Here is a 431,567-nt window from a genome sequence, read left to right as displayed (position 1 = left end):
CATTTGCCTCTGGGCTCGTCTTCTGACTCGTCTTCGGGCAGCATCAGCCGCCGCCTTCTCTTCTCGACTTGCGTACTTTGCAGGCCGACCTCGTTTGAGAACGGACCGACGTCTATTTTCCGTGCGGTAAGGTGGCTATTGGCTATCGTGGGTCACGTAATGTACTCGTACAGTTGGCCGGGGGAGGCATGGGGGAGTGAATTGTGATCCCGAAACAGGGGCCTCTTGTTTAGGCAGTAGTGGCCTCAGGGCAAGTCGCGGTGGTATAGCCCGTGGCGGTGTGTGGCAGCTTACTATATGCTCCCTTATCGACTCAGGCATAGGTAGCTTTTGTGACTTAAAGGCTTGCGCATATCCATATGTAATCTGCTTTCGAAGACTTGTTATATACCGCTCCACCTATTGGCACATTTGAAATTCTAGTTCGGTTTGCAGGTGGCTTGGGATTACCGGTTGTCGCCTCGCCGATATGTGCGTTCCGCTTTCAACACCAGATGAATGTAGGATTAAGGAGTTGACGTCATAACTCCTCCCTGAATTTTGAACAGCAGAGTCACGAGTGCCCCGCAGGGGATTCCGCCGTAAACCGCTTGATTTATCTGGTACGTTAAAAGCGAGATTCTCCTAATCATAGCCGAGTTCCCCTACTTCATATGATAAAGTTTGGCCGATGTGTCGATCAACCTAAGACTACCATTTATCCTGGCTCTAATGGAGGTACTAAGGGAGGGGTGCAGGGTGCCCCTGCCGCCAGCGGGTTCTCGCCCAGCACCAGCTTTCCGGACAAGCTTTCTCTGTTGGGAGTGCCGTTTCATCCTGGATATCTATCGAAAACCACCGTCGCTTGCTATCTTTGGTCTTTGGCGCTAGTCCTCCAGGTGTAGGATATGGTAATACCCAGTGATATGCAAATAGGTAGCAATGAAGTCGACATGCGAATGCTTGTGATAGCCTCTTGTCCGTTGGGATATGTTGCAATGCAGCACATATCCACTGATAAAGCTTCTAGCACGGTTTATTTTCCTAATGGCCTCGCAGTCGACTATCATTAAAACCGAATAATGCTTGGGCAACTTCCTGAGGGCTCTTGACCCTCGCATGATTGCCCGATACCGCTGTCATACCATTGACGAGGGCAGCTAAAAGACCTTTGCGGCAAAAGTCGACATGATCATTTAGGATCGTATTATGAACCTTTGGGCGGAGGTCACCTTGGATGGAATACAGGACGTTAGCCCTCATTTGCTGCAGACAAATGTGACAAAGCCATGACACAATCTGATCGGTAATAACATCCTCCCTGGGATACTACCGGAGCCAGTCGAGGCCCAAGTCAGCACGGCGACTAAGGTCAAAAAAATGCCTAATATGGCCACCATATTTGAGATATCGCTGATGAAGAGTGCCATTCCCGAATAAGACTGAATCAGTAATATCTAGAAGAAACCTCAATAGAGTCCAGTTGATGCGAGGCTCAATCCAACAGTAGCCATACTGCTCTAGTGCTTGGCTAAAGCCAAGGCCGTAACGCACTTGTGGCAAGCCCACTGGTTGGGGCAGCTCTCGTCTACTCCACCATAATGCCCCTTCTCGGGAGTAATCATGTCCTCCGGCTGCAACTCGGAGACATCGGAGAAACATATCCATTATCTTGGTTTGCTCCCATGTCGTCAGACCCGCGGAGCACTGGGCTTGAACCAGCTCAAATCCGGTTGTAAACTTATTAATATTATGCCAGATAAAATCAATAAAGACAGAACTGCGAACTGCCCATAAATAAGGTGGAGGCCCCGGTAACTTGATGGAGCGGGTTTCGGGGGTTAAAGAGCGTAGGACCGTCAGGACATTTTGAAACAAGGCCCACGAAATACGATATTCCTCGCGGACACCGAAGGATCGTTGTTTAGAATCTGTGAGGCCATAGTGACAACGGCGCTTGCTGGCCAGATACGCTCGATCTATGACGCTCTTGCCCGATACTGGCTTGCCGCAAATGCTTTGCACACCATTGCGAAGCTGAGGGTCTAATGCCAAGTGCCGTAGATCTGGATTTTGAAATGGAAACGTGCGAGCGGCGTCTATGATCTCCTTGGTGAGACTATACATCTGACCATAGAGGATACCTCCGCGGCGGAGTCGAGAGCTCGGAGGTGTCAGTGTAGTCATGCCGCCAGCATCTCGAAGCATTGACTCGTGGTAGAAGTTTTGACCGGACTTGGGAATGTTCCCATCATAGAGGCGATTGAGGTGATGACGGATGCAACAACGCCGCCAGAGGTATGTCTGAGCTTCAGGCGATAGAACGCTGTCGTGCAGTGGGCAGGTCTCTTTGCCCACATCGATGTACAACCGGTCACTGCATATGTGGGAGAAGTCTAGAACATGGTGTAGCTTACAGTCAAAGTTCTCCATGACCGCAAGCAGATCAGATGGCGCATCCGGGTATTTGAACAGAAGCTTGGTGCCCTTTGCCTCGAAGAAAAGCTCAGGATCGCGAAAGTCCTGAAATCCAGGTTGCCGTACCGCTGCGAGAATACGATCCCACAGTTGCTGCAAGCCCTGCGGTGGCAGGAAATAGGTCATCCGGAGTTGAGTCCGATAACTAGGTGTCTCCAGCAAACGATCCTCTACTTTGGGAGCGCGGCAGGTAGCTAATGCGTGACGATAACTTGCCGGCAAGTGCTGGAGTCGATCGACATCGTAGACCTGACGGACAGCGGGGTAGAAGATATCATCAAACCACCGCGACAACTGCTCGTCAGTTAACCGATTGAAGTCGCGAGAGCATGGCAAATGTGGAAAGAATAGGTGAAATGTGATGAAATCAGCGCCTTCGGCCCTTGCGAAGATGAAATGCGGCACGTCTTTCAGTCGTGACGGGATCAACCGGGGCCGCTCCGGATCTGGATCCACGCGATCCAAGGTAAGGTGGACGTCTGTGGAAATATTCTGACCATACTGAGGGGCAGAATAGAACCGAATCCCATGAGCCGCCGTCGCAGGAGAAGTCACGAAACCCAAGATGCTATCGATGTCGAATGAAATAGCCGGAGGAGTATTTAGTGAATGTTCAGTGTGGAGACAGGCCTGCTTGGGCTTGCCCTCGAACTGTCGAAATGTATGGCCACAGAATAACTCTTGCCATTGAGTGGGGCTCAGACTCGGTGTCTCGCTATCAGTTTGCGATTCAAGGAAATGGTGTTTATCAAGTGTATGAGGCACGCTGCGAGGGAATAGCTCTGCTAACCCATGATGATTAGTTGTTCCCTCAGCTTCTATATGCGCTGCTAGAGATTCTCGATGCTCCTGTGCGCCACAACCATGGATTCCAATAAGATATTGCTGAAGAAACTTTTGTGTGGCATGTTGTAAATCGCTCCAGGTGTTGCCATTGAGAAGGTCTGCTTGCACTTCAGCATAGACCTCTGGAGTCCCAGACTCTGTCTGATCTTCGCGCTCTTCGGCACCATAGGCGTCGACTGGTTCCTCGTCGTAATAGGCTGGCTCGGCGTCGATTATGCCTAGATCATCGTCTTCCCGACTGAGGGTGATAAAAATGTCACCGGAAGAGATTTCATCAGGTCCAAACTCTCTAGTGTCGACCAACGAACTGTTCTCTGGTCGCGTCTGCATGTTCTCCACCGCAAACTCAGCTGTTCGAGACGACTCAGCCTGATGATTTGTGGTCTCAATATTTTGTTTTTGTCGCTGCCGCCACCTCTGGGTACGTTCCGCTTGCAGGCGACGTCGACGTAGCGCAGCGGGGTCATGTTCATCCACAAATCGAAACTCCATTGTTGTTGCTTTTCTGTTGCTGGTGGCATCTCTTGACTCCACTTGAGAAATTGAGGTACTGGGGGTGTGAGAGCGTGCTAACCTAATTAGGAAATTGTAACGCTCACCTGCACTCCGTTCTCTAACAGCCTTCGAGGTCATTGAGTTTAACCGTATCGTACAACAGCAACATATATCTAAGACATAAAAAATGCATTTGAATGTTATTGAGGCATATAAGTACCTAATCAAACTAAAAAACACGAGGAATTCTAGTTGTGGTGTTGAAAACCTAAGTGCTGATTCTCCTATGGATTTTTTTTACTATGGGATTCCCATTGGAATCAGACCTGTTTTCGCCATGCAGCTGGGTTAGGGCTGAGAGTTTCTTCGATTGTTCACCTCGACAACCACATCGACAAAGAAAGTAACGATACGTACTAGACTCCAATCTCATCTCTTAGGCAGTATTATCCACTTCTTCTCCTGATTTCTTATTCCTGACGCTTATCAAACTCTTCGGTCGAGATTCGGACGAAGCCCCGGGTCAGACGCTGAAGCTGACAAATGGGTCAGTGACGACTTGGCTGGAAATAACGGACTTCTCGCACTTTGAAATTGTCCGGATAGTGGCTTTTCGATCGTGATCGATGTAGGGTGTAAGTCATTTCGGAGTGGTTCCAAACTATATAAGCATGGAGGGTGGTCAGACTCCGTCACCTCTCGCCACACTTCACAACTCCTCCAACACGATAAAATATGGTCTCGCTTCAAATTGTACAGCAATCCAATGCCCGTTTGGCGAGTCTTCCCAAGGGGCTGGTCGCCCTGTTCATCGGCGCAACTTCAGGCATCGGCCAGAGCGCCCTTGAACAGTTTGCCCAGCATGCCTCTGCTCCACGCATCTACACTGTCGCCCGCCCACAGACAGTTGCTTCCCACGAGAAGCTTCTCTCCTCTTTGCGGGAGACCAACCCAGATAGTGTCTACAACCTCATCACAGCCGATGTCTCTCTCCTCTCAGAGGTTGACAAAGTAGTCAGTGCCATCAAACAGTCTGAGGCGAAGCTTGACTTGCTGTTCCTGTCAGCTGGGTTCATTGCATTTGAAGGCCGCAAGGATACCAGCGAAGGCCTCGATCCATCTATGACGACACGCTACTACTCACGACTCCGAGCAGTCGAGCAGCTTCTTCCTCTGCTCAACAAATCCACCACCTCAAGTCCACGAGTCATCTCGGTTCTAGCCGGTGGAATTGAGGCTCCGCTAAACGAAAGTGACCTCGACCTACGCGACCCCAACAACTGGACAACTTGGAACTCTTCGTTCCACTCCGCAACCATGGGAACCTTGGCCTTTGAGGTTCTGGCCCAGCAGAACCCTGACGTCAGCTTCGTGCATTGGAGTCCCGGGCCGGTAGACACACCAGGCTTGGTCAAAGCCAAGAAGTTTGGTCTGTCTCCGCCGAACCAAATGAGCCAAGATGAGGCCGGTGCTCGCGCACTCTTCCTTGCCACCAATGATCGGTATTCTGTCAAGGGAGGGCTCGTGCCGATACCAGAGGGGTTTGAAGCAGCAAAGAAGACGGGTGGGGGTGTCTTTATTGTCAATCCCGAGGGCGAGTCCACCGATAACGAAAAGGTCCTAGCAGGGATGAGGGAAAGGGATGTGGACAAGGCAGTTTGGAGCTTTACGAAGAAGGTGTTTGCCGCCCACACGGGTAAACCCAAAGATGAACTCTGAGAGTACCAGGCTTTTATATAGTATCTAACACCCTCTCTTTCTAGAAGGAGACTTCACTATTCCTAAAATTGTTATCACACATCGGCCAGATCGTATCGTGGCTTGTGCTATACACTCGTTCGTGGCTTTGGCAACATGCTCATCCCACGTCCTCAACTAGTACCACATAAACCAGCTCATAATGCACTCCCGTAGTCTCTTATCCTCGTACCTAGTTCTTCGGGGCGTTTTGAGCTACCTCAAGAGCAGACTCGTGCATGATACCGCTCTGCACCAGCTTCTCCACAACCTCGCGAACCCATGTTTGACAGTTCCTAATTTCCACTCGAGAATGCGATGACTATCATTGAGGCTCATTAGCGCGATTGACAATAAGGATGAATAAGACAAATCGCTGACATGGGAAACAAGCCTAAGGCTCTTGATAGGAGCAGGAATGCTGAGCCCAGCTTCTTCAATCGGGTCCCAAGCCACGAGGTTTCCTTGAGACTCGCTCTCAACTCGATGACTCCCGTCACCCGGTACATCAACTACATGAACATCTTCGACCTGGCTGAGTGAAATCACTTGATGAGGGCGACTTTCCGCCGCGATGCTGTAGTTTCGTTCAATCGTAATGTCGAACCCCGTAAGAACATCACCCGCAGCGTTGATGATTTTGCCAATATTGGGGTCGCTTTGGCTGGGTATCCAGATGACCCAGTGAGCAGGGAATAACCGACTGTTGTATACGATGAGGTAAATAGTGCGGGCCATGTTATTGGGCGACTAACTGTATTGGTGAGGTCAGTTAAAAATGGCGGTATGGTTCAGCCAGGCAGAAATAAGCACATGTCTCAACCTGTAAAATCTATTATCCGTAATCGCGGACACACTGCTTGTCCGTGCCCCACTCGCCGTCTGGCCTCATTACTCTGTACGTACTACGGTGGGCGATAGGGGTCACTGTTGCAAAACTCCCTGTCACTTCCTTTTGGGCTTGGGCGCTCTGGCCCTTAGTCATCCGAGTACTTCATGTCAGCACGAGATATGTACCGCGGACTAGCAGCGGGCCCGCGCGGTGGCCTTCTCCAGTCCGATTGACAGCTCGCAGCATCAGGTCCACAAAGGTATCCGGTTTGCAAACCACCCGCTACCATATTGACGCGCACAACGCGATATCTGGAACTTGGTTCCGACGAGCTGAATTGATTCTTCCAAAACGAGTTCACCAAACGTCTTTAGTTTGCCATTATCCTGGCCGAAGGCGCGCCTGTACCAGAAACAAGGAAAGCCGAGTCGCAGCCCCTACCCTGGATGGTGCTGGAAATTTGTAAATGTCGACGCCCTATGGAGTAGGAAGAAAATATATATATATATGGAAGCGACTTTGAGAGCTTGACCTTTTTTGTTATATGATGGTACTGGGTCGAAATTTGGTGTTCAAAGTCTTAACTCTGCGTTCGTAGCCACGACCATTGTGTAGTCTTTATCTTAACGTACCCCCAACTCAGAATGAGGAGCGGCACACTGAGGCAGCAGAGGATTACCGCAGTAATCCCGCGTCTGGTCAGCAGCGGACTAGCATAGCATCCTCCTGCTTAAATGGGCCTAGCGACTTTATCCGCTGCGACAAAGGGGGATATTGTTTTGTTTTGCTTAAATTAAAATCTTGTTCTTAAACCAGATTCTATTTCTTCTCTCCTTTTCCTACTTTCACCGTCTCTCTTCAACTGAAATGGGCCCTCCAAAGATTCCCCCTGAGCATGTCTATTGCGTCCAAGCTGGAAAGAAGCACTATGACCTCTTCACCACCATATATGTTGGCGCGAACTATTGCGGCCGTTGCGGCTTGGTCAATCCCTTTCGGCCCCAGCGTCGAGCCAGGTCAAAAACTCCAGCACTTCCTGGCCCATATGATGAGGTGGTGGAGCTCGAGGACTCTCCGCCACGGCCTGTGAGTCCAGCAAGTCAGCTGATGCGTGACAGACCGAAACCAGTGTCATCCATCGGCATTGAACGTGCCGCCCAACTACTCCCCAACGAACTTTCTGCCCCTGGCACGGTGAATACACGGGCACGCATACCGACGTCGAGCAATTCTCAGTTCATGACTGTCGCTTCAGCGGCCAGTCGAGCCATTCAGAACTCCAAAGGCAGCACCAGAAAGCCTGCGAGGCAACGAACTGGCTACCAATGGGTCCATATAAGTCTTCTGCTTGTGAGCTTGGAGACCAAGTACTTCAATGGGCTTGCAGTGGAGGTCCCAGAGACGGTGCTGCCTTTGAAGGATACGGTGATCAAGTTTTCCTCGGCGGATCTTCTGACTTGGCCCTCGTTCACTGAGATTTTAATCGATCACCTCCGTCCGCTTCCGCCCTCAATCGATCCTACGAACAAGGATCTCTGGAGCCTTTCTTACGCTTCGACGGTCTCTGGCAAGAAGATCGTTACCGTTCCAAATACCGACAAGTACACGACACCGTCGAGCATGCTCGCTTCGGGGCACTTTTCGAACAACCAAGCTGGGCAGTTGAAGGTGCTAGTCGTCCTGACATCCACGGATGTAGTCGATAAGCAGGAGCCGGCCACACCGCTGAGGCCAGATGAGTATTCAACGCCAGCCAAGGAAGACAAGAAGCGGAAGGTCAAGCAAGAGGACACAAGTCCATACTCCGGGCGCAAGAAGCGTGTCAAGCAAGAGGCGCAGGTCAAGGAAGAGAGGGGCACTGTGGAGACGGATCAGGTCGAGCAGGAGATACACGTCAAGATCAAGCAGGAAACGCCTGTTCCGGCTTCCTCCTTCCAGAGCCCGACACAGGACGAGCTTGGAGATACTGCTAAAGATACCGTTGGACATGGGGATGTGGCAGATCTTAGTGAAGTGGAAGATCCACCCTGCGATCTAGGGTTTGACAGTCTGCCTGATGGGAAAGGAGGCGAGGGCGTGTTCGACGACGAAGATGAAGTGGATGAAGAATATTGTGAGGAAGAGACAAGTTTTATTCCAGAGTTCGTAAGAAACCAGACCACCTCACCACTGAGCTAAGAACTGACCCTAACAGGTAAACCCGGAATTGATTCGTCGAACCGTGGGGGAAACTCAAGCACAACTATTCGACACTGATACTGCTAGAGCCCTTCCACCGGCCCACTCTACACGCTTCAAAGGCACTAAAATCCCCACAACGTTTGCCGTTCGCTATGGGAGAAGGAAGGATTGACTACTCAGGCTCCCCATTTGAACTGTCGCTATCCTCTCCGTCATCACTTATTCCCTCAATGTCGTTTCCTTCCTCATCTTCAAATCCCAGTTCCACCAGTGGCTGCTCTGCTGGTTCCCCGTCTCCAAGCTCTTCTCCTCGGGCTTGATTTGCTCGTTCAAGCAATGCTTGCTATATGCGTTTAGATTGGTTTACTAGCAAACAAATAGTGTGGCTTACATATTCGGCAACGCCCCCCGTTGGCGCTTTACGGTATGCCAGCACAGGTTGTTGACCACTTTCGATGTGTTGAATGATTCTATCTCGAAGACCAAGGTAGAAGCGCTTGAAAGGCCGCAACTTGTCCGGCTCCTGGCGAGTTCCAAGGACTACCTGATCGTAGCCCATTTCGAAAAGAACTTGGCGACACCAATTCTTTGTCTCCGGCTCCAAACATGTGCTAATGTCGATATCAGCCAATGGTCGCTCCATTTCACCTAGAACTGAGCGGTCAATGGGGATACCCCAGTTGCATGCCTTGTCTGGATCGGGGTAATGGTAATTCATCCAGGGCTGGCCGTGAATCACGTGTGGACGGTTCTTCTGAAGGCGAATTCGATGAAGATTCCACGCCTCCACAAAGTCGAAGAGTTCTTGGCGTAATACATCTTCGAAGACGGCGTAGATGGCAATCTGATCCTCCAACATATCGCTGTCAAAGTCCCCGTCCCTGGCGAGCTCCCCAAAGTAGTCTACCCACTGCCGGGACGAGACATGCAGCATGCGCTCCCACCAACTCTCAATCTTAACATTCTTCGTACTTGGAGCCGCCTTGTACGAATCTTTCAGGCGCTTCCCTTGCTGGAACACTTGCCCATGCCATTCCACTCGCCCGTCTGTTGCCAAAACAAAGTTCCAATGTGCTGCTGCGACCAATGGCGTTTCGCTGCCCCTGTCTGCTTGCAAATACCATGGCCGAAAGCCGTAGGCATCACATGCGGCCAAGTACTGCTTCAACACGCTCAAAGCAGTTGTAGCAGTGTGGCCAACATAGAACCAGATAATGTTGCGCGAGTAGGCGTCTATTGCGGCATATATCTCGAATCCATACGCCTTGAGCTTGTCATGACCGTCAATGCACCACTGGTAGTTTGGTCCTGGGACAAGGAACTGTCCCTTCTTCCTCCGAAACATCCTTTTCCGGAGTTCGACCTCATTTGGGAACATGATTTTGTACATCGCAAAGAGAGGGTCTCTTGGTACCCAGAGCTGCTTTTTCTGACGAAGATAAGGCTGGAGAAGGCTTTTGCCATATCCCGAAATAGCATTAGAGCGCCGCGTCATTTCGATGATGACTTGCTCTGTCTTTTCCAGCAACGCAAGGCGCTCCTCGTCGCTATTGATCCTGCGTACCCAGCGGCGGTCCGGGTGAAGCCTGATGCGCTTTAGACCTCGTTTCGTGATCGGCCAGCCCTGTCTCTGCAGAACGCCCAGCGTCTGCTTCTCGGTAAGCCCAACGCGAAAGATCAGGTCGCGGGTGGCCTCTATCAGCTCTGGGGTTTCTTTGGTACGGGCTTGCTGGCGCGGGAGACCCCAGCTTGCGATTCGGCGAGAGATTGTACTGAGATTGACTGCGACATGATATTGCTTCCGAAGCTTATACTGAATCCTGCTTCGCGAGACACCGTTAAGGTAGAGATGAGTGACATAGTCACGGTAGTGATCGATTGGATTGGGCGGACGTGCCATTGTTGGCGGTAATGTCGAAGGCGTGGGCGATTTTCTTGGTCCTCACGACAGGAAAAAGGGGGGGACGGCGATGGCCTGGTCTCACTATACCCTAGCACGTTGACTCACCGCAATACCCCGCAGCGGTGTTGCAACTGGCCCGCTGCGGCTTAGTGTCAGGGGTTTACTGCTGGAACGTTGCCAAACCGGGAACAGGATCGACGCTGCTGACCTGCACATATTTACACAACCCACATCCCTTACAACCCTGGTTCCTACCTTCCCTTCTGTATCGTCGTATCCGTTGGAAAAGCCAATGGTCAACAGCGTTGTCATGCCCACAACCGATCCCGTCATTGTAAGTGAAACTGGTGCCGGTGACCTGACGGAGGGGGACTCGCCCAGCAGGAGTTAACATAGTCAAGAAGGGCAGAGGATTGGTCCGACCCAACGCCCGCAAATCCACGGCCAAGGTTACCGTACGATCCAATAAGTCCTCATGTGGCGAAGAGACGGCTGCTAACACGCTCGTCCGAGCAGAAGAAGAAGCAGACGAAAAAGGCCCCTCCCATCGGCTCGGTGCGTGACTTCCCATGCCGCCCCTGCGTCACACGCGCCACCAAAGCCCCCGGCCATGAATGTGCCTCCCAAGACAGTATGTTGGGTTGCCCCAGGATCATACACCTGCTACGCTGACATGCACGGAATAGATACTGGTGCTGCGTGCTGGGACTGCGCAAAGAACGCTCACACCTGCAGGCCGGTAAGGCATATCTGCTTGCTCTCAGGTATCGAGCCACTGACAAAGCTGCATCTCTAGGTCCCGGTTGGTGCTCTTGCTGCTGTGCGCGCCTTTTGGGAGCTGAATCGGCAGCTCAAGCGTGCGAATTCCGATCCAGACGATGCCTGGCGGACTGCTGCACAGCGCGCAGCACAACAATTACGAGCTTGCGGTAGTGGTGCGGCTCTTCCTGCCGCTCCAGGACCAGCTCCCGCTTTGGCTTCGTTCGGCGAGATAGCTGAGAAGAGCCCCGAGGAGCGAAAGATCATGGCGCTGGAGACCATCGCTGAGGCTGCTCGGCTCTGGATTGTGAGCGGGATCAAGTCGTCAGATACATTTCCACTACTAACTCGATGCTCAGCAGCTCAATAAGCCGGACGAGGAGGACGAGGAGGACGAGGAAGAGATGGAAGAGGACAATTGAGCGTTGGTGTTGCCCAGTTCGACCGCCATGGTGGTGGCCGATGTCTGTAGGACGTGATAGAAATCTGCTTTGCTGGTCCGCTGCGGTCCCGCTGCTTTGATTACATTTTCCGTAACGCGAAAAAAATCCAAGAATCTACGCTGAGGTACACGGAGCAATGTACTGCGGGGTGGGTTGCCCATCTCGCTAACCCGTTTCGTCTCTCTTGCGGTGGTTTGTGGGGTTTTGCAACAGTGACCCCTATAGTCTGCCGTAACGTACCACAGAGAGTGGTCCACGATGCTGATCCACAACACCAAGAGCTGTCAGGCTGCAATGATGACGGAAGGGTCTCCCCTTCGATCCAATGTCCCGTCAGGATGCACGTCTTGAGCAACACAAAGAGGGTCGTTTGATCACTCACCACCGCTCGGGCCTCCTTCCGACGTACCAAGCTTGACTCCGTGCCCCTGCAACCTTCTAGTAAGCCACCTCAGCTCCACCAAAGAAAGCAACGCGCAGTTCGGACGGCAGAGTGCGTGACTGTTTTGGTGTTGCCGCAGGTTCGAGCATCAAGCAGCAATAGGTCAATGCATTTCCGGCAACGTTGGCTAAGAAAATACCGCATCCTGCCAGTTTTATCCGCCTTGGCTGCTGCCAGTGGACAGGAAACTCATGCGTCTTCGTGTGAGGTAAGACAGGGAGGCTCGGTTACAACCAACACCTGCAATGCTGCAGCAAGTTTTTTGCTTTGAGGGCGACTAGATACCGCAGACATCGAGTAGGCTCTAAGCGATCTGCACCGGGGGCCCGGTTTGCCCTACACGACTTGATCGGCTGCCTGCAATTGGGCACCTATCTGGCGTGTGCTCATGTCCGCCCTGCTTGTAAGATTCGACCCCTGCGACGGGGCTGTTGTGGCTGCAGCCAGTCAAGCAAGCCGTCAATGGGATCTTGGACAAGGGTTTCCATGAAAACCAAAAACGGCAATGGATCGACGCAGTTTTCTCTTTCCCCAGAGAAGATAACGTAGATCATCCCCTCAGGGTCCCTGATCCACCCGCTCCCCGTCGAAGCCATGCCCCAAGAGCTTTAGAAGCTGGCCAAAGGGCACTCGAGCGATGTTACGAATGTGAGAGCAATGCACCCCAAACCAAGGCCGTTTCTGGCTTTTCCAGACGTGATCGCCGCGTTTCCCCTGTCTTACGCCTTGTCACACTTCGCAGGCCAGTGGGTCTTGTTTGTACCCTCAGCCGCTCAAGCAATAGTCCATTCACGTCTTCGTTTCTGTCTGATCAGCATGCATAAATGCGGGCCAACTGTCCTCGTGCGGTGCTACTTTTTCTTGCCGCCTGGTGTCCCCCACCCTGCTTGTCAGCTCCCTTTGTGACAGATTCTTGTGCTGAAACCCTCGACTGCTGTTCAACGTGGCTGCCGCCATCATGCCGGCAAGTCGTTTCTCTCTTGTCATTCGTCCGGTGCTCCGCAGCCCATGTTCTCCTCAGGCGGTCAATCGCACTGGACCGTACCCATCTCGGTCCACGCGTGTGACAAGCCAGATGTGACGAGCAGCCCAAACTCGCAGGCGCCCTGAATTTTGAGAATCGCGACTGAGGATTAGGGGTGCGGCAACATTGGGTTGGAATTGGGCACTCCAAGGTTACAAGACTGGACGTCGAGTGATCGTCGCACGTCCAAACCACGGCTACTCTCGAACCGAGAGCTTTGAAGAATGAGAAAACACTTATACAAGCACCAATATCTTAATCAGACTCTTCCAGCGCCAAAAGCTGGCCGCTGAACAACTTGCAGCTCGTCATCGAAGCCTGCTTCGTGCCGTGCGTCACCGCGGATGCCGGCGATGATTTCTCCAACCCCCTATTCACCGACCTAGCTCCGTACGTGTCGCAGTTGGCCCGGTGCCACCTGTGTACTGACGGGACGTTGCATCAAGGCTGCTGGCCCTCTTCGGGGAAAGGGTCACCATGCAGCTCATGAGCAAAGCTATGGGCTGGGCCGACAATGTTATTCTGGCAGTGGGCCCGCTGGGCAAAATCACCGCTATCGTCGGCGCCATCGGGATCGGAGGTCCGTCGTGGCTCAGAGCCATCATTGGTAGAGCGAGGGAGAGCCGTGCTGTCCCCGTTCCGGCCACTGTTTCGTTAGCGTACCGGCACGTCGCTTTTATTCCACAGCCAGCTTTCACGTCTCCTTCGTGTTCTTGTACTGGCAATGTCGAGATAATCGAGCTTCTTCTCGCTCCAGGCGCTACCGCCGAGAGGCAATGTTATGCCGGCCGAAGTCCAATGTGGTGGTCGCGGCGCGCCGGCAACGTTCTGCAAGAAGGATTTTAACGCTCTAGCTCAGAATTTACATATTATTAGTGGACACGAAGCTTTTAATCGTCCTTCTTTGGTAGCGAAACTTTCGGCATCTCTACCTCATAGACCAGTAGGACGGCTGAAATCTTGGGCGCTTTGTTATTGATACTCGCAACCGCCTCAAGCGTTACAAGTCGCTTGGCTTCAGCCGTAGGCAATCCTAAAACGGAAGAAGGTGTGGTTTGCCCTAGAGAGGACAGCTTTCGTTGGAGCCTGGTCCATATCGGAGGCAGGGCATTGTGAGGAAACGCCAGTCGTTGAAACGTGTGAGGACAGGATACGGTTTGTCTGTAGAGGCTGAAGGGAGATGATAGAAGTATCGATTATGGCGTAGAACCTCGCCTCGAGGTTTCTCAACCTCTTGGGTCCCGTACCTGTCTCGAGAAAAGAAGCCGTCTCATCGGTTCGCAGCTAAAACTCCACCCGCTATGTGGGCTGTCGCGTAGTCGATGCCTCCGTCGTCGAGTGCCCGTAGCGAGAGCAGGACGTGGCTTTTGTCATCGCCGCTATCGTAGCCGGGATGGACAAAGTCGATAAGCCTGGCTTGTGGGCATTCGTGCAGCCGAAGATAAGTCATGCCTCTTCAATAGGGTCGCGAAGCATCTTTGTTCATGATGGTATTGGGGTGGGGTTGGTGTAGTTTAAGGTTACGTTGCTCCGGAAACGGCCTACCCGGACCTGTACTATTGAGAAATAACAAATCAACGTACAACTCTCTCCTGTAAAACCTTTTTCTTGGCACCCGCTGTTAGCGCGCTGCTAGGGCAGAAAGTTTTTCCAGGCCAAAATGGCAGCAAAGACAGCTGTGGGGCTAACGGGACCCTAACAGCTGTCTGAAGAAGGGATTCAGAGAGTTGACCTTTCTTCGTGACGCGTGTCCCCAACGACACTGAGCTTCGCGAGCTCTTGACATCGCCTCCGGGCGCTATTTCCTATGTGGTATTTGCGGCTTATTCTTACCTCGACATCCCGGCTTCGCGAGCCTTCGACATTCCGGGCTTTGCGCCCTCGATTCGATTTTCCCGTACGACCGACCTATGCAGCCTCGGCTGCCCAGACGACATTCGCAGCATCCTGCTGCTTGACATTCAGGGTCGACGTACCCTCGCCCTCATCTGCAGCCTAACGCTGCCTCGACCGACCTCTGCAGCTTTGTCTGCCCGAACAACACCAGCAGCCGTCAGCTGCTCGACTTTCTGGGCCCTCTCTTGAGCCCCCGACCTCGACGCACGGGCCCCAAATGGCCTGCTGCCCTTTCCGCAGCTCAAAAGCTGCATGACCGACCTCTGCAGTCGTGTACTGCCCAGAGAACCTCTTTCTTTCTGCAGCCCCGGCTGCTGCCCGGAACAACACCACCGGGCCTCAACGATTCGTCTCACTGGATGAGACCACTAGACACAAACCGCTGGGTCGAAATGGTACAGAGCTTACCTGGAGACCGTAGAAAGAGGCGTCTGCCTCGTCTACAGAGCAGCGTTCTGGCCGCCTTGGGTTTTTCTCCTGCGAGGGTTTTCCCCAAGGATGCACGGTTCTAGGGTCGCAGCTACTGGCGATCTTAGGGATCATGGTTCTCCTACCTGTGGGTGTGGAAGGCTGCTTGATCTATCTGTGTAGGAGAATTCTGGGCTGGAGGGGGATTTGTTCCCGCTGACGGGATGCCCTCTTGGAGATAATGCGCCTTTGTGCCGATGATTTGCTGGATGAATTAGATGGAGGCGCTGCTAGGCGGGACCTCTGCCAAGGTCAGCTGTATTGATGTTCTGTGGGACGTGCCTTACCGGAAACTACTGTAGGGGGGGCTACTAGTAGAGAGGTGCCTTTTGGGGGTAATGAGTACAGAAAAAGCTCGAGCATGTTGACGCTCCGATCCAAGAGGCCTTGCAGATGATCTGAGCGAGGTTCAGTGCGGCAGCGATTGTAGATAGTTTAGCTCAGCACGTCCTGTGCTCCCTTAGGAGACTTCTGGGACCTCACGGCCCCCCGGACGAAAACATACATACATACATACATACATACATACATAGTACATATTTCCTGCGGAAGAAAGCATTCATAACAGCCTCCAAACCCCTCCATTCCTCCTTCCCTCCTCAAATAACTTTGCATCCGAAGCCCCATATCAAAAATCTTCCTCTCTAATCCCCCACTAGTCCGTGCCATCTCGCAGTCCATTACGGTATGGTCCGCGTTGTTATCAACCAAATCTAGCCGATAGCAAAACATGCAGCCACCAAATAACCGCTCCTGGAGCCTCTCCTTGAATAGCTCAACCTCTCTTGCTTCGCTCATAGCCCTGTTCGTCACCCAGCTTCGAATCAGCCGTACGTTAATTTCCTGCTCCCTCACGTCCACCTCCTCATCCTCTTCGCTCACCTCTAAATCTTCCAGTTCAGCTTCATCGCTAGCGGCCCGGCATACGTCGCACCACTCCTCCCCTTCCTCGCAGCCATCCCGATCAACACGCCCATCCATCTCCGAGTCCAAGACCACACGTCTGCACACCCTCCCGCTGACGAAGTCTTCCACGGACCCGTAACCCCCAAACCCTATCGGTCTCCTTGCCTGCCCCTCGACTGCCACCCGCACCACTATCGCCTCACTCTGCTTGCCGTCTCTCCCAGCTCGTCCACTCTGCTGCGCGTAATCTGCCATCTCGAATGGCATCTCCACATGCATCACCACTCGAATATCCGGGACGTCAATTCCCAACCCGAGCGCGTTAGTAGCTATAATCACCCGCCCTCCGCCATATCGCTCTCGCTCTATCCCACTCATCCAAGCTCGTAACCTCTCCGCCTTGCCGTCTCGGGTGTCAACATCTCGATGATAAGCGTCGCAGTTTAGCTCAGTCGCAAGAGCATTGGTTGCCATGACTGTATTGCAATACACAATCATCTTCGCCGGCCATGGATACTCCTCGAGTTTCTGATCCAGAATCTCTCGAACCCTTGTCGTAACTGCCTCGCTGGCCTCTTCGGGGGTTGTTGCTGCCAGCGTTTGCACGCTATATGCGACATTCGAGCGCGTTGTGCTGGTTCTGATCATAGTCACATCCTCTGGTCGCGTATTAATCAGCTCGAAAAACTCCTTCTCCTTGCTTGGTGGCAATGTTGCCGTCAAATATACCATCTGCACCCCCACCAGTGCTAGCCGCCCAAGCTCTCTTAGCCTCGGTCGGAAGTCCCGCGTGCCCTCCAAGATGGTATGAGCTTCATCAAACACAAACCCGTCGAGTTGTGCCATCACTCGAAGCCCTTCCACGTAGTCGTGGAACCGCTTGGTCATTGCAGACTCGGGCGTGACGAAAACAAGTGATGCCGCCCCTGGGGACTGATCGCTGCGCCACTCGGCACATGGTATCTTCATCTTCCGGCAACGTTCCATCAAGTCGCCTTGTAGCGATACCAACGGAACTACGACCACAGTCACACCGCCTGGGCAGCTTGCTGCTGGCAGCATGAAACCCAAACTCTTCCCACCGCCCGTTCCCATCACCACCACGATCGGGCTCTTATTCATCATGATCGCCTCGAGCGCCTCCCGCTGCACGCCCCGGAATGTAGCCTGCTCTCCGTAGAGACGAGTGAGTTCACGGTCGATATTGATCCGGCGGCGTAGCTTCCATCTCTTTAACTGCAACTCTTGAAGTGCTTCGTGGTGTATGGATGCATTCTTCCGCTTACGGCCCGGCTTGAGAACCTCGCCGAACCCTCCCATCGCAGACGGAAATCCTAGCAGCCGATGCCACTCTTCACTGATATATCGAAAGTTGACTCGGCGCTCGTTGGTCTCGAAAGCTCCCTCGGTTACTAGTCGTCCGTAGATCAAGCCTGCGATCTTGGACCCGTGACCAGCTTGCAGATCATACGGACTATCCCCATCATCGTCGCTGTCGCTGTCGCTATCGTCTGAGTCTGCTTCCCGCAGTAGTCTCGTGTGGGCTGTGGATGCATTCCGGAAGTATCGTCGTCCGATCGCAGTTGATATGTGCCTCCAGCTGCTGATATTGAGCTTCTGCCCACACGCTGCAACGCCGAGCCTTCGGATGATGCGTGCCAAGCGCGGTGACGTCCAGTGCTCCCCGGGTCCTAGCTTCCAAGCACCTTGCCCGCTCTCCCCAGCCTGGCTAGCTTGTTCTTGGCTAGCCTCCGCGGCGCCGTCGGTTTGTTCGTTATCCTGCGGGCCACTGCTCTCCGGTGTACCCTCTGTAGCCCATAGACCAGCGTCAAAGCTAGACCGGTCCCATACATTGGCCTGGACATCCTCCCAGAACAGCAAAACAAGTCACAAGAAGTACACCAGCGGAGTGCCAACCTCCCGCGGCAAGAACCGGTGAATGATCTTGAGCCTTCCAGACGTCGAGAAGCCTTTGTGTATACCCGTGACAATCATGATGAGCCCCTGGTCCACCAAAATGTTCCGGATTCCTCTGTTGGCTGTGTTGCGGTGTCGAATCGTGAGAAGCTCATATGCCCTTGGGGGAAACCCGCCACTCAACTGCGCCAGAAACAGCAATAACTCCAAAGCTTTCTCCACCCGGAGACCATATCGATATGCCGCCTTCACATTCAACTCCATGCCACCATCACCCACCGATTTAACCCACGTAGCCCTCAAGCTATCGCCCTGCAATATCTTTCGAACGACCCAACCCTTGCTTGCGCCTCCATCGTGCTGGAATAGTTTATCGACAAACGAATGACCGATCGTTTCGTCAGCAGCGTTGTCCAAGAGCTCGCCCCACGGGATCTCGGGTAAGCCAAGCTCAGCCGGAGACTGATCCGAAAACTCTTTGCAAAACAGCAAGTCCTTATACAGTACGTCTTCCAGCTGGTGGACTGCCATTCTCATCATGGCCTGTACGTCAAGAACACTAAGACGGATGCCCTTGAAGACGATGTGTTCCTTATCCCAGCTTACCGAGCCTTGGGATGCCGTATTGTTGTGTGCAGCCATGCCAAAGTTTCGGAGCCGGATGATGAACTGCGTTGGCGTTGTTTCCCAACCCTCTCCTCCTCCGACCATGAACCGGCGAGTCATCTCGGATATGAGCGCAAAGTTACTCGGACTGTTCTCCTCTGCCTCTTCTCGGTTCTGGCCCTGCTGCATATTTTGCTTGATGGCCTTGGCTCGCTGATCAACTGCGTACTTGACGATACAGAGACGGGATATTGCCATGATTGCGGAAAGCTTGGGGGTGAAATTCGCGTAGCCCTCCCAAGTACCATCCGCACGGACGCTCAGAACAGTCAAGAAGCTGACGAGAACGCTGTCATACTCCGTGTTCTTGGTGAAATGATCAAGAATAGATATATAAAGCTCCAAAACGTCATTTTCGAGCAAATCAAGAAGCTTAGAAACTTCGGGAGCCTCTGGGTCACCGCCATGGTCCTTCCAAGCGTCGGTTAAGTCGTCTGCGTGCTCCATCATCGTATCGTATGCATTCTGCTGTCTCCTGCTCAGCTTGAACGGTGGCCGATCTGCCTTGTCTTCGAAAGACATACAGCGAACAATATAAGCAAGTAGTTGTTTGACCACGAGCGTGTATCGTCTCTGAGTCTCGGGCTTGAACCGGAAATGAAATGGCTTGCTCCTCTCCTTGATAAGTTCCTTGCGGTTAACCTCGAACAGAGCATTCCAAGAGACATTTTCGGGAGTAATGACGGCTTTGGCGTGGTTAACCATTCGATCAAATGCGATGTGTATGAACCGTAGTTGAGCGTCGTCTGACTCGTCCGGGTCGTTCGGATCGACTTCGTATTCCATAGAGATCAAATCCCTCAGAAAGTCCTTTTTCCCGCTAAATTCCTTCAAGTGAAGAGCAGATCCAAGCCGACGAAGCCATGGATTCGGCGCCGTAAAGTCATTCTCCGCATCAATGCGCCCTGCCTCTTGGCTCCGGATGCCATTGCCTTTTCTCTGAAATGCGTCGATGGTCGCTTGAAGTCTGGCCTGCGAGCCGTGGTCTTGAGACCTTGACTGATCAAGATTCAGCCCTCTTGCCACTTCGAATAGCTCGCTGCCCGGACCTCGCAAGAATAATCGTTGATAATACACCCCAGTCCTCCACGGACTATTGCTCCTTTCCTCTTCGGCCGTAGCAGCTGAGCGACGTCCACCCTTGAGATCTAGATCCCACTGGTGCTCGATCTTGAGATGCTCTCGAATCCGTCGCAATTCTGTACCCACGTATCGGCAATCCGGCGGGGATGTGCTCTGCTCTGTGACAAACTCGCATCGGATGCCTCCCGTACCTGGCGGACCTAATCCTGCAATTGGCGGTGCATCATCGGGCCTTGGTGATATATTGTCGTGGGTATCTTGCTGATTCTGGAAGACTTCAGAATCAGGGAAAACTCGACTAAATATTTGGAACCTTTTCCTGGCTAGTTATACTATTACTAGTGTACTCTACCCTAACCAGCCCTTCGCAATCTGTTGCCTATATAACTAGAGTTTCGTCACGCTGTCTCACTATCAAAGTAACATCCCTCCCCACCTCTCACGCTGCTGAGTTTGTCCTACCAGTAATCTAGCCCCTCTGCGGGCTCTCGAAGAGTCTCGTGGTCGTCGACTTCGTTGGACCCCGTTTTGGTGACCCGTCGGCTCATGGGAGAGTGCCGCTTGACTACCAGATATACCATTCCTTTCAGACCGTTCACTTGCTGGCAGGAGAGATCTGTCCACCGTCACGTCTTCTTGGTCTCCATACCATAAGATCCTCGTCAAAACGACGATTTGTCGGAGTATCTCGAACCCTTGAACTCCTGCAACAGTAATCTCCCTTGTGAGGAAATGTGCTACGGCATTATCGCTGTCGGTTTGTCCCCTTCCTATTGCGGCCTGATGATCATGCACGGAATCAAGTAGAGACCTCTTTAAGTTGTCTCGCCCGCATTGGAAGAGTCCAATGACGACGTCGCGTGCCAAGTGCCGTCCATATTGGCATGCCCAATGAGCGTTTTCTACCCACACGTCGTCATAGTCTTTCGTCCATCTTGCGCACATTTCCTTTGGCAGGTAGCATCCACTGCAGGCTGTGTGCGGTGCTTTCCAGTCCCGATAGAGGATGAGACCCACCCGTCTCGACATCTGGGGTGCCCCCTCGGGTGCACTCCCGAAGCCTGTGAAGGATATCTGAACCGTCAAGACCTTGGCCAGCGCAGTAACTGCACTTCCCACTCCACCAATCCATGGCGGCTCTCCATCTGCTGACTTCCCGCTCGTCGTCAAGTTTCCAAGGGGAGTTCTCGGCCGCTGGCATCGTAAAAAAACCAGGAGCTCGGGTTGGAAACCCTTGGAAGGGTGGGAATCCGTCTTGGCGGTTTCTGCGAAAATAAAATGCGAGTGTCAGGATCTCAAATATGAAAAGGAGTTTTGGGATCCAGCTATCATCGAAAGGGACCTGTTGCTCAAACCAAGCCCGAGCTTGGTGTTCGGCACTTAAGGCTACCCCATCGTTCTCAGATGCAATCTTAGTAATAAGCTTTCCGAGAGACTGGTCGTCATATGCACAGAGGGCAGCTATGACTCTTTTGACCACTGGCCTCTGTTCACAGTGATCATCAGTCCCCAGTCTGGGTAGCGCCCTTGTTGGTAGGTCTGCTCTCTCTTTTTGGAGTTCAATGCCAATTTGCCCGCAAACGTGGAACGTATGCGTACATAAGCTACATGCTCCTTGTCCTTGCAGCGAAAGCGGGATCGAGAGACCTTGAAGCCACTGCAAGATCAACCTTGCCTTATGCCCAATGACCGGCCTAGAGCATGTGCTTAAAGCATGGTCAGGACATAACTTTCCGGTGACGGCAAAGCAAACTTCACACCCAACAGTTCGCCACCACTGGAGTGTCTTTTGTATATCGTCTAGCCGATACTCTAGCAGTATTCCCGCCTCTCTCTTCTTGATGTATGCATTGATGAGCGTCAAGAGCAGATGTCGTTCTGCGTTCTGATCAAGGGTCAGTTCCGTAGTGAGGGAGTCGAACAACGGCCCAGTGCTCCAGGAGTTCGGCGACTCTTGCTGCTCAGGGTTTCTGGGATTGACAGACAAAGGCTGAGAAGAACCGAAGCTTGTCCGGAGTAGCGTGGGAGTACGTCCGGTTAGTCGTCTCTTTTTAGCAGGTCGCGACGGCGTTGACTGCATTGGTGAGCAACTGCATGTCCCTGACTGTTCATAACCCATCGCTCGTTCAGGCCCCTCATTATCGTCCGAGTTGCTCTTCTGGCTTGACATCGCGAGTACTGGGTTCGGAAGCCCTCCCGGGCTAAAAGAAGGCAAAGTTCCTTCATTCCTCACATCAAAGGGCCTGCACGATTGGCTAACGGGCTGAGGAGTCCTCTGGGTTAAATAAGACGGGACCAAGGTGCTTCCGGACGTCCAATCCCCCTGAAGGCTCTGTCGGGGTTGATAATGCTGAGCGAGAGGCGGACTTCTAGGTGTTTCTGGTGTTATTGGTGGAACTGTCTTGCTCGGTAGATGCAAGAACTCGTGCCACCGGGTAGAGGCCCACTCGTACGCATGCAACAGCTGTGGTTGTAATCCTGTTGGGAATGCCCCGTCAAGGCCGTATGTCGTTCCTCGTTGCAGGGGGCGGTGTCCACTTTGCCATGCAAATATGACGTTGCGGTCTGCATTCTGACTTGTATCGTCGAAGCGATTGAAAGGCTGGTGAATCTCACGGACGTGCTTCTCCGTGATACCGATACAGAGCTGGCGAAACAACTGAGAATTTACAGGCTTGTCCCACACCTTTGACGTCGCCGCTTTGAGAACCGCGGTCAAACGCCCAGATGGCCAGGGCTTCGGCCCCGACATTGTTCGAACGCGGAATAGGAGGGGGGAGCTGCGGCCTTGTTCGCTAAACCCCAGATGGCACTGGCGATCTAACAGATCCACGAACCGCCGAATGAAGACGAGATACTGGCATAAGGTTTGCCCAAGCTGGGCCGGTAAATATCGGACCACGACGAATTCCCTGTTTGTCGACCTCTTTGCTTTGTGATGACGTACCAAATAGATCATGGATCCATTGTAGACAAATATACCTCTCATCCCCCATTCTCCGTTGACACACGACAAGCTTGAGAGGTCGGGCCATCTCGGGCCTTGCCCACATAGGTGGTAGAGCCCCAGGCTCAAGTAATCACAAAGCGCCTCCTCTGTTCGGAGATACTTAAATACCGCTTTCTGATTCCAGTTCCCTTTGGGGGACAGGCTGTCGCGGCGAGCAGTGCAGGCCCGCTCACATAGTTCGAGGTATGCATCTCCCAGATTGTTGCCTGGATGTGTTACGAAGGAAAAGCCCTGTTCGGCGTTTTTCAGGTCGTCCTTAACCTGGCTCAAGTCGACAGAGTGGTCCCATCCGAACATCAATTCTTCTCGGAGTAGATCCGTTTGTCGGGTGATGTGTTTACCCAGGAGTCGAAATTCGGCCATGGTAACATGAAAGATGTCTCCATAATACACTGTCTGGCCATCCTCGCTCCAACGCAGGAGATACGCCGGAGACTCCGAGCGTGCTATGACTCGGCCGTAGCTGCGAAGGCTGATCATTTCCTCAAAGGCCGATTGAGACCCCACCACCATGTATTTCTTTCTCACAACTTCAAGTCTTTCCAGTTGTTTGGTGTGTGGACGCTGTGATATCTTCAGGGTGGGGTATTCGCGAAGGGGAAGGGCCATCTCCAGAAACAACAGGCGTTGAATGTATAACAAGCCTGAGAGGTAAGGCGTGTATGACTTGGCCGGAAGAAAAGCCCTTGAAGATGACGAGAATCCTAGGATGCCACTGAAGAAGACTAGCAGAGTAGAACTGGGCTGGCCATCGGTCACTGGCTCAGTGCACAATGATAGGCTTAGCCCAAGAAGCAGCTCTATAAGTTCCTCTGATGCTTGCTCGTCCCCTGCTCTTTCTTCGTTCACGGGACGTTCAGAGTCCTCACTATAATTCATCCCGGTATCTCGTACAACTTGGTCTTCCTCGCTCCAGCACTCGTCATCTTCTTCGGAACTTTCTGTCATGCCGTCCTCGTCGTCGTGCTCCTCACATTTCTCCTCAGAGTCGTCACAGGGCAGCCGTCTTTCGATGATCCCACCTTGGAAGCTTTGCTCCGGTTCAGGTATCCGTAGTCCCGTACGCGGGGATTCGGCAGTGGGTTTAGCTAGCAACTCATGATTCCAAATCGACTCTAGGAAATGCAGCTGCTTCCTCTTGAACCGGATGCCCGTGAGTCTTTCCCGAGTACTCGGGTCCATGCGATATGATCGGAAAAGTAGCACGAGACAACGCTTGAAGAGCACCCGATATTTTCTCCTACTCGAGGAGTGACGTACGAGGACAAAAGGTTTCGGATAACACGCTAGAGCTTGTGTACTTCTGAGCCAACAGAGAATACTTCTACTCGTCTTGCGAGCTGTTTCCTCGCATCGATCCAAAAGCACGTCCATCACTTCGAGAATAGCTGCGATTCTTCTCTCATCTTCCACGGTGCTAACAATGTCTTCATGCAACCCGTTGGTTCCGCATTGTCCGAGAAGATGGAGGTTGGAGCCCAGTCGAGGGAAGGATACCGCCGCAAGGGCCGAAAGCACATCTCGACTTTTCCCGCGATAGGTCTTATCCCAACCTGTCCTTTCAATCCAGGGCGACTGCTCTTCGAATCTCAGCTGGTCTCCTTCGAGGTTCGTCGCAATTCCTCCTATGTTTTTGAGGGTTGATGTGTCGCCAGTGCCGTTCCGAGCTCGTTCTTGCTCCTTTATGGATGCAAGGTGAGCCTGAACACCATCACTGGCCCGTATAGAAAGACCCCCACGACTGATGATCCAGTACTTTCGAGACTGGTTTGAGCCTGCCGTCCATGCCTGCAGCCATACTTCATCATAGAAGCCATCAAGCTCGCGCTGGCCAGGAGGCTGACCTTGAAAGTACTGGGTGGAAATATGGCGGGTTAAGGATGAGAAGTTGGTGGTACGGAAGGGGCATTTTCGGCAGGCATACCCCTCCCAAACCCGCAAGTCAGGATGTTCAGGGGAACCGTCCTTAGGAAGTGGCGCAACACTGGGATCACCCAAATATGACTGGCCTAGACCTCTTAGGAGTTCAGTTAAGCCCTTTCGCTCATCCTGATCAACTTGGTGCTTCACCCTCAGATGCGTTGTAACGGCAGAGCCTTTGACAGAGAGTGCGTATCGGCAATCTGGCCGACAGCAAATCAGCACCCTTGCATCTGGGTCGATGCGCAATGCAAGTCGATTGAGAATGTTGAGCCCGGGCACAGCAGAATCCATCATCAACTGTTGAAAGCTCCGAGGACCTCGCCGTGGGAGGGTTTCAGGAAAATGAGTGAAAAGGTGTCTAGTGCTAGACTGGAGCGCCTGGGAAAAGCCGCGACTTCAAAGATTTATCTCAACCAGGAATAAAAAGCAAGCAAGCATTTTTAATTTCATGAAGCGTCGTGTGGTGATGAAGAAATAGGGGAACGACCAGGGACCCGCGAACCCCCAGAGCGTGCACGGACGAAAAGTATGTATTACGACGCATTTCGTGGGAAATCGGAGGGACATCACGCGTGCACGGGCCAGATTGTGTGTATTGCGTCGCAATGTTCGCAGCAATCACTGTAGTAGGGTATACCTGTAATGGTAGCGTGCGAGCTGGGTGTTGGCAACAGGGGGTTGTCGACCAGACGAATGTTTGGGTCATGGGAACATTCTTGAATACATTGTGCTTGGTTTTGTTGAAGGTTTCGGAGGCGGTGTTGTCTCACACGCTCGCGCGTGCGATCTCTTCTCTCCTGAGCCGAGAGTGCACGGGGAGCCATTATTTGTGATGTGTGATGATGCGAGAGGAATAAGTTCCCTAGTCCATAGTATCCAGGACCTTACTGCCACTACCGGTTCTTATTTCTTCCTTGTTTGTTTGTTTGTTTGTTTGTTTATTTTGACATGAACCGTGATTGCTTCCCGCCAGCCTTTCTGCCTTGTATTTTCTTTCTTTTTCTTATTCTCTAAACCCCTACATTTTATGAGGGGGCGTAGTTAGCTTATGAGGTGATTGGTACCGACCAGGGTTTCTTTCCTCGGTAGGGGAAAGGATAGGCGGTGGCGGTTACAGAATCCGAAATACGGACAGAGGTCGGGTTAGCCGTTCTTGCGGATTTCAGCACGATTCTCTTGGAACAGCTTCAGTCGGCGAAGGCCTAGAAGAGCGTAGGGTAGTAAGGCGATGTTATCGTCCAAGATCGGCAAAAATACATGGTGATGATATCGTGACACTTTACAGATACGGCAAATTTGGTTATAAACATCATGTGCAATTTGGAGATGGTGTTCTTCATCATAACCTGGACGTTGATGGATTGATCCGTGGGCGAGATGTTAGGATGGATGTGAGGATAATAAGTCGCCATGTCTTTCCGTCAGAGATCCAACCTGATGATGTGGTGTCGGGGGATACAGGATGTACCCTGACAGGGATATTGTAACGCCCAAGGCTTCATCGTATTGGTCCGCAGAAACTAGGCAGGGATATTGTAACGCCCAAGATGCAATTCTATTGGGTAGTCTCTTCTCCAGGAACAGGGGTAACCACATATCACATGTATATCACAGATACCACATATATGTACCCTCCAGGACGCTTGGGCCAACCTGCCATTATCAACCCCAGATTTTGCGCCTTCAATCAACCATAAAATGCATTCGAATGATAAAAGGATGTAGATCTTGATTGCACCTGATACAACACGGTTATCGCTATCTATTAATCTAAATTTTATTGCCTGAATTTATGTGGTTGATTTATTGCGAATTTTTATCCTACTCTTTGGCTGACCCAAGAATTTTCACAAAGACTTGAACGACGGCCTCAACCCCAACCCTGGAGACCACACTGATCCGCTGACGGGTAACAGGCTCGATGTAATGCGCCATTTGTGCCGATGATATGCTGGATAGGGGACACTGTATGGTTAGATCATAGGTAGACTCCCGTAGCTCAGCACGTCCTGTGCTCCCTTAGGAGACTTCTGGGGCCTCACGGCCCCCCGGACGAAAAATATACATACATACATACATACATACCCTATTCCAGGCTCCAGACGAGACTATGTGACGATCGTATAGGGTTCCCAAGGGGATCTTTGCGGATAAGTCGGCAAAATGTGAGATCGCTTGCCCTCGACCAGCCGCGATCCCTTTCGTTTATTATCGGCCTGTTTCGGCCCTCCTCGGCTATCCGGGTGGGCCGGAAGAGACAAACTGTCGCGTTTCTACCTCCGGCGGTGAAGACCTTCCTGTAAGTTTGGATGACTGGCCAGTGTATTTTGGAGCTTTCTTGAATGAGGCACAACTTCCATGCTTTCGACAACTTTAACGCCAGGTCCAGATCATGAGCAGCAACGAAAGATATCCACAGGCACGCAAAGGCAAGCAAGATGCCAAGCAGTCCCGGAAGCGTGCCCAGAATCGAATTTCGCAGCAATGCCGACGTGAGCGTGACTCTGCCAGAGCTCGACATCTCGAACATGCTCTTACAGCAATCCAGTCGACGTCCAACATGGACTGCGAAGACCGATATTCTGCTCTTATTCAGTCGCACCTTAGACTCCTTGACGACAACGAAAGTCTCCAAGAGGCCCTTTTCAACCTTCGGAAGCGTCTCCTCAGCATGAGTAATGCCGCCGCTGCCGCCGCCGGTATTCAGCCTGTCAAAAAGTCCCACGCAGATTCATGCTAACCGAAACCTGGCAGAGGAACCCGTCTTCGACATGCTGCTTAGCAAACACAAGACAAAGGGAGACCGATCATCGGTATCGTCAAAGCAGTTGGACGAGCCGGACTCTTTCAATTCGTCCGTTGGTGCCACAACAAGCCAGCCTGAAGCCACAACTGCAGATGCCAATTCTTGGAATATCAGCTGCAATATTCCAAGCCCTTTCTTGCACGATCCTGGCCTGGGTTTCCCTTTCAACGATGTTATGGGTGCTACCACAGTGAATTCTGGGAACAACCTCTCCACTCTAGAAAGCTCTGTGGCATTCAGTCATGAGGATTCGACACTATTTGATTTCCTGCCGCAGTTCGACACGCATCATACTTACGTTCACTCTCCAACTGAGTTTGCCGACAAGGTTCTGAGTGCTTGTCGGCAATACCTCGAAGATGAGATGAGTGCAGCACCCGCAGGGCTCACTCTTTCACTGCGAGAGATACAAAATGAACTCTTGTATCAGCAAGTAGCGGCAGCCGCAATACGGTTGCTCAGCCGTGCTGCCGGAATTGAGTCTTATGTGTATCACATTGTGAGTTTTTTGGTATTTATCTTGTCGGGTCAGATACCTATTAACAGCTGCGTCCTTCTTATAGGGTCGTGCAGATTACCTCGAGAAAATAGTACGGTGGCGGTTAAGTGCTCTTCCAGATGATGGTGCCACCATCCCGCAGCCATTTGCGCCAACTCGTCTACAACATCGACAAAACGGCAGAGCACTAAAACATCATCTGCTGATCGATTTCATCTGCTGGCCGGAAATCAGAGATCAATTCATTGTCAATGCCTCAAGACTGGACTTGGACGAACTACAGCGCGACATCGTCCTCAATACTGTCATCGAAATTTCACGATACGGCGTGGCGCTTAATGTGTTTGATTTCGTCAACAATTGGCTAGACACATACCACCATTCATCTACCTATGTCAGGAATGCCGATTGGATCTTTTTCAAGGCGATCGAAAAAGCGGACAGCTCTGGCATAGACCGTGATCCAATTGACGGAGCGATATTACAAGAGCTTAGGTGCATTATTCACCAACATACGGCAGCAATCTCCGAGCTCGTAACGGCCACAGATCCAAGCATGAACACGGCGTACGGGGCGCCAAAAGCTACACATACTACGGCTTCTTGGCGTGAAGGATGCACAAGAAGCGACGCCATGGCAGCTGGCAAAGGGCCGGAAGCAGACGCTGTGAATTATCTGGCAGTACAAGACACCAGTACCTGGAAGCTGAGCAAAAGCTTTGCAAGAAAATATCCCATGATTGAATGTTCATCAGGTAAGAAATCCTGGCACGAAGAATCAAGCGTTTATCATCTACCTATGCACTGTTTGTTTCATCTATAAGTTGTAATGCGTTTATAGCTACCCGATACTAACGAAGCGGAATAAAAAGCTCTTTCTAGGTTTGAAACCGCTATTGGCTCAGACTATGTTAATATGGTATTGCAAATAGGGGATATGTATAATAAGAGCATAGTTTAGGGCTTAGAGTTAATATATATACCCGTTGGCTCATGTGGGGCTAGGGCCCCAGGCGATCCAACCTAGCAAGCTAGGTTGGTCACAAAATGGCGGGACAGCCACAAAACCTCGGGACAGCCCTTCACTACGACACGTCCGAATTTACCTGCATTTCCCACCCAAAAACGCCAAAAAAAGAGACACAAGGCGGTGTAATCCAGTGCATCCGCGTCTATCTTCATTATGAGTGCCGCAAATAACGTCAAGGCCGCGAGGGCTGTGATCGCATCACGTGCTAGATTCGCCAACCGGCCGCATCGCGCTGCTTCCTCTGGCATCACAAAGCCACTCTCTGTCAGGGCTGCAACGGCCAAATACGAGGCTTCTTCTTCTTCTGCAGTCGATCGTCTCATCAAGCAGCTTGAGAACCCTGATTCCGTGACGCCTCCGGGCCGCCCGCGCCTCCTCATGGATGAAGAAGAGGATGCCATCGTCGCCTTCGTCACCTGGATGGAAAGGGCCGGTTTTCCTGCCTCGAAGGGCGAGATTGAAGACGCCGCCAACACCCTTCGCCGCCGTAGGGACCCAGAAGCGAAGCCTGTCAGCAAGATGTGGTACCCACGCTTCCGTGAGGATCATCCGGAACTCCAGAAGACCTTCCTGAAGGCCGTCGATAAGTCTCGTGAGTCTTGGGAAGCAGGCGGCGTCACCGACCTAAAGGAGTGGTTCAAACGACTTACTGAGGCCATCAGGAACTTCAACATCGGCGCCTCTGAATGCTGGAATGCAGACCAGGCCGGGATCCGAGTCGGCTGCTTGCGTGAGCGGATACAGTGCCTCGTCGTCCGCACGAAGAAGAAGACTCGCGCCCAAGTGCTTGACCCGTCGAACCGCGAGACCTACACCCTTATCGGTACAGGCAACGCTATGGGCGACACGGTCCCCCCATGGGTCATCTTTAAGGCATTCCCTACACTAGAATACGCCTATGTGGAGGCCGATCCGCAGATGCGCTTTGCGAGGTCAGAAAGTGCCTTCTCGAACGGCGAGATTACTTTTGAGTGGGCGCAGGCCTTTAACCGGCATAGCTGGGAGAAGTCTGCTACGGTGCAGAGTCGTGGGTTGCCTTTTGAAGAGTGGTTTGGCTGCGATGAATTCCTTCGTGATCCCAGAAGGCAATACGTTCAATATGATATTCCTCCTCTTTCTCATACTCCAGGTGAAGAGATCTGGCGATTTCTTATCCTCGATAGATTCACTGGACATGGCCTCTTTGCCTTCCGCGAGTATTGCCTTAAGTTCCAGATCATCGTGATTCCTTTGCCTTCACACTCAACGCATTTCCTTCAGCCGATGGATATAGGAGTCTTCCAGCCGATGAAGAACGCACATCAGAAGATTCTCCGCCAAGCATTACGTAAAGGTAGCATCACTTTCTCGCGCCTTAACTTCGTCAAAGGACTGCAGGCAAGTTAGTGAATATCTCATAAGAAGACCTACTAATCGATGCGTGACTTTAGGAGATCATCGATAAGGGATTCACTAGAAAGAATATTATATCAGGCTTCGAGAAATCCGGCATCTTTCCCCCTAACGCCGAGCCCGCGGTGACCTTCCTCCTTAAGCAGCAGATGAAGGCAAAGAAAGCAGTCAACCCTGCCTTCGCTTCCCTTTTGCCATCAGAAACACGCTTCCAACGCGCCTCTGATACCGCAAAACGCGTCACAGAGGAGTATCGCGATATCTTCTCCTCGCCGACGCGTGCAGGGCTGCGAGAAGTCCGCAAGGTCGTCACAGAGGCCGTTCTTCTCGAGGAGACAGTAACTATGTATGTGGATGACCGGCTAAGCCGTATTGAGAAGAGATATAACGAGATGAAGAGGGGAAAAAGGGCGAAGCCCGTTGGTGACTTCAGTCACAGCGTCAGTCTTCAGGACCTTCGTGACCAGCAAGCAGAAGTCATCACCGCAGACCGTGAGAAGGAGCAACGGCGGCAGATTCGCTCTATCCGGTCTATACTCCTTAGGGAGATCGAGAAGCTTAAGGAAGAGTGGCGAGAGAATAAGGAAGTCGTCGTCGACGGCGTGAAGAAGAAGCTACAGTTTAAGAAGTGGCTTGAGCACACAGGAAAGGATAAAGACTATCTATCTATGGATACACAACGCTCTGAGATGACTCAACTCCTCAATGAAAAGACTGACGGGTTCATGATAGATACACAGTTGCCGCAGGAAGTCAGAGACTCGATCCTTGAAGCAAGTCACGCCGCGAAGCCCCTCAGCGCGATGGACTGGACCGCCCTCCCCGGCAGCGACGAGACGGTCACCTTCAACCTCGAGCCGCCGCGGCACGCCGATGACGAAGAAGAGGAAGAAGAAGAGGAAGAAGAAGACCTTCCCTTGATCGAGGTTGCTCCTCTTCACGAAGGGCGAGCAACCCCGCGTTGGCAGCGATCTTCGCCGCCGATGACCCCCTCGTACGAGTCATCACCCCCGCCGGAAGAGGCTTCAACGCCGTGCCCTTCACGACTTCAACCGCACACATCAACGATAGATCAGATGCTTCAGATCATCAGGAAGGAAAGAGAGGTTCAAGCAGCCAGTCTGCCGCATTCAATGGACGTTGATACGCCTTAAATAGGCGAGGAACTGTCCCTCAAGGCGGCGAGGCCTAGGTGCCAAAACAACGGCTTCTATAGCTCAAGCTTGGTCTTCAGAAGTGTCATTCTCTTAGGCATCGCGAAAGGCATTACTTTCTCTTCCGATCCTGCCTCATAAATCATCTTGGACGCCTTGTGAACATCAAAATATCGGAAAGGGGGCAAATCACGGCTAAAATCGGGCATCGTCGATGTCCCGAGGTTTTGTGGCTGTCCCGCCATTTTGTGACCAACCTAGCTTGCTAGGTTGGATCGCCTGGGGCCCTAGCCCCACATGAGCCAACGGGTAATAAGCTTTTATAGATAACGTATGTGATAAGCATGCGGCGCAGACAAGCATGCGGCGCACTTTTCTTAATGTGAACGGCCTCTAGTAACTGTATTCCAGCTATCTAGTCCAGGATGCTATTTACATCAAAGATGAAGAAGAAAGAAAGAAGTTCTCAAGTGCCCCTGAGCTGTGGGGTAATTTCCCATCCCTGGCGCGCACGAGCTCAGTACGTCTTGCGGCACAGCCGCAAGGATATGGGCCCTGGCCCGTGACACTTAACCTTTGAGACGGAATTGAAGATAAAAATATAATAAAGCATCTGATTAATTCAATTCAATTACTATCTTCTTCCCTAGACAGCTCAGTAACAGTCTGGCATATTCTTCTATTATGCCCAGCCTTACCGCATTTCCCATCCCATGAGTGCCCACAAGACTGCAACCAGGTCACGACGAGGGGTTGGGGCCAATTAAAATGCATCAAATGAAAGGTACTTAATGCCACACCTAAATTACACGGTGATAGAAGTCCCAACAATATTGGCTGTTACAAATCGCGACATTGCACAAGCGGCAGCCGTACCGAGTCTGCTTCCGGCTTTGACAGTTGCCGCTGAGCTCCCCAAAGGGACTTATTTTCTCACCTTTTGACCTTATCTGCCCCTGCCGAAAGCCCTTACAAGCTAGGCAGTCTGAGTTTACCTTGCGATTGACATGATTGACCTCTCGATTGATGTGAACACGCTGTAAATCAGGGCTTTGAAGGTCACGCTCGTCGCCGGCTCTGTAACGTTGCCGCGACCGACTTTCCTGGCCGTAGGTGTTGAATAACTCATTGTAAATGCACTCTCGCCACTCTCTCTGAGTCGTGAATCGCTTCCAACTTGGCTTCGGGCCCCGTAACTGAATAACATAGCTATTGACGAGTGCAACGTCAAGCAGGAAGGTCCAGCAAAGAGCCTGCCAAGGGCGGCGGCGCAAGGGATGATCATAGGCGTAATATGACCTCAACTGGTCGCCCCGATCCACGTGATTCATCTCATCATTATACTCAGCGGCAACAGTAGGGATAGAGATATCCTTGATGGCTTCATCGCCGAAGAAGCGGCGTATCTGCCGGGCCTCGGGCTTCTTGGAGGTGGGCTTCTTCCTGCGGCGTTCGACCCGCTCCTCGCCGGAAAAGACGGTCGTGAAGAAGAGGACGAGGCGGCTATCCTTCCAAGCGACTTGGTTGACCTTGTGAGATGAAGAGAAGACAAATTAGTAAGAGATTTATGTGTGAAAGTGTCTTGGCGTCATACCTTATTATCAGGCGTAGGGATTACTTTGACCTGGTTAAAGTCATAGCTCGTACTAAGCCTTTTATCGCCTCTGAGATCGTGAATAAGCTCCTCGTTGATGCCGCTGTTAGGTCGAGCCGTGCCTGTGGCTCCGTGGCCATGCATACGGAGGCTGCGGAAGAGATCTGACGACGAGAAGAGGTTATCGACGAAGACGTGATATGTCGCTTTTGGCAGTGTATTTGCTAGGGCCACGACGACGCTTTGAGTCGAGTTCAAGGCGATAGGCTCGTCTGAGGAGCTCCCCTGTGTCTCCTGTGATCCTTGCGTGCGGCGGGTGCAGCGGCGCTTTGCGGGAGGAAGCTCAACACCAACGGCGCCGTATTGTGCGCCCGTGATGTGCCAGAACCAGTGGATAAAGAAGCCGTGCTGTGCGATAACCCAGATCTTGAAGCCTTGAGGAATGGGCTTGCCTTTGACGACTGTTGTCTCATTAGACCTGCCCGTGAAGCGGATCATACACTCATCCACAGCGAGATGAGAGCCCGGGGTAAAGATCCTTGTAGACGCAGCTTGTATGAGGTCAGACCACTCGTCACAGGCTTGGAACACCTTCGGAAGAGGCGCGGTCTCGTCGATCTTGGTGTAGTCAAAAGGGCGAAGGTGGCGGTGAAGGATCTGAAACTTCCAATAGGGCATGAACTTGATGATTGAGTGTAAAGGGCGCTGTTCCCCCGGCTTTGGAGTACTCCAATGGCTCTTAATGGTCCTTTCCTTATGTAAACCTATATAAATTAGCACTCCAAGCCATACATATACTTCTGCAACAGAGGTCCCTTGCCAAGCTCGCAGCCTGGCGTTCTTCGTCATCGGGTGATTCCAGCTATCGACAACGTCATTTTCCTTGAGCCACGAGAGCCAGCTTTGAGTGTATTGGACCCATCTCTCAACAAGGGAAATAGGAAGGAAAAGCTGGAATAGCTGCAGCGGCGATGGCGGCGGTATGTTGATGTGGAAGTTGCGTGTCTCTACGTGGAAGGGTTCAAAGTTGGTGCCGCGACCCTTTTCGGCCGGAAAAACAGCCACCCGGGTCGGGTCATTAGGGTGCATTTGATGACTATGATTTTCCTTGATAAAGCTCTTGTCGTCATAGGCATTGAGGGCTTGTGCCTCTTGTGGAATTGAGAGCGTGGCCATTGTTCAGTTCAAAATAATTTGTATGTGATTTTGGCTGTGATAGCTTCAGGTTCAGGTTCAGGTTCTATTCCTACTCGGTTTTAGCCGCCTTATTCCCCGGCAGCCATGCCCGGTAAGCGGGGTTTGGCCGACAGCCGAAGCGCCCCGAATGTTTATCCGTTGCGCCCCACTTCGCCAAACGCCAAATGGTGTTTGGCCAGCCGCCTCCAGACTTCCCACTTCTGTCCTCAAACCTCTATCTACAACCGGCTGCCAACCTCTGTAGATCGTGGTTCTAAATACTAATGTACACATGCTTTCAGGCTCTTACGGGGCGAGTCATACGCCCCGTGTATGTGTCCTCCTACCTACAGTCTTCCCCAGCGCTCAGCTTCGTCTGGTTACGAGCTGGTCCTGAATTGCCCTAGGACCTGGGTTTGTTCCATGAATTTGACGACCTTTGCTGCTACTTTGCGTTCGCTCAGTAGTTGTCGGAGATTTCGACGTCCTGGAAATTGCCCCAGCTCCTGGTTTCGAAGTGTGGTATGCCTCCTACATTGAAGCAGGATATGGGCTACTGTTTGCCGTCCTTCGCCGCAGTTGCATCTCGGGTCGGTGACTCCTGGCACTCTTCGTTTGAAGAGGAAGTCATTCATCCCAATCTTTTCCGTCCGGAGTTGGATGTAAATGGCGCTCTGCCTCTTGCTGAAGTGCTTGTGTGGCTGCAGTACTTTCGGTGTTGGCTCTGGCGTGTGCCTGAAGGTTGCCCGGCCCCTGGTTTCCTGTTGCCACTGTGTTTGCCATCTTTGTTTGACAACTCTGCGCGACCACAGTTTCAACGTGGATTTCAAGGAATGCAGTACGGGGGGTTGCTGTGCCCTTGGTCCCGGCGGACCTCTTTGTCGCCATCCTGTGGCTTCTTTGGCCGCTCGGTCAGCCGCTTCGTTGCCGTATATCCCCTTGTGGGCCGGGATCCATCTGATCTCGACGGTCAAACCTTGTGTTCGTAGTTCCTGTATTCGCTGTGTAATGTCTTGGAGAAGGTATGACCCGGATTTGCCTCTGGGCCTCGCCACCGACCTGATAGCTGCTTGGTTGTCTGTGTATATCAAAACTTTCTTTCTGGTGTTGCCTCTGTCTCTATCCTCCTGGGCGATCTGTAGAGCCAAGAGAATTCCCTGTAGTTCACCGGCGTACACCGTTGATATGGAATCATCGCCCATGTAGGCGTTCTTGGTTTGGTTGATGGTGGTGCACACGGCAGCAGCGCCAATGTGGCCGTTGATACCACTTCCATCCGTGTATATATGTAAGGCATCTGGCTCGTTTCTGGTGCTGTACTGGTGTCTCGCTTGCGCCTTCTCGACGCTCTCTTCGATGAACGTTTCTGGGCCTGTCCACCATGGTGGGACGACGTGCGGGGTGATAGCTTCCATTTTCTCCAGATCAAACCCTCCTTCGTCCTGTACGGCCTTTTGTATTGCTCTGCGCGGGCTCATGTTTGTCCTTTCTTCCCTCGCTTGACCGGAGTAGCGCTGGGGTTCTTGTTTCCCATTGCTGATTCTTCCCAGGCAGTCAGCATTATGCTTCCAGATTTGATGTTCGATGGGAAGGAGGTGTGTTTCGATGTCTAGAGCGGGGGCTGATGTGGCCTTGTAGGCGCCAGATATTGCCCTGGCTGCCCGCGCCTGCAGACTCTGCAGCTGTGCCAATGTCTTGTTTGGATATGGCATGGTCCGCGTTCTCCAGTTTGAGTTTGACCAGGCTGAGCATGCATACATGATCTGTGGCACCACCACCCCTCGGTAGATCTTTCGCATGTCTTGCAGGGTAAGGCCCCAGGTTGAGCTGCCCAGACTGCTGAGGGCTGAGATTGTCTTCGTCGCCTTCCGCCGTACTTCGTCTACGTGGGGCTTCCATTGCAGCGCCGAGTCCATGATGAGACCTAGGTATTTACACGTCGGCTTTGCCGGGATCTCACCCCAGGCTGTTTGCAGTGGTTGCCGGGTATCTATTCTGGTGCGAGCCCTGGTGAAATGTATGAGCTGAAACTTGCTGGGTGAGAAAACCGATGCATGGGTTTTCGCCCACTGCTCGGCTATCTGAAGTGCCCCTCGAAGCTTGGTGCATGTTTCCGCTGTTGTATCTCCCCATGTTAGGATCGCCACGTCGTCGATGAACCCGGTTGCCGAGGTGTCGTCTGCTAGGTTACACTTTTCGATCAGGTCTGCGTTGTAGAAGATGTAGAGAATTGGTGAAAGTGGCGAGCCTTGCACGGTTCCCGTGCGTACTTTGTACAACTCGGTTTTGAACCCGTCGACGGAGATCCTGGTGTGCCGGTCCTCTAGGAGGCTCGATATCCACCTAACCGTCTTCTCGTCAATCTTCCTCTTCCGCAGGTTGTGCAGGAGCCGCTGGTGTGATACGTTGTCGAATGCGCCTGAGACGTCGAGCAGGAGTAAGCTAGCCACCTGCCCTCGGCCTCTGTTCCACGCTTCATAAATCTTGTCGATGATGTGATGCACAGCGTGCTCGGTGGATCTCAACTTTCTGCCTCCCACATGGGTCGAAGGCAGCAGGTTGTATGTCTCTGCCACGTAGCTCAGGCGGTGTGCTATTATAGCGTCCATGATCTTGCCCATGGTATTTAGCAGCCCGATCGGCCGGTAAGACCCCGGGATGGTGTAGTTGTCTTTACCTTGCTTCCTCAGTACAACTGTTGTCGATTCCCTGAAGTGCTGCGGACAGTAGCCGAGATTGAGGCTCTGATTGAAGATTGCCGACAGGTGAGGCTTGATCCATGTCGCTGCTAGCTGCAATGCTCTGTTCGGGATGCCATCAGGGCCGGGGGCCTTGAGCGGCGAGGCTTCTTGTATGGCTCTCTCCACTTCTTGTTCTGTAATGGGTGGCATCGTTATTCGGTCTGGGTAAATCGCGTTTTTGATGTCGCCAATCTCTGCCTCCGGTGGGGAGGGAAAGAATGCTCTCTTGAAGATCTCTGCCTTTTCCACTGGCTCTGAGACCATCTGAGAGGTGTCTGGGTGCTCCAATATAGGCGTTATCTCTGGTGCCTGAATGGTCCTGTTTCTGGCCCATTTCGCCATTTTCCAGAGAGCCTCTGGTGACTCTGAAGCTCTCTCTACCTTTTCTCGGTGCGCTCTTCTCAGTGCTTTCTTGATTACCCTGCCCTTGTGGTTTCTGGCTGCTCGGTATGCCTCCCATGTTTCTTCCGTGTGGTAGAGATTGTGGAGTCGCCTGAGGCGCTTGGCCTCAGCCAGCACTTGCGTACACTCCTCATCCCAGCCGTGTCTGGATTGGGGTGACCATGTCCTTCGTGGTACCGCTGTCTCTATTGCACTCTTTAGCGCTGCGACTATTTCCCCCACGTACCGATCAAGTGCATTTCGGGTTCTCGGTCTCCGCTGCGGCGGCAGCTTGCTCAGGACCGCAGACCTGAATTTCTTTTCATCTATTGACTTCCAACTTCTGCTAGGCTCTCTGCTGAGCTGTTTGACTGACACATCGAGGAAGGTTACAATCGGCAAGTGGTCTGAGTCGTGATCAAGATCACGGTCTACTTCACATCTGATGACCCGATCGACTAGGCCGAGAGTGACCAGACAGAGATCAATCGTTGTCCGCCTGTTGTTCTCTTCGTACGTGATGGTGCCTGGTGCCAGAGCGTTTGTGAGGTTATAGTCTTCCATGATCTCGACGAGATCTTCTGCCTCTGCCTCTGTTCGAGGAATATGGGAGCCTCCCCACATCTCGTGGTGTAGGTTGAAGTCTCCGATCAGTATCTGATCTGCTTGCTGAGCTGAGTCGAGCACCCTTTGCAGGTGGGGTAGTACGCTCCGCCTACTTTCCGCCCCTCGGTTGGGGTTGTAGATGTTGTGCAGCTTGATCTCTCTCCTCTCGTCTCCTTGTCCCAAGGTTATCGTTACGGTGCATAAATCCCGACTGTGCGATTCGAATTGCCATTTTGAATGGTCGAGACGTTTGTTGATGTACAGACATACCCTTGCTGGGTCGCTGCCTTCGTTTTGGGGGTAGCATAGATGGAACTGGTCTTTTGCCGGGTGGTGTGTGGTGTGCATGAAGGGATTGGCCCATGGTTCTTGAATGGCTAGGATGTCGAACTCCATTACCCTTGGATCCCGTAGGAGGGTAGCCATGACGATGCCTCTCGATTTTCTGACGTTGTACTGTAGTATTGAGAGTGATTCCATGTGTCTCATTCGCGGTTGTCGACGTCCATGTTATCCGCTTGGTAGGTGCTGCGTATTCGTACCGAGTTCGCATCGAGGGCTTCCAATGCCCTTCTAGATGGCGTTATGGTTCTTTGGGGCCGCTGACTGCCTGTGTTGACTGTGATTACGTTTTCGACCTCGTTCGGGGCGGCTGTGTTGCCTCCAGGATTGGCTCTCTTTTGCCCTCTCTTTGTTGGTGACCTACTTCTTCCTTGCCCGCTCTGCTGGTTGCGGTCAGGTGCGAGAGATGATGTTACCTCCCGGATGGTTCGTTCGGTCGGCTCCTCCTGGATTCTCACGCGTGGGTTCGCCTGGCTAGCTGCCATGCTGCATTGCGGCTCCAGGTGGTACCTAGGACGTGCGGCGTAGGCGGCCTTAACCTTGGCCATTTCCTCCTTCCTGACTGCACACTGATTACTCCAGGCCTCGTGTTGACCTTTACAATTGGCGCACTTTCTGGGTACGCTCTTGTCAGACTTGACAGGGCAATCGCGGGACGCATGTTCTTGAGCGCAGTAGCCGCATCTCATCGTTGCCTTGCACTGGGTTCCTATGTGGCCATATCCTTGACAGCCGAAGCATTGCCTCAGTCGGCACGACCTGTCGTACAGCTCGCACTGAAAGACCTCCCCTTGCCAGATCAGTCCCTCGTCGATAATTTTGTTGGCGTCTTGGGGTCTTGTGAACTCAATGATGATCGAGGAAGCATTCTTTGTCGCAGACTTCCTCGTGAGCCAGCCAATGTATTTTATCCCGGCGCTCGGGATGAACGGTCTGTTCTCCTGGAGAATGATGTCTCTGATGTCCTCAAATTGGCTCACATCCATCGAGTTGGTACGGATGCCGTGTACAAGAACTCCGTATGTTGGAATGCGCACTGCGGCTCCATTGCCAAGCCTGCGCTCCCAGTCCTCAGCGAACTGTCGGAGCACCTCCATGTCAGAGGTCGTAGCCGTCTTGATGCTAAGGTCACCGCTTTTGAGTTGGTTAGTTGACACCGTCTTGATCTTCTCTATGTGCTCGTTTCCACTTTGTTCTATAGCACGGTCTACGTGTGCTTTCAGGCTACGGGGGTTCATCGCCCGTAGGCCAGCTATGGTGAGTGGGTTCCGAATGTTCACGATGATCTCACGGAGCACTTGCGCGGGCGGCGCCTTGAGCTGGTTCAATGGGTTATGTATACTAGTGGCTAGCCCATTCCCGGCTGCTACAGATGCGTAAGTCCGTAGCGGGCTCGGTCGGTTACGCTGGTCCGCGTGCTTGATATCTCTCACCATCGTGATGACTGTTCTGCCAATATCGGTCGATTCTCTGGCTGCCGCTTTCGTCTCGTTCTGTACTTCATGGCTCTCGCGTATTCCTTCCAATGCCTGTTGGCTTGTGTTCGCTACCTGTTTGAGTTCCGTCTTGATGTCGTTGAGAGCCTGCGTCGTGCTTTCCGCCGCGATCTTCGATTCGGTTCTTGCCATTTGGAGCGCGTCGCGTACGGTGTCGAGGTCTGGGATATTGTGGATCTTGTTGACGAGGGATAGTGCGCCCATGGCCATGACTTTGACCAGGCCTTGGGGAACGGGCTGGTCTCTCGCGCGTTCGATGCACAGGAGGGCTTCCCTGAGGTATTTGCCAAGTTGCGTGGCGTGCTCGCGGAATTCGGCGGGCCAGGCCACCTCTTGGGGCCACGAGGTCGCCATGATGGTCTAAAAACGCACTGGGCGATGCGCTCGACTTCAGGCTATTCAATTGACCCGTTAGAGAGGCGTATTAGTTCTGTTTTGGGGCTGTTGTTTCAAAAATTCGTTCTCGCTGTTCGTCTCTCTGCTCTGATAGCTTCATTGAGCTAACTTTTCGTACCCTCCTTGTACTAAGCCTATCACGTGGTCAATGTGGGGCGAGGTACGCGTTGCAGTCTTGTGGGCACTCGTGGGATAGTGGCTTTCCTTCGGTCGCGCCCGCCCGCCTCGACCACCACTTCTTAACGATTCACCCTATATTTGCGTATTAACATCCATCTAATTAATTGCTTCCCTTGCCTCATTTATAGTCATCTTCCCTCTATCTTATAGCCGGGTTTTTTTTGCTCTGCGCTGCTTGCTTAGGGCCTTATTTGACCGTCGAAGGGTCTAGACCTTAGACTCTATTAAGGTCATCTTGTCAAATGTGGCCGCCTTCCGGGTGGTCACATGACTTCCCTCTTCCGGCACTAGGCCTGATTAGGAAGCGCGGATCCCGCGCCTCCCTTTTCCAGGTTCTCGCCGAGAACACATAGAGAACAATAACAATACACATGACACAACATTTGACACATCTTATGCATTATTGCCTTCGTTCCCTTAGTTAATAACTTAAGAGCCTTAAGAATAGACTCTAGAGAGCTACTTTGATGCCTTCTAATTCGTCTTTCGAGGTATTTAGACTAAGAGCTAGCCTCGAGGACTATCTTTGGGGTCTTTGAGACCCAAGGGTTAGGCTGGCTAGCCTCCTCCTCAGGGGGCGTTGGGGTCCGTAGCTATATATCAAGCTTTAATATAACACTTTCGGGGTCTAAAGGAATAAGCCCGGCTCCTCTAAACCCCTCCTTAATATTACTTTACGTCATAGTAGCCTAGTAGGCGGCATAAAAGGCCAAGAAGAACTTAGTCTTCGAAATATAGGTAACGTATTCCACAAGCGAGCCGACCGCACAAGCGAAGCGATCACTATACTGTTGTCACGGCCCATGCCGCGATCGAATGCGTGTCGCCACACGGCACGGATCAACGTATTCCGCTCACTCGCACCGAGTGAGCGGGACCCATTTTCTCACTCCGGGCAAGTGAGAATGTAACACTATCTCACGATGGGCATCGTGAGATGCTCCCCAGACCCTGCCTATAAAAAACCACACAATATCCCTTAGACAGACACTCTCGCTACCTCAGCTTTCAATACAACTTGATTACTCAAGAATACTTCTTGACATTATCAGACGTGATTCGCCACCCTACGCTCAGTACTACGCCCCGTTACAACTGCCAACATAAACCAATTAGGTTACGGTTTACTACGTTGGGAACCTTGACCGTCACACGTTGAAAGCTCTTGTTCAGTTGCACGCCGCGTCACGCTGAGCAATAACGAAGTTTCGACAACATGCCTGCCAACCGTACTATCGGAGAATCTTCTATGGGAAAGCAACCTCAGGACTCCCCACCGAAGGACCATGAGGAAGACATTGTTCGAATGTCTGATTCGGATGAAGACGATGACAGGAGAATCCGAGTCTTACATGAGCGTGTCAAAAGCCTCATGGCGGTGGTCGAAAGTCAGCATGGAGCCATTGAAAGAATGAAGGAGATCGAGGAAAGAAACCTTGCCCAGTTCGAGCTTAGCAAGGCACAGCAGGCAGAAGAAACCGAGAGGCTCCGGAACAGTAACAAGAACCTGCAGCAACAGGTCGACAAGCTCCTCGGGACCTATGAGGAACGGAACCGACACAGGAACGAACAAATCAACACCATGGAAAGTCTTGCCAACCAGGCCAATGGAGGGAAAGATCTCGGAGAAATCATCAAGCCTCACAAACCAACCAAGTTTGACGGAGACCAGAAGAAGCTCAAAACATTCCTGACGGAACTACGTACCTACTTTCACTACTATCCCACGCAGTTCTTCAAGCACGAAAACCGTGTCAAATTTGCAGGAAGCTGCCTCACCGGAAGCGCGCTAGGATGGTTCGAACCATTCCTCAGCGACTACGTCCGAGGAAACCCGAGCGATGTGACCATGACAATTTTTCGAGACTACGACGTTTTCGAAGATAGGATGAAGAAAGTCTTCGGGGAAGTGGATGAAGTACAGGCGGCTACCGATCGACTGATGAGACTGAAGCAAACGAAGGCTGCATCTGAGTATGTCGCTAACTTCCTTCAGATAGCCTCTAGGATTCCCTGGGATGAGACATACTTTAAGGATAGGTTCTATCGAGGCCTCAAAGAAGACGTTAAGGACGAACTCTGCAAGGTCGACAAGGCTATGATGACGTTGGATAACTACATGGAAACGGCAGTCAAGATCGACAATCGAAACTTCGCGAGACGCCAGGAAAAGAAGGGGAACTATGGCCAACCCCAATACAAGGCTAAGAATCAGTCCAACCACGGACAAAAGAGAGAACCTGACACCTCTCACGGCACCGAACCAGGACCCATGAACATGGGAAACGTTCAGAAAGGGAGAGAAAGGAAACCGAGAGACATCAGCAGGATCAAATGCTACAATTGTAACAAGTATGGGCATTATTCGTCTAACTGCGAACAGCCGAAGAAGCCAAGGAGCCAAGGTAAGAAACAGGTTAACATAGTCCAGAACCAGGACGACGAAGAGGCACCTCGAGCAATCAGAACGACCAAGCCTGACCACAAGAATCTCGGATGGATACATTGCTATGACGACAAATGTCTCGACCACTTGGACGAAAAAGTGGTCAATGCTATCTTCCCGAAACCTACCAAGGGACCCGAGTCTTCACGAACACGTACGGTGGCCATGGTACGAAGGACTTCAGCGGAAAAATATCGTGAAACCAGTAACAAAGAGAACGACTCCAAGGAACAGTCCGAACAAGACTCAGAATATCCGTCGGACGCGGACGGAATCACAAGTAAAAAATCCCGACTTTTGACGGAACGAACCCTGCGAGGGGAAAGCAGCGCGACAACTACAGGATCTCACGACCACGATGGTTGTCAAAAATGGATCGAGGAACACGAACAATGGGATAAAAATCTGTTCGGGACACTTACACGAATGTATCCCAAAGAGTTTGAATGCATCAACGGTGACCGACAATGGGAAGAATGTCCCCACGAACAGTGCCAAGTACACTTGACGGAAAAACTGGCGGCATTCCATCGAAGGATGAAGCGCATTCGCCAGGAATACCCAGAACCAGACAACTCAGCCTGGGTGTACGACTATGGAATTATCTATGGAGAAACTCCATGCAAAGAAAAGCACGCCCTACGATGCGGGCGGACACGATGTCCAATTCACGACGACAACAAAGGACAAATTTACGGACGCATAATCGAAATGCATCTAAGAGGGTTCAACCTCAGAGAAGCAAGGGGAACGACAATCGGAGACAGAGAGTGGTACCTCCAACTACGAAAACAAGCCCCTGACAAACTCAAGACCTTGGAAGAGATCTTCCAACCCCAGACATGGAAGTCTCGCCAAGAACGACGACACCGAAACCGTGAGGAAGCACGATGCAACCCAAACGACGAACGCCACCTGTAGGAGGGCCGCAGGCGAGCGAAATCAGGGAAGAACTCCCTACAAAGGCACTCAGAAGTGCAGGAAAACCCGGACAACGACAGAAGTCATTTAACCTCTCAGTACGAATACGCGGAAGGGAGTATAACGCTTTGGTAGACAGCGGTGCAGAAGAGAATTACATGGACCCCGAAGTGGTCAACGAACTTGGACTCAGATGGAAGTACAAGAAGAAACCATACAGAGCCGAGAACCTGGAAGGACAACCGTTCACCTCGAATGGAGGACGAGTAGACCGAGAGATTGATCACCTCAAAGTCCAAATCGACGAAAGAAATCAAGGAATCACGTTTGATGTGATTGCCATGAGTCACGATTTGGTCCTAGGCTACAAATGGCTGTACAAGTATAACCCATGGATCGATTGGAGAACTGGCCAGGTGCGACAATGGGACGACGCACCCTCCAGCGATGACGATGAGTCAGACGATGAATTGAGATCTCAACCTTCTACCGACGACGACGGAGGAGAATGGCATGAGGAAAGAACCTCCTCACCACCCAAAGGGACACGACATATCAGTGCGAGAAAGGAAGCAAACCGCACTAGAAGAACCATTGCTTTCGTCAAACGCAAACTCAAGCAAATGGATGAAGTCCTCGAGCTTCAGAAGAAAGCTTTCGAAGAAGGACACACACCAACCGACAAACGAGAAAGGCTCAAGAACATACCCTTGCAATACCGCATCTATCAGAAGCTATTCGAAGAAGAACTGGAAACCGGACTACCAGAACACAGTGAATGGGATCTCGAAATAGAACTAAAAGTCGGAACGAAACCAAAGTTCTATCCCATCTACAACCTCAACGAAGTGGAGCTACGAACGCTAAAGGAATACCTCCAAGACATGCTGAGAAAAGGATACATCCGAATCTCCAAGTCCTCGGCTGGATACCCAGTCATGTTTGTGCCAAAGAAGAATGGAAAACTCAGACTCGTTATTGACTATCGGCAACTCAACGACATTACCCTCAAGGATCGAACGCCGCTGCCCCTAGTCACGGAACTACGAGACAGACTACACAACAAGAAATGGTTTACAGCTCTGGATCTCAAGGGAGCTTACAACCTTATCCGTGTCAAGGAAGGAGATGAATGGAAAACAGCATTTCGAACGAAATTCGGATTATTCGAGTACGTTGTCATGCCTTTCGGATTGACAAACGCACCAGCAGCCTTTCAGCGAATGATCAACTATGTGCTACGGGAGTATCTCGACGACTTTGTAGTTTGCTACCTGGACGACATCCTAATCTTTTCGGAAACGGAAGAAGAACACACGGAACACGTCCATAAAGTGCTCAAGGCACTCCAAGACGCGAACCTACTCGTTGAACCCGAGAAAAGCACATTCCACACTCACGAAGTAGAATTCTTGGGACACATCATCAGCCCGAACGAAATCCGAATGGACCCCAAGAAGATCGCGGCCGTCAGAGATTGGCCACAACCAGAGAACCTCAAGGAAGTACAATCCTTCATAGGATTCGCAAACTACTACCGAAGGTTTATACGCAATTTTGGGAAGATCGCAATACCGTTGACTGAACTCACAAAGAAGGAGACAAGATTCATCTGGACCCCAAAGGCAGAAGAAGCATTCCAAGCACTCAAGGAGGCAATCCTGAAAGAACCTGTTCTAGCCACATTCGACCCCACCAAGGAAGTCGAACTAGAAACTGATGCGTCAGACTACGCATTAGGGGCCCAAGTGGGACAACGAGATAAGAATGGCAAGCTACATCCAATAGCCTTCTATTCACGAAAATTACACGGAGCCGAGCTCAACTATCCCATCTACGACAAAGAATTTCTTGCAATTATCAATGCTTTCAAGGAATTTCGACATTACCTCCTGGGAAGTCAGCACAAGGTCAAGGTCTACACAGACCACAAGAACATATCCCATTTTGCAACGACACAAAAACTCAGCGGAAGACAACTCAGATACGCTGAATACCTCTCTGAATTCGACTACGTCATCATCCACAGGAAAGGATCAGAGAACGGACGAGCTGACGCTATCAGCCGACGAAGTGACTTCAAGACAGAACAAGTCATTGTGCAAGATCAAATCCTGCACCAGACACCAGAAGGTCACTATGAACAACGACAAATAGCCTACATCCAGCAGGCAAAACTCATGGAAACTCGAAGAATCGCTTTCATCAACAAGATCACGGAAGAAGAACTGTTCCATGGGATCTATGAACACAACCAGGACATCCCAGAAGAAGAAGAAAAAACGGGGAAAATGCAAGTACCAACACACCTTCAAGAACCCCTGATCAAACACATCCATGAACACAAATTGCACGGACATCCCGGAATAGCCAAAATGATGGAACGACTCAAACGAACCTATGAATTCCCGAAAATGAAAAACGTGGTAAGAACGGTACTACAACGATGTGACTTGTGTGCACGCACCAAAGCACGACGACACAAGCCCTACGGCAAGCTCAAGCCATTGGAAGTCGCAGAGCGACCGTGGCAGTCGATCACTATGGATTTCATCACCAAATTACCAATTTCGGAAGATCCCTCTACAAGAGTACACTACGACAGCATACTCGTAATCGTTGACCGATTAACGAAGTTTTCCTATTTTCTACCATTCAATGAACAGACGGATTCCGAACAACTTGCCTATATATTCATACGAAATATTGTTAGCATACACGGAATGCCTAATGAAATCATCTCTGACAGAGGATCAACATTGGATTCTAAGTTCTGGAAAGGCCTCATGGCTCAACTAGGTCTACACCCACGAATGTCAACTGCCTACCGACCTCAGGTAGATGGACAAACGGAACGAGTCAACCAGATTGTGGAGACATACCTACGATGTTACATCAACTACGAGCAGAACAACTGGGCGAAACTACTGCCTATGGCTCAGTTCGCTTACAACACCTCGCTGCAAGAAAGCATCAAGACCACACCAGCTTACGCGCTATTTGGTTACACCCCGGACCCGTATAGAGACTCATATGATGGAATCCAAAACGTCAAAGCGATCCTCGAAGCAGACAAGTTGAGAGAACTACACGCGGAGCTGAGGGCGGAACTCGAGTTCGTACGAGAACGAATGAAGCACTACTACGACCAGAAAAGATCGGAAGGACCGACTTTTTCGGAGGGAGATATGGTCTACCTATCCACAAAAAACATCGAGACAAAGCGCCCAAGCAAAAAACTCGACTTCAAATACCTCGGACCATTTAAAATCCTCAAGAAGCTCTCAGATAGCACCTACAAATTGGACTTACCACCGAAGGTCAAGCTCCATCCAGTCTTTAACATTTCATTACTTGAATCAGCAGAAGGAACAGTCAAAGCCGATATAGGCTACGACGACGATATGGAAGCTGAAGACGAACGGGAATACGAACCAGAGAAAATCCTCGACGCACGAAGAAACGACGAAAAGGGAAATCGATTGGAATACCTGGTCAAGTGGAAAGGGTACACCGACGCCGAAAACACCTGGGAACCAGCCAAACACCTCATCAATGCTCAACGTTTGCTGAGGAACTTTCACCAACGACCTCGCCGGTAGGAGGCACCGGAAGACCCACGTCCGCGAAGTCGTCACCCAATCTCAGCGAAGCCCAGTCAACGCCAATCGCAGACCAATCAACGTCTGAGTGAACCAAGGACTGCAGGTCAAAGGTCGCCTCGGACGCCTCTCGCTCAACCTCTGCGGACTCCTCGGAAGGGTCAGAAACAGAATGGATCATGGCCTCGCCCTGCGATTTCAGGACTCGACGCTTGCGACGAAGAGACTCCAGCGCGTCAAGGGAAGCATCAAATTCCCGCTGTGCTCGACGAAGGGCCTCGCGACGAGCCAAGAAATGGCTCTCCGCCTCTGCCTCTTCAACCTCCAATCTCTTGTCCTCCTCAGTGACTCGCGAAACTAGAAACAATATCAGGAAGCAAGCACACTCACACAAATGGTTGAACCTACGACAATGAAGAGGGACACCAGAAACATCACAGGGACGGCCTAATCGGGTACAAAGGCCACATTTCTTAGCCCCTTCCATCATCTTGCACTGAACCCCGCGAAAAGAACAACGAGAACAAGGCATAACGAGAAAGCCGAATTGATCGATGGCAACCGCCCTATCTTGACGATTGAGAGTTTGAGAAGAAGGACTGACGTTTTGAGTATCCTTTCGTTTCGGAATACGGCTAGACATCGCGTCAGCACGACATAGCAGACAAGACGGAAGAAGGTTGACGAACCAACGAAAGTTGTATGTGGCCTTGGGGACAAGACCAACGGAGGGGAGACATCGTGTCACGGCCCATGCCGCGATCGAATGCGTGTCGCCACACGGCACGGATCAACGTATTCCGCTCACTCGCACCGAGTGAGCGGGACCCATTTTCTCACTCCGGGCAAGTGAGAATGTAACACTATCTCACGATGGGCATCGTGAGATGCTCCCCAGACCCTGCCTATAAAAAACCACACAATATCCCTTAGACAGACACTCTCGCTACCTCAGCTTTCAATACAACTTGATTACTCAAGAATACTTCTTGACATTATCAGACGTGATTCGCCACCCTACGCTCAGTACTACGCCCCGTTACAACTGCCAACATAAACCAATTAGGTTACGGTTTACTACGTTGGGAACCTTGACCGTCACAACTGTACAGCTAAAAATAGCAATATCAGATTTTCTAAAATAGGCTATATAATTATTAAAAATATAAAAAAATAATTTCTAGATATCTTATTAAAAAAGTCATAGGAATGTATTTTTTTAAGATTTTTGATTAATTTATTAAGCTTACTATTTATAAAAATAAAAAAATATACAGTGCAAATAAGCATTTTCTTAATAACTCTATAAACAAAAATAAATAAAATTTAGAAAAATTATCTTTTATAATTTCATATTTAATTAATCTTATTTCAAAATGGTAGCTATTTTAGGCCTGGTTTAAAATTTTTATAATTTTCTTAGAGATGCGATTTAAGGTATAAATCTGAATGATCGGCTCGCTTGTGCGGTCGGCTCGCTTGTGGAGTACCGTAGGGTCTCGAGAAATCCGGACACTCTAGCTCCTCCACTTTTCCACTTTTATCCGCTAAACAGTTGAAATACCGCTAGCTAATTGGCTGAATTGGCATTTGTGGCGACGCTAGAGTGTCCGGATTTCTCGAGATCTTACAGTACGTTAATAGAGTATCTAATTAAATGCTCAATCTCCCGACCATATGCCATTTTTAGCGGCCTAAAGCACCCAACGTTAAGAGGCTAAAGTAGGTGAGATAAATAAGGCGGTGTCACGGGCCAGGGCCCATATCCTTGCGGCTGTGCCGCAAGACGTACTGAGCTCGTGCGCGCCAGGGATGGGAAATTACCCCACAGCTCAGGGGCACTTGAGAACTTCTTTCTTTCTTCTTCATCTTTGATGTAAATAGCATCCTGGACTAGATAGCTGGAATACAGTTACTAGAGGCCGTTCACAGGCGGCATATAAAGCATAATAATCTTATTCTCCTTGCAATATTACTCGAAGTCGACTAAATAGTGACTTTCATGCCTATTAAGGATCAAAAGATAATAGCGACCATTTGATCGCATACTTATATAATAATTAAAATGCTTTAGCCACTCAATGCCAGTCTCGTTATTAGTCTAGCCATTGTGAGTCATCGCGATAGCCTAATCGCCCGGGAGGTTACTTTCTTCGTACCAGTAAGAGAGGTGATATTAGCCCGCAACCACGATAAACGGCTATATTGCCCACCCTTCGGCATTAATCGCCTAGATAACTATAACCTATTCCCTGTTTCCAGGCTAGACTGATTTCGGGTTTCCACGCCTTTCTACGCCTATGACGACCATTCCGCTTACAATCATACCTATCATAAAGCCAGTCTCATCAAAGTTATAGATATCGGCGAGGGTGATACCATATTTCGCGATTATATTCGCTACGAGCATAAACTAATTGCGAATAATAGTCGGATCTTCGCATTTAGCCCTCTAATAGTCATACTTGCGAAAGAAACACGTCTTGAGGTCTAGATGCCACTTAACGAAGTTAGAAGCCCATCGCTTGCCGACAGGTAATGCATCGCGGTCAGCAAGTAATCGGTTCGCCATTTCTTCAACACCACGCAGTCACAGGGGAAAGCCTCACGAATCTAGGTCGAGGATGAATTGAACTATGATCTCTTCCTCTAGATCAGATAGCTTACGTGATTTAGGGATCCAATTGACTCGAGATTAAATACTATTCCGTCGGCGACGGAGCCTTTGCTCCTTGATCTCATAGATTGTTATAGTACGTCGGATACTTAGTTTCGGGTTATTTTAAAGGGCAAGAAGGGCAAGAAGCGTTCTTGCCTCTATATTTGATTGTGGCATCTTAAATGGTTGAGAATTAATTGATTAGATGAAAGGAGGAGAAGTTGAGGGATTTTTGCGCCGCATGCTTGTCTGCGCCGCATGCTTGTCTGCGCCGCATGCTTGTCTGCGCCGCATGCTTGTCTGCGCCGCATGCTTGTCTGCGCCGCATGCTTGTCTGCGCCGCATGCTTATCACATACGTTATTTATATAATATTTACTTAGTAATATTTTTCTTATAATTAAGTATTAAAGAAACTAATACATTTATATATTTAAACTATATTAATACCTTTTAGTACTCTACTCCTATTAAAAGGTTAATTAACTTCTTATATACCTTAGTTATCTAGTCCTAAAAGCTTACTAAATATATCAAGACATTGGTCATGGCCAACGAGGTTGGTAAGTACCGGGAAAGCAGCTCCCAACATCGTAACCAAGTTTAGTTACGTCAAACTTTGTAGGCGGTCGAACATAGGTTAAAGTCTCCAATTTTCCATCCTCCTTGCCAAAATTAGACTCGATTTCGTCCCAGTATTCGTCCTTGAACAAACTCGGTACAGACGTCTGCAAAGACTTGATCATCTTCTGTGTTGCAGCGAAGATGGTATGGTAATGGCGGAGCTCGAGGTCACCGTGTTGAGCTCGGATCGCTTCCTGTACCGTCTTTGGATACTCACCAAGGGAAAGGAGGAATTGGTTATACTGGTTGAGTGAGATATCCACCATATAACTTCCACCTTCGTTTGCCCGCCTGTCGATCGCTGCAAGAATGCCAATCAGACCTATAATACCCGTCCTTTCGATTGGGGTTAGCATGGGGGAAACATGGAGAATCAGGAAAGGGAAGGGTAACCCACTGATAGTCTGAATTGGGCAGAGATGGAACCACTGGCTCGTCGAGCCCGAGGAATTTGCCAGCAAGCCAGCTGACACCCGTGAAGCAGTCCGAGATCTGCTGCCAGCCACTTCGGTGTACTTCGGGGCCATGCCAGCCGTAGCAGTTCTCCCTCACGATCACGATGCCCTTTTGGCGCCGTTTTGCCACCTCTCGTAGGTATCGACGCCCGAAACCAAGCTTTTCCAATGCCCCAGGCCTGTATCCATCAACAACCACATCAGCATCCTGCATCAGCTGCAGGAGCTGTTCTCTTCCCTCGATGGATTTAAGGTTAATTGTCGTATCGTGTTTACCGAGATTGCCGTCAACTAGCAACATCCCAAGCTCAGGCTGGGATGCGCAAGACACTCTGACCACGGTAGCACCATAAAGTGCGGCTAGTTTCGAAATCGTCGGCGCTGCAATGACTCGCGAGATGTCGATTATCTTGATTCCTTCCAGCGGACGATATTTCTTTGTCGAAGATGGGTATGGCACGGGCGGTAGCGCGTCCATGTCGACTTGCTCGATGGAATAAATGGCATCGTTTGCGATGGCCTTTCCCTGTTCAGATGCATGGAACTCATCGGGAGTGAGACAGATAGTACCGGCCTGTCGCCAATGCTCGTTGGCTTCGATATCCAGCCACTGGCTGTCGTGTTGCGATACCGCCTTGCAATATTCCTGGATAATTTCCATCTCATCCGTAATATCGGTTCGATGGAGGGGAGCTCCAACATAGAAAGAGTTCTATCCGAGTTCAGACTACCATGGAGGTGGAAAAAGCGACCATCTTTTGTCGGGTAGACATTGGTGCAGTTGAACCTCCAACGTTCAAAGATGTGACCCAAATCGAATACGGAATACCGCGCAGCGAGGTCGGCATCCGTCAAAGGTTTCCCGCCAACGCGGGGGATGAGACCAGAGACTAGAAAGAGACTAGCAAGGTCGGTATTGACGGTGACACTTTGCTCAATGCCGTATCGTTCATGCGCGATGGCGTTGGCGTAAGTTGCCGCCAAGGCCCAGAGTGCCGCGCTTGACTCTGTTATTTTGAGCGGTGCAGGGATATATGGTGCAGAGACAGTACCCGTATCGAAGGTAGTCTTCTTGGCTAGTTCGCGGACCTTGGCTGGCAGACCGAGCCTTGTGTCGTTCAACAAGATTTCGTGGAAGACACGCGCCGACTCTTGCTGGAGGGAAGGCTGGTCAGAAGGCATTTTGATTCGATAGGTTGATTGATGGTTGTGTTTCTTGTGTTCAAAGACGGAGTTGATAGAGTTGAGTGGTAGCTGTTAGGGTAGCGATAGTAAAGGAATTGGACTCTGAGGAGAGCGATGTGCATATATATAGATATACTTGTGACCAGAGTATTCCCTTGATATTATTAATGCAAAGAAGTGTTGGGGCGCAGCCTCTGGAGCAATGCTTACTTGCTTGCTACAGTCTTCCCTGCGCCTCCTTATTCAAATGTGAGCACCTTGTCCCCGTCAGACTTTTCTGACATGCTCAGGGAACCCCGCAAAAGTGTTGAACTTTTCTGACAGACTCAACAGACACCTTGCGGAAATGTCAGATCTTTCTGACGCGGACGGCCTCCTTGCGCTTGCGCTAGACTGCAAAGGGAGATTTGCCCTGAGGATCCCTACAAGAGGTGGGACTTGAGCTTCAGTGGCGTAGACTATTGTCGTCTTACAGATGGTGAATAAAAACGAACCGTTGGCGAAACCTCAAGCTTGGCCAATTTGAAGATATAATTCGACAAGTTTACAACTCACTTCTCTAGACTATTCATCGATTATTACTCTACGGCGTCCAAAGAATACGCCCAGTCGACTCAACATGCCCGCTCCCGTACGAATTGCCAATTGCAGTGGGGCCACTGGTAAGCTTGTCCCAATTGAGCCGCTGCCAACTTGCTGTCCACTGTTTCTCACCATCATTGCATAGGCGACGGCCCTGACGCCCTTCGCCGGGTTGTCAAAGAAGGCTCCGTGGACTTCGTTACGGCTGATTACCTCGCCGAAGCAAACATAGGTGGCGTTCTCCTGATGAGAACCGGTGACTTGACGGCTAACGCAATTTTCCCCCTTAGCCTGGCAAGCTCTTGAAAGGAGGCAGGATGCCACCAAAGGCTTTGACAAAGAGTTTTTGAAAGCCTTTGATAAGGATGTGGCGCAAACAGTCGTGGAGAAAGGTATCAAGATCATCCACAACGGAGGCGGCTTGAATCCCAAAGGACTAGCTCAAGCCATCGAGGAGCAGTTGTTGTCTTACGGCATAGATTCTCTGAAAGTTGCCTACGTCGAAGGGGACGACGTTATTGGAATGATTGACACCCTGAAGCAGTCCGGCGAACTCGTTCACCTAGACGACGCCAGCATTACCCTCACGACGGCTCAGAACGACATGTTATGCGCTAACGCGTACCTTGGCATGGGCGGCATCGTCGCCGCCCTGGATCTCGGCGCCGACATTGTGATTTGTGGACGATGCTGCGATGCTAGTCCTGTGATGGGTGAGCTCCACCGCCAGAGAACTGTCTATTCACCTACTCATTCAAGATACAGGTGCGGCCGCTTGGTGGCACGGATGGAAGTCTTCAAATCTGAAAGAGCTCGCTGGCTCTCTTATCGCCGGCCGTGAGTTCTTGCCCTAAAAACAGCCGGAGCACCCGAGCTGATGAAATTTCCCCGCGTTAACTTCCGTGTAGATTGTATTGAATGTGGTTGCTATGCGACTGGCGGCAACTTTTCCGGCTTCAAGAGCATCCCCGAGAACCAAAATCAGGGGTTCCCGATAGCCGAGATTGAAGCAGATGGCACATTCCACATCTTCCTTCAGGATCAGGCAAAGGGCCTGGTCAGTCGCAACACGATTACCGCTCAAGTTGTGTACGAAATCCAAGTAAGTTAGGGCCGACTTTATGAAAACTCAGATGCTAAGTGCATGATGCAGGGACCCTTCTACCTGAACCCTGACGTGATCGCGGACATTACGAACATTGACATCAGGGACACTGGAAAGAACAGGTAATCAGTCTCTAGAAACCCTTGCAGGAACGGCACTGACATATTGTGAAGAGTCACTGTCAGTGGAATTCACGGTCTGCTGCCCCCACCAACCACGAAGCTCGCCACATGTTCTATTGGAGGCTACCAGTGCGAGACTTCCGTATACGCTGTCGGTCTGGATATAAAGGAAAAGTTGGCTGCGTTGAGAGGGGCATTTGACTACAACATCCCGGACAAATCTGACTACCAAACCTTCCGGATCGACCAATATGGTGTTCCGCAGGAGAATCCCGCGTCCCAGGCCCTGGCAACCTGTCAATTTCGAATATTCGCTCAATCTTCTCGAGAAGAGCCCCTCCGTCGGGTACAAGAAGTTTTGATGGGCTATTGGCTTGGGGGTTTCCCCGGGATGCACCTGAATATGGATTTCCGAACGGTATGAAAACCCTTCTTGACCATCCTAGAATCTAATCAAATTCAGCTAACGTTTTAAAGATGGAACCTAAGGCATATGTGTCTTATCTACCATTCCTCATCAAGTATGATCAGTTAAGCGTACGAGCTGTACTTGGAGACCGCGTGGTGAAAATTGAGAGTCCTCCAAGCACTGCACCTTTCACTGGACAGAAGATCGCAGACGCTACCCCGTCTGATGTCTCGGGCCATTACGGTCCTACCAAAGAGGTTTGCCTTGGCACTAGGGTACATGCTCGGTCGGGAGACAAAGGATCCAATGCGAACGTTGGGCTATGGGTTCAAGAAGACGATGAGTACGATTGGCTTCGCTCATTCCTGAATGTCTCGACATTCAAAACACTGTTGGGCGACGAATACGATCCTAGGTTCACTCTGGAGCGCTTTGAGCTGCCAAACATTCGATGCGTTCATTTTCGCATCAAGGGCATTTTGGATGGTGGGATCAGTTCCACGCCTCGACTCGATGGTCTTGCCAAGAGCGTTGGCGAATTCCTTCGTAAGTCTCCTAGCTTCGGTCCTGAATTTTTGTTTTCTCCTTTCCTCCCCCTAGAATGTTCGGTATCGGCTCCAATGGTCACAACAGTCTGATATACCACTAACACGTTACTGCGTCATATAGGGGCTCGATATGTAAACATGCCACTTCGATTTGTCCAACGTGGGGTAATTTAGCTCTAGCTGTTGCTCTCGGGGCCTTCCTAAGTAACAACTACATTATTGATATTAAATTGCAACTTCATCCATTGGCTACACTGCATATTCTAAGCTCCATCTCGTGCGAATCACAAGGTGAAGGGGTACATGAGGTTTCAGGCAAAAGAAGTAACATAACCCAGTTTGTAAAACTGACAACCTCCCGACCATCTTCACCCCTGCCTGATCTATCCATATCACTAGCGACATCTTTCTGCCAACAGGCACTGGCAGCTCGCATGGAAACAAAATGCTCAGGCGAAGCCGGATAGAGTGTGCAGCGCTGCAAATGGAAAATGGGAACCCTGCTGGAGGTGTAGACAAAACTTTTACAGACTCATCAGCCGCTGCGCAGGCCCTAGACACTCGGTCGATGAAATAGACTTCATGACAAAACTGACAACATATGGTCATTCATAGGATGAAATTTGATACTGCCGCGTGACGCGGCAATGAGATGGCAAGAGTCTTTTGAGGACATTAGGCTTGTGGAAGATATTGGCAACAAGGCCAAGGTTCCCTCGATAGAAAGTCGATCCCGGGGTCAGAAGGCCGCGGCGGGCCACTCCCCAAGAATTTGCCTTTGGCTACTTCGGCACCACCACTCTCGCTATCACTGTCTCACTCAACTAACGACTTAGCCAACGCCCTTGTCCGCCTGCCTCGGTAGATCTCGAGGAGTCACATCAGAACACGACATCTATGGCGCTCTTCAGCCGCCGCGAGGGCTCTCGTGACAGACTACACCCGATTTGGTGGTAAACTAGAGGGCGATACCTGTCCCTTATGACGGTCTCTCGTAGACTCGTCATTGAAAATAACAATAAAAAAAATAATAATACCTGTCCCTTGATTTCGTGGCTTTACCTGAAATGCCTGCCTTACTGTCCATTGTGGACCGAGAAAATAGAACCCATGGACTCCCTCTTCAACCGAAGAGTACCGGACATCAGATCTCACATTCCGTCATACCCATCAAGTAGCTCCGCATCTACTCCTTTTTCCGAGCTTGGAGACCATGCCCGGATTTGATACCTCCCACTCCATAACCAATACAATACAACCTGTCGAGGCGGATAGCTGTTGAGAAGGTTTTTGATCTCGTCCACCTCTACGCTGTCTTTCTTAATGAAGCCAACGCGTTTATACCCGCCTGTGAACCTTCCTACCGATACTCGCCGTGACATGGTCGTCACCTCAGATTTCTGCCGGTGTATCATCGCGGACCAGTCTCGCGAGTCAGCCTTGTCCCCTAAGGAGAGAAGCCCTGAGAACCAGTAACCTCTTAGATGAACGAGCGGACGATATCACTACAGCTCGAACGTCGTTGAAAAGGAGGAGGCTTCTTATAAAGCACCATCCCCTGGAAAGGCCTAAAGTAGCCGCGTGTTCATGACTCTGTGACGACGGAAGCCGAGGCTTTGGCTACACAACCTTTCATGGACTGGACAAATAAAGATTTCTGACCCTTTTCAAAGTGTAAGAAAAAGGTATCCCGAATTCTTTTTCTCCTCCTCCATCCCCACAATAAAGTACTTTTGCCTTGTCCTCGCCGCCTTTGGTACGTTTTGACTCTATTCTATGTCTTGATGTGATACCATCCACCACCACTTAAAGAATTACCCCACTTAAAGCATAACGTACATGATAAGCGAGCGGCGCAGACAAGCGAGCGGCGCACTTTTCCAAACCTTCAATGCAAGAACTCAAATAATAACATAACATAGCATTTAATCAATTAAAATAAATCACTATACTATTACCCAGATATATTAACAACTATCTAGCATATTCTTATATTATGACCGGTCTCGCCGCATGTTCCACAACGCCTTTCCTTCGCTCGCGCCGACTCTCCTTGACCACCACTTCTCGACGATTCGGCCACTCCCTGCGTATTAACGTCTATTTAATTAATTGCTTCTCTTCCCTCATCTACAGTCATCTTCCCTCTATTCTGCAGGCGGGTTCTTTTTGCTCTTCGCTGCTTACTAAGGGTCTTATTTGCCTATCGAAGGATCTGATTCTTAGACTTCAATAGTGCTATTTAATGCATTATTGCCTTTGTTCCCTTAGAAAATAACTCAATAGCCTCTAAAATAGATACTAGAGAGCTACTCTAATATCTCCTAACTCGTCTTTTAAGGTATTCAGACTAAGAACTAGTCTTAAGCACGGCCTTTAGGGTCTTTAAGACCCAAGGGTTAGGAAGGCTAGCCTCCTCTTCAACAGGTATTAGAGTCCGTAGCTATATATTAAGCTTTGATATGACACTTTCCGGGTCTGAAGGAACAAGCCCGGCCCCTCTAAAACCCCCCTTAATATTGCTTTCTGTCATTACGGCCTGGTGGGCGGCGTAAAAGGCTAGAAAGAACTCGGTCTTAGAAACGTGGGTTATAGAGCATCTGATTAGATGCTCTATTTGCCGACCGTAGGCCTTCTTAAGCGGTCCAAAGCACCCGATATTAAGAGGCTAGAGCAGATGAGACGAATGAGCTGGCATATAAAGCGTAATAATATGGTTCTCTTCGTAATATTTTTCAAATTTAACCAAGTGGTAACTTTCATGCCTATCGAGGATTAGAAGATAATAGCGACCGGTTAATCGGGCCTTTATGTGCCGATCAAAGTGCTTTAGCCATTCGAGACCTATATTACTATCGGTCTAGCCATTTTGAGTCGTCGCAATAGCCCAATCGCCCGGGAGGTTGCTTTCTTAGTACCAGCTGGCAAGGTAATATTAGCCTATATGTTACGAGTAGGAAGATCAACCAGGATACGAACGGAAAACGTCGGAGTTCGGAATGGAACAAATAGGCCCCGGTGGAAGTGGTGTGTGGTCGAACTGGTCGAACGGGAACGAGTTCGACCACGTTCGACCAAAAGTGAAACCTTAACCTTAAATGGTCGAACAGGTCGAACAAGAGCGCGTTCGACCACGATCGACCAAGTAAATCAGAATAAGTATATATAGTCTCGCTCATTCCCACTTTCCTATGTCTGGATAGCTCTCCAGCTTTCAATACAACTTGATTACTCAAGAATACTTCTTGATATTATCAGACGTGATTTGCCACCCTACGCTCAGTACGTTACGCCCCGTTGCAACTGCCAACATAAACCAAACCAGGTTACGGTTTACTACGTTGGGAACCTTGACCGTCACAGGCTACTGTTTACTAGCCGTGCCTAGACTACCCGCTGATAGGTAATAGGCTCGATATAATGCGCCATTTATGCCGATGATATGCTGGATAGGGGACACTATATAGTTAATTCATAGGTAGACTCCCGTAGCTTAGCACGTCCTATGCTCTCTTAGGAGACTTCTAGGGCCTCACGGCCCCCCGGACGAAAAATATACATACATACATACATAGGTTCGCCATGGACACGGAGAGACTTGATGCAAACCAGACTGGATGACTTACTAACCAACAGCATTTAGTGGCCAAACCTGGCGATACTAACACCAAACAGCCTCAAGCTGGCAGACCATGCTTCAGCTGCTGCAGATAGGATGCTGAACACTTGGAGAAATTGGCCTTCAAGCAGGCCTATCACATAGAGTCAAGCGAGGCGAGACCAACCAGCGGATGAGGAAGAATGCAGGGCTTCTGGGAGACGCGAGCAGAAAAGCTTAGAACTGTAAATAGCCCAGTGGCCTTGGCCCTATGAGGTTAGTCCTCCCGGACGGAATAAATTTCATTCATTCCTTCATTCATTCAGCTACAGTTGCCGGGGTTACCAACGAAAACAGTTGGCAATTTTGCGGGGCAGAAGTCCGAGATGAGGAGCCACATGAACTGCAACGAAATCTTTATCCAGACTTTCAGGCATAACTAAGTAAATAGCCCACGTTAACTAGGTTGCTTTGTTTATTCATCATCTATTTGTTTATTTATTTCCGTCTGGCCAGCAGGTTCAGCAGGACGACTCACGTCAGCAGCGACATCTTCCAGAACCCGCTCAGGAACTACCGGTACTCCGCATTCGCCATTCACAATGTACGGACTGTGGCCCTGTGACCTCGCGGATTGCGAGAGCGAGCACGCTCCTACCCAGTGGAATGCATTCAAGATCCCACAAACAGTAGGCTACATCTACGTCTTAGAGTGTTTGACCTTTTTTGCTGAGTAAAGCAGCTTCTCGAACAGCCACAGGCAACTCAGTCATCAGGACTCCTGGCGCTGCCGAATGAGCTGCTGTTTCAAATCTTTATGCATGCTGGCTCAGTCGACCAACTCTTCCTGGCACTCACGTGCAAGCGGCTGCTTAATATTTCCTCGATGACAGTCACAATGATCCCCTGCACATCCAAGCATCGTGCTTCTCGCCTGAATTGCTCTGCAATGCTCGCACTTCTACATGTCGTACGACCATTAGACGCTCGCGGTCGCTGCAAGAAATCTTGGGCACCATGCTGCGATTGTTATCGGTATCGGCCCAAGCGGAAGAGCTACTGGAAAGGTGTGGAAAAGCGTTACCGTAGGGAGTCCGCTTCTGGAATTCTGGTAGGTCACGACTCGATTGTCGACTCATGGAGCAAAAAGCACTCGTCCTCATACCAGTGTCCGGAATGCTGGTGCGAAGAACGTATAAACAAGTACGGGCATCTGATCGATCGTGAGGATATACGCTAGAACAGTACGAGACACAAGCGGAGTGCGCGTTCACTTTTGCTGGTCAATCCGGCAATATTATAATGGATTTATCGCATTACCGAAACCATCTTGCGTAGGAAAACCGATCGTGAAAGTCTGATGTAATGTAGGGCAGAACAATCATTGTCGACAAGGAAGGTGAGAAGAGCAAGCATTATTCGCACGTAATAGTCCAGAGGAAGATGTGTGCAAAGGGTGATTGATGGTAAAGTTGATTAGTACGTTACTGTACGGTACTGTAATTACCCGATAGACTGAAAATGATGCGTTTCGGCTGTTCCCAGATTTGCTAACAAGGAGCGCTCGCAACTCATATTCCACGGTGAGTATTCCGCTCTAAGAACGCCGTCTTTGCCAACCAAATATCCTCTGAAAAGCTTCGATGTGACCGACTTCGCTTGCTTGAATCACCAGTCACTTTCTTGACATCCATCGCCTCCAACTTCCTCGCTCGCTTGTTCGGCACCAGCTGCGCCAACGGACGCCGCGGCTCGAGTAGCAAAGCCCGTTCAAAGTCGATCATCATAACCCCGTTGGTTTCATAGTTAAATAACATGTTTGCAAGTCGCACATCTTCGTGGATCACGCCCTCTCGATGCATGGCGCTCAAGGACCGAATGGCCTTGTCTTCGAGTGACCTGTTTATGTCGCCAACCTTCTGTGCTTTGTCGATGCTGCACCCTCCCCAGGACAAAAGCGTCATGTGCACCACGTAGACCCGATGGTCATAGTAGTAAGTCTTGTTCATCGATCGAAGGTCGATGGCACCCAGGAAGACGGGCACGTAGACGCCTTGGATAGGCTTGAGACGCTCATAAACATCAGCCTCGTGCTCGAGATCTTTGATGAAAGCCTGTATTGTGCCTTTGCTCACAAAGGTGTAGCCATGCGCAAGTAGGGTCACTTGGAAGAGCACACCCCGCGCACCACCCTCCCCCAATGGCCTGACCCCGTTATCAAGAGACTGTTCCAGCTGCTTCCAAAGTAGGCCAAGCCACTCCTCATGACTGACAGGATGACGTGCACGGGCGGGAATACAGCCCTGGCAATGAAGCGCCACGTTTGGGCACTTTGGGTCGAGAAAACCTCCCTTGACCATCCCGAGAAGGCATTTCTGCGTACAGTACTGCCGACCCTGCTCACCGCCCCCTCCGCGCGGCCGGTGCGCCAGTCGCTGGCTTCGCCTAGTTCCTTGTCTGGTACTTCGTCCGGTTGGCGTAGGTGTGTCCGGTGGCTTGGGCGCCGACTCGTCATCAGATGGTTCCCGCCTGTCGTCCTTCCTCAACGACCCCTCACCAATCTGGCTCTTAGCGGTTCGACGTTTCCTTCTGCGGGGCAAGTGTGGCGTCCGATCGACGCCCTTGTAGGTGGTAGGTTCATGACCAGGTGAGTAGTCCGATGACGCCGATCGTTCATTTTCTGGAATAGAGCGTAATGTCGATTCGAAGTCCTCGGCCCATGTCTTCAAGTTCCCCATAGCTCTTTGGCGTTCCTCCTGCCCATTCTCCCGTCGTTCTCCTGGCGAACCGAGAGCCATGAGGGTGAACGCAAGATATTGACCGACAGCCGAACAGATATGGAGGTTGTTTGGATGAGCTGACACCTCCGGACCAGGCTCCGCTAGATGGTAGTACAGCGTCTCAGGTTCGTCCCAGTCAATCTTGAGAAATACGATGGCCTCGCCGGTAGTCAAAAGCCCATATTCAAGTCCACTTTCAATCATGTAATGGTATGTCTGCGTGATGGCAGATGCCGTCAGCTTCTCTGCGTGGTACTGGAAACGCGCGTCAGGGTCTACAGAAGTTGGAATCGTCTTTCGGTTCACAACTTCCTTGTGGATGTCCATGGCGCGGAGACCGAGACGAAGATGCGGAGCGGTCAGCTTGTGCGGCGGCTTATACTCGGAAACGTAAACCATGGTGCGCCGGGAAGACAGGGTATTGTCGGATCGATAGACGCAGATTTGATCCGGTCGCAGCTGGTTGAGGTCTCTTCGATGGTCCGGCGTCCGCGGTGGTGTCGCTGGGGTCTCCCTGTCCACGACTTCCTCGGCGACGTCGCTGAGGGCATGAGGATGGTTCTCAAAGACGACACCATCTCCGATCTGAAAGGCCTTTCTGACCTCTTCCACCAGCTTGAGCTGTTGTATGATGGCTCTGACCGGATCCTCCACGCTATTATGCAGGAAATATTCGAGCGTCTTCTCGTCTGCTATCGGCCGTTGAGAGATCCTGTTTCCCAAGCCGGCCAGGAAAGTTCGGTTCTCGAAAACGCGGCGGTCGGTAGGGAATGAATCGTAGAGCGTGCCGAATATGAGCTTCTGTTGATCAAGGAAGTCGGGCCATGGCCTCAGATTTTTGGGACACCACTTGTCACGCGGATTTGTAATGGAGCCCCTCGAGGTCAGATTTGGATCTGTTTCGATGGCAAATCGGGAGAAAACGGAAGTATGGCAGGCTGCGATGTATTCGTCAAGTGTCGTGAGTCGTGTTTGTTCCTCTGACGCTTCGGCGCGTTGCTGTTCCCTCTCAGCGCGTTGCTGTTCCCTCTCGGCGCGTTGTCGCTCTGCCTCGGCGCGTTGTCGCTCCTCTTGTCGTTCTCTCTCAGCTTCCTCGGCACGTTGCTCAGCTTCCCGTAGGAGCCTCATCAGCTCTTCTACACTCCTTGGTCCATCCATGATGCGTGGGATTGATGTCTCGGTGAGGATCGATTTCGAAGGGTGGAAATTTGCATCGCAAACATGTGTTTTGAAGCTCGGCCTAATTGAAGTGGAGCCCCATTACGTTGCGGGGGGTTACCCGCCGGAAATCATTTAAGGCAAGATCTTTGTCAGCGTGCGGTCCCCACTTTGAGAGATCTCAGTCAGAGTTAAACGTATTTAGCCTAGTATGCTGGCCTTCTGAGGCTTGGCCCTGCCCCGGCGTAATAAATTTCATTCATTCATAGGGTCCCACAAAGCCACTGATCAGCGAAATCGACAGTCCAACTCCTATCGAGGTAATTTTACAGTCAGCTTTCTTGCTTGATGGCACTTTTGCTGACCTTATTTTTTCTATTTTTGCGTTGGTTAAGGCTCGAATCCTGATGCGATGGAGGATACTTCCTCGTCGACTCCCAAGTGCCGCGACAAGCGCATTGATTCCATACCATCGCTTCCGGCACAGGAGGGACTATTGTTGAGGTCCATTCCACTTCCCGAGAAGGTATTGTCGTCCTGAAACCCTGTACTCTACCTGTGTATGTGACTAACGTGCCATGTAGCCCGCAGTTATTGAAGAACGTAAAGGCGAGATAGAATTTCGTGTCGTCAACAATGATGGTGACCGGGAGAGTCTCATCGTCCTGGGCGGGCTGCAATGCGTCTTCCAAAAGCAGCTGCCGGAAATGCCCAAGAGCTACATCGCGCGCCTCGTTTACGATAGAGCTCACATGTCCATCGCCATTGTGAGGAAGCCACTAGCAGTAGTAGGTGGCATCACGTACCGGCCGTTCAAGCACCGCAAGTTCGCCGAGATTGTCTTCTGCGCCGTCTTGTCAGACGAGCAGGCCAAGGGGTACGGGGCACACCTCATGTCGCATCTGAAGGATTACGTCAAGGCATCATCGGATATGATGCATCTCCTGACCTATGCCGACAACTTGGCCATCCCTTATTTCAAGAAACAGGGTTTTACAAAGGAGATCACGTTGGATGACTCAATTTGGAAGGGGTGTATAAAAGACTATGAGGGCGGAACTCTTATGCAGTGCTCTATGCTCCCAAGGATTCGCTACCTAGAGGTAGGCCGCATGCTCCTCAAGCAGAAGAAATGCGTCCATGCCAAAATACGGGCTTTTAGTAAGAGCCACGTGGTCCATCAACCTCCGAAACAGTGGGAGAACGGCCTTGGTCCCATTGACCCCCTATCCATCGACGCAATCCGGGCGTCGGGTTGGTCACCTGGTATGGACGAGCTGGCTAGCCAATCCCGCCACGGTCCGAATTACAAGCAGCTGTTTCATCTCTTGAATGACCTCCAGAACCATCAATCATCGTGGCCATTCCGGCAGCCTGTCAGCGAGGACGACGTCGCCGACTATTACGAAGTCATCAAGGAACCAATGGACCTCAGTACTATGGAGGCCAGGCTGGAAGCGGAGCAATACATGACACCTGAGGATTTCATTAAAGACGCCCGGCTCATCTTCGACAACTGTCGTCAATTCAATGGCGAGAATTCGCTGTATGTGAAGTGTGCCAACAAGTTAGAGAAGTACATGTGGCGGCAGATACGCACGATCTCGGAATGGTCCCCTTTGGAGTAGTATGATGGCTTGACTTGGTTAACTTGAGGCACCATGGATACCTTTTTTCGTCTGTGAGTCTGTCGGCGTATACTGCACAGTACGCAATCCACGCCTCCATGCTCTACCAATGCAGTAGCTTCAAGTACGGCTATGCGAGAGCCCGGGGAACATTGATGACTGGGAAGAGTCTCTTCGCGAATTGGTCACAGATTGGTCAGGTGGATAGGAGTGAGTACCAGAGACGGACGCTGTACGAGCGACAATCAAATTCGCGATTACCACGGCTCGCCTCGATCAGAGATGATCAAGGTCCCGCTAAACCACTAAATCGATTAATACTAACTGTAAAACCCTCGTAGAATCAAACAGCGTTTCTGACAGGTTTTGCAGAAGTCAGTATTTTATATTGCCGTGGTATATCGTCCGCGCAATTGCGCTCGCAATTGCCCTCTGCCTAATCTGCCTCGGGGGTTCTCAAGATAATATCGTGTCTATTTAAATGAATGCCAATAAATCACAAAGCGGTCACTCAGGATAAAACTTATGAGAAAATCCATCTCTATTCTAATCTCAGTAACATGGATCCAATGAGGGCCTTCGATAAACTGCCGCAATTTTCCAAAGGCTCCTGGAACTCCTCATTCTCCCATAAATGCTCAACAACACGCGTGGCATAATGGACTAGAAGCTGTCTCAATTTCTCTGGAACTAGTTCCTCGAAACCAAATCGCAGCAGCGTCAAGATCTCACTAACGCTATCTTCATTTATCTCCAGGTTCACTAAGGCTTCGTGAAGCTTCTGGAAGGAAATGTCCATCATTCGGATGATTCCATAGCGGTCTCCGAGCACATAGACTCGAGCGTGATGCAAGGTTGGATATGTACGGTCTTTTGGTTTTTCCTCGGGTTCGCTCGGTTTGTCATCGATCCTCCACGAATGTTGGAAGTCATTCCATAACATCTGAAGCTTTGTCACGCGTTCCTTTTCCTTCTGAGGTTCTACGACAACAGAACCCCAGCCATCAATCTCAGGCGCCGGGGGTGTGGATGCCTCCGAGATTTCATCGGCGGCGGACTCAGAAGGCGCTTCAGCGGCGGACTCTGCAGCCTCTTCAGCAGATGGCTCGTCAATCACAAGAGGATCAACATTGTTCCCATCCGTTCGGCTCTGGCCATCTAGACAATGAGCGGTGGCGGTTTCCGCGTTCGCCGCCATCGGCTCTGGAGTGTCGTAATCACCAGTGTAGACGAATTGCCAAAAACTGGTGAAAGTCGTCTCGTCAATGTCATCCCATTCTACGCAAAAGTCATTCGATTCTTTGAACCCTCCATTTACTAGGGCAGAAAGAGCAGGCGAATGGTGCGCGATGAGGGCAGAATGTATCGTAAACTCTTGTGCGTGTGGGCCCACGAGAAATCTGAACGGTCGGGATGTTGCGACGCTGAATCACCATCCGTCCTTCAAATTAAGTCAACTCGATGAGATGATTTGCGTGGATATACTCACATTTTCTTCGAAATGCGTTCCATATCTTAGCCATTCACGAATGAACGTCGCGACTTGTTCAGGCGTATGACTCAGGCTCTCTTTCATGCGGATGCTAAACACAGAAGCATTGTCATGATCAAGATTGGGTTTGTCTGCCTGTAAGAGGCGGGGACACCGAGCCTCTTGGGTCCCATCCAATCAGCGGGCGAGCGTTACGTGCACAGCCGGCTGTGCAAATAAGATCTGTTATGTAAGAAGCAACGTGGCCTTGGAGCCCCATAGGGACACGCCTAGGGGCTCCAAAAGGGAATGCGCACTCCACTGGTGCGGTAGCTAATAATGACTTATAGCCTGAGTGTAATACGTTTATTGTGAGGGTGATTGCCCAGCCGGAGCTCTTCCCGATGATCATGAACATTTTGCCTTGCCAGGGAACGCCATCTTCGGGGTCGTTCTAGAGGTTATTGGTCATGGTAAAGTCACTAGCGAAGCCAGTCATCGCGGAGTGAGGTGGCGTCATCTTGTTCGCATTCCACGCCCATGATTGGAGGGCTGCTGGTAGTGCTAAAAGACACAGTGTGAGCAGCCCTGGAGCACGAAAGTAAACGGTGGCAATTCAGCTGGCTTGGGAAGCTGGATGTTAGGTGACAGGGGCGGATAGAATAAGGGGAGGAGGGAGCAGGGGAGGGGGAAACGGTCCAAGCCTCTGGGCATGAATGCAGCAACATGCCCGCATAATTCGTAAGCATACCCTTGTGAGGGCTATTTACCGTCCGTAGCGGTACTTCTGCCCATAGTCTGCATTAGAACTAACCCTGCAATACGAAGGTACCTAGTAGAGAATTGCTTTTGTGTAGCAATAGAGAAGCGCGCGTGATATTATTGCGACAGGCGGATACACGAACGCGTCGATGGAAGCTAGACGGAGGTGTCGGCGGCAGCCGCGCGTTCTGGGCGTGTCGCGTGGTGGTAGCGCTTGAACTGCTCCATCCGCAATTTCAGAGTACCGTTGGCAAGCCCTGGAGCACCAATCGACCTGGCGGCATCAATGTACTTCCGCGTCACCATAGAGTCCATCATCACAACAATTAGGCGCTGGTAGTGCGAGCCTGGCGCTTGACTGCCGCATTTGGTTGGGGCCGATATCTAGAGTTATCCACTGGCTGGAGCAGGCAACAACAGGGTATTCCGGATTAAGTGATCAAGGTAGTCTTATCGATTCATTGTAATGTCTCTGCGAGCTACGTCTTGGGATATTACATAAAAGTGACGATATGCTGTATGTGTGAAAGGCTTTTTGACTTTGAGCCCCCCCTGGAAGAGAGCTTATCTTCAGAGTATCCAATACACAATCAGCCGCCCATCGCGTACGTCCAAGCCTCATACATCATAGAATCTCACTCCTCTCGACGACGTCAGAAGCTGCGGCGCTTCATCAAGTATGAAAGGACGGCTATCATATTAATAGACCTCCAACATGAGCAAGTGCTGGCCCAGATCACAAATCGACGGCCTGGCCTTCGCGAACGATCGGAATTCGTTTCGTTGATCAGACCATAACCTCAAGCCATACGGTAATGATTTCTACACGGACCTGGGAGCAAATTGCGAAGTACATGCATACTTCTGATCTCCTGAATAAGATAAAATCTAACTCCTCGACAGATTGCGGGAGAATGGCGTGTTTACCGACTTTGCATTCTGTGGTACAGAGCGCCTGCGGTCACCTTGAAGCATGAAAAACGGTAGTTGAAAGAGCCTTATTCTTCTGAAAATGAAGGCATCGCCTAATGCGGCGGTAATATAAAGGCGCACAGCCCCTATAGTGGGGCTGCTCTGACCAGTCAGAGTGCGCTGTAGCTCAACACATTCAAATGTAAAGGTCATACCTTCTAAAAGCTGTGGTGTGAGTGGGTTTGTTGAAGCGCTTACGAAGAGAGCTGTGGGTCCGGGTTACCGGGGAGAAGTTCCGAGTCACACAGCCTCGGCGTTGGACAGGTCATGGACCAGGTGCTGGGGTGCCCTCTTCTCTCTTTCCTCTTTTCATCCCTCCCCTGCGCTTGTCGACAGTAACTCATTCGAAGGCCCAGTGCGCGTAGCGAGGAGAAAAGGTCGTTCACCACTCGCTTTCTAGGTTACAAGACTTTTGACGCCCAGGCCATGACAATCCATCAGCGATGCCACATTTTCACAAGACAAGTCGACCGAGTACGAAGAAAATAGCTCGATACGAGTGATATGATCACGAGCCAACATCCAAAATTTCACCACTCTGAGCTACTGCATTGAAAATAAGTGCGCTTATTACGAGATCACCCGTTCTTAGCTATGTGTGACGCGAGGGGAACTGGACTTATTGTTCACAATCTGAGGCGATGGCTTACCTACTTGCGTAGAGAGAAATTATCCGTGATCCAGGACGAACCACGTGTGATCGATGATGACCGCCACTGGCCTTAACAACTATTCAGCAAAGGCTTTGCCTACTGAAGCATGCACAGTGGAAGAACGGCGCATTTCCTATATCATACGGCGTGAGTGAGGCTTGGGCACCCACTCAAGCATGCAGAGTTGAAATGCGCCGCACCCACTTCTGCTCCAACCACAACCCTTAGATTTTTACACCCCATTTCGCTTCCAGAAATGCGCCGCACGTCGAGTTTGAGCATGCTTAGCAGAAACGCGACATGCGGCGCGTTTCTTACACTAGGGCCCGTGCCAACATGTAGAGTTCATATTAGGTAAGTTGAGCAACTTTACAGGAGACGCAAACCGCTTGCCAAAGGTGTCTTGAGGAACGAGGTTTGATATAGAATAGTCATAGAGAAGAGCTTGCTACGTATTTCCAAATGACACTTATCCAGCAGTTTCGCCATCGCCGCCATGTTGAGGTGGTGTGTCTGTCATGTAACTAGTGATGCAGCCTACGAAGGCCGAAATAGACGGGTTTTCCAACGGGTTTTCCAGCGAACAGAGAGAGAGAAAAGTGGAAGTTTATTGGGGCGAACGGATTGGGTGGTCGTCAATCGCAGTCTCAGCACGGCGGCTGCTTTAGGCAAGTAGGCCGAAGGCCGTTTTAGTCCGCCGTCTCAAAAGAGGATACAGGGTCTGCCGAAGTCCAATTTACGCCGTCACACAATAAGATATCTAGTCCAGCGTTTTGCCTCATTGTCAAGTGTCCTAAAATGACTGGCGATTTCATTATATATACCTTCTCGGGCCTGCCTCTAGCATTCGCTGCCTCTACTCGGAGTGTATCCAAGGATGAATGTGGATTCATCGTGATTTCGAATTGAGGGCATGTCAAATGACTTCTCTCCAGTTTGACTAGCTGAATGGTGGAAGCATACTAATCAACAATAAGCGAAGTCTTGCCTTGATTCCCTGGTACTGCGGGCGAGGGTAGGAGCGACAAAAACCTTTGGCTTCTCTGGAGCACACGCTTCTCGTTCAGTTCGCCCTGGTGATCGGGGCTAGATAGAGGATGAGCCTTCCAGTTCACTCACGATATGGGTAAGATCCTGTGCTTACCACCTGGTGCAGTTGGGGAGCAGAGTGTGGGAATCACTTGCTTTATCTTCGAGACGCATGCGCCTTGTATTCTTTCACACTCAGCAATTTTATTTTATTTTATTTTATTTCATTTCATTTCTCGCCTTTCATCGTTAGAAACACAACAGTTTCTCGGCCCTCGTTCAGGGGGGTCCCAGCTTTCATTGCCACCGTCTGCGAAAGCGAAAGGGGACGATGCACCCGAGAGGACACTCCATTTTCTTAGTCAGCGGTCAAGTGCCATGGCTCGGAACAACACATCTATAATGCCATTGCACACGCCAACAAGACAAAAAAGACTATAGGATGCCTTACCAAGCCCTGCCACCGTTGACGCCGGGGCGGCTTGCTAACTTTCAACAACCTTGTCAGTCTAAGCATCGATCTACACAATCGCAAGAGTAAGTAAAACGCATCAAGTTCCCCCGGAAAGCCCAAATAGGAAAAGTTCGAATCTGTTGTTGTGGCAGCCTCTTCAAAAATGAAACGCCCAACCCTGTATCAAAGGTCCTGTTCAAGACTTGTCCGTCTTCCTGTGAGTCTTCCAACCCTACTAGGTAACAGAACTCATGACCGGACCGTCTCAGTTCGAGCACCTCGGCCAAATTCTGGACGCAGCCGGATCTTAGAAGCCGATCGGTTTCGTGCTTCAAAACGCTCTCATGGAAGGTCATGTTGGGAAGTGGCAGGATCATGTACTTGCGTCGTGGAGTAAGCTCTGAGGAAACACAAAATGCTCGCCATGTCATGAAGCACGCTCGTTGAGTCGATAACGAGCTCCTAACGGCCTAGGCTTCCAGATGATAGGCCATTCTTCTCGAGAAATTCCTTGTCACAAAGTTAGCCGAAGAGGCCGACTCTAACCCTACCGCAAAGCTGCAGGTCCCAGGAGGCACGCAAATTGTAATCTCCTTCTCAAAGGCGGAAACGAGGGATAACTATCTTTGTAAGAAAGCACTTCTAACCAACTAATTCGTCCGTAAGGGCTAAGGGTAAGCAACGCGGAGTTGTCCGTCTGAACTCGCCTTCTCGTCTAGAAAGGCAGTGAGGACCCATGACCGGTAATACTGACATTTATCTACTGAATTCACGTTCGAACCCTTACGTGTTTTAAGTGGCGATAAAGAGGACTTCCCCCCATCACGCGTCGATCAGTCGATGGGAAAACACGACTCTAATAACTTTTAGCAGCTTGCTAGGCGTACCTTCCGGGGCTCGATTTTGAACTTGCCTATGCTAGACTCGTAGTCAATTCGATATCACTGCGTGCTTATGACTCAGTACCCGCAGATGATTGTAAGGCTATTCCCGGCAATCACGTATATCGTCGTTCAGACAGCCTAGGTCCCTTGGCTGACAGAAGCTGCAGATTGAGCTTTTCGAGCAAAGGACACGTAATGCGTAGCTGATCATACGCAACGGGCTTCTAAGTCTTAAAGTGCTCATGCGAGCCAGGTCAAGCACCCGCTGCATATTTATGCTAGTATCGAACCGATTGACGGCAATCGAGGACTTATCAGACAACGATTGTTTGGCGGACACAATAATTAGACAGCGATGTATGTATGTATGTATGTTTTTCGTCCGGGGGGCCGTGAGGCCCAGAAGTCTCCTAAGGGAGCACAGGACGTGCTGAGCTACGGGAGTCTACCTATGATTTAACCATACAGTGTCCCCTATCCAGCATGTCATCGGCACAAATGGCGCATTACATCGAGCCTGTTACCCGTCAGCGGGTGGTCCAGGCACGGCTAGTAAACAGTAGCCGCGGGGCAGCTTATGACTAGGACAGTCATGGCGGGGGGCCGTGGTTGCCGATAGCCACAGTCGGATGGAGAGCGTTGCGACTCTCTATCTGGCCGAGCCTAGATAATAGAAAGAGGTAACAAAGGAATATAAGAGAAGATAAAGGAGGGAGCGGACGCTAGTACGTCTCGAGTCGGTCTCGTTTAGTAGCGAGGGCAGATCCTATCAAAGAAGGCGCTTGTCTTGGCCAACTTGACGAACCTGTCAAAGTCTTTTCCTAATGCTAGATTCACTGCCGTGTTTGGCGAGGGAGCGAGCCTCGCTCGGTGCCGTGGCGGTACCTTTCTACAGTAGAAGATATGGTCAGGTGTTTTGCGTCGGTTGCATGAGCAGACCACTCGTGCTTCGCTATGGTTGAACCTCTCGTGGTATGCGGCAAAATCCCCGTGGAGGGATCTCGCTGCCAGCAGATGGTGTAAGGCTGCCCGCGGGAGCGATAGCTCTGGCGGGCAAGCCACTGTCGCCTTGAGATTGAATCTCTTGTACTGCTCAGGGGAGGCGGAAGACCACCAGGATCCGAATGCTTCCTTCGGTTTCTGTCTTGCGAGTCTTCGCAAGTAGGCCAGCGTTGGCCTAGCGCCCTCGGGCTCGGGCAGCGAGGATGCTGCTTTTGCTAGTTTATCCGCTTGTTCGTTGCCGGGGACATTGGTGTGGCCTGGTACCCAGCGCACCCTTGTGGCTCCATGAGACGCTGCCAAGGCCTGGAACTCGAGGAAGACCTCCTGGGAGGAGTGTGATGGTGTGCCTCGCAGGCATGTAGCAGCAGCGAGGTTGTCTAGGCAGATGAAGATATCTTGAGTTGCTGACTCTTGCAGGTTCAGGGCGGCCTTGAAGCCCTCTAATGCTCCCGCCGCTTCGGCATCGAAGACCTCGGCCGGTCCAAGTCGACCGGATCCGTCGAGGATGGGGATGTTATTCTGGTGGATGGTAAAGCCGTAGCTCGCAGCTCCTTCCGAGGACCGAGAGCCATCCGAGTATACAACCAAGGTGAGCGAGTCGAGTGACTCGACCCAGCGAGAGAAGGTGTTGGCCGATTGCTCTTTCGACGCTGTCTGCAGCGGCGCCATCTGTTCTTGATGGAAGCATCGCTGAACGAGCTTTGGCCGCGTACAGGGTGCAAGGAGTTCGTCTGTGCGACGGAGACGTGTCCTGAGGCCGCTTTCTATCTGTACTTGATATTTTCTTTTGATGAGGTCGTGGTAAGTAGGTTGGCTAGGCGGGCGCGTCCGACTCGCCAGAGGGTGAGCCTCATCAAGCGATTTGAGCCGCGCGGAGAACCTGAGTCGCCTTGCTTCGAGTAGCTGGTCAACTGGTGGTATCCCACTTTCTCGGTGGAGGATAGTGATGGGTGTCGTCTTCCAGACGGGAAGTATGGCTCTCATGGCCTGGTTCATAGCTTTAGTCATTCTCTGTATGAGATGCTGATTACTTGATGGCAGGTCCTTGGTAGGCTGAGTCCACCGCGGCCTGGTCCTGCCCGGGTACCACGCCTCGGAGCCGTGGAGCAGCACTGGCTCGACACATGCTCTGACGGCACCTCGCACGGCGCTCGGCAGAGGGCCATGTATTGTGTTGGTCAGTCCTCGCAGGTGATAGGCGACGGCTTTTGCCTTCGCCGCCCACTTTTCGACATGGATCCGGAACGACAGCCTGCTGTCGAGCCAGATGCCAAGCCAGCGTAGAGCTGACTCGGGGTGTTTCTCGACATCGCCGTGGCGTACTGCCGGTGCGGTCCTGAGTTTGCTGCGGGAGAAGTGCATGACTTCAGTCTTCTTCGGGTCGAAGGACACGCCATTTTCCGCGCCCCAACGCACCATCTCCGCGATGGCGCTGGATGCCATGGCAGTACTCTCGTCTACTGTGTCGCCTATGGATAGGATGGCCGTGTCATCTGCGTAGCCGAAGCGGCCTTGGGGGTTGCCCAGTCGGTAGATTGGTTCAGTATAGAGCAGAAAGAGAATCGGCGATACCGGTGAACCTTGGGGAAGGCCGCACTGAAGAGGGGTGAAGGGGGTAAGGGTGTCTTGATATCTGACACGGGCTGATCGATCCCTCATGAAGGACTCGGCCCATCTAGCCAGATGGTCGGGCCAGCCTTGTTCGCGAAGACGCAAGACCAGTCTGTTGCGCATGACGGTGTCCAAAGCACCTTGTATGTCCATTGTGACCAGGGTGGCCACCTTCTTGCGTGCAAACGCTTCCTCGATATCATGGATCAGGGCGGCCACCAGGTCTGTTGCTGACCTTTTGGGGAGAGCCCCAGCTTGTTGTGGGTGAAGGACGCTGTAGTGAACAGCTGCCCACGATAGACGGCGTGCGATAAGACGTTCCAGCCCTTTGCCGAGGCAGGAGAGCAGAGAGACAGGTCGCCAGGCCCTTGGCGACGTGAGATCACGGCGTCCGGGTTTGGCGATCATGACCACTTCCGCCTCCTTGAACGGTTTCGGGTGGTGGCCTATCGTCAGGCATCTTTCAAACAAGCGGCAGACGTGCGTCCCGATGATATGCCATACAGCTTTGAGGAGATCTACCGTGATGCTATCTGATCCTGGAGATGTATTGCCTGTGTGAAGAGTCGCATACTGAACCTCGTCCAGCGAAATCTCAAGCGGGAATGGAATTGACCTAGGAGAAGAGACTGATGTCCAAGGGTTTGTGATGTCGTCTTCCGCAGTCCGTCGTTCCAGTGTGGCTTGCCGAAGTGCGTTGGCCTTGTCCATCTGAGACTCGTATACGACATCGTCGACCTGCAGCGGTGGGGGCTGGAAAGGTCCTGGAGATTTTAGCCAGCGAATAGCTTTGAAAACAGCACTGCTGTCGGAGAAACTATCGATGAGGTTTCGCCAATACTGTCTTTTAGCCCGGCGGACCACGCGATGGAGGTCCCTCTTGGCGATCTGGACATCTTGATTGAAGCCGCGAGGGTAGAGTCTTCTGATGGCACGGAAAGCCGCGGCGGCGCCGACACACTCCTCGGTCCACCACGGAGCGGAACGCGTGCTCTTCCTTGAAGGCCGACCGGCTGCCTTCGCTGCCGACATCAGGAGATTCACGAGTGCGGAGGCTAGCTCATCTAGGTCCGCTGGAGTCGAATTCGCGAGGGGGATTCTTGTGGCCCCGAGCTCTACGATCTCTACAAATCGTTTGAGCTCGTCGTCTGTTGTCACCCGTACCTTACCCGGCTGAGTCGGAGCTGGCCTGGCGTCGGGCAGGGTCAGGCTAAGCGTGAAGTGGTCGGAGCTAGTGGCGAGATGGTCCTCGACGATAGCCTCGGCCAATGGCATATTCGTAAAGGCGAGATCGATCGTATTGCCGTATGGGTTTGTTGGAATGTCCAGAGAATTAAGTAGGTTTAGATCGTTTTCTGATGACCAGGCTGCGATCTCCTGGCCGCGGTTGGTAGTAGGGCCTGTCTGCCAACTACGATGTCTGGCATTGAAGTCGCCAGCAACGAGGCAGCGTCCTGGGACAGGCCACTGTAGTAGTGTGTCTCCAGGGCGTCATGCTCATCATTCTGACGATAGAAGTTGACTATCGTCATGCCGTTGATCGCCAGCCAGAGAATATCTCGAGTCTGAAAGGGCCTGATCTGATCAGCCAGGAGCTTTGGGTCTCTTCGGACATATGTCATGACTCTCGGCCGAGTGTCGTTACTATCCCACATCTCGACAGGTGTGAATGTATCGTATGCCGGGTGGGTTTTGGTCAAGGAGCGGCTGTCTGTATGGGCCGTCCATGGCTCTTGCAGAAGGACGATGTCGTATTGTTCAGAGTCGGCCAGCGCCAGGGCGCAGTCGTGGGCCGGAGGGATCTTGCCGACGTTGGCCTGGAAGATCCTGAGCGGCTTCCTGTCGTTCTTGCGAGTCTGTGAGTACTTATTCCTGGTCATGAGTACGGGTGATGAGTACTATTCGACGTTTCCTTGGTGAGCCTGGTCTGGGTTGCTCGGGCTCCTCCTCCACTTCGTAGCCGGCCTGGGGGGTCGTGGCTACCATGATGCACGAAGGTGCGCCTGATGCCGCTGGACTTGGAGCACGAACGCTCGGCTGTTCAGATGATGTGCTGTCGTTTCTTTGTAGAACAGTCGCGTTGTCTTGTTGAGTTTCTAGTCGTGATTCCAGGTGACGTTGTCGGTATGTCTGTGCGCCCACTGCCCGGACGTGTTCTCGTTGCTCTCTGGTGAGCCGGCGGAAGACGCCGTGCACTTTCCTCGGCCGAGCAGGGCACCCTCGGAAGCTGGCCGGATGAGGACCTAAGCAGTTGATGCACTGCTCTGATGCAGCGCAGTCGTCTGCACTGTGTCCAGTCTTACCGCAGCGTTGGCAGACTGGCTGTCTGTGGCAGTTGCGGGCAAAATGGTAACCCCAGCATGTTTCACATTGTCTAAGGCGGTCAGTCTTATCAAGAAGTCTAGCCGCGCGGCTGCCAAAGAGAGACCAGTATCTCTTTGTAGGCTTCAAGAAGGACACAAGTAAGGTCTTAGTCAAGGGGTTGTCCGAAACTTGTCGTACAGGACGTACACTGACAGGCTTAAGTCCGGTCTGAATTTCTATCTCATTGCTGACAATGCTGTCGCTGTCCACCTCGTTACCATGAAAGTCTGTTAGTTTTGTGGGAAAGTCTGAGACCACATAGGTAAACCATTCCTTGTTCGTTTCTACTGTCGTAGCCCCCAAATCAGCCGCCCACTCGGCCTGCTTTTCTATGAGGAAGTCGCGAGTCTCAGGGTCGGCAGTCTGGACGGCCCATCCAGACCTGACTTGGAATACTTGTCGAATCTTATCTGAAACGGCACCGAGTTTCTCCCGAATAAGGGTCCGGATCGCGTAGCTACTCTGAGCCCGGGCCGGAGCTTCGGGTTCTAGACGGATAAAGACACGGAGATCCTGTCGGGGTGGGGCGGCGGTCGTTGGTTGCCCCTGACGATGAGGTGGATGAATCTGTTGGCGCTGTTGTTGTTGCTGACGATGTTGCTGAGGCGGGTGGGTCTGACGGTCGCCTGCAATAGGAGGCGAGGCGGCAGTGACGCTGCTGTACGTGGGCTTAGAGGTAGATCCGTTGCTGGAGAGCTCCCGCTTCCAGGAGTCGAGGAAGCTGTCGGCAAATTGTTGAGCGAAACGCCGTTGTGGTCCGGAGGTGAATTGTTGGGCGGCTTCATCAAACTTGGCGCAAAAGGCCTGGAAGACCATCAACTTGGCGTTGTATTCTTCAACGCGCTCGTGCGCGAGATCATTGGCCGATTCAATGATAGAAACTGGTCGTTGTTCGAAGATCGATGAGGGGTATTCGCGTGCAGTTCCTTCCGTAGCTGCAGCAGTGGTGGCGGCGATGAGTGGTGAAGACGGTGTCTGGGCCGTCCGCCCGGGTCTAGGTGAAACACCGACGGGGGCGTTGACGGCCGCCGGGCTGTTCTGCAAGAGGGCTGCACGGGCTCCTCGATTGAGATTGGCGGGAGTGTGGATCCCCAGATCGAAGGGGTCCGGGGCAGCAGGCGGGTTCGTCATCGACGAAGCCATCGCCGCAGCTTGCAGCTGCGCAAAGCGCAGATTGGGACGTTTGTTGTGCACTTGTTAAGGAATTAGGTGTAGACAGGGCCACTTTCTTAGCACTTGTATGCCAAGAAAGTGTGATGACAGAGGCCAGTGCCAGTGAGGGCCAAGAACCTCCACATCGTTGGCTATAGGGTGGCTAGCGATAAGGTCTTTCCAGTAGCTGTCTCGAAATTCCGGATAAGTGCCCACATGCCCTGTCCAGTCGCAATTGACGTCGATATCGCGGCGGCCAAGTAGGTCAAGACCTTCCTGGGTAAGGGGGTTGTCAGGTAAAAGGGCGGCGAGGCGGATCCAGTCTTCGTCATCAAATTCCTCCTCCACAGGCAGAGTCTCGTACTGATCCTCTTGAGGTTGTAATCGAGCCTCTTTTGGCCGGCCGTAATGGTCATCACCATGACTGTGGTGCTGCCAACAATAGGAGAAGGCCTTGGCGTGAGAACTAAAACGCTGGCCGTCAAATATGAGGAGATCATCAAGCCGGCGATGTGGGTGGTTCAATGTTAGCTTTACACGGCAGTAATCTGGCCACTGTTGACCTTCTGGATCAGCCTGATAGCGAGGAAAGTAGACCAATACACGAGGCCTGCCGTTAACATTGCTTGGCTGCCATTGCTTCCACATGGAAGGGTTCCTAGAGAGGAAATTCCAGTATTTGAGAAAGGAAACATAGGTCAGGTCCTCTAGGGCCTCTGGGCGTCGACAGTACTTTTCGTAGATATTGGGGGCCTCGTCAACCTCATCGCCATCGATCCGTAGGGAGCGGGAATGCATGTCAGGATTACGGCAGTCAACGTATAGACAGGTTCGTGAGCCCTCCTGTAACGGCAGGCCGAGGAGCAAGTGGCTAACCTCCTATTTTGAGTAATCCCGCTCAGCAACTAGCTGATTTAGGAGCTTTGACGTGAAGGAAACCAGGGGGTTGTGGTCCTTGACCCGGGGTATCAGGGCCTTCCCAATCTAAGCAAAAGACTCGCTCTTCTTTTCCGACTTGGAGCAGTATTTGGCTGCGTAATCGATCACCTGCTGTAGGCTCGTGCAGGGCGAGACATCTGTATTGGCTAGCCACGCAACGGTAAGCAAGCGGTTATAGTGGTTAATCTGGCTATCGTTCCGCTCGCCCCTGAAGCTCCAGTGCTTAGAATAAGGAACCTTTTCAAGGGAGGCTAGTAGGCGCTGCCCATGAGGAAATCCAAAGCGGCACTCTACCTGCTTGGTATGCTTATTGAGCTGCATACAGTAGTTGTTGCAGCGGTGGCGTTACACGCGGTTAACTACCATTAATAGGAACTAAACTATAAGGGCATGCCCCAATAGATTACTAGTCAGGGGATTCCCTTCCCCAGGCGCCTATACCCGCTGAGGCTCTGGGTTAACAGCAGATACGTGATATCCCCAGATTCGGGCGAATTGCTCTCGGGACTAACCATCATCAGGATCTAAGTCAGGGTGGCCATTTAACCAATATAGGCCGTGGTGGTGACTGGAACCCCTGCCCTGCCACTCATAGCGACCCCAAAAGTCCGTTAGGTTAAACTTCTGCTTCAGGACAATAGTCCTGAAGAGCGTATAACGCTTATGGAAGTGATAAGCGGCAATGTGGGCGTTGTCTCGCAGTAATTGCCGGGACAGAGCCATCCGCGCCGCCTCAGGAGCTGCTTTCCACTCTTAGAATCGAGGCATATGACGATATAGGGACTCCCAGTGGTAATCAGCCGCACTTGCTGTAACGAAAAGGCCAGGCCTGCCTAGATTATAGGCATATGCCTCCAATTCCTTCCTTTGCTTATACCAATATGGACGAGTGCCCCTGATTACGGCGGCTTGGCGCGTGATCGACTGGATCAGGGCCTGAGCCTCTGGCTCGTCAGGCTTAGCCATCGCTTCCTCTATGTCAGCGCGCGTAAGGGGTTGACGGCGGCCTTCGTGTTGCTTGACTGAGTAGTTGCTTCGCTTTCTGACCTGCGCACGTAACAGCGTGTTGAGGGCGACGAAAGGCCACGTCTTATGGCGGGCAAAACGTCCGTCTTGCCATCTCATCGCATAGGCAAGGTAGTCCTGGTACGTGATGCTCCGTAGGCGAGGCTCCACGAAGTCCGCCTTGCCGTCAGGGTAGAGAGTAGGGAACGCGAGCGATAACAGCGGCTGGGAACGGTTGAATTCATTCATAGGAGTTCTGCGAATGGAAGGCAGTGGCATCTGGTGCTGAGCCTGCGCGCTAGGCGGCATATGCTCAAGATCAGCCATACACTCAGGGTCAGGGGTACCATGAAGGAATCGGGACTGTAGGGCGTTTAATTCGGTATCGGTAATCTGCAAATTCGGGATCGCTGAGGCGTCGGCATCGCTAGGATCCTCTTCTAGAGCCTCCTCGACAGGGCCTTGGGGGAGCTCGCCGTCAGGTATGTCAGCCACTTGGCTAGCAATGGAAGCAACTATGCTGCCGTCAAGAGGAAGCCGTTGCAGGCGATCCTGGCTCACAATGACATCGCGATAGCCCGGGTGGTGGCGCTGTAGGTAATGCAGCCAGGTCAACAGGCATGAGCGGCGTATCCGGAAATCGCGAGCAAACTGCTGCTGGAAGCGAGGGTCGCCCTCCATATCAGGAGGCCGCAGGAGCACGATGTCTAGCTCTTCAGGTAGGGCTGGGAGCTCTTCAAATAGCCTACCAACATTGCGAAGGAAGTGGACAACGTGACCGCGGTATTTATATTGAGCGCCACGTACCTGTAGGACCTTCATGTGTACGTGAACCCTAGCAATCAGCATCTCCTCAACCATTGTTAGGTCAGGTAGATTACCGGGGACTTCCCCGAAGTCAAGGCTATTCGCAGCGCTAAAAAAGTAGGGCTCGTCAGGGGTTCTCTTCCTGTCTCGACTAATGCAGCGGCCGCAGATTTTCAAGCTGTTTCGCTTCATATCGAACCAATGCTCCCGGCAGCGAATGCAACTATGCATCTTGTCGGCATTCAGGGCAGTATAGAACTCCCGCACAAGGGCCTGGTCCTCCTCACTAAGGGCAGGCAAGTTAAGGTCCGCTGTAAAAGGTGGATCAACTATCTGATCAAACTGTCGCTCTTGAGGCTGTGGCCGTGGCCGTGGGTTAAAGGTGCCTTGACGTGTATAGCGGCCGCGGCGATGACCCCGTGGGAGTAATGAAGGGGTGGTAGGGAACAATTCCTGCGGTATAGGCGTGCCTAGCACAATAGGAACCGTTGGAAGAGTGCCTTGACGAATTGGCGTTTGAGGAATCGGCGTGCCCAGAACTACTGTTGGCAGGCTAAGGGTAGGAGGGATAAGGGAAGGTCCCTCTACCGCGCTTGGGGTAGGTGGCCTCAGCAGAGGTCTAGGCAGTCCCTGGAGTGCGGGCGCCAGGCCACGGAATAAAGCAGGCGTGGCAAGATGTTGTGAGCCGTGCACAGACGCAAGCCTTGGCGCAGTCCGCCTTGGAGGCGTCAGGTTAGCTAGAGAATCGGTCCTTTTCGTGGCTCTGCGTGGCGATAGCCTCAAGGCGATATTCCGCATGGCGGCAACGGCGGCTCGGGATTCAGCTGCACGTTCCCTTCGGCGTGCCCTACAGCTAGCACAGTCTCCTGTAAACTTCGTAGGGTCCTTGACGCTTCGAAATTTGACTTCGGGCAGGTCTTGCTTGCAGGTGTGGCAGTTTCGAACTCCCCGAGGTATATCGCCCTCCATCTGGCCGTATATATATCCACCTCTTACCCACCTAGACTGCTGGATATCGCTCGGGCAGGGAAGCTTGGCAACGGCTTACGTCCAATACCGTGGTAGATCTCGATGGAGAGGCTGTCTTTGAGGTCGTTAGATCAGGTCTGTGACCAGGGAGGAAACTGCCTGCTTCCCGGAGGCAGGGTAACTGGGGAATCTTGAGAGGTAGGCTGGCTGCGGAGGTAATATGAACCTAGATACCGTTAACAACCTGATGGGTTTGATAGATTCGATAGAAAAGGGAAGCAGCCGCCACGGAGATTAGTGTAAGGAGTAAAGGGCACGGGTGTTGTTCAGTCGGGATCGTGCTTAGCAACCCAACAAATTGATTGCATTGAAGTAAAGAAGACCTGAAAGCTCTTGGAGAGTTTGTCAAGCTAGCTAGTTACCAAGTCAACGCTCAGGGGTGGTTTGTGGCGAGGCCTTCATTTGGTGGCGTTAACAGCCGACCAATTCGCGCACGAGTTGAGCATATGCCAGGCCAATTAGCCAATCAGAGGAGGTTTTATGCTCGATTCTTTTTGACTGAGTAAAACGCCCTTCGGGCTGAATAAAACGCCCTTCGGGCTGAATAAAACGCCCTTCGGGCTGAAACATATGATACGGTTTCTCATTCCACCCTTGCCGCCCAAAGTAGACATCCTTCGATTTCCAAAGCCAAGCAAACAGGATATAAACATGCTTTACCGCCAACCAATTTCCATATACAAGCTAAAGTGGCTAGTAATCTTCGAGCATAGCATTATTAACGCCATCATAGCAGATGGGAATCTCTCCTGACAATGCAGCCTCCATATATTCTGGCTTCAGAGCCGACTTCGCGTGAAAGAAGACGTCCTTGCGAAAGGCACACAGACATAGCTCTCGAAGGTAATTCTTTAGGAGGTCGAGACATGTAGGAATGGCACTGAACTCGAGCGCCCATTGGTAAGCCTTATCCACTTAAATAAAATCGATCCCGTACATCTCAAGATTAGTGTTATCGAGCATTGCAAATAGTCCGCATGGATGGGTTGTCGAACATCATGTAGGCAGCATGGGGTTAGCGGAAAGTGAGCGTATTCTAGTGGATCTTGTCGAGAAACCAAGCACAGCCGTACATCTCCATAGTGCGCCTAAATCCGAGACCTTCGCAGTGGCAGAGTCCATTTGGCTGAAGTGCATCGGGTTGATGTCGTACGTCTCGCCAGCAGCCGCCGACCTTCAGTATTAACCCGCCTGTATACGAAAACTGGAGATAGCGAAGAAACATGAGTATGATTCTTGTGTGTTCCCAAGTCACGAAGTGCGGGTCTTGAAAGCTATATACCATCTCGAACCCTACACAGAACTTGTTGATGTTCCACCGCACCCATCGAAGTAGAGTATCGGTCGTGAAACTATCGTACGGGGAACTATCGTCAGTAGGTATGACAAGGCGCTTGTCGTGGAGCTCTCGGGAGCTCATCTGGTTGTCAACAGCGTAGAATAGCTAGCTCCTTGGAAACACGATGCTCTTCTCTGATGCCGTGCCGAAAGATTTCTGCATAGATCCCAGTAAGGCATAATGGCATCGAAGCTTTATATACAGGTATACCTTGATCAATGCAGCTAGCTGGTGGCTGAGACCACCTCTAACGAGTTCCCATGTCTTTCTTAGCTTCTTATCAAGGGCAAGCGTCTCGATGGCTACGTTTGTGAATAGATACACATTCTCCGCTGCAAAGACTTCCTTGACGCTGGGGTAGAATTGAGAGTAGAGAAGGCCAGCAGCGCGGCGTAGAGAGCGCTTTCTAGTCTCGATGGTCAGGCTCCCAGTATCCCGAAGCATGCTGAACGGATGAAAGACCTGCTTTTGAATCCCTTGGTCGCCAGTGGACCCATTCCCGACCTGGAAGGCGTATGATTCTAATCAACATCGCCGGTAGAGCAACGTTTCCGCTCGTTTCTCCGTTGGATCCTCGATGGCTCCAGCCGCCAGTTGGCTCTAGGGTACAACTTGAGATGCCTGCTGAGGGCAAGTTTCTTTCCCAACATCAAAGTAGACATCTATTGTGGTGTAGCTCTTATTAATAGCGCAGGCCCAATACTTTTGAAATCGTGATACCATTTTCTCCCAGGTGATATCCTTTGTGAAAACCTTTAAGTTCCTTGCTTAAAGAAGAATGGTAACATCCTGGAACTGCTGGAATCCTGGTTCTTGAGCAGTGGCGAGGATCTTGGCCCAAACATCTGCCAGTGCCTCTGGTGGCAGATAATATACCAAATGTTGTTCACGTGCCACCGGATGCTCACGTTGAGAAAGCGCCTCTACTCCACGAGCGGTAGCATTGCAACGACTATAGTCATAGCTCGATGGATAATGCTAGACATGGGCCGTGCTGTCAGGCTTGCAAACAAATAAATCAAATTCAAATCTATTCAAATCAAATCAAATTTATCTAAATCAAATCAAATCAAATTAGCTATAATATTATCCAAATCAAATCAAATCGCGACGTCCAGATTTATTTGGATATCTGGCTATTTAGATAAGCCCCACAGCTGTAATCAGGCCCAAATCACTGCCAGGTATCACGTCTCTGCTCGCGTCGCGTAAGGATACACAAAACTTTGCTTTTTACCACCTGACGACGCGCTGCACACGAAATTAGTTTATTTTGAGCCTATGTCGGCCTTGTGGTAAACATATCGCGCTACTTCATGAGTGCCCCAGTCTGAGAATATTGTAAAGCGATCGGCAATTCACGATAACTCTCGTCATATATTTGACATGGCTCAATCTGCGAACGCCAACGAGGCGTCAAGAGCTCTTTCCAGTGCTCCTTCTACTGCTTTTAGCGTCCTTGACAGCTCCGATCTCAGTTTATCAGAGTCCAAAGGAGGGGTGGAGGAAGATACATCGTTCTCGGTCGACTACATCGGCTATGAAGGCATCGATTGGAATCGCCTTTCGGGATATTCCATCCGCAAACACCAAAGAAGGCCGCGGACAGGGTGGGTATGGGAGCATGGATTCGATATCGAGAAAGACGGCTTTGGTCACCGATTCTGGTTTTACAAAACGTGTCACTGGAAGAAGGCTACGATCACCCACATGTATGACGCTGCGTCTACGAGCCAAGCAAATGGGCATATGGAAGATATTCACCGTATCAATAAAGACGGACCAATGCCACCACAGAGGAAGAAACAACGCACTCTCTTCGACATGGTTGACCTGGACCCTCATCGACCAAAGGATTAAGCCTTGATGAACGCATTCATAGCGTCATTCGAACCTGTGCGCTTTCAGCATTTACTTATACGTTGGGTGGCGTGCGACAACATCCCATTTCACAAGCTTGAGAGCCCTTACTTTCGCGATCTTATGGCATACGCAAACAGCGCCATTGTGGATTCGGGAAGCCTTCCTACCCATAGCACGATCCGCGAATAGATTGTTCGGTCCTTCAGTCGTCACAAGGGCGTCGTGACAGAATTACTTGGCCGTTCACTCAGCCGCATTAATGTCTCCTTTGACGCGTGGTCGTCTCGCAGGTTTACCTCTCTGCTCGGCCTCACCGTACACTTTCTTGACGACGAAGGGAAGCTCCGTACCTTTCTCCTAGGCTTACCACGCATCGAAGGTCGTCACAGCGGAGAAAACCTTGCCGACCGCGTTAGCGAAATAATTCACGAATACGGGATCGAGGAGCACATTGGGTACTTTGTCACAGACAACGCGGACAGCAACGACACGTGTCTTGAAGATTTGGGTATTGAATTGGGTTTCAAGAAGCAGCATCGTCGGCTTCGTTGTTGTGGCCACATTATTAATCTTGTCGCCCGATCCATTCTTTTCGGCACGGACGCCGACGCATTTGAGGAGGATTGCCAAGCCGACAAGGAAATCCAAGATGAGGTCAAACTCTGGAGATCAAAGGGACCCATAGGCAAGCTGCACAATATTGTGCACTGGGTGCAAAGGTCCGGCCAGCGCATTGAGAAGCTCCACAAGCTCCAGTTGATTGAGAACACCGCCTTGAGCCTTGAGGACAAAACAACCTACGACGTCATCCCCGACAACGCTACTCGCTGGAACTCGTCTGAAGCCATGATGGAGCGAGGCTACTTGCTTCGGAATGCACTCGATTCTCTGGTCCAAGCGGAAGTGACAGAATGGAACCAGTACGTGGCCAGGAGGACACAGAACGGGACAAAGCCCATGCCGAAGAAGAGCCGCAAGAAGCCTGCGATTGTTGACGATAAGATGGCCACTGAGGACTGGTCAGTGATTGCAGAGTATTTGGCGATCCTGAAACCATTGAAGATTGCGACCAAGCGTCTGGAAGGTCGACCTCAAGAAGGCAAATTTGGCGCGATTTGGGAAGTTCTGCTAACGATGGAGTGGCTTTTGAAGCATCTGGAAGAGGTAAAGGTACGACATGAACGAGATGAGGAACCGTACCTACGGATTGGTTGCAACCTCGGCTGGATGAAGCTGGACCAATACTACACCCTTACCGAGGATAGCCCTGCGTACCTCGCGGCGCTTGTCCTCCATCCTGCATTTCGCTGGTCGACCGTCGAGTCGCAATGGGCTGACCATCCGGATTGGTTAGTCAGAGGAAAGGCGGCTGTGCAAGAGCTGTGGGAGGAGTATCGAAACCTCCCCGTCGAGCAGGATACGATACCAGAGCAACCGACTGTTGCAAGGAAGACAACGGACCTGGATGACTTTATGGCCTCAATCAGGAAGCTCAGTACTCAACCTGCACCTTCGACGTCCGCCATGCTCGATGAGTATGCAGAGTGGGTGGCCACAACCGATCCAGGTGATTGTTTAGTGGATGACCCGATTCAATATTGGCTTCTCCGAAGACGCCAGTATCCACGTCTGTCGCGGATGGCAATTAATCTCTTTTCAGTTCCGGCCATGTCTTCCGAGCCAGAGCGAATATTTAGCCTCGCCGGACAGATGGTCACGGCTCAGAGAGGCCGCCTCAAAGCAGATCTCATAGGAGCCGCTCGATGTATATCATCTTGGGAGAAAAGCGGGGTTATCCAGATATCCAAATAAGATCCAAATCGATCTAAATTAAATCAAATCAAATCAAATCGAATTGGACCCTCGATTTGATTTGATTTATTTGTTTGCAAGCCTGTCAGGGGTTGCCGCCCCGGCGCCGTTCTTGTCGCAGATCCTCACATGCACATGAAACAGTGCAGAACAAGGACAGTGACGTATATACTGAAGGCTCTGGTAGTGAGGATGGCCTCGATGTTCCAGAACGTGTGCATGACGAGGACTATTGTCCTTCGCCTCCAAAAGTTCAGGGATCTGGCTCGGAAGACGATGATTTCGATGATGAAGAACACCATGATCGCAAGCGTCGCAAGGCCTCTAGGTCCCCTTCCTGTTCGATACGCAATGCGGCCGCCAGTGCCCGAGATTCTCGCCGAAGGCGGCGATCCACAAGAGCTGTCGCACACTCATTGAGGGAGCGTGACACGTCGGCACTCGGCGTGTTGAGTCCAGCACCATCGCAGGCAACATCTGTTCCCTCTGAGGCCAGTGCGTTTCTTGCTCGGTTTCAGGAATGGCCGCTCGAGAATGTTTCAACGAAACGCACGAAAATGGCAAGACTACGTTTCAATTCCAGTTTGAGTGGCCCCTTTGCACAAATCATCCACATGCCACCAGTGTGATCCCCGATTCAACCCGCTCGGTCGCGACAAAAAAAAACAACCAAGCGAGCTCCAGCAAAACGGAGAAAGTATTCAGACGACGAATATAACTTCCTCATACAACTGAAGGATGAGGAGCAGCTCAGGTGGGCGGAGATTCGTCGGCGTTTTGCCCAACGGTTCCCCGAACGAGGCGGCTCGGGTCTGCAAGTGCACTATTGTACGAAACCCAAGGATCGTGGGAGAACTTAGGCCCAGATCATGAACGGGGCTCAGACTGTTCCCCGTTGCAAGAAGGGACAAGCTGGCGCATAAAATTAGCTTGGCCAGGGTCTCGTAGTTGGGGAACAGCCAGTTACACCCCCTCATGGCGGGATCAATTTGAGCCAGGATTTCAGGTATGATCTTCATCTCATTGACCTCAAGGAGCAAGTCCGCAACGTGCGGGGGAACGTGGCGAGAAGGAGACTTATCATTATGTGCATATATGCTCTTACGACGGTTGATGCGCTTATTGCCTGCTGGGAGCAGTGCTGGATTGAGCCAAGCGCGTCCGATAGGCATTTAAACCAAAAACTCAATCCCGGGCTCAGACTGTTCCCGGTTCATGATCAGGGCCTTAACATCATCATGCTCATCTGGGTCGGGGACTTTGAGATAGATAGGATGTACCTCAAACGGGCCAAGGAGTTCTGCAATACATATTGTTCCTTCATGCCCCTGGTCACATGCGTGCACGATTGCTTGGAGTTATCAGCCGGGTGATCTGGAGGGCATGTATGCCTCGGTTTCTACACCCGAGACCGTAGTCCATAGCTTGATGCTCATGGTAGATGCTATTTCGTTTGGCCCAATAGGATATCGATTGGGTGGTGATATAAGCACCCTTAGAATCGCTGCTGCCCGCCCCAACCCCGCCATACAGATCCGTAATGGGTTCTGTCAGACCGAAGCAGCTGATCAGTTCACCCTTAGCCAGTCGTGGCAGCCACCGCTCTTTCTGCTCCTCGGAGCAGTGTTCTGCGATAGGGCCCATGACCAGAGAGCTTTGCACCGACATTCCCGAGCGATAGCCAGAATCGACCTTCTCGACCTCGAGAGAATTAGCTTGGCTTAATTCATTGTGCGGGCAGATCGCTGTGATCACTTCGACGGACATAACGCCCAGGCCATTCTTCATTAATATACTTCACACTTTCGGTGCTTCCAATGGAATCCTAAGTAGGCGAATCAAAAGACACTAGGAATTAAGGGTATTTAGGCTCACTTACCAAAAAGAGAAATGGAAAGTAACGAGCCAGGCCCCGGGACCACGAATCGTCATTCCCTGGGGTGTAGAAAGCTACCAAGTCTGGGTATGGGATCAACCCTTGCCTATTCCGCTCGTCCCATGTTCCCAGTTCGAAGTCATGCGCTTCAATGGAGCGGAGATAGTCCTACGCCTATCACGACTCCTCCTATCACGACTCCTCCTATCACGACTCACCGCCCTGTCCTTAGTGCGTGCGGTAGCGTCGCAAACAGTTCCAATGGGTTCTGATTTGCCGTTCTTCTTGGCGATTCGACCACCGAAGTCAATGACTTGGGCAAGAGTCGCAGGGTGACTGGCTAATAAAAACCACAAGAACTGCCGCATAAGCTGCCGTAGCTGTAATAACTTCTCTTCTTTATGCTGCTGTGAAGAAGCCCATCCAGATCGCAAATAGAACCACAAAACCTGTAACTGTGCCGAGTTTCGCGATCATATCTTGCCCTTCACGCCACAATACCCACATGGCTGCAACGAGAAAGCCAACCGCAATCAGTGTCCCCTACAACCGTCGCGAATCCGCAAGTTCTCCTTTCGTCAACATATCGAATACGCCGATTAGCAGCTCTAGAAGCTTCCTGAGAAGCTTCATGGTCCTAAACAGTACTCAATTAGGTGCACGGTAGATCTCGGAGAAGGCAATACCGACAATAAACAAGGATCTGAGCGGTCCAGCTGCAAGTCGAGACAACAGATCGTCTTCTGCTGGTGAATGCAGGGCCACTAGGTCCGAAAAGGAAACCTCTCCTATTGTTGTGGTACCCTGTTCCTCATCACTTGATCTGTGCTCAGGACCTAAGCTATACCGAGACTTATTTTTCTCCAGCCATTGCTGAACATCATGAATATTGCGATTGGGCGGACGCTTAAGCTTGAGAGCGTGCTCGTAGAGGAAAGAGAGCCTTATCTGCGTGTGGATAATAACATCAGTTTTCGCTTTCCTTGCGTTATCATTATACTCACAGTAACTCTCGAGCGTCTCGTTGATACTTTCAAAGAGCGGAAAGTAGTCAGCATTCGGGTAGCGGAGTTGCTCCTCTAGATAAGCTATTCTGTTGCTGAGATGGAGAATGTTTGCCACCGCTACATCGTCGTACCGTCTGAAAATCGTCGCTGACTTGCTGGTGTTTCCGGCGATGTACCTAGCGAAGTTAAAGGTATCGTCAAACATACGAGCCCGGGGAGTTTCCCCAAGATATTCCAGAGGATGTGCCATCTTCAAAGAGATAAGACGATGAGAAATTGAAGAGATGGAAAAACGGAAGGGTGCAGAGTTGTCGAATTTAAGTTTCGCGAGGCTGAATTAGGTAGAAGGTCCTTGTCATGCGAATCACACCCACACAATCTGTACCGCCTTGACTTTACATAAGGATGACGTGGAGATCCTAGTACCATGAAAAACGGTTGAATGACGCCGCCTGAGCTCCGCTTTTACTGAACAAATAACCCTTCTGATTTCCACAAATTCCTTGAGGTTAGGAGGGTGCGAAATTAGATTCCTCACGGACCAAACTTTATTCCAGCGTCCAAATTACACGCACACTTTTCACAGTGCGAAGCGCATGCTTTTAATGCGTAGTGCATTACTTGGACTTTGCGAGGGGAGCGACCGCTTTTTAAGGCATCACAATATTCTGCGTCGATCTCCCCTCAGGAAAAGTCATGCTGGAATGCCCAAGTACTTCTGGTGGAGATTTTGTACTCTGCGTCCTCCTTCGCACGGCTTGGTAATAATTAGCATTCACATCATTCGCCGATGATACAGCGACTTTGCGCGATCTACCAGGTACTTTTCTCCTGATGGTTGGCTTTGGAAAGTCGAGAGTAAGCGACTTTGTGGGCTTGTAGCCCGAAAATCAAACTTGGCTGAAGTATCAGATCGTACATGGCCTGTGCGTAGAAATTCTCCTAAAAGTGTAACAGAGGATCATGCGCACCTTCTGTTTCATTAAACACGTATTTATATGGATATATTAGTGATTGGTGCCCTTTCGGTTTAAGCCGCCGGGCGTAATGAATAAATAAATAAATAAATAAACACGTATTCTCTAAGCTGTGAACGAGTCCTGCCGCAGCTCCTCTCCGTTCGTGCAAGTTGCTTCCATACGCAGGCTTGCAATGGCGCTTCGATGTCGACCCCGCGCCCCGAATTCAGCACGTATTAGCATTCTTATCTCCTGAGTGCGTGAAGCCCTCCAGTCCGTACCTCGCCCCACATGACCTCGGGAACCCCGCAAGTACGTGAGGGGTACGGAAAGTTTAATCCGTGAAAGATTTCGTGCCAATTCCCCGCCAAAACACCACCAATTCATTTTGATGAGAACGATGGAGTCCCCTCCAATTCTTGATGAGATCCGGGTCATCAATCCCTATGACGACAAGAGCTTTCTCGATGAGAGGCACAGCCATCGCATTTGGCCAAATGACTCAACCCGGGCCGCGGCTTTTCCGGCCGAAGAGAGGACCGAGGCACGACCTTCGAGCCCTTCCAAGTAGAACCACGCCAATTTCACATCAACACACTGCCTCCAACGCCTCTGAAGCTATTCCAACTTTTCCTTCCTATATTCCTCGTTGAAAAATGGGTCGTCTACACCAAAAGCTGGGTCACGTGGCTTCAGAAAAACGGCTGGATTGATAGCTGGAAGACCGAAATGAAGCCAACCTCAAAACTCCACAAATGGGAAGGTCCAACGACTTCAGAGGTGATGACGATGATTGGAGTGCTTGTTTATATGGGTGTGCATAAGGAAAAGAAGAAGATACGAAGCTATTGGGAGGGGCCCCAAGCCCGGTGTTCAACGCGCTGAGCACTCATTTGTTAAGTTCATTTCATACGATACATTTCAACTTATCCACAGGCACCTTCGCCCCTTTGACCACACCAAAGTCGATGAGACTGCACCACTTCCGAGGGTATTCCAAGGCGTTGAAGAGTGGTCTGACCATATACAAGCCGTATCTATGCAGCTATTCCGGCCTGGATCTCACTTAGCCGTCGATGAGTGCATAATCCGCTATACGGGCAAAAGTGACGCTATCACGACTATGAAAGGCAAGCCCGACCCCGTGGGCTTCAAGATTTGGGTCATAGCCCAAATGGGCTTCTTTATCCAGTGGCTATGGCATATCAAAGAGGCGGAATACGGCGCCGTTGGCGTTGAAATTTCAACACAGGAGTTATCATCACAACCCTCACAACCCTCACAAGCCCGGCCTAGGAAAAGAAAAGAAGAAAGGTCTCAGTTAAGGCCGCAGAGAAAGCCCCTGATACAGGAGACAACGATGATGCAGTGAATTCGACCCAAGCCGTCGTTGTTGGCCTTACAAAAACATTGCCAAAATCGACATATCACGTCTTTGTGGATAACCTCTTCTCGTCCACACCTCTCTTCCGCAACCTCCGTAAGCAGGGCTACGGGGCCACTGGCACGGCTCGTACGAATAGCGGCATCCACGAGGAATTAGTCAGGGATAAGAACGATGACGGTAAGGTCAAAAAAATGTACGAATTTAATGCCGTCAAGGCGATACCAACCCCCGACAACCGGGTACTGACTTTTAGACACTTTTGGCTAAGAAACCCCCTACTAATTCGTCTTCGTGCTGTAACTTTAGGTCAACCAAATCGCTTGGAAGGATAACAAGCTTGTGTTATTCTTGTCAACCGTGTTCACCGGCGCCGACGATGAGCGTGTCATACAGCAGAGGAAGAAGCCGTCCTCCAAAAAGTCAGAAGCCAAGCCGATACGCCGTTTTTTTGGTGACGAAGCTGTCAAAATGATTAACATACCGACAGTGGCTGCTGCTTATAACGACGAGATGAACCATGTTGACCGTGGTGACCAATTGAGGTCATATTATAAGTATGATCATGCCCTACGCCGGGGCCCGTGGCAGGCACTAGCCTGGACCTTCCTCCTTGATGTGGCCCTTGTTAACAGCTATGTTGTTCAACTTCACGGGCAGCCAAATTGGAAGAGATACACGAATCATAGGGAGTGGCGAGAGTGCATTTATAACGAATTATTCAACGCCTACGGTCACGACAGTCAGGCAAGAAAACACTACCGAGCAGGAGACGAGCGTGATCTACAGGAGGCCGAATTACAGCGTGAACACGTCAATCGCGAGATCAACTTTGTCAACCGTCATGTTAAATCAGACTGCCTAGCCTGTCAGGGGTGTCGGCAGGGGCAGGTACGAGCAAAATCTCAGGATTGGTGCCCTCTTAAGGAGGTCAGCGGGAACAACACCAAGAGGAAGAGGAAGAGGAGGCCAAAGGTGCGTAGTCAGACCACTTGGGGATGTCGTATTTGTGATGTACCAATTTGTAAAAGGCGGCATTGTTGGGAACTTCTATCACCACCTAATTTAGCAGACGAATTATGTACCGTTAATTTGACGCATTTTAATTGGCTACAACCCCTCATCGTGACCCGAATGGAGGGCTTCACGCACTCAGGAGATACGGGCTTAGCGTCCACCATCCATATGATGGGCTGGTGAAGTGGAAGCTTAATCCATGATCTGATGGAGTCGTGTGACCATGAGCCGAGGTTTCCGAGACGCCTATAATAGGGTCTCAACTTGGACATCAGCTTCTCGGCCTTGGCCAATAATTCTGTAACCACTGCCAACATTATTTTTCAACAATCTTTCAACAGAAACATTCCATCATGTCCACATATTCCGATCTTCTGTATCATACCACGCTCACCGTCATCGACTACCATGAGGACCCCTCTGGAGCCAAGCACTCGGCCTACGTCCTCGCAACGCATGCCAGCATTGAGGCGGCCAAAACTTTTGCCCGAGAGAGGCTCTACATCTCCTCAAATATGAGCCTGATGACTTTGAGGAGTACTCCGTCTACTCAAGCTCTCACGAGTGGAAGCACGGCGATGGGGTAGTTGTCTATGCTCGTGCACCCGCCGGGCAGGTCTTCCAAATTGGAGTCCGCACAACGCCGAACAATGAGTCTCTGCTGGCGAACCCAGACGGTACTGTCGTCCTTCCCAAGGGTGCAGATCTTCTGCACTATGTGGTGCAGACCACGATCGACTACAACAAGGACCGAACGGGCTGCGCGCAGGAGGTTGACATCCAAGGGTCATATGTCCTTCGTGCCGATGCTCTTGCTGCCGCCAAAGCGTGCCTTGCGCAGGAGAATTTCACTGAGTATGATTCCCGCGACGAGTTCAAGAACGAGTGGCCGTTTGGTGAGGATGTCGTTGTGCATGCTGTATCTGAGACTGGCCAGAACTACACTGTGGCAGTGACAACAGTGCCTGGAGCACACAAGAGGCATAGCAAGAAGAAGTGACTCGTATTGTTGTGACCGAAGACTGTTAATTATTGGGATCAGGGTCAAGGCATCTGGCGGGGTGATATTGGGGGAGGAAGAGGTTCTGAGGTTGCACCCTATTATGTATCTATCTTATAACGATCTCTACTTTAAACCAAATAGCATAATATAATAAAACTCTCTTAAGAGTTTTTATCTCACACTTATCTGACGTCGGTCACTACAAGAGACCGATGAGGTTTCTTACCAAAACCCAAAATGCGCTAGTTAATAAAGACAGGGGGAAGAAACCGATGAAAACTTCACGCTTAGAGACCGATAAACATTTTTAGGTTAATTGAGAAAAGATTAACCCGAAAAGAATGCGCAAAAGCTCATCAGTGTGGTCTCTAGGGTTGAGGTTAAGGCCGTCATAAAAGTCTTTATAAAAATTCTTAGGTCAGCCAAAGAGCAGGATTAAAATTTATAATAAATCAACCATATAAACTCAGGCAATAAAATTTAGACTAATAAATAGCTATAATTATATTGCCTTAGATATAAAAGAGATTTATATCTCTTTATTATTAGAATGTAACTATTTTATTATTAATTAAAGATATAAAACTCAAGAGTTAATAATTAAGGCTCACCTGTGACGATCGTGTGTTTCCCAAGGGATAAACCGGTCGTACTGGTTTATGTTGGCGGGAGTGTAGGGACGTATTCTGAGCAAGGGATGTAAGTCACGTCTGGTAATGTGCTCAAGGGTATTGAGTGTAACCAAGTTGTATTGATAGCTGAGGTAGCTGGTACATAAGAAAGTGCGAATGAGCGTGTACTATATACTTGGGGGCATGGTGCCTGATCACCATGCTCTGGGGTTTGATCAGGGTGATTGTGTAAGTGATCGCGGTAATCAGAAAGGTGATCACCGTGATCGTTCTGGCGTTGGGGGGTGATCGTGTCAGACACGCGTGTTCATATAATGATGGGGACAAATGGTCAGAAGATGGAGGAGGAGTGAGAATGATTGTTGATTGATCATGATGCTGATGTCTGTGACTGATCTTATGTCTTCGAGTGGGTCCCTTCTAGGACTTGAGTCCTAGAAAGTCCTACAATCAAGTCCTACGATCTGAGTTTAGGACTTCAAACTCTCACTCTGAAGTGGAGGGGGGAACCCTCAGTTCTGCATGCCACTTCTCCAACAACTTGTTTGGAACATAAGCTTATTCATATATGTTTAGATTTCCATATCTCCTGAGTGCGCATAAGGCTCCAAGCCATAACTCGCCTTAGTGTTAAGCCTTTAACAGTTAGCGCCTTATTTGGGGTCTCAGTCTCAGAAGTTAGAGGTGTGCAACATGGGTGTGGGCAGAAGAGATTGGATTTTTCGCTACTTTTTTCTATCTAAGGGAGCGACGAAGGTAGGCTTCTTATACCTGTGTTCAGTCTTCCAATATCATAGGCAGTAGCCTGCTGCCCGATGCTAGTTGTGGTCGTTCACGATCATCGTGAACAAGTTCACGGTGATCGCGATCGCTGCCTATTTTTTTGGCCCTATTCCAACACCCTTCCTCTTAGCCTAGTGCGACAAAGGTGTAGGTACCTGCCTCTCTGCGGCCCCACCCGTTCCTCCACAGTAAACCTCCCCGTTGTGCTCCGTTTTTATCACCCTCAGCGCAGCGGTACTTTGGACTTTATGCATGATGGCATTGTGTGCACCTTGCAACCCCACTCCTCGACCTGCAGGGCCACACATATTCTGGCACTGGGCGTGGACGATGGCTCGTAAAGTATCCTACACTCTGCAGAGCCGTCTTGCTTTACAAAGGGAATGTGCTGGTTGCGCCCGAATGATGAGCGCGCCACAGAGTCGCGACGCAGAAGCTAGAGCAACCACAAAGGCAACAAGCATTTTGATGGGACGCCATTCGCGCCTACGAACGGTGCAAGAGGCTGAAACTTCCGTCGGCAAACGGAGGCAAGAGAAGCAAAACGTTATCCGCCTAATCAACTAAGTGTGACATCCAGTAGACCTTGTCTCCTTCACCTTGTTTTGTTGTTATTATTACATTGTCCTTGACCCACAAGCTACACTCGGACCGCAACCTCGCGTCCCTCCCTGAGCCACTCTTCTTGTGTGCCAGCTGATCAGCATTCCAGATGTCGGGCAGTTCCAGGCTCTTCCAGGAAAGCCGCCTGCCTTCCGTGACAACCGTACGGATTATGTCTCGCTGCTCTCGATAACCGTTGAGTGGGTCAGGTATCGTCAGGTTAAAGGTGAAAGAAACGTCGCGGCCCGGATCCACCGATTTTGGAAAATCCTCTGAAGGGTAAAGCTGCTTCACATGAAATCCAGGACTGAGCACCAAGACCGTGAAGTGGAGCTGAGATTTGGATGTGTTCCTGAACACGAAGTCTATTTCCTGGCCACCCGAGAGGTTGCCCCCAACCAGCTTTGGTTTCAGAGTAAGCTCGAATGGTCCAAGCTGTTGAGACGCGTTTCCACTGAGACTGAGGATTTGTCTGAACCGAGTCAAGTGAGCCAAGGCAATGGCAGACCTTGTGCCCAGCTGAGCGGTGTTGACGCCTTGGATGTCCAACCCGCGCACCGGACCTTCGTACCCAGTCAAAGACGGAGATCCGGCGATGTCAATGCCGTCATTGCCACGTTTTGTCACCATGAAAACGTCGGAGTCAGGTTCGTAACTGTCGTTGAGTTCGGTGATCTCGATATCTCCAACGATCCTATCCTGAAGAGTGGCACGAAGCGCCTGCTGGAATTCGCTCCCCAGAGGGGGATGGACAAGCACTTGGAGAATGTCGTCTCCTAAACTCCACCGACGCGGAACGATCTGACAGTGGTGCTGTTGCAAAGTCTGCGCGTGGGTGTCCGATGGCACCGAGGCGCTGCATTCGAAGTCGTCGACTCGATCCACCGAAAACGTTGCGTGCGATGTAGGCGGATAAGTTGTGAATTCGGACCTCTCCCGAACACCGTGAACTTTTCCGATGGGAAGATGAATCTTCTCTCCTTCAAGTCGCACGACGAGGGGTGTTGCCGAGAATGGTTCCTCGTCTCCGAAGAATACCAGCCTGTCTCGACCGTACACCCGAGGAGTCTGTCCGTGGACCCGCTTGACTATCTGGTCGCGCAGATTCCGATAAGTCACAATTGTCTCGCTTGGCCGGTTCTGCTTGAGGCACGCCAAGAGTCCATGGGTGAATGCGCCGTAAGATATGCCGTTGAGAGTCTTCTCTGCGGCCAGCTCGTGACTTTCGCAGGCTGCCATCAGCGTGAATCCGTCCGGGTTGATGGACCAGGACCTTTCCAACTCCCCATCGCGGCTGCCCAATTCGGTAGCGGTCTCTGTGATGGCCTCTTCGTCGGCGGGAAGGTTGGGGATGCTCTTCCAGCCTTCTGGAGTTCGAAAGCTTTTACCAGTCCTAAAGGCGCCACCAGAGTGGCAGCTGTCGAGTATGAAAATGGTCCGAATCTTCTTCTCGTTGAGCCTTTTCAGCCACTGGTTCAGCTGCCATCCTCTCACTGCAGGTTTTCCGCAGCAAAAGTCCATCGTCATCAGGGATGGGTCTGTCGGCCTCCCGGGGGGCGATTTGCTTGTCGGTTGCAGCCGTGCCCCATGCCCAGAGAAGTGAAAAAGGAAGAGGTCACCAGGACCAGCCTGCTCAGCCACGGTGTCGAATTCCCTCTTGATGTTGTCAAATGTAGGTCGACGATCTGACGGCTCAGTCGGCTCACTGGGACACGTGAAGCTTGACGGGATCAAGGGAGAAGTGAGGATGCGAGGCTCCTCCAGTTGGAATTCATTTCGAAGTAACTCCGCAACCCCCCGGACATCGTTGACACAGCCTCGAAGCTTTCCGAGAGAGAGTGGTTCTCCATTTTCATTTTTTCTTGAGCCGTCATTCAAGTACAGGTCGATGCCGACGAGCAAGGCAAATCGCTTTGGGGAGATTGGGAAGGCCATGACACACTGCTGGTGGTCTCTGTCTCCTACTATTCAGATAGCAGTGGGCGCGCCTATTTATATGCATGTTTTCGGCCGCGGCGGAGCCTGAGTCCAAGGCTCGAAGGTGTCTGGGCTTCCCGCATCTAGCCAGGGGCCTTAAGGATGGCCTGCTTCCACAAACAGGACTTTGACGGACATATTCCACCGCGGCGCCGCATGCATGTTAGCCAGACCGAGTGTTTCTACAGAAAGTGATAACAATTGCACCAGGCTAGAGCATGTGGCTACCCAGCACTGGTGGATTTGCGAAGAGTTACAAATCTAACTTCGGAGCCTTGCGGACAACTGACGACACAGCACGCGTTGACTGTCAGCTGAAAGTCTTACGACGAGCCATGACGCTGCTATGACTAGAGGGCCTCCATCCCAAGAACTCAGTTTTTCCAAAGGGTGGTTACAACGAATGCAGATTCTGCTAGTAGAAAGCGGATTGCGCTAAGCCACAAAGCTACACTGTCAGCATTGAGTGCGAGTAGTCGCCAATGGTATTTAAGCATGTGATAGCTCGACGCAGTGGGTTCGTGGCTCGGCCGTGATTCTAGGCAGGGGCGAGGTCGAAGGCAATGATGCATCTTCCACTATCATTCGACACCAGGACCGACTCTATTCTGGGTTTTGAAGCTTCGAAGAGAGGTGGATAAGTTTCCCTCCCTGGCAATGACTTCGGACTACTAACGAGCCGCTTCGGATTCCCGGGACAACCAGTTCTCTAGGTACTCACGGACCGCAGCGAATACTCACGGACTGGAGCGATGGCAGACCTGGAGGAAGGGATCCGAGTAGGCCGAGAAGCTATCGATGCTCTCCCGCCGGACGACCCGGACCGGGCTATGTTGTTAAACAACCTTGGAATTCATCTAGGCTATAGATACTCACGGACTAGAGCGATGATAGACCTCGAGGAAGCTATCGGGGTAGAACGAGATGTTGGAATAGGGCCAAAAAATAGGCAGCGATCACGATCACCGTGAACTTGTTCACGATGATCGTGAACGACCACAACTAGCATCAGGCAGCAGGCTACTGCCTATGATATTGGAAGACTGAACACAGGTATAAGAAGCCTACCTTCGTCGCTCCCTTAGATAGAAAAAAGTAGCGAAAAATCCAATCTCTTCTGCCCACACCCATGTTGCACACCTCTAACTTCTGAGACCTAATATGACGACCAGAAGCGCCCCGTCAGACTCGGGCGGGGAAAGCCGCAAGACCCGCCAGCCTAGGTTGCTAGCGCAGCAGCTGGTCATACATCGCACACAGCCCAAGCCTACTAGCAAGCTGGAAGAGGACATCCGCATCCAGAAGAATACAAGGACTGAGCAAAACCCCTGACCAACTACGCCCTGCGGCAAGCCACCTGCCAAGCGCTAGACCTGTCACTGACAGACATCCCAGACATCCACCACAGAGCAACAGGTTTCGCCATCCGACCCCGAAACAAGACGATTCGAGAAAAGATCCTCGCTAAGAACAAGAAATCGGCCGCTGCGTTCGAGCCACTAAGGTTGAGCTACCTACAAAATGGTTCAACTACGTCGTGCCGAACTGCCCATCCAAACTCACGAATATCCTGGGCGACGTTATCGACATCGAAACAGTAATCCAAGACGTGATACACAGCCTTTGGTTGTATTTTATTAAAAAAAAAAAAAAAAAAGTCTTTTGCCACAGCAAGATCAGCCGTCGAGCCAGGGACCCCAGGCTAGGGTGGAAGCTGCACTACTACCTGATAGGCTGGACGATGGATCCACGTGAAGAGACGGCCAGAGCTGACATGAGTGAGTGCTCCTGACATGTTTGTTTTAGTCCCCTATTAAATCTGCCAACGATTCCCAAGCCTCCCATCGCCACTCTTCCCCGTCTCTTGTCCACAACGTTCGTGTTGGCGAACGTTGACAAACGTTGGCGAGGCACGTATCTTCCTTTCTTGACATCTTGTGTCATTGAAAATGGCCATACTTGCATCCCCAATCAGAGCCTGCACCATGAAACCTGTCCAGAAGAAGGCCTGTACTCGCTTCGCTTGCAGCGAGTGTGCGCGGCAGAAGCAGAAAGTAAGCAACGTCCCTCCCTCACCTCACGCGGAGCCCTTTCCGAGGCATTCAATGCCTATCCTGCTGTTTCTAGTGTCTCTAACCCTGACATAGTGCAACTACCAGTGGCCCTGCAACCAGTGCCGGAAGCGTAAGGTCGCCCATAAGTGTCGATATAAGGATACAAACCAGCGCTCCACCAGGAAAGGAGATCAGGAGAGCCACAGGAAGCGAAAGCAGCACATAAACCCCAGCACCGACTCCGTTGGCCCCAATATCGAGGATGCTGACACCCATAGCATTGACGCACTTGTGTCTGTGCCTTTGCATGTACTCCTTTCCCTCACTCTACAGCACCCGGTGAGTTTTCCCCGCGCTTGAGCCGTTTGGCCTATCATCTGACTCGCTTCACTTCGAGGTCGTCAAGACATTAGCGGATGAGTATATTGAGGATTCTAGCACCTCTCCCCAGTTATTGCGCGCTCTTCAAGTTATCCCTACAAGACCATACACCAGTGAGGCCCGCTGTACAAGGGTCGCTTCTTGGATTTTCCACTGATGATCCCAGATACCCTGGTTCAGGGCTTCTTGGACCACGCCAATTTCCACTATTACATACTCTATCCCCCATCCTTTTTGGAGCAGTATCAGCAACGGTGGGAAGCCCGAACAGAGAGCAAACCACTCAACGTGCCATGGACCTGCCTCCTCCTAATGGTCTGTGCATGTGCATTGCAGCATTCTGACATCAACTTGCAGAGGAAGCTCGAGATTGGCCTAGGCGACACCATCCAGCAGCTCACGGAGCGGTTCTATGACGCCGCCCACGAGCTGGGCAGCACTATCCCTATTGGCTACAGCCATCTCATCAACATCCAGCAACGCTTACTCTCCTGCTACTGGCTCAAGTCGGAAGCTCGCTTGATCGAGTCCTGGCACATCTTAAACTCGGCCATTCGAGAGGCCCAGCAGCTGTGTATGTACCCTTCCAGCCTTGTGTTCCTCACCTTAACGTCTTCTAGTTATGATAGCTGACCGCACCTGCAGACCTCCATCAGGAGCCGAAAGCCGGCCCAGTGCCGGAGATTGAGCTTGAAATTCGGAGACGAGTTTGGAGCATTATGGACACCTGGGACTGGTAAATTGTCAACCCCCCCATTTGTCATCAAATATTAGAGAAACTCATCCCCAAAGGCAAAGTTCCTATCTCCTCGGGCGACCTATGATTATCGATCGGTCCGACTGTGATGTTGGACTCCCCAGCCCTGCCCTCGAAGGGCTGGAGCACTCGCCATTGACGCGCATGAGAATGCAGTCGACCCTCATCCGGCAGCTCCTTGCTCAATTCGGCTCTCCCAAGAACGTCACAAATCCTGCAGACATCAAGAAGTAGTAGAGGATCATCAAGACATGGGTCAAGGAATTTCCTCCTCCCTATGATATGCACAACCCAGACAAGTCTCTGGATGGGTCTCGCCCATCGGTCGTCCTCCACCGGCACTGTATGCGCACTGTGGCTTTCTCAATGCTCCTCGACCCCGTCCGGGCCTTCCTCAGCCAGGAGTTTACGTCGCTGCCCTCGGAGGCTGAGCTTAAGATCCAGAGCAATGGCGTGGACCTCTGTGTGGAGCTTATGGCTTCACTCCACAGGTTCTTCGACTTTGTATATACCCACGATGCCAAGTTCCACCATGTCCTCTTCAGCTTATTCGACACCGCAGCGGTGTTGTGTGCGGCTGTTCTGCATGACAAGCATCACACTTTATCACGCCGAGAAGATGTCTTCAAGGCCATTGACGATGCGCACACCATGCTGCGGCGTCTCCGGCTGGTAACTAAGTCGGCCAAGACGCCGTATAACATCCTGTCGCGCATACTGAAACGCCTGCCTCGCACCGCTGCAGCCCCCAAGGAGTTTCAGCACAGCCCGTACACCAAAGTTCCCTGTGTCTCCGAGGAGGTAATCTCGCCTCGAGAGATATCCGTGGAGAGCATTATAGCACCAACGCTCCCCCAGAGCACCGTCTCGGTTCCGGAAGCCCCCTATTTCGACCATCTTGAATGCGTCTAGCGAGTTTGTCGCCCTTCAGGCTTATGCTACTCTAACGCACTCCTACGTTGAGGCCGCAAGACTCCAGAAAGAAGGATGAATTTAGAGGAGAGAGGCCCCACTGCAAGGTGGCGATCAACGCAATCCACTCAACCTCAGCCTTCAATTGAGTGAGTTGACTGCTTAATAATCTTTTCCTCCGTTGAGTTGATCAACCGAGGAGTTGGTTGGGGTTGCGTTGCTGGTTGACCAGCGCGCATGCCGCGTAGGGCCTAGTCCTACCTTCACTGCTGGCTTGGTACCCGTGTTGGAATGAGACAAGGATCACGATCATCGTGAACGCTGCACCACAACTAGCGTCAGGCAGCAGACTACTACCTATGATATCGGCAGATTGAACATAGGTATAAGAGACCGACCTTCGTCGGCCCCTTAGATAGAAAGCAGCGCAATTCAATCATCTCTTCGGTCTGCACCCATGTTGCACCACTCAAACTTCTGACACAACGACCCAACGCAAGCTGACTCCCACCTTGCCTCCTCCTCCTGCATCTGCATTGGTAAATCCCTAAGCCATTCTCTTACTGACTTCGCCTCGACCGAATTCTCACCCATTGTATCATCCGCTTTGTCCAACTTCATAGGATCAACTTCCTGCCTGGCAGCCATGACCGCAGCACCAGGCAAATAGCAATGGCACTTGCCTCTAGCTGATTCCGGAGAGGCGCCACCATGCGGCCTGCCGCCGAGAATAGCCTCTCGCACTTAGGGCCATCGCCTGAACCGTCATAAAGTCCACTGCCATTCGCGACAGCCTAGGTACTTGAACCGCCGCGCATGCCAATACTCGAGCGGATCCCGAATGTCGCTATCCGTAGGTAACAATTCCTTCTGCCACCTGGCGTACTCATCTTCTTCCTTATCAGAGTCCCTTTCTTCGCAAGGACGTATCCGAGCTTCATCCCTGTATCGTTCAAACGGAGAATAGTACTGTGTCCGCTGACGCTTTGCGGCTGGTTCGCCATTATCCTCCGTAGAAATTTCCAACGTCTTGTATTTCTGTCCAAACAGACTATCCCACATCTTTCGCTTTGGAAATCCACGTCGGCCGTCCAGACCACACCTTCTCGAAATAACCCCAACGATAAGCGGGGGTGGAGTGCCAGCGAGGTGTAATATATTGGAGTCTCATCCAGCTGCTTGTAGTATTCGTCAAGCTTTTTCCAGCCAAGGTTAATGCTAACCTTGAAGTGCTCGGGTTCAGGAAATTGATTGACCACGGCTTTGGATTTTTCCAATTCTGCCAGCAGGAATTCATATCTCATGATCACGTCCCACACATTGCCATAGGACTCGAAATGTCCCTGCTTGCGCTTCCGTTGAATCCCGTCACCTTCAAGCGCCCTGGCTGCGCCCTCGAAACTCTGCAGGATATCCCCTAACCGTAAACGGGGCTTAGAGTGTTGTTGGATTGCGCAGGAATGCTGAGTGCACTTGATAACAATTGTTGTCATTGCTATTATTAACTCCTTACAGTCGAAGGACCTTTGAGGCCTTATATCTTCGACTGATTCGGTCTAGGACTTGAGCCCTAGAAAGTCCTGCGGTCAAGTCCTATGATCTGAGTTTGAGAACTTCAAACCTTAACTTTAATCCTGAAGTTGAGGGGGAATCCCCAGTTCTTCCAACACAGAGTCGAAGAGCAGCACCACAGCGAATAGGCAAACCATTAACAGCTTGGCTCAGACATTTGACACCATACCCATATTTAAGAGGTTCACATGAGTGATAGAAAAGCGCTGAACCTGCTCACGAAAACAACTTACATGTTTAAGCATATAGAACTACGACCAGCGAGCAACTAGCTACTAAGCGCCCACAGACTCGGCACTTAATCCCATGATACAAGAGAATGATGAGTAAACAACCCGCAACGAGCAACAAAGGCGATTCCCGACCTACATAGGAATTTTGCAATCAGTACGCAGAATTTTTTTTTGTCGCCTGTTTCTGATATAGATGACGATAACCACTGTCACGGAAGCTCCCAGTGGGTGTCCTAAGCCATCTAATCCGCTTGATGTTCTTGCGGCGCCATGTTAACATATCCGGCGAGGGGCAACGTTGGAACTCGTTGGGCGGAGACCATCGAATCAGGCAGCATGGCGGCTGTTTGAAATGGTTCTAAACCCATGTCGAAAATGTCGTCCCTATTCCTAACCTCCGATGCCGCAGGTCCCTGCTGAAAAGGGTTTGTCCATGTCCGCAGGAAGTTGTCGGCCTCCGGACTGTGCGTATTTAATGAATCGGCAGTGCTGGCACCGCTTGAGCTCCCATAGTCGGGACTCAGTGAACTGTCGTAGATGTGAAAGGCTGAAGAACAAGCAAGCAGCCTATCCACAGATTTCTTCGCCTCATTGGCGATGTATTTCTGGATGGGAAGGCAATTGCAGTCTGTATGCAACAATAATTGAGTCCTCAGGTAGTAGATTTCTGCAGTCAACGAGTCGAAACACGTAGAGAGATAGCGGTTTTGGTCCTCCACGGCTTGTCCGCGAGAGGCGAGTGCTGAAGCTTCATCACGCTTGCGGACACGACACTTGGTGGCGGCAATGCGGTTACGTTCGAGGACTCGGCGGCGGCGGGGAACCTTGAAAAGATCGCCATCATCAAGCTCCTTCTGTTGACCCGCTGCCTTCTGCTCTTTTGGCTGCTTCTTGGGTTTTCGGCCCCTTTTCCTTGGCTTAGGTGACTCTGCTGCCTGCCCACTGCAGTGCCCAGAGGCAATCGACTCCGAAGGCGCCGAATTTGCTAGCGATCCTCCCCGGTTGCGGGACCGGCGGTTCAACTTTTTGTCTCCCTCAACGGCTGGCAGCATGTTTTGCGGTGCTTCGTTACCTCCGGGTATCTTGGGTTCCGTGGGCTGGGTCGGTGGTGCGGTGTAGGGGGGTCCGAGGCCCACGTCTATCGGGACCGGTGAGGTATCAATTGCTTCTTCAAAGAATGAGCTGTCACATATTTGACTTGGCGTTGGCTGATGCGTGATGTTTCGAGACATTGGGAAGCGGTACTCGTCTGACTGGATGGCGAGATCATTAGGTACGGTGTGGTGGCGATAACATCTAGGTGAAAACCGAACGTAAGATCTCCCACCGGTGTGGGACACAACTGTACGAAGGCTGGGATTAGGGATCCCAGCTCCGCGGACGGTCATCACTAGCCCGGATAGTATTATGCTTGATAGACGTGAGGTCGGGGATAAAGGTGCTCAACAAACAGGCTGCCAGCAGGATGCTTGATGCCGATGACGCAGATGCAGTCTTCGGTGGCGCCCCTGCCCGATATATAGCTTGCAGGACCACAGCAGACATCGCTGTGGGCGCAGTCAAGTAGGGCATGCCATCAATGTGATTTAACAATGAGATGCTAATGACCAGGCCCAGATTGACACGCTGAATGGGGTTAATTTCTCTGCAGATGAAACTAACCGGAATGCACTGGGCGCACTGTCCAATGGCTTGGCCATGCCCTAGCGAGCAGCACAGTGCCAGCAGAGACTAGACTTGGGACGACACGAGGGTGAGGGCACATAGACTTTGGTGTCGCATAACATTCGTGTGACCGGATGTAACTATCCGGTTTCACATCTGGCCTGTCGCATAATCCTAACGACATGAGCTTAAATAGCTGTGCCCGAACACATGGCTGTTCGATTTCTTTTGTTCTTTAGATAATTCTCATCAATTGACTGGTGCCATCAATGATCCCTGTGGAGCCAATTGTCTGACATTTGGTCATTAGAGCGGGATGTTTCAAATGTCGATCTTTTTCGAAACCGGAGTGGGAAAAAAAAACGTTCTACACGGCTCCACTCCTCAAACTCTAGGCGCCCAGCGATTGGCGCCAGCCCCTCACCTCAAGGTTTTGGCCATATGGTGGTGTGCTCCGAAGCGCCCGCTCTTCAATTGGACACCATCAAGTTGTCGCTCGATCTCCCTGACATCACAGTCTGTGTTTGAGCCGTGGACGGCGTCGGACGTGTAGTCGAAGATTGACCGGCCGTGCTCTCACTGACAGCTCTTGAGGCTCGGCAAACACTGGGGCTCGCCGATTGTCGACTTCAGTCGGCGGTGTTAAGTGATTTGTACTTCTTTGCCGTCATCTGTTTCATGGTAACTGCAGCGGGCATCAGAGCGTCACGACCAATGGTCCAATGTAAGTGACACCTTTCAACTTGAGGGATATCTGCCGACGAGTGGTAGGCCCAACGTGAGCATCGAGAACCAGTACGGCGGGCGGACGTTTTCGATTACGGTCGTCGCTTAATCCGAGCCTAGATCACTCCCGCCAGAGAGACAGGGCTTCCGTCCATCCACCATATCGCATCGCGGAGCAGATAAAGCCGGGCGCCCATTAGTGTTCAATCTGTCCAATGGCCGGTCAACACTGAGAACTTGCAGCCACTCCGTCGGCCTACAAATACGGCAAGTTCGTCCGACAGGTGCCCTCGGTGGCAGTTTGTTTCGATCGCATGCGAATACTCCTTTGATTCGGCCGTTTGGTGTCTTCGAAGTCTTTCCCGTCGTGAATACATATCCCCGAGGCTTCGCCCAAGAATCGATGGCTCCCTTAAAGTCCGACTCAAACCTCAGAAACACGGCATGCCACACGAGAGACGGGCGGGACACCGATAATCCGGCTTAAATACATCTGATCCGGAAAATTAGGGCTTTATATACTCCGTACTCGCAGGGGCCTTGAGTTCGGCCCTACCCCGTGCTCGCTGGTGCCTGGTTGTCCAGGCACAAAGGGTGGGTCGAACTCAAGTAACCCCTCGCAACGTAAGGCGGCTCCACTCTAACTTCAAAACATGTGGGATGCGATGCAAGTGTCCTTCTGAATCGATTCTCACCACGACATCAAGCCTACGCATCATGGATGGATCAAGGAGTGTAGAAGAGCTGACGAGACTCCTGCAAGAGGCGGAACAACGCGCCGATGCAGCAGAGAAAGAACGACAGAAGGAGCGACAACGCGCCGAGGAGGCAGAGAAAGAACGACAGAAGGAGCGACAACGCGCCGAGGAGGCAGAGAAAGAACGACAGAAGGAGCGACAACGCGCCGAGGAGGCAGAGAGAGAACGACAGGAGGAGCGACAACGCGCTGAAAGGGAACAACAACGCGCCGAAGCGTCAGAGCAACGCGCCGAAGCGTCAGAGCAACGCGCCGAAGCGTCAGAGCAACAAACTCAGCCTACGACACTCGACGAATACATCGCTGCCTGCCATTCCCTTGTATTCTCCAGTTTTACCATTGAACTGAACCCGAAATTGACCTCAAAGGGTCCTATCACGAATCCGCGAAACAAATGGTGTCCCACAAATCTTCGACAATGGCCCGACTTTCTTCAACAACAGAGGATCACATTCGGCACCCTCTACGACACCTTCCCTACCGATAGTCGCGTTTTTGAGAACCGATCCTTCCTCACCGGCTTAGGAAACAGGATCTCGAAGCGCAAGATAGCAGACGAGAAGACGCTCGAGTACTTCCTGCACAACAGCGTCGAGGATCCAGTCAAAACTATCATTGACCAGCTCAAAGAGGTGGAAGAGGTCAGAATTGCATTTCATCTAGGAAACGGCATCATTTTCGAGAACCATCCGCATGCCATCAGCGACATGGCCGAGGAGGTCGTCGACCGCGACACTCCATCGACGCCACCCTCTACGCCAGACCACAGACTCAATCTCAACCAGCTACGACCCGATCAGATCTGCATCTACCGATCCGACAACGCGGGCTCGACGAGACGTACGATGATCTACATTTCCGAGTACAAGCCGCCTCACAAACTGACCGCGCCGCACCTTCGTCTCGGTCTACGCCCGATGAATATTTACAAGGACGTGGTCAACCGGAAGACGATCCCGACGTCCGTGGACCCGGATGCGCGTTTCCAGTATCATGCGGAGAGGCTGACTGCAGCCGCCATCACGCAGACTTACCACTACATGATCGAGGGCGGACTCGAGTATGGTCTTTTGACCACGGGCGAGGCGATAGTGTTCCTCAAGATCGACTGGCGGGAGCCTGAGACGCTTCTCTACCACCTAGCAGAGCCGGATGCCGAGGTGTCAGCCCATCCTAACCATTTTCACTTGTGCACGGCAGTGGGTCAGTATCTGGCCTTTAGTCTCATGGCTCTTGGTCCGCCGGGGTGAACGACGGTTGCGTGGGCAAGATGAGCGCCGCCAAGCTACTGAAAAATTGAAGACGTGGATAGAAGATTTCGAGACGACCCTACGATCGATTCCGGAGGACGAACGACATGCGCCGAAGAGTTCACCCGGTTACCAACCGGAAGCTTACGAGGGTGTCGACCGATCTCCTTACCTTCTCCGAGGAAAGAGACGGCGACGTGTGGGGGATGAGCCCGTGAAGGAACATGCACAAAGGGATCCAGGAGAATCATCTGATGACGAGTCAGCACGGGATTTGCCAGACACGCCGAGCCCGACAGAGCGGCGGGCACGTCGAGGAGGGTCAGAAGGCCAGGGAGGTCAGGGAACTCGACGCAGTCAGCGAATTCTGGCGCAACGGCCGCGGGGCGGAGGAGGAGGAGGAAGAGGAAGAGGAGCAAGCAACGACAACGAACAAGACAGGCCGTACTGCACCCAAAAGTGCCTTTTAGGGCTCGTCAAGGGCGGCGTCCTCGACCCAAGATGCCCGAACATGTCACTTCACAGCAGGCAGCCCAACAATCACCGCAGCCACTGCCGTGGCCCGAGCCGCGCCTGTGCCCGTCATCCAATCGATCACGCTGAATTCCTTGAGCTTCTCTGGGAGCAGCTAGAACGGTCATTAGACGACGGGATCACGCCGTTGGGGCACGGTGGTGCGCGCGGCGTACTGTTCAAAGTGACCTTGCTTGCGTATGGCTATACCTTCGTCAGCAAGGGCACGGTTCGGGCATTTGCCAAAGACCTTGAGCATGAGGCGGCGGTTTACGAACGTCTGCAGCCCATCCAAGGTAGACATGTGCCCGTGTTCCTCGGGGCAATCGACCTCCGATCGATGAACAGGATTTATTACTATGACCACCGAGTCTATGTGATACACATGACCTTTCTGTCGTGGGGAGGAGATGACCTTGATCCGACCGGGATTGTGGGTGGTGCGGAGGAACAGCTGGAAGGGAAGGCGATGCGGTCGTTGCGCGCAATGCATCAACAGGGAGTAATCCACAAGGATGTACGAAGGGCAAACATGCTGTTCAATGCGGAGATCAATGGAGTCATGATGATTGACTTTGAAAGAGCCTTGCTGCTGGAGCCACCTCGACGTCCGTTGGCTCAGTTGGTGCCGAACAAGCGAAGATGGAAGCCAGAGACGATGGATTGCAGCAAGTCGGCGGAGAAATCAGGCGATCGAGGTCAAGTCAGCCAGGCATTCTCCGAGGACATTGGGATGTTGAAAACAGTATTCGGGGAGCGTAATATTCACAAGCCATAATATAGTGAGTAGCATCATGAAACACGAGGTTCATATCCAGCATTTCCGGCCCTAGAGTGATCTTCTCGCCACCGTTTTTTTTTCTTGCCCTACTCTTTCAACATTGTCAGTCAAGACCAGAAGATGGGTCTGGAATAGATGATAACGTGAGACCCAAAGCATTGTACCTACATTGGATGCGATGGGCAATTCTGGCGTCTCACTACCTCTCGGCCATTGCATCTAGTCTTTTCCTTTGGAGCCTCGACGAGCGTATCTCTCCTTGCACCAGCACTCCGGACATTGGAAAATAAATGCGACATACCAAGACTTTACCACGCTTTTCCATATTTCAGGTGTCACCCCCTTCTTCAGATACTTCTTTCTATGGGTTCTCCAAAATCCTCTTCGCCTCGTTTGGTACCTCAGGCAGTCGCAGCAAAGGCCGATGTTTCGATCGAGGCGGCCGCGATTGTCTCAAGGTGCTAGCTGCCTGAAAAGGTGAAATATTTCGTCGCAGGTTGATGGTGGGAGGAATCTGTGCTTGTGCACTGACGGCACCCGGATTCTCACGAGTGATGAAACTTGCAATAGGTGTCTACACGTCAGGGCAAGGCACAGCCATCCAATGAGTCGATGAATCGAAATATTTAAACAAGAATCTCCGTTGCTGCTCCGCCGTCATTCCTGCGTATGTGTCGAGAGCTGTGGACTGCTTGCCGCCAAACATGGAGACCTTCATCGGTTGGTCGGGACTTGAGGGAACTCTGAGAGACTTACTCGTCTTCCATTTTATAGTCTTTCATTCCGAGGGTTCTTTGCAGATTCGAGTTAGCATCATGGCCTTTCAGTACATCGTACCCAGCCACCCAGATACAAGGACGGATGTAGGGACTTACGTGACGGTAGTGTTCATACACGTCGCAGGAGCAAGGTCTGGGGAGGGGAACAAGGTCCACTCCGTGAACGTGCTGTAGTCCATCACAGTGTGGCTAACAGACCGACCGTCTGACAGACCGTCTGACAGACCATCTTCAAACCGCAGACCGACCGACCGGCAAATCTCATCAGACCGACAGACCAGAGCTGCCGGTCGGATTGGGTGGTCTGGGTTGGTCTGGGTTGGGGTGGTTTCTAGGGCTGCCATTGGTCAGCTCCAGCTTACCTTCACTTTAAGTTGCATGACACGACGCGTTTGCCTCAGTGAATTTTCGTGTCGTGCCGATCTGTCTGAGCTATTGTCAATTCGTGCTGCATTATCATGTCTTCTAGCAGAACTACGAGCCACATGTCGTCAACACCGCAGTCTCTTCCATCTCGCCCACCTCCCATCCCGGCTGATGACGGTTTTGAAGGCACGCCCGCCTCACGCGAGGCTACAACTGACGAGACAGATGCATCACCATGCGAATTTGAAATCGATTGGGAGAATATCTGGCACGGTGGCAAACGACTTATGGGCGCCAAAAAGAGGCCCCGTCACAGGCGGGTCATCGGCACCAAGATCAAAGAGTCGTGGATATACCGACATGGCGCCAATTTGGAGCACCACGGGGTACGTTACTGGCTTTGCAGGATCTGTCATGTGAAGAAGAGCTATTCGACAGCTCTATACGTCTCATCGGGGACGTCTCATGCCGCGAGGCACCTGCTCCGTCAGCACCAAATCACGGAGGCAGGGGAGAGTGATCCCAGCTTGGCGACTCCGTTTACGTTGGCGGCGACGTCTGGCTCCTCGTTATCCCGTCTTTTGTCGCGGCAGGCCAGCCTCGGCTTGCAGCTTGCTTCACATTTTGACGAAGGAACATGGAAAGCTCGCTTCGTGGACTGGATCATAGTCGAAGATGTCACCTTCCGACAGGCATCCAGCGAGCGCCTTCGGTGGCTGATAGCGAATGGTGGGGAGCTTGCAAGTCAGCTACTTCCGGAACATCACACCACAGTTTGTTCATGGATCCGCCAAACCTTTGAATCCCGACGGCAAATCATTGCCAATCTCGTCAAGAACGCGACGAGCTCAGTTCACCTAAGCTTCGACCTATGGACTGCTTCTAACGGGTGCAACTACGTCGGAATCGTCGGCCACTTCGTTGACAGCAACGGCGAAAAGCGTGATGTCCTTCTTGGGCTGCCGCGCCTAGTCGGTCCACACTCCGGTGAGAATATTGCCCCTTATGTGAAGGGGGTAATCGACCAATACGAAATGGGCTCCAAGCTTGGCTACTTCATGCTTGATAACGCTGAGAGCAACGATACCTGCCTGGAGGCGCTCGCGAGATGGTTCCTAATGGACGTTGGCCGACGCCGCTTACGTTGCATCGGCCACATTATCAACCTGGTTGTCCGGGCCGTCATCTTCGGCTCAAACGTTAGCAAATTCGAGACGGAGCTTCGTGGGGCTACGGATGAATTCAGTTTTGACATTTGGGCCAAGAAAGGGGCCATCGGCAGACTCCACAACCTCGCCACCTACATCCGCCGGACGGACCAGAGACGACAGGCGCTTCGGCGTTTCCAGACCGAGCTCGCAGGGGACGATACCATATTTACATTGGAGATCGTTGTTGATGGCAAGACAAGCTGGAATTCAATTTACAGTATGATCAAACGTTGTATGACATTCTGCCCGTCACCGGTGTTGGACATTTGCTGACTCCAGATTGACTTATCCTAGCACTCGAGCTGCGCAGCGCTATCGAGCTCCATCAATCCCGTTGGCGAAGACCGAAAAATGATCCGGTCCACCGTGACTTAACGAAGGATTTCCTCAACGCTGCGGACTGGGCTGAACTAGAGCGCTTCCACGACTTCCTAAAGCCGTTTTACATCCTTACGAAGACTATGGAGGGCAACGCCAGTAAACCGGGCGTAGAGGGCGGGCATGGTGCAGTGTGGGAGACCCTCAAGACAATGGACTACCTGTTTGTCAAATTCAAGCAGGCCGCGGAGGAAACTCAGTTCGAGGAGCCCTCCCATTTTAAGTCGGGAATCGACTGCGGATGGGCGAAGCTTGAAGACTATTACGTCAAATCGGACCGTACACCTGTCTACCGAGCAGCGCTAGCCCTTCACCCATCATATGGGTATGACTACTTTGAGCGGCACTGGAAAACCGCGATGGATAGACCGCAATGGTACAACGACATGCAGTCCGCTGTGGGTAGCCTGTTCGGCGAATACGCCCGACGGGCTGAAGTTGAAGCTCAAGCTCAAGCGGGGCTTTTGGAAGGCGAAGTCGATGAGATTGAAGCTGACGTTAACGACTACAGTTCATTTGGGAAAAGATCAATCCGCTCCTTGAATACGCAGCGAAAGAAGGTCAAGGCAGTTAGCGAGCTTGACATATTTCAGACACGGCCAATTTACGCCCATGATCTCGACGTTGCAGACCCTCTTGAATGGTGGAATCGACATCAATTGGAATATCCAGTTTTGTATCGAATGGCGCTAGATCTATTCTCGATTCCTGGCATGAGTTCTGAATGCGAAAGGGTGTTTAGCCAGACCAAGAAAATGATCACGGATGAGCGCAACCGGCTAGCACCTGAGGTAGTCGAGGCCGATCAGCTTCAAAAACAGTGGCTAATGAGAGGGCTGGTAGTCTAAGTTCGTTAGTAGTGCCTCCGTAGAATAGCAGAAAGGGTTTCATTGTATCCAGTAACCATTCAGGGAATCATTTCAATTGCACCGGTTGAACCTCGGTATGGGACTATCAGACCGACCTAGACCGACTGGCAGCGCACCAAGACCGACCGACCGGGAGCCTTGACCAACCCAAACCGACAGACCGAAGGGGCCGGTCTAGGTCGGTCGGTTTGTTAGCCACACTGAAAACGAATATTGTCTGATAAATGAACACTTGCCATACACACTCCTTTCTCCTCACTTTGCTGAACTGGAACCTGCAGCAAGTTGGTCGCAATACCAACGATGACCATTCACACTATCTTCAACGTCCCCATCTTCAACGGCCGCAAGGTTGACACTGCGGCTAATGTCACTTTCCGTGCCAGCCCTGGCGACATTATCAGCATCGAGGCGGGAGCCAGGGATCTCGTCAGCGTCGACACTGTGATTGACGGGAGAGGCTGCACGCTCCTCCCAGCCTTCATTGACGCGAATGTTGATACTGCAGCAACGAATAAGGATCTCCCCATCTTTGCCTCTTACGGTATCGGCACAGTCTTCGACATGAGCAGCACCAAGGCTGAGATCCAGGCTATGCGAGCTGAGTCTCATGCTGAGGTCGGACTACCTACCTACCTAGCATCGGGCCCCATCGCCACTGCGCAGGCCACCGATGGAGCGCAAATTCATCCGCGGCGTGAGACTGAAGTTGTCCGGGTCCCAGCAGCGGCTGAGACGTGGATTACCTCTCTTATACACGGTCCGGCCAAGTCTGACTACATCAAGGTGCTCGTCGACCTACCTGGGATAGACGGCCCAACGCTCATCGCTCTTGTTCATGCAGCACACGGGCATGGCAAGTTGGCCGTCGCACACTCGTTTCAAAAGGTTGGATACTCTCGGGCTCTTCAGGCGGGATTTGATGTCATCACTCTCGTGCCTATAGACGGCCTCATAGAAACCGAGATAGCCGAGGGCCTCGCCGCGCGTAACATAGCGTGCATCCCTACACTTTGTATGGCACGGGCTATGGTTCCCTTGCTGCTCCGAGAGGCAAGGGACGATGTGGAAGATGTCAGCTTCGACTACGCGCTCGCCAACGTGAAAAGGCTGTATGACGCTGGCGTGCGCATCTGTGCCGGAACGGAGGCGAACCAGATATCCCATGTGCCTATACCAATCGGGGAGAGCCTTCACAAGGAGATGGAGTTGCTCGTACGCGCAGGGCTGTCGAGCCTCGACGCACTCAGGGCAGCTACGGTTGTTCCGACGATGGTGTTTGGGCTGGAAGACCGCGGCGAGATCTCGCTCGGGCGGAGAGCAGACATGGTATTGGTCGAAGGGGATCCGTTGCAAGATATCACAGCTACGAGAAGGATTCGGAAGGTATGGATCGGCGGGGTTGAGATAGACGGATGGGATGCACTTGCATCAACAGCTCCATAGCTGCGGTAGGGTATTTGAAGATTATCTCCTCGATTGTGTTAAGGCTCCATTAGGTATAACGCCCCACTAACCCCACGTACCTCAACTCTACGTGAGGAAACTTATATACGCATGGCAATTAGTAAGTGAATAAAAGTAACGAGGGGTCTTATTTTGTAGCTTGAAGATCGTAAGGACTTCAATCACAGGCTAATATTGGTGGAAATGATGTACCTATCAACCTTCGCGAATTCATTGGTTAGTTATCCCTGCAGTGACCCGACTGGAGCCTTAACACAATCGAGGGGATATGCAAGTTTCTGTTAAATTATTTTATTTCGCGCTTTGTGGCCGTTCTTAGGTGACTGGGCGGTTTATTCGCTGTTCCACGAGGAGTGCCAATCATGGCTCGGCGGAGTCAGCTCCGTACATCCGATCTTTATCAGCCTGTTTACGGATACCCCTCGATAAAGCTCGTCGCCCTGACGCCACTATGAGGTAATAATGCTTACATCACACTTTACATTTGGCAACTCGACCCTCAACGTTACACAGCAACTCAAGTTATACATCACACTAATCATTGCTCAACGACATATAGGCTTTGCCTTACTATTCTACTAACTTGGTTATTCTCCCCTCACCGTCTCAGAGGACGCCCTTGCGTGCGCGTGAAATGCGGAAGCTCCTCCCAAAGTCTCCAGACCAGAACCCGCCGCCGGCAACGCTTGGCCTTGGGAAGCGCAAACGCCCAATGGTTCCTATGGCATGCGAAGGTTAGTCCCGATAGTAGCTCGAATCTAGGGTTTACTTGCTGACGACGCTGTCCAGCCTGCCGAAAGCGCAAAATCAAAGTCCAACTTTTCCCAAGCTCGCCGCCCAAGAACAGGGTAACTAACTGCAGCAGTGCGATAACCGACGCCCGGCTTGTTCACAGTGTGTTCGCTTCTTGAGGGAATGCCGCTTCGCCATCAAGGAGACCAAGGCCGATAACGACACGCTGACCCACCAGCTTCGAGCCGTTTCCCTAGCCGAAAGCTCCCTAAAGACGATTCTCGATCAGCTGCGCGGTGGCTCGGAAAACGAGTCCGCCGAGCTCCTGCAAAGGATTCGACAGGAGCAGTCAGTTGATGACCTTGTCAAGACATTCTCAGATGCTAGCCTGCTGCTACCTCCTGCTCCACCACGATCTGGTTGGTTGCGATAGCCCTTGTCTCAGGTCGAATCCTGATTTTCCGAGTTTGGATGGCTAACTATGGTGAATCATGTGAGATCCTCAGAACTTACCTACTTTGCCTTTCAAGATTCCCATTCCCTTAAGCGTCGACAACTTTTCGCCGTAAGTACTCTTGGTATCTCTCTTTCTTTCCATCGTGAAGATTGACGGGCACTAGAGCGAACCCTTGGACAAGCAAGGACGGCTTAGAAGCAAAACACGTCTTGCCTCTCTCCCAGTGGACTACTCTGTCTACTGATGACGGCTACTTAACACATTTGCTAAACCTTTTCTTTGCCTGGGACAATACGCTTAGCCACGTCATTCCTCGAACTGGGTTTCTCCAAGACCTCAACGCCGGGCCAAAAGAAGGAAGAAAGTTTTGCTCGAAATTTCTCGTCAATTCTATCATTGCCATTTCTCATGTACGTTTAATCTCGCAAGAGTTGGGACAATCATGATTCATTTGTGCTAACTGTGCAGCTTTTCATGTCGCAAGGACAATCATCACGCAAATGTGAGGAGTTACGCTCCAGGGGTGGTATGTTCGCTGATGAGGCCGTACGAATGCTTGAGGATGAGCGACAGCGTCCGTCAATATCTCTGCTCCAGGGCTTACTGGTTCTCTGGATTTATGAAATCAACTATGGGGTAAAAGCCAAGGCCGAAGTTCTGCTAGAACAGTTTTATTGCTTTCATAATGCTTTAGGACTCAGCGATCTAGCCATGCCAGCCGTGAACTATGCAACTTCTAGCCAAACTTCAACTTCCCACCTTATGGAGGAGGGGCAGGTTCTATCTTGCATCGTCTGGGGCTTTTTCTGCTTGGAGGCGTAGGTACCAAATTCTTCAAATTCTTCCCTGAAACACGCCGATGCTAACTGGCTAATTTAACCAGTAAGCTCTCCTTGACCTCCTCGCGTCCGATGAGAATCGCTAAGCCCAAGATGCCCAAGACCTTCGAGGATGCCTATGCATCTATATTCGCCAAGCCTGGCGCGCCCGAGTATTTCTGGTTCCCCTATCCCCGCCAGTATGCACCGCGTCAGTCGTTTTTTCGAGAAGTCATCTCACTCGAGTGCCAACTTGCCGAGATGATACATGAGCTTTCCGGGGTGTTCGCGCCAACATACTCCGGAACACCGGCTTTAAGCTACAACGAGACGAGGGCGTTCTACGACAGGCTTCTGAGATGGGGTGCACGTGCTTCACATCGATTCCATACGAATGGCAGCTTCCCCCTTCGTTTCTTTTCCTTGAGTAAGTTCGGACTCCACGAGTATATGAAGCGACTAGTTTGCTATCATTACTGACACATTGATAAGGACTACATATGATATGGTGCTCTTAAAAGTCTTGGACTGCCTCTCTTGTTTTCCTCTCCAGAATGACACCCACAAATCGATAGTGTCCAAGCGAGCCTCTCACGGAGCCTCGATTATCTCTAACCTTTGGGTATATCGGGCCACCTTCGGGCTCCGTCACGAGTTCTGGCTTACGCAGGCGTGTTTGGCAGCAGCCACAGCCGTTATTTTCAACCTTGGTGTTACTCCAAGCTTGTCCAAGTCAGTGGTAATAGCCTGCCAGCTGCTATATGAGATAGGAGAGTTTCTACCCGTGGCGAATGAGTGTCTCCTAGTCATTAAGGAGCTTTCCCGTCACCAGGATATAGCGTTTCCAGCAGCTTATAGGATGATTTACTCTAAATTAGCTATAAGAACGGGACAAATCATCATTAGAAGTGTTTCACTACTGAACACTGCATCTAGTGAGGACAATCAGGGTGTTAGACTATCTGGAGGTTCTTCCCACGATGTTGCGTTTTCCAGTCAGATTGAAGGCATTTCTGTCCTTGCCAGAAGGAGTTCTTAGTTAACTGCCATACCAAAGCTTAATGTTTAATAATGCCTCTATTAGTCTGCAAGCTAATCCGACGCTTTTCACCTAAATCAGCTTTCGAGGTAATCATAGAAAACTGTTCCCTCTGAAAGTTCTTCGTTTCAAGTAGCAAGATTTGAAACCAACATCAACCGTATTGAAATCTCCAAGCAAACAACTTATCAGTTCTCCATCTTGTACCACAACTGGCAGCTACATCTGGATGCTCTTCTGCTCCCATTTCTTTGCCCTGCGTTGTGAGTTGGCCTCGGTTTGGCGGATACGCAATAGTTTCTGAATGTAGACGCCAAAGTGACTAACGCAAGTTCGTGGCAACTCAATCAGAGTTCAGTTCCCACTCAGCAGTCTGAGTCTGAAGGGGACAGTGCTCGCTCACCGCGAAAGGGTTTCGGCCTCGGCCTCGAAAATCGATGAAACTTACTCAAGTTTATAACCATCCAGAAGAAGAACAACTCGATTCCTCATACTGCTCAAGTCCTGCTGAAACCCGACTCGTGGCTGAATTTCGAAGTCTTGGCATTCCTCATTAAGGGTGATGACATTGGTTGTGTGTCTGTACCGTAAGATGAGAACAAAACTGAGTAGGGAAGGTTCTTCAAGGCTGACGATAAGTGGGAGGCCCATCCCATAAGGCTTACCAGGAAGGATGGGGATTAATGGCATATCTTGATACACTGCTGTGAAATAATAAATTCCTTTGATCGTATAGCCTTCTAGGAGAGTGCAAATTACCCCCCCCCCCCGGGTGGCAATATTGCTAACATCACTTTAGCGCTGCACTGGTGTCTCGAAGTACAGATCTAAGTGACCCATGCCGCCATGACACCCTAGAGAAGAGGTACCAGTCAGTTGAAACCCGGTTAAGACGAAGATCATCTAAACAAGGTATCTTATGGTCGAAAACATTGTAGATGAAATCGCTCTTCAAGATAAGGGTAACACAGTTGAAAAAGTCGCGCCTCTGGCATTTCAAGGGAGCGAGTAAGAGCACGGTATTTAGCATGGACCAGAAGTTGAAGACCTCTCCACGGTGGATGTGGGTATCCCACAGGAGGGGTGAGGTGATGATCACGCCGTCATGACGAATCTCTAGCTTTGTTCAAGTCTCCTGAACTTTGCAGGGTACGACGTCGCCGCAGTGCTGGAACGCAGAGGGTGAGTGAGCGAGGGGCGGAAGGGGTTCGCCGAAAGGCTGGTCGTATCGGCCCAGCCCAACAAAGCCTCTACTCCAGGCGAGCGTAGTCTGATCATCAATTTTCCGCAGTATAGTTTGCTGCAATCTGGAGAAGGCCTCCTCCCTCTCTCCGTAGATCAGCGGCATGTTTTCTTATTTTTTTTTTTTTTTTCTTTTTTTTTCTTTGATATCAATGACGTCTCCAAAAAGAGCCCATCAGCCACAACAGCAAAAGACACAGTTATCAATACATGACGGCATCAAAACCCAATACCATAAAACACCGTCACCTAGACATCCTCTTGGATTGTCCGCCTATTTACCAATTCCAGCCGCTGTATACGGATACCCGGGCAGATCCGATAAATCACTGTCCAAAACATATCGGTAGAATTCCGCAAGGCTTCTGCCGCGCGGAAAGTCAGGGAACAGTTGCTAGAAATCCAGGTATCCCAGATAGTCGGCGTATTCTGGCGTGTTGTCTCCACGGATGCACCATGATATGCGATACTGCCCCATGTTATAGTTAGCAATATCTATGATATTATCTAGGTGCATCACGGGCTTGGAGCTTGCGTCAAGTCTATGTCGTGTTTCCTTAATGACCTCGTTAATTTCGGCCTCTGAGATCTAGATGCCTCTGTTAGCTGCCTATGATTCCCCCTTTTGACTCTCGGAATAGTGCTTATATAGTCCTTGGCTAGAGTTTCCCCGCTTGCCTCTACTATGAGCTTAACTCGCAAAGGTCATCATGTCTGCTTACATACCGTACAAGAATATGCAAGTAGCCCCTGCTAACCGTGGAAATGAAGCTACGAGCTGAGCTACGTAAGGTTGGTGCCAGCAGAAGTCACTTTTTTTTTACGAATCCGACGTCTTTTTGCTATCCAAAGCAACCCCCTACCTGAGGTACAAAGTGTCACGACCCAAGCTAAGGCGTCCAAGGGACCAAGCGGCGAAGGGTGGCAAAACCCTTGGACCTGTTGAGAACCAAACGGTAAGGCTGATGAGTCAGCCTCACGGGCGAATCAGGGAAGGAGCGATGGAGCGACAGGAGCGATGGGAACGAGGGAGCAACGCTCCTCGCGCTCCATCGCTCCCAGTGAAACCTTAACCTTAAAATGGTCGAACAGGTCGAACGAGAGCACGTTCGACCAAATTGTCAGACAGCGCGCCCTCACTAGGTAACTGATGATTAAAGATGATATTGGGATGATCTTGAGTGTATTGATGAGATTCGTTGTGTTCGTGCTCCTTGTTCTTCGTTCTCCCTCGTTGTCTTTGTATCTGAGGGGGCAAGACCAAGATACTAGACCTGCTGATCCTGCAACAGATCTGTAACGCCGTTCTGACAATTAAGGTATCATGGGGTGACATCTTCCCTTGAGGTGGCTGCCTGTGTAACACCATCATGCATGCCACTTCTCCAACACACCCCCTCAGGCAACTGCCCAGGCCGTTGACTGCCAGCTCAATTGATACACAGGTCATCCATCTTTCCGGAAATCAGATCTGATTCTCCGCCAGAGAGGGCATCCTCCGCAGCATCAAAATCATCTTCTGTCAAGACCTTGATCTTCCTTGCCTCAATCCGATCTTTGATATCGACCAGCCCAACCTGTGACCTGAACTTCCTGAATGCCTCAGTCGGCAGTGCTTTCGTCAAACCATCAGCCAGCATGTCGCCGGTGGGTGTATATGCGACCTTGATCGTCTTTCGGGAAACAGCTTGTCTCAGCCAATGATTGTGGATATCGAGCTTCGTCTGCAGCATCGCGATATCTGCGTTGACGAGCCGAATCGTCTGCTGGTTATCGCACCAGATGTTCAATCGTGATGAATCAAGCTCCACACCAATCTCCTTGATCAGCCGCGATACGAACATAGCCTCCTTGGTGGCTTGCGCAAGGGACAATAACTCCGCCTCTGTTGTAGAGGTAGTCACTGTGTCTTGCTTGTTCGCTCGCCAACCGATTACTCCTCCAAACAGCTTCATGACGTATGCTTGAGAACTTTTCCGGTCGATCGTATTGTCCGCGTATGATGCATCGCTCCAGGTCTCCATCGAGTCTTCTCCTCCTAGCTGCAAGGCCCAGGTCTTGGTACCAAGTAGATATCGAATTAGATGTTCAGCAGCGCTTAGGTGCTCGTCGCTAGGATTGGCGTTAAACCGTGCTAGTCGCGAGGCAGCAAATGCGACATCCGGTCGAGTAATTACTGCACAATATAGGATCGACCCGATTCGGCGCTGGTAGAGATTGATTGATCGACGAGATGCTCGGCTATCGAAAGGAAGAAGTTCCATCAATTTCATCGGCGTCTTCGGATAATTTGCATCCTTCGTAAGAACGAGGTTAGCCAGCTTGTCAATGTAGTCGGATTGGGATAACCAGATCAATCTCCGCTTGCGATCACGGATGATCTCGATGCCAAGGAACCACTGCAGCTCATGCCCGCCGGTCAGGTTATACACCTCCTGCAGCTGACCTATCAGATCATCCACAGCAGCCTGGTTCTCTTTCCGATATGCCACAACCATATCATCCACGTAGAAAAAGATCAAGATCCCGTTCTTCGTAAAACAACATGGTTCGTGCGGTACCGGTGAGAAACCCAGGCGCTCGAGTGTACCTGTGAGTTCTTTCTGCCACAGCAAGGGTGATTCCCGTAGACCGTACATGGCTTTGAGTAGATGCAGGATCCTGCCACGTTTCCGATAACCCGGTGGCATCCTCATGAATATATCGTATGGTAGCTTGGCGTTGACGAAGGCGTTAACAGCGTCGTATTGGATAAGCTCAAGATCAAACCGTGCGGCAATCGCCATTAGGGTCCGGAATGACCTTCCAGCTAATGTGGATGCATATGTGCTCTCGTATACCGACTTGGCCTGCTGGTCACCCCGGACCACAAGACGAGCCTTGCATTTAACAAGCCAGCCGTGTTTATCGAATTTGTACACGTAAACCCACATGCAATCTAGTAGCTGGTGCCCTGTGGCTGCCTTCTTATCAGTCTCGGCCCATGTGCTCATATCTTGATGACTCTGTAGATGTTGTTTCTCTGCCTCTAGGAACGCTAGCCTCAACAGATGAGATTCAAGGTCCTTGTGAGTCTTGGGTGGCGGAGGCAGGTCACGCCGATGAATCTTTCCGTCTTGGCGAGGCACGAAGATGCGCTGCCCATTGGATAAACGCTTGATAAATTGGTAAGTGGAGGGGCGTCCCCTCGGCTTGTTCACCATCTTGTAGAAATGACCCTTGGTCATAGGCTTGCCATTCATCATGCCAATCGTAGCAGCTTGTCGGCCAGCGTTGAACGCAGCCTCCCAATTGCCTTGGCGATTGCGGATGGCCCGGATATCTTGTCCGGCCGGAGCTAGCGAGAGGTATGACCCGCCTGGAATACCAGACTTAACTCGCCGGCAGCTGCATTGCCTGCCACTCTGCTGAAGGCAGCAACCAGAGGTCGCACTTTCCTTGCAGTCACCATGGCCTATCGTAGTGCTGACCTCAGAGTGGTGATCACTCTGCTGAAGGCAGCGACAAGAGCGACAGGTCGCACTTTCCTTGCAGGCACTACTCATGGTGTTGACTTCAGAGTGGCTGTCGTTCTGCTGAAGGCAGCGATGGCCAATCGCACTTTCCTTGCAGCCGCTACAGCATTTCGTAGCGCTAACCTCAGAGCGACAGCAAGCAACACTTTCCTGGCGCTCCGTAAACTCTCTAATAGCAGCACCCGTGAGCGCTGCCGCAGGTGGTGGTGTGTACTCCGGAGTCAGGAGCGGCTCGAACCGTGCAGTCGTGTAGATGTGATCAGGCTCTACCGTACATACTTCAGTTTGAGCATCCTGTGCATCACCGGTCGGTTCATCAACCACATTATCTGGGAGCGCCATTGGACCACTGAGTTCTTCATCCTCATCTTGCGTAGGTACGCTTAACGAGGGATCAGCTGAATCTGGGACTTGGAAGTCCCTCAGCAGCACAGTAAGTTCTTCCTCCGTAACATGCCGCAGGTCGTCTTTCATATGTTGGATATCGCCAGTAAAGAATTCGTCCTCGTTGAAAACCACATCCCTAACGGCAACGACCTTGTTGGTCAGCGGGTTCCATACCCGGTAGATATTCGTGGATTGATATCCAACGAGATACCCGATCCATGCCTTCGGGTTGAGCTTCTGAAGCCGGTTCTTCTTTGCTAGTGATTCCGCAGACATGGCAAACGCCTTGCAGCCGTATGCACGGAGATGGACTTGGCTCGGCTTGCGGTCTTTAACCACTATGCCGTCTCTGCAGACCAGGTAAGTATGAAAAACTTCATAAGGGGATTGCCAGTGCAAGAGGTATTTTGGGGTTCGATTGTGTAGATAAACAGCAGCCCTGTAAATCTCAACCCAAAGGAAGGTAGGTAACTTAGCTCCTGCTCTCATCGCACAGGCTTTCTCCTTGATCACACCCCCTGAGCGCTCGGCGCCGCCATTCTGAGCCTGTGTGTGTGGTGCCGAGGGCTCGCACCGAATATAATGTCTTCTTGTGAGAAAGGCTGTGAGCCTGTGGTTGTCGGTAATCTCGTTGTCGCATTCGATCGCCTGAGGCTGGATCTGAAACTGGTTCTTCAGCAGTCCGATAAGATCCTCGAAAGCACTGATCAAGGCATCGGTATCCCGCCTCTTTAGGTAGAAGTCGAACACATAGCCGGAGTAACGGTCAGTAACCAACATCGCACACCAGTATCCTTCGCCATCGAGTTCAAGATCCAGGAAATCAACTGCGAGGCGTTGACCAGGTTTGGTTGGTCCTTCTCGTGGCAGCCGGCGGATCTGTCTCTTCGCCTTGGAACAGCCGCAGGCATCGCATTGGATTGTGGTCGGACCTTTTACTCGCACCCCCCGAGAGTGATGAGCGAGGTGCCTCATAGCTTCTGGCCCTGGGTGACCAAGTCGGAGATGCCAGCGTTGCTCGGATGCCATGCTAGGCGCCCGTTCGGTCCATGAGTTGAATTGAATCCGTCGTGCTGCGAATACTGCTTTCGTAATATCGAGAGGAATATGCTCAATGACGAATTGATCGAACTGATCAATCAACCGACATACCATGGAGTCATCCCTCCTGCGGATGCAGTTATTAGCACCCTTATTGTCCCACCAATATCCCTTCCGACGCAGCCGCCGGAGGGACACGATATTGCATGCGAAGTTTTGGCAAAGTGCGACATCAGAAAGTATCATGATGCACGAGCCTTGTGGTCCGTCAATGCAGATGTCAACTTCGCCGTATCCTTGGATCGGCACCTTCACCTCTCCAGCGAATACAAAATCGCCAGTTGGTGCGTGTCGGTAATTTCGGAACCTTGAGAAGGAATTGAAGATATGGATCGTAGAACCCGAATCTAAGATGGCCGAGTTCTTCAAGGGGTACGGGGACGAGTTAAACGCTGCTTTCGATCCTTCACGAATGGTAAGGAAGCAGCGTTTAACTCGTGCCAGTGTTCCAACCCTCAGGAGATAAATGAGCTACGGTAGGTTTATTCTGCAACCATGCCTGAGCACTATGACCTGACATTCTCAAGTAGATACTCACACGAACTCCTTTCCATATATGGAAGGGGTGACAATGCTCGACGGCTACACCCCGAACGAGGCTATTGGAGACGAGTTCACTGTAGACGGCGCGGCCGTTCCGTCCCACCCGCGATGGGAGCTCTGGGAGTTGATTGACCCGTTACCCTTCCTGGGCGCTTTCCAGGATGAAGTTGACTTCACTGCCTCATACAGGCAAGCCCGCCTTCCCCACGACCAATTCGTATTCTACGGGGACCTTAGTTCGGGAGACCGTCGGGTCGATGAATACTCCAATTTCAAGAACCATGCTCTATCATCCGAGCGCCTGGTAACGGCCGCTGACGAACCACCTTCGACCTTCACTCCTTCGTTCCAGTCGTCACAGGAGCCACCCAAAAAGCCTGGCCGAAAACGCAAGACGCAGCTTAGTGAGCGCGCAGCTCCTAAATCCGCTGGACGCAATTCCAGACGAGACAATAACGATGATCCGAGGACGAAGGGGATTCATACCCACGCGAATGAGATCAGCGTTAACAGCGGCACTCGTAATCGCAAACATGACGCGGGACATAAGCGAGTGCAAGAGAGAAACCGCATCGCTGCCAACAAATTTCGCATAAGAAAGAGGGAGGATCTTGCGAGGCTCGAGTCCGATGGACAGGATATAGAGCAACGCCATAGAACTCTGTCCAGCTGCGTGGATGATCTGAATGAAGAGATCCTTCACCTCAAGATGCAACTATTGCAGCACACGAGTTGCAACTGCACCCTAATACAGCATTACATTAAAAACGAGGCACAGCACTATATTCAGCAACAGTACGGAGACGGTTACCCCCGGGCAGAGGATCTCCATCTACACCCTCTTCCTAGTATACCTTACCTTATTGAGTAACGTACTCCAAAAGTGAGTCGGTCAAAAATCTCAACCATTGATATAGAATCTTAAATAAAACCATAACAAACTAACGTACATGATAAGCATGCGACGCATCCAAGTATGCGACGCACTTTTTACTACCCTAAAGGATTTAAACTATGATAAAAACGCAACAAATCAATTGATCAATTAACGCTACTCACTATACTCTTCCCCAGACGTCTCAATCACTACCTGACACGTTCTTGCATTATGCCCGGGCTTGCCGCATACACCACATCGCCGAACACCCGGTCCGACCGACCTTCCCCGACCACCACCTCTTGACGATTCCGCAACTACCTGCGCATCAACATCCATCTGATCAATTGCTTGCCGTCCTTCCTCTACCGTCATTACCCCTCCTTTCTGTAGTCTAGTCCTTTTGACCCTCCGGCGCCGGCTTAGTATCTCATTTGCCTGCCGAAGGTCTTGGTTTTCAGCAACCAGTAAGGCAACCTTATGCATAACTGCCTTTGTCCCTTTCTCAAGAGACTTCATAGCTGCAATAATTGACTCTGGAGAGCTACTATGATGCCTCCTGATTCGTCTTTCGAGGTATTCAGACTGAGATCCGGCCTCAAGCACGGTCTTTGGGGTCTTTGAGACCCAAGGGGTCGTAGGGCTGACTACCTCCTCGGCAGGCGTTGGAGTCCGTAGCTGCACATCAAGCTTTGAGACTATACTTTCTGGGTCAAGAGGGACAAGCCCAGCTCCTCTAAAGGCTGACCTGATGTTTCTTTCTGTCATAGTAGCCTGATGCGCGGCGTAGAAGGCTGGAAAGAACTCGGTCTTAGAAATATGGGTTATAGAGCATCTGATCAAATGCTCTATTTCTCGACCATAAGCCTGCTTAAGCAGGTTAAAGTACCCGACGTCAAGAGGCTGAAGTAGATGAGACGAATGAGGCGGCATACAAAGCGTAATAATCTTCTTTTCCTCACAATATCTCTCAAAGTCGACGGAGTGGTGACTTTCGTGGCCGTCGAGGATCAAAAGACGATAGGAACCAACTGATCGGTTGCTTGTACACCGGTCAAAGTGCTTTAGCCACTCGAGACCGATGTCGTTATCGGTCCAACCATTTTGGCTCGTTGCAATAGCCCAATCGCCCGGGAGGTTGCTTTCTTGGTACCAATTGGCGAGGTGATATTGGCCCGCACCGATGATAAACGGCTGGATCGCCCAGCCTTCCGCATTGATCGCCTGAATGACCGTAATCCATTCCCGGTTTCCAGGCTGCACTGATTTTGGCTTTCCACGCCTATCTGTGCCTGTGACGACCATTCCGCTCTGAATTATGCCCATCATAAAGCCGGTCTCATCAAAGTTCCAGATATCATCTGATCGGATGCCATACTTCGCGATTGTATTCGCCACGAGCCTAAACCAATTGCGAATAATGGTTGGATCTTCGCACTTGGCTCTCTGGTAGTCGTATTTACGAAAAAAACGCGTCTTAAGCTCTTGGTGTCGCGTAACGAAGTTATGAGCCCAGCGCTTGCCGACGGGTGGCGCGTCGCGGTCGGCGAGCAGTCGGTTGGCCATTTCTTCAACAAAACGCAGTCGCGGGGGAAATCCTCGCGAATCTAGGTCGAGAATAAACTGAATTAGGATCTGTTCCTCTAGATCAGATAGTCGGCGTGACTTTGGGATCCAATCGCATCGCGATTGAATGCCTTGTCTGCGACGACGTAGCCTTGGCTCGGAGACCTTATAGATCTTTGCAGCGCGTCGGACGCTTAGCTTTGGGTCATTTTGAATGGCCTGAAGGGCAAGAAGGGTTCTAGCCTCTGTATTTGGGTCTGACATGGTTGGTGGTTATGGAATCAATTGATTAAGTGGAAGGTTAGGTGTAGGAGGGAAAAGTGCGTCGCATACTTGGATGCGTCGCATGCTTATCATGTACGTTATCTGATCAATTAAAACTAATCGCTATACCATTCCCTAAACGTCTCAAGAACATCCTGATATGTTCTTGCGTTATGATCAGTCTTGCCGCACATTGAACAATGGATCCGTCTCGTTATCGGTCCAGCCATTGTGAGTCGTGGCGATAGCCCAATCGCCCGGGAGGCTGCTTTCCCGGTACCAGCTGGCGAGGTGATGTTGGCCTGCAACCACGATGAGCGGCTGGATCGCCCACCCTTCGGCATTGATCGCTTGGATGACTGTGGCCCATTCCCGATTTCCAGGCTGGACTGATTTCGGTCTTTCACGCCTGTCTGCACCTGTAACGACCATTTCGCTTGCAATCATACCCATCATAAAGCCGGCCTCATCAAAGTTGTAGATATCAGCTAGCGTGATACCATACTTCGCGATTGTGTTCTGCACGAGCAAGAACCAATCGCGAATAATAGTCGGATCTTGACTTCAGGTCGGTTCCAAGCCGCCACGGTAGATGATGGATGATTCCAAGGCGTTTGAAGTTTGCGCGAAGGCTAAGGGGCAGAAGATTTCCCGGGGAGCCGATACTTGAACTCCCGTATTTTAACTATGGTGAGCAGACGGGAGAAGGGGGGAACAGACCAAGGAGCACTCAAAAAAAGCACGTATTCATCACCCAGTAGTAGCCACAAGATTCCTTCGATACCTACAGGCTCATTGGCTTAGCGGTATGAAGCAGGCTGCATGAGGATAGAAAGTGGAGAACGTAAGATAGAGCAGCACAACAAAGTTTTTACGCGTGTGACAGCCGCTATTGTCAGAAGATGACAAAGTGGAGTGTGCCATATGATTGAAGCATCTGTGGTTCCATGCTCCATCTTCAGAGAGGAATAATTGGCTTTAATCAAAGAGGGCGACCAGACCTCCAGATATGATGCAGTCAACGCGTCAGCAATACGGGGTATACCTCGCACTACGTTATACAAGATCCATGGATCGAAATGTTGCTGATCATCGAGGGGTGGAATAACCGTGTGAACATCTTTATCCCAGGCCAGCCGGACACACTCGCTGTTGCCGAAGTCGCTGATCTTTAGCAAGCCATTGCCAGCGAGTAGTAGGTTCTCGGGCGTAAGGTCAAGATGCGCTACGCCCATCTCGTGTATGCACTCAACACCGCGCATCGTCTGAAGAAACCAGTCCGCCTACTGCCACTTCAATTTGCCCACCGAAGCAAGTCGCCACCGGTGCAGAACTCCATCACCTCGCAGTAGTCGCCCTTGAGAAAGTCGAGCGTGCATACTACATTTGGATGTAACAACGCGCTTGGGACGCAGAACTCAGCCATCAACCGTCTAATGTAGTTCTTTTCTGTCTCCCCCCTGGAACTTCTTGACCGCGTATAGTTCCTCGCCCGCTCCATTTTCCTTTTCTTGGGCGAGACGTACACGATGCCGAAGGTCCCACGGCCCACTGCTTCCTGGCACTTGCCGTATTTTTACCAACGTTGCTGATGAGTCGCGCCTGCCTTCGTCCTCGGGCGAAAGCTATGTCTTCTCTTGTTTGCTGTTGTTGGCCTTATTCAATGCCAGCAAATGCACGCCTGCCCTCGCTATTTGCTCAATATTGCTCCACTTCCTAGATGCCCGCCCCTGGGAGTGGCTGGACTCTACATGGTACTCATGGCCGCCTTGCAGCTTTGGCATGACGGTAAGACTCTGTAGCGGCATATCCCAACCGCTTGTAGACGAACATAGGCCGCTTCTTCAGGTTCTCGTCGGCAGACAAGGTATTTCGAATATGTTGTGGTGGCTCCGTAAATGTTGCTGGCGAGGGTAAGATGGTTTCTTAACGCAGAATTAACCACCGGTAAACGGTTTCGTGTTACGCCGGAATGTCGGCAGAATAGCATGCTTCCTAGCGAGTTACCCAACTTAACCGTCCCCAATGGAAGTCTGTGCAGTTTAACAGACTGATACAGCGCTATGTTGCTGGGCAATGACTGCTAAGAGCTTCGCCAAGATGGCACGGTTTCTAGCATGGCCTTGGTCCTTGATTTTGCCGTCGATGGCTTCGATGGCCTGCAGGCTGAACCTCGCCATGAGCTCATCAAGCGATGAGAGAGGCTGGTTGTCATACAGCTATGTTCATGTACTTACTGGTACACTGAGTTTCCCTCACCATGTGTCCACGCACATTGACACCTGCTAGCAATAGCGCGTGACAAAGAGAAGACAAAGATTGACGTCAAGGGGCGTTTGACACTGTCAGTGCTACGCCTTTTAGCCTCTACCGAGAGTGGGTGATAGGGGGGACACAAAGTTGCCGAAAGGCGCATTTGGTGACGAAGTGGGGTGGGAACACTGCAGTGGCGAAAGACAGGAGGGTCAAACCCCGCACTGCGGGCAGAGCTGCAGACAAAGCCCGGCCAAAACCGACATTTGGTTAAAAGGGTTTTGATTATGATTTGATTGATCGATCAACCAGGACGTAAAAGAAACAGGCTTCCCTTTACTCGTTAACGAGCTACACCACAACCTCGAGTCGGGGTCTTCGCGCCCCGAGGCTGCATCACCATGGCTCCACGGCAGGATACCCCATTCCGCTCGGCGGACATGAGCATGGTGCAACTGTACGTCTCCAACGAAATCGATCGGGAGGTTGTCACTGCCCTAGGCGAGCTAGGATTGTGCCAGTTCCGTGACGTAAGCCTCCATGCCCACGCCAAGTCCTCGATGCAGGATACTCATGTCATTTCAGCTCAATGAGCATGTCAGCTCCTTTCAGCGAACTTTCACCCAGGAGATCCGACGCCTTCACAATGTCGAACGACAGCTGCGTACGTCATTGCAACCCTCGGAAAGCATTCGGCCTAATGAGGCGGGACGCAGGTTACTTCTTTTCGCAGATGAGAAAGGCCGGAATCACACTTCGAAAACTTGATCTTGATGCTGAGAGGCTTGCATCGCCCTCTCCCTCGGAAATTGATCAACTTGCCGGGCGAAGCCAGAAGCTTGAGCAGCGCATCTCCGCACTAAACGACAGTTACGAGACCCTCAAGAAGCGTGAGCGCGACCTCACTGAATGGCGCTGGGTGCTGTGGGAGGCTGGTGGCTTCTTTGATCGCGCTCTCGGCAACGTGGAGGAGATTCGAGCCTCTACACACAACCATGACGCGCCGTTGCTCTCCGACCTCGAGCAGCACAGCGCTGCGCCTGACGTCGAGAGGTCATATTCCGGCATGAAAATCGACTTCGTCGCTGGCGTCATCTCCAGGGATCGGGTTGCTACCTTTGAGCGGATCCTCTGGCGAACTCTTCGTGGCAACCTGTACATGAAACAGTCGGAGATTCCGGAGCCGCTGACTGACCCCACGAACAACGAGGCTGTCAAGAGGAATGTCTTTCTCATCTTCGCTCATGGCAAAGAGATTGTCGCAAAGATCCGGAAGATCGCTGAATATATGGGAGCTGAGGTATACAATGTCGACGAGAACAGCGATCTCCGACGTGATCAGATTCACGTGGTGAACAATCGTCTCGAGGACGTTCAGAGCGTCCTTCGCAACACCCAAGCTACTCTTGAGGCAGAGCTTAGCCAGATTGCACAGTCTTTGTCTGCCTGGATGGTGCTCATTGCAAAGGAGAAGGCTGTATACACCACCCTCAATCTGTTCTCTTACGATCCTGCCCTCCGGACCCTCATCGCTGAGTGTTGGTGTCCCACCAATGATTTGCCTCTCATTAGGACTACTCTCCAGGACGTTACCAACCGAGCTGGCCTCTCCGTTACGTCCATCATCAATGAGATTCGAACCAACAAGAAGCCACCTACTTATCTAAGAACCAACAAATTTACCGAAGGCTTCCAGACCATTGTCAATGCGTATGGTACAGCCACCTACCAGGAGGTTAACCCGGCAATTCCGGTCATTGTTACCTTCCCTTTCCTCTTTGCTGTAATGTTTGGCGACTTTGGACACGCTGTTATCATGCTCTCTGCTGCGTTGGCCATGATCTATTGGGAGAAGCCTCTGAAGAAGGTTTCATTCGAACTGTTTGCCATGATCTTCTACGGCCGATACGTTGCCCTGGCCATGGCCGTCTTCTCTTTATTCACTGGCCTCATCTACAATGACGCCTTTTCCAAGTCTATGACCCTATTTGACAGTGCTTGGACGTTCAAGAAGCCGGAGGGCTGGCAAGAAGAAATGCCTGTTTCTGCTACGTTAGACAACAACGGCTACCGCTATCCATTCGGTCTAGATTGGGCATGGCATGGAACAGAGAACGATCTTCTATTCAGCAACAGCTACAAGATGAAGATGAGCATCATCCTCGGCTGGGCTCACATGACGTACTCGCTTTGCTTCTCGTACATCAACGCAAGACATCTCAAGAAGCCTATTGATATCTGGGGTAACTTCCTTCCTGAAATGATTTTTTTCCAGGCTATCTTCGGTTACCTCGTCTTTTGCATCATCTACAAGTGGTCCGTGGACTGGCTTGACACTGGGGCGCAGCCTCCTAGCCTTCTGAACATGTTGATTTACATGTTCCTGCAGCCTGGAACCCTTGACGAGCGCTTGTACGCTGGCCAAGAATATGTTCAGGTCATTCTGCTCTTAATAGCTTTTGTCCAGGTCCCGATCCTGCTCTTCCTCAAGCCCTTCTTTCTCCGTTGGGATCACAACCGTGCCCGTGCTGCCGGGTACCGCGGCATCGGCGAAACCTCCCGTGTTAGCGCCCTGGACGGCGACGATGCGAGCGAGGCCTTGATCAATGGACACGGCGACAACTTTGACGATGATGGCGAGGGCGTTGCAATGATTACCCAGAACATTGGCGAAGATCACGAGGAGTTTAAGTTTAGCGAGGTAATAATTCACCAAGTCATCCACACTATTGGTAAGCTGCTGCTTTATCTGCAATCGAGGGGACATTGAATCCTAACCTGTGCCTATAGAGTTTTGCTTGAACTGCGTTTCCCATACTGCTTCGTACCTGCGTCTCTGGGCTTTGTCGCTAGCCCATCAGCAACTGAGCGTGGTGCTTTGGAACATGACTCTAGGCCCTGCTCTGAAGACGGGAGGCGTTATCGGCGTCATTATGATTGTCGTCTGTTTCTATATCTGGTTCTTCCTCAGTAAGCTAAGCTCTGCCTTCAATTCCACTGCGACAAGTTGAGCACTGACAAGTTTTGTAGCGATTGCCATTTTGGTGTGCATGGAGGGTACCAGTGCCATGCTGCACTCGCTCAGATTGGCGTGGGTTGAGTCTTTCTCTAAGTTCGCAGAGTTTGGAGGTTGGCCGTTTGCACCATTCTCGTTCAACACTATGTTAGAGGAGTCGGAGGAGTTGAAGGACTACTTGGAGATGATGTAGCATATTCGCGAGGGACAATACTTCCCCTATTTCTTTCTGTAGTCTTAGCCACATTGTACGATAAACACAATGCAGCCTGGAGCCAACTCATCTGTTCCACTCGCCCTGATATTCCGCTTGATGATCCTGCCTCATGTGTACATGGTCCAGAACTGCTGCCTTGCTTACGCACGTGACCGAACGTTGAAGGAATTTCTCAAAGAAGTCGTCCAGCAACAACGATGCGTTAGTGCTTAATTCTGTGAGCCAAAAACTTCACGGTTCAGACCTGGATGGGCTTGGGGTCTAGGCTCGGCACGATGTTCTTGGCCTGCAGCAACGGGCCTCCATGTCCTATTGGAGTCCAGACTACTTAGAACAGCCGCTCCAGCTAGAAGACCATCAAAATTATTCCATTTGTTAACCTAGGAAGCTTTGGGTGAAACTACGGATGACAGCCCGCAATTTGACATTTAGGTCCTTGCTGATCGTTCTTCCCGTATCCAGAGCAGCCATTAGCTCCAACTCGTTGACCTTAAGATGCGCCAGAAACTCAGCTTCCCATCGCAGGATTCTGTAGACGGGGACGTTATCGATGTAACCGTTAACACCAGCGAAGATAACAGGAACCATCTGGTTGACGGCCATAGGAGAGTACTGCTTCTGCTTTAGGAGTTCAGTCAACTGTTGATACTATGATTAACTTCATAGTTTTACAAAGAACAGATTTTAATTGCTCACACGTTCCCCTCTGCGGAGAGTTTGATTCATGGCGGCATCTAAGTCGGAATTAAACCGGATAAAGGAAGCCAAAGATCACAACCATCGTGAATAGCTTCACGGTCAGCGTGAATGCTACACCATAACTAGCATCAGGCAACAGCCTGCTGCCTATGAGATCGGCAGACTGAACACAGGTATAAGAGACCGACTCTCGTCACTCCTTTAGATAGAAAATCAAGCGCTCATTGATCCTCATGGCCCATCAGTACCTTCGACAAGTTTATGCCGTACACTAAGTTTCAGCTCCTACATCGGCACCTTCGTCCCTTTGATCACACCAAGATTGATGAGATTGGGCCTCTAGCGAAAGTTTTCCAAGGTGCCAATGAGTGGTCTGAGCACATACAAGCAGTGTCTTTACAGATCTTCACTCCCGGGTCTTTCCTCGCTGTGGATGAGTGTATGGTCCGCTTTACAGGTAAGTCCAACGAGACAACAACTATCAAGGGCAAGCCTATTCCCGTTGGCTTCAAAATCTGGGTTATTGCCCAGCAGGGCTTCTTTATCTGTTGGCTATGGCACATCAAGGACTCAGAGCACGGCGTCATATGTCACACCACATAAGTCATCTACGCAAGGTCGGCCAAGCAAGCAACGTAGGGGCCTGGCTAAGGCCGTAGGGAAGACCCCTGACACAGAAGACCAGCCTGTATCCCTGAACTCGACCCCGGCCGTCGTCGTTGCCCTAGCAAATATACTGCCAAAAGCGACATATCACGTCTTTGTGGACAACCTTTTCTTGTCGTCAGATCTCTTTCGAAGTCTTCGCAACCATGGCCACGGAGCCACAGGCACGGCCCGCAAGAACTGCGGCATCCATAAGGAATTACTACAGGATGGTAGTATAAGCACGACGAGGCGTACACCTAGCTGCGTTCTTAATTTAAACGGGTGAATATGCGTCCCTACCGCCGACTGACGAAGTCTACTCGCATTTTCCCATCCCGTATAGTATACCTAGCAGCGCATCTCTAAGCTCCTGGGTTATCGATATTTATAACCGTCCTGCTAGGCAATGGCTTTATTTGCCGCGCAATCTCTCCCCGAAGGGTATGTTGTCAAGCTCCGGAGACCTTTGTTTACTGTTGGAGGCCAGGATCACGATCATCGTGAACAAGTTCACGATGAGAGTGAACGACCACAACTAGCATCAGGCAGCAGGCTGCTGCCTATGATATCAACAGATTGAACACAAGTATAAGAGACCAACCTTCGTCGCTCCTTAGATATGGGGGGAACAAGAGAATCTACACTGATCTTTTATTTCAATGTCTGCATTCGTGTATCGGTGCTAGGTTGACATATGTTACGTTGGCTAAGAAGCGCCACGCCTCGCTAAGCCCGAATGAGACAGAGTTTCTATTTGCAGCCAAGAAGCTTGTGCATCAGCTGCTGCTCATATAAATGTATCTACCTTTGGAGCTGTCAGAATGCCGTCAGTGGTTATCATACTCCAATATATTAGTCTGCGCTGGCCTCCGTCCAGCGGTTGCTGCATTGAAAGTCTTGCCACATATCGCTCCTGCGCTAATACACCTCCATATTATTCCCCTCAGACTCTGAATGCACGACCAAACCCGCCTCCTTTCCATACAAAACGTTCTATAGAATGGACTGAAATCTTTCGACCCCCGCCGTACTATCGAAGTTGCTACGATGGATTACACGTCGGGTCTCATACCCTTGAACCAGGTACATAAGCCGCCGTTCACCATCGAAGCTCCCGGATACGCGAAGGTCCCTGGTGAGACCGTCCCGCGTCGCCATCCCCGAGCCAAGGACGGCCTTATCAACCGTCCCGTCAACGACGTCCACACCGTATTCGATATCGTCCGCCGTAGCGCGCGCGTCTACCCCAACCACCGCGCCGTCGACTCCCGGAAGCTCGTTAAGTTGCACAAGGAGAGGAGGAAGGTCCAGAAGGTCATTGACGGCGAGATCCAGGAGCTCGAGAAGGAGTGGCAATTATTTGAGCTCTCAAAATTTTCGTACTTGACGTTCAAGGAGTACGAGCAGCTTGCACTTCAGGTTGGCTATGGCTTGCGCAGATTAGGCCTGACATCGAAGCACAAGCTTCATCTCTTCGGTACCACAAGGTATGTTTCTCCTGTGGTCAACTCACGTCGGATCGCGCTCACAGTCTCCTTAGCATAAGCTGGATTTCCATGTCCCACGGCTGCGCCTCCCAGTCTATCTCTATAGTCACCGCCTACGATACACTCGGCGAAAGCGGCCTTGAACACACCCTCCTCCAGACTAAGGCCGACGCTATGTACGTCGACCCTCACCTCCTCCAGATTGCCGCCCGCCCCCCTTAAGAAGTCCAATGTCAAGACCATCATTGTCAACGAGGGCTGCATATTTCGCGACTGGGGATGAGATCGAAGAGTTCAAGCACGCCCACGCCGAGTTCAAGGTTCTGACATTCGAGGAGCTGCGAAAGATGGGCGAGGACAACCCGGTCGATCCGGTGCCGGCTAAAGGCCCCAACCTCTACTGCATTATGTACACCTCCGGCTCTACCGGTCCTCCCAAGGGGGCCTGCATCACGCACGAGGCGCTCGTTGCTGGAGGTATATTCGCAATCCTATTCTTACACACTACTTGTCCTATCTACGGGCTTGACTGACTCCCTTGGCTATAGTTACAGGTCTCTATACCTGTGTTGAAGAATGCGTCAGCGACAAGGAGGACGTGCTTGCCTACCTACCTTTAGCCCACGTCTTCGAGATGGCACTCGAGAACCTCGTCTTGTTCATTGGCGGAACCCTCGGATATGGTAACCCCAGAACGCTCGCCGACTCCTCAGTGAAGAACTGCGCTGGTGATATGCGGGAGTTCAGGCCCACTGTCATGGTCGGGGTTCCTCAGATCTGGGAAACCGTCAAGAAGGGCGTCATAGCCAAACTTGACGCCTCTAGTCCTGTCGTCAAGGCGCTCTTCTGGAGCGCCTTCAGCTTTTAAGACCTTCATGTCTAAAAACAAGCTCCCCGGAGCTAGGATATTTGACAACATCGTCTTTAGCAAGGTTCGAGAACTGACTGGTGGCCGACTTCGATTCACCATGAACGGTGCTAGCGGCATCTCCGATGGCACCAGGCACTTCCTGTCCATGGTCCTCGCCCCTATGCTGGCTGGTTATGGCCTCACGGAAACTTGCGCCAACGGCGCCTTAGGTTGCCCGCTCGAGTACTCGCCCAATGCAATTGGCCCTGTCCCTGCTGCTGTTGATGTGAAATTGGTATCCATTCCCGATATTGGATACTCGACGGACGCAGAGGTTCCTCAGGGTGAGATATGGCTTAAGGGTGTTCCGATCATGAAAGAGTACTATGACAACCCCGAGGAGACGAATATGGCCCTTACTCGCGATGGGTGGTTCAAGTCTGGTGATATCGGCGAGTTCGACGGCAACGGCCATCTGCGAGTCATCGACCGTGTCAAGAATCTTGTCAAGACGCAGGGCGGTGAGTATATCGCCCTGGAGAAGCTCGAGTCTGTCTACCGAGGCACCCAAACCATAATAAACGTTATGGTACACGCCGACTCTCAACACTCCCGCCCCATCGCAGTCATCATGCCCAACAAGACCGTTCTCGTTGAGAAGATTAAGGGCCTAGGCGTAGATGAGCACAGCATGCACTACGACCCTAAGGTCCGCAGCCTCATCCTCAAGGATCTTCAGAGCACCGGCAAGCGCTCTGGCCTAGCTGGCATGGAAATTGTGTCCGGCGTCGTCATCACCGATGAGGAGTGGACCCCACCAAGCGTAAGTCTCAAACAACCCAGAGCTATCTAGGTGCAGCCATATTGACCGATACCCAGGGACTTGTCACTGCCACGCATAAGCTGAACCGGAAAGTCGTTCATGAGAAGTTCAAGAAGGAAATCGACGAGTGTCTGAAGAATTCGCCCTAAAGATGAGAGATGATGAAAAAAGATGGAGACGCGCAAAGGAGAGGAGAACAATGATACCGCTATTGTGATTCATCTCCTAGCAAGAATGCTTTATGTGCGTATTGTAGCTTTAGGTGTTCGCTCGACGAGGCATCTATTAGTAACAACATGGTTCGAAGTCTCAGCCCAATGAAGGACATACTCGCCCCATAATCACACGTATAACGTGAGCAGAGTTGCATGATGGGGATCAGGATCCATGAACACCTTAGCCACAAGGATTCGCGGGATCCACGATCAGAGCATTTAGCGCTGGGCGATCAGGATGATCTAACGACGCTCTGTGTCACATGAATACACTACAAAATACAGAACCTCTCTCCAAAATGTGAGATTTTGCATGGAGTATGGGGAATACCCTAAAACCAGAACTATCATGAGTAGCATCCGGCGTCTCTTCGCCTGCCTTCACTGCCAGTCTCGGCCTAGAACGTCTGCCCACTCGGGCGGCAACGCCCAGATGTTGAACGGACTCCTCGAAAGACACACCTCAGATCAAGTAATGGTGCAAGTGTGCCTGCTGAAAAGCAGCCGCAACCAACAGCAACAGGCGCTACAATAAACATAGCCGCCGGCACCTCAAAGACATCCTCAAAAAAAAAAAAAACATCGACATCACCAACCCTTCGGTCTTAGCGCCGGCCTCGCTAAGTCAGGAACCCAGAGCGACCAACAGTGCGCAGGCCAGCCCGGGGCCAGGGCAGGCCAAGCGCACTTTCCGGGAGATATCAAAGCCTGAAAACCATCGGACACCTGCGCGGCACTGGCCACGGGCTAGGTGACCTTGGTAATCTGGGCACCAGCTCGGACGATGCGTTGACCGGCCGAGTCGTTCATGTAGGTGACGTCCTTGTTCTCGAACTGGGCACGCTTCCAGATCTCAACCTCGCAGCCACCGCGGAGGATACCCACACGCATGGCTGACAGGAGGTTGTGTGCGGCGTTAGAGTGGTTGTAGACACCGCCGTTGAAGATGGCGGTGGCATCCTTACCAATAGCGGAAGAGATGAGGGCCTTGCCGCCGGGGTGGTCCTTGATGAAGTCGGTGACGTTGTGAATGACTCCAGCAATGGCAACGAGGGCCTTTCCGTTCATGGAGTCGGCTACGAAGTCATCCCAGTGGACAACAGGGAGCTGCTCCAAGGGGATACCCCAGTCGAGGGTGGCACGCTTCTGGTCGAGCTTCTTCTGCAACTGCTGGACACGGCCCTTCTCGATCTCGTTCTGGCGGAACTGCTTCAGGTCGTAGGCAAGGCCGAGCTGCTTCCAGATCCAGATGGACCACTTCGTGGGGTCATATTGGTACCATTTGATGGCGTTTCGGTAGTCCGAAGGAAACTCGTGGTGGAAGTTGTGGTAGCCCTCACCTAGGGTGACGAGAGCGGTAATAACATGGTCACGGGGCGAGTTTCGGTCATCGAAGGGCTGGTCACCGAGCCAGTGGGCAAGGGAGTTGACGCAGAAAGTGGCCTGTTGGAGGAAACAGATTCGGAGGATACCGGCGTAGACGAAACCGCCGAGCCAGTCGCTCCAACCGAAACCAGCGACGATGGTAGGCAGGACAAGGGCCATGAAAATGACGCATTTGAAGTAGTTGCGGTGCTGCCAGACAACGATGGGATCCTCGTTAAGGTCGGTGATGTCGGTTCGACCCTGGCGCTTGGGGTTCTGCTTGAAGGCCATCCATCCGATGTGGGAGTAGAGCAGACCTTTGCGGACGGAGTAGGGGTCCTTCTCGGTGTCGGTGTATCGGTGGTGAGCACGGTGGCCGTGGGACCACCAGCGGATAGAGCCCTCAACAGCACCAGCACCGACGGCAGCCAGGTAGATCTTGAGGGGAGTAGTGGCCTTGTAGGAAGTGTGAGCCCAAAGACGATGGTAACCTACAAAAACGGCGGGAAGGTCAGTATCAACAATCAACGGAAGGGAAGTACATTTGATTGGAGCACATTTCAACAAGGACTCACCAGCAGTGATTCCAAGGCCGGTGTTGAAGTAGAAGATGATGGCCCAGATGGCGGTATAGAGGCGGAGAGGGACCCAGTAGGCGGAGATAAAGCCGATGATAGGAATAATGATAATGAGAGTGGTGTTGAGCCAGTTAATGTGGAGGTGGATGTTGGACCAAGTCATTGGAGTGTCGGCAATGTGAACCTTCTTGGGATTACACTTGGTGTTGCTTCGGAGCGGCTCGTAGTCGATGGTTCCGTCCGGGAAGGCCGCAGCCTCCTTGCTGGCCAAAGACGACGACGACATCTTGAGCGGTGATCAAACAAGTGGTGGGACTGCTTGAGGGGGAGTCGTCCACGACGAGGAACTAGCAGGACTCTTCACCCAATGCGAAAAACCACGATGAGGGTGGTATTCCGAAAGCGAGATGGGAGGAGGAAGCTAGGATATAGATAGGTAAGGTGAACTAGAGAGAGGGAAAGGATGGGTCGGCAGGCCGTCGGTCTGTTGGGGGGGTGCCAAAAGGCTTCACGTCAGACCCGAATCCAGGCGAGTGTGTGTATTACAGGAGGCAATTTTCCCTTGGGGGTTGGGTTAGCAGCGCAACCGGAACGGGGAGGAGTCGAAAAGGACACACCCTTGTTCGTGATGATGTTAAAGAATGAAGATGCGGGACAAGGAAGACGAAAAAACAGGGACAGGGAGGAGAAGTTGAGAGTAAGGTGATGCGGGATGGATCGTCCACTCATTAGGGATCCACATGTGAGTGAGTGAGTGAGTGAGTGATGTGTATCACTGTGTTATTCCCGTTTTTTGCTTTCCAATCCCACTCTTTACAAACCTACTTTGGGGTTGGGACCGACGGAACACGTTGCACCCAAAGACTCAACAAAGTGGCACCTCCAAACTTTGTTGGACCCGCGCTGGGCCGGGCCGCCGGGTCTGGGTGGGAAAAGCTCCCGCTGCTGCGACGAAAGGGTTAGGAATATAACACACAGCTTGGCAATAGGGGTGTACGTATCATGCGTAGGTGTGAATCGCATGTTCGAGGGTTGGCGATAAACCCGTCGGTCCCATGTCTCGACGGCGAGTGCAACATCACTGTGCAAGAACTTGCAACAGAGTGGGTTTCCTAACCGGCAACTTTTCTTTAGACCTTTGAAAGCAGTGCCATTTCGATTGATCATCATATGGGGCGAGTATGTATTCAGTCGTGACCAAATGCCGAGGTCAAGATCAGCCCCCCGAACGCAACACCTACAAGATAAGGTACCCAGCTCTGCGGTTGCTACTACTGGTGATTGCTGGTGGATGTGTGTAGTCGACTCAACATCTTTCCCACCCTTCCCCAACTTTCTGCGCTTCGGGACCATTCGCTGGGGGAGCCCAGCAGATTGCCTTTTGAGGGTAGAGGGCACGCCAGCCGACGTACCTCCACACCTAACTTGTGTGAATATATACATGCGGTAGCTTGTCCCTTGTCGTTTCCTGCATGCATTGCAGCTGGGTGGCTAGTCGTACTTATCTCTTCGATTGTGCGAAGCCTCCAGTGTTGTACCCCGCCCCCGACAGAGCCATGTAGACCGTCCAATGCTCGAGTCAAGGCACGCCGGACCTGCTTTCGCCCGTTAGGACCAGACGTGTCTAGGAAAGGATTCACAGGTATTAAACGTATGGAAAGCAGGATAGAAGCTTGCTTGTTCTCGATACCCGTGCGGCTTTATTCGCGATTGTATACATGTTCATATCGTACTCTCTCGACGCTGCGTAAACCGTCGGCTCGCGTCACCAACAAGTCTTTCACCCTGTGTTTACAATTCTTTGTGTTAGGGGCTACCACTCTGTCCAATGGTATCCTGTAGTTCGAGCTTTCTTTTCCCTTGCATTCTCGACTTCTTGAGTACTCGCACCACTGTTTCATAAACTAGCATTGTCGTGGCAGACGCTGGTACCGCTCCGATTAGACCAGTGCCCATACCAGAGTATAGGGCACGCCAGCCTTCTTCCCGTAAAATTGTTTTGAACGTGCTGATAATTCCTCGGTATCGAAGGGGCAACCTCTCGCATGTTCTTCCTCCATCACAGCACTTTTCCCTTTGTGGACCACTCCCACGCACGGATGGGTCTAGGGTCTTGCTCGGTCTTGCCAGTTCCACTGGTGTAAAGGGGTATATCTTCTGTTGCGTTTGCAGCCTTGTTCGAATAACTTCGTGAGGATATGTGGCTGCGATCGCACACGCTTTGCTCGCGGAGCTAGCTGCTAGAATCCCTAGAACCTGGAGCCATCCATGGTCCTCATGCCAATTCCCAAGCCCTGCTCCAGTCAAGTACCTCTTGAACTGCTCATATAACGGAAACTGTACTGCTAAGTGTGTCACCCCAAGCAGAGCTGGAGTTAGCCCTGAATAGAATGAAGTAATGCCTTCTCGGTAGTACATCTTCCAAGCGACGTCTATGGCAGACTTGTATTCTTTCGGAGCGGTGTTTGTAGAGGTACTTGATTGAGACATGAGTCTGGTCTTGATAACCCACAATGGATTTGTGAGTAATATGGAACAGGTACCTCCAGTAACTGCGGACGCACTTGAGGATACCCACGTCTGTCGTTGGCCTATTGACTGAGGTTTAGCATTGCCCACAACTATTTAGACAAAGCCAGTACACAGGAGGGGTGGCTTACTGAATCTCTCATTTAAAGACTGATTCATCCTGTGATATACTGTGAAGTATATCGCCCCCTAGGAAGGCACGCCAACATGGTCGGCCCCAATCCTTGGTACATGCCAATCAATCCCCCTTCAAGCCATATTGCTCGTCCAGTACCAATCAAGCCTCTGTCTTGAAATGAACGTCTTTTGCTGATCAAGTCGAGTGTCCACAACTGGAGACAATCTCGTCCTTGTAATTTGATTTTTATTACCTCTAGAGGACATATTACAACACTAGTGGCTACCCCACTGATGGCGCCGGCAAAACTTTGAATCGAGGTATCAGAGAAACGGGTGGTAAGTTGTTCCAGGTGGGAAATTGATTGGGAACTGGAAGGGGATGGCTTGTGATGCTTGGGTGGCATTATGGGTAACGAGTACAAAAAGGCTAAGTCGTTGGATGGATGGATGGGTGGATGGATGGATATTTATTTCGGTCTGTTCCAAATCGCAGACAGTGCGTCATTCTCCAAGGAATGGAGTGAATGGAGGGGCTCGGCTATTTTAGGCATAATTGCCGGACCGACTTAAGAGAAAGCTTAGCGGCCCAGTTATGACATCCATCAAGTCATCATTGCGTAATGTACTAACCGTTCCAATCCTCGTCGGTCACTCAACGAGAAGGCCTGCGCCGGCATCGACCTACTCGTAGCGATACTCTCCGAATTCGAGATGTGCGCGTATAAGCTACGGGAACGGGACCTCGAAAACACTGCCACCGCTGCTGGAACGTCCATGAATGAAGACCGACGTGTCGCCAACGAAAGCTTGCAGAGAGCAAGAGGAGTCGTGAACGAAGGCATCGAGCGAGCCAGGCGAACTGCCTTGGTTCTGGAGCATATCCAACAAGCCATTCTCCAGGCCAAGGAGAGAGGCCTGCTGGTATACGAGGAAGTGCCCGCCGCATGGAGAAACAACCCGTATATCAAGAGGGGATACCGCTTCTCTGAAACCAAGCTAGAGTGTGTCCGGTCTGCTTTCAACCTCTCGAACGAGTTCATCAACATTTAGCCCCACGCCATCGGCCTCATTCTGGTCCCCGCTGTGGCCCACCATTTCTACCCTAGCAGTACCAACTTGTCCCTAAGTAGCAAAAGTGATATTTTTTTGCTGCCGTTTTCTTTGTTACGGCTTGCCTGACACTGGTATATTCCATCATTTGGCACCCCACGAATCCAGTGGTCGATGTGAATGCTATCTTCATGTTTGCCTGCGTGGACTATACGGGGATTTCGCTGCTTCTTACCCCCTCGATCATGACAGTCGAATGCACAGCCTTCTTCTGCGAGCCCCTAAGCCAGTGGTTGTACATGGGCCTGTCAGCGTTCCTGGCCGGCGGTGGTGTTGTTCTGCCTTGGCAGCCGCGATTCAACGGCGCAGATATGGCCTGGTCTCATGTCGTCTTTCACGTTGGACTGGCCCTGACCGGCTTCATGCCCATCCTACAGCTTTATATGACTCGCAGACCCAAGTTTGTCTACGATTTCTACTCTGCCATATCAGAGTCTATACTGGTCTATTTGGGAGGCGCGATGGTCTATGCAAGCAAGATCCCCGAAAGACGGTGACCTGGGATGTTTGATCACATTAGTGGCAGTCATAATCTTTGACACACAGTGGTGCTAGGTGGCATCCTCTTCTAATGCACAGCTATGCAGCAGTTTTTCTCCAAGGCTTTCCATCGTGACGAGGCTGGGTGTGCTGCCTGTTAAAGTGGAAGCTCAAAAAGCCAGGCATTTGAGATGCCTTGCCTTGGGGTGTCTAATATCGAGCGAAAGAACTTTAGAAGCGATTGAACCTACATTTGGCATGGCCTTCCACATACTGGGACTTGATTAAGTTCACCTCAACAGCCCATTAAAAAGTGAAGCGCATCTCAAGGGATACAGCTCCTCAACAGCCCAGGAGTGTAATGAGGATAACCGCCGGCGCCGGAATTGCTGCCACGAGACCTATGCCTTGCTTTGACAAAGCCGCCGTTTGGGCCGTTGCGCCGGTGTTGTTGTGTTCGCTGGGGAAGATTTCTGTCATCAGAACGACTGGTGTCGCTGTTGTTGCATCAACTGGTTTCATTACGAATCAGACAAACGTGGACTATGAGCTCAGAATCATACCTTCGATTATCGTAGCGGGCCAATAGGATTACCAAGATCTAGTCATACACCCTCACCTACGGATTAAGAAACACTGCACAAGTGACCACACAACGCTCAATCAGCCTTGGCAGGGTAGGTCGCGGTACTTTGAGAAACAGAAAAGCGATATATAATACGTATATATCTCAAGAACGCGTTATCTCATGGGTTACCATTGTGAACGGAGTCGATGGCCGGGTATCCCCTTCGACAGTATGGCGGATGGCTCGCGGCTGTTGGAAGCGCAAATGGAAGGCTCCAAACCATTCAAAATAAAAATAAATAACACTAAGAAGGGGCTTGCTTGAACACAAATTCGGACCCCAAAAGTTGAGGAACTGATTGAGATATTGCAGTTCAAAGTTCGTAGGGATATCAAGCTAAATACCGCCCAGGTGATGTTGACCGAAGAGGCTACGGTACAGAATAAATCTAGCAATCCCAACACGCATATCTTCCAACATACCCGCGAGAAGTATAAATAAGACCTAGTGAATTGAACAGACCATGTAGAACCTATAATATCCGAGACGTTCTGGGGAGGAATTCGTCTAGAAGATCGGATATTCCTCGTGTGGATGGGACGTGATTTAAACGCCTCTAGGCAAGGATACTCCGACTGGAGCTATGGCAAGGTGCTTGACGAAGAACGTTTTTCTCAAAAGCATAGGGAACCTGTCTATCAGCGCGATGACTCGTGTGTACACACGGCAAAAGAGACGGTGACTTGGTTCCTGGTCCACGCCTGTTACTTTATTGACCCGCCGCCTTTCTCTCCATATTTGAAACTATTGAGACCGTTTGGAACCTTCTAAGGTTGAAATAACGCCTGTTGTTCCCTCATCTTGGTGACCTGAAGGGTTGTGTTGGACGCGGCCTACAAATCGGAAGCCACTGGAGCCAGTACCACGACGCAAACCAAGGGCCGTGCAACGCGCCATGGTCTGGTATACAAAATATAGAATGGCAGAAATAGAGCTGTTTGATGCTATAAAATGTATTATAGTTGAGCTTCATTCGGCTGCGCAATATGCGCTGGAAGTTGAGTGACGCTAATGTGGGAGTAGGCCCACTGGTGGGATGGCCGCAGACTTTCGAGCATTTGCCGTAGCTGAGATATAGATGCCCGGAGGGTTGTTGATTAAGTTGAATATTGTGTTTGCTAGAAGGCAATCCTATGCGTAGTAACCTAAGATGTAGTTATCAGCAAGCTCTTCCATGTTTCCTAGTATTTTTCACGGCGGCAACTCTCTTGCATTAAGACAACTTCGGGCGTTATCATCAAAGTCGGTGTAGAAATAGAATCGGCAAGACGCTAGCTGCATGGGAGGTCGGTTTGCATAGGTAGACCATTCATAATAAGTGGCTCGGCGTAACGAAAGTAGATCGGTACGGTTGCAGGCTATCAGATGGTGCCGGTGATGAGCTTGGCGATTATTGAGACGCGTCTTGTAGCCATTTAGAAAATGTAGTGGACGAGACTGATACCATCCAGGACCACCTAATGGATAACCCCACCTAATGCATAACCAAAATTTCGCTTCTCCCATACAAAATCTAAATTTTCAATTACACCGTATTCAGCCAGGAATAAAGGCACTCATAAGCTAAGGCCTATACTATATTGCTTTTTTTATGAAATTTAAATATCGGTTTGACTTTTCCCCGTTCTGCCTCGTGACCCGGTTCTCTAGCCCTTTGAATTTCTTCGCATCTCGCTTCATCTACCCTATGCTACTCTATTCACTCAGGTCGAATTTTCACCTAATAAACTCGTCGGACCTCCTTCCACAATGGTTCGCCGTAATTATACCGAAGATGACGTAGTTGAGGCTATATTCGATACCACTGATAGAGGCCTCTCGCAGAACGAGGCGGCCCAGAAACGTGGAGTGCCTTAGTCGACCCTTTCTAGACGACCTTCCGGTCATGCGAGCAGGAATGAGCGTATCTAAGCCCATTAATGTGTTTCAAAGAGTCAGGAGGAGACTCTCGTCCGTTGGGTGCTGCGACAAGAGTCTCTTGGCTATGCTCCCTCGCATAGCCAACTCCGCGCCTGTGTCGAGGCCCTCCTTTAGCAACAAGGCGATAATAAGCCTCTGGGTAAAAACTGGACCACGAGGTTTGTTAAACGTCACGAAAAACTATCTACTAAGCTTGGAAAACGCTAGAAAGCCGCAAGATTTGACGGGTTTACACTAAAAGCGGTTAATTGGTACTTTGATATTTGGGAGACCGAGTATGGCTGGATCAAGCCTGAGAACACAGTTAACGTGGACGAGGGTGGCATAATGGCTGGTTTCGGTACGTTGCCCATAAGTCCCCAACGGGTTTTGATAGGCCATAGCTAATTAGCTGTCTATAAGGCTTGGATAGCCTTGTAATCGGGAGCTCTGACCCGAAGAAGAAGGCGCTGTTGAAAGGCACCCAGTCGCGCGCTTGGACGTCGTTTATTGAGGCTGTCACCGCAACTGGTCGAGCTTTGAAACCAGGAATTATTTTCAAAGGCAAGGAGCTGCAGAAGCAGTGGTTCCTTGAGGAGTTTGAGGCGATAGCGGACTGGCACTACATCACATCGCCGAACGGCTGGACCGATAACCATATAGCTCTTGAGTGGCTGAAAGATGTTTATTTACCCCAGACAGAGCCTCTAAATGCCTCGGACGCGAGACTTATCATCCTTGACGGTCATGGGAGCCATGCGCAGGTGAGTCTTTTGGTAGTTTCCCCGCAGATTCTCCCGCTATAAGATTACTAACGAGCGCCCAGGATGAGTGGATGGCTACGTGCTTTCTGAACAACGTGTACTGTTGCTACCTGCTAGCACATTGTTCTCATGGTTTGCAGCCGTTGGATAATGGGATTTTTAATGTAATTAAAGGTGAATATCGGAAAGAACTCCAAAACCTGGCTAGTTTGACCGATTCTGCGCCGGTTGATAAGGTTAATTTTATCTGGGCATACGCGAAAGCTAGGGAGGCGGGTTTGAGGAAGGAGGTTATCTTATCTGGCTAGAGATTACTGGATATTGGCCAATAAATCGTCATAAGGCTCTATTATATCTGGAAATTTAACCGGATAGAGACAAGGGGGTAGAACAGTTTAAGACGCTAAGCCCTCCTTAACTGCACTCAGATGATACGCCGAAGACGAGCCGGCAAGTAAGAGATTTGGCTAAATACCGAAGTCGCCCGGCCAGGAGGAAGTATAGTAAGATAGCAAAGGGGTTAGAAGCTTTAGAGATGAAGGTGGCCGTTCTGAATACGCGGATTACTGGCCTCGAGGAATAGATGGCCCAGCTGCGGCGAGGGAAGAAAAGAAAGGCGGTACCGAACCCGAACCGACGATTCATGGCTCTGGCGGAGGCTCTAGCGGCTGAAGAAGCTCTTCCTGACTCAAAGGAGGCAGAAATAGAGGTGGATGTGGATGAGGAGGTCGAGTCGGTGATTGAGGTGGGTGTCAGGTCAGAGGACGAAAGTGAGGACTTTATGGTCATAACAAAGCACTGCCAGCGCACAAGGAGCGGTCGGGAGGTCAAAAAGCCACGCAGAGAGTAAAATCTGAATAAATTTCTAGAAACTTTCTCTAAAGCCTCATATGTTCATCAAGGATCTGGCCTGTTTTTGTGGATATTAAAATTTGGATTTTGTATGGGAGGAGCGAAATTTTGGTTATGCATTAGGTGGGGTTATCAATTAGGTGGTCCTGGATGGTAGGTCTCGACTTTTTAGATGCTACGTGGATGAGGATACGTGGCTTAAAATATTTGACGATGCTGTTGCTGCTGCCATGTTCGTGTTTGGACGAAATACACAACACTGAGGAGCACTGTTGGCATCTCTCCACACCAAAAGATAAGCCTGGATACCCTCGTAGAGTTTGCTTGTCAGACCTATTTTTACAGACTCCCTCCTAGTACTGGGGTCTATGCACCCTGCACAACAATTTGATCAGTCTTCGCCCAACCGACGGTTCCAACTCCTTCCCGTCTCTAGCAATTTTCGGCCCCTCTACGAAGAGCGGGTTGGAACAGCCACCTGCTTAATTGAAAGACATTCCGGCAGGGAAAGAGGGACTTCTGTCACCGAAAACCCTAGAAACTCGAGAAATTCAACCTCTTGGCAAACTGGAGCTGACCCACCCACCCCACCCACTATGCCCTTAAGGGCTAAAGCTGATGAGGCTCATTCAAATCCGATATTAGATTAATCCCTCAACTAAGGAGTCAGAATACCCTCTTTTTTTGACATTTAAAACGGTCTGACATATCCCTAGGTCGCAAGGATGGTATTAGAACCAAAAGACCCGAATATGCAGGTAACACTGAAGCCCAAGCGCGGCCCAAAGCCAAAGCCACCTTCTCAGCGCAAGTCAAAGCCGTTTTCGCCCCTCAAGCGCAAAGAAGAAACGTATTCTCATGATAAGAAGGTGCGAGTATTACTTTTTCTCCTTAACCACCGCATTTACGATCCAAAGCCCAACACAAGAGGCTCTCAACGCGTTCAATAAAGTGATGGTTATCGCTAACCATACCTTTCTGAGGCGGCAAAGTGGTTCTTAATCAATGAACAGACGATCAAAGTATAGTGGAAGAATAGGGAAAAGCTCCTCGGCGTAGTGCCCGAACAGTCGACTTAGAGGCCTCATTAGCCAGAGCTCGAGGATAAGTTATTCAGACGCTTCGCTTAATATCGATCAAAGAGGAAAATCATTACCATTGCTTAGTTCCAGACCATAGCAAAATACCTCTTTGGAAAGTTCTATCTAGAATATAATCAGCTATTTGGATTCTTAAATGCATAGTTCCTAAACTTCAAGAAAAGGCACCGCATTATTAAACGCTGGCTCGCCAACTAAGCCCAGAAGACCCCAGAAGAGTATTTAAGGATTGTTACTAGCTTTCTTCGCTTTCTTCGCCGGAATACTCAACTAAGACCATCACCACCGCCGGCAAAGCCCCCTAAATTCCCTCCAAAGCCATATAAAAAGATCCCTAATATATTAGACTCGCCAAAGCGTCGCTTTCACAATAACTACATCCTGAACGTAGATAAGACCCCGGTACCTTTCGAACACACAGGCGGCTCAACCTATGACTTTGAGGGCGAAAAAACTATCTCCGGCAAGACCGATCGAAGTAGTTAGAACAAGAGAAAAGCCACTCTTTTACTCCCAATTTTCGCTAATAGTCTTGGCTGGCTAAAACTAAAGCTAATCTTCAAAGGAGCTAAGCCACCGAAGGGAAAGATACTAAGGAGAGAGGGGCATCTTTATCACCCTAGTATCACAGTTAAGTTCAATCCAACGGCCTATAATAATAAGAAGTTATTCCTAAAGTAGGTAAACGAGGAAGTTATCCCTTGCAAAAGACCATACCAGGAATTCATGCTCATTATGGATATAGCCAGCTTTCATAAGACCGATGCCATAACAACACTCTTATCAGAGAAGAATATCCTCCCGGCTATAATCCCTCCTGGCTATACAAGTCTCCTATAACCACCGGATATATCAATAAACAACCCTTTTAAGCAGTGGTTACAGCAATTTGCGGACGACTAGATTGCCGAGAGAGACCTTAACCCGGAACGCAGTTCCAAGCCATGGACTCCTACTAAAAAGCAGATCATAATAACACACATTGTGGCCAAGGCGTGGGATCGGCTCCAAGAGCATTCTAATATAGTTAAGAAGTCATTTTACACGTGCGGAATAGGTCTACGACCTAATAGAAGTAAGGAATATAAGATCAGCATAAAAAACATTAAGCAAGAAGAGATTGACTTCACTAACTGGGAAATCGCATCAAATGGCGCCGAAGGAGAGGCACAAAACCAAGAGATAGCTAATGTAACGTTATATGATGATTAAGAATATCACATCGTATTACTAAGGCCGCTCTGACACACGGGCTGTCTGACCAAGAAAAATCAAACCTGGATAAAACAGATCGTGAAGAACACTCCGTCATAGCTGACGAATACGAGGGATCCAAGGAAGGATAAAACGGACCAACTTCAGTCACTCATTCAGTTAAAAATCAAGAGCTTCAACGCACAGTCAACATCCCTCGTCAAATGTGACAAAGAACTAGGGCTTCTAGAAGACGATATCATCGAGTCACTGACGTCCTGTTCCACAGAGGAATTGGCGCGAATCGCATTAGAGGAGGGATTGACTTTCGATCATAGAGCTCTTCGCCTTATGGTGGCGTACTATATATCATCGACCTATTATAATCGTAGAAGCCTCTTAGGCCGAGTTCGCAGTTTACGCACCATAGACTTAGCAGTTCCTTACATCTTAGAATCCAACCGCACCCAGTGTACAGATAGCCTCGCCTGGACCTGCGAAAAGCCTCGTCCTTTTTAAGCTACTCAAATACTGCATGCCAGTCCTATATGCCGCCGCGAGAAAGGCTCTCCTTCTCGGTCGTATATCCTTCGTTGCATAACTCGAGGTAGACCTCCTAAAGCCCACTATCGGGATACTGCACAAAGGAATAGCCTTCATCAGCGTTAGTTATGTCGTCTTCAATCTTGTTCAGATTAGCAGTGGGGTCCCAGCCCAACATCAGTTCAGAGCACAGGCAGCTAGCCTGCTCGATGAAATGCTCAGGGAAGAGTTGAAATTAACCTATCGAGATCTCAATGTTATCCCCCGCAAGAAACCCTTTCGCCATCCTCGTCCCGTAAAGAAGAAATAGCGGCGCGTTCGAACGGCCGATTTAGCGCCCGTACTATCGAAGACTCATCACCTTCTCAAATGGCGATTAAGAGCCCGTCACCATATATCATTTCAGTACAGGCTCCCGCCGCTCCAGCAGTTTCGTTTGCGGACGGCAGGTAACGCCACAACTTAGATAGTCACTCAGCGGAAGGGCATACTCGAGAAACAGGAGCTTTTATATATATATCAGAGCCGATAGATATATCGTGGAGGAGCTAGCGGAGCGAAAACTGCTCAAATAAAGCGAAAATCTAAGCACACCGCCAGATTAGATCAACGCTATAGAGCTTAGCCGGTCATCAGTGAGAGGTTGCATATAAAGTGCCTAATTCAGCCCGAAAAAGAGCTCCAGCACGTCCTCCGCTAGACCCTCGTTAGCCCCGTCATCCCCGTACTTACGGCGATCCCTCACCAGCATCGCCCACGCTTCGATGGTCCTCATGTGCCTCTCCAAAAGCATCGTCTTCTCCTTGCTCGTCCCAATCGTCTGTGTCCTCGCCTACCACCACTTGATCATCCTCCTGGTCGTCACTATCACTGCAATCGCTCTCCTCCAAGAGTTCATCCTCACACCTATCAGCATAGCTCATTCCCTCGTCCACCGCCAGCGACTTAACAAGCTGCATGGTGAATTCCTATTATAGTCGGCCTACGTCTAGAAAGCGTGGTTCCAGATCCTATTCGGGAGTTATACCTGCCTTTTACTTAACTAGATGCCTGCTATCCTGTCGCAGATATGAGGCGGCAGCCTATACGCTCGGAATATTATGACGAGTTTAGTTAAATAGCCGCCGATACTTTAACCGTAGTCGACGGAAGGCGCATAAGCGTGAAGGGCTTCGGGTAGCTCGGGAGAGGGCAAGTGCTCTTTAACCAGCAAAGGATACTACGGCTCGTCTTCTTAGCCGTGTATTCGCACTGGTCTATCACAAAGTCCTCTAGATCAAGAATCAAAGCTATTCTTCGCTCGTCTGCCGGTAGACTCACTAAGTCCTCAGACAGGCCACTAGTGTCACGTCGTGCGAGGAGGTAGCAAAATCTACCGGGATGATAAAGAAGGAGTTGAATAAGGGCAGAGAGAAGCTCGCGACTGACGTGCTTTTATATCTTATCCTCGCTGGTTCTTATCTATGGACCACGGCCGTTGCTTAGCAAAAGTAAGTTCCGATAGCTACGAGGTTAAGGCGCCTTACGCTTATTCTAATATCTTCCCTTAGTCAAGTCCACGTTTTAAGGATCAACTACAGGTATTATTAGTAGGCCCCCGCACGATCTAGTGGTCAGACTAAGGCCCCGTTTCACTGGATGGTGTAGTATTTTCTCTTCGGTCCGGTCCTCACGTCTGCAAGTTAACATAATCATTTCGTCAATATCATGCCCATGCCGCGCCATGCCATTATTAGGGCAAGAATTTGCCAGGGGGTCAGAGAAACAGCCCTTAATAGATCGGAGGTTAATTGCGCGATAGTTACCTAAGCCAAGACAGATAAACCCATCATGAACCTCAAGCTAGCGGCGCTCGGCGAACCATCATCACGAAGAGGCGACTCGTTAGGGTCACGAAGGCTACAGGATTTCAGGTACTTCATCAACCCCTTTCTTGCTTCCTCTGGGATCCGGTGCTTAACCCTAAGATGCGTGGTCACTCGCGCACGGCGAGTGCAGAGGGCATCTCGACACTCCTCGTGACAACAGATCAAAACTCGAGCGTTCGAATCAATGTACAGTCCTAGGTTGGCCAAGAATTAAGGGGTAGATATGATCCCGTGGAAAAGGAAGCTCGCCGTAGTTGTGGCAGCTTACTCAACGGTTGATCTAGTACAGCGAAGTGGACAATCGACATCTTATTCTTCTCTTCTCTTCCGGTCCAACAGTCCCTGATAATGATGGAATGGAGCATAGCCGCTGGAGGATGGTTCGATGTGCAAGAGCTTTCCTGCTCGCTCTGAGGGGGGACGATGATGATTAACACCATTTACATGTATATTGCCAATCAATAAAACCGTTGACTAGGATTTGCAGCGATGGTGGATAACAGAGGAAATGAACCTATCACGTGTGTACGGCCGAAACGATGGCATGTTGACAAAAAATACTACGAGTCCTTGGTACAGTTGTACTTCCGTCTAGGAACCCCAGATTAGTAACGTGTCAGGACGAAAAACGCCATCCGATCCACTAAATAAAACCCAAGACCTCAACACACGACTCGCGACTGATTGAGTTCTTTCTACCCTAAAAATCGTATCTGATCAATCCATTCATCTAACATCTTGTTTACAAAGCGCCATGAGAAGCTCACAGTCTGCGCCCCAGGAAGTAGCATTGCGCCACCGCCGTCTCTCAGCGACAGGCCTATCAACAGAATCTATCAACACAATTAAGGCCATCGAGGATAAAGCAGAGAAAACACTCCTCCTCTGGGACGACCTCCCCCCTGGCGCCGCGACAACGCCTTCATTTACTCTGCCTATTGCCAAATCTGCCCTTCCTACCTGCACTCGCTGCGCTCCCTCTTCTATCTACACAATGAATCCGTCAACATCTGGTCGCACCTCGTCGGCGCCATTGTAGCCATCGCTGGCTCGCCCTACTTGTACTACGTCATCCGCCCGCGCTACGACTCTGCCACGGTGTCTGACGTGCTCGTCTTCGCGTGCTTTATTGGCGGCGCAGTACTGTGCCTTGGCATGAGCGCGACGTTCCACGCTGTGCTAAATCACAGCCAGGAGGTCGCGCGGTGGGGGAATAAGCTGGATTACACGGGAATTGTCGTATTGATTGTGGGAAGTTTTGTGCCGGCGCTATACTATGGCTTCTTTTGCAAGCCTACACTCCTCACGGCGTACTTGTGCCTGGTGAGTTTGACTTTGAGAGGACGTGACGTAACGGTGACGGCCACTGACAAAGACCCAGATCTGTCTGCTTGGCACCGGATGCGCCATTGTCTCGTGGGCAGAGCAGTTCCGCACTTCAAAATGGCGACCATACCGAGCCATGATGTTCATCGGCCTCGGCTTATCCGGCTTCATCCCTGTTATCCACGGTATTACTATCTACGGCTACAAGGGGCTCGAGAGCAGGATGAGCGTCACCCGTATCATCATCCACGGCGCCATGTATATCTTCGGCGCAGCTCTCTACGCGGTCAGGCGCAAACGTCCCAATCGACTCCTACAGTGACGGTGACTGACTGACTGACTGACTGGGAATGTAGGCTCGATGGCCGGAGAGGAGTTTCCCTGGAGCATTCGACATCTGGGGCAGCTCCCATCAGATCTTCCACATGTTTGTCCTGCTCGCTGCGGCAACGCATTTTTATGGCATGGCGAAGGCGTTTGACTATCATCACACCGTATTGGGATCCCAGTGCTTGACCGCATAAATTAATACGGTTTCGGTCATGTGTCACTCTCCATGGACGGAAGGAGGTTTATCATTATTATTCGTTACTTGGGTCATTCTTAAACCCGGGACCCACGATGCGCGCAAGACCGGATCCCATCGCTACCGCTGCCCAGCACCCGTATCCGTAGTTCGGATTCCACTCCACCACGGTGATTCTTGTCAGCAGCTCGTGTATAACGCCGCGAGAAGATCTACGGACCCAGCAGCGTCGTCTTCATCATGCACGCCGCCTGCACCGGCCTAACGCTATGGCTTTCATCGTCTGCTCCCCTTGTCAGGACATCATCTCTGCACCGTCATCCTTTCTTATTGATACTAAAGCTTCTGCGCAGCGCTATCTGAGGCTCAAACAACATTTAGGAAGTTTTAGCAAAGAATATTCTAAACTAGGAGCATAAAAGCGAACAATGACGCGATTATTTTGTCTGGTAAACGATCTGAGCAAATGTCCACAGGCGACAGGGCGAATACACAATATTGGTAAGGTCTGCACACAATCCCTGATGGGGCGTAGCACCAACTTCATTATTTCGCCACCGAAGACTTCACGGTCTGACACATGTTCTAGCGATTTCTAGAGCGAGAGTGATTTATGAAAGGAAGATTTGAAATTATTGCCAATACTTAGACTGGCCGGAAAATATTTCATCGTTGACGATGAAGTTGCACCGCTCCGGTACGCAGAAGTGATAGTGTTGAACCATGCCTGAGTTGGGAGGGGCTAATGCTATAGATGACATCGCATTTACTATGATCGGAAGCCACGGAGTTCATGAATCCAGCTGTTGGCATCTGGACTTTCTCACAATTTGGTGGGCAACCATGGTTCCTCGCGTGTCGTTCCTTGTTCCCTGGCGCGGTGGCATGTGTTGGGCACACGACGTTAGTGTTGAGCTCTTGCAGGTGGAGGAACCGGGCAAACCGACCTCAGATCGCTGGATGGAGCCCTTCTCCAAGATCTCCCTTGATGGCACCCTCATTTAAATGACCTCATTTAAATAAGTGCCAAATTCGCTAACCAGTGCCGCATTGGAGGCCACATCATATACGCCTCGGGCACCGTGCCTACATTACAATTCGGTTAGCTATCGTCTGTGGAATTTCGTTCATTATCGTTGCTGTGCTTGGCGGTAAATGCAAGCGATGCACACTCTGGGATGCGACCCATGTTTTAATTAGGAGTACTAAGTAGTTTCGCCTCCAGTCATGCTGACTTAACTTGGGATGTGATTTCTGTTTGGAGAAGGCAGTTCAGTAAGGGGGGTAAATCTGATTTGGCGTGCCTTGGTTTCAGAAATCAGTATTTATTACGCCCGGGAGAACGGATTTGGCGTGCCTTGGTTTGGTAGAGGATGTCTCGCGTGAAGCAAAACCACGAATAAATAACGTAACGTGCCCCAACAAGCAAGTGCAACAAACAAGCAAGTGCAACAAAAATTCCCTCAATCTCTCTTTCTTCCATTTGATCAGTTGATTCTCAACCACCAGATATGTCTCAATTTAATAACGAGGCTAATATGCTTCTTGCTCTTCAAGCCCTTCAAAATGACCGAAAATTAAGTCTCCGACGCGCTGCAAGCATCTACCAGGTCCGTTTTTGGGCCTTATATTGCCGACAGAAGGGCATTCTCATCGCGATACCATACCCAAATCACGCAAGGTATCAGATTTAGAGGAACAGATCATTATTCAATTTAACCTCGACCTAGATTCGCGAGGGTTTCCCCCGCGACTGCGTGGTGTTGAAGAAATGGCTAATCAACTGCTTGCCGACCGTAACGCATCACCAGTTGGCAAGAACTGGGCTTCAAACTTCGTCAAGCGACATCTAGACCTCAAGACGCGTTTCTTTCGCAAGAATGACTATTAGAGGGCTAAATGCGAAGATCCGACCCTTATTCATGATTGGTTTACGCTCGTAGCGAATACAATCGCGAAATATGGTATCACCTTCGCCGATATCTACAACTTTGATGAGACCGGCTTTATGATGGGCCTGATTGCAAGCGGAATGGTCGTTACAGGCGCCGAAAGGCGTGGAAGACCGAAATTAGTCCAGACCGGAAATCGGGAATGCGCCACAGTCATCCAAGCGATCAATGCCGAAGGGTGGGCGATCCAGCCGTTCATCGTGGTTGCAGGCCAATATCACCTCGCCAGCTGGTGCCGGGAAAGCAACCTCCCGGGCGATTGGGCTATCACCGCGACTTACAATGGCTGGACTGATAACGAGACGGGTCTCGAGTGGTTAAAGCACTTTGATCGGCATACAACGACCCGATCAAATGGTCGCTATCGTCTTCTAATCCTTGATGGCCACGAAAGTCACCATTCATTCGACTTCGAGAAGTATTGCGAGGAAAACAAGATTATTACGCTTTTGTATGCCGCCTCATTCGTCTCATCTGCTCCAGCCTCTTGGCATCGGGTGCTTTGGGCCGCTCAAAAAGGCATACGGTCGAGAGATGGAGCATCTGATCAGATGCTCTATCACCCACGTTTCGAAAACCGAGTTTTTCCTAGCATTTTATGCCGCCTACCAGGCCACCATGACAGACAAGCAATATCAAGGGGGGTTTTAGAGGAGCCGGGCTTGTTCCATTGGACCCCGAAAGTGTCATATCAAAGCTTAATGTGCAGCTACGGACCCCAACGCCTGCCAAGGAGGAGGCAAGCCTCCCCGACCCTTGGGCCTCGAAGACTCCAAAGACCATCCTTGAGGCTAGCTCTCAGTCTAAATATCTTGAAAGACGAATCAGAAGGTATCAGAGTAGCTCTTCGGCATCTGTACTTGAGGCGCTGAAGTCATTTTCTAAGTCAACAAAGGCAATAATGCATGAGATGATATTATTGAAGTCTGAGATCCAGATCCTTCGACTCAAATGAGGCCCTTAGTAAGCGGCGGGAAGCAAAGAGAGCCCGTCTACAGAATAGAGGGAAGGTGACTCTAGATGAGGGTAGGGAAGTAAATGACCAAATGGATATTGATACGCAGGTGGTGGCCGAATCGTCGAGAAGCGGTGGACAAGGAGCGTCGGCGCAACCGAAGGAAAGGCGCTGTGGAACGTGCGGCAAGACCGGTCATGACGCAAGAACGTGTCAGGTTGTTATTAAGACGTCTAAGAGTAGAGCCATTAGTTTAATTGATTAGTTGCTTTGTTGTGTTTTTGTTATAAAATCTTTATTGAGGATTGAGATTTTTGGTCCACTCACTGATTACGTACGTTAAAGGGAGCCCAGAACCCTAGAGATAAACGAGGAACGGAGGGAAGTTGACGCAGTTTCCGGAACAGAGTATCAGGGCCTTTCTGCTGCGCTACTGTAAGAATTCAAGGAGCGATTAATCCAAACAAATTCACTTAGACGGCTAAGCTAGCCACAGCTAGAAACCAGTACTTTCAACTTAGGTTGCCGCTGGCAAAGTTGCGTTCCAGGGACGCGAGAAGATGTGACGCGTCGATAATGATCTCGACAAGACGTAGAGAGCCTTGATTTTAGTCACGCCGACGTGGATGAGACTGTGAGCAAAATGAACGAGCAGATCGCAGCCAAGCGCCCGCGCCGTGTGATCGGCAATACGGTATGCGCCGTCGGTAACGTTACCCATAAGCGTCTCGATTGCCCGGGCAGAACTGGGTGCGGATGTCGGAGATGGTGATGGCAAAGAGGAGTAGGCCTTCCGGTAACTGCAGTGCAACTTTCTGGGCACCTGAGGAACGGATGCGATGGATCGTCTCGGGCATCGCAAAGTTGTAGTTGGCAGGCAGCAGGGCGATAGTGGCCTTGAAGTTGGGATCTTCGAGGATCTCCTTGGGAACTCGGTTCAAGAATCTGAGTGCTCTTCGAGGTTTAGTAGCAATAATAATAAGATATGTGAGCTATATGATCCTCACTCATACTTTGATCTCACAAACTCGAGAAAGAAACTGGTTGTCATGAAGCGGTAAGCAAACTCTGAACAGCACCACTCTCACCTGGCGTCCCTGATCCTCCAGTCTTCACCGCAGCCTCAGCCGCGGCTCGTCGACCCACGAATATCTTCTTTGGTTGCCTTAATGGCGTTCCTTTATTCTGTGTCGTTGGTGCCGTCTAAGTTTCGGCGGCGGGGGGCGAAGTCGACTCAGAAAATTCAAGTGATTTTTCCGGTTTCTTAAGTTTCGCTTTCATATCAGTCTGGCTAGACTTGCAGAATGAAAAGTTGGGCGGCAATGTAAACCCGAATTTCTGGCACTGTACCGCCCACTTTCCAGATTTGTCAAGTCAGTCAAACACTCATAAAGATCACTTGTTGTAGAAACTTTGAAGTATCGGCTTAGGACTTGACTGAATGGAATTAACTCGGCTACCTATGTTCACTCCCAAGACCTTCTCTTGCGCGCTACAGTTTCCTCCAAGACGAGTCCTCCAGCATGTGAACATCCATTGAAAATAAGTTGCTCTCTCTACGAGTCCCACCTCTGCCTTGCGCGCCCATTATACTGTTACCTATCGAAACGCGAACAAATTGGCTCCTCAGGCGTCAATGAGGTTTTCCTTGTTCTGCTGCTGACCCCGGGTCTCGGTCTCCGCCCGAACCCTGACCTTGGCCTTCGCATCCTTGGCGGCTCGCTGGTAGAACTCGTTGAGGATCTTGGCGGGAATACGGTTGAGCATCTCCCTGGGGTAGATTCGGAGGAGGGTCCATGCGAGATCAAGAGACTCGTAAATGGTTCGCGATTCGTACTGGCCCTGGCTAATGAATTGGCGCTCAAACTTCTCCAAGAACTCCAGAGACAGCTTGTCCTCAGGCGACAGAGCCTCCTCACCGACGACAGCCTTCATGGCCGCGGCATCACGACCGATAGCGTACTTGGCGTATAGCTGGTTCGACACATCACCGTGGTCCTTGCGGGTCATGCCCTCACCAATGGCAGACTTCATCAGACGGGACAGCGAAGGCAGCACGTTAATGGGAGGGTAGATACCGCGGTTGTCCAGAGCTCGGTCGACAAACACCTGACCCTCAGTAATGTAGCCAGTCAAATCGGGGATGGGGTGAGTAATATCGTCATTGGGCATGGTCAGAATGGGAATCTGGGTGATGGATCCGTTGCGGCCCTTGACACGACCGGCTCGTTCGTAGATGGTGGACAAGTCAGTATACATATAACCGGGGAAACCGCGTCGACCGGGCACTTCTTCTCGGGCTGCCGAAACTTCTCGAAGGGCATCGCAGTAGGCAGAGAGATCGGTAAGAATGACCAGGACGTGCTTTTCGAGCTGGTAGGCATAGTATTCGGCAGTGGTGAGGGCGAGACGGGGAGTAATGATACGCTCGATACTAGGCAGGGTCAGTCTCGATTGCATGATATCATGGATGACCGCGCCTACGTAGGGTCGTTGGCGAGGTTCAGGAAGAGAGTGACACGCTCCAAGCTGCCGTTCTCCTCGAAATCATGAGTGAAGAAACGTGCAGTCGCTAAGTTGACGCCCATGGCACCAAAGACGATGGAGAAGTTCTCGTCGTGACCATCATGGACGCCCTTGTTGGTAACTCCCTGCTTCTGGACCAGACCAGCCTGCCGGCAAATCTGGGCGGCGATTTCGTTGTGAGGCAGACCGGAGGCGGAGAAAATGGGGATCTTTTGTCCTCGGGCAATCGAGTTCATGGTGTCGATGGCGGAGATACCGGTCGAGATCATCTCTTCGGGATATTCCTAAGGTTGTTAGTCAAGAATGAACGCCCGGAGCGCCTGCCTTACACGAGAGTAAGGGTTGATGGGACTGCCGTTGATGTCGAGGTAGTCCTCCGCCAGTACCTTGGGACCCTTATCGATAGCTCGTCCAGATCCATCAAAGATACGACCAAGCATGTCCTCAGACACACCGAGCTTCAAACTCTGGCCGGTGAACTCGACCTTAGTCTATTGCGTCTCAGCCTAACTTTCTTATTACAGCTCGCATTGCTGCCTGCCTTCTTGACATCGATACCGGAAGTGCCTTCGAAGACCTGGTACACTCGTCAATCGCCCTGTTGAAATACATCGCGTTTCGAGGAAGTACCTGAACGACCGCTCGGTCGCCTGTTAATCACTGTCAGCATGTTCCGCGTCATTACTTCCAGGGGTTGTTTAGTAGCGGCGCGAACCTCGAGCTTCCAGGATCTGACCCGATCGCTCAGTGCCATCGGGAAGAGTGAGCGTCACGATCTCGTTGTATCGCGGGAATTTGACCTATTGTTGCCAGCTGGTAAGGCACAAGCTAACTGGACCCTGGCATAACGACATACATGCTCGAGGATGACGAGGGGACCGTTGACGCCGCCGACAGTGTTGTAGCGGATTCTTGGGATGACCGAGTACGACGACGACTTGCACGGGTCTTCCATAATGGGCGATATATCGAGCAACGGGCGGGAGAGCGAGATGAGAGGGGGACGAGGAGCCGATCTAAAAGCTTGAGGATGGAGTGGGGAAACGGGAAAGATACCTTAAGCTGGGATGAGGATCATCTATATTAGCGTCATATTCCATCGGAGCCGTCCTCGTTTTAGTTGCAGGCAATTCGAATTATTTGCCGCTGGCGGCTTGTAGTATTCAATCGGGGACCTTATTTACATGTCTCAGTACGATTGTCTGGGTGTTATGCGAGGTATCCCTCCCAGTGAGGGAGATACCTTCGGCATATACATTGCATGTTGTATCTCAGCCATTACTCTTTGGCTTTGGCTAACTCTGTGCAGGCCACCTTGGTAATGTTAGGCATGAGGGGGCGCAGCCAAAACTCTTTTGTGAATTGTGAACGATATTGACATCATCCCCTGCGCGTTCTCACGTGGTAGGATCAATAAATCGAATATAGCCTCCCAAAAGACAAGGCAGATCGAGATTTGCAACCAGATACTTGCCACTGCCATGTTGCGCACACCCGAACCATACCCTTGTAGTAATGTAGGATTTGACTTCTCATCGATGCGCTTCATAAATGTAAAAATGAACTTCGTCTTCTCCTCGTGTTCACCCTCCGTTTTTTTTTTCATTTTTTTTTGTTTCAGAAATGGCCTATCGTTACGTTACTGCCATCCAAGGTACCCTGATGGATTGGAGTGATTGAGCCTCATCCGTTGTAAAAACACATGTTTTTAGTGATTGCTGAGCTGTTAAAAGATGCCAGGGACGCGACCGGGAAACCTACCCCCTCGACGAAACCGCCTCTCGGAAAGCACCTTTCGGAAAGCGCCTTGATGACGTGGCTCAAGCCAATGAGGCTTATGTCTCGGGCACCACCTTATCAGCGACAAACCCTAAACCTGGGCTGGCGGAGTGCCTCCGTAATGTTTTAGTGGTCAGCGCAACTGTCGAGACAATTTCGTTGCGGGGGGCGGGATCAAACTTCGCAGGAGGTCCTACAGCCCGGGGTCCCTATATGATCACACGACGAGCGATGGATCGCGATGTGTCTAGGGGAAGCTTCTATGCCGACGTACCTTGCATCCAATTTTCCGTACATTGGTGTGTGTGTATTATGTGTTGTGTGTTGTCTCAGGCGGGTCCATGACGACACGTATATCCTCCTTCCTTTTACAGTATATTCGAACAGATGCGCCAACTTCCCTCTAAGGCCGTTCCGAGTGTATGACCAAACGCAGGACAATACCATCACCAAGACGTCGCAAACACCGCGAATGTGGTTCTACTCTATGCCCCTCGTCCTCATCAAGGATGAGGACCTAACATACCACGGGAAGACATTGAGCGCCAGGTATGAAGAAGGGCGACTTCGAGCAATTCACACAATTACGGGTACAGACGATCACCAGGGCCGGCCAAGGGTAAGATCCAACTTAATCGTGCCAGACTGAAGATAAGGAGCAGATTGCCAACGCCAGTCTTGATAGCTTCCCCAGCGACACCCTTCGCCCGAGAATCCAGACAAGTCATTAAGTCCAAGGGTCGGACACTGACAACGGATAAGCTGTGGGGTGGGAAAATATTTCCACAGCCGCTGTAGAGCTTGGAAAGCCTTGCCTCGATATGGTGGATTTGTGTTGAGCTGGTGGACGGATGCTATCCGGCAGATCTTGGGGAGAATGAATGGACAAAGTCATGGTCAAGGCATGGAGCTGAGAATGTTCGAATAATACGCGAGAGAGGTCGGGGTTGGTATGATGCTCGCCTTGGGCTATTCTCAGATCGTACAGATGAGTGGGTCGAAGACGGGCATTTAGGGAACAGCGGATAGCTTTGGGAAGGTCACCGCGTTTATGTTAAAGTTGGCTTCAGCCTGTAACAGACTCTATCGAGAGTGACATCTTTGGCAACCGGAAACGACTCTCCCAGCTCAATCAGCGCCCGGCAAGCCTTGATGAACGCCTCAAGTTGGATCGGACTGGCCTCTATGTCGAATAACACCTGAAATGCACAGGCCGAAGCAGCTTGAATCGTCCAGTGCTCGTTTCGGAGAGTATACAGAGCTCGGAAGTGCCACAATGTCGACATTATGTTGCGTACGTGTGCGTAACACATTGTAACTGGGTCAAACGGCCCAAACTCTTCCTTAGTTAAACCATCAAACGGCCTGAGTATGCTGATGATGATGAGTTCGACGCTGAGGCTAACGGCATTTAAGTTAGTGATGGAAAGCAACTTCAGAGATTACTAACATACTGGAGTAGTATAGCGGCTGGCAGCACCGCATTCTCCGCCTGAAGTGGTTCTGGAAGAGAAAACTTCCACCCACTAAGCCTTGTGTAGAGTTCCATAGCCCTCTTCGTATTCCGGCGAGGCGGACGGCCCTCCTCGGGCAGGATCAAGAACTCGAGGACTTGTTCTGTAATCTCTGTAAGGTCATATTCCGCGTCAAATATCTCTCGTTTCAACGCCTTTTGTGGAACCACAGACACTGGGTATGGGAACCACCAGTAATCCGGATTGTCTCTCTTGCACAATGGCGATGTGGTTTCATCACGCCAGGTCTTTGGTCTATTCGGTTTCTTGGTAATCCTGTAGCAATGGTTAGGCCTCCTGTCTGAACATGGCCAGAGGTCGTAACATACCAATCCCAGACGTGGAACCCCCATGAAATCCATGACAACGCGTGTGCCTCTCTGCGCTGCCGGGCTCCGGTGATGGCGACGCCAGTGGAGCGCGGTACATCATCGAGTCGCAGCGTAAGGTATCTCGCTTGCATACGACTGTGGTAACTCAACGCCGTCTCCCCATTGCCGAGAGCTCCCTCGTAGACGTACATTAACGCCAGGCCCTGTACTACTGGCAATGAACGGGCAGATATCTTCTAAAGGTAAGAGTCGTGCTGCTTCTTCGGCAAAAGCCCGACCTCGTGTGTTTGGGTCGCTGGACTGACGAAAAGTCGCCTGGTTCGTTGTGTACAGCTGAAGCTCTCGTCAGTAAAGGCTTCATATGTGGCCACATTGGTAAACTACGTAAACAGCTGACGGCTAAAAGCGCGTTGACAAGAAAAGGGGAGCAGAAGCATAACGCGTGTGGCTGGCTTGAGGGGGGATCAAGTGATTTCAGGTCCTCCTCGAAGATGGTCCGATCGATGACACGACTGCAGACTGTATCACATGTCCAATAGAGCAGCAAGAGATAGCTTAAGGGTTTATCGTCGCTGGAGATAGTCGTCCATCGCGAAAGTGGAAGTGTGTATCCTGGAATGTCGACAAGGATGTTATCCTCGGCATATGTATGTTGTGTATCCCGCCAAGTCTTCTCGAAAATGTGCTCTGGATGGCCGTATCTGAGAAAGTACATCAGTTTACAAACATATACTTGCAACTTTGACTGCATAAGCATATGGTACTCACGGGGAGGTAAGTCTGGGGTGCGGAGATGACCAAAACTGAACCGTCGTGCGCTTGCTGGAGATTGTCCTTGGGAGCTACCGGAGATGGAATGACCGGTCGCAGGTCCTCGAAACGCGATATTTGGCGAATGAGACCCGGAAGCTACTGACGGTTGATTACCGAATGCCGGAGCTGAAGTGAGCTGGTGGAGTAGGCTCCTTTCCTGGATGTCCTCCATCACCGACTTCACGTCCCTGCCACCCCATATCTGTCGAAGGATCTCTTCCATTTCCCCAGGCTGTCGCGTCTAGAGTGAGTTATACAGGTTTTCATGATCCGCCATTTGCTCCTGGAGCTTATCGTGTTTCCGTTTTATGGCGGCCGCCTGTAACTCATACGGATAAGCAGCATATTGGCATTCCCGTCCGACCGCGACGCACGCAGAACATCTGAGGCGTCTTTTATCGCACTATGTTGGCCCTTTCGGTTAGTCGCTCTTTTGGCTCGGGGGGAGTAGCATTGATGTAGAACCTTGACCCTGCGTTGTCTGCACGCTCCGCAAGCTGTCTTGACAACGGAGCGCTTCCGGGTCGCGATTCTTGGCGGTGGAGCCCCAGGAAGGTCTCCGCGCGTTGGTCCAGGGAGCAATGGACGATATCGACTGGCATGACTTTCGGACATGTCAAATACGATTATGGCGAAGCTTGAAGGATGAGACGAGGACTGACGAGAATGATGCGAGAAGGGGTTGAGATAAGCAACTCTCATTACGCGAACACCAAACTGCAAGCGAGGGAAAATGCTTCCTTTGCGGGGATGGAATCTAAATCGTTGACGGAATAATATCCGTAAATGATGTATCGACAACGTCACCTCTGCCCCAGCTGATGATGACATAGATTTGTGGATACGAACCACCATCAGGCTGTGCCCAGCTGGAAACCCTCACGCCTATTCTTGGCGAAGGATTCATTAAGGGTCTGCCCGCCTTCCCGCCATTTGAGTCCTGGACCATGGCAGCTTCGCGCGAGACACTAGTTCCCAAGTCAATACTTGTCTTGAACCAGACCAAACAAGATGTGACTCGGTGCGGGCAGAGACTTGCAGGTATACAATCGCCAGCACAAAAACACGAAGACGTGAAAAGCTGGCAGCTCACGTATGCTAGGTGTTAGATTTACTGTCAAGTTCGTTGACTCGGAGGACGGGTCAGTCAATTAATAGCTTTCATACAGCATGCTTGGACCTCCTATCCGGCGTCATGGGCCCTACTACTTGCGCTCTCACTCGCCTCAAGTGCCAATTGATCATACTTCTTGGTCAGATTCTCCACCGCCTCCATCTGCCAATCCTCATCCAGCTTCACAATATTCACCGGAAACGCCGACCTAACATACTGCGGCACCAGCGGCTGGTCGTCCTCCCACGTCGTGTGTCGCCTCAGCGTGTCCATGTCTCCATCCGTCATGCGGTCCCGCATCAGCCGGCAGATAACGGACGAGACGTACACGTGCTGGCCTTGGTCGTAGAGGCCTTTGACAGCGAGGATAAGTGTTGCGCGTAGGATCTTGAGAGTTTCCACATCATCCGGGGATACTGAATCGCTATTTATGCTCTCGATGGTCGTATTTGCTAGGATGGAGAGAAAGTAGGTCAGGAATGTGTCGGTGTGCTTGAAGCCGTGGCGGAGGTGGTAGAGACGAAGTATAGTTTCGAGATATCCCAAAGCGTACGCGACAGCTTTGGGGGATCGAGTCTCATCTTTGACTGCTCTAGGACCTGTGGATGGGCGTAACTCCGTCTCTTCTGGCACCATTTGGGCGACTTTGAAGAGCAGAACACAGTACTCCATGCTGCCTATATGTCAGCTCAAGGCCTGCGTAGTGTATTCTTATTGTCTTTTGAAACTTACTGCATTATGAGCTGGCACGGTAGCACCGCCTTGTGTGACTTGATAGGTTCTGGGACAGCATCGTACCAGTCGTCGAGTTCCTTTCGGAAATGAGCCAGTTCGCTTGCTGTCAAACTCCGAGTCATATTTTTGCCCTCGGATATGATACAGGCAATGGCATTCGCAATACGGCATAGTTCCGTTTGAGCTCGATAGACATATCCAAAGTGCATTGGGAAGAGTGTCGAACTAGGCGGGTATCTCAACCAGAGTTCCCCGTACCACGAGGGTTCCTCGTCTAGGTCTGGCATAGGCGTCGCTGGAGGTCCTCTGATCAGGGGAGCTCTGAGGCAGTGGAAGCCCTGCATTCTGTCGGCCGTTCATCAGCCTTCCTCAGATTATGTACAACGTGGAGTAAAAGGGCTCACGATTGCCAGCGATATAGGGCCCAGGAAGTAAATACACGGGCCGCCTTCTTTCTCCCTTTCTCTTGCTCCGGTGCAAAAAGCTTCTGGTCCTGCGCCAATTGAACCGACTAAAGCAGATACGATATGCCGACCTGATCCATCCCATTGATGGTATAGATGATATGCAACACCAATGCGGCGTGCAGAGTGGTGAGCTTGACCTTACCGCTCTCCAGCTCCCAAAGTCGTTTCACCTCTTCGAGGAACCTATAGCCTAGAGTCTCTGGTCTCCAAAACTGGGCACGGTGGGTGGCTCCACGATAACTATGCTGAGAGAGATTCAGCAGGTCTACATGTTGTTACGTTCTCGTAACCTACACACGCTTCGGCCAGGATAGTGTTAATAAGTAGAGGAAAGTAAAAGCGAGTATCGCCGTCTCTTATGGCCTGGAGGAAGATGTCTTTCCGAAAATAAGTATAATTCGCATAGCCATAGAGGAAATACGCTCGCAAGAGTGTTCGCAGCAACTCATCGTCTGACTCAACTGATGTCTACTTAGAAACTTGAATGCTTGGTATATGAGGGTCTATTAGTTCTGCTGCGTGATACAGCGCCATATAGATGGTCTCGGACGGGCTTGCCTAAGCCTCCGTTTGCTCTACTGACTGCGACAGAGCGTGAAACGTAGTTTGGAATACTAGTGAGCCGAGATACGGACTACCCGGTGATAATAGAGCCGCTGGCATGGAAGTAGAATAAGGGAACTCGTAACGAAGTCGTGTCGCTGGCGCCCATGCCAGCTGTAGAAGGTCGCCGTCTTTCACCTGCCGCATCGTTGTGGCAACGTCGGCGCCCTCGCGAAGTCTGCGGAGGATGCCATGGGACTCTCGCTCCGGCAGGCACCTCAGGAGGTGGTCAAGTTGTTCGTATGTGTTGGTCTTTTCTTGTATCTCATAATAACTAGGTACTTTGCAAATTAATCCACTTTATACAACTTAACCCGCCTCCTGACCAGGAGGTACGACAGGCGGGGATGGGCGGATTAGAGCCCCTCTTAGTATACCGGAAATCATGACGACTCATCAAGATCTAAAGAAGCTCAAACGATGTCGGCAGGATGACCGCTTGGTAAGGTAATGTGGCGGCTCGGTTGTTTGCGTTTGGTGAGTCGAGCCCCCAATCCCCACTTCTCTTATCAGCTGGCTTACCACCATCCCTGCCAATATTCCTTCACATGTTCTTCACATGTCGAGTATCAGGACCGGGACGGGAGTGGCAGGATGCAAATCCCCAACAGAATCGATCTACCGTGTTCAACAGAAATACCCGTATTAAGCTCAATACTTGACTGAATTGAGATGATGCTGATATAAACAGCATCGTTCTACAGAGGACTTGGACCGGCTCTCTCGGGTATTGTATGGGAAAGCACACCTTCTTTCTCCTTTCAGCAATACCACTCGCCGAGTCATAAACCGCGCCTTCTCAAGCTCCGCCGCCGACAGCACTTTCTTCTTCGCTATGGTAGGAACCTCCGTCTGGGAATACGTTTTCATCCGGAAATGCATATTCCTCCTGCACCTGATTGCACCCCTTAGCGTTGCCTATTTGCTTGTCGGCTGGCTCATCCATATCCTGCTCCATGCCCCCCGCATACTGAAGGTTTGGCTAGCTCTTGAGGTAGCATTCTACCTTCTTTCTACCTCCCGCGCAAAGCCTACCTCCAGAGAGCGGCGACACATCCCACAATCGCCTCTCGCAATGATCGCCAGAGGTTGTTCTGGCGCTGCCACGGCAATATTCCAGATCCGGACCGGTTCTTGACAAAGTGGTTCCGGGATGCGCCGGCAGCGGAGATCAAGCGGGAGAACGCCAAGGATTTTTACCGGTGGGCGTTCTTGAACATCGCGGAGCCTGACCCGGCATACGACGAGGAGCTGGAGTACTACACTGGAGAGATGGAGAAGTTGCTAGGGAGGAAGTTGGAACCTGGGCGTGGCAACGCGAAGTGCCTCAGACTGACGCTGGACAAGGTCGAGATGTTACATCGGAGCCTGACGTGGTATCTAGTGAGTTTCTATAATGATATATGCATGGACTTGTCGTCCTATAGTACAATGCCGAAGATGGCAAGGATTCATTGGATGGACAGGTGGGAATCATCGCTATAGAGATCATGCCCATAAGCTCCAGAATAACGTACATGATAAGCTTAGGTCCCATACAAGTATGTGTCCCACTCATAATGTATACCTAAAAAGGTAAACTTTTAATTTTCTAAAATGGCCTATATAAGTTTAAAAATTCTAGAGAGGTTAGATCTAGTTACTTAGCTATAAGAGAAACTATATAGCATTTTTCCTAGATTTTAAAGAAAGTTCCGTTATATAGAAACTGGCAATTATATAGTGCGAATACGGGTTTTCCTCACAAAGTTATAAAGACATTTTTTGTAAAATACAGGAAAATTCATACTGGACATTTACTATATAATAAATCTTCTATCAGAGTTTTGGCTATTTTAGAGGTAAAACGAATTTTAGAATAATTTTTAAAAACCCTGCTTTAAGGTGTAAAATGAAAAAAGACACATGTTTGTCTAGGACACATGCTTATCATGTACGTTAACGGCTCAGGCAATGTTGAAAGATGACATGTGCGAGGAACTCCATTGCATATTGAAAGCGCATGGGTGAGAAAGGTTTGTCCTGGTGTCACATTCGTGGGTGTCCCCTCTTGCTTTCTCTCTATTTGTGTGTCGGCCATTGCCCTATATTGATTTCGAATATGTGAAGCTACGGAAGCGTGGTTGCCACGCATCTCCTTCACACCCCACAGATCGCACGGAAGATTGGACCGATTTTGTTTGTTGATCCGGTGTCTTTCCTGCTACATCTCCCTGATGTGACATATAATTTTGTGACGTCTTCCCTACCTTTTCACTACGATCTCAACTAATCTCCTTAACAACTTCAGGTTTATCGGAAGCCGAGCCACGCTAATGAACATCTGCTCTCCTACTTCGGCTCAAAGGATATGGGGGCCTCGCATACGCTATTCTGACGCTTCTTCTGGGCTGATAATATCTTGTGGAAGGAAGATATCCAGGGTCATCGCGTGACTGTGGTCCTAGGTGGTAGAGACGTGATCGTCGACACGAAGGTAATTGGGGCGTATCTGACAGGCTCAGATGATTGGATTCTGGAGACTGGAAGCTGGGAAGATGGAGTTTGGAAAGGTGGTGGGCTAGATGTGCTGTGGTTTCAAGATTTGGATGATGGTCAGGTATTTAACGGGAGGAGGACGAGAATGAGGTTGGTGGATATTGTGAGGAGGTTCTGTGTTGAGGAATAGCTGGCTGTATTTGGCGTGAATAAAGGGTCCAGGTTTGAACTACGGCAATAGCAACCCCACTAAGCAGGTACATGCTGTCCATGGACGCCCCAAGACACTACTATGCAATCTCGGGTGCTTGTATAGAAATCTCTCAATAAGATGGAGATCCAAGGTTGTTAAGGGCTGGATATCAATAGAAGATTAATATCCCGCGGGACTTGGTGAAATTCAGAGTGTGGACCCAAGCAGACATTAAATTGCAGGGAAAATCAGCCTCAAAGTTTCGCCTAACGTGGTTGAGAAGCGAGTGGGCCACCTTCCCAAACCTAGGACGTCTTTATTCCTCAACACAATATTAACAACGCAGTTGATCAATTGATATTACTAACATTCCTCTTCTTCAGAGGTCTCTATCTGCCTGACATGTCCGGGCTTTGCGCAAGTACAACTCTTCTGTTCTTTTATTTCTGCCCGCCTCTTCCGACCACTCTGCTGCCCTGTTTCTTGCTGTACCTGCTCATTGATATCTCTCTGCTTTTGTAGACCTTACCCTCAGCTATAATCATGCTTCTTCCTCGTCTCAGACATGTTTTTCTAGCTCTCCGGCGTTTGCTAAGTATTGAATTGGCCTCTTGAAGGTTCTCAACCTGGGCTTGCAGAAGGGCCACCTAGTGGGCCATTTTCTGTGCGCCTTTACGTATTCAATTGATCAAATGCTTCTAAAATAGAAGCTGAGGAGCTGTTTCGGTGACGGCATCCATAGCTAGATGATAGCTGCCATACATGTCATCTCAACCGGTATCGAAAAGCCTAAATATTCCATATTTTATGGCTCAGAAATGACTTTTGATAGCGTGGGAAACGCGGAAGATGAGAAAGGCCCAAAAACACAGCCAAAATCGGGCCCCGCCGATGTTCCAGCTTTTTGTGTCTGTTCCAGGATTTTGTGGCCAACTAACCTTGCTTTGGTCGTCCACCTAGGAGCTTGCTCCACATGGACCAACGGGTATATCACAGCGATTCCCAGGCTGCATTCTCGTCTGAATCCATAGACTCGTCCTCGCCTGAGTCCTCCTGAGTCGTAAACTCTCGGAACAACGCTATATCCTCAAACCTTTGTGCAAGGCTCTCAACGCTTGCCTCGCCAGGATCCGTCATGGCAAGGTTTAGGTCAGCCATGAACGTAGCTCGAATATCCTCCGACGGGTTGATTAACCAGCTCTCCTCAAATTGCTGCATCAGCTTTCGCGCGTCGCTCGCCGATAGATCTCCTTTCTGTAGTGTCATGGAAAGCAAGCTGCGGCCGATAGCCTCTGCGAAGCGGTATGAGTGCCGCAAGCTCCCATAGCACTGAATACAGAAAAGGAGGTAGAAGCGCCATGCCGAGTCTTTCGTGTCGTCAAGTAAGGCGTTTGCAACATGTATGAGTGCCGTGTGCCATAGCATTGTGTAAGTCGAAGATGCATAGTTCTTGCGGTACACGACTATCAGCCGCTTAAGCTGGTTGACGGACGCTTTATAAGCGGCATCGGGGGAGCTTTTCTTGCAGGGAAAGGTTTTGAGTCGCAAGGGTTTCGTGGCGGACCTTCCACGTACTGTGAATGGGCGCAAAATATCTAGAATGGCCGCATGGAACCAAATACTGGGAGTCAGGTTAGAAGGTCAGTTCGGAAACTTCACCCGCAACGGGGCAAAGCAATGTGACGCACTGAAAGGTGAGAACATGATGCGGACTCTGTTCTGAGCGCATCATGGATGGCGGCAGAGTCTCCGCCCAAGCGATCAGCTCACGGTACTTGTACTCTGCAAAGGCAAGACTAACGTGATCGCTCAAGCGCGCCCGTGGATGGGGTTGATCGCGGTAGTATCGCAAAGTGACTTCGTGAATAATTCGCCAAAACCGGCATAGGACCGGAAAGGTATCGCCCATATACGCGGACTGCAGAGACTCTCGAACTGACTCGTCACTATCATCGCGGCCTGATGCCACGCATTCCTAGGTATTGGAAGTACGGGAGGATTTTCTGGGTATGAGAGGCCGGGCTGTTGATAGAATAGTGACATAAGTCTGAAGGCATAAGCGCTCTGATCGCCCAACGTCCACTCTGGGTTGCCAACTTACACTATCCAATTGAAAGTGCCCCAGGCAGCATATGAAGTTGCGTTTTGAAGGTCGGGGGTTATTTCTCGAGCTTTGCCCGCCGCCACTGTAGGATTGACTCCGAATAAGCCCATGCGTGTTGCCATGGCGTTCGCTTCCGACACGTATGTCAAGACATAGTGATCTTCGCCATCACCCAAGTATGCCAATCCCAACAACTGTGTCCCGGCCAGGTTTAGAAGAGTATCAGTGTCCTTCTCATCTGTCCAGCGCTTCTCTGCCTCCTCGCGGAACTGAGGTGTGTATTCTTTGGCCGCGGGGTCGGAGGCACTACCGGTACACATTTGCTACGGCGTGTCAGCGAGAAAGTGGTTCACCCTTTGTATGCCGTGATCACCTACGCAGCCCCTGTACATTAAAGCACTGACGAGCAATGGGCTGCAGTACCTCAAGCGGCAATTGACCAGATCGTCGACGAATAGATCGGGGTCAAAGGTCCCCAACAACGGATGGTCCGTCTCCAGGTATAACGATATGATTTTGGCAGCGATGTCGTCCGAAATCGGGACCGAAGACCAGAAACTCATGTCCAGTCCCTCCAGTCGCTCATCACAAGGACGTAAAGTGGATATCGGACTTTTTGTATTTGTAAAATGGTGCGCAGAGAATGGGCTGGCTTCGGGATCGGACGGCGTGCTAGCGCTAGCTCCAAACGGTCCTTCATTCACCTCGCCGTTGGTGGCTGATAGAAGGCCGGTGCTGAGCACTGCCCTATAGAGTGTAAGCCTGGAGTCAAGACGGCCTGTGGTAACATGTAGACATGATACCGATCTCGGGAAGATGTCTCAGCGCATGACTGACTTGATGATACTAGACTCCAGGGGCTGCAGCGGCGGGAAGGCCACTGGGTTCCTTGCAATGAGCTCGTACTCCAGCCCTAGATGTCTTGTGGATATAGGAGGCCATCCTCGTCCGCGAAGACCACGTTCCTGACTCCTGCCCGCTTGTACTATAGACAAAACCGTTTCAATATCGCTGTGGGATCGAATAATTCGCAGGCTATCGAGGGCTTGGTTCTCGGGTTCAGATCTCAAGAAGTGAAATAGTTCAAGGATTTGCTCGGTTTCTTTACTCGGCAGGCCTTGACCGCGGCTTTCAGCATAGCTGCATGGCTCTTCCTCACCTCGTCGTCGACAAGCCTCGCAACTAGGCCGCTGTCCGTCACACTAGGTGCCCAAAGTTAAGGAAGCAATGCGGGTGACTGAAAGAGAAGCCACTTACACGACTTTTTCTACGGCGGCACGCATTGCACGCGAGTTGGGTTCCAATCCGTTGTCGTTTGAGTGGCTCATCGCTCGTGGAAGATGAACCAGATGGGTGTGATCTAGAAGAAGGAGTACTGTCTGAACTGGGACCAGGGAGCAGCTGGCGGTATCTCTTGGACATTGCTAGGGTGGGGGGGAGTTTTGTAGTTTAAGCCGAGGAAGAAATTGGCTGTTACATTGAATAACTGTTCATATCATCGCCCAGCCAGGGTTATTAGTCAGCTTGGGTGCCAATCGCCCAATAAAAAACGATATCGCATCCTTCTAAAAAGGAGAGGGTGACGTAGAAAGTTCGTCATAGAAGTAAAGGCCGGTTGCTGAGCGGGGTTCGATTGAACCTGACTGAGGAACTTGGCAAAGCCTCCAGTGAGCACGCTGGATGCTGCTTGAAAGAGCAGTAGGACGAAAGCAGCCGACCTTCTCGTGGTGTTCGGTGTAAATAGCTGCGATGCGTTTGCAGAGTCGGTCTGGGCGAGGTCGTGGTCGAATGGCACGCGATGATGTCGTGTCAGACAACCGGCTCCACAGGGATCATTGATGGCACCAGTCAATTGATGAGAATTATCTGAAGAACAAAGGAAATTGAACAGCCATGTGTTCGGGCACAGCTATTTAAGTTCATGTCGTTAGGATTGGAATCCTTGATGCGACAAGCTAGATGTGAAACCGGATACATGGCCCCAAAGTACGGGCCGAGTTTCATATCCAGTCGCGCGAACCTGGTGGTGATATGCGACATGTCGCGTCGCTTCAGGGCCGCGAAAATCGCTCAAGTTGACCACTCACCCACACATCGTACGCGACGCGAACAAGATGCAAGAGGGATACTGGCATAAGAAAACCACCCGACTCGGAACTGTTCAGTGCAACGAGACAGGGCACCCTCAAACCAGTCTGGCTCTGAGAGATCGACCCGTGAGGTGGCCCAAGAGGGGTTGAAGCGACGGCGGCCCAAGGGCGCAGGAGAAGCCTAAGTGCTCTGTCTGGTCGTAATGGAAGTTGTTAAGACTGACGGGAGCAGGAGGTTGTCGGATCTGTTAAGGGAGAGACCAGAGAAAGCCCGAACCACCCGCACATACGTCGAGGGTGCGGCGCGAGGAGCAAAGCCCGCCACCGACGATGAGCCCCCGATGACACAGCGCACCGCGACCGAACATCATATGGTGGAAGCTGGTTTGGTTAGTAGACGGAATGCAGGTGATCGCGCCGGCGTGGCGGTCGCACGGCGTCTCCGATCTGCAAGACATGGTCGGCCGCGTTTCGGAGACGACTCGCGGTAACGGGAAGCCGGAACTAGGGTCGCGCCCAGGGTTGCCGGTGGGCCGTAGCAGGATAGACTGCTCGCAGCCTCGCACGCGGATGGTTAGGATCAACAGCTACCTGCACAGCATTGGAGCAGCAGAAACGATGGAACATTTTCTATTCCGGTGTACGAAATGGGACGCGCAGCGAGTGGGCCACCCGGGTGAGTGGGCCACTTCTGCCGCGTCATGCTTCTTTCGCGTTTGACACCAAGTTTCTCTACATCAAGCCGTAGATTTACTTCCAGCTGAATCTAGGGTTACATTAACCCTCAAGGCTATGAAAACCAACAAAAAGTTGACCATTCGAGCGGCTGCAAAAGTCTACAACGTCCCTCGGACAACCCTGGCCCGCCGACGTGATGGCCGACCTGCACGGCGCGATACTTTGCTTAACTCGCGTAAGCTAACTGAATTAGAAGAGGATGCTATTGTACAGTACATACTCGAGCTATGTGAGCGATCTTTTCCGCCCAGACTACGTGATGTGGAAGATATGGCCAACCAATTACTACGTGCACGCGACGCGTCGGGCGTTGGCAAGAACTGGGCTTCCAGCTTCGTCAGGCGCCGGTCAGAGCTCCGTACTCGGTTTTCTCGCAAATACGACTACCAGCGAGCTAAATGTGAAGATCCCAAAGTGATTGGCGAGTGGTTTACACTCGTACAAAATGTCAAAGCCAAGTACGGCATACCGGACGAGGATACCTACAACTTCGACGAGACCGGGTTTATGATGGGCATGATCTTTGCATGTATGGTCGTCACTACTTCGGACGGCCGTAGCAAGGCCAAATTGGCCCAGCCTGGCAACCGTGAGTGGGCAACGGTGATCCAAGGAGTGAATGCTCAAGGCTGGGCTATCCCACCATTCATACTGGCAGCCCGGTACCACTTGGCCAACTGGACACCGAGAGCGGTCTCCCGACCGACTGGGTCATTACAACAGAGCGTATCGTACGAAGGGCACTTATCAGCTGTTGATCCTTGACGGCCACGAGAGCCGCCACTCTACTAGCAGGAAAGTGGGAGTGCCAAGAGGCCTCAGATGAAGGCGCGAGGCTGTGGTACTTGCGGCAAGCCTCGCCACAATTCCCGCACTTGTCAAGAGGCTATAGAATTGTCTGATTCGCCCAATTCCGATGTAATCGTAGTTAGTTTTTAGTGTTGTGATGTGGTAATTGGGAATAATTGCTTCGTGTGTGGTAGAGAGTGGCCCACTCGCCTATGGAGCACGTTACCCGAATTGCAAAACTATTTCATCTTTATGAAAGAAGGCTATTAATGAAAACATCAAGGTTATTCAAAAGTTCCAAGGTCGATACTGAGTTCACTTCCTAGGTCGCGTAACTTTCAAACCTTCAGCACATCGCAACCCGGCAATCAACCCATAGCTTTTCCCAAAACTCCATTGGGGATAGCCCAGAATGTCAAAGCGATGATAATGTAGAGTCCCACAAGCTGCAGTATAATTAGTACGCTATAGGTATAGAAGGGCTGGGAAACATAAACTCACCATGGCTCCCTCCAGATAGTTCGATTTCCCATCCTGCACCGTGCCCGTCACGACTAAAACAGATACAGCGAAGATAATTGTCTCAACTGCACCAAGCATCAGCAAGAGTGTTGAAAGTCGCTTACGTCCTCATAATAACTCACGAATATTGAAGTTCAGACTCATCGGCACATTCAGTGCCCAGCCCAAGACAACCAGCAACGGCGTAACCAGCAGCGCAATCTGGATGCTGGATCCGATTGCAACACCCGTGGCCTTGTTTTCACGTAACCTGTCAGTTCACAATAAGACAACAACGTAAAGAAGCAGGTTATCACTCACCAAATCCATTTTATTCCTTACGGCCATCACACACGCCGTGGCGTGCTCGGCCGCGTTGCCGACAATGGGGATCAGGATCAAGCCAATAAAGCTCTTGCTAGTGTGCGCGTCTTGGGCAATGCTGTCGATACTGCCGACCAGGTAGTCTGCACAGAAGGAGATAACAACGGTCACGGCAATTAGTACCGCTGCAGCAGACCAAGGTCTCATCACTGATTCGGGCTCGTCCTCTACCTCATCAACGGAGGACGTTTCACCAGTCCCTTCGCAGAATAGATTCTTGTGCGTCCGCAGCTGGAAGCACAGATACAGGGCGTAGAGGATAAGAAGGATGATAGCCGTCCCCCGCGAGTGCCAAAGGATGGTTTCGGCTTTACCGTGCTGATCCGAGCTATTGAGGATGTTATAGAGCTGCATATCGAGGTTAGTCTTCCTCCTGATGCTTATTGGAGCACAATCTTTTGTGGACTGGGCTCTAGGAGGCTGCTCACAGTAGCGGGAATGATCATTGAGGCGGCTGATAGCGCTAACAAGGAGCATGTCGTTTGTGCCATCGCACTGGTGAAGGTTTGCTCGGTGCCGTTGCCTGAATCATCCTTCATGTTGACAAGGCCGCCGAGCAGAAAGCTACTGCCCATGACAAGAAGAAGATTAGATAGAATAGAACCAAGCATTGACGACTGCACGACTTCGATTTCGTTCTTCTTCAGGGCGACGATACTCACGATGAGCTCAACTGCGTTGCCAAAAGTGGCATTCAGCAGCCCTCCTAATGTCTCGCCCAGTGGGATGGAAATCTCTTCCGTAGCGAAGGACAACACCGCTGCCAGGGGAATAATGGCGATGAAGTTCAGCGAGAACACAGCCGCAGGGCTCCAACCAAGCACGCCGGCAATGATACCTAGTGGCACGAATGGGAGCAGGACGTTGACGTAGTCTATCACGTCAATTCAGTCGTAGTTCAATCAATCAGCGGAGACATGCTTACTGCTCATCAGCGTAACCTTGGTGACATGGAAAGCATTTGCTGGCCATTTGACCAGACGATTCGGGCTGTCTTTGCCCGGAGTGCTTCTGCCGTCAAATAAGCGCCTTATCAATCCATGGCGCTCCTCATTCACGGGTGGTACGCTAAGCAACGGCGATCCCTCGTGATAGAGCCCTGGGTTGGCGGCTTCATCGTCGCTGTAGATGCGGTTGACTCTTTGGCTGAAGTTTCTGCCTGGCCAAGTGCGACGAACCTGCTTGCGAAAGGCTGGGTAGGCTGCGTACGCGGAAAAGGTTAGCCAGCGATGGCATATGCGGCTCAGGCGCGAGTTTCAATTGATAGAAGCGCAGTGGAATCTAGGGCTTCAATGCCGCGAAGATGGAATGAAATTGTTGCTTACCAATCATGGTCTCTCACAGTCTTAAGACCAAAAGAATTATGGAATGGAGTGCTAGGTCAAGCGCTCACTGGCGTCTTACTCATATTATATCGAAGCGCCAAAAACACGGATGGCAGAAACGCCGCCAAGTCTCCATCGGAGATTGGGTGCAGCATCGAGCACGCATGTGTGCTTCCGCCACCCAAGTCACCTGTACAGCAAAATTTGGCCCAATCCTGGACAAGTAGACAAGGCAGACAACCTCTGCGCCCCTCAAAGGTTATTATGTTGCTGGAAGCAAGACTGCCACATGTGGGGCTTGTCACCGGCCACATGGTATAAACAAGCTGCACATTAATAAAAAAAAACCCTGTCATTGTAGTTCCACCAACAATGCCATATCTCGACTCTTTAGAAACGAACAGTATTGCCCCCCATTCTTTCCGTCACGGGCGCTATTCCCAAGAATCAATGGCCTATCTGGAGATCATCAAGGCACGATGGTCCATTCAGACGATTCAAACTCTCACGGGTGCAGGTGCCGGAATAGCATCAAGCATCGTAGCATGTCCTTTAGATGTTATTAAAAGAAATTTGTAGTAGAAAGGGGGCCACCAGTTACTAAGCCCTGACTCTGGTAGCGTCTAACACCCGTTTCAATATCGAGGCCTCATCGAGACTGACTACTCGCTGAATACTATGAGCAACGCTGCCATCGGCACGGACGTCGTGCCAGAACCTAGCTCCTGGACGTGGATGCGGATGAATGGACGTTAAATATCATCTAAAATGACGGCGCTCGCCAACAGAAGTTTAGTGTCTTCCATAGCGAAAAATGAGTTATTTAATTTAGGACTGATCCGGAATTATAAATAGGTACGAGCTTTAGTATCCCTTCAATTGTCGAGGAGCTCCGGTCGGGTTACAGCAGGGGGGTCAGCCAATAAAAATGCATCGGATCAAAGGTACCTAGCCACCCACCTATTTTAGCCGATGGTAGAAGTACCAGCAATCTCTCGAGTTACAAATTGCTACATCACACTGCTCACATCCCCAAACTGTCTGGCGCCTCCTTTTATTACGACTGACCGGCGCCAACGGCCTCCTTGAGCTTTTTGACCTTGGCAGCCCTAATTGAAGCCCCTGGATTGGCTGCCTCTATAGGTAGTGATGAAGGTATCGATTGGGAAGTCATTATCTAATTAAGAATGGTTTGTATGAGGATTTAGGTGGTATTGATTAATGACGCATCGTGTGGTTTCCCTCATGTCCTCCTCATTGACAGGGGTAGTGTGGGGCGGGGTACTCGCCGGAGCTCCTTAACAATTGAAGGATAAGAAATATTTACGCGTAGTGGTGATCTAAGGCCAGGACTTGAGGAACAAGGTTGCAACCCCTCGACAATTTTGGAACAGTAACCAACGTGCCATCGTTTTATGACGTCACCAGAGTTTCGAGGCAGTATGCTCATAAACCAGATATGCTTATGGAGGCGTTTTAGGTGACATCATGCGAGCATCTCAATTCAACAGCGGGGCGCGTTACCATCCTTACTTAGGGGATAGCCCGTAAAACGGTGTATGGTCTCCTTGGATACTGCCATATCAGGGCTGTATGCTTACTTGTTACGTACCAGTCGTCACGCCTTTCACTGTCAACCCCGCCTTCCCACCACTTCAACGTTGTCTTTGGTTCTCACACGCTGAAGAGACTTATCTCATCGGCGCCTAATAACCACAACTGCTGAATTGAGCTCACCATGCGTGAGATTGCGAGTCCGCTTCCAATCCGCCTTGGAAGCTCTACAAACTAATTTTGAGCTCCCTCTTCTCTATCCCTTGGGCTATGGAAAACCTCCCGCCATGTCACGGCAGGGGGTGCGGCCAATTAAAACGCATCAGATCAGCGGTACCTAATCCCCCCTCTTAAGCGTCGCTACGCATTCACTCGAGGCGAACCCTTAGTTGAGTCTTACAATACAATATTTTCTACCTTTTCCTGCGCCTAGCCGCCCTTCGTCCGTGACCCTATTCCCTTTACATAAACGATATTTCCCCCGTAACACAAGGTATCCGTGGAGGGTTGTTGCTGTGGATTGACTGTATCCACGTTACATCTTCCGTACCAACATCAAAAATCAATTTCCCCATCCGCTACTGCTTCTTCCACTGACCGGCATTCTCGACACCCTTCGACACACTATCAAGCCCCCCTTGTAAGCCAGTTCCAATGTTTCCAACAGCGTCACCAACAGGTTTCCCTGCTTCGCCTGTAGCACTGGACACCGTGTCACCCAAGCCACGTGTGGCGGCACCAGCCACGTCCCCCACAGTGCGGGTCAAGCCACCCACGGTGTTGCCCAGGGTGCTTGTAACAAATTGCGCTGCTCCGATGCCTCCCTCGGTTGCGGTGTTCTTCTTCTGATCGGTCATGTTGGGTGAGTTTTTTTGATGGTTTGTTTTGACTTTGTTTTTGGTGATCAGAGATGATGTGGAAGGCTTGGTGGTTTTAAGATGTTTATATGTTGTTCCAGATTTTGAGTGGGTTAAGAGACGCCACCGCCTCCATCCCAGATGATGCAAATGACCGATGCTCCTGCCATCGGTCAAATGACGTCAACCCAAAGCTCCCTATGTCACAATCCTAGATCGACTGGATTGGTTTTTAGTACCATCTCGACATAATGACGTCCGTTGAGAAAAATTACGTGTTTTCGGGTCTAGGCATCTGGCCTTGCTGCGAACAATCTTACATTCATGGACACACCCCTTGATGATGCATCTGTAGTAGCTTGCCAAGGTCTCGATATCACTGGATCCATGGATTCTTCTTCTCCTGCTCAAACAGGTTTTGTCATCATCGAAGGATGTTGTTCCCACTTGGTGATTCGCTCTCAATACACCCTCCCACAGTACACCCTCCCGCAGTACTAGGTAAGGTTGCCGTGGAGGTGATCGAACAAACGACATCATCTGAACTCTGATGGCGATGCGAGAACCCCCCAACCTTAGCCCAACCTCGATCCTAGATGCCCAACTCTCACGCAAACTTCGAGACGACAACATCAACATCGAACATGAAGATCAATTCACTATTCTATCGCTTTTAGCCAATATTAAACCCTTCCGCTCCAGAATTCATCAACCTCATGCTCTTCATCTTGAATACATCTTGAGCCGGCCTCTCATCCTTCTTGTGCTCCTTCTCCGCCTCCTTCGGCCGCTTCCTCGTCTTCCTGGCCACCCTGCCGCCGATATCACCGGGCGCCTTTCTCAACTCGAAAATCTTGCCAGTGTGACCCAAGTGCAGTTCCGTAATGTGGAAGTTAACTCGTTCCTCCCTGATGTGCGTTGCGTAGGCCCGAATGTGCGATTTGAAGTCTTTGCGTGCGAGTTCGAGGCGTTTCGTGTCGTCGAGGAGGCGTTGCTCGAAGTGGAGTTGCAATGCCTCCGCCTTATCATGGTAGTATTGGGGGTGTTGCAGATGTTTCAACAGGAAACTCGAGCTTGATCATCACTCCCTTCTAAAGAATCGAGTCGTAGGACTGCGGTGTCGGTGGGGTTGATTGCAAGAGCTCGATATATCCCTCCTCACAGCCAGGTAGGAGGAACAGCAGAGCATCACCTGGTCATCCGGGCATGAGCTATTCGACCGACGTGATGAATATGATTGGCAAAGCTGAAGGCGGGATCGTACTCGATGGCCAAGTCGACGGACGGAATATCGAGACCTCGAGAGGATACATCGGTAGTGATGAGGAGAGAAGGTGACTTGCATGTTGAGAATGATTGGAGTATTGCTGTTCGGAAGGGCTTGGGTAAAGGCCCATGCATCCTGTGAAGAACGACCTTGGGGCTCGCTGGGGAGGTGATGTACGCCGCCTTTGAAACCGTCTTGGATATGGATTTCGCGTCTTCGAAGATGACACTGGCGATTCGTTCTCGGTGGGATCTTTCAAAAGTTCGTAGTGGAAGTCTAACGAATCGGCACAAGACATAGAGATGATGGCCTGCATGACGCGTCCCCGGCGGGAAAAGGTGGACTTGAGGTATGAGACCAGTGTGACAAGCCGAAGCCTGGCTGGAACAATGGTATATGACTGATGAAGCTGCGCGGGAGCTTTCATGGCGGTCTTATCATCGCTGTCGTCATCCTCCTTCTTCGCGGCTAGTAATGTTGCGTCCGCCAAACTCATTTTTCCCAACTTCTAGGCGTTCATCTTCATGGTAGCCGGGCAAAGAACAGTAACCCTTCGTTCAGGCAGCAACGTGAGAGGTGTTCCGTCCGGCAACGTATCCGAAACCTCGATTTTTCGCAGTGCTGTGATTGCCTTCTTCAGATCCTCCTCAAAACCCAAGTCCATTAGGCGATATCATTCATCCAGAATCACCCATCTGACATTGCTGAGATTCAGGGCTTTGGTGTTGTCAATGTTGACTCCCTTCCGTATCCCATCGAGTGTGGAGGACCTCCACCGGGTATTTTGCCCCAGTGTTAGGCCTATATTAGATAAAAAAGTTCCGCACCGCAAGTGTCACCTTATCTGTTATAGTCTTATGACACGTTGACTTATGGCTTCAGCGAAGATCAGTGCCGAAAGAGGTATCGGTTGATGCGATGGTTGTGATTGGATTGAATCCCTGCGAGTGACCCTATTGGAGGTCCTCCACAGTCGATGGGATGCGATCCTTCTCAGCCTTCTTCGATTCGCCACCAGTGATGGCCGTAGACACAAGCCATAGGAAGGACTGATTAGCTGCACGAGAACTGCTTTTCGTACGGGTTTCTCAAGCTGGTGCTGAAGTACCCTGTACCTGGATCTCAGGGTATTTAACCAAACGGAGATACTAGGCCGTGTTTGAATATGTGGGCGAAGCTATTAGGCGCGTACTGGCCTTGTTTCCGGCCGATTGGCATCGCCGGACAGCGGGCCGTCAAAATTGAGGGAAGCATATGACTGCGCCATGAAGGGGCAATTAACCGGAACCTGGTGTACGGGAGACGGCCAGCAGAAACACATTGGTGGAGTCATGGAAAAGCTATGCCAGTTGGAGGGCCGAAGCCCGTTTATGGGATTGTGGATTCTCTGACCCTAGATGGATCGCGTCTTTCGGTTACAGACGATTGCCTCGAGCCGCTGGCTGTGCGCGGCATGTAGCAAAATTTTGCAAACCGGACAAGTGTCGTGCGTGATGCTTGGAAGATGTGCCGCACGCACTTTCCTGCAACGTCTGCAAACAAATGACGCTAGCTGTGGAGTTAGAGCTTAACCACCACTGGGCCAGGGGTTCCCCGCGTCAATCGTTTCGGCTTTTCAATTTCTTGGAAGTCCAGGCTGGAATTGCTTGGTCAAAGTTATCGACTGAGCAGGACGTCTGGCAACCTCCAGATTATCCGGATGGACGCCCACCCGTTCGCGTTCCAGTTGCCTTAATAAATACCTGTGGCTTCTGTTAATTGTTGAGTGGGGAAAAATAGGGTGAACCCATGGGCGTGCAAGGAGGAACGGACCAAGAAGAGAATTCTGACTGTTAGGGCTATGACGAACACAGCGCCGAACAAGATGAGCAGCGAAAGATATTCCAGCTGTGCAGGTGAGACTTCCATGGTTCATTGAATCGTAACTGTTGTTTTGGCATTTCCGTTATGTAACGTGCAAGGCGATTAAGAATTCCGCAGGGCCCTCTTTATGATTTTTGAGCATTCGGGCAGAGGCGGTCGGAAGGAGATGGCAGTGGACTGGCATTTCCCAGGCCTAGTCGTAGTGTCGATAGGCCAATGGCAACCCTGAAGCTGACGTGCCGATGACGCTGAGCAGACGTCTCCGTCGCCGACTCGTTCTGTGATTGCACTCGCCCTCCCCTAGTCCCGTCTAGGTCGGACACTTTGCCTTGTCCTCGCCAAAGAGAAAACTTAAGATACCATACTCGTAGAGAAAAAGGTACAGAAAGGTAGCAACAACCTACATATTACGTTAAAATAAACAAGATAAATAAACAACTAAACAGAAAGAAATAGTAAAAGAGATGAATAGACTAAGATGGAAGAAAGAATGGTTCCTCTCTAGAGAAGATTTCTTGTTATAACATGAACGATTTGCAATTATGGGCCGTCGTGCGTTCTCGACCAAGGCAAAGGCAGCCCGTGAGCGGGAACGAAAAAGACAACACTACCTCGAAGTACGTCAAAATAACCAAGCACAACATATTGAATGATGTCCCTACCATCCAGGACCACCTAATGGACACCCCCACCTAATGCACCACCAAAATTTCGACCCTGCCATACAAAATCCAAATTTTTATGTCCGCAAAAACAGAGCTGATTCTTAATTAATAAACGAGGCTTTAGAGAACGGTTCTAGAAAATTGTTTAAAGTTTACTCTCTACGTGGTTTTTTGACCTCCCGACCGCTGCGTGTGCACTAGCAGCGTTTTGTTACGACCATAAAGTCCTCACTTTCGTCCTCTGACCTGACACCCACTTCAATCACCGACTCGACCTCCTCATCTACATCCGCCTCTATTTCTACCTCCTTTGAGTTAGGAAGAGCTTCTCCAGCAGCTAGAGCCTCCACTAGAGCCATGAATCGTCGGTTCGGGTTTGGTACCGCCTTTCTTTTCTTCCCTCGCCGCAGCTGCGCCATTTGCTCCTCCAGGCCAGTAATCCGCGCATTCTGAACGGCCACCTTTATCTCTAAAGCTTCTAGGCCCTTTGCGATCTTGCTGTACTTCCGTCTGGTCGGACGACTTCGATGTTTGGCCAAATCTCTCACCTGGCGGCTCGTCTTCGGCGTATTCTCTGAGTGCAGTTAAGGAGGGCTGGGCGTCTTAAACCGTTCCAGCACTTTTTCTTTGTCCGGTTGAATTTCCGGATGTATTAGAGCTTTGTAACGGTTTATCGGCCAATTTCTAGTAAACCTCCAGCCGGATAAGTTAATCTCCTCCCTCAAGCCCGCCTGTCTTGCTTTCGCGTATGCCCGAATAAAGTTGACTTTGTCAACCGGCGCAGAATCTATCAAACTAGCCAGCTTTTGGAGTTCTTTCCGATACGCACCTTTGATGACATTCAAAATCCCATTATCTAACGGTTGCAGACCATGAGAACAATGTGCTGGTAGGTAACAGCAGTAGACGTTATTCAGAAAGCACGTAGCCATCCACTCATCCTAGATGCTCGTCAGCGATCTTATAGCGGGAGACTTTGCGATGAAAGCCCCAAAAGACTCACCTGTGCATGGCTTCTGTGACCGTAAAGGATAATAAGTCTCGCATCTGCTGCATCACGAGGCTTTGTTTGAGGTAGATAGACGTCTTTCAACCACTCGAGAGCTATATAGTTGTCGGTCCAGCCGTTCGGTGATGTGATATAGTGCCAGTCCGCTATCAATTCGAATTCGTTAAGAAACCACTGCTTCTATAGCTCTTTTCCTTTAAAGATAATGCCCGGTTTTAAAGCGCGGCCAGTTGCGGTGACAGCTTCAATAAACGAGGTCCAAGTGCGCGACTGAACGCCTTTCAACATCGCCTTCTTCTTCGGGTCGGAGCTCCCGATTACGAGGCTATCCAGGCCTCATGGACAGCCAATTAGCTATACCCTATAAAAACCCATAGAGTACTTATAGAAGACTTACCGAAACCCGCCATTATACCGCCCTCGTCCACGTTAATCGTGTTCTCAGGCTTGATCCAGCCGTATTCGTTCTCCCGGATATCGAAGTACCAATTGACCGTCCTCGGAGTAAACCCGTCAAATCTAGCGGCTTCCTGACGTTTTCCAAGCTTGGTAGATACTTGTGGGTGACGTTTGACGAACTCCGTGGTCCATTACTTGCCCAAAGGTTTATTATCGCCTTGTTGTTGAAGGATGACCTCGACACAGGCGCGGAGCTGGCTGTGAGAGGGAGCATAGCCCAGAGACTCCTGCCGCAGCACCCAACGAAGGAGAGTCTCCTCTTGGCTCTTTGAAATACGCAGGTGGGCCTGGATACGTTCATTCCTGCTTGCTTGACCGGAAAGTCGTCTCGAAATGGTCCACTGAGGTACTCCACGTTTCTGGGCCGCCTCAGTCTGCGATAGGCCTCTATCAGTAACATCGAATATAGCCTCAGCTACGTCGTCTTCAGTATAAACATGCCGAACCATTGTGGCAGGAGTTCCACCACGTAAACTAGGTGATATGCCTACTTGAGTGTATGTAGTTGCGCAGGGTAGATGAGGTGAAAATGAAAAATTGTCAAAGGGCTAGAGAACTAAGCCACGCCGCGGAACGGGAAAAAAACCCACCCAATATCAAATTTCCACGGAAAAAGCAATATAGTACATATCTTGGTTTGTGAGTAACTTCATTCCAGAGCGAAGGCGATGTTGTTGAAAATTTAGATTTTGTATGGGAGGATCGAAATTTTGGTGATGCATTAGGTGGGGCTATGCATTAGGTGGTCCTGGATGGTAAACCTTGATGAAGCTGACCTTATCTACCAGTGTAGAATCAGTTAGGCTTATCAGTTTTTGGAGTTCTTTGCGATAGGCAGTCTTGGAGGCATTGAATACGCCATTGTCAAGTGGCTGTCGGCCGTGGGAGCAATGAGCCGGCAGGTAACAACAATATACGTTGTTCAAAAAGCACGTAGCCATCCACTCATCCTGGATTATAAGTCAGCGACATTTTTGATTCAGAAGATTCAGAACAGGCAGATATGCACAGATACATGGCTTCGATGACCATCTAATATGATAAGCCTCGCATCAGACTCATCTTCCGGCTGCGTTTGGGGCAGATAGACGTCTTTGAGCCACTCGACTGCGATATGGTTGTCTGTCCAGCCATTGTCGGACGTGATATAATACCAGTCGGCTATCTTCTTGAACTCATCGATAAACCACTGTTGCTGAAGCTCTTTGCCCTTGAAAATAATCCCCGGTTTCAGAAGACGGCCATCTGCAGTCACGGCTTCGATAAAGCTAGTCTAAGCGCGGGATTGAGGGCCTTTAAGGAAGGCCTTCCTCTTAGGGTCGCTACTGCCGATAACCAAGGAATCCAAGCCTAGATTCTCAATAGATTAGCTGAATAAATGGCCAGAACGACAAATACTCACCAACTCCGGCCATGATACCGCCCTCGTCAACGTTGACAGTGTTCTCAGGTTTAATCCAGCCATACTCGCTCTCGCGGATATCAAAGTACCAATTGACGGCCGTTGGGGTGAAAGAATTGAACCTCGACGCCTCCTGACGTTTTCCGATCTTTGTCTTTATGGACGGATGCCGTTTCATGAACCTGGCTAGCCAGTGTACACCGATAGGCCTTTCCCTGCCTTGTTGTCGTAGGAGGGCAGCGACGGTGGCGCGAACTTGACTGTGAGAAGGGGCATAGCCCAAGGCCTCTTGTCGAAGTATCCAGGCAACCAATCTGGATTCCTGAGACTTGGATAACAGCTGGGCAGGCTGGGTGATCTCGGACTTGGACGGTAGGCCTCTTAATCGGTCTGAAGAGTCGTCTGAGGCATGCCGTGCTTCTGGGAAAGGCCGTTATCTGTGACATCTAACATTGCTTCGGCAACTTCATCTTGTGTATAAGATTGTCGAGGCATTTTCAAGACGGCTGCAGGGGTTTGGTGTAGGTAAAAGACTTCATCGAGGTTCGAGGAGGCCAAGTCATGGAGAGCCATCTGCAGGAATTTTACATTGGTTCTGTGCGGCCAAGCCACTTACGTAACCTAAAAAGCAATGTGATATAATCAATCATGATGGAGTTTTCAACAAAATACCATACGCCACCACCCTTTCGACAACCCACCTGTGATACAGAAAAATAGGCCGTTAGGCCACCTAAAAGGTAGGGGGCCCCCATGACGACAAGGGGGCCTAATTGGCTCTATTTACTGTACGACACCACCCTTTCGTCAAGCAAAAAAAAAATCCTCCACCAAAACTCAACACTTTCATTTACACACAGCTTGACCAGAATAGAAGTTATTTGCAAATGGTTGCTTGGTGCATGCTTACAATTGATGCATCTATTGATTTTTGGGCTTTTTTACCAGCCTCCCCGACCGAGTGGTGCGCTGAGGCGGTACGATTTCTTCTCCGACTTCAATTACCGAAGCAGCCTCCGATTCTGACCCTGACTCCCCCGAAGAGCTATAGTTCGCCACAACATCCTTCTTTTCGCTTCCCTTTTCTGGAATCGCTTCTCCAGAGGCTAGAGCCTCGCTAAGAGTCATGAACCGTTTATTGGGATTCGGAAGAGCCTTCCTCTTCTTCCCTCTCTTCAGACGGGCCAGTTCCTCCTCCAGGCTAGCAATCTTCACCGTATGCGCCATTAACGTCTGTTGTCGAGTCTCAAAGCCTTTGGCTATCACGTTGTATCGTCTCCGTGTCTTTGGTGTTTTGTTTAGCCCAAGATCGCGAATTTGGCGGCTGGTTTTTGGTGTATCGTCCGAGCCAAAATACGGCGCCCGCTCCGGAGTCCTTCTGGGGCTGTCATTCGGCCTATTCTCTTGGATTTCTGGGTGCCACAGAGCTTTTGCTCGTGAAATCGGCCAGTTTCCAGTAACTCTCCAGCCGGAGAGTATGTTCTTCTTCGTCATTCCCACTTCACGAGCCTTGGCGTAGGCTCTGATGAAATTGACCTTATCCATCGGAGCAGAATCGGTCAGGGAAGCAAAATTTCCCAACTCTCGACGATATGCAGCCTTGGAGGCGTTAAATACTCCATTATCTAATGGCTGGAGCCCGCGGGAGCAGTGTGCTGGAAGGTAGCAACAGTAAACGTTGTTCAAAAAGCACGTAGCCATCCATTCGTCCTTGGCTCGGTTAGCAGCGACCTTTGGCTAAGTAAACAAAGAAAGTACCGTTGCATGACTCCCATGGCCGTCTAGAATGATTAACCTGGCATCAGACTCGTCGGCGGGCTTAGTCTAGGGCAAATAAACCCTGTCAAGCCATTCAATGCCAATGTAGTTGTCGGTCCACCCGTTAGGTGAAGTTATATAATGCTAGTCGGCTATCTTCTTGAATTCATCAACAAACCACTGTTTTTGGAGTTCTTTCCCCTTGAAGATTATGCCAGGAGTTAAGGCGCGGCCGTCAGCAGTGACTACTTCGATGAACGAGGTCCAATTTCGAGATTATCGTCCCTTGAGAAGAGCCTTTCGCTTCGGGTTCGCGCTTCCGACCACCAGGCTATCCAACCCTAACGAAGAGAGTCTAGTTAGTTAAATTTAAAACTACCCTTCAACTGTGATAAGCCTCCCGGATGTAACTCGCCCCACATGACCCCTGTCACTTTACTAGTACATAAGGGGAACCTCGCGACGCGTCATAAATTACTACTAATGCGATGTCGCACTTCGTAACCAGAAGAATTGTTTGGACAAGTATTAGGGGCTAATTTAAGTGGGAATAGATGTATCTTTCATGTTCGCGTTTTAATTGGCCAGACACCCCTGTAGTGACCTGGCGGGAGGCTTATCACAATTGAAGGGATAGTGAAAATAGAAATAGAGGCTTGCCAAAACCAGTCATAATACCTCCTTCGTCAACGTTAACAGTGCTCTCAGGCTTAATCCAGCCGTACTGGCCCTCCCTGATATCGAAGTACCAATAAGCCGCTTTAGGCGTAAAGGAGTCAAACCTATTAGCTTCTTGACGTCTACCGATCTTAGTCTTAAGGTCTGGGCGGCGCTCAATAAATCTGGCTACCCAGTTGCGTCCTAATTCCGGTTGGTCGCCCTGTTGTCTTAGCAAGCCCATAACGCAAGCGCGAATCTGATTATGTAATAGGGCATACCCCAGAGACTCCTGACGAAGAATCCAGAAAGCCAATTTATCTTCCCGATTCTTAGATAACCGTTAACCAGGCTGAATTTGCTCTTTTACGGCTATCCGGCCGTTAAGTCTGTCGATTAGAGTGTTGAGATCCGTTGCTTTGACGGATCAATGGCTATTCCGATCCATTGGTGGCTGGGATGTGGATGCCTTCTTGTCTATAGCTTTCGCTGGTTAGCGCTAGTCTTTCTTCTTCTTCAATCAACACAACATGCTCATTTCAACACGCAGTACCGCCGCAGGATCAGGTCAAGGCTATAAAGTCACAGCAGATATGTGCCTCCAAAGAGAGGGTGAAAATGATCCAGGGCATACAAAATATGGCCGCGGCCCATGGAACTGATCGCAGTGCAGCGGCGCGGAGCGTGCTCGCCGGTTTCGGGGACGGGGACATTCAAATGACGGCGGCGGACTTGGAAGAGATGGTAGACGACGCAGATCCGAGGGTAGAAGTCCGGTTCGGCCCATCAACCTCTTTCCTCGAGGCTGGCAAGGATCTGGTAGCACGATTGACATTGAATAAGAGACAGGCGATCGCTTTCCTGATAATATGTCGCCAGCTCGACCTGATAAATCGTGTGGAGAACGGTGACATCGGGCAGCTCTGCCAGTTCGTCGGCGGCGAAGGTGGCACTGGCAAGTCGCGAGTCATCGAGGCACTCGTCGAGCTTTTTGCTAAGAAGGGCCTCTCGAATCGTCTGCTGATCACGGCGACGTCAGGGACGGCCGCAGCACGCATCGATGGCATCACGATCCACTCTGCATGTGGGTTCTCGAAGGACCAAGGGACAGGCGCGGACACGACGACGGACTTAGACGGCGTCCGGCTGCCGAAACAGGCGGAGAGATTCGTCCATGGTCAGTCGCGGATGGACTGGCAGGACAAGGACCTGCTAGTCATTGATGAGGTGAGCATGCTCGGAGCGCGGACGCTGCACGCGGTGAACGAGCAGCTCTGCCGGCTCCGCGGATCGCAGCAAGATTTCGGGGGGATCCCTATCGTTCTCTTTTGTGGAGACTTCCGCCAGTTCCGCCCGGTACAAGAGAGGTCGATCCTGCTCCCCAGCGTGGCCGTGTCGTGGGACGAAGACAACTCGTTCAGGGCCGAGCAACGGCACCAGCATGAAAAGGCGCACGCGCTGTGGAAGAAATTCACGACGGTCGTCATGCTGAACGAACAAATGCGCGCCGCCGGGGATCCGGTACTGCAGAGGCTGTTGAAGCGGATCCGGCTGGGCGTGCAGGACCGCACAGATCTAAACCTCCTCAACTCAAGGTGCTACCGGGAGGACAGGCGAATCCCGTGGGAGACGGGCATCAACGTGGTGACGCCGCTGAACCGGAATCGGTGGAACCTGAACATGGAGGCGACTCTGTCGTTCCAGATTCAGCAGCGGTCGATGATGCGAATCTTCATATCTGAGCACAAATGGAAGGAAGGTCTGCCGACGGAAGAAGAAGCCATCATGATCCTGAACCAGGGTGACGATAGCGCGATACCGGTGCCGGCCGTCTTCATGTTCGTGGCGGGAATGCCCGTCGTCGTGAACCACAATACCCACATGGGGCTGAAGCTGGTCAATGGTGCCAGTTACACGGCGCTAGAGGTCATTCTCGACAAGGCGTACGCAGGCTATCGGATCTCGGCCGACATGACGGTCCACTTCGGGCCGCCCGCGGGGATAGTTCTGGAGTCGGAAACGACAAGAGACTTCCACTTCGTCGGGATGCCGCAGGGCACCATCCTCCTGGCGCCCATGAGTATTAGGATACAATGCCAGCGGAAACGGCCGTGGCAGCAGAACGACGTCAGCCGAAAGGGTTTGCCTTGTGCGGCGAGTTTCGCGTGTACAGACTACAAAGTGCAGAGCAAGACGCTCGAGCGCGTAGCTCTGGAGCTGCGAGGAACGCGGACGACAAATGTCGACGGACGCGTTGTCCCCTCGCAGTGCGACCCGTACAGCCTGTACGTGCAGCTGTCGCGTTGCCGGACGCTGGACGGCATCATGCTCGTGTCCAAGGTGCGAGAGAGAGACCTGGTGGGCAATAGGGTCCCCGAAGATATGACGGCCGCGCAGGCGAGGCTAGAGAAACTGAGCGACAGGACGGTTCAGGAGGCGTTGCGCTGGTTAGATGACGGTTCTGAAGAGTCACAGAGACTGCGTTAGGTGACATGGGAGTGGCAGCGCGAGCCGCGGGCGGGGGCGGCTAAATAGGAACGCGCTTATGGGGGGGCAACATACACGCGGCGGGCACTGACCCATCACGGGCCGAAGCCCCAAAAGGCATCAACAGCCAATCACGACGGACACTCGGCAGCCAAGACACCATCGACCACCATCGACCAATCACGAAGGACTTCTCAAAAATTCAAGAGCACCTGGACGAATGTGGTAATTTTTGGGCCAATGGGAAGCGGGAACTTGAGGGGTGAGGCCGGAGGGTGGGGCATAGTCCTTTCGTTCCTCGAGGCACAGGGGAAGGCGCACGTCCGCCGGGGGAAGTTGGAAGTTGGAAGCTGGGCGTGGTGGGCAAGTTGGCGGCTCCCTTGCGCTTAGTAGCCTTTCGGTACGAAGCTTGCAACAAGAGCCTGTTTTACTAGTCGGTTGCTGCACGTGTTGAGAAGAGGGCGCGGTTAAGTGGTCGGCTCTGGGTGGGTGGATGAAGAGACTTGGCCAATAGGGCGTGTGTGTGTTACCTTTGTTTTGCGTAGCCAATAAGACGTATGCAGCAGGCTTTGAGGAGAAGGCACCATTTTGAGTGGCACGATTTGAAGAGCTTAATGCGGAACTAAGAGACCTAGCCAATAGGGTGAGGGTGAATAATTGAGACAGTAGACCAAGGGACTGAGACTAGCAGAGATCAATCAGTTGCAATACCAAAGAGGGAAAATTGTCAATTTGAGTATAAGAAACTGCCATGCCAAGATGTCCTGGTGTTGAGACAATCGGACTTTTATCACTCGCACTGGTGTTGAAACCGCACGCTTATTTCCCCCACATATCAACCTATAAGTTTTTCAAATCCAATAAAACAGCCCAAAATACCACACACTATCACTACACTATGCTACTTAAGGTCTCTTTGTCGGATGCCTCTTGTTCCTGCCACCTGGTTCGGTAGTTGATGACCTCATATTAGGACGAACGGAGGATCGGAGTGTGGCAGATATGTTAGGTGATCGAGAGTCCTCGTTTTCCTTCGCTTCACCTTCTTCATGGTTATCGTTTTCATCAGAGTCTACGGATGTTAAAGGGGAGACCGGCGACCCTGCAATGATTGGAGATGTTGCGGTAGTTACAGTAGACCCCCTGAGTCTCTTGGGGGCGGGGTCGTTCGAACTTGACTGAGACGATGGAGATGCGGAGATTGCGGGCCTTTTGTTCTGAGATGGAGTAACGGGTTGTTGGGATGGACCTCCCTGCGGCGATTGTGATGATTGTGACCGTGACTGTTGCACCTGTGAAGATTTCTTTGAGGGAGACTTGAACATAGACCTCGCTGCTGCGAAGCCGCCAGCTTGGGATGGGCCAGGTTCGGTTTTAGAGGGGGGGACTGTGTTAGCGGCAGGTGCAGGTGGCGTGCTCTTGTCCGGAAACGTCCAAGAGTCGGGAACGACAATGAAAACATAGTCCTTCTCATCAACTGTAGGGGCAGCCACCATAAGACTATGGTCAAGCAGGCCAACAATCTTGCCGACGCAGTCGAAGGGCACACCTGGAACAAACTGTGTATCTTTCCTATCTGCCATCTTTTTGCAGAGGAGAGAGAATGGTAAAGCGTGAATAGGAAAGAGAATAAAAACTTGAAAGGGGTGGAAGCCTTTGAAAGGACTCTTTGATGGCTGACCTGGAGTGATGTAGGTGCAGCACTGGATAAATGCACAGCATCTCAGCTGCGCATCATCCAACTGCGGGACAGAGTCCTTGATCAAGTGGGTTTGACCTGTCCCGAGAACCTGCCCGGTCAAAGAAACAACCGGTTGGATAAGTGGAAAGCCCTCACTATTGCAAAGAGTTCGTGGGTCAATGCTGATAGTTACATTAGTGGCAAGCGCGATAGTGGAACTCGAGCTAGGGGGAAATGATAAGTCTGCTTACGCTTGGTATCCAAAGTCGCGTATGAGAACAACTGGAACCTTGTACACTTCGCCGTCACCATCTTCATCGCTGAAAACATCAGGCTCCCGTAGGACCCACTCCAGTGCGTAGGGGTGTACTTTGCCAGTGAAATGGAACCACTGATTCTGCCACTCCGAATCAACAATCTGCTGGTTATAGACAGAGAGGTTGAGACTAAAGTAAATCGGCAGTGGATCAGGGGATCGATACCCTTCAGGACGCAGCACAGAATATTCAGGCAGTGTCATATAGGGAGGGGGTGGAAGAAAAACCCTGCCAAGAGCTTCAACATTAAGGCTCTTTATAAGTTGTTCATCTGATGTAGGAAACCGCGTTGGGGTATCCAGCTGACCAAAAAAAGACATGGTCATATCACTACCAAGGTTTTTCTGAGAGTCATGAGGCATGCGCGGAGGGGATGACCGCTAAGAGTGGAATTTGAGGTAAAATTTGAGGTAGAAGTAGATGAAGACATGATATATTGAACTAGCAAATGTTTCGGGGAGAATAAGGGGGATAGCAGTTAAGATTACGACTTTATAAGAGAGAGAGGGAGAGAGAGAGAGAGAGAGAGTAATTGTAAGATAAGCCTGTAAGATTGGCATGCAAATGTACAGAACAAAGAAGAAACACATCTGATATTTATAATCGATTAAATGATATAGTATATACAATGCGAAGATTGATACCACTTGGTAAAGATACTGTATTTCATTGCGCAGAGAGGATGTGGCATCGCCGATCTCCATCCAGCATTTTCAGCCAAGAGCTACTATCCCTGCCGACGTGGATACTCGCACAATTGAATTGATCAATTAACGTAGATGGTGAACAGATTTGCTTTTTCCACGAGTACAAAGGATTGGCCAAAACGTCAGCACATGTTGCCGATCGTCGTAAAGCATGTTAAGTTAAGAGCCTTGATCCCTGCCAAGTGGATACTTGCACAGCGGAAGTGATCAATCAACGTAGCTATTGAACAGAATTGTTTCTTCCACCATTACGAAGAATTGACTAAGATATTAACGCGTGGGGGAAAAAAAAACAAGTATGAGAGCTGAGCACTATATGATAGGTAGATGGATTAACGTGGTGTGTATTATGTCAATCACATGAGTGTCCATCGCTGTTACCATTACAACGAAAGAGGGTGAAGGGATATTTTGATCTATTGGTATATCAATACTGCAGCGACCATATGAATAAGAGGGTGGGGGAGTATGATGCCGTATTGGTATACCGGTGCAATGGCATTCCGACTAGATAATGGGATGAATAATCAAGCCCGATGTTATTAATGTTAGAAGAATAAGAGGGTGGAGGAATATGATGCTCTATTGGTATACCGGCGTGATGATGCTCCGAGTGGATGACGGGATGAATAATCCAGTCCGATATTGGGATGAAATTGGAAGAGTAAAGAAGACCATGGTGGGATACACCTATCGTTTATTGGTAAGTGGGTCAAGACAATGACGATAGACGATATTATCATATAGTTTGATAGGTATAATAGAGATAAAGATGACGTGGGAGTATCGGGATAGAATCGGATCAAGAGCAGAGTAGGACAGGTTGGTGTGGGAGAATTGAACTCTGCCCCAGAATGTACCGATCACAAAACAGCATTGTAAATGGCATCAGCCTTTATCGTTCATATTTATAATGCTATTTGGCTTAATACACACGATTACACACACTAAGAATACACACCCTAAGAATACACTACATACACTATCTTGTAATGGATTCGTCATTATCTGCTCTACTTGAAAGGTTGCGTGGTCGAACGCCTGGCAGCACACTCAGCAGTCTCGGGCTGAAGACGTACAATGATATCTTTGGTGCGGGAAACTCGAATACAAACGCAACACCAAGAGAATCACATTCTACCAGGGTGGTCATCAATTCAATCTGAGACATCGATTGAACTGTAGCATGGATGTCACGGTCCAGTGTATGGCACTTGCACGCTCGCACGGCTCACTTGTTGATCTTTTGTCCACCAGATGTGCGATTGAATTGAATTGATTGAATTGATGACCACCCTGCATTCTACTGTCCAACCAAGCACACCCGGTCGTATTCCGGGTGTCCAGCTTGTGGGCCCGACATTAAGGAGGTCGCTCCCTACTGTCCAACCGAGTACACTTGGTGATATTCCAGAACCCGTACCTATAGACGCGGCACTAGAGGGACCACAATCAGCGGACCAACCAAGCAAACCAGGTAATCACCAACAATACCAATCAAGTGTAAATCAAATCGACAATGCCAATGCGCAAACACAGGCGGCAGGAAACTGGATGAGCCGGCCACCACCAGGGAGCACGACGCCGACACAAGTGCCTCCAAGAAAAAGAGGCAGACCGCGAGGTTCTCGTGCACCAAGGCGGAGAGATGTTCGAGAAGGAAATCGGGTGCAGGAACATCAGCCAAGTGCATACCAAGTCGACACCATCAATACTCAAATACAGGGACCTGAAAGCTGGATGAGTCGACCGCCGCCAAGGAGTACCTAGTCACTATCGTGACCCTAACAGCTGCCGCAAGGAAGGGATTGGGAGAGTTGACCTTCCGCAGCTTCAGCTGCTCGACCTATCCTTCTTCGCAGCCTCGGCTGCCCAGCGGCCTTTGGCCTGCCGTGTCAGAATCACCTTGGCACATTGGACAATCCAAGTTGACCTACCTGTCTCTGTTTGCTCTTAGCCCTGACCTGCCATGCCCGCCCCCTCATGCATCAGGAATTCACCCAAACGGGGGGTAGATACAATGGAGCAGATGTTGTTGAGCCAGTATGCATCGAGACGCTGCCAAACGGTTTCTGGAAGTGTCGAAATTTGAGGTGGCATTCTCTGCTTGTCTTCTTCGCTGACGAAGGGATCCTGTCGACACCACGGCCCGGCAAAGGTTCTGCGCCATCGTTACAACCATGTTTGGCTTTCAACCTTGAATAATCATTCTGCAAAGTACTTATTTGATACAATGGAGCCTGGGCTACTTGAAAAGGGTAACAAATGCTACCCAGATGCCTGTAGCGGGAGCATTTGTTCTTGTTTCCAAGAGGCATTTGGGACCGGCATCCATGAAGACATTCACGTCTCTGGAAAAAGAACTGCATGTGAACATATACCCCCATACATGCCTTGTTTTCACCGAATTCAAACCCCTGGAGCTTGGCACTTCGAGTGTGCACACAGGGGTCGCTAGGACCGGCGAAGAGATGTTGACATCCCCTGTCTGATGTCAAGGACAGAAGCATTATAGAATACACTCTAGTGACCACGAGGAGAGCGAATGAGGGCCTAGTTTAAATGTCTTCAGCGAGACATCGAAATCCAAGTATAATTTGGCTTATGGGCCTGACGTGACTCTTGTGGACGGCGGTCTTGTCGTTGTCTACAGATTCCGGTTAGCAGCCATGTGGGAGAAGCCCTGGGAGCGCTCCCAGGAGCATCGCATTCTCCTCCGCCAAGCTGGCATTCCCATGTCGCCTCGGGATTCAAAAGGTACTGGGCGTACACGAGAGCTAGCTCGGCCGACGTTGAGTCGATCTGCCTCAATACCATCTGGTAGATGACAATAGTCACTTGGAGTTATATACGAAACCGAAACCATCAACGAGGGTGCAGACTTAATCAACAAGGGATAGTCTTATTGATGCGTTAAAGTAGCGCTCAATCTTTGTTACAATAATGCTTATTTACTATGATATCTCAATGCTAATGGCTTTGATATTAACTCTTGCGTTTGCAGATCATGATAGAGAACCTCACGGCGACGACCATGTTCCACCGCGCATACCGGGTATCGTACAGCTGGCGCACACTCTTTCGCATCGACCAGGTGCTTCTCCAGAGCACAAAGCGGCTGAGGGATGAATCAGGCGATCAGGCGCAGGGTCTGCTCATGGTCGTGTGCAAGAAGGCACGGCTTGGACAGTGTCATCGGCGACCGAGGAGGGCCTCATATCCGTAGCTCGCCACCTCTACAACGACGGGACACTGCAGCTACGGAGGCCAGGTCAGCGAGATGCCATGCTCGCCGTGCTAGGGCCGCAGCCGCCAGAGCAGATTGTCGTTGTTCTCGACACCGGCTCAGGCAAGACGTTGATTGTGATGGTGGTCGCATCGCTCGTGGGAGCCGTTACCACTGTTGTCATCGTCTCAGCCGAGGCCGCGTGCACCGAGAGGTTCCTCGACAGGCCAGAGTGACCAACGGGGCAGCAAGAGCACTTGGCTAGAGACCCTCCTGAACGAGGCTGGTAACGAGGTCATCATCGTCAGTGCCACGGAGGTTACGGAGGAGGAGGAGGAGGGTGAGCCTCATAGCAGCGGTGAGAGCATGGCCTTTACCGGGTCGCCCTAGGTTCTCTGGCAGGATCAGATACGAAATGAGGCACTCAGCAGGCACTACTACAGAGGAGCTCGAGATTGGAAGGGCTGGAAGGGCTGATACCTCTATTTATAGCGTGAGTTAGGATTAGGGGTAGTTATCAGATCTGTAGTAGACTCCGACAGACTCGCAAGCACCTTCGTACCAGCCATAACGAGACCGACTAGGCAGTCCAAAGGGGAAGACCACAAAGGCCTACAGGCGCTGAGCAAGGCCCCAACTTCAAAGTATGGGTGTTCAAGGGTTTTCTACCAGCAGCTGTTCAGAAAGGGTCACCCCAGCAAGTATTCCGAGGTCAGCACCTAACAAACCATCCAGCAATCATCTAATCAGATGGACCCCATTTCGGCATTCCAGACCCAGGGATTCTCTTCGCAAGAGGGAAGCCAACCTTATGCAGCAGCCAGACATATTCACCCAGCCACAGCTATGGCTTGATTGGCTTGGGTCTGTCAACTATATCCGCGACTTTGCTGGTTAGAAGTATTTTCTGCGTGGCTCGATCTTTCCTTAACTTGGCATAAGTCCCACCAGCATCGACTAGACAGGTAACCCTGGATATTTATTTATCATGAGGGCATTTGGTCAGTTGACATGAAAGGCGCAAGGGTTGAGTTACCGTCAAGAGATTCCATATATGGCCCGTTTTGAAGTCAACCGGTTTGACATCAAGGCTGCCAACCGCAAGCCTTTCAGATATAGCCACAAGCAGGAGACAAAACGACGATAGGCTCAGGTAGTAAATCAGCTTGGCGAGAAGATCAAGTAGGCTCGGGTTGACTCTATTCGGCTATGCCGCATAATTATACTATTAATCTAAAGAATCGATGGTCCGCGCCCACAAACTCAAAGCCTTCGCCCCCTTCGTCTTTCTTTATCCCTCTCTTACTCTAAAACAATCAGTACTCTAGGGCCTTTAACACCTGGGAGGTTTGCCCTATAGTGTGCTATGGTGTAATGGCAGTCATTAGGGGAGCTAGCTATTCTTTTGTGATGGTTGTGGTAGCTCTCTATAGGATTCACGCCTAGATTCGAAGCATGCCGATGTTTAACGTTTTCTGCGTTTGCATATAGAAACAGACGCCAGGAGGGAGTTTTGCTTCGCGATCGGTAGTAGCGCTTGTGGAAGACTTCTCGGCGTGGCCCAATAGAGGCTTTAACTCTGCAGTCTGCAGTGCTTTCCAGTATACCCGGCGGATATCGAATAGGCTGCGCACTGGATGGGTGAGAGGCTCACCATCAGTATGAATAATCTTCACTCCGCGTCTAGTTACTTGAAAATCAGTAATTCTCACTGAAATATGACGAGTTTCATGGTATGGTTTACACATGTTGAGATCTATTAGAAGTGCGGTATGAGCGGCGCCAGCACTGGTATTTATCAAGGTTTGTCGATGTGAGGTGTCGAGGCTCGTATTGACATTGCTATTTATGATCTGTCCGAATTAGACGGCTGGCTTCGTGAAAGATGATGGGAGTCACATTGGGCCATATTTAGGGCTGAAGATGAATGTCCAATACACTCGCTCTAGGGCTTGCCGCTTCATGAAAAGCCATAGCGAGATCTTTCATAGAAGAAAGGCAACTGCAAGAGATGCCTAACGGAAAGCGATGGAGGATCTTGTCTGCCTTGAGAAGTGGTTTCAAGAGTGACATTACTTAGACCGTGCCAGCATGAGAATTGAAGACATCTGGAACGTCGATGAGACAGGTTTCCAGATCGGATACCTAAGAGACGGCATCTTTGTGTGGACTTTCAGCGAGATAAGCAACCGAATTCTGACCGACGTACGCGAGACTATCTCCATCACGAGTATTGAAGTCATCTCGGTGGCCGGGGCGGTGATACCGCCGTTCATTATCATGCCCGGTGTCCAAGTTCCGCCTGGGCGGGTTGGCAATGAACTTGGCGGCGAGGCAGTCATCACAGCCTCTCCAAAGGGATATATTAATGATTTTCTAGTTTGGGAATGGTTTGGACACTTCTTCAAGCACACGAAGCCGGCCCGAGAGTGACAGAAGAGGATTATTCTGCTTGACGGCTGCCAGAGTCACATTACGAAGGATCTTTTCGTAAATTGCGACTCTCATAATGTAAACACCGTCATCAGGAGGTCCTGGTGAGTGAGATTTGCAAACGGCGCAACCGACTTTAATTAAGCCGACTTTTTCTGTCACCTTCAGAAGATACGGAAGCGCACGAAAAAGAGGTTGGCAATCCTCTCTTCAAGGCGAAAATGTGGCCTTTCTCCTTATAATCAGGCAGTTGTCTCAGAATGCATGGTGAATCCGTTGTCGCCCCTGACCACCAAGCGGCTGAGACTCAACTTCCGGGTTATAGCTTCCTTGGATCCTTCCTCTGATGATATCTCTCACTCAGACGACAAAAAGGGGGAGGAGGGCGACAGCGATGCTTTCCAAAATACACGAAGAAGCCCACGACAAGGAGATCACGATCATGCCCTCCACGCCTCCTAGAGGCCCCCCTTTTGCATAAGCAGGATCCAACAACACGAGCATTATTTGAGGCCTGGGATTGACTGTGCCTTCTAGGCCTCATTGAGCGAGACCGAAGCCGGCGTGGGCGCGATACATCTGAGTCAACGTCATTTTGACAGAAATGAACATAACGACGAGCTATGCTCATATCCGCTGTTGGGAGTAGTGCCAGATTGAGAACAGCGAGTCCTGATAGGCATCTACGCAGAAACAGATGTCGACTTTCATTTTGACGGAAACACGACTCTGGACCAATGATTGAATCAATATTAATGATTGATTGAAAGAAATTTGTTTGAAAGGTTTGAAAGTTTGCAAACTTTTTTAAGTTAACGTTAACTAAGTTAGTCACGCAACATGCATGTCTCTCGTTTAAAAGGAAGTCATATTCCAAGGTGCGGTTAAAATGCTACCATGAGGGGTTTTCTCGTCAGAGAACAGCATGTCCGAGCTAAACTCCCGGGGGCAACCACACCATCAGAATTCAGAGCTTCGGGGAAGTTTGCCTCCGTCGATCAGAATGCCAAATCATCTCCGTTCCACCACACTTGAGGTTCATCTCTTGTCTGCTTTTTTAAGCCGTCATTCGTGCCACCAATCATCGAAATCCAGATTATCAAGGCCGTTGTTGTCGGGAGGGCCAGCAATAGGCCCGTATCCCGAGTCCGTAGACTGTGTAGATGTCACCTGTGGTGCAAAGTCCCAAGATCCAAGCAAGTAATCCTCCGGTCGTGTTTCCTGATTGGCAAAGAGGTTTTGATTTTGACAAGCTGCCGGCTCGGAAGCATTTGGGTTTGAATTTTGGCGAATGGCGGTGTACAGATCGCCTGAAAAGACGGTGTCATTGCTGGACACGGTGCCCCAAGTGACGCTAGGAAGCTCTGGAATCGAGCCTCCTCCAGTTGTGTGCAGGAATGTATTGTCTAAGTGACTGTCCCTAAAGATGGAAGTTAAGTTAAGACCCGGAGGAGACGTTGATCCCATTTGAGGCCGTTCCATACTTCCATCCTCTGGCGAACGAATGAAAGCCGAACTAGTTGGGGTCGGGTACTGAGCTCGCGTCATAACCCCCAGTCCGGTTTTAGCAACTCCTGGGGCCGGGGGCCGTAGCGTATCATCCTGTAACGGAGCCAGCCCTATCAGTTGTACTTGGCTCTCCTCTTCCGTCCAGCCCTTTGATCCATCTCCGGGGCTTTCGACATTCAGAAGTGGGATCTGGAAGTCATTAATTGGCTCATTTGAGCCGTCCACCTGCGCAAGAAACTTGCGCACGGCGACTTTCACCACATCCTCAATCTGTCGTTCCAGCTGTTGATTTGCTGGTGCTGGAGCTCGAATCACTGAGTTTCGCTCTCCATTTGATTTCCTACCAACCCCGCCTGTCGAGGCTTGTTGTTTTGTCATCACGTTGACTGTGCTAGGTCCCATCAGCCCTGATTCCGTCAACTGTTCTGTGATAATCCTAGGTAGGTCTTGTATCAACATCTGTTGATAAATATCTGGAAATTCCGGAACCTCTGGTTCATAGTCTAAAGCAGCATTAGTTATGACTTCAAATTGGGCAGGACAAGGTTCCTACATGGGCTTGGAATGTTTCCCTCGCCTGGAAAGATGATCTTGTATATCGCACGCCACTTCTCTTCCCCGTCAAAGGATTTCTGATACATCTTTCTGCTCCTTAACTGGCTCTCTTGTTCTTTGTTGATGCCATAAGATCCTAATGGCGGTTTCTCTCGGCATGGGGTTTGAAGATGATCGTCAAGCGCAGGGCGAGTTTCAAACTGTTCAAGGCAGTTCTCGCATTGAGTGCTTGACAACATATGTCGGCGAAAGATATGTTCCCTGTAAATAAATGGTTAGCACTTAGAGGTATCATAGAACTTGGCTTATACTGACTTGACTCTGTGGACGGTGTCCCAGCCAGGTCCAACGCATGTCCGCTCACTCATGAACGCTTGCCGATCACGCTTGTAGAAGGGGCAAGCGAATTTCATCTTTCCCGACTCTTCCTCATCATCATTTCTTTTCCTACTATTCTTTGTCTTGCCGCTTCCTTCGCCGAACTCGTCCGAGTCGACGTCCTGTCTTTCTGCAGAGTTTTTTCTTCTTTTCTTGCAGGCATTGGCCGCTCCATTCGTACCTTTGTCGTAACGAGAGCTTCGATGGTCACTTTGTCTCTTCTTTGGCGGCTCCTTCGAGGTTTCACCGTCGGCTGGTGTCCTTGAACCGCTGTCTTCTACTCTCTTGAGAGAAACTGCGTTGTCTTCCGGTTCGCCGTGGCTACTACCAAGTTTTTTGTTAGTGGTAATGAAACCCCTCTCTCTCGTTAAAAAAGCCCAAGGCTTATATTCCAACCGCACGTACGCTTTGAACTTGTGCACACCGTTTCTCATCGTTTTCTCATGTCCATTAAACCCAACCACTTGCAAGATACCATTTGGCTCTTCAAAGATCGTACATGGGTCGTGGATACATGAACGCGCTCTGTTCTGTCTGGCAAAGGAACTACATTGCGAGCAGCCAGGGCTTGTTCGACCCGACGAACTCAACGATTGAGATGAACCATTAAGGTCCAAGACCGCCTTGCACGTGCTTTCGTGTTGTAGAGCTGAGGAAGAAAGCTCAATGAGTAGATCATTGTTGGAGGTAACTCCCCTGTGACTGTTTGTTTCTGAGAATTTATCCGATCGAACATGACTCAAAGCATCAGTTGTGTACTTGTTTTCCGTCATCCGTAGCCCAAAGATCCAGTGAGAAACACGTTGGGAGAACCTCGAAAATAAAGAAGAAGCCGTCGAAGGCTCGAGAAAGCTGCGTAGGGTCCGTAGTAGAGTCCTCCTGGGGAAAGGGCATCGAGGAGAATGAAACTCCCAGATTGGTGTCAGTAGAAGCCAAGACTTTGTCTGCCGATGTGTACTATGCAAACAAAGCTGCAGAGAGTCTTGGTCTATGCAAAAGTCGTCCAGACAGTAGTGTGCAGCGCGCGTGGCTATCGTCAAGGTCTTTGCGACGAGGAAAGGATTTGGGCTAAATTTCGCCACCGGCTTGTCCATGCTTTTGATAGAAGGCCAAGGACTGTTGGAAGAGCCAATGGCATGTACGAATGTCTTGCGTATCCGGTTAACGCCGCGCAACCATTGCCGGAAGTCATCACAACGGTGCGGGGAGCCTTGACTAGGCTGCAAGCTGGATGTAGGGGAAGAAATCATCGATGAAAGGGCTTTGACAGTTGGTCTCGCGCATAAAGTGACGATGGGATTGTATGGAGTAGTTCTCAAGCGACCGGTCGATTGACGTAGAAGAAGGCTCTATTGGCTGTTTTCGTGAGGACATACGCGCCGATGTGATGATGGGAGGTCCAAGTTGTGTGGCCGGGTGCGTCCACACATGTGGCCGTCGTATCACAAGGAGGCTGTGAGGCAGGCAACCCGCCTTAGGTAATGAAGTTGCGCAGCGTGATTCGGCCTAAAATTGGCGGGGTGGGTCGCATGATTGAAAAGCATGGTCTTAGCTTCTTTGAGCAAACAGCCTTATCTGAACTATTTTGACTCTTTGTGGCCTTATCTCAGTAATGATGTTTTGGGACTATACCGTACCTAAGATCTGCTAATTGTCTGCCCCCGTCTTCTAGTCCAACAGTTCATGTTGAACTGACACCAATATAACTTAAAAGACCAATGTCTATAAAGACCCCAAATGACTGATGGAAGCCGAGTCCAGGACGATCCGCAACTGCTGACACACAGGTGGCCTCACGTCAAGCCCCATGATGCCCGCGAACGTTCAATAGCAACACAACAAATCAAGGGCTAGCACGCCAAGAGCTGGAGCAACAAGATAACATTCAAAGTATTTAATCTTTGTCCTGATGGCGAGCCGAGGCGGCTCCCTTTCCTCGGCCAAGGACACGGCGATATGTGACAGTGCGCAGTGCAGCACCTTGCAAGCTAGTGTGAGGCTATCTATCGCAGAAACGAAAACAACAGTCATCTCGAAACATCTGACTTCTTACTCCGCGTCTCGACAATGTGTGGCATAGTAGTCATGGGAGATCAAGGCCTCAAAGTCCGCGCTCTCCCTATCGAGCGCCTTTTCTAGTGGGGCCGTCGCCCTTCGAGGAGCGCAGTAGGCCACCCATTATGAAGTGCACGTTGTGCTGACGAGGAAACACGACTGTATAACTTATATACTTGTCAATGTAGAGGACCCTTCGAATTCTGGTAAGGGCATCTTTTCGGTTGTCGCTCTCATCCTACTCCTTCGAAAAGATGACCCCCGTTGAGAGTGTGATCCTGTAGCTTCGGTAATCACATCACGAATAGAGAACCCAGGGATCTCGGAAAATACGTCCATGTAAGCGGCCATGGCCTCTGTCACACTGTCAACGCTTCTCACACAGTGAAGGCGCCATGCGAGCCCTTTTGCGTATGGAGCGAATTGACCGCCTGCACTACGGAGCTTAGTAGCGTCACGAGCGTTGAAGCGAGCTGGTCAAGCTTCATTGTGGTTGAATCTGAAGTCTTCTCTTAATGGCCTTAGCGAACCGTCCGACATCGATATCAAAGCTATCATCTGTATTGATCAACGAAGCTGATGATGTAACTAGTGAAGTTGCCAACGGCAGCCCAATGTCAAAGGCCAGCGAACCTGATTTTAATGTCTGAGGTTTACATCTAGCTTGCAAACTGCCTTTGCAAGTTAGATGTACGCTCTTTGATCTATAAGCGCCTAATTGAAGTGAGATTGCTTTCAAGAAGAACGAGTTGGTATCCGGAAGCAAGCGCGTCGGTAAGTCGGTGCACAAGATAGGATCCTGCAAAGGAACCTCGGCCGACTACTACAATGCGAAGGTTTGGTGCTTCTCTATTGGGTGTTGTGTTGTGTGATAGGAGGTTGGACCACAGCATCCAGTGAAGCGCTCTCAGCTCCCAATTGTTGATGGCCATTCCTATAAAGCGCCCCAAGCCCGCCCAAGCAGTTATCTCGGGGGACAGAGAGACTTGATCAAGCTCTAGCCATTTGACTGCTTCCACCAACACCATTCTTCAGTTTCCCTCCAGCCCATTAGCACAAGACAGCATGCCTTTTTGCACCCTTTTTCGGCAACCAGGAAACGCGAGCAAGGCGAGCAGGCTATCTCTCCGATGCCTGCCACCACTGGAGGTACTCCTCTGACTGCACCTAGCAATGATGGGCGTACCAAGGTCCCGTCCTCGGCTACTGCATCCTTATGCAGCAAAACGGAGCTCAATGCGTTGTCCGTCACTCGCGAGCCGACGATATTTAGGTTCTCTAAAAAAGGGCCAAGCATCGACCCGAGGGCAACCACTCTGACAAAGAGCCGTCGAAATTCCCTAGGCGACGGCGAAAAGTCCCCTTTCCATAGACCCAATCTCCTTCTGTACGAGTTGAAAGAGAAGCTGACCAGGGTTGTCAGCAGCCAGAATGTGCCAAAACCGTGTTTATGAAAGAGGGCCCATTTTCCCTCAAGTGTGACCGCCCCTCGCCATCAACCATCACTGGTTCTTCACTGCTGGACGGAGATGAAGTTCTTGTTGAAGTGGAATCAAATGACTAGAAAGAATGTTTATTCATGCTTTTCAAAGGACTCTGTGAAGAAAGTACCAAGAGGTTGAAAAAAACGAGCTTCGCGCTGACCTAAACCGAACTTGAGACAGATCATAGGGCTATCTGGGTTTAGATACATGTTTTCAACAATGAGGCGGACTCCAACTATTATATTCCTAAACCAAAGATCGCGTAGAGTTTTCATTACTGCTTTATGTGTGCCCTGTCCGAGACTGTTGAAAGATCTGAGATAATGTCATCCTGAAGTCTGACTTGGTATGGACATCATTTCTTCTCGTCTGCCACCACCAATAGCGCTGTCTACCACGTCGTCATTCCTATTCACCCAAGGCTCACGACCACTTCGGCTCCTGGCAATATACATGAAATAGCCTTCTGCACGCGATGCTACGCCTGCCTTGATGTTTTGACCGTCTCAACAGCTCCCTGCAGCTGAGACTGGCTGCGTTACACTGTTTTACCTTTGGAAAATGGTAGAAGGAATTTCTCAGTCATTGCTTGCGCGGGAAATCACACCCCGCAGCTAGACGGGCAATACGGAGTAGAGAAGTTGCATGGCTGCGTTGGGCTGGCTGGATCTACCAACAAACGGATGTCTCCTGATTCACTCAGGCACATCGAGCCCGATGTGAACTGTACATAACTTTACATAGCCCCCGTTGTAAAGACTGATCTCTCATCGCCGGGCAAGACTTGCCCTTCCATGGTTCTCTGCGAAAAAGCCGTTAAGAATTTCCGAAACGCTTGTTCCATCATCAAAGTCATGCGTTTAACGCACGGCATATCACACTGCATGACGCCTTGATAGGTGAACGTGGACTGCACCGGGGTTAAGCCCGCTGCGGGGCCGCTATCCCGATCACTTAGACTACATGGACGGGCTGGAATGGAAGTATCGTCGAAAGAATTGACCGGAGTTCGGATAAAGGCATCTGGGGAAAGTGGAGGTGTATTGGGATGTGGTGTGTGGAAATAACCGTGCCTCGGCCACCAGGCTTTCCTCTACATGACGAGCGCGGTTTCAAAGCACAGCATCTGCTGATAATAGAACTTGGCGTCAAGCTGACCTCCTGTGGCTTGTATTCCGAGCCTTCTCCGCAACGTGGTTGGAAAGATCAGGCTCGGCAGATGGGCCGGTCTCCTAGCCCCATTATGTAACGCCCAGGAGTCAAAAAGCGACAGGCTCCTTGTCTTTGTCTTCCCGCATGTCGACCCAACACGATTTTTCTCATCGATTCCCACTTTGGGCTCCTAACTCCCGTACTATCTTCCCGAGCACGTTCGAATCTCTTCGTCGATATACACTCTCGCCCTCCTTTCCCCAGTCGACTCATGCCCTTCCCGAGCACCCTGCAATAGTATACCACATCAAGCAGACAATGCCAGATTATGGCTTTGACGGAGTGGAAAAGCACACCCCCCCCCCCCCCCTTACGGCTGTTCACCCCAAAATCAACCCTTCCCCAAGTCCGCCCCCAGACATTCTTTCATCTACACACATCTCTTCAGCGGCCAACAACCGCGAGGATGACGGGAGTCAAAAGACTTGCGGCGATGCAGCCTGATAGAGTCTCTTACGGGTGGTAGGGACAACGAGATGATACGGTCTGCTGGTGAAAAGGGCCTGCCCCCAGACCAAGACGATAAGGACGAGCCGCAGGTGAAAGATGCGTCATTACCTCGCAGTCAGCCTACGGAAAACTCAAAAGGCTCCCTGATCACGCCTTTGAAGCCCTGAAAAAAGATAACAGTCACGCCTGCCGTTCAATCCGACGGAAAATTGTATATCAGCCGGGCAATGAAACAGGTGACGGTCATCCCAGTGAAGAGTCGACGAACGCTTCGAAAGGTCCTTTCTTGGTTATATGCAGGGAACGTACGGCTGACCCAGAAGAGGCCTCGTTAGTTACATGGGTAGCTTATGCCATTCAATCTCATGGACGGTCATGTGTACCGATGCGGAAAGAATTTTCGAGTTGTTGATTATGATCATTGCCGCTGTTGCTATGGTTGACACTGCGCATGGAACAAAATTTGAGGGGCATGTATCGGATCGGGGCCTGAAAAGCAAGCAGCTCCTGAAAAAAACAAAAAAAAAAAAAAAAAAAAAAAAAGAGGACATGATCGGCGTGTTCCTTTTTTGGTGCCGCAAGACTTGTGATGAGAAATTTCGAATTCGCAAGGAAAATAAAAGCAGTGGCTAAATGCCAAAAAGAAAGAAAAAAAGATGAGAGTAAATGAGAGATCGATCATTCCGTTGTGCAGCATGCAATGGATTCGAACAAATGCTAGAATGTCGGAAGGATTGTTTGTGTGTAAAGGTTGATTGTGTCGATGCTGCATATTGGCAGCCAGGTCAACAAGACCCAGTCGTCACGAGTTCCATTATTGGTTCATGCTGTGTTGGTTCACGAAGCCGTTGTATTGTTGTTGTTGCCTATACGCCGAGGCGTGGTGATGAGGGGTTGGTGTTACCGGGCACCGAGGGGGCAGACCGTAGCAGTCCTTGGCCATGTTGTGGTTGTTGCCCATTAATGAGTTGCCGTCAGCGGTGATCGGGGGAGTCAGGTATCTCCGTTTCCAATGTCCTTGCGTGTCGATGCGGTGCAAATCGGCCGAACCGTCGGTGCCACATCTCCTCCAGCTCGCTGTCGAATTGCGGCCGGCCCCGCTTCGCTAACCCGCCCGTCGCGAACCCCATCTATAATAAGGATACTCAAAAGTCCAGATTTGTAGTTATAGCTGTTTTCTGACTCCTTTCTAAGCTCTACTTAATAACTATGAAGTCCAAAGGTGGATTAATAATTTAATTTATATATTCCCTTGCCAAGTTTAAACGGATATTCTTCGTGCCCTTCACGCCAAATTACTATAATGCCTGCTTCAAACCGCGATATCTGGCATGACATCTCAAAACACCTCCTCCCTCGAGATCCACTAAGCTTTATGAGCACTCATAGTGACGCCAAAGACATCATTGGTTCGCATCAAATTCAACATATGAAGTATTGGGGACAAATTTTCAAAGATTTTGATTGGCTCCCAGATGCAGTGGCCCAAGGTTCAAAACCTGTCTTGATATTTCCGAACAAGCATGAGTACGACAGTGAGGAAGCATGCCCTAGCAATGAGGAAATGTATATATGCCTTGGTAGGACCGACGAGAACCGGACTGCCAAGGAAACCTCACCGGATCGTGTACTCCACAAACGAATGATAAATTCCTTACGGTCAAACACTGTTGGTAAACAACCATACGAAAGAGTGTTTGACAGTTTTACCCTAAATATCGGGACACTGCTCTATGGCGATCTACCCACTCCAATTGGAGACTTGAGCTGGGCACATCAAGGGAAGATGAGACTAGTAGTACTCCAGGGGGCTACTTATGAGACCAAGGCCGAAAAAGTACTCGACCGTGCCATCTTGGCGCCTACAGCTAACTGTGGTATTGTATTTTGTAGATCTCCAACCATCGCGCATGAGTACTACCTAGGTAAATAGAGACATCATAAATGTAGTAGCTGGTTGGCATGGCTCAAAACACACGCAACCACGCGACATAGACACCCTTCTTTTTCTCTACCAATCTTAGGAAGATCACTCTCTGAGTAGCCCGTACAAAAGGAACATGGCTTAAACCACGATCCATTTGTAAGGATCAATGTCTATGTTGTGATCCTCTAGAATTACTCCAAAGTATATAGCACACGCCCATTTGCATTTTTCTATGTAGCAGCCACCCCGGCCACCAATACAACCCAGTTACACCCAATATCATTAAGCACATCACCACGTGGATACTAATCTCTTGCTCAGAGCAACGCCACTGATCCTCTGTCAACGTAAACCAAAACTACCAGTTTATCCCTTGGGAATGCCCTCTCATCACGCAGCGCGCATATAGACGACCCCACAACGTATGCGGGTAAGTTCAAACGTTAGTGCATTTGAACGAATTACCAGTAGGGCTGAAAATCTTTCATGCTTCCTTAGCGCCCGTTTCCTCTTCCGATTTCGATCGTTGACGTTAACAAGCCCGAGAGGTTCTCGGGCATGGAACTCTACTAGTGTCAAATCAACAATCATTCATCTACCAGCGTGTTCATCATAAAGCACACTGCGTGGCTCTGCATCACGGTGGAGGACTTAATGCTGATGCAATCGACTGAGCGCGGTGTGGATCCCGTTGCTAAGATCCCCATGGACTTCCTTCCCCTAGGCCCTTCCAGATCGGCCGCCTGCCGCAACCAACGTGAGAAACTCATACACGTCGCTATCGTAATACTGTAGCATGGGTTGGTAAGCTCGACGACACCGAGACAGACTGGGATGTTCTCTCCTTATCGGTCACGATCTTCTGGCTCAGCTAAGCGATCAAGGGCCGGGCTTCAACTATAACGAAGAATACAATAAGACATGACACCCTATGTGGCTGAGAACAAGCAAGATAGGCCGCGACGAGGAATTAAGAAAGATGGAGAGCGACATCAACAGAAAGACTTCTTGACTTAAGTAGGGAAGCAAGAAACGACAAGGATGACTGGCAAACTGACTAGATCAGCAAGTGCATGTGAAATAGGGACATGCTGCGCCTCGCCCGTGGTACCAGGGCTTAATTGTTACACTCTAACATCCATAGCTTATAACCATAATCCTGTGGATAACCAAGTGCTCGTAAAGCACGAGTTCTTTCACTTATCTGTGGCATATTAATTGTCAAAACCCTCCCATTGATAACAATAGCGTCGAGCTATTACGTAGAGCATGTCCTCCAGTGCTAACTTGTATAATGCATCTTCCACAGTCCTATCCCTCTCCTCCTCCTCACCGAGCAACTCGCCGCGCTCCAGGAACTGGAAAACGCAGAGTCGACCATATGCCCTCCAATAGTCTCGGGCCATGGAAACCACTTTCCCATAACCTCTGTCTAGGTATGGGGAATGAGGAGGGTCCGAATTGGGAAAGACGGTGGCATAGATGTGTTGCCAACGCTTTGCCTCGCTGAGATAGATTTTATCTCGTCGTTTCAACTTTGACTCTTGGTAGAAGTTGATGCCCTGAATGGGCTGTGGATCACGAAGCTCACACGTTCTCTCCAAGATGTGGCTATCACGGCTGGACAGTGAACCAAAGGTCTGAGAGCAAAGGGGGCAGGAGGGGGGCTTCATGTGGTGGCGCCGTAGATGACGGATAACGTCTTCGATGGACCGCAGGTCGTATTGCAGCAAGCATTGCTGGTATCTGGCGGGACTGTAAACGTAGAATGGGCAGGCCAGGTGGAAGTATCCGACCGGGGGGAGACTGCGATAAACCCGTCGATACCGTCGTCGCTCTCCTTCCAGTGTGATGTCCGGAGTCGCTTCCGGGGGGGTAGACTATCGTCAGGCGGTAGAACATATCTTGCGGATCTCATCCAGGTATCCAGAGAATCCAGGGAAGAATTTAAAAGCTCCGGCCTTGAGCTCTGAAGCCGGTGGTCATGTGATAAAACGTATTCTTGGGCGGCGCCTGGCGAGGAATGCTCGCTATCGCTACATGAACTGTCGTCAGAATCGCTGCCACTAGTCGAAGAACTGCTATCCAAGTCATCCTCTGAACTGTATCCGTACAACGAGCTCTGCGAGCTGCGGAAACTTTGGTTCCGGGCATGGGTCACGGGTTGCCCAGACCGCTCCCGTTTGATGCTGGCTGAGTTGGCAGGGGGCGGGGATTGAGATGATTTGCGTATAAGGCCCGCACTAGGACTAAATGGTATTTGATAGATAGTAGATGCCGTTTGAGTATCGCGTTCCTCCTTTGGAGTTGATGGTTGGCCGGGGCTACACTTCCCCTGGCATGATAGAATTCGCCGGGTCATGTTCTTTGGATGAGGCTAGTGCAAGGGCTTCGTCGGGGAGAGAGGGAACCGCCTTAGGTTGTGCCGAGCAAGGTGATCGCTCTTGGCTTTAATAGCTGATCCTGTTTTGCGCTCTGCACAAATATGGCCGAGCAAGGTTTGGTCCTCCACACTACGCCTGTGGTTTTGGAGGCCTATATTGGGCGTCGTTGTCCTGTGATCCTTGCTCGAGGCCGCAGGCGTGATCCGGTACCTAACTTGGGCACCCCCTTTGTGGGTCACTGCTGGGAAGGAGCGGCAAGGAGTCCATTGTTGCAGTCTCATCTTGCAGCACTGGCGTCCAAATGGGGCTCGCGAACCGTCCTAAACGCGTAGTGTCCCTGGGTTTCTGTTCTTGCATTTACATGAACAGTGGACACACCTAGCATATGAAATGATGGCTGTTGCCTTTAGATGACAGGCCAGAGAAGTGCAGTGGCTTGCCAGACATTCAGGGCGCGTGGGCACGGCTGATGACTATGATGATGCTTCATCGTGAAAGAGACATGCGTGCATAATCGGCCATGAGAGGAGAGGCGCCAGGGGTTGGCTTGAGGTGGGATAGGCACTGTCGAGTCACGGCTGTTGTCGACGTAGGATGGAAAAGATTTGGGATAACGATGAGGCCGGCGGCGGAAGGATGCTATCAGGCAGGCGGCTATAGTCGGTGCTCCCCATATGTCAGTTAATCAATCAAACAAAACAATCATATCAACTGAGTTGAACGATTGGAGAATGAAATCGAATCAAATCATCCGATTTTCTGAGTTGAAATGGTTGGTATACTGTCTTACCCTAGAATCTTAATATGCCAGGGTTGTTTGTCCTATATCACCCAGCCCAAGATAAGTGGTATATTATTATCGTAGGTGACGATACTCCAGAAGGTAGCATTTACTAATACAGCCAGTCCGGATTCGCATCCGCGGCAACCTTGTCGCCGATAATTTCGACCCCATGCCCAACGCCGACGCTGACGCCGATTCCTTCAGCCTTCTAACGACTAGTCCAATCCCGGACGGTGACCAAGCAATTGGGAGAGGCATCCATTGTGGCATTACTCGTAAATCTGACTTCTGGGGAACTTTCTAAGGTTGTTTGGATGAGCCGTCGGTTCGTTCATGAAGACTCGCTACCGGTATCCAGTCAGACGCAGGACATGATTTCGACAGCAATCCGATCTGTAGCTCCAAATAAGGCATTGGGCAGATGACAATGGATAATGCATGTTGCCTGGGGGACGTTGAAGTACTAGTTGTCTTGGCTGTAAAATTCAATTTGAATACTGTAGGTAGCTGAGACTGACGGTTTCTGAGTGTACAAAGTCCCGAAACTTCTCCAGCGGGTAAGCCATCCTTTTGTCCCTTCCTTTTAGAACACTGAGTATGCCGTGACTGTCGACTGAAATGCAAAGTCTGCCCTGACACGGACCTGTGGCGGAAAAGTCACCAACTGCGATGGTGCGAAGAGAGCGTATACCTTGAGGCCCGAAAGCCCATTCGACGAGATCGCAAAATTCTGTTTGAAGGCAATAAGTTGACGGCGACGAGACATCACCGGATACCCTCTCCTTGCGCAATTGAGAACCCCAATCTTGAGCACCGTACAAAACGTCGGTCGAATCCGCCTCCTCGATATTGGTAGCTGCGGTTGCGGGTGCTCCCCAGCTTCGATTGATGCATTCCCAAACCCTCGAATCGAAATATGAGAAACGGAGATGGAGAAGCTCGAGGCAACTTTTTGAAGCAAACGGAAGGAGCATGGTTCTCTTGAGAAAACATACATTAATTACCATTGAACGGGGCAAAATCACACGATCAGTTCTGATATTACGTCGCTTCGGAGATTACTCACAAGATGTTTGATTTCGTGTTCCAAACCTAGGCACTGAACGTCGAGAAACCCCAAAGGATTAGAAGACGGACATTTTTCCAACCGTAAGAAAAATGGTTCCGAAGTAAGTTCTGATGACCAACCGGAGGCCCACAGTTCATCCAACACGCAATTCCGGAGTGTGGACCGATGAGCCAAGATGCTTGACCAAAACTCACGTTTCGGGAACCACGGATCTGATGTTAGCCGCAAGGCTAGATCGGTTAGTCCGCTGAAGGAGCCAAGAAAACGCATGACTGCGTCTTTCAGCTCCTCCTCTTGACTGACAGAACTTGTAAACTCGGTACTGCTGTAAATCTCGAACGCCTTGATTTTAGGTTGCACCCGTAGTTCCACTAGAGTGGCGAAAAATCCAGGCAACCCATGGCAGTCGCGGAAGCGAAGCGAGACCAACGTGTCGAAATCAAGTCCCCGAGCTAATCCAGGCCCGATAGTGGTAGACAAAAGAAACAGCTCTCTTAGTTCTGGAAATATCGGCATCGACGGAGTAGGTTGGATGCGAAGAAGCTTTCTCAAGAATGCAGAATCGTGGATAATCGATTCCTGTACAGATGATGGATGTCCATCCTCATCATCATGGCATTTTCCTAGGTCTAGCTCAAGTTGCTCTAGATGTCGCCGGTTCCTTGACAAGGCAGATAATAAGGTCGGGGCATCTTCTGAACGAGGTGCTCTCCACCGCAAGCTTTTCAGCTTCCGAAAGTTGCCCAAATCGATGGCTGATCCTTGAGTCGCCGGTATGGTTGGCTTGTCATGGCAATAAGGGTCTGTGATGATACTCAAAGCGCGGAGCAATCTCTGACGTGTAGTGATGATACCCTGGGGCCCAAGAATGGCTTCTGGAATACATGTTTCTAGGTCCCAACTGTCGCATATCGTTAGAGTCGGACGATTCAAGCATATGCTCGCGTTGCCATACCTGAATGTGTCTAGACGATTATCACCGATCTCATTAACAATCAATCCGGCGGCAAACGCAAGATGCTCAAAATCACGAGAATGGTTTGAAAACCCCTCATATGGACTATAGTCGGACCTTATGGCGTCGTCGTCGGATGCGTCGAGGTCAGAGTCGGACTCGATCTCGGACTCGATCTCGGACCATATATCATCCTCGGTGTAGGATGCCTTATGAGGACAATCTGCCCACCACGGTTTATGAAAGTCTATTTTGAAATGGAGGTGCCTGACGTATTTCCAGGGTATTGTTGGTGACAAGTTCTGTGGTAGCTTGTGCAACGAGAATGGTCCGGTAGGTCTGACGTCAACTGAGTGCCAGAACTTTGGCAACGCGACGTCACGTATAATTCTCGACACCTCAGTGAGTGACTTGCGGTCTTTGTCAATGGTGACCTAACCCTGTTAGCTGATCGTGCCCTTTCCGGCTTGCAGCGGGCAGATGAGGTGGTTGTCAAGTGTCAAAGGGAAATACTCAACGTATCCAATGATCATGTTCAAGATCTCAACCGGCAATTTGGAGATTATGTCCGTCATTATGGTTATGCAAACTTGGAATATCAATGCGCTTCCACTTTCCGAGGAGATAGCTACGCATCGATTGCCCTGTCAAGTTGAGCAGTACTCATGCGTGGCCGTCAAGGAATACGGTAGTTCTTGTTTTTTCAAAGGTGGAAAAGATGAAAAAAGAAAGAGAGTTAGAAAAACTAGGATTTTAAGGAGAAAAGATGCAAAGGAAAAAAAGCTGAAGGAAGGTACACATAGGCATCGTAAACTGCGGGAGCCAAAAACGGGCGTAAAGTTGGGTACTCAATGTAGCTCGCACTGCGTACGTTCCACCAAACGCAGTGTCCAGTTACAGACCTGTTGCGAAATGGATGTATGTACCCTGGTTAGGACAGCTGGCCTTCTTTGGTAGACACCCAAAGCCAAAAAGAGTCATCTTCGTGGACGGTGCTTTCTTTCATTTCTTCTCTCTTCTCCCCACAGCCCAAAAAAGAACTTGCTAAAGCTGAAGTGATGATCGAGCGCTAGCCAGCATACTCGCTAGACTTGAATCTCATTGACGATCTCTTCGCTTTAGCTAAACATAGAACTAGAAAGAAATACCGGGCGGACTACTGGCGTGGCGGTGACGGGACATTCTAGAATGTCAGCGGCAAGGCGATCGCAGCCATCACTTGTGATGGGGCCATGAGTTTCGAAGAATTGAGATATCTGGAAGACAGATAACTCTTCATACTGAAGGAATGATGGATATGGGGGCTGTGGCCATAGAAGACCAGCCGCGTTCTCACGGAGATCACACATCATCAGAAGTCGTCTTACCACGTTTTCTAGAAGGTAACTATTTCTGTGGAGCAGCTCTACACTCCTAAGTTCCTCATCGGGTGGTTAGCAAGTAATATCCTTGAAGAGGGGGCGGCCCAAGAAGGAAGAGGAATCTTGCCCGAGGGCGACAATAGTCCGAAGCTCAAAATCGATCTCGGGCTCGTGTACCACCGAGGTCAACACTGCTTCAAGAAACTACTTCCACTCGCCCGGAGCGAGGAAATCGTTATTTCAGAACCCAGACTCACATCAAAGGTATCAAAATCCGCAAATAATTACCAGTATATAGCGCCTCGTAGGTATCGCATGACATCTTCCACACCGGTGGGCCATTTAGCTATTTGAACGCCATACCTAGAACTAGAAGCAAACAGGCAGAAGTGGAAAAGCCGGTTGATCAGATTACAACGAGGCAGGGAAAGTTGGAGGGCACACCCATCTCTTTTAGTGGCGAGGCGATCAAGGTTCTTCACGTTGCCCAACTTGGCAAGCAGCAGGTAGGTGAAGGCTCTGGGCCCGCCAAGCTTCCAAGGATACGAGATGTCTGCTTTCAGGATCCACTCGGTCGGTCATGATGATGCAGGGGACATTGAGCTGCGAGTTTACGGGTGTCGGCCCCTGGTTCTCAACCTGACCCTTATCTAGCCGTTGATTGAAGAACTCTACATTGGGTTCGGCTTCAAATACATGCATGGCTGCAGGAGTTAATCATGTGTCAGTGTCTTTGCCAGGTAAGCGGGTGGGAGCCAGGCGTGTGGAATATACCCCCAACTCTGCAGCAGCAGCATCTTAACCGATAAAAGGAACTTACTCTGATAGGTTTTCCAGAACCCTTCAAGGGAACTATTTTCATCCTTCACCCATGCTATGTCATGTAGTTGCAAGGCTCCGACCTCCCAGTCCGATCATGACCGAGAGGTGTTGTCCTGTTTGCGCGATATGATAGGTACCCCACCTATCGTTTGTTCGATACATTCCTATTTGCCTTCCTCATTTGTCGAAAACACGGGATAATTCTTCTTGATTCTCTCCATACGGTGCGTACCTTTAATTGATGTCACTAGATTGTCTAGAGCAGTCAAATATTTTCTTCAGTGCTAGTGTCGCCTTGCTATATTCGCGCTTTGCCAGTCTGGATACGCCCCGATCGTTTGCGAACTCTCCCCTGGCTGACGGCGAGCCGGCCGAGAGATCTCGGGTTCAAGGGCCCCTCGTGCGAACTTTGGGTGGCAGCTCTGTATAGTCATAGTCGAGATCCATGTTAGCGCACCCACCGCGTACTTCGCTCTTCTTACAGTTCTTGCCACACGCAAGATAGTTGAGGCACGGAAATGATTCTTTCGGGCCTCGGGCGGCCTTGGCCAAGCCATTATCTAAATGCACCAGGGAGTTAACGTTGGAGTCGAAACAGTAGCCCCAGGCTCTGTCTTCGCCCATGGAAGGCTGGTCACCGTCTCAAGAACTGTCACCTCCATTTCTTTGTTGAATGCCAGTGTGTTCTATGCAGATGGGAAGAAGGCGTGGTAATTCACCATAAGGCTACAATACTTATGTTGTCACTGACAGCATATAGGACGAACACTCTTTTCCCCTGATGAGATGGTTTGGCCGTTGGACAGAGGTTAGGTTGTGAGTAGCCATCTCTACCTGCGAGTCAGGGCCCGAGAGACTTGCTCGTCCTCCACTCTGTGGTCATAGAAGCCCAAGCTGAGAATGGTGTTGTAAGGCTCAACGCCAACGCACCAGAGCTGCAACGAGCTCGTGTCTCAGCCAAAGGTGTTAGATAGATGTTGAGTGTTCCAATGGCACTTGCTAAGTTTAAGGCGTAGTCGATTTCGGTCAGGTTGGTATGCGGTAATTCCTTACGATAGAGTTGCCGCTATCCAAGAACGCCGTGCAAGTCCTACGATATGAGCTTAATCTAATTGATATGAGCCTCGATGCCCTTGAGATCGAAATGGCGAAAGTGCTAGCCTGAAGAGGGCGCTGCCAAGGTGATAATGTAGTCGCGACTGCTCGCGTTAATAGTCACCAGTGAGACTTTATAGATAGTTCTTGCTATCCCCGTCTGAGCCGTCGCGGTCGTCAACGCTGAGGCATCCCCAGTCTGTGAAAATGTCAGTGATCTTTCTGCACCAAGGACTCATAGCATTTGCGAGATCTCCAGAGGCGCTAGTCTTCTCGCAAACGACTAGAGCGGCAAGAGCTGAGGCAAGACTGCCAGAGCAGGATGTAAGTAGCCCCCAAATGCAGGCCTCGCCAAAGTCTGTGAAGGGTGATCGATTGGCTATTAGCGCTAAGTCCGAATCTACTGTGGCATGATAATGTATGATACTTACCGACATCGCCATATTCGTATTGGGGAAAAACTCCTAAAGGTTGCTGATCAAGGTGGCCATTTTCTCCTTCTTCAAAGCGGGCGACGGGGAGGTATCTTACCATGAGCCGGGTTCGCTAAAGGCCTAGCCATCAAGGGCAATGACAATCTTGAGGTCCGGGTTCCTGGTCTCGGCTTTCGATGGTCATGTAAACCTTAGATTCGACGACTGATGATGATCAGGGATTGGAATTTGACGGAAAGCACAGGGGAACAAACTTTTCTCACTTATCCATACCTTCTTTTACCCGATGACCTTCGCATCCCGCTCAAACAAGTAGAGACTTGCCCGAGAGCGCGTAGCCTATCCTCGCTGTCCCATTGCTACGCCCGTCGCCCGCCAACAGTTGCCTGACAAGTCCTCAATTAACGCCTTACTCTCGCTCTCGAAAAACGTGCCCCTGGATTTGGAGGTAGCTTGCATCTCTGGAGAGGTCGCCAGGCGGCTTTGGTTGACTATCCGAGCCCGAGGTGAGGTGTTGTTCAGTAAACACTGAATCCACCATGTCGAAGGAAATTGTTCCCAAATGATCCTTCGTTGTTCCTCCGAGGGGATATGCTCGCACAAATGTAAGTCTGCCGGCTTCTCAAAGCTCGGCCGTACCTGCTTACCGTCAATCATTTCAGATACGATCACAAATATCCAGCGGGTACTCAACCTGGTTCACACGAGCACTTCAAGACTTAGATAGCCCTTTGCCGACAATCAGGTATGCATTCCGTGTCAACTCGTCGAAAGTTTATTCTGTAGCTTCTGTCAGCCAAGGAATGTGGGCTGTCTGAACGACGATCTACGTGATTGCTGGCAATAGCCCTATAGTCATCTGCGGGTACCGAGTCACCAGCATGCAGAAATATCGAACTGACTATGATTCCAGAGTGGGCAAGTCCAAAAACCAAGTCCCGGACGGTATGCCTCGTAAGCTGCTGGAAATTATTAGATTCGTGATTTCCCGTCGACCAACCATCGCGTGATCGAGGGAGGCTCTCTTTGTCGCTACGTAAACAAATCAGTGTTCTAGTAGCTGATGCAGAAGATGAATACCATCATTACCGGGTCGGAGGTTCTCGCTGCCTTTCTAGACGAGAAGAGCAGTTCAGGTTTTCAACCCAGCGTTACTACCTAGCCCTTCGCCTTTCCGGAAGGATTCAGTCGGTTACAAATTTTGTCCTACAAGCATGCCGATTAGCCATCTTTCGTTTCCGCCTTTAAATAGATTACAAGTGGCGGGCCTCCTCGGAGAGTCCGCGGCTTGTCAGTCAGGGTTAAGACGAACTCTCCCTCGAGCTTTGCGACAAGGAATTGCTCGAGAAGCATGGCCTATCATCTGGGAGCCTAGATCAGCGTTGCCACCAAGTCAACTTGAGTCAAGTAAGTCAAGTTGGCCCCCAACTTGACTTGCTTGACTCCTCGCCAGCCCAAACTTACTTGAACTTGACTTACTCGGTTCAACTTGGCAAACTGACCTAGTATGACAGTGAGAGTCGCTTTCTGTCCTGATTGGCTCTATTCGGTTATCATCCAAGCTCACCGCTGTCCTCGCGGCATTCTTTCCCAATGGGATCCACGAGGGGATTGCCAAACCGTATGCCGCGAGTCCGGCCCCAATTCTTAAGCACTGTAAGAACTCGAGGGCCTACGGATGCATTGTCTGACATTGTGACGTCATCGCAAGCTTCGACAAACCTAAGACCCTCTCACAGTCAGCAGCCATCGCTGGTATAGCCAAGATATCGAGGGCAATCTGTGACAGCGCCTGGTATTCGCTCTTCGCCATACACCGCCGCCCAAGGAGTCATCCGTGGCCTCAAGCTTTACCTCATAGGTATTTTTTTTTTTCTGGAAGCTCTTCTAGTAAGGAACCTGGCTGCTAATATTGCTGTAGCATCCGGCGCCTCTGAGCATCTAGCCAACCCTGTCAACAACTCATCTCGTGCTTAACGCCTCGCGATGCAGAGTGGTTCGGCTGCTTTCTACGGTCGGTGTTATGGGAGACAGTGGTATACCAACGCTCGAAGTGGTCCTTGCAGTCCCTCTTAGCATCGCGGGTCCATTCATGTTGAACATCTGCATTCTACATACCTTCCAGATACGTCATCAAGTACTCGCGATGTAGGATGATGAAGGTCGCAAACAAGGGCGAGTCCGCAAGCTTAGTGTAGTAGATATTGAGCTCAGACCAGGTGCATTGGATGGAAGCAGAGATATAGCGGCCTTGGCGGCAGCGATGCCCTCTCTTTTACTTACATCACGGGCGAAAGGGCAGGTATATTCATCTGGTATAGAGGTAAGTAGGTTTCGTAGGGCATCTTCACTTAATTGTGACTGTTGATACTGTTGAAGGCGGTGGCTAGGACGAGTGATGTTAACCTCGTGACCCTCGAGTTAGGCGGGTAAGTTGCTAGATCGGACTGGGCGCCCTCCGTGCCTGTTAACGGGCGACGATGGGCTCTGAATAGTATCATCGTCAGTATCCTATCTGCATGGTCTGGTGCTTACAAATTGACCACGGTTTCGGCTGACCTTGGGTCATAATTCCACTTTCAGACTTCGAGATGCTCGGGAAGCTAGGTATTCTATCCCTGTCAGAACCTTTCAAAGTTTTCTGAGTTTACTGCGCTTACCTTGCCTTGTGCCTATATCGTCAATTTGTATGGGAGCTCAAGGATATGCCTGGTGTCACTCAGAAGCTTTCAATAGTCAGGTTTAAGGTGATATTTCGTGAGTGGGGTTGCTACCTTATTGTGCCTCTCGAGCAAGGAAGCCGATGACGCCACGCCGCCTCCGCATAACTCACTCAATCATCAGATAGGTTGAATCCAATTTAGTCTCGCTGTTGGTGACTTTAAGCTAAATAGCAGTCTTAGGGTTGAATTCGGCTTCAAGCTGCGTTGCAACATCCACCAATGCCTTCGACCGCTGCGGCGATGCTCGATGTACCTGACGATGTTATAGCTCTTTATGATAGGGCTATTATTGCGCTGTTACTGGAAGTCAGCTTCAGCATCACAGATCCGGCTACTGACCTGCATTCGAGGTCTCTGCCGAGGTGATTGAACGGAGACGGTCTGGTGATGAGTTTTGCCACCTAGTAGTGTTGGAAGACTTACAGGAAGACGGACAAGCCTTTAACAGCATCTCTGATACTAACTGGGACTTTCATTAACGAAGATACTCCCACAACAATAAATTTGAACCTTCCCTATTTGGGTTTTTTTTTTTGGGGGGGGGGGGTTGGGGGGATCTGGTGTTTCTACTTACTTTCTTAGTTCTACATTTTAATTGTCGGACTGGTAAGGTCACAAGAAGGTAATGAGCAAGTCAGCCGTCGCGTCGTTAGGGATACTAGGTCTTGGTAAAATACCATACAGATTTCTTGTCTTCTTTACGTGCGTGGAGAGATCATGGACCCTGAGTTGCCTTCCAACTTGTCTATTTCTTCTGAATTATGGCACTGGACCATGTAGGGAGAGACAGTAGTATCCTCTTAGTAAAATTGCCCCCTTTTGCTTTCGCAAACGGTGGTAATGAAAGCTGTGACCCCGTAGAAGAGGACTGAGAGGATAGTTTCCTTTCCAACAAGGAGAGGGGAGAAGTAAGGTGAAAAAAAAAAAAAAAAAAAAAAAAAAAGGGGGACTTCATGGGGCGTCTAGTAAGTCAAAAGACCAATAGAATTAGGTCCCTCCTAAATTGAAGGAAAGATTTTCCAAACTCGTATCGCTTGATCCGAAGCCTTGGCTTATGAAAGCGAAATAATGCAATAGACATGCTTCTTGAAGGTAAAGCAAATCATTCTCCCAGTCTGCTCCCCAGCCGCTCCAAGAGGTAAGAACAAAAACCTGTCCGTCTCGTCAGCGAGCGAGTTGGGCTCGTTGTCTAGACTTGGTGATCAGGATGAACTGAGTAAGAAATGTGTAGTCCTGAGGAGCCAAAGGCTTCTGTCGCTCCTACCCTTGACTACAAGGGAATCAAGGTAAGGCTTCGCTTGTTGTTGATCATCATGCTTCCTCAATCAGCTGGTCGAACTTGTGAGACGTCATTTGACAAGCCTTCAATTCGAAATCAGGATGAAGTCACATTGATCCTCGGATACACTCTGAGGAAAGGAAGCGAGTGTTGGGAACAAGTCCGACGAGGTATATATATAGTGAAATCGGCAGTCATTTTAGGACACTTCACGATGAGGCGAAACTGACTGTGTACCTTCTTGTGGGACGGTGCAAATGGGACTTCAACAGCCGGTGTATACTCTTTTCAGACGATGGACTGAAAAGGCCCTGACTACATGTTCAAAGCGTAGTTCTCGGCTGCTGTGCTTGGATTGAGATTTGTGACCACCCGATCCGTTCGCCCCAATAAACGAGAGTCCCTCCTTCCTTTGAGTTCCTATCATCCTCTCCTTCCTGCTACTGCCACTACCCTTATTATCATCTACCTTGGTCTTTCAATCAGTTTTACGCCCAGTTTTTTTTTACCTAGCAGTTAATAAACGCTATCCTCGTTAAACTGGTAACTCGCACAATTATGACAGCCGCCAGTGTCATGGGCCATGCCCGGCACTCATTGGAAGGTTACTGGGAGTTGCTGACGTCTGACAAGAAGACACAATACTTTTTGATATGCTCAGTGTATATCTTGATCTTTACGTACCATACCCGGCGCAGCCTGCCAGTCTACCATGTCAAATTCCGCCAACAAAACTCTTCATCACTGGCACTACACATCCTGGCCGGTTCGTTTGAGCTTGCACGATATTACACCCGAGCTGTTGGCGGGGATGTGGTCCCAGAAGTCATCGACACGGTTGCATGCTTCGCCCAGGCATTCACAACTCTACGCCTTTCAAAGACCTTGTTGCGGGGCGACGTAACGACACGACCGTCTTACCAAGCTCCCGCACTGATGCGACCCTTCATCGGATTAGCTGCGCTTGTTTATCAAAGCCCCTCTATACATCGGGCATCGGTGAAGCTTCTCCACGCGTTCCTCTACACTCGAATGATCATATTCTTGGCCAAGAGGTTCGGCGTGGGCAAGATTCACTCGAACGCAACGATCTACGCGCATGCTGTTTTCCTGGGTGCTATTATTGCCATCCATGATTCTGGCCTGCACGCTGGTGTTCCTGTCTATATCAGCATGGTGGGGGCTGTTATGGTCCTCAACCGATACGTTGCAGATCGCCTAACCAGGTGTGTAACACTTAATGACCCTCTACCAATGCAAAAACCTAACGCCGTCGATAGCTCATGGACCTCCAAAGTCTCCATGCCGATATGGGAAAGAAATCTGATGCGCGTGCTGCTATGGCTAGGACTAGCTAACCTAGAAGCGATCAAAGAGCATGATCGCTCATCAAAGCTATCCTGTCCTGTGAACGACGAGTACGTTCAGGAAGGATTGTGAAGAAGGGAGGCGCCAGCGTCGGGAGGCGTCGAACGAATTTTTCCGTCCGGTGCCGTGTCGGGCAGGGATGCTGAGTGTACTTGACATAGGGTAGTTCTTGTAGTAATTGTAATTATTCTTGGTTAAGTTGTTTTTGCCGCAATGAGAGGCCCTTTGGGGCTAAAACGTTTGACTTGTCCCATCTAGGACTTCAAACTTAATATCGACCCTGGAGTTAACGGTGAACTCTCAGTGCTTCCAACACCTGATATATGTGAGCCAAAGTATCAGCATACTACAATGCTTATTAATAGTATATAGGGGGGGAGCCACCGAGCTTTACTGAAATATATCTCGAATTATTCTCCGCCTCCATTAACGGTCTTCGGGCTCAGTTTAGGGTCGGGCTTCAACTCTAACAAAGAACACATTGTCTCCATTAACCGTCTACTGTCATCCATCAGGTTTACCTTTGACACTATCTGTAACGGTGCACCTTAGCCGCCACGTCACGGGGCAAAAGATTGGGCTATAATCGCCGTTGTAGAAAGTACAGTAGGTGCTTCAGCTACTTATGAAGCCTATCGCTTACAGAGGGACCAAGCCCATAACACAAGTGAGTCGGTCAGTAGGTGTTATCGCAGGTACTGATGGGCCATGAGGACCAGATGAGCACTTAATCTTTTATCTAAAGAAGTGACAAGAGTTGGTCTCTTATACCTGTGTTCAGTCTGCCGATATCATAGGAACCAGGCTGTTGCCTACCGCTAATGACAGTGTAGCATCGATGCCGACTGTGAAGCTATCCACGATGGTTATGATCCTTGCACTTGACAATATAGAACCGAGGTTTATAGAAACTAGTACTTCTACTTGAGCATTACAAGTAGAGTTATGAGTGGTGTCTGAACTATGAACGGATGGCCAAGCGCTGTATGACTTCAATAGGGTCAAGGGGATGGGCAAAAAATCAAAAACAAAAGATGATGGAGCAAGGTGTGGGATGAACGCGTTGAAGCCGGAGTCGTACAAGAGATGAGGAACAACCCACTGGGAAGCAAGAGAAGAGGCATGAAAGACATCTGGAAGAGCGTTGAAAGAGACAGCAAGGAGCAGCAAGCCTTGCATTCGGCTGCTAGTTCGGCAGAATGGTATATTATCATCAAACGGCGGATAACTTAGACTTTTCGACATTCGGATGAGGACATTGTCACGTAGCAATGTCGTACTTTGCTTGTTACATTTGTTGAACACGTATTGCATGGACCTATGGGCGCAGGGGCTAGTTGGGGGATGGCGCGCTCTGGCGCCCATTTGTTGGCCGCCGGGTACTCCGTGGTAACACTTGGATAGATTAAATTCAGCTGCAATAGCCTTTTAGAAGCAGAAGCCGTCCGGACAAGATTGCACCAAAATCTCGATACTTCTCTACTGCGTAAGCCATTCTTTTGTCCCTCCCTTTCAGAACGCTGAGCCTACCGTGGCTGTCCAAAATGCGAAGCCTGTTCGCCTGATACTCAGCGATGGCCGAGAAATCGCCTACCGCAATAGTGCGAAGAGAACGTATACCTTGAGAACCGAAAGCCCATTCAGCGAGATCGCAAATCTCTTCTTGAAGTCGGAAAGTTGACGAAAGTCCACAGTCGTCATAGAATGCTCTCTCTTTGCGCAGTTTAGAACTCCAATCTGCGAACCAAGGAGCACAGGTGCTTGATCGTTACCCAGCCAGATCCACACACCCGGCGGGGTTCGAGGGTCTGGGATGACATTACTGCTGTTTACGAGGCTGCTTGTTTCAACTTGAAGAAGCCGTTAAATCGTGCGCTTCGAAAGAGCTGTGTTCATGCTTCATAGAAATTGAATGAATTCGACGAGTCATTCCTAGATTATGCCCGTGCGTTGATCCTGCATCACTGCAGGTACGCTATACGAATGTCCTACAATATCACCATTGAAGGGGTGTAGGACACTCTGCAGGTGCAGTAGAAGATAGGGCGATTGAAACCACTCTTACCCTGCGCCCCGGTATGGCTTTCTTTCGCGGTTCTAAGCGTATGTTTGAGAGCATAGTATCCTTTCGTATTAATACCGGCAAAGCGAGCATAGTCAAGCATTTGCTGAGAGCTGTATCTTGACATCGTCATTTTACTCTTCATTCCAGAGACTACGGATGGCAGGAAACGTATCCTCGTGCCATTTCTCAGGCCAACATTCTTCCATAAAAGTCTTGTCCTTTAGAAGGATCGAGAAGGAGGGCGGCGGCATAGACGGGGACATCCTCGGTCATAGTATAAAGCTTATCGAGTATAAGTCAGCACATACCGATAGAGTGAATTATACGATCGTCCGGATTGACTGGCTGCGAGTAGTAAACCTGATTGGCTGATTGGCATGGCGCATAACGGTATAATCTATAGAGAAGGCAGGAAGATGTAAAGCTTAGCCATATACCTTCCACTTTTCGCGCTGCCCTGGGAGAAGATCCAGCAGCTTAAGTGGCTATGAGATTAATGTCACAGCGCCTACCCTACCATCCAGCCGAATCTAATAATCAAAGCAACTTCAATACCTGCACTTGACGCCGCTGAAATTCAAGTCGTGGCTTGGCACAACGTGATGGATCGGACAAGCCATCAGGATTATGGGGAGTTGACGACATCGGGAAGTCTCATCGACACTATCTGAGACTCTCATACATCACCGCCTGGCAGAAACTCAATAAGCACTACACCAAGCGGGGTAGATGAGCTCGAGTGTGAGATTGGAAATAGCGGTAGGGAGAGTGCAGATGCTGAGATTTGAAATATTTGAGATATTTGATGAAATGTTTCAAATTATAAATCCAGTGTCAAGGGTTATCAAATATCCCTATATATGACCCCGAATTTGATTTGTTTGATTTGAGAACAGTTCTCTACCCCTGATTGTATTCTTTCGTGGCGTTTTGATTTGTATGTGATTCAACGACCCTGTCCCCAGAGTCGTAGTTGACTTGTTGATAAGGCGCCTGCACGTAGCAGTTGCCCTCCTAGGCAGCTTCTCCATGCTGGCAGCCAAAAGCTGCCTTCAACGAACGGCGCTTAGCCCATTGCGTCCTCCGCCAGAGCGCCCCCAAAGCGCGACCGTATCCGGACGTGTTCGGGCGTATCACCTAACGGGACTTGAGCCGTTTCTTGGATCCATTAACAAACGGATAATTAAGCTGTTTTTTTTTTTTTTTTTTTTTTCCAATATGGGACAGCAGTTATGTGCAACTACCGGCGACGTCTGTAATCAGACATGTTACCAATCGAGGGCTTGTTACATTAGGGAAAATTGCTCCTAGTCTGTCAGAGAGATCCCTGTTTCTCTATAATAGAACCGACTTATAAATAAGCTGCCCTTTCACAACTCTACTGAGAGAGTCATCTATTAAATCAAGATCAATAACCATGAATAGCCCCACCCCTGTCAACCCTTCTTTATCCCACGAACGCCGGGCGACTCCGTTGATTCCAAGGTCCACACATCAAAGCTATTTGTTAGAGGAAATAACAACACCTAACTGCAATGGTAACTTGGACGATCTTAAAGATTTAACAGCTGACATCGTGAGCGTTCGATGCTTGTTCAGCAACACCCGGCGGGACAAAGAGAAGTTAGCCAAAAGCCTTCGGTCTACCGTGAAGAAATGGTATAGACAAACAGACCATGGTTCCTCCTCTATCGATTCCCATTGGTTTTCGACACTTCTGCGTAGGAAGCCAGCATTCAAGTTCTCTACAACAATCGATGATGACGAAGATGGTTGTGAAGCAATTAGTTTTGTCTTCGAGTTCCACGTACGAGTCAGCATACACGGCTTCTACGAACACTTCCAAAAGTGGATTGAGGCGGAGCGCCAGGCTAGAAATGGCATAAATTTCCAGTTCCCAAAAGGGGGGATCCGTCTGGGTTTTGGGCACTTAGGGCATGGGGGTAAAGCACGTTGGGTGTGTTTTGTAGAACGGTAGCCTCGTTCGAGCAGGGGTAGTTCTCGTCGAAAAGGAGAGAATGTCATTGAAGGTTTTAGAAACAGGAGTAAAATAAAACAATGTACATGACGTCTTAAAGTGAGAATCAAGCTAGTACTTGGAGTAAGCATAGAGTATAAAGTAGGAGGCCTTGTAGTCACTTCGACACTTGGATTGGCGATAGTTGACTGAGGCCTACCGATGATTAAGGCTATCTACTCAGCATACCCCATTTCCGACCCAAAAAGACCTTTCTCAAGCACTAATCCGAGACATTTTGAGGCTAGAGGTGTAAGTATTGGGTCAGTCTCAAGTCTTTCACCTCAGTTTCCACGGCTTGTAACAGAGAGTTGATGAGATCCTCTAAAGAACAGTTGTGGCGGACGAGACGTTCGGCACAACCCCCCGGGCTGCCACATCCTTCGAGTTGGGGTAAGAATGAAGCTTTCAGGCTCCTTAATGTTTTTCAAGCGGGCTATCCTGCACTGAACTGTAGTGCTTCGGCAGTTGAAAGTTTCGTAACGACTCGATAGTCCCTCTGATACTTAAAGAGAAGAACGGCTGAGGTGGTCGTGGCGAGTGCAAAGAGCATGCTTTCATGTTTTGAATCAATGTCCCGGGTAACATGGATATACATCCAAAGCTACCGGTACAGCCCAGCTCCTGGCTAAGTAATCGTTGTTCTAGATGATATAGATCATCAATCAACTTGCTCAGAACAATCTGCCTCCTCTTCTCAATCTGTTCTAGTTTAGTTAGTACTTGTTTTGCTTAACTAGCGAGTCAAGACGTTGGTGACCTACTAAGGGTCTTCGGACGTAGGTATCGGAAGATCAAACGTTGGTACGGCGCCCAAATTGCTTGTTATGGCTGTCTTGGTAAGGGCTTCGAATAGGATGGGGTCGTTGAAAAACAAACGAAATGAGAATAAACTGAGCGATCTCTTTGCGTATTATTGGCGGAGCAATATATTTTAGATCGGTAGGCTATCATTTGGCAAAGAACCAAACGTTATCGTGGCATTCCTAGTCGTCGACAACGGCAGCCATCTCAGCCAGAAGCTCCGAATTCACTGTTCGAGGAATGTCGCGGTTCTTTCCGTGAATGATCTTTATCACAGTATCAAAAGCTACTGGCTTGAATATTGCTTCGAATTTCCAGTGGTGAAGGCCATTGGTCTCTTCGGGTATGGCTTCCTTGAAACCATTTGCAAAGATCCGTGTGCGTCGGTTTGACCCCCTTTTTTTCCAGGGAAGCAACCGTTTTTCTCCAGTTGGCGCTTGGCGTAGTTACAGCATAAGCAAAGACAGTATGGCTGCCATTTTCCAGGTAGGTATCAATATCTGGCCGGGCCAGAAAAAGCTCAACCAATTCTATCGAACCAACGGATGCTGCTAGATGAAGGGGGCTTTCACTAGGACGTGAGGCGGCTAAAGCACCTTGATAGTCTCAACCTGAAGGGCGAGGATGGCCGATTCCAAGGGGGCCCTTTGTGCGCTATAGTCCACCAGAACGCCCTGCTTAAGAAGGAACTCGACAAATTTACTCCTTCCCGATGAAGCAGCTAAATGAATGGGCGAAATCCTGATAACGGCGAAGCCACTATATGGCCGCCATGAGAGCCGAAGCTGTGTGTTATTGAATTCTTCGGTGGCTGAGTATCTGCTTCCGAGAATCTCAATGAGCTCCAATAGAGAGAAGTTTGGACCTTCGACGTTATGCCCACCACGTAGCCGCAATCGCATGACCCAATTGCCTTGGTACCTGCTGTAGGGTACTTTACACTTTTGCCGCTGGCACAGTGGGTTATTTTGTACGGCGGCTCGACCGACGGAGCAAAAGCGGACAGACGTACACCGGTATTGATCCCCCGTCTGTTCAGCTTCTTGCCGTCCATCGCGCAATTTGCCCCATTTTACATCTCAGTGCTGCTGGAAATTACATCAACAGCACACTTCGCGATATGGATGACGGTACTGTACAAGCCAACGGCTCGACTCGCCTGGGCTAGCCCTTCCTTGATCAGCTTCATCAAATTCAGCCCACCAAGCAGAGGCGTTAGAGGATGACACAGAAGACCTATTTCTTTGCCGTTACTTTTCAGACGATGGCCTTCCTATGTGCTGGTGTCAGCCGATACTGCTTGCTCTTCGTGCATGTCAAGGCAGAACAGCCTGAAGTACTTGATACCGGAAAAGAGATTTCGTACCCAGCAAACCCAACCACTGCGGTTGTCTCATTCGGCTCCTCACCAAGACGGATTAATATCGCGGTTAGATCGTCGCACCTGCATCCCGTTTACGAACATCAGGTTCAACATAGAGTGCCTTGGGACAAATGCCTTGCCGGATAGCATTCATCAGTCAGCCCGAGCAAGGTCAAAACCTAGGATCTTCTGGCTGATTCACTGCCTCACAGTTTTGCAATAAGCCAATCGTAAAAACCTTAGAACTCGGAAGGCGCGTTATCCATACATTATATTGCACCTTCGTCATCTAATTCCCTCAATGGCTCGATAACATCTGCCCAACACCACCGCCGCTTATCTACTTGCTCAAGGCATTTCCCGTATTCCATTGGCTACATTTGGCCATGCTCATGATCGATAGCAAACTATGTCTTGGTCATCGTCGTCGTCTTGGCTGGATCTAGGTGAAAATTGCAGATATAGTCCTCGGTCTCCCTTTGTGGATGAATCGGGCCGGGCCGGTTTGGCATTGACAGAGGCTCGGTAGGATACTCGTAACCGGCTTCTGAGCAGTCGGATGAGTGATCGGAAGAGTCAGGGGTCTACGAACTGCATCAGCAAATCGGTCTCAAGCTGCCCTGCAGGGGGGCTTGACAGGCATAACTTACGTGAAAGTTTGGCTGGTCGTAGGGGCAAGGGGCATTAAAACTCATGGGAGGCGTGTAATGATATGTTGCGGAGATGGCCAGCTCGTCACCAGCTTGGTAGGGCTCGCACTCGATGGCGGCGCTAGCGTGAATGATCGAGGGAAACATCATGGGGACGATAGAAGCGAGGGTGTAGTTGTGATAGGCGTCACCGATGGCCATTGTTGGGTAAGCCTGAGCGGGGTCGTTGGGAGCGAGGAGGATCTTGTCGGAAGCTGAATAAGTCGAGGAAGCGAACTGAGTGGGGCTGTCGGAATGGGCTCGAGGGCTATAGATCCCGGGGAAAAGACCGTCAGTCGGCACCATTGGGTAGGTGAACTGGCCTTGAGAGACGACAGGCTTAGCGTCGGTACAAGGTTGTGGCTTCCAGGGTTTGGAGGAGGATCGTTTTGACTTCGTGATCCTATGTGGCTTCTCTTTGGATTCGGAATCACTAGAAAAGCCAGCGCGGCGCTCAAGATCCTCGAGACGCTGCTTGAGCTTCTTCCCTACAGGAGGCCATAGGCGTTAGCTCTTGTTGATAGTCAGACTTGTAGATATGATCGGGAGTCAAGCCGAGTGGAAGTCAGGTCCTTGGGATCGGCAAGCGGGGTAGCATACGGTAGTTGCGCTGAGCAATGCGGTTCTGTATCCGCCGACGCTCGACAAGGTCAGAGATCTTGGTCCAGTCCTCATCGGGCTTGGCAGAAGTGCTAAAAGCACTGCTGGTACGCGAGTGCTGTTTGGGAGAAGGAGGAGCTGCCGTGTAGGCGCAGGCGGTTTGTGTCATCAATATGGACATTGTGAGAGAGGTCGAAGTTGGTTGATAGTGGAAACTGAAGTGGAGAGGCGCTGCGGGATTCGATATCGTCGCTGCTGTCAACGACGAAGCTCTAGACAGCCCAGGCACGACTGATGCGACGAGTTGAGTCTCTGTTTGCCGTCTTCTGCTGGTAAGCTGTATATGGACGTAATTGATAGGCCAGAATTGGGGGGTGTGGTAGGGGGACGAATTGTTCAAGGAGAGGAGGTGGGATCTATAAGAAGCTGAAAGCGTAAAAGCAGGCCGGTGCTATGAAAATCTGAGCTGGTAATGGACTCGGCGGTAGATGGAGTGCGGACGGCAGGTGAGAGGGAAGAGGCTGTAGATTAAATATTCCCAACGCTGGGCACAGGAAAGGCCAGCACGTGAGCGACGAGGAATGAGCCAGGGGACGCGGCAGGATTGAGGGCGTATCCAACACCTGGTGACGGCCTATGGCCCATCTCTCAAGCCATCTTTCCTCCCCATGTGCAGTCTGCGTTGCGCCCCACGCCCGCCTCTGTCCGCATTCTGGTGGAGGTTCCCTCCGCTGCTCCCTTTTACTGGAACCTGGGTGCCTAAAGTTGAACCTCCTAGCCCACTTTACATTTTATGTTCTCCATATGTTCATTTATGTCATGCGGGACCCTTACGCGGAGCAAGGGGATCATAGAGGCGTATTCACGAACACCTCTCGGTGTGCCATTTCCTCCTAAACCTACCCTTTCAATTCAGTCCTGTAACAGCGTGCTCATCTTCGTAACCCATACCAGCATTGTCTCTCCGTGCTTGGCGTATTGATGCCGACAATTTCCCAAGATGCCGCCCTCGTTCTGCAGAGTTGTCGAACACGCCGCCCCTCTGCTCCATGCTACTGGAAAAATGGGTTCGAGCCATAGTAATCGTTGACACGGAAAGAAGACTGCGGTCAGGTGGGCCAAGCATTTGGCCAAAATGTCCCTAGTAACTACTGATTCTTGGTGGAACCTCTACATGACTGTTCAAGTAGGGAGCACGATGAGATGAGATGGAAAGAAGGCCTTGTGAACTCGAGCAACGAGAGCCTGCTAGTGTGACTGACTGAGCAGTGGAAGCCATTCCTACGCACCCTCACAAACCCTGGAACAAGCTCCCCAAGACTTGTGCCATTCATGCGTACTTGCCGTTGTGCCTCCCTGTATCAAGGTGTGAGGTCGCTGTCACAACACGAATAAGTGCTCACATTGGCTTTGAACCTGGCAACAAATTGACTTACAACTACTCACAGCGAAAGCAAAAGTAATATTCAGAGGGACGACAGCTGTATCTAATTTGTCTTGAACTTGATGTCTAACATTGCCGTGAGTGCACGCCATCTGAGTTGCTACGCCATTTATGTCTTATACTGAACGTGCTGTTTCGCCGTGTATTAAGGAGGAGTGGGGTATCCAACATAGTCTCGGGCTTCCACGTGGCCCTCTTAGGGCGGACTATTAAGGTCGCTTGTGTACTTGTTGGTGTGCTCGATATGAGGCATGGTAGGATTCATAGCTCGGCAGGTGATGACAGCTTTCTCAGCCACGAACTTGGCAAGTTTCTGTGACGCCCGGGAAAAGAGGTCAGCCGAGTACTTGAGGACCAGAGTAGGTGAAGGGTTGTGAAGGTGGTCCGACAGCTTTAGATAATCGGGTTGATCCCGTTCTCCGTCACTAAATTCGGCCCGGCCAAGGACAGTTCGTGCAAGGGCGAGGGAGGTTCGGGCCATGATGGAGGGCTTTGTTGAAACGAAATCTCGGCGATAGAGGGCGATCTCGCGCAGGTAGGCAGCCATGTGCGCAACCTCCCGGTCCTCTCCCTCTTCCTCCACTAGTTGTTGCGAGAAAGAGTCCGAAGTGGGGTGCCCAATGACCCAATCAAGCGTATTGAGCACATGTTTCTCCATGAGGATAAACATGTTGATGCTGTGCATGTTGCAACACATGGCTTTGAGTTGGTGGATTTTGGGGATGCGACGCTTCTCATCGTTGTACTTGGCAGAAATGAGGAGTGCGGTGCATCCAACCAGCGGGTAATGCATCATAGTCACGTGCCGTTTCGAGCAGTACCGGTCGAGGAGATTGACTGCGAGAAAGAGCGTCTCGGGGAGGAGCTCGAAGATGGCATGAACCTTAACGAGGAAGTCCATGAGGCCGGACCGCATAGACCATTCAATCTGGGGCTGCTTATCAATGAGAGTGGCATCGGGAAGAGTTTTGTGCTAGTCTTGATCAGTGAAAGTCACGGCTGAGATACGCTTGATGCGCTAACATGCCTCCATATACTCTCTGTGCTGCATGATGTCCACCAGATACTCGTCGCGTATGAGACAAGAAAGCCCCCTGGCAATGATTTCTTGCTGCTGGTTTCCATGCAAGCTGGAGGCTTCTTTGGAAGTAAGACTTTGGTGGCTGGCCATATCCAATCCGATCAAGATAGTGATAGCGTAGTAGCCCGATATCTCGGGTAGAAAGCAGCGGTGAAAAGGCGGTATGGTATGGACCTGGTCAAGCCTAGAGAAGATGAAGAACGTCCTTGGCCTCAGGTGATTAAATAGACGATTGAGGTCGCCTGTTATGTCTCTGGCCGCCGAAGCAGGATATTCCAATCCTGGTAGCTGCCTGAACTTGGGCTCCACACTCTCAGCGGTAGACGTTGTCTCTCCCCACTGTGCCTTGTCCCCGGACATCTTGATCCAAATGAGGCAGAGCGGACAAATTGTGTTGTGTATGTGTTAGGGGTGGAATCCGGATGGATAAAGTCAGATACACCACTTGATAGTACCAACGGGATGTGCCTAGCCGAGGGAGGCGGGCGGTGGAGTCCTCCCGATGCCCTATTTCATTTCCAATGTCCGGGCGTTCGTGGCACGGAAGGTTCTTTTGTGCCTTGATCAAATCCTTGGGGGCGCTTAGTTGAAGGAGGGCAAAAGTTGGGCTAGACCTTGTTCCCATGATAGTTGCCAGGCGTTCTAGTGACTCGTAAACACACGTAAAACTTTCGTCTATAGTATACATGCCTCTTTGGTGGCCAAGACACTCTCCTCATCGAGGGCTAACCTTATCGTTTTGTAGGAAGCATTCCCTAGCAGGACGGTAGGAGATGCCCAGGAGAGAGGGGGTGGTTGCCCCAGACCGCGTTCGACATTGAAATCAGATCCACCTAAGGTAAAGCTTCAAGCGGGTACTCCCTTTTGGTGAAAAACGAGAGAGGCAGTGTATCGTACAAGAAGGAGAGTAGAGAAGTGATTGTGCGGTATGGTATGCGGACAGGCTCTCTGGTTTCTCGGTTGCTACGCCCGGAACTCACCAACACTGTGGGTATGAGCTCATTCCAGTAGCCGCTCGCATTGCGCTACCGGGTTCGTCTAGGAACGGTCGGGTCTTGTGGCCGTATCTCGGAGACCACATCCTCCCGTGAGCCTTCAGGAACGTGTACGCCTCGCGCTTGGCTTTGATACGTTTTGCATCATTCTGGAGCAGGCCTCAGGACGGTGTGGCACTCGGTATTATGCCTCGTCTTGGCGTCATCCTGTCTCATCCGAGGGCTTAAGTGGTATAACGGCAATGGCATAAATAGCGCCTCTTGATGCAGTCTCTGCAACCCCAAGTCTTTCCTCACACATCACTCTACTACCACTTTTTTGTTCTTCAAGCAAGGAGAATTGAGTAGTCGACACTTTTTCCGGCTTACAACCCCATTGAGTATGGGTACCAAACGGAAACAGGCGGGCCAGCACATGCATAACTCGACAAGAGTTGAACAAAAGTTTATGTGAGCATCTTGGATTTACGAAGAAGCCTTCTCAGAAAGCCCTGAGCTTCTGTTCTCGCAGCCACGGGCGCTAACCTCACGCCAGAAAGAACTTGATCAGCTTGGAATTTCATTTCGTGCCTCCCGAAGACATCCAAAAAGCGCTAGACACAAACGACTACGACCTCAGGAGATCTTACCTCGAGCTGAGCGACATGGTCGACTATTGGGACGTCGACGATCCGCCATGGGCTGTGAAGTGCACTGCCGCGAACACCAGCAGGAAAACTGAAACCTGCCTGATGGATATAAGGCTCAACGATGCCATCCGGAAAGAGATGAACGTTACGCTTCAAGCTCTTAGAGAGGAGCGAAAGGAGCGGTTGCGGAGTAGAATTGCTGGCCTGGCAACTAAGGGGTCTAAACAGCGCACCAGTCCCGGCCCCCAGAGTGACGAAAACTCGGCCGAGTGTGAATGCTGCTTCGGGAGCTTTCCCCGATCTGGCATGACACGCTGCAATGCCGAGAAAAGCCACGTAAGTGATGCTGAGTGCTATTCTTGATTCTATTTGGCGTGCTGGCTGACTCTACCAAGTGGTTTTGCGTGCAGTGTGCTTGTCGCAATGCCGAAGCTGTCGTCGGGAGAGCGCAGCATGAGATTCGTTGCATGTCCATCGAACCTTGCGGTGCTGGGTTCTCACAACAGCAGCGGAAGAAGTTCATTGACGATACTCTTCAGAAGGCACTAGACCGGATTGAGGCCAAAGAAGTCAAGGAACTCCTTGCCAGGAAAGGTGTTGAGCCTCTAAGTCAGTGTCCATTTTGCGGCTTCGCTGCCATCTACCCCCTATCGAGTCGAGTGTGAACTTCTATTGCCAGGATCCTGCATGCGAAATCATCAGCTGCCGTATTTGTCACAACAAAAGCCATGAACCATGGGGCTGTGCTGGTGTCGTCCGAGGCCAGCAAAGCGCAACCAATACGCAGAGGGTGGAGGAGGCAAAGTCAATGGCACTCATCCGGAAATGCAACAAATGTGTGAACCATCCCTCTTTCTGGCATATCTATAACTAACGAATGACGGACACAGGTCAAACCCCCTTTGTCAAGTCGGACGGGTGCAACAGGATGAAATGCCCCCTCAAAAGTTGCGGCAACATGCAATGTTATGTATGTTCCACAACCTGCGATTACAACCACGTTGGTATCACTGGCAAGTGTCCTCTATTTGACAACACCGAGGAACGCCACCAGATGGAAGTTGAGTCGGCAGAGCAAAACATGAAGAGGGAGATAATGGGGGAGGATCAGAACAGGACTCGTGGCAACCTGCACGCTATGTGCCGGTCACATTGGGGGAAAAGCGTCTAGGCTCTTTCCTCAAGAACACAAAACAAAGCCTTTATTGTTTCTATTATTTTGTGATTAGCTCTTGCCTCTTCTTCCAAAAGATCCACTGTGTTCTACTCTATTGGCCGTGGCTCAACCAATGACAGATTGATGATTGCCATGGTCGAGGCGCCCAATTTCGCAAGCAACCCTGATTGGTGGGTTGAACGGTCCGTGTTCGTCTATGAACCGAGTGAATTGGCTCTTGGGCAGTTGGGAGGCTTCGGTAATTATTGCATCTAACTTTAGTTGCCGGGGTCGTGCTCGCAGAGGACGTTAATGCTTAAAAATGGAGAAAGTAAGGTTTCGGCAGGATGAAGAGGAGACTTGGAGCGAACTTCTTTCACTCAATGCATAATACATGCGCCGAAGCAGAGAAGGCAATGTCTAGGTTGTCGCCCCGTTTTATTGGCGCCCCAGGGAGGACTGCATAGGTGCCACAGATGACGGTATCCAGCCCGTGCTAGATCCTCACAGATACTGTCTGTATCTTGTCAACCTCAGGTTCGCCCGGATGCCAGGAATTTGGGGAGAACGTTGGAAAAGACGCCACGGACTGACTATTGGCAGTTGCAGATGGTTCTCTACGTCGAGTTAACCATCGGGGGTAAGAAGGGAAGGGCTGTCCCGTTTATGAGAGAGCTGTGGGGATGAAAGAGCCACGATGAACGTGGTGGATAGCTTGACTGAGAAACCATATTTCGGCACGGAAAATGAAGAAATCGCCAAATAAACTCCCGGGCTACAAGACCAAAGGCTAGCTTACAACATACTATCTGGGAGATTGAAAACGTGATACTTGACTGAATGATGGTGATCTGGTGACACTTGACGGCTACGGCCGTGACACCGTCGAGGCAATTCAGAACCAATTCATCTGCATATCCCTCGTCTCCCTCAGGATCCACAACGTAGGCATTCTCAGATCTTCAAATGAGACAAGATTTCTGCAGAAGCTGGACATGATCTTCTTCTTGAGATTCAAGGGTACGCGGAAATGACTCAGATGAAGAGATTGCGACGGAAACTCTTTGGGGCGCCTGTGGCTGGGGCGTAGCACTCCGGTTGAAACCAACCCGTGATTTTCCCTTTACCTGTAAGAGGGCATCTTGATCCCAAAATCAAGACGGCCGCCTGCCAGAGTGCGATATCGCATAATGATAGCCTCTTACGGTTATTTCCATGATACGAAAAATCTAACTATGTTACCTAGTTTAGTGCTATTATATCAATACCTCAAAACTTGCGTAGAAGGATCATCGTGAGACATGGCGATCGAGAGAAAACCAACCTTCCCCTGAGCCTCACCCTATGGTTTCCCCAAGAAAACATCCATACACGGTGTCTTGATAAGATATTACTAATGGCAAGGGTAAGTCGTCATGGGAACATATATATAGTTTATGGGAGGCACTTGGCTTCGAACGAGTGTCCCGTCTCATTTAATCGGTTCCATCATTATCGTTCCTTTTAAGCCAGGTCTTATCTGTACACTATATGAACATGACGTTACGACCGAATCACTCTTCGTTCCATACAATATGTTACTCATGCCCTCATATCCTCGACGAAATTCTATCGCAATTGTCGGCCTCCGAAGCCGCGTATGTTCTCGCTCTCGTCAACTTGCCCGAAAAAGAACACTACAAAAGCATCGGAAAAGTACATCAAGCCCATCAGAGACATCCCTGAGCATGAACAATGGATCAACATGATGGCTTCGAAGGGCCATGCCGTTTTTCTTGTCGGCTCTGATGTGCGACGCCTGATGATGAGGCTTAGGAGCCCTGTACGCTACTGGAAGAGCTTCGGGGGTAAGAGCTTTGAAGACGAGAAACCTTTGCGCATTTGGCTGGCCGTTAGGGTTTCCCGTAAAATCCATCGAGAGAGACAACAACGGCTTGAGAGCTCTAGGTATGCCACGTACTCGGTGTTGAGGGATGGAACCACGGCCTACGGTGCGGGGATCAAAAGGCTCCGCGAGACGGACATGGTTTTGACAGACAGCAATGTCATTCCGCCACCGGACGGTACAAAAGTCGATGAGCGGGGACTCTGGTCACCTCAGTGGAAATGCGGCAGCCTAAATGGGAGCCACATCGAGATTGTCTGGACGCACTTTCCTCGACTCTGTGGCGAAAAACACGACGTCACTCCCCGGGTCCATTTATGCCCTCTGCAAGATGATGCTAGACATCTAGGCGATGTCATGGGGGGACGGCACTGTTCAGTCTGGTGGCAGCAATGCTTGCAGCAAGGTCACACCAGGAGCACAAGCTGAGTTGTTCGGTTATAGGAAGGACAAGGTCCGAGCCGCCATGCCCTACGTGTGCTTGAACACTGGTGAGCGATTCATGTCTAGGGCAATCGATGACGGAGAGCTGCAGTCGGACGAATACGCATTTATCATCCGTTTCCGATGCATGGATGGCACTTATGGTCCTCAAATCCGCTCCGAAATGCATGGAATTCCCTGGCCTTCTGACCGACGAGTTGAGGCCGGGAATGGCTAGATTATCGCTGGGGTGGATAATACAGGAGGCTCTAGAGAGATACCCGCGTTGTAGACCCTTCCAATAGAAGAAGAATACTTGGAAGCTACTTAGAACTGTTAGTACTCCTAATATTATGTAGCTATGCACTGAACCATACGTTCTATGCAAGAACGCCAAGTCGCCTTTGAAGTAACGGATTTGCTCAACGGAGCCCACTGAATTGGTGCAGCACCTTTCGCAGTGAGTAGATCCTTTTCACTACATTCTCGTCACAAGAACTTTCCATGGTCTGGCCGGCATTTGAATTCATCTGACTTAGTTTGGCCATCGCATCAAGGACTAGCAGTGCCTCTCGATTGTTTAGCAGACTCAAACACGTCGAGAAGAGCGTGCAGGGGTTTGCCCGAGTCTTCTTCCCCAACTGTGATTCGTGTCAATAGAGGCCAAAGGAAACAATTTATACTTCCTGGCGAAAAAGAATTATATGCCAATGAACACAGAAAAGTGAAAATTTGAATTGTGGGAGAAGGCCAACATTCGCCTATATTACATGAGGTTGCCCATGATTCCGCACTCGCCCAGAGTTGATGTATTGAAAAGGTGGCGGTATACCTTCCTACCTTCCTATTACCCCATAATCGCACTGCCGCGATTTCATCCGGAACAATGAACAATGAATTGAACGGCAAAAGTTGACGCGAGAGTGGAATATGGGCTGGTAGGACGCTACGGCTTGGAGATATTGGGATCATCCCTTAACTGGCAAGGAGCTCCGGTCCGTAGCAGTGTTATTGGGGTAAGACGGTAAGAACGATCTCACCTAAATGCCATGAGTACTTGGGCAGTGCGATAATAGCTACAATAAATAGTGCCTGCATACGCAGCTCCTTGCCTGCAGAAACGGTCTAAATTAGTGGGCCGTGCGTGACATTAGGATAAGCAGGCGGTTTTCAAAATCGGTCCGTTTAGCACTCTCCTGGCTTTTTGAAGCTCAAATCCTCTGGAGACGGTGCTCTTGACCGCTCGAAGTAAGTGGGTTTTGGTTTCCACCAATACCGGAATCGACAATGGCGAGCTACAAGTTCAGTCTCGATTGAACACAAGGCCGCATCGTCTGCCTCGGTTGTAGACGCTGAAGGTGTGGGGCATAAGCGAGATTCAACAGGCCCGTACGTATCCGAGCGTTGCGGATCAACTCCTCCTCTCAGATCCGATTGGCTGAGTTCAGACCCAATATGTGGTTCTTCTATTGTTGGTAAATCCGGGGTATTCCTACCCTTTTCCTTTGTGGTAAAAAGCAAGTCCAGGCAGCGACGTAAAAGCAGCCTCATCTCCGGAACTAGAAAGTGATTTAGCCAATTAATAAAGCCGTAAAGCGTCCTGGGACGGCAGGCGCTGGCTTGCTTACAGATATGTGAGATGCACCGCAGGGGCGAAGTCCATTTTCGGCCTTATTGGAAGAAGTTTGTCCATTTCCGGGAGACTTCATGCTATGTCCAAGGATATTTCTGTATTGCAGAGCGGGATACGGCAACTGGTGTTTCTCTACGGCGGTAGCGCCCCAAAATAAGCCCTCAGTGAATCCAGATCGGGCGTTGATTGGCGGCGCGTCAAAACTGGAAAGTTGTTACGGGGACATCCAATGCCGGTTTTTGTTGGGGCGCTGGCAAACATCACACAGCGATAGCATCTCAAGCGAGCTTTGGGGGATTGGGGCTCAGAGTATACCGGCGAAATGGCTCACATAACCAGTTACAAATATGGAGAGGACTCATAGCCATTCCAACAGGACTCACTTCTAGATATCTTGCTCAAAAGGCTTCCACAGATCAACTTAGAAGCCTAATAGGCAAAGAGACTAAAAAGAAAATCATATTTCATACTCATCAATGTTAAAAATCCATTCTTGGATATTACAAGGCCGCGGCAGTTCGTAATGGCTGTCAGAGTTGAGCTTCATTGTCTATTTTTCAATCAGGAGTGGTTCGCTGCTGGTAATCGTCCGAGTACGGACGCCTCCCGCTCCTCGGTAGCTGACAAGGACGGAAGCAAGAGAGGTATATTAAGGCAAGGCAGTCCCTCAGTGGCCAAAATCTAAATCGCCATTTCATTTGCAATAGCCATGGCACCTGGCAAGGCAAAGGAAAAGAAGCTCACGGCAGTACCCTCAGCTGAGAGTGCGAGAATAACAAGATCGAAGCATCTACAAAACCAGCTTGAGCAAAAAAAGGCCTCACTAGAACGCGCGTCTGCAGCCTACGATAAGGCAAGTCCGGAAAAACAACGCGAGATTGATGGCATGCGTAATGAGGTCACTACGTTCCGTGCCGTTGCCGAGCCGATGATTGTAGACCCGTCTGACCAGGGACCAAACGAAAATGGAGACACTCTCCAAGACAATGCGGCGGGTCTGGAAGGAACGAATGGGAATGACGGTGGCCCCCCCCCAACAAGGCCCCCGTCCGGCAATGGCACATCATCTTTCCAGAATGATGATGGCTCAAAGGCACCCGGAAATCTCGGCGGCGGCGGCGGCGAAAATGAGTCTGGGCACGAGCCTGGGGCGGCAGATGAAGGAGGGCAACTACAAGAACCAGAGCCAGGACGCGACGGGGCAGTGCCTGGTGTTATGCAGTCTATTGAGACTGATGAACCGAATGGATCTTTGTTCCTTCAAGATGATGATCAAACGACAGAGTTTGAAGATCCGGAGTATGGCAGGCCGCTATTGACTATCCCGACAACAAGTGGCGTGAGCGAACAAGGTGTGAAGACAGTCGGATGGTTTGGTAAGCACCTTCGCAAGTACATCAACATGTATGGGAAAAAGAATTCAGCAACCTACCGCCTAGAGAACCGTGCATTCCCCCGTAGCTATGCGGAAAATCCACTAGAAGATGAGAACGTGGGAAGTGCGAAGAACAGATTTGGAGACACACTACCGGGTATCGGCAGGCTCCACTATCCCGATGCGGAAGCGCCCAGGATCTGGGGAGTTGCCTGGCGGGGCTTGAACTCAGGTGACTTGGAGGATGACTTGGAGCTGATCGATCCTGGATGTAACGAGTCTTTCACGCATACTGTCACTTACGTTCTCGTGGGATGGACAATGGATGGAAAGGAGGAGAAGAGGTGGGAAACGCGAACCGCTTATCGAAACATAATCGGAAGTAAGTCTTTGGCCGATATCCACATTTACAAGGCTGCGGTCGAGTCTCAACATAGGTACATCGAGGCCATGGAGGGCCGGCGGAGGGCGATCAGCAGGTCGCCATCCGTTCCCCTTCTAGTCGGAGGACGTCAACATGGCGAGGGGCGGGACCCGGCATCGTCAAGGCGCACGGGCAAATCATCACGGAGCAAGGGGAGGGCTGTCGCAAAGCGATAGAGGATCTTCGCCAGCTCAATTCTTGCCGTCCCCCAGGTCCACCGTGTCCTCCCCAGCGGCGGACGAAGGGCATAGTTAATCTCAGGGAGGCTCAAAGCGGCATTTATCGAAGACTGGCTTGAACTGCGGAGACGCCGAAGACTTTTCAAAACTAAGCGCGACTGACCAGCAACAATGCGTAGAGGCCTGGAGGATCCTACAAATCGAAGGCTCTAGCATAAGAGAGTGGGAAACAGGAAGCGCGAGGGGGCAGTTTCTGAAGCCCGCCTTACCTTGGTTTTCGTCGTACGACGTTGCCCCAGGAGGTGTAGGCTTTTCTTTTTTCTCTTTTTAAAAGCGAGGCACTGATCATTAAGGACCACCCTCCGATTATTTCTGGTTTATGGTCCTAAAAGATAAAAAAAAAAAAAAAAAAAAACTAAGGGTTTTTCTTACCTAGATGAGTGAAGGGTTTTACGAGGTTTTCTGTCATTTCTATTTATTAGGTCACGCAGTTAGGATAGGAAACTTACGTCTATGTTGCTTTCGCTGCTGTATACCAATGTCTGGCGCGCCTTTATTGCTAGGATCCGAATCGCCATCTAAGCACGCAAAGAGCCAGCTCAAAATTGGCAGATAAGTTATCCAAAGTCTAGCTTGCCCCGAAGTTATTTATATGCGCATCATAGACGCGCCGCAGTTGTGATTAATATCTTGATCTGGCGTAAACTGCAGGTGAGAGGTTGAACAGGATGATGACGTCACATACGATGTTTCATAGAGTCAAGTTCTAATGCTGTAGGGATCTGTTTTGCTAAAAGGTGGGTTTCTTTGCCCCCTGTACCCTGATGGGTTGAGAGCGCTCTTTCGTGTGAGCTGATTGAAGGAGGGGAAAGTTTAGCTGCTGCCACTTGATGACCTTGTTGTGCTAGTACTTATTGCGTCTGATGATCTCTATGAAAGTTAGAGGTGAGAAAAGTAGAGGTACGTATTAATTAGCGGGAAAAAATTATTAATCTATACACCCTGTACTGCCTAGTGTGTTCTTTGATGTTGTGCCCGATGCCTCCTCTTGGAGACGTCATTGATACCTAAGAATCAAGTGATGTAGTCTTTTTTCCATCTTTGTTGTTGTTCCGTGCCCCTCCAAGGATGGTTTGGAGTTCGCATGTGAATAGAAGCGCGATCGCCAGACTGCGTGATCATCATGAACGAGACCCAGTTAAGCAAGTGCAGAGCCCCATATCTTTCCGTCATCCATGTATAATATAGCACGTCAGGCCACATTGCTTGGTTCCTCAAGGCCTGCGCAGAGAACATGCTCTTCCGCTGGTAGTTCCAGTATATTGCTGCCACTGGTCAATATACTATGTATTCGAACAGATAGAAATATCTACATAGCTTTATAAGAACCAAAGAAATATCTAGCGAAGCAAAAAAGGTTAATATGTACGGAGAGTGAGCGAGTTTTAGAAGATGGAGCACTGAATATGCTCGTATTGGTATTGGGATATGATGATATGTTATGTTGATATTGCGTGTTTGATGAAGTTAAAGCCCGGCCGTTGTTGGGATAACTGGGCCGGAGGGCAAAACATGCTCGTGAACATCAAATTAAAAGGATTCAGTGCGTCATTGTATATTCCTGAATAGAACTAAGCAAATGGATTCATCAACACAAACTGAAGCTAAAAAGCCGGCACTACTCAGTCATATCGACTGGGTATTGGCCAACTAGAGATGCCACTCTCACCTCCTTCGAAGTCCGCTCACTACTTATCAGGCTTCGCCTGGGTAATAAAGTTGTAGCCATCTTCTGGCCTGAATTGCCAGATATTTCTCTCACCGCCGATTTCGTAGATAATAAAGAGATAGCCACCCTTTTGAAAAACCAAGAGAGTGACGTTTGCACTGTCTATTTCCGTATGTAACTGCACATAAGTGGGAGTCACCTAATTCGTCGTCCTGGCAATGTAGTCTAGTAAAGTCGGCAAAGGGGGACTGTCCATAGCCATCGACATAGTACGTGCTGATGTTCAGGATGATGCCCGACTGTTTCAGTATGATGTCCCGCCCCATCTCATTCAGCCAGTCATGAGGTCTTTAATTCCTTAAGTAACCTGTGCTCTAAGTGGAGGATGGTCATTGTAGTCTGTATCGTCGTCCTTTGGCTCGAGCTGATTCAATCACTAGGACCAGATAGACTTGGCTTGCGTTTGGGGCCTGGCTTTGGTCGTGGAGCTTCTTAAAGTCGAAGCTCAGTAGATGGAGTCGGTAACCCAGCTTTGTCATTTCTTCGAGCCATGTCGAATTGTCCTTGAGAATTATTTTCCAGGCGGTGCTTTCACCAGAAGCCGAATGGTTCAGTGATAGATTCTGGCATTTTGAGAGGTAGTGTAGGAAGTGAATTTGGTTGGCTGATACCTGGAGATTGTTTAGGTGAGGTCGGACCTTTATATCAGCAGAAGATGTGGGCCCATGGACTAGTTTGTCCCTATAAAGATTGTACTTCTTCTCTAAGAGGCCATTTCCGGACAGGCACAGGTGTAGAATGAGAGAGAGAGAGAGAAAGAGAAAAGGCCATTTGGAGCCGCGCCGAGGCGAGTCATACTGCCCCAAGCCTTCGAGCGCAACGGCGGGTTCGAGATCGATCTATGTGTTAGGTGAGAATGGATGCCCGAGAATGGCTAATCACGCTCCAATTACATCCATCTATTTTCCACCCAAATATGTAGGGCTAAGCAAATGTTGAATCTCAATCGCATCTTGCCCAGAGAAAGTTGATCTCACGACGATAGCCTCTTACAGTACCCCGCCAGGTCCGGCATATTCCTTTAAGCGGCGAAACAACCACACAGGCCATGGTGTGATTTTGCCCACTATTGTTGCCCCACACAAATTATTAATTTGTCCATCGCCATTTATCAAATATCTTAAACGTAGATATGAACACTGAGCCAATGGCCTACGGGAGTTGGCGGATGAGCTGCACAGTTTTCTGCCATAGTGAATCTTTTTTAAAAATGCTGTAAACACCATCTCGCGATACGAATTGCGACTGGGCGCGGAATACTCTTTCTCGTGTTCACCTCCTTCGGCGTCGTTAGCAGACGCCGAAGTATCTCGTCCGTCGTAGAAAATGCCACTTTATTGGAACAAAGGCCGCAATTGGACTGCAAGTTTGACCGGAATACATTCCTTTGTGGACCTTCGGAGCCTATATCAATCCTCCCTCGGTAGCTGTACGTGAACTCACAGGGTGCCGATTGAAAAGAACACCTGCCCATAGGCCTAGGTTTGGGTAAGATGAAGGCTCTTCTTCTCCCTTTTTGTTTTCTTATGTACATGCGTTCAATGAGGCGTGCGCTTTTACATATGGGCAGTGGGTACCTGAGCCAGGCCAATGCTTTGCGTTGGTAATGAGGGAGCTGGATATCAATCGACAACAAATTGAGGACCTCAATCCATCTGTAGACCTTGACGATATCTTTCCTTCAATACCCTATAATGTGCCTTACAAAGTGCCTAGATACTCGGCCGTGTGGATTAGTGGTTGCCCGCCGATGCTGCAGCTTTCGGGCGGCGCCGGCTACCCTGAGAGCCTAGTCTGTGGTCATAGACAGAGCATGACAAGCCAACCTCCCTCGTCCGCCACAAAAGTAAAGGCGACACCTTCGTCCAGCTTTTCGAGCGACGGCGGGTCGAGTACAACTGATGCTACGAGCACTTCAGTGTCTAGGAGGCCTGCACTGCCACCATCATCCCTAGGCACTGTACAATCGCGACATGAGGGGGATAAGAACCTCCCATCAGACACATCGTCAAGTCAAAAATTGCTCACGTCGTCCACTACGCACCCAGTCGGAGACGTAAGCACATCTTTAGGTGTTTCTTTAAAAAAGACTGTTCCACCATCTCGCACTACTTCTATAACGCCCTCCAGCGAAGAGACGAGCAGCACCTTGAGACCAATGCCAGCAGCGGGAACCGCAGCAGCGTCAATAGACCTTTTGAGCATGGACAGCAGTGAACCCTTGCGCTACACGAGCCTCCACACGAACTACCGCATCATCAGTCACACTACCGGCAGAAGGATTACTCACAAAAGTCGCCTTCTTCAAGATCGGGTACGACACAAGAAACTGCCCCATTATCCAAGGACACTCCGTCTACAAGAACTAGGACGCCATCTGAGGAACCAGCAACCTTGCCCCCAGATACGCACTCAAGCGGGAGAACAAGCGCGGCCACCAAGACCAAGACAGAGCCAACCCAGGCATTCGAGGCTTCAGCAAGTCAAGTCACCTCGTCGGTCACTGAATTGAGCACAGCGCCAGTAAATGATAATGACTGGCAATCGTTGATAGAGTTAATGAAGACTCTACTGACCGAGAATTCAAGCGACGCCGCCGGCCACACGATCATCCTGGAAGAATAGGAAGACCTCGGATGCACAATTCACTACAGTCTCAACCGACAGAAGGAGTTCCGAAACGGCCACGACTACTGTATCATCTGTGATGGAGACAAAAAGATCGTCGGTCACGATACACCAAAGTGAGCACAATGATGAGACTGCTACGACAACCAGCTCTAATCAATCACCAATCGCCAAAACCACCTCATCCACTACGGTATCATCTTCCCCCCATTCAAAGGGTCAGAAAACTACGCTGCATAGAACGAAATCGGCTCCGCCTAAGAAGGCGACGGCGACAACAGCAGATCTGAGTCAGACGAGCTTACCTCCGCCAGTGTGTGGAGATGAGGCAGAACTTCCAGGGCATGGAGATATCAAGAAATCGAGGGTTGAGACAACCGCGGGCAAATGGTGCACTGACGGGCGGTATCAAACATTGATTGGTCCGAAAGATAAGTGCTCCCTTGGCGTAGAATGGCTCGGTGAAGTAGGCCACGAGTATTCTATCTGTTGGGCAGAGGGATGTGTAGGTGAGGTACAGTATCGAGAAAGTCCACTTGGAAAGGATGGTCCATCGTGCAAGGATATCATGCTCAAAAACTGGAGTTTGTGTAGGTCTGGGAGCCATACAACTTTTCCTCAACGCTAATATATTCACAGGCACCGGTAATGGAGGAGTTGGTGGCGTGACGCAGGTTGGCTGCTTACTTTACAAATTTCGAGGTGGAGTAGGGAAACTCCAAGGGTATAAACGGGGACGTCGGCAGTAACATCTGGAGAATTGCTACACTGTCTCGTGATATAGGGCATGGGATCATCCTCAATTGATTAGACTAGTCACTGGATTTCAACCTCTTGGCTTTACGCCCTGCTCGAGTTCCTTAGTCGGTCGACCACTATAGTTGAGCATGACCATGTCCGGGCTAGCGTTTGGTTCCAAGGGCCGAATATCCTTTAATACTGCTTCACATCGCAACGTAGATGATGTTATTCCGGGCCATCATGGAAGGTACCCTGAGCCTTAGAGGTCATATATCGCCATTAATTGAGCGTGTTTCCGCCTCAAGTTATGGATCCACCGTGATGTTTGGATCCAGCCTTGGGGTTCCCAGGAGTCGCTTCAAGACCTGAGAAGCTTCGGCGCATTGTGTGCTATCTATTGGTGTTCTTTTTTTATTATTGTTGTCAGCAATGACGACAAAAAGCCATCAGCCACAACAGCCAAAAACACAGTTATTAAAACATGACAGTACCAAAACCCAATACCGTATATTGGTGTTCTTGTCATCACTTATCTCTCCGAAAGAGGCAATCAGCCACTTAGCAAGAGACACGATTATCGAATACATGACGGCAGTCTCTTGTCCGTATCTACGTTCAGTTTTCCCCTGATCCTCTTGCCAATCACGATGCTTTTCAGCATTGGGTTTTAATGCTACTATGGATTGATGAATATGCCTATCTGGAGACGCCATTGGTGCCAACAATCTCCTTGTCAAGCACCCCAAGTCCAGTTGTGTAGCGAACAGAACATGTTCTCCTTTAGAAGAGTCGTAAAGCGACATGCTTAGCAGCTGCGGTTGGAGGTTGACGCAGTCTCGAGCTACATGGCCAATGGAGATCTTTGATAGTAATTATATTTCTCACTGCTCTACAGTAAGTCAAGATATCATTGTAGCTAGTTTGAACATCCCTCTTTGCCGCGTCTTTGTGAGTAAAGGCCAAGAGACTCGTCCAAAAGAAACAGAGGTCATCGAGCCATCCGCCCGCCCTCATATCGCCTATCCTATCACCAAACGGCCATTTTCAACGTCAAGGAGGTCTAGAATCTAGAAAGCTTAGGCTGCTGTGCATAGAACGAGGTGGCATAGTGTCTTGAAAGGGGAAGACTATAAACGCAAGACTGGATCCCGCCCTAACTGATTTCACTTCATTCTATTTAGTTACATTTGTGAAACGCCCGCTTCTCCTTTTCCATACCGTACCAAAGAGAGAAAACTCGGAAGCAGTCCAAGACCTTGCATGTTGTAAGCACAACATCTTATGCAGGTATCCTTTTACCTGTGCCATATTGAATATTCTCAACTTTATAGTCAAGAGGTGTCACGATGCCAAGAGGACTAGGGCAGGATGGCTGGTTACTGATGGCTAGATCTAGGCGGCATTCCTCATCTAAGCCAAATTTGCACAACTGGTCATTGATATTATATAGTGCGTAGTTCTGGGCGACCCAGCTGGCGGGCTGGCTAATGCAAGACGCGACATAGTTCATACTATTGGAAGCGGAAAGGGGAAGCTTCCCATCGTGAAGCAGATGCCGGCATTCCGAGGCGTGCACAACATCGTAGTTCATGTCAATGCCTCCACCAGCATGGGGCTCCTCAACGGCAGATTTACCGAAGGCAAGGTAGTTCCAGGCATCGTAGGATATGTCATAGGCCCCCCCGGAAGTGTCGATGCGGAGAAGATGAACTGAGCGGTCCTCGTTGTAGACCCTGACACAAATTTCATCACAGCCAACAGAGCCCGGCCAATACGCGACACGGTTATTATCTATTTTGCAACCAAGGACACCAATAGAGCTGGAGTACTGGTCGTGAGGTGTGATATTGGCGATGCTGCGAGGGTGGCCAGCGACCACACAGCCTGCGAAAGCCAAAATAGTGATGGCGTTGGCGGTCAACGATGACCCGGGTCGTTGAAGCAGCATGCCTTTTCTAATCGGAACACAATGTACCAGATTCATGGCAGAGCTACGTATAAATGTGGTCTAGATATTAGGAAAGGCTAGTTTTCATTCAGCTTCTTCACTACTTATATATCGAAGCGAGACTTGCAAAAGCTTGTGTTCCAGGGCGTCCACCATGGTTCGTGTGATCTTTCTTTTTTGGCCCAGGTTTAGGCCAAAAGTATAATACAAAGGGGGGAAGGGGCCGAAACGGGAGGTTGCTCCTCTATCTTGTTGATCTGTTTTATACCTACCGGCACGACCGAGATTCATTGCGGAAGACCCCGTCGGGAAATGGTCCCATCTCGGCTGGTCGACAACCCTTGGCTCTTGGTTTCATAACACTAGCAAGGAATACAAGCAAAGGTAGCTACGATATCGACGCTGTATATAGCCCCCTAAGGCATGGGAGACGATGTTGAATCTCGCATTTGAAACAGTGTATCTACGGATGTTAACCAATGTATTGAAAGATAAAATTCACTAACAATTTGTCCTTGATGGTGCTTGCTTAGATATGAGCAGAAACAAACGATGGTTTTCAGACGCGTCATTCATCAATAGCTGACACTACCGCCTTCCAATGATAACCGCTGGGATAGAATAATTGAAATATCTCATGAAGATGTAGATAAAGTCTAAGATATTGCATTCTTTGTGGTCTGAGTTTAGCATTTCTGCCCCCGTCTCCATTCCGTGCCCGCTAGAGCGACACACATATGCGGCCTACATCATTCTTTCTTGCCTCTTAGGCTTGTCCGCCTATCCACGAAAGGAGCTACCGCGCCTCCAGTCATTCTCCTTGTTGGACCCGAGCAAACCACAAATAAACCATAAAATACGGTACTAAACAAAAAGGCGGAACGACCGGCCGCATTTGCAGGTGGTCTTCCAACCATCGACGTGGCCTCTTTGTCAACCGCGATGTCTGAGGCGATCACCAAGTACAAGTTCCCACTTCTATGCCATCCCGCGCCGAAGTTCAGCAACTATAAGGCTAAGGTGAAGTGCCATCGGTAGCCCGCGTAAGAAGTGTACCCGTCTGGAATGCTTGATTCGCCGGAAACTTGTAGGTCAATTTAGAGCTTCGGTTGGGCACCTCGAGCATTACCACTCGGGCCCTTGAATGCCTGCATCTTGTCGACAAAAACGGCCCATGATTTGTCGGACATGATAGGTGCAGTAGTGTAGGCATCCGCTTCAGAATTTTGCAGCGACTGCAACATGTCGGCGAACACATCATTGTATGCCTCGACTGCGGCGTCCTCGAACGCTTGGAGCGTATGGCCGTCGGGCGAAAATTGCCTGAAGTCCGTACCGACACACATGTGTTCGTATAGACGGAGAACTTTTGGACAGGCCCCCAATTCCCTCGCCGCCTCGTAAGCCATGCGGTGGCCGATTGCCTCAGCTATAGGGCGACAGCAAGGAAGGATATGCTGGTTGAATGCCTGGCCTCTGTGTCCGCCATACCCACCAATGTCCTTTAGCTTAGACATGGCAGCTTCCATCATTTGCTGTTCACGGCGAGCCAAAACTGCCGTCGGATCCCGCGGCGCCGGGAGGCTGTATTTCCCTCCAAGAAGTTCTGAGACCAACCCTAGCAAAACAGTTAGTTTCAGTCACTGAGGTGGGTGAATTCAAAGAGACACACGTATACACAGGACCAAAGTGTCTCCTTCAGCAATGGCGTTGCCCTGAAATGTCAATGCCAACTCGCTTATCTGGTTGTACGCGAAAAGGCCCTGCCATCCACATCGCTCCGTAAGTTCGTTCAAAACACGGGAGCCGCGGACAACGGTTGATTTGAAAATGGCCGCTAGGGCATGCCGCACGGGCGGGCTATGGGTAGCACTCATGAATTCCTTTATGGTCCAACGGGCATACAACTCCAGTATCTTACCCTGCACCCATCCATCGATGATCGGGCGCTGCTGGGTGCTGAAGCTCATGATCGGCAGGCGTGTATGCCCGTCAGGAGCGGTAACCGTTCGTCGTTGGCTGTAAGTACCAGCAACATGCGTACCAACCTTGATGGCAGAAACACCCATGATGGAGAGCGACAATGTCCCTATAGAAACCCGCCAGATCTGGCGGAGAAAGTCGGCACGCTCATCTTTCGGTTTGGAAATAGAGCCGAGGAGAGCGTTTGGGGGTAGGCGAACATGCTCGAAAGTTGTAATTGAGTGATCGAGGGGCTTGGTTCCGGGCCTCGTGGGTAAGATCCGTGCAGTGATCCCTGGCCTCATGGCCTTGGAGTCGCTCAGGCGGACGAGGAAAGGCTTCACACCGTGGCAATTCCCACTCACCATCAGGCGAGCAAACACGATTGCGACCCTTGGGATTCCACAATAGGGAGTAGTTGGAGGCATCGCCTTTGCCGCCCCGGCGTTGGGGGTGTGCAGATCGAAGGAGCCATCGGCTTGTAGCGTCGCGCTGGTCTCCAGTCTCCGTGCGTCCAAGCCGTGGCCAACTTCTGTGAGCATGAATTGGCCGCAGATGTCGAAATTCAATAGCTTTTCAAGAAGATCAGCAAGATCGGGGCGGTCTCTGATGAAGGTACTAAGCGTCCCGACACAGAGGTTAACGTGAATGGTCGCGATGATGAACGCCGTCATGTCTCGGGCGGCAATGACTTGATATTCTTAGCATGCTGTTTTGGATTTTCAGAGAAGTAGTCTCGAGCTCACGATCAAAATGAAAGTTCCAAAACTTTTGGCTCAGGTGTTGAATATCGCCAAGCGACAAGCCTGTGGAGGATTTCATCAGTCAACATGGTCCATTGCCATAGTCTCGCTGCTCACCAGCATGACGGCACATTGATTGTGCTCTTTCGTAATGCAGGGCGATAGCTTTCTGCGATGCTGGCTCTTGCGCATCCTTGTCGAGGCTCCAGACATCTTGCCTGAGTATCGCTCGCGAATGAGACATGGCAAGGCGACGTATACTTGCGTGGTCCCAACAGATCCCCGTGGATTAGACCAACTAGAACAAGGGTATGAGTTGGATGAATACTAGAAGAGCCAAAGACGAAAGATAGACTCTGGATCGGTATGAAGCCAGACGAATAAGTAATTATCACGCATGCGAGTAAGGGGTTTTCGATTACTCAGACCAATGAGGCCATTTCGACTTATCAACACCTAGCACCTGTCCCTGATGCGGAGTCCGAAAGGAAACGTTCAGGGGCCCTCACGTCTGGTCACATTTGAAGCCAAAGTTAGCCCTGAAGGCACCTTTCTTAGAAACTTCTAAACTGGATTTAGCGTCTCATAGGTATTATGCTGCCACATAGCTTGGTTGAGATTGAACAGACTAGCAAACCCTAAACATTCTCATTTTTCTTTCGATTACCGAATAAGTTTCAGGAGCAGAGGGGCTTAGTAATCTACACAGTCATCCAACATTCCGTGGTGGTAGATCCAAAAACTGCCATTGGGATGCCATGAGACGGGTGTTTAATAGGGTAGCAAACTATGGAACAAAAAACAAAGCAGACTAATTTAGCCCTTTGGGCTATCCGTCGTATATTTAGGGATCCAAAACAGGATTTGATGCCTGTTAGGACCCAGCGCAGAGAATTATAAATCAGGAGTCCTCTCGATCCAACTATGCCCTATCCACTTCTTTCGGCACCAGAAGTCCTATCATGTGTGAAATTCAGGTCATCAAAACATCCTGCACCACTTGCAATGAAGTAATGGGGAGAGAGTCTCGCAAAACATGGTGCAAGAAAACTCTTAGAAATAGGCACTCTGGACGTCGCGGCTGGGGTCTCTACCGGAGGTGTACCACAACAAAACTCCCCCTAAAAACTATCCACCGAACCTGTGATGATTGCTCGGGCTAACATGCGGCGACTTTCGACAACCAAGACGTGACTGGAGGGGACTTGCAACCGGTATGAATTTGACCGGGTGGAACGAACTTCACAAGCATAGAGGGGCACAGTCGTATGCTGGGATTGAATTGGACAATATAGTTTGATGTAGTTGATGGAGAAATGTTCTGATTGACTTAATTATTGTTCCTGGTGAGGTTGGCACTAATGAGAGATCCCTCAAAGCCTTATATCACTAACTGATCTCTGCCCAGGGCCTTGGGCTACCGGTATAAATGCAGGACTTGCAAGTTTTAATCATCTCACAATAGTAAAGGGGGGACTCTCAATTCTTCCAACGTATGTTATATACAAATCGGTAAACATCGCGTAGAGAGGCGGCGGTGTGAAGGCCAATCACCACCTCTCTGAATCAACAACAAAAATCCCTGGCGCCTATCACCGTTGCTATTGACTAACCAAATCTGCCAATGCTCACCCGCCCCTTATACGGCCAGCAGATAGTTCCACCATCAATCTTGTGTCATGTCTCCGAGTAGGCATAACTAAAGTGAAATATATCCAACTTTGGCCGTTGGGGGATATAACAAATGACGGCTTGTTGTGGAGTCAAAGTCGTCCAGGTCCTGAGCCTAGAGCTACGCGGATCGTTTGGCTCGCATTCGCCTAGGGCGAACGGTGCTGCCGTCACCACTAGCACCTGATTCAACGAGACCACCAGGTTCACTCATCGTTATCCATGCCCAGATGGCCATGACGATGAGTCCCCCCAATAATACGGAGAGTTCCACGCCAACCGACGTGGCAATCCAGGTGGGATACTTGTCGGTGTACCACAAGATGACACCGGCCGAGAACTCGATAATGACGAGATCGAGCATAGCCAATGGAGCCCATGCCAGAATTTTCCCCATGCGGCTTGGTTGTTTGCAGCCTTCGAATGTAAATTGGAGCATTGTAGCAGAGGTAATAGCTGTGATAGAGGTTATCGTGGCGCTGATAAGCAACCTACACGCTATCTGCGAGCGTACCCCCATGTCTTCGGCCTGGAGCACGCCAAAGACCATGGCTGTCAGGGACATGACTCCCAACGTAGCGGCAAACGTATTGAAGTCGTCGTAATATTGCAGCAGCCTACGGAAGACAATGGTCGATGATGTATCGGCTAGCGAGGAGAACATGGTTAGTTCTAGGTGTAGAAGGTCTGTACTTTTAACCTACGCTGAGTCATATTTGGTTTTGAGGCAAGTCAATGGCCACTGGTTGGATTGTAAGGCACGGTATTGACCAGAGAAGTACGTGATGCTGAAGACAGTCGTGGTGTTAGATTATTGAGGCGCGGTCGGTGGGTAGGTCGGAACATGTACAAGTTATAACTGAGCGCGCGGGCATTTCACTGATTCTTTTGATCCCAGAAAGAGTTTCCGTTTCTTGTCCTTCCGCCACGGCTGTAACCTCTGGTGTGAGTGGTTGATCTCCTATTTTCGGTCCCCTGAATTAGTTTTAATGCTCGAGGCCAAACCCCTACCTCGTATGCCGCTCGAATTGACTGCTCGCGAACTGAGACGTCACCTATCAAGTTGTCTAAAATTGGCTGCAAAATTGACAGGGCGAATTAGATCTAGCATCACTGCATGTTAAGTCTACACCTTATAACTCGTGAGTCGGATTGATAGCGTTGACATCTACTTCAGCAAAATCGTCGGGTCGGATTGTGTTTATGTTGAGAGGTCCATTTTGGTCGCCCTCAACAGTCAAATTCCCCCAGGCCAAGAACTGGATGTTTTTGCGCGTACGTGTAGTGTGGGATTCTAAGCTTGAGGAAGGTAAAAAGAGGATGGAAAGCATCTTAATGTAATATTAGGTATGCCGATACGCAGCAGTCGGACAACGTAGGTTCCGCAGTATGGCGCTTCAAGACGAAAATGTATAATAATGTCTCTCTGCCGCGAGCTTGCTTAGTTCTCTTGCTACTCGAGTCCGAGGCCTTTCTGCTCCGCTGACACTAATGTGTTTCTGTGTCTTGTGAACTATGGATGCTCTCCTCGTATACCCTGCGTGGCAACGATCAAGAGAGTGAAGAACATGATACACCGGACAGTTATCCTTATAGCCCAGGTCTGTATACGTCAGTTGTACGGGCCACTACCACACGCCCCACGCCAGAAGCTTGCACACATTCCTGGCTAATCAGGGTCGGCTATCTAATCGAATGGATTTGTCCTTCCTGCAAAAACGTAGAACCTGCTCTCTTTTTCGAGTGCCACTATTGTGCACTCAAAAGGTGTAGGGTTTGTGCCAAAGCTCAACACGTTCCTAGCTCCGGCGCCTGAGCGTCGGGTTTCATACACATCGGGAGAAGCAAAGCTTTGATTGAGCGGACGAGCGGACTGCTCGCAATCATACCTTCTGAGATCGGCCCGAGTACCGGGTACCGAGGCGCAATGGCAGTGGTAATCATAGCAAGGGTGGGGGATGAGGTTTTCGTACGGCATCCTTGATGACGCGATCATCGGTGACGCCCCAGAGCCTAGGTGTTGCATAATCGCATTAATCGCTTGATACGGAGTACATGGTTGGTATTCATTAGCCTCGCTAGCCCTCAAACCATTCACACCGATTCAGACCTGTGGTAACCCTTTATGAAATTCACCACCCTAATGCAGAGATATCCACATATTATGCATATGAAACACAGAGTCTCGCTTGTGCTGCTATCTTGGAAATACAGTGAGGTCCTCCGTGCTTCTACAATCCTGCTGCACCTCCTCCGCCAGTGATGCCACCTGGTTGATGACTTGGAGGCATTTGTACAGCGTTGACTCGCCCTGGCTAGCTTTTTCAGCCTCTTGCCTGAATCGCTGAGCGAGATATTCGTGCTCTGCACTCAAAGACTCTAGTTCCTTCTGCAAGCATTCTCTTCTGGCTGCCTCCGCCTTCAGACTTTCTTGGATCATGTACAGCTGGCATGTAGTATGCACGCACAGCTCCTCACGCGCCATTGCCTCGGATTCCGCGGAGAGGACACTAGAGGCTGGCGGATAGGTCGATGGGCGATATATGCCGAGGCTCGAATGGTCGGCGCCAATAGCGGCCTTCGCAAAGGTGACTGCATGGAAGCTCTGCCCGACCTCCCGGCAAAGTTCTTTGTGCGCCGTCAAGCCGTGGTCGCTCAAGTTTTTCGAAAAGAGATGAGCGACCTCTGCCGTATAAACCCAGGTGTATACATCGCTCTGTTTGGTTACGAGCCGAACTTTCGAGGGTTCGATCGTGATGCCTGTTCGCGTTTCTTCAATAGAGTCAGCATTTAGCACACTTGTTCCAATCGAATCCGTCTTACTTATATGGGCGGCAAGTTCTTCCCTACACTTTTTTACGAGACACCGCCGTTCTTCAATGGCTTGGTTTTGGCCCAGAGAACTCGTTTCTCGCTCATGGAGTGTTACAACGAAGTTGTCCATTCTCGCAAGCTTGAGTCCCTTTGATGGATTGGCTTTGTTTTTAGCCCACCGATGCCGGGTATTGCTGGGTAATTGAAGGGAGACACGGCTGAACGGGTAGGTCTTCGTGCCTGTGCTGTTTCATATTGCACAGCCGTAAATATACTGACATGCGTCGTGTGGTCCACATATTTGACTCCGAATGGTAGGCGAGTATTGGCTTTGCGACTGTTGATCAGAAGGCCAAATACTACTTCAAGCATGTTTCTTTCGGCAAGGCCTAATAAGTTTTAATTTTTTTTCCCCTTCTTTTCCCGTTAGAGTAATCAAGCCTAGCCATCCAAACGAGAATGCAGTACGCGTATCCTAGGTACAGGATTCGTCTCCTGGAAGCAATATGGGATCCTCGGACTCTTCCTCTAAGTCCTCAACTCCTGTGCCTGGTCTGTGCAGCGAGAGTAATCTTTCGATAGTTTGATTTTGCACGTCCTGCACGCCCCGCATGTAGTGGATTGTCTCCTTCAGCTCGCCTAATTCCTGGCTCACCTTGGCCATTGTATCCAAAAGGCTCTTATGCGCAGTCTCTATGTGACTTTTTGTCAACCTTTTATCATCGAGGCTGTCATGGACGCACGTCTTTGACTGGCTTGCAACATCGGCTGATTCACCTGAATCGTTTCCGGTGAAATCCTCGCGTGTGACGTTCGTCCTTAGTGTCTGACGTTGTTTGTGGTGCGGAGAATGAGAATAACACATGGCTGGTGATTCTGGAGCCAACGGTGCCCCCTTAGTTCGGAGATGAATGAAGTACAGAGGTGGTGGATTGGCTAACTGGGCATGCCGATTTATAAGTGTGGTTATATGCCTAGCCTTGCGAACATCAGTGTTGCTGCAGCGCTATTCAAGCCGAGGCCCAAATTGGCCACGGGCTGGTGTTCAATCATTGTTCACCTGAAAGCCGGACTGGTGGATTCACGTCGAAAGATGATCAGACACGTGAAAGGCAGGTGTAGTAGTATTATAGCTATCTCGTAATATTCCGAATTCCCTTCCGCCGCGGAGAGGTGAAGTGCGAACACGGCTGGCTTGAGCGGCAAGAGCTGGTAAACCATCCCAAATAATACCAATCCTGGAATGCGAAAGTAATCGAGGTAGCCTCAAGGGCAGGATTGCCTTCTCTGTGTGCAGACACAGAGATGGCGAGGCTGATTGAAAGAAACCTGCATGCCGTCTTTGCGTTTCGTGATCATGAAAACACCACAAAACGCTCGTAGAAACGAAGCAGCTGGATCTATTAGCGAAAGAGGGCATTTGGCAGGTGGCGAGGAAATGAACCTTTTGAGGGCATTTTGTATGCAACATCTGAGCTTTATGCCTTGTCTTCTCGCCTCCCTTCCACGTAGCGTAAACGACCAAGTCCCCGTTGCCTGCATCCTCGCAGCCATCAATGGTCTGGATGTGATCTTCCCAAGAGCCGACAGGGGGCCTCCACTTTAGCTTTTTAGAAACAGGAAGAGAAAGACCGAGTCTTCGAGAGGATGCTCTGGGAACATGACCACCAGCACTCTCGTGGCGTTTGGTGCGGACCGCCGTTCTCGACTCCTTCATACCACTGGGCTTTCCAGCGAGCCGATCAAAGTAATCTCGAATCATTTCTTCGCCTGAGATTCTGCCACAACCCAGAGAATCTTAGGAAAATGCCATGAGACTTGAGGGATTGTATCACTAACCTGAGGTTCTCTAAAGGCTCCCATGTCCAGTCTTTCTCGGCTTCATAACCTTGCCACTTGACTCGGAACTTTGTGTTTCCCTGCGAAAGGACGATGTTAAACTAGAGATAAGCGGCTTGGTTCTTTCTGACATGATACCCATTACGCTTCAGGCTCTCTCGGTGGCGGGAGAGAACTGGAAGACGCCAACATTGTAATGGAAGGGGACTTGCCGGGGGCGGGGCGTTATTACATTTTCGTCCATAACATGCTCCTGGATTGAGTCCACTATGAATCTAAACGTCGTTATTATCCACTACGCACCAGTCTTGTTGCATCAGAGCTTACATGTCACTCTCGGACTTGAGTTTTCGTTTTTCTCTGCGTTGTTTGGCCATGCCGTCAGTGACCATTGGTGTTTTGCAAACCGCAACCTTTGCTCCGTCCACTCAGATATCGTCGCCTACTAGGTCAAGTTGGCCTAGCTATAGTCCGTCCTAGTCGTGCGGCCAACAAAGGGGAAAGTGGGGAAGCTCCGAGGTTTAGACCCATGTTAAACCTACGTAGTGAGCTGAGAGGCAGGATTACGGAGGGAGTAAAAGGGTTTGGTCGCATGTGGTGATGACGTTGGCCGCGCATGTCCGACTTTGACGGCGAACCCTATGATACATGCCGTTGCACCTCCATGAAAGACGATCTTTGGTAGAACTTTTTGAGTTGTGAAGAGATTGTTTGGGCAAGCAGCAGCGAATAATTCAAGCCGCTGATGTCACCGGTCCACCCGCGTTATGATCGGTCGGAAATAGGCTATTTGGCTAAGGGCAGAGACAGAGAAAGGTCGATGGTGAATCTGAGCCGTAACATGGTGTGCGTCTATCATTCGTCTCAATCAGACGCAATTGGATTGTGGCCTCTATGTTACATACGACGTTTGGTTCGATGGCGTTTAGTGCGTTGAGCACAGTAAAGCCGTTAATGGCTTTGGTGCCTACCTAGATTGAGACTGGGGGATTCGAGCGACGGCCCGACCGACATGATGCAAGCTGTTGAGTCACTGGGTCAAGGATCTTAAGGATTCGCAGCTGAACGGCCACTGACCGACCGAATGTATGCAAGCACAGAAAGAGACCGTGATGGAATCTCGGTTCGACCGGGACTGAGATCCACATCGTGCCCACTCTGAGGCCCACGGCCGAGAGAGCAGCTGGGAAGGCATTCAGGCACACGGACAGTCAGCAACCGGACGAAATAAGAAGGGACAGCAAAGGCGTGCGAGTTGGTGAAGCGGACAGAAAACCAGACAAGAGACATAGTGGGGCCCAGCCATACCACCCACACCATGCACCTAACGACATCTAAGTACTGGCGTTGCTCAGCAAGCAACGCTCTACGAGAGCAGTGAATCTTTTGTTTAACGTTCTCGAAGTCGCTTTTCAGGATCCTTCTCGGCACACTGATTCTCGTATTGCGCAGGACATCCCTACTCGTCTCACACAGTATCATAGCATAACTGTGGGAGGTACTTGTCGTAGGTAAAGTTGGCAGAGACCAGCGACAGTTTTGCACTAATTCTAGGTGCCCAGATGCAGCAGGCGGGTATCCATCCATCCCTGCGTTACCTAGAGTCAAACGCGAAAATTTGGACGGCCGACAGAAGACCCCTCCATCCCCGGCGGAAGCTTGTTGTAACGGACGGACAGTGTCCTGAAATCGTTCGTCCTCCGCAAAATCAGATATCGGACCGTTATCCTAGTAACGATGGACTTAGTTGAAGACAAGTTCTCGGCCAGTCGCGTCACCGATGTAGGTTATTTTTCATCATCACACCCAGACAATTAGCGTCATGAAAACCCGATCTCAAAAGAGAGCCAGCGGAAAGGCAAGCCTCAGACCCAATAGGATCCGCCGGGAACACAGCACGAAACAGGAAGACCACAAATGGGAAAGTTTGGAGATTGATCGTGTGGAACTCGAAGAGTCGACTGGAAGTTTCATCGTTGTTGTGAAGTGGCCCAATGGCGACGTATCCCAGCACGACAAGGTAGAGATCTACAACAAATCCCCACAAAAGGTACGTATAACGGGAACGATCTCATAGATTGGAAAATAACTCGGGACCTTCTTATCAATAGATGCTGAAGTTCTACGAAAGACATATACAGTTCGTCGACAGAGAAGAAGCCGAAAAGTAGGGCGAAACGAGCTGAGGATCGAGCAATTACGGCAACCGTATGTGGGCTTAGGGTAGTTTTTTATGTCTCGGCAATAATGCAATGCTTAACAAGATTTTCACATTCTTTATTGATGCGTCAAGTTCCTATCGCCCGAAACTCGAATGAGCACGACGACGTGGCCGTGAGCCACAGCATGTACCTAGTAGGTCAGTGGGGAAATTGTCTACCATCGATTACCACGAGAATGGAACAATTGACCGTTCTGTCATTAGATAAATGAGGAATAGTGAACCCGCGTAGCATGGTAAACTGAGGCGATTATCTAAAGCTGATCAGAAGCTGACTCTAGAGTGATATCGGGAACAGCACCATCTCGCAGGCAACGTCGAAACCCGACACCATTTACAACGGCCTCATCCATCACTTTATTACTATTCCGGTATCGTTCAGTGTGAACGCTTGAGGTGGCTTGAGTCCAGAACAGGGCCGGTGGAAACTAGAATCTCATACCCATGGTGATCGATTACTGCTGACCACTCACGCCCAATCAAAGCAGAAACATGGGCAAAGGTTGACGTCTTAAACGGACGGTGCTGCGGCTAGCTAGCCAGTCTAGAAATAAGAAGATACGTCTAATTTGGACTTTAGCTAATAGCGGGCTTAGCCTCGGTCTGCCCTCGAGGTGAAGATGCGTTGTGCTTCGAGTCCGAGCACTACCGGTATGGTTTAGTTACTGCAAAGTCGCCAGGATTGTGAATGCTCAATTCTGGACGTCTATCAATCTCTTATATATCAATATCATTAACAATGGTAGGACTCCTCTTTCATTATGTTAGGCTCCAATCTCTGTAACCCATGATACAAACAGGTCCAACCCAAATCGGCTTTTGTCAACATGTGCCCTGATGGTTTTCTGGCCGCATCCTGGCGGATCAAGATGATCGAGCGTATTCGTCAGAGCACTAGGGGTCAACGTGAGGAATGGATCCGTGCGGCCGGTTACAATCTATTCGAACTCCAAAGTGATCAAGTCTTTATCGACCTTCTCACCGATAGCGGGACCGGAGCGATGAGTGATCGCCAGTGGGCGGCTTTGTTAGTGGGAGATGAGACATACGCCGGGTCATCCTCCTTTTCTCTCCTCGAGGGGAAAGTAAAAGCCCTGTTCGGATTCCCGTACGTCCTTCCGGTCCACCAGGGCCGTGCCGCCGAGAACATCTTATTCTCCGTGCTCATCAACAGGGGCAATGTTGTGCCGGGTAACTCTCATTTCGACACTACACGGGCTCATATCGAATATCGACAGGCGACGGCGGTGGACTGCCCCCTCGACAACGCCTTCTGCATCGGCGAGCATCACCCTTTCAAAGGGAACGTCGACTTGCAGAAGCTCAAGGCCGTCCTAGACTCCGAGAATAACAACGTACCCATGATTGTTGTGACAGTCACCTGCAACAAGACCGGTGGTCAGCCAGTGTCCCTAGACAACATGCGTCGTGTCAGGGCACTAGCTAGAGAATACCGCATCCCTGTGGTTTTTGACTCGGCACGATTCGCAGAGAATGCCTGGTTCATTCAGAAACGGGAGCCCGGCTATTCCCAAAAGACCATTGAGGAAATTGTCTGGGAAATGCATCAGTGCGCGGACGCCATGGTCATGAGTGCCAAGAAGGACTGTAATGGCAATGTCGGAGGCATCTTGGCGATGAGGGACGAAGGTTGGTTTCGACAAGCTTCCGAAAACGTCATACTTTTTGAAGGATTCACGAAATACGGTGGAATGGCTGGGCGAGATATGGAGGCCTTGGCTATCGGCCTCGATGAAGCCACGTGCTCCGACTACTTGGACTCTCGCATTGGCCAGGTCCAGCGGCTTGGAGACAGGTTGATAGCAGCTGGTATCCCTGTCCAACGGCCGGTCGGTGGCCATGCAATAGTTGTCGATGCCAGTGCCTTCTTGCCTTTAGTTCCCAAGGACGAATACGCCGCCCAGGTGCTGGCCGTGGAGCTGTACCTTGAGGCCGGCGTGCGGGGCGTAGAAATAGGCACGCTGATGAATGATCGGGACCCGGACACGGGTCGTGACCGTCGTGCAAAAGCTGAATTCATGCGTCTCGCCATCCCGAGGAGGGTGTACACGAACGATCAGCTAGACGTCGTAGCCAATGCGCTGATCAGTATCTACCGCCGCCGATCGACTATATTCAGAGGATTTCGGATTCTCGACGAGTCCAAAAGGCTCAGACATTTCACTGTAACTTTGGAGAGAGCAGGATACTTTGTCGGCGCCTCCGTGAGAACGCCGGCAGGTGATACCCTGTAAGAGATTACGATTGCTCTAGGTGGAAAGGCCATTTGTCAATGGTGGTTGAGGCTCCGCGTAGCTATTTGATCATTCTGTGTTCAGGAATTAGTCCCTGAAAGAAATAAAACGAGATTTTACTAAATAAGTCGACCTCGGGGACGTGACCGCATATGTCGAAGAGTCTCATGAGTTTGAAAGACACGTGGGATGAGCTCCCTCTGGTGCAGATAGGGGGATCCGGGTAGAAAAGTCCAACAAGCCGATATCCACCACCTAGACTGCGATTCAGAAATTTAATTACTTCTTATCGGGCTTGCTTACGCTTGAGTAATGCTCACGGTCGAATGAGGTGCCCAGCGAGCTGGTCAAAGATGAAAAGGAGGAGGAAAATAGACTGCTTCCCTATCGCGGTCTGAATATTCTCTATCTGCAGCTTGACTGCTTCTTCAATGGCCCATTCTGCACCTGTATTACGCGTACGGGAGCATCTACCGTCGATTCGGGACATTCGGAGTGACCCAAACATGCTGTTTGTCCATGACATCCTATGATATGCTCACCAGACGACCTTATAAGATAAGACATCGCTTGCAACTCATAACGGGTCAGAATACTGCGTGATCTACATGGTTCTATTGCTTCTACTTCTTTTTCTTTGCCCTTCAGCTTGATTACAACTCTTCGGCCGCCACCCGCAATTTTTCCACCGCTCAGCAAACCCACATCAACCAAACCCCCCCCCCCACCCCCCAAAAGTCCATCATGCTGCTCATGTTACCAGAAGAGATCATATGCATGATTGCAGAACAGTGTTCTCTGAGGGATCAAGCTTCACTGGCACGCTCGTGTACCCGGCTGCATGGAATATGCAATCACATCCTGTACAGCAACGACGCTCGGAACCACAGGTGTTCTTCTGTGTTTCATGCTATAGCCTGGTGCCACGACCAGTTCCTTGCCCTGAAGACCCTCACGGCAGCCAAGGCAGGTGGAGCAGACTTCAAGCGATGCCGTGATTCCCGTAATCATCATCCCGCGTCCCTCCACCACTCCGACGCGACGCTCCATTCTCCCATCCATCTGGCAGCCAGGCGTGGACTGGATGGCATCGTCTCCTTCCTTATCGATCAAGGCATCCCCCCAGATGGACTGGAGGATGTAAAAAGAACGCCGCTCGCGGAGGCCATCTTACACAACCAAGAGTCGGCTGCCATCCTTCTAGTTCATCGAGGTGCGTCCGTCGGGCTTCAGCCTCCGCAGTTCGAGGCATACTGCGCTGCTATTCGCCAGGGCCTTGCAGAGCTCACAGAGATCATCGTAAAGGCAAGGGGCATCGACGTCAACTCTGGTGTTGGGTACGGTTGCACGGGATTCCTATTGGCTGCGTACTACAGACAGAGTCGAGTGTTGCGCGCCCTCCTCGACCTCGGAGCCGAGGCGAAAGGGGCATTACGGCATTTTAGCCAGACTCACTCGTTCGCATCTCTTTTGTGGACCTTGCAAGCGGGTGCTGTAGCCTTGCGGAAACACCTGGGCCCCAGAGGGCTCCTTGACCTCGTCGTATCCGTCGTCATGGAACAGGCGGCGCCGATTCAGAAGAGCCAGCAGGTGGCCGCGTTGCACACTCTGCTGGATCTGTTGCAGAGAGAAAAGTCTGCCGTATATTCGGGATCCGCGCTCCCGACTGATGAGTTAGATCGCTTCCTGGATGCCCTCCTGCAGAGAGTGCTATCGGTTAATCGCGCAGACGCAGCTATCGCGTCGGCACTGTTGCAGCATGGTGCCCGCATTCGAGTGGGCATCTTCTTGCAGCTTTTAGATGCTCTCAATTCATCGGCCTTTTCCAAGGACACTTCGCGCTACCTACGTCGCTATCCCAAGCTCCTTCAAAGCTTTGACTTTGTATACTCTTACTGCGCCAATCTTGCAGCCACAGAAAGGAGTTTCACGGTCGACTACTTCATCGAGAATGTACCGAATCAAGCCGTTCGGCTCGTGTACGAGTTGAAGCGGCTCGACTTGCCACTTACAGCCAGGGGAATCCAAAGGATGGGTCTCAGAATAGCTAGGGAAGGGAGCCGGGAAGCGCAGTCCGGCAGTGCGGCTTAGTCTGTGTTGACTAGTTAGCTCCCGCATGACGCGACGTTCCTTGCTGCGTCTTGAGCGCGTCTAACATCTTTCTCTGGTGATACCAGTGTGCTCTTGATAGCTATTATACTTACATGCCGGTAAATGGAGGAGTTGGATGTTGACGCGGGTGTACGCGAATGTGCCTGTTGTCCGGCTGCATCTGAGGAAACAGGCTCTGCCATAGAGTCGGATCAAGAGATTTCCGAAAGACGCGGCAGGCATGGTGGTCGCGAGTCTCAAAACAGTGTGCGATGTGCTTCATCCATCATCACTATCCCCATCTTGGCGCATGTTTAGCTTCGCGCGAGGACCTGCGGAGAATGCAACCAACCACTCGTCTACCACTTTCTCGCCACCACTTCGGAATAAATACCGGCGGAAACCGTCAAGTTTCTGGTATGAACACAAGCAGTCTCAAATCATTTCCTTTCGGCGCCCACCAGCATCGTTCCTCTTCCATATGCACATCCTTCCATCGATCGTTGGCTTCCTCTTCGGACGTACTCCCACCATCGAGATGGACGCATCGCTTGAGCTTAGTATCTTTGCCGTCGCGACTATCATCCCATTGGTAGTTCAAACTCTTTCGGCGATTATCCTGTATGGTCGCAATTTCAAGCCTGTGTCCGAATCCAAGGCGGTGCACCCGAATGGCGCCCAAAGGATGAAGGCCGCTGTTCGAGGACAGATGTGGTTTGGCGCCATCTCAACGCCCATGGCATCCACATTGTTGGTGGTCTCTTGGTACTATCAAATCGAAGAATTGCAGAAGGTTTTCTGGGGGATTATCCATCCTAGCTTCGTCTCTATTTCAGGTTTGCTAGGCATTGCTTCTCTCGTGTACAGAACAAAAGCGAACTAACCACTTAGATATTCTCCTTACCGGAAGAAGTCCTTTCAGTCGCCAAAATCCCTCCAAACCAGAAGCTCGTGCAGAGAGTTTTGGGATCAGAACAAGTCCAGTGCTTGCAGGTCTCCACCGTTCCTCTCATATCCTTTCGTGATAACCACGTTCGTCGCCGTTGCTTTACGAATCGCACTGCCCGCCTATTGGCCGGCCGCCTGGGCCATGTGGATGGCTCTCGGCTGCGTTTTGAGCCTGGCCCGATCTTTTCGCTATTTGAGCATCTTCGATGAGGAGGGCGATCGCTGGAGGGCCTATACGCTGGTCACGGCTGGCTGTATTATTCTTGGCACCTCGAGTTTGGCCCGAGATCAGGCATCTACCAGAGTCGTCATTCTAGGAGCGAACCATGTTGTTTTGGTAATCCATAGAATGTGGACGATGTGCGGCATGGATAGCGTACTGAGAGCTGAACAGGAGTGCAAGAGTTTAAGGTCTGCATCATCGTCGGTTTTCTCGGATGGAAGCTGCAACAAGGGCGAAGTTTGAGCGGCCTCTCATTGCTCGGGCCGAATCCAACAACCCAGCGTTATCAACGAAGGGGTGATGAAGCAGAGCCACGGCACAAATGGGGGAAGGGTCAAAGATGGTCGAAAGTCATGTTCGAAGTAGCTCAGTTCACTGAGGTTGCCTTCCCCAGGTCGTGGACACAAGCACACACCACCTCTTGGGACATCCTCCACAACGGGAACTGCTTTGCGGTCTCCCTCATCCCCAGGACGGCTTATCTCAAGTCATGTCATGCTTAATAAATCGCGCATAAGAAGAGTCTCTGTTTCACATGCTATCAATGTACTGCTGAGTTCATATCTGGTTATCAACAACCAGTTTCGCCGACCACGTTAATGCCAGTCACAGCCCAGCCACTCCCCTCCAATCTCACCTCACTCGTTGGGCCTAGCTGAATCTTTATGTAAAAACTGGAGTTCGATCTGGCTGTCGGCGTATCGGTCGCGTGCTCGCCGGGTATCTAATAGACATTTAAAGTATTATTAGCTCCATTGCTTCTTCATTGTTCGCTAGAAGATAAGGCTGTAGCTTACCGTGATGTTCACAACGATAGTGACTGGTGATTTATTGACCTTGCGTCTCTGTTCGTGCCACTCGTCGCCTTCAGACCTTGCCGAGGAGGAAGGGGTGCAAGGAACGACCCTTGTGGGCGTTGTCGGTTCCTGGCCCGGCTCTGTTGGTGTGGCCGCCTCTATGGACGATCTTGGTGCAGTGGCGGAGGAGGCTGAGCCTGGTCCGGTAACACCCCCAGAAATCGACTCGCGACTTCGACGGATTCTTTGCTTATGTCCTCTTCTCTCCCTCGCTGAGCGGTTCTGAGATCGGAGTTTAAGTTCGTCCTCGTCTAAAAAAGATTGTGTGAAGAGCGGGCTTGACATTCTGAATTTGTGCGCTCAGCAGCTTTGGCGAGTTCTCGGGAGGAATATGATCGAGTGGGATGGGGCGAGTCAAGGCAAAGAGAGATGGACGCATCAGCAGCGTGAAAGGGCTAGGGGAATTCGACCCCTTTTAAAGCCACCACCGTTACCACCAAGCATCCCTGCATCCGTGCCAGAGGATTGAGAGCGTGAAGTTTCAGCGCTGAAGTCCTTCATAAATCTCACAGAGCACGAGGCGATTGTGCCACCTCCAATCATTAGTCTCCTACACCAGCGAAGCCAGGTAGGAGGAAGGATTCGACGGCCCCCGTTGGATGCAGGCCGTTGGTGGGGAGATGCCGGCTGAGCTGATGTCACCAAGCATCGGATTACTCTACGGAGAGCAGCAGGGATATTTCGGCAAGTAGGCTGGGTCGTGTGAACTACCTTGAACGGTGCGTGCGGTTGCGAGTAGAAGCAGAACACAGCTACCCCCCAGAGACCAGGCTACAGATATACCTTGTTCGAACTCCCTACGATGCAAGAGGGCACTATACAGAACCGGTTTTCAAATCACACTTCAGGGACAGTGAGCAACGAGGCGGATGAGGGAGAAGGATTTCGGGGGCAATGGTCGAGAAAAAAGATTCAGGTGCTTCTGCCGTAGGTAGGACTCCACACATCAGTACAGAGTTGGTCCGTTCTGGTCGTGAATAAGCCTCCCACTTCTCAGCCAATCACGGTGGCACTGCAGTTGGATGTTGGTCCAGCAAGGTGGACTGTTATTGGATCAGCAGAGTTACAATATCTGAGCGCGGAGGAGCACATGTCAAGAGATTTGCGAAGACATCAATTATCGACGGTTATTGGTGTGCAGCATGTGGAGACTTGCGAAGATTTACTGATAGAAATATACTTCCATCGAGTGAACGCTGGAAGAACATCAGTAAACTGCATTAGTTTTCCGCCAGCTGCATATTTCTAGTTTGAGATTCCTGACGGTCTGCCTTTCTACATGACGATGAATGAGAACCATGAGCCTGACTTGGTAATTGAAGAAAAGCTCCCGTAAAACGCCAGGGGTGGCATGCGCAGGAAGGGTGCCGGGTACCAATAATGAACCAATCTAGTACCGTCACAAAGTGCAAGTATCATTACTTCCGGCCGATCTGAAAATGTCGGTTAGAAGTCTTGTTTTTTACGAATGCGTTGGGTCCAAGTCTCGCAGCGATACTTGGCCCTGTCCACTTTAGGTCATGGCTTTGGATTATAGAAGACCCATTGCCGGCTAATACGAGTACCCGGCGGCTTCAATGGGCCATTTTCGATTTCTAATGGCATCACTGAACCGAATATTATATTTCTCTTGAATCCAGATCGCTCACACAATCCAAATGTACCCCTACGCCGTTCGGAAGGGCCGTCTCACCGCCTCTCAGCCCTTACGAAGCGCCTCGCGATCGCTTCTCCTTCCGCCAGCATGAATGCTCACCCTCGAGGTAATGGCCCCCCGAAGTCTATCAAGGCCACAATGAGGGCTCAGCAGTATGTGAGGATGCTTGCCTCTGCTGCGTATCGGTTCTCTAACACTGCCTCCAGATATGACCCGGCTGATCAGAAACTGCATCTTAACAAGGTGGAGATCCCGAAGCCAAATGAGAGCGAGATATTGGTCAAGGTCGTCGGTGCATCACTCTGCCACTCCGACTGCCTAACCTTCGATCCGGACCTCGTCATGAACAAGGAGGTGAAAGTTCCCACTACCATAGGGCATGAAGCAACCGGCATCATCACGGAGGTCGGGAAGCAGGTGAGGCAGTTCGAGAAAGGGGATGCCGTCGGCTTTCTTGCTTCCAGCGGGTGTTTTGAATGTGATGCCTGCACCACGTGGTAAGTGCACGAGGCCTCGGCCGCGGGAGGACGGGTTTATCTAATGGTCGACGATAGGTCAAGCGTTGGATGTCCACAAGGCTTGAAAGCACAAGGGTTTACTTGCGATGGATACTTCCAGGAGTACGTCGTGGTCGATGCCCGCAGTGCCGTAAAACTCCCAGCAAGTCTGGACGTCGCCTCTTCAGCACCCCTTTGTTGTGCAGGCGTCACTGCGTACAACGCGATCAAGCAATGTCAGCTTACGCCCGGAAAATGGTTAGCTGTAATTGGCGCTGGAGGTGTCGGACAAATGGGCATTCAGTACGCCAAAGCCATGGGGCTGAATGTCATCGCTGTTGACATCGATGGAGGCCAGCTGGATGCCGCGAAAATGGCAGGAGCAGACTACACGTTCAATCCAGAACTATGTCCGACTTATGCAGATGACATCAAAATCGTTACAGAACATGGGGTGGATGCTGCTGTCAGCTTTGCGCCTTCCGAGAAAGCTTATGACGATATGCCCGGCATGATCAGATGGGGTGGCCTCCTGATGGTAGTGGGGGTTGTCGATGGGCCTCTGACGATCGAACCGTTGGACATCATCTTCAAACGATACGTCATAAAAACAGCGTGCAACGGAACTGTCAGAACTCTAGAAGAGTGCATTAGCTTCAGCGCTGAGCATAGCATCAAGCCCTTTGTGGAGTTCATCGGGCTGGAAGATCTTCCGCAGGCAATAGAGATGATGGAAGCCGGCAAGCTTCGAAAGCGCGTCTGTGTCAAATTTTAGGCCAGCGCTCCTTCCACAGCGCAAGATTCGGCGTCAAATATAATATACTCAACCTTTATGGATTGGCTACGTTGGGAAAAGGGACTCATGTGGTGTCCACTAGTGAAGTATGGGATATGTAGAATACAATCGGACGAGGCACGAAGGGGCTTGTTAAACACACACTGTGGCTATCACTCTCTCATAGTCATCAATGTACCGTGCCCTAGGCAATTCCCACGGCTCCCCCTCCTGAAAACAAATGTCCTGCGAGCATTGTTCCCGGCCAGAGAACCCCGCGCCCGTCACCAAGATGTGATCCCGACCAAGTCGACCCCGAATCATCAACTCAAATCCCCGCCGACTGACCCCTCCCTTCCATCAGCTAGCGGGAAGCTATTCGTCGTTCCATACATTCTAGTATTGCCTCTTCCACTCTCGTATTGGCCACACAAGGGCGAGGCGTGGAGTTCGTCTCTCAAAACGCTCTATTTAACGTTGCACCATCTTCAGATGCCCTATAGTAACATCTACACGTACACCCAGTCTTGTTCCAGAACATGCCGGCACGTGTTCATGAGTTGAACAACCTCTGTAGACACCAATTTCTGATCTCTGATCAGCTTCGACCGAGACATTGCTTTATGCATTTGCTCCGGGTCAGCCTCCTCCATTGAACCGGTCCCCTCAATGTCGACGATAGCGCCGTATATCACATGATTCTCTCGGGCGGAGTATTGCAGGTCGAAGCGGCGCTGAAAACGATCCTGTTCGCCGCCCAGCTCCTCGAGGAGGCCGCGCGCGAGGGCGACTATATGATGGGCCTGAGCGTAATCAAAAGATCCTGGCTCTAAGTGTCCTTCGACTTGCATGAAGGGCGCCAGTAAGGAAGCCTCATCCCGCGCCAGCAGTTCAGATGCTGCGGCCCCGTCGTAATGTCCAAGCAGGCTCAGGCCCAGAATCTGCAAGCATAAACAGAATTTCACCCGGGTGAGTTCATCGGCCTTCTGCAAGCAGGCTCAGCATCGGCTTTTATACTTGTTATCGGCTTGAAATATCGTCATACCTGAAGGCTACGTCCTAGCATCATCCACTCGAACAGTGTTTCGTTTGCAAGTGCTTGATCGGAAGGCATGTCGCCTGTACCTGGGCCAGCGCCTTCCATGCTTTGGACCGCTCTGAAGATTCCGAACGTGTCGCGGTGATGGTGCAGACCAACACTCGACCTCCTAGCTTGCGGACTGATAGATATGTGCGACTGGAAGAACCCGACTCGTGGCTGGATGATCCCGTAACTACGCTCTAGGACGTTGGCTTGGCGAGGGATGAAGAGATTTCAGACAGTCTTAATTTTTCCAGAAACCATGACAGCTTTTCTAGGAGGTTGGCTCTTCACAGCCAAGAGAAACCCTCTGCCCCCCCACTCGGGCCAAGATTGAGGACATCCGTCTCCGCTTCCAGCCATTTGAGGACTCGGACGTTTAAACTCAAGGCCACCGGACACGTTTGAGCCTTTCGAGTTACGTTTAGATGCCACTAAAATCTAACGGCTTGGTTCCCACTTCCACGCCGTCGCTTTTGGACTCAATTCGACGGGGTTCGCAAATAGAGAACAGTAGATATCCATCGCGTGCAGTGCCTTTAATCTCCTCACTCTCCCCGTTCCCTGTTTTTCCCTTGCAGTTGCTTGATTACTCCGAGTGCCCTTCCTACCAGCGGCGAGATCTCCATCGACGCTTAAACCAAAGCCCGTCATCGACACATCCCTTCCGCGTTGTCATCGAGAGCGACTTGAAGAACCAATGAACGACCACGGCGAATCGCATAATCGCGATGGCCAGACTTCAGAGGCCAAAATACGGTTCAAATATGTTATAATATCGTCGCGTTCACCCACTCTTGTCGGCAGATCTTGGAATCCGGAACAACACTTCACCGATACCCCCCTCACAAACTTTATGCATGCGACCCAACTCAGCCATGTTGGCGCATCAGGGCTACTCCTGAGACTACATGCGCCAGGGCTCTCGATGGAAGAGACAGCTTTCGACAATGAAGACTTTGCCGAGGTGAAGATGGCATTCAACCGGGCCATTGGAGAGTTGAAGAAGCGACTAGCCCCGAACAAGGTTGCGAGGGTTATGATGCAGATAGAGCCTCTATATTTGACCCCTCAGCAGAAGCCTCTATGGATATTCGAGACGGACCAGACTTGCGAAGCACCGCGCATGAATACAGAAGCGCGGAGGCGTAACAGTGTGTAGGCGGTCCAGCCATCCCCTTAGGGGGCTCTGGCTTCCTCGGAACCCTCCCTTCTTGCTGGACATGGGCTTATCTGGTTTACATCCCCCACGTTCAGTTCCGGTGTTTTCCGGCTTGTATTTTTGCCGCGCAAGGACGGGAGATGTGGAGGCAAGGACGAAGTCCACGGGCTCCTTCCTCTCCGAACAGCAACCCCCCTCCACGAGGACAGCGCCCTGCGTCCGTTGACATGTGCCATTTTATCACAAGCGGCAGCGAAAATCAGGTGTTTGACACGGACATGTGACCAATCAAATCAGCATGAGGAAAACCAGTTGTTCAAGGTAGGTGCCCCCTGGGGGTAACCGCATGTCATCAAGTCCTCAACCCCTTTTTCACACCCTTCATACCATTAAAAGCCACTGCCTCCATGATCATCAATCAAGCCGCTCTATTCTTCTCTCATAACCCTGGGTCTACCGACAGGACAGAAACTCTTCTCTTGCCTTACGTGGCGAATTTGGTTTAAAAAGATATTCGCGGCGTTCAACATAGGTTCGACGTCAAAACGTTCTCGTATCCAGTCGCTCATTCCCAAGACTTTCCTCGCATCCTGCCATGTCACACCTCCAGGATACCACACAGGGTCTATTTCCATCACTCCAGCCTAGGGAGCAATTATCACCAGACCAAATGCATCCGATGACAATGTATTATGGAAGTTTCCTGTCTGGCCCAAACTACTGCCAACCAGAAAATATTGACCCAAGCCTCACCCTTCTTTCTACAACATCGAGGGTGTTCGAGGGGGCACAAGAGACCACTCTCTCTTGCGTGAGCGAGGCGCCGCACTTGGCGGCTGATACACCAGATATGTTCACGGAAAGCTGGGTATTCGGCCCTCGGGAGTACACCTGTGAAGGCTGCCCTCTGCAGCATAGTTCAAGGTCTGTGGCCCCTCTTCCTTCGCAGGTCGACCAAGAGACTACCATGCCTGTCCCCGACCAAGCACTTGCCGTCTGTCACATACGCCCAGAACAACAGCAATGCCAATATGGCGGTCCTCGTCTGGCCAGTGAAACCGGGCACAACCAGGGCATCACTGATATTATGAACCAGCAACGGGGTTCTACCGGGTCAATTGCCGATTTCCCTAGCGACTGGCCAGAGGGAGATGCACCAACTATCATGAATGCCGTGGGACCCTTCTTTCATTTTCTATGGTGAAATTCTGGCAGAACCATTCGTAGCAGGGACACTTCCACTATAGAGAGCTGCAGTCCGATGCACCAGACGGCGAAGTTCTCCGTGTTCCTGATGACTGGGAGATGGCCTACGCCACGGGAGAAGAGAACGTGAATCATACAATACTTTTGGGGGCTTGCGAGAGAACGCAAGACCATCTGCGAGGAGAGTGTAGCTTTATCAGGGAAAGGGATGCCTGCTGTACAGAATCGAGGCGCGATCACAACGGTTCAGGGACATTCCTTACAGATTGCAATAGAATGCAAGCCGAGGAGAGGGAGGGGAATCCTTTCGAGAGAGGTGATGCCTGTTTTGAAATTTGGAAGCTGGTTTCAGAAAGGCCCAAGACAGCGACTAGGGCGAAGAGAGTATGTAGTGGTTTCTAGTGGCTGGACAATAAATTTATTCTAGCATCATATTGTCAATGAACGTAAAGGATCATGTTGGCCAGGAGGCGGGATTCTGCTTCTAAAAACCATGGTAATCTACATTTTGGGAAGAGAATACTGTAATGAGTTGCAGCAGACGGACAGAGAGGCGGGCGGATAGAATACCATTCTTCCCAGGGCCGCCACCACGCCACGACGACGACGGTCGGTCTGTTTGGGCAGTTATTTGATGAGAAAGCCTCCAAGCTTTGCGCCAAGTCCGTTTCATAGGCGTAACGACAGAATTCTCGGAAAACATGTATCGTCAATCATGGCAGCCTGTATTGGCCCTCGCTTGTTTCGACGAAGCAAAGGGGGGAAGCGGACAAAAGCCGCGGCATGCTTATCGCCTCAACCAGCAGTATATGAGTGGGCTTTGGCATTCCCTGATGTCTTGCACTTGCGAATGCCACTTTCAAGTTGCTATTGCGCGATCTTCTTCTCGGCCGGCCGCCGCATCAACCTGACTTTGCAGGACACTGGTTGCGCATGAACACGCCGCACACACGCTCGAGGGACCTGAGACTTTTCTTTTGTGTGTGTATATGTTTCTTTGTATATTTTTCTTTCTATCTGGACAGACTGTCTTAAAGAAATCTGGACCTGTGTAACTCGCCAAGCCACGGGTGTCATCCATACAGGAGTTCAACATCCATCATGGCTGGATGCCATAGGGTAAGTAGCATTGCCGCTGGCTGCGTTCTTGCGATACGTCTCGTACTTAGCTAGGTCACCGCTTGGATGAATGATTCTAATGCGACTCTCCAGTTTCCTACACTGCTCGACGAAGCTTCGACGTGGTACCTGCCGGACCCCGAAGACAACTATTGTCGCTTCACAGGCGGGAAGAGCTTCGAGGACTTTGAAAAGCTCCCCGAGCACGAACGCCGTAGTGTATTCCGCAGCCTACTTAGCTGAGAAGACGCCTATTTTAATACAGGAGCCTATTGCCTGGACCAGTCATGAGAGCATTGACTTGTTCTTGCTTCTGAAGAATGAGGCTCGAGACAACGAGGCTGGACAGCGTCTGCTGCAGGAGGCTCGGCAAGTGTTCTACGAAGAAAATTCCTTCATAGTCCTCTGGAGCGACTTGGATCGCTTTTTCGACGATCTACTTGGCCGGTGGACCGACGCCACTCCGGTCAAGTCGCTGGTGCGAAAAATCACAGTCAGGATCGAAAGGCACGAGTGTGGATGTGGAAACCTTGGGGACTATCTGCAGCGCACCCGCCACTTTGCCACGAATCTGGAAAGCATCACATTCGAGTGGTGGGATTCTTGGAAGCATTGGGAAGCGAACAATATCGAGGAGGAATCGGTTGGAGATGGCACAGATGACGACGAGTCGGGCAGAACCCTGAAGGAGTCGTCCTCAATTGGCAGTGTCTGGGAGTTCTGATGAGGGTAAGGCCTAGGACGGGTGTCAATATTTGTTTTATTTTAAGTTATTTTATTTTATTTCATTTTTGGGTGAGCAACGGTCAATACGTGTAGCCTTTATGTTTGCTTTGAGGAATCCACGGCGAAAATCGATCACAAGTGGCGGTGGTTCAGGGGCATGAGCAACTTGGGCCCACTTTGCCAATGGCCAGATTCGTTCACGCAGTATGGAAATGAGGCCCCGGATGTCGGCTTAGCCGAGTAACGAAAACCCCACAAATTATCTCAGGGGCAGTTACTTATAAAATCTTTGCTAACTAGGTTTTTCGCGCTTACTCTGGAAAGCATCCGGGTCATTAACTTTTGTTCATCATCTTCCATTCGCTCATTCCACGCTCCGCGACACTTGCGTCGACTCGAGTAGCGGGCTCCTTTGCAACGTACTTCAAATGGCGAAAGTTCCGGAAGAAGAGTACCATTTTAGGGTCGTTCAATGCAACGAGCCCCTGCCCTCAAAGCGCAAGCGAAAGACACGAACGGGCTCCAGCAGCGTGGGCGCCGAAGTCACTAAGCGACAACCATTTCCCTTCTCCAGTTCAAAAGTCTCTTACCGTTACCGCGTACTGCCCGCCGCGCAGTGGTCCGGGTTGCAGAGCTACAGATGTTTCCTCTGTGAGAGACGTCACCCGATTTCCACACGCCGTACAATTAGCTAATCGGTAAGCGCAGTTCGGGGCACTCGATTCAGGCTCGGAGATTTTGTCAGGGTGGCAAACCGGTTGGCGAGCCAGGACAGCCCGACAGAGCACGCTGTCAGGGATCCGAAGAGGCCCGAGAGAGACTGGATTGCCTATATACTGGAGATTAGGGCTGCTGACCCGTATCATGTCTTTGCTCGAGTATATTGGATGTATTGGCCTGAAGACATACCGAAACGTGTGATGAAAGACTTGACGCGCAGTCATGGGCCAGAAATATTCCACAGGTCACATGAAGTCATTGCCTCTAATCATAGTAAGTCCTGAACCCTGCGGCGCCCCTCGATCCTGTAACTCAACCATAGCAGTGGACATCATCGACGTGATGAGTGTCAATGGGCTCGAAACAGTGAAACCGATGATAAGTTCACGGCGCGATGCGCGGAGCAGTCAACTGTTTTGGAAAGCATCTTTTGATTGCTTCCAGAAGACGATATCGGGGGACATGGGATCAAAGCAGTGATTTTATTCTACGGTACGGCAGCTGCATTACGCTGGATTCGCATGGCTTAGTGTCGAGACTGAACGATGGGGCATGAATATTACTTAGTAGGGACAATGAAAGGGGCCGTTCGCCTTGAGTTATTACAACGAAACTATTCCCGGGTTTGCCAACGACAACCGAGCCTAGGAGAGTGGCATTATATCGTCGGCGTAACCGGATCAAGTTTGCCGCATGGCGATGCCGTGGGCTGCTTTCTTCTGGTCTCTCGTTCGGATGATAGTGCCGGATAAGAATGATTCAAGTGAGGCCAAAATGAATGGAAAACAGGAGCCTGAGATTTCTTACTGTGACGATGGGCGTCATGTTATCCTTTTACGAGACAGAGTCGACGAGACTATTCTTCGAAGCCACGCCTTCATGTCAACTGGCGCCGAATACCGCCCCCCGCGTCGGTGCTTTTTACCCATGAACCAGATTTCCATAGCACGTTTGGTGTCGATGTGCCTTGCATTACAGTGTTATTCGCCCGATCGTCAACTTTCATGACCCGCCAAGTAGACGTAGAGATCCACATGTCGGATGACCCAGCTGAAAATCCAACCACAGAAGGCGTAGGATGATTTTGGATGTTTCCAAGGCTACATGGTAGGACAAAGAGGACACTTTTTGTGGTATTATGGATAAAATTGACTTTCATCCCTTGCGTCCTCGTCCACTTAGGTAGCCCCGCTAAGTGTTGTTACCTCTTTCGGCTGCGCCATATCGAGGCTACGATCGACTCCAATGCATGCATGCAGAGCCTCATCCCTTCTTTGTCACACACATTCTCGAAAGCAAAAATCGGCCCAGAGTCCTAATACGTCGTATTAAGTACTGGTTTATAAATCATCCTCTACTGTATCAGATTCAGGCCAGAACTATCATTGTTAAACACATTCTTCAGCATCCCATTTCCCGTCCCGCGCAAGATATTCCTTTTCACCGTCTTTCCAACTGTCAGCCAGGTCAGCCTCAACACCGCTAGGCCCTCGATCTAGGCAAAAATGGAGTTCGACAAGCTAGAGGCCAACGACCCGAGGGTCACGCCGGACACAGCTTCTATCCGCGGCAAAACATACCACTATCTGCGGGCTGATCCGGAAACAGAGCCCCTTGCAACAATCTTCCTCATCCACGGATTTCCAGATCTGGGCTTCGGCTGGCGATACCAGATTCCGCATTTCGCATCACTGGGCTATCAGGTCGTGGCGCCGGACATGCTCGGCTTCGGCGATACTGATGCACCTGACCAGCCGAGCCAGTATGCGTTGAAGAGCATTGCCGAAGACATCAAAGAGCTGGCAAACGCGATTGTCAAAGACAAAAGAATCATCCTTGGTGGACATGACCTGGGGTGGCGCCGTGGTCTGGCGCACTGCCATGTGGTTTCCCAGTCTTGTTCAGGGCGTCTTCAGCGTCGGCAACCCTTTCACTCCGCCTTCGTCGGTCTTTCTTTCACCAGACGATGCCGCTCGTAGCAAAGGTCTGGTAAATTCGAGGTACCAGGTCACAATTTAGGGGTACCGAGATCGAAGACGAGATAAGGGACGAAGAGAAGGGTTCGACAATTTCTCAATGCCATGTTTGGAGGGACCAGCCCTGAGGGTGAGGTCGGATTCAGCGTCACAGAGGGCGTTCTCTTTGGCAATCTCCCTACACTAGGCCAATCCCGACTCATCTCGGGCGATGATCTGGACCATTATACTTCCAAGTATTTTCGAAAGGGAGAACCTAGGCTGAAGGGGCCCCTCAACTGGTATCGCACACACGCGCACAATTATTTCGACGAGCTGCAACTCTTGCTAAAGCCGATCAAGTTTTCTATGCCAGCGCTCTTTCTCGCTGCTACGAGGGACGAAGAATTACCACCAAGCATGTCGGATGGGATGGACCAATACTTTGAGGACTTGACTCGTGGGGAGGTCGAAGCATCCCACTGGGCTCTATGGGAATCACCTGCCGAGGTCAACAAGCAGGTATCGGCGTGGTTGAAGGTGCTGAGACGAGATGCGCAACAGACGTAGGCAGCGATCAAGCCCTTGGTCAGGAGAATTGGGCTCCTCCAGTTCAGGTTTCAGCATCATACAAATCTTCAACATGCTCTTCGACCAGTTTCATCTGCTAGATAATATAGCCGATTGGCTCCGACCCTACACCAGTGAACAAACAACGCACCCCGAACAGCCTGCAAGGTGTCAGAAGAGCCTCCTAAGGCCGAACAACACGCTAGGAAGGTTATGTAGGATAAAGTTGCGGCAATTGGGCTTGTACCAGCTAAAAGTCCTACCTCTCTCTTCTTACAACCCCTTTTGGCTGCCTTGCTTGACCTTACTCCTCAAGGCATGTCTCTCCAAGTGTTCAACATTATATCCTCAGCAATTAAAGCATTATCCCCAAATCGGGGCCGTATGTCCTTGCGTTCTGACTCGCACTCATTCTTTCTGTCCCAATCGAGACTTGATTGCTGCCTACATAACCTGTAATTTGCGTGCATGATTTTCCCCATTCGACGGCGCCTTCCACTTTAACAATGAACGAAAGATTCCTCAACTTCGTTTGTCTTATTCGCCACCTGCATCCGTGTTGTGCATCTCCTTCGTGCGCCGAGGAGAGCAATGTTGCGCCATTCCAGCTACTTCTCCGTTGTCGCAGATGCTCGGTCCTGCGTTACTGCTCTGTCGCCGATATCTTTATCCGCCCCCCCCCCCCCCCGGGCAGCAACACTACTCTTCACATTTCCAATGCTTCCGGGGCGGCGGTCGAGTCGTCGCGCCCGAGTTCATACGTGCTGAGCAAGCTGCAACCCCCCTCACCCCTTGCAAAAATGTCAGAGGCACTGGGGTTCCACTACGATGTCCCACGCACGGTCCATATCTCGATTCATCCTGGTCGGTAATGAAAATGAAGGCATGGGACCAAAAGTCAAACGAAAACATGAGCCGATATGCTATTCTAATGGGGGTTTCGTGATACTCTAGGGAATTGATATCGTAACCGAGGCCCGCCTTTCCGATGATGCCGAGAATAGCTCGGCTTAGCCACTCGAGTACTCCGTACCTCGAATGACTTAGCGGCCCACTTCTCCCCTTTCATCCCGCCAGCGATCAGCCAGAAGGAGCGGCTTTTCCGAAAAGATGGGACTCAGGGCTTTGATAGGCCGGGTCGAGAAGTCGGGAACAAGTGTTTTGCGTTGGCAACCGTGCTCGTCTCCTTCGGCCGCCAATCTCGTACCGTACGCATTATCTGACACCACGTAGCAACCAACAGAAGCTTGCTTTTGAAAGCCAATATCCATTTCTTCAAGCACGGTGCGCACCCGCAGTTACATTGACTTTGGGCCGTGCGCAAAAACCGCCCACATGATGGGGATGCACCGTCTTTTCATGCGAGTGATGATGGCCGCTGATCACTAGCATAATGTCCGTTTTCATCGTACTTAGTACGTAGCATGTAACCTCAATCTGCACGCACGGATTCAGCGAGTGGAGGTTGATGGAGCTTTGTTTAATGAGGGGTGGAGACGTAGAAAGAAATTTGGCGGAATTGTTCCCCATCATTCAGTCTAATCAAGCCTACTGCCCTCTCGCGTCTTGGCACCGAAGGCATGGGTGATTTTTAGCCTCGGCAAACGGAAAATTGCTTCGGCAAGCGTTAGGCCTACGAACTCTTTGTGCCATTTTGGCTACCTAGTAACCAAGGCGGAGCTTGAACAGAGTGGGCTCTAAAGGTTACGGCTAAGATTGCCGTTGAAATTTTCGGGTCTCAAGCCGATGTTGATGTCGAGCAGAAAGTAGAGATCGGCCAGCCCGGTCTGACTTTCGCTTTTGCGTCTTTTTTTACCTTTTTTTTTTTTTTTTTTTCCGGGGGGGGGGGGGTTTCTCCTCTCCCCTGCTCAGCGAGCGGAGCCCATTTCAACAACTCATACTTTCTGGCCCATTCTGGCCCATTTTGGCCTTTATTGCCTCGGTATCTGTTTTGTTTGTTCACTTAGTACGTTCCGCATGTTCCATCAACTTTCTACCTCACATTTCGGTCCCATTTGAGCTCTGCGATCGCATGATTCGATACTCGAACACCAGACTCAAATTTCTCTTCTTTCTTAGCCGGCCTCTGATGTCGTTGAAATAAGCTCATCACGTGATGAGATTTTACTAGCATGCACTATACCAATTTAGGCCAAGATGACCCAGCAATTAGTCAGCTTCCTAGAGAGATCTACGCCTTTTGCCCGCCGACAGTCTAAGAAAGCTTTTCTCCAATCTTTGCTTCCACAATGACCGTTTGGCCAGCCATGGATGATGCACCGGAAATGGCGCTACGCAAGACCGACCAAGGCGCGGTGCCCGAGCCCGTGGTGGTACACGTCAAATCAACAGCAACGGACATGTTTGGCGAGAAGTCATTGTGCTTCGTCACCTGTCACCAAAACCCCTCCAACGTGGCAGATTCGAAGTGTTTCGGAAAGGCATGCACAGTTATGTAGGTCGAGGGAGGTCCCTTTTTTGTTTCGGCAGTTCTGACACTGTTTTGTAGAGAAAATCTAAACGCCGGCATTATTAAAACGCCAGTAAGGCTTTGTTTCGATTCGGCCAAGGTCTTCGAGTCATTTGCAAATTCATACAACACAGCACTGTTCAAAGATATAGAGCTCGTTTTGTCTTACTACGACACATCGACGGCGAAGAGGTTGTCTGCTCTTTCCAAGTTCTGTGGCCTAAGCCGCTTGCAAGTCTTCTGGAACGTGTTTCCCGAATCATGCGCTTTGCATAGGACCGAAATTGAGCATCAATTTGCCTCGTCTGTCAGGGCTGAATGTGCCGTTGCGGTGACGTTCCAGGAATGGGGAATAACGATGGTCTCGAAAGACTATGCGAAGGCCCTCGACCTGCCCGGCCTATTCAACTTTGCTGAATGCAGCACAAACAACGACGACCGGCAATTCTATCACTATCATTTCCCCCAGTCGTACCCACCTCATTCGAGCTGTTGCTCAGGGTACTTGAAGAGGAGGGAAGGCAGATGGGCTAGGCACAAAGAACTGAAAATGGTATACGCGAGCCTGGTGGCAGCACAGGAGGACAGGCCAGATGTGCCTTCAGTGCAAGATATATTACAGCAACTAGGAATTACTGTACGCAACTAGCCGGGGCTTCCTTTGTTTTCTACTCACTTTAGTCGTATATACAGCTCCCTCTCTATTTGGCACGTATATCTTGCTGCTAGTGAACATAATCAGACGATAAGGCGGCACAGTGTGTTGGAAGTAGCTACGTCTTCAAGACCTACATAGACCACATTCTGTGTTGTGCAAGTCACACCATGTAATGCACCATATTAGACACATTAGAGTATATATAGCAACTTCATCGCTGTTGAAAGCCTTTCTTTCTTTCAGACAAAATCTACCAACCTGCTTTGCAGCCCCTAGCTACTTAAATAATACAGAACTCATCGTAACCGAGTCTCGTTCCCTGCGGAATCGGGTCTTTCCTCGAACGCTGGGCATCAGGTGAATCAAACGCCCTCTACCTGGCTTGATCCATTTCTCGAGGATGCATTGCCGTACTCCTTAATCACCCACCTGATAAATTTATCCCACAGTTGCTCCCACTGACGATAAATGCGGTCGTGTTCGGCGCCATCGAGGCAGGCGTGCTGCAGGCTCCATTGGATAAACTGCTTCCAGCCGAACAGCCCCATATCAGCCTTGCCTACCATGACCTGGTAAAAGTCGTGTGATAGAGTCGACCTGGATACCTGTCAGTAAATTCAGAGACAGAAACTTGCCAGCAGTGGCTTACCGAAATAGCGTCCCGTTATCTGAGCTGATGGTGCAGTGAACGTTGTTGGCCAGCAGTTGATACATCGCATGGCCACTGACACGTGGGGTGAGCCCAAGGATCTCGTTGGAGATGGGACACAGCTCTAGGCAGATGCCTCGTTCCTTCATGAGCTGCATAATGTACGGGTGCTTTGCGAGCGCAAAACCATGGCCGATTCGCTTCGACTTGAGGAGCAGCGCGTCGACCAGGTTACCGTCGGTATCCGAGCCCATGTCCAAGGTCTCGCCGCAGTGAAAGAGGAATGGGATCTCCACGTTCTGATCCGCACACTTCTCCTGGAACGCAATGAGCTCTGGAACAAAGTCCTTGATGGGCCGCCCCTTGGACTCTTCGCCGACGAGGTCGAAGCCTATCCTGGAGTCAGCGTTTCAGCCCTTGCGCGTGGGTATCTATTTGCTCACCCGCGATCCACCGTGGCCACTTCTTCTTGAACGTAAGGCATTCGTCAAGGGCTTCCCTAATTTGATCGGGACTGAATGACCGGGGCGTGCAGTAAATAACCTTGAGGCCGCCAAAGAACTTGCCTTCGCGCTTCACTTTCGCCTGGAAGCTCTCCACCTCTTTGATGATGAGCTTCATGATGCCCTCATTGTCGATGCGCTCGGAACCGTCATCCTTCCATAGCTGGTTGCTCATCATGAAGTTGGGTCGGATCTCAGCATAGATGATGTTGTCCTCCAGCAAGTCCTCGAGTAATCGCCTTGTGTATGCTTTGTAGGCCGTCTCGTAGTTAAATAATCCCTTCATCATTCTCGTTCGCCCGTTGAACTTTTCCCATGCCCTGGACGGTATCAGTTTTTTCGCTTCCTGGAAACTCACACTGGAAAGGCAGCACAGAACTTACCCGGATGCTGTCTGCAGGTGATTGTGCGCCTCTTCTTCGTGGAACATGAGCTTATTCTGTAACCAGCCATCGGCCGTGGCCTTGTTATAATGTTGGCCAAACCGGTCCCTGAACTCTTGAAACCTCATGGTCTGCCAAGGAGTGTATGTAGCGGAGAACAAATCGCCCGGACATTCTCTTTCCGGGTTCATGATCTGGAATTGGATCTCGCACCGACCAAAGTTCTCGTAGCCGTTGTCCGGAACGAGGGGCAGATTGCTCATGATGAACATGCGGTCCATGCCCTTGGCGATGCCCAACAGCACGTCAGGCTGCAGGCAAGCATTGAAGTGGATGTGCAAGTGACTGCCCTTGGGCATGCGCTGAGCGACTTTGAATAACTCCGTTCGATCAATAAGCTCCCTGTTGGACAGGAAATGGTCGCCGGCAAACCTAGGGTGAAGTTGGCCCCCATAGCCCGTCCTAGGTGGAGCTTTCCCGTAGACATTGGCATCGTCCTGGGCTTTCAGCCTTCGGATGATGGCATCAGCAAGCCGCTCACGCGACGTAGCCTCCTGCTGGCAGCTGTAATCAAAATCCAGCGCCCTCTCACGGAATAAAACCTCTTTGCGCAGTTCGTCATACTCTTCTATAGAGCTGGGACTTGCATTAGAAAGGTTCACCGCGCTCAAGGGGTTGCCGGAGCTTCGAGCTGCAATATCGGCATCGTAAGCCCCAATGAGACTCTGTGCGGCGGCTTTCTCGCCTCGATCCGGGCCTTCCAAGCAGGGCTGTTTGCTCTCCGCCATCGGGTGGTGTTGTGCTGAACGCTGTGTAGTTGGTTTATCGTAGGTATCTTGTGGAGGTGGATAAAAGAAAACGTTGGTGTGTGATGATGGCAGGTTTGAGCGAAAGCCAAGGCAAGAGTTGCACTGATATATATAGTGAGGGCTCAATCGCATTCTGGCTTGCAGTATGCCTGGGCGGAGTTCGCCAGCTTCGCCTTCCGAAGCGGGTCCCTGGCCATCCGTCTTGTGTGGGTCAGCCCAAGGAAGACCATCCTTAGTGACTTGCCTCATTGTAGGTTCAGAATACCCAAGGCCCTAATAGCAGGCCAAGCAGCCAAGCTCCGTGCCCACAACACCGTAGAAGAGTCACAAATGCCTAGAGGGGGTAGAGTTAAGAGCTGCTGGAATACTTATTTGATGAACGAGATGTGACATGACGTGTGAGATGCCTATTTTGAGTGCTATTTGATGTTACGGTGTAAGCAAATGGCAGTCAGAAGCCATCTTACCACCGAGTGAAAAGTGCCAAGTTTCGGGGCCAAGTTTCGGGACCAAGCTTCTGCTTGTCCTACTGTACGAGGTTAGTCTCAGTGGACGGATGATGGGGGCATGGGAATAGAGGGTCCGTTACTGCGATATCTCTATAGCCTTACGCCTTCGCATATCCAACCAGGTCCGTGGGTTGTCTGTCCGCTTTCCTCAATTATCTTGATCGTCACCTAACACACTTCATGGGCTGCCTCCATGGCCTGGATAACATGATGTTTGAATATGCCTATCTTAGACCATGGTGCCTTGCTCCGGCTCTTTTACGCGTCTGCGTTCTCAAGAGTGACGAGGCCTCGCCGGAAGCATGTGTTCGCACACTCTCGACACATCAAGTCCAAGAGCTACCGCCACCCGACGGCTCCTCACCTGCTCCCACGTTACTAACGCCACTCATGCAGCTAAAATGATACGTGCGGTGCGCTGCTTTGACAACGGGAGGCCAGTTTCAGCGACCAGCCTTCTAAGGCGCGCGCAAAAGGCTGACAGTGGGCAAGACCAACATCGAAAATGAGTTTCCCAGGGACTTTGGCCAAGTTCCGCCGTCGCCAAGGTTGGCCCATGAATCCATGATCGGTCACGCCGTCGGCTACGCTCATAGGCCGAGAAGTCGAAGTTTAGGAAATTTGACATGTGCGGCAAATTTTAAAAAGGAGTGTGTTAGGGACTATGCGTTCTAGCCATTGGCTCGATAGGGTAGAAAGACACAGCAAGAATTCACATTTGGTCACATGTGAAAATGATAGGAACGGAAGTTAAGAGAGAGAAAAGAGAGAGAGAGAGAAAACTTAAGGCCTATGAAAAAGCAGGAAAACTGTCTATACAGCAACTGTCTGGGGAAAAAAAACCAGCTGGTAATGGATGATCAGGCCATTAACGTATGAGTGCCAGCTGGAAAAAACTAAATATGAAGTATTTTGGGCCTTTCAGAGGAGTTCTGTGACTCGTGAAAGGTGATCGTAACCTCGGAGAGCATTGCCCAGTCCGTTGGCTTATGTGCGATCGTAGCCTTTGCCTTTTAGAGCATTGCGCAATCGCCGGATTTGAGAGCATTGCTCCGAGCCCTGTGACTCCATCCGAACCAGCAACATCGTTGCTGCCCCGTTCTTCTTCCAGCTCGCCTCACTGGCGGCTGCAAGTGGGATCCCACGTGATCGCCGTCTTGGCTTGCGCCTCATCCAGGCATGCCCAGGTCTCGACCTTGTCCACACATCTCGATTGCCGTTGAATGGGTCAGTGACTTGGGTCGGGGCCTCAGTTTTGGGCCATTCAAGGTTCGTGACGCAGCACAAGGTCTTCCAACGCGTTCCTGCTTTTCCTCGCAGGGAAAGTCCTGCAGGAACGCGTTGAGAGTAAAGGGGAAAGAAGGATTCGGAGGCAGTGCGGGGGGATGGGAGAGATACTCAAATCACATTCATGACGCCAAGGGGAGACGGAGGGAAAAGGGCCAAAATCGGCCACCAATTTTCTGGCCTAGCGCGACCTTCCGGTCGAGTGCGCAAAACGTCCCAAATGAGCCCAACATTCCCCGTCTTCGGGAGTGGGAGGGAAAAGTGCCAAATCGGCCGCCAATTTTCTGAACGAGCGGACCCGCCATTTGCGTCTTCAATGGAGGTGACCAGAAGAAGTGCTGGGCGTCGGCAAATGACCTTAGCGTCCTTTTTTTGACCGAAATTTTCAGCAGTGGGTCGATGGATACTCGTGGCGGGAAATTTACGTTTTCTCCCCGAAGCGCCGACGCGCTATCCTATCGCTCTGGATCTTTTTTGGATGTCTTCCCTGCCACAGGAGGAGCGAACGAGCAGGCACATGGAAGGAATCCAAGCCTGGCGTGCAGCTTGCCGTCAGGGAGAAAAGCATCTGCGACTAGCCGTCGTTGTTTGGAGGGCCTTGCGCGCCTTCCGATACTCCCGATCTGTCTTGGTTCTGAAGGCAGTCGCGACGTCCGGCGAGATGAGCTCTCCTGAAGTCTTTTTGTCCGTGCCCGTTAAGGCCCCGATGGTTTCTCAAAGGCAAAAAGCATGGTCGGGTAGCCAGAAAAATCCCCGCCCGCTAGCAATCCGCTAACAGCTGCGGGGAAGAATAAACTTTTCCAGACCTAAATGGAGGCACAAAATGGTAGAGTGCCAACTGTAGGGTAGGTAAAACTCCAAATCACACACAACTACGAGGGGAAGATAGAATGAGGATGAGGCTTGATTGCCCACAATTTCTCCGATATTGATATAGTGAGATAAGTACGAATTCAAGTTCTACTGCGTGAATTTGTCCTACACCATGTGCATACTACCGATCACGCTGCGTCATATCATTTCTTCTGCCTAGTCTCTGCGACGACATCGAGTTTGGATACTGAAGCCAATTATGGGCGTCATCGAGCACCTCCAAAGAGTGGAGGACTTTTGCTGGCTTCGGCTTTTTTGCCCACGTCTACACACAGGAATGGGGGAGGCGGGTGCTCACTGGATCTGCTAGAGGAAGACCATAGTGCTCTCTTGGCGTGGTTTCCTGGGGAGCGAGCCAATAGACTGACTAATTACCCTGCGTCCCAACAGCCTATGTCGTAGGGTAGGCATTTGATCTCTAGCCGCCTGCGGTCAGGTCATCATGGCGTTATGTAAACAACCTCAAGTTCACAGACAATACTTGGGTTAGCGAATTGGACGTTGGGCCACCAAAGTCCTAGGTAGGTCAGCCACACGATGTTTGAGGGAAAATATAGTACAGTATGGGGCGGATGAAAAGAAGAAGGAAATAAAGTCAGCAATGGGCTTGGGGCTCGCCGTTTCGGTTCGTCTCTGTTCAGTAGTCTTTTTTGTTTTTATTTATTTTTATTTTACTTAAAATTTTTTATTTGTTTTTTTTTTTTTCCTTTTTAAAGAAGATTTCCCTCCATACTATCTGGATATTATTGGAGAAGCGGCATGCATGATGGTGTTACATAGGCAGCCACCTCAAGGGAAGATGTCTCACGATGATACAAGAATTGTCTGAACAGCGTTATAGACCTGTTGCAGGATCAGCAGATCTAGTATCTTGGCGTCGTCTCTTTAAATATAGAGACGAGGAGGAACGAAGAACAAGAAGGAATCAACAGCAGGAGCCGGCCAACCTTGGCTTCTGGACATCCTTCCGCAAATAAGTCGTAACCTCAAATAGTGTCAAGCTATCGTCCTTATTAGCTTCAACCGGAGTCAGATTTTGATCTCAAACAAGCTTACAACGCAATTCCAGTCCGGGGTGGGTTGGTTCGAAGGCACGTAAGCCTGACCAGTCCAGCACCGCGTGGAGGGACTGTAGTAGAATACGAGATAAGGAACGCCACACATGCGCCCGAGCTTGCGGGCTCTGTTCTTAAGAGTGCGACCGCTTTTCGGAGTGAGTTCTGCCTGGCAGGGGAAGCTCTGAAGCCTTCTCAGTATTTGCTCTAGAAAAGATGGATGACAACTAGGTTTTTTTTTTTTTTTTAAAAAAAAATAATAATAATAATAATAATAACAACAAAACAAAATAAAGCAAAATAAAATAAAATATATACCTTGGCATTTGCATCGGGATTGTTTTCAGCAATGGATCTTGTGCCCACCCAAGACTGGCTATTCAAGTCCCAAAAGCGTGCAACGGAGGAAGTTTTCCCATCCCTCCTTCGGTCGATGGCCCTTGACAAAAGGCTCTTACTCGACTTTAGGGCGTAGGCTAGCCGAAGACGGTTCCTCCTTGAGCCAGACTTTCGGGCGTAGACTGGCCGAAGACAGTTCCTCCCCGACTTAGACGGGGATAGCTTATCTTGGTTCTTCCGCAAATCCAAATCGTGCTGGTTGAGGTCTTCAGGCCGCTCCCGAACTGTATGGTTGGTAGGGTCGAAGTCATTGAGACTGGGGGTAGGGCCAAAAGAGGAAGCGTGAAGGTTGTCTGCCTGGTCCTGAGCGTTCATGGTGTCGCGACTTGGGGATTTTCGACAAAACTGCAATGCATGTAAATGATTAAATCGTGGACAAAAGTGGCATTCTGCCTTGATGGACAAGTCGTGATCGGCCGCAGATATACATACTACAAGGGCAGCCGTTTTTGACCACAAGCGCTTCACTCGAACGGACTTTTTTTTTTTTCTCGTGGGACAACAAGACCGAAATCTACCGTAATGGGCGTGCAATGGATCCCATTGTATGAAGCGCGCACATCCTTACCGAAACCAGCAAGGGCGGTGGGTTTTGTTGTCACGTAGACGCCTGCAGTGCGCAGGGATCGGGACGCATTACATTACGGCCGAAATGGTGCGTGCGACGTTCTGGTTTGGCTACATGAGGTCAATTTCAGCCACCGTCCATCGAGCCGCGCCAAGGCTGACAGCAGGCGGGACAAACATCCGACAGTGAGCTTTCCAGGAATGTTAACCACGTTCGATACGTGCATGATCGGACACCCTAGTAGGCCGATAAGCCAAAATTGGTCGGTTTGAGGGCGCAGTAGGTTTTACAGACTTGACAAGTTTTACAACGGCTTCTGGATTGCAGGTTTCTCGCAATTGGCTCATTTGGCATTTTGGCTGGTTTAAGCGTGGATAAACCAGCTGAAAGATGCACTGCTGGATGAGCTATGTGAAGAACTCATTCGGCTGTTGCATTCCACGCTTAGGAAGCCCTTCCCCTACAAACGACCCATCCGCATCATTGATTCGGACGTCTAGCGTCTCTGGCCATGCTGTGAACCATGTCGTCTTCCACTGTGAACGGGATCTGGAACCGTCCGGAGATGCGAATTCAGCCACGGAAGCCCAGCCCTGCGCTTCGCGCTAGAATTTGGCCATTTGCGTTCAGCCCCTCCAACTCCCCAACTCCGTCACGCACAGAGCGCCCTTTTCAACCGCTCAATGACCTATAGGGGCTTCATTTGAGAGGATCAGACTCGTAGCGCCGCGTGGTTTGGGCGGTTTCAGGGCTTGCATTTTGGTATCGTACATTTTTGACCCCGCGGTCAAGCTACTGGAACGTCTGGGGAAATTTTCCGCCATGGGAGCAAGTAGCATGACGGCGCGATCATGCAGGTATTACATGCAGCTATGGCGTGCGGAACATGTCGTGCAGGTACTACGTATGGATATGCAGGAATGACTACTGAATTGGACCCTTGCAGAGCCCGCACGGATCAGCGGGGCGGTATGTCACTCAACGGTCCCGAAACATCTGCGGCAAAGATCCGTTCCTGTATCCGTAAACGAGTGAGTGAGGAAACGACTGAGCGAGGAAACGAGTCGTACCCGATCCCTTTTTCGGCGCTTTGACAAAGGGTGATTACTTTCTTCAGTGGGGAAACAAGAGGCAATTTCCGTGCCCTTTGCCCTCTGTCCCTCCGATCGGCCTCGTATCTAGGTGACCTATCAACTTCAATATTATCGGGCCATCTGCATCGATTTGTCATTTCGTAGCCACATTTAACATTATTGCAGCTGATTCCCGACGTGATGATCAGGCCCGCTTGTCGCACTCGAAGTGGCTCTAGCTTCTATTGGATCCACTCTAATTTCAGCACCTCTCCACTCGGGGCGCACCAGACGAGCCCCGCGGCAGGACCATCAATTGGCCTCTTTTCAACGTGGCAATCATCGGCCGGCGCGCAACGGACGGCCGGCCTGGCACTGACTAGTACCCGCCCCGGCTGCCCCGGGAACAATAGTGGCCGTTTCTTGCCTTTTGGATCTGAGCAACAGAGATGAGCAGGTAATGGAATGATGCATGGGCAGAATATCAGGCAGTTGATGGACAAAAGGCTCGCACCTTGTTTTACCCACAATGGCAGGTTCCGCGCCGATGTACGAGTCACAATCTGCTCCTTTTGAGTGGTATGTAGAACACTACGAGACAAACAGCTGTTCGAGCCTGCCAAGAACCATTTCCCATCGGGCTGGACCTCGGCGGTTACCCCTTGTTGCACCTGTTGGTCGCTGCCATCGTTAGCGTTTCAGGCGAGCACCTTTGATGATCGAAGAATTTCACCCGCAGTTTCTCATGTCCGCTCTCTCTAATCATCGTTTTCATTCCCAATTTCCACTGCGCGTCTCATCATGAAATATCCTCCGCGAAGACATCGCCATAGGGCCCATGTCTCTCGTGCGCAACCATACACCACGACCCAGTATCGGATAGCCCGGAGGCTATGCAGACCCAACGTTTGGTCTCGTCACCGACAGCACCGACAGTTTGCGGGCCCACCCCAGTCGACTCTTCTGAGGCAAAGGACAGTTGCCCGGCTTGATCCGCAGTCTCCAGCTTACCAGCCAGCAGGAGACGAAGGTCCCGGCTATCAAGATGAAAGGTTCGTGTTATACCAGCATAGAGAGCCTCTCTGATATGCACGAGCTGAACAAATCGTAGAGGCAACTATGGCGACGGTTTTGTCGGCGACTACGGCGAGGAGAATGCGTGTCAGAATCATCCGGAGCTGGAGCAGCGCATGAACCAGATTATTGAGATTGCCAGGGTACAAAGCAAACAGTGATTCTCCCAACAAAAAAAAACCCTTCCCCTCTAGATTGGCCTTAGCTTCACTTTGACGTATCGTGCGCTGACACTTCATGTCTTTAGAATTCATGACATAGACAAAACGTCAGTATTTGGATAGGTCGAGTGATCTCGCTTTCTTGCCTCTATATGCTAACCATTTTACCGGGCAGAACGAGGGAATTGGTTCAGCAGTACGTAGTAGTCTTCGGCTCCTTCCTCCCCCTTCCCCGGGTCGCCGCTCCTGCTGACGTTTGAGTTGGATAGAATGAGGGAAGTAGCACAGCAGTAAGTATCGACCTTGAACTTCTGCTTTGCCTTTTTTCTGACATGGTTGCCTGCAGGGTTTCGACAATGCGCGAGGAGTGAGTGATATCTTTCATCTCAAAGGGAATATATTGAGACGCTGAACGTTTGTAGAGCACGAGAACTGCCGAATAATTTAGTTGAGAACATCTTGCTGCCCCTTTTTCAGACGGCCGAGACTCTATTGCAAGGAGAACAAGACCAAGTGCGTCACTCCGTGACGGGAGAACATGCAACAATGGACCCTGTCGAGATGTCCATTAAAGGCAACGAATCTCGTTGCTAAAGACCATATGAGAGTCAGATATCATGATGGTGTGGCCAACAGAGGGTTTCTCTCTTTTTTTTTTTTTTTGCGTTTTTTGTTCATGTAGTCGAGGAATCGATATCGATGTCTCGTGTCGTGTCGGTGGCACGTTCTAAGACAAGGACCTCCAAGTGACGTAGCCTATCCAGGGTAGGATACCCTATTTCATCGAGTAGATTCGTGGTAGGGTTACCTCGGTGCCTCGCGGTTTCAGAGTGGGCTCTCTCCACTTCCTAGGATGGGGTAAGCATCAGTTCAAATGGAGCTACAGATAAAGGGAAATAGGTGTTTTGGTGGCGATGTCTGGATGCTTGAATTGTCTTTTCCTTCTTTGCCTCCATTTTTTGATCACTCATTACGTGGAACATCAAATGAGTTTACCTAGGCGTCGACTTGGTTTTGTTTGGGCTGTCACTGCTTCACTAAAACCAGAAACGACTTTAGGAGAGTAGACTTTTGAAGATTTAATGGTATGAAGAAGGATGGCCCTCGTCTTCCGAGGCATGGCATTGATCGTGTGCAGGCCAAGATGTCTTAGCACCTTGATTGATTGACCGTCCCTCTTCATCTCCTGGCACTTCAGCAACAAGAATTCGACCAACCAGTATTTGACGTGATTGCGAGAAGGGCTACTGATGCGGATGAAGATGATGCCACCCCTGGTATATCGCAACGGTATATTCAATACAGCTAGTAGTTTCCTATCAAGCCCCGATCCTTCTTCCAGTAGACCCCAGGGCCCTTGCCTGAGAGCCCAGAAAAGTCGCCCCAGAACTCCCATCACTTCTTCCGCTGAAGCTATCTAATACTACAGGTTGGAGCGGGCTCTCCGCCGGGTTCTGTGCGTGAACTATGTACGTGTATGCCTTCCTCGGTAGCCCGGGTCTCATTAGGCCAAGGAAAAACTTTCCAATCGCTAAGGATTCAGACGAGGCAGTGCGTAGCAAAGGCGAGTGTCTTTTGCTGCGCTGGCTCTGTGATCGGAGGCTTCCGGCATGCTATGTGTCTCGCCAAGCCGGCCCGTCGTAGGCCACCGGTGACAGCATCGACCGAGCAGTCCCAACCTCGTTCCTGTGATAACCGCCAGTAAGCCATCCGCCAACCTCTCTTAGTCTCTTAGAGGCAAATACGAACTTGATTGATTCTTCCACTTGGGCCTCCATAGGTAGGGGAGGGCGGCCAGAGGGATGGTGGGGTGTATCATGGATTGTAGTAGGTACGCGTTGAACTTGCCATAGCTGAAGGCAAAGATGTGTAGCTATCTGCTGATCGTTCCACCCGACTGATCGAAGCACATGAATCGATACATTGCGTTTTGTCTTTGACGCACGTTGGAGATCCCGCCGCGAGGCGGTCCTTGGAGGGGTGCCTGTGAGCTGCTGAAGGAGCTGGTGACGGAGCTCCCGGTGTTGCTGAGAAAGCTGCCCTTGGAGCCGCAAAAAAAGCTGCTCTTGCTGTTGCAAGATAAGCTGTTGTTGCTCTTGAAGCTGCTGCAGCTGCAGCTCGAGATCCTGCGTGGAAGCCATAGGCGAAACGTTGTCAAAGGAGGGCTCAAGCTGCGTTGTGTAGGTGTTAGGTTGAGATACCTCAAGAACGCGAACAACGATATAGGCTCCCTCAAGTAGGTTCAGGTTCAGGTTCAGGTTCTATTCCTACTCGGTTTTAGCCGCCATTTCCCAGCAGCCATCGCTCCCTCAAGTAGCATCCAAAAGTGATTCGCTCTTGCGCAAGGACGTTTCATCACGTGATAAGCTGCTTTCAACCTGCCCGCTCGCTCTCTCAGTCGATCCTCTTGTGGTAGGGAAAGCGTCGAAAATTGATGCCAGGGTGTTGGGATGGCGTGCATGTGCTTCGGGGAGAAAACGTAAATTTCCGCCGTGAGTATCCACTCGCCCGCTGCTGAAAATTTTGGTCAAAACACGGACAAATGCGGTGCTGAAGTCATTTGCCGACGTCGAGCGGGTCCTCATACATGAACGGCCGGCCTTACCTCAGCAGGCTCAGACCCACTCACTAAGCGCACAGACGTACCGATCACGTGCTTCTGTGAGAGGGCCTGAGTGGTTTCCGACGCGTTTTGGTGTGAGTGCGACTATCTACCATACAAAATGGGTACAGTGAGTGCCGCTTTGCAAACGCGACGTGAACGCCATCAACTCCCACGCGGCATAGCGCCTTCAATTCGACACTTTTCATTATAATTAGTATTTCCGAAAATCCTACAAACACCAGGTACCTGCTCATCTTGTTTTTGTTCAATTGGATCCGGTTCTTGTGCAATATCACTACGAACGGCCTTCGCGTCGGAAAATCCGCCAGCTAATTCACTCGACAACGACCGGCAACTCCACCATCTCCTGTGCAACAAAGACTCCATTATTAAGAGAGGCTCTCCCAAGCTAGTACGACCTTCGGGCAGCCTTGGACTTGGTACTCTACAGTCCTCTGTTGTGAAACCGACACGAACATCAACGGCTCCCAGATTTCATGCAATAGCGATAGTCGGATAGTCCCAGACTCAAGGCATCCGCCTTTCCTCACTCAACCGAATTGAAACGGATATTCAGGAGAGGCTGCCGATTTGACGGATCGTCGAGCATGGCTGAGATTGCCGCCACTAATATGGATGACGCGCAATTGACTTCTAAGATTGAGGGTTTGGTGGGTTTCCGGCCGCGAGTTGGGCAGGTAGAGGCGATACGCAAACTCGTGGTTGATCAGAAAGATATGATATTGATTGCACCGACGGGTTGGGGGAAAAGCCTCGTCTTTCAAACAGTTCCAGCCCTGGCTGGTGGAATTTGCCTCATGATCATGCCGCTGACGCTTCTAGAGGAAGATCAGGTTAGTCATCCGCTCTTGATACATGACTACGAGTACGGCTTATCTGAGTCGCCTTAACTAGGCAAGATCAATATCTAGGGTCCCAGGCTGCAGTCCATGTGTACTCAATGCAGGGACGAACTCACTGGCATTGCTTGAAAGCATCAGGAAAGGTGTGTACACCCATGGTTAGTGAGAGCCTTAGATATCTACGAACTACGTTCTGATTCTGTAGTTCTTCTCGGTCCGGAGCTTGCATTGTCTGAAACCTTTAAAACAAAGGTGCTTAGAGACCCGTCGTTCCAACAAAAGCTGGCTCTTGTTGCTATAGATGAAGCTCACGTAGTTTGGGAGTGGGGAGCGTCATTCCGAATGCACTACAGTCAACTAGTTGTACTGAGAAGCTTCATTCGCGGAACGGTGCCATGGCTAGCATGTTCTGCAACACTTGATCCTCAAACACTAGCCAAAGTGAAGGAGTTGTGTGGTTTTGATTCGAAGGTCTTCATCCAGCGCAACTCTGTTGATCGCCCGGACATCTTCATTGATGTGAAGCGGATGGCACATCCGCTTACCACGTTCCGAGACCTTGAGTTCCTCATTCAGCCAGTGAGGAAGGCCATAAAGGATGCAGTTGCCCAGGACTGCGAAAACCAAGCGCGAGCAGCAATAGCAGTTGGCGACATGCACAGTGCAACGCAGCTTATATCCCTCGCCGCACGAGAGCCACGGAGCAGCCAGGTCCTTCAGGGAGTGGACAGCCGGACATGGTGCATGAAAATCCGCAAGACAGTGGTGTATTTCGACTCCATTGCGACTCTTGAGGCTGCCGCAGCGTTATTAACTGTAGCACTAATCAACACTGGTTGCTCAAAGACGGCTGCATCGAACGCGATCCAGCCGTATCACGCCGAGCTCGCAACCTTCGATAAAGAGAGCATCTCGAGGGAATTTGCGAAGCCTGACAGAGAAACTGCCCGGGAGAGCTCCAGGCATCGCATTATCATGGCTACTGATGCCATGGGAATGGGCATCAACAATCCAGATATCCAACTCGTGGTACAGTGGAGACAACCGGCCACACTATGCTCTCTGTGGCAGCGGGCAGGTCGGGCAGCCAGAGGTGCTGGTATCACAGGAGAGTTCATCTGGCTCGTGGAACCTTGGTGCTTCGAAGTGGCGATGCCCGAGAAGGGATCTCAAGGAGCTTTACAGTCAAGCATGGCGCGCAATCGATCTCTATCTCAGGAACTGAGTGACGTGATCAACAGCAAGCACTGCACCAGAAAGAGTATCCTCCAGTTCTTCGAAGATACTGCTTCATACTTGCACCCTTCCGGCCCACAGTCTTGCTGCGCTCTTTGTCGAGGAGATCCACCGTCCTTACAAGTCAGAGTTGCACGAGGCCTACCGAATACGATGGTATCACAGAAGCATATCGTTGCTGCTGCAAGAGCCGCTCTGTTGAAGTGGAGGAAAGAGGCTGCCCAACGGTGGTCCTCTGTATTGTCTCGGGGCGGAGAGGATTTAGTGCTCCCCGATACTGTATTACGCAAGCTATCACAAGCAGCGTCTTCCATCGATACTGTTGACACGCTAGGGCTGCTAGTTGGTACTATTTGGGCCGCTCGGGAGACTTATGCAACTGAAGTAGTAGACCTCCTACGAGCTGCATGTTCGGAAGCCAAGGTGGCAAAGGCCACCGAATTTAGACCAAGGAAGCGTCGTGCTTTGCAAGAGATTGAGAGCAACAGTCAAGGGACGAGTAAGAAGGCACAGAGGGCCACAAAGCCATATAAAGTATAAGCCGAGCAATGAGCATCACAGCGCGTCTGTGATGGATTCTAATAGTGTAAATTACAGCTATATAGTCCTCATGCATTTTTACATCCGAGCTGAGGAAAGAAGAAAGAAGAAAGAAAGAAAGAAAGAAAGAAAGAAAGAAAGAAAGAGAAGATGACAGAAAATCCTTCGACAAGATAGACGAAGTCGTCACCACTCACCGGAGCAACAGTGCTCAGACTAGCAAGAGGACAAGGCAGTGCCTTGTCCCGCAGGGCTTAGCCCGTTACCTCGTCTTCCGCATCGACGGTGAAGAACTCACCTATCTCGTCTCCAGCATCCTCTTCTTCTGCGTTGAGGTCATCTGCGGTGAGATCCAGTCGATCTAAGCACTCCTTCCTATTGAATTTGCATAGACCTCCTCCGGCTAGTTTCGAGATCGCAGCATCAAAGAGATCGATCGCTTCATGTGTGACTGGGCGGCGCTGAGTGCCAGTGATAGATCCACTCCCAACGAGTACTTCTGCCATCATTCTGAGATCTTTGGTTGCCTTCTTCTCGGGATGGTTCCCGTTATGACTCATGCCAAGGAGCGACTCCGTATTCTCTTCCACTGACTTGAAGAAGTCTGTGTTTAGAGCACAGTTCTCCATGAGATATTTGACGGTAATGGCTGAGCCGCGGCGGTTCCTCAATATAGTCTTCAGCTTGCCATTATGGAACTCAACCAATCTATCGGTCTCAAACCAACCGTCGTCAACGCCAGTGGTATTCACTAGACCGTTTGCCAAGATGGCTCTCTGTAGTTCAGGCGCTGCGGCCGTGGTTGAAATAAGACGCTTAAGATAGAGCATCTCAAACGCGTATTTGTGCTGTCCCGATGCATGGAAATAAACACAGCTGCGGGCAATACCTCGATGGAGGAGACCAAGATCGGCGTGCTTGATGGCATGCTTCATAACCAGGTAATTTTGGGTATGTTGTAAGAACAAGATGTGGTTTCTAAGCTCGGGATTCTTCGTGTATCGACAGTCGACGTCGTAAGACTGTACGATGCTCTCAATGAGTTGGCTGAGTTCGTTCGGGCCGTATGACTGCAAAATGCGGGCGATATCCAACTCTGTATCACCTAGACCCAGAATACCGAGTCTAGACCACATAAGAGCACAGATCCTGGCCTGAAAGCTGTGGATAACGAGCTGTTCAAGAGCGTAGAAGTCGGCCTTCTTCGACTGGATTCCTTTGCGAACCCAGAAGTTCATAGCGTCATAGAGTGTGGCCTTGCTGCCATCACCTGCTGCGCCGAAATGCGTCCGGCTTAGCATATACAGGTAGTTCATTCTCACGTGAAAGAGAGCTGGCACAGGCAATACCCATCTTAAGCTATCAACTGCTTGGGCGGCCCTAGATCGGCGACTCTTGATCATGCGGATGCGCTGGGTTGTCTTCTGGTCACCGTATACGAGAAGTAACCGCTCCTTGAATGCCTCATCCGGCAACTGGTATTGCTCCCGGAAGATATTGGATAATACATCCAGATTGCCTGCATTCGTGCTCTCGTCGTATGGGATAGGACCAAGCGATAGGTGAGCCGTCTTCCGTCGTGGTAGGATATCTATCACCGGCATAGGATGTTGCGGTGGCATTGACATGCAGTCCGAAAAAGCAGCCCTGATTGACTCGTACACGAAATGACGGGATATCTACCTCTTTACAAGATCAGCTAACCGTAAGGTGGATGGGTGATATGGAAATGAATCTCACCTCTACTTCAATGGTATCTCTTTGATTCCCTGGGGATAAGAATATATCCTCCAGTTGCAGCCTTGCTGCTGGATTCAGCATGCTTTGCATCAGGCCTCCTTCCGGCATCTCAATGCCTTGGATAAGCAGTCCAGTCGTGACTGAATGGAACGAGCCCTGATTATCAACACGTTGTTCTTTGACGTGCTCCATCTGCTCGAAATTATCGTATGCAGTAACGACAGTTGGTTGTTGCCCTTTTGCAGCTACTGCTTTCGCAGCGTGCTCTGACTGCCTCTTGATCACCTGCAATGTCTTGTGATAAGAGCAGCAAAGCCCGAGTCGTTGTAGGGCTTCTAACTGCCGTCTTTTAACGCCTTTGGAGTGGAGATATACGCTCAGTTGTATCTGGAAACCCGACGATCGATTCCGCTGGTGCGATCTACATATTACTGCCAGGACGTTAATGAGATATCCGTTATCTTCATGGCCCTCATAGCCTCTCCTGAGGTGGTTATGTGGCCTCAAAACACTCCGCAGAGTCTGCATAAGCAGTGGGCACTTCTGCTGAGCGGCCTCGATGATCTGATTGCTGTCCAGTCGCTCAAAATCAACCACCTCTTGACCCTGAGCATAGAGAAATGGCGTTATCTTGCCAAGTTGCTCAATCTCCTGCCGCAGCTCCATAGCACCGATGTTTAGGTACTGGATCAAGTAACCTCGAGAGGATGCTACAACCCTATTCTCAGACCGGCCCACGTATGCATCCAGGACTGTAGCATCTTGGAACGTTGCTTTGGCAAATGCAGTCCTCCTCTGAGTATTCCGCTGGCCCTCAGAGGTTGCCAGAGCTCGAACAAAGTCGCCAATCGACCAGTTCAAGTCGTCACGTATGTATTTCCATATCAGATCAAGCTTCTCGGTGCTATCTCGCTTCTGTTTTCGTGCATCCGTATTGCGCTGCGATGGAGATGGCGGAGGAGATGACGGACTGCTCATAGATTGCGGGCTGCCTATCGAGCTGAGGGATGACAATGATGTGGCGGGTTCATGCATCGTGCGCTTCGATGTTGAAGAATCGTCCTGTGTCGTATTTTTGCCCACGGTCTGATGGAAATGCCTGTGGCATTCGCCTGGACAAGCTAGCGATGGTGCGGGGTGGCGGGGACGCGTCGATGGAATGAATGCAGTCGCACTCGCACCAAAACGCGTCGGAAACCACTCAGGCCCTCTCACAGAAGCACGTGATCGGTACGTCTGTGCGCTTAGTGAGTGGGTCTGAGCCTGCTGAGGTAATGCCTCCTGGTAAAATCTCATCACGTGATGAGCTTATTTCAACGTCATCAGAGGCCGGTTAAGAAAGAAGAGAAATTTGAGTCTGGTGTTCGAGTATCGAATCATGCGATCACAGAGCTCAAATGGGACCGAAATGTGAGGTGGAAAATTGACGGAACATGCGGAACGTACTAAGTGAACAAACAAAACAGCTACCGGGGCAATAAAAGCCGCAATAGACCGGAAAGCATGAGCCATTGAAACTGGCTCGCTCGCAGAACGGGATAGGTGAAACACCCCCCAAAGTAAGAAAGACGTAAACGCGACAGTCAAACCGGACCGTCTAATCTCTAGCTTCTGCCCGGCTCCAATATCGGCCTGGGACCCGAAGGTTTCAACGGCAAACCTTAGCCGCAACCTTGAGAGCACTCTGTTCAAGCTCCGTCTTGGCATCGCCTCGACGATTACTAGGTGGCCGAAATGGCACAAAGAGTTCTCAGGCCTAACGCTTGCCGAAGCAGTTTTACGTTTGCCGAGGCTAAACATCACCCATGCCTTCGGTGCCAAGATGCGGAAGGGCAGTAGGCTCGATTAGACTGAACGACGGGGAACAATTCCGCCAAATTCCTTTCTATGTCTCCACCCCCTCATTAAACAAAGCTCCATTAACCCCACTCGCCGAACCCTGCGTGCACATTGACGTTACATACTACGCAGTACGGCTGAAACGGGCATCATACTAGTGACCCATCGTCACTCGCATGAAAAGATGGGGCATCCCCACCATGTGGGCGCTTCTTGCGTACGGTCGAAAGGCGATGTAACGGCAGGCGCGCACCGGGCTTGAAGAAATGAGCATTGGCTTTCAAAATAAAGTTTCTTTTTGGCTGCTACGTTGTGTCAGATAATCCGTATGGTATGGGATTGGTGGCCAAAGGAGACGAGCACGGTTGCCAACGTAAAATACTTGTTTCCGACTTCTTGACCCGGCCAACCAAAGCCCCGAGTCCCATCCCTTTTGGAAAAGTCGCTCCTTCTAGCTGATCGCTGGCGGGATGGGATGGGATGAAAGGGGAGACGTGGGCCGCTAAGCCATTCGAAGTACTCAAGTGGTCAAGTCGAGCTACTCTAGGCATCATCGGAAAGGCGGGCCTCGGCTACGATATCAATCCCCTGGAGCATCTTGAAATCCCCACTAGAACAGCATATCGGCTCATGTTTTCGTTTGACTTTTGGCCCCATGTCTTCATTACCGACCAGGATAAACCGACTGTATGCGGGACACCGTAGTGGAACCCCAGCGCCCCTGACACCTTCGCCAGGGGCGAGGGGTTTGCAGCTTGCTCAGCACGTATGAACTCGGGCGCGATGGCTCGACGCCGTCCCGGAAGCTTTAGAAGTGACGTAGGACCGAGCATCTGCGACAACGGAGAAGGAGCCGAGATTGTGCAACACTGCTCTCCTCGGCGCACGAAGGAGATACACAACATGGATGCATGTGGTAAAGAAGACAAACAAAGTTGAGAAATCTTTCGTTCATTGTTAAAGTGGAAGGCGCCGCTGAATAGGGAGAATCATGCACGCAGACTACAGGTTATATAGACAGCAATCAAGTCTCGATTGAGACAGAAAGAATGAGTGCGAGTCAGGACGCAAGGACATACGGCCCTGATTTGGGGATAATGCTTTAATTGCTGAGGGTAGAATGTTAAACACTTGGAGAGGCATGCCTTGAGGGATAAGGTCAAGTAAGGCGGCTAAAAGGAGGCGTGAGAAGAGAGAGGTAGGACATTGAGCTGGTACAAGCCTAATTGCCGCAACTTTATCCAATGTAACCTACCCGGCGTGTTGTCAGGCCCTAGGGGGCTCGTCTGACACTTTGCAGGTTATTCGGGGTGCGTTGTTTGTTCACTGGTATATGATGGGACCACATCGGCTATATTATCCTGTAGATGGAACTGACGGAATGGCATGTTGAAGGGCGGCTCGGTATTGAAGCCTAAACTAGAGGAGCCCATGTCTTTCGACCAAGAGCCTCATCACTGCTTACGTCTGTTGCGAATCTCGTCTCAGCACCTTTAACCACGCCGATATCTGCTTGTTGACTTCGGTAGGCGATTCCCACATAGCCCAGTGGGACCCTTCAACCTCGCATCGAGTCAAGTCCTCAAAGTATTGGTCCATCCCATTCGACATGCTCAGCGGCAATGCTCGGTTCCTCGTGGTGGCGAGGAAGAGCGCAGGCATGGAAAACTTGATCGGCTTGAGCAAGAGCTGCAGCTCGTCGAAATAATTGTGCGCGTGTGTGCGATACCAGTTGAGGGGCCCCTTCAGCCTAGGTTCTCCCTTTCGAAAATACTTTGAAGTATAATGGTCCAGATCATCGCCCGAGATGAGTCGGGATTGGCCTAGCTTAGGGAGACTGCCAAAGAGAACACCCTCTGTGACGTTGAATCCGACCTCACCCTCAGTGCTGGCTCCCCCAAACATGGCATTGAGAAATTGTCGAACCCTTTCTTCGTCCCTTATCTCGTCTTCGATCTCGGTACCCCTAAATTGTGACTGGTACCTCGAATTTATCAGACCTTTGCTACGAGCAGCATCGTCTGGTGAAAGAAAGACCGACGAAGGCGGAGTGAAAGGGGAGCCGATGCTGAAGACGCCCTGAACAAGACTGGGAAACCACATGGCAGTGCGCCAGACCACGGCGCCACCCCAGTCATGTCCACCAAGGATGATTCTTTTGTCTTTGACAATCGCGTTTGCCAGTTCTTTGATGTCTTCGGCAATGCTCTTCAACGCATACTGGCTCGGCTGGTCAGGTGCATCAGTATCGCCGAAGCCGAGCATGTCCGGCGCCACGACCTGATAGCCCAGTGATGCGAAATGCGGAATCTGGTACCGCCAGCCGAAGCCCAGATCTGGAAATCCGTGGATGAGGAAGATTGTTGCAAGGGGCTCTGTTTCCGGATCAGCCCGCAGATAGTGGTATGTTTTGCCGCGGATAGAAGCTGTGTCCGACGTGACCCTCGGGTCGTTGGCCTCTAGCTTGTCGAACTCCATTTTTGCCTAGATCGAGGGCCTAGCGGTGTTGAGGCTGACCTGGCTGACAGTTGGAAAGACGGTGAAAAGGAATATCTTGCGCGGGACGGGAAATGGGATGCTGAAGAATGTGTTTAACAATGATGGTTCTGGCCTGAATCTGATACAGTGGAGGATGATTTATAAACCAGTACTTAATACGAAGTATTAAGACTCTGGGCCGATTTTTGCTTTCGAAAATGTGTGTGACAAAGAACGGATGAGGCTCTGCATGCATTGGAGTCGATCGTAGCCTCGATATGGCGCAGCCGAGAGAGGTAACAACACTTAGCGGGGCTTAAATGGACGAGGACGCAAAAGATGAAAGTCAATTTTATCCATAATGCCACAAAAAGTGTCCTCTTTGTCCTACCATGTAGCCTTGGAAACATCCAAAATCATCTTACGCCTTCTGTGGTTGGATTTTCAGCTGGGTCATCCGGCATGTGGATCTCTACGTCTACTTGGCGGGTCATGAAAGTTGACGATCGGGCGAATAACACTGTAATGCAAGGCACATCGACACCAAATGTGCTATGGAAATCTGGTTCGTGGGTAAGGGGCACCGGCGCGGGGGGCGGTATTCGGCGCCAGTTGACATGAAGGCGTGGCTTCGAAGAATAGTCTCGTCGACTCTGTCTCGTAAAAGGATAACATGATGCCCATCGTCACAGTAAGAGATCTCAGGCTCCTGTTTTCCATTCATTTTGGCCTCACTTGAATTATTCTTATCCGGCACTATCATCCGAACGAGAGACCAGAAGAAAGCAGCCCACGGCATCGCCATGCGGCAAACTTGATCCGGTTACGTCGACGATATAATGCCACTCTACTAGGCTCGGTTGTCGTTGGCAAACCCGGGAATGGTTTCGTTGTAACTCAAGGCGAACGGCCCCTTTCATTGTCCCTACTAAGTAATATTCATGCCCCATCGTTCAGTCTCGACACTAAGCCATGCGAATCCAGCGTAATGCAGCTGCCGTACCGTAGAATAAAATCACTGCTTTGATCCCATGTCCCCCGATATCGTCTTCTGGAAGCAATCAAAAGATGCTTTCCAAAACAGTTGACTGCTCCGCGCATCGCGCCGTGAACTTATCATCGGTTTCACTGTTTCGAGCCCATTGACACTCATCACGTCGATGATGTCCACTGCTATGGTTGAGTTACAGGATCGAGGGGCGCCGCAGGGTTCAGGACTTACTATGATTAGAGGCAATGACTTCATGTGACCTGTGGAATATTTCTGGCCCACGACTGCGCGTCAAGTCTTTCATCACACGTTTAGGTATGTCGTCAGGCCAATACATCCAATATACTCGGGCAAAGACATGATACGGGTCAGCAGCCCTGATCTCCAGTATATAGGCAATCCAGTCTCTCTCGGGCTTTTTCGGATCCCCGACAGCGTGCTCTGTTGGGCTGTCCTGGCTCGCCAACCGGTTTGCCACCCTGACGAAGTCTCCGAGCCTGAATCGAGTGCCCCGAACTGCGTTTACCGATTAGCTAATTGTACGGCGTGTGGACATCGGGCGACTTCTCTCACAGAGGAAGCATCTGTAGCTCTGCAACCCGGACCACTGCGCGGCGGGCAGTACGCGGTAACGGTAAGAGACTTTTGAACTGGAGAAGGGAAATGGTTGTCGCTTAGTGACTTCGGCGCCCACGCTGCTGGAGCTTCGTGTCTTTCGCTTGCGCTTTGAGGGCAGGGGCTCGTTGCATTGAACGACCTTAAAATGGTACTCTTCTTCTGTAACTTTCGCCATTTGTAGCGCGTTGTATGGGAATCCACTAATCGAGTCAACACAAGTGTTGCGGAGCGCGGAACCGGCGAATGGAAGACGATGAACAAAGGTTAATGGCCCGGATGCTTTCCAGAGCAAGTGCGGAAACCCCAGCAAAGATTTTTATAGATAATTGTCAGACAGTACGTGTATTCGGTCCATTGGTTAAGTCAGTGTATTCGTGTTGTGTTCGTGTTCCCGTTAAGTATGCAGCTGCCCCTGAAGGACCTGCTTTTAATCTTAAGATCCTTGACCCACACGTGACATCCCACATACTCAACAATAATTTGCGGGGCTCTCGTTTCTCGGCTAAACCGACATCCGGGGTCCTCATTCCGATACTGCACGAACGAATTTGGCCATTTCGCGATGCTGGCCTTGATAGACGCTGGCAAAACCGGGCCCAACTTGCGCATGCCCGTGGACCACCGCCACCACGACCGCTTTTCGCCGTGCGCTCCTCCAAGCCAGCATGAAGGGGGCGCCTAGTGATTGCTACGCATCTTGTTGACTGGCGGCCCTGGCAAGCGCCCGTTACCGGCACACTGGTTTCGCCGAAGCGTGCCACCAATGATCCATCTGTTGGCTGAAAATCTACCGTTGACGGCCGGCCTAGGTCTCGCCCTCATCAGAACTCCCAGACACTGTCAATTGAGGATGACTCCTTCAGGGTTCCGTCTGACTTGTCGTCATCTGTGCCATCGCCAACCGAGTCCTCCTCGACGTTGTTCACCTTCCAATGCTTCCAAGAATCCCACCACTCGAATGAGAGGCTTTCCAGATTCGGGGACTCGGCAAAGTGGCGGGTGCGCTGCAGATAGTCCCCAAGGTTTCCACATCCACACTCGTGCCTTTCGATCCTGACTGTGATTTTTCGCACCAGCGACCTGACCGGAGTGGCGTCGGTCCACCGGCCAAGTAGATCGTCGAAAAAGCGATCCAAGTCGCTCCAGAGGACTATGAAGGAATTTTCTTCGTAGAACACTTGCCGAGCCTCTTGCAGCAGACGCTGTCCAGCCTCGTTGTCTCGAGCCTCATTCTTCAGAAGCAAGAACGAGTCAATGCTCTCATGACTGGTCCAGGCAATAGGCTCCTGTATTAAAATAGGCGTCTTCTCAGCTAAGTAGGCACGGAATACACTACGGCGTTCGTGCTCGGGGAGCTTTTCAAAGTCCTCGAAGCTCTTCCCGCCTGTGAAGTGACAATAGTTGTCTTCGGGGTCCGGAAGGTACCACGTCGAAGGTTCGTCGAGCAGTGCAGGAAACTGGAGAGTCGCGTTAGAATCATTCATCCAAGCGGTGACCTAGCTAAGTACGAGACATATCGTAGGAATGCAGCTAGCGGCAATGCTACTTACCCTATGGCATCCAGCCATGATGGATGTTGAACTCCGGTATGGATGACACCCGTGACTTGGCGAGTTACACAGGTCCAGATTTCTTTAAGACAGTCTGTCCAGATAGAAAAGTATACAAAGAAGCATATACACACACAAAAGAAAAGTCTCAGGTCCCTCGAGTGTGTGTGCGGCGTGTTAGCAACTTGAAAGTGGCATTCGCAAGTGCAAGACATCAGGGAATGCCAAAGTCCACTCATATACTGCTTGTTGAAGCGATAAGAATGCCGCGGCTTTTGTCCGCTTCCCCCCTTTGCTTCGTCGAAACAAGCGAGGGCCAATACAGGCTACCATGATTGAGGATACATGTTTTGCGAGAAGTCTGTCGTTACGCCTATGAAACGGACTTGGCGCAAAGCTGGGAGGCTTTCTCATCAAATAACTACCCAAACCGATCGACCGACCGTCGTCGTCGTGGTGTGTGGCCCTGGGAAGAATGGTATTCTATCCGCCCGCCTCTCTGTCAGTGGCTGCAACTCACTACAGTACTCTCTTCCCAAGATGTAGATCATCATGGTTTTTAGAAGCAGATCCCGCCTCCTGGCCAACATGATCCTTTACGTTCATTGACATTATGATGCTAGAATAAATTTATTGTCCAGCCACTAGAAACCACTACATACTCTCTTCGCCCTAGTCGCTGTCTTGGGCCTTTCTGAAACCAGCTTCCAAATTTCAAAACAGGCATCACCTCTCTCGAAAGGATTCCTCTCCCCCTTGTCGGCTGGCATTCTATTGCAATCTGTAAGGAATGTCCTTGAACCGTTGTGATCGCGCCTCGATTCCATACAGCAGGCATCCCTTTCCCTGATAAAGCTACACTCTCCTCGTAGCTGGTCTTGTGTTCTCTCGCAAGCCCCAAAAAGTATTGTATGATTCACGTTCTCTTCTCCCGTGGCGTAGGCCATCTCCCAGTCATCAGGAACACGGAGGACTTCGCCGTCTGGTGCATCGGACAGCAGCTCTCTATAGTTCAAGTGTCCCTGCTCCAATGGTTCTGCCAGAATTTCACCATAGAAAATGAAAGAAGGGTCCCACGGCATCATGATAGTTGGTGCACCTCCCTCTGGCCAGTCGCTAGGGAAATCGGCAATTGACCTGGTAGAACCCCGTTGCTGGTTCATAATATCAGTGATGCCCTGGTTGTGCCCGGTTTCACTGGCCAGACAAGTAACACCATATTGGCATTGCTGTTGTTCTGGGTGTATGTGACAGACGGCAAGTGCTTGGTCGGGGACAGGCATGGTAGTCTCTTGGTCGACCTGCGAAGGAAGAGGGGCCACAGATCTTGAACTATCCTGCAGAGGGCAGCCTTCACAGGTGTGCTCCCGAGGGCCGAATACCCAGCTTTCCGTGAACATATCTGGTGTATCAGCCGCCAAGTGCCGCGCCTCGCTCACGCAAGAGAGAGTGGTCTCTTGTGCCCCCTCGAACACCCTCGATGTTGTAGAAAGAAGGGTGAGGCTTGGGTCAATAGTTTCCGGTTGGCAGTAGTTTGGGCCAGAAAGGAAACTTCCATAATACATTGTCATCGGATGCATTTGGTCTGGTGATAATTGCTCCCTAGGCTGGAGTGATGGAAATAGACTCTGTGTGGTATCCTGGAGGTGTGACATGGCAGGATGCGAGGAAAGTCTTGGGAATGAGCGACTGGATGCGAGAACGTTTCGACACCGAACCTATGTTGAACGCCGCGAATATCTTTTTAAACCAAATTCGCCACGTAAGGCAAGAGAAGAGTTTCTGTCCAGTCGGTAGACCCAAGGTTATGAGGGAAGAATAGAGCGCCTTGATTGATGATTATGGAGGCAATGGCTTTTAATGATATGAAGGATGTAAAAAAGGGGTTGAGGGCTCGATGACATGTGGTTACCCACAGGGGGCACCTACCTTGAGCAACCGGTTTACCTCATGCTGATTCGACTGGTCACATGCCCGTCTTAATCACCAGCTTTCTGCCGTCGCTCGTCATCCAATGGCACATGTCAACGGACGCAGGGCGCTGTCCTCGTGGAGGGGGGTTGCTGTTCGGAGAGGAAGGAGCCCGTGGACTTCGTCCTTGCCTCCACATCTCCCGTCCTTGCGCGGCAAAAATACAAGCCGGAAAACACCGGAACTGAACGTGGGGGATGTAAACCAGATAAGCCCATGTCCAGCAAGAAGGGAGGGTTCCGAGGAAGCCAAAGCCCCCCAGGGGGTGGCTGGACCGCCTACACACTGTTACGCCTCCGCGCTTCTGTATTCATGCGCGGTGCTTCGCAAGTTTGGTCCGTCTCGAATATCCATAGAGGCTTCTGCTGAGGGGTCAAATATAGAGGCTCTATCTGCATCATAATCCTCGCAACCTTGTTCGGGGCTAGTCGCTTCTTCAACTCTCCAATGGCCCGGTTGAATGCCATCTTCACCTCGGCAAAGTCTTCATCATCGAAAGCTGTCTCTTCCATAGAGAGCCCTGGCGCATGTAGTCTCAGGAGTAGCCCTGGTGCGCCAACATGGCTGAGTTGGGTCGCATGCATAAAGTTTGTGAGGGGGGTATCGGTGAAGTGTTGTCCCGGATTCCAAGATCTGCCGACAAGAGTGGGCGAACGCGACGATATTATGACATATTTGAACCGTATTTTGGCCTCTGAAGTCTGGCTATCGCGATTATGCGATTCGCCGTGGTCGTTCATTGGTTCTTCAAGTCGCTCTCGATGACAACGCGGAAGGGATGTGTCGATGACGGGCTTTGGTTTAAGCGTCGGTGGAGATCTCGCCGCGGGAAGGAAGGGCACTCGGAGTAATCAAGCAACTGCAAGGAAAAAACAGGGAACAGGGAGAGTGAGGAGATTAAAGGCACTGCACGCGACGGATATCTACTGTTCTCTATTTGCGAACCCCGTCGAATTGAGTCCAAAAGCGACGGCGTGGAAGTGGGAACCAAGCCGTTAGATTTTAGTGGCACCCAAATGTAACTCAAAAGGCTCAAACGTGTCCGGTGGCCTTAAGTTTAAACGTCCGAGTCCTCAAATGGCTGGAAGCGGAGACGGATGTCCTCAATCTTGGCCCGAGTGGGGGGGGCAGAGGGTTTCTCTTGGCTGTGAAGAGCCAACCTCCTAGAAAAGCTGTCATGGTTTCTGGAAAAATTAAGACTGTCTGAAAATTCTTCATCCCTCGCCAAGCCAACGTCCTAGAGCGTAGTTACGGGATCATCCAGCCACGAGTCGGGTTCTTCCAGTCGCACATATCTATCAGTCCGCAAGCTAGGAGGTCGAGTGTTGGTCTGCACCATCACCGCGAGGTGTTCGGAATCTCCAGAGCGGCCCAAAAGCATGGAAGGCGCTGGCTCAGGTACAGGCAACATGCCTTCCGACCAAGCACTTGCAAACGAAACACTGTTCGAGTGGATGATGCTAGGACGTAGCCTCCAGGTATGACGATATTTCAAGCCGAGAACAAGTATGAAAGCTGATGCTGAGCCTGCTCGCAGAAGGCCGATGAACTCACCCGGGTGAAATTCTGTTTATGCTTGCAGATTCTGGGCCTGAGCCTGCTTGGACATTACGACGGGGCCGCAGCATCTGAACTGCTGGCGCGGGATGAGGCTTCCTTACTGGCGCCCTTCATGCAAGTCGAAGGACACTTGGAGCCAGGATCTTTTGATTACGCTCAGGCCCATCATATAGTCGCCCTCGCGCGCGGCCTCCTCGAGGAGCTGGGCGGCGAACAGGATCGTTTTCAGCGCCGCTTCGACCTGCAATACTCCGCCCGAGAGAATCATGTGATATACGGTGCTATCGTCGACATTGAGGGGACCGGTTCAATGGAGGAGACTGACCCGGAGGAAATGCATAAAGCAATGTCTCGGTCGAAGCTGATCAGAGATCAGAAATTGGTGTCTACAGAGGTTGTTCAACTCATGAACACGTGCCGGCATGTTCTGGAACAAGACTGGGTGTACGTGTAGATGGCACTACAAGACATCTGAATATGGTGCCACGTTGAATGAGGCTTTTCGAGAGATCGGCTACACATCCTGTTCTTGCTGTGATCAATACGAGAGCGAAAGAGATGAGACCAGAACGTATGGGACGATGGGTAGCCTCCCGCTTAACTAGAAGCTGATTGAAGGGAGGGATCAATTAGTGAGGATTTGGGTCTAATGATTCGGGGCCGATTTGGACGGGATCACATCTTGGCGGCGGGCAAGGGGCTCTCTGGCCGGGAAAAACGTTCGCAGGACATTTGTGTTCAGCGAGAGAGTCGTGAGAATTGGTTGGGGTGTGGTATATTGATGAATATCATTGAGTCACAGCTACCGGTTGCTACCTAAACTACCTGTTTCGTGCCTCGTCCGATTGCACCCTATGTATCTTAAATCTCACTGGTAGACACCTAATCAGCCAATCCATGACGGTTGAGTATATTACTTTGACCTCAAATCTTGTCCAGTGGAAGGATTACTGGCCTAAAATTTGACACAGACGCGCTTTCGAAGCTTGCCGGCTTCCATCATCTCCATTGCCTGCGGAAGATCTTCTAGCTCGATGAACTCCACAGTGGGCTTGATGCCATGCTCAGCGCTGAAGCCAATGCATTCCTTCAGGGTTGTGACGGTTCCGTTGCACGCTGTTTTTATGACGTATCGTTTGAAGATGATGTCCAACGGTTCGATCGTCAGAGGCCCATCGACAACCCCCACTACCATCAGGAGGCCACCCCATCTGATCATGCCGGGCATATCGTCATAAGCTTTCTCGGATGGCGCAAAGCTGACAGCAGCATCCACCCCATGTTCTGTAACGATCTTGATGTCATCTGCATAAGTCGGACATAGTTCTGGATTGAACGTGTAGTCTGCTCCTGCCATTTTCGCGGCATCTAGCTGGCCTCCATTAATGTCGACAGCGATGACATTCAGCCCCATGGCTTTGGCGTACTGAATGCCCATTTGCCCGACACCTCCGGCGCCGATTACAGCTAACCATTTTCCGGGGGTAAGCTGACATTCTTTGATTGCGTTGTACGCATTGACGCCTGCACAACAAAGGGGTGCCGAAGAGGCGATGTCCAGATTTGCTGGGAGTTTTACGGCACTGCGGGCATCGACGACGACGTACTCCTGGAAGTATCCATCGCAAGTAAACCCCTTGTGCTTTCAAGCCTTGCGGACATCCAACGCTTGACCTATTGTCGACCATTAGATAAACCCGCCCTCCTGCGGCCGAGGCCTCGTGCACTTACCACGTGGTGCAGGCATCACATTCAAAACACCCGCTGGAAGCAAGAAAGCCGACGGCATCCCCTTTCTCGAACTGCCTCACCTGCTTCCCGACCTCCGTGATGATGCCGGTTGCTTCATGCCCTATGGTAGTGGGAACTTTGACCTCCTTGTTCATGACGAGGTCCGGATCGAAGGTTAGGCAGTCGGAGTGGCAGAGTGATGCACCGACGACCTTGACCAATATCTCGCTCTCGTTTGGCTTCGGGATCTCCACCTCGTTAAGATGCAGTTTCTGATCAGCCGGGTCATATCTGGAGGCTGTGTTAGAGACCGATACGCAGCAGAGGCAAGTATCCTCACATACTGCTGAGCCCTCATTGTGGCCTTGATAGACTTAGGGGGGCCATTACCTCGAGGGTGAGTATCCATGCTGGCGGAAGGAAAAGCGATCGCGAGGTGCTTCGTAAGGGCTGAGAGGCGGTGTGACGGCCCTTCCAAACGGCGTAGGGGCACATTTGGATTATGTGAGCGATCTGGATTCAAGAGAAATATACTATTCGGTTCAGCGATGCCATTAGAAATCGAAAGTGGCTCATTGAAGCTGCCGGGTACTCGTATCAGCCGGCAATGGGCCTTCTATAATCCAAAGCCATGACCTAAAGTGGACAGGGCCAAGTATCGCTGCGAGACTTGGACCCAACGCATTCGTCAAAAACAAGACTTCTAACCGATATTTTCAGATCGGCCGGAAGTAATGATACTTGCACTTTGTCACGGTACTAGATTGGTTCATTATTGGTACCCGGCACCCTTCCTGCGCATGCCACCCCTGGCATTTTACGGGAGCTTTTCTTCAATTACCAAGTCAGGCTCATGGTTCTCATTCATCGTCATGTAGAAAGGCAGACCGTCAGGAATCTCAAACTAGAAATATGCAGCTGGCGGAAAACTAATGCAGTTTACTGATGTTCTTCCAGCGTTCACTCGATGGAGGTATATTTCTATCAGTAAATCTTCGCAAGTCTCCACATGCTGCACACCAATAACCGTCGATAATTGATGTCTTCGCAAATCTCTTGACATGTGCTCCTCCGCCCTCAGATATTGTAACTCTGCTGATCCAATAACAGTCCACCTTGCTGGACCAACATCCAACTGCAGTGCCACCGTGATTGGCTGAGAAGTGGGAGGCTTATTCACGACCAGAACGGACCAACTCTGTACTGACGTGTGGAGTCCTACTTACGGCCGAAGCACCTGAATCTTTTTCTCGACCATTGCCCCCGAAATCCTTCTCCCTCATCCGCCTCGTTGCTCACTGTCCCTGAAGTGTGATTTGAAAACCGGTTCTGTATAGCGCCCTCTTGCATCGTAGGGAGTTCGAACAAGGTATATCTGTAGCCTGGTCTCTGGGGGGTAGCTGTGTTCCGCTTCTACTCGCAACCGCACGCACCGTTCAAGGTAGTTCACACGACCCAGCCTACTTGCCGAAATATCCCTGCTGCTCTCCGTAGAGTAATCCGATGCTTGGTGACATCAGCTCAGCCGGCATCTCCCCACCAACGGCCTGCATCCAACGGGGGCCGTCGAATCCTTCCTCCTACCTGGCTTCGCTGGTGTAGGAGACTAATGATTGGAGGTGGCACAATCGCCTCGTGCTCTGTGAGATTTATGAAGGACTTCAGCGCTGAAACTTCACGCTCTCAATCCTCTGGCACGGATGCAGGGATGCTTGGTGGTAACGGTGGTGGCTTTAAAAGGGGTCGAATTCCCCTAGCCCTTTCACGCTGCTGATGTGTGCATCTCTCTTTGCCTTGACTCGCCCCATCCCACTCGATCATATTCCTCCCGAGAACTCGCCAAAGCTGCTGAGCGCACAAATTCAGAATGTCAAGCCCGCTCTTCACACAATCTTTTTTAGACGAGGACGAACTTAAACTCCGATCTCAGAACCGCTCAGCGAGGGAGAGAAGAGGACATAAGCAAAGAATCCGTCGAAGTCGCGAGTCGATTTCTGGGGGTGTTACCGGACCAGGCCCAGCCTCCTCCGCCACTGCACCAAGATCGTCCATAGAGGCGGCCACACCAACAGAGCCGGGCCAGGAACCGACAACGCCCACAAGGGTCGTTCCTTGCACCCCTTCCTCCTCGGCAAGGTCTGAAGGCGACGAGTGGCACGAACAGAGACGCAAGGTCAATAAATCACCAGTCACTATCGTTGTGAACATCACGGTAAGCTACAGCCTTATCTTCTAGCGAACAATGAAGAAGCAATGGAGCTAATAATACTTTAAATGTCTATTAGATACCCGGCGAGCACGCGACCGATACGCCGACAGCCAGATCGAACTCCAGTTTTTACATAAAGATTCAGCTAGGCCCAACGAGTGAGGTGAGATTGGAGGGGAGTGGCTGGGCTGTGACTGGCATTAACGTGGTCGGCGAAACTGGTTGTTGATAACCAGATATGAACTCAGCAGTACATTCTTAGATATGAAACAAGCTCTTCTTATGCGCGATTTATTAAGCATGACATGACTTGAGATAAGCCGTCCTGGGGATGAGGGAGACCGCAAAGCAGTTCCCGTTGGGAGGATGTCCCAAGAGGTGGTGTGTGCTTGTGTCCACGACCTGGGGAAGGCAACCTCAGTGAACTGAGCTACTTCGAACATGACTTTCGACCATCTTCGACCCTTCCCCCATTTGTGCCGTGGCTCTGCTTCATCACCCCTTCGTTGATAACGCTGGGTTGTTGGATTCGGCCCGAACAATGAGAGGCCGCTCAAACTTCGCCCTTGTTGCAGCTTCCATCCGAGAAAACCGACGATGATGCAGGCCTTAAACTCTTGCACTCCTGTTCAGCTCTCAGTACGCTATCCATGCCGCACATCGTCCACATTCTATGGATTGCCAAAACAACATGGTTCGCTCCTAGAATGACGACTCTGGTAGATGCCTGATCTCGGGCCAAACTCGAGGTGCCAAGAATAATACAGCCAGCCGTGACCAGCGTATAGGCCCTCCAGCGATCGCCCGACTCGTCAAAGATGCTCAAGTAACGAAAAGATCGAGCCATGCTCAAAACGCAGCCGAGAGCCATCCACATGGCCCATGCGGCCGGCCAATAGGCGGGCAGTGTGATTCGTAGAGTGACGGCGACGAACGTGGTAATCACGAAAGATATGAGAGGGACGGTGGAGATCTGCAAGACTGGCTTGTTTTGATCCCAAAACTCTCTGTACGAGCTGCTGGCATGGAGGGCTTTGGCGGCTGAAAGGGCTTCCTCTGGCAAGGAAAATATCTAAGCAGTTAGCTCTTGCTCTGCATGCAAGGGAAGTGATGTCTGGCAAACCTGAAATAGAGACGAAGATAGGATAATAAGCCCCCAGAAAACCTTCTGCAGTTCTTCGATTTGATAGAACCAAGAGACCACCAACAATGTGGATGCCATGGGCGTTGAAATGGCGCCAAACCACATCTGTCCTCGAACAGCGGCCTTCATCCTTTGGACGCCATTCCGGTGCACCGCCTTGGATTCGGACACAGACTTGAAATTGCGACCATACAGGATAATCGCCGAAAGAGTTTGAACTACCAATGGGATGATCGTCGCGACGGCAAAGATACTAAGCTCAAGCGATGCGTCCATCTCGATGGTGGGAGTACGTCCGAAGAGGAAGCCAACGATCGATGGAAGGATGTGCGTATGGAAGAGGAACGATGCTGGTGGGCGCCAAAAGGAAATTCTTTGAGACTGCTTGTGTTCATGCCAGAGAGTTGACGGTTTCCGCCGGTATTTATTCCGAAGTGGTGGCGAGAAAGTGGTAGACGAGTGGTTGGTTGCATTCTCCGCAGGTCCTCGCGCGAAGCTAAACATGCGCCAAGATGGGGATAGTGATGATGGATGAAGCACATCGCACACTGTTTTGAGACTCGCGACCACCATGCCTGCCGCGTCTTTCGGAAATCTCTTGATCCGACTCTATGGCAGAGCCTGTTTCCTCAGATGCAGCCGGACAACAGGCACATTCGCGTACACCCGCGTCAACATCCAACTCCTCCATTTACCGGCATGTAAGTATAATAGCTATCAAGAGCACACTGGTATCACCAGAGAAAGATGTTAGACGCGCTCAAGACGCAGCAAGGAACGTCGCGTCATGCGGGAGCTAACTAGTCAACACAGACTAAGCCGGACTGCCGGACTGCGCTTCCCGGCTCCCTTCCCTAGCTATTCTGAGACCCATCCTCTGGATTCCCCTGGCTGTAAGTGGCAAGTCGAGCCGCTTCAACTCATACACGAGCCGAACGGCTTGATTCGGTACATTCTCGATGAAGTAGTCGACCGTGAAACTCCTTTCTGTGGCTGCAAGATTGGCGCAGTAAGAGTATACAAAGTCAAAGCTTTGAAGGAGCTTGGGATAGCGACGTAGGTAGCGCGAAGTGTCCTTGGAAAAGGCCGATGAATTGAGAGCATCTAAAAGCTGCAAGAAGATGCCCACTCGAATGCGGGCACCATGCTGCAACAGTGCCGACGCGATAGCTGCGTCTGCGCGATTAACCGATAGCACTCTCTGCAGGAGGGCATCCAGGAAGCGATCTAACTCATCAGTCGGGAGCGCGGATCCCGAATATACGGCAGACTTTTCTCTCTGCAACAGATCCAGCAGAGTGTGCAACGCGGCCACCTGCTGGCTCTTCTGAATCGGCGCCGCCTGTTCCATGACGACGGATACGACGAGGTCAAGGAGCCCTCTGGGGCCCAGGTGTTTCCGCAAGGCTACAGCACCCGCTTGCAAGGTCCACAAAAGAGATGCGAACGAGTGAGTCTGGCTAAAATGCCGTAATGCCCCTTTCGCCTCGGCTCCGAGGTCGAGGAGGGCGCGCAACACTCGGCCCTGTCTGTAGTACGCAGCCAATAGGAATCCCGTGCAACCGTACCCAACACCAGAGTTGACGTCGATGCCCCTTGCCTTTACGATGATCTCTGTGAGCTCTGCAAGGCCCTGGCGAATAGCAGCGCAGTATGCCTCGAACTGCGGAGGCTGAAGCCCGACGGACGCACCTCGATGAACTAGAAGGATGGCAGCCGACTCTTGGTTGTGTAAGATGGCCTCCGCGAGCGGCGTTCTTTTTACATCCTCCAGTCCATCTGGTGGGATGCCTTGATCGATAAGGAAGGAGACGATGCCATCCAGTCCACGCCTGGCTGCCAGATGGATGGGAGAATGGAGCGTCGCGTCGGAGTGGTGGAGGGACGCGGGATGATGATTACGGGAATCACGGCATCGCTTGAAGTCTGCTCCACCTGCCTTGGCTGCCGTGAGGGTCTTCAGGGCAAGGAACTGGTCGTGGCACCAGGCTATAGCATGAAACACAGAAGAACACCTGTGGTTCCGAGCGTCGTTGCTGTACAGGATGTGATTGCATATTCCATGCAGCCGGGTACACGAGCGTGCCAGTGAAGCTTGATCCCTCAGAGAACACTGTTCTGCAATCATGCATATGATCTCTTCTGGTAACATGAGCAGCATGATGAAGGAGACTTTTTGGGGGGGGGGGGTTTGGTTGATGTGGGTTTGCTGAGCGGTGGAAAAATTGCGGGTGGCGGCCGAAGAGTTGTAATCAAGCTGAAGGGCAAAGAAAAAGAAGTAGAAGCAATAGAACCATGTAGATCACGCAGTATTCTGACCCGTTATGAGTTGCAAGCGATGTCTTATCTTATAAGGTCGTCTGGTGAGCATATCATAGGATGTCATGGACAAACAGCATGTTTGGGTCACTCCGAATGTCCCGAATCGACGGTAGATGCTCCCGTACGCGTAATACAGGTGCAGAATGGGCCATTGAAGAAGCAGTCAAGCTGCAGATAGAGAATATTCAGACCGCGATAGGGAAGCAGTCTATTTTCCTCCTCCTTTTCATCTTTGACCAGCTCGCTGGGCACCTCATTCGACCGTGAGCATTACTCAAGCGTAAGCAAGCCCGATAAGAAGTAATTAAATTTCTGAATCGCAGTCTAGGTGGTGGATATCGGCTTGTTGGACTTTTCTACCCGGATCCCCCTATCTGCACCAGAGGGAGCTCATCCCACGTGTCTTTCAAACTCATGAGACTCTTCGACATATGCGGTCACGTCCCCGAGGTCGACTTATTTAGTAAAATCTCGTTTTATTTCTTTCAGGGACTAATTCCTGAACACAGAATGATCAAATAGCTACGCGGAGCCTCAACCACCATTGACAAATGGCCTTTCCACCTAGAGCAATCGTAATCTCTTACAGGGTATCACCTGCCGGCGTTCTCACGGAGGCGCCGACAAAGTATCCTGCTCTCTCCAAAGTTACAGTGAAATGTCTGAGCCTTTTGGACTCGTCGAGAATCCGAAATCCTCTGAATATAGTCGATCGGCGGCGGTAGATACTGATCAGCGCATTGGCTACGACGTCTAGCTGATCGTTCGTGTACACCCTCCTCGGGATGGCGAGACGCATGAATTCAGCTTTTGCACGACGGTCACGACCCGTGTCCGGGTCCCGATCATTCATCAGCGTGCCTATTTCTACGCCCCGCACGCCGGCCTCAAGGTACAGCTCCACGGCCAGCACCTGGGCGGCGTATTCGTTCTTGGGAACTAAAGGCAAGAAGGCACTGGCATCGACAACTATTGCATGGCCACCGACCGGCCGTTGGACAGGGATACCAGCTGCTATCAACCTGTCTCCAAGCCGCTGGACCTGGCCAATGCGAGAGTCCAAGTAGTCGGAGCACGTGGCTTCATCGAGGCCGATAGCCAAGGCCTCCATATCTCGCCCAGCCATTCCACCGTATTTCGTGAATCCTTCAAAAAGTATGACGTTTTCGGAAGCTTGTCGAAACCAACCTTCGTCCCTCATCGCCAAGATGCCTCCGACATTGCCATTACAGTCCTTCTTGGCACTCATGACCATGGCGTCCGCGCACTGATGCATTTCCCAGACAATTTCCTCAATGGTCTTTTGGGAATAGCCGGGCTCCCGTTTCTGAATGAACCAGGCATTCTCTGCGAATCGTGCCGAGTCAAAAACCACAGGGATGCGGTATTCTCTAGCTAGTGCCCTGACACGACGCATGTTGTCTAGGGACACTGGCTGACCACCGGTCTTGTTGCAGGTGACTGTCACAACAATCATGGGTACGTTGTTATTCTCGGAGTCTAGGACGGCCTTGAGCTTCTGCAAGTCGACGTTCCCTTTGAAAGGGTGATGCTCGCCGATGCAGAAGGCGTTGTCGAGGGGGCAGTCCACCGCCGTCGCCTGTCGATATTCGATATGAGCCCGTGTAGTGTCGAAATGAGAGTTACCCGGCACAACATTGCCCCTGTTGATGAGCACGGAGAATAAGATGTTCTCGGCGGCACGGCCCTGGTGGACCGGAAGGACGTACGGGAATCCGAACAGGGCTTTTACTTTCCCCTCGAGGAGAGAAAAGGAGGATGACCCGGCGTATGTCTCATCTCCCACTAACAAAGCCGCCCACTGGCGATCACTCATCGCTCCGGTCCCGCTATCGGTGAGAAGGTCGATAAAGACTTGATCACTTTGGAGTTCGAATAGATTGTAACCGGCCGCACGGATCCATTCCTCACGTTGACCCCTAGTGCTCTGACGAATACGCTCGATCATCTTGATCCGCCAGGATGCGGCCAGAAAACCATCAGGGCACATGTTGACAAAAGCCGATTTGGGTTGGACCTGTTTGTATCATGGGTTACAGAGATTGGAGCCTAACATAATGAAAGAGGAGTCCTACCATTGTTAATGATATTGATATATAAGAGATTGATAGACGTCCAGAATTGAGCATTCACAATCCTGGCGACTTTGCAGTAACTAAACCATACCGGTAGTGCTCGGACTCGAAGCACAACGCATCTTCACCTCGAGGGCAGACCGAGGCTAAGCCCGCTATTAGCTAAAGTCCAAATTAGACGTATCTTCTTATTTCTAGACTGGCTAGCTAGCCGCAGCACCGTCCGTTTCAGACGTCAACCTTTGCCCATGTTTCTGCTTTGATTGGGCGTGAGTGGTCAGCAGTAATCGATCACCATGGGTATGAGATTCTAGTTTCCACCGGCCCTGTTCTGGACTCAAGCCACCTCAAGCGTTCACACTGAACGATACCGGAATAGTAATAAAGTGATGGATGAGGCCGTTGTAAATGGTGGCGGGTTTCGACGTTGCCTGCGAGATGGTGCTGTTCCCGATATCACTCTAGAGTCAGCTTCTGATCAGCTTTAGATAATCGCCTCAGTTTACCATGCTACGCGGGTTCACTATTCCTCATTTATCTAATGACAGAACGGTCAATTGTTCCATTCTCGTGGTAATCGATGGTAGACAATTTCCCCACTGACCTACTAGGTACATGCTGTGGCTCACGGCCACGTCGTCGTGCTCATTCGAGTTTCGGGCGATAGGAACTTGACGCATCAATAAAGAATGTGAAAATCTTGTTAAGCATTGCATTATTGCCGAGACATAAAAAACTACCCTAAGCCCACATACGGTTGCCGTAATTGCTCGATGCTCAGCTCGTTTCGCCCTACTTTTCGGCTTCTTCTCTGTCGACGAACTGTATATGTCTTTCGTAGAACTTCAGCATCTATTGATAAGAAGGTCCCGAGTTATTTTCCAATCTATGAGATCGTTCCCGTTATACGTACCTTTTGTGGGGATTTGTTGTAGATCTCTACCTTGTCGTGCTGGGATACGTCGCCATTGGGCCACTTCACAACAACGATGAAACTTCCAGTCGACTCTTCGAGTTCCACACGATCAATCTCCAAACTTTCCCATTTGTGGTCTTCCTGTTTCGTGCTGTGTTCCCGGCGGATCCTATTGGGTCTGAGGCTTGCCTTTCCGCTGGCTCTCTTTTGAGATCGGGTTTTCATGACGCTAATTGTCTGGGTGTGATGATGAAAAATAACCTACATCGGTGACGCGACTGGCCGAGAACTTGTCTTCAACTAAGTCCATCGTTACTAGGATAACGGTCCGATATCTGATTTTGCGGAGGACGAACGATTTCAGGACACTGTCCGTCCGTTACAACAAGCTTCCGCCGGGGATGGAGGGGTCTTCTGTCGGCCGTCCAAATTTTCGCGTTTGACTCTAGGTAACGCAGGGATGGATGGATACCCGCCTGCTGCATCTGGGCACCTAGAATTAGTGCAAAACTGTCGCTGGTCTCTGCCAACTTTACCTACGACAAGTACCTCCCACAGTTATGCTATGATACTGTGTGAGACGAGTAGGGATGTCCTGCGCAATACGAGAATCAGTGTGCCGAGAAGGATCCTGAAAAGCGACTTCGAGAACGTTAAACAAAAGATTCACTGCTCTCGTAGAGCGTTGCTTGCTGAGCAACGCCAGTACTTAGATGTCGTTAGGTGCATGGTGTGGGTGGTATGGCTGGGCCCCACTATGTCTCTTGTCTGGTTTTCTGTCCGCTTCACCAACTCGCACGCCTTTGCTGTCCCTTCTTATTTCGTCCGGTTGCTGACTGTCCGTGTGCCTGAATGCCTTCCCAGCTGCTCTCTCGGCCGTGGGCCTCAGAGTGGGCACGATGTGGATCTCAGTCCCGGTCGAACCGAGATTCCATCACGGTCTCTTTCTGTGCTTGCATCATGTCGGTCGGGCCGTCGCTCGAATCCCCCAGTCTCAATCTAGGTAGGCACCAAAGCCATTAACGGCTTTACTGTGCTCAACGCACTAAACGCCATCGAACCAAACGTCGTATGTAACATAGAGGCCACAATCCAATTGCGTCTGATTGAGACGAATGATAGACGCACACCATGTTACGGCTCAGATTCACCATCGACCTTTCTCTGTCTCTGCCCTTAGCCAAATAGCCTATTTCCGACCGATCATAACGCGGGTGGACCGGTGACATCAGCGGCTTGAATTATTCGCTGCTGCTTGCCCAAACAATCTCTTCACAACTCAAAAAGTTCTACCAAAGATCGTCTTTCATGGAGGTGCAACGGCATGTATCATAGGGTTCGCCGTCAAAGTCGGACATGCGCGGCCAACGTCATCACCACATGCGACCAAACCCTTTTACTCCCTCCGTAATCCTGCCTCTCAGCTCACTACGTAGGTTTAACATGGGTCTAAACCTCGGAGCTTCCCCACTTTCCCCTTTGTTGGCCGCACGACTAGGACGGACTATAGCTAGGCCAACTTGACCTAGTAGGCGACGATATCTGAGTGGACGGAGCAAAGGTTGCGGTTTGCAAAACACCAATGGTCACTGACGGCATGGCCAAACAACGCAGAGAAAAACGAAAACTCAAGTCCGAGAGTGACATGTAAGCTCTGATGCAACAAGACTGGTGCGTAGTGGATAATAACGACGTTTAGATTCATAGTGGACTCAATCCAGGAGCATGTTATGGACGAAAATGTAATAACGCCCCGCCCCCGGCAAGTCCCCTTCCATTACAATGTTGGCGTCTTCCAGTTCTCTCCCGCCACCGAGAGAGCCTGAAGCGTAATGGGTATCATGTCAGAAAGAACCAAGCCGCTTATCTCTAGTTTAACATCGTCCTTTCGCAGGGAAACACAAAGTTCCGAGTCAAGTGGCAAGGTTATGAAGCCGAGAAAGACTGGACATGGGAGCCTTTAGAGAACCTCAGGTTAGTGATACAATCCCTCAAGTCTCATGGCATTTTCCTAAGATACTCTGGGTTGTGGCAGAATCTCAGGCGAAGAAATAATTCGAGATTACTTTGATCGGCTCGCTGGAAAGCCCAGTGGTATGAAGGAGTCGAGAACGGCGGTCCGCACCAAACGCCACGAGAGTGCTGGTGGTCATGTTCCCAGAGCATCCTCTCGAAGACTCGGTCTTTCTCTTCCTGTTTCTAAAAAGCTAAAGTGGAGGCCCCCTGTCGGCTCTTGGGAAGATCACATCCAGACCATTGATGGCTGCGAGGATGCAGGCAACGGGGACTTGGTCGTTTACGCTACGTGGAAGGGAGGCGAGAAGACAAGGCATAAAGCTCAGATGTTGCATACAAAATGCCCTCAAAAGGTTCATTTCCTCGCCACCTGCCAAATGCCCTCTTTCGCTAATAGATCCAGCTGCTTCGTTTCTACGAGCGTTTTGTGGTGTTTTCATGATCACGAAACGCAAAGACGGCATGCAGGTTTCTTTCAATCAGCCTCGCCATCTCTGTGTCTGCACACAGAGAAGGCAATCCTGCCCTTGAGGCTACCTCGATTACTTTCGCATTCCAGGATTGGTATTATTTGGGATGGTTTACCAGCTCTTGCCGCTCAAGCCAGCCGTGTTCGCACTTCACCTCTCCGCGGCGGAAGGGAATTCGGAATATTACGAGATAGCTATAATACTACTACACCTGCCTTTCACGTGTCTGATCATCTTTCGACGTGAATCCACCAGTCCGGCTTTCAGGTGAACAATGATTGAACACCAGCCCGTGGCCAATTTGGGCCTCGGCTTGAATAGCGCTGCAGCAACACTGATGTTCGCAAGGCTAGGCATATAACCACACTTATAAATCGGCATGCCCAGTTAGCCAATCCACCACCTCTGTACTTCATTCATCTCCGAACTAAGGGGGCACCGTTGGCTCCAGAATCACCAGCCATGTGTTATTCTCATTCTCCGCACCACAAACAACGTCAGACACTAAGGACGAACGTCACACGCGAGGATTTCACCGGAAACGATTCAGGTGAATCAGCCGATGTTGCAAGCCAGTCAAAGACGTGCGTCCATGACAGCCTCGATGATAAAAGGTTGACAAAAAGTCACATAGAGACTGCGCATAAGAGCCTTTTGGATACAATGGCCAAGGTGAGCCAGGAATTAGGCGAGCTGAAGGAGACAATCCACTACATGCGGGGCGTGCAGGACGTGCAAAATCAAACTATCGAAAGATTACTCTCGCTGCACAGACCAGGCACAGGAGTTGAGGACTTAGAGGAAGAGTCCGAGGATCCCATATTGCTTCCAGGAGACGAATCCTGTACCTAGGATACGCGTACTGCATTCTCGTTTGGATGGCTAGGCTTGATTACTCTAACGGGGAAAGAAGGGAAAAAAAATTAAAACTTATTAGGCCTTGCCGAAAGAAACATGCTTGAAGTAGTATTTGGCCTTCTGATCAACAGTCGCAAAGCCAATACTCGCCTACCATTCGGAGTCAAATATGTGGACCACACGACGCATGTCAGTATATTTACGGCTGTGCAATATGAAACAGCACAGGCACGAAGACCTACCCGTTCAGCCGTGTCTCCCTTCAATTACCCAGCAATACCCGGCATCGGTGGGCTAAAAACAAAGCCAATCCATCAAAGGGACTCAAGCTTGCGAGAATGGACAACTTCGTTGTAACACTCCATGAGCGAGAAACGAGTTCTCTGGGCCAAAACCAAGCCATTGAAGAACGGCGGTGTCTCGTAAAAAAGTGTAGGGAAGAACTTGCCGCCCATATAAGTAAGACGGATTCGATTGGAACAAGTGTGCTAAATGCTGACTCTATTGAAGAAACGCGAACAGGCATCACGATCGAACCGTCGAAAGTTCGGCTCGTAACCAAACAGAGCGATGTATACACCTGGGTTTATACGGCAGAGGTCGCTCATCTCTTTTCGAAAAACTTGAGCGACCACGGCTTGACGGCGCACAAAGAACTTTGCCGGGAGGTCGGGCAGAGCTTCCATGCAGTCACCTTTGCGAAGGCCGCTATTGGCGCCGACCATTCGAGCCTCGGCATATATCGCCCATCGACCTATCCGCCAGCCTCTAGTGTCCTCTCCGCGGAATCCGAGGCAATGGCGCGTGAGGAGCTGTGCGTGCATACTACATGCCAGCTGTACATGATCCAAGAAAGTCTGAAGGCGGAGACAGCCAGAAGAGAATGCTTGCAGAAGGAACTAGAGTCTTTGAGTGCAGAGCACGAATATCTCGCTCAGCGATTCAGGCAAGAGGCTGAAAAAGCTAGCCAGGGCGAGTCAACGCTGTACAAATGCCTCCAAGTCATCAACCAGGTGGCATCACTGGCGGAGGAGGTGCAGCAGGATTGTAGAAGCACGGAGGACCTCACTGTATTTCCAAGATAGCAGCACAAGCGAGACTCTGTGTTTCATATGCATAATATGTGGATATCTCTGCATTAGGGTGGTGAATTTCATAAAGGGTTACCACAGTGTGAATCGGTGTGAATGGTTTAAGGGCTAGCGAGGCTAATGAATACCAACCATGTACTCCGTATCAAGCGATTAATGCGATTATGCAACACCTAGGCTCTGGGGCGTCACCGATGATCGCGTCATCAAGGATGCCGTACGAAAACCTCATCCCCCACCCTTGCTATGATTACCACTGCCATTGCGCCTCGGTACCCGGTACTCGGGCCGATCTCAGAAGGTATGATTGCGAGCAGTCCGCTCGTCCGCTCAATCAAAGCTTTGCTTCTCCCGATGTGTATGAAACCCGACGCTCAGGCGCCGGAGCTAGGAACGTGTTGAGCTTTGGCACAAACCCTACACCTTTTGAGTGCACAATAGTGGCACTCGAAAAAGAGAGCAGGTTCTACGTTTTTGCAGGAAGGACAAATCCATTCGATTAGATAGCCGACCCTGATTAGCCAGGAATGTGTGCAAGCCTCTGGCGAGGGGCGTGTGGTAGTGGCCCGTACAACTGACGTATACAGACCTGGGCTATAAGGATAACTGTCCGATGTATCATGTTCTTCACTCTCTTGATCGTTGCCACGCAGGGTATACGAGGGAGCATTCATAGTTCACAAGACACAGAAACACATTAGTGTCAGCGGAGCAGAAAGGCCTCGGACTCGAGTAGCAAGAGAACTAAGCAAGCTCGCGGCAGAGAGACATTATTATACATTTTCGTCTTGAAGCGCCATACTGCGGAACCTACGTTGTCCGACTACTACGTATCGGCATACCTAATATTACATTAAGATGCTTTCCATCCTATTTCTACCTTCCTCAAGCTTAGAATCCCACACTACATGTGCGCAAAAACATCCAGTTCTTGGCCTGGGGGAATTTGACTGTTGAGGGCGGCCAAATTGAACCTCTCAACATAAACACAATCCGACCCGACGATTTTGCTGAAGTAGATGTCAACGCTATCAATCCGACTCAGGAGTTACAAGGTGTAGACCTAACATGCAGTGATAATCGACCACTCACGCCAGAAGTTACAGTTGGGGCGGAACGGCAAGAAACGGAAGCAACTTCTGAGATCAAAGGAATCATTGAAACGCCCGCGCGCTCAGTTATAACTTGTACATGTTCCGACCTACCCACCGACCGCGCCTCAATAATCTAACACCACGACTGTCTTCAGCATCACGTACTTCTCTGGTCAATACCGTGCCTTACAATCCAACCAGTGGCCGTCGACTTGCCTCAAAACCAAACATGACTCAGCGTAGGTTAAAAGTCAGACCTTCTACACCTAGAACTAACCATGTTCTCCTCGCTAGCCGATACATCATCGACCATTGTCTTCCGTAGGCTGCTGCAATATTACGACGACTTCAATACGTTTGCCGCTACGTTGGGAGTCATGTCCCTGACAGCCATGGTCTTTGGCGTGCTCCAGGCCGAAGACATGGGGGTGCGCTCGCAGATAGCGTGTAGGTTGCTTATCAGCGCCACGATAACCTCTGTCACAGCTATTACCTCTGCTACGATGCTCCAATTTACATTCGAAGGCTGCAAACAACCAAGCCGTATGGGGAAAATCCTCGCCTGGACTCCATTGGCTATGCTCGATCTCGTCATTATCGAATTCTCGGCCGGCGTCATCTTGTGGTACACAGACAAGTATCCCACCTGGATTGCCACATCGGTTGGAGTGGAGCTCTCCGTCCTGCTGGGGGGACTCATCACCATGGCCATCTGGGCATGGATAACGATGAGTGAGCCTGGTGGTCTCGTTGAACCAGGTGCTAATGGTGATGGCAACACCGTTCGCCCTAGGCGAACACGAGCCAAACGATCTGCGTAGCTCCAGGCCCAGGACCTGAACGGCTTTGAAGCTACAACAAGGCGTCATTTGTTATATCCCCCTAACGGCCAAGTTGGATATATTTCACTTTGGTTACGTCTACCTAGAACTACCGTAGAAGATTGATGGCGGAACTGTCTGCTGGCCGTATAAGGGGCGGGTGAGCATTGGCAGACTTGGTTAGTTAACGGCAACGATGATAGACGCGAGGAATTTTTGTTTTTGATTCAGAGAAGTGGTGACTGGCCTTGACACTGCCGCCTCTCTACGCGATGTGTACCGACTTGAATATAACATACATTGGAAGAATTGAGAGTTCCCCCTTTACTATGGTGAGATGATTAAAGCTTGAAAGTCCTGCATTGACAGCCCAAGGCCGTGGACAGAGATCAGTCAGTGGTAGAATGCTTTGAGGGATCTCTTATTGGTGACAACATAATCAAGGACAATAATTAATTCAATAAGAACATTTCTCCACTAACTACACCAAACTATATTGTCCAATTCAGTGCCAGCATACGAGCCAGCATACGACTGTGCCCCTCTATGCTTGTAAAATTCGTTTCACCTGGTCAAATTCATACCGGTTGCAAGTCCCCTCCAGTCACGTCTTGGTTGTTGAAAGTCGCCGCATGTCAGACTGAGCAATCATCACAGGTTCGGTGGATAGTTTTTAGGGGGAGTTTTGTTGTGGTACACCTCCGATAGAGACCCCAGCCGCGACGTCCAGAGTGCCTATTTCTAAGAGTTTTCTTGCACCATGTTTTGCGAGACTCTCTCTCCATTATTTCATTGCAAGTGCTGCAGGATGTTTTGATGACCTGAATTTGACACATGATAGGACTTCTGGTGCCGAAAGAAGTGGATAGCGCATAGTTGGATCGAGAGTACTCCTGATTTATAATTCTCTGCTCTGGGTCCTAAAAGGAATCAAATCCTGTTGTGGATCTCTAAATATACGACGGATAGCCCAAAGAGCTAAATCAGTCTGCTTTCTCTTTCGTTCCGTAGTTTGCTACCATACCAAGCACTCGTCTCATGGGGTCTCAATGGCAGTTTTTGGATCTATCTCCACAGGATCTTGGATGACTTTGCAGATTATCAAGCTCCTCGGGTTCTCAAACCAATTTGCGTAAATAGAAAAAAAAAAAAGGAGACAGAATGCTTTAGTTTTGCCTTTCTATGCAGAGTTCAAAAACGACCCTTCAGCGTAAGCCATGTCGTAGCACGAAACGAGACGCTGGATCTAATTTGGAAGTGTCCAAGAAAGTGCATTAGGGCTAACTCTGGCTTCACATGCGAACAGACGTGGTAGTCTCAGTGAACGTCTACTTCCAGAACTCCTCACCAGAGACAGGAGCTAAGGGTTGATAAGTCGCGATAACCTCGTTAGCCTGGAAAACGGAAAATCTCTTGAGCATTTCTTCATAGTCTTTGACTCTTCTAGCATTCATTCAACTCACACTCGCGTTCCGGCCGTGTCTTATCCACAGGGATCCTTCGACGCCACGCGGTTATACGTCGCCTTGTCATGTCTCATTCCCGAGCGATACTCGAGCAAGATATCTGGCACATCGACAAAGATGTCCAAGAGCCAGCATCGCAGAAAGCCATCGCCCTGCATTATGAAAGAGCACAATCAATGTGCCGCCATGCCGGTGAGCAGCGAAACTATGAAAACGGATCATGTTGACTGATGAAACCATCCAAAGCCTTATCACTTGGCGATATCCAACACCTGAGCCAAAAGTTTTGGAACTTTCATTTTGATCGTGAGCTTGAAATTGCCTGTCTGGAAATACGAAACAGCGTGCTAACGTTATCAAGTCATTGCCGCCCGAGACATGACGGCATTCATCATCGCCACCATCCACGTCAACCTCTGCATCGGGACACTTAGTCCCTTCATCAGAGACCGTCCCGACCTTGCTGACCTTCTTGAGAAGCTATTGAATTTCGACCTTTGTGGCCAGTTTATGCTCACAGAAGTTGGCCACGGCTTGGACGCACGCAACCTGGAGACTAGGGCGACGCTGCAAACCGATGGCTCCTTCGACCTCCACACGCCCAACGCCGGAGCGGCAAAGGCGATGCCTCCGACTACTCCCTATTGTGGAATGCCAAGAGTCGCAATCGTGTTTGCTCGCCTGATGGTGAGTGGGAATTGCCACGGGGTGAAACCTTTCCTCGTCCCTTTGAGCGACTCCGAGACCATGAGACCGGGGATCACTGCACGGATTTTGCCTACGAGGCCCGGAACCAAACCCCTGGATCATTCAATTACAACTTTCGAGCATGTTCGCCTACCCCCAAACGCTCTCCTCGGCTCCATTTCCAAGCCGAAAGATGAACGTGCCGATTTTCTCCGCCAGATCTGGCGGGTTTCTATAGGGACATTGTCACTCTCCATCATGGGTGTTTCTGCCATCAAGGTTGGTACGCACATTGCTGGTACTTACAGCCAACGACGAACGATTACCGCTCCTGACGGGCATACATGCCTACCGATCATGAGCTTCAGCACCCAGCAGCGCCCAATCATCGAGGGATGGGTGCAGGGTAAGATCTTGGAGTTGTATGCCCGTTGGACCATAAAGGCATTCATGAATGCTACCCATAGCCCGCCCGTGCGGCATGCCCTTGCGACCATTTTCAAATCAACCGTTGTCCGAGGCTCCCGTATTTTGAACGAACTTACGGAGCGATGTGGCTGGCAGGGCCTTTTCGCGTACAACCAGATAAGCGAGTTAGCATTGACGTTTCAGGGCAACGCCATTGCTGAAGGGGACACTTTGGTCCTGTGTATACGTGTGTCGCTTTGAATTCACCCGCCTCAGTGACTGAAACTAACTGCTTTGCTAGGGTTGGTCTCAGAACTTCTTGGAGGGAAATACAGCCTCCCGGCGCCGCGGGATCCGACGGCAGTTTTAGCTCGCCGTGAACAGCGAATGATGGAAGCCGCCATGTCTAAGCTCAAGGATATTGGTGGATATGGCGGACACAGAGGCCAGGCATTCAACCAGCATATCCTTCCTTGCTGTCGCCCTATAGCTGAGGCAATCGGCCACCGCATGGCTTACGAGGCAGCGACGGAATTGGGGGCCTGTCCAAAAGTTCTCCGTCTATACGAACACATGTGTGTCGGTACGGACTTCAGGCAATTTTCGTGCGACGGCCATACGCTCCAAGCGTTCGAGGACGCCGCAGTCGAGGCATACGATGATGTGTTCGCCGACATGTTGCAGTCACTGCAAAATTCTGAAGCGGATGCCTACACTACTGCACCTATCATGTCCAACAAATCATGGGCCGTTTTTGTCGACAAGATGCAGGCATTCAAGGGCCCGAGTGGTCATGCTCGAGGTGCCCAGCCGAAGCTCTAAATTGATCTACAAGTTTCCGGCGAATCAAGCATTCCAGACGGGTACACTTCTTACGCGGGCTACCGATGGCACTTCACCTTAGCCTTATAGTTGCTGAACTTCGGCGCGGGATGGCATAGAAGTGGGAACTTGTACTCTAAGAGGCAAGAAAGAATGATGTAGGCCGCACATGTGTGTGTCGCTCTAGCGGGCACGGAATGGAGACGGGGGCAGAAATGCTAAACTCAGACCACAAAGAATGCAATATCTTAGACTTTATCTACAGTTGAGAGCATGGACACCCTCCTCTTTCAAGACAATTGAAGTTTTAGAAGCGATGCCCCACACAGTGTTGTTTTGTTACTTTTAAACACAGTATACAATGAATCTTGACCCGAGCGACTTTTGGAGTAAGGCTTTACTGTCATCCGATGCTTACGGCATCACGATTCGCCACTCGTTCAGGCAACGTGGCAAACTCATTCTTGTCATCCTCTACGAATGTCACCTCATTTATCGAAAACCCAGCGAATCGAGCTTGAGCAAGTCATCAAAAGTAAGTTAGAAGGTAAGGAGACAATCACAGATGAGGAGATCGCCAAAACGATCATTTCCTGTTCGACGCGAACCGTCCGTAATGCCCGATCGAACATCCTCCGCTACGGCACGATCGACGCCCCTCGGAAGGTAACCGACTGGTCCGGGGTTATCACAGAGAATATGTGGTTGGCTTTACAAGATCAGTTGTATCGAGACCCTTGCATGACTCAAGAAGGCATGGCTGCTTTTCTTAGCAAGAAATACCTTGTAGATGTGTCACGTTTCACAATCGGAAGACTGCTTAAACGAGTCCGCTGGACCAAGAAAGTCACACAGAACGTCGCCAAAGAACGTAACCAGGATCTACGAGACGATTACATCGAACGACGATCCCATTATAAGGCTGAACAGATGATATTTATTGATGAAAGCGGGAGCGATCGTGGACTGGCGATACTGGGACGTGGTTACGCTCCTAAAGGGGTGACACCCGTCCAGTTCAAGCGGTTTCATCGCGGCAAGAGAGTACAAGTACTACCAGCATACACGCTGGATGGTGTCATTTATTGCGAGGTGTATCAAGAAAACACTGATGTTCAAGTCGTCGAGGGGTTTCTCGAAAGACTGCTGCCATTCTGTGGTAGATATCCAGAGCCGAAGTCCGTCATCTTCATGGACAACGCCTCCTTTCATTTCTTCTCCCCACAGCTCAAGGAGAAACTTGCTGAAGCTGGTGTGATCATCGAATACCAACCGCCGTATTCGCCAGACTTGAATCCCATCGAGTACCTGTTCGGTTCCGTCAAGAATCGCATTAGGAAGAGATGCCGGGAGGACGAAGATCTCATACAGGGCGACTTCAAGTCGTACCTACAGATGCAGGTCAGAGTTGTAGGTCAGGACAGAAGGATCGCAAAGGGTCACTTTAGGAAAGCGCAGGTTTATTTTGACTAGCCTGGGTGAAAGGAAGTGAAATAAATGCCATTCTCTGCCCATCATCTTGCGTTGTTGTCCCTTTCACGCTCCCGGAAGTACCGTGGAATATCGCAAACATAATGCCATGCTATGCCTTGTGGTATGCCGTGCTTGATGTAGAACCAAAACATTCTCTCTGGGTTGCTAGCAATCATGTCAAGATCAATGCAGTGCGCCAAAGACAACTCCTGCACCGCGGTGTAATGTTCCCGATGTTCTTCGGTGCTGACTTGGGACCGCTGCCAGACGCCGTATGCTATGAGTGCCCCTTCCCTGGGCAGATCATACTTCACGAGAGGGGTGGTTGGGAAAGCCATCCTGGGGGTTGCTGGGCTGTTAGGTGTATTTTGATGGCAATGAACGACTGTCACGCCGGTCGGCGAGCCGACCGAGTCTCGCCGCCGCCGCTTGCGACCTTGCGTCTTCTCGCGTTCTTCCCGTTCCCTTTCTTCCCAGTCGCGCTCGTCGTCCACTACCAAACGACGGAATTCATCGGGAACATCATCGTGCCCATCCAATTTTTTTCCGGCCTGTAAATGATCGGCGAGCATCTTCACGTGGTGTGGCTGCAGACGGTGATGTTTGCCTTGATTTTGCCAGCAATGGTCTCCTTTTGTACAGGGTGGCCCAGGGCAGCGCATAAGAGCGTATGCCTTCCTGATGCATGCTCCTCGGCCTGCGCCGGCCGTCCTGGCTTCCAAATCTTCTTGTTGGTTGGCTGTCGCCCCTCCTCTGCTAGATTTGCTGGGTTCCACGGACTGATAATTGAACGTAACCGTAACGGTGATCTTCTTGCCATCATTTAGAAACTTACTCCATTCCCGGAGCTGCTTCGCGACAAATGACCAGTCAACGTCTAATTTTGGAAATCGCTTCGTTATCTTGCCTGTCTTACGGTCGGTCACGGACAAGATGAGCTTCGTCCCGTCCGCTTTCCAGGGCTTATCCGTACTCGCAGCAGTCACTTTCGGCTCAAGGACATGTTTTTCCAGAACTTGCGCGGCGAGATCACGATGTCCAGCTCCGATTCGCCAGCTTGCGCTCTATTCTTTGCAATTAACTTCCATTCCACATTATAGCGTATCGTTGGTTGGCCTTCGTACGACTGGCCTGGTTTCCAGTCAGCAAATGGACGAAGGTTAAGGCACTCCCGGCGGGCCTCAGCGAGCTTCTTGGTGCGAAGGCTGCTGGCTGAGACTCTTCGCTATCGGACGTTGGAAAATCGGAGTTGCTCGCATCGTCACTGGGCCAGTCGTTCGCAGTCTCGCTCTGATTCATGATTGTTGCCACATCGCAGAACGCTGCCTGGGCGTTTCTCGCAGGTTCGCCGTTGCCGCCAACGGGCCACAAAGGACACCTGTCCTCCCCCGTCCTTCGCATTCCAACGGGTTCTCCGGCCTTCTACGACCTCATGTCACGTGATTACCAGAAAAATGTCAAAAGTTGGCAGTAAAGCCGGTACTGATGGCCAAAAATTTTTTAGATGAAGCTATTCAGAGTCTTAAACTTCCCTGTAGAGCCGAAAAGCAAGGTTTCGGCCTTGAAATGCGACCTGATGCAGACTTGTGGCAACATCTTGCATGCAGTGGTTGAGGATCCCCCTGAACTAGGAAAAATGGAGGTGTACGTACCCTAACGGCTGAAGGAAGGTACCGGGGATAATCACTCGCACTGCTTTTATGTGGGTCAATATGTGGGGTAAGAGTGGTACTTATAGATACTTGGAAAGACTTCTGGAGCTCAGCCAGTAATGACTGTCAGTGGAATCCACACACATTTTGAGTCCACTTTTTAGCCCCATGCTGACTTGCAAAGTATTTTTCTGTATCTCAAAGTCTCCTCTAGCTTTTCTAGAAGAGACTTTTTATAGAAAGAGGCAGATATCCGTGCTCTCAACTGTACATCTTCATGAGATATTTCAATTATTCTATCCCAGCAGTTATCATTGGAAGGCGGTAGTGTCAGCTATTGATGAATGACGCGTCTGAAAACCATCGTTTGTTTCTGCTCATATCTAAGCAAGCACCATCAAGGACAAATTGTTAGTGAATTTTATCTTTCAATACATTGGTTAACATCCGTAGATACACTGTTTCAAATGCGAGATTCAACATCGTCTCCCATGCCTTAGGGGGCTATATACAGCGTCGATATCGTAGCTACCTTTGCTTGTATTCCTTGCTAGTGTTATGAAACCAAGAGCCAAGGGTTGTCGACCAGCCGAGATGGGACCATTTCCCGACGGGGTCTTCCGCAATGAATCTCGGTCGTGCCGGTAGGTATAAAACAGATCAACAAGATAGAGGAGCAACCTCCCGTTTCGGCCCCTTCCCCCCTTTGTATTGTACTTTTGGCCTAAACCTGGGCCAAAAAAGAAAGATCATACGAACCATGGTGGACGCCCTGGAACACAAGCTTTTGCAAGTCTCGCTTCGATATATAAGTAGTGAAGAAGCTGAATGAAAACTAGCCTTTCCTAATATCTAGACCACATTTATACGTAGCTCTGCCATGAACCTGATACATTTTGTTCCGATTAGAAAAGGCATGCTGCTTCAACGACCCGGGTCATCGTTGACCGCCAACGCCATCACTATTTTGGCTTTCGCAGGCTGTGTGGTCGCTGGCCACCCTCGCAGCATCGCCAATATCACACCTCACGAACAGTACTCCAGCTCCATTGGTGTCCTTGGTTGCAAAATAGACAACATCTTACTGGAATCTTGCAGCCCAGGGCACCGATATTTAGGCGATCTCACTGGGATTCCTACTGAATTTCATTGTAGCTCTGTCCTGCCTGCTATCAAGAACCAAGAGAACGTGTCGCGTATTGGCCGGGCTCTGTTGACTGCGATGAAATTTGTGTGAGGGTCTACAACGAGGACCGCTCAGTTCATCTTCTCCGCATCGACACTTCCGGGGGGGCCTATGACATATCCTACGATGCCTGGAACTACCTTGCCTTCGGTAAATCTGCCGTTGAGGAGCCCCATGCTGGTGGAGGCATTGACATGAACTACGATGTTGTGCATGCCTCGGAATGCCGGCATCTGCTTCACGATGGCAAGCTTCCCCTTTCTGCTTCCAATAGCATGAACTATGTCGCGTCTTGCATTAGCCAGCCCGCCAGCTGGGTCGCCCAGAACTACGTACTGTATAATATCAATGACCAGTTGTGCAAATTTGGCTTAGATGAGGAATGCCGCCTAGATCTAGCCATCAGCAACCAGCCATCCTGCCCTAGTCCTCTCGGCATCGTGACACCTCTTGACTACAAGGTTGAGAATATTCAATATGGCACAGGTAAAAGGGTATCTGCATAAGATGTTGTGCTTATAACATGGAAGGTCATGGACTTCTTCCGAGTTTGCTCCCTTTGGTATGGTATGGAAAAGGAGAAGCGGGCGTTTAACAAATGTAACTAAATAGAATGACGTGAAATCAGTTAGAGCGGAATCCAGTCATGCGTTTATAGTCTTCCCTTTTCAAGACACTATGCCACCTCGTTCTCTGCACAGAAGCCTAAGCTTTCTAGGTTCTAGACCTCCTTGGCGCTGAAAATGGCCGTTTGATGATAAGCTAGGCGATATGAGGGCGGACGGATAACTCGGTGGCTTCTGCTTGTTTTGGAAGAGTCTCCTGACCTTTACCCACAACGATGCGGCAAAAAGAGATGTTCAAACTAGGTACAATGATATATTGAATTGCTGTACAGCAGGAGAGATATACTTACCATCAGAGATCTCATTGGCGGTGTAGCCGAGACTTCGTTAACCTCAACTACAGCCGCTAGGCACGTCGCTTTACGACTCCCCTGAAGGAGAACATGTTCTCTTCGCTACACAATTGGTCGTGGGGTGCTTGACAGGAGATTATTGGCACCAATGGCGTCTCCAAACAAGCATATTTATCAATCCATAGCAACATTAAAATCCAAAGCTGAAAAGCAGCGTGATTGGCAAGACGATCAGGGGAAAACTGAACGTAGATATGGGTAAGAGACCATCGTCATGTATTCGTAATTGTGTCTCTTGCTAAGTGGCGGATTGCCACTTTCGGAGAGATAAGTGATGACAAGAACACCAATATACGGTATTGGGTTTTGGTACTGTCATGTTTTAATAACTGTGTTTTTGGCTGTTGTGGCTGATGGCTTTTTGTCGTCATTGCTGACAACAATAATAAAAAAAGAACACCAATAGATGGCACACAATGCGCCGAAGCTTCTCAGGTCTTGAAGCGACTCCCGGGAACCCCAAGGCTGGATCCAAACATCACGGTGGGTCCATAACTGGAGGCGGAAACACGCTCAATCAATGGCAATGTATGACCTCTAAGGCTCAGGGTACCTTCCATGATGGCCCGGAATAACATCATCTACATTGCGATGTGAAGCAGTAGTGAAGGATATTCGGCCCTTGGAACCAAACGCTAACCCGGACATGGTCATGCTCGACTATAGTGGTCGACCGACTAAGGAACTCGAGCAGGGCATAAAGCCAAGAAGTTGAAATCCAGTGACTAATCTAATCAATTGAGGATGATCCCATACCATACCTCACGAGACAGTGTAGCAATTCTCCAGATGTTACTGCCGACGTACCCGTTTATACCCTTGGAGTTTCCCTACTCCACCTCGAAATTTGTAAAGTAAGCAGCCAACCTGCGTCACGCCACCAACTCCTCCATTACCGGTGCCTGTGAATATATTAGCGTTGAGGAAAAGTTGTATGACTCCCAGACCTACACAAACTCCAGTTTTTAAGCATGATATCCTTGCACGATGGACCATCCTTTCCAAGTGGACTTTCTCGATATTGTACCTCACCTACACATCCCTCTGCCCAACAGATAGAATACTCGTGGCCTACTTCACCGAGCCATTCTACGCCAAGGGAGCACTTATCTTTCGGACCAATCAGTGTTTGATATCGCCCGTCAGCGCACCATTTGCCCGCGGTTGTCTCAACCCTCGATTTCTTGATATCTCCATGCCCTGGAAGTTCTGCCTCATCTCCACACACTGGTGGAGGTAAGCTCGTCTGGCTTAGGTCTGCTGTTGTTGCCGTCGCCTTCTTAGGCGGAGCCGATTTCGTTCTATGCAGCGTAGTTTTCTGACCCTTTGAATGGGGGGAAGATGATACCGTAGTGGATGAGGTGGTTTTGGCAATTGGTGATTTATCAGAGCTGGTTGTTGTAGCAGTCTCATCATTGTGCTCACTTTGGTGTATCGTCACCGACGATCTTTTTGTCTCCATCGCAGATGATACAGTAATCGTGGCCGTTTCGGAACTCCTTCTGTCGGTTGAGACTGTAGTGAATTGTGCATCCGAGGTCTTCCTATTCTCCCAGGATGATCGTGTGGCCGGCGGCGTGCTTGAATTCTCGGTCAGTACAGTCTTCATTAACTCTATCAACGACTGCCAGTCATTATCATTTACTGGCGCTGTGCTCAATTCAGTGACCGACGAAGTGACTTGACTTGCTGAAGCCCCGAATGCCTGGGTTGGCTCTGTCTTGGTCTTGGTGGCCGCGCTTGTTCTCCCGCTTGAGTGCGTATCTGGGGGCAAGGTTGCTGGTTCCTCAGATGGCGTCCTAGTTCCTGTAGCCGGAGTGTCCTTGGATAATGGGGCAGTTTCTTGTGTCGTACCCAATCTTGAAGAAGGCGAGTTTCGTGAGTAATCCTTTGCCGGTTGTGTGGCTGACGATGTGGTAGTTCGCGTGGAGGCTAGTGTAGCGCAAGGGTCACTGCTGCCCATACTCGAAAGGTCTATTGACGCTGCTGCGGTTCCTACTGCCGGCATTGGTCTCAAGGTACTGCTCATCTCTTCGCTGGAGGACGTTATAGATGGTCGAATAGTATTTCCTAAAGGAACGCCTAGAGACGTGCTTGCTTCTCTGACTGGAGGCGTAGTGGATGACGTGGGTACTTCTCGGCTCGACGGTGTGTCTGATGGGAGGTCCTTATTCCCCTTATGTCGAGACTTTTCAGCGCTTAGGGACGATGGCAACATTACGGGCCTCCTAGACACTAAAATGCTCGTAGCATCAGTTGTAGTCGACCCGCCGTCGGTCGAAAAGCTGGACGAAGGTGTCGCCTTTGTTTTTGTGGCGGACGAGGGAGGTTGACTTGTCATGCTCTGTCTATGACCACACACGAGGCTGTCAGGGTAGCCGGCGCCGCCCGAAAGCTGCAGCATCGGCGGGCAACCACTAATCCACACGCCCGAGTACCTAGGCACCTTGTAAGGCACATTATAGGGTATTGAAGGAAAGATATCGTCAAGGTCTACAGATGGATTGAGGTCCTCAATTTGTTGTCGATTGATATCCAGCTCCCTCATTACCAACGCAAAGCATTGGCCTGGCTCAGGTACCCACTGCCCATATGTAAAAGCGCACGCCTCATTGAACGCATGTACGTAAGAAAACAAAAAGGGGAGAAGAAAAGCCTTCATCTTACCCAAGCCTAGGCCTATGAGCAGGCGTTCTTTTCAATCAGCGCCCTGTGAGTTCACGTACAGCTACCTAGGGAGGATTGATATAGGCTCCGAAGGTCCACAAATGAATGTATTCCAGTCAGACTTGCCGTCCAATTGCGGCCTTTGTTCCAATAAACCGGCATTTTCTACGACGGACGAGATACTTCGGCGTCTGCTAACGGCGTCGAAGGAGGTGAACACGGGAAAGAGTATTCCGCAATTCGTATCGCGAGATGGTGTTTACAGCAGTTTTAAAAAAGATTTAATGGGAGAAAACTGTGCAGCTCATCCGCCAACTCCCGTAGGTCATCGGCTCAGCGTTCATATCTACGTCTAAGAAATTTGATAATTGGCGATGGACAAATTAATGATTCGTGTAGGGCAACAATAGTGGATAAAATCACACCATGGACTGTATGGTTGTTTAAAGGAATATGCCGGACCTGGCGGGGTAAGAGGCTATCGTCGTGAGATCAACTGTCTCTGGGCAATGTGCGATTGAGATTCAAATTTGCCTAGCCCTACATCTTTGGGTGGAAAATAGATGGATGTAATTGGAGCGTGATTAGCCATTCTCGGGCATCCATTCTCACCTAACACACGATCGATCTCAAACCCGCCGTTACGCTCGAAGGCTTGGGGCAGTATAACTCGCCTCGGCGCGGCTCCAAATGGCCTTTTCTCTCTCTCTCTCTCTCTCTCCCTCCCTCCCTCTCTCTCTCTTCTTTTCATTCTGTGCCTGTCCGGAAATGTCCTTTTAAAGGAGCAGTCCGAGCTTTACAAAGACAAAATAGTTCATGGGCCTGCATCTTCTGCTGATATAAAGGTCCGACCTCACCTACACCATCTCCGGGTATCAGCCAACCAAATTCACTTCCTACACCGCCTCTCGAAATGTCAGATTCTACCACTAAACAGTCGGCTTCTGGTGAAAGCGCCGCCTGGAAAGTGATTCTCAAAGACAATTCGACATGGCTCAAAGAAATGACAAAGCTGGGTTACCGGCTCCATCTACTGAGCTCCGACTTTGATAAGCTCCACGACCAAAGCCAGACCCCAAACGCAAGCCAAGTCTATCTGGTCCTAGTGGTCGAATCAGCTCGGCTAAAGGACGACGATACAGACCACAATGACCATCCTCCACTCAGAGAAAGGTTACTTAAGGAACTAAAGACTCATGACTGGCTGAATGAAATGGGGCGGGACATCATACTGAAACAGTCGGGCATCGTCCTGAACATCAGCACGTACTATGTCGATGGCTACGGACAGTCCCCCTTTGCCGACTTTACTAGACTACGTCGCCAGAAGGACACCCGCTTATGTGCAGTTACGTACGGAAATGACAGTGCAAACGTCACCTCTTGGTTTTTCAAAAGTGGCTATCTCTTTATTATCTACGAAATCGGCGGTGAGAGAAATATCTGGCAATTCAGGCCAGAAGATGGCTACAACTTCATTACCCAGGTGGAGTCTGATAAGGAGTGAGCGGGCTTCGAAGGAGGTGAGGGTTACATCCCTAGTTAGCCAATACCCAGTCGACATGACTCCGTAGTGCCGGCTTTTTAGCTTCAGTTTGTATAGATGAATCCATTTGCTCAGTTCTGTTCAAGAATATACAATGACGCACTGAGTCCTCTTAATTTCATGTTCACGAGCATGTTCAGTGTTCCATCTTCTAAAACTCGCATACTCTGCGTACATATTAATCTTCTTTGCTTCCCATGGATTTTGTTGTAGTTCTTATCAAGCTATGTAGATATTTTTACCTCTTCAAATACATAGTGTATTAGCCAGTGGAAGCAATATATTGGAATTATGAGCAGAAGAGCATGTTCTCTACGCAGGCCTTGAGTGACCAAGCAACGTGGCCTAGCGTACTATATCATTCATCAATGACGGGAAGAGATCGGGCTCCGCGTTTGCTCAGCTGGGTCTCATTGATGATGATCACACCGTCTGGCAACAGCGCCTCTATCCATATGCGTACTCCAAACTATCGTTGGAGGGGCAGGGAATAATAACAAAGCTGGAAAAAGACTATATCACGCCATTGTAGGTATCAATGACGTCTTCAAGAGGAGACATCGGGCACAACATCAAAGAACACACCAGGCAATACATGAGAACATTAGAATTTGACTCTATAGAACATCGTATGTGGCGTTATGATCCTGTTTAACCTCGCACCTGAAACTTATATTAATTCAAGATATTAATCACGAGTGCGGCGCATCCATGACGCGCAGTGCTTCTTATTGCCATCAATAGCTCTGGGAGAAGCTAAACTTTACATAATTCGTCTGCAAATTTTAAGCTGGCTCGTTGTGTACTAGGATGGCGATTTAGATCTTAGCAATAAAGCCGCACCAGAGACTGGTATAAGCAATGAGAGCAACGTAGATGTAAATTTCCTATCCTAACTTTATGACCTAACAAATGGAAACGAAAGAAAAATTCGCAAAAACCTTCACTCATCTAGATAACAATAGCCCTTAGCTTTTTTTCCAGGACAATAAAAGAGAAACCATCGAATCGGGGTCCTTGTCATCACTCCCTCACCTTTAAAAAGAAAAAATCAAAAAAAAAAGAGCCTACAGCTCCTGGAACAACGTCGACGACGAAAACCAAGGCAAGACAGGCTTCAGAAGCTGCGCTATCACGTTTCCTGTTTCCTACTCTCTTATGCCAAAGCCTACGACTTATAGGTCCTCCAAGCCTCTGCACATTGTTGCTGTTTGGCCGCACCTAGTTTTAAAAAGTCTCCGGCACTCCGCAGTTCTGGCCAGTCTGAGAGAAATTCCGCTTTGAGCTCAGCGAGACTACCCGCACCCTGCATCTGTCGCTGGGGAGACACGGTGGACCTGGGTGATGGTAAGAACTGAGTTGGCGATGATCCTCTATTGCTTTGCGCCAGCCCCCGCTTGCTCCGTGATGACTTGCCCGTGCGCCTTGCCGATGATCGGGTCCTGTCCCTCGCTATGTTGAGGCCTCCTTCTAGAAGGGGAACGGAAGGCGACCTGCTGATCGCCCTGCGCCGGCCCTCCATGGCCTCGATGTACCTATGTTGAGACTCGACCGCAGCCTTGTAAATGTGGATATCGGCCAAAGACTTACTTCCGATTATGTTTCGATAAGCGGTTCGCGTTTCCCACCTCTTCTCCTCCTTTCCATCCATTGTCCATCCCACGAGAACGTAAGTGACAGTATGCGTGAAAGACTCGTTACATCCAGGGTCGATCAGCTCCAAGTCATCCTCCAAGTCACCTGAGTTCAAGCCCCGCCAGGCAACTCCCCAGATCCTGGGCGCTTCCGCATCGGGGTAGTGGAGCCTGCCGATACCCGGTAGTGTGTCTCCAAATCTGTTCTTCGCACTTCCCACGTTCTCATCTTCTGGTGGATTTTCCGCATAGCTACGGGGGAATGCACGGTTCTCTAGGCGGTAGGTTGCTGAATTCTTTTTCCCATACATGTTGATGTACTTGCGAAGGTGCTTACCAAACCATCCGACTGTCTTCACACCCTCTTCGCTCACGCCACTTGTTGTCGGGATAGTCAACAGCGGCTTGCCATACTCCGGATCTTCAAACTCTGTCGTTTCATCATCATCTTGGAGGAACAAAGATCCATTCGGTTCGTCAGCCTCAATGGACGCCATAACATCAGGCCCCGTCCCGCCGCGCCCTGTCTCTGGTTCTTGTAGTTGCCCTCCTTCATCTGCCGCCCCAGGCTCGTGCCCGGGCTCATTTTCGCCGTCGCCGCCTCGATTTCCGGGTGCCTTTGAGCCATCATCATTCTGGAAAGATGATGTGCCATTGCCGGATGGGGGCCCTATTGGGGAGAGGCCACCGTCATTTCCATTCGTTCCTTCCAGACCCGCCGCATTGTCTTGGAGAGTGTCTCCTTTTTCGTTTGGTCCCTGGTCAGGCGGGTCTACAACCATCGACTCGGCAACCGCACGGAACGTAGTGACCTCATTACGCATGCCATCAATCTCGCGTTGTTTTTCCGGACTTGCCTTATCATAGGCTGCAGACGCGCGTTCCAGTGAGGCCTTTTTTTGCTCAAGCTGTTGTTGTAGTTGCTTCGATCTTGTTATTCTCGCACTCTCAGCTGAGGGTACTGCCTTGGACTTCTTTTCCTTTCCCTTGCCAGGTGCCATGGCTATTGCAAATGAAATGGCGATTTAGATGTTGGCCACTGAGGGACTGCCTTGCCTTAATATACCTCTCTTGCTTCCGTCCTTGTCAGCTACCGAGGAGTGGGAGGCGTCCGTACTCGGACGATTACCAGCAGTGAACCACTGCTGATTGAAAAATAGACAATGAATCTCAACTCTGACAGCCATTACGAACCGGCGCAGCCTTGTAATATCCAAGAATGGATTTTTAACATAGATGAGTATGAAATATGATTTTTTTTTTTTTAGTCTCTTTGCCTATTAAGCTTCTAAGTTGATACAGGGAACCCTTTTGAGCAAGGTATCTAGAAGTGAGTCCTGTTGGACTGACTATGAGTCCTCTCCATCGTTGCGACTGGCCATGTGAGCCATTGCGTCGGCACACTCTGACCCTTAAACCTCCAAAGCTCGCTTGAGATGCTTTCGTGGTGTGATGTTTGCTGGCACCCTAACAAAAACCAGCCTTGGACGTCTTGGAAACAACTTTCCAGTTTTGATGGGACAGTAATCAACGCCCAATCTGGACTCGCTGAATGCTTATTTTCAGGTGCTACCGTAGAGAAGCCCCAGCCGCCGTATCCTGCTCTGCAATACAGCAATATCCTTGGACATGGCATGAAGTCTGCCGAAAAGTGGACAAACTTCTTCTAATACGGCCGAAAATGGACTTCGCTCCTGCGGTGCATCCACATATCTGTAAGCAAGCCAGCGCCTGCCGTCATAGGACGCTTTACATCTTTACTAATTGTCTAAATGACATTCTAGTTCTGGAGATGAAACTGCTTTTACGTCGCTGCCTGGAATTGCTTTTTGCCAGTTCTTCTACAACCGAAGCAGACAATGCAGCCTTGTGTTCAATCGAGACTGAACCTGTAGCCCGCCAATGTCGATTTCGGTATTGGTGGAAACCAAAACCCACCTGCTTCAAGCGGTCAAGAGCACCGTCTCCAGAGGATTTGAGCCTTCAAAAGCCAGAAGAGCGCGGAACGGACCGGCTTTAAAAACCGCCTGCTCATCCTGATTTCTGTTCGTATGCAGGCACTGTAGCCACACACGGTCGGCTCGATTTAGGCGGTCTTACTATAATGCCAACATCTCCAAGGCGTAGCGTCCTACCAGCCCAATTCCACTCTCGCGTTGATTCTTTTGCCGTTCAAAGTTCGTTGTTCATTGTTCCAGACGAAATCGTGGCGTGTGATGATGGGGTAATGGGAAGGTAGGAAGGTATACAACCACCTTTTCAATATATCAACTCTTGACGAGTGCGCAATCGTTGACAACCTCATGTAACATAGGCCAGTCCTGGCCTTCTCTCGCAATTCAAGTTTCGCTTTTTTCTGTTCATTGCATATAATTCTTTACCGCCAAGAAATATGAATTGTTTCCTTTGGCCTCTATTGATATGAATGAGGGTTGGGGAAGAAGATTCAGTCAAAACCCTGCACGCTCTTCTCGAAGTGTTGAGTCTGCAAATACTTGAGAGGACAGTAGTCCTTGACATGATGACCGAACCAAGTCAAATGAGTTCAACGCCGGCGAGATCATGGAAAATTCTTGCGACCAGAATGTGAACAAAAGCATCTGCTCACTACAAAGGTGCTGCACCAATTCGGTGGGCTCCGTTGAGCAAATCAATTACCCCAAAGGCGACTTGGCGTTGTCGTATGGAACGTGTGATTTAGTATATAGCTATATAGGATTAACAGTTCTAACAGTTCTAACCTAGCTTCCAAGCATTCTTCTTCTATTCAAAATTTCTATACCGCCGGTACCTCTCTAGGGCCTCCTGTGATATTCACCGCAGCGATCATCCAGCCATTCCCGGCCCCAACTCGTCAACTCAGAAGGCCAGGGAATTCCATGTATTTCGGAGCGGATTTGAGGACCCGAAGCGTCATCCATGCATCGGAAACGGATGACAAATGCGTACTCGTCCGACTGCAGCTCTCCATCATCGATTGCCCGAGACATGGATTGCCCTCCAGTGTTCAAGCATACGTAGGGCATAGTAGCTTGGACTTTGTCCTTCCTATAACCGAACAACTCAGGTTGTGCTCCCGGCGTAATCTTGCTACAAGTATTGTTGCCGCCGACTGAACAGTGTCGCCCTCCCATGACATCGCCTAGATGTCTAGCATCATCTTGCAGAGGGCATAAGTGGACCCGGGGGTGACGTCGTGTTTTTCACCACAGAGTTGAGGAAAGTGCGCCCAGACAATCTCGATGTGGCTCCTATTTAGGCTGCCGCATTTCCACTGAGGTGACCAGAGTCCCCGCTCATCGACTTTTGTGCCGCCCGGTAGCGGAATGACATTGCTGTCCGTCAAAACCATGTCCGCCTTGCGGAGCCTTTTGATCCCCGCACCGTAGGTCGCGGTTCCGTCCCTCAACACCGAGTACGTGGCGTATCCGGAGCTCTCGAGCCGTTGTTGTCTCTCTCGATGGATTTCACGGGAAACCCTAACGGCCAGCCAAATGCGCAAAGGTTTCTCGTCTTCAAAGCTCTCGCCCCCGAAGCTCTTCCAGTAGCGTAAAGGGCTCCTAAGCCTCAGCATCAGACGTGGCACATCAGAGCCAACAAGGAAAACGGCATGGCCCTTCGAGGCCACCATGTTGATCCATTTTTCATGCTCCGGGATGTCTCTGATGGGCTTGATGTACTTTTTCGATGCATTTGTATGTTCTTTTTCGGGCAAGTTAACGAGAGCGAGAACATACGCGGCTTCGGAGGCCGACAATTGCGATAGAATTTCGTCGAGAATATGCGGGCACGTGTAACATATTTTTTGGAATGAAGAGGAATTCGGTCGGAGCGTCATGTTCATATAATGTACAGATTAGGCCCGACTCAGTCGAGAACGATAATGAAGGAAGCGGTTAAGTGAGACGGGGCACTCGTTTGAAGCCAAGGGCCTCCGCAAACACTATATATATGTTCCCATGACGACTTCCCCATGCCATTAGTGACATCCCCTCAAGAGAAAGCGCGTGGGATTTTTCTTAGGGAAACCATGCGGTGAGGCACAGGGGACGGTTGGTCTCCTCTCGATCGATTCATGACCCAAGCATCCTTCCCCACAAACTTGAAGGCACTACTGACATGGTGAAACGAGACTACGTAATATATTTCGATTTATCGTATTACGGAAATAACCGCAAGAGGCTGTCAATATGCTGCATGCCACTCTTGCAGGCGAACGTCTTGAAATGTTATCAAGATGTCTTCTAATCCGGGCAAAGGGAAGACAACGGGCAGGCTTCAGCAGGAATACTACGCCCCAGCTGCAGGCGCTCCACGTAGATGCCGTCTCAACCTCTTCATCTGAGCCATTCCTACGTACCCCTAAATCTCCAGGGGAAGATTATGTCCAGCTTGTGCGGAAACTTTCTCTCGTTCAGAAGACCGGAGAATACCTACGGTTGCGGATCTTCAGGGGGACGAGGGATTCATAAATGAGCGGCTTCTGGATAAGCCTCAACGATTTCAAGGCTGTAACCGTCAAGTGTCACTAGATCACCGTCATTTCGGTCAAGTGCCACGTTTCCAATCTTCTAGATTGTATAGTATAAGCTAGCCTAGAGCCGCTCAACCTGGATTTCATTGGCTAGCTTCTATATCTCCCTTGCTAAAATAAGGCTTCTCAGTAAAGCTGCCCAACCCTCCCATCGTGACTCTGTCATCCTCCAATAGCTCTTGGGTGAGAGATGTACTTCCCTTCCCTTCTTGTCCCCGATGATCGGCGCCATGTCGGATACCATCTGTACCTACCAAAAGTCCGTGGCGCCTCTTTCAATATCCCGGCTACATTCTTGGCATGGGCGAGTTCGAGGTAGATAAGATATAGTCTTGTCGCAGGGTAGGCATGATCTTCACGGCCTCATGAAGCAACTGCGTTAGTAATCTAGCCGTATGCTTTAAGTAACTCTGCGGGATGGAATACCCCGCACAAGAGACAACCTCAGACAACAATCAATCAACACACTGCTGCTGCTCATTATCGTTTACCTGACGCCTGATCCTTTCAGCACGCTCAGTGCGACAAGTCTCTATGTAGATCTCGCAGGGGCTGGATACTGGTGTGCCAATGAACGGGGTGACAAGGATGACGCTGTCCTCTCCGTTTCGGCGCATGCATGACGCATTGAGCGGGAGAGCTTCGCTCCGAGTCTTCTCTCCATCCTCCGAGACCTTACGTCTCCATTTTTTAAGCATTAACGTCCTCTACGAGCATAACCCCAGCACTTATGCTATGGGCAATACACAAGCCCCCCTGCCGTCCAAGAGCCAATTCGTTCGGCTCGGAGACGAAAACGGCGGCTGTGCAACCCACCAATTACCTCGTTTTTAGGCGCCTCAACTACCGCAAACATCAATGCATCATTGGTTGAGCCACCACCAATAGTTTAGTTAGTTAGAGTGGATCGTTTGGGAAGAAAGCATGTCGAGTGTGTGTGTTGAGTGCGAAATGAGTTGGTAGCTCAGTCCTACATCGCGAAGAATACTCACGCAAAACAGTTTGCCTTCTCGGCATATTTCTTAGGAATTCAAGAGAATAAGCCAAAAACAGTTTCTTAGAGGATAAGAACACAGCCGAATGGGACACGGTTTTCTTGCTCTTGCGCAAGTTTCACAGAGTAGATCTCAAGCATTCTCTGCTAATCACAAAATAATAGAAACAATAAAGGCAAAATATCGATTAATAGCCATGAAAATCGTCTGGAGGAAAGAGCCGCGAAATTGTCTTAGCACGCTTTTCCCCCAACTCAGCATGAGTGAGGCTTTTTCTTGTGCCCTAGGTCCAGATATACGACCGTACCATAGCACGCGGGTAGTCACGAGTTCTGTTCTGGTCCTCCCCCATTATCTTCCTCTTCATGTTTTTTCCTGCCGACTCAACTTCCATCTGGTGGCGTTCCTCGGTGTTGTCGAATAGAGGGCAGTTTCCAGTGATACCGAAGTGGTTGTAATCGCAGGTTGTGAAACTTACATAGCATTGCATGTTGCCGCAGATTTTGACCGGGCATTTCATCCTGTTGCACCCGTCCGACTTGACAAAGAGGGTTTGGCCTGTGTCCATCATTCGTTAGCTATGCATATCTCAGAAGGAGAGATGGTTCATACATTTGTTGCATTTCCGGATCAGTACCATTGACTTGGCCTCCTCCACCCTCTGCGCATCGGTTGCGCTTTTCTGGCCTCGGACAACACCAGCACAACCCCATGGTTGATGGCTTTTGTTGTGGCATATACGGCAGCTGATAATTTCGCACGTAGGATCCTGGCAATAGAAGTTCACACTCGACTCGATAGGGGGTAGATGGCCATGAAGCCGCAAAATGGACACTGACTTAGAGGCTCAACGCCATCCCTGGCAAGGAGGTCCTGGGCTTCTTTCGCCTCAATTCGGTCCAGTGCCTTCTGAATAGTAGCGTCAATGAATTTCTTCCGCTCCTGTTGTGAGAATCCAGCACCACAGGGTTCCGTGGACATGCAACGAATCTCATGCTGCGCTCCCCCGACGACAGCTTCGGCATTGCGACAAGCACACTGCACGCAAAACCACTTGATATGGTCAGCCAGCACGCCAAATAGAATCAAGAATGTCACTAAATATTACTTACGTGGGTTTGCTGGGTATTACAGCGTGTCATGCCAGACCGAGGAAAGCTCCCAAGCAGCACTCACACTCGGCCGAGTTTTCGTCACTCTGGGGACCGGGACTGATGCACTGTTTAGACCCCTCAGTTACCAGGCTAGCAATTCTACTCCGCAGCCTCTCCCTTCGTTCCTCTCTAAGAGCTTGAATCGTAGCGTGCATCTTTCTCCTGATGGCGTGGTTGATCTCTGTATCGATTAGGCAGGGTTCAGTTCTCCTGCTGGTGTTCGCGGCAGTATACCTCACCGCCCGTGGCTGCGAGAACAGAAGCTCAGGGCTTTCTGAGAAGGTTTCTTCGTAAATCCAAGATGCTCACATAAACTTTTGCTCAACTCTTGTCGAGTTATGCATGTGCTGGCCCTCGTGTTTCCGTCTGATACCCATACCCAATGGGGTTGTAAGCCGGAAAAAGTGTCGACTACTCAATTCCCCTTGCTTGAAGAACAAAAAAGTGGTAGTAGAGTGATGTGTGAGGAAAGACTTGGGGTTGCAGAGACTGCATCAAGAGGCGCTATTTATGCCATTGCCCTTATACCACTTAAGCCCTCGGATGAGACAGGATGACACCAAGACGAGGCATAATACCGAGTGCCACACCGTCCCGAGGCCTGCTCCAGAATGATGCAAAACGTATCAAAGCCAAGCGCGAGGCGTACACGTTCCTGAAGGCTCACGGGAGGATGTGGTCTCCGAGATACGGCCACAAGACCCGACCGTTCCTAGACGAACCCGGTAGCGCAATGCGAGCCGCTACTGGAATGAGCTCATACTCACAGTGTTGGTGAGTTCTGGGCGTAGTAATCGAGAAATTAGAGAGTTTGTTCGTATATCATACCTCACAATCACTTCTCTACTCTCCTTCTTGTACGATACACTGCCTCTCTCGTTTTTCACCAAAAGGGAGTACCCGCTTGAAGCTTTACCTTAGGTGGATCTGATTCCAATGTCGAACGCGGTCTAGGGCAACCACCTCCTCTCTCCTGGGCATCTCCTACCGTCCTGCTAGGGAATGCATCCTACAAAACGATAAGGTTGGCCCTCGATGAGGAGAGTGTCTTGGCCACCAAAGAGGCATGTATACTATAGACGAAAGTTTTACGTGTGATTACGAGTCACTAGAACGCCTGGCAACTATCATGGGAACAAGGTCTAGCCCAACTTTTGCCCTCCTTCAACTAAGCGCCTCCAAGGATTTGATCAAGGCACAAAAGAACCTTCCGTGCCACGAACGCCCGGACATTGAAAATGAAATAGGGCATCGGGAGGACTCCACCGCCCGCCTCCCTCGGCTAGGCACATCCCGTTGGTACTATCAAGTGGTGTATCTGACTTATCCATCCGGATTCCACCCCTAACACACACAACACAATTTGTCCGCTCTGCCTCATTTGGATCAAGATGTCCGGGGACAAGGCACAGTGGGGAGAGACAATGTCTACCGCTGAGAGTGTGGAGCCCAAGTTCAGGCAGCTACCAGGATTGGAATATCCTGCTTCGGCGGCCAGAGACATAACAGGCGACCTCAATCGTCTATTTAATCACCTGAGGCCAAGGACATTCTTCATCTTCTCTAGGCTTGACCAGGTCCATACCATACCGCCTTTTCACCGCTGCTTTCTACCCGAGATATCGGGCTACTACGCTATCACTATCTTGATCGGATTGGATATGGCCAGCCACCAAAGTCTTACTTCCAAAGTAGCCTCCAGCTTGCATGGAAACCAGCAGCAAGAAATCATTGCCAGGGGGCTTTCTTGTCTCATATGCGACGAGTATCTGGTGGACATCATGCAGCACAGAGAGTATATGGAGGCATGTTAGCGCATCAAGCGTATCTCAGCCGTGACTTTCACTAATCAAGACTAGCACCAAACTCTTCCCGATGCCACTCTCATTGATAAGCAGCCCCAGATTGAATGGTCTATGCGGTCCGGCCTCATGGACTTCCTCGTTAAGGTTCATGCCATCTTCGAGCTCCTCCCCGAGACGCTCTTTCTCGCAGTCAATCTCCTCGACCGGTACTGCTCGAAACGGCACGTGACTATGATGCATTACCCGCTGGTTGGATGCACCGCACTCCTCATTTCTGCCAAGTACAACGATGAGAAGCGTCGCATCCCCAAAATCCACCAACTCAAAGCCATGTGTTGCAACATGCACAGCATCAACATGTTTATCCTCATGGAGAAACATGTGCTCAATACGCTTGATTGGGTCATTGGGCACCCCACTTCGGACTCTTTCTCGCAACAACTAGTGGAGGAAGAGGGAGAGGACCGGGAGGTTGCGCACATGGCCGCCTACTTGCGGGAGATCGCCCTCTATCACCGAGATTTCGTTTCAACAAAGCCCTCCATCATGGCCCGGACCTCCCTCGCCCTTGCGCGGACTATCCTTGACAGGGACGAATTTAATGACGGAGAACGGGATCAACCCGATTATCTAAAGCTGTCGGACCACCTTCACAACCCTTCACCTACTCTGGTCCTCAAGTACTCGGCTGACCTCTTTTCCCGCGCGTCACAGAAACTTGCCAAGTTCGTGGCTGAGAAAGCTGTCATCACCTGCCGAGCTATGAATCCTACCATGCCTCATATCGAGCACACCAACAAGTACACAAGCGACCTTAATAGTCCGCCCTAAGAGGGCCACGTGGAAGCCCGAGACTATGTTGGATACCCCACTCCTCCTTAATACACGGCGAAACAGCACGTTCAGTATAAGACATAAATGGCGTAGCAACTCAGATGGCGTGCACTCACGGCAATGTTAGACATCAAGTTCAAGACAAATTAGATACAGCTGTCGTCCCTCTGAATATTACTTTTGCTTTCGCTGTGAGTAGTTGTAAGTCAATTTGTTGCCAGGTTCAAAGCCAATGTGAGCACTTATTCGTGTTGTGACAGCGACCTCACACCTTGATACAGGGAGGCACAACGGCAAGTACGCATGAATGGCACAAGTCTTGGGGAGCTTGTTCCAGGGTTTGTGAGGGTGCGTAGGAATGGCTTCCACTGCTCAGTCAGTCACACTAGCAGGCTCTCGTTGCTCGAGTTCACAAGGCCTTCTTTCCATCTCATCTCATCGTGCTCCCTACTTGAACAGTCATGTAGAGGTTCCACCAAGAATCAGTAGTTACTAGGGACATTTTGGCCAAATGCTTGGCCCACCTGACCGCAGTCTTCTTTCCGTGTCAACGATTACTATGGCTCGAACCCATTTTTCCAGTAGCATGGAGCAGAGGGGCGGCGTGTTCGACAACTCTGCAGAACGAGGGCGGCATCCTGGGAAATTGTCGGCATCAATACGCCAAGCACGGAGAGACAATGCTGGTATGGGTTACGAAGATGAGCACGCTGTTACAGGACTGAATTGAAAGGGTAGGTTTAGGAGGAAATGGCACACCGAGAGGTGTTCGTGAATACGCCTCTATGATCCCCTTGCTCCGCGTAAGGGTCCCGCATGACATAAATGAACATATGGAGAACATAAAATGTAAAGTGGGCTAGGAGGTTCAACTTTAGGCACCCAGGTTCCAGTAAAAGGGAGCAGCGGAGGGAACCTCCACCAGAATGCGGACAGAGGCGGGCGTGGGGCGCAACGCAGACTGCACATGGGGAGGAAAGATGGCTTGAGAGATGGGCCATAGGCCGTCACCAGGTGTTGGATACGCCCTCAATCCTGCCGCGTCCCCTGGCTCATTCCTCGTCGCTCACGTGCTGGCCTTTCCTGTGCCCAGCGTTGGGAATATTTAATCTACAGCCTCTTCCCTCTCACCTGCCGTCCGCACTCCATCTACCGCCGAGTCCATTACCAGCTCAGATTTTCATAGCACCGGCCTGCTTTTACGCTTTCAGCTTCTTATAGATCCCACCTCCTCTCCTTGAACAATTCGTCCCTCTACCACACCCCCCAATTCTGGCCTATCAATTACGTCCATATACAGCTTACCAGCAGAAGACGGCAAACAGAGACTCAACTCGTCGCATCAGTCGTGCCTGGGCTGTCTAGAGCTTCGTCGTTGACAGCAGCGACGATATCGAATCCCGCAGCGCCTCTCCACTTCAGTTTCCACTATCAACCAACTTCGACCTCTCTCACAATGTCCATATTGATGACACAAACCGCCTGCGCCTACACGGCAGCTCCTCCTTCTCCCAAACAGCACTCGCGTACCAGCAGTGCTTTTAGCACTTCTGCCAAGCCCGATGAGGACTGGACCAAGATCTCTGACCTTGTCGAGCGTCGGCGGATACAGAACCGCATTGCTCAGCGCAACTACCGTATGCTACCCCGCTTGCCGATCCCAAGGACCTGACTTCCACTCGGCTTGACTCCCGATCATATCTACAGGTCTGACTATCAACAAGAGCTAACGCCTATGGCCTCCTGTAGGGAAGAAGCTCAAGCAGCGTCTCGAGGATCTTGAGCGCCGCGCTGGCTTTTCTAGTGATTCCGAATCCAAAGAGAAGCCACATAGGATCACGAAGTCAAAACGATCCTCCTCCAAACCCTGGAAGCCACAACCTTGTACCGACGCTAAGCCTGTCGTCTCTCAAGGCCAGTTCACCTACCCAATGGTGCCGACTGACGGTCTATTCCCCGGGATCTATAGCCCTCGAGCCCATTCCGACAGCCCCACTCAGTTCGCTTCCTCGACTTATTCAGCTTCCGACAAGATCCTCCTCGCTCCCAACGACCCCGCTCAGGCTTACCCAACAATGGCCATCGGTGACGCCTATCACAACTACACCCTCGCTTCTATCGTCCCCATGATGTTTCCCTCGATCATTCACGCTAGCGCCGCCATCGAGTGCGAGCCCTACCAAGCTGGTGACGAGCTGGCCATCTCCGCAACATATCATTACACGCCTCCCATGAGTTTTAATGCCCCTTGCCCCTACGACCAGCCAAACTTTCACGTAAGTTATGCCTGTCAAGCCCCCCTGCAGGGCGGCTTGAGACCGATTTGCTGATGCAGTTCGTAGACCCCTGACTCTTCCGATCACTCATCCGACTGCTCAGAAGCCGGTTACGAGTATCCTACCGAGCCTCTGTCAATGCCAAACCGGCCCGGCCCGATTCATCCACAAAGGGAGACCGAGGACTATATCTACAATTTTCACCTAGATCCAGCCAAGACGACGACGATGACCAAGACATAGTTTGCTATCGATCATGAGCATGGCCAAATGTAGCCAATGGAATACGGGAAATGCCTTGAGCAAGTAGATAAGCGGCGGTGGTGTTGGGCAGATGTTATCGAGCCATTGAGGGAATTAGATGACGAAGGTGCAATATAATGTATGGATAACGCGCCTTCCGAGTTCTAAGGTTTTTACGATTGGCTTATTGCAAAACTGTGAGGCAGTGAATCAGCCAGAAGATCCTAGGTTTTGACCTTGCTCGGGCTGACTGATGAATGCTATCCGGCAAGGCATTTGTCCCAAGGCACTCTATGTTGAACCTGATGTTCGTAAACGGGATGCAGCTGCGACGATCTAACCGCGATATTAATCCGTCTTGGTGAGGAGCCGAATGAGACAACCGCAGTGGTTGGGTTTGCTGGGTACGAAATCTCTTTTCCGGTATCAAGTACTTCAGGCTGTTCTGCCTTGACATGCACGAAGAGCAAGCAGTATCGGCTGACACCAGCACATAGGAAGGCCATCGTCTGAAAAGTAACGGCAAAGAAATAGGTCTTCTGTGTCATCCTCTAACGCCTCTGCTTGGTGGGCTGAATTTGATGAAGCTGATCAAGGAAGGGCTAGCCCAGGCGAGTCGAGCCGTTGGCTTGTACAGTACCGTCATCCATATCGCGAAGTGTGCTGTTGATGTAATTTCCAGCAGCACTGAGATGTAAAATGGGGCAAATTGCGCGATGGGCGGCAAGAAGCTGAACAGACGGGGATCAATACCGGTGTACGTCTGTCCGCTTTTGCTCCGTCGGTCGAGCCGCCGTACAAAATAACCCACTGTGCCAGCGGCAAAAGGGTAAAGTACCCTACAGCAGGTACCAAGGCAATTGGGTCATGCGATTGCGGCTACGTGGTGGGCATAACGTCGAAGGTCCAAACTTCTCTCTATTGGAGCTCATTGAGATTCTCGGAAGCAGATACTCAGCCACCGAAGAATTCAATTACACACATCTTCCGCTCTCATGGCGGCCATATAGTGGCTTCGCCGTTATCAGGATTTCGCCCATTCATTTAGCTGCTTCATCGGGAAGGAGTAAATTTGTCGAGTTCCTTCTTAAGCAGGGCGTTCTGGTGGACTATAGCGCACAAAGGGCCCCCTTGGAATCGGCCATCCTCGTCCATCAGGTTGAGACTATCAAGGTGCTTTAGCCGCCTCACGTCCTAGTGAAAGCCCCCTTCATCTAGCAGCATCCGTTGGTTCGATAGAATTGGTTGAGCTTTTTCTGACCCGGCCAGATATTGATACCTACCTGGAAAATGGTAGCCATACTGTCTTTGCTTATGCTTTAACTACGCCAAGCACCAACTGGAGGAAAACGGTTGCTTCCCTGGAAAAAAAGGGGGCCAAGCCGACGCACACGGATCTATGCAAATGGTTTCAAGGAGGCCATACCCGAAGAGACCAATGGCCTTCACCACTGGAAATTCGAAGCAATATTTAAGCCAGTAGCTTTTGATACTGTGATAAAGATCATTCACGGAAAGAACCGCGACATTCCTCGAACAGTGAATTCGGAGCTTCTGGCTGAGATGGCTGCCGTTGTCGACGACTAGGAATGCCACGATAACGTTTGGTTCTTTGCCAAATGATAGCCTACCGATCTAAAATATATTGCTCCGCCAATAATACGCAAAGAGATCGCTCAGTTTATTCTCATTTCGTTTGTTTTTCAACGACCCCATCCTATTCGAAACCCTTACCAAGACAGCCATAACAAGCAATTTGGGCGTCGTACCAACGTTTGATCTTCCGATACCTACGTCCGAAGACCCTTAGTAGGTCACCAACATCTTGACTCGCTAGTTAAGCAAAACAAGTACTAACTAAACTAGAACAGATTGAGAAGAGGAGGCAGATTGTTCTGAGCAAGTTGATTGATGATCTGTATCATCTAGAACAACGATTACTTAGCCAGGAGCTGGGCTGTACCGGTAGCTTTGGATGTAGATCCATGTTACCCGGGACATTGATTCAAAACATGAAAGCATGCTCTTTGCACTCGCCACGACCACCTCAGCCGTTCTTCTCTTTAAGTATCAGAGGAACTATCGAGTCGTTACGAAACTTTCAACTGCCGAAGCACTACAGTTCAGTATAGGATAGCCCGCTTGAAAAACATTAAGGAGCCTGAAAGCTTCATTCTTACCCCAACTCGAAGGATGTGGCAGCCCGGGGGTTGTGCCGAACGTCTCGTCCGCCACAACTGTTCTTTAGAGGATCTCATCACTCTCTGTGAAAGACTTGAGACTGACCCAATACTTACACCTCTAGCCTCAAAATGTCTCGGATTAGTGCTTGAGAAAAGTCTTTTTGGGTCGGAAATGGGGTATGCTGAGTAGATAGCCTTAATCATCGGTAGGCCTTAGTCAACTATCGCCAATCTAAGTGTCGAAGTGACTACAAGGCCTCCTACTTTATACTCTATGCTTACTCCAAGTACTAACTTGATTCTCACTTTAAGACGTCATGTACATTGTTTTTTTTTACTCCTGTTTCTAAAACCTTCAATGGCATTCTCTCCTTTTCGACGAGAACTACCCCTGCTCGAGCGAGGCTACCGTTCTACAAAACACACCCAACGTGCTTTACCCCCATGCCCTAAGTGCCCAAAACCCAGACGGATCCCCCCTTTTGGGAACTGGAAATTTATGCCATTTCTAGCCTGGCGCTCCGCCTCAATCCACTTTTGGAAGTGTTCGTAGAAGCCGTGTATGCCGACTCGTACGTGAAACTCGAAGACAAAACTAATTGCTTCACAACCATCTTCGTCATCATTGATTGTTGTAGAGAACTTGAATGCTGGCTTCCTACGCAGAAGTGTTGAAAACCAATGGGAATCGATAGAGGAGGAACCATGGTCTGTTTGTCTATACCATTTCTTCACGGTAGACCGAAGGCTTTTGGCTAACTTCTCTTTGTCCCGCCGGGTGTTGCTGAACAAGCATCGAACGCTCACGATGTCAGCTGTTAAATCTTTAAGATCGTCCAAGTTACCATTGCAGTTAGGTGTTGTTATTTCCTCTAACAAATAGCTTTGATGTATGGACCTTGAAATCAACGGAGTCGCCCGGCGTTCGTGGGATATAGAAGGGCTGACGGGGGTGGGGCTATTCATGGTTATTGATCTTGATTTAATAGATGACTCTCTCAGTAGAGTTGTGAAAGGGCAGCTTATTTATAAGTCGGTTCTATTATAGAGAAACAGGGATCTCTCTGACAGACTAGGAGCAATTTTCCCTAATGTAACAAGCCCTCGATTGGTAACATGTCTGATTACAGACGTCGCCGGTAGTTGCACATAACTGCTGTCCCATATTGAAAAAAAAAAAAAAAAAAAAACTGCTTAATTATCCGTTTGTTAATGGATCCAAGAAACAGCTCAAGTCCCGTTAGGTGATACGCCCGGATACGTCCGGATACGGTCGCGCTTTGGAGGCGCTCTGGCGGAGGACGCAATGGGCTAAGCGCCGTTCGTTGAAGGCAGCTTTTGGCTGCCAGCATGGAGAAGCTGCCTAGGAGGGCAACTGCTACGTGCAGGCACCTTATCAACAAGTCAACTACGACTCTGGGGACAGGGTCGTTGAATCACATACAAATCAAAACGCCACGAAGCAATACAATCAGGGGTATGTAGAGTACTGTTCTCAAATCAAACAAATCAAATTCGGGGTCATATATAGGGATATTTGGTAACCCTTGACACTGGATTTATAATTTGAAACATTTCATCAAATATCTCAAATATTTCAAATCTCAGCATCTGCACTCTCCCTACCGCTATTTCCAATCTCCCACTCGAGCTCATCTACCCCGCTTGGTGTAGTACTTATTGAGTTTCTGCCAGGCGGTGATGTATGAGAGCCTCAGATAGTGTCGATGAGACTTCCCGATGTCGTCAACTCCCCATAATCCTGATGGCTTGCCCGATCCATCACGTTGTGCCAAGCCACGACTTGAATTTCAGCGGCGTCAAGTGCAGGTATTGAAGTTGCTTTGATCATTAGATCCGGCTGGATGGCAGGGTAGGCGCTGTGACATTAATCTCATGGCCACTTAAGCTGCTGGATCTTCTCCCAGGGCAGCGCGAAAAGTAGAAGGTATATGGCTAAGCTTTACATCTTCCTGCCTTCTCTATAGATTATACCGTTACGCGCCATGCCAATCAGCCAATCAGGTTTACTACTCGCAGCCAGTCAATCAGGACGATCGTATAATTCACTCTATCGGTATGTGCTGGCTTATACTCGACAAGCTTTATACTATGACCGAGGATGTCCCCGTCTATGCCGCCGCCCTCCTTCTCGATCCTTCTAAAGGACAAGACTTTTATGGAAGAATGTTGGCCTGAGAAATGGCACGAGGATACGTTTCCTGCCATCCGTATTCTCTGGAATGAAGGGTAAAATGACGATGTCAAGATACAGCTCTCAGCAAATGCTTGACTATGCTCGCTTTGCCGGTATTAATACGAAAGGATACTATGCTCTCAAACATACGCTTAGAACCGCGAAAGAAAGCCATACCGGGGCGCGGGGTAGGAGTGGTTTCAATCGCCCTATCTTCTTCTGCACCTACAGAGTGTCCTACACCCCTTCAATGGTGATATAGTAGGACATTCGTATAGCGTACCTGCAGTGATGCAGGATCAACGCACGGGCATAATCTATGAATGACTCGTCGAATTCATTCAATGTCTATGAAGCATGAACACAGCTCTTTCGAAGCGCACGATTTAACGGCTTCTTCAAGTTGAAACAAGCAGCCTCGTAAACAGCAGTAATGCCATCCCAGACCCTCGAACCCCGCCGGGTGTGTGGATCTGGCTGGGTAACGATCAAGCACCTGTGCTCCTTGGTTCGCAGATTGGAGCTCTAATTAAACTGCGCAAAGAGAGAGCATTCTATGAGGGCTGTGGACTTTCGTCAACTTTCCGGCTTCAAGATGAGATTTGCGATCTCGCTGAATGGGCTTTCGGTTCTCAAGGTATACGTTCTCTTCGCACTATTGCGGTAGGCGATTTCTCGGCCACCGCTGAGTATCAGGCGAACAGGCTTCGCAATTTGGACAGCCACGGTAGGCTCAGCCTTCTGAAAGGGAGGGACAAAAGAATGGCTTACGCAGTAGAGAAGTATCGAGATTTTGGTGCAATCTTGTCCGGACGGCTTCCGCTTCTAAAAGGCTATTGCAGCTGAACTTAATCTATCCAAGTGTTACCACGGAGTACCCGGCGGCCAACAAATGGGCGCCCGAGCGCGCCATCCCCCAACTAGCCCCTGCGCCCATAGGTCCATGCAATACGTGTTCAACAAATGTAACAAGCAAAGTACGACATTGCTACGTGACAATGTCCTCATCCGAACGTCGAAAAGTTTAAGTTATCCGCCGTTTGATGATAATATACCATTCTGCCGAACTAGCAGCCGAATGCAAGGCTTGCTGCTCCTTGCTGTCTCTTTCAACGCTCTTCCAGATATCTTTCATGCCTCTTCTCTTGCTTCCCAGTGCGTTGTTCCTCATCTCTTGTACGACTCGGGCTTCAACGCGTTCATCCCACACCTTACTCCATCATCTTTTGTTTTTGATTTTTTGCCCATCCCCTTGATCCTATTGAAGTCATACAGCGCTTGGCCATCCGTTCATAGTCCAGACACCACTCATAACTCTACTTGTAATGCTCAAGTAGAAGTACTAGCTTCTATAAACCTCGGTTCTATATTGTCAAGCGCAAGGATCATAACCATCGTGGATAGCTTCACAATCGGCATCGATGCTACACTGTCATTCGCGGTAGGCAACAGTCTGGTTCCTATGATATCGGCAGACTGAACACAGGTATAAGAGACCAACTCTTGTCACTTCTTTAGATAAAAGATTAAGTGCTCATCTGATCCTCATGGCCCATCAGTACCTGCGATAACACCTACTGACCGACTCACTTGTGTTATGGGCTTGGTCCCTCTGTAAGCGATAGGCTTCATAAGTAGCTGAAGCACCTACTGTACTTTCTACAACGGCGATTATAGCCCAATCTTTTGCCCCGTGACGTGTCGGCTAAGGTGCACCGTTACAGATAGTGTCAAAGGTAAACCTGATGGATGATAGTAGACGGTTAATGGAGACAATGTGTTCTTTGTTAGAGTTGAAGCCCGACCCTAAACTGAGCCCGAAGACCGTTAATGGAGGCGGAGAATAATTCGAGATATATTTCAGTAAATCTCGGTGGCTCCCCCCTATGTATACTGTTCATAAGCATTGTAGTATGCTGATACTTTGGCTCACATATATCAGGTGTTGGAAGCACTGAGAGTTCACCCTTAACTCCAGGGTCGATATTAAGTTTGAAGTCCTAGATGGGACAAGTCAAACATTTTAGCCCCAAAGGCCCTCTCATTGCGGCAAAAACAACTTAACCAAGAATAATTATAATTACTACAAGAACTACCCTATGTCAAGTACACTCAGCATCCCTGCCCGACACGGCACCGGACGGAAAAATTCGTTCGACGCCTCCCGACGCTGGCGCCTCCCTTCTTCACAATCCTTCCTGAACGTACTCGTCGTTCACAGGACAGGATAGCTTTGATGAGCGATCATGCTCTTTGATCGCTTCTAGGTTAGCTAGTCCTAGCCATAGCAGCACGCGCATCAGATTTCTTTCCCATATCGGCATGGAGACTTTGGAGGTCCATGAGCTATCGACGGCGTTAGGTTTTTGCATTGGTAGAGGGTCATTAAGTGTTACACACCTGGTTAGGCGATCTGCAACGTATCGGTTGAGGACCATAACAGCCCCCACCATGCTGATATAGACAGGAACACCAGCGTGCAGGCCAGAATCATGGATGGCAATAATAGCACCCAGGAAAACAGCATGCGCGTAGATCGTTGCGTTCGAGTGAATCTTGCCCACGCCGAACCTCTTGGCCAAGAATATGATCATTCGAGTGTAGAGGAACGCGTGGAGAAGCTTCACCGATGCCCTATGTATAGCGCAGGGGCTTTGATAAACAAGCGCAGCTAAGCATCCGATAAAGGGTCGCATCAGTGCGGGAGCTTGGTAAGACGGTCGTGTCGTTACGTCGCCCCGCAACAAGGTCTTTGAAAGGCGTAGAGTTGTGAATGCCTGGGCGAAGCATGCGACCGTGTCGATGACTTCTGGGACCACATCCCCGTCAACAGCTCGGGTGTAATATCGTGCAAGCTCAAACGAACCGGCCAGGATGTGTCGAGTGCCAGTGATGAAGAGCTTTGTTGGCGAAATTTGACATGGTAGACTTTGGTTGGCGTAAATTTGACATGGTAGACTGGCAGGCTGCTTTCATAAGCCGGGTATGGTACGTCTTGTCAGACGTCAGCAACTCCCAGTAACCTTCCAATGAGTGCCGGGCATGGCCCATGACACTGGCGGCTGTCATAATTGTGTGAGTTACCAGTTTCACGAGGATGGTGTTTATTAACTGCAAGGTAAAAAAAAAACTGGGCGTAAAACTGATTGAAAGATCAAGGTAGATGATAATAAGGGCAGTGGCAGCAGCAGGAAGGAGATGATGATAGGAACTCAAAGGAAGGAGGGACACTCGTTTATTGGGGCGAACGGATTGGGTGGTCACAAATCTCAATCCAAGCACAGCAGCCGAGAACTACGCTTTGAACATGTAGTCAGGGCCTTTTCAGTCCGTCGTCTGAAAAGAGTATACACCGGCTGTTGAAGTCCCATTTGCACCGTCCCACAAGAAGGTACACAGTCAGTTTCGCCTCATCGTGAAGTGTCCTAAAATGACTGCCTATTTCACTATATATATACCTCGTCGGACTTGTTCCCAACACTCGCTTCCTTTCCTCAGAGTGTATCCGAGGATCAATGTGACTTCATCCTGATTTCGAATTGAAGGCTTGTCAAATGACGTCTCACAAGTTCGACCAGCTGATTGAGGAAGCATGATGATGAACAACAAGCGAAGTCTTACCTTGATTCCCTTGTAGTCAAGGCTAGGGGTGACAGAAGCCTTTGGCTCCTCAGGACTACACATTTCTTACTCAGTTCATCCTGATCACCAAGTCTAGACAACGAGCCCAACTCGCTCGTTGAAGAGACGGATAGGTTTTTGTTCTTACCTCTTGGAGCGGCTGGGGAGGAGACTGGGAGAATGATTTGCTTTACCTTCAAGAAGCATGTCTATTGCATTCTTTCGCTTTCATAAGCCAAGGCATCGGATCAAGCGATACGAGTTTGGAAAATCTTTCCTTCAATTTGGGAGGGACCTAATTCGATTGGTCTTTTGACTTACTAGACGCCCCTTGAAGTCCTTTTTTTTTATTTTTATTTTTATTTTTTTTTATTTCACCTTACTTCTCCCCTCTCCTTGTTGGAAAGGAAACTATCCTCTCAGTCCACTTCTACGGGGTCATAGCTTTCATTACCACCGTTTGCGAAAGCAAAAGGGGGTAATTTTACCAAGAGGACACTACTGTCTCTCCCTACATGGTCCAGTGCCATAATTCGGAAGAAATAGACGAGTTGGAAGGCAACTCAGGGTCCATGATCTCTCCACGCACGTAAAGAAGACAAGAAATCTGTATGGTATCTTACAAAGACCTAGTATCCCTAACGACGCGACGGCTGACTTGCTCATTACCTTCTTGTGACCTTACCAGTCCGACAATTAAAATGTAGAACCAAGAAAGTAAGTAGAAACACCAGATCCCCCCACCCCCCAAAACAACCCCAAATAAGGAAGGTTCAAATTTATTGTTGTGGGAGTATCTTCGTTAATAAAAGTCCCAGTAAGTATCAGAGATGCTGTTAAAGGCTTGTCCGTCTTCCTGCATGTCTTCCAACACTACCAGGTGGCAAAACTCATCACCAGACCGTCTCCGTTCAATCACCTCGGCAGAGACCTCGAATGCAGGTCAGTAGCCGGATCTGTGATGCTAAAGCTGGCCTCCAGTAACAGCGCAATAATAGCCCTATCATAAAGAGCTATAACATCGTCAGGTACATCGAGCACCGCCGCAGCGGTCGAAGGCATTGGTAGATGTTGCAACGCAGCTTGAAGCCGAAATCAACCCTAAGACTGCTATTTAGCTTGAAGTCACCAACAGCGAGACTAAGTTGGATTCAACCTATCTGATGATTGAGTGAGTTATGCGGAGGCGGCGTGGCGTCGTCGGCTTCCTCGCTCGAGACGCACAATAAGGTAGCTACCCCACTCACGAAATATCACCTTAAACCTGACTATTGAAAGCTTCTGAATGATACCAGGCATATCTTTGGGCTCCCATACAAACTGACGATGTAGGCACAAGGCAAGGTAAGCGCAGTAAACTCAGAAAACTTTGAAAGGTTCTGACAGGGATAGAATACCTAGCTTCCCGAGCACCTCGAAGTCTGAAAGTGGAATTATGACCCAAGGTCGGCCGAAACCGTGGTCAATTTGTAAGCATCAGACCATGCAGACAGGATACTGGCGATGATACTATTCAGAGCCCATCGTCGCCCGTCAACAGGCACGGAGGGCGCCCAGTCCGATCTAGCAACTTACCCGCCTAACTCGAGGGTCACGACGTTAACATCACTCGTCCTATCCACCGCCTTCAACAGTACCAACAGTCACAATTAAGTGAAGATACCCTACGAAACCTACTTACCTCTATACCAGATGAATATTCCTGCCCTTTCGCCCGTGATGTAAGTAAAAGAGAGGGCATCGCTGCCGCCAAGGCCGCTATATCTCTGCTTCCATCCAATGCACCTGGTCTGAGCTCAATATCTACTACACTAAGCTTGTGGACTCGCCCTTGTTTGTAGCCTTCATCATCCTACATCGCGAGTACTTGATGACGTATCTGGAAGGTATGTAGAATGCAGAGGTTCAACACGAACGGACCCGCGATGCTAAGAGGGACTGCAAGGACCACTTCGAGCGTTGTTATACCACTGTCTCCCATAACACCGACCGTAGAAAGCAGCCGAACCACTCTGCATCGCGAGGCGTTAAGCACGAGATGAGTTGTTGACATGACAGGGTTGGCTAGGTGCTCAGAGGCGCCGGATGCTACAGCAATATTAGCAGCCAGCTTCCTTACTAGAAGAGCTTCCAAAAAAAAAATACCTATGAGGTAGAGCCTGAGGCCACGGATGACTCCTTGGGCGGCGGTGTATGGCGAAGAGCGAATACCAGGCGCTGTCACAGATTGCCCTCGATATCTTGGCTATACCAGCGATGGCTGCTGACTGTGAGAGGGTCTTAGGTTTGTCGAAGCTTGCGATGACGTCACAATGTCAGACAATGCATCCGTAGGCCCTCGAGTTCTTACAGTGCTTAAGAATTGGGGCCGGACTCGCGGCATACGGTTTGGCAATCTCCTCGTGGATCCCATCGGGAAAGAATGCCGCGGGGACAGCGGTGAGCTTGGATGATAACCGAATAGAGCCAATCAGGACAGAAAACGACTCTCACTGTCATACTAGGTCAGTTTGCCAAGTTGAACTGAGTAAGTCAAGTTCAAGTAAGTTTGGGCTGGCGAGGAGTCAAGCAAGTCAAGTTGGGGGCCAACTCGGCTTACTTAACTCAAGTTGACTTGGTGGCAACGCTGATCTAGGCTCCCAGATGATAGGCCATACTTCTCGAGCAATTCCTTGTCGCAAAGCTCGAGGGAGAGTTCGTCTTAACCCTGACTGACAAGCCGCGGGCTCTCCGAGGAGGCCCGCCACTTGTAATCTATTTAAAGGCGGAAACGAAAGATGGCTAATCGGCATGCTTGTAGGACAAAATTTGTAACCGACTGAATCATTCCGGAAAGGCGAAGGGCTAGGTAGTAACGCTGGGTTGAAAACCTGAACTGCTCTTCTCGTCTAGAAAGGCAGCGAGAACCTCCGACCCGGTAATGATGGTATTCATCTTCTGCATCAGCTACCAAAACACTGATTTGTTTACGTAGCGACAAAGAGAGCCTCCCTCGATCACGCGATGGTTGGTCGACGGGAAATCACGAATCTAATAATTTCCAGCAGCTTACGAGGCATACCGTCCGGGACTTGGTTTTTGGACTTGCCCACTATGGAATCATAGTCAGTTCGATATTTCTGCATGCTGGTGACTCACTACCCGCAGATGACTATAGGGCTATTACCAGCAATCACCTAGATCGTCGTTCAGAGAGCCCACATTCCTTGGCTGACAAAAGCTACAGAACAAACTTTCGACGAGTTGAGACGGGATGCATATCTGATTGTCGGCAAAGGGCTATCTGAGTCCTGAAGTTCTCGTGCGAACCAGGTTGAGTACCCGCTGGATATTTGTGTTCGCATCTGAAATGTTTGACGGTAAGCAAGTACGGCTGAGCTTTGAGAAGCCGGCAGACTTACATTTGTGCGAGCATATCCCCTCGGCGGAACAACGAAGGATCATTTGGGAACAATCTCCTTCAACATGGTGGATTCAGTGTTTACTGAACAACACCTCACCTCGGGCTCGGATAGTCAACCAAAGCCGCCTGGCGACCTCGCCAGAGACGCAAGCTACCTCCAAATCCAGCGGCACGTTTTTCGAGAGCGAGAGTAAGGCGTTAATCAAGGGCTTGTCAAGCAACTGTTGGTGGGCGTAGCAATGGGACAGCGAGGATAGGCTACGCGCTCTCGGGCAAGTCTCTACTTGTTTGAGTGGGATGCGAAGGTCATCGGGTAAAAGAAGGTATGGACAAGTGAGAACAGTTTGTTCCCCTGGGCTTTGCGTCAAATTCCAATCCCTGACCATCATCAGCCATCGAATCTAAGGTTTACATGACCATCGAAAGCCGAGACCAGGAACCCTGACCTCAAGATTGTCATTGCCCTTGATGGGTGGGCCTTTAGCGAACCCGGCTCGTGGTAAGATACCTCCCCGCCGCCCGCTTTGAAGAAGGAGAACATGGCCACCTTGATCAGCAACCTTTAGGAGTTTTTCCCCAATACGAATTTGGCGATATCGGTAAGTATCATACGTTATCATGCCACAGTAGATTCGGACTTAGCGCTAATAGCCAATCGATCACCCTTCACAGACTTTGGCGAGGCCTGCATTTGGGGGCTGCTTACATCCTGCTCTGGCAGTCTTGCCTCAGCTCTTGCCGCTCTAGTCGTTTGCGAGAAGACTAGCGCCTCTGGAGATCTCGCAAATGCTATGAGTCCTTGGTGCAGAAAGATCACTGACATTTTCACAAACTGGGGATGCCTCAGCGTTGACGACCGCGACGGCTCAGACGGGGATAGCAAGAACTATCTATAAAGTCTCACTGGTGACTATTAACGCGAGCAGTCGCGACTACATTATCACCTTGGTAGCGCCCTCTTCAGGCTAACACTTTCGCTATTTCGATCTCAAGGGCATCGAGGCTCATATCAATTAGATTAAGCTCATATCGTAGGACTTGCACGGCGTTCTTGGATAGCGGCACCTCTATCGTAAGGAATTACCGCATACCAACCTGACCGAAATCGACTACGCCTTAAACTTAGCAAGTGCCATTGGAACACTCAACATCTATCGAACACCTTTGGCTGAGACACGAGCTCGTTGCAGCTCTGGTGCGTTGGCGTTGAGCCTTACAACACCATTCTCAGCTTGGGCTTCTATGACCACAGAGTGGAGGACGAGCAAGTCTCTCGGGCCCTGACTCGCAGGTAGAGATGGCTACTCACAACCTAACCTCTGTCCAACGGCCAAACCATCTCATCAGGGGAAAAGAGTGTTCGTCCTATATGCTGTCAGTGACAACATAAGTATTGTAGCCTTATGGTGAATTACCACGCCTTCTTCCCATCTGCATAGAACACACTGGCATTCAACAAAGAAATGGAGGTGACAGTTCTTGAGACGGTGACCAGCCTTCCATGGGCGAAGACAGAGCCTGGGGCTACTGTTTCGACTCCAACGTTAACTCCCTGGTGCATTTAGATAATGGCTTGGCCAAGGCCGCCCGAGGCCCGAAAGAATCATTTCCGTGCCTCAACTATCTTGCGTGTGGCAAGAACCGTAAGAAGAGCGAAGTACGCGGTGGGTGCGCTAATATGGATCTCGACTATGACTATACAGAGCTGCCACCCAAAGTTCGCACGAGGGGCCCTTGAACCCGAGATCTCTCGGCCGGCTCGCCGTCAGCCAGGGGAGAGTTCGCAAACGATCGGGGCGTATCCAAACTGGCAAAGCGCGAACATAGCAAGGCGACACTAGCACTGAAGAAAATATTTGACTGCTCTAGACAGTCTAGTGACATCAATTAAAGGTACGCACCGTATGGAGAGAATCAAGAAGGATTATCCCGTGTTTTCGACAAATGGGGAAGGCAAATGGGAATGTATCGAACAAACGATAGGTGGGGTACCTATCATATCGCGCAAACAGGACAACACCTCTCGGTCGTGATCGGACTAGGAGGTCGGAGCCTTGCAACTACATGACATAGCATGGGTGAAGGATGAGAACAGTTCCCTTGAAGGGTTCTGGAAAACCTATCAGAGTAAGTTCCTTTTATCGGTTAAGATGCTGCTGCTGCAGAGTTGGGGTGTGGCCACACTCCTGGCTCCCACCCGCTTACCTGGCAAAGACACTGACACAGGATTAACTCCTGCAGCCATGCATGTATTTGAAGCAGAGCCCAATGTAGAGTTCTTCAATTAACGGCCGGATAAGGGTCAGGTTGAGAACCAGGGGACGACACCCGCAAAGTCGCAGCTCAATGTCCCCTGCATCATCATGACCGACCGAGTGGATCCTGAAAGCAGACATCTCGTATCCTTGGAAGCTTGGCGGGTCCAGAGCCTTCACTTACCTGCTGCTTGCCAAGTTGGGCAACGTGAAGAACCTTGATCGCCTCGCCACCAAAAGAGATGGGTATGCCCTCCAACTTTCCCTGCCTCGTTGTAATCTGATCAACCAGCTTTTCCACTTCTGCCTGTTTGCTTCTGGTTCTAGGCATGGCGTTCAAATAGCTAAATGACCCACCGGCGTGGAAGATGTCATGCGATACCTACGAGGCGCTCTATACTGGTAATTATTTGCGGATTTTGATACCTTTGATGTGAGTCTGGGTTCTGAAATAACGATTTCCTCGCTCCAGGGCGAGTGGAAGTAGCTTCTTGAAGCAGTGTTGACCTCGGGGGTACACGAGCCCGAGATCGATTTTGAGCTTCGGACTATTGTCGCCCTCGGGCAAGGTTCCTCTTCCTTCTTGGGCCGCCCCCTCTTCAAGGATATTGCTTGCTAACCACACGATGAGGAACTTAGGAGTGTAGAGCTGCTCCACAGAAATAGTAACCTGCTAGAAAACGTGGTAAGACGACTTCTGATGATGTGTGATCTCCGTGAGAACGCGGTTGGTCTTCTATGGCCACAGCCCCCGCATCCATCATTCCTTCAGTATGAAGAGTTATCTGTCTTCCAGATATCTCAATTCTTCGAACCTCATGGCCCATCACAAGTGATGGTTGCGATCGCCTTGCCGCTGACATTCTAGAATGTCCGTCACCGCCACGCCAGTAGTCCGCCCGGTATTTCTTTCTAGTCCTATGTTTAGCTAAAGCGAAGAGATCGTCAATGAAATTCAAGTCTAGTGAGTATGCTGGCTAGCGCTCGATCATCACTTCAGCTTTAGCAAGTTCTTTTTTGGGCTTTGGGGAGAAGAGAGAAGAAATGAAAGAAAGCACCGTCCACGAAGATGACTCTTTTTGGCTTTGGGTGCCTACCAAAGAAGGCCAGCTGCCCTAACCAGGGTACATGCATCCATTTCGCAATAGGTCTGTAACTGGACACTGCGTTTGGTGGAACGCAGGCAGTGCGAGCTACATTGAGTACCCAACTTTACGCCCGTTTTTGGCTCCCGCAGTTTACGATGCCTATGTGTACCTTCCTTCAGCTTTTTTTCCTTTGCATCTTTTCTCCTTAAAATCCTAATTTTTCTAACTCTCTTTCTTTTTTCATCATCTTTTCCACCTTTGAAAAACAAGAACTACCGTATTCCTTGACGGCCACGCATGAGTACTGCTCAACTTGACAGGGCAATCGATGCGTAGCTATCTCCTCGGAAAGTGGAAGCGCATTGATATTCCAAGTTTGCATAACCATAATGACGGACATAATCTCCAAATTGCCGGTTGAGATCTTGAACATGATCATTGGATACGTTGAGTATTTCCCTTTGACACTTGACAACCACCTCGTCTGCCCGCTACAAGCCGGAAAGGGCACGATCAGCTAACTGGGTTAGGTCACCATTGACAAAGACCGCAAGTCACTCACTGAGGTGTCGAGAATTATACGTGACGTCGCGTTGCCAAAGTTCTGGCACTCAGTTGACGTCAGACCTACCGGACCATTCTCGTTGCACAAGCTACCACAGAACTTGCCGCCAACAATACCCTGGAAATACGTCAGGCACCTCCATTTCAAAATAGACTTTCATAAACCGTGGTGGGCAGATTGTCCTCATAATGCATCCTACACCGAGGATGATATATGGGCCGAGATCGAGTCCGACTCTGACCTCGACGCACCCGACGACGACGCCATAAGGTCCGACTATAGTCCATATGAGGGGTTTTCAAACCATTCTCGTCATTTTGAGCATCTTGCGTTTGCTGCCGGATTGATTGTTAATGAGATCGGTGATAATCGTCTAGACACCTTCAGGTATGGCAACGCGAGCATATGCTTGAATCGTCCGACTCTAACGATATGCGACAGTTGGGATCTGGAAACATGCATTCCAGAAGCTATTCTTGGTCCCCAGGGTATCATAACTACACGTCAGAGATTGCTCCGCGCTTTGAGTATCATCACAGACCCTGATTGCCATGACAAGCCAACCATACCGGCGACTCAAGGATCAGCCATCGATTTGAGCAACTTTCGGAAGCTGAAAAGCTTGCGGTGGAGAGCACCTCGTTCAGAAGATGCCCCGACCTTATTATCTGCCTTGTCAAGAAACCGGCGACATCTGGAGCGACTTGAGCTAGACCTAGGACAATGCGATGATGATGAGGATGGACATCCATCATCTCAACAGTCAAGGAATCGATTATAGACGATTCTGAGCTAGACCTAGGAAAATGCCTTCTCCGCAGGATGGACATCCTCACTCTGTACAGGATGCCGATTATCCACGATTCTGCATTCTTGAGAAAGCTTCTTCGCATCCAGCCTACTTCTTTCGTCTACCACGATCGGGCCTGGATTAGCTCGGGACTTGATTTCGACACGTTGTCTCACGCTTCGCTTCCTGGACTGCCTCGGGTTGCCTGATTTCGACACGTTGGTTCGCTTCGCTGGTGGAACTACGGGCCTGCAACCTCGCCACTCTAGTGGCGTTTGAGATTTACAGCAGTGCCGAGGCGTTCAAGATTTTGGCAGTGCAGTACCGAGGAGCTGAAAGACGCGGTCTGTGCGTTTTCTTGGCTCCTTCAACGGACTAGTCGATCTATGACTTGCGGCTCCTTAACAGCGGACTAGGTCCGTGGTTCCCGAAACGTGAGTTTTGGTCAAGTATCTCAGGCTCATCGGTCCACACTCCGGAATTGCGTGTTGGATGAGCTGTGGGCCATCTGGTTGGCTCATCACAACTTACTTCGGAACCATTTTTCTTACGTGTTGGATGAACTGTGTCCGTCTTCTAACCCTTTGGGGTTTACTCGGACGTTCAGTGCCTAGGTTGGAAAAATGTCCGTCGAAATCAAGCATCTTTGGGTGAGTAACGTTCTGCGAAGTGACGTAGTCTCACGAAACGATCGTGTGATTTTGCCCCGTCTCAAGCGACGTAACTAATGTATGTTTTCTCAAGAGAACCATGCTCCTTCCGTTTGCTTCAAAAAGTTGCCTCGAGCTTCTCCATCTCCGTTTCTCATATTTCGATTCGAGGGTTTGGGAATGCATCAATCGAAGCTGGGGAGCACCCGCAACCGCAGCTACCAATATCGAGGAGACGGATTCGACCGGCGTTTTATATGGTGCTCAAGATTGGGGTTCTCAATTGCGCAAGGAGAGTGTATCCGGTGATATCTCTTCACCGTCAACTTATCGCCTTCAAAACGACTTTTGCGATCTCATCGAATGGGCTTTCGGCCCTCAGGGTATACGTTCTCTTCGCACCATCGCAGTTGGTGACTTTTCCGCCTCAGGTCCGTGTCAGGGCAGACTTTGCATTTCACTTGACAGTCACGGCACGCTCAGTGTTCTGAAAGGAAGGGACAAAAGGATGGCTTACCCGCTGCAGAAGTTTCGAGACTTTGTACATTCAGAAACCGTCAGTCTCAGCTACTATAGATTGTAATAGAACTACCGGTATTTCCCAGCCCTTCAAGGTGAATTTTGCAGCCAAGATAACTAGTTCTTCAACGTCCCCCAGGCAACATTCATTCCATTGTCATCTGCCAAATGCCTTATTCGGAGCTACAGATCGGACTGCTGTCGAAATCATGTCCTGCGTCTGACTGGATACCGGTAGCGAGTCTTCATGAACGAACCGACGGCTCATCCAAACAAACTTAAAAAGTTCCCCAGAAGTCAGATTTACGAGTAATGCCACAATGGCTGCCTCTCCCAATTGCTTGGTCACCGTCCGGGATTGGACAAGTCGTTAGAAGGTTGAAGGAATCGGCGTCAACGTCGGTGTTGGGCATGGGGTCGAAATTGTCGGCGACAAGGTTACCGGGGATGCGAATCCGGACTGGCTGTATTAGTAAATACCACCTTCTGGAGTACCATCACCTACGATAATAATATACCACTTATCTTGGGCTGGGTGGTATAGGACAGCAACCGGACAACCCTGGCATATTAAGATTCTAGGGGTAAGACAGTATACCAACCATTTCAACTCTGAAAATCGGATGATTTGATTCAATTTCATTCTCCAATCGTCTAACTCAGTTGGTATGATTGTTTTGTTTGATTAACTGACGTATGGGGAGCACCGACTATAGCCGCCTGCCTGATAGCATCCTTCCGCCGCCGGTCTCATCGTTATCCCAAATCTTTTCCATCCTACGTCGACAACAGCCGTGACTCGACAGTGCCTATTCCACCTAAAGCCAACCCCTGGCGCCTCTCCTCTCATGGCCGATTATGCACGCAAGTCTCTTTCACGATGAAGCATTATCATAGCCATCAGCCGTACCCACGCGTCTTGAATGTCTGGCAAGCCACTGCACTTCTCTGGCCTGTCATCTGAAAGCAACAGCCATCATTTCATATACTAGGTGTGTGTTCCTGTAACTGCAAGAACAGAAACCCAGGGACACTACGCGTTTAGGACGGTTCGCGAGCCCCATTTGAACGCCAGTGCTGCAAGATGAGACTGCAACAATGGACTACTTGCCGCTCCTTCCCAGCAGTGACCCACAAAGGGGGTGCCCAAGTTAGGTACCGGATCACGCCTGCGGCCTCGAGCAAGGATCACAGGACAACGACGCCCAATATAGGCCTCCAAAACCACAGGTGTAGTGTGGAAGACCAAACCTTGCTCGGCCATATTTGTGCAGAGCGCAAAACAGGATCAGCTATTAAAGCCAAGAGCGATCACCTTGCTCGGCACAACCTAAGGCGGTTCCCTCTCTCCCCGACGAAGCCCTTGCACTAGCCTCATCCGAAGAACATGACCCGGCGAATTCTATCGTGCCAGGGGAAGTGTAGCCCCGGCCAACCATCAACTCCAAAGGAGGACCGCGATACTCAAACGGCATCTACCACCTATCAAATACCATTTAGTCCTAGTGCGGGCCTTAAACGCAAATCATCTCAATCCCCGCCCCCTGCCAACTCAGCCAGCATCAAACGGGAGCGGTCTGGGCAACCCGTGACCCATGCCCGGAACCAAGGTTTCCGCAGCTCGCAGAGCTCGCTGTACGGATACAGTTCAGAGGATGACTTGGATAGCAGTTCTTCGACTAGTGGCAGCGATTCTGACGATAGTTCATGTAGCGATAGCGAGCATTCCTCGCCAGGCGCCGCCCAAGAATACGTTTTATCACATGACCACCGGCTTCAGAGCTCAAGGCCGGAGCTTTTAAAGTCTTCCCTGGATTCTCTGGATGCCTGGATGAGATCCGCAAGATATGTTCTACCGCCTGACGATAGTCTACCCCCCCGGAAGCGACTCCGGACGTCACACTGGAAGGAGAGCGACGACGGCATCGACGGGTTTATCGCAGTCTCCCCCCGGTCGGATACTTCCACCTGGCCTGCCCATTCTACGTTTATAGTCCCGCCAGATACCAGCAATGCTTGCTGCAATACGACCTGCGGTCCATCGAAGACGTTATCCGTCATCTACGGAGCCACCACATGAAGCCCCCCTACTGCCCCCTTTGCTCTCAGACCTTTGATTCACTGTCCAGCCGTGATAGCCACATCTTGGAGAGAACGTGTGAGCTTCGTGATCCACAGCCCATTCAGGGCATCAACTTCTACCAAGAGTCAAAGTTGAAACGACGAGATAAAATCTATCTCAGCGAGGCAAAGCGTTGGCAACGCATCTATGCCACCGTCTTTCCCAATTCGGAGCCTCCTCATTCCCCATACCTAGACAGAGGTTATGGGAAAGTGGTTTCCATGGCCCGAGACTATTGGAGGGCATATGGTCGACTCTGTGTTTTCCAGTTCGTGGAGCGCGGCGAGTTGCTCGGTGAGGAGGAGGAGAGGGATAGGACTGTGGAAGATGCATTATACAAGTTGGCACTGGAGGACATGCTCTACGTAATAGCTCGACGCTATGGTTATCAATGGGAGGGTTTTGACAATTAATATGCTACAGATAAGTGAAAGAACTCGTGCTTTACGAGCACTTGGTTATCCACAAGATTATGGTTATAAGCTATGGATGTTAGAGTGTAACAATTAAGCCCCGGTACCACGGGCGAGGTGCAGCATGTCCCTATTTCACATGCACTTGCTGATCCAGTCAGTTTGCCAGTCATCCTTGTCGTTTTTTGCTTCCCTACTTATCCGATCGAACGTGAACCAAAGCATCTGTAGTATACCTGTTTTCTGTCACCTGTAACCCGCAGACCCAGTGAGAGACCCGCTGAGAGAAGTTAGAAAACAAATAAGAAGATGGCGAAGGCTTGAGAAATCTGTGTAAGGTTCGTAGCAGAGCACCCTTTGGGAAAGGACATTGAAGAGGATCAAACTCCCGGATAGGTGTCCGTAGAAGCCAAGACTTTGTCAGCCAATATGTACTCTGCAAAGAAAGCTGCATAGAGTTTTGGTCTATGCAAAAGTCGTCCAGGCAGTGGTGTGTAGCGCGCGTGGCCATCGTCTGAGTCTTTGCGACGAGGAAATGATCTGCGCTAGATTCCGCCACCGGCTTGTCCCCGCCTTTGATAGAAGGCCAGGGACTTTTGGAAGAATCGAAGGCACCTTCGAAAATCTTGCGTGTCCGATTAACGCCGCGCAACCATTGCCGGAAGCCGTCCCAGCGGTGTGGGGAGCCTTGACTAGGCTGCAAGCTGGATGTAGGTAGGGGAAGAAGCCATCTTTGAAGGGGCTTCGACAGCTGGTCTCGCGCATGAAGTGACGATGGGATTGTCTGGAGTAGCTCTTAAGCGATCGATCGATTGACGTAGAAGAAGGCTCTGGAGGCAGTTTTCGTGAGGACCTACGCGCCGATGTGATGATGAGAGGTCCAAGCTGTGTGGCCGAGTGCGTCCCCACCTGTGGTGGTCATATCACAAGGAGGCTGTGAGGCAACCACGCCCAATGAAGTTGCGCAGCCTGAATCGGCCTAAAATTGGCGGGGCGGGTCGCATTGTTGCCGCTGAGCGCTGAGAGAAGGGTTTTGCCTTAACTTCTTCGAACAAGCAGCCTTGCCTGAACTCCTTGTGGTTCTTTTTGGTCTTCGCTAACGATGCCTTTGGATTGCACTCCGTGCCTTAGAGCTAGTGGATCCCCAGCTTATTTTCTCTCCTATCTTCCAGTCCAACGACCCATGCTGACTGACACTGACATGGCTCAAAAGGCCGACGTCTATAAAGGCCCCAAATGACTTATAGAAGAAAGCCTCGCCTAGGAGCAGATTCGAACACGCTGACATCGTCCTCGTCCAGTCCAGGACGATTCGTAACTGGTGTCACACAGGTGGCCTCACGTCAAGCCCTAACACATCAAAAGATAGAGTAACAAACATCCAAAGTATTTAATGTTTGTCCTGGTGGCTAGCCGATGTAACTCTCTCTTCCCTCGGCCAAGGGCACGGCGATAGGTGCAGAGTGTAGCACCTTGCAAGGCAGTGTGAGGCTACAAAAAGGAACGACACATTTTTCGGTAACGTATATGATAAGCGAGTGAGCCAGACAAGCGAGTGAGCCACTATACTGTACTGCAAAAAATAGCCTACCCTATATAGGCTAACTTTCTTAATAAAATAGCTATAAGGCTAAAAAAGGTATCATTATAATCCCTATTGTATATAAAACCTAAAAATAATTTTTATATATTTCTTAAAAAATTCCTTTATAGAGAAATAGCTAAGTATACAGTGCGGATTTACTTTCTTTTATACTCCCTATTAAGTAATTTAATTATAATTTTTATAAGACTTTATAAAGTAATAGATTATATAATAAACATAATTCTAAGTTTATAACTATTTTAGGCTAGATTTCGATTTTTAATAATTTTTTAAATTTTAGCTTTTTACAGAGAAATACAAGTGGCTCATTCGCTTGACTGGCTCACTCGCTTATCATATACGTTACCCCGCTTTCCCGTCTACCCCCACCAGAATCATTACCAACTTCCATGTTCATCACGCAGCCAAATCAAGGCAGAATGGCCCCAAAAAACATATCATTCTCCCATACGATAACTGGAACTGTTTGGAGATACAATTCGGGTGTGTCAGCTGGCCACATCGCGTGGGAAGAGGGCGTCTCTCGGCATGCCATTTACGGCATCACATCCCAGCCACCCGCAGATTCAAAACCCTCGTACCAACAGTTCCCTTCCTTCCAGTGGCTAGTAGGAGCGCACGTCCCCCTCTGGAGTTCATCATGAGTCCACATGCAAGATCATCCAACTTGATGTGATTGCGATGTACGCGGTGTTTTCGGCTGACTGATACTGGGCTAAATCGGATAGGGAACTGCGTGTGGCTCGCAGGCTGATTGCTCTTGTAGCATGACTTGCAATGAGCACGCTTGGCTGCATACCTACAGAACACGGCCGCTATTGATGCGGCCTGCATTCACATCAGTGTTGTTGACGCCGCGGCCTGTGTCTACCTCAGCTGATCAATTAAGGGGACGCTGGAAGAAATAAGAATGCTGATATTCCCCCTAGGATGGTACTTATCCCCCTCTTGTTCGACATATCACTTCCAAAGACTCACCACTTTGCAGTCCTTCCCTCTCATACTTGTTCGTCATGACGCTTCTCAGAGACATCAGCCCTCCTCTCATCCAAGAAGCGCTATCCCAACAGATATCTATCTTGGGCCTCTTTCTTCCTGCTCTCACAAACATCACCGGTGCCGCCAGTCAGGTCTTCAGTGCAGAGAGGTTAGAGATTTTCTCGACCCTGAAACGAGACGCTGGTACTCTGAACATTCCATGCCCTACAAACAAGGGTATCTCTTACATGGCCCCCCTGGAGCCGGAGGTCGAGCTTCAGCTTGTCGATTGCAGGTGAATTGGACATGGATATCTATGTCGTCAGCATCCGCAGCACGAATGATCAAATGCTGAGGGGCCTGTTTGCTAGTCTTCCATATAGATGCGTTGTCTTGTTGGGAACCATTGACGCAGCAGGTGCCACCTGCTCTAGGGACTCTGGCCCAGAGAATTCAGACAGCGACACAGACTCAAAGTCGCGAAGGAGAGGAGTCACTCTCTCAGGCCTATGTTTGGACATGGAAGGGATACTGCAGAGAATGTCAACGGGATAGGTGAGACAGAGAGGTCGAGAGACGGGCGAATGAATTCGCTACAATGATGCCGATTTTCGAATTCAGCCCGGTGAAGATCATATAGTACCTTTTGCGACACAGGCGTTGCTCGGCTGCTGCAGTAGAGGACCGTGGCCAATGGGCGGATAATCTCCCCCGGGGAAAGAAGGCCAAGAAAATAGTGTCGAAGGATCGTCGTAAGAATCAGCATGGTTAGGATGAGATGACGGACCAGAGGTTGACCCTACCGTCGAGGAGGCGGTTGTCAGTAGCTCTCGGGAGGCCACGGTGTTCGTGCGTAGTTGGTCATGATCCCCAGCCCCTGAGATTGGCAAACTGGATGGAGTGGAGGCACACAAACATCTTGGTTTTTGTTCTTTTGTTCCATCAACCACGCGCTGTGTGGTGCGGTGGAGCCATGTTCTTTATGCCCTCAGGCTGCAAGCATAAATAGGACCTCGTGTAGCCTTTGTTGTCCCTCCCCACTAGCTGCGATTCATATTCCCTACTACCATATTCGTTTTTGACAACATGGACCACCTTACTACATACCAGAGAGGTGACATCTACCTGCTGTCCGCAATTTCGGCATTTTGTGTATGTCTTTTCATCGGTGTCAAGTATAATGCATTGTGGTGGCGGGAGAAATACTTGAAAGGCTTGCTGGCAACTTGGGGCGTACTGGAAGTGGCAGTCTTGATCCTGTTTTCCCTAGAAAACAGTGGAAAGATCAAGCTACCGTGGGTTCTTGCCAGATCTGTGCACACTCTCTTGGTCGCGGTTTCTTTATGGGGAATTAACACGACTCAGGTGAGTTGAAGTCTTTGGGTTGCAGCATTGTTATTCTGAGGTGATGATCTAGATCGCTGTGATTATCCATGTCTTCGCGAAGGCGATTGAACGGGAAGAGTGGTGGATATGCACGGCAATCCTTGAATGTGTTGAAGTCGTTTTGATCTTCGTCTTCATACTCGTTCGTGGAGATTCGATTCCTGTCGAAGTTGTGTACGTGATGCCCGGCAAGCCAGTTCCTCTCGACACTGAGGTTCAACATTTCGACATCTCAAACACTCTCTATAGCGCTTAGTAGTCTAGTTTGCCAAAATAGATCCATTCGTCCTTATTACTCTGAGGAGACAGGCCGTGGCGAGAGCAGTTTGCAGCGTGGGTGGGAGCGTAATATGGAACTGCTAGTCAGAATATGGATTTTTAAAGTGATATCTGATTGCGTGCATGGGAGATTGCCCTTTTGTGGTTAGGTTGGTGCCCTACTGAATTCTTATTATGCTTTGCTAGCTAAGGGATTGAGATATTCTGAAAACCCGTGTCCTGGCCCCTATTCGCCCCCCAAAGCTGCTGCGTATTCGCCGCCAGGCCATCCTAGCTAACCACATGAAACCTCTGCCACTATTGGGTTTAAATGTTGTTTTGCCAATCAAATTTTGGCAATTCGTTGCCGTGTTCTTCGCCGTACTCCTCCCCAGACACAACCCAAACCTTTCCATCTGTAAGCCCAATCCCTTCCATATCCGCTCAGAAGGCGGAAAAGAATGGCTCCCTGTCGTTTCTCGACGGAGGTTGGAGAAGTTAAGCCCCCCTGAGAGGTAAAATAACCTCCCATGATGCAGCTAGGGATGAGTCTTCTGCTTAGGCAGCAGAAAGCCCAGAAAAGAGGCCAGTGTGCTGGCACTGGGATAACCGAGTCAGAAGGCCGAAGGCCGTTGCAAGCCGCTATTGCACGCCGTTGCATAGTGCCGTTGAAGGCTGTTGCACGCCAGATGCGGACCTCAGGCATTGAAATTGGCTTCGCTAGCCTTTGACAACGGGCTGCCGTTGGAAACTTCCCTAGCTTTAGCTATATAGCATGCAGGTCGCATGATAGACTTAAAAAGAGCTGGAATCAGCCACTTAATAACAGCCATTCTCGGACATTTATTATCTCTTAGCTATATATATTTATCCATCTATTTGCTGCCATTTAAAATATGTATAGCAATGCTCTATGCCGATGAAGTATGAGAAAGCTTCATATCTTAGCCTTTGCATCATTTACCCAAGCCTGCTCTTTCGAATACGGCCTTTGGGGTCCCAAAGCGGACCAAACTTTCGGACTAATATTTAATGAGTTAGGCGTTAGTCGGGAAGAAATTCAATCATGGAATCCCGGGGTAGATATCGATGAGATTTACCCAAACACGTTTTATAAGATTCCATTTAAAAAGCCAAAATACTCAGCTCTTTGGAATCGCGATTGTCCTCCTTTACTTTATTTATCTGAGAGTACATGCAAAACTAGAGATTTATTAAATAGTAAAGCACTGTCGACAGTTACGCCCAAAACGATAAGAACCATAGACCCTACTCAGATATCAGCGTCTACTTCCACCGATACAAGAGCATCACAAACGATATCGCCCGGGAGTCCCTCTCCTATATCTGCTTCTCAACGGCTGACTACTTTAATCACATCCCCGTCAGATAAAGCTAAATCAACGAGAGCAACAGCTTCTAAAGCAACGACAGTGACAATGAGTAAAGCAACGAAAGTAACAACAGCTAAAGCAACTCAGTCAACTCTATCAGACAAGACCTGCCTAAGCCCAAAGGAGTTGCCGGGCCACGCCAAGGAATACAGGACACGCGTAAGGAAAGCTGCACAGACCTGGTGTGGAGCGTTCATGGGAGAAGGGAAGCTAGGAGCTCCAGTCGGCAGCATCAGTGCTGGAATATCCGACGGCTGGGGAGTTAAATTTGATTTTTCTATTTCGTGGCGCCCGGGCTGTGAGGGCGACGACCAGGAAAAGCGGCTGCCACTTGGACCAGAAGGCCCATCCTGTGTATCTGTCTTTGAGCAGATTTGGGAGGCCTGTGAGTTATTATCGATTGTTAGCAAAATACCAATGCTTACGCCCTTTTAGGTCAAGATAGTGTTGGAGTCGAAGGGACGGCTCAGGCCAGATGTCTGGTATACGAAGTGAAAGCTACAAAGGAGTAATATCGCTATTTGCGAGATGCTCTATTGGCTCCTGAACTTGAAGGGAAGGGCAAACGCATGAAAAGGTAGACTCATTTCAGTTTAGGGTTAATTATATTAAAATAAGTTCACTTTATCCAAAGCTACTCGGCCCTACTCAGGAATATAGACCACCTAACTTAATTGTTTCATTACATCAGGCTGACGCTCGAAGTAGAAGTACTCCTGTGTTGCCTTGCCACGCCAACCCTCGACGCGTTCTTCCCACTCAGGCTCTTTATCCTTTCCCTCTTCCCCATCTCGGTCAATACTGACCCAACGTAGATTTGGAACCTGATCCACCGCCATCAAAACCTAAACACAGCCCGGCGGGTCTTATCGCAGAATCTCTTGTAGTTGCTATACTTGTAGGCATTGCCGTCCCAGTAAAGGTGTAGCGTCTCGATCGTAGGTGGGAGCGCTCCGGCTAGGGGCGCGATTTGCTTCTTCTCAGTCTCCACAAGATCGGACAGGCGAATTTTGAGATGTGAGAGACCGTTGAGATCATGTAGCGTCGTGCCAATATTACCCTATAGGGAAATGAGGTAAGTCGGAATGGCCGCAATTAAGGTTAAAAAAAATCCAGGCTCTGGCCCAGCTTCTTCAGGACATTGCCGAAATCACACAGGCCGAGATCCCAACTTCCATCCTTCTAAAACTCATGTCTTCTTTCGCCGGCCGATTCCATCGATAACCACTTCAGCTTCTTGCAGCGGGTCAGAATGATCTTCAGACTAGAATGGTCAAATAGACATTCCTTAAGATCGAGATATTCCAGGTTGCATAGTTCGTTGGGGAACTTGAAATTCATGATCGAGTTCTGTAGCAAGGAGACTCCGTATAGACGCAGAGTTGTGAGGGCAGGGTGGAGCAGGACTGGCCCGAGGACATGGATGGGCGTGTTACCCTCAGTAGGATCTTCAGTTCTGGTGCGCGCCTCCTCCAGGCTCGGTAGCCCATAGTTTGCGTAACCCCTATGCGCATTGCTCTCTTGCGCAAGGGCATGTGCCTCCATGGCTTCCACTTCATCCGCAGTAAAGATCCTATAGAACTCCTCTGGGGGAGGTACTTCCAAGTCTGGGCGTCCACTAGAATCCAAGGAGTACACTGCCCATCCTCGCTATGTGCATAATCAACCAGTCGCACCCGGGGTGTCAATGCCAAGATAAGAGGCGCCAGCCCTATTGTCGACTCATTTCCGAGTTCTTTCTAACTCCGCTTCTTGAAACTCACCGGCGCATCAAGTGAGAGCCATTTTTGCTTCAAGGCGTCGTCATCGCCGTAAGTTCCATGATGATCGCTATCTTTCAATATAATTGTACGGATGTCGTGCCCTAGTTGCGAGTTTGAGACCAAAGCCCTCGCAAGCTGGACAAAGCGTTCCTCTCTGTCATCAAATGCCTCAATGGCAATCGTCCTGTAGATTAAGGGCTTGGCGAGGCGATAAAACCTTTTGCATGTGCGAGATGTCGAAACCAGGCTCTTGTGGAGCGTAGGGGTGACCGTGCACTGATGTTCGAGGAGATGATATATAACTTGGGCAAATATTTCCCAACATATTTCATCAGGCATTAAGTCCATACTGAATGGACGGGAATGGATATCGAGCCCCGAGGCAGCCGTGCCAAGCTCAGAGCTTTGTGTTCGGCAGCCCTTGGGCCCTCCCGCCCCGTTTCCTTGAGGGACTCAAGTTATTCCTTGATGGAGGCCGTTCGCTTGGGGATTTCGGTCTCCCCCTGGAGCGCAGCCCCCGGGAGAGTGGGATGCTAGTCTAGGAGGTGGTTTTCTACCCCGGCGTGTGCCAGTTAGAGCCAGGGCTCTTAGAGCATAACCACGTCGTAACCGCCTCTGTCGGCGGACATTCAGACCTGTAACATATTCATTGGGGGGGACTAGGGAATCGGCTTGTCTTCTATTCGGGGAGTTCGCCGTGCTCTCTGGCCTGAGCCACCACGGCTATGGCTAGCTTGATCAGTTTGCTGTTCTTTTGGATTAGGCGTGCTAGATGTGCAGTCTCGATTGTTCTGTCGCCGATTGGGCGGCCACCGGTCGCTGATGCTTTATCGGGAGAGCTCCCAGGTGAATCGGTGGGCGTGGCCAATGATAAATTGGGTTGATACCTCGCCCAATGGCTAGCGAAGAATTTAGACCTCGTGGTTAGAGTGAGTATGACGCTGCTGATGATTGGGGGCGCCTGAGGCGTTGCTGTGAGCGTCGCTGTGGTGCGTTGAGCGGCTCGAGTCGGCAGCTTGCCGGGCTGCCCGGCGCGCCCGTACTCTTAAGCTCCCAGATCGAAAGTCGCCAGGCTCGTCGGCAGTTTTGACTCGCTAGGTATTCAGGGTTAATATCGTGTTCTCCGTTATACTTGAAGCCTGGCCCTTGACGGGATAACTGAGCCAGAAGACAGCCCGACGAGACCCGAGGCTTCTAGAAGACCAAATTCGGCCCTTTTAAAGTCGAGACACTCTATGGTTTGTCAGCAATAGCATAGGAATAGTCAATTTCTATCGTTGGAACGACGAGAGCGATGCCCTAAATATACTGCTGATGTCCTGCCCTTAAAGACTGCCTCGTCGCCGGCGACTTTAATGGCGTACACTATGCTTAGCATACCACATATCGGAGTCGAAATATTACGGACTGGTCGTCGGAAAATTACCTTATTCTACCAAACACTCTAGGTATACCAACAAATCCACACGGAAACACCCTTGACCTTGCCTTCACAACCAACCATACACCTCACCGAGGCCGTCGTTGAAGGTCACCTCACGACAAGTTCTGACCACTTGACACTCAGCCTGACCCTGCTCCTGACGTAGCCCCGATGTAACCAGGTCGGACACGTGTGACAGCGGACGACGATCTCAGCCGATTCGTCGGAATTGTAGAGGTCGGGGTCACTGGACTTCCCATAGCTGGCTCGTCCCCGACGGAGCTTGGCGAGCTCGCCTCGGCGCTCGTGAGCCTCCTTGAGTCCGTACGGTCACGAAGAAAGCTCGCAAAATTACAGACCAAGTGACTGCCCAAAATGCGACTCTTATGAAGGAAGTTAAAAGACCAACTATCTTCAAAGAAGTATATGGACCGAAAGACGGCAAAGCAAAGAAACCCAGAAACCAAATGCGTGATTTACACGGATCGAGGAAATACCTAGTGTACGAATGAGGCCAACCAGGCTGCCCCTCTTATGAGAGACGTCACGCGGCAAATATTGTTGATCACGTCAACCTAATGACGGGCAGTGACTACATTTCTTCGCTCCTGTCACTGGGGTGACGAGTACGAGAAAGACTTCAACGGGGCTCGGCGGTTGAAGGATATCGCGGTGAAGTACCGAGACAGCTTTATCTTTCACGAGGCTTAGGGGGGCAAGAAAACTTGAGGCTGCCGACTCGTTAGGGTTAGAGTCAAACTCATTATTATAATAATCCTGGAGATAGTTGGAAATAAAGCAGAGGAATATCCTTTAAATGGGCACGGGCGTGGGCTAGATATTAAAGGTAAAGCCATCGTGATTCTTTCGCTGTCGCGCCTTTCGAGCCTCCGCCCAGTATTAGGCGATCACCATGGCAGGGCCTAATAAAGTCAATGCATTGACACGAAACTCACACGCCACTGTACCTACGCGGGTATAAATATACGAGGACGACCACCAATGTGCAGTTAGGCCAACCCTAAGATGAATAAGCTTATGTGTGCGTACCCAGTCATGTCACTGGTGTTGGACTATCTATCCGCTTCCGACGCGGCATCCCTATTGTACACACTTGGGGTTGTTCCCGATGACTGGATGAAGAAGAGATATCTGAACCCCGTCAGGGACCTGGGCGGGCTGTCGAAGTGGCTCACGGGTAAGATGATGGATAACAACAAGGTCATGTTCATAGGCATGGACGTTGAGAGGTGGATCGCGAGGATAAGAAGGCCGTGGGACGCCTCGTGGAAGAGGGAGCATCCCATAATGGTATGGGTAGCGGTTGTTCCCCCCAGGGAAGTAATGAAGGAGTCCAAGGAGATAAGGCTATACAAGTCTATACTCGCGTCGCCGGATAGCCCTGGCCCACACGGGCATCCTCGGATGCTCAGGATGCACACGCACGGGTGGATGAACGAGTTTATGGATTCAGGTGTAGTGAAACATGACCACTTTGCCGAAGGAAACATGTGGGTACAGGGCCCTATGATCGAAGATGATACTATCATACCCATGTTCCTCAACTACCAGTGGTCATATAGACCAGGGACAACAGTCGCTATCCACAGGGAGACTAGGAGCGAGATGGAGAGGAGAGGTGAGAACTTGTTCATGGTAAGAGAAGTTGCTATGCCAACCAGCTTATGCGGCAGGGTATATGAGACCATCTGGTACGATGTCGCAAATGAATTAATAGGGAGAGCTACCACAAATACTATCCCGGATCTCGACGATATTAATAGCGATAGTGAAGCTCCTAGTAGTATTACTGTGTTGGTCTGTACGCAATTGGGATTTAAGCAGACGATAAAGATCCCACTCTCTTAGAACGAGATCAGATGTTCATCCATATTAGTACATTTGTAACCAGTTGTGAGCCAGTGTTGCACTTCAACACATATAACTACTAGAACATACATAAATGAACACAATGAATTCTATCTTAGACACCGCATGGAGGGTTCCTAACTGATGCCGAATAGCATTGTAAGGTACAGCAGCCAGGCTTTCACACCCTCTTACGAACTATCATGCGCCTATACCTCGATGTAGCAGGCCTTCACATTAGAGAATACCCATCTTCACTAGTCTGGGACCTCTGATACCGATACCAATCCGAATGGTCGTCCTCCTGCGTCATCTAAACCGGCCAATTTACTGCCCCAGACCTCCGCCATCCACACTAGCCCGTCCCGGCCTGTCTTGACCTACTCTAGCTATACAATCTTCATCGTAACTACTCTGAGACTTGCAATAACTCCCGCAGTCACACTCGGTAGTCCGGCCTATGGAGTTTATTCCAGGATTGCCGCTCTTCGCGATTTAGTTGCTTGTCTTCGATGAATGACGTGGTCAACGGCATGGACAATTTATAGAAACCGAATCACTTGAGGATATGAGGAAGATCCTTATGTTGATTTCGGTGACCTATGGTTTCATGGAGGCGTACCGCTTATGGAAGTGTGGATACCACTTGTTTAGGTTGATCGGCGTTCTTGTTGTGGTCATCCTGACTGCGAAGTTGAGGTTAAAGATGAAGCTGCTGGTAGTAAATCAGAAGAGCATCGCATAACAACCGTCCCCTCTTAGGATAAAGGAAATTGTCAGCTTGCACACATATGAGACGCGGCTTTCTATCCGATGCTTCCATGGCTGCTGCCACTATTAATGTCTTAAATGATGAGCCCACAACAGAACGTCAGCCATAACAGCGAAAGATACTATGCACACAATAAACGCCATGCCAAAAACAAAAGTGAAAGATACCTTTCCATAGGTGCTGAGGCAAATTGGCCATTTATGCTACGCTACAGATACAGTTGTCAGTCCATGACAGCATCAAAACTAGCAAATGTTTGTTTGCAGAGATATGAAATACCCATGTCTAAGATATACAATGTAACTGCATTGCGGCTGCAACAACGCGCATATTCCCCAGCTTTGTTACTGTCAAACAGGGAAGATGGCTGCAAACACCAGAACCATTAAAAATCTTGGCATTATTCCCCTTGCAGTTACCTCCGTGGCCCGTTTCACCAGCCTCAAACCGTCAGAGCGCATCACTCTTTTATAAAAACAACAAGAGGAATGGATTTCTTTGTTTCTTCATCTTTTATTAAAAATTCTAAAAAAAAAAGAAAAAAAAAAAGAAAGAAAATGAGCGTCGTCGTGAATGGCGGCGGTTGAGTTGCAGAGACATTGACTCAGACCGTCGTTCTTTTTTACCCGAGCACAGCCATCTTTTACGCATTCCCTTTAAAACGTTTCTTTAAGTTCACCAAGACCCTTGGCGCCGTCTTTGGACCGCCTCTAGGTGCACGAGCGACTTGCTCTATAATGACACCTCCAACGACAACAGCGACGCATTCATTCTTTCCAACTTTTTCATCTCATCATGTTTTTATCACTTGAAGAAAGCAAGAGCGCCGCATGGGTTCACGTCCGGGCCTCCCGACGACATCTCGTCAAAATAACCGCCCTCCTCACCGCCACCATATTTGCCCTATCACTATGGATATTTTCTTCAGATCTATCATATACAAATCAAAGAATCATAGCACCAAAATTCAAGCCCGAAACTTCCAGCTCTAGCAACGCATCAACGAGTACTTACACCTACGATACAGAAACGCCACAATTCACCGGTCTAACATCTCAGGTCGCTGACTTCTGGAGTCGATTGTCCAACGAACTTTACAGGGCTCAGCCCAAGGGCGATGAGATCATCTCACCAAGGCCCCTTGATCCGGAGCAATTCAGCCCTCACGGCTCCAAGGCTCAAATCGACATTGATGTTCTCAAATTACCCACAGAACAGTTCGAGTCATTAAAACAGACTCACCACGATTACGTCCAAAGTCTTCGATATCTCGCACCCGATTTACCGTTTGTCCGTGACACTCGTGGCGTGGTCATCACCGCAAGTGGCGCCAACTTTGGTATCGCAGTCACGGCTGTGCTGATGCTGCGCCATGTCGGCTCCAAGCTCCCTGTACAACTATTCCTGGACTCGGCCAGCGAGTACGAACACAAGCTGTGCAACACTTCACTTGCCTCGTTAGATGTACAATGCCTTAATATGGACGACTTCTTGCACGTGCCAAAGTCTGCCAACTACAGCACGCCGCATTTCGAAAAGTTCGAGTTCAAGGCCTTTGCCCTCATCTTCTCGAGCTTTCAGAATATCCTCTTCCTAGACTCAGACGCCTTTCCCATTCGAAAACCCGATTATCTCTTCGATGTGGAACCTTACAAGAGCCATGGTCTGGTAACATGGCCCGACTTTTGGCTACCTACGATATCGCCTCTCTTTTATGAGATTGCAGAGGCACAGATGCCCAACAGGACCATGAAATCACGAGCCTCCGAGTCTGGAATCATGCTTTACGACAAGGCTCGACACGCCGACAGCCTCTTGCTGGCGGCCTACTACAACTTTTACGGAAAGTACTATTACCAACTTCACTCACAAGGCGCCTGGGGATCGGGCGACAAGGAGACGTTTACGCAGGGCGCTGTGGTACTTGGAAATCCCTTCTGGCAGGTCAAGCAAAACGCGGTGATGCTTACACCAGGAGAAATTCACTACGGAAGCGGGATATGGCAGGCAGATCCCGAGCTTGATTGGAAGAGCAACCAGAAGAAAACCGGAAAACGGGAAATACCCATCATCACGACCATGTTCGCCCACCTGAACAGGGTCAAGTTTGACACGAGAAGACTCAACAGCCTACTGGACGAGTTGACATCCGAAACGAAAGAGGGAGAGAAGGAGGAGTGGTCAAGGATATGGGGCCCAGACTACAATTCGGTAGTGAAAAAGGCGGGTTATGACCTGGAAAAGGTCATCTGGGAGGAGGCCATCAAGGCCACTTGTGAACATTCTCTTTTGGATGAGTGTGAGAGGATCCGGAACTATTACGATACGGTGTTTGGGCAAGATGCCTAATTTAAACCTAGAAATACCCATGGCTGTATAAAAGCCAAACGATGTTATTACTGTGTTACATGTATTATATCCAACGGAGAAAAAAAAAACATTTATGACAATCCTGCTAGCCTCAGAAAGGCTGGGTCCTTGAGAACCCTCATGCCACCCTTTAGTATCGTGATATCACTACCTCCCTCGTCCAACTGCTTATCGAATCTTCCAATCGCCATCTCGACCAAGAACTTGCCAAGCGACTCAGTCGGAGCGTCAAGCGATGGAAAGGCCATTCGAACAGGAGGACCTAGAACAGCTCTGGCACTGTTATGGAAGAAGCCTTGATCGGGGACGTATGGTTTTATGGCGGCACGGTCTCTTTCACTGACGACATCTGGTCCAACGGCCTCTGTTATGAGACGAGGGTAGGGACTGCGCATCTCGGAGAGCCAAAGCTCTGTCTCTCCTTTGACGCGGGTGTATCGGTTCGTGAATGGCCCAGGATTCTGTGTTGAACTCCGTCCGGAGACAAAGATGAAGCTAAAGGGTTCGTCGTTGGGTGCGAGGTCGGCAAAAGCTTTGACGCCAGCCAGAGCGTGGTCTTTCGTGATCTAGATGTTTTCTAAGGTTGCGACTTTTGGTTCCTCTACCGACTCTGGCCGGGCCCCAGTGAAGGGGATGCCGGTGCAGTGCGATTTTGGCGAGACCGTTGCCGTCTTGCAGAATAGGGTTGTCGGCCTGTGGAGTGATGGGAACGCAGCCCTTTTCCCAAAGGAGATCTGGGGAACACAATGACCACTATGCCATACGGCAAAAGTAGAAGATACCTTCTGCTATTGCAGAGGGATTTTGGGCCTTTTATGCTGCTCAATAAGATCACATGATAGTTACGGTATGTCCTCTAGCCTAGATCGTGATCCTTCTTGATGAAGGGGGGATCAGTCACACCCCCAAGAACATATCTTATGGCACTCATAGCATTGAAATCTAATGGTGCAGTCACAGCTCGTCAATCAAGTTGCAGATAACAGCCCCAGAGTCCCGACATATCATCCCAAATGTGTGCTTACTTTGTCGTCATCCCTCTGTTCCACGACTTCTCCCTTCTACTCAACAATGTACTCGGCTTTCCTACCCACTATGCGCCCATCCATGATCCCACCTCGTAGTAGTTCCACTCGAGCGTAACGGCTCTTTGGGAGATAAGGCGCTGTGCGGATCGCGCTGTCGCTCACGTAAATTGACGCTATCCCAAGAGACAATCGCAATACCCAGCTAGTCTCGCAAGCTCAATCGGGGTGGCCGCCGCCGGCCCTACCGCCTCTCTTAGACAGCATCTGCGTCTCTTAAGGAGTTTAAATAGGGCCGTTAGAGCTCAGTGGCACGAACTCATTTCGCGGCAAACATTGTCTACAGGTGGTATTGTCGTTCCAGCCCCCTTCAAGATGTTGGGACCGTGTGACCAGGACCAGACGGGGCATACGCGCGTACTTTTCTAGCAGCGCTACTATTTCTAGACAACGACGATGCAACTCAAGGTATTCAATAGCCGTAACAGATATTGAGATTGGCCGGAGGAGCAGGTCCGGCCGAGTTGGGAACGGCGTCGCTGTCGTCGTCGCTAGTCACTGTGACAGTAGGAAAGGAGAGTGCCCCAGAAGGGTGTTGGGAGATGTCGCTCGGAGGTTCGGGCTTGGGGGAGGAGATAATCGAGCCATTGACGGACATTGTCCAGTGATGTTGCTCGGCATCACTGTGCCTAGCCATGGACTCGATCATCTCTGGAGCAAATGTTTCATGCTCTTGATCCGGGCAACAACGCCGCTTCGAAAGTTGAGTTATCGACTTATAATGTAATATTTGAGCATCAAGCCTTCAGCCGTTCTCTTTGGCATTGCGTGCGGCGTCCTCAACTTGTGATAGAAATATTCTAGGGCCCTGTTCAGTGGTGTTTCCCGAGGTTTGGCCTGTTCGAGTTTTCTCCGCGCCGTCGCCACTCCCAGTATCATGGGGGGTATTATTTCTGATAAGCTTGCCGATAAGGGAAATTGGTCGCGCGCACGTCAGCTTAATGCGCGGGAAAGCCTCCAACTTTGGCTCGTGGGTGTTAACATTGTCCTTGAACTCCTCCAGGCTCTCACTATCGTCCTCAATCGCATAATCATCAAGCGAGCCGGTTGTAGGCAGAGTTGCAGTTACAGTATATGTTGATGGTAATGGAGAGGGATCATTTGTTGTCGAGGTGAGCTTGGCAAGATCTTGCGACACTTCTGAATCTTTGACCAGGCTAGGTGACTTCGTACGAACACTCTGCTCATCAATAGGCTAGTCGTGGTGAGAAAAGGAAGTCCTCGTGTCTGTTCGAGGCATAGCAGCGGCATCAGTCTCTGGCTTGACACCAATAGCGCAAGAATCGGCAGTTCGTGTAAGCGCAGTCGCGATGCTCGTCCGAGTGTTTCCGAACACGGCGATAGGAGCAAAAAAGCGGAGTCAGGCAAGAAGAAGGCGAACAAGGCAACTTGAGGCTCACCAGGCGAACCACTAGCACAGGGGCCTCTTCGCATTTGACGGCTCATATCCGTATTCCGCGCTAAAAGAAAGTTGACGCGGGTTCCACCAGCTGAAGAGCCTGCAGATCATTGCATCCACGGATCAGGGTGCCCCTGTCAAGGTCCGGTGGTACTATGAAAACGCAAGTGTCCCCAGAGACAGAAGACGGGACCCAAGCGCTGCTCTCAATAACCCACTGTTGCCATCATGACACTCGACCAGATCCGGAATTCAAGGTCCCAGCAAGACCCGACAAGTCCAACCTGCAATAGTGACATGCCTCAACTGCCCTCATCTATCCACACACATGAAGTGGAGGAACGTTTTTACTGCGGTGAATGCGGCCAAAGATTCGACAAATCCTATCATGTGAGAGATCACGTTATAACCCATGCTCCCCTTCTTAAAGGGGAGGTCTATGGGTGCAATAATAAGAGCTGTGATAGGCCATGCTTTGCGTCCTGGAATCAACTACAGTAAGTTACCTAAGCGATTAGGTCGAGGTATTATTGACTCTTCGAAGACAGCACAAGTGTTTAAAACCAATGCCGAAGCCCTATGAATGTATCGACTGCGGGCGAAAATTACAATGTTTGAGCCGTGCACAGAAACATCCCAAGCATTGTCCGTCTATAAAGTACACAGCCAACCACAACCCTCAAAAGACTAATAAGTTCTGCTTCTGTGATTATTGTGGCGGCACATTTACACATTCGGCAAGGCTTCAATTCCATGTCTGGGATCATTTTGATGAAGGAAGAATACATTGTTGCGGACAAAATTTCGGTTCAGTCAAGCTGCTCAAAGCTCATCAACAAGCGAAAGGATGCGCAGTAGTTGACTTGAACCGCCCGCCGCCAGATAGTCCCAAGGATCTATTTGGGTGCTGTATAAATCAATGCGGTCGTAAATTCCCAGATGTCATACAGCTACGGCGAGTAACTTCACCGACTTTGGTCAAGCATTGTTATGCTAACAATGTAAAGGAACCATATGTCCGGCCACCCTCTAAATTGTCCTTTTTGTGACCGTCAATTCAAGAGAACGACAGACCTATCAAGGCATAAGAATAGGTGCCCCAAGCGAGCGGGACAAGACCAGCGTGAAACCGAGTACAGCGAAGATATCCCACCTCGTTTGAGAGACGATGGCAACTATAGAGATGACGGCTACGATAATACCTCACTCGGTGGTGACAAAGGCAAACAGTCGCCCCCCCTACCCAGGCTGAACATGACACGGATCAAAGCCATGCGGAACCAGCCAACCAGATGCCATTAGGAGCCTTACCAGATCAGAGTCAGGATCCTAGAGACGAATCAGAAAGTCAGGCGCTGCCAGAGGCAGAGTCAGGGACTCACCCACCTCAGCCCCGACAAGTTATCACGACTACACTCCGCAGGTCACATCGTCTGAACCCGCCAGCGGCCCCTGACAGCTCTCCACCTGCCATCCGACCTCAGCAACCCGTCAGCCTCGACGCCGGCCCGGCCAAGGACGACGGCGACGGCGGCGGCGTTCAATCTGGAGATTTCGTTTCTAGTGCATCTGCGATGATGGCCCCTAGAGGCGACGACGAAAGCGATCGGGACGACGGCGCTTACGATGCCCATCAACAACCAGACCCTCCTAGCAAGAGACGCCTCCTTGAGGAACTTGGGGAATACCACAGACGCAAAAGACGGAAGATCCGCAGGTCACGTCGTCTTAAGCGGAGACGTGAGCGGCGACGTGGGCAAACACACAAAAGGCCGAGAACCGGAGAGCAGAACGAATCCGAAATAACAACGACTCCCGGGTGGAAGACAGCGGTCAGAACCAGGATCCTAGAGACGAACCAGGAAGCCAGTTGCCATCAGAGGCAGGACCAAGGGGTTGCTCCCCGCCAGCAGCAATCTCATCCCGTGGATTATTGACACCCACAGCGACTCTCGAGATGGAAGTTCGAGAAGACTCGACTATACACGTATCGAATGGCCCCCCTGATAGACTTCCAATAGCCATCCAACCTCAGCATATCATCAATCTCGATGTTAACCCGGCCGAGGACGGCGGCAACGACGGCTACAATTCGCCTGAATCGACTCTCCAGATGGCAGGGGACATCACTCAGGGTAGAGCGATGCCAGTAAGCGATCATGGCGCGCCTGATAGCTCTGCCATTACCACCCAAGCTGGGCAGCCCGCTAGGCTCGACGCCTACCCACACGAGGACGGCAGAGAGGGCAGTGTTATTTCTGGCGAAACTGAGATGATGGCCCTTGCTCCTACAGGCGGCAATGAAGACAGTCAAGACAACGACGACGACAGCGGTGACAACGGCATTGACGGCGCCCATCAGCAACCGCACTCCCCTAGCAAGAGGCAACCAGGTGACGGAGCAAAACGAAAATGCCAACGGCAGGAACTCGGAGAACATGACATACAGGAGATACTCGCAGAGATAGAAGTTGTGACACAAGGTGCAGGCAAATTAGAAGGGACAAAGGAAAGCCGCGAGAGGGCAGAAAAAGCGAAGAAGGCAGAAATGGCGTTGGAGGAGGAAATAAGGATACGTAAGGGCCAGCAACGGAAATTCACGGAACACATAGGGACACTCACGGAAGAAATAGGGAAACTCACGAAACGCATAGGGAAACTCACGGCACACATAGAGATGCTCAGACGACAGACAGAGGAAGGCAAAGGAGAGTTAGAGAGGCAGGAAGAAGAGCTACATGAGAAGCGCAAGGAGACGATATCAGCAAAGAGGAAGGTGGCGGAGCTGTGGAGACAAGAATAGGGGACGCAGTACGGAGTAACTACAGTGGAAACTGTCCAAGGCCCAGAGTGGGGCCTGATGTACATATCGCGGGGTGCCGACCAGGTGCATTGACCAGGGTGCCTCTGCTCGGAAAAGTCTCGGAAGTGTAATATACTTAAGCCTGCCATTAAGCCGCGCCCCGTTCACTCGTTGTCCCCCAGAAGCAACCTCGCACATCCGCCAACATGGCTGAGCCCGGCACTCCAGCATCAGATCTTGCCGCGCTCTTTGCTACAACCCGCCGGGTCAGTTCTCAAATCAAACAGGTACAGGAGTCACTGAAGTCTATTGCGGCATCCACTCAGCAGGACACAAGTGAGCCGAGATCCAGCACGCCACCTGCGACTCGTAGCACAGCTCGAGGAAAAGGCAGCAGTGAATTGGCAGTATGGACAAAAGCTATCTCCGACCTCAAAGAGGCCTGTGAGAAGATGGATTCTCTCGAAACTACTGCGGAAACCCTCATCACTTCAGTATCACAAGTTCACAACTATCACACGAGTCGCGAGCTCGTGCCGACGGCAGCCCAGTGCATGATGTTGGAGATCACAAGTGTGAGGCGACCAAGGCGGTGGTAAGATGTGGAAGAAGGAGGAACATTCTACAAGAGATCGTGCCTGTACATAAACAGTGGTTTCCCTACTGCACTTTTAGGAGGAATCAAGCAATCAGCATCTTCTCATTACAACATAAATTACAGACGACGCGGCCTCGTTGCACGGCCGCACACAAGCCCTTCGAAGTTCATATCTAGGACGTCATGGGGATACTGGCCAATTTCTTTCAGCTATGAGGCTTTTAGCGAGTGACCGGCGGGCATTTACAGTTGTTGTAATCTTCGTTAAAATAGATCTGATCGTCCCGAGGTCCTATGTTTTGATATCCGTGAGCCCCGCCGTCTCCATTGACTTCTCTAGCGTGCCCGTGACTGTAAGTGATCGGCGAGAAGAATGCCGCCCTGCCACTTGTGGAAACTGAAAAGGGTCATCAATCATTTCTTAGAAGGTTTTACGGGTAAATGCTCAAATGAGGGTCCAGTTTCTAAAAAGCTGTATTTCAGCGGCGAAGGAGTTGACGATAGCATTTCTGTGAGTCGGCGGTGATCGGTTGCGCCTGTCAAATACGGCAAACCCCAATGGTCAGGGGTAGCTCCGTAACTTGAGATCCGAGATGAAACGGAGCCCCAGGACGTACAAAAAAAAAACCCCATGGTAAGAGGGACAAAAAATTCAAAGGGAAAAGGTAAACCCAACCGAGAAAAGAAAAAACTCAAGAGAAAAGCAACAATACCGAAGGAGGAGGGCAGGTCCCCTTCTCAAACTCCATCCCTCCACCCCGCCATTCGGACCAGCCGCCAAAGCACAAGCAAGTAGGTGGGATGGATGCGTAGTTGCGCGTCCAAAGTGTCAGTGACCGAAGGGGGAAACAGGCGTCAATATCGAGGCGGTTGGTCCGAAATGCCGTGGCGCAATACAGCCGCCAACCCCCGCGCCCTGATTACAAGAGTCACATCTCTTTGTCGAATCGAGTGACAAAACACTACCCGTGTCATGTCAAGAGGGTGCCGCCAGTCACAGTCTGTGCTAGACCGACGGCTTGAATCTTTATCGAGCTCCGCCGCTCCCGCTGGCTTCTTCTGAGGCTTCGTAGAGGTCCAAACAGTCTTCGAGAACTATGCGCTTCTATTAGCCATCACGAGGTCGAGCCTTGGTCAGGAAAGTCTTGGGCATACCGGCAGTTATCTGTTCCTCCCACACCCCGTATTGGTAGTCGACGAGTCCATGGCGCTCGATCCCGTCGCATAAACGTATTAATTCGTTACCCATCTTCTTAATCATGGCCTTTGACATGAGGCTCTGCGATCTCGATGGCTGGGATGAAGTCATCAACTCCATCTGGCGCTGGCCTAGGCTTAACCAGGCGTGATTGAAATCGTCCCATAACTTGATTCGATCGGCGTGGAGGTTTGTATCGTCTAAATTGAGGCCTGCAGTCTTGGTCAGCCATGTCGTCCTGCCCTGATGCTCTGCTCCCACCCATGCTCTTGGGGTTTGCGACAAAACATACCAAGGTCTGCCACCTGAGACAACAGCCAGCTGGTGACGCTCAGCAATGTCTCGGATACGCTTTCTAGGGATCCATTCATGATCTCTTGGAATATGGTGCCCAATTGTCTCTGGTAGTTGACCCATTTCTCCTCTAGTGCGCCATCTGGGCACTCGTGATCTTCTGCCATGGAAACATCGGCGCTCGCGGTCGCCTGGGGCATTGCGCCCACGCTCGACATGTTACTCGCATAATTCATGGCATTGCTCTGCTGGTACACGTTTGCTGATCCGCTTGAGCCCTGCGCCGACCGCTGCAGGCCCGAACCGCCTGTGCTTCCCGTCTCGGATCCGAAGTATGTCGAAGCGACATCCGGCGTCATCATCTGCATAGCTGCAGGTTGCCGTGATCCAAATTGCTGCGCATCGTAGACGGGGTTTTGCGCCCCAGGCTGGGCGACGTTGTACATCATGGTCGCGGCAGTGTTGTAGCCGCCAAAGCTCTGAGGCTGCTGGCGCGAGTCCTGGCCGTACTCTGACCCGTAAGCCATGGCCGTCCCAGGCATGTTTGCCGTCGAGAAGGGTGCGCTGGGTTCGGGATAGTAACTGCTGTAGTTGCCCGAGCCCCCCATCCCTCGCACTGCTGCTGAAGGAGATGAGGAAGCGAGGGACGCAGGCCGGTACCTGTCGCTGGAGACTCCGGCGAGAGAACGGCGCGGCTGGGAGGGATCGTTGAGCGAATATCTCTGGTTGGGTGATACTGGAGGGGTCACCGCGGGGTCGTTGGGATAAAGTCCACTCAGTTGGAGTAGTCGCGATGATCGATGGTCGGGGGGGTGGTGAGGCAGGGAATCGATGGCTAGGCGAGGTAGTAGTCGAAGTGAAAGAGCACAAATGAGTTTACAAACAGGGTGCCGCTGGCCTATTATACGCAACCAACCCCAACTGATTCACTGGTCAGGGTCGCGAGAAGAGAAGGAGGGGTGTGGGCGTGTGTCTGTCAAAGACAGGGTAAGGTGAGGCGGTTGGTTCTAGTCTGTCACCCAGAAACGCAGTGTAGATGGCATCAAGACTGGTGCAGTGAACGATGATGGGGAATGTCTCCAAGAGACATGATAGATCGTAGAGATGTGTAACCCAAGCCATTTTGACAGTATGGGTGGCATGGCATCGACGTCCTCTGCATCCTGTCATGGAGGGACGGAGGATCGAAGCGGCATAGGTGAGGCAACGCGGCAGACCGGACTTGGCTGGCTCACAGGACAGGATCCCGATGAGGCACCGGGCATACAGAGTCGAGACACTTTTGTGAAGATGGGTGGAGTCGAATCACCTTTGCCAACATGCGAGTCAAGATAAAGCTGTCACATTCAACATCCGCCTGGCCGATCCACTCCACATTCCTTGGTAGGTACTGTACATCTGATGTGTTGACCCCTCTACCCCTTGCTCCCGCCCAGTTGAGGCATGGTCCTTGCCGCCCCTGTCGTTATGCTAGTCTAGATACGATGGGATGAACAGGGGCTTAGAAATTGGTTCGCAAAACAAGGAGATGCTTACCTGAATCTTCTCCAGCTCGGTGGATCGGCCGCGCCACCCATTCTCTGTGCATTTCATACCATCAGCGCAGGTACAAATCCCTGTGAGCAAGCTTGAAGTATGCTCAATATGCTGTCCTGATGATGTTGGCTTGGGTGGAGCTGAGGAACCACTTATAGGGGAGGCTTTGGCAAGAGAGCCATGTCGTGATTGCAGCATGAACCAAATGAGACAGGACCTTAACGAAGTCATCGTGGTCATCGTGGGGTTCAATGGCGACGAAGACAAGGCGACCGCATTTGAAAACCGCAAGGCAGCAGCCGCACTTATATGGGCATTATCCTGGGGTGCCAGATGACCAACAGCTCCATACGCACACACCCTCCAACTTCATTTCATGTTGACTCTTTTCTCTAGTGAGCCAAGAAATCGAGATGAAATGTGGTTAGAGCGAACGGTCCTCGACTTGCTGGAGTGCTTTGCAGGTAGCATGTCTCACCATGGGGGACTCTTTGCTTCTGCTGCTTCCCGGCAATTCTCATTCCAGCCGAGGCCCAGTGGGCCGAGTTATTCTATTGAGATGGAGGAGCTTCCTGTCACACATACGAGCCATGCTCCGACCCAACGTCTCTGCCCATGCCAGCATCTCTGTTCTTCAGCCTCACAGCCAGTAGCATGCCTCCTACTTCTCGATCGTCGTGGTTGTCTTTTACATCCTGGATCTCCTCCCCATTTCTTGCCTCCCGGATCTCCTCCCGATACCTTGCCTCCCATGACGTGCAGCTCATACTTCCTTCAGATAGAATATCCGAATGACCGACATTCTTGCGATCTTGAAACTGTTTACAGATGTTTTTTAAAACACCAGTCACTCCTGCTCCGCCCAGCTTGTTCAGATCCCTAACCACATTCTTGTTCATCCCGCTGGCAATGCATGCGGCAAGCGAATTCACCTGATATATTATGACCCTAATCTAAAGGTTCCGTAGGCTCGCGTGAAGCCGGCGGCAATCCCCCAAGAGCAGGTATGCTGTGGTATACTCTCCCCTCCAGCATCTCATGATGATGGAGCCAGTGAAGAGGTCATCTACTGGTGGGAACTCTCCCTGCTCGAAGAGAACATCTACCCTCTTGCAGTAGCTCAGATAACCCTTCCCTTCTACCTGGTATGTCCAATGGCCGGAGCTGATTGTAAACAAGATAGAACCTAGACTGGAGATATCGATGGCCTCGGAGGGTTTGCCGTGAAAAAGTACTGGATTATAATAGGCGAAACGTACGTAAAGGTTGTCCGTAGGCTGTCGTCGGTTGGGATTGATGGATTGAGACAGAGGAGTCTGGTTCTGGCCGGGAAGCCAGACACTGATATACCTGCTCAACCTGCTCAACAGGCGACTGCGACTTGGGTTGCAGGCCTGTGGTTGCCTATCATGGCGGCGGATGGCCTCGACCAAGCCCAACAAGACGCAACGGCGACATTGGTTTGGTAACCAGGATAAGCATGGTAACCAGGATAAGCAGGGCGATCTCAAGGAAAAGGGTACTCTACCATACTCCATCGGATCTGCCATGCCCAATTGAGATTAACCGGTGCGCACAGGGAAAGAGTATTGTGCAAGGCCGCCCGGCGTGCCATGGATTCCTCGGAAGTGAGCGCCAACATAGAAGATTCTGGCATCGGCTCTGTGTCCGAAGAAAGGGCGCAACAAGGCATGCTGTCTTGAGCTGATGGGCAGGGTAGGGTGGAGGGAAACCGAAGCATCGTGTTGATGGAAGCAGTCGAATGGCTAGAGTTTGGTCAAGTCTCTTTGCCTCCCGAGGTCACTGCTTGGACGGGCTTGAGGCTCTATGAGAATGGTCATCGACAATCGGGAGCAGAGAGCGCTTCACTGGATGCTGTGGTCGAACCTCCAATCACACAACACGACACCCAATGTGGTAGATCAGATCACCAGCATGGCCCAGCTGCCACAAGGCACGTCTGACTTGGCCTAATAAGGCAAGGACGTTGCCACCCAAAAGAAAACATGAGATAAAGCAAGCCTCACCTGTATTACCTTCAAGGAGTCGCGATGGCGACGCGTCGCGCGAGACCATGATTGGTGCTACACGTGACCCCCTACCCGACACAGTGCTCCGGACATTGTACTGCAGGGGCCCAGCGCCTTTGAGCCGATGATATGCTGGATAGTGGTCTGTTCTGTAATTTGCGTAAGCTTTACGTAGATTTTAGCACTAGAGACTCTAGCTCAGCACGTCCTGTGCCCCAATAGGGGACTTTGCGGGCCTCACGGCCCCCGGACGAAAAATATACATACATACATACTGCAGGGGCCCAACGGTGGGTCAGCTCCTGGGACGAGGTATTCCCCAGCATCGATCCACAGCGTGTCCAGCGATCCCAATGCTATCAAGGGAAAGGATCAGTCGGTCCTCCAGAATGGGCGCAGTCGCTAGGCTGTCTCGCGTGCACCAGCATTGACCGCAGGAAATGGTGTCCAGCTTGCAGAGAACACATGTCAAGGATATTCTCCTATCGATCAAATGCATCTCAACAGAGGGAAGCGGGCTCATATCTGAATGGGGAATAGTAGAGTGATCCATCTGATACCCGAGAATGAGACCATCGCACAGGCAGTGAAGCCATCGACACCATCCAAGCCAAGGAGCTGATCGCTGAGAACGGACTGCTTAGTACGGTGGCTTGTTGGGATTCGGAAATCCCCGACCCGAGCCCGAGCTCTTCTCCCCAGTGATATGCCGGTGAGACCGGGGGCCGGGCAGCCCAAACAGATCTTCCTGGGCTCTTGGAGTTAATAATCCAGAATCAATACCAATTAATTGAGTGATAGTAACTACCGGTCTGAGAAATTCTGACTTGCGTCTCCCATGAGATCTAATGAATAAACTCCCAATGTCAGCAACGGCCGAACATATGCCACTACGGCTTTTGGCCGAAAACCACCATGAGGGGAAGGTATGCGTGAACTTTTCTCGATAGCAGCTCTTTCCGAAGTTGAACTGCAAACATAGTAGCCTCTTCCAAACTCAAATTCCTAGCTTCTTCCGAGGCATTGGGGTGATCAATCACCAACTGCCGTAGATCGCCGTACATTGGAAGAAGTACCCAAGCCTTTCAGCGGCGGCCCTATAAGGGTAATCAGTAATGGGGATGTAAGAGTCGAAGGAGTCGGAGTCAGCATTGTTGTCCGCTTTGTAGCATGTGTCGGTCTTGTCGGGATCGGAAGGCGTATTGTGTATAATTTATAAAGATAAAAAAGGAAACGAGTTATGAGAAATTAGTCAAATAACTCTAGTTTCGGCCCGCGAAACAAAAAAGGCGAGTTAAACAATGAGAAGGAAGGGCGCTGCCTCGGCCTTTCATATTTACCTCTGCACACTTATTGGCGTGAGACCCCTCGCCGACCGATGGCATTGCAGCGTCGCCAGAGGACACACCGCTTCTAAAAGCTCATTCTCTTTGTCGGGCTGTCATCTTGGCGCTGTGTGGCGTTGAAGGGCAACAAAGAGTGCAACTTCACTACAAAAGGGGCCCAATGATCTAATGAACATCCTCGAATTGATTCGGAGCTCCCACAAATCTGGACCTGAACTTTGATCGTTCTCCTCCGTCGCCACCTCTACCACCTTCGGAGACGACTGCCAATCCACTCTAAGGCGTTCCCTGAAACATAACGCCATCCTGCAAGGCATGGCATACCCGTTCACCCTGTCGATAAGTTGCGGAGCCGCAGCGGTTCGAACCCATCAAGACAACCCTTCGTATCTCTTCCTCCTCGGCCTCCGCCCAAAGCAGCAGCTGCAAGACGATCCGGAGTTGATGCGGGTCCCAATCTCCCCCCGGTATTCCGAACCCAGACCGCGCGTTCGCCACGTACTCCGATTGGCCTTGGTTGACTAAGATCGCAATGACGCCGTTCTCGTCCGCCAGCTTTTTGATCTGTAGGGCTGATGCCTCCGGCCAGTAGCCGTCCCCGTATGCTACCATGACAAGACCTTTAGCTCCTAGGCCGATGGCAGCCTCCACAAGATCTGCGCCAAAGTCTTGATGGGCTGGCAAAAGTTCTACTCTAGGGAGTGAAGTTCCCGGCGGGATGCTGCTGATATTGAACTTGACGGGGGCGCAAGGGCCTGGAAGCCAGCGGAGAAAGGGTTTGGAATCCTTGATATCTCCCAACAGTGACCTCGGCCCCGGTAGAAACTGATCGTCCTCCTTTTTGGTTCCCCGGGAGGCCATAACCTTACCCTGAATTACAATCACGACGTTGTGATTTTCTGAGCTCCATCCCCCTGTTGCTGCTGTTGTTACCGCCGCGACAAGATTGCTAGGACCATCTGCGCCCAGTGATCCGTGCGGCCGCCGCGCGCCGGTCACCACAATGGGCTTCTTGCTTATTACCGCGAGGCCTATAAACTCAGCCAGGTAGGCCAGGGAATGTGTCCCGGTCGTCACGACGACTCCCTGCGTAGCCTCTTTGTTGAGTTCTTCCGCGATGTGCTGGCTTAGACTGGTTGCAAATGAAGAATTTATGTTGATGCTGTCAATATTCGAGAATTGATCGACGTAAACATTGGCAACGCCACGCAACTGATCCTCAACGCTCCGGATCACTTCCTCAATGTGTAAAACACCAGCTTTATAGTCTGTTGTCTTCTCGGGAGAACTTGTTGCGCCGGCTATTGTTCCCCCAGTTGCTATGATTGTTATGTTGGGCAGGTGGCTGGTGTTCTCACTCGGACCAAAGCCCTCGTGTAAGAAATGCCCACTCCAGCCATCGAAACCAATGATGGCCAGAAGGGTTATGACTGAAAGGACCATAACCCAAGTGAGATGGTTCTGTGGCATCTTGAATTCTGTCAAGCCCGGCATACTTACCAGAGGAAATCAGTTTATGCTGTTCATGTTTTTCTGTAGGTTGGCACCATAACTTACGATAATATTAGAGAAAAGGGTTGGTAAGGGATGAAAGAGCTAAAAAGCCTCATAGTACATGACAGTGAAGTAAAGTCAGAGACTGGAGCGACGACTCTAGACAAAAGGTGGTAAATATATAGGGACTGGAAATGTTAGGTCCACTCGGTTCCCATTAGAAATGTCGCCTCCTGAGGGGGCCAGGCACGATCGGAGCCTTTCGCTTCATCAGGCCCGACTTGCTTATCCTCGGGTGAATCACGAGGCTCACAATTGATCAGCTGCTGGACTAGGCTCTGGTCTGGTGAATGGTATTGATGCTGAAGGCGGTATTCCCCTCCTGGCGCTCCCAAGCTCGCTGCTGCAATTTGTCCCAAGGAGGGCCCAGGGCCTCAGACGAGTTGGTGCGCGTTGTAGGATAGGTAGTCCTCAGCATGACCAGTGTTTAATGCACGCTTTAGTTCACGCACCCTTTGGCTGGAGACAGGAAATGGCTGCAGCATCAAAGTGGGAAAGAGGTCTGAAGATAATGACTTTGCTATCGTACATGTGTGAATTGCGTATGATTGATCTGGTAATTTTAGGTTCAGCCTGGCCGATAAACCCCCCCGATACACTTGGCAGAGCGTTCGTTGTGATTCTGCCCGCCACGAGAGAAAGTGTCTGTCCAGACCATGCACATGCCGGTGGCGGAAAAGTATGAAGACTTTCTAGGCATGAATAGTGAGCATTGGCGACTGTAACTGGAGTTGAGAATATTCAGACGAACATTTTTGTAGAGTCGTGCCTAGAAGATCACCGTGTAGCATACCCGGCCAGGCGTAGAGCTCGGTTCCTTTGTACAGCGTTCTGCTTTAGGTGATAGTCAATAACGAAGGGATGGTATAAAGTTCGCCGAGATATCTCTGCAGAATCAAGTCCTGCCGCATGCAACGACATAATGTTGGCCTTTGAGAATTGGTCGAGCTCCTGTTTCATGAAACCATTCATCTGAGCCCGATATTCACACCATCCTATACGCTTCCCCAGGCGTCGATCAATATATGAGCTTGAAACAAGACCGTACGTCTGTCTAATCACGTCAAGCTCCAGTTCAGAGGGAGTAGAGGACTGCTCGACTGGTACGTTTGACATATCAGCGTCGCGTTTGAACAGACGATTGCAGGTGCGGAGGATAGATTGGAGGATGGAGTCGAATGACCCTGTGAGATGGCTTCTAGTCTTCGTAACGACGCCCGAGGGAAGCCAGGGAATTTTATAAGTTTTGCCTGAAACTAAAGATGGCGTCACGACATCACCCGGATGGAAATTATCTTTTTTCAACGCACCCAATGATTCCACTAGCTATAGTGCACTCCTCTTCTAAGAGTACGACGCCTATGTTGCGCTATCATGTTGGGCCGCAGTGTGGCGTTAGGTGACGGCAGAAAGTGCAAGCTCGCCTGAAATGTTGAGGGACGAGACTGTAGAGATGAAAATCGTTGCTACGGCGAGCTTGTCAATGCCACAAGCGTCGAGTTGCTTCAATTGTCTTCCCCACCACCACCGCTTTCGGAGTGGAGGCGAGGGTTTACTATTTTATGAGCTTCTACCATAGAGGTGTCCGGTATATCCACTAGCTCCCGGGGCTTCAGGCCCATCCTGACCGTGCAATCAAGTCCGCGGTCAAATTGTTTGGGAATACAAAATCAAGGAAAGAGGTCGCCGCCATATTGAAAGTGAGGGAAACTGAAAAAGTAGATGATGATGCTATCAAGATCAAGGCTACGGAGAGCGCCACAACCAGGCCCCTGCCAACCCTCAACATTTGCGCAAGCACCGCGCCAAACCCAGGAACCGAGTTCAGTACAGCCAGCACCAGCTCTAACACGTCACGACACCCGTAGTCAGCATGAGCCGTAGACAAAGAGAAGTCCAGACAACAATGTCGACGCAAGAGACCATTCGAGGTAACAAACTCGGAAGGCTCGGGGCCAAAATCCATTATTTCCGCGGGCCCTCCCATCACATACCTAATCTTCGTATCGACCGGCAACCAGCAACCAAGCACCAGCTCCATGCAACGTGTGCGCCAATGTACTGCCCTCTCCGTAGCCTGTCCATCGTAGCAGCTCAGTGCCGAAGAGCATGCGTCTAGGCAGTTGTGGCAGCGAAACCTAGGGAGGCCGTAGTTGTAACTTCTGCAACATCCATACCCAAAGAATCCACCCTGATGTCGGCATAATCCCAACACCGTGGCTCGGAATCAGCTTCTGGCACGTCCACGCGGTCTGAGGCCCCGGCGGAATCACAGCCAGGGTCGAGTGCTAGATAATAGCGCATTCTGATCGTCCACACATGTTGCATGCCGTCTTTTCTTTCATATCCAGTGGATGAGAGGCTCCAACCTTCGAGGAGGTCTAGCCCGGGGTTTATTGTAGCCTCGTAATGAAGACACCTTCTCATAGAGCACGTGTCCAAAGAGAGTACTGGAGAATTTGGCGGGTTTGTAGGGCACATGTCGTCACAGTCGTCTTCTCGTTCGTTCGTCGATTGGGCGATGAAGTACTCATCGTCGGCATCGCAGTTGGACAGTTGAGTGGGTTTCCGCGTAGTGCTGCTAGGCCGGTACGCGCCTCCGTTCCGAGTATCCAACGACAGACACCGGTCCGGTTCAGATAGAGAGGTAGTGGTACCACTTTTCAACACCGGCTGTCGGTTCTCGTAAGTGTTAGTGTAAGAAGGCTCATTACTCTGGATGGGAAGCTCAACTCATACGTTACCAAGGTCAGGGCGGGCGGACAAGGTGGCGCTGCCGTTGCCATTGGGGCCGTCTAGGGGAGACGGAGGACTCCGGTCCCGGTCCCTCTCGTGCTTATCCAGAGACTCGGCCATGGTGACGCTCGTGCTTGAGGAAGGGCCGTTGCAGGGGACCTGTTTTGCTCCATCTCGAGCGGGAATTTGGAGGTATATGAGCTTCTGGGTTCCTGTTACTCAAAGAGCCTGCACCACACAGTTGGGAGATGTCCAGCAGCCCTCGGAGGACATGGTTGTGTTCCCCAAACGAGAGATCCCGGCGTTCCTCGGTAGATGCCAGGGCCCTCCAGAAGCGGAAAGCAAGATTGAGCTGACTGATCGCGATCGACGCCCCTGCTCGTCGCTCAGCACGAGCCGTAATATCGACGTGTTCCATGGCCGACCGCGGTGGCGCCTCCCTCCGCGCAAACAAGGAATGGTTGACTCCCCTGCCGCCATCCAAAAGCAATAAAGTGCAACAGGCCCTGCCTCAGCTGTCTTAGCCTGGCCGAGTTGCTCCGCTTCACAATCCGCCATCGGTTCCACTCCGCGGCCCTCCGTCAGCACAGTGCCCACACCCTACTACAGGGGGACCATGATCAACCAACACCTCAATCGAGGTGCCCGCTAACCTCGAGTGCCATGGCGCGTCAAGTGATCCGAGCGCGACCGGGAGGGCGAAGGCCGATCGCTGAGAACAGACCCGCTCACCCCATCTTGTTCTGCATGGTGCGGGTTGACCAGGGGTCTCCAGGCATCATGGCCAGGTTCGCAAGCTCAAGGTTGAGCAGCATCCCAGCCGCAACTTCCTCTTCACCGGCAATGAGTTCGTGGGACAGGAAGGGCAAGCCTGGACGGCCAACTCTTGTGTTTAATTAGATAGAATATGATCTAGACCGATTATTAAATAATACTGCCCAGTCTAAGGCACACTTTAAGGGGAGATCCCACCACGAACCCGCCCAACGCCCGCAACCGGCCGAACCTCAACTTACTCCGGCTTTTGGCCGTGGATCACCGTGACCAACCTCCATGGATGAAGCTTCGGCGATTTCAAGTCCCGGCGAACTTCAGACACGAAAACAGTAACCTCTTGATAACTCTATCCGAGTACTCGAGTGGCAGCTCGTAGAACAAGCCCTCCGAGATCGTAATCTAGGGCGGCATGATTGTACCGGCCGGTTTCTTTCAACCGTTTGTCTTTCGGCCAGCTACCAACGGGCATCTGTAGTTTTCCAATACTCGGTCAGCACAATTCGAATCGTCCGAAGATCATGGAATCACCTTGCCCTGGGTCCTCTTGATATTCGTAAATCCAACCCGCTCCATCGCCTTTTCCACCGTGCCGTCTTCCGCGATCGTCAATGGCCGATTCAACTTGGTTCCTACATCCTTCCAGAATTTTCCCCATTTGTTCAAATAATTATAGTCTTTGAGACTTTCGTCGTCGCTCTGAAAACGCATCGATAGGTCCTTGTACTCGAGGTATCCGCCGGGTTTCAAATCGTCAAACTGTCTCTTCGCGAACGCATCACAGTTTGAGATGCATCCAGCCATGCCACGAACGTGTATGAAATCGAAATGTTCTCCTCCGAAAGTCGATTCCAGATTGCAGTCGTCGAACTGGCTATGTCCGAATCAGCGATTCGCTCCGTATTACGTTCGTTACAACGTACAACTCAAGGCTGGGTGGGACGCATGTGGGTTGAATGGGGGAAATGTCGGTGCCAATAACGCGAGCACTGGGGTATTTGTCAGCAAACTCTCTGCTTGCTCATCAGCTTTTGGTTCCCAAGTCTAAGCACCGCTTTAGTCATACATAGCCCAGATTCCTGGAGTCATCGGTCAATCAGTTCCAGACTTCAACGCATTGAGCCGATGTTTTGCTCACCTGTTCCGGTCCCGATATCAAGAACACTCTACATAGTATCGTCAGTCCGGACCGTCGCATCTAGGGGCTCACGAGGCATACCTGTACGTTCTCGATAGGTGCCGAATATAGTTTCCCTTCGTAAAAGCACAACCAGCCTGCATGGCTGCAGAACTTTGTGAGTAAGGTATCAGTAGAATCCACGGGGTCCCATCTCACTATATGTCTAATAATTCGTTCTGCCGTTCATCATTCGGCAGCCTTCTCAACTCAATCAGCTGACGGCCACGTGGTAGGTATGCGCTATACTGACAAATACTCATAGCCGTTTCTAAGGTCGGCATGGTACCGTCTTCCATTTTCTTGTACGTATTTCAAACATTCGGAATCGAGAGACGACGTGGAGTCGGCATCCGAGTCGTCGGCAAAGTCCGAGGTGGCGTCTTCATATGAGTTAGGGTTCATGGGTTCGCCATCTCGGCCGTCAGCGACGTCCGACGCAGCAGACGACGCGTAGCTGTCGTGTTCGTCGTGGTCAAATACAGAGCCCTGTGGGTCAGACGACGTGGATTCGGCGTCCGAGTCGTCAGCGTGCCCCAATGCACAATGCAACACAGGTCTCTTCCCTTCTTTGGAGCTGGAGTCATCGTCGTCGCCGCGTTTGCGTTTGTTGGCTGCGGGCTTGGCTGGTGAATTTGGATAGCCGCCGGCCTGTGGTTCGTTCGCATCGTCCGCCGCGCGCTCAGTATTGGAGGAGGGCTCATCGTGATGAGCCACGTTGGACGGTGACTGTGAAGTCTCCCATGGCGGAGCGCCTTCAGCGGACCGTAGAGCTAGTGCAACTTCTCCGGCCGCAAGGAGCTGTTGCCTTGGGACGCAAACAGACATGTTGATCTTGGAGGGCATTCGGTCGACGCTCGCAGAGCATTCCTTGGTTCAAACTCAGGAGCGCGCTGGTCAGTACACAATGAAGAAGAACGCGAGGAGAGGACGAAGTAAGAACGTTGTACTACGCGTCAATCTCTTCCCGAGACGAAAGAAATACACGACATGGATGGAACCAACCGGCAAGACACAGGCGTGCCGCGTCCTGAATTAGGGCGATGGGCTAACGCAGAACGAGATTAGGTGGGTGGGATGGCGATTTTTCAATTCAACACAACTGGAGCGCTAAAGTCATGTCTTCGCTTGCAAGACAGTAAAACTGAAGCCGGGTTTGACACCTATCGGCCGGCCTACGCTGTATTTAGTGAATGCTTTGTAGAAGGGCATCGCGGAGTACTCAATGAATAGCGTTATCATCACTTTACCAGTGAACATTGCCAGCATGTCTCGCTCCAGGCCCCTGGGTACGCGTCCAACGATCTCCCGCAACGCAGAACGCCGGCGGGGAGGCTCCGGATAGCCAGGGACAGATCGGGAGTAGTGGGCAGGAAGCAGGATCGAGCCGCTGAGGATGGCGAACCGTAGTCCTCGTCGAGCCACCCAAACAGAACTGACATCTACATGGCTGACGTGTTGACTCCCGAGCCGGGAGAACGACCTCCAGTGTCACGTCGCTGTCGAGATTTGCTCATGATCGTATTGTTCAAGGGATAAAAAAAAGTTACGGGCAGCATTGGATGCTGCACCGCAGACGATGGGTGATTATAATGTTCTCAAACCAGCCTGAGGAAATTCTCATCCCGGCCTCCAAATATGTACGTGGGGAGTTTCAAGTCACACCGACATTCATTTACAGGCATCCGTTTGAATGTGCATTTCCAGAAGATCACATTGAGACGCACGAGGCAGCCATGACGCCGTTCTAAGCCCCCAGCAGAGGCAATTTCTTCTCCAGGTCTGTATCGTCTGTACCACAACACCATATCCTTCCAAATAGACGATTCGCTAAGCGAGTTGATTTTAGCCAGAACCTAGAGATAGCAGATGGCTTGTCAAAGTCGATCAGAGGGAGTCGAATGGGTGCTTCGGATTCCACGAACAAGCCGATCCGAGGTGTATGGTCGTTGCGGTAACTGATTATGACCTGCTCAATCTCAGGATATATTGAAATGAGACTCAAAAGTTCAACGCACCTCAGTTCGTTCCTGAACCCAAATTGTCCCGTCCCGTGTCGAGTCGTCGGGAAGACGGGTGGTTCGCAAGGCCTTCATCTGGAGCGTGTACCGCTGGTGTGAGGAGTGGGGAGCGAAAGGAGAAGGCGGACAATTGGATCCAGTGAGAAATTGAGAAGCCTGAATGAGTTCCTTGGTCCACGGTGCTTCATGCATGGAAAGAAGACAAACAAGGCAATCAGATGTGGCTGCGGGAGGACAGGCGAATGGTTCATACATGGGAAAGAAGCCGGAAAAAGAACAATAAAAGGCAACCGGATGCAGGTGCAGAAGTGCAATTCCGTTCCGGGGGTGGCAGGATATTTGTGTTTTGAGGCCCTCTACTTCCTCTTGACGTGATCCGTTATTTTGAATGCCAAATAAGTCGATGGGATCATTTCCGAGCCGCTGCGCCACCCATGGAAATACGGTCTTGTCATTGTTGAATCTTCTTGAGTGGGGAAGACTCAAGGATCAACCGGTTCTCCCTCCCTTGGGGTGGCCATCTCGCAGAAGGTACATTAGCGCATGCAACCCGTCCGAGACGTGTATTTCCACTTTTCTTGCGAAACATTGGAAGTTTCGCAAGAAAAGTGGAGTCGGTTCAGAGCCAGGCTCTCTGGCTTCCAGCCCCCTACCCTTTCATCCTCTCCTCGCCAGATGGCTTCATCGTGCAATCAAAGTATGACAATTACCTGCGCCATGGGTGAGAGGAATTCTCACCACATATCGTCAGACGAGGTGCTCAACGCACCCGGACTTGCAAGCAAAGGCGAACAGCGACTCCGGACCATTGTGGACGGGGAGCCAAACCACTTCTCGTTCCGCATTGTATTCGAAGATGGACAATGGGCATCGGTAGAGTTCCATATCCTGCCAGTTGCCTCAGAGTTTGCACAGCACCCATTGTATGCGGTCACGGGTAGCTTCACCCCTTCCCACGATGCTGTGCATCCTAGTCGAGTTCTTGCCACGGCACAACTGGTCTACGACACGTACATACGAGTTACCTGGCTGAAGTTGAGCGAGGATTTGTATTGTCAACCACATTCATCGCCACACGCATGCTGGACGCTAACAGTAGTAGACTTGAGCGTCGCGCACCAGTGTCATCAAGCACTTCGCACAACCGAGGAAACTCGGAGATGTGCCGCGACGGGTCTGGCGGACGGTTCGCCCCGGGCCCTCCCAGCGATACAGGCATGATAGCCCGGCTTCCCACGTTCACACGCCCCGCCACCCGCCCACGCGATAAAGACGAAGGTGATTCGAACACCGACAGCCAAGTTGAAGGAGATGTCGACGGAATTACGAGCTGTACCGAGAGCGAATCCAGAGAGACTGCCGTTTCCATATCCACACAAGACGGGATGGCAACAAAGCCGCACTTGGACCGGCTTATCGATGGACTGGTGAAAAAGGTAGAAAGTGGGCAGGCTAAAAGGGTGAAAAGGGAGAAGAGGCAGAAGAACAACAAAGAGGTTGAAGTGATTGGCGTGGATAATGTCGTCTCACAGTGCCTTCTGCATGAGATTGACGATGAAAATTTGGATCGTTACTTGGATCGGGTTGAAAAAGCTCTTGATCAATACATACAAGGCGATAAGTGCGACGTCCGCAGAAGAAGCTGGACAACATGGTTCTATCTGGCTTGCTTGCGAATCGTCAGAGAACTGAGACGCAAAGGCCGCAAGCACCGGCCATCGAACGGAGCGAGGTTAGCTAATCAGATCGTCAATCGTCTCTTGGTTACTGATGGAGTGGCCGCGATGGGCGTATACGACGGGCTAGCAGGTAAAGTACATGGCGCAATCCATTCATTTGGCGGGACTAATGGACCACAGAGCACTGTTACAAAATCTCCAAGGCAGCTGAAGCGACCCCAGAAGACGCGGAATACATCACCATGAACGTAGCCGCCAAGCTGCACGGCAAGGTGCTTGCTCCTCCAGATTCTTCCCAGATCCCGTTCCCAGCAGTCTGGCTTAAGAGCATTCTAACGAAAGTACCGTACGTTTACGCCTTTTGGGTTTTGGGTCAACCATTCACTAATAGGGAAAGCAGATATCACACCATCTGTCACGACATCGGGTTACCCAACCTTGCTGCATTGTCACTGGAGCCACAATGGTCAACGCTCGACGGAAGACTCGTAATGCGACTAGGGGTTCCGATGTCCCTGATAAGAAAGAAGTGGTCTATCTGGGTTTCGGCAGATCCAACAATACAGGCATTTCGTGGACAACTGGAATCTAACGTCTCTGGCATGTCAACGGCGTCATCTCCGAACGTCCCACACCTTCCTGGCCGGCAGCACGGCCCCATCTTTCAGTCAGATGACCTGGCCTGCAATGGGACTTCACCTCGAGAGTTTACACGTCCGAATTCCCGCGGAACCGTGGACCAGAACGACAACATGACGGGCATCTTGGCTGCCAACTTCGGTACAGATTGGAACTCCCAGCAATGCCTCTCTGACCTTGACCGAGTTCTAAGCGATTTCACTATGCACTGCGACGCCGGCTTTATTGGATTTCCGTCAGCATAACATATCTCTTATATTTGACCGTTATCTTTCTTCCTAATATCCACCGTGCTCGTGCGATGCAGAGCGCAGAGCAGACAGACATCTGAAGGCGCCGACGCAGCTCTCTCATCGGCCCTCACCCGTAGCTGCTCTCCTCCCTCAAGAACGACTACGTCGCCCACTTCGCATTCGACGGGAGATTCAGCAAAGACTGGCCCACTGACAGGGGATTTGATTACAACTTTGAAAGGTGGTTCTTGCAGCCCCGCGGGCGTCGTTCCGGTGGTCGTCGTTCCGGTGGTAATCTCCTCGTCTGTACCCGCAGTCTCTTGCCTTTCTTTAGTGATCTTTGGCCTGGGGATGAAAATCACAATCGAAACTCGATCATCTCGAATCCGGATGTCCCCTGCCCGAAGCCAGAGTATCTGCGGCCCAAGGAAGGGAGAATCCTCGATGCTGAACCCTCTTCCTTCAGCCCATTCTTTTATCTTTTTATCCTACGTCTCGATTAGCGTGGGCCAAAATCTAGGCACGGCGGTACATACATGTGTGTTGTAAAATAGATTAAGGAGATTCAAAGCCACTTTGGGCGTGAGTGGGATAGGTAGCTTCAGCAAACCTTCCCTGTCTGGATCCAGGTCCTTAGAGTGGCAGAAGAGCTGCCCCGCCAATTGTGAGAAAATTGCGTTCCGTCGTAAAACGAGCATCTTGAGGCTTATCGCTGTTGTGAATGCAGCAGTGTAAACATCGTGATCGCCGTCTGTCAGGAGGGCGCGTCGCTTTTATATACAAAAGACAAAAGTCAATTCCTGGCCATTACGTTGGCGGTGTGCGTTGAAACCAGCGAATCGATGTGAGAGCTTCTTCGCTGGTATCGACAAGATAATTGTGCTGGATTGAGCCAGATGATACAGCGCGGGGTGCCAGAGCTTTCCTTTATCTAATCAGCCGCACGTGGTTGCAGCCCCACATTGAAAAAACCCGTCATTAATTTGTGCACTCGCTCAATTGGTCTCTTTGGCACAAGCCAATCAGCGTTGAGGGAGACGGCACTTGAGGAAGTCACATCACATCACGACTCCGAGACGAACGCATGTACGCAGGTAGGGACCGTTGATTACTAAATCATAGTGAATCGAGGAGTGTGTGCACTCATTTGAAACCCATGTCCTTTGTCATCTCCTTTTCAGCCTCATCTAGAACATGGTCCAAGTCGCTTGTTTCTGTTTTGTCGTCGTCCTTAGAATCGTGTGGATGTTCAGTGTCTACGCCATCCTCTTTGTTTGCACCAGAATCATCCACAGGTCCTTTTCCGCCATCGACATTGTCGTCTGGTGGAGGCGTCTGTGGAGACGCCTGCGAAGGGACCGAGCCGTCGGGCCTCGAAGTAGTGTCGGTTTGTTGACGGGACATTGTATAGATGATGTTTGAGCCGGGATCGTCCGCAGGAGTCTCGTCACTATTGACTTTGTCGTCTTTAGAGGGCAAGGGGTTTGAGCTGTCGGGGTTTGGAGTAGTGTCGGTCCGTTGGACGTTGGACATGGTCAAGATGATGTAGTGGCCGACTATTGATGATCACTGGTAATTTGAATAAGATAGGTAAGCAAGAAGGTAGTCTCTGGAGTTTTCACCGAGCTGGCTCCCTTACGTGGATTCGTTGGGTTCAAATGAGACAAGGGGTGACTTCTGAAAAGCCAAAGATATGAACAGAACTAAGACTGACACCGGCTACGGCACTTCTGGCAGTACTCGGAATTATCGGGAATGTAATCTGTGCATTCACACCAGCAGTTGCAGACGAGACGGCCCGGCATGGTTGCGGTGTTGTGAATCTTAACGGGGAAAGCAGGGCATTCTTATAGTTCTTGCTGGTCGACCAGGAAAGCAACAGAGGGGACGGTCGCGGGACCTGTACCATGTCGACCTGGCTGAATTCTTCGCACCAGCAATGCCAGCATTGTAATGGGGGCCAAAGATACGTCCCGTCCGTGCCATCGACCACCAGGACGCCATGAACACGTCAGGAACCTGTTCTTGTTGTCTCCCCTTTGTAGAATGCGAGATCTCAACCTAGTTGCATGCAGGTTGGTCGCGACCTCGTTCGCCTCGCGTTAACCTGCAGCAACTGTTGAAGGTGACTAGGCCGGGCCACTCCGCCAACTTGAATATCACAACAACCCTGCAGTTGCAGCAGTGAAGCCGCGACAGCCCTGAAGTAGCAAGATGGAGGGATGAGCTGAGGGCCATTGATCAATCAAATACACGAGGAAATTGGCCCACAGGCCAACTTATGCGGCCTCTCTCCTGTTCTGTTCTAGTCTGCTTCCGGTGTGGTTGCGTGTCGTTCTCAGCCCGGTTTCCATCACAGGCCCATGGCGACCTGAGACGGACTTCACTACTGCAAGATAATGGAGTAAGACCTCAATCGCGAAGATCGAAGTGTGATGTGAGCCATCGCAAGACAGTCGCTTAGGGTGTATTCTGCAGTTAATCCATCTTGGCAACCATTGGATCAACGACAAACTCCAGCGCACGCCCTGGAGTCGTGAAAGGGGCAGCCATGCTCAACCAACATGGACAACTGATGACCAGGCTGCAGGTGTGGTACAGCCCAGGATTATGAGCACATGGGAGCCATTGATTACTGAAATTTACGAGAGTATTACCTATAGATGTAACTCTATGTGGCCTTTTTGGAACCATGAGGAAGCCGTGAACCTCCAGTAAGCGCATGAGATCGTATAGTCACAAGGCGGAATCTCAACTCTAAGCCTCTGAAAAGTTATAAGGAACTCTGCAAGGATTGGGGCTTTAATAAAAGGAGCTGCTTCGCCAACATGAACACCAGAATGGCTCAGCGCAGCTGTGCATTTGCGATACAATAAGAAACCAACGATGCGCCGTTTCAACAACATGGAGGGATCAGCTCAAAGCTGTTGGGTGGCCAATAATAGGAGCATCGACTCGCATGCCGCCATTGAGGTCGCCTCTGATGTGTTCTAGTTTAGCTCTCGTATTGGCAGCTTAGCCCTTGCGAACGGCCTGAGGACAATCTCGCCTACATCGGGGGAAGAGCCCTATTCTGAGATTCAAAAGCTCCTATCCATCCCCATCCATCCCCATCCATCCCCATCCATCCCCATCCATCCATCCCCATCCATCCATCCATCCATCCATCCCCATCCATCCATCCCCATCCATCTCCATCCATCCATCCATCCATCCATCCCCATCCATCCATCCATCCATCCCCATCCATCCATTTACTCATTCCCATCCGAACTCCGGTCCGACAATAAACCGGCCACGTAACAGAGAACTCGTCAGTCATCCACCCTACCTTGGGGTGGTTTACCCAAACCATCATCCTCATTCGATCATTTCGACCATGTCGCAGTATCCTGGCTTTCCTATGTTAGTCGACAGTACTGCAATCGTTTGTTAAGGACAGGCAATTAACCGACGAAGACTGCTCTTTCTGAGGCTGCGACCATTAGATGATGGAAAAAATTCGGATTACAGAAGAATGTTCCGACGAGGATCTTGCCAAACAAATCGGGCAAAAGGTTCGTTCAGATCCCGCTAAAGCTACCAAACACTTACCCGTTACCTAGGTTGGGAAGGCCTGCTCGATACCCTCATGGACCAGTTTTTATGAGAAAGAAGTCACGCCGCCGGATAAGACAGTCGCGATCGTGGTCGACATGCGGAAGGACGACCCTGGCCTCGTCTACATCTACAGCAAGCGCTATAAGTTTAAGGATATGGTTGGGAAGGACGCCCTTGGGCAAATGGTGGTTATACCGTGGGAAAAGGAACTGAAATTTGTTTGCTACGGCTCATGCCGTGTGGGGGAGGTTCATGCCAGAGAGCTGGCAGAGCTTGTCGAAGCATCTCAATCTACATGATCTACGAGCCAGTTCTCTTCCAACTCTCCACTGCAGCCTTTTGCGGGCAACAAAAGGTAATGAACGGCGTGAACCCGGGATACTCGGGCATCGTCAACCAGACTGAAGTGGCCGGAAAGTTGGACAAGACCCGGATAGCATCCATCGCCGTTATCTGGTATTGTCTTCCTTTGAGTGATACTTCATCAAGTCAGTATCAATTGTCAGACGGGTTTGGTGTATTTACTATCTTGTATTGCCTCGTCCCGGCCGATGTCGTCTTCGTCATCAACTTCGGCATCGATACCGACATCGTCATCGCCATTATTGACGTCGCTGTTGTCTCCATCACCAGTCCCCTCACCAATGTCGTTATTCCCTTCGGAGTATTCATGCGATACGGTCTGTTTTGTCCGTTGCTCATCGATACCGATACAACAGCGTTTCAAAGGTGGGCCGTGGAAGGAGTGATCATCCCGGGAGGAGGTATCCATCTGCAAATATGCGCTGCATTGCGCTGTTGGACATTAGAATGTGTATTGAACGGGGCGAAGAGGCAGTTGGCACGTACTTGTTCCTCCGAAAATTCTTCGGCATTTCTCTTCGTCACAAATTTTTTTTGGGAGGACCTTATTCGCTCGCCATGATCGGATTTCTGTAATCAATTCGGATATGTGCTTTATTGTTCCCATGTGAGTGATGGTAAAAGAGAATGTGCAGAGATAAAAAACCTCGCATCCAAGTTCATCATGGATCTGTTTAAAGTTCACACGAGCGGTCTCACGACGCGTCTTGGTCGTGTTCGGCAGTTGATCTCGGTCCGGTAATTCTTGGAATAACGCAACGACCTTGCCGAGCCATTTGCTCTGTTCTTTACTGAGAGACGAGGTGTGATTGAAAGAGGCGCGTTGTGTCTCTAAAGAGTCCAATTCCTTTTTAAACAATGGCTGGGCCATCTTGCGTGATGAAATGTTGAGGACACCAGGTAGAGAGAGGAAATGGAGATGGATGGAGATGGATGGAGATGGATGGAGATGGATGGAGATGGATGGAGATGGATGGAGATGGATGGAGATGGATGGAGATGGATGGAGATGGATGGAGATGGATGGAGATGGATGGAGATGGATGGAGATGGATGGAGATGGATGGAGATGGATGGAGATGGATGGAGATGGATGGAGATGGATGGGGATGGGGATGGCTGAGAAATGGGAATGGATGGCAACGGGATTTAAATAAGAATGGAGACGGATTTTTGACCAATCACCTGTTTCTTCCCTTGCCGCCCCTCCCACGGGGCCCGAGCCGGGGCTCCAGCTTCTAGGCGGATGAAGACCTGGAGGTCCTCTCGGGGTGGGGCGATAGTCGCCGGTTGCTCCCGGCGACGCGGGCCGTTAGCGTTTAGGGGGAGGGGGAGCAGGTGGCCAGGATCGCCGCAGGAGGTGAGGCAGCGACGCTGCTGTACGTAGGCTTGGGGGTTGGTCCAGCACCGGAGAGCTCGCGGCTCCAGGAGTCTAGAAAGCTGTTGGCGAACTGTTGGGCGAATTGTCGTTCCAGTGGTAAATTACTGCGCAGCTTCTTTGAACTTGGCGCAGAAGGCCTGGAAGACCGTCAGTTTGGCGTTATACTCCTCTACACGTTCGCGTGCGAGCCTGTTGGCTGATTCAACAATAGAGACTTGGTCGTTGTCCAGGAGGTGATGAGGGGTGGTCAGGGCGAGCTCCTTCCGTAGCTGCGGCAGTGGTGGTGGTGGTGGTGGCATTGAGTGGCGAGGACGGCGTCTGAGCCATGCGCCCGGGACCGGGTGAGACACCAATTGGGCCGTTCATTGGGCCGTTCGAAAGGGATCCGGAACAGCGGGCGGGTTCGTCGTAGACGATGCCATCGCCGCCGCGTGCGGCTGCGCAACGCGCAGGTTGAGTGTTTGGTGTGCGATTGTTAAGGATTAAGGTGTAGATGAGGCTACTTTCTTAACACTTGCATGCCAAGAAAGTGTGATTACAAGGGAAGGTTGGTTTGGTTGTGCCGTCTAAGGGCGCGGTCTTTGCGCCTGCAGGGTAGCCGTACTATACCGCATTAGGCAGTCATGACCTCGATCCATCGAGGTCAGGTGACCTGTTGGTCAAGTGGCCAAGAGGCCTTGTTACCCTGCAGCCATTCCCTCTACTCTCTTCAGTATGGCACCGGAGACAATGACCTTCTCTTGATTATGCCTTGCTGTCTTTTCCCGTGTAAATATGCCATCCCTTGCTGACGGCTGACTTAAGCGTCAAAAATGGCGATGATGAGCCTGAGACGCATTTCACCGGGGGCTTTTTATGAGCTTTACGTTTCCAGAGTGCTTGTAACCCGTATATTTGATATACTGGCTTCTCTGGAGTCAATGGTTGAATGTTGAGTAAGGCCATCAACGTCTTATCGTTGCTACACGTGCCCTCCTCCTCATGGCCATGGCAACCTCGATAGCGAGGCCAAGATTGAGATTAAAATCAACGACTACCTTTGAGTCAAAAAGGGTTCTTTTATTTGACCGAAGTCCTGCCAAAGATGAGAGAAAGTGTGGGAATGTTCTGGGGCATGATATTTGAACGACCAGTACACAATTCTGGTACATGAGGCACAGTGTGTTGGTTGATCAAGCTTGACAGCGGAATCGGATAGCCGACCAGCGTGATACCGGCCTGGTTGAGGGAGCCTTTATGTAAGAGTGGATGGGTGCAACCTCACAGTTGAAATCGACAGTTGCTTGGCATTTAGTGTAGAGGCGAGATGTAATAGACTTTGATGCTCAAGGTTGTCATAGCAAATCGGAGACACTGATCTAAATAGGGTAGGCGATACCAGCACAGTCGCCGGCCAGATCATCCTAATTGGTGTTGCTTCAATCTGATATTGACATTAGACAATAGAGACATCTAGGCTAATAGGCCTCTACCGGGCAGCGTCGATCCCTGGGTTGATCTTTGCATGTCATGGGGCGGAGTGGATGCCCTCAAGTACGGCGGCATTGGCATTGACGACTTTGAGTTTGAGCTGGATGGAAGCGGCAAAGCAACCGGGATCAGGCCCAGGGTATGGAGAGAGACTCTTGCCAGGGTCGCAAAGTGAGTGCCGGCAGTTATTAGTATGTATACTAGTTCTCATCACAAACGAGAAGAAAGCTCTGGTTTGTATTTCTTATCCCCTCGTGGTCACAGGATTCTCGCTACCCCATTCCAAGGCGACAACGAGGATGACGGGAGCAGTGACCATGTACGTGAATTAGTACTGAATGAGAGTGGTTCGGGGCTTGCCCTTAAGCTTGGACAAGATGCAACTCATTACTCTGTGCCCGCGAGGGCTTCCTGGCTAGTATCGGATGAACTGGAGCATCAGAGATTTGCGCTATGGCACAAACTATTGATCTCCTTCCATGATTATTGCCCAAGCAAGTAGGCAAAGACTTACACTACAAGCGGAGGGATGGGACATGGCTCGACTCCCAGTGAAACCTTGCTCTGTAAGCGTTGCTAATGCAGCGTGTTGATAGCTCACACCGCAGAAGAGGCTACCTGCCCATCCCCGCGCCAAAAGGACGCGGTGTCACAACCGAAGACGGTACCAAGACTCATCGAGGTCCTGGCGACTTGGTTCGACGGTCTTCCCTGGCAGTCCCTCACTTTTTCAGCACGGGTGAATAGACCGAGAGGCGCCATGTTCTGGCCAGCGCCAAATTCTTTTGGCAATGGGGGAGGGAAATAGGGGATCGGTTTACCAGGGGCACTTCGACTTCGGACCTGGCAGGCCCGGGACCAGGAGTGCTTGTCAGTAGAGGTGGTGCTATCGACGATGATTTGGGGGTATTGGATGCTCGGCCAATGAAGGCGTCGACACAACAACAAGACATTGTCAAGTTGCTGAACGGTTCGCAGAGGTGTTGGCTGGCGACATGGTTGAGATCTGGTCATCGGGCGAGTTGGATAAATCTGTTTGGGCAGGGCTGTGGAGTTGCTGTGGTCGGGACAATCGAGTCTTGCGTCGTCTCTTGGAGTTCACTGGATCGATTGCTCGTTCTCGCTCCAATATTTGTTCCCCGTTCTTCTTGTGTCGCGCTCGTTTATTGGATGTCGCCGTTGCCGTCGCGTCTTGCTCACGCTGTCGCTTGGCAGGGCGTCTCAAGTCAGCCGTCCCATCAATCGGCCCTCCATCTTGGTTTTGTTTCCTTGCAGCCCTCTCAAAGAGCTTGGCGGCGTAGTCTCGCAAGGACCACGGCGCAACATCTGGCTCGTCGGAATCGCTGGAGGAGAGTGGCGACAGATCAAAGAGGATCGGGCGTCGTAGGCGTCGCGACGGGCTTAGAGACGCAATGCGTTCGATGCGCTCGTGAAGCTCACTAATGAACAACGGATCGGGATCGGCCATACTGGACGAAAGGACGGGTGTCGACGGTGCTGTCACCAGCTCGGCTCCAAACGTGGCGACAGGGTCAGGGAGAGGCTGGACCGCATTAGCTTCAATCAACGCGTCGCAAGGAATTCGACGAGACACTTACTCCATACTCCTCCTCGAAATCATCGGCAAGGCACTGCCGCCAACTGCGTGTTTTGCGCGGGACGTTCATCAAGCCATAACATAAATCTCGTGATGGCGATGCAGAGAGTTGGTTGCGTCAGCTGGAGCAGTCAACAGGGCAGGGGTTATCGAGGGGCGGAGTAATATTCTTCCGACCCCTCCCAAGAACGCCACCCTAGACCTCAACGTGAACCTCCACCGTCTCTCAAATCACACGCAAATAACAATTCCGTCATCCATTATCACTTCCATCATGAATACAGGAGACTCCCCAAATAGCCAGGCCACTAACGAAGATCCAACTCTCCCCGGAGGAGCAGCTGGAGAAGCAACCATAATCTTAACACCAGAAAACGCAGAAGCAAGGCTTTCTTTTTCCGAAGTTGCAGAATGGCTCAGGGAGCAATCAAACAATCCTGAAACGCTCAGTGCTCAAGAGCACGCTAGGAAATACATGTGGATATCTCAAGATCAGACTAGAGATGCTGAGGCTACGAGGCTCTTACGGCATGCTTTGACAGGCGACCTGTCGTCTTCTTCTCCAACATCCTCCCCAACGAGCAAGTCATTATCTCATGAAGAAGACAACCTACCTCAGCCGGACGTGGAAATTTGGACCGGTTGTTACTTTCTCGCACTTTGTCAACCGCCTCGACAACCCTCAAGAGGTTGGACTCTCGGAGGCCTTCGAGAAGGTCACAGCTTGAATGACTTGGTTCTCTGCTTGCGCCCTAACGACAGTACCATTGTTGGTGTCCGGCGTCATCATGCGGTTCTTCAAATTCACAGTACAGGTCTCACCTATGTCCAGTCTGCATCCGATCGCGCCCAAACGTATATCAATGAAAAACGCATCTCTGGAGGGATACACGTGTTGAATGACGCCGTAACGGCAGTGACGTTTGGGCGTCAACGCTATCGTGTCGAGTATGCCCGATTCTCCCGTTCAGAGACCTACCAGGATCGGCTTTATGAGTATTTACAGGACGTCATAGGGACTCAAACCAGCCAGTCAACACTAGCATTAACACCAACTCCAGCCGAAAATGGTAGCATCAAGATCGGCCAGTGGACTCTGACAACAGGGACCGTAGGCCATGGAGCTTCTGGCAGAGTGAGCGTTGCCGTGAACGACAAGGGGAAGGTTGTGGCGTTAAAGCGCATGACGGTGGGTCAAGATAGACGATGGGTTCAAGAACTCCAGCGGAAGCTGGATATGCTCACATCCTTGGCCAGAAGCCAGGATGAGGATCGTCTCCTTGGATTGGTCGAGATGATCACCGATGATGACAAAGGAATCAACCGTACTGCGGATCTATGGTTTGTCCTGGAGCCAGCAGTTGCAGAGACACTGCATTCAGCCTACGTGAAAGGACTCTTTGGCAAAGGAGATGAAAGGTGAGGCCAGCCACCGAGTCAGTTGGATGTTACTTACTGTGTAGACTGAGTATCTCCGGGATCATACTCCTGGACCTTCTTGGTGCCACAAATTTCATGCACCGGAATGGGTGGCTTCATGGCGACATCAAACCGACTAATGTTGGCATTCGAACTTGGACCCGTGAGGTCAAATCTATTGTTTTGCTTGACCTCGATGGTGCCCAAAAGACTCCTGCCCCGGGACAACAACTACCTGCTACACTTGGCGCCGGTGGAACGATTGGCTGGCTTTCCCCTGAGAGAGAGATGACTGGGTACACAGAGAAGACTGACGTTTGGGCAATTGGCGTCACGGCCTTGTGGCTGATCCACCGACGTCACCCCTGGAACAGCAGCTATAACCCATGGCGACGTGGAGACCCCGCCAGCGAAAGGATTAGACCCCATTTTCAAAAAATGTATAAAGAGGGAGTGGCGAGCTTGGCAGACATGACGAACATAGGTAAACTGCCCAGGTCTTGTTTTCTGAAATTTCGCCTACAATGTCCTACATGGCTAACTTGTGGTTTCAAGCGCTCAAACAAGCTATTTTGGCTATGATTAGGCATCCGTATGCCGAACAAAGCAGCCAGAGAGAGGAGAGGGTTTCCGCGGCACAAGCATTAAATATGCTCATTGGCAACCCAGAGCAACCCAGAAAGAAGGCAAGAGACTCGGAACATTAGACATAAAACATAGAGCCGTATTCATTTTTACAAGGAACTAGACATGGGTTAGCCCTTGTAGTTCATCTGGCTACGTTGTCAGTGGCTGATTCGACTATTGCACATTCTTTTAGGAATATGCCATGTTCTCGAGGGCCTCTTTCAGCACACTTGATGTCGTGTGCGTTCATAGGAGGCCCATCTGTTGTTTGTAGAAATAGTGAGGTTTGCTTAACGAGATTCCTGAAATTTCTGGGCACGGCAACGCAGAAGCGGCGTATTATTATCTGCAATCACGAGCCCAACGGAAGCCATTAATCATAGTAGCAAAAGGGTTGGTTATAAATATATGACGGTATTAAAACCCAATACCGCAAAAAATCGTAGAGAAGCGGCGTATCTATGTGAGAGGGTCAGGCTGTTGATAGAGGGGCGACGTGGCGGCCTTGGCTGCTGCCGCGAAGGCTGGAAGTACGGGTCAAACGAAATGTGCTATCCTCCTCCTCGGGCTACTTCGTCCAAACAGGATAATTGCTTCACAACCATCATCACTATCGTGAAGCCGGTTCCCGTATCCCCTACCACCGATATCGAGATTTCAGGTACTCACACGGACTACACTGTCATTTCAACTAGCCAAACGCTGGTGAGTAGGTCTGGGATGTGTCACGATGGGTTTGTCTCATCTGTGCTTGGATAGATTGAAATAACATCGACTCTGACTCTTTCTGACTCGACGGAATCTGGCGACCATACTGATCAGGGCTCCGAAACCGTGTCCCGGGCAACTTCTGTCATTGAGGTGACCAACCCTGACGGTCAGGTTTCAACAATTATTTCCATGCAAGTTCTTTGATCGCTCCTCATAACTTATTCGTACATTGTCCCTGCCTCTGATGATCAACGTTATCCATGGCCCTTGTCTCGAGACCTTGCACTCCAGTCCGCCACCATTGCCTTTTTCCCGCCCCTTTACTACTACCCTTCAAGTTGAACTCCTGCAGTCCATCAAGAACGTGAACATGTTAGGTAACGCCACTCAGATTCAGATTCCATCCCAGACTCTTGCCAGTCTTCAGAAGTCCCGTCAATCGTCCGTTTGTAAAAGTGCCGCTCCTAATCTGGCTTTGTGAGTAAGTTTTGCAGTCCCAGCCTACTGTGCATGTCTTGCTGATAAAAAGTGCCAGTAACGTACTTGGCTCGTCCCCAGATAAGAGCTGGACGGCCATTCTAGCCATGTGTTTACAGGCTAGGAAGTATGTCGGCGTGGGTAAGGCCCAAGCAAGACGTGTAGAGATGAAGCTGCGCTAGATATAACGGTGTATCTAAACCGCCACGCCAAAGGGCAAAAGCCCGGGCTATAATCGCTATGGTAGCCATTGAAAAAAGGATTTCAGGTGCCGATAGAGGCTTATAGCACTATTACGGGGGACCAGGCCATATGTGATATGAGACACCCTGAAACGCTTGGGCCAGTCAGTTATACATGAGTTTACCAGCCCTCTCGTGATTTCGCACATGTAGCATAAGCTGTCCTACGTCTGATCAATCCTGTTTGACACATTTCTAGTGCTCTCTGATACTCTAGCTAGGATATAAAGATCTGCTGCAGATTTTGTCTATGGCTGCGTACTAGTCGATTCGGCGGGCTGGGGAGCGTCAGGTGTATCCATCGTTCCACCACACCTTTTACAATCTCGAGTACATAAACCTTAATTACGCATCTACTGTATGAGTTGAGCGTGCTGTCTGTGCTGGCAATTTTGTTCGTTTCGCCTGACGTCAATGTGACGTGGACTGCTAGTCAGTCACCAGACTCCTTATCTTACAGCGAGATTTAGATATCATATACTCGGATCCTGAGCTGTTGACGGCGTCCAATTTTTGGTGCCCTGGATTTCCCTAAGCCTTCTCTCAAAACTTGAGGCACGTTTGTTGTGGCCTACCTCGCCAAAAATGACTACTGGATTTGACCTTGACCACTACAGGTGTAGCCAACCTCCACGACGCCTTTGGAGAGTTACCCACTCAGGTTCCCAGTCACAAAGAGATGTGAGTACTGGCGATCTGGTCGCTATGGACCATGCCCGTACATTCCACAATGAGTCGGAATTCAGGCAAGCCATTACAGACCATATAAACTGGAGTAGTCGGCGCCGCAGTTGTTTTTTATCGGTCTTTAGTGACAAGAGACACGCCCAGAATTGGGCAAACCAGCGCGTCGGATCCTACACCTCTATTCGCATTCACGAGATAGAGGTTTATCGACTTCCACCAGAAACCCATATATTTGATGTGCCTTTCCTCATGGCGGCATTGGAAATCGCCCCTTGCTTCCCAACCCATGAGCTTCTAATCCTTCACCGCATCCCGGCTCGATCCATAATCAGCATAGAAGCCCATGAAGACCGGCAAACTCAGGGCGAGTAAAATGCTTAGAATAGCTGTGCTCTTTTCCGCTGACTAGCATCTATATAAATAGATAGCCAACTAACCATGCGCCAACCCGACCTCTGCCAACATTGGGTTTCTGATTTGCGCGACTACAACAATACCGATGATGAGAGCGAGGAGCAAAAAACCATCGGCGACTTAGTCAATATGATGGAGGAAACTGTTCTTTAAGCCGAAATTCAGTGTGGAAGGACGGTCACGGCTATTTTAAGGGTTACTTCGGCAAATGCCTGACTAGACTGTGGCATGGCGGAGTTGAGCTTAAGTGGACACCGAGCGAACACCTTTCATGCATCTCGTAACATTTGGATCACGCTATAGGGAGGTAAGCAACAGCTGAGAGAAGAAACAATCGTACTTCGTTCAAAGCATATGCTCCGTCAATGATCAGAGGGTCACTGGGTGGGTCGTGATGCAATCAGGGTTGAGTTTGGTTTATCAGGCGTGCACGGGGCAAGGTTGGATTACCCCGCGTTTAGGATCGTCACCACCAACAAGACGCCGGCGATGACCAACATCGAACTGAAATACTCCCGGTTGCAGACTAGAGTTCAAATGGTGCATTGTAAGCATTGTGGCCGGAATTTCGGGATGTCTAGATACTTTGAGCAATATCTTGAGAACGAGCACCCACATCCACTTCCTAGGGCTGAAGGAATTCATTCCCTAAAGAGTAAGATACCTAGGTACCCTGAACCTTTTTTGTTACGGTTGTGCCGTCTAAGGGCGCGGTCTTTGTGCCTGCAGGGTAGCCGTACTATACCGCGTTAGGCAGTCATGACCTCGATGGATCGAGGTCAGGTGACCTGTTGGTCAAGTGGCCAAGAGGCCTTGTTACCCTGCAGCCACTGCCTAGCTGCATGCGGAGACTTCTGGGGTCTCACGGCCCCCCGGATGAAAAATACACAAACAAACAAACAAATATAACATCTTTGATACCTGGCAAGCAGTAAAGCCCGCGATTACTAACCAACTGGGGGAACTGTATCATAGACGAGCCTCTCAACGGGTGCGAATACCGCTAGATATCCAAGTAACCTGGAATTCATCGTAGGCCTGGATCTTGAAGTTTGACCGCTGCGCGCCAAGAAGTAGCAGCATTGGCAGCTCCTCATCTCTGTGGTTGTGTTGTGGCCTCAGTTGAGTGCTGACGTAGTATGAGAGGCCGTCCAGGCGCCTCTGGAGCGGGTGCCGGGTTGCGTAACTTGCTTACCTCGTCCCCTGGGTACTTGCGGGTTCTCGCGCCTGCACCGGGACCGGTGCAAGGTATGAGGACCTGGTACTTGCAATATGCTAATACCGAAGCCTTCGCTTGGAATGGGCCCACTAGGCGCGTAGGTACTGTACTGGTGACATCCAGTCATAGAAAGCGCGAGAAGTGTTACGTAGTGCCTCGTTCTCTGATTGGCTGAGCATAGCCCCTTTTGCGAGTCGTTCGGTGGCTGATAAAGCCTACTTTGCGCCGCTTCCCGTTGTAGAAAAACAAGGCTCTTTAGTATCCTCTTTTGTATGCTTGGTCGGGTAATATGTAATAGCGGTTAATCACAAAAAGCCCTAACGGACCCTTGGTACCGAGACTAATGATACGATCCAAGTCAGCAGCCGAGGCTAACGAAATCGCCGAAATCTGAGCCTGACCACTCGGTCCAACTTTCCTGTTTAGGATTAGTGAGGACGAACGGCTAACTGGAATGCCCCCCTCCTGTTCTTCCGGACTTTTTAAAACGGGTATGATCTTGTGGAAAACAAAAACACTCATTCCAGAGATATCTTCTCAACCGAGGCGCGAAGATGCAAGCCTTACCCGGTGAAATCCTGAGGGACATTGGCGTTTACTTGATGCCAGAGCCCCTAACAATTCACATGCGTCTGCCCGGCGAGAGACTCGACTTCGACGTATGTGGGGAATCAATGGAATCTGACTCTCCAAACGATGTCTTGCTGGCGAAGAAGCGTTATGTGAAGGATCTACATTCGTTTGGGAAAACATGCTGGGCCGCGTGAGGCACCACCTAACCCGAACTTTGAGAAGCAGGCCTAACTCGTCGCAGACAAAACCCCAGAGACTTTATATTTCGCCAGCAGCTAACAGTCTGCTTCTTCCATATGCATACTATTACGCGTGTCTTGAAGACTCAGAATCTTCAGCCATTCCGGAGCGTTGTGGTTGGCTTCAAAGATGTCGGCGAGTCAATTCTTCCGAGCCTTGGTCAACTATCCAAATTTAGTGGACTCGCTCGCTTGCAAGTACGTTTCCTAGTGTCGCACACCATGAAGCCGCCCAGACGTCGGAAATTCAAGCAACAAATCAAACAACAACTTCTCTCTCTCCCCATCGAGCTGGACATTAAATTGACTGTCCGTCCAAAAGAACCGCAATTCTGGCAGACCTTCAGAACAGAACACTGGTTTAACCATAAGTGTAAAGAGTATTACAGCCCTGGCAAGGTCCAGATGATGATATTGCGGCCATGGTCGCCCCGCGAAGGTCCAGGCGGAGAAGCTGAGCAGGACCATGATCTCTCGGGTATTTCCCTGGACCGAAGCACTATTATCTCGGTCTAGAGACACGACATAGGGATTTAGTGTATAATAGTTACACTTGTATAATTTACCTCGGCTGTCAATGGACCTTGGTTATGCTTCCTTGAGCATATTACTAGACATAATTTTGACTGCCGTTCAAGATAACCCCTACATCCGCTCTGCTAGTATAGATCTAACACAGTCAGTTTATTCCTTGGGGATCCTACGATCGTCGCACGTTGATAGCTCTTGTTCAGAGGATTACACGCGATCTTCTGGCTCAGTTAACCCACCAAGGGTAGAGTGATGATCGGGCAGCAGCTTGTGTTGTTTGATCCCCACGCCTGGGCCCCATCGCTCAAAGCGGACCGAGTGTCCACAACATGCGAATCAGTGCCAAATGTCTGGTAAGATTGTACATTGTCGGTGGCCTCTAAGCAGGAACTAAAGAGCCCGGCAGTCTCCACAGCGGCGTGTCATTGAGATGACAGGTTTGAATTGATGAGGGCGTAACATCTCGCTATATGGTTAGTTAGCCATGCCCCATTGTGGGGCCCTCGGTAATTGATAAAACCGGTGATAAAACCGGCCACTGCTCTCGCGACACCGACGGCCGCAACCGTCCGCTATAACACACTCGCTCTGGCAAGCTCTTTGTATACACATAGGTGCCTTCATACGGTATTCTTCTGTTTCTTTCTGCCTATTCATCCGTCTGGGACTACATTGGACACCCCCAACATCGCCATCTCTTCGATATGGATATGCCGCGCAGCGTGACATTGCTAGATCTTCCGAGGGAGATGCAAGACGAGATTCTCACATTGCTGGATACCAAGAGCTTCTCGGCCCTTGTTCGATCATGCACGGCTTTTCAAGTGCTCCTTCCTCGGCGACTACGCCCGGAAGAAGTGAGGCTGCTGAGACTTCTCTCTATTGGAGCCACAGACGAAACCATTATCAGCATGTTCGAAAGCAGATTCCCCGCTACTAAAAAATTGAATGACACTCAGCAAATGCTGGCATGGCAGGCAGATGCCGGCCTCAACGACACTCAGCAACGGCTTGCATGGCACCCAGATACCGGCTTCGAAGTGATCAAGATCTCACCTATCCAACTAGTTGCATCGTCGGGAAGGAATAAACTCTTGAAGTACCTTCTTGACCGCGGCATTTCGGTGGACTACGGAGCGGACAGGACTCTGTTGACATCGGCGATCCTTGCCAACCAGACTAAGACAGTTACGTTGCTTATGGAGCGAGGCGCTTCAATCAACTTTCGCGATGGCGTCGGCCCCCCTCACCTAGCAGCATCCGCTGGTTCCATAGAATTGGTCGACATTCTCATGGCGCGGCCAGACATCAATACCCACGCGGAATATGGCAGGAGTCCTGTCGTCTCCTATGCTCTGACTTCGCCAAGCACAAACTGGAGAGAAGTGGTTGCTCGCCTGGAAGAGAAGGGGTTCAAGCCAACGGACACGGATCTCACATATATTATAAACAAGGATCGAGGTAATCGCATATGCGAGCTTTACACGAAGAGCGACACATCCACCGGTACGAAAACAGCCACGGACCAAGGAAAGGTTAAAGAAAATATAAGCGTATTCAAACAATTGCTATCGGAACGACGCGAAGTTGTAATGGCTGCCCTCATCGAGAAGTGGTGCGGCCCTGGCGTCGATTGCAACTTCGAGGCAGCAGACAGCTGCCTAACTATGGCGAAGGAAGACTCTCCGGAATGGCCCAACAGGCTTATCTCTCGCCAAGTCACCCGCAGCATTCAACTTCTAGCAATTGACCTTGAGTCGTCACTGAGGCTGGATAAGGTTCTCGACAAGTTTCCACAGATCTTCAGTGTGATTCACGTTCTCAAGAAGCATTTAACAGAGGAGGAGTGGGAACTGGACGATCGACTATGTTTGTTGGTGCTGTATAGAGAGCTTTTGGCCAGAAAGTATCCATTGAGTAGGGATGGCTGCTGCCAATTACTGCAGAGCTATCCCACGAAGGTTCAACGGAAGTTGGTGGCACAGTTCGATGAAAACGGTCCTTGCTATAAGTGGGAAGATTCGGGGCTAAAATTGCGTGCTAGAAGGAGGCGTGGCCAGCGCACGGGTGCAAGACGCCAATGATAAGTAGGAGGCAGAAAGGTGGTTGAACCGATGTGGTTGGGCGCGTCGTTTGGAGGGCATCGAGGTGCAGCTTTGACAACACTCTGGGCTTTGGAGAGGTCGAACACAGCTCTATTCTTAGGAAACTAGAGATACATTCGAACCTACTTTTCTTTGAATATTTATGAACGCATCGACGAGCGTGAAGCGAATTACTTTGTCCGCCTCTTCGAGCCTGATCAACTTGGAGACGAGGCAAATGTTGAGATCAGTTGCTTTGACGGATCAATGGCTATTCCGATCCATTGGTGGCTGGGATGTGGATGTCTTCTTGTCTATAGCTTTCGCTGGTTCGCGCTAGTCTTTCTTCTTCTTTAATCAATACAACATGCTCATTTCAACACGGACAGCCATACTTTTAGCCCAAAATTCGGTGCCGTCCGCCCGAATCCCCGCCCCATCGCTGTGGGGCCGATAGGTTTCGGAGGCTAAGCCATCAAATACCCCTGCAATACGGGTGGACGGTCTCGCTTAACTTTTAGGGCCAAAGCTACAGTGGAACCACGCCGCAGGCAATGGTCGTGGGCAGAAGTGCACTCTCTCTGCCCGCCCGGGACCGGATTCTGTAATAAATGTTAAAGCATCTAGTAGATACTTTCGCTTTTGTTGCAGTCGAATGCTACGAAGCATAGACGGTACGCCCTAACGACAGACTTGAGCGGAATTCCTAAAAGCGCGTTGCTGGGTGCGGCTTCTGGGCGAGATCACGCCACTTAACCAAGCTGTACGCACTTCGCTTCTACACACATTTCAGGGACCTGCTCGCAGCGTTATGTCACCTCCACGTTGAAAATTTTCCTACGGAGAGTTTAAAGGCTTTAGCGCAACCCTCATGTATACACTCGAGCGCCCTGAGAGCACTGGTGGGTCTGTCCGTTAACATAAACTTCCCCGCAAGTGTCGCTGAAGCATCGGTGAGCACCGTAAACTTAAAGCCCACACCACCTCTTCCATCCTACCAGCACAAGTCATTGATACAAAGGTTTCACCGTTCTGTAAAGTGGTGGGCAGCATCTCACTAGCTTGACTTGCTAGTTTAATGGTGAAATGAGACCTTCACCACAATCACATGCTTCTCTTCCATCACTGCCGATGACCTTCTCCTACCCACCTGAGGTATACTCAGGGGGCGAGGTAAGCAAGTTACACTGCCACTCTCTGAGTTCCTCAGAGAGGGGTGACAGAACCTGTAACGGCGTTGCTCGCGTAACCACTGTCAACCTACATTAAATTATATAGGTGACAAAAATAACTATAAAATACGTATCGACTTTAAAGTGGGGCTTTAAACCTTGTTTTTTTTTAACTAATTTATTTTGTCATTCTGCTGTTTTTCCATGGCTGACATAGTTGCATGAGCGACGCCGTTACAGGTTCTGTCAACCACTCTGATGAAGAGAGCGGTTGCGTAGTTCACCTACCTAACCCCCTGAGTAGGGGTCGGCCGAGTTTTTGTTTCATTGCGGGTGCAAGGTCAGATATCTAAGGCCCTGAGTGCGGATCCTAGTCAAAATGACTAGACAACCGCCTGGATAACTGAATGCCAAAAGAGACGAGTGCTAACATTCTTCGTAGGCTGAGCATCGCCAACTGCCAGAAAGGGCTCACCATTAGCAGTTGGAGACATCTCACAATTGTGTTTGCGCCTCGATATTCCCGAACGCAATGACTGCACATTCAACGCCTCTCGATGGGGTCGACGAAGGTTATGGGAGCGATAGTGATGGCGAGGGTGAGGATGACGGTCTGGGGGACATCCAGGCGTGCCATGGATCGACGCAAACGGGCCCCCTTAAGCCTGATCTCACGATGAACACTGATAGTGATCGTTGGATTTTCCATACAAAAGACATTAATGAAGCGGGAGTAAGAGTGTTGAAAACCAGGGAAACAAAGGGCTCAATGACATTACGTTGGTGAATGTGGAAATGATTGACGAACATGGAGATCTAACTCTCGTGTTTAAACTGAGATTGGATTGGTGAGTAAACGTTGAGACAATGAGGCGCAACGTACTTGAAAAGCGAATGAGGCAGATAAGCGCGACAACGGGGACCATCAACTTTCAGGCGCGTTTTCAGCCATAAACAAGCACCGCCTCGAATAAAAAGGAGGCTCAATTTGGTGCTGGCTGTTGAAGCTGTGAAACAAGATCGATCACTTAGCACCCGAGCTGCAGCCAGAATTTATAAGTCAATCATGCAACACTCGATCGCTGCCTCCTCGGTAAACCGTCGTGAGGCGATAACATACCCAAATTACGGAAATTAACTAAGCTGGAGGAAGATACCATTTTAAAATACACCCTTGACCTGGATTTGCGAGCATTTCCTCCTTGGCTTCGCGGCGTGGAAGATATGGCCAATAAACTGCTCGCCCAACGCGACACCCTTGCAGTCGACATGCGGGGGCTTTCAACTTTGCCAAGTGAGAACCAGAGCTAAAGACGTGTTGTTTTCTGAGACTAAATATAAAGAGCGAAAAGCGAATATATAAAGTCATTAATGGCTGGTTTGCCCTCGTGCAGAGCACAATTGCTAATTTTGTCATCTAACTATGTGCCAGACACATACAATTTTTACGAGACTAGCTTCATGATGGGAGTTAGTTGCACAGGTATAGTCATCATAAGAGCAGAAAGACTTTGTGGCGCGAAATTGGCTCAATAAAAATCGGGAATGGACTACGGTGGTCCAGGGCATCAATTCATCGTTGTTGCGGGTAAATACCACCTCACGGCGTAATACAAAGATAACCCTCTACCGCTAGACTGGATCATCGGCAAGACGACAGCGGCTGCAAGACAAGAGGGAGGGCTAGGATGAGTTCAATATTTCGATAAGTGCCGCACCATCAACAAAGTGTCAGCCGGCACAGTCCGTATTTCAGGCGCTTTTGGACGGCTGGTGCCTGACCAAATCGTTCAAGTCGTACGAGAACGCCAGATTAATCGAACCCTTATCGAGCAGGACGCTGGCCTCTTTACTACCTACTTTGCTTCTATCATCACTCTCATCGCTATCATCACCTGGGTTGGGATGGTCCTAGGCTTCCCCAATGACCTACTGAACCATTAAGGCGAATCTGCAGGTGGCCGGGTTCATTTCAGCTTATCATCGCTGTCTCCATAATGACTTGTCCTTGTGGAGTCGCTCTTGCGGCACCGATGGCTATCTTCGTGGGTGGTGATATGGGGGCTAAGCACGGTATTCCTGCTAAGGATAGTGGTGAGGTATTCGAGAAGGCGAGCGAGATAAATTATGTGGTGTTTGATAAACGGATACCCTTACTGGGGCTGGGGAACCGCAGATTACTTAATCCGTTGTCTCCGCCGATGGACGGGTCAACGAGGAAGAATGTCGGAGCTTGATGTATCCGCGTCAAGTTTCTTGGGGTGGGGGGATGTATAGTATGTTCGCGGTGCTGGTGGCGGCTGGTGTGAAAAAGGGATTCTTTCTGTGCTCATTAATAAATATTCAAGAGTCGCTTAATACTTTTGTTGGTCTGGTTTAGAAAACTCTTCACGCCGACTTCAGGGACCGATTTGATAGCTTTGCCAATGAATTGGAGTTGCATGTGTTAAGCATTGCCAACAGACAACTCAAATAGTGGGTATAATCCCAGGTTTTAAACTTATTGACCTTCTTTAACATGGATACGAGACCTAGATTATGTATACGCAGGGTATTAAGTCTCCTCTTCGCGGGGATTCCGACTTAAAATGATGCGAGGCCAATATCACCTTGTACACGCTGGTTTCCGGTCTCCAGGCAGCCATTGCTAATAGCCAAGATTGATACATGCTCCACCATCCCATCAGTCGGGTGTCTTCTTCAAATCATACCGCTCCTTCCTCCATCAGGGTGCTAGCAAGCGTTTTCAACAACGAATGTGAGAGCGAGGAAACCTCCGACTCTACCGATCGCTTAATTGAGAGCTAACTGAGAGCAGCCTCGCGGAGGATTCGGGAACTAAGGTAGAACGAGGATTATGCCGCAAAGTGCACTAAAAGAGAGAAGACACTCATCTCGCCTATTAGTTTGAAGGGTTGGAACGACCCGCTACTCATAACGTTCTTTATTGATGGAATGCATGATGGTGGTAAAGAACTACTTATCGTGGACCGACCGGAAATGATTAAGGTATATAAGGAAATGCCTAATGTCGACGATACACTGTATGAGTGGCGACAAAGAAAGCTATATGAACAGGCTGGCAATCAGGCGGACGATGGAAGTGCTTACTTGCTGTTAGTACGTAATTAGGGCTATACACTATGTAGTTCATCACAGTTATAAATCACTCTCTATTAATTCTCCACAGTACATCAAAACCAAGCATCTGTGTATTCCCAATCTATAAGTAAAGGCGCTGCAGGCAGAGCATTCCTCATAAAAACCTTGTTACTTGATGTTACCTCCGATTGAACACGCCTCTAGAGCCAATAATGGAACTTTACCTAATGAACGTCTTCTGGACCGTCGAGCCTATTTGGAATAAAGATCGACTTGCATAGCGGACAGTCGACATGGTGTTTTCGGAACCAAGGGTCGATGCAACTTGTGTGGAAAACATGTTTGCATCTCAGTCGTCGGACATAGTCTTGGTTTATAAGTACCTCGAGGCATATGGCACTGTACTGGTGTGAGTATTTGTAGGAAAGTCTCGGTTTCTAGAAGGTAAACTTACCAGACTTCAGCTGAACTGGGCTGTGATAAAACCGGGGGAACTTGTTTCTTCAACACCCTCACCGCCTCGTATTTGTGCGATGGGTTGGCATTGTTCAGCGTCTGTAGATCAAATATAATCTTCGTTTTGCTCGTCGCGGACTCGATGTCTCGCTGAGGCTGGCGATGGTGGTATCGTGATTTTACCATGTAGCTATGTTCATTAGCATGGATATTAACGGCGAGAACTTAAAAGCAGTGTCGCACAAGATGAGAAATGCCAAGAAAAAGCCGAGGATACCGCCAAATACTGCTAGGAATGGTATTGGCGGGCCTGAGGTCAACCCATTGTCGTCGCTCTGGTTTTCCGAGTTACCTGGGGGGATGTAGTTCATGAGCCGTGACTTTCAACGATAAATTTATGTGGAATTCTGGCCTTGTATAGTGGGATATAAAGAATTATGAAGGCTCCGTTTCGCCTTGTTCTTATACAAGAGCTCAAACGCGGTGTCTACCGATGCTGACTGAGCGTAAGGTCGTAAGTTTCCGCTATAACAACACCATAACGGCGTGCTGCGCTGCATGATGTGTAAAAAAAAGATCATAATAGAACTAACTAGCTATTTGTTAACAATTCTTTCACTCCCTCGAGATGTGCATTCATAGCATGGATGGTGGTCTGATGGCGTTTTCTAGAACGCCTTCACCACCTCCTTTCCCCAACATTGCAGTTTTGGTGCGCATGAAATCCAAACAGCCATCCGGTTTCGTGCATCCAGAATCAGGTACTCGCTCATCACCTGAGATGAGATCAGCTGATTGATCGTACGAGCGTACTTGTCACAAGAGATCGATCTCCTTCCCGGGGGATTCTATTGGCGGAAGCTGTGGCACTAGTGACGCAATGTGGCCGATCATGACTGTCGGCTCATGTATACACGCCACTGAGTGTGTACACAATGCCTGGATTTGCCTGGCCTGGATCGACGCGCTAGCTGGGCAGGATTCTGTGGCGGCTCAGTCCAAGTCCCACACCCAAGCCCAAGCCCAAGCCCAAGCCTTTGGTGCACACATTTAA

General features: G+C 50.5%; 133 protein-coding genes across 133 annotated transcripts; 60 read left to right on the top strand and 73 right to left on the bottom strand.

The window, feature by feature from the left end:
- Window positions 1–1,308: 1,308 nt before the first annotated feature.
- Window positions 1,309–3,795, bottom strand: MRS44_018646 (uncharacterized protein; the record flags this gene model as incomplete). The annotated part of the gene is made up of 1 exon (XM_065616117.1): window positions 1,309–3,795. One exon carries the CDS (start codon window positions 3,793–3,795, stop codon window positions 1,309–1,311), a length of 2,487 nt encoding a protein of 828 aa, XP_065472189.1.
- A 738-nt stretch (window positions 3,796–4,533) lies between these two features.
- Window positions 4,534–5,517, top strand: MRS44_018645 (uncharacterized protein; the record flags this gene model as incomplete). Its single annotated transcript, XM_065616116.1, has 1 exon — window positions 4,534–5,517. The coding sequence occupies one exon, from the start codon at window positions 4,534–4,536 to the stop codon at window positions 5,515–5,517; it is 984 nt and encodes a 327-aa protein (XP_065472188.1).
- Window positions 5,518–5,728: 211 nt separating this feature from the next.
- MRS44_018644 (uncharacterized protein) lies at window positions 5,729–6,273 on the bottom strand (the record flags this gene model as incomplete). Its single annotated transcript, XM_065616115.1, has 2 exons — window positions 5,729–5,857; window positions 5,917–6,273. The coding sequence occupies 2 exons, from the start codon at window positions 6,271–6,273 to the stop codon at window positions 5,729–5,731; spliced, it is 486 nt and encodes a 161-aa protein (XP_065472187.1).
- A 961-nt stretch (window positions 6,274–7,234) lies between these two features.
- Window positions 7,235–8,545, top strand: MRS44_018643 (uncharacterized protein; the record flags this gene model as incomplete). The annotated part of the gene is made up of 1 exon (XM_065616114.1): window positions 7,235–8,545. The coding sequence occupies one exon, from the start codon at window positions 7,235–7,237 to the stop codon at window positions 8,543–8,545; it is 1,311 nt and encodes a 436-aa protein (XP_065472186.1).
- Window positions 8,546–8,720: 175 nt separating this feature from the next.
- Window positions 8,721–10,448, bottom strand: MRS44_018642 (uncharacterized protein; the record flags this gene model as incomplete). The annotated part of the gene is made up of 2 exons (XM_065616113.1): window positions 8,721–8,891; window positions 8,940–10,448. The coding sequence occupies 2 exons, from the start codon at window positions 10,446–10,448 to the stop codon at window positions 8,721–8,723; spliced, it is 1,680 nt and encodes a 559-aa protein (XP_065472185.1).
- A 313-nt stretch (window positions 10,449–10,761) lies between these two features.
- Window positions 10,762–11,632, top strand: MRS44_018641 (uncharacterized protein; the record flags this gene model as incomplete). Its single annotated transcript, XM_065616112.1, has 5 exons — window positions 10,762–10,785; window positions 10,968–11,082; window positions 11,138–11,190; window positions 11,248–11,517; window positions 11,573–11,632. The coding sequence occupies 5 exons, from the start codon at window positions 10,762–10,764 to the stop codon at window positions 11,630–11,632; spliced, it is 522 nt and encodes a 173-aa protein (XP_065472184.1).
- Window positions 11,633–13,053: 1,421 nt separating this feature from the next.
- Window positions 13,054–13,965, top strand: MRS44_018640 (uncharacterized protein; the record flags this gene model as incomplete). The annotated part of the gene is made up of 3 exons (XM_046271813.2): window positions 13,054–13,119; window positions 13,424–13,509; window positions 13,566–13,965. 3 exons carry the CDS (start codon window positions 13,054–13,056, stop codon window positions 13,963–13,965), a joined length of 552 nt encoding a protein of 183 aa, XP_046124435.2.
- A 171-nt stretch (window positions 13,966–14,136) lies between these two features.
- On the bottom strand, window positions 14,137–25,279 carry MRS44_018639 (uncharacterized protein; the record flags this gene model as incomplete). Its single annotated transcript, XM_065616111.1, has 12 exons — window positions 14,137–14,366; window positions 14,416–14,531; window positions 14,953–15,041; window positions 15,096–15,278; window positions 15,424–15,569; window positions 15,771–15,881; window positions 16,092–18,223; window positions 18,281–20,368; window positions 20,518–20,671; window positions 21,073–21,534; window positions 21,655–21,749; window positions 21,816–25,279. 12 exons carry the CDS (start codon window positions 25,277–25,279, stop codon window positions 14,137–14,139), a joined length of 9,270 nt encoding a protein of 3,089 aa, XP_065472183.1.
- Window positions 25,280–27,380: 2,101 nt separating this feature from the next.
- MRS44_018638 (uncharacterized protein) lies at window positions 27,381–28,905 on the top strand (the record flags this gene model as incomplete). Its single annotated transcript, XM_065616110.1, has 4 exons — window positions 27,381–27,687; window positions 27,743–28,293; window positions 28,358–28,788; window positions 28,842–28,905. 4 exons carry the CDS (start codon window positions 27,381–27,383, stop codon window positions 28,903–28,905), a joined length of 1,353 nt encoding a protein of 450 aa, XP_065472182.1.
- Window positions 28,906–29,476: 571 nt separating this feature from the next.
- Window positions 29,477–31,869, top strand: MRS44_018637 (uncharacterized protein; the record flags this gene model as incomplete). Its single annotated transcript, XM_065616109.1, has 2 exons — window positions 29,477–30,704; window positions 30,797–31,869. The coding sequence occupies 2 exons, from the start codon at window positions 29,477–29,479 to the stop codon at window positions 31,867–31,869; spliced, it is 2,301 nt and encodes a 766-aa protein (XP_065472181.1).
- Window positions 31,870–32,674: 805 nt separating this feature from the next.
- On the bottom strand, window positions 32,675–34,639 carry MRS44_018636 (uncharacterized protein; the record flags this gene model as incomplete). Its single annotated transcript, XM_065616108.1, has 4 exons — window positions 32,675–32,706; window positions 32,843–33,398; window positions 33,464–34,120; window positions 34,262–34,639. The coding sequence occupies 4 exons, from the start codon at window positions 34,637–34,639 to the stop codon at window positions 32,675–32,677; spliced, it is 1,623 nt and encodes a 540-aa protein (XP_065472180.1).
- A 380-nt stretch (window positions 34,640–35,019) lies between these two features.
- Window positions 35,020–38,793, bottom strand: MRS44_018635 (uncharacterized protein; the record flags this gene model as incomplete). The annotated part of the gene is made up of 1 exon (XM_065616107.1): window positions 35,020–38,793. The coding sequence occupies one exon, from the start codon at window positions 38,791–38,793 to the stop codon at window positions 35,020–35,022; it is 3,774 nt and encodes a 1,257-aa protein (XP_065472179.1).
- A 59-nt stretch (window positions 38,794–38,852) lies between these two features.
- On the bottom strand, window positions 38,853–40,559 carry MRS44_018634 (uncharacterized protein; the record flags this gene model as incomplete). The annotated part of the gene is made up of 1 exon (XM_065616106.1): window positions 38,853–40,559. The coding sequence occupies one exon, from the start codon at window positions 40,557–40,559 to the stop codon at window positions 38,853–38,855; it is 1,707 nt and encodes a 568-aa protein (XP_065472178.1).
- Window positions 40,560–41,997: 1,438 nt separating this feature from the next.
- MRS44_018633 (uncharacterized protein) lies at window positions 41,998–48,098 on the top strand (the record flags this gene model as incomplete). Its single annotated transcript, XM_065616105.1, has 4 exons — window positions 41,998–44,144; window positions 44,201–46,574; window positions 46,635–47,746; window positions 47,864–48,098. The coding sequence occupies 4 exons, from the start codon at window positions 41,998–42,000 to the stop codon at window positions 48,096–48,098; spliced, it is 5,868 nt and encodes a 1,955-aa protein (XP_065472177.1).
- Window positions 48,099–50,953: 2,855 nt separating this feature from the next.
- Window positions 50,954–52,669, bottom strand: MRS44_018632 (uncharacterized protein; the record flags this gene model as incomplete). The annotated part of the gene is made up of 3 exons (XM_065616104.1): window positions 50,954–51,368; window positions 51,430–52,199; window positions 52,259–52,669. 3 exons carry the CDS (start codon window positions 52,667–52,669, stop codon window positions 50,954–50,956), a joined length of 1,596 nt encoding a protein of 531 aa, XP_065472176.1.
- A 622-nt stretch (window positions 52,670–53,291) lies between these two features.
- On the top strand, window positions 53,292–55,528 carry MRS44_018631 (uncharacterized protein; the record flags this gene model as incomplete). The annotated part of the gene is made up of 9 exons (XM_065616103.1): window positions 53,292–53,334; window positions 53,400–53,486; window positions 53,545–53,967; window positions 54,014–54,091; window positions 54,163–54,356; window positions 54,408–54,481; window positions 54,533–54,899; window positions 54,959–55,436; window positions 55,491–55,528. The coding sequence occupies 9 exons, from the start codon at window positions 53,292–53,294 to the stop codon at window positions 55,526–55,528; spliced, it is 1,782 nt and encodes a 593-aa protein (XP_065472175.1).
- Window positions 55,529–60,607: 5,079 nt separating this feature from the next.
- MRS44_018630 (uncharacterized protein) lies at window positions 60,608–62,974 on the bottom strand (the record flags this gene model as incomplete). The annotated part of the gene is made up of 1 exon (XM_065616102.1): window positions 60,608–62,974. One exon carries the CDS (start codon window positions 62,972–62,974, stop codon window positions 60,608–60,610), a length of 2,367 nt encoding a protein of 788 aa, XP_065472174.1.
- Window positions 62,975–63,386: 412 nt separating this feature from the next.
- On the top strand, window positions 63,387–64,602 carry MRS44_018629 (uncharacterized protein; the record flags this gene model as incomplete). The annotated part of the gene is made up of 2 exons (XM_065616101.1): window positions 63,387–63,500; window positions 63,559–64,602. 2 exons carry the CDS (start codon window positions 63,387–63,389, stop codon window positions 64,600–64,602), a joined length of 1,158 nt encoding a protein of 385 aa, XP_065472173.1.
- A 541-nt stretch (window positions 64,603–65,143) lies between these two features.
- Window positions 65,144–66,114, bottom strand: MRS44_018628 (uncharacterized protein; the record flags this gene model as incomplete). Its single annotated transcript, XM_065616100.1, has 2 exons — window positions 65,144–66,026; window positions 66,092–66,114. 2 exons carry the CDS (start codon window positions 66,112–66,114, stop codon window positions 65,144–65,146), a joined length of 906 nt encoding a protein of 301 aa, XP_065472172.1.
- Window positions 66,115–71,574: 5,460 nt separating this feature from the next.
- Window positions 71,575–77,754, bottom strand: MRS44_018627 (uncharacterized protein; the record flags this gene model as incomplete). The annotated part of the gene is made up of 4 exons (XM_065616099.1): window positions 71,575–74,894; window positions 74,951–75,296; window positions 75,340–76,962; window positions 77,095–77,754. The coding sequence occupies 4 exons, from the start codon at window positions 77,752–77,754 to the stop codon at window positions 71,575–71,577; spliced, it is 5,949 nt and encodes a 1,982-aa protein (XP_065472171.1).
- Window positions 77,755–78,648: 894 nt separating this feature from the next.
- MRS44_018626 (uncharacterized protein) lies at window positions 78,649–80,505 on the bottom strand (the record flags this gene model as incomplete). The annotated part of the gene is made up of 1 exon (XM_065616098.1): window positions 78,649–80,505. One exon carries the CDS (start codon window positions 80,503–80,505, stop codon window positions 78,649–78,651), a length of 1,857 nt encoding a protein of 618 aa, XP_065472170.1.
- Window positions 80,506–81,772: 1,267 nt separating this feature from the next.
- On the bottom strand, window positions 81,773–82,519 carry MRS44_018625 (uncharacterized protein; the record flags this gene model as incomplete). Its single annotated transcript, XM_065616097.1, has 3 exons — window positions 81,773–82,156; window positions 82,199–82,231; window positions 82,286–82,519. The coding sequence occupies 3 exons, from the start codon at window positions 82,517–82,519 to the stop codon at window positions 81,773–81,775; spliced, it is 651 nt and encodes a 216-aa protein (XP_065472169.1).
- A 942-nt stretch (window positions 82,520–83,461) lies between these two features.
- MRS44_018624 (uncharacterized protein) lies at window positions 83,462–86,379 on the top strand (the record flags this gene model as incomplete). The annotated part of the gene is made up of 3 exons (XM_065616096.1): window positions 83,462–83,787; window positions 84,190–85,703; window positions 85,895–86,379. The coding sequence occupies 3 exons, from the start codon at window positions 83,462–83,464 to the stop codon at window positions 86,377–86,379; spliced, it is 2,325 nt and encodes a 774-aa protein (XP_065472168.1).
- Window positions 86,380–87,082: 703 nt separating this feature from the next.
- Window positions 87,083–87,994, bottom strand: MRS44_018623 (uncharacterized protein; the record flags this gene model as incomplete). The annotated part of the gene is made up of 3 exons (XM_065616095.1): window positions 87,083–87,451; window positions 87,630–87,794; window positions 87,845–87,994. 3 exons carry the CDS (start codon window positions 87,992–87,994, stop codon window positions 87,083–87,085), a joined length of 684 nt encoding a protein of 227 aa, XP_065472167.1.
- Window positions 87,995–89,992: 1,998 nt separating this feature from the next.
- On the top strand, window positions 89,993–92,993 carry MRS44_018622 (uncharacterized protein; the record flags this gene model as incomplete). The annotated part of the gene is made up of 6 exons (XM_065616094.1): window positions 89,993–90,159; window positions 90,529–90,846; window positions 90,900–91,218; window positions 91,286–91,951; window positions 92,335–92,436; window positions 92,490–92,993. 6 exons carry the CDS (start codon window positions 89,993–89,995, stop codon window positions 92,991–92,993), a joined length of 2,076 nt encoding a protein of 691 aa, XP_065472166.1.
- Window positions 92,994–94,966: 1,973 nt separating this feature from the next.
- MRS44_018621 (uncharacterized protein) lies at window positions 94,967–96,949 on the bottom strand (the record flags this gene model as incomplete). The annotated part of the gene is made up of 1 exon (XM_065616093.1): window positions 94,967–96,949. One exon carries the CDS (start codon window positions 96,947–96,949, stop codon window positions 94,967–94,969), a length of 1,983 nt encoding a protein of 660 aa, XP_065472165.1.
- Window positions 96,950–98,940: 1,991 nt separating this feature from the next.
- MRS44_018620 (uncharacterized protein) lies at window positions 98,941–100,417 on the top strand (the record flags this gene model as incomplete). The annotated part of the gene is made up of 6 exons (XM_065616092.1): window positions 98,941–99,045; window positions 99,139–99,384; window positions 99,443–99,539; window positions 99,593–100,000; window positions 100,072–100,162; window positions 100,219–100,417. The coding sequence occupies 6 exons, from the start codon at window positions 98,941–98,943 to the stop codon at window positions 100,415–100,417; spliced, it is 1,146 nt and encodes a 381-aa protein (XP_065472164.1).
- Window positions 100,418–100,549: 132 nt separating this feature from the next.
- MRS44_018619 (uncharacterized protein) lies at window positions 100,550–101,095 on the top strand (the record flags this gene model as incomplete). Its single annotated transcript, XM_065616091.1, has 1 exon — window positions 100,550–101,095. The coding sequence occupies one exon, from the start codon at window positions 100,550–100,552 to the stop codon at window positions 101,093–101,095; it is 546 nt and encodes a 181-aa protein (XP_065472163.1).
- Window positions 101,096–103,142: 2,047 nt separating this feature from the next.
- MRS44_018618 (uncharacterized protein) lies at window positions 103,143–104,288 on the bottom strand (the record flags this gene model as incomplete). Its single annotated transcript, XM_065616090.1, has 1 exon — window positions 103,143–104,288. The coding sequence occupies one exon, from the start codon at window positions 104,286–104,288 to the stop codon at window positions 103,143–103,145; it is 1,146 nt and encodes a 381-aa protein (XP_065472162.1).
- Window positions 104,289–106,008: 1,720 nt separating this feature from the next.
- MRS44_018617 (uncharacterized protein) lies at window positions 106,009–108,589 on the top strand (the record flags this gene model as incomplete). The annotated part of the gene is made up of 2 exons (XM_065616089.1): window positions 106,009–107,208; window positions 107,249–108,589. 2 exons carry the CDS (start codon window positions 106,009–106,011, stop codon window positions 108,587–108,589), a joined length of 2,541 nt encoding a protein of 846 aa, XP_065472161.1.
- Window positions 108,590–109,829: 1,240 nt separating this feature from the next.
- MRS44_018616 (uncharacterized protein) lies at window positions 109,830–116,187 on the top strand (the record flags this gene model as incomplete). The annotated part of the gene is made up of 12 exons (XM_065616088.1): window positions 109,830–111,180; window positions 111,243–112,117; window positions 112,295–112,377; window positions 112,477–113,581; window positions 114,222–114,396; window positions 114,452–114,510; window positions 114,558–114,813; window positions 114,893–114,959; window positions 115,015–115,261; window positions 115,320–115,669; window positions 115,735–116,096; window positions 116,162–116,187. 12 exons carry the CDS (start codon window positions 109,830–109,832, stop codon window positions 116,185–116,187), a joined length of 4,956 nt encoding a protein of 1,651 aa, XP_065472160.1.
- Window positions 116,188–119,380: 3,193 nt separating this feature from the next.
- Window positions 119,381–123,139, bottom strand: MRS44_018615 (uncharacterized protein; the record flags this gene model as incomplete). The annotated part of the gene is made up of 1 exon (XM_065616087.1): window positions 119,381–123,139. One exon carries the CDS (start codon window positions 123,137–123,139, stop codon window positions 119,381–119,383), a length of 3,759 nt encoding a protein of 1,252 aa, XP_065472159.1.
- Window positions 123,140–123,524: 385 nt separating this feature from the next.
- On the top strand, window positions 123,525–124,367 carry MRS44_018614 (uncharacterized protein; the record flags this gene model as incomplete). Its single annotated transcript, XM_065616086.1, has 1 exon — window positions 123,525–124,367. One exon carries the CDS (start codon window positions 123,525–123,527, stop codon window positions 124,365–124,367), a length of 843 nt encoding a protein of 280 aa, XP_065472158.1.
- Window positions 124,368–124,547: 180 nt separating this feature from the next.
- On the bottom strand, window positions 124,548–126,203 carry MRS44_018613 (uncharacterized protein; the record flags this gene model as incomplete). The annotated part of the gene is made up of 1 exon (XM_065616085.1): window positions 124,548–126,203. The coding sequence occupies one exon, from the start codon at window positions 126,201–126,203 to the stop codon at window positions 124,548–124,550; it is 1,656 nt and encodes a 551-aa protein (XP_065472157.1).
- Window positions 126,204–126,380: 177 nt separating this feature from the next.
- Window positions 126,381–127,438, bottom strand: MRS44_018612 (uncharacterized protein; the record flags this gene model as incomplete). The annotated part of the gene is made up of 2 exons (XM_065616084.1): window positions 126,381–126,760; window positions 127,249–127,438. The coding sequence occupies 2 exons, from the start codon at window positions 127,436–127,438 to the stop codon at window positions 126,381–126,383; spliced, it is 570 nt and encodes a 189-aa protein (XP_065472156.1).
- A 1,419-nt stretch (window positions 127,439–128,857) lies between these two features.
- On the top strand, window positions 128,858–131,665 carry MRS44_018611 (uncharacterized protein; the record flags this gene model as incomplete). The annotated part of the gene is made up of 5 exons (XM_065616083.1): window positions 128,858–128,986; window positions 129,042–129,120; window positions 129,173–131,188; window positions 131,247–131,426; window positions 131,487–131,665. The coding sequence occupies 5 exons, from the start codon at window positions 128,858–128,860 to the stop codon at window positions 131,663–131,665; spliced, it is 2,583 nt and encodes an 860-aa protein (XP_065472155.1).
- Window positions 131,666–132,064: 399 nt separating this feature from the next.
- On the bottom strand, window positions 132,065–132,415 carry MRS44_018610 (uncharacterized protein; the record flags this gene model as incomplete). Its single annotated transcript, XM_065616082.1, has 2 exons — window positions 132,065–132,337; window positions 132,386–132,415. The coding sequence occupies 2 exons, from the start codon at window positions 132,413–132,415 to the stop codon at window positions 132,065–132,067; spliced, it is 303 nt and encodes a 100-aa protein (XP_065472154.1).
- Window positions 132,416–134,083: 1,668 nt separating this feature from the next.
- Window positions 134,084–135,391, top strand: MRS44_018609 (uncharacterized protein; the record flags this gene model as incomplete). Its single annotated transcript, XM_065616081.1, has 4 exons — window positions 134,084–134,523; window positions 134,577–134,699; window positions 134,762–135,000; window positions 135,072–135,391. The coding sequence occupies 4 exons, from the start codon at window positions 134,084–134,086 to the stop codon at window positions 135,389–135,391; spliced, it is 1,122 nt and encodes a 373-aa protein (XP_065472153.1).
- A 7-nt stretch (window positions 135,392–135,398) lies between these two features.
- MRS44_018608 (uncharacterized protein) lies at window positions 135,399–136,345 on the top strand (the record flags this gene model as incomplete). Its single annotated transcript, XM_065616080.1, has 2 exons — window positions 135,399–136,196; window positions 136,253–136,345. The coding sequence occupies 2 exons, from the start codon at window positions 135,399–135,401 to the stop codon at window positions 136,343–136,345; spliced, it is 891 nt and encodes a 296-aa protein (XP_065472152.1).
- An 813-nt stretch (window positions 136,346–137,158) lies between these two features.
- On the bottom strand, window positions 137,159–138,640 carry MRS44_018607 (uncharacterized protein; the record flags this gene model as incomplete). The annotated part of the gene is made up of 1 exon (XM_065616079.1): window positions 137,159–138,640. The coding sequence occupies one exon, from the start codon at window positions 138,638–138,640 to the stop codon at window positions 137,159–137,161; it is 1,482 nt and encodes a 493-aa protein (XP_065472151.1).
- Window positions 138,641–141,714: 3,074 nt separating this feature from the next.
- MRS44_018606 (uncharacterized protein) lies at window positions 141,715–142,610 on the top strand (the record flags this gene model as incomplete). The annotated part of the gene is made up of 2 exons (XM_065616078.1): window positions 141,715–142,006; window positions 142,222–142,610. 2 exons carry the CDS (start codon window positions 141,715–141,717, stop codon window positions 142,608–142,610), a joined length of 681 nt encoding a protein of 226 aa, XP_065472150.1.
- A 2,595-nt stretch (window positions 142,611–145,205) lies between these two features.
- MRS44_018605 (uncharacterized protein) lies at window positions 145,206–146,734 on the top strand (the record flags this gene model as incomplete). The annotated part of the gene is made up of 4 exons (XM_065616077.1): window positions 145,206–145,299; window positions 145,353–145,481; window positions 145,544–145,884; window positions 146,468–146,734. The coding sequence occupies 4 exons, from the start codon at window positions 145,206–145,208 to the stop codon at window positions 146,732–146,734; spliced, it is 831 nt and encodes a 276-aa protein (XP_065472149.1).
- Window positions 146,735–150,301: 3,567 nt separating this feature from the next.
- Window positions 150,302–150,532, bottom strand: MRS44_018604 (uncharacterized protein; the record flags this gene model as incomplete). The annotated part of the gene is made up of 1 exon (XM_065616076.1): window positions 150,302–150,532. The coding sequence occupies one exon, from the start codon at window positions 150,530–150,532 to the stop codon at window positions 150,302–150,304; it is 231 nt and encodes a 76-aa protein (XP_065472148.1).
- Window positions 150,533–152,195: 1,663 nt separating this feature from the next.
- On the top strand, window positions 152,196–153,291 carry MRS44_018603 (uncharacterized protein; the record flags this gene model as incomplete). Its single annotated transcript, XM_065616075.1, has 4 exons — window positions 152,196–152,443; window positions 152,632–152,764; window positions 152,823–153,053; window positions 153,124–153,291. The coding sequence occupies 4 exons, from the start codon at window positions 152,196–152,198 to the stop codon at window positions 153,289–153,291; spliced, it is 780 nt and encodes a 259-aa protein (XP_065472147.1).
- A 3,622-nt stretch (window positions 153,292–156,913) lies between these two features.
- Window positions 156,914–157,211, bottom strand: MRS44_018602 (uncharacterized protein; the record flags this gene model as incomplete). Its single annotated transcript, XM_065616074.1, has 2 exons — window positions 156,914–157,152; window positions 157,208–157,211. The coding sequence occupies 2 exons, from the start codon at window positions 157,209–157,211 to the stop codon at window positions 156,914–156,916; spliced, it is 243 nt and encodes an 80-aa protein (XP_065472146.1).
- A 615-nt stretch (window positions 157,212–157,826) lies between these two features.
- MRS44_018601 (uncharacterized protein) lies at window positions 157,827–159,681 on the bottom strand (the record flags this gene model as incomplete). Its single annotated transcript, XM_065616073.1, has 7 exons — window positions 157,827–158,634; window positions 158,685–159,010; window positions 159,056–159,217; window positions 159,277–159,303; window positions 159,357–159,376; window positions 159,442–159,526; window positions 159,583–159,681. The coding sequence occupies 7 exons, from the start codon at window positions 159,679–159,681 to the stop codon at window positions 157,827–157,829; spliced, it is 1,527 nt and encodes a 508-aa protein (XP_065472145.1).
- A 1,835-nt stretch (window positions 159,682–161,516) lies between these two features.
- Window positions 161,517–166,230, bottom strand: MRS44_018600 (uncharacterized protein; the record flags this gene model as incomplete). Its single annotated transcript, XM_065616072.1, has 12 exons — window positions 161,517–161,534; window positions 161,588–161,906; window positions 161,960–162,295; window positions 162,349–162,584; window positions 162,749–163,052; window positions 163,279–163,405; window positions 164,386–164,951; window positions 165,011–165,358; window positions 165,418–165,524; window positions 165,588–165,725; window positions 165,775–165,857; window positions 166,119–166,230. The coding sequence occupies 12 exons, from the start codon at window positions 166,228–166,230 to the stop codon at window positions 161,517–161,519; spliced, it is 2,694 nt and encodes an 897-aa protein (XP_065472144.1).
- A 3,514-nt stretch (window positions 166,231–169,744) lies between these two features.
- Window positions 169,745–172,141, bottom strand: MRS44_018599 (uncharacterized protein; the record flags this gene model as incomplete). The annotated part of the gene is made up of 6 exons (XM_065616071.1): window positions 169,745–170,375; window positions 170,443–170,700; window positions 170,856–171,181; window positions 171,236–171,605; window positions 171,696–172,040; window positions 172,116–172,141. 6 exons carry the CDS (start codon window positions 172,139–172,141, stop codon window positions 169,745–169,747), a joined length of 1,956 nt encoding a protein of 651 aa, XP_065472143.1.
- A 1,010-nt stretch (window positions 172,142–173,151) lies between these two features.
- MRS44_018598 (uncharacterized protein) lies at window positions 173,152–174,451 on the top strand (the record flags this gene model as incomplete). The annotated part of the gene is made up of 2 exons (XM_065616070.1): window positions 173,152–173,337; window positions 173,738–174,451. The coding sequence occupies 2 exons, from the start codon at window positions 173,152–173,154 to the stop codon at window positions 174,449–174,451; spliced, it is 900 nt and encodes a 299-aa protein (XP_065472142.1).
- A 392-nt stretch (window positions 174,452–174,843) lies between these two features.
- MRS44_018597 (uncharacterized protein) lies at window positions 174,844–176,692 on the bottom strand (the record flags this gene model as incomplete). The annotated part of the gene is made up of 7 exons (XM_065616069.1): window positions 174,844–174,921; window positions 174,977–175,062; window positions 175,120–175,247; window positions 175,332–175,708; window positions 175,789–176,234; window positions 176,286–176,561; window positions 176,686–176,692. The coding sequence occupies 7 exons, from the start codon at window positions 176,690–176,692 to the stop codon at window positions 174,844–174,846; spliced, it is 1,398 nt and encodes a 465-aa protein (XP_065472141.1).
- A 2,125-nt stretch (window positions 176,693–178,817) lies between these two features.
- Window positions 178,818–179,096, bottom strand: MRS44_018596 (uncharacterized protein; the record flags this gene model as incomplete). Its single annotated transcript, XM_065616068.1, has 1 exon — window positions 178,818–179,096. One exon carries the CDS (start codon window positions 179,094–179,096, stop codon window positions 178,818–178,820), a length of 279 nt encoding a protein of 92 aa, XP_065472140.1.
- Window positions 179,097–179,769: 673 nt separating this feature from the next.
- Window positions 179,770–180,859, bottom strand: MRS44_018595 (uncharacterized protein; the record flags this gene model as incomplete). The annotated part of the gene is made up of 3 exons (XM_065616067.1): window positions 179,770–180,117; window positions 180,321–180,615; window positions 180,660–180,859. The coding sequence occupies 3 exons, from the start codon at window positions 180,857–180,859 to the stop codon at window positions 179,770–179,772; spliced, it is 843 nt and encodes a 280-aa protein (XP_065472139.1).
- Window positions 180,860–183,088: 2,229 nt separating this feature from the next.
- Window positions 183,089–184,808, bottom strand: MRS44_018594 (uncharacterized protein; the record flags this gene model as incomplete). The annotated part of the gene is made up of 4 exons (XM_065616066.1): window positions 183,089–183,451; window positions 183,895–184,046; window positions 184,298–184,430; window positions 184,536–184,808. The coding sequence occupies 4 exons, from the start codon at window positions 184,806–184,808 to the stop codon at window positions 183,089–183,091; spliced, it is 921 nt and encodes a 306-aa protein (XP_065472138.1).
- An 824-nt stretch (window positions 184,809–185,632) lies between these two features.
- MRS44_018593 (uncharacterized protein) lies at window positions 185,633–186,411 on the bottom strand (the record flags this gene model as incomplete). The annotated part of the gene is made up of 3 exons (XM_065616065.1): window positions 185,633–185,709; window positions 185,762–186,181; window positions 186,378–186,411. The coding sequence occupies 3 exons, from the start codon at window positions 186,409–186,411 to the stop codon at window positions 185,633–185,635; spliced, it is 531 nt and encodes a 176-aa protein (XP_065472137.1).
- A 271-nt stretch (window positions 186,412–186,682) lies between these two features.
- On the bottom strand, window positions 186,683–187,306 carry MRS44_018592 (uncharacterized protein; the record flags this gene model as incomplete). The annotated part of the gene is made up of 1 exon (XM_065616064.1): window positions 186,683–187,306. One exon carries the CDS (start codon window positions 187,304–187,306, stop codon window positions 186,683–186,685), a length of 624 nt encoding a protein of 207 aa, XP_065472136.1.
- Window positions 187,307–188,815: 1,509 nt separating this feature from the next.
- On the top strand, window positions 188,816–190,663 carry MRS44_018591 (uncharacterized protein; the record flags this gene model as incomplete). Its single annotated transcript, XM_065616063.1, has 1 exon — window positions 188,816–190,663. One exon carries the CDS (start codon window positions 188,816–188,818, stop codon window positions 190,661–190,663), a length of 1,848 nt encoding a protein of 615 aa, XP_065472135.1.
- A 905-nt stretch (window positions 190,664–191,568) lies between these two features.
- Window positions 191,569–192,864, bottom strand: MRS44_018590 (uncharacterized protein; the record flags this gene model as incomplete). The annotated part of the gene is made up of 2 exons (XM_065616062.1): window positions 191,569–192,526; window positions 192,596–192,864. The coding sequence occupies 2 exons, from the start codon at window positions 192,862–192,864 to the stop codon at window positions 191,569–191,571; spliced, it is 1,227 nt and encodes a 408-aa protein (XP_065472134.1).
- A 3,173-nt stretch (window positions 192,865–196,037) lies between these two features.
- On the top strand, window positions 196,038–196,830 carry MRS44_018589 (uncharacterized protein; the record flags this gene model as incomplete). Its single annotated transcript, XM_065616061.1, has 3 exons — window positions 196,038–196,125; window positions 196,373–196,462; window positions 196,517–196,830. The coding sequence occupies 3 exons, from the start codon at window positions 196,038–196,040 to the stop codon at window positions 196,828–196,830; spliced, it is 492 nt and encodes a 163-aa protein (XP_065472133.1).
- Window positions 196,831–200,092: 3,262 nt separating this feature from the next.
- MRS44_018588 (uncharacterized protein) lies at window positions 200,093–201,903 on the bottom strand (the record flags this gene model as incomplete). Its single annotated transcript, XM_065616060.1, has 5 exons — window positions 200,093–201,039; window positions 201,090–201,352; window positions 201,407–201,599; window positions 201,651–201,793; window positions 201,875–201,903. 5 exons carry the CDS (start codon window positions 201,901–201,903, stop codon window positions 200,093–200,095), a joined length of 1,575 nt encoding a protein of 524 aa, XP_065472132.1.
- A 7,908-nt stretch (window positions 201,904–209,811) lies between these two features.
- MRS44_018587 (uncharacterized protein) lies at window positions 209,812–210,270 on the bottom strand (the record flags this gene model as incomplete). Its single annotated transcript, XM_065616059.1, has 1 exon — window positions 209,812–210,270. One exon carries the CDS (start codon window positions 210,268–210,270, stop codon window positions 209,812–209,814), a length of 459 nt encoding a protein of 152 aa, XP_065472131.1.
- A 1,795-nt stretch (window positions 210,271–212,065) lies between these two features.
- Window positions 212,066–214,364, bottom strand: MRS44_018586 (uncharacterized protein; the record flags this gene model as incomplete). Its single annotated transcript, XM_065616058.1, has 5 exons — window positions 212,066–212,109; window positions 212,409–212,621; window positions 213,029–213,735; window positions 213,790–214,056; window positions 214,303–214,364. 5 exons carry the CDS (start codon window positions 214,362–214,364, stop codon window positions 212,066–212,068), a joined length of 1,293 nt encoding a protein of 430 aa, XP_065472130.1.
- A 2,837-nt stretch (window positions 214,365–217,201) lies between these two features.
- Window positions 217,202–217,629, bottom strand: MRS44_018585 (uncharacterized protein; the record flags this gene model as incomplete). Its single annotated transcript, XM_065616057.1, has 3 exons — window positions 217,202–217,446; window positions 217,499–217,531; window positions 217,599–217,629. The coding sequence occupies 3 exons, from the start codon at window positions 217,627–217,629 to the stop codon at window positions 217,202–217,204; spliced, it is 309 nt and encodes a 102-aa protein (XP_065472129.1).
- Window positions 217,630–222,061: 4,432 nt separating this feature from the next.
- Window positions 222,062–222,943, top strand: MRS44_018584 (uncharacterized protein; the record flags this gene model as incomplete). The annotated part of the gene is made up of 1 exon (XM_065616056.1): window positions 222,062–222,943. The coding sequence occupies one exon, from the start codon at window positions 222,062–222,064 to the stop codon at window positions 222,941–222,943; it is 882 nt and encodes a 293-aa protein (XP_065472128.1).
- A 6,584-nt stretch (window positions 222,944–229,527) lies between these two features.
- Window positions 229,528–230,590, bottom strand: MRS44_018583 (uncharacterized protein; the record flags this gene model as incomplete). Its single annotated transcript, XM_065616055.1, has 3 exons — window positions 229,528–229,704; window positions 229,771–230,297; window positions 230,410–230,590. 3 exons carry the CDS (start codon window positions 230,588–230,590, stop codon window positions 229,528–229,530), a joined length of 885 nt encoding a protein of 294 aa, XP_065472127.1.
- Window positions 230,591–232,049: 1,459 nt separating this feature from the next.
- On the bottom strand, window positions 232,050–233,294 carry MRS44_018582 (uncharacterized protein; the record flags this gene model as incomplete). Its single annotated transcript, XM_065616054.1, has 2 exons — window positions 232,050–232,826; window positions 232,914–233,294. The coding sequence occupies 2 exons, from the start codon at window positions 233,292–233,294 to the stop codon at window positions 232,050–232,052; spliced, it is 1,158 nt and encodes a 385-aa protein (XP_065472126.1).
- A 1,017-nt stretch (window positions 233,295–234,311) lies between these two features.
- Window positions 234,312–235,223, top strand: MRS44_018581 (uncharacterized protein; the record flags this gene model as incomplete). Its single annotated transcript, XM_065616053.1, has 3 exons — window positions 234,312–234,379; window positions 234,465–234,894; window positions 234,954–235,223. 3 exons carry the CDS (start codon window positions 234,312–234,314, stop codon window positions 235,221–235,223), a joined length of 768 nt encoding a protein of 255 aa, XP_065472125.1.
- A 2,065-nt stretch (window positions 235,224–237,288) lies between these two features.
- MRS44_018580 (uncharacterized protein) lies at window positions 237,289–238,260 on the top strand (the record flags this gene model as incomplete). The annotated part of the gene is made up of 3 exons (XM_065616052.1): window positions 237,289–237,351; window positions 237,411–237,908; window positions 237,949–238,260. The coding sequence occupies 3 exons, from the start codon at window positions 237,289–237,291 to the stop codon at window positions 238,258–238,260; spliced, it is 873 nt and encodes a 290-aa protein (XP_065472124.1).
- Window positions 238,261–240,364: 2,104 nt separating this feature from the next.
- On the top strand, window positions 240,365–241,630 carry MRS44_018579 (uncharacterized protein; the record flags this gene model as incomplete). The annotated part of the gene is made up of 1 exon (XM_065616051.1): window positions 240,365–241,630. The coding sequence occupies one exon, from the start codon at window positions 240,365–240,367 to the stop codon at window positions 241,628–241,630; it is 1,266 nt and encodes a 421-aa protein (XP_065472123.1).
- A 6,440-nt stretch (window positions 241,631–248,070) lies between these two features.
- Window positions 248,071–248,739, bottom strand: MRS44_018578 (uncharacterized protein; the record flags this gene model as incomplete). Its single annotated transcript, XM_065616050.1, has 1 exon — window positions 248,071–248,739. One exon carries the CDS (start codon window positions 248,737–248,739, stop codon window positions 248,071–248,073), a length of 669 nt encoding a protein of 222 aa, XP_065472122.1.
- A 1,097-nt stretch (window positions 248,740–249,836) lies between these two features.
- Window positions 249,837–251,688, bottom strand: MRS44_018577 (uncharacterized protein; the record flags this gene model as incomplete). The annotated part of the gene is made up of 4 exons (XM_065616049.1): window positions 249,837–250,357; window positions 250,412–251,392; window positions 251,448–251,507; window positions 251,562–251,688. 4 exons carry the CDS (start codon window positions 251,686–251,688, stop codon window positions 249,837–249,839), a joined length of 1,689 nt encoding a protein of 562 aa, XP_065472121.1.
- A 1,548-nt stretch (window positions 251,689–253,236) lies between these two features.
- On the bottom strand, window positions 253,237–253,779 carry MRS44_018576 (uncharacterized protein; the record flags this gene model as incomplete). Its single annotated transcript, XM_065616048.1, has 1 exon — window positions 253,237–253,779. One exon carries the CDS (start codon window positions 253,777–253,779, stop codon window positions 253,237–253,239), a length of 543 nt encoding a protein of 180 aa, XP_065472120.1.
- Window positions 253,780–255,312: 1,533 nt separating this feature from the next.
- MRS44_018575 (uncharacterized protein) lies at window positions 255,313–256,059 on the bottom strand (the record flags this gene model as incomplete). The annotated part of the gene is made up of 2 exons (XM_065616047.1): window positions 255,313–255,887; window positions 255,939–256,059. The coding sequence occupies 2 exons, from the start codon at window positions 256,057–256,059 to the stop codon at window positions 255,313–255,315; spliced, it is 696 nt and encodes a 231-aa protein (XP_065472119.1).
- A 951-nt stretch (window positions 256,060–257,010) lies between these two features.
- On the bottom strand, window positions 257,011–258,160 carry MRS44_018574 (uncharacterized protein; the record flags this gene model as incomplete). Its single annotated transcript, XM_065616046.1, has 4 exons — window positions 257,011–257,707; window positions 257,769–257,869; window positions 258,001–258,043; window positions 258,096–258,160. 4 exons carry the CDS (start codon window positions 258,158–258,160, stop codon window positions 257,011–257,013), a joined length of 906 nt encoding a protein of 301 aa, XP_065472118.1.
- Window positions 258,161–259,590: 1,430 nt separating this feature from the next.
- Window positions 259,591–259,939, top strand: MRS44_018573 (uncharacterized protein; the record flags this gene model as incomplete). Its single annotated transcript, XM_065616045.1, has 2 exons — window positions 259,591–259,818; window positions 259,910–259,939. 2 exons carry the CDS (start codon window positions 259,591–259,593, stop codon window positions 259,937–259,939), a joined length of 258 nt encoding a protein of 85 aa, XP_065472117.1.
- An 877-nt stretch (window positions 259,940–260,816) lies between these two features.
- Window positions 260,817–262,244, top strand: MRS44_018572 (uncharacterized protein; the record flags this gene model as incomplete). The annotated part of the gene is made up of 1 exon (XM_065616044.1): window positions 260,817–262,244. The coding sequence occupies one exon, from the start codon at window positions 260,817–260,819 to the stop codon at window positions 262,242–262,244; it is 1,428 nt and encodes a 475-aa protein (XP_065472116.1).
- Window positions 262,245–262,988: 744 nt separating this feature from the next.
- Window positions 262,989–264,335, top strand: MRS44_018571 (uncharacterized protein; the record flags this gene model as incomplete). The annotated part of the gene is made up of 1 exon (XM_065616043.1): window positions 262,989–264,335. One exon carries the CDS (start codon window positions 262,989–262,991, stop codon window positions 264,333–264,335), a length of 1,347 nt encoding a protein of 448 aa, XP_065472115.1.
- A 1,742-nt stretch (window positions 264,336–266,077) lies between these two features.
- MRS44_018570 (uncharacterized protein) lies at window positions 266,078–266,648 on the bottom strand (the record flags this gene model as incomplete). The annotated part of the gene is made up of 2 exons (XM_065616042.1): window positions 266,078–266,230; window positions 266,304–266,648. The coding sequence occupies 2 exons, from the start codon at window positions 266,646–266,648 to the stop codon at window positions 266,078–266,080; spliced, it is 498 nt and encodes a 165-aa protein (XP_065472114.1).
- A 1,510-nt stretch (window positions 266,649–268,158) lies between these two features.
- Window positions 268,159–269,292, top strand: MRS44_018569 (uncharacterized protein; the record flags this gene model as incomplete). Its single annotated transcript, XM_065616041.1, has 3 exons — window positions 268,159–268,172; window positions 268,227–268,517; window positions 268,575–269,292. The coding sequence occupies 3 exons, from the start codon at window positions 268,159–268,161 to the stop codon at window positions 269,290–269,292; spliced, it is 1,023 nt and encodes a 340-aa protein (XP_065472113.1).
- Window positions 269,293–269,801: 509 nt separating this feature from the next.
- MRS44_018568 (uncharacterized protein) lies at window positions 269,802–270,436 on the bottom strand (the record flags this gene model as incomplete). The annotated part of the gene is made up of 2 exons (XM_065616040.1): window positions 269,802–270,233; window positions 270,338–270,436. The coding sequence occupies 2 exons, from the start codon at window positions 270,434–270,436 to the stop codon at window positions 269,802–269,804; spliced, it is 531 nt and encodes a 176-aa protein (XP_065472112.1).
- A 637-nt stretch (window positions 270,437–271,073) lies between these two features.
- Window positions 271,074–273,115, top strand: MRS44_018567 (uncharacterized protein; the record flags this gene model as incomplete). Its single annotated transcript, XM_065616039.1, has 4 exons — window positions 271,074–271,527; window positions 272,267–272,709; window positions 272,766–272,867; window positions 273,098–273,115. 4 exons carry the CDS (start codon window positions 271,074–271,076, stop codon window positions 273,113–273,115), a joined length of 1,017 nt encoding a protein of 338 aa, XP_065472111.1.
- A 727-nt stretch (window positions 273,116–273,842) lies between these two features.
- Window positions 273,843–274,584, top strand: MRS44_018566 (uncharacterized protein; the record flags this gene model as incomplete). Its single annotated transcript, XM_065616038.1, has 3 exons — window positions 273,843–273,860; window positions 273,915–274,079; window positions 274,126–274,584. The coding sequence occupies 3 exons, from the start codon at window positions 273,843–273,845 to the stop codon at window positions 274,582–274,584; spliced, it is 642 nt and encodes a 213-aa protein (XP_065472110.1).
- A 2,227-nt stretch (window positions 274,585–276,811) lies between these two features.
- MRS44_018565 (uncharacterized protein) lies at window positions 276,812–277,831 on the top strand (the record flags this gene model as incomplete). The annotated part of the gene is made up of 3 exons (XM_065616037.1): window positions 276,812–277,068; window positions 277,202–277,295; window positions 277,361–277,831. 3 exons carry the CDS (start codon window positions 276,812–276,814, stop codon window positions 277,829–277,831), a joined length of 822 nt encoding a protein of 273 aa, XP_065472109.1.
- A 2,249-nt stretch (window positions 277,832–280,080) lies between these two features.
- On the top strand, window positions 280,081–280,950 carry MRS44_018564 (uncharacterized protein; the record flags this gene model as incomplete). The annotated part of the gene is made up of 2 exons (XM_046268950.2): window positions 280,081–280,286; window positions 280,341–280,950. 2 exons carry the CDS (start codon window positions 280,081–280,083, stop codon window positions 280,948–280,950), a joined length of 816 nt encoding a protein of 271 aa, XP_046123516.2.
- A 371-nt stretch (window positions 280,951–281,321) lies between these two features.
- MRS44_018563 (uncharacterized protein) lies at window positions 281,322–283,552 on the bottom strand (the record flags this gene model as incomplete). Its single annotated transcript, XM_065616036.1, has 4 exons — window positions 281,322–281,556; window positions 281,609–281,999; window positions 282,052–282,431; window positions 282,495–283,552. The coding sequence occupies 4 exons, from the start codon at window positions 283,550–283,552 to the stop codon at window positions 281,322–281,324; spliced, it is 2,064 nt and encodes a 687-aa protein (XP_065472108.1).
- Window positions 283,553–286,958: 3,406 nt separating this feature from the next.
- Window positions 286,959–287,741, bottom strand: MRS44_018562 (uncharacterized protein; the record flags this gene model as incomplete). Its single annotated transcript, XM_065616035.1, has 3 exons — window positions 286,959–286,973; window positions 287,029–287,211; window positions 287,346–287,741. 3 exons carry the CDS (start codon window positions 287,739–287,741, stop codon window positions 286,959–286,961), a joined length of 594 nt encoding a protein of 197 aa, XP_065472107.1.
- A 2,127-nt stretch (window positions 287,742–289,868) lies between these two features.
- MRS44_018561 (uncharacterized protein) lies at window positions 289,869–290,302 on the top strand (the record flags this gene model as incomplete). The annotated part of the gene is made up of 2 exons (XM_065616034.1): window positions 289,869–290,119; window positions 290,179–290,302. The coding sequence occupies 2 exons, from the start codon at window positions 289,869–289,871 to the stop codon at window positions 290,300–290,302; spliced, it is 375 nt and encodes a 124-aa protein (XP_065472106.1).
- A 3,213-nt stretch (window positions 290,303–293,515) lies between these two features.
- On the top strand, window positions 293,516–295,546 carry MRS44_018560 (uncharacterized protein; the record flags this gene model as incomplete). Its single annotated transcript, XM_065616033.1, has 2 exons — window positions 293,516–293,761; window positions 294,023–295,546. The coding sequence occupies 2 exons, from the start codon at window positions 293,516–293,518 to the stop codon at window positions 295,544–295,546; spliced, it is 1,770 nt and encodes a 589-aa protein (XP_065472105.1).
- Window positions 295,547–295,800: 254 nt separating this feature from the next.
- On the bottom strand, window positions 295,801–298,321 carry MRS44_018559 (uncharacterized protein; the record flags this gene model as incomplete). The annotated part of the gene is made up of 3 exons (XM_065616032.1): window positions 295,801–297,225; window positions 297,287–297,571; window positions 297,719–298,321. 3 exons carry the CDS (start codon window positions 298,319–298,321, stop codon window positions 295,801–295,803), a joined length of 2,313 nt encoding a protein of 770 aa, XP_065472104.1.
- Window positions 298,322–300,586: 2,265 nt separating this feature from the next.
- Window positions 300,587–301,603, bottom strand: MRS44_018558 (uncharacterized protein; the record flags this gene model as incomplete). The annotated part of the gene is made up of 1 exon (XM_065616031.1): window positions 300,587–301,603. The coding sequence occupies one exon, from the start codon at window positions 301,601–301,603 to the stop codon at window positions 300,587–300,589; it is 1,017 nt and encodes a 338-aa protein (XP_065472103.1).
- A 2,430-nt stretch (window positions 301,604–304,033) lies between these two features.
- MRS44_018557 (uncharacterized protein) lies at window positions 304,034–304,780 on the bottom strand (the record flags this gene model as incomplete). Its single annotated transcript, XM_065616030.1, has 2 exons — window positions 304,034–304,708; window positions 304,763–304,780. 2 exons carry the CDS (start codon window positions 304,778–304,780, stop codon window positions 304,034–304,036), a joined length of 693 nt encoding a protein of 230 aa, XP_065472102.1.
- Window positions 304,781–305,406: 626 nt separating this feature from the next.
- Window positions 305,407–306,417, bottom strand: MRS44_018556 (uncharacterized protein; the record flags this gene model as incomplete). Its single annotated transcript, XM_065616029.1, has 1 exon — window positions 305,407–306,417. The coding sequence occupies one exon, from the start codon at window positions 306,415–306,417 to the stop codon at window positions 305,407–305,409; it is 1,011 nt and encodes a 336-aa protein (XP_065472101.1).
- A 594-nt stretch (window positions 306,418–307,011) lies between these two features.
- Window positions 307,012–307,473, bottom strand: MRS44_018555 (uncharacterized protein; the record flags this gene model as incomplete). The annotated part of the gene is made up of 1 exon (XM_065616028.1): window positions 307,012–307,473. One exon carries the CDS (start codon window positions 307,471–307,473, stop codon window positions 307,012–307,014), a length of 462 nt encoding a protein of 153 aa, XP_065472100.1.
- Window positions 307,474–308,142: 669 nt separating this feature from the next.
- Window positions 308,143–308,747, top strand: MRS44_018554 (uncharacterized protein; the record flags this gene model as incomplete). The annotated part of the gene is made up of 2 exons (XM_046281798.2): window positions 308,143–308,211; window positions 308,271–308,747. 2 exons carry the CDS (start codon window positions 308,143–308,145, stop codon window positions 308,745–308,747), a joined length of 546 nt encoding a protein of 181 aa, XP_046123522.2.
- A 501-nt stretch (window positions 308,748–309,248) lies between these two features.
- Window positions 309,249–310,433, bottom strand: MRS44_018553 (uncharacterized protein; the record flags this gene model as incomplete). The annotated part of the gene is made up of 3 exons (XM_065616027.1): window positions 309,249–309,929; window positions 310,105–310,315; window positions 310,369–310,433. 3 exons carry the CDS (start codon window positions 310,431–310,433, stop codon window positions 309,249–309,251), a joined length of 957 nt encoding a protein of 318 aa, XP_065472099.1.
- Window positions 310,434–311,891: 1,458 nt separating this feature from the next.
- On the top strand, window positions 311,892–312,462 carry MRS44_018552 (uncharacterized protein; the record flags this gene model as incomplete). Its single annotated transcript, XM_046279222.2, has 2 exons — window positions 311,892–312,236; window positions 312,310–312,462. 2 exons carry the CDS (start codon window positions 311,892–311,894, stop codon window positions 312,460–312,462), a joined length of 498 nt encoding a protein of 165 aa, XP_046123524.2.
- Window positions 312,463–312,786: 324 nt separating this feature from the next.
- MRS44_018551 (uncharacterized protein) lies at window positions 312,787–313,653 on the bottom strand (the record flags this gene model as incomplete). The annotated part of the gene is made up of 2 exons (XM_065616026.1): window positions 312,787–313,305; window positions 313,357–313,653. 2 exons carry the CDS (start codon window positions 313,651–313,653, stop codon window positions 312,787–312,789), a joined length of 816 nt encoding a protein of 271 aa, XP_065472098.1.
- Window positions 313,654–314,191: 538 nt separating this feature from the next.
- Window positions 314,192–315,538, bottom strand: MRS44_018550 (uncharacterized protein; the record flags this gene model as incomplete). Its single annotated transcript, XM_046274403.2, has 1 exon — window positions 314,192–315,538. The coding sequence occupies one exon, from the start codon at window positions 315,536–315,538 to the stop codon at window positions 314,192–314,194; it is 1,347 nt and encodes a 448-aa protein (XP_046123525.2).
- A 744-nt stretch (window positions 315,539–316,282) lies between these two features.
- Window positions 316,283–317,710, bottom strand: MRS44_018549 (uncharacterized protein; the record flags this gene model as incomplete). The annotated part of the gene is made up of 1 exon (XM_046274404.2): window positions 316,283–317,710. The coding sequence occupies one exon, from the start codon at window positions 317,708–317,710 to the stop codon at window positions 316,283–316,285; it is 1,428 nt and encodes a 475-aa protein (XP_046123526.2).
- Window positions 317,711–318,587: 877 nt separating this feature from the next.
- Window positions 318,588–318,936, bottom strand: MRS44_018548 (uncharacterized protein; the record flags this gene model as incomplete). The annotated part of the gene is made up of 2 exons (XM_065616025.1): window positions 318,588–318,617; window positions 318,709–318,936. The coding sequence occupies 2 exons, from the start codon at window positions 318,934–318,936 to the stop codon at window positions 318,588–318,590; spliced, it is 258 nt and encodes an 85-aa protein (XP_065472097.1).
- A 1,357-nt stretch (window positions 318,937–320,293) lies between these two features.
- MRS44_018547 (uncharacterized protein) lies at window positions 320,294–321,443 on the top strand (the record flags this gene model as incomplete). The annotated part of the gene is made up of 4 exons (XM_065616024.1): window positions 320,294–320,358; window positions 320,411–320,453; window positions 320,585–320,685; window positions 320,747–321,443. 4 exons carry the CDS (start codon window positions 320,294–320,296, stop codon window positions 321,441–321,443), a joined length of 906 nt encoding a protein of 301 aa, XP_065472096.1.
- Window positions 321,444–322,393: 950 nt separating this feature from the next.
- MRS44_018546 (uncharacterized protein) lies at window positions 322,394–323,140 on the top strand (the record flags this gene model as incomplete). The annotated part of the gene is made up of 2 exons (XM_046271820.2): window positions 322,394–322,514; window positions 322,566–323,140. 2 exons carry the CDS (start codon window positions 322,394–322,396, stop codon window positions 323,138–323,140), a joined length of 696 nt encoding a protein of 231 aa, XP_046124513.1.
- A 1,378-nt stretch (window positions 323,141–324,518) lies between these two features.
- Window positions 324,519–325,061, top strand: MRS44_018545 (uncharacterized protein; the record flags this gene model as incomplete). Its single annotated transcript, XM_065616023.1, has 1 exon — window positions 324,519–325,061. One exon carries the CDS (start codon window positions 324,519–324,521, stop codon window positions 325,059–325,061), a length of 543 nt encoding a protein of 180 aa, XP_065472095.1.
- A 1,531-nt stretch (window positions 325,062–326,592) lies between these two features.
- Window positions 326,593–328,444, top strand: MRS44_018544 (uncharacterized protein; the record flags this gene model as incomplete). Its single annotated transcript, XM_065616022.1, has 4 exons — window positions 326,593–326,719; window positions 326,774–326,833; window positions 326,889–327,869; window positions 327,924–328,444. 4 exons carry the CDS (start codon window positions 326,593–326,595, stop codon window positions 328,442–328,444), a joined length of 1,689 nt encoding a protein of 562 aa, XP_065472094.1.
- A 480-nt stretch (window positions 328,445–328,924) lies between these two features.
- On the top strand, window positions 328,925–329,917 carry MRS44_018543 (uncharacterized protein; the record flags this gene model as incomplete). The annotated part of the gene is made up of 1 exon (XM_065616021.1): window positions 328,925–329,917. One exon carries the CDS (start codon window positions 328,925–328,927, stop codon window positions 329,915–329,917), a length of 993 nt encoding a protein of 330 aa, XP_065472093.1.
- Window positions 329,918–329,958: 41 nt separating this feature from the next.
- Window positions 329,959–331,216, bottom strand: MRS44_018542 (uncharacterized protein; the record flags this gene model as incomplete). Its single annotated transcript, XM_065616020.1, has 3 exons — window positions 329,959–330,981; window positions 331,042–331,048; window positions 331,137–331,216. 3 exons carry the CDS (start codon window positions 331,214–331,216, stop codon window positions 329,959–329,961), a joined length of 1,110 nt encoding a protein of 369 aa, XP_065472092.1.
- Window positions 331,217–332,485: 1,269 nt separating this feature from the next.
- Window positions 332,486–333,261, top strand: MRS44_018541 (uncharacterized protein; the record flags this gene model as incomplete). The annotated part of the gene is made up of 2 exons (XM_065616019.1): window positions 332,486–332,623; window positions 332,725–333,261. The coding sequence occupies 2 exons, from the start codon at window positions 332,486–332,488 to the stop codon at window positions 333,259–333,261; spliced, it is 675 nt and encodes a 224-aa protein (XP_065472091.1).
- Window positions 333,262–335,155: 1,894 nt separating this feature from the next.
- On the bottom strand, window positions 335,156–335,952 carry MRS44_018540 (uncharacterized protein; the record flags this gene model as incomplete). The annotated part of the gene is made up of 2 exons (XM_065616018.1): window positions 335,156–335,249; window positions 335,408–335,952. 2 exons carry the CDS (start codon window positions 335,950–335,952, stop codon window positions 335,156–335,158), a joined length of 639 nt encoding a protein of 212 aa, XP_065472090.1.
- A 1,362-nt stretch (window positions 335,953–337,314) lies between these two features.
- On the top strand, window positions 337,315–337,908 carry MRS44_018539 (uncharacterized protein; the record flags this gene model as incomplete). The annotated part of the gene is made up of 1 exon (XM_065616017.1): window positions 337,315–337,908. The coding sequence occupies one exon, from the start codon at window positions 337,315–337,317 to the stop codon at window positions 337,906–337,908; it is 594 nt and encodes a 197-aa protein (XP_065472089.1).
- A 1,207-nt stretch (window positions 337,909–339,115) lies between these two features.
- Window positions 339,116–340,582, bottom strand: MRS44_018538 (uncharacterized protein; the record flags this gene model as incomplete). Its single annotated transcript, XM_065616016.1, has 1 exon — window positions 339,116–340,582. The coding sequence occupies one exon, from the start codon at window positions 340,580–340,582 to the stop codon at window positions 339,116–339,118; it is 1,467 nt and encodes a 488-aa protein (XP_065472088.1).
- A 2,141-nt stretch (window positions 340,583–342,723) lies between these two features.
- On the bottom strand, window positions 342,724–343,419 carry MRS44_018537 (uncharacterized protein; the record flags this gene model as incomplete). The annotated part of the gene is made up of 1 exon (XM_065616015.1): window positions 342,724–343,419. The coding sequence occupies one exon, from the start codon at window positions 343,417–343,419 to the stop codon at window positions 342,724–342,726; it is 696 nt and encodes a 231-aa protein (XP_065472087.1).
- Window positions 343,420–346,817: 3,398 nt separating this feature from the next.
- MRS44_018536 (uncharacterized protein) lies at window positions 346,818–348,900 on the top strand (the record flags this gene model as incomplete). Its single annotated transcript, XM_065616014.1, has 3 exons — window positions 346,818–347,038; window positions 347,219–347,288; window positions 348,124–348,900. 3 exons carry the CDS (start codon window positions 346,818–346,820, stop codon window positions 348,898–348,900), a joined length of 1,068 nt encoding a protein of 355 aa, XP_065472086.1.
- Window positions 348,901–350,359: 1,459 nt separating this feature from the next.
- Window positions 350,360–351,422, top strand: MRS44_018535 (uncharacterized protein; the record flags this gene model as incomplete). Its single annotated transcript, XM_065616013.1, has 3 exons — window positions 350,360–350,540; window positions 350,653–351,179; window positions 351,246–351,422. The coding sequence occupies 3 exons, from the start codon at window positions 350,360–350,362 to the stop codon at window positions 351,420–351,422; spliced, it is 885 nt and encodes a 294-aa protein (XP_065472085.1).
- Window positions 351,423–357,988: 6,566 nt separating this feature from the next.
- On the bottom strand, window positions 357,989–359,396 carry MRS44_018534 (uncharacterized protein; the record flags this gene model as incomplete). The annotated part of the gene is made up of 3 exons (XM_065616012.1): window positions 357,989–358,730; window positions 358,807–358,864; window positions 359,261–359,396. 3 exons carry the CDS (start codon window positions 359,394–359,396, stop codon window positions 357,989–357,991), a joined length of 936 nt encoding a protein of 311 aa, XP_065472084.1.
- A 3,492-nt stretch (window positions 359,397–362,888) lies between these two features.
- MRS44_018533 (uncharacterized protein) lies at window positions 362,889–363,722 on the top strand (the record flags this gene model as incomplete). The annotated part of the gene is made up of 3 exons (XM_065616011.1): window positions 362,889–363,016; window positions 363,331–363,425; window positions 363,478–363,722. The coding sequence occupies 3 exons, from the start codon at window positions 362,889–362,891 to the stop codon at window positions 363,720–363,722; spliced, it is 468 nt and encodes a 155-aa protein (XP_065472083.1).
- Window positions 363,723–370,080: 6,358 nt separating this feature from the next.
- Window positions 370,081–371,228, top strand: MRS44_018532 (uncharacterized protein; the record flags this gene model as incomplete). Its single annotated transcript, XM_065616010.1, has 2 exons — window positions 370,081–370,625; window positions 370,688–371,228. 2 exons carry the CDS (start codon window positions 370,081–370,083, stop codon window positions 371,226–371,228), a joined length of 1,086 nt encoding a protein of 361 aa, XP_065472082.1.
- Window positions 371,229–376,895: 5,667 nt separating this feature from the next.
- On the top strand, window positions 376,896–377,362 carry MRS44_018531 (uncharacterized protein; the record flags this gene model as incomplete). Its single annotated transcript, XM_065616009.1, has 2 exons — window positions 376,896–377,235; window positions 377,286–377,362. 2 exons carry the CDS (start codon window positions 376,896–376,898, stop codon window positions 377,360–377,362), a joined length of 417 nt encoding a protein of 138 aa, XP_065472081.1.
- A 670-nt stretch (window positions 377,363–378,032) lies between these two features.
- On the bottom strand, window positions 378,033–378,961 carry MRS44_018530 (uncharacterized protein; the record flags this gene model as incomplete). Its single annotated transcript, XM_065616008.1, has 2 exons — window positions 378,033–378,500; window positions 378,614–378,961. The coding sequence occupies 2 exons, from the start codon at window positions 378,959–378,961 to the stop codon at window positions 378,033–378,035; spliced, it is 816 nt and encodes a 271-aa protein (XP_065472080.1).
- A 4,511-nt stretch (window positions 378,962–383,472) lies between these two features.
- Window positions 383,473–385,026, top strand: MRS44_018529 (uncharacterized protein; the record flags this gene model as incomplete). The annotated part of the gene is made up of 1 exon (XM_046275874.2): window positions 383,473–385,026. The coding sequence occupies one exon, from the start codon at window positions 383,473–383,475 to the stop codon at window positions 385,024–385,026; it is 1,554 nt and encodes a 517-aa protein (XP_046133730.2).
- Window positions 385,027–385,118: 92 nt separating this feature from the next.
- MRS44_018528 (uncharacterized protein) lies at window positions 385,119–386,781 on the bottom strand (the record flags this gene model as incomplete). The annotated part of the gene is made up of 3 exons (XM_065616007.1): window positions 385,119–385,613; window positions 385,657–385,781; window positions 386,559–386,781. 3 exons carry the CDS (start codon window positions 386,779–386,781, stop codon window positions 385,119–385,121), a joined length of 843 nt encoding a protein of 280 aa, XP_065472079.1.
- A 2,042-nt stretch (window positions 386,782–388,823) lies between these two features.
- MRS44_018527 (uncharacterized protein) lies at window positions 388,824–390,334 on the top strand (the record flags this gene model as incomplete). The annotated part of the gene is made up of 2 exons (XM_065616006.1): window positions 388,824–389,271; window positions 389,322–390,334. 2 exons carry the CDS (start codon window positions 388,824–388,826, stop codon window positions 390,332–390,334), a joined length of 1,461 nt encoding a protein of 486 aa, XP_065472078.1.
- A 206-nt stretch (window positions 390,335–390,540) lies between these two features.
- On the top strand, window positions 390,541–390,933 carry MRS44_018526 (uncharacterized protein; the record flags this gene model as incomplete). The annotated part of the gene is made up of 1 exon (XM_065616005.1): window positions 390,541–390,933. One exon carries the CDS (start codon window positions 390,541–390,543, stop codon window positions 390,931–390,933), a length of 393 nt encoding a protein of 130 aa, XP_065472077.1.
- A 1,107-nt stretch (window positions 390,934–392,040) lies between these two features.
- On the bottom strand, window positions 392,041–393,546 carry MRS44_018525 (uncharacterized protein; the record flags this gene model as incomplete). The annotated part of the gene is made up of 3 exons (XM_065616004.1): window positions 392,041–392,342; window positions 392,423–393,259; window positions 393,444–393,546. 3 exons carry the CDS (start codon window positions 393,544–393,546, stop codon window positions 392,041–392,043), a joined length of 1,242 nt encoding a protein of 413 aa, XP_065472076.1.
- An 893-nt stretch (window positions 393,547–394,439) lies between these two features.
- Window positions 394,440–395,520, top strand: MRS44_018524 (uncharacterized protein; the record flags this gene model as incomplete). The annotated part of the gene is made up of 4 exons (XM_065616003.1): window positions 394,440–394,496; window positions 394,929–395,105; window positions 395,151–395,215; window positions 395,331–395,520. The coding sequence occupies 4 exons, from the start codon at window positions 394,440–394,442 to the stop codon at window positions 395,518–395,520; spliced, it is 489 nt and encodes a 162-aa protein (XP_065472075.1).
- A 2,092-nt stretch (window positions 395,521–397,612) lies between these two features.
- On the bottom strand, window positions 397,613–398,806 carry MRS44_018523 (uncharacterized protein; the record flags this gene model as incomplete). Its single annotated transcript, XM_065616002.1, has 1 exon — window positions 397,613–398,806. One exon carries the CDS (start codon window positions 398,804–398,806, stop codon window positions 397,613–397,615), a length of 1,194 nt encoding a protein of 397 aa, XP_065472074.1.
- A 2,078-nt stretch (window positions 398,807–400,884) lies between these two features.
- Window positions 400,885–401,746, bottom strand: MRS44_018522 (uncharacterized protein; the record flags this gene model as incomplete). Its single annotated transcript, XM_065616001.1, has 3 exons — window positions 400,885–401,028; window positions 401,081–401,563; window positions 401,630–401,746. 3 exons carry the CDS (start codon window positions 401,744–401,746, stop codon window positions 400,885–400,887), a joined length of 744 nt encoding a protein of 247 aa, XP_065472073.1.
- A 1,173-nt stretch (window positions 401,747–402,919) lies between these two features.
- On the bottom strand, window positions 402,920–404,405 carry MRS44_018521 (uncharacterized protein; the record flags this gene model as incomplete). The annotated part of the gene is made up of 6 exons (XM_065616000.1): window positions 402,920–403,274; window positions 403,324–403,389; window positions 403,467–403,479; window positions 403,539–403,566; window positions 403,620–403,683; window positions 403,831–404,405. 6 exons carry the CDS (start codon window positions 404,403–404,405, stop codon window positions 402,920–402,922), a joined length of 1,101 nt encoding a protein of 366 aa, XP_065472072.1.
- Window positions 404,406–406,315: 1,910 nt separating this feature from the next.
- On the top strand, window positions 406,316–408,161 carry MRS44_018520 (uncharacterized protein; the record flags this gene model as incomplete). The annotated part of the gene is made up of 4 exons (XM_065615999.1): window positions 406,316–406,647; window positions 406,701–407,407; window positions 407,458–407,623; window positions 407,678–408,161. 4 exons carry the CDS (start codon window positions 406,316–406,318, stop codon window positions 408,159–408,161), a joined length of 1,689 nt encoding a protein of 562 aa, XP_065472071.1.
- Window positions 408,162–408,169: 8 nt separating this feature from the next.
- MRS44_018519 (uncharacterized protein) lies at window positions 408,170–408,847 on the bottom strand (the record flags this gene model as incomplete). The annotated part of the gene is made up of 2 exons (XM_065615998.1): window positions 408,170–408,637; window positions 408,686–408,847. The coding sequence occupies 2 exons, from the start codon at window positions 408,845–408,847 to the stop codon at window positions 408,170–408,172; spliced, it is 630 nt and encodes a 209-aa protein (XP_065472070.1).
- Window positions 408,848–409,292: 445 nt separating this feature from the next.
- On the bottom strand, window positions 409,293–409,682 carry MRS44_018518 (uncharacterized protein; the record flags this gene model as incomplete). Its single annotated transcript, XM_065615997.1, has 1 exon — window positions 409,293–409,682. The coding sequence occupies one exon, from the start codon at window positions 409,680–409,682 to the stop codon at window positions 409,293–409,295; it is 390 nt and encodes a 129-aa protein (XP_065472069.1).
- Window positions 409,683–412,251: 2,569 nt separating this feature from the next.
- MRS44_018517 (uncharacterized protein) lies at window positions 412,252–413,792 on the bottom strand (the record flags this gene model as incomplete). The annotated part of the gene is made up of 4 exons (XM_065615996.1): window positions 412,252–412,544; window positions 412,599–412,893; window positions 413,298–413,544; window positions 413,599–413,792. 4 exons carry the CDS (start codon window positions 413,790–413,792, stop codon window positions 412,252–412,254), a joined length of 1,029 nt encoding a protein of 342 aa, XP_065472068.1.
- Window positions 413,793–415,918: 2,126 nt separating this feature from the next.
- Window positions 415,919–416,630, bottom strand: MRS44_018516 (uncharacterized protein; the record flags this gene model as incomplete). Its single annotated transcript, XM_065615995.1, has 2 exons — window positions 415,919–416,506; window positions 416,562–416,630. The coding sequence occupies 2 exons, from the start codon at window positions 416,628–416,630 to the stop codon at window positions 415,919–415,921; spliced, it is 657 nt and encodes a 218-aa protein (XP_065472067.1).
- Window positions 416,631–416,834: 204 nt separating this feature from the next.
- MRS44_018515 (uncharacterized protein) lies at window positions 416,835–418,686 on the top strand (the record flags this gene model as incomplete). Its single annotated transcript, XM_065615994.1, has 3 exons — window positions 416,835–417,979; window positions 418,024–418,463; window positions 418,535–418,686. The coding sequence occupies 3 exons, from the start codon at window positions 416,835–416,837 to the stop codon at window positions 418,684–418,686; spliced, it is 1,737 nt and encodes a 578-aa protein (XP_065472066.1).
- Window positions 418,687–424,403: 5,717 nt separating this feature from the next.
- MRS44_018514 (uncharacterized protein) lies at window positions 424,404–425,783 on the top strand (the record flags this gene model as incomplete). Its single annotated transcript, XM_065615993.1, has 1 exon — window positions 424,404–425,783. The coding sequence occupies one exon, from the start codon at window positions 424,404–424,406 to the stop codon at window positions 425,781–425,783; it is 1,380 nt and encodes a 459-aa protein (XP_065472065.1).
- Between the last annotated feature and the right edge of the window lie 5,784 nt (window positions 425,784–431,567).

This window comes from Fusarium solani, assembly GCF_023522795.1.
Source record: "Fusarium solani strain SB1 chromosome Unknown bctg00000016, whole genome shotgun sequence".
Classification (NCBI taxonomy): domain Eukaryota; kingdom Fungi; phylum Ascomycota; class Sordariomycetes; order Hypocreales; family Nectriaceae; genus Fusarium; species Fusarium solani.
This window is presented reverse-complemented; position numbering and strand designations above follow the sequence as displayed.